The following is a 554,708-nucleotide window of genomic DNA, read 5'->3' on the forward strand; positions in this document are numbered from 1 at the left end:
TTTTCTTCTTTTCCCAAATTTACAGGTTGCAATAAAAATTATAGATAAAGCAAGATTAGATTCAAGCAACTTGGAGAAAATTTATCGCGAGGTTCAGATAATGAAACTCTTAAACCATCCTCATATTATTAAGCTTTATCAGGTGAGAAATCAATTTGAACAGCATGTGTGTTAGCAGATGGAATTGCATGCTATGGTTTTAGTTGCCAGTGATCTTACCTTGCAAAGAGTTCTTAAATCCCTTGAAGCAGAGGCATCAAACCAGAGGACCACAACACTATTACATTTTAAAACTAAGTCCGTATGCAGCCATAGGGATTTTTATGTATAGATTAATATTTTCTTTTTCACTCCCTTAAAGGAAAGGAATGCTTGTCAGTTGCTTGTTTCTACAAATAAATACTGCTCTTATTGACAGTAAGGAGGTCACTCGCTTTAAACTGAATAAAAGTAGACATAATATTTCTCTGTAAAATTATGCAGCTATTTATGACCTAAACATATGACAGTTTATGACATAAAGTAAAATCTATTTGTTGTCTTCTAAGATAAAACTATTCTACACTTGTATCAAAGCACAAATTTACCCACCATTTTATGCTTCCACATTAATGAGGGTGAAGATGTGATATTAGAAAACTACTTTACTTTTGAAGGTTAAAACATAGACAGGAAACTTATTTGTTATTTGTTAAAGATAGGACTTTAAAAAGTCAAGTTTTCCTGGCTTTGAGGCCAGCTTTCTAGCTATTAGACCGCACTAATTCTTTAGTGCATGTAGAAAGGCAAATTTGAATGTCCTATATAGACGGTTACCTATATCACAGACAATGCAGAACGAAACTAGAAACTTATCTTGGTAAATTATGATGAATTTGCTGCTTTAATTTTGAAAACAAATGCATTTTCTTTAACTTACCTTTCCATAGATACCATGCAAACATTTGTCTTCCCCTTTTAAGAAATTTCCCACATGATAGTTGAAAATACTTTAACCAAGAGCAGTAAATTTTAAACTATATCCAGGATAAGAATGTCTCAGAATTTTATGTCTTTATCTGTTGTTTCATTTTATTCAATTTTTGGTTAAAATAAGACCTAAATGTTGACTCAGAATAATAAATATTCATTAGAACAAAAAAAAATCAATTTCTAATTATCCTTGCAATAAAGAATGTTTCTTAAAAAAATTATATCAATCCTTGGTCAGCAAGAGATTCTTTATATTTGATTTAATTTGTGTGTTTCTCTTAACTACCTTATGTAATACCCCATAGACTGGAGAAGATGAAAAAGCAATGTTTGTTCATCTGTACAGGATATTCATATCTTCCTACACAAAAAAACATAACTATTGGAAGTAGTGGAAGATGTTTAGTTTTCCATAACAGTGGAAGATGTTTAGGCTACTTTAAAAAAAAAGAATAGCAGTGGTAGAACATTAATAAGATTGCTGTGAAACTTTTTAAAAAGTAGCCTTCTTAAATTCATGGAGTCACTCCTGGTATTTCTGTTGTCACAGAAGTTGATTAAATTTGTGTTACTAGTGTTTCCAGGATACATTGTAACTTATGTTGTCCCAGTTGTTGGGCCATGATATTTGTAAACATTGGATTGGAAAGAGGATAGATATTATGCTTTGATTTTACTTTATTTTTTCTCTGCCCTTTTATCCAAGTTTATCGTATTGAACTAGTGCATTTAATGCAATAAAGAGTCTAGATGATAGATTTTTCTACAGTGAATTTTCTTTCCTTGTTCTTAACTGTGTTCTCTCTACCTGTTGGTTGAGACTCAGAAATTGGAAATAGAGCTCCATGACATAACAGTGACTTTTTGTTGTTGTTATTCTGATTTCAACACCAGCTGGCACTTTTCCCAGAACATTTCAGAAATGCCTCACTCTTTCCCTTTAGTATTCTTGAACTTGATGTATTTTTTTCTCTTATTGCTTATTTATTTTACTTCACTCTCCTTAAATGAATAAACTGAGAAGACAAAAGCATCATTTCCTTGATCTTTTTTTTGAATATGTATAAATTTTTAGGCTGTTGGTTTGTTTCTCAAGATTTTAATTTCTTTACATTTACTGCTTTATGCAGAAGAATAATTTTCTCACTAGATTTTTTTTTAAAGCGAGATCTTCATTGTGGTTCTCTTTTTTTAAAACAAAAGTTCTATTCTTTTTTCCATCTCCTTTCCTCCTACAGTAACAATAATACGTGTTTATGTTTTGTGTTTTTCAAAGCCACCATTTTTTAATCTTTTTTTAAAAGCTTATTTTGTAATCACATCTCCTGGCATAAAGATGCCTCTAAATTTTAAAAGGAAAAAACCAATTCCAGATCAATAAATGGAGACACAGATGTATTATTGACATTTGCTATTGCCATTGACGCACATCGAACTTGCACAAACAGTAAGCTATTGTTGGCAAAGACTTAGTTTATTATGTCAGCAAAGCAAATGGGGATGGAGTATTGGATAGCCATAATTTAGTTTGTTTAGGCTGTAAATATCAACCTAGATCATCTGTTACCTGCTAGGTTTCTGTGGTAGGAGCAATATTCTAACCCGTATCCCTATGTAAGTTAGGCCAGTTTTTCCTTAAAAGATATTTGTCATCCTTAAGACATGGTTGGCCCAGGTCAATAAAGGTTCAGGCTGTTGTCTTCACTCCCTGGTGGCCTGAGTATAGACAACTGAAACTGAAAACAGCCATAAATAAATGGTACTAGGCCCACTCTGATAGAAAACTAGACAGCTCAGGCAAGGGAGCTTCACTCAACTGAATCAACTTGAGGTACCCTCAGACCCTGTGTCTTGCTATTGCTAATATATCTCCTTTTGTTAACCCTTGAATGACCTACAGGTATCTCATTTGTTCCACTATTGAACCCAATCTATTGGGAGTGGCCTGAGTCAGGTCTAGGTCATAACAGCTTCAGCTTCAGAGAAGAAAATCATGAATTGCAGCAACCTGTACTTTGAATGGCCAAAAGTAATGTGTGATTCTGTGCAGAATACATGACATCTTCTTAGAAAATATATAAAATGACTGAAAGAAGCCTAAATGTTGACCTATTTTCTAGAAAATTTAAGAGTAAAAATAACTCAGCATATAGGCAAACTTCAATTCTTGGTAAAAAAAAAAAAGAAATACAGTACACAGCAGCAAACATCTTTTCATTGACAAGAATCTCCTAATCGTGGGCCTGCTTCTGTTGTTTTTGTATAAGATGATTAAACATGCTTTGTTTTCAGAAATGAATTCACCGTAGATTGTACTATTGCAAGTTTTGCTCACTGATCTCTTGCTTTATATTTCTTAGGTTATGGAAACAAAGGATATGCTTTACATTGTCACTGAATTTGCAAAAAATGGAGAAATGTTTGGTGAGTTTCTTTTTCTGATTGGTTACTTTTGGTAGGGAAAGAAGAGATTCTAACTTGTACCAAATTTTTGTAGGGGAAAGGGAAGAAGAAGAGGCTGGCCAACGGGACTCCCAGCCCCACATGGGCATGCCCAAAGGATTGGGACTTCTGTTGGCCAGTTTTGCGATTACACATAGTTAAATAAGATTTGCACTATTCAAGATAACAGATTTGTGGGAGCACTTCTTATGACCAGTCATTACTAAGAACTCAAAGAAATTTCCATCTGTATATTATTTAACCTTGTTTATTGATCTCTAGATTATTTAACCTCCAATGGACATCTGAGTGAAAATGAAGCAAGGAAGAAATTCTGGCAGATTCTTTCAGCAGTGGAATATTGCCATAGCCATCATATAGTTCATAGGGATCTCAAAACAGAAAACCTTCTTTTAGATGCCAGCATGAATATCAAGCTAGCAGGTAAGAAGAGTTAAATGTTTTTTAATATTATAAAAGCTTGAATAAATAGCATGTGTAGTTGAAAAAATGTGATACAAATAATAACATTGTAATATAATTTATATGATACTTGTTCCTAAGTACTGTGGGGGCTTTTCCTAAGAATGTGTATCCTCTGACATTTCAGCCTTAAACTAATCCTATTTTTTTCTCTCTCTTTTTCTCACAGATTTTGGATTTGGGAATTTCTATAAGTCAGGAGAACCCTTATCTACATGGTGTGGAAGTCCTCCATATGCTGCCCCGGAAGTTTTTGAAGGGAAGGAGTATGAAGGGCCCCATCTTGACATTTGGGTAAGTGTGTGTGTGTGTGTGTGTGTGTGTGCGCGTGCGCACGCATGCGTGTGTGTTTGTGTGTGCATGCACATGTATGCGCACATGTATGTAATCCAGTATTGCCATATTGTTAGGTTCTGTGCATAGTGTGACATTCACTGATCAGAGTGTTGTATTGTTACTTTTTTGTTAACAGAGCCTTGGTGTTGTGTTATATGTCCTTGTCTGTGGCTCTCTTCCTTTTGATGGGCCCAATTTACCAACTTTAAGACAAAGAGTGTTGGAGGGCCGATTCCGTATTCCTTTCTACATGTCCCAAGGTATGTAAGATCTTTAAAGATCTAAGAACTCTTTGAAATCTTGTGATAGTTAATTATTTTGAAGGTGAAATTTGTTCCTGAAATACCTACTTGGTTGTCTTTTTGATCTGTATTTGAGTCCATGAAACCATGTATTTGTATATAGAGAATGCTTGTGCTTACTAGAAAACAGCAAAGGCAAATAAAAATCAAAAAGTGTTTTTTAGTGCCCATTCTTATAAGATGTGATCTTGGGCATTGTGGATCTCTTAAAGTAATAGAAAACCAGACTTTTTGAGAGATGGGAAATGGGAAGGGCATTGCTTATCTGTAAAATAAAGGTGTTGGGCTAAGTCATATAAAATTTATAGAGTTAGAGTTGGAAGGGACATTAGAGTTCATTTAGCTCAATTTCCCCATTTTGTAGTCTCTGTGAACCTCTATAATCTAACTTAAATACAAAGAATTAGGAATTCATAATAAAACCTGATCTGACATTTTCCAGATTCAAGTTTCTTTAAAAAGAATTTTTTTTAATTTCCAAAGGTTACTTGAAATGTAGAGTCAAGGACAGTTAAGGGGCATAGTCCTCTCTTCAAAAGCATGACACATTTGACAGGGCAGGTGGACCTAGGGTGTTGGTGAAGGCTAAGTTTGCCAAGTGCAAAAACAAAGCTTGAGAATAGGTAAACATGGTTATAATCCTAAAGGATTATAAAAACTCTAAAGAGTGCTGAGAATCCATTCTATATGTAGATTCTTGCCTATAAGTGCTGGCCAGAGATAGCAAAATGAGATTTTTTTTTCATGTCTAGTTGGAATTTAAAGGGTTTCTAGACTGCTACACTGATCCCTCTGTTTAATAGTTGTTCTTTGTGTGAGTAGGACACAGATCACTTATTGGTTGACATAGCTCTTTTTATCACAGTTTGCCTGTCTTTTCTCTTTTTTTCCAACATCAGATTGTGAAACATTAATCCGCCGTATGCTGGTGGTGGACCCTACCAAACGAATAACCATTGCCCAGATAAAGCACCACAAGTGGATGCTAGCAGACCCTTCCTTTCAGCAGAATCCACCTCTGTCCTTTTCCATTCAGAACTACAGCTCTAACCTGGGAGATTACAATGAACAGGTGTTAGGGATTATGCAGACGCTTGGCATCAACAGGCAGAGAACAGTGGAGGTGAGCTTCCTCTCCTGGCCTACTTTTTGTTCCAGCGCCCTTTTCATGCTTGACTGGTGACTAATTAAATGTACACAACACATTCTTTTTGAGTGAGCCAGCCTTATTAGTAAAAACAGAAGTGCATGGGTCAAGTTAAAATGCTGGCTGTGCTCATTTAAGGGTAAGCTAGTCCCCTCCTCTAAAACATATTCTTAGTTACCAGGAATAACCCCAATGAATAGTCTCAAAAGGAACGTTCAACCGACTTGATTAAGAAATACAAGTCACATTTCTCCTCAGTTTTGCAAACTTGTTACTTTTTTAAAATTCTAGTATTGATGTAGCTATATCAAGTTTCTTTATTCTTTTTCTAGTCATTGCAAAATAGTAGTTACAACCACTTTGCTGCTATCTATTACCTCCTCCTGGAGCGGCTCAAGGAGTATCGGAACACTCAGCCATCTAACTGCTCAGGGCTTGGAAGGCTGCAAAGGTCTAGGAGCTCTGACTTCAGCAATTTTGAGGTGAGAATATAGAAAGCTTTTTTTAAAAGATGTTTTCTCCTCCAAGTTATTTCTTTTTGTCTTCATTCATATAATCCTTCAAATCAAAGGGCCTAGAACTTTTGTTCTAGACCACAAACCTGGATGATCAGTTAAGACTCAATATATTAAGGAAGACTTAATCTTTTTCCTTCTGCTTAGTGGTTGTATAGCATTCTCCTCTTCATCACTGCTTTCCTAACATAGTTTCACTTCTCTGGCTGGTATGGCTCTGAGCATGACAAAAGTTGTGAGTTTAAGTTCTCCCCAAGATATACCACTCTAGAGTTCTCCTGTTTTACGGGATGTCTACCCTGGTAGCTTGTTTGAAATTATTATCAAATTGACCAATTCTTCTTAGACTCCCTACGTGTCAGGTAGAATTTAAGTCTGTTCTAGTTATAAATGGGGAAATCCCAGTAATAAATGTTGGTGGGAAAGAAGTATCATTTCTGTGTTTCTCTGATTCTCATTGTTCTGTTTGAGTCCTTTCCTAATAGTGTTTTCCTTTTGGTCTGACCTGTAGATGCCTCAAGAATGCCTCACTAGTGATGCTCTCAGATCTTCTTTGCTGTACCAGCAGCCTCAAAATTTAACTCAGTCAATGTTACAGGAAGAAATGGATTTTGATTTGAACAACCCACTACAAGTGAGTTCTCACAAGTCATGTTTGTGTGAGGTAGCTTGTGCCTTTGTTTGTCTCCAAAAGTTAAAAACCATAAATGGGTTTAGAAAAGATAATTATATCCTTTTGTTAATTCTGGTGACTAATACTTAATAAGACTTGACTTTGAATGACTTTTATATGTTTAATTTTTTACAGCCACTATTCTTCTCCATGGAGCCCAACTTCAGTGGTCTGTTCCGAAACTGCTCCATCTCTCCCAACAGCCTGCTGGAAACCACCATTAGTGAGGAAGTTAGACAGGATAAAGACTTTGAAGAGGAAATGAAGGCTCAGAACCCCATTCACCTCCCTAGCAACACCAGCAGGAGACATACCCTTGCTGAGGTCACCACTCATTTCTACCAGCGCACCCCTCCATGTGAGTCAGCCTAGAAGCAAAAAAAGCCCTTTTTTTCTTCAGAAAAAGGAATATTAGAAATTAAGGAGGCTCCAGGATGACTGAAGTAATTTTATTTTTTACATCAGTGGTAGAGAGAATAAAAGAGAACTTCATTTTTTTCTCCATTTAACCTTTCATTTGGTTTTAGTGTATAACTTTTTTTTTTTTAAGTCCACTAAGGGGACAGAAGAGGAAGAGCATATGAGTCACATTAAGTGAAACGTAGTCAGTTAATGCATAGTGCACATAGTAAGTGCTATATAAATACTTGTGCCCTTACCTTTTCTGCGCCTCACGCCCTTCCTTGTACTGCATAACCTTGCTGTCATGGTTTCACACCTTAGTCAGCAGCTTCAGGAAAGATGTCTTGGCCTTGGGGTGACCAGTAGAGACTGAGAATAGCCTATATGGTTTAGATTAAAAGCAACCAATAGGGATAACCATGACTGGCTTAGTAAGAAAAAAGTTGAAGATGTCAACACTTGGGAATACTTTTGTACAAAAGACAGGAAACTTTGAAGGTTACTTGTTCGTATTCCATAGCCATGAAACACTCTTCTCTTGTTCTCAGTTATCTCTTTCTCACTCCTGCTCTCCAGAAAATGAACTAGAACATGGTTTTGCAGTTGACAGTGCAGGAATTGCCCTCTTTGTATTACCAAGCAGTCTTAAGTCCTCAGAATATATTGAATGCTGTTTTGGAAAGCTTCAACCAACTCAACGTACCCTTTACAGTGATTTCTCCTTGTCCTCTAGGTATTGTCATTTCTTCTTGTGCCAGCCCAGCAGAGGGAACCAGTTCAGACAGCTGCCTCATCTCCTCTTCCAGCGATGGGTCAGAAGGCCTGAGTAGCTGCCTCAATGACCAAGGGCCGATGGCTAACTCTACTACTGTCAAAATGACCTCTCCTTTCCTTGTGGCACAGTCTGATACCCCAGGCCTGAAGATAGAGGGATGTCTAGGAGGAGCTGCTCTGTTACCTGTCAGTTTTCAAGAAGGAAGGAGAGCTTCAGATACCTCACTCACTCAAGGTAAGCTCTCCCAAGTAAGTGAAAGACTTTGAGATTTTGCTGTTTGCTTAGAAAACTTCTTTACACATATTTTCTCATTCATTTATTACTATAACAATTCCCTAGATTAGGAACTTGAGACAAAGAAGAGCCAGATGGACTTATGTAGGTTCTTAAAGCAATAAAAGCAGTAAGAATATGCTCAACGGTAGTTCTAGTCATTGACATTGACCTCTCCAGTTCCCCTCATTCCCATAGTTCTGAAATTGAAATGCACTTAATATAATCTAGAACTCATTCCATGGCACAGTGAATGCTTACTAGAGTACCTCAATCTATTTTGATTTTCGTACTGAATACAAAATCCAACCCTTTGGGTGGTTAGATGTTATAACAAAACCCTGATACTCTAAAATAAGAAATCAGGTATATATTTGTTTCTTTGCTAGCTGTTGCAGGACTCTGCATTCCTAAATTCCTCTTCCTGCCTTTTTGGTATTGCTCACCACATGCCTCTTGCGTTTATTTCTTATTGATATGAATGTTCTTTTAAATGCATGTTTAGTGGTTGTTAAGCTCCTTCCAGCCTCAAGTAGGGCCAGATTTGTAGCCAGAATCCAAATCTTTGCTAAATGTTAGAGCTTTCATTAATTTGGGAAAAGGTGTGGGGACAGTGCATGTCATCAAAGGGTACTAAGCATCAAACAATTTCTGCCCCTTCTTGGCCTTTTCCCCTTAGTTTAAGAACTGCCTAAAGTATCTTGAACACCAACAACAATATTGCACTTACAAGCAAAAGATAATAAAATGTCTTTATTTTATTCCTCCCTAGGCTTGAAAGCTTTTCGACAGCAACTCCGGAAAAATACTAGAACAAAAGGATTTCTAGGACTAAATAAAATTAATGGGCTGGCTCGACAAGTATGTCAGGCTTCATCGGGTCGAACACCAAGAGGATGTCTGAGCTCTCCTCAACACTATCAGCCGAACACTTGCCTATATAGTAGTGGAGGAAAAAGCGGAGAAGGTGGGAACCTGCTAGAGGAGGTTCTTCAACAGCAAAGGTAAGATAGCAAATCAGAGACACATTTCCTAGGGGGAATCATATGTTGAAGTTTGTAAAAAACTTACTTCTTGCTCCATTCTCTCCTGTATTCCTCTGTTTTATATAATTCTGAAACACAACTTCCTTCCCCCCAAGGGAAATGAGTTTATGATTTGGGACCTATAGTCTGTATAAAGTTGGCAGTATACAGATAGAGACAAACAAATCTATAAAATGAGATGAGGGGAAAAAGCTAGTAGAGAAGAGGAAGGAAATAAGCATTATAGCAGCTACTATGTGCCAAGTACTGTGCTAAGCCAGAAGCAGACTTCTCATTTGGTCCTCAAAACAACCTTGGGTAGTATTATCATTTTCATTTTGTATTCTGGGAAACTGAGGCAAACAGAAGTTTGCCTAGGGTCACACAGTCTTCCTGACTCCAGGCGCATTGCTCTATCAACTCTGCCACCAACTGCCAAATAGATCAAAATCACCATGTTTGGTGGCATCTCATGAGTTTCTGTAAGAGCATAAAAATTTCAGAAGAATGTAAATGTCAAAAATAACTCTTGTTAGTCAATCACAGTACTGCATGTTCGGAACTAATGAGCCCCAACTTCACAAGGAAAATTTCTTTAAATGTTTTTTTAAAAATTACAAAATGAAAACTTGTGTCTTTAAGCTATGGTTGAAGCATTGAGGGAAAACTTCAAGGAAATACCATTAAGTGATTTTCCTTCTTCCCTTGTCTCTCCTTTCTACCCCTGTTTAGATTGTTGCAGTTACAGCATAGCACATCAGTCCCTCTGAGCTGTCCTCAGGCTCCACAGCTGCCCTCAGCACAATATGTCATTTCTACTTGTGATGAAACCTATCAAACGCCCAATTCTCTTCTGTCTTCAGAGCTACTAAAGGGGAATTCTGTAACGCACCCTCACCTCTTCAAGACCAGTGTCTCACCGGTGTCTTCAGCAACCCAGCTCCTAGATTCTCACTTGTATATCAATAGCAACACCTCTCCAGTCACTGCTTCTTTCTCCCAACAGCCTAATTTTGCCATCTGGTCTCCAAGCTGTGATCCAGCAGTTTTGCAGCAGGGTGACTGTGAAATGGAAGACCTTACCTCTACCCAGCTGAGGAAATTTGTCCTGGTTCAATGAGAGACCTCTGTTATTTATTGTTTTTTCCCTCCCTAAGGGACTCCTATTGTCCAATTGCATGGGATGACTGATTCTTTGAAGCAATAATTTTAAAGTATGTGAAGATTTCAGACTCAGCCAATAACTTTATAGAAATGATAAAAGCAATACATCGTGTTTTCGCTTTAAATTTTTTTTCTTGCACTGAATGTATAGAAGGACTGAAAATGTTTTGCAGAAGAAATAATGCAAGGAAGAATATTTAATGAGTTGATGGGGAAGGGAGGAAAGGTGGATAAGCTGGGGTCAAAAGAATGAGTGGTACTTGTCAGACAATGCTGCTCTGCTGTTATGCGAAATGTCTAAGGCTGCTGGTAGTGTCGACATAGAAGGGAGAAGGTCATTCAAAAAAAAAGAACCAATTTCTCTTGTTCACAATATTCATCATGGGTTTGTGAAAATTATTACCTCTTAAAAACAGTGGCATGCAATGGTTGATGCATTGATACAAGCATTGCCATTTGTGTGTATATGTGTTTGCTTATATAGGAATTTTTCTTCTTTGTTGTTAACAGTTCTTCACTCCCTGAAACGTGTATGCTTTAGGTGAAAACTGTGAATCTTCTGCTTCATATTTTTTAAAAGTTTTAACAGTGTAACAGTGCTTAATCTTCCAGTTACTGGAATTATTATATCCTCTAAGATCGGGATCTAAGTTGGAGGGTTTTTTTTTTCTTATTTTAAAGATAAGAAGTTTAATGAATTCTTCTCAGAATTGGGTTTTAAAGCATTTCTTTGAGGGGCAAGTGAGCTTCAGGATACTTGAGGGATAATACATAGGGTTTCTGTTTCTCTCACTTAAAAACTCATGGAGGTTATTTTTTAATATGCCTGAGAGATATTTCTTAGTGCTCCGCATTTTAGTTTTGCTGCTAATTGAGTTTTTATGTATTTCATTATCAGGGTTCAAATAGAACAACTTATTTTGGGGAAAATGTGCAATAACCTGAGGTTATAATTATACTGACAAAAGCATAAGGAAAACAGTATGAAAAACTTTTTGGAAAGGAATTTAACTTTTTCTGAACAAAACTTATCTTGGAGAGAATTCTTTTAAAAAAAAACAGTACAACCTTAAGGTGTATAAATCTCTTTATTTTTTTGTTCTTGGATAAATTAAATTAGGTCTTTTTTGATCAGTTTTAAAAAACTTAAAGCCCATAGCAAATACTGTATGTATATAGACAGAAAACGTATATACACTACTTATTTTTTATATTTTGTACTACGTTTTTGTGTTGTTGATCTGTGTTTCCTTTCCTGATATGTAAGTAAAGCTAACATTAGCACCAGTTTGTTTTTAAAGAGAGGCATCATGGGCAGCCCTCATAGTGTTAAGAGATGGAAAGGTGACTACTAAGTTTTAGTAGCAGGTAATGTGCAAGAAATAAACCAGCTGGCAAAAAAAGCTTTCTTGATTTTTAAAAAGAAATTGCTGCCTACATCTTATTACTTTAAGTTTCCATCCCTTTTTCTCAACACAGGATGTCTCTATAATTTTGGTTTTTTTGCAACCTGTGGTATTAAACAAAAGTAATAAAAATTTTGAAGCCAAAGAGTGATCAGATTAATTGGTGGCAGGGAAAAAAGATAGGTAAAAGAGAGTGTTTTATTATCTCCATCATTCCCTAATTTACCTCTAATTAGTATACAGTGCTGAGTATTCATGTTACTTGAGCTTGCTGCTGCTCCACAGAGCTTCCCTGTGAGGGGAAGCTGCTGGAGTTAACTCTTGCTGATTGACCGGGTGCCTTGCAGCAGAGAAAACACCAAAGTCTCATGCTGGGTTGTGAATCAGTCCTTAGAGTGGGACAGAAAAGAGAGAAGCCAGCCATTTCTGTTCCCTCCCTTCCCCCAGGACAGCGCCTTTGCTGGCCTTCATTTTTACAAAGGTAGCAAAGCAATCTAAACAAAGTAGTGATTTACCCATTTAAAAATAATTTGTTGTAATGTCTAGATCAAAGGCTACAGAAATGTTTTTTGTTGTTGTTTGTTTCCTGTTCTAAGCAATGATGAGCACTTTATTTTCATGGTATTTTCTTCCCTATTGCTATAGAACCTTTTTGAAACTGTTTGGCTAATAGAAAAGTCTCTGTGAATTTTGCAGATTTTCTTGACAGTGTTCTGCAGACTGCAACGTAATAAGATATTTAAAGACACTATGTGATCTGCTTGGTGTATATGTATATATGTGGTGGGTTGTGTTTTTTTTTTTACCATGACTTAATCAATTGTTTTATTTCTTAAAATGAGAAATGTATGCCAAAATAATTAGTTGATGTGTTTTTATTTAACATTAAAATAAACATTTGGGGAAAAAATTCTAAATTTTTTTCCCCTTGTGATTCTTAAGAATTTCTACAAATGATTTTTTCCTCATCTGTGTTGACTTATAGATTATGAGGAATGAAATGGAACCCTCATTTTGTGTAACCCATCCAAGCCTGCTTCTTCTAGAATACCTCATAGCTCCAGTTCCATAAGAATTTTTCTTTTAAGAAAAAAAAAAGCTATGCAACTGTCTGCTACATCCAAACTGGATGTAAATTGGAATCTATGAATAGCATTCTATATTCAGATGATGAAATACCCTGTAGTGTCATTAAATAGAAAGATCAGCAAGCTGGTAATAGGATGTCAATCAATAAACATTTATTAAGCACCTCTTATGTGCCAGGCACTGCTAAACACTAGGAATACAAAAAAAAAAAGGTAAAGAAAAGTTCCTAAGAGAATTTACAAACTAATGGAGAAAGTTTAAACTTCCAGGAGCCAAGATGGTATAATAGGCAGTAAGCCCCTCTCACCCTCTTTTATAGACTGAAAAACCCAGAAAACATTGCCCCAAGAAAAGAGAATAGTGGAGCCAACAGAAAGATGGGGTACAGCAGTCTTTTAGCTTGGGAGACTAGGAGGATTAACAGGAAAGGTCCCTCTTGCTGTAGCTGAAGGGGACTAGTACAGGATGGGAGGTGTCCCAGCAAGCCCCACCTCAGTAAGCCAGTGGGAGATCCTGAGCCCAAGGGTGGTGGAGCAGGCAAGTGCCAACACCAGACACACACCAGCCACCACCAGCAGCTCCAACTCAGCACCATGTAAACCACCAGATCACTACAACATCCAGCTGCCAGCACTTAAGGCCCCAGCACACAAAACCGGTAACCAGGCCCCTAGCCCCCAGCACAAGAAGTATGGGACAGTGCCCCCTGGGCCCCAGAAGCAGAGATCAAATTTAAAATTCAGAAAAAAGGACAAACAATATGAGCAAGAAGAATCAAAGGAAAACAAAGATGGTGACAGAGAATATCAAAACACAAATTCAGGAGAGGACAACATGATCAATATACCCACAACCATAACCTCAAGGTCAAATGAACTAGTTTAAAGCCCCAAAAGCCTTCTTGAAAGAGCTCAAGAAGGATTTTAAAAGTCAAATGAGAGAGGTAGAAGAAAAATTTTTAAATACAATTGGCAAAATGAGAAAAAAATAGTACATTAAAGAAAACAACTTAAAAAGTAGAATTGGCCAAATGGAAAAGGAGGTACAAAAGCTAACTGAAGAAAATAATCTGTCAAAAATTGGAATTGGGCAAATGGAAGCTAATGATTATGAGACATAAAGAATCGGCCAAAATCAAAAGAATGAAAAAATAGAAGAAAACCTAAAATACTTCATTGGAAAAACAACTGACCTGAAAAATAGATCCAGGAGAGATAATTTAAGAATTATTGGTCTACTTGAGAACCATGATGAAAAAAAAAAAAGCCTGGATAGCATCTTTCAAGAAATCATTCAGGAAAATTGCCCTGAGGTCCTAGAACCAGAGGGTAAAATAGTCATAGAAAGAATCCACTGATCACCTCCTGAAAGAGATTCCACATTGAAAATGGCAAGGAATATTGTAGCCAAATTCCAGTATTATCAGATCAAGGAGAAAATACTGCAATCAACCAGAAAGAAACAATTCAAATATTATGGAATCACAGTCAGGATTACACAAGACCTTGCAGCTTCTACATAAAAAGATCAGAGGGCTTGGAATATGATATTCCATAAGGCAAAGGAGCTTGGATTACAACCAAAGATCAACTACCCAGCAAAATTGGGCATAATCTTTCAGGGGAGGAAATGGGCATTCAATGAAATAGGGAATTTCCAGGCTTTCCTGGTGAAAAGACCAGAGCTCAACCGAAAATTTGATCTTCAAATACAAGACTCAAGAGAGGCATAAAAAGGTAAACCGGAAAGGGGGGAAAAACCCCAATGTGTTATTCAGTAAGGATAAACTATTTACATCCTACATGGGAAGATGATGCTTACAGCTCTTGAGAACTGTATCTTTATTACATCATATAGAAGGGAAATATATATAAACAGAGGGGGTGGATTTAAGTTGATTTTGATGTGATGATAAAAAGGTGTTAATTAAGTGCTGAAAAAAGGTTGTAATGGGAGAAGAGAAAAGGAGGAGGGTAAATTACAATCCCATGAAGAGGCACAAGGACATATTACAGTAGAAGGAAAGAAGGGAGGGTGATGAGCATTGTTTGTTTGAACTTACTCTCATCAGATTTGGCTAAAGGAGGAATAAACATGGGTATAAAAATCTTAACTTGCTCTATAGGCAGTTGGAGGGAAAAGGGAGGGAAGGGTAGAAGGGAGAGAAGAAGTAGTAAGGAAAAGGGAAAGAAAAGGGAGAGAGGCTGATAGAAAGGAGGGCAGATTGAAGGAAGTGTCAGTCAAAAGCAAAATTCTAGTGAGGAGGAAAAAGGAGAAGGGAGAAAGAAAAATGTAAACAAGTGGGGGGATAGGATGGAAAGAAAGACATGGATAGTAATCATAACTGAGAATGTGAATGGGATGAACTCTCCCATAAAATGGAAGCAGATAGCAGAATGGATTAAAAATCATAATCCTACAATATACTGTTTACAAGAAACACATTTGAAACAGGGATACACACAGGGTAAAAGTAAAAGGCTGGAGTAGAATATATTATGCTTCAGCTTAAGTAAAAAAACTCTCAAGTGTAGCAATCTAATGGAGAAAACATGCAGACAAATATATATAAATGAGCTATATAAAGGACAAATATAAAATAACAAAGAAGGAAATTAACAAAGAGTTAAGAGAGGTTGTAAAAGTCTGTAAAAAATAGCATTTTAGTTGAGACTTAAAAGAAGCCAGGAAAGACAGTAGGTGGAGTTGAGGAAGGAGAGTATTCTAACCATGGGAGAGAGAGAATTTAAAAATTATTATTGGTCTACCTGAGAACCATGATGAAAAAAGATCCTGGACAATATCTTTCAAGAAATCATCAAGGAAACTGCCCTGACGTCCTAGAACCAGAGGGTGAAATAGTCATTGAAAGAATCCACTGATCACCTTCTGAAAGAGATCCCAAATTGAAAATGCCAAGGAATGTTGCAGCCAAATTCAGAAAATTTCAGGAAATTCAGCCAGAGAAAATGCCCAGAGACTAGAGATGGGAGTGTTGTTCATGAAACAGTGGAAAGGGCAATGTTACTGGATCAAAGACTTTGTGACAACGAAGAAGGTGTAAGAAGACTGAAAAGGTAGTGGGGGGGTTGGGGGCTTTGAATGCCAAATAGAAGATTTTGTATTTGATCCTGGAGGTCATTGAACTTTATCGAGTAGGGGAGTGGCATTATTGGACCTATGGGAAAATCACTTTAGTGGCTGAAACAGATTGGAGTGGGGAGAGATTTGAAGTGGGCCGATCCATCATCAGGATATTGGGAAAGTCCAGACGTGATAATAAGACTCTGTACCAGGGTAGTGGCAACATCAGAAGAGAGAAGGAGGTATATTTGAGATATGTTGCAAAAGTGAAATCAATATGCCTTAGCAACAAATTGGACATGAGAGGCAAGACCACAAAATAAGATTTGATAATGTTTCCTAGGTTAGCAGGCTGAGGGAATGGGAAGATGGTGTTGCCCTCTAAATAATAGGAAGAATAGTAGGGTTTAAGAAGAAAATTAATGAGTTCTGTTTTAGACATACTGAGTTTAAGATGTCTACTAGACGTCTACTTCAGGATGTCTAAAAGGCAGTTTGCAAGATTGGAGATCAGCAGAGAGGTTGGGGAAGATACATAGATATGAGAATTTTGAGTTTAAAAATGGTAATTATCCATGAGAGCTGATGAGTTCATCAAGTGAAGTAGTATAGAGAAAGAGAAGAGGATCCAGGAGAGAACTCTGGGACTCCTATGTTATAGGGCATGATCTGGAAGAGGATCCAGCAAAAAGAGACAGAGAAAGAACAGTCAGATAGGTAGATGGAGAACCAGGATAAAGTAGTGTCCCAAAAACCTGAAGAAAAGAGAGATCATGGAGAAGAGGGTGATCAGCAGTGTGAAAGGCTGCACAGAAGACAAGGAGAATGAGGACTGAGACATGGGAAGAGTCATTTAATCACTGAAAAGAGTTAGGATGGGTCAGTTTGATTTCTAGGTTACATGAGCAAGAAGATGGTGATCTAGACATTTTTTATGATTCCCACCTCTCAACCCTCTTCAAAATAGAAATTATGCATCAGACATAAAGCAACTTAAGCCATCTCCATGGTCTAGGACACCCAGAATCCAAAAAAAAGGTTAAAAAACAAGCCCTGAACTGAAGTTCTGAAGCTCACAGACCGAGTTCACGCTCAGCACCCCTCCCCCAACTCCCACACTACCAGCAGTGAAGGTACGCTAGCAGACCCAAGAGCATGACAAAGGCTTACAACAAAACCTGCCCCAACCTCAATGTAGACCCAGTCTTCGCTTCCTCTTCCCAGTACCATGACTGACTTCCACCCCCTAGCTGTAGGCTATGGAAGTTTGGTCATGACAGTTAGGACTGCTGCAATTTTTCAGTAGCAAAAGTCTGCTACAGGGACCACAGGCCAATAACAATAGCACTGCAAAGCTCTGAACTGCAGTCAACCTTGCAGCACCAGCTAGTGCCAGGAGTGAATAAAGACACAGCATCAGTGCTGCAAAGCTCCAAACTGCCAGTGTTGAGTCAAAGATCTAAAGAACAGAGGGAGTCAGAAAGGACATGTGTGTCTGAGGTGCTATATACCACTCTACTATGATTGAGGGAAAGAGCACATTACCCAGCTGAAGCCAATTTTGACTACTTATAAGTCATTTGGAGCAGAGACCTAGAGTGATGGACTATGAATTGCCCGGTGTAGGAGGAGACTGAGACATTTTGAAATCTAGCTTCCAAGGAAACCACAATTAGAGGGAAGGGAGTCAGAAAGTGAGCAACAAGGGGAAATCGGTTGGTGGTGGGGCAGAGGAACAAATTACTAGTGGTTTCAGGAAGAAAAAAACTCTAAGACTTTGAACATAAGCAGAAGGAAATCTAAATCTAGTATATGTAGTTAATCTACTAAATATAATAAAAATTTATTATAAAATCCATATCACATCTATGGATAAATAATGCAGAGGGAAGGAGAATGATTTAAACTTTGATGAGACACAGGACCATATGGAATATGAAGAGAACATGGAACCATTGTTCCTGAGTGTTTCAAAAGAGAAATAAGAATTAGAAGAGCAGAATTTATGGCCTGGGTAGCAAAAATAATAGGCAGAATAGAAAAACTGGAATCTACAATGGCAAGCCTCACCAAAGAAACAAAAGAGAGAATAATGGATGGATAATGCAAATATACAGAAGAGAAGGACAGTGTAGAAGAAGAGAAGCAAATAATAATAACATTAAAAGAAAGTGTTCTTTTTTAAAAATATTTCCTCTTCCATACTTTTGGTAAGTAAAACATACTGATCTCACAGATGTGATGCATAGAGACAACCTAAGGATCATAGGTTTTCCAGAAAAATATGATAGGGCAAAAACTTTAATATGATAACAAAGGAAAATATTAGAAGAGAACTGTTTGAAACTTTTGAACACAGAAAAAAATCAAAGAATTCAGATGAAATCCAAGGCTGCAAACTCCAAGAGTCACAGTGGTCAAATTTAACAATTCAATTCAAGTGATTTTTGCAAATGATAAGGAGAAAGACCTTCAAATACAAAGGAAAAGAAATTAGAATAACAAAGAGAAGAAAGGATCAGGGATGAGAGGAAGAAAGGATGCTGACAGGAAACATAGACAGTAAACCGGTATCAGTAATAAACTTTTGTGCTCCAAATGCCTTGGCATTCAAATTCATAAAGGAAACATTATCTGAGCTACTAGATGACATAGACAGTAATACAATAGTGGCAAGAGACTTCAATAGTCTTCTCCAGGTTTTGGTTAAGTCTAATAGAAAGATAAACAAAAGGGAAAATATGGAACTGAACAAATTGCTGGAGAAAGTAGAGTTAAAAGACAAGGCATCTAAATAGTAAAGCAAATATATGTTTTTCAGCACCATATGGAACTTTTACAAAAATTGACCACATACTAAAGCAGAAAGATGTTGCAAACAAACGTTGGTTGGTTGGCTGTTGTTCGTTCTCGAAGAAGACCAAAATGACATTACCATGATAAAGTGAAGTTTCAGTGTGTACGACTGACTGATCAGACCAACATGAGCTGGGTATGCTCTACCACAGATTGGGCACAGATAGTTCACGTGAACATTTGGGGTGGTTACTCCATATTCATGCATCCTATGTTTCCTTTGTGCTGTTTCAATTTTGCTTTGCTCACAGAGTACAGCACCTTTTCTGATGTGAGCATGCCTTGCTGAGCGGCCCTGTGCCAGTATTTCCCATGTTGTACAATCAAATCTGAAGTTCTTGAGAGAGACTTTGAGAGTGTCCTTGTATTGCTTCTTCTGACCACCATGTGATCACCTGCCCCATGCGAGTTCTCCATAAAATAGTCTTTTTGGCAAGTATACATTTTGCATTCAAACAACATAACCAGCCCATTGGAGTTGCCCTCTCAGAAGCATAGTTTAAATGTTTGGCAGTTTAGTTTAAGCAAGGATCTACAAACAAATGTAGAAAGGCAGAAATAATACATCATTTATTGACCATGACACAATAAAAATAGTGATTGGTTCAGGGACGGCAAACAAGTGGATACTTAACAATGAAATCCTAAATAAAGAATGGGTCAAAGAACAAATCATGGAAATAATAACTATGTAAAGGAAAACTATAATGATGAAACAACACACCAAAATTTCTGGGATACAGCTACATCACTCCTTGGGGTAAGATATCCTTACAAACTTACATTAACAAAATAGAACAAGACAGGATAACTGAACTGCATGTGCATTTAAAAAATGAAAAAGCCGACAAATGAACCTAAAATAAGTACAGAAGAGGAAATACTAAAAATTAGAGTAGACAAATTGGAAATAGTCCCCCCGACGGAAATGATAAATAAAACAAAAAATGGTCCTTTGAAAAGACAAAATTAATAAATCTTTAGCTAATCTGATTAAAAAGAAGGCAGCAGAAAATTGAATCAATAAAATAGCAAATGAGCAAGGTGAAATTTCAACAAAACCAAGAGAAATAAAAAAAATAATGAGAGCATATTATGCATAGTTATATGCTGACAAAACTGAGAACACAAAAGAAATAAAGGAATATCTTCAAAAATATAAGATACCAAAATATCAGAAGATCAGATAGAGAATCTAAACGACCCAATCTTAGATAAGGAAAGAGATCTAGTAGTAAAAAAAAAATGACCTAAGGGCAGGGCGGTTTAGAGAGAACTACTGGTCCTGATGAAATCACAAGAGAATTCTATCATTAAGCCCTTCAGAGCAATGCAAGTTCTTGAAACATTCCCAAAGGACTCAAGGAAAAATGCCATCCACATCCAGAGAAAGAACGATGGAATCAGAACACAGAATGAAGCAGACCCTTTATTCTTGTGTTATGTTTTATTTTGGTTTTTTCTCCTGGTTTCTCCATGAGTTTTAATTTTTCTATGCAACATGACTAATGTGAAAATGTGTTTAATAACAATGCATGTATAGAACTCATATAAGATTGCATGCCATCTTGGGGAGGAAGGGAGGAGGGAGAGGGAGAAAATTTAAGACTTATGGAAGTGATTGTTGAAAACTGAAAACAAATAAATTCATTAAATTTTTTTTAAAAGAATTTTATCAAAAATTTAAAAGTAGTGCTTATACTTCATAAATTATTCTCATAAACTGAAAAAGTAACTTACTAGAATAATTTTATGAGACAAATATAATTCTATCACGTAAACCAGGGAAAGATAAAACACAGAAAGAAAGCTATAGGCCAATATCATTAATGAACATAGACTTTAAAATTTTAAACAAAATCCTATTACACAGGCTATAAGCGATTTGCCCAAGAAATCATTCATTATGACCAAGTGTGATTTATGCCAAAGATATAAGAATGGTCGACATTAGAAAAAAATCAATATAATCATATTAAAAGCCAAAACATCCAGAACCACATGATCTTCTTGGTAGAAGAAGAAATAATCTTTGAGTATTGTATTCAACATTTAACTGTTGTTAAGCCCAACATGCTTTTATGCTGAAAATACCTACAAAGTATAGGCAAAAAGGGGCCTTTTTTAATATCATAAAAAGCACTTATCTAAAATCAAAAGTAACTGTCATATAAAATGGAGATTTTATATGACACTAGAACTTTTTCTAATAAATACTGGAATGAAGTAAGAATGCACTCTCCCCACTGTTATTTTTTAATATAGTTCTGGAAATATTAGAAACAGCAATAAGACAAGAAAAAGAAATTAAAGGCAAAAAGATAAGTTGAGAGAAGATAAATCTATCCTTGTTTGCTGATATGATGGTTTACTTAGAAAATCCTAGGGAGTCAGTAAAGATAGTAATTGAGATAACAGCTTCAGGAAAATTGCAGCTTACAAAGTAAATCCTCAAAAATAAACATTTCTATGTAAAAATATAAAACAAAAGAAGCAATATAGAAAGGGAAAGACCATTCCAAATAATTACAAAATATTTGAAATATTTGGGAATATTTTGCCTCCTAAAGCACACAAAAGACATATAGATTCAATTACAAAATCCTCCTTAAAGAAATGAAGAACAATTTAAATACTGGGAGGATTTTTACGTTGTTGTGTTTGTCCTTTGTTGCTGAAGAAGACCATGCCATCAGAGAAATAATGACATGACTTGCACTTGAGTTTGTTTTGAGTGAGGGAGGGCTGTGCAAGTCACCAACTTCACTTTCTTCTCCTGAGCCATCTGGATCCAGTGACCAGATATTTGTCAGAATGACTGGAGACGGCCCAGGATGTAATGGAAGACCTTGGCCTTTTAGGCTAAGGCCTTTTCAGGTACTCACCTAAAGTGATGTAATGCCCATTCAGTGACTAGGCCTCTTTAAAAAGTAGACAAGGGGATGGCCCCTTTAATAGAAAAGAAAAATGGGCCATGCCAAGTCAAGATGATAAAAATGACAATGCTACCAAAGTTAATTTATAGTTTTCATATTGTACCAATCAAATTTCCAAGGGTATATTTTATAGAATGTAATCAATTAATAACAAAATTCATTTGAATAAACAAAACATCTACAGCATCAAGGGAAATGATGAAAGGAAGTAGTGACCAAGTGACCTCTAGATCTCAAACTGTATTATGAAGCAGCAGTAGCTAAACTATGTGATATTGTGAAAGAATGGAGAGATAAATCAATAGAACAGATGAGCAAATCAAAAGCAATTGAACTCAGTAATCCAGTTAATCCAGATAAAGTGGAAAACATAAATTACCTAGGGAAACATTCCTTATATGATAAAAACTGCTGAGAAAATTGGAGAGCAGTCTGGCAGAAATTGGGCTTAGACCAATACTTTACACCATCTTCCATTGTACATTCTAAATGAATATGTGACTTTAATATTAAAGATCATACAAAAAAAATTTGAAGAGAAATAGATCATATTCCTCTCACAGCTATAGGTAGGAGATGTATTCTTTAGCAATCAAGAGACTGAGTGTTCCTCCTTATCCCACAGAAATTAAGTAAAAGATTGTTGGTCACTTGTCAGGTAAGTTGCAGAGGAGAATTCTTAGTCATGTATGTGCTGGATTAGGTAGTCTTTGAGGTCCCTTCTACTTCTGACACTAATTAATATAATAATAGTCAAACCACTTAACCTCTTTCTGAGTCTTAGTTTTTCCATCTGTAAGATGCTGATGATAATATTCAAAGTATTTATATAGGGTTGTGTGTATATGTGTGTGACAGAGAAACAAAAGAGATTTACACATACACACACACACACATATGTATGTATAGAGTGCTTGGCAAACCTGAAATAGTTATACAGATCTCAGCTATTATTATTACTTGCATCTTAACACAATTTCCTAATCTTGCAAGTAGCAAGGCTACAGCTATTCTCAAATCCTTTACTATAGGTCATTTAAAAAATTATATTCTCAACACTAACAGTGCAACAGTGACTTCATAAACAAGCCCTTTTTCTTGCCCTTTAAACTAGTCTTACCATCATTTGATAGTAGAATAGACCTAAATAAAAGATCAAAGGAACACATTCATTCTGATAGCCAGGAAAGTATTCTAAAATTTTAAACTTAAATTTGAAGTTGTTAATTTAGTTTTTTTCCCCAGGGTAGAGAAAATTTGATCAAATAGTCAATGTTTTGCCACAATAAGGCACAAGATAAACAGAAATGATCTTTGCTTTAAGTTTCAAGGAGAAGAAAAGGCATTCCTGAATTTATCCTATGAGCACATGATAATAGTAGACTAGATCTACAGGTCAAATTCCTTTCAAATCAATTTCATGGGGATAGGATACATTCAAAATTAATCTATTGTGAATAAATTTTGTTGTATTCAATATCACTCAAAGAAGTCAGTCATTAGTTGTGTTCTATGAAAAATTTGTGGTGATGGTATCTGAATTTTGTAGACCATAAAATGTACATATATATGTCTTAAATTCAGCAAACATTTATCAAATAGAAACCATATGCACCTATGTTAGGTGCCAAGAATATATAAAAAGGTAAAATTAGCTTTTGCCCTCAAGGAGCTAATAATCTCCTCATTCCTCTAGAAAAGGGTGTCTGCCACAGGAACCTAATCAAATGTTTGGTGAGTCAGTCTTATTAGCACTTTTTTTCATTTATTGAAGAATATTTATAAAGTTAAGATTATTCATTGTGTTTCATGTTGATTTAATAAGATGTGAGATTTCCTTTTGTCAGGAAAGCTTAATCAGATCCCATAACCTTAAAGATATCTTAATAAACCACTAGTTGAAGTAGCTACTTCTACTTTATTTTTACGGAGCATTCTTCCAATGGAAGAAACCATTGAGATTAAAACTGGCTGGAAATATGAAGTCTTTATCCTATATTTTCCATCACTATTCAGATGACATGGAAATTTAGCACCAAGAGTTTGCATTTGTCCTTTGTAGCTTTTCCTATAATAAGAGGATCGTGGAAGTAGAACACTATGAGAGAACGTCAATTCATTTTTAACCAAGGTTGAAGTCATAAGTTCAGTCAGAACTTAACTAAAATATTGTCTCAGCTAATGTGTGTTTTTAGAGTTTTTGACTTTACTAATTCCTTTGTGTCTCATATCCTTAACTACACTGGATACCCCTTATAGGTAAGGAGTCTCATAAAATACTTGACCCATGGTAATGCTCCACTAATATAAGTTTATTATTTCCTGAGGTTTTTTCCAGCAGTTTTGCTCTTTGTATTTTCACACCAGTTCTTCTATGATAAGTGCCACTGTCAAATTGTGGCGGATATTCTAAGATGTTACATAGTGGTCTGAGATACCGTTTCTAACTCAGAGCTCTTGGATGAGAATTGATCAGGTCACATGTGGTGGATCCTTTCAGAAGGTGTGGTGGTAACAATATTTTAAAAGATCTGAATGTCCTTCCCCTGTTATGATGAAGTAAAACTTCTTTTAAAAATTGTTAGATGAGATTCAAAAATTATTTTTATTATTAATGTGGTTCATTTATATTTCTAGTTTTCCTTTTATTGAATACTTGCATTCCTGGTATATATTCAGTCTAATCATCAGGTACAAACTATCATCTATCTATCATATTATATATTTATACATGGTATAATGTATATACATATATGTGTAGCTGTAAGTATTTGATTCTTTTTATTTTTGTGTCAAAGGTCATTAGGGATATAGTTTTCTTGCTTTGCTTTGTCTTAGTTCTTTGTTTTGGTTTCAAAACCATATTTATATTCTATAAGACATTTTGAAGGGTCTCTTTTCCTAATTACAAAAAAACTGCAGGATTATAATTAATTTTCCTTTGAATACAAGGAATTTATTTGTAATTCTGGAAGTTTTTTCTTTTGGAAATTTATTTATAGTTTGTTCAATTACTTTTTTCAGATGTTAGGTTATATGTATATGTATATGTGTATATATATATGTAATATATATGTTCTGTTTGCATATAATTAGACAAAACTTCTGCTAATTCCTTTTATTTTCTCTTCATTTGTTGTGAATCTCCTTTTTCATTTTTTGAAATAACCAATTTTGTTTCCCCCCTTAAAAATAGATTAATAAACTGTTTTATTAGTTCCTTGCTACCCTTTACCCCTACCCCACCCCACACTGGTACTGGAAAAAATAAAACCTCCTAATTTTATTTCTCCATTAAGTTGAATTTCCTACCCCTCACCCCCAATTTTGGCAATCTATTTTGATTTTCAGGATTTCTATTTGGTGTTAAATTATATTTTGATTTATTGCTTTCTAATTCTAAGGACAGCTAGATGGTGCAGTGGACAGAGTGCCAGGCCTGGAGCCAGGAAGACTCATCTTTCTGAGTTCAAATCTGGCCTCAGACACTGACTGGCTGTGTGATCTTGGGCAAGTCACTTCACTTAACCCTGTTTGCCTCAGTTTCCTCCTCTATAAAATGAGCTGGAGAAGGAAATGGCAAACCTCTACAGTATCTTTGTCAAGAAAGCCCCAAAAGGAGTCAGACACAACTGAAAAACAATTGAACAAATTCTTTTAGTTGCATGACTTATAATCTGGTATTGCTAGGTCACATTCCTCACATTTTTTTTTCATTGATTCCCTTGATATTCTTGACCTTTTACTCTTCCAGATGAATTTTGTTATTTTTTTCTAGCTCTATAAAAGAATTTTTGGTAATTTAATTGGTATGGCACTGAATAATTAAATTAATTTAGATAGAATTGTCTTTTTTGTTATATTGGCTTGGCCTACCCACAAGAAATTAATGTTTGTCCAGTTGTTTAGATCTGACTTTATTCGTATGAAGTATTTTGTAATTGTGTCCATATAGTTCTTGGATTTGTCTTGGCAGAGAGATTCTCAATTATTTTATATTTCCTGCAGTTTTTAAAAATGGAGTTTCTCTATCTCTTCCTGCTGGAATTTGTTGGTAATATGTAGAAATGCTGATGATCAAGGTGGATTTATTTTATATCCTGCATTTTTGCTAAAATAATTAATTGATTCAACTAGGCTTTTAGTTGATTCTTTGGGATTCTCTAAGTATACCATCATGTCATCTACAAAGCACGATAATTTTGTTGCCTCATTGCCTATTCTAATTCCTTCAATTTCTTTTTCTTCTATTATTACTATAGCTAACATTTCTTCTAATATAACTATCACTCTCACCTGGAGAGTATACTTACTTGGTATTATTTGTTTAATCCAACATGTTTTGCCAGGTACTACAAATATGTCCTCATGTCAAATTTTTATACACACTGTAACTGGATAGTTGAAAAGGTAAAAAAAAAATCTTACTAATTCTCTTCTCCATACCAAATATCTGGTGTTAATCCTGGAGCAATTGCTATGGATCAATTAGACTCACCTGTGAGCTCCCAGACATTGTGACAGACTACTTAGTTGTACATACAAGTATTCCAGGGTCCCTGGTTCTAGTACAAAAATCTTTCTTGGGACCATAGACATGGAAGGTACATGGTGAGTGGCTACATTTCCAAACTGAGACATAACAACATGGTTGCAGGTCAGAAGAGATGAGTACTGATCAATGTTGATGACTGATAACTGATAACAACATTGATGACTGGCCCATGGTTGGCTATTCAATTCAGAGCATTGCTTTGTTTCATTGGAGTTATAAAATATCCCTGATGAGGAGAGGAATATTCTCATGTGGCTGCCTAGTCTGGAAATAATATGGAGTTCAAACCTACCTGTAGTTGATTCAATAGACTCCCATAATAAGGACAATAGCTTCTCCAATTGTGCTACCTAGTGGTCCCTAATTAGGCCTCTATGTATATTCCAGACTGAAACCACATTATTTGTTCTGTCACAAAACTATCCAATTAAATCTCATTTACCTTTCCTATGCAGTAAGAACACTCAGGTGCTAGTCATGTCTCTGAGTTGTGTCGGTCTGGCAGCTAAAATCTCAGAGCAATAAGAATGTTGGGCAGCCAAGGATTGTTAGTCATTTAAAAAATCTCTAGAATAATATCTGCAAAATCTAGCTTTTCTTTTCCAGTTTTAGATTTTGAAATAAGTTAGAAACATTTTCCAATTTCCAGAACACCAGCACCATAGTTATATGTCTTACCTTAGAAAATGTGGTGCCATTGAGATAAAGAACAGTGTGGTCATTACTGATAACAATTTGTCCATAAAATGCCATATATAATGTGTATACCAGTATGTACACTTAAAGATTTTGTTAAATGATACATTTGTGGCCACTGAGGTAACTGGTTATTTTAGGCAATGCGTTTCGTTCTATTAGTTAAATATTTCACAGTTCCTTTCAGAAAAACATTTACTAGGATATAATGTACAGTTTTTTGTCCTTGAGATGGATAACATACAACCACAAGATTTTTCTATGGAATCACATATGCACTTTTTTGGACAGGGGACAAGTTACTAGGAAAGTCATCTGGTCCTTTTGTCTCAGACGCTATAGGAGTAAAAATTCATTTACAGGGTAATAGGATTGACATCCCTGTCTTTCAGCAGCCTTTTGGTAGTTAACCGTAATTATGAAAGTCTTTTTGCAATTTCCCTTGTAACTACTTTGGAGGCTAGTTTCCAGTAGGGAAAACAATTCGTCCTAAAGTTACATATACGTGTATATATATATTGGGTATATATATGTATAGCATGTATATATATAGTATATATTGGGTACATATATATGTGTAGTAACAACAATAAATTATTATACTATTTAATTATTTGTATAAAATCATTTCATACAATAACAAAAGAAAAAAATTCCTCCTAAAGTTATTGTTCTCTCAGCTCCCTCTGTCTTCATAGCTAGTGTTATGTCTAACATTAAGGTTTGCAAAATACATATTTCTTCTTGATCCTCACAAAATCCTGTGAAGTAAGTACTACTACTATCCAGTACTTCAACTACTGAAATGCCTCACATGAATGAAAAAGGTTCTATAATCAATTGCCTGGGGGTATACCAGCCTTTAACAAACACCAACTGAGATAAGTTCAACAAGCTCCAAGATAAGATGAAGGTCATTTGAGTAGGTGAAGTTAGGATTTGGATTGCTACGAATCACCAAGTTTACCATTCATGACACAGACAATCTATTTCTAGTTCTTAAGGAAAATTACTATTTTAAACTATGTTTTCTGATAGTATTTCCCACTTTCTGAAGTCTGCTGTATTGTTTACCAAATTCAAACAAACTGACGAAATCAGAATTTGCATGTTGAATACTTAATATAGTCATTAACCAGAGGAAAATAACTCTAACCAGAAAGTCTACTATGAAATAGTTAAGATACATAAATCAATCAATCCATTCCAATCAAAGAATACCTAGGGTTCTAATTTTACAAACGTATGTAACAAAAATCGTCTGATGATTCCCTCATAGGTACTGCTGCCAATCATATAATCAACAGTGTAGATTGTGAAAACCTGCACTTCATTATGCTCAGAGCATAGGCATCACCAAATTAAAAATTAGTCAGCCCCAAACATTAGTTTAGCAGCCTTACATAAGTTCTGATTACATAAAAAGATGGGTATACAAGGGAATTTTAGAAAGCAGAAGGCAAAGGTAATGATTTACACATCAAAGGAACAGATGACAGAAGGGGTTGATCCATATTGGGTAAAACAGAAAACTAACTCACATTAAAGCTACAGCTGGTATTTAAGCTTGTATTTGTACACCAGAAGAGCGGGGGAACTACTCAGGTAACACTAAGGGTAGAGTTAATATCTCCGCTCAATTTTGTGGTCTCTATCTAGTTCCATGACCTTTTCATCTTGAGTAAATGGAGTTAGAAAGTTGTCAGAAGTTCTCCTATGACAGTCCCCCTCCTGCTTTGGTTGTAGATCACATAATATATACATCTTGATCATATCCTATCAATCTCCTCTCTGGAAATCTTAATAAAAAATTTTCTGGCAGATATTTCAACAGACATATACAATATTGGGAAGCATTGAACACAACAATAAAACAAAAGCAACACAATTACAATCGTCAACATTATATAACATTGTAAAAATTAATTTTCTTGATCCAACACATTCCTAAAAACCAACGCCACATATCCCAGTCAGACATCTCTTCATGTTGAATCCCCTCCAATGCAATTCAGGTGCTGGGTAAGATTAAGGATTTGGTCAGACATCTATGTGCAACATTTAGTTAATGTCCATTTAAATGACAGATCTCTTATTCTGTCATTTATGGTTTAGCTGTCTATTTCATGAAATCACCTGCTTTTTCCTTGGAAGTTGTGTCAAAGGAGTCTGTCTTGGACCACTGTTTACAAATTGTACAGTTCAGACCACTTATACTCAGAGATATGTATCCTTGAATCAACATCCTACTTTCTTTACCTGAGGTATTGATTGCTAATAGTACTTCTTTCTAGAGCAGTTCTGGGTAAATATTTCTTCCAGTAGATTCACTTTCCAGGTTCCAAGCCATTCTTAGAAGTTTTATAGGTCACGTTGATTAAATCTGTTAGTGATAAGACAGTATAATTAAGTAGGACCTGACAAAACCTAATCACATCAGTCTTCCAGTAATTAGCTCATGTGGGCAGCTAGGTGGCACAGTGGATAGGATGCCAGGCTGAGATGAGGAAGACTCATCTTGAGGAAACACGCTACCCCCTTCTAGAGAGAGAGGTGATGGACTCTGAGTACAGACTGAGGCATATTCTTCTGAACATGACTAATGTGGGAATTTCTTTTTTCAATTGACTATATATGTTTGTAAAAAGTTTTGTTTTTCTTGTTTTCTCAATGGTATGGAGGAGGAAGAGAGAGAATTCAGAGCTGAAAATAAGACAAAGTCAAACTTTTTAAAAGATAATGCTGAAATATTTGCACAAATATCCTCTCAGAAATATTAGCCAAGTTAACCTTCATGAGTTTCCTCTTATCCTATGTCTTGAATTTCCAATGTGCATCATTTAAATGCATAATTTCTCTTGTAACTGTTTCTTATAATTATTTTTACTGTTGTTTTCACCAGATGATTACTTTGTGGTTTATATTTGCTTGTTTTAAACCAGAAAGACATTCCATATTTGATGCATCACTTATCATGTTGTGGTGTGAGCAACCTTCTAAGCAAGCGAAGGAACCTAAGCTCTAGGGTCCTGGCATGGTGGAATGGAATTAGGTCTTGTTATGAGCTTCTTTGGTGGTATTCCTGCCCTGTCAAGAGTGTCAGTGACAATACAGCCACTCTAATGACTGTGGCAATGCTGAGAGAGAAGGGGAGAGTGACAGAACCTGTGGAAATATTTTTGACCTGGCATGGGATGCTGGTGCAGTACAGCAGTGTCCAGACTCATGATAATTCCTGTTTTGGGCATGTGGGAATATGGTTAAGGCCTAGTAATGGCATTGCTGAGCATGAGAGGTGGGGACAGCATCAGAGCTGAACTTTGACCCTGGAATACAGGGTAACATTCGGCATTGGCCACAGTCAGAATCCCAGCAACAGTGGCTGTAGGCATGGCCTCAGAAGACTGGGCACCGTTGGGGAATGTGCAAAGGCAGAGCCAACCTAGCTATTTGCTTACTGTAATATAGAATATGGAATTCATGATGCTCCTCTATTGTGTTACTTTTAGAGCACCCAATAGTCTTTATACAACTCCTCCCAGGGAGATTTTTGAGGAACAGGGCTCACATTGTTGTGAGGTGACTTGCTTTTTGGTCACAGTGGGGAGCTAAGAAGGGGGGGGGAGGTAAAGGACATCACAGAAGGGGCACTCCCCCTGAGGCCTCCAATGATAGGAAGCTTTAGTATCCTTCCACCCCTTCCCCACCCCCCATGAGGTTCTCAGGGAAAAGTATGTCTTAGTTTGTGGGTCAGAGGAACACTAAGTATGTGATTGTACAGAGCAACTATTCATGTGAATTCTGGCAATAAAAGAGGGTGCTTGCAAGATTGTCCTAACCCATGGGGAGGGTCAGTGACTACATAGGAAGTCTCATCATCTTCACTGTAGCCTGATTTTTCAGCTACTTCAGTCACTTTGTTACATCAAGATACTCATTATGAATTGAGAAAATTTGCCATCACCCACCACATGGATTGGTCATTTAGGTCTGGGAAAAAAGGGAGAATTTGAAGCCTGTGAATTCCCGTCTTTGTTCCCACATAGTTGGTCACTCCTTCTTGGAAATTACTTTGTTTTGTTTCTGCTGTCTTTCTGTTTTGAGTTTTTTTCTTCCTTCAGGGCTGCTTATGTTAGTATCTTGTAATCCCTATGTCAGGGTTGTGTTGTAACAGCCCTAAAGCCATTTAACTGGCAGAAGATTAGATGTTTAAGACCTTATCACCAAAACATAGAGTGTACTAGGAGCAACATCCCAAGTTTCTCTTCCCCTGAAAAACTATCTTAGAAATTTAATTGGTTCAAAGCACTAAGGCTCAGGCCATTGACATGGCTTCCAGGTCAATTGCAACAAACCTTCCAGGATATCAGAGACTGAGAATCCTATCTCAGGCCTCTGACGTCAAACTGGAAGGATGACCAACACCAGCGCAGAACTGTGTTCAGATTAATCAAGGATGTGTTCTGAATGAATATCCCTTTCCTGCTCTGAATGCCTTTCCCCTGCTATGGTTAAGTATACCTTCTTTAGTTAACTGTTAGATTGCCCATCAGTGTCTCTTTTTTCTTTCAATTTTGAACCTATATTACCCCAGTGTCAAGCTGATTTTGGTCTAGTTGACAGCATATATTTTTGTGAAGGAGCATTCTAAATTTAATTTTTAGGATTGCAAAATAATAGGATCATAGATTTAGAGCTGAATGGGACCTTATAAATCATCTCATTTCTCATTTTACAAAAGAGAAAACAGAACACCAGAGAGACTGTGACTTGCCCAAGATCAGACAGCTAGTAAGTTGCGGAGATATAATTTTAATGCAAGTCCTCTGACTCTAAATCCAGTTCTGAGAATTTCGAACTTATAAAGGAGTTCAGACAATATCTACATTAATCCATCCCTGAATGAAAAAGATTCTAACCTTGCCAGAGAGTGATCCTCTAGCCCATGCTTTCAGACATATAGTAAGGAGGAACCACTTCCTTCTGAGACAGCCTATTCCAGGGGTGGAAAATCTATAACCTTGAGGCCACATGTGGCCCTCTAGGTCCTCAAGGGCAGCCTTTTGACTGAATCCAAACTTCACAGAACAAATGCCCTTAAGAAAAGCATTTGTTCTATAAAACTTGTTTGGGCTCAGTCAAAAGGCCTCACCCCAGGACCTAGAAGGACACGTGTGGCCTCAAGACTGCAGGTTCCCCACCCCTGGTCTATTCCATTTTGAGGGAGTGCTTTTAGGAAGTTTTTTCTTAAGGGAACAGATGAATGGAAAATAGTAGTAAAGACTTGTCAGATCAAATATTGTAAGTAATGACAAGGCTTTGTGGAATATAATTTTCCCTTTTTTCTTAGGCTGGATGTTCCCCCATCTTAGAAGATGGATGAAACATTAAGTTAGAGAGTAGGACGTGATGTCTTGCAACATATGAAGTAGGAATATGTACTCTCATCTCCTGGGAAGGGCACATGAGCAAAGGGAAGGGTCAGAGAAGCTTCTTGGAGAGAATTGTGACTGATGGGCAATGGTGATCAACAAGCTTCGTGCCTAGTATTTACCCCAGCAGAGGTGAGGCAGCAGCAGAGGTGAGGCAGCAACATCAGTGATTAGACTGGTAGGCAAGTCCAAAGCTCAGTAAATGTTTGTTGACTTAGGAATCAATGTCTGGGGTAGAATGCTCTCTCTCTCTGTTTCACTTCCTCTCTTTTTTCCCTCTCCTCAATCTATTCAGTTGGAGCTAAACAAAAACCTTATTGCTTCCTATTTTTCTGACTTCCTCCATCCTCTCAGTGCCAATGGTAGTTTATAAACCTGGTTCCCCTTTTATAAATTAGTATGTTCCCATTGCCTGTGGGTCTGTTAGCCTTACTGCCAATCAGAGCATCCTGGGTAAGGTAGGAATGGGGAATGGCCCCGGAGGGGGCTTGTTTTTTTTTAATATTTCATAATATTACATATTGTGAAATCTTATGAATGTCATCTTTCACTATTGTTCACCTAAAGGTATTCATATTTTATAGTTCTGGTTTGGTGGTGTTGGGTATGAAAGAGTCCTCCCAGGCTCTACTGCGTGACAGTTTAGTTTTATAAATTATTCTATAAGATCCAAAGAGAAGAACTTTACATTAAATTGAAAGGTTTTTGCACAAACAAGGCCTATGCAACTAAGATTAGGAGGGAAGCAAAAAACTGGGAAAGAATTTTTGCAACTAGTGTCTCTGATGAAGACCTCATTTCTAAAATATGTAGAGGACTGAACCAAATGTACAAGAATACAAGTCATTCCCCAACTGATAAATGGTCAAAGGATATGAACAGGCAGGTTTCAGAGAAAGAAATTAAAGCTATCTATAGTCATATGAAAAAATGCTCTAAATCCCTATTGATTAGAGAGATGCAAATCAAAACAGTTCTGAAGGTCCTCGTGGCAGGGTGTGGGGCGGCAGCTGAGGTGGGCAGTCAGTTGGAGGCAGCCCGTGGGTTGGTTGGCGTGCCCTGGGCCTGTGACAGTCTGTGTGGTGCTGAGGTGCACCTCCACTCACACCTGTGCCTCTAGGTGACGGCAGTGGCTCTACGGTGGAAATGCCCCAGCTCCAAGGAGCTGCCCAAGGAGCCTGTGCCCTTCCACACGCACCCCTTTGCCCACTACAGCCAGGCACTGAGCGTTGCCTTACCACAGCCCTGCCACCCCAGGGAGAGTTTCCAGCTGCTGCTCATGTACCGTGTGGGCAAGGGGCTGGCTGACTCCATAGCAGACAGCAGGGAAGAAGAAACCCTTTGTCTATACCCAGGGTCAGGCTGTTCTCAACCAGCATTCTTTCCCTGCTTTGACACTCCTGCAGTGAAAAGCAAGTATTCTGCCCTCTTTGAGGTGCCAGATGGCACTCAACAGTGATGAGTGTCACCACATGGGAGAAACGAGGCCAAAGAAGTTCTTCCAAATGTGTCAGCCCATCCCCTCCTACCTGATAGCTGTGGCTTTTGGAGATCTGGTTTATACTCAAGTTGGACCCAGGAGTCGGGAGTGGGTTGATCTCTGATTGATCGAAGCTGCCAAGGAAGAATACAATGGTGTGATAGAAGAATTTCTGGCAACAAGAGAAAAACTTTTTGGACCCTATGTTTGGGGAAGATATGACTTGCTCTTCCACCATCTTTTTCCTTTGGGGGCATAGAGAACCCCTTCCTGACTTTTGTTACTCCATGTCTGTTAGCTGGGGACTATTCCTTGGCAGATATGAGACCTCTCATAGCTGGTTTGGAAATCTGGTCACCAAGGCCAACTGGGGCGAATTCTGGCTGAATGAGGGTTTCACCATGTATGCCCAAAGGAGAATCTCTACTGTCCTCTAGGTGCTTACACCTGTCTAGAAGCTGCCATGGGGAGGGCTCTTCTTCCGTAGCACATAGACATCACTGGAGAGGACCACCTGCTGAACAAGCTCTGAGTGAAGATTGAGGCAGGTGTTGATCTGGATGATACCTACAATGAAACCGCATATGAGAAAGGGTTCTGCTTTGTCTCTTACCTGGACCACCTGGTGGGAGATTGGGACAAGTTTGATAGCTTCCTGAAGGCCTATGTCAGTGAATTTAAATTCCAGAGCATCTTGGCTGGAATTTTCTGGAATTGTACTTGGAATATTTTCCTGAACTGAAGAAGAAGAGAGTGGATTCTATACCAGGCTTTGAATGTGATAGATGGTTGAACACACCAGGATGGCCCCCTTACCTACCTGACCTCTCCCCTAGTGACTCACTTATAAAGTCTGCTGAGGAGTTGGCCCAGCTTTGAACTGCTGAGAAGCTAGACCTAGGAGCTATTGCTGCTGTGAATATCTCTACCTGGAAGATCTACCAGCTGGTCTACTTCCTGGATAAGATCCTACAGAAATCCCCTCTTGCCTCCTGGGAATGTGAAAGAAATGGAAGAGACATACACCAAAATCTCAAATGCTCGAAATGCAGAGCTGCACTTACGCTGGAGCCAAATCATCATCAAAAATGATCACCAGACAGATTTCAAGAAAGTGCAGGAGTTCCTGCAGAGTCAGGGAAAACAGAAGTATGCCCTCCTGTTGTACCATGCCATGATGAGTGGCAGTGAGGCAGCCCCCTTCCTAGCCAAAGAGATGTTTTCTACCACCATCCCCTAGCTCCACAGCAATATTGTCAATAATGTCCATCAGATCATGGAATCTAAGAAGAGTTAGAGCTCCCAGCTGGGGTTGTTACCTCCTTTAGGTATCATGGACCTTCAGAAGAACAGTCTGTCCCTACCCTCCATTTTCCCCAAGCAGCTGACGTTTCATATTACAGGAGTCTACTTTGCATGGACACCTTCCCTGAAAGCTGAATTCTGGACCAGGAAGTCTCCTCACAGTTTTGAGCAGGTTAGTAGACCCCTGGCATTGGCTGAGGGAGAAGGCATTTCAATTTTACCTTCATTTGGCAGAGGAAAAGGAAGAATGTCGTTGCTGATTCTTCAGGTGCTGTGGAAAGGACTGGCAGCTTGATTATTTTTCAGGTTCAATATTTTAAATAAAATTTTTAGATGAAAAAAACAACTCTGAGGTACCACATCACACCTATCACATTGGCTAACATGACAAAACAGGAAGATGATAAATGTTGGAGAAGATGTGGGAGAGTTGGAACACTAATTCATTGTTGGAGCTGTGAGCTGATCCAACCATTCTATGGAGCAATTTGGAACTATACCCAAAGGGCTACAAAAATCTGCATATTCTAGAACTGTATCCCCAAGAGATCATAAAAATGGGAAAGGGTTCCACATGTACAAAAATATTTATAGCAGCTCTCTTTGTGGTGGCCAAAAACTGGAAATCAAAGGAATGCCCATCAATTGGGGACTGGCTTCACAAGTTGTGGAATGTGAATGTAATGGAATACTATTGTGCTATAAGAAATGATGAACAGGAAGACTTCAGAGAGGCTTGGAAAGACTTATATGAACTGATGCTGAGTGAAAGGAGCAGAACCAGGAGAACTTTGTACACAGCAACAACCACAGTGTGCGAGGAATTTTTCTGGTAAACAAAGCTCTTCACAGCAATGCAAGGACCTAAAAAATTCCCAATGGACTCTTGAAGCAAAACACCTTCCACATCCAGAGAAAGACCTATGGGATTGGAAAGCAGAATGAAGCAGACCATTTTCTCTTGTGTTATGTTTTGTCTTGTTTTGTTTTATGGTTTCTCCCATTCATTTTAATTCTTCTATTCAACATGACTATGGTGAAATTGTATTTAATAGAAATGTATGTGTAGAACCTATATAAGATAGCAAGCCATCTCAGGGAGGGAGTGGGGGTGGAGGGAAACAAGGGGAAGGAGGGGAAAAAAGCTAAGATATGTGGAAGCGATTGTAGAACACTGAAAACAAATAAAATAATTATTAAAAAAAGAAAAAAAAAAGAATGAGCTTGTTAGAGTTGGTCCCAAAGGTCCAACTCTACTCCTTTTACCCAAAGGGAGGAGGGAGCTAGGTGAAATTACAAGAGAAAGTCTCTTTTCCCAGCTGGCCTTTTTGCTTGAGGAGGGGAATGAAGAATGCCCCAACAACCGCCCTCAACAGTGACACTCAGAGGTCACACTTAACCTCCTCTAACAAATTCTGCAGCTTCTGGCTCTTAATTCTGTCGTAGATGACCAATTAAAACCAGTCTAAACGTTCTTCCACATGACATCCCTTCATAGCATCATAAAATTGGGAGGTGGGAGGAACCTTAAAGGTCATCTAGTCCAACCCTCTCCATTTTAAAGATGAGAAAATAATGTCGGTGAGATTTAGCAACTTGTTTTTACAAGTTGTCTCATAGGTAATAAATAGCAGTGTTGGGAGTAAAAAAACAGGTCATCTAACTTCAAAGCTAAAGTTTATTCCACTATACTATGCTTCCTTTAATGGTATTCGATGCAACTTGAAGATAGCACTCTCCCCTCCCCCCAAGTCTTTTCATCCTCAGTGACTTCACTAATCCTTCATGTGGCACCGTCTCAAGGCTGATTTCCTTCCTTTGAATGTTTTCAGTTTATGAATGTTTTTCGTAAAATGTGCTACATAAAACCAAATGAACACTTCCCTAGGATCTGGACATATGCAGCCTCAGAAAACATTGAGTTTTTTGCTTATCCTATCACATTGTTAGCTCACTAAAAAGCTTTTTTCTTGTGAACTGCTATGTAGCTATATCTCCTTCATCTTGTACTCATAAAGCTAATTTTAAAAAAATCTAAATATTAGACTTCACATTTCCCTATTCTAGCTTGAAGGAGTGTTGCTCATACCCAAACCCAGGTCAAGAATTTGCTGAGCTCAGACCAGTAAATCAGACTCTGCTTCAGATCACACACCTTTCAGAATATTGAATGGTCCATTGATGAAACAATTAAAAGTTAACTGGAAATTAAAAATGTAATCCAAAAGAATGGGTGGGTCAAAGAACAAATCGTAGAAACAATCAATAATTTCATTAATGATGAAAGCAGTGAAGGTCTTCTGAGTCACATGACCAACAAGATGGCAGACTAGACATTTTCTCCAATCTCCGTGTATCTGATCCCTCTCAAATCTCTCCAAAACAGAAATTAGGTGCCAAAAATAAAGCAACATCCACAATTTTTTCTAGAAAACACAGAATCTAAAAGACGGTAAAAAATAAAATCCAAACCTAAGAACTGATGTTCACTCAGTAACCTTCCCCAACCTCCTACACTAATGGCAGCAAGGCTGTACCGGCAAGACTCAAAAACACAACACAGGCTTACATCAAAACTCCCCCCAGCATGCTCTTCCTCTCCTCACTCTTACCAGAGCTGCAGAGACACTGGCTCCAGGCTGCAGAAGCATGCTTGGGCTTCAATAGCCAGCCTGGTTACAGCCCTTCAGGAGCAAACACTTACCAGTGACTGTAACCCTGAAGCACCAGTGCTACTAAGCTCAGAACTGCCAGTGCCAGGGAAAGCAGGCTCTGAACTGCTGGTGCCAGAGAATTAAGCGTGTGGGATGACTCCCCTTAGTAGAATTAGAGTCTTGACCAAAGGAGTAAAAAGGAAAGATATTTATTCAGCTTTCTCGAGAAAGGACACTCCTGCCTGTGCTCAACATGATGATGGCTCAAGATGGCATAGCAGTTTTTATAGACCCTGACCACGATACTCCCACCCTAACCCCCTTCCTCTTAGCCCATTGGCTGAGCCTTGAGGGTACAATCTATCCCAGAAAATCTACCCCAGCAACAAGGAATAAGTATACAAGATCCATTTTTGGCAAAGAGGGGGAGGGTAAGGGAGTCTGGAAAAGGAGATAAGGGAGTGAGCAAAGGCAGTCTGGGAGTAAGCAAAAATAATCTCTGTCAAGGACTATCACATAACACAAAAAGAATTTTAAGAAAAACAGAATCTCTATTGTTTTGTTTCTCAGGGCCACGTGAGACTAACGGGGCTGACACAAGGGGCTTCCTGAGGGGTCTTCACTAAATGTATCTGTTCTGCTCATAAGGAATAGAAGGAGTGGAATGGGTCACCAGGACAGGATACTTAGCATGTGGGGATCTGTGTGCACTCCACCAAGCCTGAGAGAAAGAGCACAACATCCAGTTGGGTCCAGTTCTAAACACTCAAAAGTCAGCTGGTACAGAGACCTGGTCAGATGAACTGTGAATTGTGGTTTGTCCTTTGTTTTCGAGGAGGCAGAAAGATGATGCCATGACTTGCAAATGAATTGGATTTAAGTGAGGCAGGGCTGTGCAAAGTCATTAGCCTCACTTTCTCCTCTAGAACCATGTGGGTCCAGTGCCCAGATATAGGTCAGGACAACTGGAGATGGTCCACAATGCATTGGGAGACTTTGGCCTTTTTAAACTGTTAGGTCTTTTCAAATTCTCCCATTCAGTGATTAAGGCTGTTTAAGAAGTGAGCCAAGGGATGACCCTTTAATCCAAAAAACAGCAACAAACTGAGAGAGGAACACTCCCAGGGTTTCTGGCCAAAAAAGAAATAATTACTATTTACATGGTATGGTGGTGGTTGATGGAGCACCTGTGTTTTCTTGGTGTTAATTGTTAGGGCAAAATTAGCACAAGCAGCAGAAAATCGATCCATACTTTGTTGTGTCTCAGCTTCAGAGGCTACATTGAGTGCATAATCATCTGCCAACAGAAAATCCAACACTCCGTACACTTTGGTCTTGGCCTTTTCAGATTGAAGAATTTACCATCAGTTCAGTAATTGACCCTGATGTCTCAATGAAAGCATTTGACAAAATGGCTGAAAACATCACGTTAAAAATGTATAAAAACAACTGCAAAGACGATTCCACTCCCCATCAGCCCATGGAATGTGTGCCCACTTATAGACAACACAAAATCTAGTAGACCTGAAAGACTAAGAGCTCTTGTTGCAAGAGAATTCAACAGGTATCACGTCCAAATAGCAGCCCTCAATGAAACAAGGCTGGCAAATGAAGGTCAACTTATTGAAGTCGGAACTGGATGCACATTGTTCTGGAATGGCCACAGTCAAGGGGATCGCTGTGAAGCTGACATAGGTTTTGCAATCAAAACTAATCCAGTCAACAAGCTGGTACACCTGCCAAAAGGAGCAAATGAAAGGCTCATGACAAGAAAGGGTATAAATCGCTGGTAGGCTGCATAATTGGGGCTTCATAATGGTGGGGAAAATCTGTACCATTCTCTGACACCTGCATTAATAAGTATTACTCTGGAATTGAAGTGCAATGGAAAAGGGGAATTTATGGGGTAAGCCCTACAAGGCAATGGCAGGAAGCTTTGATTGCGTGAAGAATAAAGAGGAAAGAGAGAGAGAGAGACCAGGTAAATTAGAGAGATCATATATTAGAGAATGAAGGTTCAGAATAAATAGAGAAGTTGAATAATGAAGAAAGTGAGAGAAATATTTTTGGAAAGGGGTACAAAACAAGGAAAACTAGAGAATAAGACCAGCTGAAGATGAGGATATATATGTGTGTGTGTGTATGTATGTATAGACATGCATACATACATCTATACATATGCATTTGTATTTCTTCAGATCAAAACAGGAGAGAAAAAGGAACTAATAAACAAAACCCTAAAGGGAAAGGGATGTCAAACAAGAAGAAAAGACAGGACTAAGGAGAAGACAGCCAGTGGGAACAGAGCCTCCTTTAAAAATTAAAATAACTGAAGGAACATAATACTGAATTTACAAAAGAAGTTCTTTTACAAAAGAATTTGAAACTGAAAAGCTTCTGCACAGACAAAATGCACCTACAATAAAAAGGAAAGTGTTCAAACAGGAAAAAATTCTTTGATAAGGATTGATAAAGTTCATAAAGATCTTTTTGAGTCACTACAATAACCCAAAGGTCCATTTGAATGAGACTGTTCTTGTCAGGGATTAATTACTCAATGCTCTATGCATGCTTAAGGGCAGAGCTAATGAGAGCTGGAGAGAAAAGAGATACTGATCTTCTGGCTTCCAGCTTCAAGAGAGAAGACATGTGGTTCCAGGTTCTCTTCAAGTCCTAGAAAAGAGAGAAATACTCTGGAAAAAAGTTTAAATGTCCAAGAGGTTGGCTAAATCCTTAAACTGTTTATTACATTAAAAACTTAAGAGAATTTTCCCTTGGATGAGATCTGAAATTCTCTGGGTTGAATTGAGTAGTTACTCCCAATGGGAGAGTTCAGTTATATTTCAGTTATATCTATTCTATGTATTCAGTTATATTTATTCTATGTGTTGTCTGATATATGTTCTCCTATGTATTCTTGCCCTGATTTCTATTTGTTCTCAGTTTGAATAAATGAGTTTACTTGCTATCTGTTATATGTGCTCATTGTGGAACTGGCATTTGGTGGGAAAGGAGTTGTTTGTGTGTGCATTTGTGTGTGTGTGGCGGTGCATGGGTGCGTGGGTGTGTGTGTAGCTATGATCTATCTACCTCTATCTATCTATCTATCTATCTATCATCTATCTATCTAGTGTTCAGGAATGGAGGTTGACCCTAAAAATTATTTTCCCTAGATTAACAATATGTGAGGAAGTAGCTTAATCTGTGCTCCCTTTCTCCAAAGATTCCTGAGTGGCCAACCCCTGCCTCCAACTTCCTGTTTCCCCTCCTGGCAGAAATCATTCTCCCTTAAAAAGGTATAAGGGGAGGAGACTCTAGAACATCTATTTTTATGGAGGTACATCTAGTCAGACCCATATGGACCCACATAACTTACGTGGGAAAAACACACCACACACGTTTTATACACAAACAGATCATTTTGTTAGAAATACACAAGAGATTTTAAATGTATTAAGTAAATGTAATAGTAATAAGGAAACCTATACATAATTTTTATTTTCATTTGAAAATTGAATGAAATTTGTCTAAAGAAAAAATAAATAAATACAATTTAGCTGATGGTGTTTTCCAAAAAGTCATAAGGTAAGTTGGTCATGGTATGTTCTTGACAAAGCCATGCTGGTTCTTTGCAATTACTATTTCTTTAGTAACCCAAGTATCTCTTGGCAAATGGAGAAAATCATAGCAGGCACTGACTCTGCTCCTAGTAGTAGAGGAGGTATCTAAACTATAGCTAAGGATCTTGAGAATTGAAGTCTACACAGTCTTGGAAGATACTAGGGATCTCTACTGAGAACTGTGATCTGGATGGTAGAGCTTCTGTCACAGTGGAGTTTTAAATCACTAGGCAACAAAATAGAGAGGGAGAAAGCTGGCCAACACAGCTGCACAGACAGGTGGATGGGAAAGTCAGGAAAATGGTGTTGCCTCCACCAACATGATCAATGCCTTTGTCCACAAGGGATAAATGAGACAGCTGAAAATAGAGCAATGTAAACTTTCCTCTGGTCAAGAATCCAAGTGGCTGGTAGAACATTATCTCCTCTTTCCCCTCTCCTTTTCTTCCCTTATTCTAAATCCAAAATGAGGAGTATTTAAATAGGGCTATTTTCAAATTATTTGCTCTTTCAATAGGACTTAAAGCTGACTTACTCTAGATAAGGCTATGCATATCTGAGTACAGTATAAATGACAACACATCAGTTGTTAGCTTTTTTACATAGAAATTAACCAGACGTAGGGCTGTCCAGTTAGCCAGGATTTTCATTTTGACTTGGAGGCTATGATATTCAAAATAACTTATGGTTTGTGATTTTAATTTTTATAGTTATGGTTTTTGTTACTCGTATTTTAGTTTATTTTATAAGCTCCCTGAAATAGCAGGCTCATATGAACTGAGAATTGTGATTTTTGCCTCCAGGTTAACATAAACTATTGTTAACAAGTTGTGGATCAATAATGAAGGAGGCTTGGTGAAACCCCTGACCTCATAGGTAAAAGAAAGAGAGGAAAATTTTAATAACCTAAAGGAAGATAATACCCCTGAGGTGATCCAGTGGGAAGAGAAAGTTTTATCTGGGAGGAACCACCTTCTTCCCTTTCTAGGAGGGAGGGAGGAAGGAAGAAATAAAAAACAACGACCAGATTGCCCAACAGCCAACTTTACTTCACAGTGACATCTGCTGGTTATAGGTGAAAATTTTGTCTTAGAATATTTGGGGGGGGAGCGGGGAGGTGGGAGAGCTTGGGAATTTACATGTGGTTTCATTTCTTCTCTCTGCTTCCTTAAAAGCAGAATTTTCTTCACTATTGCTACTTCTATTTAGCATACCTGCACTACAAGAATTTTCATTTGAAAATTTTCTGCATTTTCAACATTTTATAGTAATTCATTCTGAATTTTACATCTTAAGTTTAAATTGAATGTAACCCAGTATTGTCTACACTTAAAAACTATTATTGGATATTGAAATTTCTTTTAATTTTAGTTTTTTAATCTGCTGGATTTCTTTACTTCAATATCAACATACAATTTCCTTTTGAAGCACATTTTATTTCTTGTAATGTTTTATTTCTTATTTGTCTCATTGGAGTTATCATTTGAATTTTCTTTTAATTATACTTTATTCTTAGAGGTCTCTTTTATTTTTCTTTTAAATTTAGTGGCTTTTCCATTTTTATCTGCACATCAGGTTCCATTGCTCTGAAGCAAGGCCCTTCTATACTGCACATAAATATTATAATGATGTTAAATATTATGTTAAATATTACATGTAACACATACTATTATATGTATAACATAATTGTTATATTAAGTTAAATATTATAAATGATGTTAAAGTGAATACTATTATGCAATTTTCCTGTTGACGTACTAGTAAATGCCATGGTTGTTTTAGCTGGAGCTAGTCCAGCTGGAACTGGACTCATTGTTTAATCATTTAGTGAATTGTTCTTTGGTGACTTGATAAATTTCCCACTCATGTGCCCAGTAAGATGGAAGACCAGATATTTTCTTTGATCCTCATGACCTCTCAAACCTCTCCAAAATTATGCACCAGAGATAAAGCTGTTTTAGCCATTTCCATGATCTAGGAAACCAAGAACCTAAACAAGATAAAAACTGTATTATGAGTAGCCAAAAACAATAATTCCTAACCCTTAATGTGCTCACTGAGTACTCACTACCTTAGCAAGAGGACCACACAAGCAGCCCCAAGAGCTCTCAACTCTGAACCACATCCCCCCCAACTAGTCCCTCAGAGACCTAAATGTCAGGAATTTGCTCAGGCTGTATTAAGAATGTGCCAGTATTCTGTGCCAGAGAAGAGAGGAAAAGAGGGAAAGGGCCAGAGCAGGACACCTGTTAGTATTTCAATAGAGCTTGACTTGTCACTCCAAGAAGATCACATTCTAATGGATGAGATAGCGTTTAACAAGCTGATAGATTGGAGATATATAAATAATAGATGAAAAGGACTTTGAGGAGAGAAGGCATTACCAGATGGGGTGGGGTGGTGCCTCCTGGAGTAGATGGAGTTTGAGCTGAGGCTCAAGACTCAGGAAGTCAGGTTAACCTAAGATGCAGAAGTAAGGGGTGGGGGGATAGAACATTCTAGTCATAGGGGAAAGTTAGTATAAAGGCACAGAGATTGGAAATGGAGTGTCATGTTCAAGAAACTGCCAATTGACCAGGGTAGTGGAAGAGGGTGAAATCTAAGAAGACTTGGGAAAATAGGAAAGAATTAAGTTATGAAAAATTTTAAATGCCAAACAAAGAAGTTTATATTCTTGGAGGTAATGGGGAGCCACTGGTGCTCCTTGAGCAGGTTTATCCTTTTGAAAAATCCCCTTGACAGTTAAGTGAAGGATGGCTCAAGTAAGGTGACACTTGAGGCAGGGAGACTGGTCACAGGCTATTGCAATAGTTCAGAGGTCAATTGGCGAGGACTTGAACTAGGATTGTAGTTTTGTGAGTAGAGAGAAGGGATGTAGAAGAGATGTGTTGTGAAGGCAGAAATGGCGATATCTGGCATATCTGGGATAAGTGCAAATGAGGATTTGCCTATGATACCAAGCTTGCAAGCCGGGGTGATTGGGAAGATGGTGGCATTCTTGAAAATAATAGAAAAATTGGAAAGAGGGGAGAATTTGGGGTGAAGGAAAATCAGTTTTGTTTTGTGATGTCTATTGGATATACATTTTGAGACTTTCTTTTTTTAAATTCAGTTCTTTTCAGTTCTAAATTCTCTCCCTTCCTCCTCTCATGACCTACATACTAAGAAAGCAAAAAGCCCCAAACCCATTAAAAATATATGTAGTCATGCAAAACAAAATTTCCACATTAGCCATGTCCAAAAACAGAAAGAAAAAATAAGGAAGGAAGGAAAGAAAAAAGAAAGGAGAGGAGGAAGGGAGGAAGGAAGGGAGGAAGGAAGGAAGGAAGGAAGGAAGGAAGGAAGGAAGGAAGGAAGGAAGGAAGGAAGGAAGGAAGGAAGGAAGGGACAAAAGAATAAAACATACTTCACTCTGCCTTCTAAGTCCATCAGTTCTCTGTCTGGAGGTAGATTGTGTGTTTTATCATGAATCCTTTGGAATTATGTTTAGTTATTGTGTTGATCAGAGTTGCTTAGTCTTTCAAATTTTATTATCTTTACAATATTACTGTTACTGCATAAATTGTTCTCCTGGTTCTGCTCACTTCAATCTGTATCAGTTCATGTAAGTTTTCCTAGATTTTTCTGAAGCCATCCTTTTCATCATTTCTTTTTTTAAAAATTATTTTATTTGTTTTCAGCATTCTACAATCACTTCCATATATCTTAGATTTTTTCCCCTCCCTCCCCACTTCCTCCCTTAGATGGCAAGCAAACTTATATAGATTCTACACTTACATTCTCATTAAATACATTTTCACCTTAGTCATGTTGCGTAGAAGAATTAAAATGACTGGGAGAAACCATAAGACAAAACAAAACATAATGGTCTGCTTCATTCTGTGATCCAATTCCATAGTTCTTTCTCTGAATGTGGAAGGCATTTTGCCCCAAGACTCCATTGGGAATTTTTTAGGTCCTTGCATTGCTATGAAGGACTATGTCTACCAGAAAAATTTCTCACACACTGTGGTTGTTGCTGTGTACAAAGTTCTCCTGGTTCTGCTCCTTTCACTCAGCATCAGTTCTTATGTCTTTTCAGGCCTCTCTGAAGTCTTCCTGTTCATCATTTCTTGTAGCACAATAGTATTCTACCACATACCCACAACTTGTCTAGACATCCCTCAATTGTTGGGCATCTACTCATTTTTTCATTCTTTGCCACCACAAAAGAGATGCTATAAATATTTTTTGTACATATGAGTCCTTTTCCTTTCTTTGATCTCTTTGGATGTATAGACTTAGTAGTGGCATTGCTGGGATAAAGAGAAAGCACAGTTTAATAGCTTTGGGGACACAATTTCACATTGCTTTTGAGAATGTTTGAACTAGATCATAGCTCAACCAACAGTGCCTTAGTGTACTTATTTTCCCACAGCCCCTCTAGCATTTGTCAATTTCCTTTTAAAAAAAAATCATCTTAGCCAATATAGTGGATGTGAGGTTGTTTTAATTTGCATTTCTGTCATTATTAATGATTTAGAGCCTTTTCTTCATGTGATTATTGATAGCCTGGATTTCTTCCTTTGAAAACTGCCTAATCATATCCTTTGACTATCAATTGAGGAATGATTCTTATTCTTGTAAATTTGACTCAGTTCCCTCTCTATTTTAAAAATGAGAATTTTATCTGAAAAACTTGCTGCAAAGATTTTTCCCATTTTCCTATTTTATAAATTTGTTTCTTCTGGATTTTCCCTCTTCTGACCTGTTTTTCTGTTCCCATGATAGCAAATACTTACTATGCCCACTGCCCTTGAGGTATTTTTAGTCTACTTTCTCTCTCTCTCTCCCTTCATATACATACATATATATATTATATATACACATACATACATGCACACACATACATAGGTGTGCATGTATATATACACATACATATAAAATATATAAATATGTATATGAAATTAGAATACCCATTCAAGATTTTTTTTCCCTGTTTTCCAGATTTTTCTCCCTTCTACTTCAAATGTGCTCTAAATTCCAAATGTCTTGCAATCTATATAAATATACAGTCATTCTATGACGTAGAGAGTGGTCTGAGAAATGAGCTTAGTAACAATAACTCAGAGAAGTAGAACCACCTTAAATGCTATGATATCTCATCTGAACTGGCAATTGAGGGCTCCATGCTGGCAATTTATTAGCTTCTGATTAGCTTTTTTAGTATTAGTTAAGGATAGTGGGAATGGGTCACCCAGCAGAGAGGCATAAAAAGCCTATGTGATTGTTGCTAAGGAGACCTTTAAGGCTGATTTCTATGATGTCATCAGCCAGTCCATTGGGTTTCCTCTTCAGGAAGGGAGGTCTGTTGATTTGGAGCCTATCCTAATCACCATTTCTCTTTTGTCTCTATGTGTCTTCCTCTCCCTGTTCACAGTCACTTCTTGCCCACATCTCAAACAGGCTATATTCATAGAGTTCCAGGCAGGCCCAATTAAGGTCTTTACTGGATAAGTTTCCTCTTGCTATATACTTAATTTCCCTGAAATAGTAATGACAGACCCAATAAGGCTTGCCTGTCTGAGTCATACCATGCTTAACTACTTTCTTTGCCATTGCCTGTAGTAGACATTTAGAATTTAGAGCACATTTAAAGTGAAAGGGAGAAAAATCGGGAAGATAGGAAAGTCTAAATTGAGCATTCTCTTTATCTCCACTTTAAATGACATTGTGTGTTCGCCCTTTGCTGCCAAAGGAGACCATGCCGTCAGAGAAATAATGACATGACTTGCACTTGACTTTGTTTTGAGTGAGGGCTGTGCAGGTCACCAGCCTCACTTCTCCTCCAGAGCCATCTGAATCCAGTGACCAGATATTCATCAGGATGACTGGAGAGGACCCAGGATGAGGCAATTGGAGTTAACTGACTTGCCCAAGGTTACACAGCTAGTGAGTGTCAAGTGTCTGAGGGAGATTTGAACTCAGATCCTCCTGACTTCTGCACTAGTGCTCTATCCACTGTACCACCTAGCTGCCTTAGCTATGCTAAGAAGGGATATGTATTCCAAAGGCTCAGAACTGATCCCAGGCATGATAAAGGAAGGTTGTTAGGAATGCAAGATTGAAGGCATCACTTAGAGATGAAAGACTGGAGCAGCTGTGGGTCTATCTCTAAAGGATAAAAGTTTAAATTATGTAGATTCCAAATCCTTGTTTTATCTAGAATTGCAAAAGAGGCAGTATGCTGAAAGAACATATTTAGCACAAAATATCTGTTTTCCAGTTTGGGTCTGAGAAATGCTAAAATTATAAACAAAAATAAACACAAATCTCTAGGCACCAGTTGTTGCCAGGGTGTGTTTTTGTACCAATAGATGGGCTTGGATCTCTAGGATGTAGTTTCTTATTACAGTCATTGTGAACATTTGTAGCTGCTGGGTAACATAATAAACATCAATGAGGTTTGTAACCTCCACCCTAGGGTCACCACTCTTTCTCACTCATGTAATGGCGTTTCTTCAATATTTAAGAAGGCTTGTAATTTCATCAGTGGGAATAATTCCTCTACTACCTTAGTAGATGGTTCCTCATTAGGAACAATGACAAAAAACAAAACAAAACAAAATATTTCTTCCAGGAATTCTGATTGAATTTGTATCCAAAATGTGTTTTTCTTTGAGGATTTGTTTGTAGATGTTTTAGAATCATTCTTTTCTTCTTCTAAGTTTGTATCTGTCACCTTAGTAACTTTTTGTGGTGGGATTCTGTTTTTGTTTGCTTTTTTAAAAATTCTCTTCTAGCCGACTTCTTTACTTCAGACATGAATTACAGGGTCAGATTCTGTGCACTTCTGGAGGAAAGTTCTGGGCCAGTCCTGATGCTGTTTTCTTGGAGCACTGAGTTTTATGCCAGGGATGGGGAATCCAACATAAGGTTCCACCCTCCTGTTCTAGGCTCTCAGGAATAGCTCAGGCTGACAACCGACAAGCCTTTACTCCTAAAGTGGTGTGATCCAGGGCAAAATTTGATAGCTTCTCCTTCAGTCTAAGCTCTGCAAGTTCCTGACCTGGGATTTGGTCTGAGTGATTGTAGGCTGCCACTACACTCAGTTCCTATCATCCATATGGGAAGTTTTGCTGTTCAGAACTGGTTATTCCTCTGCAGGCATCAAAATGTGCTAGAAGTTTTAACTGAGACGACATTCTGTTCCTTTGGTCTGAGCCACACCCCAAATGCTTGCTGTTGAACTTGTTCCTTCTCAGTACACTACCTAGCACCTTCTAATGCTCCCTACCATGGAACTCTGCATCTGTGACCTGGAAAAGGGTACTGTGCAACAAACCTGCTAGTTAGAACCTGCTCCTTTTCAGTTCTTGGTATCTGCCTGAGGGTATCCTGCTTTGGGTCTAGGACCTCATCCTGCCATGGTATGGAGCCTCTCCCTGTGTGCTGAATGCTGTGCTGGTGAATGCTCTTAGCCTGACTTTAACCCTCATGTCCAGACATCTCTCAGTCTGGCTTAGAAAAGTGACTGAGTGATTTTTTCTTGGATTTCCCTATCAAGATTTGGTCTGGTGCTTCTAAGACTATTTTAGAGGATGGTTTTGGTTTTGGTTTTAGTGGGGGGAGAGGAGGGAGAGAGCTCATTGTACTGATTTCTGTTTCTCTGCCATCTTGGCCCCACCTCTAGAGGCCTCTACCTCTAGAGGCCCCACAGTGACCTGACCCACTCTCCTGTGGCTCTCCATGCATTAAAAAAAATTACAATTTAATTGTGAATATTGTTCAATTTCTGTTTTTCCAGTTACATCAATTAGCTTTTACAAAAGAATATTTACTTTAAAGATATTGCAAGAAGTCCAAACATTCCCCACCTTCAGCATCTCAGAGGCACTCTCCTCTGTACCACCTTGATACCTGGGGAGAGTGGGCTCAGAATTAATCCTGATAGATGACACAGTGGGCACAAAGGACTTGCAGTTGGGCAGACCTGAGTTCAAATCCAGTCTTACATACTAGCTGTATGACACTGAGCAAGTAATTTACCCTTTTTTAGTCTTACTTTCTTTACTTTCAAAATGGTGATAATAATGCCGCCAGGTTATTGTAAGGATCAAATGAGATAACATATACACAGTGCTTTTGCAAACTTTAGAGCATCATATATATGCTGACTGCTGTTGTTCTTACATAGCCCTGGTCCCACCAAGGCTCTTACAAAACCTAACATGAACTTGATTCCCAGACTTTGATGACTCTCTCTCTTGACTTTTCGAAACTCACACCAACTTCCTCTGTCTAAAATGAAAGAAGAAACACTAAGATAAAGAACCAAACTTTACATTCACAGGGTCAAATAGTCAGACTTATAGAGGTCCTCTCCCTCTGTAGCAGTTTTTCTCACCAGATACCATAAGATAAAAAGTAGACTGAAGAACTCAAACCAAGAAAAGAGGGATTAGGCTGACTTTTTCTCACACTTGTGAATGCTCCCCTCCCCCATTCTGCCATTTGGCCAGAGCCAATTAAGAGGCTCCTCCTCACCACATCCTTAGAAGACCATGACCAGTTAGAGACTGTTGAGCATGCTCCAAAATGTCTTCAAGGCTCTTATATGTCATCATGACTCCCTTGGAAGGAGTCTCTCCAGCCTTTTTCTTGTGAACTATTGCATCAGTGACACTTTGCATACTGATAAGTACTGGGTCATGTGGTCAAGTCCCCTGTTCCATATAAAGACTCTCGCACATTCTGCTGATTCTGGAAAGATGATGGAGGAAAAAGATGATGTCATTGCCTGCATCTTTTGAAAGAATTGCAACATTTGTATATGAAAAGTTCAGGAATAGAGGCTAAACAATTTCAAGGTTGATTTATTTACCCCCAGTAGATAGATTGAGTCTATTTTCCTTGCCCACAGTCTTAAATGGGTAAACAAGATAGATTAAAAAACAAACTATAGAATGAAAAACCATAGAGTTGCTTTATAATCATTAGGCGAATAAATATTATCTGGCTTACAGCCAAGTATTCAGAGATTAACAGTTGGGAAGTAAACTTTTCTGAAGTCATCATAGCTAGTAGGAGGTCTCTGACTAAGGGAACCTGGTCTGGTACTGGGCTGTTAGGTGCCACAGATAGAGTGCCAGACCTGAAGTCAGAAAGACTCATTTCCTAAGTTCAAATGTGACCTCAGATACATACTTGCTGTGTGACGGTGGGCAAGTCATTTCACCCTGTTTGCCTCAGGAAATGGCAAATCATTCCAGTATCTTTGCCAAGAAAACCCCAAATGAGCTCATGAAGAATCGGACATGACTGAACAACCATCTAGTACCAGGAAGGAACCTCAAGAGAAAGTCTAAACTCAAGGGCATCAGCTGACTGCATTTGCTACCTGAGCCTTCGAATCTGCTGCTCCAGAGAGGAGGAAATAGTACTGGAGAAGCTTTCTGCTTTTCTCTTGGCCCTAGGGAAATGTTTCTCATCGAACCAGAAGCTGGAGGAAGTAGAGGATCATCAGTTTGACTATAATGGGACAGATGCTTTCCCAAAGAGCACTGGGCAAAATTATGCAATAAAAAAACTCAAAGCATATGGAGAAAATCAGGTTGGAACACAACACTGAAACTTAATTAGTAACACATTAAAAAAAAAAAAGAGGTGGGAACCTAATAAAAATAGCAGCTTAGTTTTATACATATTAAATGTTGCTTAAATACTACATGTATAAATATGTAAATACTACAATACAGAATTCTTGGTGTGTCACCTGGCTGCTGCTAAGCCTGTGGTGGGGGCACACACAAATTAAACAAGTTGGCCTGAGATCCAAGGCCATGGCACAAAGGGGTGAGGGAGTGCTGGTGCAGACCAGCCCTTCTCAATTCACAGCCCCTACTGTACAATATACAAAAGATATACAATAAATGTGGCACTTTTGCGGAAATGTGGAATTTTGCTGGTAGAAGTGGGAGTCAGAAGGGTTTCAGCTTGTGAGTAATTGTGTGCTGGTGCAGTTTTCTTCATTCTTGCAATGTTTCATGGGAAAAAATCTTGCGGAAATAAAGTCAACATTCTCATTATGCTCAAAATGTTCTCTGATATACCAATTTCATTGAGATAAATTCATGTTTTTGTAACATCTATTATAGCAATAAAGCCAAGCAGCATGCTGCAGTGATCAGCAGAGATGCCCTTTTCAGGGTAGGGCAGGCCCAATGAACCCAGAAAAATCTAGCAGAGAAGCCATGCCTAACAAGGAGCAAAACAGGGACATCACCAGAACACATCAGAGACTTGGTAACATATAAATTACTCTCTCCACATATATTTCCTAAGTATGATTCTTTCATGAGCAAAGTCTGTTCTTGTCCATTCCCTCAAGGGGTGATGAGTATATTTTTGGGAGAGTATGTCCAAGGAACATTGGGGCAATATTCTATCATATGTCTTCTTTTCATATTATTTCATCAAATATCTTTGCTTTGAACTAATTGTGCTCTCCTGTTTCTTAGAGAAAAGGTAGAAACTGGTGGAGACTTATGAGCTATTGTTTTGAGTGCATTTGGACCCAAAGAGTCTCTTAAACTTGAGGCATCTATGCTAGGGAGAATGAAAGGACAGTGTGAGAGGGCAGCACTACGTGGAATACATTTCTATTGAGTGTGATCCCAAAAGCCTTTTTTCCTCAGAAAAATTAATTGACCATGTTTGGGGGGCAATGTTCTATTTAGGGGCACCCAGTTTGAAGTCTCCTTATTGCAGTTATTTATAAGACAACCCAAAGTATTTGTGCATTTTCGTTAATACAAAATCCATGCACACAGCTTTGGAATTATGCAAAGTTTGTATTATATTCACACTTCTCTACCTTTCCCCCTACCAAACTTGCTCTCAACAAAAGGATCTAGTAAATTCATTATGCATTAACTCACTTAGACACTAAAGTATAAAAGTTACCTTTTCTAGGATACTTCTGGGATACTGACATTCAATTTGCAGGGTAGGAGGGCCTTTCTATTGTCTCTGAAATCACTGTATAGTTGACTTCCTACTCTAAAAATGGATTTTACTTAGGAGATTTTGATCATGAATATGATGGTGTAGCAAAGGATGCTCTCTCCTCTGGAATCATGCAGCTACCACAAGGTATTGTCAACACAAAGCAGCATAGAATTAAATGACCTCTCCAACTACCTGATTATATAAACCAGAATCTCTCTAGTATTTTGTTCTAATAATGAATGAGTAATGATGATTTTACCTTATACTTTGGGGATATGACTTCAGAGGTAAATGGGAAGCATAATATCTGAGCTAGAACTACCAGCTGAAATAACTGAAGACAATTCAGCTGAGGTAGGATAGAGCCTTCATGTGATGGATACTGCCTTGTGGTATGAAGGGATGTGGTATGTGAGGATAAGGAGAGATAGAGACCCCAGTGCTCTTCCCACTCCATCTTGTAGACCAGAGGCAATTTAAAAACCAAATGTTTATAATTAGGACTCTGACCCAGATTTAGATTCCAATTACACTCCTCAGTCTCCTTTGCTGGGTCATCAATCACAGTTCACCACTTTACAGCAAATGTGCCCTCAAGGCTACATCCTGGGCCTGCTCCCTTCTTCTATATTCTCCCTCAGTGACGCCATCAACTACAGTGGTTTTAATTTTTATTTCTGTGTACGTAACTCCCAGCCCTAGCCTCTTTTCTCAGTTCAAATCCTGTATTTATTGGACATTTTCAAATGGGCATCCTATGAGCATCTCAAATACAACGGAATTCATCATCTTTTCCCCAAAACCCACCATATTTCCTTCCTTCCTCATTTCTGTCAACCCTTCCAGTCCACTGAGTTCACAAACTTGGTGTTATCTTCAACTCCTCATGCTTCCTCACCACTTACATCCAATCCACCAAATTTTATCATTTCTATCTCTGCAACATCTCTTGCATCTGTTCCTTTCTGTCCACTCCTACAGTCACTGATCCAGATCAGGCCCTCATCACTTCTCAGCTGAATTATTGCAAAAACCTCCTGTCTGGTCTTCCTGATTTATATCTCTACTTTCTCTAATCTTTCCTCCACATAACTGCCAACTGTTCTTTAATTATAGATCTGTCTAGATCATTCCCCTGTTCAAATAGCTTCTGGCATTTAAAGCCTTTGTCAATCTAGACATCTCCTTTTCTAGCACCGACAATAGAATTACATGCAACTGGTTTCAGTGCAAGTATAAACTTACTATGTAGCACATAATCTTTTCAGGCTTATACATGATTTCCTTTCACATACTGTGATCCTTCAATACTCTCTTACTTACTTTTTCTCACAGACAAGGTTTTATTTCCCACCTGATCTCCATTCTGGAATTCACGTCCTCCTCACTTTTACCTCTTTAGAATCCCTCACTTTCTTCAAAGCTCACTTCCTACAGGAGGCACTTCCTGATTCCCTAAACTATTAGTGTCTCTCCTGCCTTGATGTTAACCTATTTCTTTTATGTGTGTATATACATCTATGCATACACACACACACACACACACACATCACCTATTTATATGTATACATATTGTTATACAGCTTCATTTTTGTCTTGATATCCCCAACACCTAGAATAGTGCCTGTCCATAAAAGGCTATTAATAAATGCTTTTTGATTGTTTGATTCAGTTGCATAAATCTTGGAGCCCTTTTACCTCACAAAGTAATAGATATTGGTTCCCTGTATCTAATAAAGAGAAACACTTTTATAATTTTCAATTTAGCAATAGCCTTTGAGCCTTATTCTATTTTCCTACTGTTACCCAGAGTTCTTTTGTTTCTGATCCTTTTCTAGATTTCAAAATTTTATTTTGCTTCTTTTTGTGCACTCTCTTAAATATAATTGTTATGAAGCTACATCTTGCAAGCAGGAGAAAAGATTAATATTATTGTTTCAAAAAAGTATTTTAAAAAGTAGTAGACATTATTACTTTGTAGCAGGTGGTCTGTCTGAGCAGGACTGAGAAGTGTTATTTAGAAAAAGAATAAATAACATTTTGTAGTTCTGAAAGATTGTGGTGCAATGGGAAGTGTCAGGTTTGAAGTCAGGCTCTGTCATTACCTGTGTGACCTTCAGTAAGTCACTTAATCTCTCTGGGTCCCAGTTGGCTCATCTACAAAATGAAGAGATAGTTGATGTGAGAGAGTCGGAATACTCTTTGCTCCCCATTACCACGTCTAGATTCTTTCCCTACTTCCATCACTCAATAACCTCCTTCAAACTTCTTACAATCCACAGCTACAACCCAATCAAAATCTTGGTAGCTGTTGTCTACAGACCTACAAGATAATCCTCTTCCTTCCTCAATGAGTTCACTATCTGGCTCTCAATCTCCTGTTCCTCTACAACTCTTGCCCTCATACTCAGGGGACTTCAACTTCCGTATTTATTCTCCCTCAAACACCCTAAACTCCCAATTCCTCAATTTCACCATTTCCTATATTCTTCTCTACCCCACCTCGGCTACACATAAAGATGTTCATAACCTTGATCTTACCACCACCTACAAATGCACCATTGTCATGTTCATGAGCTCCAAAATTCCCTTCTCTGATCCCAGTCTATTGGTATTCCACCTCTCTCTGCTTTCATAAGCCAAATTCTGCTCTTTGTCTTCACCATGACCTCCAGCACTTCAACCGCTCAATTCTCCCCAAAGCCATCATTCTTGCTCCCAGAAGCTCTGCTCATGAGGAATGGGTACCAATTTAAGAAGAGGAATCTGGCCTCCAGGCAGACAATGTAGTGATTTCGGTCATAGTTCTGGTTGATCTTCTATACCCTTTCTTATTCTATCCCCAGGGCAGTCTTCTAGAAACCAGTCTCAGCAGTTAGATTGCCTTTTCTCTAAAAGAGATTTAACCATTCCTTCCCAGAAAATGCTTAGAAAAAGAAAGAATGGAATTTTGGGCTTGCCTTGCTTTCTAATGAGGTAAATTACACTTATATAATTTAATGAGATACTAGCAAAGCTCTTCTAATTTATTTACTTTTCCATTTGTACTTTTTTTGTGCATTTGAAAAGTTTATTGATGTAATTTTTTGCATGTCTATCTCTATTGACTAACCTATCACCCTTACTCCTCTTCAAATAGTAGACCTCCCTTATATGTAAATAAGAAATATATGTATATGAAATATGTATAGTCCAACTAAACATATCAATACATTGGCCATGTTGGAAAATGCCTATCTCATCCTACATCTCAAGCGCACTGACTCTCTTTCATCAAGTGGGAAATAGATTTCATATCAGTCTTTTGAAATCATTTGTTTGCTTCTTTGATGAAAGTTCTAAGATCTTTTGAAGTTTTCTCTTTGTATTATTGTTATTGCCAAAGCCTAATTGTTCTCTTAGTCTTGTTCACTTCACTCTGCATCATTTCATGTCTTCTTGTTTCTCTGATTTCATCATATCCATTATTTCTTATGAAACAATAATATTCCATTACATTCATATACTTGATTCTCTAGGATTCTCTAAGTATATCACCATATCAGCTGCAAAGTGATAATTCTTTGCCTATTCTAATTCCTTCAATTTCTTTTTTTTTCTCTTATTGCAAAAGCTAACATTTCTAGTACCATATTGAGTAACAGTGATGATAATGGACATCCTTGTTTCACACTTGATCTTATTGTAAATGCATCTAGCTTATCCCCATTGCATATAATGCTTGCTGATGGTTTTGGGTAGATAGTGTTTATTATTTTAAGGAAAGTTCCATTTATTCCTGTGCTCTCCAGTGTTTTCAATAGGAATGGGTGTTGTATTTTGTCAAAAGCTTTGTCTGCATTTATTCAGATAATCATATAGTTTCTTCAACCATTCCCCAAGTGACTGGCACATGTTTTGTTTGCTGTCCTTTGCTACAATGAAAGACTCCTTTAAATATTGTTGTATATGTGGATATTTCTACTTTTGCCCTCCTACATTATATACATATGATAAGCATATCATATAGTATGATATGCTTGCTGGTATCATTGGTGTATCAAAGGGTATTAATGGTTTAGTGACTATTTTGATATAATTTCAAATTATTTTCCAGAATGTTTAAACCAATTCACACCCTCCCCAACAGTATGCCTGTTCTCCCACAACTTCTTCAAGCAATTTCTCTTTTTCTCTTTTATTATCTGTCCCAATTTGATGGATGCATGATAGAACCTTGAGGTTGTTTTCAAGTTGTAATTTTCTTATTTAATAAGAATTGTGAACTTTTTTCACATGGCTATTAATGGTATGCATATGTTCCTTTAGGAATTATATATTGGTATCAATCTCTTATCTTGCATATTAAACCTTTGTCAGAGAAATTAGCTAGAAAGATTTCCTCTAATTGTTCCCTGCTAGTTGTTTTTTTCCTTCCTGTATTAAAATATTTTAATTTCAAGTAATTGAAATTGTCTACTTTATCTTTTATGACCACCTTATTTGGGTAAGAATTAATGAAAAACTCTTTTCCTGCCCATACTTGTAAAAGATATTTCTTTCTCATCTCTTTTAATATTTTTATGATATGACCTTGTATATATAGGTCATGTATCTGGTTTATTACAGCATATGGTGTCAAACCCAGCAGAAGGAGACAGAAAAGAAAGACCAATTAAAATAATTACAAACTATGTAGAGTACTTAGGAGTACATTTCACAAGAAAAACTCTGGATTTATGTAATTACAACTACAAAATATTCTTCCTGGAAATAAAGGAAGATTTAAAATAAGTGGACAAATATTGATTATTCATGGTTGGGTTCTTCTAGGGTATGGCTCATAGGTCTCATGTGGCCCTTTGACTGAATCCAAACTTCACAGAATAAATCCCTTTCATAAGAGGATTTGTAAAATTTGGACTCAGTCAAAAGGCAACACTCAAGGACCTAGAAGGCCATATGTGGCCTCGAGGCTGCAGGTTCCTTACTCCTGACTGGTGTTGAGATCCCCTGCAACTCTAAAATTCTGTGATTCTGTGATCCCTCAGACTTATACATATTACCTTCCTTTATATATGCTATCATCCAGTCAAACTGACCTAATTGCTCTCACACATGATAATCCATCTCTTGTCTCTGTCTTTTTATAGCCTGGCCCTATTAGGAATACATTCCAAGGCTAGAATCCCTAATTTTCTTCAAGAGTCAGCTCAAGGCCACCATGAGGTCTGCTCTTAGTGACCCTCACACCTGAGATTACTTGGTATTTATTTTGTACATATTTTTAATTTATATTGGTCTCAGTTTTTTTCCCTAATAGAATATAAGCTTCTTGAGGGTAGGAACTGTTTCATTTCTATCTTGCATCCTCATTGTCTAGCAAAATGCCTGGCACAGAGAAAGTATTTAATAAGTACTTATTTAATTGATTGGTTGTGATTGAGAATGCAATTAGGTTTAGTGTAACGAATTGGACCTGGGCTCAGTAAGGAAACTTGGGTTCTAGTTCCAGCCTTGATGCTAACTAGCTCTCTGAACTTGGGTAAGTCACTGCCTATCTGAGACTAAATTTCCTCCTATATAACAACATTGTTCTAGATAACCTGAGAAGTTCACATCAGGAAATCCAACGAGAACCAAGCATCTGGCCTTCTTGATTGGGGTCAAGTAGCTAATGCTTAAAGAGAGACCAATGGAAAAATGTGAACTTGTGAGTAGTATACATTTTTAGTCAGCCCTAAACAAGTCAGGATTTAGGTCTTATTTTCCTTAGAAGGAAGGACACTTAGGAAGCAGAAAATCCTAGCTATTCTTACATAAGAGTATTGGATCTTTGCAATTTTGGCAAGTTGTGCATATATTGGCATGAGATGCATTTATGAAGCATGGATTTGTCAATTGTATTCTCAAACAAGAAATCAGAAATAGTTTATCAGTAAATATTCCCTTTACAAAGTCTTGTTAAACACACATGCTTGCGTATGTGCACACACACACGTAAACACACACACATACACACACAGTTTCTTTCCTTGACGTTAGACTGGTTCTAGATTTACAGGTCCATAAGCATGAAATATAGTATCTCTTATCACACCTTTCTCTTCCTGGTCCCTGAAGCTAAAGATGACAATAGACAGAAGACTCAGAAGGTGTGCCACTGAGCTTACAGGGCAGATAAATGGCCTTTTATCCTTTTCATTATAATATTTGCTGGCAGGAAATGTACTGACAGATTGAGGTGCCTTCTGGGAGGAGAGGAACAATCAAGCCTTGAGGTACCAAAGATATTGTCCATAATGTAGAAATTTGGGACTGAGACCATCCATGCATAGTTAGATAAACTATTTAATATTTTGTAAGATTTCTATTTGTGTCTTGTCTTTTTATCCTATAGCATAGAGCAGTGCAAAGAGTTTTGCATTTTGTATCAGAGGTCCTGAGTTTCATCCCTAGCTCTGCTACACTCTATTTGGATGACCTTGGACAAATCACTTAGAGAAATTGCTTGGGAAACTGAGTCTTAGTTTCCATATCTGTAAAATGAAGTAGTTGGAACAGGTTGTCCCCCAAAGGCCTTCTAACTATGAACTAAGCTATTTCATGAAAATATGACTTCCATCTTAGCTAAACTTTGTAATTTCCCCAACAGCTAGCATAGTTCTCTACAAGGTAGGTCTTGTACAGATTTTTGAGCTGAAAAGAAACTTTTAGAGCATCTAGTCCAATCACCTCTTTTTATAGATCTTCAACCTTGGGATATAGGGAATGAGACTATGATTCTAGAAAGGATAAATAATTTGCCCTAGGCACTTAGGTAGTAAATGGTAGAACCATGATTTGAACACCGATCCTTAAATTCCAAATTCATCACTCTTTCCACTATGACACACTGACTTCTAAGTGCATTACTATAAGAGCTATAAGTTTCAGGAGGATACAGTGTTCTGCTCTAAACTGTTGGGAAGTGTTGTCATCTAATTTTAGGAACTTCTTAGTGGAATTTGGAAGAAAACTAGCTGAGTTTTACTATCCTCATCAGCAGAAATACTTTATTTTGGTTTTTATCTCTGGTCAAACTGCAAAGTCCAAACAGTAAGTTCTTTGAGATTTGGGCTCCAAGTTCAAGTGTTGATACTGACAAAGAGACTATATGAATAATGAGGCTAGGAAAGAAATTCCAAGTGATGTGCTATTGACGTTAGAATCAGAATTGATTCAAAGAGCTTTTACCTATTAACTTTTGTCTCTGGAACTTCCTGAGATCACACAAAAGCACTGCGGAGTTGGAAAGAGCAATTTGGATTTAAGTTATGTGTTCTTTAGAGGCATAATTAAAGAAAACCATTATGGCACAGTGTCACAACAGACTGACAGCCCTCCCGTGGAGAGGACAGCTTCCCTGCACACAGATGGACCAGGAATCTGGCAGCTTCCCTGAAATGTTGTCTGACATAGCTTCCAGCACTGAAGTCTTTCTTTGGGTCCCAACAAACTGATTTGAAGAACTACACCTGCTTATATTGCTCTAAGCTAATGGAGCAAAGGACCCTATTCAATCTGAGAGGCACCTATTTGGATGATGCAAAAGAAGCAGGTTCTGCCTGAAACAAATCAGGCTATTGACCCATTTCAAGCAACTTCTCCTTTTTTCAGTGTTTCCAAAGAACATGATTTTTTTTTTTTTTGACTATAGACATGCAAATAGAAACTGCGTGGGAACAGGCATAGTTTTGGCTGACAAGTCTGGAGCTTTTGCTTTGGATCTTGGAGATGACCCTTAGCTGAGCCAGACCCACTTCCCTCTTGGGCCAGATATCAGTCTTTCTCTTTGGGAAGATGTCATATAGTAGAAAAGAGAAGAAGGCCTGAGTTTTTCTTATCATCATTGTTCATTGCCAGGCCTAGAGGCCTGAGGGCTACCCGAGTCTTCCCTTACCTCTATCCCGAGGTCTTTGGTTGGCCAAACCGGATGCTCGTATGAGAGAAAGGACATTCCAGAGTCGAACAAGGGTTGAGCTTTATTTCAGGGTCTAGTTACAAGTGCAGGGGAATTCTTCCTTAGGAGGGAGCGAAGAATCTCCCAAGGAGGCAAAGATCTTACAATAAGAGATTGGAAGTAGAAGTACAAGTGGGGAGAGAGGGCGAGGGGAGAGAGGAGAGAGGAAAAGCAGAGCCTTGTTGTCCTGTCCGCTCCGCGCCCCTCCCCAAGAGCACTTTCAGGCTTTCCTGATCCTACTTAAACTCTTCAGCCACATAGTTTGCATCTGAATACCGTGCTGTTAGATAACAATAGTGTGCCCAGATCCGGGACAATCTCGAGGGCGGGGAGAGCTCTCTCCCATCACGTTTCTCACGGGAAGAGGCGGAAATACACGAGATAGCTTGGTTCACCTCGATTCCCAGTCGTTTCCTGGGGGGTCTCGTGAGAACTCTAAGATTTAGAAGTTCCCACCTTTACCCGCCCGAGACTGTCCACTTGGAATTGAGCTTCCATCCCCAGCAGTTCATGTCATCCATTTTCACTTACTTTTGCCCCATACCTTTCCTCCTTTCTGTGGCTGAAGTCCTTGACAATGCTATCTGTATTAGGTGCTTTAACTTCTTACTTTCACTTTCTTCTCTTTTCTGTCTGGCTTCCAACCTCATTGAATATCCATTTATCCAAGAGGTGTCACTTCACTCTTGCTTATCCAACATCCAATCAATGGTTAAGTCTTGTAATTAACATCCTGGTAACATCTCTCATATGTCCCCTTCTCTCTTCTGACATTGCAGTTACCCTAGTGCAGACCCTCATCAACCCACACCTGGATGGTTGAAACAGCTTCCTGATTGGTCTCCCTGCTTCAATCTATCCTCATTACAATCCATTCTCCATTCAGCTGTCAAAATGATCTTTCTAAATCATAAGACTGAGCATATCACTCTCCAATAAATTCCGGCAGGTCACTACTACCTTCAGAATCAAATATAAAATCCCCTGTTGTCTATTCAAAGCTCTTCATAACCTAGTCCCCCTCTACCTTTCCATTCTTCTTATACTTTACTCCTCTTCATATCTCAGATCCAGTGACACTGGTCTCCTTAAAGCCAACAAAGTCACTTTGAATTCTTGTTCTTTGAACAAGACCCTCCATTTCCCAGTTCTGGACATTTTCACTAACTATTCCCATGCCTGGAATGCTCTCCTTCCTCATCTCTACCTCCTAGATTCCTTGACTTCTTTCAAGTCTCATCTAAAGCTCCACCTTCTGCAAGAAGCCTTTCCTCCTTAATATTAGTGCCTGTCTTCTGAGATTACCACTCCCTCTCCTCCAGTTTATCACGTATATATCTTCTTTGCACATAGTTGTATATATACTGTCTTCCCCTTTAGACTATAAGTTCCTTGAGAGCAGCAACTGTTTTATTTCCTCCTTTATCCTCTGCCCCAGCACATAGTAGGTGCTTAATAAAATACTAGTTGACTAATGGAGTATACAACAGTAGTGCTCAGTAAGAGAACAACAAAAGGGATCAGAGAAGGGTACTGACATGATTTGGGGCTCCATTAACTCCTAAGGGAAGTGAACTGGCTTCTAGTTGGGTTCAGTTCTGTCCTCATGGAAGTTACTTGATGACAACAGCAACTTAGGATAGGCACTGAGGCTAGGGAAAAGTGAATCCCCCAAAATGGAGCAGACATCCCCAAACTCACCAACAGGTTTGAGGCCTGTCAGTTACCCCCCATCTGGTTTAGCCCATCTTTGAAGATGGCTTACTGGGGTGTGGTCAGTGTGCAGGTTATAGTTTCTCAGAGCTGCAGTTGAAAGCAGAACTCCAGGTAGACACCAAAAGTGGATGAACAGCCTTGAAAAGCAAACCTTCACAATTTGGAACTATGCCCAAAGGGCTATAAAAATGTGTTTATCCTTTGACCCAGCGATCTAGGGCTGCATCCCAAAGAGACCATAAAAATGGGGAAAAGAACCACATGTACAAAAATATTTATAGCAGCTCTTTTTGTGGTGGCCAAGAACTGGAAATCAAGAGAATACCCATCAACTGGGGAATGGCTGAACAAGCTGTGGTAGATGAATGTAATGGAATACTATTGTGCTATAAGAAATGACAAACAGGTGGACTTCAGAAAAACCTGGAAAGACTTATATGAACTGATGCTGAGGGAAATGAACCGAACCAGGAGAACATTATACACAGTAACAACCACAGTGTGTGAGGACAGTTTTTGATAGACTTAGCCCTTCATAGTAATGCAAGGACCTAAAACATTTCCAAAAGGACTCTTCATGCAAAATGCCATCCACATTCACAGAAAGAATTATGGAATCGGAACACAGAATGAAGCAGACTATTTCCTCTTTTTCTTATGTTTTGGTTTGGTTCAGTTTTTCTCATGACTTCTCCCATTTTATTTAATTTTTCTATGTAACATGACTAATGTGAAAATATGTTTAATAAGAATGTATGTGTAGAACTCATATATCATTGCATGCCATCTTGATGAGGGAGGGGGAGAAAATTTAAAACATATGGAAGTGATTGTTGAAAATTGAAAACAAATTATTCTTTTAAAAAAGAAAGAAAAGCAAACCTTCACACCAGAAGTGCTAGTCCTCCCTGAACACCCCCAAACCCCAAAGATAGCATGGAGTTGAACTGATTCATCAAGGGGTCAAGCAAGGGAAAGGAGGAAAGGTTAACCAATGAAGGGGTGATGGCCTGGGAAAGAACTAAGGAGTTAAGGAGTTGAACATCACCATGAGGATGAAGAACAGATAAGAGGGTCACAAACTGGGATATGCTGGAACCTGCTTGACTTAGCTCATGAGAGCCAATTATTCAGTTTTCAATAAGAGCATTTGTACTTCAGAAATGAATAAATGCTACAAATCAGGGTTTGATTTATAGTTTTATTGATGTCTAGACTTAAAATAATGGAGAAATGCTAACATAGATTAAACTTAAAAGTGTACTGTGTGCACATGGGGTGGGGGAAGAACTGGTTGTTAAACATTTACAATCTGGGAGCAAAGCAGAAATGAAAAATAAAATGCTTCCTTCCTACTCTGTGCTACATACAGCTGTTATGGTTGAAGGTTCCTTAGCTTAAGACAGGGTTTATTACAGAATAATTCAATATCTTTTAGTGCCAGACATGATCAGTGACTTAATCCAAGTACCCATCAAGGAATAAAACAAATAAAATTAAGAAAAACAAAAATGATAAGTACATTTGGCCTATGGCTAGATAATAGCCTTATATTCTAAACTTCATTGAGTATAAACCATCTTCTGCCTAGAGATGAGCTGTCTACACTTGGAAAGGTGGATGGTGACTTTCAGTCTCTCATCTCTCCAAGGAATGGCATTTCTTTCAAACTCCATCCCACCAAGAATGACTGCCGGTGCTAAAAAATGAAAGTACACTCACCCACACAGCTCTTTTCAATCTGTTCTCTCAGCAGTTCATTTCTAGGAAGACCTAACCCCCAAATTCATATGCCAGATTTTAGCAGTTTAATATTGCTCTCCTACTTTTTCCTAATAGCTCTAGCCCCCAGATCGGTTCCTGCTGATCAAACCTTTCATGTATGGAGAATAAGGAACACTTTCCCTTATCCTCTCTCTATTTATAAGCCCTAAATAACTTTAATACAGTTTAGCATTTCTGCTGGGCAATGGGATTTTATAGTAGGTAATTGAGCTCTAAATTGAAAGCAACAGATAAAAGAATGGACAAGTTGGCACAGCTGGCTAACCAGAGAGGCAAAAGTGGCTTTTCTAGGAGGCTAAGAGGTCTCTGGTGCTCATCCCCACAGAGCTACAGATTTACAGGCTTGGATTTACTTTTACTGTGTCCTGGTCTGTGTGTTCTCATTGATTGGCATTGACTTTCTTTTCTGTTTTATAAGGAGAGAGCATTTTTTCCCCCACTTCCTCCTTACAACCTCTCCAAGCTTTCCTTTGCATCAGGAGTAAGCCAGATTGGGGGGAGGAGGGAAGCAGTTAAGAAAGGAGGAAATTTCAGAGGAAAAAACACCAAGTACCCCTTTAATGAAAATTCACTGCAAACTAACTAGCCCATCTAGCTGCCCTTTTAAAGTACTAACTGGTACAGAGGTCTTTGCTTTCAAAGAGAAGAGGCAAAGGTTCTCTTAGCTGACCCCTTTTCTTTTAGCTATATCCAAGGACTGAGAAGAAAGCAAAGGATGTGGCAGCAGGGGGCAAGAAAGTGCTGCCCTGGCCCTAGAGACTGCCTGCCTTCTCTGGGCACTGGTTGCAAATCCAAATGCAGCCTGTACCTGCTTTCAGGATTAAGGGCTGCCTCCTCAACTTTTCTCAGAGGATGCCTTGCTATATATTTGTACCTCTTCTGATTGTCATGCTCAGATTGTTAAGATTGGATATCGACAAATATCCCCAAAACCACACAGGACTCTCATTGCTTCTGCTGCCATTGTAACCTGGCAGCTAGTGGGAAGGAAGCTGATAGGACTGGTACTTTCTCAAAGATGTCAATCACAAGGTCATTATCACTTCATCTCCACTGCCTGCCTCACTGAATATGTGTTGAAAGTGATAGGATGGTATATGGGGACTGCTTAGAAGGCCCCAGAAAGGCCAAGGTTACTCTGACCCCAACACCACCAGCTCCCTGGCCTGAGAAGATCAGTGAATCCCCCACTAGACACTGGAGCTTTTGAAGCAGACAGGACCATTTCATTTCTCTAATTGGGTTTCAAGAAGCCGGGTTCTAGCTGCTGTAGTCCAAGACAGCCAGAAAGAACAGGAGAATATGAGGTGGGGAAGGTACCTTGAGGCTTACAGGAGAAAACTTGAAAATGAGGAAGTGAAAGGTCAAAGGAGAAAGAATGACTTCTTGAAGGGGATTTCTTTGACTTTGGGGCCTGGTGTCTCCGTGAGTTTGGGTATTGTCGTTCTCCATCTCACCGTTCTCTGGGGACCCTGTGGTGTCTGAGTCAGAAGAGTCTTCCACATTCTCATACTGAAGAAGCCAATCTAGAAGGAAACTGTTATGTGAGACACTTTCATTGGCTTCCTTTGCACCTTCCCCTATGCCCCCAATAAAATTAATGCTCTTAGATTCACAATTATATCTCCCATTTCAGGTTCATAGACAGACAGAGAGACAGAGAGACAGACAGATAGATAGACAGATAGATGGATAGAGAATTTATTTTTACCTTTTTTTTGCAGTCCTCATTAATGCTTACTCGTTCATAGCACACCAAAGAAAACCAGACCCACCTGGGATGTATGATGATCAGCCTTAGTTTGACTTAGTGACTGAGCCCTTTGGGAGGAAGTCTTCCCTTTCCCAGGCTCAGGAAAAACCAATACCTCCTCCCCATCCTACAGCTCTTCTTCTGGACAATTGTTGCAGTCATTTTTCAGTCGTGTCTGACTCTTTGTGACCTCATTTGGGGTTTTCTTGCCAAAGATACTGGAATGGTTTGCCAGTTCCCTTCTCCAGCTCATTTTACAGGTGAGGAAACGGAGGCAAATGGAGCTAAGTGATTTACCCAAGGTCACATAGCTACTAAGTGTCTGAGGTTAGATTTTAAATCAGGCAGATGAGTCTTCCTGACTCCAGGCCCAACACTACCAGCAGCACCTAGCTGCCCCGTTCTTCTGAATGCTGTTGCCTTTATCTCAGAGTGTTGCCTCCTTCCCTGTCCAACTCTTTTATGTTTCTTCTTCCTCTTTCTTGTGTTTTCTTCTCACAACTCTTTTTCAAAAGGAGGTGTAGAATTTTTCAAGCCTGGAAGTCAAAGTCATTCCCTTCTCAAAGCCTTACTTCTCCAAAGGCAGGAGACATTCACTTAATGTTTTCTCTTATACATATTGGATATTGGCATCAAGCTCATACACATGTTTACCTAGCCCACTGAGGCAGAAATGTCACTGATTTCTCTGCCTCTGAATCTGGCTGCTACTAATTCTTCATCCATGTTGAGTCCCATGCTTAGAATCAAATGACCTAACCTAACTCAATTCATGAATTACTCATCCTCTGTAAACGTGGTGAGAAGATAGATGGTTGAAAGAAAACAATAGAGCTTTGGGAACTATAAGCTATAAAAAAAAAAAAAGGTGAGATATTTATTTTCCCCAGAGATTATGAAAAACAACTCTTTCTCCTTGACTTCCATTTGAGTATACATACATATTGGCTACAATTTAAAGAGGAGGCTGATGATTTTAAATATCTGACCATCCTGGAAACAACAATTAGAGGCATCCAGCTTCCCTGGCTCACTCCTCTGCCTTCAGGAGATTAAGGGTTACAAATAGAGGAGTCTGGGAACTCTTTGATTTGCATCAGTTTGTCATCAAGTCCAGCAGGAGGCTGATTTTTTAACACGAGATGTCTGGCAGGAATGTGATGTCACAATGAGATCCAAATTCTCTTAGGAAGACAACATGGCAGAGCTGAAAGCCAATAAGCTCTGAATCAAATGTGAAGCCTGCTGAGTTGAACGCAGTCACCAAATTGAGCCAGGCAACTCATGTTCAGAGCCATCTGAAAGCAGGTTTCCATAGCCAGGTCACAGAGAGAAGAATATAGAAGCAGCACACACACACAAAAAAAGGCACACTTCTCTGAATAGGTGAGCTTTCAACAATGTGACTAGATAACAAGGAGTTCATTGGGAGAGCTTGGTGGGAGCATTAAAGGCTTTTTAAAAATAAGGAATTTCAGTGGGATAAAAGGAATCCTTAAAGAAACATGATGCAAAACACAATGCTAGAAAAAAGAAATGTACACAGTAATACCTTTTAATATTTCAATATTAAATTATTGAAATTATTGTGGCCTATTTCAATAGCCACAAATATAAATCGAGTATATTTCTACATGGGTAACTAGGTGGACTCAGTGGATAGAGCACCAGGCTTGGCATCAAGAAGACTCATCTTCATGGATTCAAATCCAGTCTTAGATATTTACTAGTTGTTTGACCCTGGGCAAGTCACTTAACCCTGTTTGCCTCAAATTCCTCATCTATAAAATGGGCTGGATGAGGAAATGGCGAACCACTCTCGTATCTTTGCCAAGAAAACCTCAAATGAGGTCATTAGACACAACTCAACAACAATAAATTTGTCTACATGATCCTGGTATTGCAAACAGCAGGTGACGATCTGATCAGGCTTGCTCTCTCTCTCTCTCTCTCTCTCTCTCTCTCTCTCTCTCTCTCTCTCTCTCTCTCTCTCTCTCTTCTTTCTCTCTCTCTCTACATTAAATTCTGTTTTTTTGCCAACTTTGAATTTCTAGTCCCAACTCTCCATTGAACTTTTCTCTTCTTTGCTTGGGGAGGTCCTGTTCCTCAAAGCTGCCTCTTCTCTTAAGTGACTGTCTCTATGTATTTGTGTTTGCCTTGAATGTGTCTCTTCTCATCCACTCTATCACCCTTAAAAAACATACAGCCAGTGAGGGGTGGGGGGATGGGAAGAAGAAAAAGTCTCTCTCTTCCCCAAGAGCAATTCCTTCTCAGAGATAAGGACTCCCCTCCTTTTAACTGGAACTGACAAACTTTTGAACTGCTAGATGGTTTGCTTTTTAAAACATAGGTCTAGGGGAGTCGGGGTTCATTTGTTGTAGGGCAGTTGGTGGGGCAGTGGATAGAGCAACTGGGCTTGGAATCAGGAAGACTCATCTTCTTAAGTTCAAATCTGGCCTCAGACACCTACCAGATGTGTGACCCTGGGCAAGTTACTTAACCTTGTTTGCCTCAGTTTCCTCATCTGTAATACTGAACTGGAGAAAAGAAATGGTAAAGCACTCCCGTATCTTTGCCAAGAAAACCCCAAAATGAGGTCATAAAGAGTTGGACGTGACTGAACAACAATTGCCTCTATGCAATGACAGGCCTTTCCCTCAAGTTGATTAAGGAACTTCTTTAGATGAATATCTTCTCTGCAGAGGTAGGAGACTTATGAGTGTGGGAAAGAGCATATCACGTCAGAATTTTTCAATGTGCTTGCTAGTTTTGATTAAAGTTTTTTTCCTCTTTTAGGTTCTTTGTTACAAAGGATGACCCTGTGGGAGGGGAAAGGAAAAAGGATACCCTGATAAATGTGGGTGAAATAAAAACACAATGTCAATTTAAAAATTTTAAAAGAAAAGGAAGCATGCACATAGATATATACTTTAGACTTTAAGAAAGCAGATTTTAAAACATTCAGAGAAAAAACAACTGCTACTACTAGAGGCAGAAGCAGCAGGAGAATTCTAGCACTGTCAGCCCTCGTATGAAAGCGTCTGGAGCTGACCTCCATTTCCGTCATCATCATGAAGTGTAACAGTGAGACGTTCATCAGGGAGGAAACAGAGCAGAACTTTGAAGCTAGCTGCAAGAGTGGAGTCTTGCTGCCCTTTTATTTGTCATAGAAAGGCAACAGAGACACTGGTAAATTTTTGTGTGGGAAGAACATGATCATGTTGTGGGTTACCATGGAGATCTTTGCCACGAACATTTTAATACGTATTTTCCCCAGGATGCCCACCTCTAGGAATGTAGTCATAAAACTCATGTGGCTTTTTTTTTTTTTTTAGCATTCTCCTCTCCCCGATGAGTACCTTGTGCCATACCTCGGCTTGGTGTCACCCCATTAGCATCCATCAGCTTTCAGTTTTATACAGTCTGTGATGATAAAGCCATCCTGAGGTAGCTAATCGTGCCACTTCTGAAAGAACATTGGTCTTTTTATTACATTAATACTAATCATTATTACTAATTATTATACTAATTCTGATTATTAATATTAAAATATTAATTATTTAGTGGGTAGGATTTGAGACTCTAAAATGGAATAATAAGTAGGGCATAATCTCCAAAGGTCCTAGATGGGACTATAGTTTAAGAAGCATGAGAAATTCTAAATGAATGAGTAGGCAGTCTGCTAACATGCAAAAAAACATTAATTCTGGAATGAAAGCACTTGGGTTCTGTAAAAGTGAGCACCTCAACATACACAGGGGGGCCTGCTATCATAGGTTCTTTGATCTGCTTTTCTAAAAGGAAATGCAGCTTTTGAGGGGTTAACAATCTCCTTTAATCAAGTACATATATCATTCAATTAACTCAGGGGGGAAAGTTAGCACCCTGAACTTCAGAGAAAATACAGAGAAATCAAAAATCAACAGACATGGCTTCCAACTGTCTAACCACAATCAATACATATATCACAAATCAACAGACAGGTCCAACTGCCTGACCATAGTTGCCAGAGAGGAAAACACCAACTTCTGGGTTTTCAGAACCAGGGGGGGCTCCTAAGTGGCTGCAGATGCCAGCTGAGGAACTGACCTTTTGAATGGAACCTCTTGGGACAGGAACAGCTCTATGTCCAATCTCAACAGGAAGTAGTTACAGAAGAAAAGATCTTCTGCACTTACCCCAAGATTTTGGGCCCCATTAGTTTGAGGCAGGAATGATGACATGCTTGTGCTCAAGCCCCATCCTAAGATATGGTTTTATTTGTTTATTTTGTGTGATCCCTGTTACAGTTCTCTTGATACCAGTTGCCCAACCGAACCTGACCTATGTAATGAATAAGAAAGATCTTGGGGCCACATGTAATGGTAATTTAAATGGAAAATCTTTCATATTCACTAATAGGCCCATGTGCCCTGCTTGGATTACATGGAAGCCTGAGTTACATGAGTCTGAGTCCTATGGAATCTATGGAGGGAAGAGCTTGTTGAATGGGTGGAACAGGAAGAGATGGAGCTAGAGCAGAGCTGAGAGGAAGTTAGTCCTGAGAGCAGTCAGAGCTGGGAAGGATGTAGGTTGCTGGCCAGCATGAGTGAAAGGGTTTGTTTGTGATTTTAAGAGAGTCTACTTGTGATTTGTTTAATGGAGCTGGTTTGTGGGAAGTCTAGCAGAGGGAAGGCTTAGGGATGGTGTTGTTCTCTGCATTATTACTGTGCATAAATTTTTGTTACTATGATGGATTTGGCTTTCTAGTATATGAAAAAATGCTTTGGTTCTGCCTTCTACGTGGAGAGTCTGTGGTATTTCATGATTCAGAATTGCACGATTCAGAATTGCATCAGGATATTCATGGCCCTTGTGGAACTGTGAATATTGCATTGGCACTATAGGTTCAAATCTACTTCTGACATTTATCCTCTGTAAAACTGTTTCCTCATCTACAAAATGAGAGAACTGGACCAGATGGCATATTCAAATCTTCTCAGTGTAGATTTATGATCCCATGAAAGTAACTAGTGGGTCTTAGAAGTGCAGTACCAGCCTGTGAACACTTTCCCCTAGTCTTTGTTTGGAAGGTAGAGAGATTCTCTACATATCCATGAGGGATAGACAGGAACAGAGTTTCCTATGGAGCAGAGTCTCCTCTCCCCTTTCATGAAGAGGAAACAGCTGTCAGCTGCCTGATAAAAAGAAGTTATTTTTCCTCCTCCCCCCATAAGATGAAACAACTGTGGAAGGGGAGTTTCCTACCCAGCAGAGGGAGTGCTGTGCATTGACCTGGAACAATGACAGTGCTCACTAAAATGGACAGACACTGAGTGGCTGAGTAAATATCAAGAGCAGGAGACACTACAGGCTGCCATGGAGGAAAAGGGCATGAGCTGTGTTCAGAGTCCTTCAGAGAAGGGACTCAGTTTAAAAGAATGCAGAGCAGTACCCAGCAGAAGACCTCGCAGACCCAAAGACCCTACAGCTGCTGGCCTCAAGGGCAACATACTGTCCACTAGGTAACGTTTGCAATTCAGAAACTACAGACTTCTGACAAAAGAAGGTGGGATGTTTATCCCAAAGGAAAACCTCAGGAGATCTAGAAGAACGGACTACCTTTGAGCCGCCCAATACACTATAGCTAATGCTGGACTGTGATAAAGTCTGAATTTAGTTTATGGAGTGCTGAAGTTTGTTGGAAAGGAGAGAACTATTTTATTGATTTTTCGCTTTGTTATTTCTGAATAACACATCTATTCCTCCTTAAATGGTTTTGTTATTCTTACTGCTAACAGGAAGAAAAGGGAGCAAGGAACAGGGAAATAGGACCCCAGATAGAAAAGAGACAATTTTTTAAATGTCTTAGTGTTACCCTGGGTGGATCCTGGGTGATGGAACTGGTTATCACAGAGGGATCCCACAATATGAACTCTATGTGAAGCACAGGTTACATTTCAGATAAATCCTTGTTTAGCCTCAACCTGATTGGTCTTGCCTGTCTATGGTTCTCAGGGCAACTGCTGAGTAAGACTTTCTGGCTGAAGTCAATGCATGGTTCAGAGCTGGTGTCCTAGTGAGCCAGAATGCGGAAGTGAAAGGGCCACAGAATTCTGAGGACTGCAGGAAAGATGACACATAGCATGGGAATAAGAAAATTCCAGTGTAAAGATTTGGGGGGGCGGAGAAGGAAGGCAAATAAAGATGCTGAGTCAACAATTAAACCTGTTGTCTAAGTTGGGGCCTCATTATGGCAGGTCTAGAATGGATTATGCCAGTCTGGGAGGAGCTACCTGAAATTCTGATTTAGCAGAATGAGAGATAAAGAAGCAGCACCACAGAGAGAACCATCTAGCTTAGGGAAAGATTTGCAGGAGATTGCATCCAAGAGATTGTGTCCCGCTTCATCACCTGAAAACAGAAAGAAACAAAACAAATTGATTAGAAGAAGTCCCCTTCTTCCCCCCTAGAAAGAAAAAAAGTAAGAAGTACAAAGGAAAATCTCAGAAAAGTCCACAGAGACTGGGGAAAAAAAACAATAAAAAGAAAAGAAACCTAAACAATTTGAATAAATACTATGAGATTTTTTAATAAGTTAGGCAAAATTGAGAAGAGATGGATATTATTGTAACAGATACCCAGAATCCTCCCCTTGCTACTGGTAGCTTGCTCCCCAAATCATCCCCCCATATCTAATTTTTAGTCTTACCTTCTCTAATATATTTTCTTGTTATCATTAGTATCGGTGTTATCTCCTTCCCTACCCACAAATATAGTATTTAGCATGACCATCCATTTAGAATGTATTACGGAACATAATGTTGGTCTAAGTCTCATTTCTGCTGGACTACTTTCCAGTTTTCCCAACAGCATTTTGTCACATAGGGGGTTCATTCCTAGAAAATTTATGTTTTCTGCTTTACCAAACACTGTGTTACTGAGTTCCATTGTTTCTGATGCTCCCTTGTCTGTTCCAGTGATCTATTTTTTAACCAATACCCAATGGTTTGATGACTGCTACTTTATAATATAGCTTAAGGTTGGGAAGTGCTGCTCCCCTTTCAGCCTTACTTCCTTTCATTATTTCCCTTGATATTCCAGATCTTTTGCTTTGCCAAATGAATTTTATTAAGTTCTACAAAGTATCCCTTTGGTAATTTGATATAACATTAAAAGTACAAATTAATTTCAGTAGTATTGTCATTTTGATTATATTGGCATAGTCTAAACATGAGCACTGGATATCTTCCAGCTAATTATTTCTTTGTTTCTTTAAGAAGTAAATTGTAACTGAATCTATACAAGTTTTTCCTGTGTTTTAATAGATTCTTTATGCATTTTGTAGTTATTTGGAATGCGAGTCCACTTTATATTATTGCTTCTTGAAATGTGTTATTATTGTATAAAAATGTAGTTGATTTTTGCAAGTTTATTTTATACCCTGCAAATTTTCTGAAGCTATCGTCTCAATTTCTATCTTTGCCAATTAGCAAGAATTTAACAAATGTACCACCATATTATCAACAAGAAAGGAAAATTTCTTCAGCTCTTTACCTAACTTAATGCCTTTAACTTGGCCTTTAGTTTCTTTCTCCTGTCTTCTTGCTGTTGCAAGCATTTTCAGAATTATATCAAATAATAGCGGTGAAAGTAGACACCCTTGATTTACTCTGTATTTATTGGGAAAGCTTCTAGGGTATCTTCATTGCATATGTTGCCTGCTTTTGGTTTTAGAAAGATATTTTAAGGTATTTAAATGTCCCTCTATGCCTGTACTTTGTAGAATTTTTAGCATAAATAAGTGTTGTCCTTTCTTAAAGGTTTTTTTTTTCTGCATCTATTAAGAAAATTCTGTGGTTTGGATGTTAGATTATTTTTTCAATGTTGGACCATTCTTGTATCCCTGGTGATTTCTTATTGATTTGATTTTCTGCTCTCCTATCTTTAATCAGTTTAGCTAAAGATTTATCCATTTTATTAGCTAAAGAACTAGCTTTTAGTTTTATCATTTCTATGGGGGTTTCTTTTTTTGGTTCCCTATTTAGCTATTTGTCCTCTAATTTTTAATATCTCCTTTTTGATATTTATTTTAGATTTGTTTATTTATTGACTTTAATTTTTAATATTTCATTTTCCCAATTACATGTAAAAACAATTTTTGACATTCATTTTTTGAAATTTCAAGTTTGAAATTCTCTCTTTTCTTTCCACCCCTCCTCTCTGCCCGAGATGGTAAGCAGTTTTATATAGTTTATACATGTTCAATCATGCAAAATATAGTTCCATATTAGTCATATTGTGAAAGAAAATGCAGACAAAAAACCCCAAATATAAAAAATAAAGAAAATGAAAAATAGTATGCTTTGATCTGTATTCAGACTCCATCAGTTCTTCCTCTGGAGGTGGATAGCATTTTTCATTGTGGGTCCTTTTGGAATTGTCTTGGATCTTTATATTGCTGAGAATAGCTGAGTTGATCATCTTATAATACTACTGTTACAACTTCTCGTTCTCCTCACTTCACTTTGCATCAGTTCAGGTAAGTCTTTCCAAGTTTTTTCTAAAATCATCCTGTTTGTCATTTCTTATAGCACAATAGTATTCTGTTGTGATTTGGGGTGCTAGGAACCCTCAAAATGCAAGGGTACAGGGTGGATCTACCTGGGAAGATTTCCACCAATCAAGGCTTCTTTCAGTCAGAATAGTGAGGTTTTATTATAACAATGATTAGGTGGCTAAAATTCTAAGAATGAAGATGGGGCTGATACTTTTATACAGAAAAAGACTGTGAGAAAATTTGCATGGGATCAAAGAGTGGCAAGTAGCCTGGGTGCAGGCAATGGAAGGAGCTAGGTGGTAGGGCCATGATGAAAGGACAGTTGAAAGGATTATACAGGGATGGGTCAGATGTCTCAGGTGAATGACAGGGATCTAGGCTGCTGAAATGGGAAAGTTCAAGGACTGAGGGTCTTATGTTTTTAGGAGCCCAGATTACATCCCCCATCAATTCCATTGCAGTCATATACCACAACTTATTCACTTATTCCACAATTGATGGGAATCTCCTCAATTTCCAATTCTTTGCCACCAAAAAAGAGCTACTCTAAACATTTCCAAACAAATAGGTCCCTTTTTCTTTTTAAAAAATCTTTGAGATATTGACCTGGTAGTGATGTGTATGTTTGCCCTTTGTTGCCAAAGAAGACCATGCCATCAGAGAAATGATGACATGACTTGCACTTGACTTTGTTTTGAGTGAGGGCTGTGCAGGTCACCAGCCTCACTGCTCCTCTAGAGCCATCTGAATCCAGTGACCAGATATTCATCAGGATGACTGGAGATGACCCAGGATGAGGCAGTTGGGTTAAGTGACTTGCCCAAGGTCACCCAGCTAGTGAGTGTCAAATGTCTGAGGTGAGATTTGAACTCAGGTCCTCCTGACTCCTGCACTGGTACTCTATCCACTGCAGCACCTAGCTGCCCCTACCTGGTAGTGATACTGCTAAGTCAAAGAGTACAGACGAAGTTTGATAGCCTTTTGGGCATAGATCCACATTACTCTCCAGAATGGTCGGATCAGTTCACAACTTCACTAGCATTAGTGTCCCAGTTTTCCCACACCACTTCCAACATTTATAATTTTTCTTTTCTGTCATGTTAGCCAATCTGATAGGTATAAGATGGTATCTCAGAGTTGTTTTCATTTGCATTTATCTAATCAGCAGTGATTTAGAGCATTTTTTCATATGATTATAGATAGCTTTGATCTCTTTGTCTGAAAACTGCCTGCTCGTATCCTTTGACCATTTATCAATTGGGTAATGACTTATATTCTTATAAATTTGACTCAATTCTCTATATATTTGAGAAATGAGGCCTTCTGTTAAGTGGTTAAATGGAACTGGGGTGCCAGGGATCCCCTAAAATTGAGGGAATATGGTTGTGTGGGCTCAAGCTAATGTTAGAATGGGGCAGAGATTTTGTAAATACTCTAAAAAGCCATCATAAGTTAGGGTGAGGTACCTCACTGAGGGAACCTCAACTCTGAAGCAGAGAGAGTAGTTAAAGACAAAGTCTCAACCTCTCCCACATCCTTCCTGTGAGGTGACAAACCTCATAGCTAAGAATCTGAGGGGGAATAATTGGGAAGACTTCTCTACCACCCTTAGGCTAAGGGTCTCTGTCCTTTCTGAAAAGCACAGTGGTAAGCCAGCTGAAAGAGCTCTCAGTTGGCTCACTTGATGCTGAAAGTGATAGAGATTGCAGTGACCCATCTAAGAGCAGAGCCCAGGAGGTCTCATGGGTTGAAGCATCTAGCAGAAATGCCACGTTCTATGAGAAGCCCACCCAGCAACATCAACCTATCTAGCAGAGACGAGCTGGGATAGGATAAGGGGACAAGGGATTTGAGAGCAGAGGTTAATGCAGTATTTAAATAGCCGACATAGCACAGTTGTGGGACTTCAGCAGCTCATGAATAGAGAACAGGAGACAGATGGTACCAATAAACTAGAGCTGAGGTTTGGCAAGAGATGAGCAGTGATAGGTCAGGGGATTTGAGAGCACAGGCCAGTTCAGGACAAAAGGCATACATATTATCCCTGGTGGCTTTTAAGGAATAGTAAGGTGCTTTTCCTTATACTTGCCAATTCAATAAACAGTAGTTACGTACACCACTCCCCTGCAAAATCCAACCTCATTACAAATAGTGTATAGGGAGCTAACCATTTATCCAAGGATGCAGAAATTGGAGGTTATACAGATTATTAGACTATATTATGTAAAAAAATGAATAAGCTCTTCACCTGAAAGCAAGATAAGAGCCCAGCTCAAACCAAGAACAATGTCATGCAAAATAGATCAATTTTAGTATTGAAGAACTTACCATCAGTACTGTAGTTGACCTTGATGCCGTGTTCATCCTCATTGAAAGCTTTTGTCAACATGGCTGAAAAAACATGCTAAAAAGCATGGGAGCAAGCACACATCCCTGTTTCACTCCATTAGTGACTGAGAAGGCACGATAGCTTTATCCATTACCCAGAACCCAGGCAAACATGCTATCATGAAATTGACGGACAATATTGATAAATTTCTCCAGGCAGCCAAATTTTGACATAATTTTCCATAAGCCCTCACGACTAACAGTGTCAGAGGCCTTGGTCAGATCTACAAACATTGTGTACAGATCTCTGTTCTGCTCCTGGCATTTCTCCTGGAGTTGTCAGGCAGCAAGCAGCATATTGACTGTTCCTCAGTCCTTTCTGAAGCCACACTGGCTCTCAGGTAGAATTTCAAGGAATCCCAGAGACACGATGGAGTCAATTTTCTTTGCATGTCTGTCATTCTAAAATCTTTCTCTCTCTCCACCCTAAGTTGTCCTCTCCCCAAGAGTCTGACACCAACTCAGTAAATCCCTTACACAGGTACACAGCACTACAATTGACCCTATGATAAAATAGAAACTGTTGTTTAGCTTTTAAAGCCCTTCACAACATGGTCCCAAACTATCTTCCCAGCCTCATTATACATTATTCCTACTCTATAACACAGTCAATCTGATCTTCTCTCTATTTCTCACCCACATCACTATATTCCTCATCACTGAGCCTTTATATTGGACATCCCCAAAGCCTAGAATGCATTCCCTCTTCACCTCTGCCTAAAAGAAAGGAAGGAGTTTGGGGAAAGGTACAATTTATGAAGTACCTACCATGTGCCAGGCACTATGCTAACACTTTACAGATATCTCACTTGATCCTCACAACAATCCTGGGAGGTAGATGCTATCCCCATTTTACAATTGAGGAAACTGAGGCAGATGAGTTAGCAGGGTCACACAACTAAGTCTGAGCCGGAATTGAACTCGGGCCTTCCTCACTCCTGTCTCAGTGCTCTGTTCACTGCATCACAGCTGCCTAGAATCCCTTACTTCCTTCAAGCCCAGTTCAAGTGCAAATTATTCAAAGCCTTTCCTACTCCCTCCAAATGCTCATGCCCTTCTTTTCTAAACTATCTTGCATTAGTTTATACTTATTCTTTTTGTATTTACTCTATATGTAATCATATGTTAGTTTGTCTTCCCTGTTGGAATATAAGTTCCTTGAAGCTGGTTTTATAAAAATTATTTTCTTTGTGTTTTTATCCCTGCTGTCTACTGTATATCTGGCTCATAAATGATTGTTGATGGATTAAATTCATTGGTCCCAATACAAAGATCTTCCATTTAAAGTACAAAAATTAAATTTACAAGAGGTCTAAGAACTAGATGAACCTTATTACCCATCATAACAGAAGAAAGCTACAGAGAACTTAGGGTCACTTAAAAATAGTTGGGCTTTTTTTGTTTGTTTGTATCATGGGCTACAATAAGCAAAAAAAAAATCATTGCCTAGTGGTCAACCTACTGATGATAAGCATCTGTACTTAACATTTTGCCAGGCTAGTAAAATACTCTTGAACAAATTTCGGAGGTGAAGATATCAAAAGAATGACAAAATTCATAGATGATATTACTATTCCAAAAAAGACATTCATGCTTACTTTTTTACATGTCTACCTCTTTAAAAAAAAATCTTTAGGAGAATGATCAAAGGTATACATGATAAAAATATTAGGAAGGAATAGGCAGACTCTCACATACTGTTCTCTACAACAGATAATGCCTCTAAAGTCACAGAATTGCCTGAAAGGTGCATAGACTATAATATCTTACTGCACATATTGCTTACTGATTATAAAGAAACATTTGACATAATAGCTCAAAATAACATACAAAAGGCCCTCCTCCAAAAAAGGAATCTCTCCTGTATGTATAAAAATCAAATAAGATTCCTTGACAAATATAACCACAGAGATAATTATGTTCAATGATCCTCTGATTATGGTCAAACAGTGAGTAAAACAAGGAGTTGTAGGCTCACCAAAGATGTTCAACTCTATCATGGAAGACGTGTATAATACAGAGTCCTAATGGAAGGGGAACTTTCTAAAGTCTACCTTTAAAGCACGCTTTTTTGTGGATAACACTGTGCCCATTCTGTAAATCACAGAATATTACAATGCCTCCTCGATGAGATAAATCGAAGAGCATTCAAAAGAGATTGGCCCAACAATCCATACCAGAGAAACCATATGGATAACATATATAGACTATGGTATTTAGCTGAATGGGACATCCATTGATGTGTATGTTCCAGAGAAGCACTGTACATGGAAAATTGGCTGGGCATGAAACAAGTAGAAGGAGGAGATTAGACTATATATCATATTTGGGAAGATGCACAATGCTTCCAGCAATTCCAAGTTTCTCCCTGTCACAAAAGTCACATGGTTGCCATCTTTGAAGATTAAAAGTTGTGAGTACCCCAAAGATGCAGTGAAGAAATGAATGGTCAATAAGTAGATATCAATGTATTTCTAATGGTAAGTTACAAGCAAAACTGTAGTAAAAAGAAGGTAATCCAAGAAATATTTTAAAATGGAGGTAGACCAGTTGTGTAACAGGAAGGAAGAATGAGAGATGGACAGTTTGAGCATGACACTGAGGTAGCACATTGTCATGGACAGAAGGTTGAACCTAGAGTCATAAAGACCTGGGTTTAAATCCACCCATTCATAGTTGTGTGGACATAAGCAAGTCACTTAATATCTTGCTCTGAGTTTCAATTTCTTCATCTGTAAAATGGGGATAATAACTACAGTATCTAACTCATTAGCTAGTCGAACCTTAAAACACTATATGAATGTCAGCAATTATGCTTATTAATAAGACCTAGAGGAAACCTTCAAACCACTGGATAGATCCCCCATGAAGGACACGTGAGAAAACATGGATGAAGACTTCACAGGATGGGTTGCATTTTTCACCAATGAAAAGAATACTAACATTAATTTAAAAAATTATGGCCTTATTGAAATATTAAAAAGCTGTTGGATCCACATTGAGCTTTGGGAAGCTATATCTGGAACCCTTTTGTAAAATGGATTGGAAGGAGGCAAAAAGAAGTTGTAGTCATGAATATAGTTTATAAAGCCTAGAAGTAGGGTGGTAGTAATGGAGAGGGGGAGAAAGAGGTACATGTGAGTAACACTGTGAATGAAGAATCAACAGGACTTGGCACCTAACTGAATGTGGGCACAAATAATAATCAAAGATGACTCCAAGCCAAGGTGACTGGGAGAACAGTGGTCATATTAATGTGAACAGAAAAGTTAGAAGGTAGAGCTGATATAGGGAAAAATAGGAAGAGTTGGGTTGTGAACATTTTGAAATTAAATTTGTAAGACCTCCAAGTAAAGTCATCTAATCCAATCCTTACTCAACCCTTGAATTCCCTCTACAATATTCTCCTTAGGAGGCATCTCATCACTACTTCAAAACTCAGTTAGGAGAAAGCTGTGGTTTTTGTCCTTGGTTCTTGAAGAGGACCATGACATCAGGAAGATGATGCCGTAACTTGCAATTGAATTGGATTTAAATGAAGAAGAACTGTGCAAAGTCACCAGGTTCATTGTCTTCTCTGGAGTCAACTGGATGCAGTGGCCAGATATAGATTAGGACAATTAGAGATGGTCCAGGATGCAGTGGGAGATGTTGGCCTTTTTTAAGCTAAGGTCTTTCCAAGTTCTCACTTTGTGTGAGGCAACACCCATTCAATGATTGTGTTCCTCCTTTTGAAGAGGACCATGACATCAGAGAAATGATGACATGACTTGTACTTGACTTTGTTTTGAGTGAGGGAGGGCAATGCAAGGTCACCAACCTCACTTTCTTCTCTGGAACCAATTGGGTCCATTGGCCAGATATAGATCAGGACAGTTAGACATGCAGTGGGAGACCTTGGTCTTTTTAAGCTAAGGTCTTCCCAAGTTCTCACTTTGCTTGAGGCAATACCCATTCAGGGATTAGGGCTGTTTAAGAAGTGAGCCAAGGGATGGCCCCTTTAATCCAAAAAGAAAAAACAATCAAACTAGATGGTGGCTAGAATGCTGAGCCTAGAGTCAGGAAGACCTAGATTAAAATATGACTTCAGACACTTAGCTGTATGACCTTGGACAAGTCACTTAACCTTCGTCTGTCTTTTTCCTTATCTGCAAAATGGGGGTGATAATAATATCATCTACCTCCCAGGGTTGTTGTGAGGAGAAAAGGAGGTCATATTTGTAAAGCTCATCTTAAATCTTAAAGCAGCATGTGAATGCTAGCTATTCTTATTATTTTGGGGATTGTGACTATTGTTATTATCATCCCCATAATCTGCTGAGCCAGTCCATTCCATTTTTAGATGTTTCTAATTGTTAAGTTCTTTTTTACGTTGAATTTTAAAATTTCTTTCATAGTTACTTGGGAAGGGAATAAGAATTTATAAAGCACCTATTGTGTGCCAGGCATTGTGCTGAATGCTTTAAAAATATTATCTTTTTCAATCCTCATAAAAACCCTGAGAGACAGGTGCTATTATTATCCCATTTTATAGCGAGAAAACTGAGGCAAACAGAGATAAGTGACTGACTCAGGATCACACAGCTAGTAAGTGTCTGAAGTCAGACTTGAATTTAGGTCTTCTGACTTCAGGGCCAGCACTCTATGCACTGTCCCAACTAACTGCCTTACTGCTATCCTTTGGCCCTCTGTAATCCCACAGATGCCTCCTTAAATGTGCCTCTTCTCCTAGCTAAACATTCCTAGTTCTTTTTTCCTATCCTCATGTGGCACGACTTTGAATCCTCTTATAATTTTGATCTCCTCTCTTTGCATATACTCCATCTTGTCAACGTCACCCTCAAAATTCCATGTCCCAAATTGAATACAATACTTCAGATGTGGTCTGATCATTGTAGGACACAAAGAACAATCACTTTGATGAAGTAGGGAAGAATTCCAATTCTTTCTCCCCAAACCTCGACCTTTAATAATATTCACGTTTGAAACTTCTTTCTAACCAGGTCAACACAATCATCCTTTCCATTCCAAACCCCAAGAAAAGAAAGAAATTGACACAAAGCCATGTTTTGCTCATGTCACATTTACTTTATTGATGGCCAGTGGTGGTATTCTTACATTGTGGTGAACCTATGTTAGAAATTTTAAGATTTTGAGAAAGATCATCTGAGACATACAGCCCTGTGAGATCCCAGCGGGGATTTGAAGCCTTAATATTAGGATGTAACTCTCTCACAGAATCTCCAAAGCTGTGAAATACCTACTCCTTGCTGTCATATGAAGCATCACTAACAGAAACTAACACCCTAACTATGGGGATACACCTGTCTGAAAATCCAGCTGTGACCTTCACATATTAAATTGTATCATATGTGAGGAACCTTTGAATTACCTGGAGGTACTTTATTAAATGTATATTGTTCCCCACTCCCTCAAGTTCAACTTATCTTCACATTGATCAACTCAGTTGCTGATTCACCTTCATTTGGTTTTTTGGAGGTTAATACCAGGAACACTCTTAGTCACTTGAAGATGTTATTAAAAACAGCAAAGGACAATGGCCATTTCTGTAAATCAGCCAGGTGATGGGATTTGGGTTTTTAACACTTAAATTTTAGGTCATAACTAACATCACAGCTCTATAGGTTTTAGGCCTCAAGGCCCAATGTCTCAGACTCTCTCAGACCTTCATCCCATCTAAGAAAATGAAAATAACAAAAAAAGAGGGGAGAGAGCAGAGGAAAAAAAAAAAACAACCCTGACTTTTCTACATTTTCCCCTGGTATCTATGCAATGGCTTTGTGAGTAAAGACTGCAGATGGTAGCAGTCTATGTGACTCACATTGCCTCAGCTTAGGAAGAGGGAGCCAAGGTGGGCTTCTCCTCACGAGATACAGGGATGGATCGATCACTGTGGCTTGAATCCATGTTGGAGTGGATCTTGGGACCAGAGAAGGTCAGCATGCCATCAGCAGACAGGGAGCAGGAAATGGAGGCCTGATCCACGTTGGAAGGCAGGCGGTATCGACGATGGAATTCACGGGAAATATAGCCGTGGTCATCCTGGTGGTAAGCAAAGGTAGGAAAGAATGATTATTCAAAGGCAGAGAGCTATCCAGTGTCTCCTTCCTGCATTGGAATTCCATGCCTCAGAATTCTCGTTCTATAATGAATTTGGAAATCCTTCTGGCTATATGTAACTGGTACTTTGCATATGTGAGTAGGTATAAAACTCCCACAATTCTCTAATGTGCAGAAAATTCATACTTCCTAAACAAAAAGTTACTAGATAGTTTTGATGAGGGGATAAACATGATGAGCTTACAGGGTACTAAATCTTTCTTTAGACTTTATATCTTCCCATGAAAACAGTATCATCAAAAGAACTGGGAAACAACTACACCTCATTGAGGATTAAGGCTTCTTCTTAAGTCTTGTTGATTGAAATAAGTTGATTAAGCTGGGGTAGGTGATGCAGTGGATGGAACTCTGGGCCTGGAGTCAGGAAGAACTGATCTCAGACATTTATTAGTTGCAGGACCCTGGACAAATCACTGGACTTCTGTCTCAGTTTCCTTGACAGTAAAATAATAATTGCACCTACTTCTCAAGGTTGTTATGAGGATCAAAGGAGATGTACTTGCTAAAGCACTCACAAATGAGACAGACTATAGTAGGGCTAGAACGAACCTTAGGGGGAATGGAGTCTGTACATGCATACAGCCTTCCTCAGTTGGGAGCTGTTATTGTCAGCCTTGGGGCAGAAGTACAATGTAATTACATATATTCTTATCCATACAACCTGAAGGAAGTCTTTGAGGGGCAGTGGTGGAGCCTTTTAACTAAGTGGCCCCAGGAATGTTCCTGGACCCTGGATTCCTGCCCTTAGATATGAAAAGTGTAACCTTAGCCCCAGAGATGACAGTTGTGGAGAAGGGAACCTTGTGGCTAAGGAGTGGGAGTTCCTGAACCTCAACCTTTTGAAGGAGCAGCAAAAAAATCTTGAATTCTAGCCTCCTGAATAGTGGAGGGGATATTTCTTGGAAATTTTGAAATCCAGAATTCTAAAGAGAAGAGAGAGCTGTTGTATACTGCCAGCCATTTGAGCAGAAAAAAAAATTGTGTCCATGGACTTACAGCTGGAGAACCATCAAGGGACTGAGCCACAAAATGGAGGAGCAAAAGACTTAAACTTTGCCCTCTAGATCTGCCAAAAATTATCTGAAAAAATTCAGGGCCAATGGAAAAGAGGTTTCCTTTTTACCAAGTCCAAATTTGTTTGCCTTTCTGAGCTAAGGGGACGTTCCTACTATACTTAAAGTAGTACCATTAGTGCCCCAGAGTGAAAGTGGAACTCACTGGAGTGTTGGACAGAAGGGATTGCTTCATATTTATCAACCTCAAATACATTTCACTTCCAACCATGATTCAAACAAGAAGTGTCAAACTCATGAGAGCGTGACAATCTATAAAATTCCTGAGTGTCACCAGAATCAGATCCTAATGTAATTGGGAAATGTTTAACAAAATAAGTAAAACTATAATACAATGTAGATAATGTTAACTTGTGGTATTATAAGTCAACTTGCCACCTCCAGATACATATTTCTATCTGAGTTTGATACCACTGATCCAAACAACTGATAATGGTACTATGTTCCTGGGGACCTTTATGGATACCAGGGATAAGGGTGGAATTGGGGAAGATCATAGTCACTAAAAATGTGGAGAGAATTTCAATCGTTTATGGAATGCTGTGATATCTTAATGTGTTTTCTAAATTTTTATAGAGGTAAAAGACTCCCCTCTACACAACATTTGTCATTATATTAAGGGCTTGAAAGAGCCCTTAGAAAATAGCTTTACCCACAAATCTGGAGACCTAGAAACAAGATGTACTCCAAGATTTCTCAGAGAAATCTTTGAGAAGGAACAAAATGAATCAGACAGATAACTCTTTAGAAGTCCCCCAATATTGAATCCAGTTCAAGCAAGTTCAGAGCTCAGGGTTTGAGACCGTGGATTATATTAAGAGACTTAGTTTCTTTAAAAACCCTGAAGATGATTACCAGCTACACCTCTATTCCAAAACAAGAAACTTTGTAAAAATGGAAACTTTACAGTAGATTTCCTAGGCATTTTTCATATGGCCATTCTATGACCAGAATATTGATTCTTCCAATTAATCAATTTAATTCTTGAATTTAAATAATGCATCATTAAAAACAGTCCCAGTGTATTATTAAACATTTTTATACACATATATGGGGCAGCTGGATGGATAATGCAGTGAATAGAACACGAGATTTGGAATCTGGAGGATTCATCTTCATGAGTTCCAATCTGACCTTAGACACAGTATTTATGTGACCCTGGGCAAGTCACTTAACCTTGTTTGCCTCAGTTTCCTCATCTACACATATGATATATATAAAGTGTGCATATATATATGTATATGTGATATACATATATATATATGTTGAGCTAGAGAAACAAATGGCAAACTACTCCAGTATCTTTGCCAGAAGACTCCAAGTCAGACATGATTGAAACAACTCAACAATAACATACATATATGTGTGAATACATACACATGTATATGGTTAGGATTTATGTCAATAAAGTAACATGGGAACAAAAAGTCCCATCCACGGGAAAATTAGTTTGAAGTCTCTTGGATAGCTTAAAATTTTGTAGATCCAGCTATCTCTTTTTTTAAGCTAAAGCTATCAATTGCATAAGATAAAATGGAGAAATGTCTCATAGCTAGATGAAATTAAAGTGGCCCCAGGAATTAAAATAAATTAAAATGTCCCAGGAATACGGAGAGGTAGCAGAAATCAAATTTAAGGCAGCATGATTTTGCAGGTAGGAAAGCTGGGGTTTTTCATAAGTTCCTTCTGTTGAGAAGGACATTAAGACTTCTGCTAACATTCAATTGCATTTCAGTTCAACTCAATCAATATTTTGCATTTCAATTTTGCATATCACATGTGGAAAATTTCCCAAACTAAGACTCTTTCATTTGTTCTTCTCACTTAGCTAGTCATCCTGCCACGTGAAAAGTCAGGTGTTCTGTATCTGCTTTAGATAACATACTTGTTTTAGTTTCTCTTGAATCAAAACAGCTTGATTGTGATGGACCAAGATATGGCTGACCAATGCTGTGGTACTCCTGTGTAAGCTTAAATTATGAATAGGTTGTGATTTGCTTTCAGGTAGAAGGAGTTCCCACATGAAGAAATCACAGTATTTTCCTGGCATTCAAATAGGCTGATGGAGCAACTAAGAAATAAAACTGGACCGTTTTTGCAAAGCAAAATTATCAGTTGAGGCATATTTGAAATCCTTGTAGGTTGGTGTTCTGTCAGACTATCCTGCTGATAACCACTTCTGTTGCTTTATCTTTTAAGAGGTTATTGAGGATGCATTGTGACCCTCAGAAGAAAGTGGTTTAATTTAAATAATTCATTCACTATCCTATTTCTCTCTGGCTCAACTCTTCCTCTTTCTCAGTCCGACTAAAGGATTTCAAAAAGATAATGAGATAAACCACAAATGGTTTGCTGATGATGGATGCTAATGTCATTTTGTCTTACCTGTCTTTCACTGTGCTTCCCATGAATTTCCACAAAGTCATCCAACACCTTCACAGTCAAGTCTTCAGGAGAGAAGTGTTTTACATCCAGGAAGATAACAAACTTGTCTCGGTCAGATCTCACCTGAAATCAAAATGTCACATGCAGATTTACCAACCACCTGGCACAGCCTGTGGGCGGACAAGGAAACAATTCTCTTCCATGTTCCCTGAGATGGACTGTAGAAAGCTAAAGGAATTAGAATAGATCTGTGGCTCCTTCCATTTTTAAGATAGGGAATGTAGAGTAAGACTCTAAAAGCAAAATGAGGTGGGTTATTATTTGGTAAATCTGGTCTCCACAGACAAACTCAGTCTTTAAATTCCAAAAAGAATTTCTGTTTTCTCAATAACAAGTTTTTAATTTGTTTGTTTATCTTGCCTAAGTGTTTGAGATAATTGTCTCCACTCTGCAGTTCACTTTGCATATTTAGACAGTGCTACCATATATTGTCAAGAGTGTTAAATAACTGTATCCCTGATTCATTTTAACACTCTTATGAAACTTTCACTTTCAAGCGATGGGTGAATCTAATTATTGTTGTGGCATATTTTCACATAACCCATCTTTCCTTTGAGCATTTGGGTATTACTTTTTAAGCACTTATAGTAACAGAATCTTTGTGCATAATGGATCACCCATTTAGAGATTACACTCCAGAAGACCTGAGTGCAAATCATACTTTTGACACTGACTAGCTGAGTGACCATGGACAGATCATTTACCCTCTCTGAACATCATTTTTCTCATTTACAAAAGGAAGATAGTGATCTTTGGAGTACTTACCTCACAGGATTTTTGTGAGGATCAAATGAAATATAACATATCAGCACCTCACCAGCTTTCAAATGCTCTATAAGTATCAGTTATTATTATATATTTTACTTAACCAGCCCTTTTGTCAGTTTCCTAGATTTTCATGGGTTACTTTGGTGCATTTTTTTTAGAGCAGGCACTGGGAAATTCCACTAACCCAAGAGGGAAGAGATTCTAACCTTTCTGCAGATTTGCTGGAGAGGAAACCCTAGATCGACTGACTTACAGGGTACAAGGAAGCGCCCACCCCCAGCCTGGCTTTCACAGCCCAGAGCAGACAGTTGGGGAAGCAGCTGAACACAAACAACTTGCCTTGGTAGGGTTGTTCTTGGGGTTTCCAGCATGTGGTTTGTGCATTTCAAACCACACATGGGTCATGAGCTGATGGGAGGAAAAGAGAACGGTCGTGCTCAGTTTGGATTTATCTCCAGCTCCCCCCTTCCCAGGGACTTGGAGTAGACTATAGTACAGTTCTGCTGCTGCACTGTTTCTCCATTGGAGGTGCAATCATGCAGCTAGAGTTAACGAATGGTAAGTGCCAAGCACCAGTTCTGTTTTTGCTTGACCAAGTGGAGACATCTATGAATCTGAGAATTCAAAGGGAGATTGGGGAGAGGGGAATAAGGCTGGTCAGTGAACCTCATGCACCTGCTATGTGCAACAGAGCCCCCAACAGAGAGTGTAAGCTGCTGGAGCAGACAAATAGTCAAACCACAGTTTCCTCCTTCAAAAGGTCTCTGGGTCATCATCACCTCTTCCTATCTATAAGAAAACCGACAAAGGAAAAGGGGAATAGACAAATTCTTACCTCAGAAATGCCAGATTCCAACACAGTTCGGAAGAGTGACTGGCGGTAATAAGGGCTGATGGTGGAGGACAGGAAAGGCAGGAGGTCATATTCAAAAAGGCCTTCTCCAAAAAACTGGTCAAACAAACGGCTTGGATATAAGGATCCAAGAGCACGTTTGAACCAGGGGTGCTGGATAGTTATGTCCATGTCTGCTGGCAAAAAAAGGTGGAGAGTCAAGAAGACAATGCAAGCACTTTAGGGAGAATGCTCTTGTTCCCTGGGCTGCATGGCACCGAGCTGCAAAACTCCCCTATATATACCCCTTGGACTGAATGAAGGCATTAAGTGGGATTTTTTCTGGAAAGACATGAGCTCATAGTGAAGGCATTCCAGTCAGCAAAAATGCACAGGAAAACCTGAGAGTGACAATCTGGGCAGAATTCAGGTTGCCCTGATTGGTGGCTGCTTTCTATTTTCTTGGTTTGCCTCTTTCTAGCCCTAGCAGGGTTATTATCAATCAGTTTTAGTCACAAGTCATTTTCTTGCTTTCTCTTCAGTTTGTTTGTTTGTTTGTTTTTTAGGAAATTCACCTGAGAGAAATTACTACTTGAGTATCTTTTCATGTATCTTAGTCATGTTTGGGTGGGTGGGGGTAACATTTTTACTGCATGCTCATGAGATCTCATTGATATTTACAAATTCTTCATAGAATCATATGATGGAAGGGACCTCAAGAAATAACTTCATCCATCTAACTCTAGTTCTGTTAAGGATACCACCACTGTCTCAGTCATTCAGGTGTCTAACCTTGAAGTTTTCCTCGACTTTTCCTTCTCTTTCACACCATCACCGCTATACTCAGTCACCAAAACTTAACAATTCCATCTTCACAAAATCTCTTATATCCATTCCCTTTCTGTCAAAGCCACTAACATGGAGGTCAGTACATTATCAGTTCTCTCCGAGAAAATATTAGCATTTTAATATTCTCCGTGCCTCCAGTCTCTGCCCTCTCCAATACCTTCTTCACTCAAGCTACTGGCCTGACCATATCACTTCCCCAATCAAAAATCTTCATTGACTTCCTTTTATTTCTAGAATAAAATGCTAACTTCTTAGCCGGCCAATTACAGTGATCCCTGCTCCACCTTCCCCATTGGACTTGAATTTACTTTTATTTCATATTATTCCTTTCTAAGAACTTCACACTGCAGGCAAACTAGGCTGCTAGGAAGTCTCTAAACTCAACATTCAACCTCCTACCTACACAATATACCCCCAGCAACTGAAATTTGCTCTCTCCTTAGCTTCACCTCTCAGAATTCTTCATTTCTTTCCAGGCTTAGCACAGGTGTCAGCTCTTCTGTGCAGCCTTCCATAATTCCCACCTGCTGCCCCAGGTAATTCTGCTTTCTCCCTGTGCTTCTGTAGGAGATCTTGGCTTTGAATCATTCACTTTCATGGGCATTTACTCAAACCTTAATGGGTGTCCATAGGTGCTAGGGATACAAAGAAGGGGAGAAAGTTAAAAACCTATTGCAGGGAAACAACTTATCTACGGAAAAGTAAATATAAACTACATAAAAAGAATACAAAGTTATTGATAGAGTTAGAAACTAGGACAATCAAGAAAACCTTATGGGAGGTAACTTTTGAACTGGATCTTCCAGGAAGCTTCCGGGGGTTCCAAGAGGCAAAGGAAGAGCACTGGAGGCAGGGGGAATGCTTTGTTCAAAGTTATAAAGAAGGAGGTGGAAGGAGAAACACAAGGAGGTCAGTCTGGCTGGAACACAGACTGTTAGTGAGAGTGCTAAGTGATCTGTCTGGAAAGATAAATTGTAACTAGATGATGAAGGACCCTAAATGACAAATTGTCTGCTAGAAGCAATGGGGAGTCATCGAAGCATTTCCTCCAGATGCAAAGACTCTCACTTCCAAATCTCCTTGGCTCGTGCACTCACCCAGAGGAATCCAGAGAATTTCAATATCCAGCTCATTTTGTTTTCCAAGAATGGTCCTCAGCTAACCTGTAAGCACTGAAATAAAGAACATCAAGCATTACAGATGTTTTGTTTGCATAGAGGAAAAAATGTAAGGATATCTATCTATCTAAATATAGATATAGATATGGATATATGTATGTGTGTATGCATATATATACACATACATGTGTGTGTATATACATATATATGTGTATATACACACACACACATATATTTATGCCTGAACCCATAAACAATCAGGAAGATTCTTCTCTCTTCCCACAAGAACCTACTTAATTCTCCTCCTAACTTACAGTAATATGCGGCTTGTCTTCACTGGACGGTCAACCTTTACCTAATACTACCCCAGCATAGTTCATATGACTCACAGTACCAATAAAGGCCAAGGTCCAGGTTAGCATCTTCTCCAGCGTGATTCCCTACCTTGCTGTCCTTTGTTTCTTTCTCTTTTTTTAAAATTTTTTTATTTTACTTTTAATGTATGGAATAAAACAAGCATTTCCATAACCTAATAAAATAAAAAAGATGATTGCACATGAAACTGCAGACCTCCTATGCACAACTTGCTACTCCTTCCAAATGTCATGTAAATTTCTTTTTTTTCCCTTTTTCCCCTCCTCTCCTCTGAACTATGGCTACCATTAGATACAAATGTAGTATGTGTGTGTGTGTGTGTGTGTGTGTGTGTGTGTGTGTGTAAAATTGTACTACACATGCTTCTATTTGTCAGTTCTTTCTCTGAATGCAGATAGTGTCTTCCTCCATATAATTTATTTCCTCAAAGTTGTTCTTAAAACAATATTGCTGTTACTGTATACAACAATCTCTTGATTGTGCTCATTTCAGTCTTCATTATTTCATGTAGATCTATCCATGTTTTTCTAAGATTATTGAGCACATCATTCCTTAGAACACAGTCATATTCTATCACAATCACATACCACATCTTTATCAGCAAGTCCCTAATTGATAGGCATCCCCGCAATTTCCAGTTCTGTGCCACCACAAAGAGGGCTGCTATAAATACTCTTGAACATGTAGACTCTTTTCCTTTTTCTCTAATCATCCTTGGAAATAGACCTAGAAGTGATATTGCTTGGTCAAAGGGCATAGATAGTTTAATAACTCTTTGGGTATAATTCCAAATTGCTCTCCAGAATGGTTGGATCGGTTCACAATTCTGCCAACACTGAATTAATGTCCCATTTGTTGCTTTCCCTTTCTATCATTTTAGCCAATCTGATAGTTATAAAATATCTCAGGTCTGTTTTAATTTGCATTTCTCTAATCAATAATGATTTAGACTGCAGGAGTGGGGAACCTGTGACCGCGAGGCCACATGTGGCCTTCTAGGTCCCCAAGTGCGGCCCTTTGACTAAATCTAAACTTCACAGAACAAATTCCCTTAATAAAAGAATTTGTTCTGTAAAACTTGGATTCAGTCAAAGGACCACACTCAAGGACCTAGAAGGTCACATGTAGCCTCGAGGCCACAGGTTCCCCACCCCTGATTTAGAATATATTTTCATATGACTATAAATTGTTTCAATTTATCTAAAAACTGCCTGTTCATAACCTTTTACCATTTATCAATTGAGAAATTACTCATATTCTTACATATTTGACAAAGTTCTTTATTTATTTGAGATATGAGACCTTTATCTAAGAAACTATAAAATTCTGCCCCCCTCCCCCTCCCCAGTACTTTTCTGCTTTCCCTCTGTTTTATTTGTACAAAAATTTCTCTAACTTCTTCTCTGGTCTTTGGTCCTGTGATTTCTTGTCCTATTAGACTTTCCAACCCTTTAGTGCCCTATTACTGGTTTTGTCATTAGTCAATAAATAGTTATTAAGCACCTACTATGTTCTAGATACTGTACGAAATGCTGGAAATACAAAGAAAAGCAAAAGATAGGGACAACACATAAACAAACATGTACAAAGTAGCTACATACCAGATACGTAGGAAATAATTCACAGAAAGAAGGCAATGGAATTAAGAAAGATGGAGAGAGGTTTCCTATAGTAGGTGGATTTTTACTGGGACTTGACTGGAAACCCAGGAAGTCAGGAGATAGACATAAGGAGGGAGATCATTCCAAGCATGGGGGATAGACAGGGAAAATATCTAGAGTCAGGAGATGGGAACGCCAAGGAGGACTGTGTCAACAGATCAAACAGTATATGGTGACAATAGAAGGAATGTAGGGTAGAAAAAGCTGGAAAGGTATCTTTGTGTGGGGAGAGGTATGAAGGAATTTTATATTTGATTCTGAAGGTAATAGGATAGTATCTATTGAATAGGAGAATGACATGGTGAGAACTGTGCCTTAGAAAAATCATTTTGGTAACTAAAAGGAGGAAGGACTGGAGTGGGGAGAGACTTGAGGCAGGCAGACTCACCAGAAGGTGATTGCAATAGTCTCAGTATGAGGTGATGAGGGCCTGTACCAAGGTAGTGGCAGTATCAGAGAAGATAATCTGAGAGATGTTGCAAAGGCAAAATCAATAGACCTTGGAAACAGATTGGATATTGGGGTGAGGGGGTGAGAGATAATGAGGAGGTGAAGATGATACCTAGGTATGAGCCTAGGAGACTGGGAGGATGGTGGTATACTTGTGAGTAATAGGGAAATTTGAAGCAGGGAAGCATTCAGGAGAAAAGATAATGAGTTACTGAGTTTAAGATGTCTAGAGGAAGAGACAGAGTCAAAATAGTGTGATAGTAGGAAGCAGTCCAGGCAAGTACCCCTTCATAACACTTCCAAATAGGCCCAGAAAATACATGTAACAGAGTCATTTGTCCAGCCTAGCTTATCATCAGGAAACAGACAGGGAGGCTTGTGGACCTGGGAGTCAGTTCAGGAGCATTCCAAGCCCTTTCTTTGGTGCCCAGGAAAAGGTTGTGTACCAAGAGACAGAGGATGATCTCAGACCCCTACTGGATCTGGGATATCCCCAGACTCACACAGAGGCACTCTGATGGCCACAGATGCCACCTGGCAGGTTTATTTCCCAGTCCCCAGTTTGGGGTCATAGATCCAGAGCATTCTGAGAACATACCAAACTAGGCAGTGTAGCTAAATAGGAGAAAGTTCATAATCAAGCAGCAGCAGTGTGGCTCAGGTCAAAGTTCATGATCAAGCAGCAGCAGGGTGGCTCAGATCTGAAGCCAAGAACCAGGTTTCACTTCTAGCATTTGGCTCAGTCTGTAGAGGAAAAATTAGGGAAAGAATCCCAGACCAAAGAGGACACTAAAATTCTGTCACTCTGAAGTAATAGAATTTTCCAGCTGGCTGGTCCGGGCTGATTTCAACATCATTCTACTGTAACTCACACCAAAACTTAGATCAACTCAGGCCAGGGAGCAACAGACTTTACCCTGAATCAGACCACACTAAATCAGATCACTGAAAGCTTGCAAGTCCTCAGTCTATTCTGAGACCCTGGAATTACACAACACTCAATACTCCCACAAAGCCACAACAGGACTAGCCCAGACCTTCCTTCCAGAAGTGCCACAGAAGCCAGCCATAACATCAAGTCCAAAGTAAAAAAAGTAGGCTGGAAGAATGGGCAAATTTTTTTAAAATAACGCATGAACGATTATGGTGGCAGGGAAGCCTAAGACACAAACTGCAAAAAAGAATACCTACACAAAACATCTACAAGTAATGTGTCATAAGAAAACACCATTTTGGGCATAAACTCAACTGCAGTTCTTGGAAGAAATGATATAAAAGGTTTTGAGGGTTTTTTTAAGAGTTTAAAATGCTTTAACAAGTGAAATGAGAGGACTTGAGGGAAAAAAATAGAAGAGAAATGAGAGTTATGAAAGAAAAAAATTGGAAAGGAAATTGACAGCGTGGCTCAAAAGTGACAAAATCTTGCCAAGCAACAAGCTCCCTGAAAATTACAATGGAGCAAATAGAAGTCAACGATTCCATGAGACATCAAAAAATACTATAACAGGTACAGAACCAAGATGGTGGAATGAATTGAGCATTTATTTCGAGCTCTCCCAAACCAACCCTCTAAAAAATTTTCTAAAAATGTGTTAAATCAAATTCTAAATGGGATAAGTTAAAAAAAAAAAAAGTCACAGTGACTCATTTTTCCAGCCCAGGACAGTTTAAGAGGGATAGAAAGAGAGATCTGTGGATGCTTGAGAGTGGCCTGGCCAGGATAGTGGAAGCAGCAGCATCTGTTGTGGGTCCTGGAGGTAGTGGCAACAGCAGCAGTGGCAGTGGTGGTGGCACCAGAGTCTGAAGCAAAGATTCCCATGGTTACCTATATTATTCAAAATTGTGCTAGAAATGCTGGTGACAGCAATAAGAAAAAGAAATCGAAGGAATAAGCATGATCAAAGGAGAAATAAAAGTATCACTTTTTGAAGATATGATGGTTCACTTAGAAAACTCCAAACTAAACAAAAAAAATCTAATCAAATCAATTAATAACTTTAGAAAAGTTGCAGTATGTAAAATCAAGTCTGTATATAGGTGTATATATATATATGCATATATACATTTATATTTTCATATATTACCAACAAAACCCAGCAAGAAGAGATAGAAAGAGAAATTCCATTTAAAATATACAGATAATACAAAATATTTGGGAATCTACCTGCCAGGACCCACACAAGAACTATGTGAACACAGTTCCAAACCCTCTTCACACAAATAAAGACAGATCTAAGTAATTGAAGAGATGGGTAGGCTGAGCCAATATAACAAAAATGGCAAAACTACCTAAATTCATTTACTTATTCAGTGCTGTGCCCATCAAACTAACAAATAATTACTGTCTAGACTAGAGTCAGAAAAAATAATAACAAAACTCATCTGGAGAAAGAAAAGGTCAAGCAAAGCAAGGGAATCAATGGGGAAAACATGTAAAGGAAAAGGCCTAGCAGTACCAGATCTCCAACCATGTTATAAAGCTGATATAAGCAAATTAGTGGAGCATGGAAGAAATTGTCTGTCATATCTATCCATAGGGGGAGAGTTCATGACCAAACAAGAGACTGAGATGTTCATGGGAGATGAAATGTGTAATTTTGGTTGCATAAAGTTAAATTGTTTTTATATAAACAAAACCAAAGCAGCTAAAATTAGAAAAGCAGGAAACTGGGGGGAAAAATCTTTGCAGCAAATTTCTTTGATAAACATCTCATTTTTTAAATATATAGGAAATGGAATCAAATTTACCCAATTGAAAATAGTCAAAAGATATGAATAGTTTTCAGAAGAAATCAAAGCTATGAATAGCCATAGAAAACAAGGCGCTAAACCTCTAATTAGAGAAATGCAAATGAAAACAAGTCTGAGATACCACCTCATATCTATCAGATTGTTTAAGATGACAAAAACAATGAAAACGACAAATACTGGAGTGAATGTGGAAAAATAGGTACACTGCTGTACTAATATACTAGTGGTGGATCTATAAACTAGTCTAACCATTTTGGAAAGCAATTTGGAACTATGCCCCAAACACTAATAAATTGTATATATACTTCTGCCCAGCAATACCACCACTAAGTCTAAACTCTAAAGAATTCAAAGAAAGAGGAAAAATATTTATAGCAGATTGTTTTGTGGGTGGCAAAGAGCTGGAAGCAGAGGAGATGCCAATCAAATAGGGAATGGCTGAACAAGTTACTGTACATAAATGTGGGGGACACTGAAAGAAATGGTGAAAGAGATGATTTCAGAAAACCTGGGTGAAGTGAGAAGAGTACCAGCCTGGCATTAGGAAGAACTGAGTTCAAATCCAGCCTCAGACACTAGCTAAGTGACCCTAGGCAAGTCACTTACTGTTACTATTACAGCTGCTGCTGCTGCTGCTACTATTACTACTGCTGCTGCTATTACTACTACTACTACCATTACTACTACTACTACTACTACTACTACTACTACTACTACTACTACTACTACTACTACTACTACAAAGTAGATAAAAAAAAACAATATAAAGTGATAAACAGCAAGAAAAGCACCAGGAACTCTAGGGTCATATCATAGATTACAACCCTTCCAATATAGTTAACAGTTCTCATCATGGGTCAGCATCATCTTTAGTAAGGTAGCTAAGAGGTTAGTATCATCTTGTCTTCAGCCTTTCCTAGTGCCAGAGCTGATCATGAGAATTTCCCTATAATCTTTATCATCACTATTCAGGGAATTTACCTTCTGCAGGAGCTCCATGAGGAAAAGGTTGGGAAATACCAAATCTTTACCCCGTTAGAAACCTCTGTTGAAGGATGTCTCCCTTCTTCCATGAAGCCTGGACAGGGATACAGAGACAGTTTTATCTCTCCCTTGTCTTTAGACAACAATTCCATTACTTAGTCCCCCAAAGCCTTCTTGAGAAGAAGTTGTTCACTGATCACTGGGTGACATACTGGCAGGAATATGGCAGAGCCCTATTAGTTTCAAATTAGAATGAACAAAGGGTTACAATAGACCTGCCCATCCTGGTGCCTTAGCTACTGTTTTTCCTTCTGAGGTCCAGATACTGCCCCTTTTGCCAGGTCTGAGCACTACCACTGCAAACCTCTTTAGAGCCTGAATAGTATCTCCTTCTAGACCAAACATTGCCTTTTATTCCAGGACCCAAGCACCAGTGAAAATGCCCAGAGACAAAAGATGGATATTTGTGGAACAGGAAAAAGGTCAGTGTCTCAAGATCAAAGAGTATGTACAAGATGGGAATATTTGGGGAAGGGGAGGGGAGTGGAGAGTAAAACATGAAGACCTTTGAACATCAAGCAGAGGATTTGTATTTGATCCTGGAGGTGAGAAGGAGTCACTGGAGTATATTGAGTAACAAGCTGACATCATCACACCTGTGCTTTGGGAAAAATCACTTTGGCGGCTGAATGGAGGCAAGCGATCCCCACAGTGGGCTATTGCAATAGTTCCAGCATGAGGTGATGAGAGCTTATATCAAGGTGATGACAACATCAGAGAAGAGAAGGGGGCATACCTAAGAGATGCTGCAAAAGTGAAATCAATAGATCTTGGCAACAGATTGGATAAGAGGGCTGAGGATGACATCTCGGTATAAACCTGAGGGACTGAAAGGACAGTAGTACCCTAGACAATAATAACAGGAAAGTTTGAGAGAGGAGAGGATTTAGGGGAAAAGATGATGCATTGAATTTTGTTCATATTGAATTTAAGATTTCCGCTAGACATCCAGTGTGAGATATCTGAAAGCCAATTGTATATATGAGGCCGGAGGTCAGCAGAGGTTAGACCTGGTGAAATAGATTTGAGAATCATCAGCACAGAAATTATAATTAAATGCAAAGAAGCTGACGAGATCACCAAGTAAAATAGTATGAAGGGAGAAGAGAGGATGCAGGACAGAACAACAAGGGATGCCTATGGTTAGAGGGCATGAGTTGGATGAGAATCCAGCTAAGGAGACTCAGAGGGAGCAGTTTGTTAGACAGGAGAAGAAACAGGAGGGAATGATGTCCCAAAAACCTCAGGAGAAGAGAGTATTAAGGAGAAAAGCAATATCAAAGGCTGCACAGACATCAAGAACAATGAGGATTGAGAGAAGATCATTAGATATGGCAATTAAGATATCATTAGTAACTTTGGAGAGAACAATTCTGGTGGAATGATGAAGTCAGAAGTCTGATTTTAAGGAGTTAAGATATTGAGAAGACAGAAGATGGAGGCATCTATTGTATACAGCCTTCTCAAGGAGTTTAACCACAAAAGGCAGAAGAGATACAGGATGATGGTGAGAATTTAAGACTCAAGAAAGTTTTTTGATGATGGGGAGATATGGGCATGTTTGTAGGTAGCAGGGAAGGCGCCAGTAGACAGAGATTGAGAATAAGTGAGAGTGAGGATGACAGGGAATAATCCATGGGAGGAGACAGGATGGGATGGGATCACTTATGCAGGTAGAGGGGTTTGCTTTGTTAAGGAGTGAGACTCCTTCTTTATATGAGACAGGGGTAAAGGAGGACATAGAGAGAGAAGTCATCCAAGTGACATAAGGAGAGAGAAGGGAAAAGAGGGAGCTCCGAGCAAATATCCTCAATTTTTTCAATAAAATGTCAAGCAAAGTTCACTAAAATGTGAGGGTAGGAGAAGGAGGATTTGAAGAGGGATGAAAAAGTTTGGCAGAACAGTATGGTGAGTGAGATAGTGACTTAACTGGAGTGGTATAAGATTGCCTAGCAGAAGTGAGGGACTGGTTTAGGTCATGTAACATAAATTTGTAGTGGATCCAGTCAGAACAGTTGGGTGATCTTTTCCACCTTCATTCAGCAGCAAGTATGAAGGAGAGAAGGCAGCAGATGGTGTGATGATAAGAGGGCCAGACAACTAAAAAGAAGACAATGCAGATTCAAATTGGTTCACCAAGGAGTCAAGATAAAGAAAGAAGGAGAGTGCAGATAGTACAGGGGTGATGATGACTCAGGAGAGAATTGAGGGGTTGAGGGATTGAAGACCATAGTGTGGACAAAGAGCAGGGCTTGGTACTGGAAGTCAGAAGGAAAGGTAATAAGTCAAAAGACTGTGGTCAGTCCAGGACATTTCAGAGTTCCTGAACATAGAAGTAGTTTATTTGAAGATGATGGTAAGATCAAAGGCATGGCCATCTTTGTATGTGACTGAGGTGGGATAGAGGAGAAGGTCATGGGAAATTAGTAAAAATTGGGGAACTGAGACGTGTTTGAGGTATTATTCGTGTGTATGTTGAAATCCCCTAGTATGAGGGTAGGAGCTGGGGAGGAAATAAAGATTATGAGTTGGTTTCTGAACTCATTGAGGAAATAAGGGGAAGTCTGTAGACAAAAGCCACCAAACTGAACGGTAAAGGAAGAGAGGTTACTGAGTAAAAGTTGTAAGGGGAAAGCCTGGAAGTGGCAATGGAGAGAAAGGAGTATTCTTACTTTCTTGTGAATTGAGAAGAATGAAAGTCCTGCCAGTGCTTGATAGGGTGGTCAGGAAGGTTGTGCCATTAGAAGGGAGCTTTTCTCAGTGAGAGCCAGAAGATGGAGGGAGTGGAAAAGGAAAAAAGATTTAGGATGGGTGCAAGTATGCTGCAAGATTTTTGTGCCTCCCAGAGGAGTTTAATAGGTCTCTGAACTCACCGGCAAGCTCAGCCCTGGTTTTATATGTGAATATAGGCTTCCTACCTGATCGAGTGACACTGAGCTTCTTAACTGATCTATTAATCAGATAGACTATAGTGCTGAACTATATGTATATAAGGATAGTCCCTGGTTTGGTCAATATCGTAACTTTTTTGCTGAGCCCAATCAGTTATGTTTAGATACACAGAGAAGGGAACCTCCCCAAACATCCTATCATATTTAGATCCAGCAAGTTTGTGGCTCATTTCTGGGTTGAGAAAATTGTTCAGGCTACGTGGTCAGGACCTGGACTGGAATGAGGCTACATGCTTGACTAATTGTATTTTGGGGCTGCATAGGTATAAAAATTTAGGTCATATTGCACATGTATGCATAACATTCACATGTATATATGTACATCATATATGTATGTCATGTGTAGATAGATAGATAGACAGACAGACAGACAGACATATCTTTGGGCTGTTGTGTGGTTTGTCCTTCATTCTTGAAGAGGATCATGACATCAGAAAGATAATGACATGATTTGCAAATGAATTGGATTTGAGTGAGGGAGGGCTGTACAAAGCCTCACTTTCTCCACCAGAGCCGTCTCGGTCCAGCGGTCAGAATGACTTGAGATGACCCAGGATGCAGTGGGAAACCTTGGCCTTTTTAAGCTAAAGTCTTTCAGGGGTCTCATTTTGAGTGAAGCAATGCCCATTCAGTGAATAGGCCTGTTTAAGAAGTGAGTCAAGGGATGACCCCCTACAATAAAAACATACAAAAAATCAATCCAGGAGGGGAAGACCCTCAGGGTTGCTAGCCAAAAGAGAAACAATTATTATTTACATTCACTCTGAGCCAGGAGGGCCCAAAAAGTACCCATTAAGTAGTGTTTGGGCATCACTTGTCCAATCAATGAGAGCCCAAGTGAATTGGGTTTCAGGAGTGGACTTTGAGAATGAAATCTAGCCCCAAGGTAACTGGGTAGGTTTCAGTCATCAAAATTTATCTTCTTTGGGCAGAATACCCTCAGGTAAGGGCATGATACTCCATGGGGAGAAAGGAAAGCAGAGGAGAGGAGTAAAGGAGAGGAGAGAAGAAGAAAGGATGGGCTAGGTTAACCAACTAGAACTGGGTCCCCACTGGGGTAGCTTGGTCTACTCACAGATTTGGGCTATATACATAATATATGAATTCTTTTAGCAAAGAAACTAACTGCAGAGATTTTCCCTAGTACACTGTTTCTTCTTATTTCTAACTACATGAATTTTGTGCAAAAACTTGGATTTTTATGTAATTGATATTGTCCATTTAATCTCTTGTGATGCTCTAGATCCCTTTAGTCAAAAATTCTTTTTCCATCCATGGTCCTGAAAGGGAGCTCTTCTAATTTGTTTATGATGTAATTTTTTAATATTAAAATCACATATCTATTTAGATTTATTGCTCTAGGGTATGAGGTCTAAACCTATTTTGTCAGACTTCTGTCTAGTTTTCCCAGAAGTTTGTTTTTAAAAATGTTTTTGTTAATGTCTCTTTTTTATATCATTATAATTTCCTACAGAATTCCCCCCTCTACTCTCAGAGAGCCATCCAATATAATAGCATCTTTTCAAAGACAAAAAGAAAGAAAAAGAAGAGGAAAAATCAGCATAATTGATTGTCTGAAAATGTCTGTGTGACGTACAAAACTCGTGGACCTCCCACGCCTTCCAGGAGATGCGGTGGGAGGTGTCACTTCATCTCTTCTTTCAATGCATGCTTAATCGTCATAATTTTGCAATACATGCTTTTGATATTTTTCGTGGTTGTTCTTTTCATTTATATTGTGGTTCTTGTGTATATTGTTTTCTTGGCTCTGCTTACTTGGCATTCATTCATGAAGACCCTTCTGTGCCTTTCTATATTTATCACATTTGTCATTTCTTACAACTCAGTAATATTCCATCACATTCATGTACCACTATTAGTTTAACAGTTCCCCAACTTGATGGGCATCTACTTTGCTTCTAAGTCTTCGCTATCACAAAAAAGTGTTTATGTGTGTGCACAGACACACACACACACATATATACATATGTGTGTATATATACGTATATATACACACATGTATATATATATATAAGTGTATATATGTGTATATATATATATATATATATACACATAGAGAGAAAGCAGGGGGAGAGAAAGAAGAGGGAATGAGAGAGAGAGATATGTATATGGAGAGTTTCTCCTTATTGATGTCTCTCTTGGGGTACAAGGCTAGTCATGGAATCTCTCATTCCTAGTAATGGAATAGTCATACAAAGGGTATGGATTTTATTTGCATTATTCCAAAGTCCAAAAGATTGTATTGATTCATAGCTCCAACAATGAATGAGCATGCCTATCTTCTCACAACCCTCCCAACACTAACAATTCCCATATTGTGTCATCTTTGCCAGTTTGCAGAGTGTATCCCAGAAGTTTTTGTTGAATCATAAGCATTTACCCCAGTAGCTGGGATCTTAGAGTTTATTGAACTCGACACTACTATGTTCATTATGTTCATTTGCCTCTATGTTGCCTGCCTAATTTGTTCCACTGATTAATTTTTCTACTTTTTAACCAGTAATAGATATTTTTGATGATAATTGCTGTTACTTAGTTTAAGAACTAATATTGCCTGTGATGCCCTTTTCCTTCCCACTTTTTTGCATGATTTCCTTAAGATTCCTTACCTTTTTGTTATTTTTTTCTACCTATAGTTTGGTATGACATTTCATCTGTAGACTAATTTAGATAGTATCATCATTTTTTTATTATATTGGTACAGTCTAACCATGACAAATCATGAAAAAAAAAATATAGCTTCAATTCATTGTCTGTTTCTACAAAGTATTTTCTAGTTATATTCATATAATAATTCTCATGCCAGTGTGTGTGTGTGTTTGTTCTTGTGCGCCAAAGAAGACCATGCCATCACAGAAATAATGACATGACTTGCACTTGACTTTCTCCTCCAGAGCCATCTGAATCCAGTGACCAGATATTCATCAGGATGACTGGAGATGACCCAGGATGAGGCAATTGGGGTTAAGTGACTTGCCCAAGGTCATTCAGCTAGTGAGTGTCAAGTATCCAAGGTGAGATTTGAACTCAGGTCCTCCTGACTCCTGCACTGGTGCTTTATCCACTGCACCACCTAGCTGGCCCCAATTTTTATGTGTGTGTTACTAGCTGGATTTTCCAATATATTTTATATATTCATTAATTATATTGAATGAAATTCTTTTTATATCTTTTCTTGCTATTTGTTATTTCCATTAATTTTTTTATTTGATTCTATAGATTCATCAAGTAAGTTATCATATCATCTGTAAAAAAAAAAATTATAATTTTATCTCTCTTTGCCTGTGATTATTTCCTTCAATGTTTTTACTTGCCTTATTGCTATGGATAGCATATCTAGAACACTGTCAAGTAGCAGTAGTGAAAATGGACACTCTTGTTTTACCAGGGGATAGGGAAAGGAAGAAGCATTTATCAAGCACCTGTTAGATGCCGGGCACCATGCTAAACACTTTATAAATGTTATCTCATTTGTTCCTCACAATAACCCTGAAAGGTAGGTGCTATTATTGTTTACATGATTATTTATATTATTATTTTCGTTATTATTTATATTATCATATTATATTGTTATAATAGATTTACATTATTATATTTATATACTATAATATTACATATATAATTATTATTGTCCTTATTTGTAGATGAAGAAACTGAGGCAGACATAGGTTAAGTGACCTGTTCAGGTTACAGAGCTGAGACCAGATTTGAACTCAGATCTTCTTGACTCTAAATCCAGCACTCTAGCTGCCTAGCTGTCTTTGTCACTGATCTTATTGGAAAGGACTCTAACACTTCTCCTTTGCACATTATGCTAACTCTTGGTTTTAGATTGATACTATTTTTTCGTATTAAGCAATGATCCAATTCTTCTTAAGCTTTAAAAGATTTTTAATTAAAAGTTTTTTCTACACATATCATGTAGCCATGTTATTTTTATTATTTATATCACTAAGATATTCTATCTTTTTATAATTTCCTTAGTATTGAACCAGTCCCGCATACTGATACAAATTTAACTTGATCATAATGTAGTTTTTATATATATTTCTGTGATCCTCTTGCTAATATTGTATTCAATCTGCTTGCATTCATATTAGTATATAGTTTTCTTTCTCTTCCTTATCTGTCCTAGGTTTACCTTTCAGAATTAGAGTTATCTTATAGGAATTTGACAGGTATCCTTTCACTCCATTTAAAATTTTTTTTTGTAAATTGGAGTTATCATTTTGTGAATATTTAACAAAATTCACTTGTAAATCTATTTAGTTGAAGAGTTCCTCAAGGCTTGTTCAATTAATTTTCTGAGATCAGATAATGTAAATTCTCTATTCTTGTTCTGTTCATCTGAGCATTTTTGTTTTCACAAATATTCGTGTATTTCTTTTAAGCTATCAGTTTTGTTGGCATGTAATTGATTAAGACAGTTTCTAGTAATTTCCTATATTTCCTCTTCATTTGTTGTAAATTTATATTTTTCATTTTTGATATTGGCATCCTGGTCTTCCTTTGTTTTACATTACTAATTACTAATTGGTTTTTTAGTCTCCCCAAAATACAGTTCCTATTTTATCAATACACTAGTATTTTTTAAACTTAATTTTTATTTTCAATATCATTTATCTTAGAATTTTCAGAATATATATTTTCAGAGTATGTATTTTTTACAATGTGTATTCTTGTATGTTGTTGGCATTTCTTTTATTTGTTGTTTCTTTGGTTTTTTATTTTAATGACATGCCAAAGTCATTGATTGATTCTTCCACTCCCTTGTTCATGAAAGTATACAGAGATATAAAAATTTTCCCCAATTACTGCTTTAACTTCATCCCCAAAGTTTCAGTATGTTGACTTGTTTGATGTAATTTTTTTATAATGGAAATACAGTTATCCTTTCCACATCATGGCTTTTCCCATAAAAGTTTCAATATATCACTGCTTGGTATAAGAAATTAAGTGGGAATTTTGGGGGAGTTTTGTAGAATCCACAGACAACAGGCAAGGCCTATAGACAACCAAGAAAAAGTTCAGAAACTCAGAAATGCATAAAATATGTGTATGGTATTATATAATATCAATATATTTTATCTTTTCATACCATGTGAAAGGAGAGCCAAGGATTTTACTTGAATTTTTCAGATCACCAGGGCAGGGAGAGTGGGGGAAGAGGGGTGTCACTGTGCCGCCAGCCCCCTATGATGTGGAAGAGATAACTGTATTGTTTTGGGGTTTTTTTTACCTACTAATTCTTTATGGCCAAAGTATTTAGTCCCCATTAAATCTGCACCCTCTCTTCAAATCCTCTTTATGGAATTTTGTATTGTTATCTGCCAGCTTGCTGCCCAGTTATGATAATAGGCGCTAGCATAAATGTGGGCAGCTGGGTGATACAGTGGATAGAGTGCAGATTCTATAGTTAGGAAGATTCATCTTCTTGATATCAAACCTGGTCTTAAATACTTACTAGAGTATGACCCTAGGCAAATCACTTAACCCTGTTTGCCTTAGTTTTCTCATCTATAAAGTGAACTGGAGAAGGAAATGGCAAACCACTACAGTATCTTTGCTAGGAAAACCCCAGATGGGACATGAAGAGTCAGACAGATCTAAAAATGACTGGATAACAACAATAAATTATTTATGTCCATTTACCAATGGAGAAACTGAGGTAGAGAGCGGTTACGTGCCTTGGCCAGGGTCACATAGGTAATAGTGTTTGGGAGCACAATTTAAACCCAGGTTTTCCTGATTCCAAGCCCCCTATCCACACTACCCAAATAAATAAGGCTCATATCCAGAGGAAGACAAATTTAATCTATTAGTTCCTTTGGGCTAAATAGCTACAGCACCTGTTTGGAATTAAATGGTCATCTTCCCCAACAGAATTCACCTGTATATGTGTAAGAATCCTTCTGTGGATGTCAGTCAGTGACATTCTTATGAGACACTGAAAACAGAAAACAGAGAAAGTTCTCCAGCTCAGGGGGGCACATCACAGTGAGACAGAGGTATGGCAACACAATTCAGAGAAAGTCACAGAAGTAAGAAATATATATGGTTCCTTTGGCTTGGAAAGGAACTAAACGTTAAATGTGAAGCAGAAAATTCCCTGCGTTTGTCACTCCTCTCTCCTTCAAATAAATTAAGGCCTGAAGGAAGCTAGCTGAAAATCACCAGAGTTAATGGGAAACAGTATCTTAGCTCATGTGGACCTAATCAGCCCTCACTCGATTTTCTCTCCCACTGCTCACCATAAGCCTACTTTCAGAGAGCTACAATTCAGTTGTATACCAACTAAACCCCAACTCTTTTCACACAAAGACAGATATTTGTGTTATCTAAAGAATTATATAATGTCAGCTGTCTGCCCTGGTACAGCCAGGAAGGCTTAAGGGTGAATAACAATTCTCTTTTTCCACTTCACTGTTCACTGAACAAACCCCGTCTGTACTTTCTATGGCTGGAATCATTGTAATGGAATCAGTGGTGAAATGTCCCTGGGGTCAAGCTCTGGGACCTGTTCTCAGACAGTCAGCAAGTCTGTCTCAACTCACTGTATTTTCATCACTGTCCTGCCAAAGAGAATACCATGTTCACCACATCTCTGCTGCCCCAGCACAAGGAAGAGGAGGCAAGTTGTGACAGAAAAGAGGCATTTCTCAGGCAGGCAGTCTGAGATCTTAGCAACAGTTAAGTTTGGGGGCAATTCTCTAGCCCACAGATCTCACAAGGCTCCCAACCCTGTAACTCTTTTCTTTTTCAAGTGAAATGCAGAACCTCTTCTGAGTTCTCTCCCCAGCCCACTCTGGCACTGACTGCTACAACCTTGGGGTGCTGAGGCTGGTGCTACTCTCAGGAGCTCAGGAGTTCCTCACCAATGTGGTTCCCCTTGATCAGACAGTAGATCCAGTACTTAGCAAAGACATTTACTCAAGTGACATAGTAAGAACCATAGTTGTAAAGCATTTCTCCCACACACACAGGGAGAAGTACTACCTGAGTATACTCCAGTTACAGTCTACAAAGATAAAAATAGTGATAATGACAAACACTTGTGAGGATACATATGATCAGAGCAACTCACTCCTCTGAAAATGCAGCTGAGCCTCAGTGTTCATTCTTTCTCCAGAGGGACCTTATAAAGTTCACTACTTAGCTGGACTGGTTCCTTGCAGGACACAACATGTCGGCTGGGACCAACCTGAGCAGGAGCCTGCTCCTGGTCTCATAGAGAGGATTCCCCATACACCTTCTGGAGGACTCTTACTGGGAGCCATGGAATGTCCCACCATGCAATCATCCCATCCTTGGTATTTACAATGTTTTTTCACAACTCATCTACGATGTGAGCTACAACACCATCTCATCATAAACACCAACTATGCCAAATGTTAAAGGCAGACCTAAACCAACACTCAGCTCAGATTGCTGGAATAAAATAAGGCACTTTCAAGTCACTAAATAAATTTAACACCTTAAAAAACAAAGAAATTTACTTTGCTCTTATACAGCAAGGATTCAATGACACTTAGATTCTCTGGATATGCTCCCTTTCCCTTCCATGAGCAGGATATGGTGACTCATGGTCTTCAAAAATCCACCAATTCAGAGAAACCTTACAACTCCACATTGGTGGAACTTTTTAGGCCCTTAGGTGACCAGGAAACTTCATCAAAGGAGACAGAGGCCAATTAAGTCTCTGGGATAGCTTTGTTGACTTTTAAGGAAAACTAATTTCCGTCCTATTTCAGGGAAATAAGGAAGCCTGGTCCTTTCACAGAAGGGCTACATAGGCTTCACCAAACTGCCAGGGCCCATGACACAAAACAAGTTAACACCTCCTGGTCTAGAGGCAATAAAATAGCTGTGCTACACCTGATCTATACTGTGTATTGTGTACCTTTCTACTTCCCATTCCCTTTGGGAGCAGACCCTAGACATGAACCTAAGTTTTAGGAAAAATTTCCTGGGACTCTCAGGAGATAACTAGATAAATAAAATATTTATTAAATACTTACCACATATCAAGCACTATGCTATGCTCTGGGAATACAAACACAAGCAAACAATGTTGTCCTGCTCTCAAGAAATTTACATTCTTATCAGCGAAGACAACATAGAAAGTTGATCTGGAAAGTGATGGGGGAGGTACCAGTAGCATGGGTCATAAGGAAACAGTCCAGGAAGTGAAGGTCTGGGGCCCAGCAAGATGAGGCAATGGAGCCCAGATAACTGATATGGTAGACATGGAGCTGATGGTCCAAGTATAGTCAGCATGGCATGGTTCAGTTAAGGAAGGGGATGTAAAGAACTAGAGAATATAAGAAAGAGCTAGAATGACTGACTTCTCATTAGAGGCCCAGCTCCCCAAGGCTCAACCTAATCTAGGTTGGTTCAGAGCTGAGAGGTCCCTTAGTGGAGAGAGAAAGGGCACAACTGTCCAACCGCCTGAGTTCAGTAGCAGTTATGTTAAATTCGTGAATCCGAATGTCGCTTCCTTTCTCCTAGGTACTGTACTTAGAGTCTGAGTGGCTTCCACTAGATACTAAGTCTTAGAAGTTAAGTCTTCTCTAGTTGTAAATAATTGAAAAGATGAATAACACTCAAGTTCCAATCAATATTATATTGCTATCAAAATATAATTATTTACTAGAGAACAATAAGAATCTCTCAAATCTAATTTCTACCAGATGTAATCTCAATCTGCAACAGTTTTTAGAAGAAATAGAATACTGTAGTAGAAACCTGAATCTCTTCATCCTAAACTTTACCTTCCATAAATTACTACTTACCAAAGAGGGGCAGGTAGGTGGTGCAGGGTAAAATACCACTTCAGGAGTCAGGAGGACCTGAGTTCAAGTCTCCCCTCAGACACTTGACACTAACTAGCTGTGTGACCTTGGGCAAGTCAGTTAACCCCAATTGCTTTATCCTGGGCATTCTCCAGTTATCCTGATGAATATCTGGTCACTAGATTCAGAAGACTCTGGAGAAGAGAGAGCTGGTGACCTGCACAGCTCTCCCTCACTCAAAACAAAGTGAAGAGCAAGTCATGTGATTATTTCTCTGATGGCATGATCTTCTTTGGCAAAGAAGGACAGACACACACTTACCAAAGGGGTTACCATCTTTTGTTGCAAGGAAAAAGTGCAGTATGAGTAGTCCCCCAATGACATACATCTCTAACTGGTAAAACACACACACACACATACATACACACACACACACACACACACACACACACATACACACACACCCCTCTTAGTCTTAACCTCAACCTAGTCCCTGGTGAGTCCTGAGTCTGGTGCAGGAGTGTTAGGGGACAAGGGAAAAGAGGGGGAAATAGGGAAGTAGCCCTTCATTTCAGTTCAAGTGAGATCACATAGTTTGTACAAGCTCTGATTACTTTCTCCTCTAGCTATCAGCCCCTAAGGTCTCCAACAGAGTAGATTCTCACTGCTGACTAGAAAGACACTGAAGAGCCACTGCAGATCCAGTCGAACGGTGAGAGGTAAATGTGATGAGCCAAGGCAGAGACTGCATTTCACCCTTATTTTGGTGAACTCCTACCATTCTTTAGGAATGCCTGCCTCAGTACAAAAGACTGGGGATGAAAAGTTAAGATTAAGGTTTCAGGACTCATTAGGAGCAATGCTAGCCCTTTGGGAGTTTCAAAGACAGCACTGATGGCTTTGCTTTTTCTGTAATAAAGAGTCCATTTAATCCACGTATGAATGTGCAATCATTTCAGGAAATTAATAGATAGAAAAGCCATTAGAATATCAGTATCATATGGCAAGCATAAATCAAATAAATTGTGAATTATTGTTGGGTATATCTTGGCTATGGCAATAAAAAAGAAAACTAAAAGATAAGGGACCTCAGGAAAGAAAATGGCTTGACAAGTGATTCTTGACATAGACCTGAGAGGTCAGTCAGTCTTTCGTAAGGGCATACAAAATGGCAGGCATTGTTCTAAGCTTTGCAGTACAAAGAAACACAAAAAAATCTGCCCTCAAGGTGCTCATGATCTCATTGGGGCAACAATGTTGCCCCAATATGTAAGCCACTAAGTAAAAGATAAATTGGATGGTTGTTGTCCTTTCTTCATGAAGAGGACCAAAATGACATCACTATGTTAGAGTCAAGTTATAGTGTGTCCAGCTGCGGCTGATCAGACCAATATGAACCTGGGATGTTCTACCACAGGTCAGGCACAAATAGTCCATGTGAACATTTGGGGTGGATTCTCTAAATTTTCTCTCACACCAGAGGTAGTCTTCCCAAAATATACCCTACACAAGATAAATAAGAAATACTCAACAGAGTGAAGGTACTGGAATTAAGGAGGAATGGGGAAAGGCTTCCTATAGAAAGTAAGATTTTAACCGGGACTCTTGGCTGAGGAGGATCAAAGAGTATGGGGGTGGGAATGGTACAAAGTATTAGAAGAGTAGAGAGGTAGGTGAAACATTTTAAGAAGGGCCTTGCACGTCACACAGCAGTCCTGCTCATACCTCTTATATGGGAGGAAACCAAAAAATCTTAAGCTGAGGAGATCCTCTTATGAGAAGCTATTTCAGCCCCACCTCACCTAGGAAGCATACAATGCACTTGTTACACCATGGGTTTTTCCATCCTTTTATGTAACAGTCTTTATGCTTCTTTGTGACAAAGTAAAGAAGGTCCTCCAGTGGATGAAGCACCTCCCCCAAGTTACATATGTATAACTTCTTATAAGCAACAGGGCTTATGAGAAGTATAATTTCTCCTAGCTAGAAGGAAGGACTGAAGGGTCACTGGAACTGGGAATTGCATGGTACAGAGTAGTCCAGGAAATTTTGAGTATTGTGGAGAGGATGGCCAGCTGATGGACAATTTGCATAAGACTCTCCTCATTGATAGAGAATGATTGCTATGTTCCCCTCCTGAGTGAGGAGTAGAGTCAGTGAAAGCTTAACAGAAGAGAGATTCTTGGTTATTGGATTCTACTTTCAGACAGAAAACACTAGGTTACATACTTTCTTCAGGTCCCTGAAGGGAGAGAAAGAATGGGAAGAAACTGACATGTAGAGAGCCAGCACCTTGGTCATTTCCCTACATCCACCTTCCTACACTTCAGGGAACATCCTCTTTGATGAGATCTGAGGTTCTCTCTCTTGGGTGAGCTGAATTATCTTGTTCTAGGAGAGCTCATTTACTCGGTATTGTCTGGCACATTCTCATATGTATATCTCCTTTGATTTTTGCTTTTCAATCAACTTGGGTAAATGAGATTACTCTTCATTCATTATGAGTGTTCACTGTGACATTTTGTAGGAAAGGAGTCAAGCCTTGGATATATAGCCTGGGGCACTCCTCTATTAAAGAGAGTGGTCAGGAGTACAGCTTAAACCTAAAAGGTATTTCCTAACTAACAGTATTTAAGGGAATAGACACAAAATTCCAGTCTGGTATTCCCCCTCTCTGAAGAGCAGGGCAGGCAGCCTCTGGCCCCAAATGGATTCCCCTCCTGAAAGGAACACTTGGAAAATGGACTGAGGGGGAGGAGATACTCTAGCTATCTATTCCTGTTTTCCTTCCAGACACATCTCAACAGACACATGTGAACACATATAACCTACATGGACAAAACAGCACGTAGCCTACCACACATCCTATACAAATGACTGCTAACTCAAACTCAATACAAATCCTGACATGAAGGAATTTGGTTCATGTATGCTTTTACAATAAATTTTGTCTCCAGATAAAGATAAGGTGATATTTACTACATTGTGTGTGTTTTCTACAAAGGAGTAGGCCACACAATAGGGAAAAACAAAAGGGAATCAGCCAATACTGAATCTCTCTCTCTCTCCTTGGATACACAAAGATCTGCATATGCTCAGGCATACTTCGTTTCTTTGGACTTCACCGATATTACGTTTCTTCCAAATGGACAGCTTGTGGCAACCCTGGGCTGAGCAAGTCTGTCAGCACCATTTTTCCAACACGTGCTCACATTGTGTTTCTGTGTCACATTTTGGTAATTCTCATACTATTTAAACTTTTTCATTATTGTTATATTTGTTACGGTGATCCGTGATCAGTGTGACATTTGAGGTCACTATTGCAATTGTTTGGGGGCACCACAACTTGCACCCAGGTAAGGCAGTGAACTTAATAAATGTTGCATGTTCCCCCATTTCTCTCCCTCTCTTCAGGTCTTCCTATTTCCTGAGACAGAACAGTATTGAAGGTAGGCCCATTATTAACCCTACAATGGCCTCTAAGGGTTCAAGTGAAAGGAAGAGTCAATCCATATGGCAAACTTCATTCCTGTCTTATTTTAAGAAATTACACCTTCCACCGACAAAAAGATTACCACTTGCTGAAGGCTCAGGTGATGAATAACATTTTTTAGCAATAAAGTATTTTTAAACTAAGTTATGAACATTTTTAGATATAATACTTAATCGACTACAATATAGTATAAACATGTAAATATGACTTTTATATGTGCTAGGAAACTATAAAATTCATGTGACTTCCTTTACTAAATATTTACTAAAATTTACTAAATGCACAATATGTCCAAGGTATGATTGTACAGTAGTTCACACTAACTGATCAGTCAATAAGCATTTATTAAGTACCTTTTACATCTCAAGTACTGCTCTGTATTGAGAATACAAAGACAAAAATGAGATATTCTCTGTTTTCAAGTAGTTTAGGTTCTGTTGGTGAAGACAATGTGTATGCATATGGGGATATATAGAATAAATACTATGAAAAAATTCATCCTGTCTTTGGGGGTAGAACACGTGGAGGAAGAATGACTTTGATTCCCAAAGAATTGTGTGAAGTGCTGAGAAATAAACCATGAGTGAGTCTATCCAAAAATATGAACTTAAACCTTGTGCTATGATATGGTGGGATGAAGAAAGGTATCACCAGGGATCTGAAGTACCAAGGCAGCCACAGCTGCTCCAATGGACCAGATCTGTTACCTAGCAAAGTCGCTTGTCCCTCTTCCAGCTGTCCCAGTATGTTAGCTTTTGTTCTAAATCTATTACTTTCAATTAATATCTTATTTACCTACTATGAAATCTGTTGGCCAGAAGAAATGTTGAGTCGTGTCTCTTACGGAAAGCTTACAAATTAGAGATAGGGTAAGGCAGAACGCATTTTACTCTAGGGACATGAAAGGTTTGGTCAACTGTAGTTGCTCTGGTGCCTTGGATCTATTCAAACAAAGGAAACAAATGTTAGGCCATAAAGATCTAGAACATGAATTCAAGATTCAGATACTCCTAGAAATAAGTCACAAATCAGTGAGCATGGCAGGCTGTGAGGAGTGAACCATGGGTATACTTTTATATTCAAAGTGGCAGTTGCCATTCTTGATGGGCCAGATTCAAAAGGAAAGTTCCTTCCCCTATGACAGAAAAGAACTCAAAGAAAGTCATACCTACACTTAGGAGCGTTTATTTCCTCTCTTCGAGAGAATCTGGCAGATTATTCTCCATTTCCTGCTAGTACCTGTTGCCTACCATAAAAGCTACATTTGCACAGAAAGCTTTAAGGTATAATAAAGTCTAGGAAAGTTTACTTTCATTTTCAAACTGGTGGCCACCATTTTGTGAATTGGGGTTCAAAAGAAAAATCCCTCTCCCCTAAGAGAAAAGAAATTAAAGTTATACCTAAATTAAGGAGGGAGTTCCATCAACTTCCATTCCCCAACCCCAGCCTCACCCCAGACAGACTGACAGACAAACATACACACACACACACACACACACACACACACACAACTAGCAGATTAGCCTGTCTTGCTCACTAGTGTTAAGATTTAAGGTAGTTTAGGGAAATACTGACAGGTTGGTTAGTTGTTTGTTTGATTGGTTGGTTGGTTGAGAGAAGGCACTCGCAATTGATGAGCCAGGAAAGTCTTTGGGAAGAGAAGGCAGTGCTTGAGCAGAATTAAAGGAAGTAAGGGACTCTATAAAGCCAGGATGAGGATTAGATCCATTCCAAAAATGGGGAACAAACCATGCAAAGGAACAGAGACCAGAGAGAGAGAGAATGCCACGTGTGAAAAATAATGAAATCAACTTGCTTAAACTGTAGGAAAGAAAGCAATACATGATATAGTTAGAGAGGTAGGTAGAGACTAAGTTATGAAGGGTGTAAAGAGCCAAAGAAGTTTATTTACAGGCAACAGGGAGCCACTGGAGTTTATTAAGCAGAGGAGTGACCTGGTCAGACTTTGTGCTTAAGCAGTACAGAAAAAGAATGCTTAGCAAGGATGCAGTACCCAGTCAGTCAGTAAACAAGCATTTATTAAACATATAAAAGCCAGGCCCTGAACTAAGCACTGAAGATACAAAGAAAGATGAAAAACTTTCAGGCTTTCAGGATGAAGACATTACAAAAATGACAGAGGTTGGAGAGTGGTTGACCTGCCTGCTGCCAGTATGAAATGTCATTCAAGACATAGAACCATATGGTCTCCCTAACTAAGGACAAGCCAGTACTGCCTACCTGGGCTTCTTATGCCAATTAGCACACTTACCAACCCCATATGGCTCTCAATCTGTCCCTAACTAGCAAATTGACCCTCTTGCTGCATCTTAGGGCAAGAGAACTGCCTCTGATAAGCAACAGTTTCATCACCATTTTCCTAACTGCCAAAGTTGGGCATCCCATTTCCCAGCAGCTACGTTTATGACATATCAATGGCACTCTAGGAAGCAGGAAGGCTCTCTGGTCTAACAGTTTCTTGGATCTAGTGTCCAGAAAGACTTACCCAATAAAGACCACTTTCAAGCATAGTCTTGACTGACCTTAGTTCAGTTAACTAAGCCTTGAGGTCCCTGACCCCTCAGAGAGGTCAATATACCCTGGGGAAACAGCTCAAATGCCAGGTCTTTTCTCTTGAATGGTTCTGACAGCTTTACAGAAAGGGCATGAGGGGACACAGATAATACTGTTGGGCGGTACCTTCCTTTCTAAAAGCACAATAAAGGTGAAACTGTCACTGTATAACTATGGTTAATGTATATTTACCTGGATAGGTGGTAAACCTCAGTTCCCTGATGAAAGTAACAAAGAATCCTTATCCAATAACCAAAAGGGCCCCCTCCAGCAGAGGCCTCTGAAGGTGTAGAATTTTCTATTACATTCCCAGTGGGGCTTCTAGGGAAGATGTTCTGTCTGGTAGGTCAGGAACACTGCTAATAAGGCACAGGCAAGTGTTGGTAGCAGCACTGACACCAAGACAGGCTGCATGCAAGAGGGTAAGCGACTGCCTCGCTATTTTGCTTCATATGACCCTGACCCGTGGTGAAGAATTGATTTTGCGGGAAGTGTTCCCATCTGTGCTGCAGATCTGGTGTTGTCTGGGCTGTTACCGAACACCTTTACATCAGGAGACTCACTATGAACTGCAAAGGTTTGTCATCATTCATTAACCCCCACAGATCATTCAGATCCAGGATATGGAGTACAGAGGCTAAGACAGGGATTTCTGGTCTTTATTCTCTTCCACATTTGGTCACTTGTTTTTAAGGTCAGCTTTCTGTGTGTGTGTGTGTGTGTGTGTGTGTGTGTGTCTCTCTCTCTCCTCTCTCTCTCTCTCTCTCTCTCTCTCTCTCTCTCTCCTTTTTCCTTCAGAACAAGCTATTCTAGACTTCTCACATTTTCAGAATTTTTGTTGTTGTCCAGTTGTGTCCAACTGAACTGGACAATAAGCTCACCAATACTGTCCATGGGATTTTCTTGGCAATGATACTGGAATGCTTTGCCATTTCCTTCTCCAGTGGATTAAAATGAACAGAGGTTAAATGACTTGCCCAGGGTCATGTAGTTAGTATGTGCCTGAGGTCACATTCAAACTCAAATCCTCCTGACTTCAAGCCCAGAGCTCTAACCACTGAGTCACTGATACCTCTCTCTAAAATTAGGGTTTTATATGTACAACCCTAAGCCATTATGGAAGGTCCTCTAGAAGACCGTTAGGACCTTGCCTTCAAGAAGCAGGATGTTGTATAAAATCAGTCACTGATGCAGAGTCATTCTGTAGTGACCCTAGTTTTAAACTTTTTTTTACCTTGGCTACCTACAGCCAGCATGCAGGAGAGGGTGAGTCCTTAGCCTTAATGTCATCTCCCTATGAAACCATATTAGAGAGAGAGCTGAGGTGGCACTAATCCCATCTCCTCATAAGCATGTATACAATCAAAAATGCTTTTGCCCTTATATAGAAGTTGCTTAGTCCTGTCTTTAAAAGTAATGTATAGCAATCTACTATTTGATAAACCCAAGGATCCCAGCTTCTGGGATAAGAACCAAAAATTGCTGGGAAAACTGGATAACAGTGTGGTGGAAACTAGGCATTGACCAATGCCTGACACTGTACACAAGAATAAAGTCCAAATGGGTACATGATCTAGGTATAAAGATTGATACACTGTTGATAGTGTATTTATCAGATTTATGAAGAAGGGAAGAATTTTTGACTAAACAGGAGATAGAAAGCATTATGAAGTGCAAAATGAATAATTTTGATTACATTAAACTGAAAAGTTTTTGCACAACCAAACCCAATGCAACCAAGATTAGGAAGGAAGCAGAAAACTTGGAAAGAATTTTTGCAACTAGTGTCTGTGATAAAGGCCTCATTTCTAAAATATAGAGAGAACTGAGTCAAATGAATAAGAATACAAGTCATTCCTCAATTCATAAATGGTCAAAGCATACAAACAGGCAGTTTTCAGAGGAAGAAATTAAAGCTATCTATAGTCATATGAAAAATGCTCTAAGTCACTATTGATTAGAGAGATACAAATCAAAACAACTCTGAGATACCACATCACACCTATCAGATTGGCTAACATGACAAAACAGGAAGATGATACATGTTGGAGAAGATGTGGGAGGGTTGGAACACTAATTCATTGTTGGTGGAGCTGTGAGCTGATCCAACCATTCTGGAGAGCAATTTGAAACTATGCCCAAAGGGCTACAAAAATGTGCACACCTTTTGACCCAGCAATACTGCTTGTAGGACTGTATCCCCAAGAGATCATAAAAATGGAAAATGGTCCCACATGTACAAAAATATTTATAGCAGCACTCTTTGTGGTGGCCAACAACTGGAAATCAAGGGGATGCCCATCAACTGGGGAATGGCTGAATAAATTGTGGTATATGAATGTAGTGGAATACTATTGTGCTATAAGAAATGATGAACAGGAAGACTTCAGAGAGACCTGGAAAGACTTATATGATCTGACGCTGAATGAAAGGAGCAGAACCAGGAGAACTTTGTACACAGCAACAACCACAGTGTGCGAGGATTTTTTTTGGTAGACTTAGAACCTCATCGCAATGCAAGTACTTAAAACATTCCCAATGGTCTTTTAAGGCAAAATACCTTCCACATCCAGAGAAAGAACTATAGAATTCAATTGTAGAATGTAGCAAATCATTTTCTTTTGCATTGTGTTTTGGTTTGTTGTATGATTTCTCCCATTTTAATTCTTCTATACAACATGACTGTGGTGAAAATGTATTTAATAGGAATGTATGTGTGGAACCTATATAAAATTGTATTCCATCTTGGGGAGGGAGGGGGAGGGAAAAAATCTAAGTTATAGGGTAGTAATTGTAGAACACTAAAAATAAAAAAAAAAAAAGAATCAGAATCCATTAAATAATTTTCTTTATCAACAGATCAGTAATAGCATTCATATAAAAAGTATGTAAGGATTCTTCCAATAGATAAGCAAACAAGCCATACCCCAGGGTCTGTTTAACATAAAATTGCTTTTTGCACATTCAAGATATGATCACTAAATGAAATAATGATGCCAAAAACAGTGTAATGTAGGTTGCCAGTGTTGCTTCTCAGATGACGTCTGTGAGGTCTGGGGTAGAAACAGAACTAATGGTATGAGGGATGCTACTACTCCCAGAGCTCCTGTGCCTCTCTATTATGCTTTTATGGTAATTATGTTAGTAGCCCCTTTATTAATCTTCCTGTTTCCTCTCTCTCCCTTTTCTAGTCTATACTTCCCATAGCTGTCAAAAGAATGTTTCTAAACACAAGACTCCCCATGATACCTTCCTTTCACTAACCTTCAGGTTCTCCTTATTATGTGTAGGATAAAATATAAATTCTTTAGCCTAGCATTTCAGGTTCTCTACAATCAGGCTCCAATCTACCTTTCTAGCATTATTTTATATTATCCTCTCTCAAGAATCACCAACTTTGCTACCCAAATTTGACAGACACTCTATATCTTGACTCTGAATTCATCCAATCTGTCCTTCATGCCAGAATGTACTCTCACCACAATGCTTTGGTGTCCCAGGTTGAGGTCTGACAAAGATTTCTTTTAGAATTTGATAAGCTAGCTTTCTTCCCTTCTATCACCTCTCTCCATCCCCTACCATGTAGATAAGACAACTTCTCCTAAAAACCAAGCAAACTGTCCCCAAAATTGGCCCAGTTAGCTAAGGATAATTACTTACCTGTTGATGAAGTTTCCTTGTGCCCTTAGGCCCTATTATTATACTTTCTGTTCATGTAAGGGCATAAAATGGCTGAATATCCTTCCCCTTCCTCTGGTTAAGTAAATCTCTCTTTGTTAATTGTTAGATGGACTATGAATGTAGCATTTCATTCCAATCTTAGATCTAAACTACCAGGAAATTGGCCTGGTCAGCCCTGGCCTGCAGCATATTTGGCAGGGAGGATAATTAGCATAAAGTGTCTTCCTAGAATCTCAAATTAAAATGCCAATTTATTTTCCCCTTGAACCATTGGCATACTTAGTGGTTTGGTTCTATAATCTATTAGTATACATTTCAATTACATTGTGCTTTTCATGGAGTCTTGTGTTGGCCTATACAGTATTGTAAATATAGGGGGAAATGTTCCAAGTGTAAACGGATGACTTAGAAATCCAATCTATACACAAGCTGAAGCCTGACTATAGAGTAAACTTTATTTTAATGCTTTCCCTCTAGGATAACATTTTTTCTAATGATAAAGTGACATAATTAAATCTTTACTGAAGAAGTCACTAATTCCATATAAAGCTTTCTGTTTATACAGTTTTCTAGAAACTCATTCTTTTGGAAATATCCTAAAGAATAGGGATAGGGACTAGATCTTTGATTTTATCACCATGGGAAGCTTTTAGTAAAGAATTTCCTTTATCAATACAACTCAGCGCCTTCTCTGCAACTCCTAGTCTTAGCTGCCTAGGCCACTGAGATTAATTCATTTGCCCAGGGTCATACAGCCAACATGTGCTAGAAGCAGCACTTGAATCAGTCTTCCTGACACCAAGGATAGCTTTCTATCCACTATAACACATTACTTCTCATAACTGAGAAAATACATTATATTACATATGTGTACATATATATATATATATATGTAGATAGATAGATAATATTAAAAAGTTCCCATTGTGGTATAAACCAAACACCAACAATGCAATCAATTTCTTTGACTCCAATTGCTCTGTTGGATAACGCTGTAAAAACTCCACTTGACAATAAACATAGACAAGGAATGAGAACTTAACAGTTTCACTTGAATCTTCACTTTTTTCTTATTCAGAAACCCAGCTGCCAATCTGTTGTTCATGAATTGAGAGATGGGAACATTCTGGTCTTCCATTTCATATTTTAAACCACCCAAAAGGCAGTTGTGGCTCAAGTAAAATTATTCACATTTAACTGTCTTTCCACATTAAGCTACAGTGTAATCTAGCTCAGATTTAGCAAACCAAATGAATTAGCAACATTTTATCACAATCAATTTGCATATGTAATACAAGTACATTTAAAAGGAAACAAATTGGAAAAAATGCTATTCTCCTCAGGACACCTAGGCCTAGAACGTGATTAACTTTTTGAAAAATTCTCAAATCTTCCATTTTTTTTTTGAGCCTCTGTACCTAGGTACAGCATGGTTTTGTCATGGAACATCAACAGCTGGAGATGAGAAAACATGGTAACTGTTACTAGGGTCTATCACTACAAGGGAAAATAACTGATTTGTTAGCCCTGTGATGATTGTGTGTGTGGTTGTGGTTCGTCTTCTGTTCTTAAAGAGGACCATAACATCAGGAAGATGATACCATGACTTGCAAGTAAATTGAATTTAAGTGAGGGAAGGCTTTGCAAATTCACCAGTCTCACATTCTCCTCCAGAGTTATCTGGGTCCAGTGGCCAGATATAGATCAGGACAACTGGAGATGGTCCCAACGACTGTGAGCAAACTAAGAAATGCTTAGAACCATCTAAGTTAAAAACTTAGTGGAAATATAGAATTCAAGAGTAGAAAAAGACCCTGACTTGTATTTTTCAAGCCTCAATTATAAATCTGTCTGTATTGAAGGACAAAACTCTTCTCACTCCATTGGAGCATGATTTTTGGAAAATAGTTTCCCAAATACTTTAGAGAGGAAAGGAGGAAGAAAAATATCTTCTAGAAATATGTGTATATTGTTTATTACTTTACTACGTGTTTCAATTTAATGTATTGCTATTGCAATGCACATTCCTTTCCTGATCTGTTAACATGGATAAAAGTTCATTTAGTTAATTTTAGAATTTTTCAATAGAACTGGTTGGGTACAAGACATGAGATATGTCAAGTGAGGCAAATTATATAATTGAAAATATCTTCAAAAACTAAATCCTAAGACAGGTAAATTTCAGCGTAAACAGAAAACGGGTTACATTTTACCAAAGGAAAAATCAGTAAGGGAAAAAGAACAAATATATTATCAATTAATCATGTTCCTTCTCTTTCTTTAACATGAAGATCAGATGCTGATTCATGCATGAAACTTATCCTGATACTTCCAGCTAGAAGTTATTTCTCTCTATCCTGTCTGTGCACTCACTGTATCTAATCTCTCTGATGCACTTATCACAGTCTGACTTATGATAACCCACTAAAGAGAAGAGCCTGCCAAAAAGCTTAGGTATTAGGAAATCAACTCATTCCTCTCAATGTGCAGGTGAAGGAGGCATCTGTCTCTTTCAACACTCCAGCTTGCAAAGGCAAAGCCAGAAATCTTTCAGAAAAGAATGCCCCAAACTTGGTACTTATCTATCATAGATGTGATTCTAGCCAAGACAATTTATGAAGAACAAGCCACAAAGCTACTAGAATTAATGGAAAACACTGTGTATGTGTGTTATGTCCTCACTGGATTATAAACTAACAAAAGGTAAGAACTGTATCTTCCTTTTCTTTTATCTCTACCACTTAACACAGTGATTCCCATGTAGCTGAATTGAATTAAATAGAACATATCTGGAGGTATGAAGGACACAGTCCTCAAAAAGTTTATAGTCTGGTTAGCGAGACAAGGCACACAAATATAAATCATATAATTGATAGTGCCAAACAGTAGATTATACCACCAAATGAGTGGTACAGACAATAAGCATGATAGAATTCAATGGATGGAGAAATCATCATGGACATGGCTGGTCTGGAAACATTTTAACAAAGTTACAGAGGTGAGGAAGAAATGGCATTTAAAGGATAGTGATAAGACTAAGTAAGCTTAGAGAGGAGTTGATAGGGGAGTAAAGGGAAATATGGTTAGAAAATTAGGTTGTAGTTTGCTGGATTGTAGAAGGTGATAAATACCATATTGAGGAGTTTTTGCTTTTCTCACTTAGTTGCTCCAGCTGTGTCACTGGGAAAGCTGTTAATGAAACTCAACATTCTACCTTCTGTATCCTTGCTTTGCCTACGCCTGGAACGCTCCATCTCATAGTAGTCTTATCTTCCTTCAAGGCTTCTGCTACCTCCTGTGCAAAGTCTTGAATCCTTCTAGATTCAAGTGCTCCCTTCCTCAAATTATCTTATATTTATTTATCCATGGACATGTTATTTTCCCTAAGTAGAAAGTTCATGATATGGGCTTTTTATTTTTTTTTTTACATTTTATCTTTCTATTCCCAGTGCCAAACACAGATGTTTAATGAATGCTTGTCAAATTTAAGGGAATTGAGCACTGTGAAAGCTGCAGTCGGTTGACACTGCTGATGTCAGGATTTTATGTCAGCATATTATAAAATCCTGTCCAATTAGCTTATAGAGGGCTCACACTGTAACCCCAGTTGGGCTGTTTTCTGCAGTTACCCAGTTACAATTATCCAATATAAATAGGGATATGGTCCATTGAAACTAGAACAAGATGTTGGAATGATGAGCTCTGATCCCTACTAGCATTCAGAGACTGTATAATCTTCTCAGAAATGTTGTAGAAGGGATTCCTGCAACAAGTTGGAATGGTAAGTAGATTATCTCTCAAAGAAACTGAAAAACAGAAACAGTCATTGATATTCAATTGAATTCAATAAATATTGAGTGCCTACTATGTACTAGGTGCTGGAAATATAAAGATAAAACAATCCCTAACCTGCATTGCACTTGAGGGTTGCAGTATGTATACAGATAAGTGTAGAAAACTATTCTGTACTCTGCTTTTGGGGTCCAAACCTACCAGAAACAATTTTTAATGAATTAAACTAATCTAAACATTTCTGCTTAGAAAGATAAGGAGGACCAAAGATAGACATACCTTATGACTGAAAATTTCACTAAGACAACACTATAATAACTTCAAACTATAGTGAAAATTCCAGTTAAAACTAAGAAAAAGTTCAGCCTTTAGGTAATACTTTCAGCCAAAAAGGTCACCCTAAAACCATCCAATGCCTCTTTGGCAACAACCTATTACTCCTTTCTACCTGGCCAAAGGAAAACTCAAAAGATACTTCCATTAACTAAAGTTATCAAAGGTTACCAACTACTAGGGTAAGTATGTCCATTTGACAAAACTTATAAGATATAACTACAAAGCAACATGGCAGAAATCAGGTTTATACCAGCATCTTCTACTTTAATTAGCTGTAAATGGATATATGCCCTAAGTAAAACCCTGTCTTAGAAAAAGAAATTGAAAAAGCCAAATATGGACTCCCTAGAAAAAATTCCCAGGACCAGATGGACTGGCAAGTGAATTCTCCCAAACATTTAAAGAACAATTAATTCCAACACTATGTAAACTATTGGAAAGGGTAGATAAAGGAGTCCTACCAAATTCCTTTTATGACACAAATATGCTTTTGATACCTAAATCAGAGAGAGCAACAACAGAGAAAGAAAACTATAGACAAAATTCCGTAATGAATATTGATGCAAAAATTTTAAATAAATTACTAGCAAAGAGATTACAGCATTATATCACAATGATCATACACTATGACCAGGTCAGATTTAAACCAGGAATGCAGAGCTGGTCCAATATTAGAAAAACTACTGGAATAATTGACTATGTCAATAACAAAAACAATAAAAATCATATGATTATCACAATAGACATAGAAAAATTATTTGACAAAATTCAACACCCATTCCTATTGTGGCAGGATATAAAATGAACCCATACAAATCATCAACATTCCCATATACTACCAACAAAACACAGCAGAGAGAGACAGAAAAAGAAATTCCATTTAAAATAACTTCAGACAATATAAAATACCTGGGAGTCTAACTGTGAAGACAAAACTAGAAATGATATTAATACAATTATAAAATACGTTTCACACAAATGCAGATCTAAACAACCAGAGTAAATATTAATTACCTATGGGTAGATCTAGCCAATATAATAAAAATGACAATTCTACCTGAACTAATTTACTCATTTAGCACCATACCAATTAAACTGCCAAAGAATTATTTTCTAGAGCTAGAAAAAATAATAACAAAATTTAACTGGAAGAATAAAAGGTCAAGAATAACTGGGGAATAATTTTTTTTAAATGTGAAGGGAGGCAATTTAGCAGAACCAGAATTCAAATTAAATTACAAAGCAGCAATCATCATAATGATCTGAAACTGGATAAGAAATAGAATGGTGGATCATTGGACTAGATTAGGTACACAACTGTTGTTGTTCAGTCATTTAGTCATGTTTGACTCTTTACCACTTTCTATAGGGTTTGCTTGGTCAGCTGCGTGGCGCAGTGGATTGAGTGCTGTGCCTAGAGTCAGGAGGAACTAACTTAAAAACTGGCCTCAGACACTTACTAACTAGCTGTGCAACTCTGGGCAAGTCACTTAACCCTGTTTGCCTCAGTTTCCTCATCTATAAAATGAGCTGGATAAGGAAATGGCAAACCACTCCAATATCTTTGCCAAGAAAATCCAAAAAAGAGTTGCAAAGAGTTGGATATGACTGAAAAACGACTAAACATGTGCACAGTACACAGTAGCAAATGACCTGAGTAATCTAGAATTTGATAAACCCAAATATCCAAGTTTTGGGGGCAATAACTCACTATCTGACAAAATTTGCTGAGAAAACTGAAAAATATGGCAGAAACTAGACATAGTCCAACATTTCATACTGTATCAAAATGGGCACATGATTTAGACATAAAGGATGATAACAATAAACAAATTGGAGAATTGTGGAAAATTTTACCTGTCAGAATTATGAGTAAAGGAAGATTTTATGATCAAACAAGAGATGAGGAGAATCACTGAAAGTATAATTTTGACTATGTGAAATTAAAAAGGTTTTGCACAAACAAAATTAGAAGGAAAGCAGGAAATTGGGATAAACTTTTTACAGTAAGTTTCTCTGATACAGTGCTCATTTCTAAAATATGTAGAGAACTGAGTCAAATTTATAAAAATAAGAACCATTCCCCAACTGATAAATGGTCAAAGGATATGAACAAGGAGTTTTCAGAAGAAATAAAAGCTATATCTATTCACATGGAAAATGCTGTAAATCACTCTTAGTTAGAGAAATGAAAATTAAAACATCTCTGAGGAACCACCTCACACCTATCAGATTGGCTAACATGACAAAAAAGAAAAATGAAAAATGCTGGGTGGAATGTGGAAAAAATAGGGACACTAATGCCCTATTGGTGGAGTCATGAACTATATGCTTTTAGAAACATTCTGGAGAACAATTTGCAACTATGCCTAAAGGGCTATAAAACTGGGTATATACTTTGAGCCTACACAAAACTGCTACTAGGTTCTATATCCCAAAAAGATCAAAGAAAAAGGAAAAGAATCTATACATACAAAAAATATTTATAGCAGCTCTTTTTGTGGGAGCAAAAAGTGGAAATTGAGGGGATGCCCATGAATTAGGGAATGGCTGAACAAGTTGTAGTATATAATTGTGATGGAATACTATTGTGTTATAAGAAATGATGAGGGAGATGGTTTCAAATAAACCTGGGAAGACATATATGCATTGATGCAGAGTGAAGTGGGCAGAACCATTTTAACAATGATCAACTGGGAAAGACTTAGCCACTTTCATCAAGACAATGACACAAGATAATTCCAAATGACCCATGATGAAAATGCTCTCTACCTTCAGAGAGAGAGCTGATGAACCCTGAATACTAATTGAATATATTTTTTCTACTTCCTTTATTTCTCTTGCTTTTTTTGCAACATGGCTAATATGGAAATGTGTTTTGAGTGATTTTACATGTAGAACTGATATATTGTTTGCCTTCATGAGTGGGGAAGGGGTTGGAGGAAGGGAGAGAATCTGAAACTCAAAATTTTAAAAATAAAACAAATGTTTAAAATAAATAATAAATTAATTTAAAATATTAAGACATATGTTATTTGAGGTGAAAAGGCACAGGGTTTGTCCCAGGGCTTTTCAATCATACATGATTGACTATGTCTAAAAGTATGGTCTGAATGGTACTCTACCAATCAGTGTATTAGGAGATGGTGATGCTTTTTTACAAATAGAGGTAGAATTAATCTCATTTAATTCAGTTTCTCCTGGGGGGACAGGGCAGCGTAAGAACACTCCAAAAACATTTGTGTCCATCGGTTTTGAAGAACCTCTGCTTCATACAACATGTGTTGTGGGGCACATAGACCTGTCTCACCCTTTAGTTCAGTATTTCCCACAATAAAAAACCCTCATAAAAGTGTCTGTATTCATCCTTTGTTTTTGAAGAAGACCATGACATGAGAGAAATGAAGACATGACTTGCACTTGACTTTGCTTTGAGGGAGGGAGGCTATGCAAGGTCACCAACCTCTCTTTCTCCTCCTAAGCCATCTCCAGTCATCCTGATGAATAAAGGTGTGCAGATGAGCAGAGAAGATATAGCCTTGGACTGGTGTTATCATGTGTTTGAGGCAAGTTATTCAAGGTCTCATGTCTGAAAAACAGGTAAAATGCTCCCTCTAGTGTTTTTAATGGAGAAGGGGAAAAAGACTGCAGCAAATTTTTTTTTTATAAAGGTCTGCTATCTAAATTATAAAGGCATATGAATAGGCAGTTTTCAGTGGAAGGAATTAAAGTTACCAACAATTATGTGAAAAAAATGCTCTAAATCACTAAAAATGAGATATATAGAAATTTGAATAACTTTGGTATTGCATATCACTCATAAGATTAGTAAAGAAGACCCTTCCCTTCCAAAAAGGAAAATTAATTAATCAATAAACATTAATTAAGGACTTACTCTCTTACTGTACTTAAGGCACTGTGCTAGATGCAAGGGATAAAAGTATAATGAATGAAACAATATATACTCTTGAGGAATGTACAGTCTAATGAGGAAGGCAAGTATATATACACACACACAGCACAAACATAAAAGTGAATAAATAAAAACATGCAAAGCAATCAAATATGAAGGAGTTTAGGAGGGGAAGCACTAATAGTGTGGGGAATCAGGGAAGGCTTCAGGTGAAACATGGTGCTGAAGTTGAGTCTTAAAGGAAAAGACAGACCCTATAAGAGAGGTAAGTGGGGAGCATATTCCAGGTGTAACAGAGGTGTGCTCCATGGTAACTGTACGAAGAGAGATATGACTCCTGTCTATCTGAGAGACTCTGCATACACCTGAAAGTGGCTGAGAGGGAGAGAGAGAAACAGACAAGGTGTGAACATTTGAATGGTCAACTGAAGCCCAGAGCTGCAGTCTTGTATGGGAAGTTGACCTATTATGTTCCTTGTCCTTCAGCATGTGAAAACCTAAGCATCGTTGAGAGTGAACTGCCCCATTGGGAGATAGTTCTCTCTCCTGGTCTGAGGTGAAATCTTGTCCTTCTAGCCAAAGAATTCCTGTGTGTGTGTGTGTGTGTGTGTGTGTGTGTGTGTGTGTGTGTGTGTACGTATATATACTATGCATATTTGTAATCTGTAGAACTTCTCTAATTTCTGCTTACTGTTTTGTTTGATTAAATGGCCCTACTCACTATTTGTGGTGGAATTTTTTATGTTACCAGAATTCAGTGGAAAGAGGTTAAGCTAGTGAGTATATTCCCCTTTGAGAAGAACTAGGGGAACAACTTTCCTTCTGAACAGAGATTTACCAGACTTGAGGTATCTAAGGTATAGCTTACAGATATAAGTCTAGCCCTATATTCATCTTGGAGAACAGAGCAAAGATCATCCAGCTTCTATAGTCCTGGATCCTGTCTGCCCCTCTCTCCAGTTAATCTTGTATTTGTTGTTCAGTCATGTCTGACTCCGTGACCCCATTTGGGGTTCTCTTGGCAAAGATACTTTGAGTAGTTTGCCACTTCCTTCTCCAACTCATTTGACAGATGAGGAAACTGAGGCAAACAGTGATAATGACTTGCCCAGGGTCACACATATAGTAAGTGTCTGAGGTGAGATTTGAACTCAGAAAGATGAGTCTTCCTGACTCCAGGCCAGTTGTTTTATCAGCTGTACCACCTAGCTGCTAACACTGACCATCAGCGAAGCTGCCAGCCTACAAAGTAGGGATATGGGGTATCACAGGTAGAGAGAAAGTAGTTTGTCCAATAAGGTGGGAAAAATAAGTTTTATAGGCCTTTAAAACCAGTTTCTATTTTATCCCAGTAGTAGGAAGCCACTGGAGTTAAGCATGGGAGTCACATGATCAGATATTCAGAGCATGTAGAGTAGATGGAGTGGTGAGAATTGAAGCAAAGAGACCAGTTCAATGATGTTGCAATGATCTAGACGAGGTTCCTAGGGCCTAAACTGAGGTGAGGCTGCTCATGTGGAGGGATGAGGTCAGGCGTGAGAGATACTGCAAAGGTAGAAGTGACAAGATCACCCCACAGCAAGTGGACAAGTCAAAGGACTCCTGCGACTTCACAAACAATTCAGAAAACACATAATGAATTTAGAATAGCCATAAATAGCTAATGTCATTCTACTCCTTCTCCAATGATTCCCACTTGTCTCTAGGGTCCTGAAGTCCTCCAAACTCAGTACTAACCCATAGTTTATACTCCTTTCAAGAGGGAACTAACTGCATTTGCAGGTACTAGACAGGTAATATTCTCGGGAGTCCTTTCATCCTATAGAAGCCAGATGAGGAATTTAACTCCCCTAGATGGAAAATATATTTCTGGGTGCTAGACAGGAAATTTCTCTTCCCATTGGACATACACCAAAGAACTCAGGGTAGTACAAGAGGTCCACATCCTTACTAATCTATATTGTGACGTTAGCCCCTGGCCAGTTCTTCTCCAAGGACCAAGAACCACATGTCTGATCATCTTTCTCTAAGAGGCATGCTCGAAGAATTTTCATTCCCCTTTATTTTATTTTAATGTTTTCAATTGGGTTTTATTTTGAAATCCACACTCTCTTTTTCCCACATCCCCGTATACACACACACACACACACACACACACACACACACACACACACACACACACACACAAAACCCTCTCTCCTTCATTTAGAACTAAGAAAAAGACCATCTGGTGTGAGAAAACAAAGCACCTAGCTGCTAACACTGACCATCAGCTAAGCTGCTGGCCTACAAAGTCAAAACAAAAAAAACTCCAGCATTGACATGTATACATAAATATAAACATACATATGTATACACACATATATATTTGTATACATGCATGCATCTCCATATGTATTTACATACACATATACATGTATATACATGTATTCATACACACATGTAAGAGACATATATCAACCTGTACTCTGAGACTGGGTAACATGCTTCATCATGAATCCTCTGGAATTGTGGTTGATCATCATCCTGATCAGAACCGCTAAGTCCTTCAAAATTGATTGTCTGTACAATGTTGCTATTATTATATGAATTGTAGCTTTTGGGCCATGGTCAAAATACAGCTGTACCCAATAGCATATTAATACACTGTTTTTGAACACCCCCTTTAGAATTTGTTGTTTCCCTTTTTTATCAACTTTGTCAATATGTGAGATGAGACCTCAGAGTTATTTTAACTTACTCTTCACTAATTATTAATATTTCGAGCATTTTTTCATATGACTATTGATAGCTTGGATTTCATGCTCTAAAAACTGCCTAAGTGATCCTTTGACCATTTATCAATTAGAGAGTGGCTTTTATTCTTACAAATATTAATTAGTTCTCTATATATCTGAGAAATGAGGACTTTATCAGAAAAATTTGCTGCAAAGATTTTTTCCCCTAGTTTCCTGCTTTTCTTCTCATTTTAGCTACATTACTTTTGTTTGTACAAGACTTTTTTAAATTTTACATAATTAAATTAGGCATTTTGTGTTCTGTAATCAGGAGAAAAACAATGGTATACTGAACTAATTGGAAATATCTCCAATTTACCACCATTACAGATAAAGTGACTCTTGATTTTAGATAAATATTATGTATCATATTAAAGAAAAATACATTAACTCCTATGCCTTCCAGTGATTTTTTTTAAAAACCAGAAATGATCCTTATATTGTTAAAGTTTTTTTCTGTTACCTGTTAATATAATTATATTATTTTTGTTATTAACATGGGGAGTTATGCTTATCATTTTCCTAATGTCGAACCAGCTCTGCATTCTTGCCATAAATTGGATCTGGTCCTAGTGTCCAATTTTTGTGATATGTTGCTGTGGTATCATTTTAATATTTTAATATTTTTCTGAATATTCATTACAGATATTTGTTGATAGTTTTCATTCTTTGATTTGACTTTCCCTAGTATGGGTATCAGTACCATACTTGTAAAAGGAATTTGGTAGAACTTCTTCTATTCCTACTTTTTCAAACATGTTATGTAGTATTGGCATTAACTATTCTTTAAATGTTTGATAGATTTCACTTTTGAATCCACCTTGTCCTGGGTTTATTTTTTTCCCCATCCTGGGAATTCATTTATGGCTTATTTGATTTATTTTTGTAAGACTGAGTTATTGCAGTCTTTTATTTCCTGTTCTGTTAATTTGGAAAGTTTATATTTTTGTAAATATTTATCCATTTCATTTAGACTGTTGGTTTATTGAGAAATAATTGAGTGAAATACTTCCAATTTATTTATATTATTTCCTTTTTATTGAATTCATTGTCTCATTTTGATACTGGCAATTTTATTTTCTTCTTTCTTTTCAAAAATCAAGTTAGTTAATGGCTTATCTAGCTTATTGGTTTTCTTTTTTAATCAACTTCCAGGAGAGGATTCTGGGAAGATGGCAGAGTAGGTCAGAAAACTTTTAGCTCTCCAAATTTCCTCCACAAAAAAAGACAGAACATCACCTCAGAGGCATAGAAATAAACATGTGGTAAAGCAGTTGTCCTCCTAAGACAATTTGAGAAGATCCCAGGAAAGACTCTACCTCAAGGATCTGAGGTTTGACCTGAGTGAAGTGCAAACACTTCCAGGCCAACTCTGTGGAATCAACAAAAAACAAATTCTGTGGGCAGCTGGGTGTAGAGGCAGTCTCAGCCTTAGAAACTTTCTTCTTGCAGACAGGTTTTTTTTTGGTGGGGGGGGGGGGGGTTCTCTAACAGCTGCGTAGAAGGTGGAAGGACCTTCTGCTATGGAGGGAGACCAAACACAGCTGTGTTGACCAGATACATCCTCGGCTGTGACTGTGGGTAGGGAGGATGCTAGCATACACCTGGTGAGTTCAGTAGGAGGGGGTAGGGACACTGTTGGCTGTGGGCACTTATAGGAGAACAGGGTCCCTGGTTTCAGTTCTGGGGCAGAGAGGACAAGCTGTAGTTTGTAGCCACCAGAAGAATGGCAAGTAGCAAGATCTTTTGCAGGACAGTATGGCTGGGGGGCCCTAGCTGTGGCTTAGGACTGGAGAGGAAAGTCCAAGGTAGGGCCTCAAGACGGACCTCATAAAATAATAGTAAGAAGGACCTGAGGCTTGAGACACCATTCCTTATACTTCAAGACTACAACTTGATTACATTAATAGCTGCTAAAAACAAAATAAAGCAAAAAGAATACATTAATAAAAATGAGCAAGCAAAGGAGAAAGAACCCAATCATAGATAATTACTATGCAGATAGAAAAAAATCTGGTTTAATATTCAGAGAAAGATAATGGAGCTTTAAAAAGCCACTTCTTTTTCAATGAGAAACATCAAATGACCTCAACCACAAAAAAGAATTCTTGGAAGAATTTAAAAAGGACTTTAAAAATTAAAGCAGAAAGATCAAGAAAAATTAGAAAAAAATGAGTAATCCAAGAAGATCAAGAAAAATATGAAAAGAAAGTCAACCTTAGAGTTGAAATAGAGAATCAAAACTTAAGGAAGAAAATAACTTCTTGAAAATTAGAATTGGTGAAGGGACCAGGAAGACACCAAGAAATTCATAAACAAAATCAAAAGATTTAAAAAATAGAAGAGAAAGTGAAACATATCGTCAGAAAAACAAACAATCTGGAGAACAGACTGAGAAGATATAACATGAGAATAGTTGAACTTCCTGAAAATTATGATCAAAAAAAGAATTTTGATATGATATTACAAGAAATTATCAAATAAAATTGCCCTCAAGTTCTAGAAGAAGAAGGCAAAGTAGAAATAGAAAAAAATCCACCAATCATGACCTGAAAGAGACCCTAGGAGGACAACTTATAGGAATATTATAGCCAAGTTTCAAAACTCCCAGGTTAAGGAGAAAATATTGGAAGCAATATTTATTTTAAAATTATTTAAATATCATGGAGCTACAAATAAGAATTACCCAAGACCTAGCAGCTACTATGTTGAAGAACCACAGATCTTGGAATACTATCTTCCACAGAGAAAAACAACTGGGGTTATGACCAAGGATAACTTACCCAGCAAAGTTAAGTATAATCCTGAATGAAAAAAAAATGGACATTTAATGAACTCAAAGACTTTCAGCCTCTTGTGACAAAAACCCCAGAACTTAAGGGAAATTTTAACATGTAACATCCAGGAGAAATATAAGGTAAATCCCAATTATAAAGGACTCAATAAGGTCAAATTATTTACTTTGTACATGTGAAAATATTAGCAGTATTCTTGATTGTGATCATTATTTGGGTAGTTTGAAAGAATGGCTAAGTATAATGAGGTGATTCTAAAAAAATCAAACTGTATAGGGAGAGGTAAAAAGGGGCAATTATTTCATGCAAATGAAAAATAAAAAAATGATGCAGAAGAAGCTAGTGGTAGAGAGGGCAGGTAGAGCTAGAACCTTACTTTCAGTAGGAATGGTTTAAAGAGGGAATAACGTATGTATCTAGAACGACATAAAAGTTTTCTAAATTCAGAAAGAAACAAGAGGGCAAGGGTATAGAGTGGGGGGAGAGGATAATGGAGGGACTCTTAGAGGGTAGGTAGTTAAGGAATAGGAGGGCAAGATAGTGGGTAGAAGTAAAGCAGAGGAGTGAGGAGGGATAGGGTAAATAGAATGAGGATAGTGAGGAAAAATAGGAAGGAAGAAAATATGCAAAAAAGTAACTGTAGATTAGAATGTGAATGGGATGAATTTACCCATAAAATGGAAATGGATATCATTAAAAATTTGAATTCAACAATATGTCACTTTCATTATGAAAATGAGAAATACACACAAAGATAAAAATAAATGGCAGGAGTAGAATTCATGTTAGTATATTAAAAATGTAGAAGAGCTATACTATGTATCAGCAATATTATTCAATATGGTTTTAGAACATTTAAAATACCTAGACAGTATAAAGTACCTGAGCATATATTTACCAAAGAGATACAAGAACTATATGAACATCAACCTAAAACACTTTTGTACAAATGAACTCACATCTAAATAAATGAAGTAATATTTATTGTTTATGGGTAGGTAAAGCCAATATAATTTTTAAAATGACAGTTTTACCTAGCCAATCCATTTATTCAATGTCATTCTAATTAAATTATTAAAAAATTATTTTACTGAGTTAGAAAAATAATAACAAAGTTCATTTGGTAGAAAAAAACATCAGGACCTTCAAAGAAACCAGGGGACAAAGATGTAAAGGAAGTAGATTCAGTAGTATCAGACTTTAAATTATATTATAAGACAGAGAATTGCTGAAGTGTAAAAAGGATAATTTTAATTATTTTAAATTAAAATTTTCTTATAAAAATAAGACCTATGTAGCCAAGAATAGAAGGAATGTGGAAAATTATGGGGGGAGAGAACTTTCATAGACAATCTCTCAGGATGTGATTGGGTTGGAATACTGCTGAGCTGAAAGGAATGATGAGCTGGTTTATTTAGAAAACGTGTAAAGACTTGGGCTTATGAAGGAAGATGCTAATCACCTTCAGAGAAACAGATGATAGAAGAATATGAGCATAGTACAGTTTTACATATATGTGAATGAGTGTCTATGTGTATATATGTGTGTGTATGTGTGTTTATAGAAATATATGTATATCCATGCTTAATTGTAGCCTTCTTTGGGGTGGTAAGGCGAGGGAAAGGAAAAAATAAAGTAAAAAGTATACAGCAAAGAACAAAAGAAAACCAACAAGGAAGCCATGTAAAAGCTGGGCAGCTTTGAAAGCAACATGTATTATTTATATAGGTTTTCTTGAAATGGAAATGTATTGTTTTATATTGAATCCTCTCTTGTGTTCTGCAGAGTACATGGCAATATTTTTTTTCTTTTCTCATTTTGTATTTAAGTTTAAATTTTAAGCCCACCCCCAAAAAAATCAGCTTCTAGTTTTAAATACAATGGCTTGTGTGTTTTTGTTTTGTTTTGTTTTTGTTTTCAATTTTGTTAAGGTCAGGATTTCTATTTTGGCATTTTATAGGAAAGAAGAGATGAATTTGTTGGTATTTTAGATGTTTCTAATTGCATCCCCAATTCATTAATCTGTTCTTTTTATCTTTTATTAATGAAAGTGCTTAGAGACATACATTTTTCACAAGTACTGTTTTGGCTGTATCCCAAAAATACTAGCATGTTTTCTCATTATTGTCATTATTTTTAATGAAATTGTTGATTATTTCAATTGTTTCTATGATTTGTTTTTGACCTATCCTTTCTTTTGGATTAATTTATGTAGTCTCCAGTTAATTTTTAATTGTTTCTTTGGGAGTCATTTATTGAATATAATTTTATTGGGTTGTGGTCAGCAAGAAATAGATTTAATATTTCTGCTTTCCTGAAATAATTTGCAGGATTTTTAATCCCCTAATACAAGGTCAATTTTTGTGAAAGTGTCATTCTCGGTACTTTTTGACCTAGCAATACAACTACTAGGTCTGTATCTCAAAGAGATCAAATAGAGAGGAAAAGTACCTATATGAACACAAACATTTATAGCAGGTTTTTTTGTGATAGCAAAAATTTGGAAATTGGAGCGTGACCATCAATTGGGGAATGGCTGAATGAACTGTGATACATGATTTGTGATGGAATACTCTTGTGCTGTAAGAAATAATGAGCAGGATGGCTTCAGAAAAACATAAGAAGATTTAAATGACCTGGTGCAAAATGAAGTGAGCAGAACCAGAACTTTGTGCATCGTTTGTATAAACTTTTATTTCTACAACAATTATGTGAAATAACTTTCCCCATTCCTCTTCTCCATCCTCTCTAAGTATTCCTACTATTCTCTTATTCTTTCCCTTTTTTAAGGTCCTTAAAACATAACAGAACCATTCACTCACAAGCCTACTGTCTAATTAGATTCCCTATATGACCCCTGATGATTATAGAATTCTGAGGGTAACTTAGAATGCGATCAGTTTTTTCCTTATTTAGTTCTTTTTCACATGTTTATCGTTTCATGCTTCTCTGTGCTTGTATGTCAAAGTTTCTGCACAGCTTTCTATGCAGTCTTTTTTAATTAGAAGTACTCTTATATTAAACATCAATTTCTACCTTTGTAGGATTATACTCAATTTTTCTAGGTAAGTAATTCTTGGTTGTAAGCCTAGATCTTTTGCCTTATGAAATCTGGTATTATAAGCTCTCCACTGCTTTATAGTGATCTCTGCTAAATCTTGTGTGATCCTGATCATAAGGCTATCTCCTCAGTACATGAATTTCTGTCTAAGTACTTACAGCATCTTTCCTTTGATCCAGAAGCTCTGGATTTTGGTTAAAATGCTCCTGGGAATTTTCATTATGGGATTTCTTTAAGGAGTTGATTGAATGACTCTATTTCTACTTTATCCTGTGGTTCTAAGAGATCTAGGAAGTTTTCTTTTATGATTTTCTTTTTTTTTACATTTTAATTTTTTTTAATATTCAGAAAACATATCTATTTTTATTCACTTTTTTGACTCTGTGCTTGTGTCTTCAGCACATTCACAACGATTTTCTTCTCAATCAGGAAAGAACATTTGATTCAGTCACAGACACATTTAGCACACATGGAGCTACCACAAGCCCTGCTGATATGTTTTTTTTGTCTTTGATAGCCTCATAAGAAGTTTAGATCTCACTGCACAAACCCCTCTAAGTCTTCCTGGGCACACACCACAGGCTGATTTGGGTGCTTTTCCAACTTTCTTGGTACGAAGGTAAACAATTCTGTTACCTGGGATTCATGACAGCCATGTTTTGTTGGAAGCTGTATTGTAGGACAGCCTATGGAGATATGTCAGACACTGAAACATTTTTAATTTCTGTCAGATCCATCACTGGAAGACATGATTTTCTGAAATATAATGTCTAGAGTTTTGGGGGTTTTTTTGGTTTGGGTTGGGTGAGGAGGGGTTGGCCATGACTTTCAGCTAATCCAATGAGCCTTAAATTTTCTCTTCTTGATCCTTTTTTTCCTGAGTAGCTAAGTGGCACAGTGAATAGAGTGTGAGGCCAAGAGTTAGGAAGATCTGAATTCAAATCCAGCCTCAGACACTTTCTGGTTGTAACTCTGGGCAAGTCAGTTAACCTTGTTTGCCTCAGTTTCTACATCTGTAAAATGAACTGGAGAAGGAAATGGCGCACCATTCCAGTATCTTTGCCAAGAAAACCCCACAAGGAGCCATGAAGAGTCAGACATGATTGGAAATGGCTTAAACAATGGTCTTTTCTTCCAGGTCAATTGTTTTTGCTATGAAATATCTTACATTTTCTTCTATTTATTTTTGATCCTTTGACTTTGATTGAAAATTATTTGATGTTTCCTGGAGTCATTAATTTATATTTAATCTATTCTAATTTTCAGGGAGTTTTTTGCTTGGGCAAGTTTTTATATCGCTGATAATTCCCTTTCCAATTTTATTATTTCATAGCTCTCATTTCTTTTCCCATTTTTTTCCTCTAGCACTTTAATTTGGTTTCTTAAATCATATTTAACTCTTTTTTAAAAACTCTTCTTTTATCTCATCCAAGAATTCTGGTTAGGTTTATACCCAAATTGTATTTTTATTTTGAGGGATTTGGGATGGATTAGGACAGCAAGTGAGTAATTGTGAAAATTGAGTGAACCACAATGACTCTTATCTTGTGAATCAATTCTGGAGCTAACTCAGTTCCCTTTCTATTCAATTATGGGTTTAGTCCAACTTCTGTCTTGTGAGAAAACTTTATTCAATTGTGTGAACTGAGAGAAAACCTTATTGTATTGTTTGAACCTAGCCCTGCATTGCTGGAAAGCTGAACCAGCTCTGCTTGCTGTTTACTAAGTAAATAGCAAACTGACCAGAAGCTCAGTCAGATACAAAGATTGATGCAAGCAAGGAGTTATCTCACAACTACACAGCTCAGAGAAAACTTGCCCCATTCTGATCAATCAATTATTGTTTCCATGTTCCTTTTACTGTTCACAGACACCTGGGGAGAGTGGTACACCTCTTTTTGAATTGAGCAAGTTGCATCTGTTCACTCTCCCCTCCCAACTTGGAAAGTCCCTAATATTTTCTCCAAATAGAAATCAGACAACCCAATGTTGTAATGTTTCCTTTTCACTAATTGTTCTTATTTGATTCATTGATTTTAAGGTATAAAAATCTGTCTTCCCCTGTATTTGGAATCCAAAGCCAAAGCTGAGGAGGCCTGGTCCCAGTTTGTTGAGCAATTGACATATACTGCTTAATAAATTGATATGCTCATCTGGACATCATACTAAAAAGCAAAAATACCATGTTACTGACAAAGGCCCATTTAGTCATAGCTATGGTTTGTATGTATGTATGTATGGCTATGAGAACTGGACTATAAGAAAAGCTGAGTACTACAGAATCTATGCTTTTGAACTGTAGAGCTAGAGAAGACTTTTGAGAGTCCTTTGGACAGCAAGGAGATCAAATCAGTCAATACTTAAAGAAATTAATTTGGACTATTCACTGGAAAGTCAAATACTGAAGCTGAAGCTTAAATACTTTGGTCACATAATGAGAAGACAGGACTTATTGAGAGAAAAAGAAACCTGATATTGAAAATGATTGAAGGTAAAAGGAAAAGGGGACAGAAGAATATGAGATCATAGACAGTGTCATGGAAACAACTACCATAAACTTGGACATACTTTAACAGATAGTGGAGGACAGAAGGACCTGGCATGCTATAGTCCATGGGGTCATAAAGAATCAGATACTACTGAATGACTGAATGACAGTCATTTGACTGAAAGATTAAATTGTTAGGCAAATTGCATCCTCCTCACTTTCCATCCCTGCCCCCAAGGAACTCATAGACAAAAGGAAAGACTCTATGTACACCAAAATATTTATAGCAGCAATTTTTGTGGTAGCAAGAAACCAAAAACGGTGGGGGAGAGGGAGGGAGAGAGAAGTAGATGACCATAATTGGAGAATGGCTCAACAAATTGTGGTACATGAATGTAATGGGATATACTGGGTGATAAGAAAAAGCAACCATGATAAATACAACCACAAAATAGAAACACTGAAAGACTTTTGTGAACTAATGCAGAATGAAGTAAGGAGAACCAGGAAAACAATGCACAGCTACAACAAATGATATGCCCCTTACACCACATGGAGTCTCATTATACTCTCTCCATCATTATTATTATCATTATATTAGGAAAGTGGAAGAGATCTGAGTTTGGGGGGAAAGATAATAGGTTTTGCTTTGGACATGTTGAGTTTGAGATGTCTATAGAATATCTTGTTTGAAATGTCTAGTGTGCAGTTGGTGATATTGGACTAGTACTAGATAAATAGAACTGGGAATGATCTACATAGAGATGGTAATTGAACCCATGGGAGCTTACGAGAATATCCAGAGAAGAGGTCTACAACAACCTTAAGGCATACCCACAGTTAGGAGGAGGCAGGAAGAGAACCAAGAGAGGGGTCACAAAAACTGAAAAGAATTCAGAGCATCCAGGAAGATAAATTTCTCAAGTGTCAAATGCAGCAGAGAAATCAAGAAGGGTGAGGATTGAAAAAGGGACCTAGGTTTAACAAATAAGAGTTCATCAGTAACTTTAGATGGAACAGTTTCAGTTAAATGATGAGGTGATTGGGAAAGAAGGATTAGACGAGTGGCACTGGGGACGTTGGTTTGTTCTTCACCAATAAAAGAAAAAAAATTGCAGTTAACCAGAAAGAAAGAGTTCAAGTATCAAGGAAACACTGGTAGGATCATTAAAAAACTGTGCTTCAACTACTATAAAGGAGAGAAAATCTTGAATGTGATTATCCAAAGGGTAAAAAAGTAATGACTAACAAACAAAAATATCTTATTCTTCAAGACCGTATAATCCTGATTATAAGAGGGGGAGGAGAGTGATGGACTTTTAAGTATTCTTAATGAAAAGAAAAAAAAATACAAGAGCCAAAAGAAACATGCAAAGGCCAATATATTTGAACAAATTAGAAGGGACTAAGTGATAATTAATTGTATTCTAATAGGAAGAAAAAACTTCCCTTCAGAGCTCCACTATCTTCCAGAGTCACAGAGGAATTTGAGACAAAGGGTGTTTTTATTCATTTTGCAGGTTTTAAGAGAGAAAAGAAAAGGAAGGGGAAACAAAATATATTAGGGAACAAATAAGAAATAATGAGAAGGAATTTAATATTTGTCATAAGTGAAAAGTGTGAATAGAGGAATATACGAACATGGAGGAAGAGGAAAGGAGTGAACTTCACTCATACAAACAATACACACACATATACATACAAATAAAAAGTTTGTTATGAGAGTACATTAAAAAAGGAAACAGTAGGGATAGGGAGAGTATTGTTTAGGAAGAAGGATTGGAAATTAGAAACAAAACAAATTTTAGCTTTGGACTATGGATAATAAATAGAGCATTAAAAGGAAAAAAGAAAGTGTAAGAATTGGTGATTGGGGACTGGGATAGTTGAAGAGATGAGAGGCAACAGAATAGGAGCAGAGAACTTCAATTATATATTACTAGGGTTGATCACATTCATGAGTGTGCTAGAAACAATTCACAACAGCTGGAAAGAGTTGATTGCTAAATGTTCAGTGTGAGCACTTCTGCCATAGAAATTGGCAAATGCTACAAATCAAGGCTTGATTTATTGTTTTGTTGATAATCCAGACTTAAGTGATGTTGTTGTTGCTACTGGTCCTTCATTCTTGAAAAGGACCAATAATGTCAGAAGAGTTATGTCTTGACTTGCAAGTGAATTGGCTTTAAGTGAGAAAAAGCTATGCAAAGTCATCAGTCTCACTCTCTCCTTCAGAATCATCAGATTCCAGTGGCAAGACATAGGTCAAGATGATTGAAGATGACGCCAGATTAAGTGGGAGACCTTGACCCTTACAAGCTAATGTCTTTTCCAGATCTCCATTTGTCTGAGGCAATACTCATTCAGTAATTAAAGACTAGGTTAAGAATGGAGGTATAAGATGACCTAGCTCATGGCCTCAAGGTCACAGGTTCCCCACTCGTCTAGTCTGACTTCACAAAAGAAGTCTGGGAGGGTAACACCCTCAGAGTTTCTAGCCAGAACAGAAACAATTGCTATTTACACTCACTCTGAGCCATCAGAGTTCAAACAGAGTCTTAATCTGACTCAGACCCTACCTAGGCAGGGAAACCCATTGTATTCTACTCAGGTTTTGGGGAATAAACTCTTTGATTAAATTGCCCAAGACTAGAGGTGATTTGGAAGTAAATCATTTGATCAAAGTCAAATCCCCCAGTCTCTTATTAGAATAGGCTCACCTCTCAATTATGATATTCCCTTTCATTGCTTGCTAACCAATTAGAGTCAATTACCACCCTCAGGAACACCCACATTTCCAAGGTTATAGAAGCTTGAGTGGGTTCCATGATCGGTCTCTGACATTTAAGAGTGTCACTGATCCCTTTTATTAATAATATGCTACCATTATTAATAATGCTAGGGACATATTATTTGCCCATCAGTGAGAGTCAGGGTGATTTGGGTTTACAGGCATAGTCAGTTCCATTTGAAATCCAATGGCCTTCACCAAAGTCTGGTTTTCCAGAACCATATTTCAAGAAATCATAAATGAAAACTACAGGAGACAAAAAAGTTAATTGTCCCAATTTTTTGAAAAAAATGATAAAATAAATAAGTTGGGAAGAAAAAAAATCTAGCCCCCAAGCGCCAAGATACCTTTTGAAGTATAAAGAGTCAAAAGTGATATTCTTTTGGACGGAGCACACACATTCAAGAGTATGACTCCTCATGTGGACAGAGGTTGGGAGAAGGAGGAAGAAGGGCACAACATTGATCAAATACCCATTCTTTTACTACCTTTTTTTTTCTGTAAAGGAAGAAGAGGGGACCAAGAAAGGTAGATGAAGTTATGATGAAGGGAAATGAGAAATTAATAATCATAACCCTGAGCATGAATATGTGATGTATAAAAAAATTTAGACAATTTCTGGGTAACTAATCATTTTATTAATAATGCTAGCATATTATTAATAAAAGGCATCAGTGACACTCTTAAATGTCAAAGACCAATCAAGGAACCCATTCAAGCTTCTATACCCTTGGAAATGTGGGTGTTCCTGAGGGTGGCAATTGACTCTGATTGGTTAACAAGTAATGAAAGAGAATAAATATTATAATTGAGAAGTGAACCTATTCTAATACGAGATTGGGAGATTTGACTTTGATCAAGTGATTTACTTCCAAATCATCTCTAGTCTTGGACAATTTAATCAAAGAGTTTATTCCCCAAAACCTGAGTAGAATACCATGGGTTTCCCTGCCCAAGTAGGATCTGAGTCAGATTAGGAGAATATTGATCCAATCTCATCATCAGCAATGTATTTTAGATGCTGGTTTGGCCAAGTACTAGAGAATAAGGTTCAGAGAGGGATAAATCCTGAGTCTCCCCACTATTAACAATTAGTTATTTAATAAATATTTCTCCCAAATGGGAAGAATGAATTCCCTCATAAAATGGAAAAGTATTACAGAACGGATTTAAAAGCAAAATCCACTATGTTGTTTATAAGAAACACATTTGGAAAACAAAGATTCACACAGAATTCAAATGGAAGGCTTAACTTATTTATTATGCCTGAGGTAAACTAAATTATTTTGCCTTAGGTAAACTTAAAAAAAAATCAACAGCAGTAGCAATAGTAATCTTCTAGATCAAATCAATCAAACAACAAACATTTATTAGATATTAACTATGTGCCAGGAGCTGTAAGCACAAGAAAACATAGAAAAAAATGGACCTTTCTTTACTAAGATAAGAAATAGCTACCTAAAATCAAGAGCTACAATTATCTGTAAGGGAGAAATTCTATGACCATTATTAGCTGTATTATTTTATATATTCCTAGAAATGATAACTACAGCAATAAGACAAAAAGAAGAGAAAAGTTTAGGTAAAGAAGAAACACGAACATCAGTTTTACAGATGTTATCTACTTGCAGAACTCTATGGATTAATTTCTAAAATTAAAAGAATTGATAATTTCAACAAAGTAGTAGTATATAAAAAATCCACAAAAATCTTGTCTTTCTATTATCAATAAAGCCCTATAGGAACAGTGAGAAAGATAAATTTCATTCAAAATTACTACAGTTATTCATTTACATAATAAATGTATTTATTTATTTGCAGAACACAAGTATAAAATATTTTGGGACTTACCCATCAAAAAATACATAGGAATTATATGAATTCAACTACAAAAATACTTTCTAGAAAGAGACAGATAAATAATTGGAAAGATTAATTGCTCATAGTTGAGCTCCATCAATATAAAAAAATTGCAATACTCCCTAATTTAATTTATAGGTTCAGTGCCATACCAAATTATCAACTTAATAGGCAAAGTAATAACAAAATTCATGTAGAGTAGAGGTCAGCAAACAACAGGTGCTGGGCCAAATCTGGGCTGCCAGATGTTTTGATAGAGCCTAGAAGCAAGCTAAGAATGGTTTTTACATTTTTCAGTAAAGTTTTGTTGGAATACATCCATGATCACTCATTTATGTACTGTCTGTGGCTATTGGCAGAGTGGAATAGACGCAACTGAGATCTATGTGTGGCTCTTTCATGGCTTTGGACTGATATTTGATGCCCTATAAATCACAATGACACAGTTATGACTGAGTAGTATTTCAAGTACCCTGTGCATTGCCACCACTGTGACTTTATTTTTTATTTAATTACCGGAACATACCCATCATATTAAAACAAGAAAAGAAGGGAAAAATATTTTATTACAATTTTTTGAGCTCACAGCTGGGATTGGAATTTTTCTGCATGAGAAGAACCATGCTCAATCTGTTATTGAACAAGGAATGGCTTTGGAAATTAGCTTTTGCTGTAGACTTGATAACATTTCTTTAGGAATTCAACTTGAAATTAGAAAGTAAAACAGCACTTACATGCAAAACTTACGCTGTGATAAAGTAAATACGGTGATAACTAATGTTTGAGTGACAACTAAGGTCATGCTGCTTTATACGTCCCATGCTGTCAAAATATAAAAGCAAGAGCTCTATTCTCATAGAAATTTGCAGCAGATATATTTTTTGAGCCCAAACTACAGTTCCAGCAGCATTTTTTGGACCTTGATTCAAGTCCTTTTCTCAAAATCCATTTAACTGAGCAGTTGAGGAGTTTCTAATTAACCTTCAATTGAGAGTAATCAATCTATGATGTAATGATATGCTAAAAGAAAAACATCAAAAGAAGACTTTGAGAGAGTTCTATAAATGCCATCTGAGTGATGATACAAATTGAGCATATCACATACTCGTGGGATGATATCAGTATTTGGCAGTGTCTAAGAGAAAAGACATTTTCAGAGCTAGAATACATGAAATATCATTTCAGATCAGCATTAACAGATGAGCATTTGCAATCAGTTTTGATGATGGGAAATACTAATCCCGAATGCAAATTAAGTGAAATATTGTGTCTCACCCCCTCACATACACACACATACAAATTCCACTCATCTCATTAGTAGACCTATATCACCCCCCCCGAAAAAAGTGTATTCTATTATCATCATTACTATATTTTGAACTTCATCAGTAACAAATTTGTGGAAATTTGCTTCCTCTCTTGTTATATAAGTACCTATATGATATTACCTCTTGGCTCACAAAGCCTAAAATACAAAAGTTCACTGACCTCTGATACAAGTGTTGTAATGTCAGCAACAATAAACAAGTGGAAGAATTTTTTTCGCCAATTACATATAAAAATAACTTCGAACACTCTTTTTTTAAATTCTGATTTCCAAATTCTCTCCTTCCCTCTCAATCCCCCCCTGCACTGAGAAGGAAAGCAATGTGATATAATTTATACATGTTTAGTCACACAAAACATATTTCCATGTTGGAGACTCTTTTTCTAATTACAGGAATCTGGCCCCAATTTTCTATATAGGTGAAAATTCAAATATAAAGCCCAGGTTTACATCTTAAGTTCTGTGCTATGTCATCCATTTATTCATTAATGTTGCAACATTTTTACAGCATTCCTTTAAATAAGTAAAAAAAGAACTAGAGTCTTCATTTGTAAATTATGTTGATTCCACATTCTGTATATCAAAAATGAGAATTCTAGCTCTGTCCTCTATACAAAAACAGATTGCTAGCTCTCATAAATCATACAGAAGTACAAGCTCTAAGAGAAAGTCCCAAAGTTAGGCCCACCTTAGTAAAGAAAGAAGATATTTCAAGCAAGGATTAGGTCCTCCTAATGGCACAGAGAATCAGCACCTATGACCAGGTCCAAGACAAGATGCATTAATATAGACATGTAACCCATGGCTCAAGGCACATTTGCATGGGAGTCTTCTTTTTAGTGGGAAAAGAGTCAATCTCTCGGCCTTCATGAGGGGTAGAGTAGATGTAAACTTGGAGGAAGGGAGATACTGGTTTCATGACTTCCAGCTTCAAAAAAATATACAGAGTTCCAGATCTTCTTTAGGTTCTTGAAGAGAGAGAAGAATTCTAACAAGAAGCTGACAAGTAGAGGAGCTGATACTCAGTTCAGTTAAGACGTCTCATTTCTAATAGGAAAGCTCATTTGTTCTATATTGTCTATTATAGTCTGATATATATATATATATATATATATATATACATATATATACATATGTCTTCTCTGTTTTGCTACAAGCTTAAATAAATGAGTTTGCTTTTTGCTTCATGTGTTCATCATGGAACTGAAATTTGGTGGGAAAGGAGTCAAATCTTCAGGGTTGGGGGACCTGTGGTCTTGAGGCCACAGGTGGCTTTCTATGTCCTTGGATGCAGCCTTTTGACTGAGTCCAAGTTTTACAGAAGAAATTCTTTCATTAAAAGAATTTGTACTGTAAAGTTTGGATTCAGTCAAAGGGCTGCACTTGAAGACATAGAGGGCCACATGTGGCCTCGAGGCCGCAGTTCCTCAGCCCTGCCCTGAATACATAATTTGGAATACTCCTTCCCCATTAAAGGATAATGATCAGGGATCAAAGGATAGTGACAGCTAGACAGGGGCAGATCGAAGGCATAATGGACATAACATTGGGCCTGGAGTCAGGAAGTTCTGACTTCAAATTCAACCCCAGATACCTGTGTGGCCTTGGACAAATCACTTAACCTCTGCTACCTCAGTTTCCCCAACTGTAAAATAGGGATAATAATAGCATTTACCTCTCAGGGCTTTTGTGAGAATCAAGTGAGATAATATCACAAAGTGCTTAGCACATGATAGGTTGCTATATAAATGCTATTATTACTAGGAGCTCAGCTTGAGCCTAAAAATTACATCCCCTGGGAAGCAGACAGATATAATTCTAGTCCAATACCCTCTCTCTCTCTCTGAGGAGAGGAAAGTAGCCAGCTTCTGGTCTTAGCCTTCTCCTTACCCTCCTGGCAGGAATCAAAGTATCCATCTGAAGAGTGTGGGCAGAGGAGATTCTATCTAGGAGATATTTATCCATACCTTCCTAAGAGCCAAGACAGACTCATGTAAGTGCATATAACCTACATAGGTAAACATGAATTTGGACAGACTTTAAGAGATAGTGAAGGATAGAAGGTCTTGGTGTACTATGGTCCATGGTGTCATGAAGATTCAGACCCAGCTGAATGACTGAACAACTACAACAACCAAACATTCCTCATTTGAATACCTGGGGCAGCTAGGTAGTGCAGTGGGTAGAGCATCAGTGCAGGAGTCAGGAGGACCTGAGTTCAAATCTCACCTCAGACACTTGACACTCACTAGCTGGGTGATCTTGGGCAAGTCACTTAATCCCAATTGCCTCATCCTGGGTCATCTCCAGTCATCCTGATGAATATCTGGTCACTGGATTCAGATGGCTCTGGAGGAGAAGTGAGACTGGTGACCTGCACAGCCCTCCCTCACTCAAAACAAAGTCAAGTGCAACTCATGTCATCATTTCTCTGATGGCACGATCTTCTTCGGCAATGAAGGATGAACACACACACCTGTGGGATCTAGGACGCAAAAACCTGGGAATTTTCTAAAATGTTTTAAATATATTGAAATTTTCTATGGCTCTAAAGTGTTGGTGAAAAAGATACTTCCAAAGTTTGTCAGTTTCATTCAATATAAAGGGATATTACCATTCCAATTTTAGGCATGAGAGGACAGATCTCTAGAGATACTAATACTGAAAGTAATATTGTCTTCTGGGGAAAAAAAAGGATATGATGCAATAGAGACAAGACACCAAAGGAGTAGTAGGCTGGTGTGACTTGAATATATCCATAAATTACTGGTCACGTAACACATTCAAATAATGAGTATATGAGATCACATATACTCATACAAAGGTGCAAAGAGAGGCTTAATCTCAAAGACAGGAAACTCTAATTGACCTTAGGAATATCTAATGATGCATAATTCAGTGAAACTATTCAGGGGGAATAACTGTGCAAGTAAATGCAATGTCACCTGAAGAACTTCATTAATAATTTTGTTAAAAGTGGGCACACTTGTTCCATCTGGAAGGGTAATGGGGCAAGGGCATGAAGGCCATGCCAGACTGATACAAAAAGAATATCACTTCCAGGAGAAAACCAGAAAGGCAGAAATTCATTCTGCTTTTACTATGGAGAAAATGGACATATGCAGACCACATGATCTCATGAAGAGAAGGGAGTTCTGGGGGTGCAAAAGCTAGGGACAATAGAAAAACTTCAGAAAAAGGTGTGTTTGTCCTTCATTGCCAAAGAAGACTATGCCATCAGAGAAATGATGACATGACTTGCACTTGACTTTGTTTTGAGTGAGGGAGGACTGTGCAAATCACTAGCCTCACTTCTCCTCCAGAGACATCTGAATCCAGTGACCTGTGATATTCATCAGGATGACTGGAGATGAACCAGGATGAGGTAATTGGGGTTAAGTGACTTGCCCAATGTCACCCAGCTAGAGAGTGTCAAGTGTCTGTGGTGAGATTTGAACTCAGGTCCTCCTGACTCCTGCACTGGTACTCTATCCACTGTACCACCTAGCTGCCCTTCAGAAAAAGGAGAAGGGTGGTCAAGGAAGGAAGCCACCCTGGTCTCCACAAGCAATGAGCATAACTTCATTGAAAATTACCAAAGAGTCTTTTCCACCTAAACTCATGAATCTTATATAGAGGTGATGGCAAAGAATGAGAATGTAGATTCCACTGCTGTCCTAGAGACTAGAGTACAAATGACCATCATTTTCCATACATTTTATGACAGATATTTGAGGAAAAAAAGATTTACAGCCTCTAGAACAGGGGTTCTTTAACTTTTTTGTGTGTCACTGTCCCCTTTGACAGTCTGGCGAAACTTTTGGACCCCTTCTCAGAATAATGTTTTTAAATGCATAAATTAAAATACATAAGACTACAAGGAAATAAATTATATTGAAATATAGTTATCACACTAATTTTTTTTAAAGTTCACAAATCCCTGAGTGACTTGGAATAAAAAAAATTGCTAGTATCAATAAAGCATTGGATACTCTGACTCTAGTGTGTCTAGCCCGAATATGTGTTCATGGAGTATCAGTTCTATTTGGAAACAATCCTAGCCTGTTCAAGACATTAGCACAATTATACGACCAACAAGCAGGGAGTCTATACACACACACACACACACACACACACTCACACACATACATACACACATATATACTTTGACCATCTATGAAGTCTATGCTGAGGCATAAGAGGGCAGAGTCAAATGGTGACAAGTATCATAAGAGTATTGTCTCTTCAATTTCTAAAACAGAGCCAGAGAAAATTGATTGGAGGATTCCCCATTCTTCCCCAGAAGAATGAAGGAGTGGTTGAGGTAGGAGCTCAGCAAGAGAACAGGTGTACTTTCACTGATGCATGGAATGTGTAGTGCTTGAGAAAGTAATTAACAAGAATTGTAATTCACAACAGCTATTACCAGATTAATATGGCAGAGGAAAACAAATAGAAGACAGCCTTCTTTCAGCTCAACTGAATTTTACCAGTTTGGGTAAACTGCACCTGACATTTTCCAAAGAATGATTAAGAGGGAGAAGTTGGAGACATGAACTATCTGCATGTATTAGATCATACTCTGCTGACATTATTGTCTTTAGGAAGAACATGAGGAAAGTATGGGTGAAAGTTCTGGATTAGCTAGAAGGAAATGGTGTGAAACTTTGAATCAACCATTTCAGTTTCCAAGGATTTCAGCACCTCCATGAAATTGATGCAGGGGAGTTTTGTCTTCCACCCCAGGCCTATTCACTGAATGGGTGTTATCTCGCTCAAAATGAGAACCTGAAAAGGTCTTAGCCTAAAAGGGCCAGGGTCTCCCATTGCATCCTGGGCCATCTCCAGTCATCCTGATGACTATCTGGCCACTGGACCCAGAGGGCTCTGGACGAGGAAGTGAGGCTGGTGACCTTGCACAACCCTCTCTCACTCAAATCAAAGTCAACTGCAAGTCATGTCATCATCTCCCTTATGTCATGGTCATCTTCAAAAACAAAGAAAACACAACCACCAAAGAAATATTCCAAAAGTATGGGTATGACTGTGTTACCCCTTATTCAGTAAATTTCAGTGACTCCCCTTTTGTCCTCTAAACTAAAATGTTCCAAATGATACACAGTGAATGATCTCTCCCAATAGGAGTTGAATATCTCAGGTAAGCCGAGAAAAAGAGATAAAGAGTCTTTGCTCTCCCCCAAAGGAAAAATTCCCTGAAATCTCTAGTGACACAAGCTAGAAACCAGGAACATTCACAAGGCTGACTTCTCTACATCTGCTTGTTCACAAAGTCCCCCCCACTCTCCAGGTCCTATAAAGAAAACCTGGAACTTCTTACTGAAAGCCAGAAGAAAAGACTTACTTAACAGCTCTAAGGTTAAAGAGAATCTTATATTTTGATGATTAATTTTCAAGGTCCTAAGATAGCAGAGAAATGACCTAAGCAGATTGAGACCAGTTCAATCCTAGGTTTAAAAATAGTCATTATTGTTAACCCAGAGGCAAGTATAACCTAAAATAGAGGTGCCTCAGGAGAAACCTCTGTTGTCTAAGGTGGAGGGGAATAGAGCAAGAGAAGGTCATTCTTTCTTTGAATGACTAGTTGAAAGAGAAAGGTATGGTGTGGAAAGAATCTGCTCCTCCTACTTGATCATGGGTTTCTATTATACAGCCAAATTTTATCTTGCAGTGACATAGACTGGTTGCAGGGTAAATAATGAAAAGCAGTGGGAAGAAAGGGAACCTAGAAAAATCAAATCTCATACTACATTACAAAGCAGTAATCATCAAAATTATTTAGTATTGACTAAAAAATAGAAATGTCAATGAGTGGAAAAGATTGGGTATACAACATAACAAACATTGCAACATAGTGTTTATAAATCCAAAAGATCCGGTTATTGACATAAGAACTTACTATCTGACAAAAAAAAGTTGGAAATCTGGAAATAGTCTGGCAGAAATTAGATAGGCCAATGTTCACATGATACACCACAACTGGAGGCAATTAGGTGGAGCAGTGGGCTTGGTATCAGGAACACTCACCTTCACCACCATCTTCCCAAGTTCAAATCTGGCCCAAGATACTTACTAGCTGAATGACCTTGGGCAAGTCACTTAACCTTGTTTACCTCCTTTCCTCATCTGTAAAATGAGCTAGAGAAGGAAATGACAAATCACCCCAGTATTCTTTCCTGAGAAAAACTGGAAAGATCACAAAGAATTGGATGTCACTGGCAGCACAATTAGCTTCAAATGGACACATCTTTAATACAAACCAATCACAGGAACGGGGAAGATATACTTCACAACTGAAGACTGGAGACAAGTTCTTGACCAAACAAAAGCTAGAGAGTATCATAGAGATAAAATGGGTAATTTGAATATGCAAGGTTGAAAATTTTCTGCCTAAACCAAAGCAACACAGTTAAAAGGGAAGGGGAACAGTTAACTGGGAGGTGATATCCTTGAAGCAAAAAGAACTGCCATCCAAGGTAAATAAGGAATTGATTCAAATAGATAAGAAAAAGTCATTCTCCAGTAGATAAACAGTCAAAGGACATGAACAGGCAGTTCTCAAAAGAAGGCTTTCTACAACTATAGGAAAATCACACAAAATCACTAAGAATTATAGAAATACAAATCAATACAACAGTGCTCAGGTTATACCTCATACTCATCAGATTGGCAAGGATGCCAAAAGAAAAATGACAATTGCTATTGGAGATGTGGCAAAATAGGCACATTAATGCAAAGTTGGTAGCTCTGTGAATTGGTCAGCCATTCTGTAGAACAGTTTGGAACTATACCCCAAAGTTGCTAAAATGTGCATAACTAGGTTCAGCAATACCCCTAATATTGTGTTCGTCCTTCATTTCCGAAGAAGACTTGCACTTGACTTTGTTTTGAGTGAGAGAGGGCTGTGCAGGTCACCAGCCTCACTTCTCCTCCAAAGCCATCTGAATCCAGATATTCATCGGGATGATTGGAGATGACCCTGGATGCAGTGGGAGACCTTGGGCCCTTTAGGCCAAGGTCTTTGCAGGTACTCCCCCAAAGAGCTCAAAAAAGAGGGAAAGAATCCTTATGCACAATAATGTTTATAGCATCACTTTTACTGAGGCAAAGATCCTGAAATAAAGGAGAAGCTCATCAACTGGGATATGGCTGAGTAAATTGTCTTATGTAACATAATGGAATAGTATTATACCCTTAAGATAACAGAGAAAGAAGCTTTATGTAAATGGTTGCAGAATGAAGTGAGAAGAACTAGGACAGGGGTAGGGAAGCTGCAGTCTCGAGGCCACATATGACCCTCTAGGACCTCAAATGCAGCAGGCCTAGAGGATCTAGAGAGCCACATGTAGCTTCCCCACTTCTGAACCAGGATAATTTATACAATGCCTCAACATTATAAAGGAAAACAACTTTGAAAGTGTTAATGTACCTGCCCTAAGTGTATCAATGTGCTCAGCTGATGCCAGTTCTCCATTTGGATGTCATGGAAGGGTTTGAGTGAGATTGTGGAGCATGCCTAGACACTGTGTAATGGGTTCTGGTTGGCTGACCAGGTGGTAAATAGGAGGCTCTTTAATTAGCTGCAGAAACATTCAGCAGTTCTTAGTTTGACTCCTTCACTAAGGGCAAACAGTGAGAAATAATACTGTAGGGGAGCAGACTTCAAGTCCTTCCTTTTGAGGTCAAGATGAGACCCTCATGAAATGGACATCACCTTGTGCTGTGCTTTCCATTCATTCTTTTCTACTTTAGATGCAGGGATTAGAAACTATGATGTTGTGAATTTCAGAAGGCTGGTAAAGAGGGTGCTCCAGTATCCCAACACGAAGGTTTTATAGCCAGCTTGGCATCAAAGCCCTGAGAAGCAAAGAATAACCTTAGGACCCAACCCAACTGTGGTTGAGCAAGGACCCATTTAGCAGCAATGCTGCCATAGGACATGAAGTCAGTGGGACCAATGTGAGGTCAAACCTGAGCTAAGTCTGAGCTCTTTCTTCCCAGGCACTGAGAAAGGATAGGGGAGAGGGTACCCCCAAAGTGCTGGAGTTCAGGAAGTATTTGAATTTTTCTTCTTGCTATATCTTCTAAGTAAATATCCCATTGCAAAAGCTGACTATTGCTCATTGGAATGGGGAGGGGCAGGTGGTATTTACTAGCTCCTAAGAGTGGAAAAAAACAGAACCTGCTGGGCTTGAGCTAATAGCATTATTAGCTCAAACCCTTATGATATTTCTTGTGATCCTATACTTTGTTCCCTAGAAAAATATTGCATCTGCCTTCTTTCCCTGGACTCCCCCCAAACAAGAAGTCCTACAAATATGCTTAATACAATTCAACCTTTCAAATTTGTATTAAAACCACTACTGTGTTCAGAACATTCTGGTAAGTACAGGATGAGATACAATGTTCAAATGACAAGAATTTCCCTTTCCTTAAAGAGTGTGTATTCTATTTGGAGTGCAACCACCAAGGCTCTGGGAAGCTATTGGAAAGTGACAGTGATATTTTCTAAGAATATTAATGTGTTAAAATTTTCTTATTTTAAAAAACAAAAAAATAAATGAATTTTTAAAGCTATTTTTCTTGTCTTGATTTTTGTCTATGGGTCAGTAACTCAGCAGAAAAATGATTTCCCAACTCTAAAGTCTTCCTCTTTTAAAGATTCTTTGGGAGGGGTAACAATTATTTTAAGTCCTTAATACCTTACTGTGGGTAAAGTTCGTTTTCTATGTGTAATGCACAGAAAAGGGCCTAGGGTACCCTCTCCCACTAAGGGGCCCTTGTTCTGGACTCAAGTGAACCATATTTAATCCTTGGATAGCATGATCTCTAAAGAAAGAATAAGGCTTTTTCATAATCCCTAACTCATTGTATTCCCACTCTGGAACTCTGGGTGAAAACCTCTTAGGTTTTTTAGATTTGATTCATGTCCAAAATCTCCCCAGAAGGGTTTAACAGGGTCCCTTCTAGAAACAGGGTCTATTTCTACAAATTAGATCAGGTATAAGCAACTATTTACTTCCTCCACCAAAAAAAAAAAATGCTTAAAACACAAAATTCATAAGTGTGCATTAACAATTATTTAATACATGATACAATCCTTTCCCAGGAGGATAATACATTATTTTCATTCATTTCTCTGAGGTGGGAAAGTTGGAATATTCCTTTGTTTCCCATCGCCACTTCCAGGTTCTCCCTCTACCATCATCACTCAATAACCCCTTCTCCTTTGAAGTTCACTCAGGGCTGTGCTGGTAAATACGTAACTAGAAATATATATACTTAAAAGAAATATATATACATATAAATATATATACACACACATATACATATATGTATGTATACATACATGTACATATAACACACTTTTAAATTTAATTTGCATTATTAACATTTCCAATCATTTTTTTAAAATTTCCCCCTCATTTTAAGTGTAAACAATCAGCAAACAATAAATCAAGCCCTGATTTATAGTATTTGTTGAGGTATAATTTGACAATTGTACCTAGTGAGTTGGTTCTAGCACACCACTGCAATATTTAGCCCCCAAATAAAAGTCAGGTAACTGTTGTCTCCTGACCTTCAAAATATTTCCCTCTTCAATAAGTTCAGTGCTGGCTCACAGTCTTACTCTTTTCAACGTTTGTCCTCATGCTAGGAGACTTAAATACATATATGAATACACTCAAAAACACTCAAACTTCAGAGTTTCTCAATTTTGACATTACATACTCCTCCACTTCACTTGAGTCACACAAAAAATGGTCATACTTTTAAGTTTGCCATCATCTACAAATGCACCACTCCCATATTCCTGAACTCCAAGATATCCTTATCTGATCACAAACTATTATTAATATACCTCTACTCTTGCCTTTTGACCCCAAATTCTTTTCTTAGTCCACACTGTGACCGACATTTTCTTGACCCCTCATTCTTTCTTGGCCATCTTCCCTGTACTCTCGTCCCTTCCCCATCTTGACCTATTGATAAACCAATTCAACCCTACACTGTACTCTTCTCTTATCATATCACCAATCTTGACCTGCCATGCCTCACTCTTGTATCACTGCTATGTGCTACTGAACAAAGCTGGAGAAAAATCACAAAACTATCCCCAGGAAGTACACTACAGTTTTATGTTATATGACCTCAACTGGGTCCTCACTGTTCTAAGGTACTTAACTCCTTAATTAACTCACTATTCCAGGTGCTACAGAACTCTTCTAAACCTTTTCATCCTTCTTCAGGCTTAACATGGCTCCCCAAACCCCAACTTTCTCAGCTGACTACTTTGTCTCATATTTTATTGGGAAAAAAAGGAAATCAACAAATAAGAGCTCCCTCTTATTCCTTTCTCATCTCAAATCATCTAGATGCCTTCTGCCACCAAGTCCTCCTTCACCCCTGTCTCATAGCAAGAGGTAAATGACCCTTCTCCTTACCAAGGCAGAACCCTCTACATACATCATCGATCTCATTCATTCCACTCTGTATTCTCCAACAGGTTGCCCTCATCCTCAGAAAACTCTTCCTTGAAATCCATCATCCCATATTTCTCTTTTCTCTTTTGTGGATAAACTACTACTAAAATTGGTGCCTCTACTTCCTCTCCTCTGACTCTCTACAGTCTGGCTTCCTTCATCATCATTCAGCCAAAAATACTCTCTTCAAAGTTATCAATGATTCCTTCCTGACCTCTCTAGCCTTTGACATTGTTGATCACTTTCTTCTCCTCAGTTGTCCCTTCTCACTGGATTTTTGGAATATCAATATTTTCTGGCTCTCCTTCTACCTGTCTGGCTTATCCTTTTCCATATCTTTTGCTGGACCTTCATCTAGGTCACAATTGAGTGGGATAGGTTTAGTGAAGACTTCTCAGATTGTAATTCTTCTCCCAGGGGTGAGGTAAGACTGAGAGGCTCAAGGTTACTATATTTTTAGAACAGAATAATTCCATATAAGGATATAAAACTATGTAGTACATTAGGGTCTCAATGATTGGATAAAGTTTACCTAATTCTTCAATGTCTTCATTTCGAAAGGGATTGGTTAGATTTCGTGTCTAGAATGTAAGATCATATTCTCAGCTAATGAGAATAATGGTCAGTGGGGGGGAGGGACTTGCCTTAGAGTCTATATAAATCACTGCCCTTTCTTTGTCTTCGGCTTTCCTACTCCGGGTGAACTGCTGTAGGATTGTCCAGATTCTCGAGAATCGAATAAATCTCTTTTCTGTCATCACTTTGAGAGGCCTCTGAGTAATTGATTTATGTAGGGACCTGAGCCATCCCACACACAATGAACTCATTATCTTTCCCCTAAAGACTGCCTACTTCCAATCTTTCCCTTTACCACCAAAGGCACCACCATTTCCCCAGTTACCCAGGCTCACAACCTAGATGTCGACCTTTCTTCATCCTCCCAATCATTAGTGCCCTCCTTCCCTCCTAACTTTTTAACTACTTTATTTTTAATTGTGTGTGTGTGTATATGTATATATTTTATTCATTATATATGCATATACAGATATTTATAGAGAAACCTATAAATATATGCACATGTGTGTGCATATGTATTCTAAACATATAGGCCTGTGTTATCTCCCCCAAAACTGAGATTACTTCTTCCTTCTCTTTGAATCTCCAGTGCTTAACAAACAATAGGCATATAATTGATTGATTGACCCTCATGGAGGCAGAACATTCCAACACCCTGATTCTTGGATCAGAGCATCTGCATCTAAAGGACTAAATCCAAGGACTTTCCCCTTCCCTTTCCTAGCCATCCAAGAGTACAGAAGCAGAGTTTGACCCAAGCACAAGCCCTTAATCCCAACACTGAGGATAGTGATATGAATAAACCAAAGAAAAGACCTAACACAACAACAACAAAATAACTTTGTACAGATTCCACAAGTCAAAGTAGACCCTCAAAGGAAAAAATGTTCTGACCGCAAAGATTACAAACATATTTGGAATAAATGAAACAAAATGTACAAAATAGAATTGCTTGGGAGGAACGAATGGAGAGAACAGATACCTAAGAACCCAAATTAATGCCTTTAAAATTAGAATGGGCCAAATATAAAACAATGGAAAATTTTATCAAAGAAATTATAATAATGAAACAACTGATAATATTTCACATAAATTTTAGACTTTAATAAGGGCCAAAGTTTGAATTAAGAAGAGCCTGAACCTAATAGTCCCCTTTGTTTAACTTAGAGGATGCTTTTTGATGTCAAGCAAATGGGACTTCCTTACCAGACCCTTCTTTTAGCATCCTAGTGATAAGAGAAAAACACAGATACCTTGGGTTGTAACTTCAGCTTTGTCAACTCTGTTAAGATGAACAACTTCAAAGGTCTGTTTAGGACAAGATATCTGTAATCTGGGTGATGGGACTTTTTCCTTACCTTGAATTACAAAGGCATGCTATGGAAAGAAGATGCCCATAGTTTGGGATCATAAAACCCAACTGATGCTACCTTGTTTACAGTGTGTTTATCTAAGAGAATTCCTTTCTTACAGCAAAATGTATATAAGCCAGAAGATTTCCGTACGGGGTAGCCAGAACATTTCTGGCTCCATAATGCATTATGTTACCGTTGTCTTTAATAGGGAATTGATTAATTAATTAATTAAAACATAAAATGTATGCATTTAGCCTGTTGCCTTTTCTTTAACCAAGTTCTTAGGTCAACACAACATACTAAAATTTATGGGATGTAACTAAAGCAGTCTTTATAGGAAAATTTATATGGCCACATGATTTCATCAACAAAAGAAAGAAAAGATGTATGAATTGAGGATACAACCTAAAAAATAGCTAGAACAACAAATAAAAAATCCAAACAACAAAGTAGAAATTCTGAAAAAGAAGAAATTAATAGAATTGAAAGCAAAAAAAAAATCTAATATAACATAAATAAAATAAGGAGCTAATTTGGGGTAGCGAGTGGAAATAAAATAAAATTAGCTAATATTTTTAAGGGACTGAAAAATTAAATAATTCATCTCAAAAATAAAAAAGAAGTCAAAACAATTGAAGAGAAGAGGTGAAGCCAAGCTGGTGGAATAGAGAATTACCAAATTACCCTCCGAACAACTTTAAAATAATGCCTCAAATCAAATTCTGAAGTGGCAGAACCAACAAAAGGTCAGAAGAAACGATTTTCCAGCCCAAGACAACTTGGGAATTTGGCAGGAAAGTTCTGTCTCACCAGGGCTTTGAGATTATCTCAATAGATACAGAAAAACCATTTGACAAAATACAATACTCCTTCCTATTTGAAACACTAGAAAGTATAGGAGCTTTTCTTAAAATGATAACTATTATCTAAAGACCTTCAGCAAGCATAATCTGTAATCACGATAAACTAGAAGCCTTTCCAATAAGATCAAGGGTGCCTATTAACACCACTATTATTCATCTTGTTCTAGAAATGCTAACTATAACAATAAGACAAGAAAAAGAAATTGAAGGAATTACAATAGGCAATGAGAAAACAAAACTAGCACTCTTTGCAGATAATAGGATGGTATACTTAGAGAATCCTAACGAATCAACTAAAAGCCTAGTTGAAACAACAGCTTCATCAGAGTTGTAGTATATAAAATAAACCCACACAGATCACCAGCATTTTTATATACTAGCAACAAAACACAGCAGGAAGAGACAGGAAGAAAAATTCCATTTAATATAACTGCAAACAACATAAAATACTTGGGAGTCCAGCTGCCAAGACAAACCCAGGAATTATAGGAACACAATTGCAAAACAGTTTTTATACAAATAAAGTAAACAATCAGAGGATATTAATTACTCATGAGCCAGCTGAGTCAATATAATAAAAATGACAATTCTACCTAAATTAATTTACTTTATTTAGTGCTATACTAGTCAAATTACCAAAAAAATTATTTTATAGAGGTAGAAAGAATAATATGTACATAATAATATGTAGAATAATAGGTGGAAAGAATATAAATTTTATATGGGAAGGACAAAAGGGCAAGAATATCAAAGAAACCACTGAGAAAAAGGTGAAGGAAAGTTGCTTAGCTAGAAATATCTCTTCTGCCTCCTTTTGAGTCATAGAAAAACAGCCTCTCTTTGCCACAAGTGGGCCTCTCTCTACATATGGGGCTGTCTCCCATTCCTTCTTACAAAGAAACTATTGCTGACTCCGAAGAAAGTGGTTTTGATTGAATTGTGAAGTCAGAAGCCAGAGGATAGAGAAGTAAGGAGAGAGTGAGAGGAAAGAAAGTAAAGGAACCAATTGTAGATAGCCCCTTCTCAAGTTTAGCCACAGAAGGGAGGAAAGATGTAGGATGTTAGCTAGCAGGGATGGATGGATCAAGTAAGGGTTCTTTGAGGATGGAAGAGATGTCCAGCTGACAAGAAGAGACTGAAAATAAGTGAAGGGGTGGGGAGGATGGAGGACACAATCTGTTGGAGAAGATGTGATGGAGTGGGATCAATGATGCAGGTAGAAGGGTTTGCTTTTGTAAAGAAAGGGGCTACTTCTTAATGTGAGACATGAGTGAAAGTGAACATAGTGACAGAAAACATCTGGCTGATGTGAGGTGAGGAGGGGAATAAGAGGGATCCTTCATGGAATGACTTTTTTTCTTTAGTAAAATGTAAGGCGAAGTTCTCAGCTAAGAATGTGGGAGTAATGTTGTTCAGAAGTCTAGAAAATGCACCAGACTGAATCCTGATCAAGAAAGTCAAGAAAAAGACATACTGAATCATATTTACAGCATTGGGTGGCTTAGGGAGACCAACAGAAAGAGTTGAGGATAATGGGGAAGGGGGTAACCAAGAAAATGCTAGTCAGGAGCATTCAGCACCCAGGAAACACTAGTGCCCAGAGGACTGAAAGAGAGATGAAACAGGATATAAGGGTAGGAAGCACTAAGGCAAACAGAAATCCCAAGGGTTCCCTGAACAAATGCTGGAAACAGGAATAAGTGCCATCTGGTATCTCTGTTCCCCAGACTACCCAGTTCTGGGTCAATATCCAGGGCTGAGAGGAATGGTCTTTAGCTTTGGTTCTAGCTGAGGTTCTGAGCAAAGAACAAGTTCTGGAAGTGAATAGCAGCTATGTGACTTCAGAACCAGGAGCAGAGTGGTGTCTCAGTTCTAGCCTTTGGTCCAGTATGTAACCTACAGTGAAATAAACAGGGCAGGAGTCCCAGATCAAAGGGAATCCATTGGTTCAGTCACTCTGAAACCCAAAAGAGTCACTCTGAAGTGGGCCAATAGAAGGTGAGTCCAGCAGGAATCTTCTAAAACCTCCAATTGAGAACAAGATGACAAAATGCTGGGCCACGAACTTAGAGAGCTCAGAGCAGGTGAATGAACAAACCTCAACAGGGATCACTCCACTCTGGGAGCACTAAAAGGTTGTAAGCTCCCAGACTGAGTTGTAAAAGCATAAAAGGCCAGATATCCTTGAAAATCAGAATTGACCAAATGAATGCTCACGATGCCATGAGACATTAAGAAATAAAATGCAAAAGACTGAAAAAAATAGAATAAAATATCTCATAAGAAATACAACCAACCTGGAAGACAGATCAAGAGCAGATAATTTAATAATCGCTAGACTATCCGAAAGCTATGACCAACACATAAAATGAGCCTAGACATCATATTTCAATAAATCATAAAACCAGAGAGTAAGGCAGAAATTCAAAAAATCCATTCTTCACCTCCTAAAAGAAACCCCAAAGTGTTTTTATTTTTCTTCAGGGAGTGCTTTAAGTGAATCTTTTATAAGCATTTTCTATCATGGGTGAAATAAAGACTATCCCCACACCTAATATTACATATTGTACATTTAGTTGCCCATTCAGTAGTTGGGAACGCTGTTGTCCTCTTTTAAGGAAACTTAATAGTAATTTACCATAAATGCTACAATATTAAGGATACCTTCCTAGGACACTGTGGGCAATGAATCAGAAACTGACAAGCTCCGCGAGAACCCATAGTCCTTTGGTGCAGAGGGGAGGGGAAACTGTATCTCATCTGCATTTTTTAGTTTTACTTTACATACAATCACAGGAGTTTTCCAAAAGATCCCAGGCTGGCTGGGTTGGGAGAAGGGAGGGGAGAGGCATAGAAACTGACGAGCTAATGAAAGAGAAAAGAAACACTCTCTGTTAACAAGGTGAAATTGAAGTGAAATTAACAACGGTACTTAAATGAAAACGAACAGAGGGAACGCAGGTGGTTCTAGGGTTTCCCTGCTGCGGCACAGTAGGGCAGCTCTTAGGCCACGTGTCTGCCCTGAGTTCAGCCCCCACCCCCCGCAAAGATGAAAGCCGGGAGATTACACACTTACAATAATGCCTAACTTTAACTGTATACTTCTTGCCCGGAAACGACAAATTGGACTTCCTATTCAGTGATTTTGGTTGTGTTTTCAAATGTATCGATTATCGCTAAGTTTCTGGGGAAACACGCTTTATAAGTCGTGTGGAAAAGTTTAAAGTAAAGGAGGCAAAGGGGGAAGGAATTAGAAACACGTGAACGTTTGAGAACCTCGTGTGAAGCTGAGAGGCGGCAAGGAGGGCCACAGACTAGGTGAAAAGGCAAAGGAAGTGAGGCAGGGGAGGCCTGCGCTCTCGAACCCACCGAGGGTGGGCCGAAAGCGGAACTCGCTCCGCGAAAGAGGACGGAGCCAGGCCGAGATGGCGGGAAGGGCTCCGCGGAGGAGGAGCCCCGCCCGCCCCGCCCGGCCGCGTCGCCGCGCCGAGCGCCAGCGTGATTGGCTGGAGGCGCCGGCTCCTCTGGTGAGAGGCCGGGCCGCGACTGACGCCGTCGCGTTCGGGTGACGTGTCCGCCAGCGTCCGGCTGTGGCGGCGGCGGCGGCGGCGGCAGCGGCGGGTGGGAAATGGCGGAGTATTTGGCCTCCATTTTCGGCACAGAGAAAGACAAGTGAGTTGGAGTGCCCCGGGCCTTGTTCTCGGGAGGGCGTCCGCGGGTCCCGAGACGGTCGGCGTTGCGGAAGAGCGGAGGGGGCCGCCGGCATGGCCGGAGCCGCGGCGGGGATCGACGGGGACGCGAGGCGGCTGTAGGCCCGGCCCGCGGCGTGGGGGAGGGGAGCCGGCGGCGGCGGCGGGAAGCAGCGGGCGCCCGGCCTCGTGGAGCCCGCTCATTCATAAAGCCGCGGCCCCCTCCCCCTCCGCGGGCTGGCGGCGCGCTCCGGCCCTTCTCCGGGGGAGCCGCGCGCCGCCTTCGCGTGGAGCTCGTACTCCAAGCGGATGAATGGGCGGAGGGACGGGGCTCGGGGTCGGGGACGAGCCGGGGAGAGGAAGCGGTCCGGCTTCGGCGTCCCGCATGGCCGGGCCTGGGAGCGGGGGAGGGGAAGCGCCCCAGGGGCCGGGCCTGGCGCCCCCCGAGTCTGCCCCGAGCGCCGCCAAGTTTGCTTTCGGCTTGTCCCGAATACTTTCCACGGAGCTTTACCTGGTCTGTTAGACATTCCTCTGCCCCCTGGCTCTCTGAACGACTTCCGCTCACGCGTCACCTCCAAAAAGGTCTTTCGGTTCCTTTCAAGCATTTAGTAAGCGCTTGCTGTGTGCCAGCACTGTAGAGAACAGGAGAAAAAGGGAACGGCCCCCGCGCTCGTGGAGCCCCTGCTGTGCTGGAGGGAATAATCGCGCGGGGATGAGAGGAATGAGTAAACACGAGGGGTGCTGGGAGGACTGCGGTGTGCAGGAAGGTAATTTTCGTTAGATTTAGGTTTCCAGAATACGCTATATTAACACAGTTAGTTTGGGCTTGAACCCAAGAAATGAACGGACAGCAGGGGGTAGATGTCACTGAAAGTGGGAGACAGACGCTCGTGGGGTCCCGGCGGTGCCTCTTCTCGTTTCTAATGGGAAGCCCCTTCTTAAACGGTAGTATGAGTGTAGGAAAGAGATTCGGTAGGTTTGCCTTTTCTTTATTTTAGTGGATTTTAGGATTATAAACTCGTAAAGAGGCCAGAGCATTAGGGATGCACCCATGGCAAACTCGAATGATGTCCAGCAGCGGTTTGTATGTATTGCCTTAGAAAAGACAGTTTAGCCTTCTCTATGTTGGGTTCTTTCTCCTTGTTAGACCTTTCGCAGTTGCATTTAAGTCTTGGAGGGGTTGTACTCAGGAGTTTTTGGTAGGCTGGGATGTTTTGACACCACACGTCTTGTCTCACCCCTATAAATGAGGAAATTGAGTTCTGGAGAAGTTAAGTGACTGGCCCAAGGTCACACAAGAAGGAAGTGGTTCCTGCCCTGATCCTGTGAGATCAGATCTTTCATGCTTTGCATTCCAGACTATTTTTCCCAAAATTTGACATGAGGGGAGTCTTAAACTATTTGAGTAACTCCAGCAACTAAAGTTCACCAGTTCTGTGATTGGAATAAATTAAGGAATATGATTAAAGTCTTTTTATTTACTTCTCTAAGTCTTTGTTTGGGGGTAGAGAATTCTGTAACCCTTTGAGAATAGGGAGTCTGTCTTTGTATCCCTTGGGCTCAGCAGGAGGTTACTTAAAAAATGGTTGTTAATTGATTGTATCCTTGTAGCAAAGATCGCTGGTGACTGTTCTCATTTAATCCCAGTAGATTGTAGGTCTCTGTCTCATGATAGCCTTTGTCCTGTAGTTTACCTTTGTAAAAGAAGAAGTTGTTTCTCCTAAAGTCTTGTTTGCTGTGGCCAAAACACAGTTTTGGAAGAGCATTCATTGCAATTATCTTTTGCCTCTGTGTGTATTATCTGAAATTAACCATTCAGCAGCATTGTGAAATCGACATTTTTGAGTGTTTTCTTACTTGCCTTTTGGGGAGAGAACTGGGGAGCTCTGACTAAAAAGAATTTTTTTTTTTAAATCTAAACTAGAAAATAGTTATAACATTAAAGAAATCAATATTATTGTGAATTTGCTTTTCTGGGACCTGAATTTATCAGCATTTCTAATACTTTTTTTATACTAGGTTTTACCTTTTTTATGTACTTTTTGCAATATAATTTTTTAATTGAGAAAACTAACCAAAATTCAGCTTACTGTACGCTGTTGATTTGAGATGGTTTCCCCCCTTCTGTGGAAAGCACAAAATAAGAATACGGTTTAGTCGTTATTTTTGGAGTAACAAGTCCCTTATCCTCCCACCCTTTTAAAAAATAATTCACTCTGCTCCTTACTAAGTACGAGGTCTTCCTCTCGTGTTCATTAACAAAGGATTCCTTCAGTCCTTTACTTACAGTTTTATCTGATTAGAATTCAGCCTTTCTTTGAATATTTTGTAACTGACTTGTCAAACTGCAACGTATGGGAACCAGGCGCCCTGAATCTTCCAGGTTTGCCAAGCAATCAATGTAAATTGTACAGTCTGGCTCACCTCAGAAGGGTTTCTTCTTTTCTAAATTAAATCTCGCAATTTTCTTTCTTTACTTGGTGATCACTCATAAGCAGACTACAATTTAAACAAGAAAATGATAGGAAATCTTACAAAAGGGGAAGAATTTGAATGCAAAGAGGGAAACCGGAAGTTGGCAAGCACCTGGTGCTAGATTTCCCCATCTCATTAAAATATTTTTTTGAGACTTTGTTTTCGCTTGATTCATTGTGGAGGCGGGGAAGTATTTTTAGGTCACACGATGGACAGATCACCATCATTTTGTAGGAGGTTTTTTTTTGTTAGTTTTGTTTTTAAGAAAATCTTTGGTAGACAGGTATGACCCTGGTAGTTTTTTGACTTCTCCGGGTCCACTACCACCCCATGGCCATTCTCAGTTGTCTAGCTTCATTGGTAGAGGAAGTCTCCTTTTCCTTATACCAATGAAATCAAAATTTGGCTCTTTAAAAACAAAAAACAGAAGGTAAGAGTTTGTGAGAAATGACTGCACAATACATATTTTTCATTTCATTAAATTTAAACCCTCATCATCACTACTAACAAATGTTTTATTATGCATTCTGACACTTCTGCCACATAGAAACAGGGCAGGTTTTTGGTTTGGTTTTTTCTTTTTTTGAGCCTTTTAAAAGAAAAATAGGCAGAATCAATCAATCAGCATAAACAGTATTCCATCTATATCTCATCCCATACTGCTCCAACAAAAGAAAAGGCATCAGGTGCCCAAAGAAATATTAAAAACTAAAGTGAGCTCTCCCTTTCCTCCCTCTCCAGGTTTTCAGAGATCACAGAGCTTTTGTGAAAGGACATGAAAATGTTTTGTCAGGTTAACAACCAGGCAGAGGAAATCCAATATTTTATGGTAGTTTTACTTAAGTTAGAGGCAGCATGGTGTCATGAACAGAGTGCTGGACTTGAATCAAAAAGACTTGGTGAAATCCTACATCTGATGTTAATCTTTGTAACTGTGATTAGGGGTAATCTAATCTAATCTTGCTGAGTTTCAGAAAACAGGCCCTTCTACTAGGTTTTAGTGGCAATGTAACATTTGTGGGTGGAAGGAATTCTTTTTACCAAGGATATCACAAATCTTTAACGCATGAGTATGCCAGGTTAATAGGAAAATTAATCCAATAAATAGAATGAATTAACATTAGAAAATGAAAATGGGGGAAAGAAACATAAATAGAATTTATGTCCTTATACCTAATGAGGTATCTGCAGAAAGAAGGGTTTGCATCGTCATTATTTAGGAAGGAGACAGAGTAACCAGAAAGGTGATAGACCTGTGCTTTGCCTTTGTCAGATAACATCTAAACGATGATACTCAGTTGTAGACAGCGGAAAAATGTTGACAAACTGAAAAAAAAGTTGGGAGAATTGAGATGCTGGAACTGTTCCAAATCATGCCATATAGGGTGCTGAAGGAATTGGGGATATTTAACTTGGAGGTGAGAAGAGTTAAGGAGAGAACATTATTATTGTTTTCAAGTATTCAAAGAGCTCTCATAAGGAGGAAGAATTAGATTTATCCTCCTTTATCCTACAAGGTAGCACTAAGAGGAATGATTGTCAGAAAAGTAAACATAGCTTCAATATATTGGGTGGGGAGGGGTGTAAAAGTCCTACCAGAGTTCTTCAGTCTACTTCCATAAGATCCTTATCCTCTGGATGTCTTCAGGTACCATTCAAATGACCAGCTTTGGAGAATAGACTACTATAGGCTAGATTAAGTCACCTCTCTTAACTCTTGAGATTCTTGGGAAAGGGTATCAGATAATAAAGATTAAAGTGTAATATTGATCTAGTTATATTTCTGACACTTGAGTTAAATGGAAAATAGTCTAGTGTAGTCATCGTTATGCTAATTACATATTTACATGTTTTTTTCCTAGCACTATAATTAATATAAAACAATATAATTTTTTTTCACTTACAGAGTCAACTGTTCATTTTATTTCAAAATTGGAGCTTGTCGTCATGGAGACAGATGTTCCCGGTTGCATAATAAACCAACCTTTAGCCAGGTTTGTATCTTTTCTTAGATTTTTTTGGTCTTAAATCTTCATCTAAGTTTTCAAAGTCTGCTACTGATACTATTACTAAATAATTCATTCTTTTCCCTTTTTTTCCTCTTTTATTTATGTATGTGTGCATTTATCTTCTTTTTTACTTGTACTGGTCCTTTTTGCAGATGATGCTATTAAAAATCTTAACTGTAGTGGAGGCTGGTCAGGACTAATTGGTGTGTTTAATTTCAAGGCAAATCAGTCATGTCCCCAGATTCTTTGTACAGCAGACCTTGCCCGGTATATTCCTCGTATCTATATGAAGGATTTCAAAATTTCATTGTTCTTATGGCCACTATGATGCAGAAACATGGACCCGGCTTGCAGAAACTGACCTGATTTGTAGGGGTATTTTTTTTTTTTTTACTATTTTCCCCCCTCATGGTTTGTTAGCTGTAATTCACGTTAACTGCCAGTTTCCCCTGCCGGCTGATTTACTACTGTGGGATTAGAAGAGTCTGGGAAAGGCCATGCCAACTAAAACTCACTTGAGGTTATTTGGTTGAGTGGTTAGGAATAGGAATTTAAAAAACCCAAACTCTTGCTAGAGTTTTATATATCCAGTTTATAAAAGAGATTTATGTTGAATGGATTCATTCCTCCTCTACTCTAACTGAGCTTCTTACTCTGTTTCTTTAACTGGAAGCTAAAGTCCCTGAAATTAGGTTATAAACTGTGGGTTTAACTATAAGTATTTCTACATTGCTGTTCAGGTACTCCCCAGAGTTAACCTACTACTACTTCTTGGGTGCTATGTTCTCAATGGTTAAAATTCTGGTACATTTTCTTTAGACTAATGAAACACTTAAGAGGAAAAATAAAATAGTCCTTGCCACTCCCTTAAGAAAAAAAGGTCTAGAAATTGCAAGTGTGTTTTGGAGCATTGAAGAAAGATATCACACTTTTATTAAAAAGAATTGGGAGTGATAAAGTGTAGGTTATTCCCATCCCGTGTTCACTACTTACAGTTTGGAAAAGAGTGAAACCTGGTTTTCTGTAGGCTTTAAAGTCGGAAAATGGCGAGGCCCTGCTGAGCTAGAAACACTAATAGCAATATGAATTTATACCATAAACTTCAAAAGTAAGGTCTTTTCCCACAACAGAAGAAAAAAATATTAACTTTTTTGAATAGATTTTCATACGTACTTTTGATTTTTGTTTTTATGGTTGAAGGGGTCCCACTTGGAAAGAAATAGAATAGTATGTGCAGTGGTGAAGTACATTTTTCAATACTCCAATAAGGCATAGGTTTTGTTTTTGTTGTTTTGGTCTTCCCTGAGTCTATAGAGGAAATAAAAATTGAGAAGGGAGTGGAAAGAGGATAAACATTGCTATTTAGCTAAATGCAGGTAGAAATTTTTTTTCATTCAGAAATAGTTTTAGTTGTGGCTTTTAAAAGTGGACCATGTTGGGATCAAAATAAAATTGATTTTATTAACTTTTGAGTGTGTATGTGTATTGCACATCTAATTTTACCATTTTGTTTTCTAAAGTTAACTTAAGGCACTGTTTATCATCACTGGGACTCCCTTATTCTCTTTATATCTAGTGCCAGATGCAAACCCATGATACATTTTACATGTGGGCTCAGGATTTTTATTTGGTGTTATCTTCCTCAGCTCAGGAATCTGTAAACAGAAGCAATGAAACCATTACCCGAATAAATGTAGAGCTTTGTCCTACGTCCAGAGTCTTGGGAGGAATATGTTCCAGAATGCCCTTAGTGAATCTGTGGTGTCTAAGTGGGTGTGGAATAGAAAAAGTTCAGGTATTCAAAAGCAGAGAAGAGGATTGGTAATCATTCACAAAGTTAACTTTTTTAGTTTTACACTTTCAGCTTAAAATTAGGTTTTTTGCCTGCAGATTCATAACCCTAAAATGTAATTAATGTATTACATTTGAGCTGGGGCTTTGACTTGAAGAGAGAATTTATGACCATTATTAGGAATTCCCTCTAAATGTAGGTGGAAATTTAATTATTTGGTTTTATAAACTAGATTTAAGTGTCGTTTATACATGTCACAGCAATGTTTTATCAAGATAGAACGTGAGGTGGTTTTTTTTACTTTTCCCTACCTAACCTTAGATTTGTGGGTTTTAGCATATATAGTACATTTTTGAGCTACTTACAGTGATAATGGACATTGAAATTTTATGTACTCTATTAGCTTACTAACTTAAACATGGTTTGTTTTTTCAGACAACTTGGTTTTAAGAAGAACGGTACAAATGTAAGGTTTCAAGTCTGCCTGATCAAGTGTAAAGCAGAAGGGCTAAAAGGATATTTTCCTTAAAAGAAGGAGCGGAAACATACAAACATTTAAAATTATTGTATTATGTAAACAGAGACCTCACCAAGAAATATCTATATAAGATTGTATAAGGTATCTAGTTGACATTTGAGAAACTTGAGCTTTGTCTGCCAACTTTCGCTAAGAATGGAAGAAAACTTGAACCCACTGCATACTCTCAAGTTATATACTGGTTAAAACTTTGCATGGGGATGTGGTTATGTTTGAAAAATTTAAGGACATTGTAGTAGTTGTCTTAGTTTGAAGTACAAAAATGTTAAAGTTAGAAGTATTTATTAATACTTTACCATTTTAACTTGGGGCTACTCATTACACGAATCAATTATAGTTTCTTCTTGGTTGCTAGCTGACTTAAAGTAAGTCACTGCAAAAACTCTGTTTTCATAATATGATGGTTTTGGTGTACTCCTCAGAAGACACACACAAAATGTCTGACTTGCAAAAAAGAAATTGTTTAGCCATTTGCAAACAAGTTGTCTCTTTGCAATTGTCTAATATATGCACAGCAGCCAGTAGAATTCCCCTTTTTATTTTTTTTTCCCCGCAGACCATCTTGATTCAAAACATCTATCGTAACCCCCAAAACAGTGCACAGACGGCTGACGGCTCACACTGTAAGTCCCACAGTTGGAGAAATTTTTTTAAAGAATGGTGTTAAAGAGCCCACTCCTAATTGAGACAATAATGTTGGCTTCTGAGCTGCTGACATAAAGCTGTTGCAAACAGGACAAGGTGATGGAACTCCTTGCGCACAGCAAGAACTTGATAACTGTATTTGTTCATGAAACAAATCATGTGACTTTTGAAAGCTCACTGATGGGACCTTTCTTTTGATTTGACTTTTGTTAAATGACAAGGTCCATACATATGAAACCATTTTTTTTTTTTAATCAGCCAATCATTACACTTGATTGGACCCCTGACATTTATCAAGTTCTTTCTATAGGTATGAAATCATAAAAATATTTAGGATTCAGTAAGGTAAGTTGCCCAAGTGTGGGTCTTGTTTCATTAAAAAAAAAAAAAGTTAAGGAAATAAGAGATTTCGTGTCATGTAATTATTGTGTTTACACAGTGCAGCTGTTTGTCCTGGCTGTTCTGAGTTTTAGTTATTTTGTTAAATGAAGTTTTTAATAGCAAATTCTTTATTTTTATAATTCAATTTGTGAAAGAGGAATGTTTTGATAAAACAAACACAATAATAGCATATTATGAGATCTCTTATGCAGTGTTAGGGTGGTTCAGGAAATCTTCCCCTCTCTGGAGAAAATAACTTGCTCTTTTTCAGCACTGAGACTCGGCAAAAGGGATCATCAAAGGAAACCGGTTAAGTGTTAAAATTTTTATTTTCCATAATATAAAGTTGTTGCGTTTTGTATTTCAGACCATTGCCCTCTTGAACATTTACCGTAACCCTCAAAACTCTTCCCAGTCTGCTGACGGTTTGCGCTGTAAGTTCATACAAGTTCCTTCACTGGTTCCCTGGGCTTGATTGTCAGAGCTCAGTGTCAACTTAATCTGATCTACCATTTTAGTTTAATAAAGGACCACATTTTATTAAATGTGTCAAGAGACTTGTCCTATTCAACCCTTTCCCCAACCCAATTCTTCCAAAAGGGGCTGAAACTATATATTTTTTAAAAATAGTTTTGGTCTGCTCCCACTGTTTCCTCCTTTACTTGACCGTCATCCTAGGGGAAAATATGCCAAAGTAAGCGTTACGCTCTTTTCTTTCAAGAGCAAGGATATTTGACATTTTACTTAAAACGTTTCTTCTTTAAAAAGATTTGTGAAATTTGGTTATTTGTGTGTGTGTATGTGTGTGTGTGCGTGTGTGTTTTCCCCAAATTGCATTCAAAATTTTGTCCCTAATTAAAAATAAAAAGATGAGCTATTTCAGAAGTCACATTTTAATTCTAACAAACCTTGCTCTAAGTATTTTCCATTTCCCTGAGCTTCCTTATTGCAGAATACAGACACTAGCTAGAAAGTTCAGGGGAAAAGGAGGTGTTGGGGAGCAAATATGTATTTGTCAAAGTACCAGTAGGTCCTTGGTGAAAAAAGTTTGAAGATCATCATTATATGACATTTAATGTAAATTTAAAGTTTGTCTTCTTTGTGGAATTCAGAATTTGATCTACTATAGTTTGAAAACAGATGGGCACTTGCATGGAAAAGAATTGTCATTTTTCATTTAGTAAATATTCCTATTTTTCAAATGGCAAGTATATGAATATTCTATTAAGTGATAGTTGTTTCAGAACAGGATATAGGCCAGTAATGGAGAATCTAGTACCTTCAAAACAATTTTATATTTTATCATCTTTGTATAAGTGGATATCTGATTGGGGTTTTTTTTTTTTAACCCTTTGGAATTTAATTATTGGTGGGAAAAGTGGAATTAAAAACTGGCAAACTTTTAAATCAGAGATGGCCAGCAAGTGGCTCACAACCTAAATACTGCAAAATTTCCCCTAATAGCTGTAGATATAACTTCAAATCCTCTTTAAAAACCATCCTGTACCAGCAGCTTGTGGTCTGGTCTTCTGTTCATTTTTAATCCTGCCAGTTGAGGCACTAAATGCATTATCATAATTGTGTTACTCATACAGTGGTACAGGACTTAATTTCTTCTCAAATGATTACAGAGTTAATTTGGTAATCTTTGTTTTAAAGTAATTCATTTTCTGAGGATTTTTGTTTTGTTTTAACTTTTTAAAAAGGACAGTTCCATGGGGAAATATTTAAATATAGTTATACTAAATATTGTGCTTCTTTTCCTTTCAAGAAAAATAGGTTATTGAATAACTGTGACAATTGCTTTTTACTCATTAATCAGGGTTTTGTGTATTCACTTTACATTGGAAATATAATATTTAATTTAGATATGTAATGTTGACTATGAACTCTTAAAACTAGATATTCGTGGTACCCCACTGCTTTATGCACATGGCATAATAAGAATCGATCATATGCATATCAAAAAGCTGGTGCCCTCTCCGCATAAGTAAATGGAGTTTGTTTGGTTTGCATCTTAGATATAAAGTCAGTTTAAACTGATGAACTTCAGTTACAGGACCCTTTCACTGATATTTCCCAAATGCTCAGTTAATTGAAATTTAAAATTATTTACCTACCCTTTTTATGCAGAGAATAGCTATTTCATTGAAACATAAAATTCAGTCTGCATGATTGAATGCAAGTTTAAGAAGCATAAGTTTTAAGAGAAAAAATTAATAATTGTTTCATGTTTTGCTGTTAAAAATCTATGTTTTCCATTAAGGGGTATAATAAATGGTCGAGTAGTATTTTTATTAATGTTTTCTCTGTGAATGGTTAAAATATTTCATGTTTATTTTTATATGGTTTAATGATTAAATCCTGACAAACAGTATTTACACGATCAGGATAAAATGTATTTTTCCCCATAGTGTTAGGCCCATTGTCAGATATTTTCTATTTTACACATTTAAAAATTGCATACAACTCTGTAGCATGGTAATGGGGATAAAATTAAAATCAGTGACAATCCCCATATACATAGCCAGTAGTTTAAACTTCTCCCTACTTAATTTTGACATTTTATGAAACCTACTAAATAATGCCTTAGTTTACATTTTACTTTCTCTTTCACTATGGTGGAAGGTGCTATAAAACTACCAAAAGAAAGTGAATTTAAGGATAGTAAAGTCTTAATTTTTAAGCACCCTGTTCAGTGAAGAAATAATACTTACTGTGACTTCACTTGTCAGCATTTTTCTAAATGATGGTCAGCTATCAGGAATTGGTAGGGTTTGTTTTTGAATTTCTAGTATATTCTGTTTTGTTTTTTTTTAAAAAAAACAATATATAGACACTACAGTTTTTAAAAACTGGAATCTAGAAGACCACCATGCAGAATAAAAGTGAAGCTAAATTAATAAATCACAGTGGTTTTCAGAAGTTATGTTTATACAATGAATCTTTTTACATCTTTGGAAACATTTGCAAAATAGCTAAAGGGAAGAATAGTGTGTTCCTGGCATTTTTATTTGGAGTAAGGATATAATTATGTAAGGATAAAGAATTATGGGCTTCATGGAATAAGCCAGGAGTAATCCACAGAACAAACTTGCCCATCCTTGCCCCCATCATGTTTCCAAACTATAAGGGCTGGGCTTACAGACAAAACTGGATTGTAGGCTGGCCTAGCATATTAACGCAGATCCTGTGCTCTCTCCCATCTAGCCACCTTAATTTAGCGAACTCTTGTCTTAATTTCTCTTGACTAGATCCTTTTTGCAGTATGAATGGTTAAAATTTGGTGAGGGGAGAGTGGAATAAAGAATTTCAGTTTGCTTAGGTAGCATGAATCTACCTAAATGATAGACATAACTTTGTTCCATGTGTATAAAGTTACATAGAAAAACTACTTAATGAAAATTATTTTGGAATAGACACTAAGAATGCTTTCTATAACAAAGCATTGTAATTTCCATTTATTTGGGTGGCGTACAAATGCCATAACTGTATATAACCTATTACAAATTATTTTTGTCATGGTACTTCGGTTTTAATCACATCACAAAGAATTTTATAGCATTCTTTTCTATGCTGTAAACGTAAAGGTTTCCTTTAATTAGGAAAATAAACTTAACACTTCCCTTCAATCTTAATCATAATTTTAATAATAAAGAAATTATTCCTACAAGGTTACTTGAATTCCATTTCAACTCATTAGGAGAAAAAAAGGAAATTTAACATATAAATTTTTCTAATTTGATATTAAACATTTCCTTAATTCTGAAACTTGTGGCACTGATGCTGATTAAAACTTGAATTAACTTTTAATAAACTATTAAGAGTGTCATGGGAGATTTAAAAATCTCACCTGTTTAAAAAGAACTATTAGTTTTATTATGCTATATCTTCAACAACTGCATCACCTTGTGTTCTTTCTCTAGATATTTTACTGTTGTTTAGCTGTTTGAATTTAAATTCAAGAGGTCTCTCATTTAATATTCTAACCAAAAAGATTTCTCTCCTTTTCAGGTGCAGTGAGTGATGTCGAAATGCAAGAACACTATGATGAATTCTTTGAGGTGAGCTGTATATAAAATTCACTGTTTGAAGTTAAAATCTTATATTTTTGTCGCAGTCCCTTCTTAAAGTAGAGAACTAAATGATTAGACAGTGATGACTATAATATCTATCAGATTTTAAAAGTGTATTCTCATTTTTTACTTTATTACAATTGAAATATAACAAGGACCTTTGTGTTTGGAGGAGGTGGGGCATACTAACATTTTATCTAAGAAAGGCTATCTCTTATATTTTCACTTAGTAACAACTTTGTCTCATTTACTAAAAATAACTTGTTTTTTATTATATTCTAATATGGCTTGTGTATGAAGATGCTCTGACCTCATGTTTCTCATTACCTAGGAGGTTTTTACAGAAATGGAAGAAAAGTATGGTGAAGTTGAGGAGATGAATGTTTGTGATAACCTTGGGGATCATCTTGTAGGAAATGTATATGTAAAGGTGAGTAAAGCTAGAAGTGTAATTTGAGCATTGTCACATGAGTATACACTGCTTGTTAGTGAATTCAGAGCTAGAATTGCTTTCTCCTGAGACATTTTGTTATTGTGAGTAATTGATTACTGGTTTATTTGGTTTTGGTTTTTTTTTTGCTGCCAGCTTTGATGCCTGTGACCATTTAATGTTTTCTATCAAAATATTTGTTGTCTAGAGAGTATGTTTTAAATCTTTTTTCCTTGTTTTTTGTAACCAAGTGAGTACTAATACCTAATAGAATTCTCTAACTTAAAAATTGATATTGAAGCTGGGTAGCCTTAAGTAATGTAACTAGAAATAGATTATCTGTCCTAGTTTATATTATTTGCCTTGGTAGCCATCTATTAGTTGGGAATAGCTGTATCTACAGTAAGATGTGAAAACATTTTTGTTTTACTCATTTCTCAGTTTCGCCGTGAAGAAGATGCAGAAAAGGCTGTCATTGACTTAAACAATCGCTGGTTTAATGGACAGCCAATTCATGCAGAGCTTTCACCTGTGACTGACTTCAGAGAAGCTTGCTGTCGCCAATATGAAATGGGGTAATGATGAGAATTGTTAGTGCTGTCCATTTGGAACAAAGTTGTCTTATTTACCGCACAGCTTTCAGCGTAACCAATTTAATAAGCATGATGAACATTATAGTAAGTGATAAAGATGAAGTGATTACATGACAGTTTTTATCTAATTACACTCCACAGAGAATGTACTCGAGGAGGCTTCTGTAACTTTATGCATCTGAAACCCATCTCTAGAGAACTACGACGAGAGTTGTATGGGCGTCGTCGTAAGAAGTAAGTTTTTTATTCAGTAATGTAAAAAATAAATATATTTAAGGAAAGATACCATGCATTATTGCCAAGTATTTTTTTCTAAATAAGTTTCTGTCTGGAATTTGGCAGTCTTTACTTTTTCTTCAAAAAAGAAGAATAAATTTTCTATAATTTTTTTTTTTAGAACTTGGGAGAAATAGAGAACTGAGTCTGATTATAAATTGATTCTGCTGTAGCCATCCAGGCTTTGGTATTCTGTTGCTCCAGGCCCTGAATTTAGTTAACCAACCAAAGTAAATTAAGCCAGTTAGGTTTCACATCCTGTCTGCTGTAACGTTACCATTTAGCTCTACTTTACCCTTTGAGAAATGGCCCCAGTGTAGGAAAATGAAAAGGATTGAATATTTTAGGTCACTGCAGTTTGATAGAAAGGACCCCCACAATTAAAATGTGACTGTGGACAGGTATATTTTATTCAAAACAATATGAGAGGGCTGTGCATTATATATTAGGAAGAAATTCTTGCTTAAGAAACCCAAGAACCAGAAGAAGCAAGAGGAAGATATATTGGTTGAAAAGCAGTGGAGAGAGAATAAAATCAATATAAGGTAAATTCTTTGCAGCTGGCAGGAATCAGGAAGGGCCTTGTGGATGAGGTGGCATGCAGGTGAAAGAAAACTTGAGGTTAGGATAAGAAAGGAATGTATTCCCAACATAGAGGATAGCCTGTACAGAGTCGTGGAGACAGGAGATAAGAATCTGTCCGTAAGAAGGAATAAATTGTTGGGAAGGTATATTGGGAAGTTTGTGAAGAGATTTAAATGCCAAAGAAAAGAGTTTGTATTTGATCCTAGAAGTAAATGCGAGGTACTCAAGTTTAGTGAGCCAGGGAAATGACATGGTCAGACCTGTGATTTGGGAAATATCATTTTAATAGTTGTTATGAAGGATGAACTGAGGAGATAGGGAAACCATCAAAAAGCCATTGTGTATAGACTTGCTTATGGAGCCAGCCATGACTCCAGAGGACTTGGTTGTACTACGTTACCCACCTCTTGACAGATACATGAGACTGCAACTCCTTAATCAAACTTGGTTTTCCCTTTTTTTAAAAAGAAAAAAAGACCTTTAAATTGGCAGCGTGAGGGGGGAGACTGTTCATCATTTGAAAAATAAAATGGAAGAATGGTTATTGAAATAACCCAGACAAGGTAATAAAGGTTTCAACCTTGGGTGGTTACCTGTGAGTAGAGAGAAGGCAATAGATGTAGGTGTAGGGTCAAAGAGACTATTTGAGGAGAGTCATGGGTGACTCCAGTGTTGAGAATCTGCTTGATGATGGATGATTTTTTTTGTGCCTTTGATGAAATAAAGGGGGTGGATGGGGATAGGCTGCTGTTTTGGACGTGCTGAGCTGAAACGAGACCAGGAAGAAAAGACCTGGGAGTTGCCTGCATATGACTGACCATTTAAGCCATGAGAATTGCTCACATCGTTGTGAAGAGGGCCTAGGACAGAGCCTTGGGGTGTCCCTGCAGCGAGGGGAGTGAGCTCATTATAGTCTAGTAAAGACTTAAGATCAAGTAATCAGGTAGGAGGAGAACCAGAAGAGCAGTGGAGTGAGAGGAAGGTGGTCTGCAGTGTCAGTGCCACCGAGAGCTCAGGAATGAGGAGGGTTAAGAACTTACGACATCATTGGTCACTTTGGAAAGAGCAGTTTTCATTGAGTGATTCGTTTGGAAGCTGAATTCCCAGAGGTTGAAAAGTGAGAAATATAGGCGAAAAAATAGATGTTTTTCCTAGCACTTCTGTGAAAAAAGGAGAGGTACAGATCATTAAATAAAGGGAGTGATTGGACAGGCAGAGAATATGGGAGACAATAGGAGATGAAATCTAGGATATGATTAAAGGCTGGCCTTGACTTGGCAAGGACAGAAAGACCATCACATCACCAGAGACTTAGAGTAAAGAAAGGAACGAGGGGATGGTGTCAGAAAGTGAAGAAACATGATCATTTTGTGCTAAAATTCTACAGACCATCTGGACAAAAAATAAGGCATTTGTGAAACATCACAAACCCAGCTTGTGGGTGTGAAAAAATGTGACAAGGCTTCATTTATCTGGACATCTACTAGAGGGATTTGTCAGAAATGCAGCAGTTAATGGTCTTTTTGGCTTGCCTTTTAAAGGGTAGATAAAGTGAAAAGAATTATTGTTTAACTACATGTGATCCTCACCTACAAGGAAAATAGTGGCTACTGACATCAAAATAATAGAAATCTTAAGGGAAAGGTGAATTTGTATATTAAAATTCATGATTGCATGCAAAAGCTGGCATGGTCTGACATGTACCCGGTTTGGGGAAGAGAAGGTATGGGCTTGAAATGCTCTTAGGAGGAATCGAATTTCTGAAGAAATTGAAACAGTTACCATGAGGGATGAATGGAGAAGAATAGACTTTTAGAGGGATATGGGTAGAACTCCTGGACCAATTTTAAGATATAAAGAAAACACAGACAATAGAAGCAAGGGCAGATTAATAGTATGAATACAAATGTACAGCATCGCCCTGAAAAAATTGTGTCAGAAACCAATGAATTTTTGCTTGCATCCAAGAGATCTTTTAGCTACATTGGGGAAAAGGTTCCAAGAGGAAAGAAGGTGGGGGAAAGGGGCTGGAACAATTGAATTAGGTGAAAGTCTCAACTTTTGCTTCTATTTTCCCTGCCAAAGAGACACCTGCTGAAAAAGACACCAAACAGTATCTTAGGGAGTTAAAGCCCAAGATACATAAGATAATATGATGGTGCTTTTGGTAACTTCGGATCACCGGGTCAGGATGAACAATCATAGCCCTGCGAGAACTGGCCAGAATAGTCCTGAATTTCCACAGAACTAGAGAAGTACAAAGAGTCTAGTTTTCTAAAAAGAAGAGAGAAGTCTGCAAGCTATAGAGCAACTTCATTTTCTGGCAAAAATTCTGAAGGGTTGGCCAGGAAACTGAAGGTTCTCTCTTGGTCTCTCTTTTCCATTTCCCTTGGAGACCTGATTAAATTTGGATTCAGTTATCATCTGTACAGATGATTCTCAGATATATTTGTCCAGTCTTTTGTATGCATGTGTTGATGTATGTGTGTATCTTCACGCTTGCACTCACAGTGGAGGTCCTGTATATTAAGAAACTTAACATTGTCCCAAATTGAACTTGTCATTTCCCCTCAGAACCCCCTGCTCTTCCAATCCATTGCCAACTTCTGTTGACTTGACCTTCAGAACGTCTCATGTTTTTTCTCATGAAAGTCTCCTCATGTTTCTCGGAATTGTTAAGTTTATAATTTCTTACAATGTGGTGATGCTATTATTCCTACCACATCATGGAGGTTGGGGTGCAGTGTCCCCACAATCTGGAAAATCCATCTAAAATTTTTTGCCTGCCCCTAGTACCAGAAGAGGTCAGATTTTTTTTTCTTTTATAGCGTGTTTACAGTACCTTATTATAAAATTTGGGTTGATACTATACAATACTAATTAATGTATTTCTAAGTTTCTAAACTTTTTTCTGTCATCTGTTGCTTCTACATACCTGCCAAAAAAATTCTCATTTAATTTCTAATGCCAAACTGCAGTAGGGAATGTCACGATGGGGAAGGGGTAATTGTATTTCTTTCTGTAAACCATAACTTATTTAGTCTTTTGTTAACTGGTAAAAGCATAGTTCTGTTTCTAGCATTTTCTAGGATCCATGTCCCTGCTTTTTGATAACTTCATAATATAATACAATAATAATAGTAGTTTTAAAAAACTTCATTTCAAATTGTTCTTCAGGATAGTCAAACCATTCCCAGTTATACCAACAGCTAATTAGCCAGTAGGTCTTCTGGTTGCCTCTCCACTAATAAGTTAAGGTTTTCCTATTTTAAAAATATATACGTATATATATAATTTGAATTTAATTGTTTTCAGTTAAAGACACTCCCCCACTCCCATGAAATGAAAGAAACAAATTTCCGCATTCGTCATTTCCAGTGTTCCAGTTTGCTTTCTGTAAAGGCTGAATCATTTCCTTACTCCACTAGCAGTCTGAAATGTGCCTGTTTTTCTGCAGCTCCTCCACATCACTTTTCTTTTTGTCATCTTTGTTAATACATTTTGCCTGTATTTCATCATCTTTGCTAGCTTGAGGCGCAGAGTTACATAGTAATCTCACGGTTTTCATTTCTCCCATTATTTTAAGCTTTTAGGTCTTTTTTTGATGTCTTTTCTTTCGAAAGCATCCTGTTTTTGACTGTTTGTTGGGGCACAACGCTACTGTGTCCGTTCACAGCGTACTCTGGACATCAGATAGTTAGCAAATAATGAAAATATTTTTCTTCTAGCTCGAGCGACATTTGGCTGTTTGTGCCAATATTTTTGATTTTATATGATTAGTTGATGTCTATTTTGTCTCTTAAATATAGCAGGGTTAAATTTTTTTCCTTCATAAATGTGAGATTCTGTTGTTCTTCCCCTCTTCTCTCTTTCGCTGCCCATCCCCCCCAACACACCACACCCCATCCCCCACGCCTTTATATTTAGGTTACTCCACATCCATTTGGAGTTTATTGTGCAATAAGATGCTGATCTAACTCAACTTGTTTTTTGACAAACTGTGTTCTTCTCAGTTTTCCCAACTTTTTTTTTTAGCATAGGGAGCCCATTCCCCAATAGTTCTTGGGTTTAAGTATGCTGTGTGCATTTGTTTCTAGATCTGGTCTAGTCTTTTTTATTGCTTTGCCAGTTACTCTTTAATTTTGTAATTTTTTCCTTCTAAAAAGTCAGATCTATAGGTTTTGAATGTCAGATTTTTAGCAGAAATAGTTCATGAAAAAGAATTTATCTTGTTCTGGTTTTTTTCATTGGTTTTGTTTCTGCAAGAAAATGATTTTATGTAATTGGGATTATCTACATTGTTTTTTTCTATCGCTTACCTGATTATGTCCATAATTATGCAAGTTAAAACCCTATTTCCTAATTTTTATAATGTGCTTTTCATCATATTTAGACCATTTAATATTTATTATGCTATAAAATGTTGGTATAGTCCTATTTTTTTATTTTCTTTTTGCCTAGCTACTTAGCATTTTTTTTTCCCAGTATTTTATGAAAAACAGCTTTAGAAAGCTACATTGTGAATTTGGGTAGAAAGAATGCAAAGTTGAGGTGCTTGAGAAAATGAGTGTTTCTGTGTACCAGCTAAGCTATACATCATTTTCAGAGGACATATTTTAGTTCCTTTAAATGACTTAAACCCAATACTTTTTTTTTTTTTTTGCAAGACAATGGAGCATAAGTGACTTGCTCGGGGTCACACTGCTAGTAAGTGTCAAGTGTCTGAGGTCACATTTGAACTCCAAACTCCAGGGCCATGGTTCTATCCACAGTACCACCTACCTGCCCCTCAGATACTTTTAACATAATACATTGATACCATGGCCTAAGTTTTACTGCTGTTTGAAGTTGATTTGTATCTGGCAAGTTAGACTAATTCATAGCAACTGCAGTGTTGGTTGGCATCGTTCAGCTTGAAAAAAACAATGAATAATTCTATAATAAGTCAACTCAAAATGAATTTTGAAAAACTGGATTGGTTTTCTTTTTGTTCTTTGTCATTATTTGTCTGCTTTGCTATTTTGGGAAAGGAAAATCCAGGGCCTTCTTTACCATCAGAAAATAATTTTGTATATATAATGTCTTTTGAATCATAATTTAATTTAGTAAATCCTACTTCATTTTAACTTTTTTTTTAACATAGGCATAGATCCCGATCAAGATCTCGTGAACGTCGTTCTCGATCGAGAGATCGTGGCCGTGGTGGTGGTGGTGGCGGCGGCGGCGGTGGAGGAGGTGGTGGCGGCGGTGGTGGTGGTGGCAGGGAACGTGATAGGAGGCGGTCAAGAGATCGTGAAAGATCTGGTCGATTCTGAGCCATGCCATTTTTACTGTATGTCTGCTAGAAAGTCTTGTAGTTGATTGACCAAACAAAGTTCATAATGAGAATTTTTTTCTAAAAAACAACAAAACCAAAAAAAAAAGATGGGCTTCTGAATAAAATTTGTAGTGATACAGTATTCTTGGCGTAACTATTTCTTGTGGGAAGTCTTAATAATTTTCATTTCTTTACCTCATCAAATGCATGATCTGGCAGTGCTTGAGGTGAAGGTAATACAGATTCCCCGCCCTTTAAGTCTTTGGGGATAGATAAAACCTGATTTGTGAACTTTATATAAATAGAAAACTTATTTGAAGAAACCATAAACTGAACAAGTAACTAAGGCTTGATGCATAAAAATTAACTTTTATAATATTTTCTTTCCTGCTATGCGAGTGTCAGGTTAATTTAAACAGACCTGGAGACATCGTTTTTATTTACTCTGTAGAAATACTTAGCTAGAAACTCGATTTGTGACCAGAAATCTCTGCACTGTAAACTAGCATATTTCCAGTAAAGCCAATTTTTTAGTATAAAATATTGTCTTAGTGTATCTTTAATGGAAATTGATAGTGGTGTCTGTACATAATTAGAGGTTTTTAAAATGCTATTTCATGCATAATGCCCCCAAGTTAGAGTAGTGCCTAGATCAGTATTAAGATTATCATGGTTGATCCTAACAGTCTGTTAGGCCATTCTGCCACAATTGATATTCTGCAAGGGAAGTTAAATCTTTTAAATCATACTAATATACCCTTACAAGCATTTCTCTAAAAATCACCTACCTAAAAATCAGGTTTATTTGTATTTAATTTCTCTACATTGTAAAGTGACATAATGGTTGGTGGTTGTACGTTTAAATTTTTATAATTGTTAATTAACTGCCATCTGTTAATAGGCTGTTTAAATGCTGGCAGCAAAAAATGTTTCTGTTTTTCCCCCTTCTCGGCGCAAAGCAGAACTAAGATTAAAAAGCTTTAACGCTGAAATGGACAGTTGTCAAAGGCAAACCCAGTACACATGTCTAAGTGATTGACTAGAGAAGCCGAGTTCCAACAGAGGTGTTATTAAGCCTACTTGTATCATGATTGTTCTATACGATGTAGGCGAACCCTTATTGTGTGTGTATTTAAAATCAACTTTTTCACTGTGTGTGCAGTTCCCACTGTTCACTTTAATTTTCAAAAAAATGCCCATTTCTGTGTTGGAGAGAGCGCCCTGCTTCTCAAAAGCCAGAAGTTCAGTGAAACTTTAGGGAGAAAGAACATCTTCTCAGCTTCCATTTTTCATGAAAGTAGTGTTGTTTATGAAGTACATGTGATAAAATACTCCATTAATTGATGAAATTAATTCCATTGATTTTTAACCCAGATATGATGTATAGAAATTTGATATTGGATCCTTTTACTACAGGAATCACGATCCTAGTCCTAGGGGGAGGGGGACTTGAAGAAAATTAATTTTAAGTTAGTGAACCAGTTAACTTAGTTTTGATCATTGTATCTTCCCTCCAAAGTAAACATGAAATCAGTCATTTGGTGCATCATAGATTTCAGTGAAAACTTGTAATCGCCATTTAGACAAGAAAGGTAGGGGAAGTTTTGTTTCTCTTGATTTTTTTCCTGTGAAACTAGCTTATAATTAAAGTCTGAAAGATTCTTTAAGCATTTTCACCTGAAATTAATGAAGACTCAGACAGTAAAACTGAGGAACCCTACTCACTTCGTCCTCCCCCTCTGTGCCCCTAATACAGGACTGGAATAAGGAAGAAGAGGAAAGTGTGTCCCAAAGATGACATCACACTGTGTTGCTACTTCTGTTTGAGTGTGCTATGGTCTCCACTGGTGAATGACAGCTAATAAGACCTTAAGGAAACTCATGGAGTCAGCCTACAGGGAGTAGAGTGATAGCTTTACTTGTGTCCATGAAGTTTCTCTTTTTGATGGGAATTTATCCCAAGTGGCTTCCTTTAGGTTAAAATCCAGTTATTTCTGTAAAATGTTGCTTGTCCATGAATATGATATAATGTATGTTAAAAGACTGTAAAACCACATGGAGAAAAGTTGTTGAAAAATAAAGTTTTTTAAATAAGGAATTTGCACATTGCAGAACTTAAGCATTTTGCTTTAAAAAAGCCTTTTTTAAAAGGAAAGTCTTCTAAATGGCATTCTTTTCATAAAATGAATTTAAGTAGGAAAACTCGTGAAATATTTTCATTCCTGATTTGGCATTTTTTCCTTCCTTTGGAATATTTTTCTAAGCATTAAGAAATGTACATTTTCATCATCCTGGTTAATTTTTTTCTTAAAACAGCCCCTTGTAAGATTTCAATGCTTTTCTGCTGGTGTATTTGGCTATTTTTGTAGTTAAAGTTGGCTTAGTAAAATTTGGTTCAATTCTATGGCCTTAGTTACTTCAGTAAGAGAAATATACTCCTTTGGTCTAAATTGTCAGGGAATAACACTTGATACTAAATGTAGAACCTTTCCTATTAAAAGCATTCCTTGCACCACTCTAAACAGTTTTCAGTTTGTGCCAGTTCTTTGGACAGTTCTGAAATGCCACTTAGCCTTCATCCTACACCAGTTTAGCAACCCATGGCACTTGAGTGACATTAATTGTGAAACAGAAATCAATTGGGATCACCAAATATATTGGTATGGGATGTGCCAGGGCTTAAAAGTGCTACAGCAGTCTGAATGTATGTACTAAATTATAAATAAAATTGAAATTATGTAAGATACCCACTGCCCAAACTTTACCAATCTGCTTCTCCTGTATCGGCATTTTTACTGCTAAATGTTTCACTACTAGAAATTTTAGATATTAGGCACAGATAAAAGGAATTTCTAAGAATGCTGCCATCCACATTTCAACTCTTGTTGACCACTGGCACTTAGTCTTTTGCCACAGTAAAACCAGAATCCATGTTTTCCAATCATTTAGACATTTTGAGGAGGGACTTGACATGCAGTTTTCCAGTGAGTTCAAATCAGCAACTGCTCAACATTTTATAGCCTCAGTTTCCCCGGGTTTTGAGAATTTACAGAACTTGCCTAGGGTCATGTAGCCAGAGTGTTAGAGGTGGGGCTTGAACCTAGATCTGAACAAACAATCTTAATGTTTAAAGGACACAGCTTTTTATTTTTATCTAGGAAAGAAATGAGATCAACTATCTCACCCAGGCACTAAATGAAAATCCTAGTACATGAAAGAAATTCAGACTACCACCAACCTTCAGCATGCACACTAAATTGTATCTGCTAGGAACTAAAGAGAATACACAGTTCTACTATGGCCCCCTACTGCTCCAGTGGAATATAACCTCTTGAAAGGGACCGCTGCTAAAGTTGTCTTAATATACCTAGCTTTAATGCTCTGTACTTAGGCATTACGTAAATGCTTGTTAAATCCTACCCTATCATTCCTGGAAGTTATCACTGAATTCATTTGTTGGAGGGTAATATAATAGGTTTCCACAGCTGTACTAATGCAATCTTATGCATAGTAGCCTTCAGCCTGCATTCTCTCACTTCCAAAAATGTTGCAGCTTCCTCACCGGTAGTGCGTATCTACGGCTCCTTGAAAGAGGCAAAGCGGTGGCCCTGAGTACTTTATGAATCGTAGTGATGCTAGATTTCATCGTGAATTCATAAATGATAATGCATTTATTGTGCAAGTCCTTATCAAACACAGTGTTTAGCCCTGGGCCATTTCCTTTATGAATAAAGCTTACTCTATACAAAAGCAGCGTGACTAGTGTCAAAGCCGGGGAACACCTGGTTATATTACGTGGCAAGAGTTTAAGTCAGTGTTCTACGTAACTCAAGACTTAAACATCTATGAAATCCCAGGTCTAGGCCTTATTCCTCTGTACTCAGTTACTGTAACGGCGGATAAAAATCCTGGAGCAAATGTTCAAATCATTTTCCCTCCATCCCCATCAAGATGTACAAATATTTACACATGAGAAAGCAGCAGTGAAAGTTGTCACTACATTAACAACCTCTCTGGATTCTCCATTCCACATCACCAGCTTGCTTGTCAACCTCTCAGCTCCTCCAGAGCTCTCACCCACCCGAGAGGAAACCCACATCATTTCCCTGAAATAGAATTGCCAGAAATCCATGTAGGAACACTAAAAGCATGGAATGCAGGATTGGTTCAATATTTAAAAAAAACTATAAACATAATAAAACATTAATAACAAATATATCAACAGATTAAGAAGAAAGTTACGAAATACAAAACCCATTTATGTCAAAAATTTTAAAAATGGATATTTCCTTAATACGGTAAGTATCTAAAATCAAGAACCAACATTTGCAATAGAGAAATACTACAGACTTCCAAAAAGATTGGAGTAAAGCAGAGATTGGTTTATCACTATTTAGTTACAACAATAAGAAAAATTGTGAGCCCATGAGATCTGATTTGACTGGTGCCACCCCAGGCTCCATTCCCCCAACTCACAGAATACATGTATGAGCCAGACACTAGGAACCCCGCTCCTGCCTCCAAGTTCCTTGCTTGGAGTGTTAGCACCTAATAAGTAGATCGGGTCCCTAATACCTTCTTGTGACAGAAATATAGAGATGCAGGGGTATTCCTGAGCTGTCTCAGGAGATGCTGGGGAAAGTGATCCAGTTGATTAGGCACCGGAGTGGCCTGGGTTAAACTAGAAGATCAGAATGAGAAGGACCCAGGATTGAGGAGGCAGGTCACCTTTAGAATGGATCACGGGAACCAGAAGGAAGAAGAGGAGCTAGCTTGGAGGGTTTGCACTCAAACTGAAACCAACCCCCAACCCTGCTGTCCCTATATCCTGAGGTAGGGGTTGAAGACACCAGAGAGCTTCCAATCCATTCTGACCTCAACTCACTTGAGTAACCCAAACAGGAAGAGAGATGGATTTGGTCACAGGCCACATTCCAGTCATGCCACTGGATCCAGATGGCTCCCAAGGAGAAAGTGAGGCTGGTGACTTTGCCCAGCCCTCTCTCACCCAATTCCAATTCACTTGCAAGTTATGGCGTCAGCTTTCTGATGTCATGATCCTTTTTGAGAATGAAGGGCAGGCAACATTCAAAGGCCGAAAGGGGAACCTAGACATTTTCTGGATCTAGACACAAGCCCAAATTACTGTAGCACCAGAATGCCCATGTTCTAGGAACGAGGATTTTCCTCAACAACTGCAGACTATCTCCAATGCAACAATTCTATGTGGCCAGTAAAGAAGGCCACTGATTTCTTGGCCTGTATGAGATTGTTTTGATGATCATTGCTTTTGTAATACAGTCTGAAATCTGGTACTGCTGAGCCACCTTCCTTTACATTTTTTTCATCGATTCCCTTGATGTTCTTCCAAATGAATTTCATTATTTTTTCTAATTCTGATTATTGTAATTGAGGGTACCACACCAACTCCAAGTCAATTCTAGAGCTAACCCAGTTCACTTTGTATTCAGTTATAGATATAGTTCAACTTCTGTCTTGTGAAAAATATTTATTCATTTGTGGAAATTGGGGAAAAAACTATTGCATTGTTTGAACCTAGCCCTGGTGATCATGAGAGGAGGAAAACAGATGCCACTGGGGATAGTCTCAGTGCCCAATCTCTTGGAGGTGGAATGAGAAGGGGGAATCCATCCTCCTGTCAAAGATCCAGAGCCCTTCAGGGTGAAACTTATATAGAATTTTAGTCAAGATGGCAAGAGTTTTAGTTAATGAACCAGCAAAATACCAGTAGGAATCTGCCCTTTTATCTATAGGACTAGAGAAGTGAGGGCATTTTCTTAATTGTCTAATAAAGAATGAAGCATAAGGGGCAGAGATTTAGAGAACTTAACTGTAATGACACCATCTAGCAAGGAGCTTGGAAACGGAAAGGTCTTTGGGTCATACATAGGAGTTGAAGATGGAGGTGGGCTGGGGCCAGACCAGTCAAACTGGTTTTCAATCCACTTCCCACAAATTTCAGCACCCTATTGTCAAGAACAAAAGCTCTCCTGTCCAGGGCATGCATGAAGTCGGTGGTGAAGGCATTAGTGAACCAGCACCAGAAGAGTTCCAGCACATGGTATGTCATGATGAGGATTATGACTGAGCCTGTCACGTAGCAGGCCAAGGTTTGGAAGGCATTTTGAGTCCAGGGTCCTCAGGAATCAAATACTAGTCATGAAAATAAATACCAGATGCATTCAGAGAGCCAATTGATCTGCTCCTTAATTTTCCCAATGACTTGTTCAACTTACCCTTTGGTCAATCAATCAATAAACAATTTATTAAGTGCTCACTATGTGCTAGACACTGCACTAAACACTGGGGTACCAAAAGAAACAGAAGACAATCCTTTCCTTCAAGGAGCCCACAATCTAATGGGGAAGATGACTAATACATACAAATAAGCTACATACAGGATAAATAGAAAATCAAGAACCAGTTGCATAATTCTAAATTGCTTTCCAAAAAGATGGTTTTATTTCACAACTCCACCAACAATGCAACAGTGTGCCTATCTTCCCACAGTCTCTCCAACACTGACTAATGCCATCTTTTGTCATCTTGCCAATATTCACCTCACAGTGAAACATATCCCTTCTTAGCATAGCTAAAGCAGCAAGGTGGTGCAGTGGTAGAGCACCAGGGCAGGAGTCAGGAGGACCTGAGTTCAAATGTCACCTTTGACACTAGCTGTGTGACCTTGGGCAAGTCACTTAACCCCAGTTGCCTCATCCTGGGTCATTTCCAGTCATCCTGATGAATATCTGGTCACTGGATTCAGATGGCTCTGGAGGAGAAGTGAGGCTGGTGACCTGCACAGCCCTCCCTCAAAACAAAGTCAAGTGCAAGTCATGTCATTATTTCTCTTTGGCGATGAAGGATGAACACACACATAGAGTTTCACTGGGTCATGTTGTCACTGGCTTTTGGTCATATATAACAAATATTATACATATATATGTATATATACATTTATGTGTGTGTATATGTATACACATACATATGTTAATTGTTGTATATCTGATACCAAACTATCAGAAAAATTTGATATTTTTTTCCCATATAGACACTCCCCTTCTTATCCTAGGTGCATTAATTTTGTCTGTAAAGAAATTTCCAGTTTCAAAGTTTATCTATTTTATCTTCTGCAATTCCCTCTGTGCCTTGTTTCTTCTATTGATGGCAGAGTCAAGATGGAAAAAGCAGCAGGTACAATAGAACTCACTTCCAAAAAATCTCTCCTCCAAACAAATATAAAAAAATGTACCGAACAAAAAATTCTGATGAGGAAATCCAAGAAAAAAAATCACAGTGAGTTATTTGCCTAACCCAGGTTGACATTGGGAGACAGAGAAAGAAGTCTGGGAACACTAGGAAAGGAGCCTGGCCAGAGCTGTGGGGCACCCAAAGCACTGCTGTGCCCAGGAAGAGGCTGTCCCTCAGGGCAAGAGGAGGTCCCAGACCCATAATGAGATAAACAGGGTACAAGCGCAGGAGCCAATGGGAAGTTTTGTCTTCCATTAACAAGTACAGGTTATAGATCCATGATAATCTGAAGAAGAGACCTACATACACTCTGGCCTATGTGCTAAAAAAAGGAGGAAATTCAGAAGCAAGCGGCAGTAATCTGGTTGGTACACCAGGAGCAGAATACAGACTCAGCTTTCTCCAGCTTCTAGCCCAGTTTTCTAGCCTGCTGAGGAGAAACCAAGGCAGAAATCTCAGACTAAAGGGAAGTCTACAGTTCTGTCACTCTGAAATAGCTGGGCTTTCCAGATGTCATTATAATAATGGATAAAACCAGCAGTGTGCAATCTCCTATTGCTCAGACCCAAATCCAGGTCAGGAACTTTCAGAGCTCAGACTAGAAGGGCAACAGTCAGACTTTTCCCTGGATCAGACCACTTGGGGAGCACTGAAAGCTTGCAAGTCTACATCTTGACCTGTCCCCGAGAGACTGTAATAGCACAAAACTTAATACTCCAAGAAGTAGCTATAGAACCAGCCCAGGGATTGCCTCTGAAAGTGTACAAAGTCTGACCCTAACACAAAATCAGAAAGTAGATTGAAACAATGGGCAAACAAACAAAACACCATCATCAAAAAGTATCATGGTTAAAGGAATATGCAAAAACACAAATGAAGAAGAAAATAACTCTAAAACATCTACAACCAAAGCTTCAAGGAAAAACACATCATGGGCTCAACTAGAATTCCTGGAAGAGATGAAGCAGAGATTTTCTTTTGTTTCAGAGTTAAAAGCATTTTTATAAAAGTAATGTGAGCACTAGAGAAAAAAACAATTGGAAAAGACATAAGAAACATGGCAGAAAGAATTAGAAAGGAACAATTAGCTTGTCACAAGGGGGTACAAAACCTTGTTCAAACAACAAACTTCCTGAAAATCTGAATGCTAAGGAGAAACTATTGACAACCTAATACAACAAAGAATATTAAAACAAAGACAAAAGACTGAAAATGGTAGAAGAAAATTTAAGATATATCAAAAACGACTAACCTGGAAGAGAAATTGAGGAGAAAAAAATTAAAATCATTGAACTATGAACCTAAATATCATATTTCAATAAATCATAAAACAACCTAGACTTCTTAGGACCATATGGTAAAGGAGAAATAGAAGGTATCCACCAGATATAGTAGAAAGAATCCTAAAAGGACAACTGGGAATATTGAGGTTTAAAGGTGCTCAGGATCCCAAGATACCATCGGAATGAATTCGACCCAAGCCTTCTTTCAGCCAAAGAGAAAAATAGTTTATTAAAGATCTGTTGTATTGGCCAGACTCTTAAGAAATCTCACCATTGGCTAGACTCTTCAGGAATCTGAGCATTTGTGACACTTGTATTGACAAGCAAGCCAGATAGAATCTGAGCTAGATTGAATTGGAGTGTTTTTATGAAGGCAAGATGGATTTTATATACAGAACAATTGTGGGAGGGATCTAGGATTGGCCAAGTAACTGGGGTAACTGGAGGAGGAAAATCTTGATGGGAGTGGCCAGTAGCTGGGGTGAATAGAGGTCACAGAAAAAAGAGAATGAGATTTTTGATGGGATCAAGGGTGGGAAGCAGCAGGAGACAATTCAGAGGTAACAGACAACGGAGGGCTAGGTTAAGTTAAGGGTAACAGATTTGGACATGGTCATAATGGAAGGCTTATGAATTCAGGCCAACCACCAGATAAAGTGGGAAGATTCAAGAAGAGTTTAAGGTGGCTCCCAGAGCCTATACCCCTTCAGGAACATTAGAGCCAAAATCTAGTTTCCAGGGCAAAGAAATAATACTTCAAGCAGTCAGAAAAAAAAATAATTCAAGTACCAAGGAGCCATAATCAGGATCAAACATGGTTTAGGAGCCACCAGTAGCAATGGAATGGAGAGCTTGGAATGAAGTTAGTGAAGACTTCTCAGTGCTTAACAAAAGGTTTTTAGTAGATGGTTAGGCCTAAATTTTGGTTTCCCAGAAATCATGTGACTTCTGGGAATATGAAATTTAAAACTACCCTCCTTGGGTTGTCATATCAGCATAACACAACTTCCCCCTTGGGTTGCCACATCAACATCCACATCAACATAATGTCTCTTGGTTATTCCACTGCTACCTTGTCTCCTATTCACAGGGTAGACTATCCCGTTTAGATTGTGAGCCTGCCTCCCAGCCAATGGGAGTAAAAGGCCAGCAGGGGGGTGGGATCTGTGTTAGGGCTATATAATCTCTATTTTTGCCTTCTGTAACTGCCTCACTCTCCTGATTACTTACCAGAGAGGAGATGCCCTTTCTCTCCAGATCCTAATGAAATCTTGCTGCTTTGCTTCTACCTTGAGAAGTCTCTGATTTTTATTTGAGTCAGTGGTCTCTGACCCACACATAGAGGTTTCTGACCAAGAATAAATTATCTAGCAAAATAGTATAATTGTAAGCTTCTGACCAAGAATAAATTAGCTAGCAAAATAGTATAATCTTAAAGGAGAAAAAATGAATCTTTAATGAATTGACTTCTAAGCATTCCTGATGTAAAGACCAGAGCTGCATAGAAATTTCAAAGTTCAACCACAAGTCCAAGAGAAACATAAAAAGGTAAACGCAAATGAACAATCATAAAGGTAAACACAAATCAAGCAGTTTATTGATTGCTTATATTCTAACATGAGGAGATGAACATAACATTTGTATGCCCTCTGGACCTTATCATCATCAGGGGTCATAGAAGGCATCTAATTAGAAGGCCTAGGAGTTGCTCTATTATGTCTTTTTTTTTCAGCCAAAGTAAAACAAAGTTTATTAAAGATTCACCATGTTGGGGTGACTCTTAAGATGTCTAACCATTTGTGACCCTTGTAATGACAAGCAAGCCAGACAGAATCTCAGCTACACAGAATCAGAGCTGGATTGAATCTGAGTGCCACCATGGAGGCTAGATGGAATTTATATACAGAAAAACTGTGGGAGGGATCTGGGGGTGGCCCAGTAATCTGTGAGGAGGGGTCTAAGGAAGATCTTGATGGGACTGGGATAACTAGTGTTGTAATCCAGGGTGGGAAATGACTGGAGGCAGTTGGGAGGTATCTGACGATGGAGGGCCAGGCTAGGTTAAGGATTACAGATTTGAGTATGAAAGGCCAGATTAATTGGGAAAATTCATGGGGAGTTCAAGGAGGCTCCCATCATTCCCCACTCAAACAGATGGGACCCAAATTCTTTTGGGTAAGGGGCAAAGGTCTTGGTTTCTGAAATTGCTTCCTGCTGGCAAAGGGCATAGAGCTGTCCCTGCCTTGATGGGTCCAGTTCAAGGGGTACATAGCCTGAGTTGCCATCTTGAAGCTGATGTCTTGCAGTCTTCCTGTCTTGGCTGGAGAAGAATCTGAGCTTAGCAGTGTTTCCCTGTCAGAGAGCCATAATGATGAGGCCAGGAAACCATAATGTTGAGGTTTGGGGTGCTTAGGAACCCAAAATACCGATAGACGGATCCTGACGAGTGAATTGGACTCAAGCCTCCTCTCAGCTAAAGTAAAACAAAGTTTATTAAAGATCCACCATATTGGATTGACTCTTAAGGAGCCTAACCATTTGTGATGCTTGTAAAAGCCATTAAGGTAGAATCTCAGCTAGACAGAAATATGAGCTGGATTGAATCCGAGCCCTGTTACATCTTAATAATCTTAAAAGAGTGGAATCAGAATTGGAACATAATTGGAGAGGAGGGGAGGGAAAAGAAGGTTAGGGGAAAATTATCTCAAATAGCCAGGATAGACAAGCTGAAATCAGTATAAGTAATGAAGAAAAGGTAGGGGAAGCAGGTCACACTTAACCTCACTCTCAGGTGACCTGGTCTAGGGAGGGAAGAAAACACCACACCCAATTAGGTCTACAAATGTATTTCATTCAAATGGGGAAAAAAAGAGTGAAATGGGAGAAGGGGGAAGGGAGAATTTGTGAGATGGATTGGATTAAGGGATCAATTAGTTCTAAATAACACAAATAGCAAGGTGACTGGTGAATAAAGCACTGGCTCTGCAGTTAGGAAGATCCGAGTTCATATTTGGCCTCAAACGCTGACTAGCTGTGTGACCCTGGACAAGTCACTTAACCCCAATTGCCTGACCTTCTCCCCTCCAAGAAAGAAAAAAAGATTTTGCATAAGGAAAAGGAGATCTACAGATGGTTAGTGTTTGTGGTTTTCTAAGTCACTTTTTGGGGTGTCTTTAGGGATGAGATTTTTCTTCTTTGATTTTGGCATCTTCATGTTCAGATTCCTTGTAAAATAATCCCGCAATGATTGCTAGAAATACTATTTGGCTAAACAGAAATGTTTTGTAAACTTGATATTGACTTCAATTGTCATTGATAATTATAACTAACTTTCTCTCCTTGTCCCCATAATTGACTGTATGAACCCAGTCACTCATCTGAAGGTAGTGAGGGAAGTCAAGGACAAAGCAAAGAGACTGATATACGGGATGTTTATTTTGTTGCTGAGGTCACTGAAGCTCACTCAGTGCCCCAGTCATATCCAGAAAGCAGTGAGAACCAAATCAGTTTACCAAGAGAGCTTTATAGGATTTAGAGCTAAAAGGGACCTTAGTGATCATCTTTTTAGAGATTTCATTCTACAAATTAGGGAAATGGGCCCAAAGAGGGGAAATGACTTGTCCAAAGTCACACAGGTAATTTTGAACAAAGTAAAGCCGAGATTCAAAATGAATGCTTTTAACTTTAGATCTGGAATTCTTTCCACTGCAACACCACCAACACCATTTCCCCCTCTTCCCTCCCCACATGAAGGCTCTGCTTTTGTTATCCGCCTCTGCCTGCCTTGATGTCACCTTGATACCACCATGGTTTTGTATCACAGTCCTCCAGGTGTCTCTCCCTGGCAGCACCCTGATTTTGCCAAGAATCAAAATGAGAGAGAAAATAATTCCCCAGTAAAAGGGACTTGGGCAGCGTCCTCACAAAGTCTCAGAAGAGGGCATGTGGCTTTCTACTTGGGACGCTGCTACATGGAACCCACCACCAGAAGCTGGGTTTAGAAATTCATGCTTTCGGATCTCCCCCAGCCCCGGCCAGGGAGAAGGGAGGGGAGGCGGGGAGGGGGCCCCCGCGGGCCCGGACAAGCACCTCCAAGAGTAGACGTTACTCTCCCGGAACCGAGCCGAACAGGGAAGGGACCAAGAGCCAATTCGCAAATATTGCAGGAGTGACGGAGCCCGAAATTTTGGACGCCTAAAACCAGGTGGGTGACTCTCCAACTTGTGATTGGCTGTTCACGCCCCTCTACGCCCCCAGTTCCCAGCAAATCGGCTTGCTTTCTTTATTCCACTGGAACAATTGGTGCTGGGAGGAGTTTGGGCTCCACACCTCTTTGTGCATCTGGCTTCCCGCAGTCGGGCTAGAAGCCGCAGCGCGCTGGCTAGCTCTTCTCCGTCCGCGGCTCGTTTGCGGGGAACGTTTCCTCCCCACGGAGAAGCTTGGCCCGACTTCAACTCTCGTAAGTACAAGTTGCTACTTTGTAGCCCTTTCTCCCCTTCGCCTCCGCTCCCGAGAGTGCCTCGGGACTGCTGGGCTCCGAGATGCGTGCCTGGGTGGTCGACCAGGTGGCCCAAGGCAGGGGCCAGTCCGAGGGACGTAAGGTTGCCCAATATTGCATCATCTTCACGCGGGGGCGTGGGGGTGTGCAGCTTTGGGCCGAAGGTAAGGGCGAGCGTGGCACGCGTGCCAGGCACCCTGCGTCCTCCCTCCCTTAAAATGCCATTTTGATTGCTTGTTTGCCGGGGGTCTAGACGAGTTACTGCACGGATGTTTGGAAAACAATCGGTTTTCTGTACTTCCAAATCCTCCGTCCCCCTATCCTCCCCCTACCCCCCCAAAGTGAACTAGATTTCCACGTGATTGCTAACTGCCTCTAACTGCATCCCCGGGATACTTACGGGGAGCCTCCCGCCTCCATCCCACGCACCCCCGATCTCGGGGCTGTTGGCCAAAGCCGGGAGGGCAAAGTTAACCGCTTTGAAAGAGAATTACGAATTTCGGAATTCCCTAGAGAGAAACCCCGGGGGACTTTGTGGCTACAGTTCGTATTTACATCCTCGCCTGACTTGAGATCTTGGGGAGCTAACCGCCCCGGCACCTACTTTTAAAAGTTGTGCTTAACCAGTCCCAAGGGGTGGCTGAAAGGAATCACCCGTTTTCTGGGGGTTTGCCCGGCGCTGGGGCCGGTGTTTTACTTTAGACCGGTTGGAAGGGGCCAGCGTGGGCGAACTGTGCTCGCACTGAGCCCGAGTCCTGGGTGCGTGACCATCCTTCGGGGTACGGGCTGAGAAGGTAGCGCCCCGAAGCTTCGAGGCTGTGGGCAGAACCGAAGCCCGAGGTCCGGCGGGCCCAGGAAGGAGCCCTTTGGGGAAGGGACCGGCCGGGCCGAGGTGGCGATGGATTAATGGTCTTTCCTCCCGAGGAGTTACGGCCACGTGGTGTCACCTATTCTCCATCATGCAGACGATCTTTTTAAAAAACTTCCTCTCTTCCGGCCGCACAATTCAGTAGTTTGGGGACCCTCTGTTTGAGGGTTTTGAAAGAAGAGACAAATGGAATATGATTATTATTTATTTTTGTTTATTTTAAGTGAAAAGAAAGACCCAGAAGTTTATTAGTTGAAAGTCAAAAATGAGTGCCTGGGGACATGGGTTCCCCTGGAAGTGGCCAAGAAAATGGTTTGGCTTGGCTCTCTTTTTGTGTGCCTTGGATTTCTCTCGTTCTTTCTTCCCGAACTATATATATAGCTTTACCATGTATTTCTCCCTCTCACCTTTTCCCAGGTTTGCAATGAAGCTACCAAGTTTCAGAGTGTCTACTGGTTACATTTGGAGACTTTTACTGAGTGCTTGGTAGAATTTCTCTACCTCATCCTTGTTCTCTGCTTGTATTTTCAAATGTTTCATTGACCTTTTCCATTCTTTATCTTTCCTTTCTCTTTTTTTCTTTTCTTTTTCCCCCCTGCACTCTTATAGTTCTCCCTTCAAATATTAGGATAATCAAGCAAAACACATCCATGTTTGATGTTGGAAACATCATGTTTGGAAAATGTTGGAAATGTTGGAAAATATGTGCCTCTGGCTTTATTCCATCACTTTGTGTCAAGTGATGGGAAATGTCATTTATCTTGTGCCTTTTGGAGTCATGGGCATTGCATTGTTAGACTTTTTAAGGCTTTCAGAGTTATTTTCCTTACAGCGTTATAATCTTTATTTAAATTGGGCTCTTTTTGCTCATTTCATTTTCACTCTATTCATGCAAGTTTTTCGGGTTCCTCTGAATCCTTTGGTCATTTCTTGAGGCACAATAATATTCCATTGCTTTCCTATGCCATAATTGTTCCCAATTTATTGGCACCCATTTTGTTTCCAGATATTTGCTTAATAAAATGTCCTGCTACAAATATGTACATATATAATTTACACTTACTTGTATGCCTATGTGTGTATTTTCACATATGGGTCCTTTCCCCTCTTGGATCTTTTTATGGGTACAGGTCTAGCAGTGATATACCCAGACTTAAAGGGTATGCACAGTTTCATGACTTTGGGGGTGTAATTCCAAATACTAGGGTCGCTGAATGAATTTACACTTCTACCAACGATCTTCATACATCCTATCCAGTTATTATTTTTCATTTATGTCATCTTTGACAATTTGATGAGTGTGAGGTAAAACCTCAGTTGTTTTCAATTGCTTTTCTATTACTGTTGGAGATTAGGAGCATTTTTTCATATGGTGGTTGATACTTATCTTTCTGTTCATATCCTTTGACTTTTTTGGCTATTGACTCTTGTTCTTATGTTTGTTAAATTCCTATGTTTTGGATATCAAATCTTTATCAGAGAAGTTTGCTGCAAAGACTTTTCTCAATTAATTGCATTGAATTTGTGCAGAAAACTTAAATTTTATAAAAATCAAAATTGTCCTTTTTACTTCTTGGGATCTCCATTCCCACTTTGTCAAAAACCCTTCCTATACATAGTTGTGGAAGGAATCTCTTTCCTTGCTTCTCTCACTTGTTTATGTGTATTCTTTTGGAGCTTATGGTGACATATGATGCAAGATACTGGTCCAAACCCAATTCCATTAGACTGCTTTACAATTTGCTCAGTTTTTGTGGAGCAGAAAGTCCTTACCCTTTTAGTTGGAGTTCTTAGATTTAAAAAATACTGTTCTTCTATGTTTACTTCTGACTCTTGTGTAACTCAGTTTCTATTAAGGGTAGTGTTTAAAAGTGATGACATTAGGTGGTGGTGTGGATTGAAATAAACAAGGAATTTTTGCCAGTTTCTTATCTTAACATGTTGATGATTAAGAGATGATTGGGAATGGAACAAACTTCTGTTCCTCCTCCCCAAGAAATATTAGATACATCCATTTGCTTGGGCAGATTTTGTATGTAAAGGATTGGGGAAAAGAGATCCCATCTTGTAGGGTCAGGTAACTTTGTAACTGGAAATAAATTAAATGCTAAAGTTACTAAATATACAATTTGTTAGCAATGACGTAAGTAACAAAACAAAGATGGATAATGATTTACAGTGTTTTGGCTTAAAGATCACAGCCAGAACTTCCTCACACCATCGCTAATTAATTGCGGATGACTTCTCTCCTTTTTGAAATTACAGTCCTATGCTGAAAGCGCACCATTTAGGTCAGTCAAGATTAATTCTTCATAAGAATTCTCTTCATTTTCTTAAGATAAAAATAAATACTGCGATTTCATAAATGATCTCCATCCTTCTCTATGTTCTCTTAGTCCTTCTCCAAACCTGGCAGGAAAATGGTATCTTGAGCTTCTCTTTTAAACCTTCAAGGTTAATAGTCTCTCTCCAGACTCACTTTTCAGAAACCTTTCTTTGTAATGGTTCTTCATAAAATAGCTGTTGACAATTCTCACTAGATTGAAGTTTCCCCTCACCTAATTTCTCACTCCTTCATAATTTATCTCATAGATTCTTATATGTCAAATTTAAACTCACACACTTTCTTTGACTCCTTAGGGAGAAGTACCTCATAGCAGGATAGTTACAATTAAACTCCTAGTTTGTTTTTAGCAACAGATCCTTTAGCCTCTGTAAGAGAGGATTTTGAAACATGGTTAGACTTTATAGATACTGTTTTCCCTGTAAATTGTAAGTTCCTTGAAATCAGGGATTGGCTCGTTTTTGCTTTTGTATCCTTAATACCTAGTCTAGTGCCTGGTGTATAGTGTCTGATAAATGCTTGTTAGCTGATTCTACAATAATAATATTTATTGATTATTAAACACCTTTTTAATCCCTCGTAGTGCCTATCTAATACAGTGCTTTTGTGCATAGTAGCTGCTTAATTTGATGCATTAATAAATCATGCTGCTCCTGCGCGACTCTTCTGTAGAGTTTGGCCCTTGAGTTTAATTATCATCCTTACAAATCACCTGTGGTTCTATTTGTATTTTTGTTTGTATTTTTTCCCCTAACATAACTATAAATGCTTTTTTCCCCTATCGTTAGAAGAGGTCTTCTAGGCTTCTTTAGCGACCTTCAGTTACAGTGCCTATCTGCCTCTAAGGCCTTCCAGAACTAGGTCCTTCTGTACTTATCCTGGTACTGGTTCCCTCCAGTTCTGTCCTTGGCCAAGCCCTTCCAGCCTATTTTATTGCCCATAGTTCCCCAGTAGGGACTTTACCTGCTTCCCCATCTTCCCTCTTAACTCCCTCCATTACTTTTACCCCTTTCTGTGCTGTTGAAAACTTAACCATCAGTCAGGGTTCATCTAAAAAGCTTCCTTCATACAGGCTTTACTGTTCTCCCTGGAATATGGTCTCTCCGTCCATCAATGGAGAAGTCGTAATTTAGCCCCTATAGTGTGAAAAGCATTGTGCCACATGCTATAGATACAAGCAAAAACATGTTTACAGAAAAACAAATACAGAAAATTATATAAGTCCATAGTGGTGAGGAGGGGGCACTAACAGCAGAATCAGGAAGGGCATCTTGAACTTGAAGGGAGTCTTAAAAGAGGTGAGGGATTTCTGAGAGACAGGTAAGTCAGAAGGGAGAGTGTTCTCATTTGAGAGCTATGAGTCCAGCCTGTGCAGAGCCCCAGAGGAGAGGGGTGGAATATTATATGCGATGAACAACAAAGAAGCCAATTTGTCTGAAGCCTCCTGGTGTGGAGGGTAATGTGCAGTCAGTTTAGAAAGACACATGGGGCTGGATTATGAAGGGCTCTAAATACCAAACAGGAGTTTGTGTTTTATGTTAGAGACAAGAGGGAGCCAATGAAGCTTCTTTAGTTAGGGAGTAACTTGATCAGACTTTGGGAATATACATTTGACAAATATGTGGAGAATGGATTTGAGAGGGAAGGGACTGGTGGCAGGGAGAGGCTATTGTCAGAGGTGATAAAAACCTAGACTAGCTTGATCCTGGTCTGGTTAGAGAAAGGGCAATGGATTTGGGAGATGCTGAGGAATTAAATTATTAAGATTTGGCAAATGATTGGATGTGGGAAGTGATGGTGTAAATAGGAATGATTCTGAAGTTGTGAACTGGGGTGACTGTAAGGATGGTGGGAACTTGATAGAAATGGGAAAATTAGAAGGTGAGGTAAGTTTTAGTGAGGCAGGAAATGAATAAAGTTTGGGACAATTTGTATTTGTGTGGCCTAAGGGACATCCAGAAGGCAGTTGGAGATGTAAGACATTTTTTAAAGTGGATCACATCTGCATACCTGAGGATTGCTGCTACGAAGGATTTCTAGGGTCTAATCAGCACAGTATAATGAACTCTGTATTCATCAACAAACTAAACTTCAGTAAAGTAAAGCATGCCATTCATAGCAACATCCTTAAGTAAAACATATCATTCAATCAATATTGAGCATCCAAGTAAAGTCCTTTTTCAAAATACCACACCACCCACCCCTAGGTCACTATAAAAACAATCTTCTTAATCAGTATCACGTGTCCAAGTAAAGTCCTCTTTCACCTTAAACGGTTGACTTCCTAGTCCCATGGCTCTTCCTCTGTGGGCTGACCACTCCTGACTCTTCCCTGAATTCACACCTAGGCAGCTCTCTGCTTCTGCCCCTTATCTCAGCTCATGGGGACTGCTCCATTCCTCAGCTTCTGTCTCTGAGAAAACAAAGCTTAGCTGGGCAACAACTGTGCACATACCACCAGCACCATTATCTCAATTCACTCATAAAGAGTCAGATGAGATGTCAGCAGAGAGAAGAGGGCTAGATATGTAGATATGGAAGTCATTTGCATATGGAAGAGTTTTGAGTGCATAGAACCTGAGTTCAACAAGAAAGTATAGAGACAAAAGAGGAAAAGACCCCAGGAGAGTCCAGAGAGGTCAGCCAATGATGCTGTAAAAGAGCCTGGAAAACCATAATAGAGTAGTGTTGCCAAAATCTCAGCATGAGGAAATATCCAGAAGGAAGGAATGATCAGCTAATTGACAAGGATTTATTATACTATTTACATAGTCCTACTATGTGCCAGCCTTTCACAAAGCACTACTTTAATGCTTTGTTTTCCCATGGAGGTGACCCTAAGTTTTCAAAGGAGAAAAGTGTAAGCTCTGGCCAGTTCTACCATGATCCAAGTTTAGCTCTGCAATAGACTGCCTTCTGAGAACCAACCTAGTAGGCTGGCTTCTTAGTGACAATATTTTCTGGCCATGGCAACCCATGGAACAAATAAAATACATAATGGTGTTGGTCTTGTGCAGATATCTTCTGCAGTGCTTTGTGTACACTTCTGCTTTTTCAGTGACCATGGCAGACTGATGAGAAGGGAAGTGGAAGGTGCTAAGAATCATACAGTTTTTGATTATTGATACTCTAAAAGTGAGATCTTTGTTCTGTGAGGCAACAGGTAAACATTGTAGAAGGAGCTGAGTCATTCATTAGCAGTCTTAACATTCTCCCTGTGATAGAAACCAGAAGAAAGAAATTGCACTTAAATGGGAGAATGGCTCCCAGTATTCCTTGGAAAGGCAAAGAAAGAAGCTGGTAGAGTGGCTCTTTTATATCCAGAGGCAATAAGAAACATTAGTTCTTGGGATATCTGATCATTATATATTGTAATACTAATAGCAAGTATATGCAACAACAGCAACCAAAAGTAGCATGAAAATTATTGTTTTTTATTCACCGTCTTCAGTTGGTGAGGATGAGGTAGAGAAATTCTACCAAGAACTTAAGAAAAGCCTCCAAATTTAACCAACAGACACCGATACTTGGCAGCTTTGGTGCAAACCTGGCAAAAGGTGAGAGAGGGAGAAATATATTGGAAAACTATATAGTTCAGAAAGAAAGAACGAGAAATCTAAGATATAGATTCCAAAAATGTCATGTCTTTAAGTCAGCAACATTATCTTTGAGAAAAGAGCTGGTTGTGGAATATGTTGAGCATCAAATAACACCACAGCCAGTGAAATAGATTGTATTTTTACAGACAGGAAAAGGCTTCAAACTTATTCAAAGTGCAAAAAGAGATGTCGCCCGATTGAAACATAATGAAATGGACACCTGAAAGAGTTACACAATCATTGTAATTTTGTACAGGAATTTAACCAATGTAAATTAAATGCCACAGTGAGATTACCAAAAGAGCACAGAAAGTTCTTTAATCAGCAGATGTTTGTCTTGCATATGGAAAGAAATTTTGCCAAAGGCAACACTGTTAGAATATGAACTCATTTGTAAAATTTGATGAAGGATGATGGACATTTCTGAGCATCATGATCTCATGAAGTACAGAGAAGCAGTGAAGGGTAAAATAGGTTCAAGAAAGCTTTGCCAGAGATTCAACCAAGCAAAGTCATCTCAAGGATATTTAAGGATGAAAATGGAGGAGCAACAAAGATTCATAGAAACCCTAAAAACAAGCTTTTCTTAGTCAAGAACAAGTGAAACCATATTGCAGGCTTGGATATAGAAAAGAAACTAAAGTGATCAAAGGTGGGAAAATCTGCTCAGTTGAACCAATTGTAGATATAGGGGAAATTGGAGGGGGTGATTGTGAGAATATTGAAGGAGAAAAATCTTGTTTAAAAAATAACTTTGAAAGACTTAAGAACTCCGATCAAAACAATTATCACCATGTTTGCAAAGGATGTTGCCCACCTCCTAACAGAAATGATGGACATTTTTGAACATGGCCACTCTTCTCTGTACAGGATATTCTATCTCCCATCTCAGTGCCTTTGCCCAAGCTTTCCCTCCTACCTGGAGTGCATGCTTTCCTGATCTTCAAAATTTAGAGGATCCTCAACCTTCTTAAAACTCAACTCAAAAAATGCAGCTTCTTATTTCAGGCTTTTCCTCTCGTGCTCTTTCCCCATTGCCTTTTTATTTACCTCAAATATACTTTATATTTAATTCTATATGTCCATGTTATTCCCCTGATTAGCTTCTTGAAGGCTGTGACTGTTGGGTCTTATTTTTTTGTATCCCTAACTCTTAGTACCATGCCTGGAACATACTGGGGATGAATAAATGCTTGTTTCTTGGTTAATTGACTGTATCTTATTCATCTTTACAAAGTAGCACTTTACTTGCTGGTTAGGGGACCCTAGATAAGTTCCCCTCTTACAGCCTCAGTTTTCCTCTCTGTAAAGTGGAGAATGGTATTTGTATTACATATCTTTGTGTCATTGCAATGAATGCTTTGCAAAATACAAGATAAAATTTTATTAATTACATGTGAACACATAATATGATAATATTAATACTTATTTCTCTGACCATCCACAAAATCCAGAAGAGGGAAGTGTCTCACACGTCATCTGCCCCTTTTGTTCTATAGTACACCATCTGATGGCGAACCCAGACTTTTTTTCTCTCTGCATCCCATTCACACGCCTATCAGTCTTTTTCTGTTCTGTAGCCTTTGGGAGCTTTATGCAAAAGCTGCGGGCCTGAGATTTAGCTGGGCGCTAAACAAGGCCATGATATAGATTCATTGATATTCAATGATATAAAAGACCCACTCTACCCAAGGTAAAGGGCCAGCCTTGTATAGGATTATTTTAGGGTTTCCTTGTGGGGGTTGGAGATCTAGGATAAGTCTTGCCAGATAAAGAAGTCCTGCAAGATAAAGGCACTGGGTGAGGACTGTGCTTGTCACTAGATAAGGAAATCCCATTACCCAGGGTGAGGGATGGGGACCAAGAATTTTGTTTCCCCCAGGATGAGGGGTGGGGATAGGGATACTTTTGGTCCCAGATAAAGGGAAGCTGTGGTAAGAGGAGACTTTAGGGCACCAAGGTCTTCACAAAGTCAATCAGTATTATGTTAACTCTTTGGGCACTGTTTCTATCCACTCATTTCCCCACTCAGCCACTAGGTAGGAGGATTCTTTTGGGGGGAGAAAGGGATGAAGGTCATTGTCTTCAGTAGCTTCTTCCTGCTGAACAGGGGTGAAGAGTCCACTTCAGGGGCCAGGATAGGTTGGGGAGATGATCGGCGTGGGGGGCAGAATGCAGCAGCAACCGAGTCCAGGGTGGAGAGAGGCAAGCCACTTTGTGACATCAGAGGCAGGTTTAGGCAATCCCAAAAGTTGCTGCGGGTGAGAAGACACAAAGTGAACCAGGAAGCTAAACAATCACAAACCAAGTACAAGAGTGAGTAAAATGACATATAACGGGTCACAATGAGGGGAAAGAAGGGAGAGAAACCACGACCCCCAGGAGGAGGTAGGGGGAGATATCAGGCTGGAGTGGATGTCTTACATCCAAGAGGCTACCTGTAATATCCTGCAAGTGCTCAAAGGAAAAATTCCATGTAGGCCCATCAGGGAATACAGGGGGAGAGCTATGGGAAGTAAGCTAGCATCCCCAGCAATCATGTACTCCACCCACCCCACAGGGTTCCCTATTTGAATTAAGGCATTAGACTTCCAATGCTGAGGAAGCAGGCCGAACCCTTGGTACAGGGTGGGAATCAGGAATCAGTGGGCTGGAAACAAGTGGTTCAAGGTGGAGTCCAGAGCACAGCATAGCTAGAAAATACACAGCAAGCCCCCAAGGGGAGGGCCTTTAAAGCATACTCTTTCCTGGCTAGTCAAGCCCTACATCCTGCCTCCTGCTTGCTTCTCTGCCTCACCATCCACCCAAATGCTTTGGGAGAGGTACAAAGGTACAGTCTGTGAGTGGGAGTGGGGAGGAGAGTAAAATGAGGCTGAAGCAGCGTGGTGGGGGGGAGTGAGGAGAGTTTAGAACAGGTATCCTTGTTGCATGAGCATCTGCAGGGACAGGATAGCCTAGGAGACACAAATCTGACAAACAAGTTCAATATGCAGGCCCCAAATAGAAGGAGCATTAAAAGTGATGTCAGAAAAGAGGAAAAACAAAGAAACCAAGAGCCCCACGATATTATTACTTACTTTGGCATACAGGATTTTCTGATCTTGTCATTTCCTCAAAAGTTTCCACTCTGATTCCAGTTCCTTTAGGAGGATCAGATGCTATTGAAGATCCAACTCTATACATGTAAATATAAGTGGCAGCACTTTGCGGGTAGAAGCTTTCTACCCTTGAGCTTAATAGTTATACAGATGAATTTACTTATAAGAAACTGACTTTAATTCTAGTTACCAAAAAAGACTTGGGAGAATTCATAAGTAATAATTCCAAAACAGTGCATAGCAATAAGTTGCTTATAATAAAACATGTTTGCACCACAAAACACAGTATCAACAGGTATTATTTCCACAATAGTAACACACTTTGAATGAAGCTGACTTTTCCATTAATACAAAAATATTTCTTGTTACTTCCCTCTAAGAAAATTGCACTGAAATTCTTTTCCTCAAACTGAAGATGTTTCTGATCTAGTTTTGTTTTGGTTTTTTCCCAGTAATTAATAGAGTAGCAGGCAGGTGCCTCAATCAGTTGTATGTTGTGTTAACTTCATTTTGAAACATTTAAGTACCTTATGCCATATAGACATATCTATTAACAGGCAGATGACTAGGCCAAATACCCATTTACTAAGCTGTTTCACGTATGAAAAGGAATATAATCTTAGGCTGAATAGCCCAGATCTTAAACACACACTTTAATGTAGTAACTCAGATGTATCCCAGCCTTAGTCTATGGGATAAAGATTCAACATTGTGTTTGTACATTCATTTCACAAATCTCTTTTCACCTTTCTTTATTTCCACATCATTCAGAAAGAATGTTCTCTTCCAGGGATTTAGTCTTTCACATGGCTATGCAGGAGGATTAATTTACCCAACTGGGATATAGAATAACTACCCATTCAGATTGACCACTTGCTTTAATTACAGAAATTTGCCATAAAAAGGAAAAGTAACATGAGTTCTGCAAACATGTAGTGTCAATTGCACCTCATTGCCAGACTCAGGAATGCTCGGGTGGGAAACATTCCTTTTCAAAGGAACGCAATGGGGAAACTGAGCCAGGAGGATTCCATCCTAGGCAGAGGCTAGAATCGTCCTCTCCGCTGTTCCAGAGGAAGATCTCCACCTGAAACAGTCACATTTTCTTTAGTAGCTTGTGGCATTTCTCTCAGATGGTGCATTGACTATTAATGGAGTTTTATGATCCATGAGAAAACTCAAAACTTAGTTCATTATAGTCCCAATAGCTTTTACCTCAGAGGACAAGTTTCACTAATCAAAAATTTACCAGGACTCACATCTCAAATTTTAAATTTGTCCTGGTGCAAAAGCCAATTACTAGAGAGAATTTCTGTATATTTCCAAATTCTCACCAAAACAAGTTCCATCTTTAGAAACTCCATGACTACTCAGTAGGAATTGTACTCGATAGAAGACTTTACGCAGGCTTGATTAGAATTTATGATTAGTGGTTCCTAAAATTCTTGTTTTAGTTAACAACTTCATAATCTAAGAGTACGATTCTTGATCTAACAACATCTAGATTATAAGAGAAATTGCTTTTCTAGCAACATAGGTAATACAATTGTTAAGAAAATTTAGAAATATAACCATACCACAAGCAAATATCATGTATTTAAAACTTGAAATAGAACCAATTAATTACCAGTCAGGTGACTGTAACTTAGTTGAATGAGCAAATCAAATCTGGATTCATAATCACTATTGGTAACATTTTAATTTCTAAGGCCCAGTACTCATCACTTTAAAAGAAAAAGATTGTTATCCATAAATTCACGTTTTTTGCTAACCTATGGGCAGCTCACAGGGAAGTCCTGAGTCCAGCTGCAATTTTCTGGTGGCCCACAGGCCAGGAGAAAAGGGCGATCCTGTAGGCACGGGCATGGGGGCCAGGGACTATTGGGGTGCAGAGGGAAGGGAGCACCCGCAGTTTTCCCAGTTCCCTAGTGATGAGAGAAATGAGGGAATTAGACTTACCCTTCCAGATAGGGCTTTGGAAGGTGTGCCCAGGTCCATTGCCTCCAACCACTGGACCCAGAGCCTTCCAGTCTTGGCTGGAGAGGAGCTGTAGTTCGTTATCTGTTTTACCTTTGAGACTTAGCAGACTAGAAAATTAATATCCCTCAAAGAGGGGAAGAAAAGGGTAGGGACAGAGAGAAGGCTTACATCTAGGCAATAAACTAGGCACGGAGGCCTACCGGGCACAGAAACCCTGAAACCAGGGTGCAGGGACCCCTAAAGAAAACCAGGTGCAGAGGCCCACCTACTCACCTCCCTCAACCTCCCACGGGGAGAAGAAACAACAGGGTAAACCAAGGTGCTGGGGGAACAACACAGGGTAAAATAAAATGTCTGCTCAAGCAGAGCAAGGTGCCTTTCCTTTAAGTGTCAGAGAACAAATTTCCTACTAAGCTTGTTTTGTTTAGAAATTCCCTTTACAAATTACTTTTCTACGTTATATTGAGGTGTGACCATGTGTGACAGTGGAACACTAGCTGCTTTTCCTTAAGATCTCCCCGAATTCCCCTCCCAGTAGTCTCCAGGCCTCCTCTTGCCACTTTTCTCAGTGTGCCAGGAAAAGGGGAGAAAAAAATGTGACTGACCCAGCACAAGGGCGTCCCCTTATACAAGGGTCCGCAGTCCGACTGACCACCTAGAAGCCAGTGGAGCTACAGATGCCACTGGCAGTGTCTGGGCTCTCCAGGGGTCTCACTGCTAGGGAGACAGTGGGAACAGAAAGGTTTGGGGAGAGAACAAAGAAAAGGGAGCTTACCTCTTATCCCACCAGCTAGGAGAAGATGATGGGAGTTCAGTTAATACTTGGACTCCTGGGTTTTGGCCCCATAATGTTGAAGAGAAAGAGATGGGAGAGCTGGTTCAAAATGTGAATGAATTCACTTAGACCTTCTCTGTAGCCATTGGGAGCTTTGAGCCTGAGATTCAGCAAGGAGCTAAACAAAGGCCACACCTATGAGTCTTTATCTGATTCATAGTTTCATGAGCTGACTAGCTGCGGGACTTTGAGTGAATTAGTTCCTCTTTCGAGACTTTTCTTCTCTTATGTAGGTCACAGTTATACAGGCTGGCACATACTTGTGGGTATCTCAGGTGACATGGGGCAGACAGGCAGGGGGAACAAGATTAAAATGTAATTGTGAAATGTTTAACAAAATGAATAAAACAGTGCAATAGAGATTGTTAATTGGAGATTCTCTAAGTAAATTTGTGACCTTCAGGGATTTATTTCAGTTTGAGTTTGACACCTTTGGGTAAGACACTGTCCAGATGGCTTATTTTCTGCTTGTATGCCTACAGAAAAAGCAGACTGAGTTAACTAGCACGGGAGAGTAATACATCCCCTGACCACCAGGTGGCATTGCCTCCAGCTGGCAGTTAGTGCCCATCTGCTGGATTTCCCAAAGGCTATGGTATCACCACTGTTCACTAGAGGACCCATGTTCTTACAAGCTCTTAGACTTCTCTCCCTTCCCCTCCACCACTCAGAGGCCAGTGGAGCTGGCATTTTGGGTTTCAATACAGAGTGTTGACCAATCCCAATTTTTAATTTATTACCGTTTTAATTAATTTAATTTTTAATCTCCTGAGTGAGAGAAAGGGGAAAGTTGGAGAAAGAAAAAAGAAAAAGATCACAGACCACGACTGTAAAGAAAATTGCATTGCTTGATAGTCTTCCTCAATAAAACTTCCTCATGGTCCATAAATCATGGGTAAGATCAAGGGAAGGGATTGTGTATTTGTTGTGTGTGCTGCCAGGAAATCAGAGAGGACGGATCAGTATCCCAGCCTGGTGTCATCAGCCCTGAGCTTCCCCAGAAGCTTGCAGTAGGTTCTGCTCCACAACATTGCCATGCTAGCTGCATTCACCACTGCAGTGCCTTGAACCCTTCTCCAGGGCCTTCATTTCTGCCCCTGCTGCTTTCTAACAACATTGGCAGTTACCCCAACCAGCAGTCACCACCACCACTGGTGTTGTGGAAGTAATGGAATGACACAGCAGACTCCAAATCTCTTCAAGGGCAAAGGAAAAGGAAACTCTAGGAATGTTTGTATACCTGAATAGAACTTTCCTTTTCTTGTGTCTCACTTGTCTCTTTCCCCCTTGGAGCTTAAGGGCACGGAGAGGAACCATTAAAATAATAATAGCTAGTATTTATATGACACTTTAAGGTTTAAAAAGCAACACACACATGCACACACACATATATCAAACACATGTCAGTAAGAAGAAGGGGTAGGGCTAGAAGACTGAGCTCTTAGGTCTTGTCTAGCTCTTAACGTTTTACAAATAAATATGAAACATAATAAGTGCTTTTGGAGGTTGCTAAGGGGGGAAAATATTTCATTGGTGGGCATGTCTCTATGAAGTGTCTAATTTAGACCCAGACATCCCTAGCATCAGTTGTACATTACTACGCTTTAACTGGAAAGAATTGGTTATTACATGCTTTTCAGTCTTTTGAAGGAAAAGAACAGATGATTGCTAGCTTTTTAAAGAAAATATCTGGGCATATGCACCAAGAAAAATTCCATATATAAATACATATTCATAAGGGTATTTTTTGTGGTAGGAAAGAACTGGGAACAAAAAATGTGCCTGTTGATTGAGGGATGGCTGAACAAATTTTGGAGTATTAATATAATTGAATAAGAAAAATCAGAGAAATATGAGAAGACATGTATTCACTGAAGCAGAAATAATAAAATAACGTGAGTAATGACGAGAATGTCAGCTAAAAGAACCATATGACCAGTCTCAGTTTTTTAAATTACCAATCGTTGTTTGAGAAGAGATAGAGTTTGCAAAAAACATTTCAGTTTGGCTTGTGTTTCCTTATTTCAAGAGAAGGCTGGGGTTGTGAAGGAACAGCGTAGGAAGAAGTAGATCCGGATCATAGTGTAATGTAAAAAATACATGACATTGAAAAAACCTTAAAAAGTGCAAATAATTTGTTAAATGTAGGATGAATGTTAAATGGAATATTTTCTGCTTGTTTGTTTGTTCTTAGCTTATTTATAGCATGCAGCGTGATCCTTCCGAGGTCAACGGGGAAACCAGAGTTTGCCCCCATCTCTCTAATAGCGAGCTGGAGGATGGAAACCAAGAGATCCCATCTAACTGTGGGAACAAAGCTGAGAAGGAGCGAAAGTGGATCCGGCCTGACAACCCTAGCAAGTGTACTTGGCAACTAGGCAAACCTATCTCAGAATCTCCTCATCATCATGTCTCCTTGTAAGTGCTTTCATTTTGGAAATTCTCCAGATGAACCCATTCCACCATTTTAATCCTTAGCAAGAGCAGTTGAATTCTCTTTAGGCACCAAAGGCTATGTAAGCCAAGTCAACAAGCATTTATTAAGGCACTTGATATGTGCTGAGCTCTGTCCCAAATGTTGGGAATGTAAACACTAGCAAGAAAAGAAAAGACAGCTCTTGAGGATCTTACATTCAAATGAAGAAAGATAACACATGAAAAAGAAACTGAAAGGGGGGGTGGGAGAGGAGAGAGAAAAGTTAAATGTACAGGAGCACCTGGCCAAAAATAAACCAATCAGCATAAAATAACTAGACAGAAGTAAAACTTATCCCCACATCCAAACTTCACCCAAAAGACAGAAGCTTCCAAAGTTGTTGTTATTCGTTAGATGATATAAATTAACATGAATGAATTAAGAGGAAAAGAGATAAGTATGTGGGTTTAGGGACAAAAGGTTTTAGAAGATGGGACGTGATTGGGAAAAGGAGGCAGTGGAAGACATAATAATAGAACATTGAATTAAAAGACCTTGTTTTTTACTTCCTGTTGATCACTTATTAGCCATGTGACCTTGGACAGAGGATTCAATTTCCACAGGAAGAATTCCCTCTATAATATTCCCAATAATATTGAATTTTCTCTTGAAGACAGCACCCACAGTTAGGGAGCGCAATGTGGTACATGGACCAGTAGAAACTGAGAAGGAGCAAACTGATCGACAAGAGATGAAGAGAAAGATGGTGGTAGTCCATAGTGCCAAATTCTGCAGAGATCCGCAAAGTTGAGTTAGAGACGGTTGGGAGCATATTGAGAGATGGAAGGACTGGAGGTTCCAAGGAAGACCAAGAATAGGTTGAGAAGGTTTAAAGCATATGAAGAAATGAAGTGATAGGAAGTTATGATCTGATAAAGGTATTTCAGTCAATCAACAAGCATTTATTAAGTCTTTACTATATGATAACTACTGTGCTACAACACACTGGAAATACGAAGTAAAACAAGGAAAAAGTCTTTGTCCTCAAAGAGGTCATATTTTAATGGGAGAGACACTATGAATAACTAGACATATGTAGAGTAGATGGATTTTTATTGTTGAAATCAAGAGTGTTCAAGCTGAGTAAAGGAGATTGGGAGGTTAGGATTTTTTCTACACAGATGGAAAGTGAAGAGGAGGGAGGAAATGGTTACTTTAATTCACTTATTTGTAAGTTATAGATGAGTTGCCAACCTACCAACCTTGGTGTAGAGTGCATTTTCACACATGGAGGTCTCTATACCATGAAGTCATAGGTCCAGATGCTTCTTCCTTCCCCCAGAAATGATCCCGAAGAGTGAAATTACCAGGTTAGAATATAAACTTTTTTTTCTAGCTGTAGAGGGGATTTTGTTCAGATTTGAGTTGGACTAGATGGCATAGGTATAACTTAAAGCTGTTTTGATTTGCACTTTTAAAAATTGGTGGTAACTATAAATATATCTTTATCCATTTGATAATTTACTGTCACCATAGGACAATAAAAGTATGTTTTCAGTTGTTGCTGCTAAATCCAGTAGGTTCTTTATTTTTTTCCTTCTGATTATATGTACAAATTGTTCCCTTCAGGTCAAAGACACCAAAAGTCATTCCTGATATTTTGAAGAAAATTGGGGATACGCCTATGGTCAGAATCAATAAGATTGGGAAGAACTTTGGACTGAAATGTGAACTTTGTGAGTATTTTGGCTTTTTAGAGGAATTGAAAACTTATTATAACCTAGGGCAATTTTTGGGCAGCACGGTGGTATCAGGCCTGGAAATCAGGAAGATGTGTCTTCCTTAGTTCACATGCAGCTAGCATGACCCTGGGCAAGTCACTTAACCCTGTTTGCCTCAGTTTCCTCATCTGTAAAATGAGCTGGAGAAGGAAATGGCAAACCACTCTAGTATCTTTGCCAGAAAAGTCTAAATGGGGTCATGAAGAGTTGGTCACGACTGAACAACAACGTGGCAGTTTGGGGGTTACAGGAATATTGGACACTGTCACTGTCTTTGTAACGATTTTAATACGTTAATATGTTACAACTAAACCTTCATGCTATGGACAAAACTCTCTTGGGACTGAACTTAAGACACATTGAATAAAATGAACATTTCCCTAGACAGAGTAGAACAGAAGAGGACTGTCTATGACACCACAGATCTCTCTCTAGTATAGCCTGCTTTTCCTTTTAATTACATAACAATTTAGACATGTGACATTCAGAGCTGCCCTGCTTCAACAGGCATTTATTTATTTATTAATGTTTAACAATCACTGCCATACAATTGAGATTTTATCCCCCCCACACCTACCCCCCGCTACCCCCCTCCCTCCCCACGACTGCATACAATTCTGTATAGGTTCTACATATACTTTCCTTCAACAGGTATTTATTAAGTGTCTCCTATGTGTCAGTCACTTTGTTATGTGCTGAGAGTACAAAAAGAAAAATGAAATAGTCTCTGAGTATAAGGAACTTAAGTTCTCTTGGGGATAAACAATTTCTTCAAAGAATACTAAAAAAAAAAATTCAAAGTAGTTTGTGGAGGGAGATTTTTAGCCCCTGAATCATATCAAAATAGTCTTCTTTCAGGGAGTAGCACTTGATCTTTCTATAAAGCAGGAGATTTGTTGGGACAAAAATTCAGAGATAGTGATAAAATGTTATATCCATGAAGCAGCAAGAAACTTCCATGAAGTAAGTGATTCACTCAGTAAACATTTATTAAGTACCTACTGTGTGCTGTGCATTGTGCTAAATGCTAGGGATACAAAAAGAGACATAAAATGGTTTCTGCACTCAAGGAGCTCGCAATTTAATGGGAGAAATGACATACAAATAAATATGTACAAATTATATGTGGGATAAATAGAAAATAGTGAACAGAAGGCAATAGAACGAAGAAGGAAGACGCCTCCTGTAGTAGGTAGAATTTCAGTTGGGTCTTAAAAGAAGCCAGGGAAGCCAGTAGACAAAGTTGAGGAGGGAGAGCATTCCTGTCAAAGGAGACAGTCAAAGAAAATGCCCAAAGCCAAGAGAGAGTGTATTGTTCAAAGAACTACAAAGATCGAAGGGTATGTGGCAGGGAGTCAGGTATAAAAAGACTGGAAAGGTTGGGATTAGGGAACTAGGTTATGAAGGGCTTTAAATGCCAAAATAGAGGATTCATATTTACTCCTGGAGGTGATAAGGAGCCACTAGGATTTACTTAGTAAGATATGTCAGGCTTGTGCTTTCGGAAAATCACTTTAGTGGTTGAATGGAGGAAGGATTGGAGTGACCTACCAGCAGGCCATAGCAGTAGTTCAGGCATAAGGTGATGAGGCCCTGTACCAGGGCAGTGTCAGTATCAGAGCAGAGAAGGGGGATGTATTCGAGAGATATTGCAAAGGTGAAGTCAGCAGACCTTGACAACAGCTTGGATATGGGGCAAGGGTGGAGAAATAGTGAAAAGTTGAGGATGACATCTAAGCTGTCAGCCTGGGAGACTGGGAGTATGGTAGTAGGGCAGTCTGGAAAGCATTAGGAGGAAAGATAATGAATTCAGTTTTGGACGTGCTGAGTTTAAGATGTCTACCAGACGTCCAGTTTGAAATGTCTGAAAGGCGGTTATAGATGCAAGACTTGAGGTCAGCAGAGAGGTTAGGGCAGGAAAGGTAGATTTGGGAATCATCAACATAGAGGTGGTAATAAATCTGCAGCAACTGAGGAGATCACCTACTGAAGTAGCGTAGCTGGAGAGCAGAAGAGGGCCCGGCCTTCTGGTTAGAGGGCATGCCCTGGATGAGGATACAGCAAAGGGGACTGAGAAGGAATGATCAGGTAAGCATGAGGACAACCAGAAGAGAATGTTGTACTGAAAATCTTGAGAATAAAGTGTTGAAGAAAGGGAGGGATGACCAGTGTCACAGGCAGGGAGGTTGGGAAGAATGAGGACTCAGAAAATGTTATTGGATTTGGCAATTAAAAGATCCCTGGTCATTTTTGAGAGAGCAGTTTTGGGGAGTGATGAGGTCAGAAGCCAAATTGTTTAAGGCTTAGGGAACGTGAAAGAGAAAGTGAAGGTACCAGTGGTAGCCATCTACATCTTCTCAAGAAGTTTAGACCTAACCCTTATCATCTCCTTATCCCACTCTCCACAGTGACTCCTCAAACCTTTTTCATTCTTCTTCATATTTCCCATGTCTTCCCTTCCCCCCTCAGCTGAGAACCTTGCCTCATATTTTACATAACAAACTCTCATTTTCTATGAGTTCCCTCCTTTCTCGTCCTCGTCTCCCATCACTTAGATCGCTTCAACCACTGTCTCCTCCTTCACTTCACATAAAGACATAATCTTACTTCTTACCAAGGCAAGCCCCTCTCATATACATAGTTTTCACATTGTCAAATGTTCAATAAGCCTGGAAAGGTTTATAGAGCCAGGTAATAAAGGACTTTAAATATCAAAGGAACTTATTTCATCCTGGAGGCAAGTTTCTTGAGCAAGGGAATGACATGGTCAGATCAATGCTTTAGAAATACAGTTTGGCAGCTGTGTGAAGGATGAATTATAGAGAAGACAGGCCAGAAACAGGAAGATAAATTTAGGAAGCTATTGCAATAGTTTAGGCAAGAAGTTAGAAGGGTAGCTTTGGGGAGAGACAGGGACAGATGGGAGAAACATTGGAAATAGAATTGACCCATGTTAGACAATGGTTGGATGGGGAAGGAGGAACTGTTTAGAATGATTCTTAGTTTGAAGTTGGGTTACTGGAAGAACTATGATATTCTCAGTAGAAATGGGGGTGTTAGAAACAGGGGAACATTTTGGAGACTAATTAATGAATTCTAATTTGGACAATCTAAGTTTGAGATAATTATGAGAAATCTAGTTGGAGATCCCAGTAGGTAGTTGGTGATACATGTCTGAATTTTAGGAGAGTGATTAGGGCTACATACATAGAGTAGGAGTCATCTGCATAGAGAAGAAAGAAGGAAGCGATGGAATCATGTAGAGAAGGAAGAGGCAGGAGAAAGAAAACAGAGCCCTGGAGTATGAATGAGAGTAGTACAAGGAAAATGATTCTGCGAAGGAGACTTAGAGAAGCCAGACAAATAGGAGAGCTGAGAGACAATAAAGTATTGAGGAGAAGATGGCCATAATGACCTTTTCCTCAGCCCTTATTCTTGATTTCTCTAGAATTTGACACCATTGACTCCTCCTTAATCTCTAATGAATATAAAGCAGGGATCAGTGATATGTGATAAATGTGTGATTGTGTTGGACAGAATGAAGCAGTTAAATCTTTATATTCTCATTAAACACAATAATAATGTTCAAACGATAGAAAATGTCACCAGATGTAACTAAAGTAAATCTGAGTGTGTGTTCATCCTTTGTTTTCGAAGAAGACTGTGACATCAGAGAAATGATGACATGACTTGCACTTAACTTTGTTTGAGTGAGGGAGGCCTGTGCAAAGTCACCAGCCTCACTTTCTCTTCCTGAGCCATCTGGATCCAGTGACCAGATATGTAAAATCTTCCTGAAAGTCGATGATGCTTACCAACAGTTTCTCAAAGGAGTTTGGGCCCTGTGGTTGTAGGCATTCAGTACTGAATTTAGCAGATTCCTAAAGAAAATTCTGAAGGAGATGATCTGACCTCATCCAAATCAGAACCACCTAATCTGTGATCCTCTGTCCCCCTTCGCCAGTGGCAAAGTGTGAATTCTTCAATGCTGGAGGGAGTGTGAAGGATCGAATCAGCCTGAGAATGGTAGAGGATGCAGAAAAAGCAGGCATTCTGAAACCTGGAGATACAATCATTGAGCCAACTTCTGGAAACACTGGTCAGTTTTGTCAACGCTAGGCTCTTCCTTCCCTCTTCCCCCTTCTTTCCCCCATCCTCACCCTCAGTAGAGCCTTCCCTTGAATCAACATCAACCAAAAACAGCACAATTAAACGACAGATTCACACATGGGCAGTTTTTGACAGTGCACGTGTTATTTCATACCCACCTGCCAAGTGAAGGCATGCTTCCCTTGTAGTCTTTTGACATCATGATTGTTTTTGACCTTGACCAAAGTTCTGTTGTCTTTCAACTCTGCTTGGTTTCTTTTACAAAATGAAAGGTTGAGGTTTTATTTTTTTTTATTCTTCCTTGTCTTTAGTAAGAGTTTAGCTACCAAGTCAGTGGGAAAGTATAGACTGCAAGTTTTGTGTTCTTTCCCCCATCTTCTCTGATAATTGAACTCTTCAGTGTCCTTCAAGGCTCAGCTCAAGATTTCTTAAGACGTCTTCCCTGTCAAACCATCCCTACTGTAGTCTCTTACTTGGCATTTCCTTAGCTCCTATTGATATCATTTGTATCACATTTTTATGCATTTGATTATATATTGCCTTGGTCTTACTTCCCAATTCTGTCCATTTAAATCTTTAGCTCTTTGAGAGTCAGGTTACATCTTATATTTCTGTACCTCATACAGTGATTGTGATATTAGATGTATAACAAATACTTATCAGATTGAATTTAGGCCTTGTGAGCTCTCCACTCAATTGTTTTCTACTCTGTCAGTTCATTAATGTTTTTAATCTAAGTCTCAGCCTCTTATTGAACTGGGACCAGTGGGCTCAAATTATATATATTTTGAAATTCCAAAAACTCTCTGTCCATTGAGGTATTTCCACTGTCTACTTTTTGTACTTGTTCTTGGAAGGACTTTACATTCTACAGAGATTTAGTATATTCTTTTCAGTGGCTTATAGGACCCTCCCAGTGCTGGGTCATTCCCAAAGGATGGTTGCATCCCCCCATTAAATTCCTTTTGTCGTGTGTTTATCTTATAGGAATTGGGCTGGCTCTGGCTGCCGCTGTGAAAGGGTATCGGTGCATCATTGTGATGCCAGAGAAAATGAGTATGGAAAAGGTAGGTTTGCCCAAATCTGCTCAGACTGATTGCCCAGGCAGTAGTGAATAAATCATCGTATAATAAGGCTACATTTCCTAATTTTAAATAGTACTCATCCAAATACTCTGAACACTCTTTTGTATAGAATATATCTCTTCTTGACTCAACCTGTTCTGAATGTTAACGTACTCTTTAATTTAGGTGGATGTCCTGAGAGCACTGGGAGCTGAAATTGTGAGAACTCCAACAAATGCCAGGTTTGATTCCCCTGAATCTCATGTAGGGGTGGCATGGAGACTGAAAAATGAGATTCCCAATTCTCACATTTTGGACCAGGTAAGGTGTGGCTGTACACCTGGAGCTAACGAAGGCTGTGGTCATGGGCCTTGGTTTATACATTTGATTCTGAGGTCACATTAATCCTTAGGGTAAGGAAGGTTTTTTCCTATTGGGTTCTTGGTGAAAGACATGGAAGGGAAGCATGAATATCTCTTAGGTCCCTTATTTAGACTTTTCTTTTGGAGTTGGTCTTCCAGTGTTGGCAAACACAGTATTAGGTGTATAATAGACTCACAATAAATAATTGGTGAGTGGTTTTTGTCCGGCTCCTATTTTTTTCCAGTCCCATTGGGCTTGGGAAGTATAGTTTTTGTTTGTGTTCTGCTTCCCGCACATAAGTAAATATTAGTCTGTCCATATTTTTACACTTTATTGCCGTTTGTTTAGTTTGAAATGAATATTATGTAAAGGGCATGGTTCTTAATTAAGCTCTTGACACTAAACCATTCCATATTACTTGTTTTCTACTTTGAATTTGAGCCTTAGGAGGTGCTCGACCTAACTGTCAGGCAGCTAGGTTTTAACAGAAGGATCCCAGGCTCTGACACTTATTAACTGTGTGGTAGGGCAAGTAACTTAATTTCTTTGGGTCTCCATCTTCATCTGTGAAATGGGAGAAGTAATATCCATACTACCTACCTCGCAGCATTATTGTCAGGAGTTCTAAAGTACTTTAGCAGTGTGAGCTATTATACATAAACATCTGGGGAATTTAAGTGGTTCAAGGACATGAGGATGAACGTTTTCTAGAGATGTTTATAATCCTAACTATTCCTAACTCTCTGAGTGACCCTGGGCAAATCATTTAACCTCTCTAGACCTCAGCTGAGAGCATTGGATTAGATGAAGTAAAAAGTCAACTTTCCCATCCTTTTAGGCAATGAGCATTTTGCAAGAGCATTTTAGGGTGAATGTTACTTTCCTTCAACTTGTCTTACAATTCTGTTTCTCTTTTCCTTCATGTTCCCACATAAATAGTACCGAAATGCCAGTAATCCCCTCGCTCACTATGACAGCACAGCTGAGGAGATCTTGCTGCAATGTGATGGTATGAACGTCCCGTCCTGGGAGTTGCGCTCTGGGTGGCATTTATTCTTCCCTTGTTTCAGTTGGCTAATTTGTAAACCATAATTAGTAATTTTTTTCTATTGACCTCATAAGAGGTTAGGCCAGTTTTTAGAAGTTTGCAATGCTTCGTTGGGTGTTTTTGTAGAAGCCAAGCCAAAGTATGTAATGGTGGGAATATTTTTGTTTGTTTGATTTCCTTGATAAACTCCCTTAGGGAGAAGGAATGTGCTCAGTACTTCTGAGGAGACTACCAAGGGGGTGATGAGCTCTCCTGTCATTCCATCACTGGCACTGACATCAAGCAGCACTTAAACCTTGTTTGCTGCCTCAGAGCCAAGCAACGTTGTTAGTTACCTTATTATTGGATTCTTTTTGGGTTTGCTTTGCCTTGGCCCCCAAACCTGAGTTTGGATCCAAGTACCCACAAACCTTTTCTTAATCCATGCTCAGACCTGTCTCCAAGAATGGGATTTCTATTGAAGCTAGTGATAAGGAAAAGTGAAATCTGGTACAAATCACTATCCTTTTTAATACTTGAAGGAAAACCAACTGATTTTATTTTAACCACTAACAAGAATTTTCTTTTGTAGAATTAGAAAGATTAAAGAACTTTTGTCTCAGTTTCCTATTTTTCTTTTAAATGTCTTTTCTTTGGTTATTTGCCTCATTTTGGATTTGGTAAGCTTTTTGAGTGAGTTATACTCCAGTTAAACAAAATTTGAATGAGGACATGGTCCCAAGATGTTGTTATTCTGTGCTATTCTAACTTCTTCCACAACCACAGGGAAATTGGATATGTTGGTAGCTTCTGCTGGCACAGGGGGCACAATTACAGGTATTGCCAGGAAGCTGAAGGAGAAATGCCCGGGATGCAAAGTAAGTACTACTGGAACCTAAATATTTCAATAACTATTCCTGAGCCTTGAATGGAAATACCTTTCTGCTACGTAACTCCGAATTGTATATGTCCAGTTGTCAGGCTCTTGCCAAGAGGTTTAGGCTTTATTTGCCTGATTGAAGGATACATAGAGACGTAGGGAGGATAGGGACGAGTTACCTGATGGCTTACTATTTTAACTATTCTTGCTAATTAGGTGCTAAACTTGTCTTCCCTATTGCTTCTCCCCTATCTCCCAAGTGAGATTTCCCCCACCTTACCCACTCGCATACACCCTGCCTGCCTGCCTGCTCAACCGAATTTAACTTTCCTTAAGAAGTTCAGTGGAGAATGTTGAAAGTATGAAGGAACAATATCTGACCCTGTCTCAGAGTATCAGACAAGAAAATTGACTAGAATTATTTAAGGTTTATAGATTTAAGTGCTGTCAAGTGAATATCAGATTCAACACTGTCAAATGCCAGGTGCTGCTAAGATAGAGGGCTTTGGGGGGATTCGGAAAATGCTAAAACACGACCTGGCAGTATGTCTGCAGTTACGTAAATGCTTAGCCTTTCTCAATACATTTGTGTATTGTGAGTCTTAGACCACAAACTGCTCCAAGGCAAATCTTATTCCTGTAAAGCAACCTGACGTCCTACTGAAGTAGTAGGCACAGATGAATGTTTTTGATGACTATTTTGTATGTTTATATGGGAACTTAAAAAGACATCAGTCTTGAAACTTATTTTGAAAAATCTCTTCAGATCATTGGTGTTGATCCAGAAGGATCTATTCTTGCTGAGCCAGAAGAAATGAACCAGACCGACAAAACAGTGTACGAAGTGGAGGGCATTGGGTATGATTTCATCCCCACAGTACTAGACAGGAAGGTAAGCTCAGTTGTAGGGTGGGTGAGATTTGATGGTGACATCCATTTGGGGAGGTAAGGTAGATTCTCAGGGGTCTCTTGAAAAAGTTCTTAGCAGTAACTGTTGTGAAAGAGCAGGAAGACGAAAGGGTATTATAACAGCAAGCACCCTAGCATAGCCAGGATGACCTGCTAGCACCGGTTCTTGGATCTGCTTTTCTTATAGGAAAGCAACTTTTAGGGAGTCAACCATCTTACTTTAATCAAACGTATGTTATTCACTTAATTCAGGGGAAAAGTCAGAACTTCAGAGAAAATACAAACAGAAATTACAGAGAAAAATAGCCTAAAGACCAAAAGACAAGGCTCCTAACTGTCTGACCATAAGCAATTCTTATATCACAGATCAACAGACAGATCCAACTGTCTGACCATGACATACACACAGTTACCAGAGAGAAGCACTGATATCTGGGTTTTCAAAGCCAGGGCTTTCCTTAAAGGCTACCCAGAGTCTTGTCTGATCAAATCACATGAACACTCTTCAAGTGCGTGCACCCCCAAGCAAAACGCTAACTTCAGAATATATAGAAAGCCAGAAGGTGTCACAACCCATGTGTTTCAGTGCCTAATTACCAAAAGGTATGAGCCTTCAAGCAAGCCAGCCTCCTCTAATAAGCTTCTCTTAATGGGGGGGGGAGGGGGGGGGAGTGAAGATCTTCCACTTGCATTACCTTACATGCATGCAGATGGACAGGGAAACAATAGGGGTGTAAGAAGTCAGTATAAGCCAGTCATGTGCCTTTCTCTGTCATTGGTTTCTCATTTCCAGTCTCTGTACCCTTTTATGTCCTCTCCACCAATATTCATAAGGGTTAGGCATGAGTGGTGGAGTCTTGAAGCAACAGTTTGGGTTTGAAGGGTAGCTGTTAGTGTTTACTCTTCTGCCATCATCTCCTGGGCTTAGAGGAGTTCCTCCTCTAGAACTGCTTCCCTGGATACTAGTGTACTGTTTACAACCTAGTCCCAGCTCTGGGTCCAAAGAATAACTAAGAACTTGACAATGATCAGATTGAATTAGGGTCCAGGACACCTGCTTTCTAACCTGGACTTTGTTCTCTCTTAAAGGACAGTTGTGGTTATGATAAGGAAATGGAAAGAAGGAATTGGGCAGGTTTAGAGGACATTTGCAAATGGCAGGAATTGAATTTTGGCAAGAGACAAGAGCAAACTGGTATGGGTAGGTCTAGTTGATAGAAAAGATAAAGGTTCTAGTGAGGGAGCCTTTGGAGAGGGTAATGCAATCTCCTGGTCCCCAAGCAGTACAGATGTGATGATTTCCTGGAAAACATTTTGGACTTGAGGGCCTAGACTAGAGTTATATCTGCCCGTCTCCTTGTTATGAAAGGACCACTAGGAACTGGCCCAATTACAGGAAGTTAATGGCCAATTGGCAACTAACTAAGTGGAGTTCTAGCCATTTTAAGCTATCTAGCCACATCTCTCTGTGAGAAAATATGTGTGAGGCAAAGTATGTAAAATGTTCTGTGCAACTTTAAATGTGACATACTGCTGCTGTCCCTGTCCCACTTCCACTCACAGTGCATATCCACAAAACGGTAACACAGAACTTCATTTGTTTTCTACCTGGTTGTAGGTGGTGGATAAGTGGTACAAGAGCAATGATGAGGATTCCTTTACTTTTGCTCGAATGTTAATTGCCCAAGAAGGATTACTCTGTGGTAAGTCAGTTAAGCCCTACTATGAGTGATGTGCTGTGTACAGAGAGAAAAGAAAGAGGATTCTGGGGAAAGAATACTACTCATTTTTTCATAGGCAAACATTTCCAAAATTTGTTATAAAAGTTGTTTTACTTCCTGCCTTGTTTTGAACATAGGCATTCTTCAATGAAAAAACAAACAAACTGAAATTTGTGCTGTCTGAAGTAAGCATAGCTGCATCTCATTTTACAGAGCACAGAGTCTGTTTTCATGGTGTGATGGCCAAGGAGATAATTCCTTCTTATGGCCCACAAAGATATTGCCACTTAGGTCACGTGTAATTTTCTCAACCTTAATAATAGATTCAAATACTATTTGTGTTTGTTTCACAAATTGGACAAGATTAAAGGCAGTGTGGTGTTCTGGGAAGATCCTCGGGCTAGAAGGCAGATGAACTAAGCTAAGTCTAGTCAAGGATCACTAGGCAAGATTTAACTTCTTTTCCTTCATCGATAAAATCTGAAGGTTAGATTAGATCTCTAAAGTTAAGAACAAAGGTCTCTCATGAAGGCCTGGGTTTATATTCCACCTCTTGACATTAGCTGTTTGACTATGGACAACTCACTGAATGTTTTTAACCCTCAGTGTTCCCATGTGTACAATGGGGATAATACCTACGTATATACCAATTTCACAGAATTCTGAAGTACTGTTGAGATAATATGTGTAAAGAATTTTTAAAAATTTTATCATTCTGGGTCATGTGAACAACAAGATGAGAGAATTTTTTTCTAATTCCCACCACCTCTCAAACCTCTAAAATAGAACTGATGCACAAAAGATGATAAGACAGCTTTGGCTATCTCTGCAATCTAGGGTATCCAGAAAGCAAAAAGAAGTTAAAAAACAAAACCCATGAACTGACATACACTGACCCTGAGCTCACTCAGCACCCCTCTCTACTTATCATTCTACCAGTATTGAGACTGCAATAGGAGACCCAAGGATAGGATATATTGTTTAAGACTTGAAAAAGAATTCAGCCTCATATCCCAGTGCCCCTCCCTCCTTCCAGTGCCATGAAGACCCTAATTCCAGGCTGTGGAAGTTTGCTCAGGCAGGGACAGATAGCAAGTGATGGGTAGCAGCACTAAAGAAGCAAAAGCTTGTTAGGGGCCACAACCCCACAGTACCAGGGCTGCAAGGTTCTTCATGGCTAGTGCTGGAGTAGACCACCCTTTAGTGCACCAGTGAGGCAAAGGACTGAGGTGCAAAGGGAGCAGGATAAGAAGGGATGAAGACAGGATATAGTGTGTGGGTGGCTGTAGAGGTGTGACTATGCAGCACTCCACTAAGCCTGAGGGAAAGGGCATAGCATTTATCCAGAGCCAGTTCTGACCATCCAACCATCACTTTGGGCAGAGACCCAGGCTGGTTAGCATTGAATTGCCCAGCACTGGAGGAGCCTAAGATGCTTGGTGATCCACTGCACCACCACCCTCACAGGGGATAAAATGAGAAAGTAAATAGGGAAAAAGCAGGGGATAGACAAAGGCTAAAGTCACCAAAATTCTGAGGAAGAACAAAAAACTCAAAGATCTTGAACATAAACAGAAATCAACAGGGAAAACATTAACAAAAGAAGGAAATACGGGCTCCAGATCTATTATATGAGTTCAGGCATCTATGAATAAATACTACAAAACTAAGGAAAATGATCCAGTCCTTGAGACAGAGGACTCTGAAATGTAGGGATAACATGGAACCATAACAGTATTCCTGAGAGGCTCAAAAGAGAAATGAGAATGAGAAAAGAATTCATGGCCTGCACAGCAAAAATAACCACCAGAATAGAAAAACTGGAATATGCTACGGCAAGTCTCACCTGAGAACCAAAAGAGGAAGCAATAGATTGAAGAATAACCTAGAAGATGAAAGGCAAAAAATAATATTTTAAAAATATGCTCACCATGTATACAAAACATACTTATATTGAAGACAGGATGCCTCGAGACAAATAGAAGGATCATAAGGTCTCCCAGGACAAAAAACATTTAACACACAATGCAGGAAATAATCTGAACATACAAATTCTTGATCCTTCCATGTTAGCTCATTAATTCTAAGCTCATTAATTGCTAACTCAAGCCTTGATTGATTGACACCACTTCACTCCGCCTCCTTTCTCCTCTGATTGGAGAGCAGAATACTAAACTCTTCCCAGCGCCTTCCTTTATAGAAGACATAGACTGAACTTGGAGCTCACTCCATTCTGCATCTGATGTTCTGTTTGGTTCCAGCTCCATGCAACAAGATCCCCTCACACGAGCCCCTCATCTTCTCTTTCCTGTCTCCCCTCCTTCAATTATTACTTCCTTGAGGCCAGATACTGTCTTTTTTAAAAAAATTCATTGTATCTCCAGCACTTAGCATAGTGCCTGAACCATAGCAGGCTCTTAATAAATATGTATTTGGATTAGATTGAATTAGAAAATGAAATACCAATTCAAAGAATACACAGACTGCCTCCAGAAAGAAAAAAAAGCAACCCAAGGCTATAAATTCCAAGACACATAGTAGATAAATTTTTTAAATTGAATTATTTTGTTTTCAGTGTTCGACAATCACTTCCATATATCTTATGTTTTTCCCCCTCTCTCCCACTCACTCTCTCCCTGAGACAGCATACCGTCTTATTTAGGTTCTATACAAACTTTGCTATTAAATGCATGTGGCATAGAAGAATTAAAATGAATGGGAGAAACCATCAAACAAAACACAACATAATACAAAAGGAAATGGTCTGTTTCTATCGGCGATCCAACATAGTAGATAAATTTTAACAATGCGTTCAGAAAACAAGTTTGGCAAACAATCCGAAGAAAGACTTTTTAATACAAAGGAAAGGTGTTCGGAAGCATCTTGGGACTCAGGATTCAGCCCAGGAGCATATTCCCTGCCAGTATGAGCTTCAACATAAAATGAAAAAAGGTGGATGTTCGGTCATAAAGAGGCATTTGAAACAGTTTTAGAAAGAAAACCAGAACTGAAGAGATGATTTGAACATCCCAAATGACGAAATGAGGAGGAATAAATAAATACAGCAGGTAAGGAAAGCAGGAGCAACAGAATGACAGCAGAAACACCAAAAAGAAACTTCTTTCGATTATGTGCAAGGAGGCAGGTGGAGGAAAGGCTGTGGAGGGAACAGTGTAGAGGCAGAGCTGGGGCGTCCTGGAGAGAACCTGGTGACACCTTGCCTACAGGACTGTGTTACAGTGTGGGAGGTACTTGAAAGGACAGCAGTGTAGGGAGGTGGCAAGAGTATACAGAAGAACCACACAAGAAAGAGCTTAACATCACGGATGACCCCGATGGTGCAGTCACTGATCCAGGGCCAGACCTGGAGAATGAAGTCAAGTGGACCTCAGGAAGCGATGCTAACAGTAAGGCTAGTGAAGGTGGTGGAGTTCCAGCTGAGCTATTGAAAACCCTCAAAGATGATGCTGTTAAAGTGCTGCACTCAGTATGCCAGCAAATTTGGAAAAGTCCCCAGTGACCACTGGATTGGATGAGATCAATTTATATCCCAATTCTAAAGAAGGGCAATGCCAAGGAATGTTCAAAGGAAAAAAAAGTTATTAAATCAAAAGCCATCTACAGTCCATAGGTTTGAGATTAGGAATCCTTCATGCAGCCAATAGACTGCACCCTGGATTAGTTAATCATAATTGTGAATGTGTGTTATAACAATAAGTGATACTTAATTACTTGGTTCTTTGTGGCAGGTGGTAGCTCTGGCAGCACAATCTCTGTTGCAGTAAAGGCTGCCAAGGATCTGAAGGAAGGTCAGCGCTGTGTGGTCATCCTGCCTGATTCTGTGAGGAATTACATGTAAGAAGGTTCCCCTTACCTGACCTTTTTTTTGTTTTCCTCCTTCCTTCAACCCCTCCTGTGTGTCTGTGTGTGTACGTGGTATGTGGTATGTGTCTATGTATGTACACATGGTATATGGTGTGTGTCTATGTGTGCACGTGATATCTGGTGTGTATCTGTATTGCATTGGTATGTGGTGTATGTCTGTGTGCGTGTGCGTGTGTGTGTGTGTCTGTGTGTTGACATCTCATTACTTTAGCAGTTCTAGACTTGGTACCATATCACTAATGATCCGTCTGCCCTTCCTATGAGACAGGGTTCTGGTGCCTGGGGTCTGTGTTCACCCATAACCTTGGTGATGTCTTGGGGAAAGTGGATGCCCTTTTTAATGCCATATTAGTAACCTGGTTTTTGCATGTTCTGAATACATCTACTGATGGCAGCAGTATTTTTCCAAACCTTTACATCCCAGGAACACTCCAGGTATGAGTTGTACGTATTGTCATTGATAGCTGCTTCTGGCTGTGTCAGATAAAACAAATGATGAACACTGAGGACCTGAATCACACAGAGCTCAGGATAAAAATCTAGACTTGGAATCCTACCTAGAAACTAAGAAAGCGCTTGTAATCAGCAGATGTCTTTGAGAAGTCTTTGAGAGGACCAGCAGCATCTGTGGGGACCCAATAATCCCAGCTGCTTTGTTAGCAGTTTTTAATGCCCATTTATGGCCATATGTGCATCCTGAGGTTCCCTAGGCTTGCTTGGTTCTAGTGTGTTTGTCCTAGAGAGGAGGAGAGAAGGACAGAACATCCAGGAAGAGGAACAAGAGGACTGTTCTCCTAACACCTTGGGAATAGTTTTGCTTTTCACAACCTTATCCACTTAATCCTGGATTCTAAGAGACAATTCAGAACATTCCACCCCTCACCAACTCAGTCTTCAAACTATAGTTTCAGAATTTCAGACTTTGAGGCAATTCCTGGTATTCCACTGAGGCATGGCACATAGGAAACAATTACTGTGGGGGGTCTTTAAACCCTCCAGAAATTGGTAACTTTGGTTCTCTGATTTATAGGTCAAAATTTCTGAGTGACAAATGGATGCTTCAGAAAGGATTTATGAAAGAAGAAGATACCTTGTGTACTAAACCATGGTAAGAAAACCTTTTCCAGATTTCCAAAAGCCAGTATTTTGGTACCTCAAGACAGCTGGCCTTCTTCCTGGTCTGACTGGTATGGTAAAAGAGAGCAAAGAGTCATCTGAGGAGAGAATTCATCTCCAGGAGCTAAAAAGTGTTTAAAGTATGATGTATAGTTCCTTAAGGAGGTAGAAGTGATAAGCAGCCAAGTGGAGTCATCCATACATATTTCTCATTTATGTAATCCTTCTCAGCAAAAATATTTCTGGCATCTTGGTTATAATTTTCCCTTCCTCTTTAGCCCACAAATGTATGCACTGCTTTTCCATTTTCCCAGGTGGTGGCACCTCAAGATTCAAGAGCTAAGCCTCTCTGCGCCTTTGACTGTCTTACCAACTGTCACCTGTGAACGAACAATTGAAATCCTCCGAGAGAAGGGTTTTGACCAGGTACCAGTTGTTGATGAATCTGGGTAAGTCTAGACTTTTCTTTCACTCTTGAAAAATAAATTTTGTTTGGCCTTTTCTTATATACAATCCTGCAGAGTATAAAATGGTCTGCATTTCATTTTCACCTGTATAGATTTCACTGACCTGAGATAGTAGTGGTGACTGAGAATCAATTGGTTTTCCGTATCATCCAGTCCTCTAATACTCCAGTGGATTCATTTTGTAGGCATTCATCTCCAGAGATGCAGACGCTGTGTCCAGCTCTAGAATCTCTACCTACAAATTCGTCACAGGGGATCCACTAAACGTAGGGCCTTCCTTCAGTTTTCTCAACATTGGGGTAAAACTGAGGAACATGTGGACAATTCATTCATGTATTTAGCAGCTGCCTATTAACAGTAAGCACTAGTGCGGGGAGAGATAACAAGAATAATAAGCAATCCCCATCTACTTGGGACTTAAGAGTCTAGCAGTCAAATTGATCAGCAAGTCTTGCATTAACGTTCACATAGGAGCCTAGGTTACCAGAGGAGATATGTCCCTGTCCTAGAGAGCCAATTTAAATTAAAGAGGAAAATCCAGATTGAAATTGTACCAGTTGTGTATAAGTGGTATGTAAAATTAATGAGGATGAAATAAAAAGGGTTACTGGGTCAATCAGCTAAATTCCACATGCACTGAGTGCTTGTTGATTGGCAAAATCATTGTGTTAACAAATTGACTAGTGCTTGAAGCCCATTTTTACTGATGCGTGCTAGCCTGTTAGTTTGCTATGGGACCTGGAGCCTCTGGGTTCTAGTACATAAGATGGCACATTTAAATCTTGGTTTCCATTGCTGGCTCAAATATGATTCAAAATAGGTTTGTCTGCACCATAGTGTATTTTGTAAAGTAGTCACCAACTCTCCATTCTATCGTTACGTAATCATCTGAAAGTTGTGATCACTTAGGGAGTAATGACACTAATTTTGGTCTTTTCTATTGTTTGTCAAATGAAAAGTTTTAAGATCAAAACTGATCAATGAAGAAATATCCTTGTTCCCTTTTCCTTCTCTATTCTTTCTTTCTTTCTTTTTTTTTAATAAAGCGGGAAACATAAAGGCCCAAAGGACAAAACCGTTTCTGACATTTGTGGTAGCCTCTTGAGCAGTCTGCTGATGTTACCTGACTTGAGAAAGAAGATGGACATTTCTTTATTTTAGACATATGTCTCTCTGTTCTCTATATCCCTACAGTTTGATTTTGGGAATGGTCACTCTTGGTAATATGCTTTCGTCCTTACTTGCTGGAAAAGTTCAGCCTTCAGACCAAGTCAACAAAGTCATCTATAAGCAATTTCGTCAGGTAAAAATGTGGTTTACTCACTTAGCACATACAACCAGACACATAATCCTATGCTAGACATCACATGGACCTTTTTTTCCATCAGTCTACTCTGAAAGACTAGGAATAGTTTATAGAGAGAAAACTGCTTGCTCACTGCTGACCTTTCATGGTGAGAGGTGTTATCTACATTTTCACACTGGGAGTTCAACTAAACAAGACATAGGTTGGGGGAGGAAATGAACGTGAATTTATCGAGCACCTACAAATGGTACAGGCACTGTTCTAAGGTAATGACATAAGGTGGGAGCATTCTGCACAAGGTCTGCAGAAGAAATGATCTTTCTTGACCAGAGAGAGAAATAAAAGCTACTCTGACAAGGCACTTGAGCCCAGCCTTTAAAGACAGGTGATTTCAGTAACAAGACAGTAATGGGGGCATTCAAGAATTCAATTTGCCTTCTCTTCAGTGTAGTTTCAATAAAATTCCAGTGCCCACTTTGTGTAAGATACTATGCTAGGGTGTGATGGGGAATGAGATAAATAAAACAGTCCCTGCCCTCATGGCAGGAGAGATAAAACAGATGGGAAAAACTGGCAGTTGTGAGGTTTGAGCTACATTTTCAATTCTTTGGTGAAGGCTCGTTGATGTATTTACGGAATCATTATCAAGCCACAAAGCATTTTCTTAGCCAGGTTTGGATTTATGCAGGATACGGCTAATGTCCTGGCAAGAAAAGAGTTCTTATTGTACTTCCTTACTTGTCCAACCCTCTCATTTAGTTTTTAATTGGGAAATAGTGGGAGGTTTGAAGAGAAAATTCTGTATAGTCTTGAATATGTTGGAGCACAATACCTTCCAATATGGTAATGCTTTTTTTTTTTATACTTGGCTATAATCTGATGAACCCAGGAGGAAACACTTTCCCACCACCACCTCCCACCTGAACCTACCACATCCACCCAAATTCTTAGTCCTTGTAGCCCCACTGGCTAATAAATAAAGGGGAAAATTTGTGCTTACTTGGAACATTTCAGAATAAGAGTATAGATACCTCACATTTGTAGAGAAAATAGAAATTTTCATAGCATTTCTTAAAATGTGTTTACTAAGTCTGCTTTTTGGCAGACTTATGCTCTTTAATATATGCTTTGTAATACTCTGTAGTATACGGTTAGCTTTTATATGGGTACTTTGTGCCTACATGTGCTGAAAATCGATGGCTTCCTTAAGATTACTCTTCCCTTATAACCATAGGTCTATCATACCTACATTTTCTAACAGTCTAGTAAGATCCTTAACTTCTAGCTTATTTTGTCATTGTTGTTACATTTATCCAAGTCTGAGGCACATTTAAGCCATCTGAAGTTATTGTTTCACAATGTAGTCTGTATAGTTGTTAGTTTTAAGTATTTAGATACATATATATGTGTGTGTGTGCGCATAAGTACCAGTATTATTTAGCTGCTTACAGTGTTTCTTAATTTACTCTAGTATCCATCCTTATCGCAATCTTCTTTTACTTTTGTTTTGTCTGAGATCAGTATGACAACTCTGGCTTTTTATTTTTGGCCAAGATAATAAATTCTCCCATCACCCCTCATTTCCCCTCTAGAAGCCACCATTCTTTTAAATGCATTTTCTATAAACAACCAATTATTGGGTTTTATTTTGTAATCTGTTCTACTACCCCTCATTATTTTATGAGTTCATCCTATCCGTATTCAAAATGATGAAGTATTTGGTTTTCCCTCCATCATATCCTGTTACAGTAATTTTCTCTTCTCCCTCATCTACTACCTTTAGAAAGAAAAAAAAAAGCATGAACTCAGCACCTAAACATTTGTGGTTAACATTGCTGGGGCTTACGCAGTGCTGTCACCTGACATTTCCTGCCTTGGTCCTTGAGGACTCTTGTTACACACGGCTTGTTTGTATCAGAGCCAGAAACAGAAATCCAGCTCATTCATTGTTTCCTCTATACCAAGATGCCGAGCGTATATGAGTGTGATTTCTCTTTTGTATTTATTGTTTCTTCACTGCAGATTAACACCTTTTTCTGGTTCCAAGGGACCTGTTAATGACAACATAGATTCTTTGTCCTTTGCTGAATATAAGGCGGAAATGATGTTTTAGTTTCTGGATAAGGCAAACGTACATTTTGTTTCAGTTTAGGATCCTTTTCTTGGTTGTTCTCACTGGAGAAACACACAGAGACAGACAGAGAGACAAAAGAGAGAAAGCTTGTGTACTCTGGGAAAAAAGAGACCCCCTGTCCCCAACCCTGTGGAATCAGTTCTACCACTGCCATGAATGGTCTGAAACATTACTTTAGGCTTAGTTATATCATAAAATCTCTGGTTTCATTTTGAGCCCCCTATCTCTTTCTTAAGCAAATAAAATGCATATAAACCACTGAGGCCGTGGGCTGACACGGTTTTATCTTAATACCACTTAATATCATTATTGAAAAAAACTCTAAAGAAGCATAGAAAAGCTTTGAAATTACTGGACAGGAAGTGGGAGAGAGGGCAGAGGGAGAATGTCCCCATTGTCATTCTCCATTTTCAGTAAACAGACTGCGCCAGTCACTTCTGTATCTAGTCAGTAGGACTCCTGCACAGTTCTTCCCCAGCCACAGCAAGGCATTGGCTCCTTGGGGACCTCCCTTTCTCTCTCCATTTCTCTCTCTTCATCCCAGCTCCTCCTTGCCCAGCATTTTCCAGCTCTGTCTTCTGTACTTACTTCTTAGCTCTCTCTAGGTTTCAGCTCCCCACTCCTAGGATGACAGGAGAGCTTTCATACAAGAACATGGGGCCGCAGCAACCAGCTGCTTCCGCAGAAAGGCACAGGGAACTTTATATCCACCCACAGACACTGATCTTCAGTGACGCTGCTTCCCAGACCTGTGCTACTGAAGTCTACGTGTATTCCCACCGTGGTGTTCATATTCTTAGCTAGGTGCTTTGCTTTCTTCTGCCTTTATACTTAAAACCCTCCATCCTAGATCAGACAGCCCCTCCCCATCCTTCATAGGTGGGACCACATCTTACTTTAGGACTGTGGATGAAGTCAGCAAAACCTGGACTCAAGTCCAACTCCTGCTGTGTGACCCTGGCTGCGAGTCACTAGCTGCAGAATAATGACTGACCTGCATTGGTAGAGAGAATTTCCTTGCTAGGATATTTGTAAACTAATGAAACACAGTGAAATGTTAAGGAAAAAATGTTCCAAATTTGGGCTGCCCCTTGGGTAGCACTTTAGATTCCTTCCATTGTGCCCAAATTATATCTAAAAACTCAGATTTCTCATGGGATGTGTTGAATCTACAGCAAGGCTTTATTGGCAAGAGGAGAGGACTGACTGACTTTAAGTATATGTTAACCACTGTAGTTATGAGGAAAACTTATTCTTAAGTAATTTCAACCCTTTAATAGTTAAAGTCCTTGGGATGGGATGTTCTGAAATGACTCAGTTTATCTATCACATCTGTTTGCTTTGTTGCGGTATTTTTAATTCTCATGTAATAACTGATCAATATTTTGCTGAATGCTTGATTGCAAAATTGAAAGCACTATTGAAACTTTGTTTAGCTTAACAAGTATTTGTGCAAAAGAAACATGGCCTTGATGGTCATGAACAAAACCAAGAACTTGTGGTTTTCTTAATTAGCAGAGTTTTGGCAAATTAATGACCTTTAGGCATATAAAGTTACTGAGTTATTTAGGAAGAACACATACTATGCTTTAACTATTATTTTCCTTTCCAGTCAATTCATAGTTAACATAACAAATATTCCTTGGTTGATTTAGACACTTTTCTCTGTAAATTAAATCTCTAATCTCTCACACATATAAATTTTTGCAGTGTGTACACACCTGCTTGCTAGTGGGAAAATAACTTTTATTTCCCTCTCCTCTGTCTTTTAAGTTCCTGGCTCAATCAGTGCTAGAAAGTTTTTTTGGTTATTTTAAAAAGACCATTATGTTAAATTTATTTATTTTAGCTTTTGATTTTCAGATGAGCTTTATTTTGACACTATAGTTTTTCACTAGTATCTAATTTTATTAAGGTATGAAATGGTATGGGTCTCTCAAATATTCAAATGGATTTGTGATTCCATTAACGTAGATAGTTGCTACAATTCAGATTGCAGCTCCTCCTTACCTGTCCTTGGTGGCTTTTGTCCATATCCACTGATCAATTTACCACTGGTGTCCACCTTGGGGGTGGGGGTGTTATTGAGTACAAAGGTAGCCGATGATCGTCTTTGGTCAATGCAGGCTTTTCCTCTCTCCATTTTCTCCCTAGCAGAATATTAAGATCTTTGTCTTTGATCCTTGGTTCACTTCCTGGTTTTTTCCTTTTACCAGTTTCTGTTGTGCTTCTCTGCTCAGCTTTCTCCACTTTGTTTCCCAAGTCTTTGAGATTAAAACCCATGTTAAGGAGCTGCAGGTGAGTGCGCTCTTTTGTTTATGGTAGAAGGTGTGTCGGTTTCAGGTGAGTATCACAGTTTTCAAATAGTCTTGTAAGCTGCCGACTGGAGTTTTATATTCTAAATCAGAAGGAACAGCCCTTTTCTTTTTTTTCCCCTATATGTACCCATTCAAAGTAGCTAAAATGTGAGAAACAGAAAGACCTTAAAGGAGGCAGGAGTCTCCTAGCTTTTTCCTCTTTTTGTCCCACCATCCTTCAAAGGAATGAGTGAGGTAGGATTCTCTGTGGGAGGTAAGAGGCTGCCTAAACATAAATACTCTTTTATTTTGCAGATCCATCTAACAGACACCTTGGGGATGCTCTCCCACATCCTGGAGACTGACCACTTTGCCCTCGTGGTTCATGAACAGATTCAGTGTAAGTCGACTTTGTTATTTCCTCTGTGGAGATCTTGGGAGCCTGAGATAAGACAAGGCCAAAATCCAGAGATCTTGGAAGTTCCTTATTTTTTTGTTTGTTTGTTTCCCAAGTATAGTTTTATTACATTGTTGTAACTTGAAATTCTTTGAAAAGAAGTTCTTTAAAATCCGTTTCTCTGTCCTTAGTACTCTTGCCCCCCATTCTTTAGCATTAGAGACATGGAAGCAAATTCTAGGCATGTGTGCAGGAAAATTTGCTGCTTTCTGGCACAGTAAATAGAGTTCTGGGCCTGGAGTCAGGAGACCTGAGTTCAAATCCAGCCTCAGACGTTTCTTATCTGTGCAATCCTAGATCATATAACCTTTGTTTACCTTATCTTCTTCAACTGTAAAACAAGGTGATTGTAATATTTGTAAATCACTTAGCAGAATGTCTGAGTCATACTAAGTACCATATGAATACTTATTGCCCTCCCTTTCCTTCCCTCTTCCCCATTTCCCTTTCCTGGACGTAATAGGTCTGAAACTACATGTCTCTTGTCTGGGTGCCTAGCCTATTCTATTTCTAATTCTCTTTAGTGAGAATTAAAGTTGGCATAGACATGGGACCCACCAATCCCTTCACTTGCATATGCCAAGCTTGCAGGTTTGCTTATGCGTAGCTTAGAACTGGCCTCATGCAGAATTGTGAGCTCAGGTATGACTTTGCCCTAGATCTGTGGGGATCTTGTTTCTATCTTATTTCTCCAGGCCAGGTTCTCAGTGCTTTCCAAATCTACAATCCATTCATGTGCCCCCCAAAAAAAAATGCTCATGGGAAAAGCCTAGAGGAGACACGGTTTCCCTCTTCTTTCTCTCCTTATTTTCATTCCCCACAGTGAAAGGGGCACACTGACAGTAGCCTTCTTGAGATAGTGCCCTCACCTCTACTATCTGACCCTCTCTACAAATTGAATTAAAGGGTCTCTGAATTTCCTTCCAGCTCTGAAAAGAAAGGAAAGTAATAGAGAAGGGGGAGGAGGGAGGTAGTCAAAGTTGGAGGCTGTGAGAGTGTGTGTGGTGGTGGGAATTTTGATCCAGGTAGGGGGGAGCATCTTACAAGGGTTGTAGAAAGCTATTTTAATGTCTTTGACATCTTGTTGAACCTTCTGAACTGTGTTGGCCACTTGTTAGGTGGACCTTCCCAGGATTCTAGTCCTGTGCTGTTGGAGCCAAGTACATTAAAGGGGTCGTGTGTTCAGACCTTTTGATGTTCTTTAGAAAAGTTACTTATGTAGACTAAGGGCAATCTTATATTTCAAGGAACAACCCAGGAAAATATTTAACTCAGTCCAGTGCTTATTACCAAAACTGCTTAGTTACTGTTTTGGTAACTTTGCAAATGTTAAATTTATTTTATGAATTCTTATCTTCGCAGAGGCATAATATGCTACAAAAAGATACTAAAAGAGTCAAAAGTCCTGGGTTTGAATTCTGATTCCATTTACTAGTTTTGTAACCAGGGCAAGTCACTTCTGAGACTTGACTTTCTCATATGTAAAATGATAATAATATTTGTACCTCCTACCTTATACTTTTTTTTTGAGGCAGCTAAGTATCTCAGTGGATGGAATGCTGGGCCCGGAATCAGGAGAACCTTAGTTCAAGTCTGGTCTCAGATACCTACCAGCTGTGTGATCCTGTTAGCCTCTGTTTGCCTTAACCCACTAGAGAAGAAAATGGCAAACCATTCCAGTATCTTTGCCAAGAAAACCCCATGGACAGTGTGGTCCACTGGGTCATAAAAATTTGGAAATGGCTGAATGACCAAACAGCAACAAACATGCTTTATTAGCTTTCTAAAAATTCTGCATAGTTACTGTGGGGCTGCATGGGTTAATGAGAGAGGAATGGCCTTTGAATCAGGAAGACCTAGGTTCAAGCCTTACTACACATATGCCAGCTGTGTGATGCCCATGGGCATCTCACTTAATCTCTTAGTGCTGCTAAGTCAACTCTCCAGAACTGCATTACATGTGATTTAATGTTCTGCTATTGGGAAGTAGTTTCTTCATTGGAGTTCCTCACACTGATGCAATCCCAAGTCCAGACCTGTCACCCCAGTCCACCCAAAGTGTGTATGTGTGTGCCTGTAAAAATTTTGAGTTACTATTATTGAGATATTTTGCAGGGCTGATTGTATGGTATTCATTACTGAAGTAAAATGAGTCCCAAGTTACTTCTCATGCCTTTAGGACTGGATGTACCAAAGAGATAGCCATATCTGTTTTACCTGTATAGTCAAAAAAAACTCCACATTCTTATATAGGCAATTATTAGTTGTTAATTTATTAAGATGATTTTTTTCACAGTTGTTTATAGTTTATAGTTCAACGGTAGGGTGAATGTTTTGAGTTGTTTTTCCAGTAGTGGAGATTGCCAGTGAGGTTTCTTTGACATGGTCATTTTTCTAACTTTTCAACTTTAATGCACTTGGCTCCTACAGCACAGGACCAGTCCTTGTCAGAAATGGTGGGAGGGATTTCAGGTATGTACACTTAACCTCTCTGAGCCTCAATTTCCTCATCTGTAAAATGAGGATAATAATGTGATTAGGACTTATTTCACAAAGTAGTGGTGAGGTTCAAATGAGCTGAGGTTTTTAAAGGGCTTTGAGAACGTTAAAGCTCTTTATAAATGTTAGGTAGTAGTAATAGTAATAGTTGTGTTTCTACCTATGTGTTTGTAACCACACAACACTCAATACCCTAAATAAGCAGCAGTAAGAAAGACCATCCCAGATCTTCCCTCCAGAAGTGTTGTATAGCTCCCCTTGAGTCTAAAGTCAGGGAGTAGGCTAGAAGAATGAGCATTTAAAAAAGAATCCTACCATAAAGAGCTATTACAGTGGCAAGGATGCTCAACCTGACCATAAAAGAGGAGAATAATTTCAGAACATCTTCAAGGAAAGCCTCAGAGAATAATACAGCTTTAATGTTTTTATAACTGAAAAAGATGGAAAAGAAATGACAGCTATGGAAAATAAAATTGGAAAGGGAACTGACAGCTTGACATAAGACATGTAAAATGTTGTACAAACAACAAACTCCCAGAAAATTGTCATGAAATAGTGGAGCAAATTCAAAAGACTGAAAAACAAAGAAGAAAATGTAAAGATGTCTCATGGTTAAAAAAAAATTGATCCAGAAAACTCATTTAAATTTTCTGAATACCATGACCAAAAAAGAACCTAGACATCCTATTTCAAGAATTCTTAAAAGAAAACTGCCCACATCTCTTAGAACCACAGGGCAAAGTGGAAAGAAACCAACGGTCACCTCCTGAAAGAAATCTCAAAATGACATTGCCTCCCAGGAATGTCATAGCCAAAATTCAAAGGTTCCAGGTCCAAGAAAGACACGGAGCAGTCAGAAACGAAGCATTGAAGTACGGAAGGCCCACAGTCAGGATCACATATGATTTAGCAGCTACCACTATAAAAGAGAAGGGAACTTGGAATACAGTATTCTAGAACACAAAGGAAATGGAGTTTACAGCCAAAGAATAACACGTCCAGTAGAACTGAGCATAACGCTACAGAGGGAAAAATGGATTTGGAATAAAATAGAACTTTTAAGCATTCTTGATTAAAAAGGAGAAATTTTGAAATTCAAACAGGAATAAAAAGAAACATAAAAAAGGTAAAAATGAATGAACAGTGATGAAGGACTAAAGGATGAAATGTAGGAAACGTGATACATGTGTCCCCTCTGAACCTGTCAGTAGTAAGGTTTCATGAATGAAATCCAACTAGACAAGACCCGGCAATGGTTCTGTTATATCTTGATGATTTTAAGCAAAAAATGGAAAGAGAGAAAGAGAAATACCCTGGTGGGGGAATACGAGCAGGGAAGGAAAACAGGGTCAGTGAGAATTAAGTCATCAGAATGTACAAGTAAACATCTATATAAATAAGGAGGAGGGAGATGGAGTGGCTAACACTGGAACCTCACTCTCATTCAAGCTGGCCAAGAGAAGGAAGAATGCATACACCAATGGGTATAGAAATACATTGCACTCAACAGGGAAAGGGGAAAAAGCAAGGGGGGTGAATTTGAGTGTGGGTAGATTAAAGGAGCTATTGGCCCAAAGCAAAACAAACTATAAGGATACAAAAAATGTAGCTCTTTCAGGTGACAAAAAATGGGAATCTGAAGGGCTCTTCATTGACAGGAATGACTGAACAAGCTTGTGCTGATCTCTTATCTGTGTAATAACCAACCAGTATTCCACACTGAGATATTTTTTTAATGGCGATTTCAGCTGGCTGGTACATTTTTTAGCCAAAGTAACTCTTATTCAGAGATGTGGTCAGTGTTTCAGGTTTAAGATAATCTCTTGAGTTTCTTTGTGTATTCTTATCTTACACGTAGGACTATATTGTAATAGAAATAATACCTTATTTGAGAGTTGGGAGAGGTTAGAGATAAACATCAGATTGCCTGTCACTACTCTGGAACATACTGGGGCAAAATCATCTGAAGTGCAGTTTATAAACCCAACTGTTCCCTAATTTGGATGGGAATGTTCACGATTCTTTAAATGAATGGACCTGGTGGGGGGAGAACCTGAGTCCAGGTTTTACAGAACAAATCCTGTAATTAAGGGGATTTGTTCTGTGAAGTTTGGATTCAGTCAAAGAGCCACACTTGAGGACCTAGAGGTCCACATGGGGCTTTGAACCCACAGGTTCCCACCCTTGAGGGGTAAGAACTGCCTGAGAAAGATTTGGTGTTCAGTTCCTTCTTTAGCCTTCTAGGAAACTACTAAGGGTTGCTTTTTCCTTTATTTTCTTCAAATCCCTAGATCACAGCAATGGCAACTCCAGTCAGAGGCAGATGGTGTTTGGGGTTGTCACAGCCATTGATCTGCTGAATTTTGTGGCTGCCCGAGAAAGAGAGCAGAAGACAAGTTAATCTCAAGCACTCTGCAAAAAGATGCCACTACAGGAAAACTGCAAAGCCTTTTCTTCTCTTCTTCTCTTTTTAGATTTGGAGAGTTCTTATCATTTGAGTTTCTAGAACTGGCTTTTTTTTTTAACATCAGGACCTTAACTCACTGTGGGAACAGTGAGCATTGCTTTAATACTTTTGCCAATAAAGAGCATTTAGAGGGGCATCTTAGGACCTAGTAAAGAAACATTAACCTTATCATCAGAGTTGTTGTCAGTTTTTCTTTTTAAGCCTTTCCAGAGCTAATCTATTTATATTATAATTAATTTGGTGTTTTTAAAAAAATGTTGAATCTTCTTTTAGACGATATGTCTCTAAAATAACATAGAGGGTGAAATTTGCTAAATAGGACAAAATTATTAGCTTGTCCAAAAGAAGACTTGGGCTGGTTGGAAATGTCAAGGTCTTGTAGAGGAACAGACAGTGTCATCCATCATCTTCCAGTTAGTTCAACCCTCATCATAGCCCTGGTGTCAAGAGAGGAGAGGGATTCTGCTATTAGGGCATATAGTTCTGGATTCAACACTTGCTTTCTATACATTCCCTAAATTAAAAAAAATGGGGATATACTTTCAGCTGCTGAATCATCAGTGATGTCCATCCCTGGTAGGCTTATACTTATTCTCTCTTTAGGATAGAAATGGCATGGCAGAGCGGTACAACAGCCCCAGACTAAATGCAGTACAGTAGCAGAGCAAAGTGAAACAAGTGAGGTGAGGATGCCCAGAGAAGGGTGGTCAGGATAGAAGGACACAAGGCCATCTGATAGGGTCCCAGCATGGAGGCAGGCACTCACCATAGATGAAAAGATTCTTACTTGGAGCTAACAGGACCAGGCACGGAGAGCAATGAGCTTAGAGCACAGAACAAAGGGTCAAGGTTCAGAACTGGTACTAATTGTGCTTGGGGAAGAAAATCGGGCTTCAGATTTCACTGCAGGTCTTATTCTTATGAGATGGATGATATGGGATTTTCAAGCTTCCCTATGGCTTTTTTTAACAGGTCAGGGAGACTGCTATTTATCTTAAGTAGATGTGGGCAATTTTTTTTAAAGATTGAGGACAAAACAGCCCTTTTTCTGGAGCAATGTGAGAAGTCCTGGAGAAGATCATTCTGCAAAGTTTAATTTATGTTATGAAAGTACAATAGTTACTTGGAGCCAGAAAAAGAAAAGCAACCCAAAAGCTAATGACCAATTTCTGTATCCTGAATGTGGCATCAGGTTGGTTTGTTGGCACTGGGCCTTGTAAGCAGTTCCTTCTTAAGTCTTCCACAAATCGACTGATAAAAATCTTTTGGGCACACCCTTTATAGGTATATTTACTCATGTATATATCATGTGTGTCAAAGTACTTCTTTGTTAATTATTTACATATAAAACAAAAAATAGGCATTTAAGAAGGTTTAGAAGTCAGAGGTTCCAAAAGTGGGCAGTACCACTCACTGGGGGCACTGGAGCAATCGGGATGGTAGTAGCCTCAAGTATAATTGGGGGGGTGTTGAATAAAAATGAAGGGGCCGTGGAAGCATAAGGAAAGAAGAGAATTTTGAAAAACCATTTGTTTCATCTCTTGTGTAACAGTTAGTCACAGCGATTACATTATTTTCCAAATAAACACAAAGCACAAGTTAAAACTGCTCACTGGTCAAGTAGGCGAGCATGGAGTGCATTGTTGGGAGATCCAGCATGAATCAGCAGGAATATATGGGTATAATGACTTGTTTACAGTACGATACTATACAATTACATGACACAATATTGTATCATCAAAATTTCCATGCAGGAATAACCCCACAAATTTACAATAAGTTCTTAATTTTATGATGTCATTTTAAAAATAATTATTTTTTGAAATGACACAAAGTTTAAGAAATTGTTAGGGTTAAAGAAAGATTTCTGGGGGGGCACTGAGTAATTTTGTTTTAAAAAGGGCTGTAGGCCAAATAAGTTTGGGAACCTGATTTAGTTAAAACTAAAATGTTTGATCCAGACTCACTACAACTTGGGCAGAGGGATGACATAATCAGACCTGCCCTTCAGGATATATGGGAAATGAACTGAAGTAGAGAGTAATTTGAGATAGGGAGAGTCATTTGGAGGCTATCGCAAGTAGTGAGAAATGATGTGGGCCTGGATGAGGGGGTGGGCTTTGTGAGGGGAGAGAAGGGGATGGATGTAAGAAATATGAAGGTAGTAGAATTTACCAAACCTGACAGCCAATTGGATGTGAGGTGAGGAAAGGTGAGTAGCTGATGATGGCATTACGGTTGTGAACCTGGGTGACTGGTGAAATGGTCAGGTCCTTTACAGAAATAGAAAAGTTTGGAAGAGGAATGGATTTATAGGGGAAGATAATGTAAGATGTGCCATACAGATCACAATCCATCCATACTTGCTTATCCTGTATTACTGTGTACCCTTGAAAATGAAAAGCACTGCCTTCCAGGAGATATGGCAGACGTCCACTAGCTCTCATCACTACATATCTCTTTTTTGCTTATGGATTTGCCTGTTTTTGAATAATTTGTTTTGGTATACATTTCATTATGTCACAGAAATATTTCAGAAAACAAAAACCACATTTGTAGAAAGGGGGTAAAAAAATTAAGCAGAAATCATGGAATTTTAAGCTCTGGGGGAGTGTGAGGATGGTGGTACCCTTAAACATAATAGGGGGAGTGGAGAGAATTTGGACATGGTGAGTTTAAGCTGTCTACAGAATATTCAGTCTGAGATGTCTAATAAGCAGTGAGAGGTGTAAGACTGGATCCAGGTCAGGAGACGGGTCAAGACTGCATAAGTTGATTTGAGAATCAGCAGCATTGGGATGATTATTAAATATGTGGGATCTTATGGAATCAAGTGAAATAGTATAGAGAGAAAAGAAGTGGTCTCAGTTCAGAGCCCTCAGTTCAGACATGCACAGTTATCAGGTAAAAGATTCAAGAACAGGGTGATCAATGGTGTTAAAGGTTGTGGAAAGGTCATAGATGAAGATCGAGAAAGCCATTAGATTTGGCAAGTAAGAGATGGTTAAAAATTTTAGACAGTGGTTTCAATTGTATGAAAAGGTCAGAAGTAAAACTGGAGATTTAAGAGTGCCAGTAAAGGAAGTGGAGTCACCTAACATGGATTCCCTTCTCAAGGAGTTTAGCAGGAGAGATGTGGGATGATGAGGTAGATGGATCAAGTGAGGGTTTTTTGAGGATGAGGGAGACATGTATATGTTGGTAGGAGATAGGGGGAGATTGAAGATAAGGAGAGTTGGGATGATAGAGGGTGCAATCCATTGGAAAAGACCAAAGAGAATGGGATTACTTGTACGTATAAAGGGATTGGCCTGGGTGGAGAGAAGACCACCTCTTCATGTGAAACAAGGGTGAGAGAAAAGATAGTGGCAGAAGACATCTGGTTGGTGCAGGATAAGGAGGTGAGAAGAGGAGCTCTTGACAAATGGCCTTAATTTTTTTTTTTTCAGTAAAATATGAGGTAAGAGTCTCGAGAAGTGAAGGGGAGGGGAGATATGGAAAGTTTAGAAGAGCCACTAGACAACTGGGATGGTGAGTAAATTAGGTGTAAAAGGATTGCCTTTCAGCAGTGAGGGCTCATTTCAAGTTCATTAAAATTTGTAGTAAAGCCTGTCACAAGGTTGCATGATTTTCACAAGCTCTGTTCAGCAACTCATGCATAAGAACATAGGCAGAAGATGAAGTGACCCAAGGCTGAGGCTTGGCAGGACAAGATTAGCAACATAATGGGGCAAAGGACTTGAGGAGAGTGTGAAGTTGAATTGTTCAGCAAGGAGTCAAGACTGGAAAAAGAGAGTATTGCTACTACATGGGAGGTGTTGACAGAGACCTGAGGAGTTGAGTGACTGAATGTGACACTGAGGATAAAAAAAGAGTTTGAAGCTATAAGACAGAAGGAGAAGTGGAAAGACAATAAATTGTGACCAGGTATGAGAATCAGAGTTTATGAACATTGGAAGTGGTGATGTTAAAAGCCCTAGACAATGAAACTCCTTGAGGAAGGAAGAGAATATCCTGGAGATCTGTAGACAATAGCTACCAAGATTTTCACTGAGTGGTAGATGTGGATTTTATGAACCTCAAAGGAGAATCTTTTCACATTGCACCACAATCTTCCCGAACTACAAAGTAATATGTTTTCTTCCAGAGACCATATGTCAACCCTATTTAGTGAGTCTATATAGGAATTTCAGGGTTTACAACATTGAAGTGGTGCATTTGTGGGTGATGGTATGCTCAAGGGTATAAGCATCTTTGTGTGTGACTGAGGTATGGTGAAAGAGTAGGTCAATGAATGAGTTGAAAAATAGTTTTTAGGGCATTTGGGGGGTTGTCACTATATGTTGAAGTACTCTAGTATGAAGTCAGGAATTGAGAGAAAAATTTTGAATTATTGAACTCACTGTAGAAAGAAGGGGAGTGTCCTGCAGGCCAGTAGACAAGACCTACCAGAATTTTGATTGGGTGGTAGATATGGTTTGAGAGAGTGTCAAAGGAAGGGAGGTTACTGAGTGATAGTGTTACGGGAGATCCTGGATGTGACAGTGGGGAGTAGAGTATTCCAACTTCCCCATCTCAATCAGTAAGTCAAGGGGAATGAGTAAAAGGACAGGTCAGAAGAATGTGTCATCAGGAGGGAGCTCAGTTCCACTGAGAGACAGAAGATGGAAGGAATGAGAAAGGAAGATTTAAGATAAAAGTAAATTTGTTGCCTATGCAGCAGGCATTCCAGAGAGTACAATGGAAAGGGTGGGTAGCTTGGGGGTGGGTCGTTGGGAAGGTTGTGGGAAATGAGAAGAAAGGATCCATCAACAGGGGATAGGAATAAAGTTTAAATGATTACTGATGGTGACTCAGGATGACTGGGATGGGAAGGGTATGACCAAGAGAAGTTTATTAATCGTTAAGGGAAAATTTTATTTTTTAAAAATTAATTTATTTGTTTTCAGTTTTCTACAATAGCTTCCATAAATCTTAGATTTTCTTCCCCTCCTTCCTCTCTTTTACCCCCCTCCCTCCCCAAGACAGCATGCAATCTTACATGGATTCTACACATACATTCTTATTATACACATTTTCACCTTAGTCATGTTGCATAGAAGAATTAAAATGAGTGGGAGAAACCATGAAAAACAAAACATAACACAAGAGAAAATAATCTGCTTCATTCTGCAATCCAATTCCATAGTTCTTTCTCTGGATGTGGATGGCATTTTGCCTCAAGAGTACATTGGGAATTTTTTAGGTCCTTGCATTGCTGTGAAGGGCTAAGTCTACCAGAAAAATTCCTCGCACAATGTGGTTATTAAGGGAAGATTTTAGATAGATTTTCAAAGTCCATAGGGTTTTGTTCTCTGTGTAGAGTCCTTTCAGAGCCTTAAGCATTTCCAGATAGGAGGAAGAAGGAATGATGCCACTCTGCTTCCCCAAAAGCAGAATTCTAGCTTTGAGACTAGATGGAATCAAACCTCCCCCTCATACAGTAGCAGGAGATCAGTGGTATGGAGAATGGCTCTCCTTTTCTTTCCAAGAGAGACTGCTCAAAAGGACTTGAATGCCCGGAGGGTGATCTTGATTAGCAGACCTTCCCAGGAACCATCTAGAATAGAGGAGTTTTAGCTTTTTCTGTCTTATGCACCCCCTTGGATTCAGTCAAAGAGCCACATTTGAGGACCTAGAGGTCCACATGGGGCTTTGAACCCACAGGTTCCCACCCCTGAGGGGTAAGAACTGCCTGAGAAAGATTTGGTGTTCAGTTCCTTCTTTAGCCTTCTAGGAAACTACTAAGGGTTGCTTTTTCCTTTATTTTCCTTAAATCCCTAGACTGCAGCAGTGGCAACTCCAGTCAGAGGCAGATGGTGTTTGGGGTTGTCACAGTCATTGATCTGCTGAATTTTGTGGCTGCCCGAGAAAGAGAGCAGAAGACAAGTTAATCTCAAGCACTCTGCAAAAAGATGCCACTACTGGAAAACTGCAAAGCCATCTTCTTATTTCTTCTTCTCTTTTTAGATTTGGAGAGTTCTTATCATTTGAGTTTCTAAAACTGGCTTTTTTTAACATCAAGAGCTTAACTCACTGTGGGAACAGTGAGCATTGCTTTAATACTTTGCCAATAAAGAGCATTTAGAGGGGCATCTGACCTAGTAAAGAAACATTAACCTTATCGCCAGAGTTGTCAGTTTTTCTTTTTAAAGCCTTTCCAGAACTAATCTATTTATATTATAATTAATTTGGTGGTTTTTAAAAAATGTCGAATTTTCTTTTAGAGGATAAGTCCCTAAAATAACATAGAGGGTGAAATTTGCTAAATAGGACAAAATTATTAGCTTGTCCAAAAGAAGACTTGGGCTGGTTGGAAATGTCAAGGTCTTGTGGAGGAACAGGCAATGTCATCCATCATCTACCAATTATGTTACCAAAATAAAAAGCCCATGAGGCACACAGTTCAGTCTGGTAAAGTCTATGAACCTCTTCTCAGAATAATGTCTTTAAATACATAAAATATGTAAATTTACATAAGAAATCAATTATGTTGAAATGCAGGGCATGTGGACACCCTGTACAACTATCAAAATAGTTTTTAAAACATCAAGTTCACAGATCTCAGGTTAAGAACCTCTTACCATCTATATAAGATCTCTTTTCCATTTAGATCTCTGCACAAGATGTTCTCCCCCACATCGGCAAATGTATTTGGTAAATACCTTCCTGTTTTATAGCCCACTTGGTATGTACATCAGAGAGCTGTTGAATAAAGTTTGCTGTTGCATCTTTCAATTAATTTTGTATGATTTGAACATACGTGCAAGTAACTTCAAAGAAAACAAGGTGGCATTTTCCTCTACCAAAGCAAATGCTTTTCAATAGTTAACAATAAATAAATCCCCTGTCCTTTTCTGTCAATTGTGTGATTAGATGGCTTTCTCTAAGCACTTGGTATCCTTTCTTTTTTCAAATTTTCTGAGAATCATTCTTCGGTTTCCTCAGCTATGTTGTCTCCAGTACAGACCACCTTGTTGTATATTTGATCTTACCTTCTTCCCATGTTTTCTTTTTTAACTGCTATTTCTATTTTCAGTAAACAGCGTTTCAGACAGTTAGGAAAGTTCTGTCACCATCAAGTCACTTCTCAGTCTCAGTTTCTTTTTCTGTAAAATAAGTATAATAACAAAGTTGTCCTGGGCCTCAAGTGAGATTAACACTTATTAAAGGGTTTTATGAAACTTAGTGTTATATAAATACTATTATTGTTATAAATCAGCATTGGAATGCAGTCATTTCACTGTCATTGCTGAGAATAATTCATTTCAGAAATCTCAATGTATGTTTTCCAGTTTTCTTCCATTTCTTTTTTTTTTTAATTTAACTTTTAAGATTTATTTTCACAAAATTTTGGGTTACAAATTTTCTCCCCTTTTATCCCCTCCCCCCCCCAAACCCAAGCATTCTAATTGCCCCTGTGACCAATCTGCTCTCCCCTCTATCCTCCCTCCCTGCCCTTGTCTCCATCTTCTCTTTTGTCCTATAGGGCCCAATAGCTTTCTTGATCACTTAACCTGTATTTCTTATTTCCCAGTGGTAAGAACATTACATTTGATCCTAACACTTTGAGTTCCAACTTCTTTAGCTCCCTCCCTCTCCACCCCTTCCCCTTGGAAGACAAGCAATTCAATATAGGCCAAATCTGTGTAGTTTTGCAAATGATTTCCATACTAGTTGTGTTGTATTGGACTAACTATATTTCCCTCCATCCTATCCTGTCCCCCATTACTTCTATTCTCTTATGATCTTTTCCCTCCCCATGAGTGTCGACCTCGGATTGCATTCTCCTCCCCATGCCCTCCCCTCTATCCTCCCCCCCACCCTGCTTGTGCCCCTGTCCCCCACTCTCCTGTATTATGAGATAGGTTTTCCTATCAAAATGAGTGTGCATTTTATTCTTTCCTTTAGTGGAATGTGATGAGATAGACCTCATGTTTTTCTCTTGCCTCCCCTCTTTATCTCTCCACTAATAAGTCTTTTGCTTGCCTCTTTTATGAGAGATAATTTGCCCCATTCAACTTCTCCCTTTCTCCTCCCAATATTTCTCTCTCACTGCTTGATTTCATTTTTTTTTTTAAGATATGATCCCATCCTCTTCAATTCACTCTGTGCACTCTGTCTCTATGTATGTGTGTGTGTGCATGTGTGTGTGTGTGTGTACTCCCACCCAGTACCCAGATACTGAAATGTTTCAAGAGTTACAAATATTGTCTTTCCATGTAGGAATGTAAACAGTTCAACTTTAGTAAGTCCCTTATGACTTCTCTTTGCTGTTCACCTTTTCATGGTTCTCTTCATTCTTGTGTTAGAAAGTCAAATTTTCTTTCCAGCTCTGGTCTTTTCATCAAGAAAATTTGAAAATCCTCTATTTCATTGAAAGACCATTTTTTCTCCTGAAGTATTATACTCAGTTTTGCTGGGTAGGTGATTCTTGGTTTTAGTCCTAGTTCCTTTGACTTCTGGAATATCCTATTCCATTCCCTTCAATCCCTTAATGTAGAGGGTGCTAGATCTTGTGTTATCCTGATTGTATTTCCACAATACTTGAATTGTTTCTTTCTAGCTGCTTGCAATATTTTCTCTTTCACCTGGGAATTCTGGAATTTGGCCACAATGTTCCTAGGAGTTTCTCTTTTTGGATCTCTTTCATGCGGTGTTCTGCGGATTCCTTGAATATTTATTTTGCCCTCTGGTTCTAGAATGTGAGGGCAGTTTTCCTTGATAATTTCATGGAAGATGATGTCTAGGCTCTTCTTTTGATCATGGTTTTCAGGTAGTCCCAGAATTTTTACATTGTCTCTCCTGATTCTATTTTCCAGGTCAGTTTTTTTTCCAATAAGATATTTCACATTATCTTCCATTTTTCGAATCTTCTCGCTATGTTCTGTGATATCTGTCTTTCTCATAAAGTCCTTAGCGTCCATCTGTGCCATTCCAGTTTTGAAAGATCTATTTTCTTCATTGAGCTTTTGAATCTCCTTTTCCATTTGGCTAATTCTGCTTTTGAAAGCATTCTTCTCCTCATTGGCCTTTTGAACCTCTTTTGCCAATTGAGTTAGGCTAGTTTTCAAGGTGTTAATTTCTTCACCATTTTTTTGGTTCTCCTTTAGCAGGGAGCTGATCTGCTTTTCATGCTTCTCTTTCATCCCTCTCATTTCTCTTCCCAGTTTTTCCTCCACCTCTCTAACTTGATTTTCAAAATTCTTTTTGAGCTCTTCCATGGCCTGAGCCCATTGGGTGGGCTGGGACACAGAATCCTTGATTTCTGTGTCTTTGCCTGATGGTAAGCATTGTTCCTCCCCATCAGAAAGGAAGGGAGGAAGTGTCTTTTCTCCGAGAAAGTACCCTTCAATAGTTTTATTTCTTTTCCCTTTTCTGGGCATTCTCCCCAGCCAGTGGCTTGACCTCTGAATATTCTCCTCACACCCACCTCGCCTCCTGGTCCTCCCAGCCAGCGTTTGGGGACTGAGATTCAAATGCTGCTTCCTGCCTTAGGGCTTTTGGCGGGGGCAGGGCTGCTATTCAGTGTGAGAATTAAGTTCAGATGGTCAGGTCGGGGCAGGGCCGCCTCTCAGGCTCAGTTCCCTCAGGGGGTTTATGCACAGACCTTCCACAATGGATCCAGGCTCCCGCCCACTTGGGGAGCCCCTATCTGCAGCCGCCTCTCAGCTTCTATCTCCCGGGGGGGCCCCCCACTCCCCTCTCGACCCGCCAAAGAGACTCTCTCACCGACTCTCGTCACCTGTGGGTGGAGGGGCTTGTGCCACTGCTGGAGATCCCGTCTCTGAAGCCTGCTCGGATCTGTACCTCTCGCAGCCGCAGCCGCCGCAGGTCTGGGCTGGGCTCCGCGTCTGCAGCGCGACGGACCCTTTGCGAGAGGTTTGCAGGTCCCTCTGTGGGTGGAGGGACCCGCATGGCTGCAGGATATCCCGTCTCTGTAGCCCGCTCGGATCTTTTCCTCACGGTGTCGCGGCCGCTGCAGGGCTGCACTCAGCTCCCAGTCCCGGCGCCCAGTCCACAGCGCAAAGGACCCCCCGCGAGAGGTTTGCAGGTCTCTCTGGAACAGAAATCTCCCTCGCTCCAATATTCCGTGGCCTCTGGGTGCAGAATTCACCATGGGTTGGTCCCCTCTAGCCGTTCTGTGGGTTGTGGGTTCGGAGCTATGTATATGTGCATCTTTCTACTCAGCCATCTTGGCTCCGCCCCGCTTTTCTTCCATTTCTTGCCCTCCCACCTCATTTGAAATACTGAGGGATCTACCTTGTCTCCTGACAAACTTTTTTGTACACTTGTTTACCCTTTCTACTTTTCATTGTTTCATGAGATGATAATCTTACAATATTCTCTTCCATGAGAACTATAAATGAGTTTCTCTTTTAAATTAGTGTCACCTTGGATGGCCATATCTCTCCCTGTGACCCCAAACAAATGTTTTTTGGCTTTAGGGTCTTTGGATCCTTTTGGTGTAGCAACTGATCTATATCACTTAAACATGCTTAGGAAATAGTGATAGTTATTTGCATAGCAACATTTGCTCATTAAAATAGGGAAGGAAGAAAGGAAGGAAGGAGTATTTATTAAGCTCCCACCATGTACCAGGCACTGTGTAATGCACTTTGCAAAGGTTTTATTTTACACCATAGCTCATTAAAGCAAGTCAGGTTGAAATTGTTTTAACTACATGTCATATCTTCTTACTTATTTTTACCATTCTAATATGGTATTTTTATCTTCACTGACTATACATAGACAAATGATTGGGAAAATGGGGTTCCCACATAGCCAGCCAGTTATTCCTGATCGACTAAGATGCTGATTTCATCTTTGGTGACACCACATGGTAACTTGCCATGTCCAGTCCTTCCCAAGGCTTTCCTGAAGGAAATACTAAGGATGTGTAGGTATGAGTACTGTATTGTCTATAAGCCATTGGCTTCTTTTAATTCTTATTTCTGAGCCATATTTCCCAACATTTTGGTTTCTTCATCATTCTCTCTTGTGTTCACATTTTCATTGATGATAAGTATAAAAGGTATAATTAAGTTATTCATACCATTTTTCTACCTCCTCATCCTTCGGAACAGAAATTGGCATATAATTGGTAATCATTTTCATGGTGAACTTTTCACTCATACTCATCATTAATTGCTACAAAATGGGATGACCAAGTATCTCATAAAATTATGTTTCTTGTAGGGCTTGGACATACCATAGCAACAATGACTTTATTTGCCTCTCTGAGGAGAACCTGTGAGTCATCATGCCATTTAGCTACAAGTTCTCTTTGTCTTTTATTTATGAGACTGTCAATATTGTTTCTCCAGTGGCATGTATACATATTAGTCACTGGACCTCAAACTGGGATTATCAACAGATAATGTTTATAGATGAGTCTAAAAATGGACTCGTTATCGTCTGTCTCCTTTTCTATCACTCTGCATCTATGGCTTCCTATGGCCAATCTATTGGTAATAGGATTCTGTCCTTGACTAGGCTGGGCCTGGGAAAGCAGTTTGTCACTGGAATTTTACTAGTCCAACACAATAGTACCAGACAGAGTTTTTGTTCTATTGGCATAGTATTCAAGAATTCAAGGTCACCTTCATGGCAAAATAGGACTTTGTGAATGCCAAAGAGGCTGGTAGGTGGCCCAGTGGATAGAGTTCTGAGCCTAGGGTCAGGAAGATCTGGGTTCCAGTGTGGTCTCAGACCCTTAGTAGCTGTGTAAGCTTAGGCAAGTCATTTAATCTCTGGACCTCAATTTCATTAACTGTAAAATGGGAATAATCACCTCAACTATCTCATAGAGTTGTTGTGAGGATGAAACAAGATAACATTTGTAAAACATTTAGCGTAGTGCCTGGCATGTAAATGTTATATAAGTGCTTATTCCCTCCTTTCCCAAAAAAACCACCTTCTTCAGGGAGGAGCTAAGGACAATGTTTGTTTCAGAATCTAAGGGACCTTAGAGACTACCTACTTCAATCTACACCTCATCAATATCCTTTTCTTTGACATTGCCAACAAAAGGTGCTCCACCCTCTACTCGAAGATTTTTGCATAAGCAAAATTATCTACTTTTGAGACAACATGATGATTACTTAAAGAATCCCAGACAGTCAATGAAAAATTTACTGGAAATAATACTTCCAGTAAAGTAGAAAGATACAAAATAAACCTACAATTATCAGCCATTTTGTATGTTACTAACAATACCCAATAGAAACAAAGAGAGAACTTCCATTCCAGCTAAATATAAAATCCATAAATCAAGACAGGAACTCACATGAAAACAATTATAAAGCCCTATTTTACAGGAAAGAAGGAAAAGAAATATACTTAGGGATGATTCTTTATTGATGGCTAGGTGAGGCCAAAGTAATAAACCATACTATGTTTAGGGCTATCACATCATTAACTTGGTCAAGAATCTCAAGGCAAATATAGATGAATAAATACACGTGTTTATATTTGTTATACATACACATGTGTATTCATAATGTGTATATACATATATATTTACATCTATACACATATATGTGTGTATATTTATATGTATATTCCTCCATGCAGAGGTTGCTAGGGAACTATACTGAGAGAATTGTGATTCCTTGTGAAGTGCATGTAAGGATATTATGTAATGGATTCCAGTTAATTAGGAAGAAACTTTTCCCATTATTTGTATTTCCAGAATTGTTGGTATTTTCAAAGGTCCTGAGTCAGTTCCATCTGACAGTGGCACTCCTGACAATAAAAGGAAAATTTGAAGAAAGGAGGGATTAGGGTGAAAGATAATAAATTCAGTTTTGGACAAGTTGAGTTGAAGATATCTATGGGAGCTACATTTCCATCAGCAGCTTTGTTTTGTTTCCACTGAACATGATGCCTCCTCCAGGATAAGGGGATCATCTGAAATCTCATCATCATGCTGATTGATTCAGATTTGACAGATGCAATGGCTTCTCTGCTTACAGGCTTGCCTCTTCCTTCCTTCTGGAAGGCTGGAGGGTGGAGCAGTAAACTCCTCCCAAAGCCTTTCTTCACAGAGAACTCAGAACTTTTCAGATGAATGAGTACACAGAGATGAAATCGACTAGTTTATGATCTTATTAGCTTTAAACATCAGAAGAGCCAGCAGAGGTTCCTTTAGCAACCAGAACCAGTAAGAGACCATCAAAACTGGCATTAGCTGAGCCTGCTGAGGACCCAGACCAGCAATGAGCTGACCTTACAGAAAAGACATTATGTCCTTGAGGGAGATAGCCCAGGTAAGCAAAGGAGCGACACCTTGAAGCTAACCTGGTAGAAAAAATTCAGAACCAAAAAAAAAATCTACCAGTGACACTCAGCTCTGTTCAGAGCTGGTGAATGCCACATTTGGAAAAGGAGACATGGTTTATTTATTGTTATACGTATCTCAAGCTTTACAGGTTTGTTGCAGATATTTGAGTATTGTAAAGCCCACATATATAAGATAAAAGTAATCAAATAGGAAAGAAGATTGAACAAGTATGTAAATGAGTTGTCTGAGATGTATACAGACACACAATACACACACACTACCACCACATCACCAAGGGTGGCTGAGCGTTGTTTATTCAAAGAGGAGCATCCGATTCTATAACACATGCTGTGAAAATAGAACACAAAATAGTATACATCTTGCTCCTAAAACTATTACAGATTATACTGCAGTTTCCTTAGGGGGTAGATATGATTTGAGTTGGGGAAAAATCACAAGAAGAATTGCTAGTGTTTTGCTTTAAATATCTATTATCGGCAGAATGAAATGTATTCTCTGTTTGGGTTGTATTCGAATTGTAGAGAAAAACAGAAAGCGAAGGAGACCCTCGCTGACAAATGTTCCATAGAAGTAAATCTGGGGTAGCACAATGTGGCAATTACTTTGATGAAGTAGAGAAGAAAGCACCTCAGGAAAGCCCCCAAGGGACTGGAGATGGGAGCCTAGGAGTGTTTTTAGCTAGGAAATCTGCAAGTGCATCCCTTGAGCTCCATGCATTTGGTGTCAGGGTTTTGGTTTTTGTTCTTTAACGTCCTTTTACCACAGGCACAATTTTCCAGATTTGTTGCACAGGCGTTGAGGTGTATGCTATGATTACAAAATAAAAAGATTATGGGAGTAACATAATTCAAACATGGAAATGCTTTAATAAGATGCCCTAGTAGAGATTGGTAGGAGGCTAGGAAAGCTCAAGTTTAGAAGTCCCTCTGCAGGAATGTCCAGTGTCGTACAGTCATACAGTAGGAGGAAGCTGTGCAGTACAGTAGAAAGAATACCGGGGCTGGTCTCAGAGGTACTGGCTTCGAATTTCACTCCTGACACTGCGACTTTGGGCAAGTCATTTCAGCTCCCTCAGACTCAGTTTGCTTATCTGTAAAATAGGACAGGGGTAGACCAGATGGCCACTGAGATTTCTTCCAGCTCCACTTCTATGATCCTGTGACTTTGGGAGGAACTGTTCAGGAAGAAACATTGTGAAATGAAAGACAAATTAATAAAAAAATGCAAGTCCCCATCCTCCTCCCCTTACCCCCCCCCCCCACCTTGCTGGGAAACAGGAACTAGAATAGGGATTTTATTACCTAGTTAAGACAAATTCTCAGTTTTAAGACCTTCAGTCCTCTAAATGAATGCCTAATTCATAATTCATAAACTGGTCTTCATTCTTATAATATGAACAGAAAGTGAAGGATGCCAGCTTGCTTGCCGTAACTCAAGGCATGTTTAAATGCTCAATGGAATCATATGCTCTGGGCATTGATTAAAAAAAATCTCTGACTCTGATTTTCTTATTCTGTAAAGTTAAATAATTTAGACTCTATTGTAATCCCTGAGGAGAGCCCACTTTTTTGTGAAATTTTTCTCCCTGTTCCTTTAACGTATGTTGTTTACTCTTTATTCCTGTCCTTGTGGATATTTTGGCCTTGATATGAGCATACGTAAATAATCAGAAATATTTATGAGAGGTTATGCTATGGTCTAATAGAATATTTGGGTGAGCCTAGCTACTTTACTCCATTGTGTTGGCCACGTTGTTTGAATACCAAATGTGTGTTTGCCTAAAAGACTACTTTATGATCAACTTGCTCAAGGCAAGTGCTCACATGGTGGTCAGCAAGTGATACGAGGACACTCTCAAGTCCTCTCTGAAGAACTTTGGAATTAATTGAGTGACGTAGGAGATACTGGCAAAGGATCACTCAGCATGATGTGCCCACACCGAAGAAGGCACTGTACTCTATGAACGAATCAGCTCAAAAGAAACGAGCTGTGCAAATTAGAGACATCTCCACTCCAAATGTTCATATGAACTATTGGCCCCAACCTGTGGTAGGGCCTTCTGAGCTCACATTGGTCTTATTAGCCACAGTTGGACACACTGTACCTTGACTCCAACATAGGGATACCTTTGATCCTCTTCAAGAGTGAAGGACAACAACCAAATCATCTGCAAAAAGTAATATTTTTGTTTCCTCTTTACCTATACTTTTCTCTTTAACCTTTTTTGGGGGTCTTATTAGTACATCTGTTAGCAGTATTATTTCTAGAACTATATAAAAATAGGGTAATAATGAACATCTTCACTTTACCCTGATCTTACTGAAAAGATCTCACAGCATTTTTTCATTATAGGAAATACTCTCTTCTGGTTTGGGAAGGATATACTTTCAGTATCTTATAAACAAGTATATTGATTCCTATACTTTATAATGTGCTTACTATAAATGGGTATTGTATTGCCAAAAGCTTTTTCTGCATCTATTGATGTGTAATTTTATATGTTATTAATGTTGTTCGTATGTTTATCATTTTCCTAATATTGAGCTACGCTTCCATTACTGGTACAAATTCTAACTTGTCACGGTGTATAATTACTTTATAGGTTATTATAGTTTACAAACACTTTATTCAGTATTTTGAATCAATATTCAGTAGGGATGTGGGTCTATAATTTTCTTTTCTAACTTTTATGTTCTCCGAGTTTTTGATATGAAGATCATATTTATTTCAAGAAGGAATTTGCTATTTATTTTTACCCCTACTTTAGTAAAATTTGTGTGACTGGGATTGTCCTTTAAATATCTGATCAAATTAATTTGCAAATTAATTTGGTCTTGGTGTTTTTCTTTAATAGTTCATTTATGGATTATTCAATTTCTTTTTCTACTATTGTATTATTTAAATTCTGTTTCTTGTTATTCTGTGCATTCAGTATTTTTGTAAATATTCTTCATTTCATTTAGTGACTGGTTGTATCATCATATAGTTGAGGAAGAGTTTCTAATAATTTCCTTTTCATTATGAATTTTCCTTTTTTCATTTTTAACATACTCAGTTTGAATTCCCCCCCCCCCCTTTTTTAAATCAGATTAGCCAACAAGCTACCTTTTTTATTCATTTGAAAACAGGCACTAGTTTTAAATAAAGCTTGATTTAATTGAATGAAATAATTTCAATTATTATTTTCAAAAATTTTTTGCTTGTCGGGGGGTGAGGGTTTCAGTCTCAATTCATTGATCTGGTAAGATGAATTTTCCCCTAAGGACTGTTTTAACTGTATACCTATCATTTTTATGATGCTGTTTGACTCACCAATTCTTTTGCAATTCTTTCTCCTAATTTTCCTTATTGATTATAATTTTGTTTTATAATCTTTAAAGTATATTTAATATTTCTACTTTTCTGCATTTGTAATGTTTTTATGGCTTGGTACATGGTTAATTTCTGAAAAGATGTCATATATCCTTGAATATATGAACACTGCTTTATCTTCCCATTTACTACTCACCAGCAATTTATCATAACTACTTTTTAAAAAATCTTTTCAGTTCCTTAGCTTTTTTCTTGATCTTCTTATTAAATTTGCCTGAGTCTGAAAGCAACATACTGAGGTTCCCAGTTAATATAATTTCCTGTTTATTCTACTCAATTAACTTTTCCTTTAAGTACTTGAATGGTATGCCAATTTATTGCATGTTTACTTAATATTATTATCTATGATGCCTTTAAACATTATGTAGCTTCCTTGCTTATCCTTCTTAAAATTTCTTTCCATTAACCAGCATTTATCTTCTCTCCCTCCCACCCTACACCATTGGAACAAAAATTCATAGTCAAGCAAAACAAATGCTCACATTGGCCACATCTTGTGTATGTTCAATCCCTCTCTTGTCAGGAGGTGAGTCTCATTAATACATTTTTAAACACTTCGATTTTTACTTTGGGATAATTGCCATGCTGCTTTTTAAAAAATTCACCCAAAGCGTTACAAATTCTACTCTAATCTTTATTTTTAACTCTGAACCAATTTTTGTTTCAAGTGCAGTTCTTGTAAACAAGGATCTATAGCTTCTGTTTGCTAATCCATTGTTACGCTCCCTTCATTTACAAATGAAGTCATCCCATTATAACTCAGTTGGTTATTTCCCTTTTTGATATTCTCTTACACATTTTCCTCTGTCTTTCTCACTTTTTTCCAAAGAAGGTGATGAAAGCAAGGGCATGTAACCAACACTAATTACCTCTAATGGAAATGATTGGCTTCCACTCCAGTGCCCTTTCTCTTTACTTCACCTAGACTCCAATCACCAATTCTTACACATTCATTCTTTCTTTCCTTTGCAGTGGGGAAAAGGCTGCTGAGTTCACATTAGGGGTTATTAGCTCAAGTTTTTAATCTTGTTTGGGGTCTTGGTCATAGACTGGGGAGACAACTGAAATTGCTTTACTTCTGGGGCATAATTTCTATTGTGGAGAGGTTTGAAAGGTCTTGAGGATAAAAGAAAACGTCTAGTTCTCCCTCTTATAGGTTACATGACCTAGAATGCCTCTCTAAGATTTAAAAATGTTTATATTAGAAATTATTGTTCTTGGCTTCTCTTTCTGCTTGGTAAGTAATTCAAGTGTTTGCTAAATCACTTCTTAGACTCTTTTAGTTTCCTTGTTATGTCAATTGACATATTTGGTAAACTTTTGGTCTAAATCACAGAATTTCAGATTTGAAAGGAACCTTTTTGGCTATCTCATCCAAGGATCAGTAAACTGAAAGAGCCTGTTAGCAAATATTTTAGGCTTTGTGGTCCAAGAGGCAAAATATTATGGAGGTACTTATACACAAGAGAAAAATTTCCACATTTTTTATTGACCATATTCAAAATATAAAAATAATGGGTACATTTTTTTTTTTTTGTAATACATGTCTGATAATGATAAAAATGAAGTTTTTTTTGGGGGGGGGAAATAACATTTCATTTAATTGGGGTTCAAAATTAGTGTTGCCTATTACCAAAATCAATTGCAAATGTTCACCTGTTAATACTGATTTTTAATGAGATTTTACATATCTCATCTTTGAGAATGTTTTTTTACACAAAGAGGTACCGCCAAATACCACTATCAAGCCATGAATATATGAGCATAATTGAGCTGAAAGGCTAATTGTCTTAAACAAGTTTATTTTCTGTGGATATTCAGCTGCTGCAATCAAATTAGATTTAATTAACTCACCATAAGTATAAAATTCTTGCTACTCAGAAACTTACTTTGCAGCAATAAGGTGATGAATGTTTAGCCTAGTGAAGCTGACGTATTTTATATTCTATTAGCACAGTTATGATGTCACTTCTTAATAAGCACAAGGCTTTGCCATCAAATTGTTAGCAAAATAATCCACCCATGATAGTGCCTTAAAAAGCATGTTACCTGAAATCTAATTTTCTTTTTGTTTTGACATGAGGGGTATGTGCTGGTGAATATATATATATATGTATGTATGTATGTATATATGTATGTGTGTGTGTATGCATGTGCGTATGCCATTATGTATGCTACTAGAAACACTGTCAAGTTGTAACTATGTCACTGCACTGCTCCGTGAGCCATGGAGCAGTGTGAAATACTGAGAACACCATATGCAGTCTCTGTAGCTACTATGCAACTTTGATACTGCAGCACAAAAGTAGCCATAGACAGTATGTAAACAAAAGGGCATGGCTGTGTTCCAGTAAAACTTGTTTCTGGACACTGAAATCTGAATTTCATAGAATTTTCATTTATCATAAAATATTATTCTTCTTTTGATTTTTAAAAACCACTTAAAAATATAAACACTATCCTTAGCTGAAGAACCATTCAAAAACAGGAAATGGGCCATATTTGACCCAGGGGCTGTAATTTGCTGATTACCCATCTAGTTCAATTCATTTAAGACTATAACCATCTGCTGTGATGTATCCAACGATAAAGCTCTGCTTGAAGGAGGGTTTTCCTACCATTTCTAGAGGCAGCCCATTACACTTTTGGATATCTCTCATTGTAGGAAGTTTTCTATCACATCGATCTCTCTGTTAATCTCTAGTCATTGCTCCTGATTTTAACACCACTGTTATACAGAGCAAATCTAGACCTTCTTCCCCATTGTAGCTTTTCAAATATTTTTGAAGATAGCCAACATCTTCATCATCACCACCAAACTCTGTCTTCTCCAGGTTAAAATTCCCCAGTTCTTTCAACCAATGTTCACAAACTGAGCAAGATTAAACTTAAGAGAGTTTACATTTGGATTAAAAACACCAGATTTACAAAATGAAGAGGCAAGGCTAGATGTCAGTTCATCTGAAAGAGATCTGGGAATTTTAAGTTCACTAGGGCAAAAAGGGTGGTAATGGCAACCAAAAAAGCTAATGCAGTTTTAGTGTACGTTGAAAGGTATAGCTTTTAGGAATAAGGAGAGGAGAGCTCACGGGGCTCTGATCTGGTCAGGTCACAGTTGAATTACTGCATTGAGTTTTGGTTTTACAAATTTACACTTACAGTAACAAGTTTTACTGGGACACAGCCATGCCCTTTTGTTCACATACTGTGTACTTTTGGCCATATATCAGAAAGGACACTGGTAAGATAAAGAATATTCAGAGAAGGGCAAACCAAATGGTAAATAGCCATCTCATGCCACATCAGGATCAGTGATGAAGGATATGATAATATGTATCTAAAAGAAGATAAGACTTCAGGTTAGGGGGGCACAGAACTGCTGCATTCAGTTATTTGAGGGCTTGCCACGTACAAGATGGAACTGAGGACAGAACCAGGAGCAATGGGTCAAAATGGCAAAAAGGCAAATCTAGAGATGACGTAAGGAAAACTTCCTAAAAATGAAAATGATCTAAAAGCAGAAATGGCTGTCTTGTGAGATAATCTATTCTCCTTCAGAGACTCCAAGCAAAAGCTAGAGAACAATTTGCTAGTTGTGTTGTGAAGGAATTCTTTTTCAGATATGAGTTGTCCTGAATGAACACTAAGGTGCCTTTTAAATTCTGTAACTCCTACTTCAAATAAACTGATAAACGAAAAGTATTTTGCAAATAGCTACTATTATGCAAATGTCTACCTATCATTCTTTGCTGCAGAATGTCAAATTATTGTGTGACCACAGAAATACATATATATATAAATACATACTTCTAGTTATCCCAAAGTTTTTCTCTTATTCTATTTTTCTCTACAGTTTTCCTTTCTTAAAATTTTAAATGGTTTCCTTCTTGGTATTCCCTTGAAACAAAGGAGAGAAAAAAAGTAGAGACCTGTTATTTTAATATTTGCATTATTTTCTTTTCTCTCAAATTGGGATTGTAATCCTCTAAAACCCTAGCTGCTGTTCAGAACTATCATCTCCCTAGATGGTTTAGATAAACCTGGGAAGATGTATATGAATCAATGTAAAGTGAAGACAGCAGAACCAGTACATTGTACACAGTAACAGTAATGTTGTAATGATATCCAACTTAATTAGCCATTATGATCAATACGATTCAGGGTGATTCCAAAGGATTCATGATAAAAAATGCTATCCCTCCTCCAGAGAGAGAACTGATGAAATCTGAGTGTGGATTGAAACATATTTTTTTTCACTTTTTAATTTTCCTTGCCTCTTTTTGTAACATAACTAATATGGATATATATCTTGCATGACTTCACATATATCATGTTGTCTGTCTTCTCAACGGGTGGGAGAGAGGTTGGAGGGAAGGAGAGAATTTGGAACTCAAAATAAAAACTGAATGTTAAAACATGTATTTGGGAAATATTTAACAAAATAAATAAAAATACAATAGAACACACATAATATCAAAAAAGAAACCTCCTCCTAGAAAGCCTGTACTTGTGTTCTACAAATCAGTTTCACTTCTTTTTTCACTTTCACTTTTTTCACTTCTTTCACTTCAGTTTTCACTATCTCTAATACATTTAATCTAATTAGATTCAACTCAATCTTCTAGTCTGCTGATATATTTTTAACTGTTAAATTTGGTGCATACTCTTCAAGTGGTTTATCATAGCCCATTAGAAATGAAAATGTGTATTTCCTTCAAATTACAGACTTTTTATATATGTAGTCCTTGACAAGAAAATAATATTCACATAAGAAATATCTTCTTTAGCTTTATTCTGGCAAAACATTTTAAAAAGTGAGAAAAGAAGTTATTTTTAATAACATTAAGGATGTGGCAAAAATTAGAAGGCAATGTAAGAATAAAAAAACCAAATTATTTTGTTTAGAGGTTTAGATTTTTTTTAAAGGACTTCCACACAATGAATGATTTTTTTTGGTAGATTTTCCTTGATGCTATTTGCTTAATACACAGAAGTAGCAAGAACATTAAATATTTAATCAAATCTAAGTTCCATAAAAAAAAATCTTTTCAATATTTTTGCTACTGTTATCTGAACCTGAGAGGCATAGCAGCATAGTGAACAGAGAGCTGACCTTGAAATCAGAAGATTTGAGTTTAAATCCTGCCTCTAACACATATCACTTATGTGACCTGGGACAGTCACTTTCCTTCTGAGGTTCTAGTCAACTTCTGAAGACTATAAATTGCAAAGAAGATGCCAACCTGTATTGGTAGATGGATTTTCCTTACCTGAGAGTTTCCCATGCCAATGAAATTATCAGTCTAGACTAGCCCTGGTCCCTATTCTCAATTTTTTTCAAAACTTTTTCAAAACTAAGTTTCCCCTTTCCCTGTTGACCTCTGAAAAATGAGAGTCTGGAGATAGACAGTATCACTATAATTTATAGCTTTAAATTCTGGGCACTACTTTTTGGGAAGGTCTTTAGTAAGCTGCAGAGTGTCTAAAGGAGGGCAAGTAGGATACCAAAGGGTCCTAAGATCATGCCTGTTGAGGAGTTGTGGAAGAAGTACAGACTTAGGGGAGACAAAGTAGCCTTCTAGTAGATGAAGGACTATCTCCAGAGGAAGAATGAGAGACTAGACTTGTTCTGCTTGGTCCCAGAGGGCAAAATCAGGAGCAATGCATGAAAGTTACAGATACAAATCATATCTTGATGTAAAGAAAAAGTTTCTAGCAATGAGGATTATTCAAAAGTGCACCTTTAAGAAGCAGTGGGTTTCCCTTCAGTGGAAGTCTTGAAACAAAAACTCGAAGGCTACGTGTTGGATATTTTGTAAACAGGATTCCTGTTCAAATACAGTTTAGATTTGATTGGATCTGAGTTCCTTTCCTGCTTTGAGACTCTGCAGTTCTGCAACTGGAGCCCAAAAATCCCAGTGATACATTAATTTTTGTTATGTGCAGGGATTATGTTAAAATTCTAAATGTCAAGTTCTAAAGTAATTGAATGCTTTACTTAAAACAGGAAATGTGTTCTTCTATAGAGATGTTTCATTTTTATGTAATAATACATCATCCACAGAGCATGTTTCTATTTTTAATTATTTTCTTTGATAAATCAGTTGCTTCACAAAAATCCTTTTTAAAGACAACAATCCAAGAAAAACTTAATGTTACAGTATTCACATTTTAAAGATTGTCAGTTTCATAGACCAAATATATTTAAAACAAAGAAAGACTGCTGGAATATTTTTGCTACGATCTGCCAGAGACAGCCCTCTTTATGGACAAAAGATTGGATGATAGGCCTAAATTTGAGTAAAAAGAAAAAGTGCCCTATTATTTTCTCACACAGTTTAGAAACAAAGATCATTTAACAGATTACAAGGAACTAATTCATAAGAAAGAATGCTGTATGCTTTCACACAACAGGTTACTAACAAATATTTGTTTGGTAATCTGTCTAAACAGCATACTTGTGCTCTTTCCCAGTTTATTTCACATACTGGATAAAAGGAAGAATATATTTCACCACCTGGGGAAAAAAACCCCAAAACACTGAAGCAGTTTAGCAAGTCCAGCAGTTGAGAGTTTTATTTGGGTTTGGCAAAGCCAACCTAACTCATTTGATCTATGAGGGGATGACAGTCACAACAACATCAACAACAAAATTCAATTAGTCAGACTTTAAAACACAATTGGAAGGATCCTCCTAAGGTAAAGAATTCAGTAAGAATAGAGTTTGGGATTCAGTTTGTTCACTTGAAAAGCACAACTCGTAGATTCTCTTAGACACATGGAATGGACGGAAGGGAAATGTTTCTGAGAAACTGACTGATGAATTACTGAGGGAAAAACAAAAATGGCTTACCATGAAAACCAAGTGTGTACAAAGTATATCAGTAGAGATGATTCAAGGTTTCTTATGGCATATCCCTGCAAAACCTAAATTTATCTTTTGCCTGTTCTTTTAAAGGTGGTAATTAAGGGTTTTGGTTTGAAGGGAAACAATTTCAAACATTTAAAACCATGCAAAAGGAAAAAAACCATATAATTCACTTAGCCTGAATCATTATTCAAATCACTACAGTTTATGGAACTCTGATTCTCAATTTGCAAAATGAAAATAACTATATTCTTCCAACTACCATAGTTTGGCACTCCAATAAAGCACAAAGCACCTTTAACAACCTAATGCATCTATTAAATTTAACATGATTTCTCAATTCCTGCAATAATTTAAAAACCAAACATTCGAAATTGTTCATCTGAACCAAAAACTAGGAATATTTTTAAAAGGGAAGAAATAGTTTCAGTAGTTTCTGGTTAGAAAAAATAATCTAAGCAAGTTAAGGTCAAGTTGATATGAGAAATACGTTTTTAGTTATACCTGTGTTTAATTATCTTAATAAAATTTACAAGAAAATAATCCCTGCTTTTAAAAAGTGTATTTCTTTCCTTGCTAAATTGAGTAGCTGAGTAACTTTTAAGTTAATTTTTGAAATACTCTTAAAAACAAAATTTTCATTATGAAATGCAAAATGGATAATTTTGATTACATTAAATAGAAAAGTTTTTTGCATAAACAAAGTCAATGCAACCAAGATTAGGAGGGAAGCAAAAAACTGGGAAAGAATTTTTACAACTAGTGTCTGTGATAACGGCCTCACCTCTAAAACATATAAAGAACTGAGTCAAGTTTGCAAGAATACAAGTCATTCCCCAATTGATAAATGGTCAAAGGATACGAACAGGCAGTTTTCAGAGGAAGAAATTAAAGCTATTTATAGTCATGAAAAAAATACTCTAAATCACTCTTGATTAGAGAGATGCAAGTCAAAACAACTCTGAGGTACCACATCACACCTATCAGATTGGCTAACAAGACAAAACAGGAAGATGACAAATGTTGGAGAAGATGTGGGTGGAGCTGTGAGTTGAACCAGCCATTCTGGAGAACAATTTGGAACTATGCCCAAAGGGCTACAAAAATGTGCATACCCTTTGACCCAGCAATACCACTTCTAGAGGTGTATCCCAAAGAGATCATAAAAATGGGAAAAGGACTCACATGTACAAAAATATTTATAGCAGCTCTTTTTTGTGGTGGCCAAGAACTGGAAAATGATGAATGCCTATCAACTGGGGAATGGCTGAGCAAGTTGTGATATATGAATGTAATGGAATACTATTGTGCTATAAGAATTGACTGACAGGAGGATTTCAGAAATACCTGTATAGACTTATATGAAGTGATGCTAAGTGAATTGACCAGAACCAGAAGAACATTATACACAGTATTAGCATAGCGTGCAAGGACTGTTTTTGATAGACTTAGTCCTCCACAGCAAGGCAACCTAAAATATTCCCAAAGGATTCATCATATAAAATGCCACCCAAATCCAGAGAAAGAACTATGGAGTTGGAACACAGAATGAAGCAGACTATTTTCTCTTATCACATTTGGTTTTGTTTAGTTTTACACATGCTTTCTCCCATTCATTTTAATTCTTCTATGCAACATGACTAATGTGAAAATATATTTAATAAGAATGTATATGTAGAGCCCATATAAGATTGCATGCTTTCTTGGGAAGGGAGGGGGAGAAAATTTAAAGTTTATGGAAGTCATTGTTAAAAATTGAAAACACAAATAAATTTGGAAAGAAAAAAAACAAAACAATTCTCTATAGAAGGTTAAAAGTATGCAGTGACTTAATGAAGACCAATTTATAAATTTAGTATCTATTGGGGGGAAATGGTGCCATAAAAACAAATCTTCATTAAAAAAGTACTTTATTATCATCTGAGTTCAATGACCAATTGGCTACAGTTGCAACTCAAGAACTGATAATATCTAAACCATATAACTATCTCACGTAAACAAATTAAGTTGATTTTGGTTGGAAATCATTTAAAGAATATCTTTCTACACTGTGAAATGAGTTGGTCTGTTGTAAGAAAAAAGAATAGGCATGTTATTTTTTCCTTTTCACTAGTTATATGTCAACTCAGAAGACAAAAACTCTAATATTCCAAATCCAACACTACCATAAGATCAAGAGGGGGAAATGATTATTAGACTTCAGAATGGTTGACAGCATCTAGATGTCATGCTTACAACAGTATATAAGGAAGAAATATTGACTTTCAGGATCAAAACCAAACAATTGCACATGAACAACCACCCAAGAGCAAAGACGACTGGAAGGAAAATATGCAATCAAACCATCATTACAATGAAATTAATTTTTATCACTAGTTCATGAATATTTTAAAATTGCTTTTAGGAGATTGTTTGCTCTCTGTCCTAGTGTCCTGAACTATCTGAAGAGAATGTTCCACATTTTACATAGCACTGCTTTTTTTTCTAACTCCAAAGCAACAACATGGTTAATGTGGTAGAAAACTAATAAAAAATATATTTAAATGAGAAAAAATATGGACATTGAGTTGTTTAAGATCTATTACTGGGTACCATTTTTGCTTAACTTACTTAAATATATATTTAGCAAATACCTTTAGATATAAAGTTTAGATCAAGTGTGAAATAAATCTGGTCATAACATACAAACTAGTATTTGAAGATATTAAAAATTTCATTAAATAGCTGCTGTTTCTTACTTCATTACTAAATGTAAATTATTATTCTGGGATAGATCTAAGATATATTCTGAGAACCATGGAATACTAACTTTCAGCATGTTCATTAAATTTGGTTATTTTAGAAACTTTCATTTTGAAATACTAAATATGTATTGTTCTCTAGAAATTACGTTCAATATAATCATAATCCCAATTAGTAATCAATTTATAAAAATAGTTTTTATCCAGTAATTCCAGCAAAGTAAAAATAGGAGGTTTTTTCTTTTTTAAAAATAACAGATGAAACAAGTTCACTGAATGAGAGAAATTAAGCTTATTTAAAAATGCCATACAATCACAACTTGATTGTACTTCTTTTATACTGGTATGTTGGTGTTTACTTCATACTGGCAGTTTTAAGGTGCAAAAGCTTTTTCTAAATAGATGGGCCTAATACAGTAATCCAATTTCACTGGCTATAGATTTAAATTAGCCCATTGAGAATCTGCTTCAAAGTACAAAGGAAAATTAAAACAGCATAATTCTTTAGAAAATGGTAGCACTTTCCATTGATACAATAAAGGGACTCAAGGGATGTTTGTCATTCATTATATTAGAGTTAAACCTTTAAAGAAAAATTCAAAAACCCCCCAAACAAACAAACAAAAAAACCACACACACATTTGAAAGAAGTTGCTGTACCTGCAAAGACTGTTTAAGCTTACTATGAAATACAAAAAGTGCACCCTTCTATATCTACATATAAAACATTAGAAATAAAACTTGTGTAAAATGTTTGCTGTGCAAACTATAAAAAGTCAGTGAAGTCCATTTTTTTCTCCTAACTATGGTCACATTCTCTTGCTTCCTACTGCAGAGAATCACTGTTATCCAATACCAGGCCACTAATATTTGTTGCTGTGAGTTCTCCTCCATCATCTTCAGTGCTATCCACAGATTCATCCTCACTCTGTCCTCCCATCATGACTTGCTGCACTGCTAATGTAGCACCATCAGATGACAGAGACTGGAGGCTGTCCACATTCATATTAACTGGTGCAGTGATGGTCACAACAGCTCCTGGAGGATAAATTTACATTTAATATTTAAAGATTAGTACAATAAAATATGGAATGTTAGTATAAATAAGCATATAATATACCAAAGTAAAAATGCTTATAAATTTTAATACAATGTTCTATATGTATATGAATATGTATGTGTGTAAACATACATGAAACTATGAAGATAGGAGTCTCAGATTATGTGGGTTCTAGCATGCTCTCTGTAGAAGGAAGATTCCCTCCACAGAGATCTAGAGAATAGGGAATAGAGCCTTTTTGAGGGGAAAAACCAAGGAATAATGATAATAATATCACACTCTAAGGTTTATATAGTGCTTACTTACTTACTCTCATCTGGTCCTCACAACAACCCTTAAGTAAAATACTAATACTGGGTTTCCTTAAGGAAAGTACTAAACTCCATTTTACAGGTGAAGAAGTTGAGGATGAAAGAGGAGAATGTAAAGGCTAGTTTGAAACTTTACATAAAAACACCTAAGATTTTGACAACTGGTCCCATCACTTCCTGACAATAGAGAAATGGAAGGAATGGAAGCAGTGCCAGATTTTATGTTTTTGGGCTCAAAGATCACTGCAGATAGCAACTGCAGCCATGCATTTAAAAGACTTGCTTCTTGGAAGGAAAGCTATGGCAAGTCTGGACAGCATGCTAAACAGCAGAGACATCACCTTGCTGACAAAGGTTCATATAATAGAAGCTATGGTTTTTCATGTAGAAATGTATGACTGTGAGACTCGGACGATAAGGAAGGCTGAGTGCCACGGAACTGACGCTTTTGAATTGTATTGCTGAAGAAGATTTTGAGAGTCCCTTGGATGATAAGGAGATCAAATCAGTCAATACTTAAAGATATTAATTCAGACTATTCAATGGAAGGACAAATACTGAAGCTGAGGGTTAAATACTCTGGCCACGTAATGAGAAAACAGGACCCACTGGAAAAGACCCTGATGTTGGGAAAAATTGAAGGTAAAAGGAAAAGGAAACAGCAGAGGATGAGATGGATGGATAGTGCCATGGAAACAATGAGAATGAAACTGGACTGACTTTGGGAGATAGTGGAAGATAGAAGGGTCTGGCTGCTACGGTCTGTGAGGTCATGAGGAGTTCAGACACCATTGAACAACTCAACAACAAAAGTTGAGGCTCCCTAAAATAAAATTATTTGCACATGTTTAAGTAGCTAGCTAAATTCAAAATCAGGTATCTTCTAAGTCCAGAATCTCCTCCCCTGCTTTGTTTTTCTTTCCACTGCTGCTTCCCCTAAAGAATCACAATCTTATTGCTGTGAGTTTGCCCTTCACAGGTACCGGCTGTCACCTGTGCATGTCCTCCTCAATCTTCATGATCCTTGTCTGCTTTCCTCCATACATCTTTCACAGAGGATTCACTCGATGTGTCAGAGGCCTTCTTCTAGGGTTTTGTACTAGGGGCATTTCAGATCTCTATTTGCTATCCTTTAATCAACATGTGATCAGATTGGCCTTCTTTTCTGTTAATATGTTTAGTTGTGAATATTCCTTATTCAATGAAACATCTACTACTGCACTATATTAGTCACTGGGGAGACAAAGACACTGAGAAAAGTCTGCCCTCAGGAACATTAAACCAAGGGGAAAAGTGTAAACAAGAATGCACATAATAATTTTATAAGGAAGATAATACAAACAACCGGAGGAATCAGGAAAGGTTTTTGCCAGGGGCACAGAGAAACAATTCCGGTGAGAGAAATGAGAGTGTCCAGAGACTGATCAGATCATCAGCCGACTTAACATTTAGATGCAAGGGGAGTTCATGTAAGAATAACATTAGGAACTGGGTTTAAGCTGAGAATGAGCTAAATTTGTTGAGGAAAGCTAAGGACAGCAAAGATTAAGAAAAGATAATCCAAGAATAGAAAGGACTGCTGCTCCATGGTAACTGGAGTCGGGAGAAGGCTGAGCTGCTCAATCCTTATATTTCTGATTTTCTCAGCCAAAGAGAAGGATCTTTGTCTGGAAAAGGTAGAACAAAAATAGTTATGAGGGAAGGAGACAATTTCCAAGATGAGAAAGGGTAATGGTAAGTACCTGGCTCCTCTTGATAAATTCAGGTTATGTGGCCCAGGAGAACTGAAATAACTTAAAATGTGACTGTGCAGCCATTGTCAGTAACATCTGAAAAATCCTGAGAAAGGGACAGATATCGCAGGACTGGAGTGAGGCAAACAGTGTCAGAATTAAAAAAAAAAAGAAGATGCTAAAGGTCAGTGAGTTGATTTCTAATAGAATTCTAGAATACTATTAATAAATAATATTAATAAAAGGTTAAGAATCCAGAAATAATGACAATAAAAAGCTTGCACAGCTTCAGCAAGAACAAAGTGATCTCATTTCCTTTTCTCTTCCTTTTTTTTTTTTTTAAAGAGGTTACAAAATTGTAGATCAGGGCAAAGTGGTGCAGTAAAGCATTGCAGAATCTCACCCCCTCTGACCACTAGCTTCTTCACTCTGTGGGAAAAATGAAAGATGGAAGTGAGATGATAGCACAGGTGGGAGGATTTGGATGTAGTTGAATGACTGGTACATTGTTAATGGCTCAATGTCAACTTAGAAGGAAGCACCCAGTGGAGATTCAGGGACCTGCACTTGGCCCTGTGTGTGTGAACATTTTTATCAATGACTTGGATAGATGCATAAATGTCATGTTCATTATACCTCCAGATGGTAAAAAGCTGGGAGGGATTGGTTACACAATGGCTGATACCCTAGAATGATCTTGATAGGTTAAAAAACTGGGCTAACAACAGTAAGATGAAGTTTAATAGCAATAAATAATAAATCTTATACGTGGATTCCTAAAATCAGCTTCACAAATTCAAAATGGTGGAGGCATGATAAGCTGTTTATCTGAAAAAGAACTGGGGGTTTTAGCAGACTGTGAGTTTATTATGAGCCATCAGGGTAACGTAGTAGCCAAAAAAGCTTATGGAAATTTAGAATGGATAAAGGAAGGCTTTGTTTCTCCAAAATGACCTATTAATGAACCAGTCAACTATTAACTGCAAAATTCAGTGGTCTTTTCTCAGTCTTTATTCTTGACCTGTCTGTGGCATTTGGCACCACATGCTAAATACTATACACTTTCTGGGTTTACATGACACTACCATCTTCAAGTTTTCCTCTCTTCTTTCTATATTTTCCTTCTTAGTCTTGGCTGGATCATCACGCTCTTTCTCCTGCCTGTACATGGCATCCCACAGTGTTCACTTCTGAGTCCTATTCTTTTCACTCCCTAATTATAACTAGCATTTATTTCATGCTTTAAAATTTGCAAAGTGCTTTATATATGTTAACACATTTGATTCTCACAACAATCCCGTGAGGAAGGTGCTACAGAGGAAGAAACGGAGGCACAGAGAAAGGACTTGCCATGAATTGTCTGAGGAAGGATTCGAATTCACATACTCCTCACTCCAAATCCTGGGCTCTGGTCACTGAGTCCCGTAGCTCCTGTTCTCCCCTGAGCTGTCATTTGGTTGAACACTATACAGATGAATTCTAGATCTAGATATCCCGCTCTAGTTTTTTTTCCTGAACTGTATCTCAAAGTGCCTAGTGGCCACTTCCAACAGGACAGTAGGCATCTCAAACTCAACATGTCTAAAAAACTTTAATTTTCCTTTTCCCCTAAAACCTCCCCCACTTCCTTACTTTTCTACTTTTGTTAATGGGACCAATACAGTCTTTATCACCTGGATTTACAACCTCAGAATTATCCTTGATTCTTCTCTTAACCTCGTGTCCAATCAGTTTTCAAGTTTTGTTGATTCTACCTGCACAATGTATCCTGAGCCCAGTCACATGACTGCCACCCTAGATGAAGTCCTCATTATTGCTCATCTGGACTACCTAATATCCTTAAATCATCTCCTTCACTTATCTGCTGGTTTTTCATATTTAAATATTTCCCTTGGTTTCTGGTTTTTCTAATTGTTATTGCTCATTCTACCCACCCCCATTAGCTATTTTACTACATCTCTCCTCCTTTTTGAGGAGGCCATCCACAATCAGTTCTTCTTACTCTGTTCTTGACTAACTGCAGACTGGCTTCCCACCTCAAAAGTTCAAGTTACCAACGATCTCTTAATTGCTAAATATAATAGTCTTTTCTGTCTTCATCTTTCTTGACTTCTCCGTAGCCTTTGGCACTACTGCTCGCTAGGCTTTTGTGACATCTTATCCATATTCAGATAGAGAACTGAGGGACTCAGAGTATAGATTAGAGTACATTTTCTTCTATTTCTTCTTCCTTTCTGTCTTTTTTGGGGGAACATGGCTAATGCAGAAAATGTGTTTTGCACAACTATACATATTTGCCATGGGTTCTATTTTCTACCTTTCTCAAAGGGAGAGAAGGGAAGGACAGAATTTGGAACTGAAAATGAAAAATTGAATTCTAAAACAAAATAAATTTTTTAAAAAAGTTTTAATGCCTCCTTCTCTTTTTATTTAGGATAAATAAAGCCTCTGTTTGGTTTATAAAATCTTTTACTATTCACAATCTGAATCTACTTTTCCAGACTCATTTCACACATTCCAAACAAACTGGCCTATTTACTCTTTCTTGTACATTCCATTTCATATCCCATCTCTGTGCATTAACAAGGATTGACTTCTATGCTTAGGATGTGCTTCCTCTTTACTTCTAATTCTTAGAATCCTTAGCCTTCTTCAAAACTCAGTTCAAGCTCTGCCTTCCCCAAGCAATTTATCCTGATCCCCTCACCCTCTGTCAGTTCTCTTGCCCTCAGAAACTACTCTGCATAGACTTTGTATATCTTTAGAAAGGATATTTTGATAAACTGGAGGGTGTCCAGAGGAGGACAACAAGAATACTGAAAGGTCTCTAGTTTATCTCATATAATGACTGGGAACTAGAGATATGTAACAATAATAGCTAACATTTATATGGTACATTAAAATTTATAAATATTTTCACATATGTATTCACATTTAAAAGCTAAGAAATTAAGACCTCAACATTGTAGTGATAAACACAAACTAAAAGTTTCTCTGAAATAGGCCAAATAGTAAAAGAAACACAAAAATCCAATGAAGAGAAGAATGCCTTGAAAAGCAGAATTGGCCTTATGGAAAAAGAGGTACAAAAATTCACTGAAGAGAACTCCCTCAAAAGTAGATGGCCAAATGGAAAAGGAGGTATAAAAGTTCAATGAAGAAAATAATTCCTTAAAATTTAGAATTGGGCAAATTGAAGTTAGTGACTTTATGAAACACCAAGAAACAATCAAACAAAATCAAAATAATGAAAAAATAGAAGAAAATACAACTATCTCATTGGAAAAACAACTGATCTAGAAAATAGATCTGAGACATAATTTAAGAATTACTGAACTACCTGAAAGTCAGGATCAAAAAAAAGAGCCTAGACATCATTTTTCAAGAAATGATCAAGGAAAACTGCCCTGATATTCTAGAACCAGAAGGTAAAATAGAAATTAAAAGAATCCACTGGTCACTTCCTGAAAGAGATCCCAAAATGAAAACTCCTAGGAATATTATAGCCAAATTCAGACCTCCTAGATCAAAGAGAAAATATTGTAAGCAGTCAAAAAGAAACAATTCAAATATCGTGGATAACATGAGATTTAGCAGCTTCTACATTAAAGGATCAGAGGGGCTTGGGATATGATATTCCAGAGGATAAAAGACATAGAATTACAAAAAAGAATCACCTTTCCAGCAAAACTGAGTAGAATCCTTCAGGGGGAAAAACGGACATTCAATGAAGCAGAGGACTTTCAGGCATCCCTGAGGAAAAGACCAGAGCTGAAGAGAAAATCTGCCTTTCAAACACAAGACGCAAAAGAACCACAAAGGTAAACAGGAAAGGGAAACCATAAGGGACTGAGCAAGGTTAAACTGTTTACATTCCTACATGGGCAATGGGTGTTTATAACTCCTAAACACTTTCCTGTTATTAGGGCAGTGAGAAGGAGTATTCACAGACAGAAAGCGGAAGTACGAGTTGAAAGTAATGGCATAATTATCTAAAAGAATTAAAGTTTGAGAAAGATGAACTCACTGGGAGAAGGGGAAAGGGAGAGATAGAATGGGATAAAGTCTCTGACATAAAAGAGACCTGAAAGAGATTTTATAATGGAGGGGAAAATGGGGTGAGTGGAGAGAGGAACACATGAACCTTATTCTCATTGGAACTGGCTCAAAGAAGGCATAATACACATATTCATTTGGGTGTAGAAATCTATTTTATTGTACAGGAAAGTAGGAAGGGAAGGAGATGATAGAAAGGAGAACAGTTTGGGGGGTAAAAGTCAGAAGCAGAACACTTTTGAGAATGGATGAAAGGATAGAGATAGGATAAATGGGGAAAATAGGATGGAGGGAAATACATAGTTGTTAATCATTACTGTGAAAAAAAATTTTTACAGTGACCTTCTTTGATAAAGACTCCATTTCTCAAACACAGAAAACTGAGTCAAATTTATAGAAATAAGAGCCATTCCTCAACTGATAAACAGTCAAAGGATATGAACAGGCAGTTTTCAGACAAAGTAATCAAAGCTATCTATAGTCACATGAAAAAATGCTCTACATTACTATTGATGAAAGAAATATAAATTAAAACAACTCTGAGCTATACCTCAGACTTGTCAGATTGGTTAATATGACAGAAAAGAAAAATGACAAATGCTGGGGGAAATGTGGGAAAATTAAAACACCAATGTATACTGATTCAACCATTCTGGAGAACAATTTGGAACTACGCCTAAAGGGCTATAAAGCTATGCACACCCTTTGACCAAGCAATACCACTACTAGGTCTGTATCCCAAAGAGATAAAAAACAAAAAGGAAAAGGACCTATATGTAACAAAAATACTTATAGCAGCTCTTTTAGTAATAGCAAAGAATTGGAAATTGATGGGATGTCCATCAATTGGGGAATAGCTCAACAAGTTGTTGTATATGATTTTGATGGAATCTATTGTGCTTTAAGAAACGATGAGCAAGGATACTCTCAGAAAAACATGGAAAGACTCACATGGACATCATGATGCAAAGTGAAATGAGTAAAACCAGAAGAACACTGTACGCAGTAACAGAAACACTGTAGGATGATCTACTATGAATAAACTTAGCTATTCTCAGCAATGCAATGATCCAAGACAATTCTGATAAAAGGTGCTGGTGCTGTCCATCTCCAGAGAAAGAACTAGTAGAGTCTGAATGCAGATCAAAGATATTTTTTCTTTACCTTTTTTATTTTTCTTGAGTTTTTTTTGGTTTGTTTTCTTTCATATAGAATGACTTACATGGAAATGTGTTTTACATGACTACATATATATAACCTATGTCAAATTGCTTGTCTTCTCAGGGTGGAAGGAGGGAGGAAGAGAATTTAGAACTCAAAATCTGAAGGGAATGTTAAAATTGTTTTTGGCATGTAATTTGGAAAAAATAAAGTTTTTTTTAAAAAGCACAAGCGTTGAAACACACCAACATTGTCAAATAAATTTTCTTAAAGGAAAACTAATTAATCAAAGTTTTGAGACTATAACAAGAAACTAAGCCATTTCTGCTTAGAAAATTGTAACTATTAAAGTCCTGTGCCTGGACAGCCTTAAAAACTAGGTCATATATTGTATTATTTACATTATAAATGCACTTTTGAGTATCATTTCTTCTGCATAAATAGCTGTATCCTGATCTTTTACATTTTGCATGTAGATGCTAAACCAGAAATAGTTGCTTAGATTATTCTCAAGAATGAACAGAAAGCTACCTCTCCCAACGATTGCATGATGTCATACTTTGACTCTGAAGACAACCCCCCTTGCAGCTAGTATGATGTGAAATAGAATATGTTATCAATATAGCTGATCCCAAATAATGTAGAGACATTTACTTTCTTCAATGCATTTTCCCTTTTCCTTTTTAAAGCAGGTTGAACCTGGACGGGAGAAGACTCTGGGGAGACATAATAGCTGCCTTCTATTTAGGATATATTGTAGAAGCTGGTCTAAGTCTATTTTCTGCAAGACAGCTTTTCAGTTTTCCCAGAAGTTTTTATCAAATACAGAGTTCTTTCTTAAGAAATTTATCTTTTCTGGCTTATTCAACATTAGATTAAGTTCACCTTATTCTGATTCTCCTTAATTTAATCTGTTCCATTTATCTACTTCTCTTTTAACCAATACCAAATCATCTTGATAATTGCTACTTTATAATATAGTATGAAGTCTACAAGTGCCCCGTTCATCTCTACCTTTCTCATTAATTTCCTTCATATACTAGATTTTTTGTTTCTCCAAAAGAATTTATTATTTTGTAAAAGTCTGGAAATTCTGAGAAATTCTGGAAAACTATCCCTTTGATAGTTTGATTGGTATGGCATTAAAACTGTAAATTAACTTTAACAGCCTTGTCATTTTTATTGATTTGTCACAGCCCAGTCATGAGTACTGAATATTCCTTCAACTATTTAAGATGTTATTTATTTAAGGAGTACTTGTAATTAAATCTATACAAATATTTTGGTATTTGGTAGACTGACACCCAAATATTCCTGCATTTTGTAGTTTCTTTGAATCAGATTTCCCTATTGCCTCTTGGATTTTGTTATTATATAAAAATGCAATTGAATTTTTGAGGATTCATTTTGTAGTTTGCAAATTTACTGAAGTTATTGTCTTAGTTGGAATCTTTGCTAATTATTTAAGATTGTCTAAGTAAGTTATCATGTCATCAGCAGTCAGGGATAAGTTTATCTCTTCTTTGCCCATGTTAATAACTTGAATTTCTTTCTCTTGTCTTATTACTATCACTTGAATTTCTAGATTCCTGTATTTATTATATCTCCATTGTACATAGTGCTTACTTTTGGCTTTAGATACCTTTAAAGATATTTTAAAATGTCCCTCTATACCTATGTTCTGTAGTATTCTTAGTATAAGTGAGTGTTATATTTTGTCAAAGATTTTTTTTCTGTAATTATTGGGATAATCATGTGATTTTGGATGCTTTTGTTTTTAATATGATTTTAAGTATACTGATTATTTTCCTAATGCCGAACCACTCTTGTACCTTGCATATATATCTATCCAATTTGGTCATAATGAATGATTTCATGTATGAAGTTCTATAACCTAACAGTACTTTTACTGAAAATTTTTGAATCAATATCCACTAATGATTTTGGTCTACAGTTCTCCTTTTGAGTCCTTTTTCCTTTCCTGGTTTAGGTATTAGAAATATATTTGTTTCATAGAAGGAATGTAGTAAGGTGCTTTTAAGAATAATTTTAGAGTACTAGCACTAATTGTCCTTTAAAAAACTGATAGAATTCTATGAAAACATCAGAATCAGGAGTTTTTATTATTCCTTTGGTAGTTCTTTTATAGTTACTTGTATTCCTTTTCTGAGACTGGGTTATTTTAGACCTTTATTTGATCTTTTGTTATTTTGGGTATTTGATATTCTTTAATGTATTGCCCTATTTTGCGTGTGTATGTTCTCAGTTTTGTTAGCATATAACTGTGCATAACAGGTTCTCATTCTTTTTTATTTCTTCTGGTTTTGTTGTGATTATAGTTTGTTTATCTGCTATTTTGTTAATCTGATTTTTCTGCCTTTTATCAATTTGGTAAATCTGATCAATTTTGTTAGTATTTTCAAAAGACCAGCTTTTAGTTTTTATCATTTCTGTGGCCCTTTTGGTTTCCAATTTTAACTGTTACTCTTTTAATTTTCAATACTTTCTTTTTTGTGTTTACTTTGGATTTATGTGTTAGCTCTCTGACTTTTAAAGTGCATATTTATTTCATTAACCCTTTCATTTTCCACTTTGTTAATATTATTTTAGGGATTTACTTTTCCTCAAAGATGGCTTTACTTTAATCCCAGAAATTTTTTTCTCTTCATTATTTTCTTTAACATAATTATTTATTGTTTCTATGATTTATTCTTTGGCTAATTCATTATTTAGAATTTCATTTTTAAGTTTCCATTTAGGTCTGGTTTTTTGTGTTTGTGTTCCCTGTGCTGATTTTTGGTTGTATTATGGTCTGTGAAGGATGTATTTACTATTTCTGCCTTCTTATACTTATTTGCAATTTCTCTGTGCCTTAAATACCTGGTTACTTATTAAAATTTGTGTGGTACTGAGAAATATTTAACATAATCTTCAGCAATTCTATTTAGCCAATCAGTCTTTAAGCTCTAGTTTCTCTAGCAATTTGTTCAATTATATGTGTGCGTATTATTTATATTTGTACACACATATATCTTACTGTTGTTTTTTCCAAAACTGAGGAAGGTAGATTAAAGTCTCCTAATACTGTATCATTGTCTATGTCTTCTTGAAATTCCATTAGTTTTCCCATTTATGAATTTGGATGATAAGGCATTTGGTGCATACACATTAAATACTGATATCTGTTTATCTATGGTTCCTTTTTCCATAACATGATTTCTCCTCTTGGCCTTGTCCCTAACTTTCTGGACTTCGAAACTGCGCCTTCTCTACTTCTGGCTCATCCTGGAACTTCCTTTAATGTCTGGGGCATCCTTCTCCTAAAGCAACTTCTCACTCTTGCAGCCTGCTCATCTTGAAATATTTCTCAAGGTCCATCCCATCCTCCTGTTTCCTGTCTTCAGAATCGTGCCCCTGCACAACAATTAAATGTTCAGCTACCTGTTAAAGGCAGTCTTCACCCATTAAAACCTAAGTTTCTTGAGGGTATGTACTTCCTTTTTGTTTGCATTTAATATCCTGAGTGTTTAGCAGTGTCTGACACATAGTGTCTGATAAATGCTGGTTTCTTTACTTGCTTTCCTTGTTTATCTGTACAAGATTTTTTTTTTTTTGAGGCTAGGTCTCCCTATCTTACACAGGTTAGAAGTATAGTGGACACTCATGGGCCTACTGTGTTGATCTGTATGTAAGCTTTGTCCTGTTTCATTTCCAATCTAGGGCAGTTCGGTACTCTTCAGATAGTCTGACAACCCTCCTTCCTACTCCTACCCTGACTTGGCGGGCTCACCCTATTAGTGCTGGATTTACTGCAGATACACTTTCAGCTTTATCCTCCTTACATTTTAGAACTCCAGAGCGCAAGGATCCACCAGCCGCAGTGTCCCTAGCAGCAAGGATTATTAAGTATGCAGCACTCAAATTTTTCAGATAAGGGTTTGGGATCCAAGATATAAAAGGAACAGATAGGCAAAGAGATCTATCTATCCACCTATCTAATTACCTGTTGCGTGTCTATCTCTCACACACACCCACCCCTCCCCCTAATTGTGGTCAAAGGATATGACCAAAATTCTCAAAAGAAGAGTTGCCAACTATGAAAGAATACTTCAAATCACGAATACTAAAAGAAATGCAAATTAAAACCACCCTGACACATCACTTCACATCATTAGGTAAGTGGAGTAAGGAACTCATAACGTCAACCACAACACAACGGTGTAAACGGAACAACCGAAACAACAAAGCGATCCAAACTGAAAGCTGGACCTTTCAAGGATCAAGTTTGGCCCCAAAGAAAAGATCTGTGAAAGCATTTTCTGACTTCATGTGAAGGTGGAAGATGATTCCTATGGATACCACATGTGATGTTAGACTGGCTTTTGATGCTTGGGGTGATTTTACTGAACACTTTCCCCCTGTTTCATCTGTTCTGAGGCCGTGCTTCTTAAGCTGGGTCACAACTGCACAATGATTGAAAATTAATTCAAAATCAAACATGTAATGAATCCAAGGTGTTTGCAGCAGCACTTTGCCCATGTTGCACAGTGCAGCTTCATTGAAGCTTTGGTTCTGAACACGCACTGCATGCCCATGCAGCACCAATGAAGGCTGCTGAAATGCGAAAAGGGGTCATGAGTGGAAAAAGTTTAAGAAGCCCTGTTCTAAGGGATGGTTCTTCAGGAGGAGGATGGATACGTTAGAAAGTACAGGTGGCATAAAAATTAAAGTTATCAATATAGATTTATTTTTAAAATTTAAGAACAAAAATGACTGTTGCAAAACACAAGCATGGGTCCAAAGAAGAAATATGAGAAAACACCCTCTCCTTCTACTTCTTGGTAAAATAATGAAGATCTCCTGCTGAGAGGGAGAAGGGAGTGGATGGCTCAAGAAAAGATGACACAGAGGGTGTGATAGTCAAAGAAGAGCTGAAGTATTGCTACACAACAGTGATAGCCCAGGTAAGATTATTGTACTTAAATCTGTAAGACCCAATCAGCACCGCTGTGTGCCTCTCCAGCAACATTCAATAACACCTGAGTAGGCATTAAGATAGATGGATTGAGATTTGATAAAGCATGAATTGTGATAGGACAAGACAGCAATGGATGTGAGGATAGGAGAGAGTATAAAGTTGAGGTTAAATACAATTTAATTTAATCTCAAGATTGGGAAAGGAAGGGAACTATCACCTTCCATGTGCAATATATTCCACACCAAATTCTGGTTTGGGATATCCATTTGTCTGATGGTCATTTCCATTTGAATGTCCTTCCAGTACATTAAAACACAATATCTAAAACAAAACCAGTCATTTCCTTACCACCTTCACCCCTCTCAACCAATCTGCACTTCTAATTTCTCCATCTCTATTTAACAAAATCATGCAGTCAAGTCCTTGGAGGGGAATGATCCACTCAGCTTTGGATCTCCCATGTTGGGGCAGAGCTAACAACCTACCCTATGTGGTCAAAACCTAGAGAAGACTGTGCTTCACATGCCATCCAGACAACCATTCCAGCTTACCACTTCCCTTTTGCTACAAGGATAATATGCATCTCCAATCCCACTCACCCTGCTCTCTGTCTTTTTGCTCTGTTAACATTAATCTACCCTACTCACCCTCTCTCTGAATTCTCAGACCAAAGCAACTTTCTCCCTGGTATCCTTATATAACTATATCTATGGATAGATCAAAGGCAGTCATTCCCACTAGAAGATAAGTTCCTTAGGGGTAAGAACTATTTCACTTTTGTATTTATATTCCCAGTGCTTGGCACAGAGTAAATGCTTTTCCTTCAATTAATCAGCTCATTAATTACTTTTCCAACTGATTAATGGATATGAATATTCCAGTCAATGATATCCCAAGTTTGGAATAATCTTAACTCCTTTTTTTTCTTTTAAATAATTTAAACTCATCTTTACTGACATTTATGGTTCATGAATGTTTTACTGTATTCCACTGGACTGGCCTGATTACTGAGGACTGGCTCAGAAAATAGAGCCCCTGAAAGATTCTGAGCAGTGGTGTGTGACTTGATCAAAACTCTTCACTAGGATCAGATCTTGCATTGGGCATGCATGAGGCAAGCCTAGGCTGCTTAGTGGATAAAATGCCAGGTTTGAAGTCAAGAAGATCTGAGTAGAAATCTGGCCTCAGATACTCAGAAGCTGCATGACTCAGAAAAAGATAATCTTAACTTCAGTTGGAAGGGACCAGAAATGCCACCTAATCCAACTCCATGCCTGAAAAAGATCCCTGCTGCAACATACCTAACAAGTGATTATCCATTCCAGAATTTGCTCAGAGATCTTAAGAGGTAAAAGAAACCTTAAAAGCCCATATAGCCAAGACTCCTAATTATACACGAAGAAACTGAGACCCAAAAAGAAAAAAAAAATTGGCCATCATGCCACAACTTTTAAGTGTTAAAGTCATGATCTAAACTAGGTCATGACTAAAATGACTGAACAGTAGATATATATGACAGAGCCAGAACTGGAACTCAGGTCCTATGAATCCAAGTCCAGTGACTTTCAACACGACATATCATTGAAGAAATATCTGACTAGAAAATTAGGTGAGGCAGTCACAGCAAGGGGGTAGAATATCAATGGAAAGCCTAAGTGTTGTATTTGTACCCACATAAGGTCAAGAGAAAAAGAAAAACCCCAAATACTTGGATGGTCCCACTGAAAAGGAGTTATAGTAGGACATGGACAAGGATTATACAGAAAAAAAAGAATTGACAGGTTTTAATATATATTTTTGGAGGACACCTACATCAATGAGATAGATCTATTTAAATATTGAAATATAAATTATATAAAATTCAGGTAGCTTCAAGGAAATTTACATGTACACATTGCATATGTAGACATGCCCAGTTCACTAAACATAGGAAGTTGATGGGTTTTTGGAGCATGGATTACTTTTAACATAAAGTCCTCCTCCTCCCCTGTAACGTGGGTGGGGTTAGCTTCCTTTGATTGGCTGGCTGAATCTTTAAAACTGGTGAGATTAAGTGCCACGTTCTGTTCTGCACTCTTTTCAGCAACTCTCACCTGCTGCATCTGAAGGGTGAAGATCTCAAGTTCACTCACAATGAGGATGCCATGAACTGAACTAGTGAGAGGGAAGGACTTTACTTCCCCTGCTCCCTCACTTTTACTGACTCCAAGAAATAGGCCTGGTTGTATTAGTTTCTCTTTTGTGTTGTTTGACCTCCTCAGTTTCAGGTGCTAGAGGTGATCCCCAAGTAACCAAGAGTTCAATGATGGTGACCTTGGACCCAGGAACACAGGCAGGGCAGCGCACCTAGCCAACCTGGCCTAGAAGCCCTGAGAAGCCAGGGTGCTTGAGATTTGAGCCTGAGTGGGGCTTTGGACCTGAAACTGGCACTGTGCTCTATGGGAACTGAACTAAGCTATGAACCTAATCCCCCTTCTCTTCCCAGAGACCAAGGTAGTATAGGATAGAAGAGGTTAAGTATAGGCAGAAGAGAATTATGTCTCCCTCCTCCCCCTTAGGGGATGGCTTTGGGTGAGAGGGAAGGGTGAGAGGCATATATTAGCAAATGTAGTTGATATCAAAAAAATCAATAAAAGATATACCTTTAAGGAAGGAAATAATATAATAAAACCTTGATAGAACCAGAATAAAAGTGAACTATGAGGCTGACATTCAGAGTAATTTATGGTACCTCATAAGAAGTTTATGGCAAGTTTTGTCATAGTTAGTTGTGAATATTTGCCCTGAACTTATAGTTTTCTCTATCAGGTGTCAAAGTAGCAAACAGGACATATCCTTAAATATTTGATCAGACCTTAAGCAAAATTGTGAAGTGGCTCAGGTTGGTCATGGAGAAAATACCGCCTCTTCTGCTGTTATTCTTATTTTCCTCAGGATTTGGGTGTCACGCAGCTGCCTTTGGTTGCTTGAGCAAATCTAGTTGGGCATTCACCTGCCCTTCCTCCAAGTGCTCCATGCTACAAAATTATCCCTAGAGTGATATTTCTGCCACATCAATTCTTCTCCCTCTCTTCTTTTATCCTGTTGCAAATCAATCCTGAGGTCATGAACACATTCTGAAAAGTGTTTCAAATTTGCTTGTAGAATTCAAACATTTTAAACAAAAAGAAGTCCTGCTTATAAAAGCAGTTTGTTTTCTAACATCCCACATCCTTACATAGGACAATCTGGTTGCTCTTTGTAATACTTCTTCAATATGTTGATACATCTGTGATTTCATCCACGGTGGGTACTCTCTCCAGAGTTACCGATCTCATGTCTCTCTCACATTCTCATTTGGGTAACTTTCTGCCTTGTCCCCCCATAGCTCTTTCTTAGGAAACCGCCTCTAAGTGCCAGGGACCCTTCTTTAGGTCTCTTGACACTGTATGAACACCACTGCAGCATCTGAAATGTCCTCTGCTTTAAGCCTTCATTTGTGGCATGACTATTGCAACTCTTCTGCTCATGAATCTCTCCGATGTTGCCCCTACCTTGCTCCTCCTGTGTAATTCTTCTTTGATATATGTTGCACCCAGTCACATCCACCACTTGGCTACACTGATTTTAATTATTAAGAAACTGTGATATTCCAAGACTTGGAGCCATTTATCATCAAGAAGAAGAAGAGAGATGCTCAATTTTGGGCTCAGTTTATTTTCTACACCTAGTCTAAAATATAAGTGCTGATGAAGCTTCTCTACGGATTTTTCCATCCAGCTGCATGTAATAGTCTCAATAAGAGGCTTTCTTCATCCACTTACTTTATCCTGTGTTTGATATTTAGGCAGAACTCTTTCTGATGGTGTTGGGTCTCATTTAGGAGGCTCGGCAATGTTACAGGCTTTGGGCCATATATCAGGATATTGTCATCCAAACACAGGGCTACCTGGAGATCTGTCTCTCTTCCATTAGGAATCTTATTGCACAGCTTTTGTGATAAAAGCAAACCTCTTTCACAACAATATGCTTCTTGACTACATGCCTTGATTGATATTAATATTAATATTCAGAGGATCATTGAGCAAAATTTTCTTTGTCATAATTGTCAGGGGTTTTGTATCTGACATATACAATGGGGCAACTTTTTGGAAAAGACTTATTAAGGTTGCATTTTGTTCTACTGATGCAAATGTCATTTAACAAAGTCAACAAGCATGGTGAAATCTTAAAATTCTTATATCTTTTAAGTTACCTGTTACTGTAATGCTGTCATCTGCTATAGAATATCATTTACAAAAGCTTCCCGTTCTCTTTTCATATTTTCACTCAAGACTGCCCTTGGAGAAAGGGCACAATGTTTTACTGTCATAAAAAACTGATATTTTTATTGTTTCCCATTTTTGGTAATTATAAGCTTTCTTCCTAAGCTACTGATATCCTTTCTGCTTTCAGATTAATAGAAATACAGAGTTATAATGTAGAGACAATAGTTTCCTGGTCAGAGATGGAGTACAGTCAATCAAGTCTTATAAGAATATATTTTCTAGAAAGCAAAGGAAGGGAAAAAGACCCCTCTGTGTATTTCTCAGAGTTAGATCCCACAGATAGTAGCTACAATGAAGAGAAGTTGACACTTTCAAACGTTTACAGGAGATAAAACCCAAGAAAGCAGCCAATTACATATCCCTTGGCCTCCAAATGCCTGTGCATAAATTTCCAAAGGGTAGGTAGCAAGCAAGAGGAACTAGAGATTTTAAATAAGGAGGCAAATTTGACCTGAGACTTGGCAGGATGAAATCCATGACTAGAATATGGCTTTATACCTTACTGAGAAGGGAGGTGACAGTAAGCGCTATATACTAAGTATGTATTTATTATGTGAGGAACACTCTCCTTACATTTCAGGAAGCACAGGGAGCTTTTACTTCGTCTTATCCCTCTGTCTCTGCCTGTCTCTCTCAAAGCAGGTTATAACTTCTTGACTTACCTTAATGATAGTTTTATTCCTCAAAAGGTGGAAAAACCAATAAGAGGAAATGCTACTCTAAATCGAATCTGATTTTTACTTTCTCACTAACAGAGAGGAACTGGTTGCTGGTGGGAAAATGGTAGAAAATTCCCTCTTAGAATTTGTAATAGAGAAAGAGGGAAAATCCATACACAGTCTGACTAAATTTTGGGCAAGAAAAAAATCATAGGGTTCACAAGATTAATAGGATCCCATGGGTTGAAATGCTATAGGGGCAGTCAGGTCGGAAAGATCAGATGCTCATGAATGAAATTCTGAGGACACAAAAGCCAACAATACCAGTGAAGAAACCAATGTATATGCACTGTCTAAGATAGATGGAAGCAAGGCCAGGTAACAAGAGATGACCATGAGTGTGGCACAGGCCTGAAAAAACACACCAGTAAGTATTTATTAAGCACCAACTACATGCCATGCTGTGCTAAGTGCTGGTAATATTATTTAGGCTTGCTGTGAGGAAAAATTCCTTGACCATTAGAGCTCTCCCAGGTAGAGTAGGCTACCTCAGAGCAAAATTATGGTCAGGTCAAAAAATACTTTTAGGCATCTGCTAAGTGCCAGGTACTCTACTAAGCAAGGCCAAACAGTCCTCCCCTCAGAGCTGTCTTTTTTTTTTTTTTTTTTTGCAGGGAGGGGGGTGGTAGGGGTGGGAATAACCTGTAAACAACTATGTCCAAACAAGGAAATTCAGGATAAACTGGAAATAATCTCAGGGGTGCACAAGATTAAGGAAGACTGAGAAAGTCTTCTTTCAGAAGGTGAGACTTCAGCTGAGACTTGAAAGAAGCCATAGAAGCCAGGAGGTATAGAGGAGGGGGAAGAGTCCTGGGCATGAGGGACAGCCAGTGAAAAGTATGGAGTCCAGAGATGGAGTGTTATGTGCAAGGAACAGCCAAGAGGCACCAGTGCCACAGTGTCATATGTGGGCTACGTGGGAGAAGGGAGGGAAGGGCGGTAAGTGTCAGAGGGATGGAGCAACATATAAAAAGACTAGAAAGACTGGAAGGGGCCAGTTACGAAGAGGTTTTAAAAATCCAGGAGAGGATTTTATATTTAATCCAGGAGAAAAAAGAGAGCCAATAAAATTGATTGAATTTCATCAACATGGTCAGTTCTATGCTTTAGGAAAATCATTTTGATGACTGAGAGCAGGATGGACTGTACTGGGGAGAGATCTGAGGTAGGCAGACCAACCAGGAGACTGTTGCAATGGACTTGATGTGAGGTGATGAGATCCTGCAACAACGTAGTGGCACAGTCTCAGGAGAGAAGGGAGCACATATGAGAGATGTTATGACCCAGAAAAAGCAGGACTTGACAAGGGATTGGTTATAAGAGGGAGAGTGAGGAGGAGAGGATAAAACCTAGGCTGTAAGACTGGGTGACTATAACGTGGATTCCTTTTGCGTACTGGCTGAACTAGACGGTTGCTGAGATCCTTTTCAATTCTCAAATTCTATGATTTTGTGTTGCTATTAAAAGGAAAATAAAGTTCTGTTCTAGAGACAAATGTGGTTTAGGGGATAGTGAGCCAACCTTAGAGCTAGGGAACCTTTGGTTCAAATTCTGCCTCTGACATATACTAGCTGTGTAATTCTAGATAAATAATTTTACCTCTCAGGGTCCCAGGTAACTCTGAGTCTAAGTTGCAGGCTGGGTGCCAATCAATATTGGTGGAGGGGTTTTCCTCATTGGAAGCTCTTTCTACTGATGAAATCATAGGTCTAGTACCCCAATCCAAGTCCCCTTTGTGGCCCTCCTCCAAGAAAAATCTTCACAAAATAGTTCTACAGCATTATTTGTAACAGTGAAACTGGCAATTACTCCTTCCAAGGATTGGCCAATAACTAACTCATCTGTGCTTGTATAAATATAATAGAGCATCACAGCAACATGGGAAGAAACATATTTAGACTTTTAGGAAGTATTATTCCGAATCATCATAATATGATAATGCGTTATATACAATGACTACAAAGTCATAAAAAGGAAAGCAATATCAAAATCTGAAAAAATGCACAGAAAAAAATTCAGAAGAGGATGCAGAAACATATAGGACCTTTTAATTATTTTCATCATGAAGTAAATACACAAAACAAATAGTGACCAATGTAGTTTATATTTTTTATTTGTTTCTGTAGTTGAATATTTATGCTGACAATTTCTAAGTTTAGAATTTTTAGACTTGACAAATTAAAGGCTGCAGCTACTCACATTTACTTCCCTAATTTCCTTAAGACAAATTCATTTTCTCAAAAAGTGTTCATTATCTGGGATTTCTGGATCATTTTTATTTATACATTTTCATCATACTTGTAAAATCATTGCATAAAAACAATAAGACTTTTTATTTCTCTTACCTTCTGACATGGTGAGTTCATTAGGTGGTTGTTGAGCAACCCCTGATGCAATAGAGTCCGGCCAGAATCTTTGCACTGGTCTATTCTGAGCTGTTTTTTTCTTTGTTTTTGGAGTTTCCGAACAGCTGGAATCCAACATGGGCTGGAGAATTCGTCTTCTGGCATTGATAAACCTGATGATCAAATAAAAATCTCAGGTACGAATGGCTCCTAAAAAACAAATCTCTTACTAAGATTAACACACAAGAGTATCATAGTCAGGTTTCTTTATTACTATTCAGAGCAATAAAGATATGAATAGTAAAATATGGAAAACAGTTCATGAGAAACATATTCTGAAACCTTACAACTTTATAGGGTCTGATGCTTCCCCACTTTTTCACCTACTAACTTATTTTTATTCTACGTGCATGTGAGGGGTTATTTGTAAGGTTAATAGCTAAAGAAAACAAAGAATTTCAATTATCTTCCAAGGAGAGAATACCACAAAGGCATTATTGCCTTCCTTTATTTTCTCTCAAAATACTTACGTAATTTTTACTAGCAATTATAAGGCTAAACCTTCAACTGAAACTTTCACTTACTGCCTTTTCAGCTTACTGGTAGCTGAAGAGAACATGAAATAGTTGAAGGAACTGAGAAACTAAAAAGGCTGGTAAAGAGAAGAAAAGGGGAGGAGACCTGATCACTTCAAACATATGAACAAGTGCCATGTGCAAGAATGATTAAACTTGTTTGTGTGTCCCCAAAATTCGAAACCAGGAATGATGGGTAAAAACTGCAAGCATGTATACTGAAGTTTAATATAAGAGAGGACTTCCAAAGAATACCTCTACTGAAGCCCCACTCCAATGTCATATTGTGGAATGAAGCTGATCTGACTTGAAAGCCAAGTCAATAAAACAAAAGCACTGACGGGACCTAACAAGCCAGAGTTGGGAGAAACTCATCTGTAGTTACATCAGCTCATAAAGATCATCTAGTAAGTTATAGAGGAAGAATAATCTGAATCAATAAAGGGAGTGTGTTTACTGTGACAATTACATTTTTTTAAAAACTTAAGTTTTTGCTAATGGTGGGGGGATCTTTTTCTTCAGATATTGCCTATAAAAATTTGAAATGCAAGATATACAGGGAATTGACACAAATAAAATATGTAGTCATTTTTCTGGGGAATAAAGAAATCACCAAAGGAATGGTTTTCAAAAGAAGAACGAATTACCAATACCATGTCACCAAATGCCCCAAATAAGAGAAAAGAAAATATAAACATCTCTGAATTTTCACATATCCATAAAATTGGCAAAGATGGTAAGAAAAGGAAATAATCTATGTCAGAAGAACTGCAGGAAGATAGATATACTAACACATTGTTAGTGAAATTCACTTAACTTTTCACACTCAAAAATCCCACTGCTAGGTCTATATACCTCAAAAATGTCAAAACAGAAAGGTCTTGTATATACCTAAATATTTGTAGCAGAACTTTCTGTGGTTGCAAACCTCCCCCACCCCCCAAACTGGAAATCTATCAATAGGGGAATAGTTGAACAACTGTGTTATGTTAATATAACTGATTTACTGAGTTTAAGAAATGAAGAATTTAGAAAAATGTGAGATCTGTATGAGTTCTGAGGTTTCTTCCAACTAAATCTCTTCTTCTATAATCCCATTCATTGATGCCAAGAGAAAAAGACAGCACAAGGAGAACAATGACTAAAATGACATAAATGGAAATCACTCTAAAAGACAGGTCAAATGAAATAGAATGATCAAACTTAGTCCCATAAAACAAAAGATATTCCCCTTCTTTCGGCAGAGAGGTGGAGGATTAAGGGTAGAGAATGTTACATACGCTATCAGACAGTCATTTAAATTCAATTTTATTTTACTTTTTCTGTGGCTGTCTGGGCATATCAGGTAATGACTATGACATTAAAAAGCTATCAAAAGTTTTTTAAAAGAAAAAAATTTGCATCCTTGAAGCTGAGGTTTCAGCTATATTGTAGCTAACTCAAAACAAAATGAGAAGCTTTATAAATCAAGGATATTTTGAGATAAATCATACATCAATTTTTCATTAGATGACTTCAAGGCCTCCTTTCAATACTCTGACTTATTGATTTTCCCAAAGATAGCTCTGGGGAAGGTATTTCATTATTTCAAAGAATCATTCAAAATGATCAGTTAACTGCTGATGCTCATAACTGAAAATTAATAAAATGTCTAGATGGAATGGAATGGATCTTATATACTGTTCTATTATCAACAATTAGAGTTATAACAATTAAAAAAATTTTTTTCGTCATTTCAATGTAGGCACAGTTTAAAATCGGTACTCCAGGAATAAAGGTACTATGGAAACTCTATATTACATTAACTATTATTCAAGTGAAAAGCTCCATGGTTATTTTTCAACATTTGTCACTTTTTTTAATATTAGTCAAACCATTTCCTGAATAGGTTTCCATAGCAAGAGGGGTTTTTGGTGAAAACAAAATGGAGGGAAGCTAAAAAGAATGAAAGTAGCAGCAAATGTTCATTGAGATTTAATTCATAATTTATTTTTAAATCTTTTAGATTAAGCAATTCTGATGCAGAACAACAATAAAACAATTTAGAAAACATAAACAAGGCCATCAGATGAAGAAAAAGAAACTTGTAAATAGATTAGAGGTTTTATTTTTGTTGTACCAATCACTATTAAAATCATAGTAATATTATACTGAATATACATAAGTATGTAAATAGTTTTATAGTAAGAATACAACCCAAATAATATACTCAACCCACCATGAATATAATTCTGATAACATATTGTTATGAAGAAACCATTCAATTATTCATTCCTAATTGAATCAACTCACAATGCATAATAATATATCTAATGCAATATTCTATATAATTATTCCTTGAGATAGAAATGTATCTGAACATATTTATAAGGAATTGTGAAGTTACAGTGAGAATAAATTTTCTCTAAAACTTATTCCAGTTACCTATAAATTTAACTTAAAGTATGAAGATACTAATAGGGCAGAATGTTATCTTTTCTCTTAAATGAATGTTAATTTTATTATGAAAGAATCATCACAAATTGAAGATCTGTGGATACAAACCATTAATAGGCAAAATTGTATAGCATCATCTGGATAAGTATGATAAAAAAACAAGGCATATATAATTAAAGTGAAAACTATAAACCTATATATGCACTGTGAAACTGCAAAATTTTCATGAGTTAGGGAGGAAACAGACATTTTTACTTCTATTCTGTAAATGAGAAAAATTCAGAGGTTGTGGACCTAAGTCTTTTAGTAATGGCAGAGAAGTCAAACCTAGAATGTGTTTCATTTGTAATTTTTTTAAAAATCTAGTAAGAATGTAACTTTTTGCCTGCATTTTGCTACAGGCTAAAAGCCACACATTTAGAAAAAAGGTACATCTTCAAATTGTCAATTTCCACCACAAACATTAGTCACAAGACAGTCTACTACTATGTGATTTTGGAAACTCACCTCAGTGTCTCCCCTCAATTATCCCTTCTTTTCCTAATTTTTAAATTTCTAAAGTTGGGCAATAACAATATTTCCTTCTGAAATTTCAAATTAACTCTCTCTGCAAGGGTGCCAACATAAGAGTCCTGCTTGGGATCAAGGTCACTATATGTAAGAGGGAAACTGGCTTCCCATAGTTTGTGTTCAGTGGTGAACGATCAAGAACGCATAGCTTGAAAGAGGTCCCTGGAGTGGGGAATAATAAGGTCAAAGAAGAAACTGGGTCTATAATTATTTATTAAGCTGATCAACACAGACCCCAACTTTTAAATGAGGATAATATCGGAGACTACATCAAACATCCATTTTAAAACCTGAAATTCATTCATTTCAGCTAAACAAAGACTCACCAAGTTTGCTCAGGCTACTGTGCGAGGAGAGACACAGTAAGGAACGAAAGACACAGTCACTGTCCCCCAAAGAGCTAGCATTTTACTGAAGGGGACACACGTGGGCCAGGTAGTTCAAAAGGCTGGCTTAGGAGACAACAGAGTGTATAAAGAGAAGTAATAACAAATGATACAGAGGAGAAAAAAATGAGCTAGATCGTGGAAGGTCTTAAAAGCTAAGAAGAAAAAAATGGCACCTTGTTAAAAAGGCCAAAGGGCTAAACACAAAAAATTTGAATGGGAAACACATGCAGGTATTATCTGTTAGTGTCTTCATACTATTTCACTATCTTCCTTCTATACCAAATTAAAGGGAAAACAGAGTTCTAATATTTTTTATTATTTGGTATAAATTGGTCGACGTAGTCTTCTATATTCATTTTTCTTGTTGTTGAGTTTAGTCATGTCTAACTCCTTGTGACCTCATTTGGGGTTTTCATGGCAAAAATACTGGAGTGGTTTGCAATTTTCTTTTCCAGTTCATTTCACAGATGTGGAAACTGAGGAAAACAGGGTTAAGTGACCTGTGTCTCAGAGATAGTAAGTGTCTGAGATCAAACAGAACCTGTCTTCCTTGACTCCAGAACCAGCGCTCTATCCACTGAGTCACCTAGCTGCTCTCTGGATTCACAGGAATACTTATAAACTGACATTTTATCTTACCAATTGTTAACTTGCAGTAGTGTCAGGTTGGTCTGAGCTGCAATCTGCTTTTTCTCATCTTCTGTTGGATAAGGATGCTAAAAAAAATTTTTTTAAAGTTATCGATAAGTTTCAATGTAAAAAATGGGAGCTGTGTAAGAATTACTGAGGTAAAACATAAAACACAAATCATTATCAATAAAGTTCTGGCAAATAACAAGCTTCAAGAAAAATTAACTTTGGCTTTACTCAGGAAATGTCACCATTTTATTATGTATACCATAAAAGAAGTAGACACGTATCATAGTTGCCTAAGAGCTTTTGTCAGCTTAATCAATGATAAGCAAAGCATGTAATACAAATGACACTGTCTGTTATTCCGTCTGAAAGCTTGGTAAGAGTAATGCCAAACATTTTTGTGGTTAAATAAAACTAAAGTAAACTGATCAGGGTAAGAAGTTTATATTGTCTTAAGAATTAGGAGAAATATTTCTATTTGCTGATAGTAAAGAAAACTAAACCAGGAATAAATTTCAAACACTGCCCAATGAAAACATTTCTACATTCAGTTAGGTATAATACATTTAATTGTGCTCGTCCTTCGTTGCTGAAGAAGACCATGCCATCAGAGAAGTGGTGACATGACTTGCACTTGACTTTGTTTTGAGGGAGGGCTGTGCAGGTCACCAGCCTCACTTCTCCTCCAGAGTCATCTGAATCCAGTGACCAGATATTCATCAGGATGACTAGAGATGACCCAGGATGAGGCAACTGGGGTTAAGTGACTTGCCAAAGGTCACATAGCTTAGTGAGTGTCAAATGTCTGAGGTGAGATTTGAACTCAGGTCCTCCTGACTCCTGCACTGGTGCTCTATCCACTGCACCACCTAGCTGTCCATATACATTCAACTAGAGTTTGGATGAAAAAACCCACCATTTTGTTATATACTAAAAATATAACAACCTACCTGCTTTGGATATGAACTATTTGGTGATCAGTCACTAAGTGGTATTAATAAAATAATAGTTCCATTTTTTCATTAGCTTATTTTGCTTTTAGAATAGCATTTAGAAAATCTGTATATCTTAAATTACTAACTAGGTATAACAGACATTTTAAAACAACTTTCTATAATACAGAATATCAAGGACTAATTTTCTCTACCTGACTCACACAAAGAAGGTGGTTCTTCCAACAATTTTTTAAGAGATGCATTCTTTTATAGCTGAGGGAGGGGGAAGAAAATGAAACACAGGAAAGGGTAGGACATTAATTTTAACACAGAAGATGAACTTGAATGTAGAAACAGGGCAGAAAGTCAGGAGCACTTAGAAAAAATAACATGGGAATTGATGACTTCATATTTGACCCTCTGAATATGATTTCCACTGGAATTACTGACCTGAACAAAAAGTACAGAATCAGTAATTGAGACTGTAGAGACTAAGTAGGGAGGGAAGGGGTTTTTTATGTAAGGCTTGTAATAGCATAAAAGAACAGATAATATTGGCAATTTTGTATAAGAAACAAATATATATTTTTCTTTATATTACATATATACACATACACATATAATACATATAATACCATTTGGTTTAACATGGATATATGTATTTATGTACAAAAATATTATTGTAGGTAACTGCCTACAGGGAAAGTCCTTCTACTACCAATGCAGATCTTCAACTGTTCTATGAAGAGCCTGAAAGAGCTGCCTGATGAGAGCAGTAGTGGGATGGGGGGTGGAGACGGGAGGGTGAAGAGATAAGGGACTGAACTGATTTGCCTAGAATAACATTGTGAGTATAGGTCAGATGTAGACTTGAAACTACACGTTCCTGGTTCCAAATGCAGCTCTATGCTATGCTATGTAGCTTTTGTAATCAGCAGGTAATGCAGAAGCAACTTTATTTTAAATTTGATTCTATTTGTAAGACACTCAGATAAATGGACTCTACTGACTTACAATTATTAATATACTTTTTAAATGTCTAATTTACTTACTATTAATTCTCTTTTTAAAAAAACAAAACCATACACAATCAAAAATACTCATATATATATATATATAGTTTTTTGAGAACTGAAAACGTCTTCACTCTAAAGTCTCTTATTGCCATTTCCGTTAGAGGTCTGCCACCTGGTCACTACCTCACTGCTCTGATCTAAGCTAATCATACTAAGGTATCAAAATGAAAAAATTTGTTTGGTCCACCATGGGACATCATTGTAAAGTATATACCCCAGGGTTCTGTCTAATTCACCATGGAATCAGTTAACTCTGGCAGATGAAAGACACAGAAGCAGTGAGGGGGATATGTGGCAGATTGCGTCTGTCCTTCGTTGACTGAAGAAGACCATACCATTAGAAAAATGATGACATTACTTGCACTTGACTTTGTTTTGAGTGAGGGAGGGCTGTGCAGGTCACCAGCCTCACTTCTCCAGGGTCATTTGAATTCACTGACCAGATATTCATCAGGATGACTGGAGATGACCCAAGATGAACTGGGAGACCTTGGCCCTGGCAGAGAAGAGGAGAGAAGGAGCTTCCCAAAAGTTGTCAGGTCTGGGGGATGGGGGAGGAGGAGGAAGACTATCAGTGGAGCTCCTAAGATCAGAGCGTCAGATGGACTGAAAGATCTTCAGTGTTTTCTTTCTCTTGGTATTGTCCTCCAGGTTCCTATGCTGTAAACCTATAAACCTATATTTGATAAATGAATGATCAGGAATCTGATCTGCCCCATTCTCTCTCTCGTTGCTACCTCAGATTCTCTAAAGGTGGAGAGAACCATAGGATCTACTCACCTCACTTTGTGAAAGGAAAAGCTAAGATGGTCCCAGATCTCTATGAAGTCAGTTCTTCCCATTGGTGTTTAGAAAGGCAGAGACAATCCTAGACAGAATTTTTAAGTGGCAAGTGTTTTTTTCCTTTTGGAGTCTTCATGTGCCCCTCCTTGACTGAACTAAATTATACTATTCCTTCTTCTGAGTGCCCTACATCACACTATCCTCTCATTCTGCTTTAAGAATAATAAAAGCTTCCTTCTCTGGCTGTGTACTATGGGTACCATCCAGGCCTATCTTTATCACTCCCACCCTAAAATCTCTTGTTCCTATTTTCCCAAAAGTCCTTCTGCCTCTGCCACTACAATCATTACCACATTGCTTTGAGCTAAGTTAATCACACTAAGGCATCAAAATGAATAAACATTAACCCAGTTAATTAAAAAAAAAAACTTTAGTAGAATTTCAAGAAAGTATGGGATAAATTTTAGGGTATGAAGCTTTTAATATCCTATGTGGAAAGCCAACTCCAGGAAGGAAGAGGGAAGGAATGAAATACAATGTTTTCTGCAAGATTTGCCCTTAGAACTTTGCTTCCCTAACCCTATTGGCTTTGTAGTTGAAATTCAAGACCCAGGAAACACAATGAGTTTTGCCACTAAATGAAGAGGCCACAATTACCACTGCAGAAAGTGAGGACTACCCTTGCCTTAAGTCAATTAGAGCCTTTCAGCTCTAGAGTTCATTGTATCTCAGTGTACGAATGTTCCAATGTGGTCAAACTTCTGTCAAGAGAGTCATCTGTAGAGTACTCAAATCATGGGTACCCCTTGTTAGAGAAGCTGAAAATCCAGCTACTTGGATTATGGATCCAAGGATTTTTGGAAGGATCCAAAGGCAACTCTTTCCCTTTTTGAGTCCTAATGACCTCTGTTCCTGGATCAAGATCATACCCTCAGTTTTTGTTTTTGGTTTTTTTTAAATTCAGCTGGATGTTAGACTACAGAAAGTTAAGTTATGTAACTCAGGTCTTCTCCTACTGCCCCACCCATCCATCCTGCCCTGAGTGAATCCCACTAGACCAGAGCACTTGCTTCTGGGGTAAACAGAATGGAGGAGTTGGAGGCTGTCAGTGTAGTAGACCTCTCTGTAACTAAACCTTCTTAATACATAGAAAATTATCATAGTTTTATAGTATGATAATCAACTTATGACAAAAATAAAGTTGAACATATTGTTTATAATTCACATTATTTCAATCAGTGAGTATTTATTGAGCTCTTACTAATTTGTACAATCTTCTATGGGATACAAAAGAAGTATGTCATAATTCCATAAAGAACTTTCCATCCCTTTGGGAGAAAATGGAAAATTCACATGAAACAATTAAGCATATAAGCATTAATTTTTATCATAGACTACACATTTCAACTAAGCAAACCTGCTAATTGACCACATCTGCTGCTTATGCTACAATATACTTCCATCTAGAATGTTCTTTTCTCAAAGATACACTACCCTTTCTTTTTCAAGACCTTGATCAGTGTATATCTTGTCCATTCAGTCTTTACTAATTAAGCCCACCCAGCTCCAATCATGTTTTTTCCATTTTCTTTAGTACCTATGCAATAAATCCAGTATACTATTTTAATTTTTACAAACCGATGTGCACTTAATATTTCCCATATCCTTTTTATCTGTCAGTCTAGTTTCCCTGATTAGCTTCTTAAGGGTGTTATCTTCATGTTTTATAATTCCTTTCCAAAACTGACCAGTGTTCTAAAAGTAGTGACTTCTAGAATTGGGCCTAGTAGTCTGTGAAGAACATTTTTTTCATGAAACATATTAAACGACACAAAAAAACTATTCCAAAATCTTCTAAGATTGATTGCAAAATCACAAAATCTTACCCCTATATGCTGAAAGAGCCAAGATCTCATAACATTTGTTGCATGTTTTGGCAGAACTCCCCTTTTATTCTTAGATGAGCCATCCTCTTGATGTAAGATGCTGAGATCTTGGTTTAATTGTAACTGAAGCTTTTAAATAAGTGGAAGAAAATGTTATAAGGCAACCAAAATTACATGCATAACATACATTAAAACTTTAATTAAAGAAATTACATGGAATGTTTATGACTGAAAGGATGACTATCATTTAAACAACTATTTGTAATAACACAGGTATCTTTTTTAATATAGCCTACATGCAGCCAAACTGAAGGGAGAGGGACCTTAATAATATAACAAACTCCTCACCTATTTACACATAAGCAACAAATGTAGGTATAAGATAAACAGTCCTCTGAGCAGATAGTTATCATGTCCAGTAAGGAAGGACTCACATATTTTAATCATAACATAATAAAATATGAACATTTAACTATATATATTCATAGCCTATTTACTTTTACTTTAAGCACATTCAAAAGAATTTTATCATTCAAATTTTACCAAAGGGTTATAAGATGAACCTTTGTTTAAAAAAATGGTTTGAGTCTTCAACAATTCTACAGAATATCCTAAAAGCAAGCAAATCTGCTCTCTTCTTCATGTTCAGTTCTGGGCTCAGCCCGTCAATGAGGTTCAGTGTCTGTGCAATTCAATTAATGGACCAGCAAAACAAGCTGTCCACAGAGCTACAAATCAGCCCAGATAATAGCATTGCTATGCTGTCATTCTATACACAATCTATAAACAGTATTCTTCATTCACCTGGTTATTCTACTAAGGATAGCCAGGCAGAACTACTTTGTCTAAGAAGGGATCCCATGTTCCAGGATTTGATGCAATCAAGTGTCATCCACAAGTAGAGAATATCTGGAGGCTGTCATGATACCTAGGGAATCTCTTTTATACGTGGATTTTGTACTGGGTATTTTCAATGGCAGTGGCAAACAAGCTCCATGTTAACAAATATTCTTCTAATGATATTCTATTAACCACTCCCACACCAGCTGTACCTTTCTCTCTTCTTTTATCCCTTCTTTTAGCTTTCCCTATACTTTACCTCATCCCCCCTCATATCACAAAAAATAAAAAGTGACTTTTAAAAAAGAGGAGTCTTTTTAATGATTTAAGAGTAATCTCTGTATTACTTATCCATGTACAATTCAACCACAAATAGGTCAAACTAAAATGAAAGAATTAATCTCAAATTAAAAGACTATGAAAAAGAAAATATAGTGCATAACAGAAGCGAATTTGAACTTGATCTATATAAACAAGTAATGATGCTGAAAACATAAAATCAATAAAATAACATATTCAAGTAATAGTCTATGCTCACTTCCTAAAGAAATGAAACCAATATAAATAAATTGTCATGGTGAGGAGAAAAAAAGAGACAGAAACTTGCCTTAGCCAGTAAATACTTGTGTTTTTCCCAAGGTGAGAGATGGGAGCCAAGGCAAGCTTAGACTGCATACTCATAAACAAAATCTTACAGGTAAAGATGGCAGAAGATTATGATCTATATTCACCTCACAGTATAGAAAGAGGCAATGGAGAGAAAAATCAGCTAAAGGAAACTACGGTGAGAAATACAACTAAGCCAGATCAGGAAAAAGGCATAATGTTGCTGTGAGTGGGAAAAGGGCAGATGTCAGAATCATACAAGACTGCTGACAATTGTGACAAAGAAAATTTTGCTCAACAACCCTCTGAATACTAATATCAATCAAGGCATGTAGTCAAAAAAACATTGTTACCAAAGAGGTTTTCTTTTGTTGCAAAAGCTGTGCAATACAGATTCCAAATAGAAGAGAGAGATCTCCGGACAGCTGTTTGGATGACAATATACTGACTGCCAAAATGAAAAAGTAGAAGAAGGTTGGTGGCGATTACAGAAAATTCTTTTTCTTCTAGACCTTCAAAAAAGGATGAATAAGCAGCTGTGAAGCAAAAGCCTTCAATGTTGGCTGTTCTTCAGGTACCACAAAAAAACCAATTCCTCCTAACAATGCCAATAATTTATTGAGATGCTCAGAGATAGCATACCCAAAAAGGCCATGAAAACTAGTTCTACCACTAGAACCTCCTATCTCTAAACTTAATGGGGTGGTTCCTATGATCCCATCAAAGACACAAAATGAGCCAGTAATGAAATCAGCTTTTGAACAATTACTGTGTAGACCAAAATCAAGAGTTAGATTTAATCCGTACTAAGGAACTCCAAAAGACAGATGTCTTATCTTCCTTAGAAAATCTCTTATTGCAAATTGACTAAAGATGGGAAGGTTACCTTGTCACTTCAATAGAGATTATAGTTAAATTCAAAGCTAAAAAAAAAAGCCTTGAAGTTTAATAAACAGAAAGACAAAAGTGTCAAACTAAAAGCATCTGTGTAAACTTCACCAGTTTCAGTTCCACCTTCTAGAGTCTAGGGGTAGGGAACCTGCTGCCTCAAGGCCACCTGTGACCCTCTAGGTCCTCAAGTGCAGCCCTTTGCCTGAATCCAAACTTCACAGGACAAATCCCCTTAATAAAAGGATTTGTTCTATAAAACTTGGACTCAGTCAAAAGATCATCCAAGAACTTAGAAGGCCACATGTGGCCTCGAGGCCACAGATTCCCCACCCCAGTCCCTAAACCAAATGTGACTACTTTCCACACTTTCTGGAGAAGTCAGACTGAAAGGAGAAACAGATGACGGGAAGAATGTCCTGGAAGACCCTGAGGCACAGCTAGTTAAGTTTTCTGTGCTGCAAAATTTCTAAAGAAGGAAAAGAGAAAGAAGAGGAAAAGGTATGGAAGAAAAGGCATGGAGTAACTGGAAGGTGGAAACAGAAAATAGAAAAAAAAAGTCCTTTCTAGGTGAGATGGTACAGACTTCCAATGTCTCTTATGCTGGAGATTCATCAATAAGAATAAGAACTGAAAACTGACACGTTTGTTTCATAATGACAAATGATTTGGGTGCACAATAGAAAAAAAAAAAAGAAACGAACACATTCATGTTAATACACAAAAGAGGAATAATGAAAATGTGCATTTTATGTTATTTATCAGTATGAAAAAGAGGCCACACTTCTTACTATGCTAAACTGCAAACCTTTTTTGTAGTTTGCTTGAAAATATTACTGAATCTGTTTCAAAGAAGAGGAAGTTCATAATTAATTTTTATTGAATATTTATGGTGTAATTTTTAAAGAGGTCAATACTACCAATAGGTTGATACAGCCTTAAAAGTAACCAGTAAAATATACTATGTAGAAGGGAAAAATTAGCTTAGTAATAATTGTAGTAATTACTTTTCCTATAATGCAAAAGGGGTAAATGATGTTTTACATATTTTTAAATTTTTTAGCTTAATCAACCCAAATTACAACTTTGTACCTAAATCTGTGCAGTGCGTATATGGGTGATGAAAATAGGAATCTGTTAACTATAAAGCAGATGAGTCACCTGTGCAGAGAGTAATAACTAATTTAATAAAATAACTGAAAAAATTTCATATCATTTGTAACTAAAGTTCCTTAAAAGAAGTTTATCCAGTCATATTTAAGTTATTAGGCATATGAGATTTTCTAAAATCTGCCAAAGCTAAGAGGCCAAAAAGCTGTCCTTAGTTCAATATGCCTCAAACTGCAGCAAATTTAGTATACAAATACCAGCCTTCGTCTGATTTATCTGTTTATGTGGTAGATTCAAATACTATCTGTCCCGTGGTCTTATGTAGCCTTAACCTTTTGAAAAACAGTATTAACAAAACAAAGTATATATCTTTAGAAAATTTGTTAGGAGACATCAGAGCAGCCAATCTATCGTATAAGTATAAATTAAACTATTATTTGGTCAATAAACTAAGTAACCTCACAAAACAAATACTGCCACTTTTCCAAGCAAATTTTCACAAACCACATGGTTAGCATTAATATCTTCTCTGGAATAAATTGTGAATATCCAATACAGCTTCAAAGTAATCTTCTATGTTAAATCAATATGGAAAATTTTTACTATTAACTACATCTTTCTCCCAAAATAGAGGTAGTTTAGGATTTAAGTTCTATTATAGCAAATGGCCTAAAGATTTCTGTTTATGAAACTACAGGATTATAGAGCATGTATCACCACACTTCTATTTTATTTTCTGTTCCTTAAACTTAAAATCTATTTAGCTTATTTTTATTTTAAAATTTTATTTTCCATAACTGAAATGCTTCATGTCTCAACAAAAAAAACCTTTTTACAACAGTGATAATAATATTGATTCACATAAAAAGTTGAAACAGTGTACATATGTGTGACTTTAGAGGAAGTTAATCTTGGTTTAAATGTGTAAGTTTTGTCTCTTTAAAAAGGTAGTTGGCTGTTTTCCTAATGATACAATCACTAAACAAAATTGGATGATACTATTCCTTATGTATTTTTAAAGATGACTGGAAAAACGAACATTTGTGTTTTTCATCTCATATCTCACCTACAACCTAGGTTTTAATGAGTCCTTATGTAAAGATTTTAAGCTATACACATTTTAGGAATTATCTCTCTAGCTTCCCCTTTCATTCCTGGGAAGAAGGTGAGGAATTGTATATTCTGTCCTTAGGCTGGTAGTATCTAATATCAAGATCATTTCTATATTGATTATAACTCATCAGGGCTCTCCAAAATAAGAATTATGGCTAAGAGGTAAAACAACTGCAGCTGTCTCCAAAGGCTAGGACATCAAGGACCCTGAGGAACCAACAACTCAATGAATGAACAGCACAGAAGGTTACTTCCTAATCCCTAATATGCTCACTCACCCGTTTCCCACCAGTTCTGACAAGCCCTAACTACATGACCCAACAGGCTTATGCTATAAGGATTCACTCACCAATTCCCTTTCTTCTCATATAATCACTTCCAGCACATTCCTCTGCCCTGCACTCACCCCAGCATTTATTATGTAGCAATAAAAAACAGGTCTCTCTGCCTGTGAGGAGGTGGAGGTGGAGGTGGAGGAGAAAGAGAGCCATAGCATGCTGGGTTGCCTATCATAGTTGCTGCCTTTACTGCAGTGCTCAGCCGGAGAACTATGGAAGGTGTGTGTATGTGTGTATGTGTGTGTGTGTGTGTGTGTGTGTGTGTGTGTGTGTGTGTGCACCTTTACAGCCGTGCTCAGCCAGAGAACTATGGAACGTGTACGTGTGTGTGTGTGTGTGTGTGTGTGTGTGTGTGTGTGTGTATGTGTCTGTGTTGGAGGCAGTGGTGGGGGAAGAGGAGGAGTCCAAAAGGCAGACTAGCAACCAAAATGAGGCCAGGTCTGTCCACACAGAAGCAATTGGGGCAGAGATTTCAACTAGTGAAAAGTGGATTCTCCATTGTAGGAGGAAGCAGAGACAGTTTTAAGGTCTACACCTCTCAGGATCTGCTATCAAAGAAGGAGTCAAAAAAGTGAGCAAAAAGAAAAAAAGACTGAATCTATCAGGAATCTCAGAAAGTAGAAAACGAAGTTAAAAATACTGAGCATGAGCAAATAAACAGAAAAGAAATTAATAACAAAAAAGAATATGGGTTTCAGATAATGAGTGGAAACATTACTGAATAAATATTACAAGATAAAGTAAATCAACACCAGATGAAGTAGATGAAGCTGTGGATCCCAAAGGGCAAAAAATCAGAGCAGGATGTTTCTAAATGGCTCAAGAAGGAAATCATAATTACAACAATAAAATTTATGGCTACAAAGCAGAGATAATCAATAGAATAGGAAAATTTGAATCCATGGAGGCAAATCTCACCAACAAAACAAAATAATAGAACAAATGACAGGAAGAATGATTAGAAGGACAATCTTAAAGAAGAGAAGCCAAGAGAGGGACTGAAACAGGCACAAAAGGGGAAATCTCAATTTAGTGGTGGGAACGAGTTTCATTTGGAGAAGAACAGAGGACTTAGACAGATCATCTGCAGTGCATTGGTGCATAGAAACACCACTACCACTGAGAGAGTGCTATATCTCCACGGACAGAATTCAGACTCAGAAGGGGAATCAGAGCTGCTGAAGACAACTGACCAAGGTTTAGAGGGCATGAATGCAGAAAGATTTCATGGCAAATGGGGAAAAAAATTATCATGGAGGAAAGCTGAGATTAAGGACAAACTGTACAATCAGGGACAAAGAAAAATTCCTACAGTGGGGGAAATATACATCTATCTTCTCTATCCTGCAAGAACCGATAATTCCAAGAGTAAGGCACACTATAAAAAAGAAGAGGAAGGAAACAAGCTCTACAAGGCAAATGTGAATGACTTGGCTATTCTCAGCAATGCAATGATCCAAGACAACTCTGAAGGACTTATGATGAAAAATGTTGTCTATCGCCAGAGAAATAACTGATGGAGTATTGCAGCATACTTTTCTTTACTTTCTGTATTTTTCTTGGTTTTGGGGGGGATTTTTGGTCTGTGTTTTCCTTTACAATATGACCAGCAAAGTTACCAACTGAGATAACAGCTTGAGTAAAGTTGCAGGCTACAAAACAAACCCTCAAAAATCAATAGCATTTTTATATATTCTATATATAATTTTAAAAATTCAAGAGGCAATAATAAAGAAATTTCATTCCACAAAACTACAAAATGCATAAAATATTTGTGGATTAATCTACCAAAATCTGCAAAATTCTTATATAGATTCAATTACCAAGAGCTTCTTAAAGAAATAAAGAACAATGTAAATAGCTAGACTAATACTCAGCGTTCATGGCTGAAGACTGCCAATATAATTAAAAATATTTTATTATAATACCAAAGCTAATTTGAACTTTTAATCCTATGCCAATCAAATTGTCAAGGGGATATTTTACACATCTTGATAAATAATAACAAAATTAATTTGGAAAAACAAGATCTAGAATATCAAGTGTAATAATGAAAAAAAGTAGGGATAAATAAGGAATAGCACTTTCAGAACTCAAACTGTATCACAAAGCAGCATTTATCAAAAACACTTGGTATCAGTTAAAAAATGGAGAGGTAAATCAATAGGGCGGATTAGAAAAGGAAGAATTAGAAACAATGGAACTCAATAACCCAGTGTTGAATAAACAGGAAACTATAAATTACTTTGGAAAAAACTTCCTATTTGATGAAATTGGCTGGGAAAACTGGAAATCAGTCTGAAAGAAATTGAGCTTAGATTTATTCCATAGTTCATAACACATTCAGAATGGATAGGAGGATTTAATATTAAAGATTGTACCAAAAACAAAATTAAAAGAAAATCAGATCATATGTCTTTCAAAGTTTGGAGTAGGCTAATGCTACCAAGATTAGGAGGGAAGCAGAAAACTGGGAAAGAATTTTTGCAACCAGTGTCTGTGATAAAGGCCTCATTTCTAAAATACATAGAGAACTGAGTCAAATGTACAAGAATACAAGTTATTTCGCAATTGATAAATGGTCAAAGGATATGAACAGTGTTTTCAGAGGAAGAAATTAAAGCTATCTATAGGCATATGAAAAAATGCTCTAAGTCATTACTGATTACAGAGATGCAAATCAAAACAACTCTGAGGTACCACATCACACCTATCAGATTGGCTAACATGACAAAACAGGATGATGATAAATGTTGGAGAAAATGTGGGAGAGTTGGAACACTAATACATTGCTGGTGGAGCTGTGAGCTGATCCAGCCATTCTGGAGAGCAATTTGGAACTATGCCCAAAGGGCTACAAAAATATGCATACCCTTTGATCTAGCAATACCACTTATAGAACTGTATCCCCAAGAGATCATAAAAAGGGTCCCACCAGTACAAAAATATTTATAGCAGCACTCTTTGTGGTGGCAAAAAACTGGAAATCACGGGGATGCCCATCAACTGGAGAATGGCTGAATAAATTGTGGTGAATTGTGGTGAATAAATTACACGAATGTAATGGAATACTATTGTGCTATAAGAAATGATGAACAGGAAGACTTCAGAGAGGCCTGGAAAGACTTATATGAACTGATGCTCAGTGAAAGAGCAGAACCAGGAGAACTTTGTACACAGCAACAACCACAGTGGGTGAGGATTTTTTTCTGGTAGACTTAGAACTTCATTGCAATGCAAGGACTTAAAAAATTCCCAATGGCTTCTTAAAGCAAAATGCCTTCCACATCCAGAAAAAGAAATATGGAATTGGATCGTAGAATGTATCAGATCATTTTCTTTTGTATTATGTTTTGGTTTGCTTTATGATTTCTCCCACTCATTTTAATTCTTCTTTGCAACACGACTAAGGTGAAAATGTATTTAACAGGAATGTACGTGTAGAACTTATATAAAATTGCATGCCTTCTCAGGGAGGGAGGGGAGAGGGAGGGGGAAAAAATCTAAGTTATATGGAAGTGATTGTAGAACACTGAAAACAAATAAAATTTTTAAAAAAAGTTTGGGGTAGGGAACGTATTCTTAACTAAACAAGAGATAGAGGCAAAAACCAAAGGTGAAATAGAAAACTCTGATTAAATGAAACAGGAAACCTTCTGCACAAACAAAATCAATGCATTTAAGAAAAGAATGGGAAATAAAATACTTGTATCAAATTTCTCTGACAAAGCTTTGGTATTCAAGATATATAAACAATTAACATATGTATACATATATGTGTGCATGGTACTGATTCATAGCTCTAGCAACAATGTGCCAAGATGCCTGTCTGCCCCACACTCCTCCAACACTGACTCTTCTCATCTTTTGTCATTTTTGTCAGTTTGCTGATGCCTTCACATCTTCAGTGTTGTTTTGATTTGTACGTTTCTTATTATTAGTGACTGGGAGTTTTCTTTCATATAATTGTTGATACTTGGCAATTCTTTTGAAAACTGTTTTAATCTTCGGACCACTTCACTATTGGTGTCTGGATATTTTTTAAACACCTACCCACACGCGCATGCAGAATCATGATGAGGAAATCCAGGAAAAGCCACACTAAGTCATTTGTCTAGCCCAGCAAGGAGAAAAAGATGAAGACTGTGGACACTGGGTATAGGTCAAGACAGAAGCATGCCATGTGCAGCATTCCAGTAACAGGGAGTGGCTGTGAACTAGAGCAAAAGGAGGTCCCAGGTCCAGACCAGGGCATTCCCAGATCTGTACTGGGGCACCATGATAGAGACAAATGTGAACAGACAGCTTTGTCACCTACCAATTTCCAAGTCAGAGATCCAGGGTACACTGAGAAAGGGAACTGTACAGGGGAATGGTATTCCCATGCAGGGAGACTCTGTGTTGTGTCTAGAGAAAGGAGGAAATTCACAAGCTGGCAGCTGTAATGTGGCTCAGTTGAGAGGTGCAGAGCAGAACAGGGTCTCACTTCCAGCGTCAAGCTCACCTGTAGCTCACTAACACAGGAATCCTAGACCAAAGAGGAGCCTACAATCCTGCCACTATAAACCAACAGAGCTTTCTAGTTGGTTTATACAAGGTGGATCCCACAGCAGTCTACTTTTGCACAGACTCAAACCTAGGTCAAGACCTTGCAAAGCTCAGACCTGATTTGGGGGAAGAGGAGGGGAAAGTAGGATGGGGAAGAGAGCATTAAGATTTTGCAATGGATTGAACCACTTTGGAAACACTAAAAACTTGTGGCTCCCTGGCCTGTCCTTGAGATCCTATAATAACACAATAGTCAACATCCCAAGAAAGCAGTAACAGGACCAGCCTAGATCTACCTCCACCAAGACCAGCATTGAGTCCCAAAGTCAAGAAGTAGGCTGGAAAAACGAACAAACAAACCCCTCCTCCATAATGAGTTAGTATGGTAGCAGGTATGCTCAAAACACAAAAAGAGAAGAAAAGAATGATTCAAAAACATTTACAAGCAAAGCTTGAAAGGAAAACATAACTTGGGCATGAACTCAAAGAGAATTCCTGGAAAACATGAGGCAAAAGTTAAAAAAAAAAAAAAAGGAAGAGTTTAAAATTTTTTTTTTTTTATAAATGCACTGAGAATGTTTGAGGAAAAAACTGGAAAAGAAATGATAGCTATGGAAAAAAGAATTAAAAAGGGTTACCAGTCTGACACAAAAAATACAAAACCCTGACCAAGCAACAAACTCCCTGAAAGTTTGAATGGGCAAATTAGAAGCCAGTGATTCCCTGAGGCAACAAGAAATGTCAAAATAAAGTGCAAAGGCTGAAAAAAAAAATAGAAGAAAATGTAAGCTTTCTCAAACAAAATCAACTGATCTAGAAGACAGAGGAGAAAAAAAATTTAAGAATCATTGGACTATCTGAATGTCATTGTTAAAAAAAAGAGCCGAGGCATCTTACTTCAAGAAATCTTAAAAGAAAACTGCCCAAACCTCTAAGATCCACAGAGTATAGTATAAATAGAAAGAACCCACCAGTTACCTCCTGAAATCCCAGAAATACCAAGAATACCATAGTCAAAATTCAGAGCTTCTAGGTCAAAGAAAACATACTGAAAGCAGTCAGAAAGAAAGATTTCAATTACTAAGGAGCCTTGGTTATGACCACACATGAGTTAGCAGCCATGACTTTAAGCAAATGGAGAACTTAGAATACAATATTCCAGAAGGCAAAGGTTTATAGGTCCAAAATAGCTTACCCAGCAAACCAAATATAATGCCACAGCGGCGGATGGGGGGAATGGTCCTTTAATGAAATAGAAGACTTCCAAGAATTTCTGATGAAAAGACCAGAGCTATGGACAAACTCTGAAGATCAAACACAGAAGTGAAGAAAAATATATAAAAATAAATGTGATTAAACAATGATAAAGGGCTAAATAAGAATAGACATTTAAATATGGGAAAGATGAGCTTGTGTCTCCTCTGAATCCTATCATTATCAAGGTTCATAGAGGTGGCACAATTAGGCAAGGCCTGGGGGTGCCTCTGTCATAGATCTTGATGATCTGAATGAGGGGAGGAGGAATACACGAGCGGCACGGGATGGGGATGGTGTGGAGAGGAAAGGATGATTAGGCAGAATTATCCCACATAATCAGTGAGTACAACAGACATCTGTACAAATACATGAGGGGTGGGGAGAGCAAGGAGAATGTGAAAACTGAAGTTCTTCTTCCACGTGAAAAGGAAGAGGGGAAAAAGAAAAAGGACCTGAACACTGGCATGCTGGGAGGCTGAAGTGCTGAAGGAGGAGACACTGAGGAGAAAAGAAGGATCACTGAACACCTGGAGCCAAGGAGGAGGAGCTGGACCCTTAGAGGAGGAAGCAGGTGCTTGTCCTTCAAGGAATGATGATATGGATTGATGGCAAGGGTGAGGAACCCACAGCTCTGAGGCCACATGTAGCCTTCCAGATCCTTGAGTGCGGCTTTTTGACTGAGTCTGAGCTTTATAGAACAAATCCTTTTATTAAGAGGATTTATTCTATGAATTTTGGATTCAGTCAAAGAGCTGCACTTGAGGACCTAGAGGACCACATGTGATCTTGAGACCATAGGTTCCCTACCCCTGCAAGCTATTAGGTGAATAGCACAGATATTCTGTATAAACAGAAGAAATAAGAGGTAATGACTAAGAACTTATTGTTAAAAGAATAATGAGGGAGATATTTGTTGTACTAAAAACAGTAGAAGTTTTAAAAAATTATGTTGTACCTACAGTAGGCACTTTTGGTTCATTCATTCATTCATGCTTTCATTCATTATTCATTCATTTTTACCAGAACATATATCCATACCATGACAGAGAACTTTCCGAGGCTTGAGAAAACGTATCATTATTGCCCACTTTCTGGTGGGCGTAAAGGGTACAAATGATGCTGTCAAAAAGAATCTAGAAATGACTGCTAGGTTTATGAGGACAAGTGAAAGAAATAAACACCCTATATATACAATAAAATTCACAGGAGCACCTTTTGTGTAGCAAATATTTAACTATGGTCAGTGAATAGAAATGACAAAAATTAAGAATGGAGAGGCATAAACATGAAAATAGAATGAAGTGAGCAGAACCATGAAAAAAATACAGAATGACTACGACGTAAACAGAAGAAAGTAATACCGAATGTTATGTAATTGCTTGACCAAGCTCTCTCCTTTGCACACGTAGAGGGACCTAGAGAGTGAAATGCACATAATATCAGGCACAGCTATGCTGCCTGATTTGGCTGAACTTTTTGTATTTCATTTTTTAATCTCTGTTAAAAGGGATGCTTTGCTGGAAAAAGGAAGAAGTTGAAAATGAATATGTTCTATAATCAAAAAAAAAGCAAGAATAAACATTTAAAAAGAAAGAAAATAGAGTCCAAAAATGGAATTTTATTTCTCAGTCATGGTCTAAAATACGGAAAAACTAAGTCCCTGACTGGGGACGGAGAATAACTCACACAGGCTAAAAAGAATACATTTGCCAAGAGTCTTATAAAATCTAAACAAAAGGCCTTTAAATTGAAAAGGTTGAAAACTGCTTACATATATCACTCAAGCTAAGCTCCATTGAGAGAGTCCAAGATAAGATTCCAGAAAGGAGAGAGAAATAAACCCCTTAGCTTCAGGTATCTATACTCAAGTACATAAAGCTTGGGCAACTGTAAGCAAGGCAAATTAGAGATACTAATATTAAGAAGCAAACTTGAATCCCCAAATTTCAGTCAGTGAATAAACATTTACTAAGTATCTACTATGTGCCAGGCACTGTGCTTAGTGCTAGGGATACAAAGGAAGGTAAAGGACAGTCTTTGCCCTTGGGGAGATCACCATCTAGAGGAGAGAACAACATGTAAACACCTATGCACAAATAAGCTACATACAGGATAATGGAGATGACCTACAAAGGGAAGGTACTAGAATTAAGAGAAGCTGGGAAAACCTTTCTATAAAAGGTGGGATTTTAGCAGGATTTGAGGAATATCAGGGAAGCCAGGAGGCAAAGATGAGGGAAAAAACCTTTCCAGGAATGAAGGACAGACAATGAAAATGCTAGGAGTCAGAGGATGGAATGTTTTGTTTAAGGAAGAGCAAGATGGCTAGTGTCACTGGATTAAAGAGTATGTGGGGGGCTTGGGGAGGACAGGGAAGGATGCGGTAGGGTGGTATAAAGCATAAGAAGACAAGACAGGTAGAAGGGGTAGGTTACAAAGGACTTTGAACACCAGAGGATTTTATATTTGACCCTAGAGATGCCAGGGAGCCACTGGAGTTTGGTGACTAGGGGGGAGACATGGTTGGACCTGTACTTCAGGAAAATCACCGTAAGTGATTTGGAGGATGAACAGAAGTGAAGAGAAATTTGAGGCAGGCAGACCCATCAGCAGGCTATTGCAATAATCAAGGCATGAGGTGATAAGGGTCTACACCAGAATGGTGGCAGTGTCCAAGAAGACAAGGGGGCACACTCCAGAGATATTGCAAAAGTGAAATTGATAAGCCTTGGCAATAGTTTGGATACGGGAGAGGGTGAGAGACAGTGAGGGACCTAGGATAACTCATAGGTTATGAGCCCGGGAGATTGGTGTATGATGTTACTCTCTACCACAGTAATAGGGAAGGTGGGGCAAGAGGGTAGGATTTAGTGAGAATAATGAGTTTGATTATTTTTTGATGGTAGCACTTTTTTTTTTTAAATTTATTTAACTTTTCAACATTCATTTCCACAAAATTTTGGGTTCCAAATTTTCTCCCCATTTGTCCCTTCCCCCCACCCCAAAATGCCGAGCATTCTAATTGCCCCTATCACCAATCTGCCCTCTCTTCTAACATCCCTCCCTTCCCTTGTCCCCATCTTCTCTTTTGTCCTGTAGGGCAAGAAAACTTTCTATAACCCATTACCTGTATTTCTATTTCCTAGTTGCAAGAATAATACTCAACAGTTGTTCTTAAAACTTCTCCCCATCCCTCCCTCCCCACCCATTCCCTTTGGGAGGGCAGGCAATTCAATATAGGCCATATCTGTGTAGTTTTGCAAATGACTTCCATAATATTCATGTTGTGTAAGACTAACTATAATTCCCTCCATCCTATCCTGCCCCCCATTGCTTCTATTCTCTCTTTTGATCCTGTCCCTCCCCAAGTGTTGACTTCAAATTGCTCCCTCCTCCCACTGCCCTCCCATCATCCCCCCCACCCTGCTTATCCCCTTCTTCCCCCACTTTCCTGTATTGTAAGATAGGTTTTCATATCAAAATGAGCGTGCATTTTATCCCTTCCTTTAGTTGAATGTGATGAGAGTAAGCTTCATGTTTCTTTCTCTCACCTCCCCTCTTTTTCCCTCCACTGAAAAGTCTTTTACTTGCCTCTTTTCTGAGGGACAATTTGCCTCATTCCATTTCTCCCTTTCTCCTCCCAATATGTTTCTCTCTCACCAGTTAATTTCATTTTTTAAAGATATGATTGCATCTTATTCAATTCACCTTGTCCTCTCTCTCTCTCTCTCTCTCTCTCTCTCTCTCTCTCTCTCTCTCTCTCTCTGTGTGTGTGTGTGTGTGTGTGTGTGTGTGTGTGTGTGTGTGTGTGTGTAATCCCAACAACTATCCAGATACTGAAAAAAGTTTCAAGAGTTACAAATATTGTCTTTCCATGTAGGAATGTAAATAGTTCAACTTTAGTAAGTCCCTTATGATTTCTCTTTGCTGTTTACCTTTTCATGCTTCTCTTGATTCTTGTGTTTGAAGGTCAAATTTTCTTTTCAGCTCTGGTCTTTTCATCAAGAATGCTTGAAAGTCCTCTATTTCATTGAAAGACCATTTTCCCCCCTAAAGTATTATACTCAGTTTTGCTGGGTAGGTGATTCTTGGTTTTAGTCCTAGTTCCTTTGACCTCTGGAATATCATATTCCATGCCCTTCGATCCCTTAATGTAGAAGCTGCTAGATCTTGTGTTATCCTGATTGTATTTCCACAATACTTGAATTGTTTCTTTCTAGCTGCTTGCAATATTTTCTCCTTGACCTGGGAACTCTGGAATTTGGCCACAATGTTTCTAGGAGTTTCTCTTTTTGGATCTCTTTCAGGAGGTGATCGGTGGATTCCTTCAATATTTATTTTTCCCTCTGGTTCTAGAATATGAGGGCAATTTTCCTTGATAATTTCATGAAAGATGATGTCTAGGCTCTTTTTTTGATCATGGCTTTCAGGCAGTCCCATAATTTTTAAATTGTCTCTCCTGGATCTATTTTGCAGGTCAGTTGTTTTTCCAATGAGATATTTCACATTATCTTCCATTTTTTCATTCTTTTGGTTTTGTTTTGTGATTTCTTGGTTTCTCATAAAGTTATTAGCCTCCATCTGTTCCATTCTAATTATGAAAGAACTATTTTCTTCAGTGAGCTTTTGAACCTCCTATTCCATTTGGCTAATTTTGCTTTTTAAAGCATTCTTCTCATTGGCTTTTTGACCCTCTTTTGCCAATTTAGTTAGCCTATTTTTCAAGGTGTTATTTTCTTCAGCATTTTTTGGGGTCTCCTTTAGCAAGATGTTGACCCGCTTTTCATGCTTTTCTTGCATCTCTCTCATTTCTCTTCCCAGTTTTTCCTCCACCTCTCTTACTTGATTTTCAAAATCCTTTTTTGAGCTCTTCCATGGTCTGAGCCCATTGAATATTTATTTTGGATGTTTGGGATACAGAAGCCTTGACTTTTACGTCTTTCCCTGATGGTAAGCATTGTTCTTCCTCCTCTGAAAGGATGGGAGGAGATATTTGTTCACCAAGAAAGTAACCTTCTACGGTCTTATTTTTTTTCCCCTTTTTTGGGCATTGTCCCAACCAGTTACTTGACTTTTGGGTCCTTTGTCAAGAGTAGGGTATACTCTGGAGACCTGTAAGATATCAGTTCCTCCAAGGTGGCACAATCAAGCATGTACTGGTCTTGGTGCAGGGAAGGATTTTTGTGCCCAAAATCTTAGCAGAGTTTCCTCTCCATAGGCACCTGACCTCCAGTTCCACCAAGCTAGCACTGGGGGGGTGGGATTCAGTCAAGCTGTGGGGGCAGGGCCACCATTCAGTGCGAGACAAAGACCAGCTCCCTCAGTGCCCCCAGGAGTTTTTACGATCCAGCAATGGTCTTGGGCTGCTGTAGGGGCTGCCTTGAGATCTGCTGCCACCTGCCTGATGTGGCCTCTGCGGGCTGCTGCCTGAGGCTAGAGCTATGGGGAGGCCCTTCTCCCTTCCTGACCAGCTGAAAAAACCCCATCACTGACCTTTGGTGCTTGTGGGTTGAAGGATCTGAGGACCCCCTGCTGTGACTGGAGATTCGCCCCCCCCCCCAAGGTGTCCTCCCTGCGCCGCAAGGCCAAGGCTGGGCTGGGCTCCACGCTCGCTCTGTGTCCAGTGCAACTGACCTTTCCAGTGGGTCTTTCAGGTCACCCTGGGCTGGAAATCTCCTCCACTCTGTTGTTCTCCACTTCTGCTGCTCCAAAATTTGTTGAGAGTCCCTCTCTACAGGTATTTTATGGGCTGTGTGGGGACAGCCTGCATTTTTTTTTGTCTTTCTACTCCGCCGTCTTGGCTCTGCCCCCAATGAGTTTGATTTTTAACACATTGAGTTTAAGACGTCTACTAGACATGTCTGAAAAGCAGCTGGAAATGCAAGACTGGAGGTCAACAGAGAGACTGGAGCAAGAAGGGTTGATGTGATAATCATTAGCACAGAGATGGTGATTAAATCAATGGAGACTGATGAGATCACCATGTGAAGTAATATAGAAGGAGAAGAGAGGACCCAAGAGAGGACCCTGAGGGGCACCTATCATTAGAGGACATGATCTTGATGAGGATCTAGCAAAGGACAGAGGAGTAGTCAAATAGCAGGAGAAGGACCAGGAAAGAGTAGTGCACCAAAAACCTAGAGAGAAGAGAGTACCAAGGAGGAGAGAGTAATCAACAGTGTCAAAGGCTACAGAGATCTCAGGAAGAAAGAGGACTGAGAAAAGGCCACTGGATTTGGCAACTAAGAGACCATTAGCAACTTTATAATAAGTGGTTTCAGTGTAATGATAAGATTGGAAGTCAGATTGTAAGAGGTTAAAAAGAGAGGCAGGAAGTGAGTCATGTGTTTGTCCTTCACTGCCAAAGAAGACCATGCCATCAGAGAAATAATGGCATGACTTGCACTTGACTTTGTTTTGAGTGAGGGAGGGCTGTGCAGATCACCAGCCTCACTTCTCCTCCAGAGTCATCTGAATCCAGTGACCAGATATTCATCAAGAAGACTGAGGCAATTGGGGTTAAGTGACTTGCCCAAGGTCACACAGCTAGTGAGTGTTAAGTGTCTGAGGTGAGATTTGAACTCAGGTCCTCCTGACTCCTGCACTGGTGCTCTACCCACTGCACCACCTAGCTGCCCCTAGGTGAGTCATGAAATGTTTGAGGATGGATGAAAAGGTTTGGAAGAGTCCCTGTGGAGAGGGGGATAGTGAGTTGATAAAGGAGGTAGAGCAGGATTGCCTAAAAACAGTAAAGTTCAGTTGAGGTTGTATAACATAAATTTGTAGTGGACCCAGTCAGAATGGTCGCATGAATTTTTCCACCTTCATTCATCAGCATGTGTATAGGAAGGCATCCAAGGCTGAGACTTGGCTAGGTACAATTAGCATTATAAGGGTACAAGAGATTCAAGAGTGGACGGCAGTGTAAAGTGGAATTGGTTCACCAAGACATCAAGATGAAGAAAAGGGGAGAGTGGCTAGTGCAGAAAAAATGGCCTGGGAGAGATTTAGGGGTCAAAGAATTGGAATTTATGATGGTGGTACATATGTAGGTGATAATAAAACCAAGTGTATGACCATCTTTGTGTGCGGCTGAGGTGGGGTGGAGGTAAATAGGTTGAGGAACTAAATGATGAGGGAGAATCAAAACAATAGTTGAAGTTCTCTAGTATGAGGGTAGGAATTGGAGAGGAGTGAAAAATTGTAAGTCAGGTATTGAACTCAATGAGGAAGGAAGGAGTCACTTGTGGGTCTGTAGACAACAGCTACCAGGATTTTGATTAGGTAGTAGAGATGAATAGTATGAACCTCAAAGGAAGAGTGGTTACTGAGTGATGGAAGAAGGGGAAGAAGCTTGAAGTGGTAATGGGAAGCAAGGTGAGCTGAGGAGTATGTGAAGATGTAGCTAATACTGGAAAGGGTAACCAGGAGGCTATGAGCATCAGCACTCTCCACAAAATAGCTGCTAATTAAGAACTTATTCCTGAGAATGATGACTTCATGGAGTCCTTTTCCTTACCACTATCAGCTCTAGCTACTTGGATGCCTCCTTATGATGATTTGGACACTTCAGACCTTCTCAGTGAGACTGGCTCCTCTGGTTCTCTATTACACTCAACCTAGTTTCTAGCTGAGTCCCTAAGAAGTAGTTCTCCTAGTGGGAAGACTCTAGCCCACCTAAATAGCTTGTAAGGCTACCCTATTTGGAAATAGGGAAGGAGTGAGTTGTCAGTTACAAGGATTATTGGGTTCTATGGACCTCATAAATGGTCAGAAGCCTGGATGCTCAATAGCTAGACTATTAAGAAGGCCTCCTCTAATGGCAGAACTCTGTTGATGAAGTGTACAGTTTAGGTACTTGGGTGGGTCAATGTCACCATTAAAACCTTCCCCTGTCCCTGCCATATTCCTTCAGGGAATAGAATTATGCTCTGGAAAACCTCAGTCTTGCCATTGCCTTTTCTCGTTTGGTCAATCTCTGTCCTGGAAGGACTCAAGTGGGCAGAGAATCATCTCCTTCCTTTATCCTGTGCTGAAATCCCCTAGACATACCAGGCTGTCAGCTTTCTTGGGCCCAGCTCATCCACCAGGAGAGTCACATCCACTGGAAGATTCATATGGTCTAGGATGGGCAAGTGTTTCATATCATGAGATAGTTTTTATTTTGTCCTTTCCACTGACACTTTCTTAGGGTAATTACATACATATTTCATCCACAGAGCTATGCAAGATTGGGCCCAAATCACACAAAATCACCTGGCCTTTTCATTTGCCTTATCAAACACAGGAATGGACTTTTAAAAGCAACTCAAGTTGTTCGCCATTTGCCAAATGGACCAGCTTTTGTGCAGTGGTGGTTTTGATCCTCCATCACCACCAGCTGATTTAAATGGAGTGTCTCTTTAGCCCTTTACCTCCTTAATTACAGCCCTCGCAACAAAAGGAAAGGTGCTGATGGTATATTATTGCTCACCCTAATCCCAGAACAACCACAGGGCAATGTTTTCATCTCTAACTCTGTTTTACTGGGTGCTATGGAGCAAACACAAAAAGCACCAAATACAGACAATTTACTCCCAGGATATTTCTCTCAACTACACCTTTACTTCTCCCCTGAAAGCCAACAAAGACTTGAGAGTGGACAAAGGCATAATAGACTCTTGTCTATAGAGAATTAGGCAACTTAGTTAAGAGGGAGCCAAAAAAAGGTTAAATGTACACTATTTAAGAAGACAGAGAAACACATGATTGTTAAAATTTTAAAAGATTCAATCAATTGAAAAATTTACCTTTTCCAATACTATTAGCTAACTGTGGCAGCTACTACAAGACAGTTACAATATGAGACAGCTGATTTTAAATTTTCATTCAATACAATGACAACGTTTTGCCTTATGAATTCCTGCAAATGATAGCTATAATCTTCCTTTTAAACAACATAGCAAATGTGCCCACATTCATTTTTTTAACTACTCTTGGAATATAATTTCTACTTTACTTGCCATTTTTCTCTTACGGGTTCTTTCTCATTATCCTAAAACTAGATTCTTAACCAACCTGAGAGTTTTATATGTGGCCAAACATAAACATTCATAAACTCTGGAATTTAAAATAAGAGGTTTCTAATAAGAGTAATTACTCTCTGTGTTTACAGACATATGTCTGTAAAAATGAAACATTATGGGGAGAGACTGGAACGCCACCAGAGGAATTCTTCTGACGTGTGGACTGGCACCTTCTCTGTAACTTAATAGTCTCTGAGAGTTGTCTGCAGCACTGAGACATTAAATGATTTTCCTAGCCAATCTGTGTCTGAGACAGGATTTGAATCAAGGCCTTCTTGACTCCAAGGCTAGCTCTCCATACCTTATGCCATTTGGCCTCTTACACACACAAAAGACAAGTGTTTCTAACACAAGAAATTGAAAACTACAAACTTTAAATCTTTATCAAAACTAAGAACTATTCAATAATATCACTTCATTGTCAAGTCGCTTTCCATCATCATATTTCCTTAGTGAAGAGAAAGTAATCATCAAAAATACAGACATTTATTTACTATAGAGTCTGTTCAGTTCTCTTATTTATACTAGTAACTGCTTTAAAAGCTGATTTCAAAGTTGGAGTGTCACAGCTGCTCTTTAAAATGCCAGGCTTCATGAACTGAAATCTCATCAGCAATATTTTCCAATTAACATTCACCACAGAGATTACTTACACGAAATTCAGTCTGATTTAAGACTAACCACTACTTAAATTCTTGGACATTCCACTCACACCAGCCAAAAATCAAACCAACTTCACATCCTTCCATGAGAATTAAACTCACCTGGGAATTTTGGATCCTAATGGTTCCAGGTGACAATGCCTGTGTCACAACCTGACCTTGTGGAGTGACCACTGTAACAGGCTGATACACTGTGCCACCTTAAAAAGGAAAAAAAATTTAAGTCTGCATGTTTACAAGATTTGCTTTGCTACTGCCTAAATACCTATTTATAATGCAAAGCAGCCTTTTATACTGATCAATATTAATATATCAGTAATTGCTAAGTAATGGATCACTTAAAATTAAAATTAAATTAAAATCAAGTAATTTAACAAAACTATTTATTGAGCAGGTACTACTCAGTTACATGTAGAAGGTACTCAGGTAGAAAATTAAACTCTGCTCATGTGACTTTTCTCACAGAAAATCCACAAAACACCTGTTTTTCCCATCGGTTTTGTAACTCCTTGAAAATACAAAATATTTCAAATGTTCAGCTATCACAAACTGAGAACTGAGGAGGATGGAGGCAAGTCTTATTTCTAATCTAACTTTATAAATAAAACCCTGCACAACATGAATCTTCCCTGAGAAATCCTCCTTTCCTGTACATTGTACATTTTAGAAGATGAAGTGAGTTGCCTAAGACCACATGGCCAGTAAGAAGCAGAGCTAACTCTGAAAAAAGGGCTCTTTCCACTGTCTCCAACTGGCTGAGGAAATGAAGAAACCTATCTTGCCAACGACGAGAGGGAATCTAGGTGAATTGTTCTCCTGTATGATCTTGATTACTCTTCTCCCCAATTTTTTCTTTTTTCCAACTTCTTTTTCTACCTATTCTGTCCTTATTATCCCTAGAAATAAGCGCTGCCGCAACAAAGCAAGCTGCAAAATAGGCTTATGGCTACCAATCAACCTACTGAGTATAAAAGTACAAAAGTAGAATCACCATCATCCTGGAAGAAGGGGTTTAAGTTAGCTATAATCACTACTTCAAATACTTGAAACAGAATAGAATAAGCTAGTCTTTCTGCATCTATTTTGGCTGTGCTATTAAAATATTCACAGTATTCTTAATGTTAGAGTCATGCATTTTAATTTAACTGTATTTCCTAAGAAGTGGCAGCAATTCATTTCATATTTGAATCCCAAATGATATCAACAGAATAATACAGAGAGAAGTCTTTTTTTTCAACTAGACTTGTGATTTCATTGGTATGAGGAACTCCTAATAAGGGGATTCCTTCTGTCAATGGAGAACTGCAACTCAGTTGGGAAAGTCAAAGTCACAAAGCCAGAAAATAAGAGGGAAGATTGAACTCCAGAGTCTTACTTGACTCTGAAGTTAGCTTGCAATACTATCCCTCTATGAATTAAATGATTTGAAAATGGTGGATAGTTTCGGCGATATAACATTTTTGAGAATTACGGAAACCTTAAGGATTTTCAGATTCTGATTAGTTGAAAAAATCATTTTGCATAAAGTATATTGGATAAACAACAAGCACAAGAGGTAAGGCATTCATTTCAGTTATGCTACATCTGGAACTACAAATGAAAAGTTATTAACAAGAAAAATTCATGTTATTTCTCAGTTATGTAATATTAAAAACACCCTATCACATGAAATAAAACCAACTGACTTCTTCTCAGTGTCATACCTGCCACTGCTGCCATAGTTACATTTCCTGGTTGCAATGCTGACGCTGGCACCACTATCCCTTGGGGACTGAGCGTGCCTGTGATGGCACTTTGAATCTGCTAAAAGTTACAAGGTAAAAATGCAATTATTATTCAAGAAAAAGATTTAACGAATGGAAAAGTAGCATATCCATGTCATTAACAACGGAAAGAGGCACTTGTTAAAGCAAACACTAATAAGCTTGTTAATAAAAATGATAAAGCAAATAACAAATATCACTACACAAACACAGATTCAAAATTTACTGACCATGAAACACGGTAGCCAATACTACGTTGGCTTCAAAAAGCACTGATTTTGGCAACAACTGAAAGATAATAGTTAATCCGAAAACAGATTGAACCATTTTCATATACGTTTTAAAAAGCAATGAGGATTGTTATACATATGTATATATATTTAAAAATAAATTCCTTTTTTGATATAGCCATCATTCACAGTTTGGTAGCTGTGCCAAAAAAAAAACCCACCACTGTAGGACCCTATCCCTCCCTCCAAAGTCTAGGGATATTTCTGAAAACCAAATCTACCTTCAACATAAAAAGATTTGCTACCACTCCACTACTAACGATATTCTAAAATGAAAGGCAATCCAAAAGAATTCTAAAAATGTTCTGAGTGATTTCCCTAAATACATTAAGTGTATGGGCCTCCAAAGGCACAAACATTTAAAAAGTCAGCACTCTAAAAGATTCCTTTTTGCTTACTGTAAAAGTTATTTGCAGTGTTATCATACTTCACATCCTTGAGACACTGTCAGTACAAGAACTTTAAATACTAACCAGAAAAATCACAGGCTAACTCATCACAAGAACAAAACATAATCTTTGTCACATAAAAGGTGAAACATGGTTAGTCCTATACACCAACCAGAAGAGGTCCAAATATACCCTACTGAAAGAGACTGGATTAATACTAGCTATGGACTAAAAAGACCCAAAGAATATATATTTTTGACAGGGAAACAAAATCATAGGAGTACTCATACAATGAAAAAACCCAAAAAACAAAAAATATGTAGCACTGTAAAAAAAGGCATAATAAAAGCTGCCCTAGATGTTTGTCTGGTGAATTAAATTTTAAAAACTAAAATGAAAACTTCATTGACTAAATCTTAAACTTAATTTTAATGTAAATCTAAAAGCTTAATTTCCTTTACTATGTTTTAAATATATAGTAACCATCAGTGTGTCAAATGTCTGGCTCTGGGTCTTCATGTTAAAAAAAATTAGGGTCATATATTTCTTAATAAATTATTTCTACTCATAGTGGCTATTGACACCATTTCCCAGAGTGGAGAGATTTGTGCGGTCTAGAGTCATATAATAAAAGGAGCTTAACAATTTTTCTTCTGATAAAACTAATTTGTAAACAGTAGAAATAGCTTAAGCTATTGAGCTATTAAAAATTAGCTTAAGTATCAGTTAAATTTTTAATGACCTTTTTCTTACTAATATTATACCCTCTACGGGTCCTAACATAAAGACATTTGAGACCCAGGATCCCAAGTACTAATGTCATACTCATTGAAAGTCTTTAGATATCTACTTAGGGTACGAATTTGGACCAGAAAAAGCCCAGAAGAATCATTTCATATACTAGAAAGAATGCATTTCTAGCCTAGAGATTTAGAGACTACATAACATCAGAAAAATTTCCAAGACCCTCAGCAATTCTGAACTGCTCAAGAGACATCCTTAGAACTGAATCAAGTCAACCAGAAGTCCTCTAAAATAGCTCAAATACCTAGGGAAATCCAAAATTATCCTTCTAGCCTCAGTGTTGGCAAGGATTCTCTATTTGAAAGGCACTGTCAGGATATTTCAAAGGCAACCTGTGGCTACCCTAGAGTTTGTGGAGAGTTCACAGTCTGCATAACCAGAATGACACTGCTGAACTTATTTGTGTCTATAATGAGGAGAGTCCAGCAGCCATGGAAGAAAAATGGCAAGTAAAGTGGTATTCTCAGATAAAATCTAGTACTCTTAACTTGGAGCTTTCAGAAGATATAAAATCTTTTTTATCAGATAGCATGATAAAGCCATATCTAAGAATGCTTGAGGAATAATGGAAAGTCTAACCCTTTAAAATTCCAGCCCTTTTTTCTAACTCCTTCTGATGGAAAGGTCTATATTATTACACACACACACACACACACACACACACACACACACACACACAGACACATTTTCTTAGATGATTTAAAGTCATCATTATAACCAATTATTGCTATAAATTGGGACATGAAGCTGAATTTCTATCAGCACTGAGAGAAAGGCTAGTGCTTTTTTTTCATGTCCTAAATCCCCAATATTAGTTGAATTTCCTGTCTTTTGCCTTGAGTGTAAAATGTATAACTAGAATGACATCTAGTGCCCTATTTCTTCCAGGCTACTTTTTTTATAAAACTAATTACTGACTTATAGGCTAACGTAGCTTTTTCCTAAGTTGTTTCCTTGTCCTTAATGTCACTATAGATTCCTATGTACTTTAGAGATCTTTAGTCTATCAATACCACTATAATTCTTATCACTTCAAATCCAACTCACCTCTTTAAAGATCACCATCTGGCAGACCACTGGTACTTTAAAAGTACTTTATGCTGTCCCTTTTTTTCCTGACATAAAAACATTCATGTGCTTTGGTGTCAAGAATATTCAAACAAACTATTAATGCACTGAGACACATCTTTGTAATTAATGCTGCATATCAATGAATTAATCTACTTTATTCTTCCAAAAATAACGTGAACTTACAAAGACAGCAATATCACAAGGAAATAAACTACAAAGATTCTTTCCATATCACATCTAACTGGTACAAGTTAATAAGAAATCCCATTCGAATTAGCTTTAACTGTACCTGGGGTTGCACAGGAGAATAAGGACTTCCTGGTTCTCCACTCAACAGAGTTTCACTGTTCATTTTAGTTTTCAGACAAGCAATATAGCGACTGCAGAAATCTTTACAGAGTTCATTAACCTTCTCAAGCTCGAGTAAATGTATACGTAGAACTTGTATTGCTTTTACCATCTACAAGCAAAAAAAAAGAAAAAAATCAGAAATACAAGTCAGAGGATCATGATCTTAAAGCTGGAAGGACCTTAGAGGTCATCTAGTTCAATTGCTTCATTTTACATACAAATCAGGAAATTGAAGGTTAGAGAGGTTAAGGGACTTGCCTAAGGTAAGACTGGTAATGAATGGCAGAAGAAGGATGACTGAAACAGCACAATGTGTCACTATACTACATTCCTATCCTATGAATGAAGAGCACTCATTGCAAAGTCAGAAAACCTGGGTCTGAACGCTGGCCTTGTGGCTTACAACAAGTTTGACTGTGAGGAAGTCACAACATCCCATACTTGTTTCTTCATTTGTAGGAATAATAAAACTTCCAATACTTAACTGTACTAGCTTTATTATAAGGATCAGTCAATTAACAAATGTTATCAAGCCCTGCTGTTGGCTAGGGGAAGCTAGATGGTGCAAGTGAATAAAGCACAGGTCCTGAAGTCAGAAAGACTCATTTTCCTGAATTCAAATCTGGCCTCAGATACTTACTGGCTTGACCCTGGGCAAGTCACTTCAACCTCTTTGCCTCAGTTTGCTCATCTGTAAAATGAGCTGGAAAGAAAAATGGCAAATCACTCTAGTATCATTGCCAGGAAAATTCCAAATAGGATCACAGAGAGTTGGACAGATTAAACAACAATAAAGGAATATGTTATTAGAAAACATAATTCAGCTCATGAACTTACATCTTTTATTAGACAGAAACAATGATGGAATAGTATGATGCTATAAGAAATAATGAGTAGGATACTTTCAGAAAAACTTGGAAAGACTTACATGCAAAATGAAATGAGCAAAACCTGGAGCACATTGCATACGATAAGAACAATATTATATGATGATCAGCTGTGAATGATTTAGCTGTTCTGATCAATAAAATGACCCAAGACAATTTCCAAGGAAGTATGATGAAAAATGCTATTCACCTCCAGAGAAAGAACTGGTGGAGTGTAAATGCACTATTTTTCACTTTATTTTTTGGGGGGGCCTTTTGGTCTATGTTTTCTTTTACAACATGACTAATCTGGAAATGTTTTACATGACTGCACATGTATAACATATCAAATTGATTACTGTCTCAGGGAGGGGGAAGGATAGGAAAGGAGGAAGAGAATTTGGAACTCAAAAATTTTTAAAAATCAATGTCAAAAACTGTTTTTACATAGAATTGAGAAAAATAAAATATTATTTAAAAGAATAAAAGAAGACATCTGAGTGATGTGAAGAGGGAATGCTTGGTGAATGGCCTCAACTTTTTTAGCGAAGTATGAGGAGAGGTCTTCGATTGAAAAGGTTGGGGCTGGTTGTGCCACGGAATGCTTGAAGAGAAAGAAAAGTCAGTGGTGAGAGGAATAGTGAATTAATTAGGGAAGTGTAAAATGATTGCCTAGCTGCAGTAAAAGTCTGAGTTGATATTATACAATGTAAATTTGTAGTGTATACAGTAAGCACAGTTTCATGATTTCCCTAGCTTTCTGCAGCAACACATGAAAAGGTAAGGGGTGATGGAAGTAATCCAAAGTTGGGGTCTGGCAGGATGAGACTGGCAACAGAATATGGGAGCAAGGGACTTAAAAGTAGAGAATACAACTGAAATGATTTACCCAGGACTTGAATAGGGGGAAAAGCAGAGTGTAGCCTCAGAAAGAATGTACACCACCTAGCTGCCCCACTGTTATGGATATGTTTTGCAAAACTACACATGTATAACCTATACCAAATGGCTTGACTTCTCAATGAGAAGGGGTGGGGAGGGAAGTAGGGAGAGAATTTGGAACTCAAAATTTGAAAAATAAAAGTTGAAATTTGTTTTTACATGTAACTAGGAAAAATAAAATACTAAATTAAAAAAAGGAACATTAAATGAATGATGATATAAAGCAATTCCTTCTGACCTGTGATGAGCATTGGTAACTATGCAGAAAATGTCATCATGTATGATATACCTCTAATGTTCCTGGTGACACTCCTCCTTACGGTCACCTTTTTGCATTAAGAGCCCCACAATGACTTACAAAAATCTGGCATTATATATCACAAGCATCTGATTGGTAGACCAGGGAAGTGGGGCACACAAGTCTGGCCAGAACATCAGCTAGAGATTACCCTCCAAGCCCTAATTCCCTAAAGCACAGGAAGATTTTAGTATGGTGGTATCTTGACTAGAGGAGGATAGACACAATGTGATGTAGCATTATGGCCCTAACTAGAGTATTTTAACCAAAGCAGCATCCTTTATTCTTGTATGTTACCAAGCATGTGCTACACTCATGGCACCCTCATAAACCTCTTTGTTTTTGTTAGTGTGTGAGCTATTCTGACCCTAACTTTTTATGCTAGATTTGTCATGGTTTGTCTTTGAAGTTATATGAATTCATGTCAGCATCAGGAGACAGGCTATCAAACCTTATCCTCATCAAATCCCACCCAGTTCTGAGATAGGTCAGAATTGAATTGGGCAGAAAAAGAAAGGGATAGCCCACATTTTAATGCACTTAAGCCAACTCCAAATTCCCATGCCCCCTTCTTGGACTAAGCAGAGAGATAACCCTTGTAGCTTCAATCCCTGTCCACTATTCAAGACATGCTAAGGGGGATGAACAACAAAGAGAACCTCAGGGTTAGTGAGGGAGAAAGTTGTCTGTCAAAGATTGAATTTAGGGAGGAAAATTCAAAGACAATTGAGAAAAACTTGAAGGAGTATACTCTGTAAACACAAATGTGGGCTGAAAGAGAAGGATCAAGAATAATTAAAGAGGTCATAAAAGATCAAAGAATAGAACGTGAAGACAGAATAGAGAAAGAAAAAGAGAAGGCAGTTTTGAAAAGCGAGGTGCTCTGAGACAGGTCTCCTCAGGCCAGGGCAGTGGTTCAGGCTTGGCAATGAAACAAAATGAGACACTCATGAGGTGCAAAATAACTGGCAAAGTGAAGTTCAGTCAACCATAAAAAAGGATCAACAAGGAAGAAAAGTTGCTCCAGATAGAGGATATTTCTCTCTTTCTCCCTCCCTCCACCCTCCATTCTTTATGGCAGCAATGCTGAGTCTGAGAGACCTATCACATGGCAGTGAGAATGCCATCAACCTCAGGACTCTAACTGCCTAAAGGCTGGACATTTTAATGCCTCGGGCAAAAAGGAAATCACACAGGACCGACAAAATCGTGAGGATGGCCTTTTTTGTCCTCTTAAAGGGAAACCAGCTTGGTCTAAGTAAAACAATGATATCGTGACCACATGAGATAAATAAGAAATGATAACAGGGACAATTATAGGTAAAAGAAACTGCTAAAAAGGATTATTAGGTGAGACAAATTGGTGAAATGATGATGATGACAATAGTTAGCATTTATATAGTCTTTCAAGGTTTGCAAAGTGTTTTATATATGTTAACTCATTTGATCCTCACACAAGCTTGTGACATAAGTGTTCCTATTATATTTTACAGATGAGGAAACTAAGATATGATTTGGCCAAGGTCACATAACTAGTGTCTGAGGCAGGTCTTCTTGGTTCTAAGTCCCATGCTCTATCCACTGAGCAAACTAGCTCCCTAAAACCAGATGAAACAAATGGGAGGTTGATGCAACGTAAGGTGTGGCTGTGGAGTTAGTATTGAGAATTGAGAAAGAAGATAAGTGGTTCTGTAAATTAAAAGGCAATAACTGGTTATAAAAACTTCACTGGATGCTTACCTTTGAGGTATAAACATCCAGAAACAGTTTTTAAAAAAGGACAAGGATGAGAATATGAACCAGTATGGAAAGTAGGAAAAATTATACAACAATTTCATGTCACTGTGGAGTGACTATTATATGGGTTTCAAATGGAGGTTAATCTCCCTTCTGGAGAAGGTTAAGGAACTCAAGAATGTTTTGACACCCTCCAGTTTGTAGAAGAGAATGAAGTACTGTTAAAGGAAACAGAAGCAAGGATTAAAAGCGGGGGTGGGGGTGGGGAGGGGCGGGGATTTAATGTAGGACACAGGAGACATCACTTGTCAGGAGTTTGGTGAGTGGATGAAAAAACAGAAGGAAAAGGACAACTCTAAACTTGGAATTCAAATGCAGATTTGAAGCACTTTCTAAAAATGGGAAACTGGACGTTGAAGAAGAAGCAGCTGCTTGTCTTTCCAAGAACACTATACTGCAGGCGAGGAAGTTATCAATTAAGAAACTACTTGGTAAAAGTTGGAAAAGGAAAAGAAGAGTAATAGTAACTGGTAGTTCCCTGCTCAGCAGTACCAAGGCTGCTCTTTGCTGACCTGATAAAAAAAGAAAGAGGTTTACATCAACCTGGGGTATATAACCAAGACATAACAGAGAATACTGCAAGATTTATCAAAATGTGTGACAACTACCTATGCTTCTGATGTTACCTGGACATAAATGACACTGCCAGAAGAAACCTAAAAAGTATAGCTAGAGACAACCAAGCTGTAAAACACAGGGGAACAGGTTGTACTTGCCTCACTGCTGCCCACTGAAGGCAAAGGAGAAGTAAAGCTGATTTGGGAACTGAATACCTGCAGTGTCTAAGAAAGTAACGAAGACTCCTAGAGCACAGTTTGAAATGTAGGGATGACAGATTCCTGGCCAGAGATGGACTATGCCTAACAATGCTTATAATAATGTATTTTCCTGAAACCTTGCAAATCTAGTCCAAAGCCTTTTAAACTAAAATGTAAGTGAAAACGAAAAGACTGCCTCTGTATATTCCTCAGAGGTAGACACCACAGCTATAATCAACAGATAGTAAAATATTCAGAAGATGAAATCCAATAATTACGAAAATCTCTGGCCTCAAAATGCCTCTACGCAAACCCCTAGAGGTTAGACAACAAGCAAGAGGAACCCAGAGATTAGGACACAAAGAAACACATTTGACCTCACTGAGACTTTGGTAGGATGAAACCTACTACCGGGGAGTCCTGCAGATCTCATGCAGAACAAACAGGGAAACCATGAGAAAGTGAGGCAGCAATATGCACCGTGTGTTAGAAGGTGTATTTTTTGTGAGAAAATTCAAGGACTAGAGTGGGGATCTGACATGCTTTCAAATACATGAAGGGCTGCCATGTGGAAGAAGGATTAAACTTTGTCTATTTGATTCCCAAAGAAAACGCAATGGGTAGAAATTTTGCAAAGAAGTCAATTAAGGCTAAATAGTCATGGTCCTCTGAGAATGGAAGGACTAAGAACAAGCTCTGTGAGTAGAAAAAAAAGGCAGATATTAACAAGAGAGTGAGAGAAACAGAAGTAAAGGCACTAGCTGTAGAGGGTTTTCTCAAGGAGTTTAACCATGAAAGGGATATTAACTAACAGTATGGATGGATCAAGTAAGGGTGTTTTGGGGGAATGAGGAAGAGATTTATTTGTTGCTAGGTGGCAAAGAAGTAGTCTGTAGATAGGGAGAATTTGAAGATTATGGGTGACTGGGATGTCAGAAGGAACAATCTAGTGAAGAAGATGGGACAGAATGGGATCAATTCTGCAGGAAGAGGGATGTGACTTAGCAAGGAGAAGGGTCACCTCTTCGTGGGAGACGGGTGAAGGACAGACAGTAGTAGAGGACATCTGGGTAATGTGACAAGAGGGGGAGGGGAGAAGAGTGGGCAGGCTCTTGGAAAATGGCCTCATTTTTTCAGTGAAATACAAGGCAAAATTCTTAGCTGAGAGCTCAGTGGTGACATGGGAAGCTTGAGGAGGGATGAATAGGTATGTTTCATAAAGATTATGGACATATCATTAATAAGGTGGATTTAAAAAGTTAATCACTATATATGCTGTTTAAATTGCTTTATAAAAACATTGATTCACTACATTAATTTTTACTTACCAAATTATCAGTTTCTGGATCTTCACAAAAAAAGGGCTTTCCTTCCTTTTCTTGCTTCCTAACAAAATTTTCAATATCTACATCAAAACTGGCAGAAGTTGTGCCCTCTGAGCCTTGCGTAGATTGTTCACATTTTTCAAACAACAATGCTAATAATGGAAAGAGTGGATGTCTGAAGGAAAAAAAAGGAATAAATTTGCCACATTTCATTTTAAACTTTAACAATTTTTGGAAATAGTCTCAGAAAGCAATCAGTCTTAAAAAGTTAAAAAGGTTTATAGAATTATGATACATAAGTTACAAGTGCTTGTAAAAGCCATATTATACAAACATCGTGTTTTTTTATTTTTTAAAAATTTTCTTATTAGAAACCAAATATGTAACAAAAAGAGAACATTTCAATAGGCAGAGAACAGAAAAGAGGACTGTATATGAAACTGAGATTACATTGTTTTTTTTTTAAAGCATATGTTAAATTTAACAAAATAATAAGAAAACTACTCATCTGTGTGCCTCTCACTACCCAACAACTGTCCAATGCCCCTCCCAAACAGAAGCCCTTCCTGGAGACAAGTATAGCTAAGCAAAAGAAATCTACATATCAGCTATGCCTGAAAATATATTCCTTAAGCTATACTTCTAGTTAAGCATGAACTGCTGTACCAAGAACTAGAAATCATGCTTCATCATCAGTCTTGTCACAATTGCATCAGAGTTAAGTCTTTCTTTTTCAAAAAATGTTTATTGATATCTTTTGTCTTTGCATCAATTATATTTCCCACTACCTTTTCCTTCCCCATTACCATAATTTTAAAAAAAATTAAAAAAGAAAAAAGTTCAGCTAAACTGACTTAAGAAAATGTCTGACAGTACTGTTCCACTATTATGGTCCCACAGAGCTGCAAAGAAGCAGGATTAGGTGTCTTCTCATGTTAGTCATTATGATTTGACAGTATTCAGTTTTCATTTGTTTCATTGTTGTATTTCATTTTTGTTGTGTCATTGTGTATATTGTTTCCCTGGTTATTCTAACTGCTCTTACATCAGATCATACAAGTCTTTGTATGTTTTTCCATATTTGTTGTACTGTTTCTCACTTTACAGTAATACATTATAATCATATGCCACAACTTTTTAGCCATTGTCCAGTCAATGAGCATTGTTTCTAGGTGCTATAAATACTTTGATCTATATAGGGCATTTTTTTTTTGTCACTGACTTCCTAAAGGCATATCTCTGAGGAAATTTCTTTAATCCTAAATTGCTTTCCAGACTAGCTAGACAAATGAATTTGATATTGTTCAGTTGTGTCTCACTCTGTGGCCCCATTTAGTGTTTTCTTGACAAAGATACTGGTTTGCCCTTTCCTTCTCCAGCTCATTTTACAGATGAAGAAACTGGGGCAAACAGAGTTAAATGACTTGCCCAGAGTCACACATCTTGTAAAAGTTTGGGGACAGATTTGAACTCAAGATGAGTCTTCCTGACTCCAGGTCCAGTGCTCTATCCACTGTATCACTTAGTTGCCTGACATTCGTAGTTTCCCCCAACAGTGCATTAGTGTATCTTTTCACGATTCCTACCACATGGACTATTGCCATCTTTTCTCATCTTTGCCAGTCTGCAATGCATGAAGTGAAACATGAGTCGTTCTGATTTATATTTCTCTCAGTATCAGTAATTTGGAGCATTCTTTTATGGTTGTTAATAGTATGGAATTCTTTTAAAAACTGTTTAGTTCATATCCTTTGAGCACTTATCTTTTAGGAAATGGCTTTTGCTCTTATCTAGACAACTAGATATGTGTGTATATATTTATAAATATACATATATATATTTCTTGGATATCAGACCCTTGTTAGTGATATTTGATAATAAAGATTTTTCCCAATCAACTTCTTTCCTTCTCATTCTGATTACATTGGCTGTGTTTATGGAAAAGTCTTTCAATATCATGTAATCAAAATCTATTTTTAAAAATAAAAATAATAGTAATTTTTGGTACATATGACTTCATTTGTATTGATATTCTTCATCAATTTAAAGAATAATGAATGACTTTTTTTTTTTACTGAAGATAGTTTTTACTTTTTGGCAGCATGAGAAGACTGATCAAGTGCTAGACAGTGCACCTTAAAGGCAGTATCAATGGGAAGTCTAAAATTCAGCTTAATATTAGGTCAAATTAATATTATCCAATACATATCAAGTTCTATCATGAAGAAACTGTATATGTCTTACCTTTTCTGCAAATACTGCATTTGTCAGGAGACATGTCTAAAATATGAATTTTTAGTGAGCTGTGAAAACCTTGAGATAAGTCTTAAGAAATGTTAAGTTAAAAAAGAATGTCCATTGTTAAAATTTAAATGACACATATAGCCCAGGTGCATGGGCAAATGCAAAATTGAATTATGTATTTTATTTTGGCTCTTTCAATATAGTACAACTTAACTGAGAACGAATAGGAATTTATCCCACATTAGGATCCTTATACAGGAAATTCTTTGCATAGGTGACTCATTTAGTTAACACATATACTAGTATGGGAAACTATGAAGCAATATGAGCAAATATTTATTGGAAAAAAGAAAACCCAGCAGTTAAACAGTATTGAGGGAAGTGAAGGAATTTTTTAGGAAAAAAGATTTTTTTCAACATTTCAAATTTCTTATCTCCTTCTTCAACATCTTTCAGATTGAGAACTTCAAAGAACATTTTCTTTTTGTCCTCTGTATCAGTTTAGGTCAACCAGACCTGATTTCAACTGTTCACCTAAGTCTTTGATCTTCTCAAGGCTTAAGTTTTTCTTTTATTTTCCACCCCAGACACATGAATCCAAATCTCACAGAGGCCCACTAAATCTTCAAGTTATAATCTTGTGAGGTTTGACAAAATAAGGATTAGGCTTTATTGCTTTTTCACTTAAGATAACAGTAGAATTTACATATGTGCTTCAATTATGTGCAATATCCCTTTGGCGTCTGCTAGAGCTGTGTGTGTGTTTGGGTGTGGGCATGTGCTCTTCTTTCTCCGATATTTATACTTTTTTTGTTAAAATGTGTCTACAGATTTGAGTCTGGTCATCTGTTCTGAAAGCACTGATAAGATATTGACTTTTTTTTTTTTTAGCAAATCAATCTTTAAAAACATTGAAAAACAATAAGTGGGTTTGTAGAAGTATTTTTTTCACTCACTGTACCATCCCAATGCCTTGCTCTTGTAGTACATCTATTAGAGGCAGCTGAGTTCAAATCCTGCCTCAGACACACCTGCTGGTGACCTGGACAAGTCAATTAACCACTACCTGCCTCAGTTTTCTTGCCTCAAAATTGGGCATAACAAGCACCTACCTTGCTGGGTTATTGTGAAGATATACTGAGATTCATTTGTAAAATGCTTTGCAAACCTTAAAGTGCTTGTATATGGTATTATATACAACATCCTGCCCCTCCCCCCCACTGCCTGGAAAACCAGGTTTATTACGTTTTTTACCCCTCCTCCAGGGTCCCCTGATAAACTTTAAGGAGTTTGGGGATGTCCAGGCTCCCTGCAAATGTCTTTAGCCTCCACCAATGGTGCTCCCCCAAGTATAAGCCCTTTCACCCCAGTTCCATTTAACTAACAGATTAGATTTTACAAAAAAATATTTACTTTAAAGACATAATCACAACCAAACAAACATACTCCCTGAGCATGAAGGAGGACTAATGTTCCTCCCCCTACACTACCCACTCTCTGGGGAAGGAGGAGGGGATTAGGTTCACAGTTCAGCTCAGCTCCTACTTGGACTGGCACACACAGACCCAGTTCCAAGTCCAAAGCCCTCCTTGGGCTCAAGTCCAGGCACTCTGGCTTCTCTACACTTTGTGAGCATCTTTTCTCACCAGTTCATTTAATTCCTTCTCACTCCACCATCCCCTAAGGGTGAATGTGATCTTTACCCTCTGGATTCAAAAGGAGAGCACAGAAAAGAAATCAACTAGTCCAGACTGACAAATTTTTAAAAAAACAAGTTTTATTGATAGTTTCTATTTTTAAATCACTGGAGTCATCCTAAGTGTCTGTTCTCCGGACCTTCCCAGAGAGCCATCCCATGTGACAAACAGTATTTTTTAGAGAAGAAAAAATTATATACTGCAAATGTCTGAAAACAAATTCAGTGTGTAACACCGGTGGAACTCCCACTTTCACAAACAGGTTGGCTGGGGGATGTCTCTTCACATTTCTTCATTAGAGGTCAACTTGATCTTTGTAACTTTGTTACATTTGCTTTTGCTTTTTTGGTGTGTCATTATTCTTTCCATTTACATTGTTACAGTTTTTGTGTATATTATTTTCCTTGGCTCTGCTTACTTCATTCTGCGTCACTGTGTATAGACCTTTCTATCTTCTATATCACTTTTTATAGCACAGTAATATTCCTTTACATTCTTGTACCACAATTTGTATTTGCTCATTCCCCAACTGATAGGCAACTATTTTATTTCCAATTCTTAGCTATCACAAAAAAGTGTTACTATAGATATTTTGGGGACTTTCTTCTTATGGATGGCTTCCATGGGATCCATGGAATCTCTGACTCAAAGGTTCGAGATTATTTTAATTACTAATATTTACTTAATATCAAATTGCTTCCCAAAATGTTGTACCAGCTCCCTAAACAATTATTAACTGGTCGTTTCTTCTACAAGCCCTCCAATATTAACTGGTGACGTTTTTGTCAATTTGTAAGATGTGAGGTAAAATCTCAAGAATGTTTTGATTTGTACTTCTTGTATTATTAGAGATTTGGAGCAGTCTTTCATGTAGTTTTGAATACTTTACAGTTCTCTTGATAAGTGTTCATATTCTTTGATCATTTTTCTATTGGTACGGCTATTAGTCGTATAGATATATACATTTATGTGCACACATATGAGTATATATATATTTATGTATATACTTTTTATATACCTTAGATACCAAACTCTTATCAGAGAAATTTGATACAAAGATTTTTTTCCCATTTGACCATATCCCTTATTTCAGAAATATTACTTTTGTCTGTGTAGAAGCTGTTCAGTCTCAGGTACTAAAAGTTATTTATTTTATCTTTTATAATTGCTTCTGTCTCTTGTGTAGTTAAGAATACATCTCTTACACGTAACTGTAAAAAACATATGAGGTTTCTCTTCTAATTTTTTTACAGTAAGATCTTTAATATTAAGATCACATCCCCACTTAGAATATATAGTGGAATACTTCATGCCAGTCAGTCTGACCAGTTTGAAAGATGTAAACTTTTTCAGTCATGGATAGGGGATGTAGACTGCCTGCCCATAGGACATCTGGGAATGTCCAGAACAAGCCTCTCTTGTCTTTATCATTATTTTTGTTATTTCATAAAGGTCTTCCCTGGTTTTTCTGAATCCATCTCTTTCTTCTTTAGGAAAGGTAGAGGAAATGGACCTGTGATTTCATTGGTTTACAGAACTTCCAAGTAAGAAATTGCTTCTATGCAGTTTCTGACCAATGTAGATCAGCTCCTTCTCTGTAACTTGTCTTAGAAAGTTGCCTGGACCAGAGAGGCTATGAGACAGAAGCCTACATCTTCCTGGATTTGAGACTGGCACACTCTGCTTTACATTATATTCACAAAAAATAATTTGTTCAGCCTTAATTAACCCCAGTTAATAGGTTCCCACTTTGAGTTTTTTATTACAATAAAATGTCAAGATATTAAACATTTTTTTCTACATAGGTGTACCTTTCCTTAGACTTAGAACTTTGTCCAATGCTAGTACTGTTGAGTAAAAAGATATGCCCAGTATAGTCATATTTTGAGTACAGATTTGAATTTCTTTCCTGAACAGTTTGGACAATGAGCACCTCCAGCAATATGTTGTTCATTAGTGTGATTGCCCTCCCATAATCCCTTCAATAAATGACATTTTAATTTTTCTCATCTTTGCCAATTCATGATGTGATGAGGAACCTCAGAATTGTTATAATTTGTAGTTCTATGGTTATTATTGATTTGGTGCTCCACTCTACTTTTTAGGCTGCCTACTGCTTGTTTACGGCTTCTCAATTTCTATACTAAGTTGTTCTTCCAAATTTTCTTTTTGTATGTGTTCTAATTTCATTTTTTTAATATCTTGCTTCATTCTTTAATCTACTCTTGAAGTCCTTCAGGCCGAGTCATTCTCTTCTTAGCCTCTACCTGTATTTATTGCAGAGTTATTCTTTTTCAGGCTCTTGGCCTTTTTTAACCCATAGTATTGTATTCAGAGTTTTCCTTTGCTTGCTCAAATTTCCATCCTTGGCTGCTGAATGAAGACTTTGTGCCATAGTCTCTGTCCTGTTTCACTGTAGTTCGGATACCATTATTCCTACCCTGCCATAGTAGTGAATGGGATCCTCTTCCTGCTTTCTTCTATAGCCGGAGTTTTGGACAAGGAGCTGGGCCAGGAGAGTAAAGCAGGTCTTGCCTTCTGCCTCTTTCTTCTTGAGCTCAATGCTGGCACTGGCCTTGGCTCCATCTCCTTTTCCACATGTTACTGTTGGAAACTGGTTTGTTCCTGGATTGACCCTGACAGGCCTCAAAAGTCAGAGATCTTACTGGCCTCCTGCAGTGCCCAAGGCACAGTGGGCACATCAGCCATCAGTCTCCTTGCATAATCTATAGTGAGTTGACTATATCTTTGGCTATGGCTCCAAAAGTCCTTGACTCAGATTCCTCTGGCTTCAGACAAGATTTGTGAAAGACGTGTAGCCCCATGAGGAATGTGGCCTCATACTTCTGACCATCTTCTTGTGCAGTCTTGGAATATATGAAGTAACTTACTGGTGTTTTCATTTAGTTTTACTGAATCTTTGTTTCACCTGGAACTCTTTTTTTTTTTTAAATTTTTCTGAGACTGTTTCTCAGGGGAGCTAGATGGAATCTATCATATTACTATCTTTGCTGGAAGATGGATAGAGTATTGATCTTGGAGTCAGGAAGAATTATCTTCCTGAGTTCAAATCTGGCCTGAGACACAATGTGACCCTGAACCCTGTTTGCCTCAGTTCCTCATCTATAAAATGAGATGGAGAAGCAAATGGCAAACCTCTATAGCATCTCTGCCAAGAAAACCTCCAATGGGGTCATGAAGAGTCAGATATGAAAAAGTGAACAACAAAAACAATTAGTTATTAAAAGTTAATTATTTTTCTAGCTTTATTTTATTAATTATAATTTTGTGAAAGTGAAGAAAAAGTTTATATTGCAGTAAATTAATGAATTTACTTTTTACCCAGAAGACCTACAAAAAAAGCCAGTTCTTGAAAACATGATGATAAATGAATCAAGTAATGAGTTGGCATGGTTAAATGAAATGGCCAGTCTTTCAAAAGACCTGGGGGAAAACTATCCAGAACTCAATAGAACTGTAGAACTATGTAATGAAATTGAAAGACTATATCAAGGATAGCAGTTCTTTTTTCAGATATAAACAGATCTAAGCCCCCAATAATTTCCCCCCCAAAAAATTACTTTATAAATTAAAAGCAGTATAAGCTTAATAGCTTATTTAAAACTTATCTCATTTCTAAAATGTGGTATCTTATGAAATGAAGCACTAGAATTTAAAAAGTCAACATTATAAATTGGTTTATAGTAATGACAATTTAACTAACCTCAACCTAAAGATAATATCATATTTATATCAATTTGAAATTTATCACAATTAATGTATTTCAAAACTAACAGATATAAGAAATACTAAATCTGGAAATTTTCACCTAAATGGTCACTTTTTCTTTCATAATAATTTACATAATTTCTTCATTCTGATGTTTTCTTCTCCATGTATTCCCCCTGCCCCTGTCCCAATATATTTAAAATAAAAAACAATTTAAACAAAAAACCCGAATACATTGTATTTTAGTTGAAGCAGCTACCTATAAATGGCCTGCTTATCTGCATCCATTGGTGTCTGGGATTCCACAGGAGCAGGGCTCACTCCTTCTGCATCAGGGTCAGAACAGTTTGGCTCTCGCTCAGTTTTAAACTCTGTTACTACTTGCATCTGTAAAAGGAGAAGGATATCCCATATCACCTCAGACAAACTAGTGAAGTGTTTACTTTTTGAATAACTATCACTGAAAATAGATAAGCTGTTAATACTTTAATATCACATAGCAATTATACCAAAAAACTCAACACAAACTCCTTTTAATGCGCCAGTTTTTGACAGAAAAAATAACAATCACACAATTACAGTATTCTGTTTAAGAACTAGGATTGCCACCGTATGGGAAATACAGATGTATGTTCCTTATTTTCTTATTTGCTCAAATACAACATAATTCAACATTTGAAAGAGATTTGTATCACATCACACACACAAAAAAACACCCAACACTATTCTTCTCACTATATCCTGCTACCACATACTTAAATGGATTAATGATTTCATTGTTTTTTTGAAGTTTCCTTCAGTGGTACAGATCACAAGCTGTTCATGCCTGATTCTCCTATGGGGAAACTTGTCTATGTTCTTCCATCCTTTCTTTCAAGGAGTTGACCAAATGAATTCCTTCATTTTTTCCCCAACATCACAAGGATACCTCTAGAGAACATAGACTATACATCTATTAGGAGTACCAAAAAACTTCTTTTTTCATTGTTACAGCCTGTTCTTATCTATCATGCACCTCTCCATTACATCTATGTAGTACTCATTTCTAATTTTCTGGAGACTAGTGTCTGGTGGCTCATAATGTTATAATAACAGAGAACAAATGAATAAGTCAAAGCTGTTTATTCTATTTAGCAAAGTTAAAAATGCAATATACTATAAATTACTAAAAGATTAAAATTTCCACCTATCATATATTCTTAATTTTTAAATTAAAATTAAATTTTATTATAGAAAAAAACAATTTTCCCAAAATAAAATTACAGCTATGTTTTTAACACTAGCATTTGTTAGTTATTGTCTTTATCATAGAGAACTTTAAAGTATAAAATTTAATAGATAGAAATTGCAAAAAAAGGTATATTTAAGCTGGATGTAAAGAAAACTTCCTAACAGAATCATACAAAAGTGATATGAGTTGCTTTAGTATATAACAGGTACTCCCCTCAGCACAGGTTTTCAGGTGCAGAAGAAGCATACTCAGTGAAAAGAGCATTGGATTTAGTCAGAAACCCTGAGTTAAGATGACTTGATCATACACAGATTTAGAATGAGGAGGGCATCCAGGCTAACCTCCTGAGAGCCAATATGAGGACACTAAGGTCCTGACAGGTTAAATGATTTGCCCATGATTACACAGGGAAGAAGTAAAAGAATCAGGATTTTAACTGAAGCCTTGGACTCCAGTGCCAGTGCCACAGCCTTAAGCCAACCTTAGTAAGTATCTATGTGACCTGGGGCAAATCACATAACCTCTTCAAATCTCAATTTTCTCACCTATCAAATGGACAAGATGGCATCTAAGATCCTCCCAGCTCTAAATCTGTGATCATGGGACCTCCACGTCAGCTTAGTTTGACTGGTTTGAAGAGTATGTGAAAGGGATTAATAGGCAGGAGCTTAAAATGGTAAGGTAGAAAAAAATCTGAAGGGCTTCAAACACCAAGCAAGAGTTTTTTTTTTTTTAATCCTAGAGACAAAAACCAACAAAATTTCCTGAATAGTGGATTGATGTATTCAGAATTGTACTTTTCAAAGATTATTTCAGACAATGAGAAGGGAGAGACTGGAAGCATATAGATGAATGAAGAGACTTTTAGAATAATCTAGGTAAGAGGTATTAAACTGTGAATGAGGAAAATGCCATCCACATTCAGAGAAAGAAATATGGAGTCTGATCACACCTATCAGATTGGCTAACATGACATAAAAAGATGATAAATGTTAGAGAAGATGTGGGAGAGTTGGAACACTAATTCGTTGTTGGTGGAGCTGTGAACTTATCCAACCATTCTGGGGAGCCATTTGGAACTATGCCCAAAGGGCTACAAAAATGTGCATACACTTTGACCTAGCTATATTGCCTCTGAGACTGTATCCCAAAGAGATCATAAAAATGGGAAAGGGTCCCACATGTACAAAAATATTTATAGCAGCTCTCTTTGTGGTGGCAAAAAACTGAAAGAAGGAGGATGCCCATCAACTGGGGAATGGCTGAATAAATTGTGGTACATGAATGTAATGGAATACTATTGTGCTATGAGAAATGATGAACAGGAAGACTTCAGAGAGGCCTGGAAGGACTTCTATGAAGTGATGCTGAGTAAAAGGAGCAGAACCAGGAGAACTTTGTACACAACAACCACCACAGTATGCGTGGCTTCTGGTAGACTTAGTACTTCATTGCAAAGCAAGGACATAAAAAATTCCCGATGGACTCGAGGCAAAATACCTTCCATATCCAGAAAAAGAACTATGAAACTGGATTGCAGAATGAAGCAGACAATTTTCTTTTGTATTATGTTTTGCTTTATGGTTTCTCCCATTCACTTTAATTCTTCTATGCAACATGACTAAGGTGAAAATGTATTTAACAGGAATGTATGTGTAGAACCTATGTAAGATTGTAAGCTGTCTCAGAGAGAGAGTGAGGACGGAGTGGGGAAGGAGGGGGAAAATATCTAAAATATATGGAGATGATTGTAGAACACTAAAAACAAATAAAATAATTTAATAATAAAAAAGAAAAAAAGAAATATGGAGTCTGAAGGCAAATCGAAGCATACTATTTGCTCTTTTTTTTGTTTTGCTTTGTTTCTTCTTTCTCATGGTTCCTCCATTTATTCTAATTCTTCCAAACAACATGACTAATGTGAAAATATATTTAATAAGAATCTATATGTATTGGATTACACATCCTCTTGGGGAACGGGGAGGGGAGGGAGGAGGAGAAAATTTACAACTTATGGAAGTGAATGTTGAAAACTAAAGATATATTAATTCACACACAATAAGGTCCTAAAAAAAAAAAAGAAAATATGAGCTAGGATGGTGGTTATGTGATTGAAAAGGCAACAGATATTGTGCCATAAGAAATGATGAACAAGAAGACTTCAGAGAGGCCTGGAAGGACTTATATGAGCTGATGCTGAGTGAAAGGAGCAGAACCAGGAGAACTTTGTGCACAGCAACGACCACAGTATGCGAGAGTTTTTTCTGGTAGACCTGGAATTTCGTAATAACGCAAGAACTTCTTAAAAAAAAAAAAATCCCAATGGTGGTTCTCTAAGGCAAAATAACTTCCACACTCAGAGAAAGAAATATGGAAGTCATTTGCAGAATGTAGCAGATCATGTTTGTGTATGTGTATGTGTTGGTGTATCATGTTTTGATTTGTTATATGATTTCTTCCAATTATTTTAGTCCGACTACATAGCATGACTATAGTGAAAATGTACTCAATAGGAAAGTATATGTAGAACCTATACAGAATTGTATGCAGTCGTGGGGAGGGAGGGGGGTAGTGGGGGGTAGGTGTGGGGGGGATAAAATCTCAATTGTATGGCAGTGATTGTTAAACATTAAAAAATAATAAAAAAAATTAATCTTTAAATAAATAAATAAAATAAAAAAAAAAAGAAAAGGCAACAGATGTGAGAAATAGCAGAGAAATATAATTGGCAAGGCTTGGCAACTTATTGAAATGGAGGGGGGAAAGCAGGAGAGAGGGAAGATTCCAAGATCATGACTGGGTGACTGGAAGGATGGTGGTACTTCTCTACTTGTCACAGAGAATTTTGTCAATCTATATTGACAAATAATGAGATGTAAGGAAGTAGAAGCAACCAGTGTAAATGACTTTTCTAAAAACTTTGCCGGGAAAATGGAAGGTATCTATATCTATATCTCTCTATATCTTCCATAAACATATACATATACTTATAGATATATATACATCATCATGATGAGTATATATGTAGACATATATACATACATACATCATGTATAAATATATTTCCCAAGAGTTTATCTATAAAAACGTATATATGTATATGTGTGTGTGTGTGTATATATGTATATATATCCTCTATGTGTGTGTGCATCTATCTTCTCTATGTTAGCTTATCTTTTCTAGAAATTTTCTAAAATAGACAAATTTGAGTAACTGGAAGGGGATAAATGATGATGTAGAACTAAAATTCTAATAAGAGAGGAAGAAACAAGTGTCAGAGCCTTAATGTCTTCAAAGAATACTGAGAGATAAAAGCATACACTAGGAAGAAGAAGAGGGTTGAATATACTGTTTCTCATGACTGGGGCACATGAGAAGGGTGTAGACACAGAAAAAAAGATCAGAAAGTAGGCATCAAATAAACTTCACTCGAACAAAGAAAGATTGAGCATATGCATAGTTTGGTGTGGAAAAATACATAGATTTCAACAGAGAAATGAGTATGAGGGATAAATAGAATAATATAGGGGTAAGCAGAATCATACAGGGGAGAAACAAACTTCCTGATTCTGAAGGAGGGAATAGAAAGGAGGAGAAATAAAAAAAAGTAAAGAACCAGAATCAAAGGAGATGCTTTAATATTGCCTCTTAGATCATTGTGACATATGAATATAATGGAATATTACTGCAGTGTAAAGAAATGATGAAAGATGATTTCAGAGAATCCTAGCTAGCATAAGCTGATATACAGTGAAGAGAGTAGAACCAGGAGAACAACTTCTACAAGGACTACAGCACTGTAAAGAAAGACAACTTGGAAAGACTTAAGAACTGACTGATCTAACAACCAACCACAATGTGCCCACCTCGTGACAATAACATGATGGTCACAAAGTATAGAGGCAAACGAAGATTTCTGGACATGGCTACTGAGTGAATTAGTTTTGCTCCAACATACTTCTCATGTTGTTCCCTTTATTTAATGGAAGGAAGGATAATTATGACTACAAAAAAGGACCACTGAAACATTTTTCAACATAAACAGGAGAGAACAGAAGCAAATGTATAAGGAAGCAAAAATAAGGACAGTTTTGAAAGCAATGTGTAAAATATTTTATGTGTATATGTTTTAAGCAAGTGGAATGAAACAGATTTACAATTTCAAAAAGAATCCCTTTTATTCTGTTATGTGCATGGAAATACTCTTTTTTGGTGCCTAGGCTGAGAATTTTTTTTTTAAGCAAAAAAAAATTTATTGGTTAACTTTAGTGAGGGCAGCTTCAATTGGGCACATGGAAGAGAGTATACACAGTACTGGAGTGGGTAGCCAGTGATTCTATCTATATTTATAGATGATTAATACAAATATAGAGTCAACAGCCACTGCTTAATAGACAGGTTATCAAAAGATCTGAACATGGTTTTTAAAAGAATTGCAAACTATCAACAACCATGTGAAGCACTGATCAAAACCACTAAGTAACAAAAATACAAAACTTGATAACAAGTTCTTGGTTTTCATCTTTGTGTCATCACATTCCCAGTCTTCAAGGGGAAATTGTTTTATTTTATAGAAAGCTTCACAGACATGGAAAGGAATGTGTAATTGACTATGCAGATCATGAGAAAATAAAATGGAAAACAGAAAGGAAACATCTTAATTTCTACTTGACAACATCATCTGGATCCAGTTGACTTTTATCCCTGTGTACACAAAGGGTTGACCACAAGTTAGAATTCTATGGATCTGACTAAGACCAGAGTCTGAGCCACAGCAACTGTGTAGAAATGCCTCTTTTACGTGGTCTGCCTTGTGGTCTTCCTGTTCTTTGTTAACATTGTTGTGGCCCTCATAATTATCACCTTCCAGGAGCAAGAGGACAAGATGATGGAGAAGTACTACCTGGAGAAGAGGGCATGTATTGAAACCTTGCTATCAGTGCGACACTGCTCACATGCTATATGCCCCCAAACTTTACAGTACAGTGCCTAGTACTTCATAGTCTTCCTGGTCTTTGAGTACATTATCATGACCCTGTTTACCTTGAATATTGTGGTGCCGATGATAAAGTGATAGCGTGTCTCAACGCTGTGAAAATGGAAGATTATCAATCCTAACTCTCACTACTTGATATCTGTTCTATATTGGCTTCAATCTCTTAATAGTGCTCCTCTCCTCGTTTAAAGCAACTGAAGTTTGCCTTCACCATTACGCTCTCCCTGGAACATATTCTAACTTTTAGTTTCTTCAGTTATTTCAGAGATACCGTGAGTATCTCTGACTTCATTTCAGTCATCAGCAGCATCACGGAAATTATTCTTACACCAAGCTGGTGAATACCAGTGGCTTAAACACCGGTTTTCTAAACTTTTCAAAGTTGGTCAGTTGATCATGCTGCTCAGATAGGGCTATACCAGTCATATTTTGTGATGGAACTTTGTTCTGTCTTTGTCCCCTATGTGATCGTCTTTATTTATACTACAATCAGGATACAGATCATTGGAAATAGAAAATTAGTTGAAAAAAAGTCATATTAATTGGCATATCTACAGGTTTTTCAGTCTCTAATGCTGCTTGTCAGGAGGATCACAGATGAGATGTGGCAGGAAATGTTATAAATTGGACACCATTGCACCTTTGGGGCAAAATGAGAGTAAATGATAAAGAATTAATCTGGCCTATTTTTATTTCATCATTTTATGCTTCCTTCTTGATCAAAATATGATGAATCTGATAATCCTGACTATCTAATCAATCCAATCAGATCAACTTCAACAGTTAATGGGACCACTTTTGAAAATAACAGATGCCTTGAAAAAAAAAATTCCTCTGGAAGAAGGTTGCCTGGCTGTGTATCATGAGCATCAAAGCAACCCTCATTCAACATGTTATTAATAATATCCAATGTCTTTCTACACTTCTTAAAGAAAGCAACAAATCAAGAGCACTAAAATTCCCTGTCTTGCCTACTGAGAATAGGGAGGCAACAAAGTATAGCAGAAAGGGCATTAATCTGAAACATAGAAAACCTGCATTCTACACACTGCTTTACTGCTAAAATTGGTAATATGAGCAAGACATTTTCCCCCTTACTTGTATCTATGAAATGGGGGAACAAAATGTTTTTTATTCACTGAGGCATGAGGAATAAAATAAAATGGAAGAGTATTAAGATGTTTTGAGCTTATTTCTATTAAAGATGTTACATAGTATAGTACGGAAGAGTGCTAGAAATCTGGGTTCAAATCCTTAGTCCAACACTTACTAGATGAAATGGCCATGGGCATATCACTTAACCTCTCTGAGCCTTAGTTTCCCCATCTGTAAAATAGAGATAATAAGTGTTCATATTTGTTGATACTTGTCAAGTTCAGAATAACAAAAATTAAAATAAAAGTTCTGAAAAAAAGATAAAAATGGGAGTAATAACACTTACTTGGCAGAACTGTTATGACTAAATCTATTTGTACGTCATTATGCAGTCTATAAATGTGAATGATTAGAAGCACTATTAATTATTATTATCATCTTCACAGAGAGTAAGCACAAAAGAAATTTATGGGAAAAAAAAGCCCATTAAGCTAAGTCATATATAAATAAGGCTTACCTCAGTGATAAAGAGAGAGAACCAGAACTAAAAGCGATCTTAACCAGCACAAAGGCAAGCCAGCCTGGCCAAAGTAACAAAGAACCCTGAGGGAAAGGCAGGAAACAGCACGTGCAAAGCCAGGAAACTCCAAAGAGCCCCAGAAATAGATGTTTTCCAGGCCAAGTGCCCTGCTTCCAGCCTGGTTCTTGTAGCAAGTGTCCAGGAAATAAACCCAAGGGAGACCCAACCTAGCAAATGTTTCTGTAGATGCTGCAGTTCCTGAAGACCAGGAAAAAGAGTCACTAGTACTATCAAGTGGTTTGAAGTAATTAAAGGATATGGTTTTATCAACAGAAATAACACTAAGGAAAAGGCATTAGCATCTGCACTGCTACTGCACTGTGAGGACCAAAGGGCCACCCCATTTATCCTGAAGCTGAACTCCTATATGTCACCTTCCTTTAGAATATAAACTCCTTGAGAGGAGGGATGGTCTTGATTCTCTATTTATATTCCTGGGGCTTAGGACGGTGCTGGGCACATAGTAAATGTTTAATAAATGCTTTTCTATTTACTCATTAATCATAAAAACTCCAGTATTTCACCTCACACCTAGATAATTCAAACCTAAAAAACATGATTAGATTTATATGAACTGATACAAAGCAAACAACCAGAAAAAGACATACTCAACGACAAATAATAAGTGAAAAGAACAATAAAACTGCCTGTGACACCCGCTGGCTGTGTCACCATGGGCAAGTCACTTAATCTTTCTGACCCTCAGTTAGTTTCCTTATCTGTAAATATTTTATTTGCTTTAATTAGCCAAAAATTTTCCTTCTGGTGCATTCACCTGAACCCTCCTCTCCCAACTGCAAACACGAGAAAAAGAAAACCCTTTACAAAAATGCATTGAAACAAATTTCTACATTGGCCATGTCCAACAAAAAAAATGCCCCTCATTCTCAATCCTAAGTCTTTCATTTCACAGGAGGTAAAGAACACATTTCATCATTAGTCCTCTGGAATCGTTCACTGGTTGTTATACTGACGACAGTGCATCACAATAGCATTTCATCACATCTATACACCATAACTTGTTCATCCATTCTCCTCTTCAGATTCCCATTCTTTGCCATGTCCAAAAGAGTTATAGTTTTGGTATACTTGGTATAAACTCCTTATGAATTTATATTAGTAGCACTAATCTCACACTAACTTACCTTCCGTCTAATTACCCCTTCCTCCTTTTCTATTTCCCTATTAAGTTCAATGTATTTCTGTACCCAACTCTGTGCTGTGCTTCTTCCTTTTCTGGACCAGTTCAGATGAAAGGTTCAATGTCAGTCACTCCTCTCCCTCCCTCCCACTCCTCCTTATTTGTGTGTGTGTGTATATATATGTATTTATATATGTATATATATGTATTTTTTGTGTCCTCATTACAAGACACAATTTTCCCTAACCTCCCTCCTTTCCCTTACACCCAGTGTATTCCCCTTCCCCTCTTTTCTATTCTTTTGTAGAACCATTCTCAGGCCTTGCCTAATTGGATTCCAAACTCTGATGATGATAAAGATCAGAGGGAACACATATATCATCTCCTCATAATTTAATATAAGCAGTTTTTCCTTGTTTGGTCTTTTATTATTGTTTATTCATGTTTAGCCCTTTCTATTTCTCTCCACTCTCTTGTTTGAACTTCAAAGTTTCTCTACAGTTCTAATTTTTTTTATCAGAAATGCTTGGAAGTCCTCTATTTAATTAAAGATCCATTTTTTCCTCTGTAGCATTATAACTCAATTTGCTGGGTAAGTTATTCTTCACTGTAAGCCCCATAACCTTTACCTTTTGGAACAAAGTATTCCAAGTTCTCTGCTCCTTTAAGTCAAGTGGTGGTTGCCGCTAAACCATGAGTGTTCTAGACAAAGGTTCCTTAGTTATTTTAATTCTTTTTACCTGTTTATAACATTTTTCATTTGACCTAAAAACTCTCAATTTTGGCCTTTATGTTCCTGGGAGTTTTCATTATGGGGGTCTCTATCAGGATATGCCGAGTATATTCTTTTTACTTCCACTTTGCCTTCTGGTTCTAAGGGTTTTGTTCTAAGATTTCTTGAAATTGAATCTCTAAGGACTTTATGCTTTTTGGTCATGGCATTCAGTTACTTCAATGATTCTTTTTGTTTCTCCTCTATCTTAAGTGTTGGTTTTTGCTATGAGACATGTTACATTTTCTTCTATTTTTCATCCTTTTGATTACTATTTCTTGTTTTGTGGCTTCTATTTCAGCCATCTGAATTTTCGGGGAATTTGTTGCCTGAACAATGTTTTGTGCCTTTTGTGTCAAGCTGGTAATTTCCTTTCTAATTCTTTCTTCCATAGCTCATATTTTTTTTTCCACCTTTTTTGTGTGTGTGTGTGTGCTTGATTCATTTATAAAAATGTTTTTAAACTTTTAAAAACTCTTGTTTCATTTCTTTCAGGAATTCTCATTGAGTTTATGTCCAAGCTGTGTTTTTTTCTGAGGCACTGCTTGTCGATGTTTTGGAGCCATTCTCTTCTGCATTTGCATCTTGAGTATCCCTGCCACCATAACAAGGCATTATGGTGGGGATTTTTGTTTGCTCAGCCTGCTTCCTAACTTTGGACTTGGTAATAGGACTGAGCTTGAAGGGAGGTATGGATTGATCTTATGCTGCTTTCTTAAGTGTGGAGATATTTCAGGATCTCAGAGAGTGCTATCAATGCCCCTAAAGTGGTCTGATCCAGGATAAAGTTTAATTGCTGTCCTTCTCCTCCCATCTTAGTCTGAGCTCTTCAAGTTCTTGACCTCTGTTTGGGTTGGTACCAGAACAGACTTGCTACTGGACTCAGCCCCTATCGGCCAGCTAGAAAGAGTTTATGGTTTGGAGCAGAATTTAGGCTCCCTTTGGTCTGAGATTCCTGTCTTGGTTGTTCTTCTGCTGGCTGGGCTAGATTCTAGCTGGAAAAATGAGACCCTACTCTGCACCTAGTGTATGAGCAACATTACTGCAGCTACTAGATTCTCAACTTCCTTTCTCCATAAATAGCCCAGGTTCTCCCTACCCAAGAATGCCATTCCCCTGAGCAGGTCCCTTTCTCTGTTCAACATGGATCTGCAACATGGAACTGAACAATTGGTAAGAAAGCTGCCAGTAATACACCTGTGCTCTTTGTACTCCAATACAGGTCTGTGACCTCCTCTCGCCATGGTGAAACTCACAGCCTTTTCCCTGGGAAAGGCTAATATGATCTGCCAGATCCTATTCTCAATGCTCTTAGATTTCCCTTGTCTGTCTCTCTATGTCACGCTGGGCTAGACGAATGACTAATTTTTTTCTGGATTCCCCTATCAGGATCTGGTACATTTTCTAGATATTTGGAGAAGTTTGTGGAAGGGAACTCTCTGCACTGCTTCAAATCATTCCACTATGTTTGCTCTGGTTTAGTTTCCTTATCCATAAAATTAGGGAGCTAAATGGCTTCTGATATTCTTCCACCTCTAGATCTAAGATTGCAATCTCTACCCCCTGTCCCCTAGACCAAATTGGTGGAGGGAAACAGAAAAGATGCATTTGACAGTGGAGTGGGGGACCAGAGATAAAAAAAAAAACAAAACCCTTTTAGAGGGAGTCAAGCATCTATCTATATATGAAGATCATGAAATCAAAAATGGAATAAATGGGAATCATCTAAGCAAAAAAAAAAAAGAAAGAAAGAAAATTGTTAACAGAATGGAGGTACAGAAAGGCAAAATTGAAAAAGGTTAAGCAAATGAGGGACTCCAGAAGGATAGGACTGAGGTAGATGAAAGATCAGGGAGTAGTAGAAGGGAAGCAGGTTTTGACAAAAGGGAGCCAACAACTTTGAATCACAGGATTTAGGAGAGGAAGAAATGAGAGATAGATAGCCACTGTATTAGAATATAGTAACATTTAACTAGGGCCTCAACCTTCAAAGATCCTGTGATGATGAAGAGTGACACTGGATCTCCTTCAAGAACCACTGAATATGGGATAGAGTATGGTTATCATGGTCCCTACAACCCTGTAGCAAAATGTCTAAGGTTATGGTCCTGATGAGAGTACTAGAAATGAGAGTCTAATTATTGACTCTGGTCTTGGAAGGTGAAAGGCATGATCTCCAAAGTGGCATGTTATTTCTCATACTGTGTTTTGTAAACTCTATCTTTAGGAAATAAGAATGTCACTCCAATCAATGAAACACTCCAGCAGTCAGGAATCAAGGGCACCAAATGAGAAGAATCAGCAGAAATGACAAAATAGGAGGCAGCAGTACTGCCCAGCTCACTTTCAAACTACTCCAATAAAGACTGAAGAAGAGACCTAGAGGTGCCTGGAAAATACAAGAAGAAATCCACAGTGAGTCATTTTTCCAGCCCAGAGAAACAAGAAGAAGCCTGCAGGCAGTGGGGAGGGAGGTCTAGCAAAGAAGTCCCCAAAATAGCCCTCTATGACATGGCCTAGAGGGAGTCTGCAGCTGTGTACCCAGGACAGAAAACACTCAGTAGTTCAGATGTTTTCAGTGGTCCAACTCTTCATTATCTCTCCTTACTCCAATCCAGTGTCTACTCATTAAGTGATTTTCCTAAAGCCATAGGTCCAACCAAGTCATCCTCCTTCCCAACACACACACACACACACACACACACACACACACACACACACACAATATCAATCAACAAATTCCAATGGCTTTTTATAATTTCCAGGATCAAATAAAAAATCCTCTATTTGACATCCAAAGCCCTTCATAACCAGCTCCACACCCCACTCCTTTCTACTCTTCTTACATTTTATACCCATCCCACTCCTGATTTACTATGTGATCTAGTGGCACTGGCCTTCTTACTGTACCCTGAACAAAATACTCCATCTCCCAACTCTGGCCATTTTCACTGCATGGAATGTTCTCCTTTCTCATCTCCACTTCCCAACTTTCCTGGCTTCTTTCAGCTGAAATCTCACCTCTGCAAGAAACCTTTTCTAATCCCTCTTAATTCTAGTACATTCCCTCAGCTGCTTATTAGCTCTTTATCTAGTAGAGAGCTTGTCTGTACATAGTTGTCTGCATGTTGTCTCTTTTACTAGACTGTGAGAGCCTTTACTACCTTTCTCTTTGTATGCTCAGTGCTCAGAACAGTGCCTATCACATGGTAGGAACTTAATGTTTACTGAACTTTTAACTGAATTCTTAAGACTAGTACTTTTTTGTGTATGTTCCTAAATTCTGGGCAGTTTTAGTCTATTATTTCTTGCACTATGTAGGCTGTAATGGCTTTTTAACTTGTGTTCTTCTGAGAGACATATGGTCCTTAAGTTTCCTCTCTATAGTCTATCTTTGAGATCGATACATTGTAAGGAGAACGTTTTCTTTTAAAAGTGTTGTTTTTTGCTTTTCTTCTTCCAGATTGTCCTTTCACTGTTCTGCATTTACATTCCCAGTTTTCCTCTCTTTTGTTCTTTGGTGAGACATGCCACTGTGATTTAAATTTTTCTACCCTGTCAGTTACTTTTGCTGTCATCATTCTTAGTTTTCCTTTAAGTTCAGGAACACCCTTCTATGGTTTCATGTTCTCTTGGAATCCACAGGAATCTCTGCCCCACCAGCTGCTGATTCATTTTCCTTCAATACTTATTCATAGATGCTTGAACTCTTCTACTTGGTCCAGAGGTCTTACTTCCTAACTTATTGGTTTATCTCCTTATGCTGAACTTCTTTGAATTTTCTTCTTCGTGAGATCTTTGATAATTTTGCGGTTTTTTCCCCTTATTTTCCCCTATTTCTCATTTCTAAATTCCCTCCCCTATGATGATGGTTGCCCTATAGGCTGGATTTCGAAATGTCTCAGCCTCCTCCCAAACTGGAAAATTCACAGCTCACCAGGTTGTCTCTTCCCCAGGTGACTTCTGGGGGAACAGAACTATACCCAGCTGGATGCTGGCCCTCAGGCATGGTGGAGTGCCATCTAGCCCCACACACACTTTCTGCCCCTCAATCAATAAACAATAAAAAAGGCAGAAGATAGTCCCTGAACAATGGAACCCTAATAAAGCCGCCCCCAGCCCCAATATTCTAACTCCCCACTGAACAGCAGGCCCACTGCCCCTACCTAGCCACTCCTCTCCCAACTCAATATTCTCACTTCCTCGTATGTGCCTCAGTGCTCACTAGAACAAAAGATGTATCCACAAACTCATATTTCCCACAGAAAGAGTAGGCATGTCCATATGATGGGATCCTAGCCACTGCCCCCAGATCTATTCCTCATAATTCCCAGAGAAACAGCAGGTGCGTCCATGCACTCAACCACAGTCACATCCATCTAGTCTCAGAAAGGACCACAACACTCAGCCAGTCAGAAAGCTACACTATCAGGATGTCCAAGCAGGATATAAACCCCAAAACAATAGAAGGGACTACCTCTAAGTAGGCACCTGTGCAGTAATAGTAAAGAACTGACCTAGAGTGAACTTATGATGTAGAGAGGCTTACTATAATATCATTATTATACATATATTTCCCCTCTAAATGGGTTTTTCTATATGCATTATGGGTAACCACATGTACAGTTCCATTGTGGCTGGGACCCCTCCCCTATTACCTAATCCCTTAATAAACCCCTACTGCCTTTTTAATATTCATAATTTCTGTTATGTAAATGCATCTTTACCCTATAAAAATCCTTCTTGCTTTCTCTGAGGTTGCCTCTTGGCAGCTTGGAGGTTCCTCTTGGAACTTAGCCCACTTCATGAGAGGTATCAATCTCAATAAATATCTCTACTTGGATTACAGGGGGTCTGACTCTGAATTCTTTGAGATGGTTCCACCACAACACATCATGAATCCCTGGGTGGGCAAAGTGTAAACCACAACATGCCCTCAAGGGATTCATAATCTATTGGTGGAAGATAACACATGAAAAAGCAGCTGAAAAGTGGGGTGAGGGAAGTATCCAACAGGGGGCATGATAAAGTCCAGCAGCCAGAGCAGGAAATGATCTGAGATGCTGATTATGTAGTTAAAGTTATCTTTCAGAAGGAAATGATGAGGCAAATTCCTGGGTGCCCTCCTTATATACCAAAAGACATAGGAGCTCTTCAACCTCCTCCACCTCCAATCAAAGGAAGGAAAGAGCCCCAGAGACAGGGGGGTGCTGAAGAGATATGAGTTTCAGAGTTTATTTCAATTTGAAAAATGATTTACTGGAGATTATGAAACCTACATTGCCCAGGTGGGAATTTGTTACTAAATTATCTGGCCTAGTAGTGGTCCAGAACCCACCATATTGTTATTGCAGTCGGAGAAAATTTCTGCCATTTGTAATTTGGATCTCTTTCCCACTGGGGCTTCATGAAGGGATAGAAGTAGGGGTGTAAAGTTGAGTTCTGTTGCAAAAGTGGACATATGTTCTGTCTATGCTACTATGTTCCCTCTGTTGCTCTGTTCTGTGGTTAAGCTCTGTTTTTGCAAAAAGTCCTGTCACAGAGCTATACTATCACAGCCTGAGCAAATTTCTACAGCTTGGATCTCCAGGCATTAGGAGAAAGAAGGGTGGGGGTAGGGGAAATGTTGCTGTAGAATTGAACTCTGTTGTAAGCTTGTAGGTCAGAACATAATAGACTGGGGGCTCAAGGTGAACATGTAATAGGGTTTAGGGATTATTCGTCTTCTTTGATGTTAGTTTATCAAACTTCTTATCTTGTTTGGGTTCTTGGTATCTAGACTGGGGAGAGAATGGAAGGTGCTTTATCTCTCGCACATATTTCCTATTCTGAAGAGGTTTTGAGAGCTCATGAGGTTTTGAAGAAAATACTTCATCCTCCATCCTGTGGGTCAGGTGACCTAGAAGTCTAACTTACAAGCTCTCAAGGTTCCCAAAGTGGTCTGATCCTGGACATGGACAAAGCCTGATCAATGCCCTCCTGGGCTAAACCCTTCAACCCTCTGGGTTTGGATCTGACCAACACAGCATGGGGACAGAGTGCTCCATTTATTTATAATTTTTTTTTTATCCACTGATCTAGCTATTCTTCAAAGCAGTAATCACTGAAATTATCCAGTACTGGTTACACAACAGGAAATTCAATCAATTACCTGAAAGGCAAACAAATACCTGAAAGGTACGTACAGAAGAAAATAAACATACTAATAAATTTGTTCAGTAAGTCCAAATACCCTACCTACTGGAGTATAATGACTCCTTATTCTACAACAACTCTTGTAAAAACTGAAAAGGAGCTGGCTACTAATTAGTACACATACAAGTGCCAAAAGAACATATAACCCAGATATAAAAAGTCCCCACACAAATTAGAGAAGGAAGAAAATGTTTTTTGCATTGCTTTTATGGATGGGGAAGAGTTCATGACCAAACAAGGGGGAGAGGAATATAGAAGATAAAATAGGCAATTTTAGTTGCTTAAAATTGAAAAAATTTTGCACAAGTCAATCAATATAGTTAAAGTGAGAAGGGAAACAGTTAATTGGGAGGAAAAGCCTTTACAGAAAGTTTCTCTGATAAAGGCCTGATATCCAAGATTGATAAGGAAGTGATTCATATACAAGGATGAGAGCCACACCCTAACATGAGGAGTGACAGGATGTGAACAGAGAGCTTTCTAAGGCAGAGATCTAAGCTTTTGGCAGCCATATAAAAAATGTTCCAAATCATTAATCATTTTAAATTTAAAAGTGGAAATAAATAGAACTCTAAGGAGAAAAAAAAAAGAGTTTTGGAAGGACTGTGGAGATAGGTACTATTATATAGTTGGTGAAGTCATGAATTGGTCCAGCTATTTCGGAACGAATCCCAATGTCGCTAAATTGTGCTTACTATGAAATACTTCTACACCTATGCCTCAGCAAGATTAAAGAAAGAGGAAAAGGACCATATGCACAAAAACATTATTTCTGGCAGATAACTGAATACAAAAGGAGCACTCATCAATTGGGAAATGGCTGAAAAATTTATAGAATATGAATATAAAGAATATTATTATATCATTTAAAAAGAGATGGTTTCAGAGAAACCTGGAAAAACATGAACGGATGCAAAATGAAATTTAAAACAGCGTACACACAAACAACACTGTAAATAAAAGCATCTCTGGGACAGCCAAGTGGCACAGTGAGTAGAGGGGAGGACCAGAATTCAAATCCAGCCTCTCGGCACTTCCTAGCTACGTGACCTTGGGCAAGTCACTCAACCCCAACTGCCTTGCCTTCCCCCTAAAAAAGAACGAAGAAAAAAACTCTACAAGACTTCAGAACTCTAACCAATGAAATGACCAGCCTGATTCCAGAGTACCAGTAATGACTCATGCTATCCATCTCGGGATGGAGAGAGAGGTAAGTAACTTCAGGTGTACACTAAGGCATACATCTTTGGATGCATCAAATATGTGGATTAGTTTTGTTTTACTATGCTAATTTTTATAAACATTTTAATTTATTTTTCGTGGGGGTGAAACTTGAGGGTGAAGAGAGAAGCTAGAAAAAATATTGCTAAAAAAAAAAAAGAGGGCAACTGAAGCATTGTTTTTTAAATGCACTGGAGAGAACAGAAAAAAAAAAAAAGAAAGAAAACAAGTAGGCCAGCTTTGAAAATAACATACTAAGCTTATTACATATTTTCTTAAAACAAGCTATCTGTAGAAAGATAATCATGCTTTTTTATGTATTCCTTTCTTCTGTTCTACTTTATATATGCTTTACAGTATGTTTATAAAATGTCTTGGTGTGTTTGTGAAATTCAGAATAAAAAATTTAAGCTGACAGCACTTAGAGTAAATATAAAAATGCAGATGCTGTGGCATGGCCATTATGTTATAGTCACAGTAGTATTAGGAAATCATCCATTAGTTTAAAAAAGAAAGATAACTAAAAGTAGTTCTGAACCCATTTTTTTGGTTCTTATAAATTTTATGTAAGGTAAAGCTACTCACTTGGTAGAAATTTTTTAGTCTAAGAAAAAATTTCAGGGTAAATGATAAGTCAAGAACAGAACTATGTTATTACTGTAAATGCTGAATTTTAAATAATAATGGAACTTCTAAATTAAATATTTAGAAAACTCTAACAAAGGTCTTCATCCTGCTTATGTACACTATTAAGATTGAAGACATGTAGAAAAACAATTACAACAGGAGACAGTAAGGATGAAGAGTGCTAACTAAAAAATACAGTACATATAGCACTGCTTTTCATTTTTTTCAAGTTTTATATTCTAATATTCTAATTTTCCCATTCCATTTACTTGATGATGCACAATAAAGACCACTGCTTTTATTTGCTTTTTTAAATAATTCCCACTAATATTCAAACAGATATATTAAGTAACAATATTAAAATTATACTTATGATACAATGTATTTATAGTCATGATATTTTATGGTGACCTGATTTGAGATGTCTCTAATAACGTGTTATATTTAAAAGTGAGGATAGCCTGTAAGAAATATACATACATAAAGCACTATCCTTAGGAATTTACTTATCTGTTTAACGTCTCATGTTGTCCATCCATTCCCCATCAACAAAAAATAAATTCCATAAGGTCAAGGGCTGTTTTTTAATTCATTCCTCTAACATTTAACACAGTGCCTAGCATATAGGAGGTAATTAATAAATGCTTGTTAAGTAAATGAAAGCCGATTCCTTAAAAGAAAAGCTCAAAAGTTAATCTTTTTAGAAAAAAAATGGGAATGTTGCTGTATTTTACATCACAATATCATAGAGCTATTAGAAACATCAGAGGTTACTCTACAGACATGCAAATGAAGGCCAGGAAATGTTAAGTGACCTGTCCAAAAGTCCTACAACTATAATAAAGAGGCAAGATAGCAATTTAGGTTTGCTGAATTCCACTGCAATTAACTTTCTGAGATAAAATATTTTTAAACTATGAAAAACAACATATTTTCTCTGTGGAGCTGTATAAGATAATATATATAAAGTGCCCTGCAAATCTTATTGCACTATATAAATATCGGCTATTGCCAGAGACTGAAGGGAATGATGAATGGAGAGATTTTCTCTTTTGTTTTAAAGTAAAAATTTATTAATTTGCATTACAGTTTCTATTTAGTTTGTGCAACACAAAATCCTGTCCCATTTGTTAATTTTTGAGATTACACATGCATAAACATATATGTGTGTATGCATATACATATATAACAAAGATTAGGTATAATATGATAGAAATAGAAACAAAGACTGAGATAAACAGCAACATAAATATAAACTGTCAGCCAGAATGCTGGACTGTAATCTAGAACAAGACCTAGTGAAAAGACTCCAGGGTTCTGGATAAATCCTGTACATATGTATGTAAAGGTGAATAATCAGGACTGATGATATCCTTCAAAGGCTCTTTTTTAAAGTATTTTTTCATTACATGGTTGATCCACAAAAGAATCCAATCTCAGTAGTGTGGATATGCTGTAACAAAGGGAGTTCTAGGTCTCTCCTCCCCAAATTTATTTTAACTCATTCTCAGTCCCTAAAGAAACATTACCATTTTAAACAGTAGCCTTCATTTTTTTGTACTAAAAACACCCAATTAAAAAAAAAATCATTCAGTATACTTTCATGTCTAATTAGCTAAAAGATGCATGCTAATGACATGCTAGGTCAAAAGCTGGATCTTAATAGGCTATTTAACCCTTCGATCCAGCAATACCACTAGTAGGTCTGTATCTCTAAGAGATCATTTAAAAAGGTAAAAGGACCTATATGTACAAAAATATCTGTAGCAGCACTTTTTGTGGTGTGAAAGAACTGGAAATTGAGGCGAGGTCCACAAACTGGGGAATGGCTGAACAAGTTGTGGTACATTAATGTAATGGAATACTATTGTGCTGTAAGAAATGAAATACAAATTTCAGAAACACCTGGGAAAACTGACATGAACTGATGCAAAGTGAAGTGAACAGAACCAGGAGAACATTGTACACAGTAACAGCAACACTGGGTGATGATCTACTATGACTGACTTAGCTCTTCTCAGCAATACAATGATCCAAGAAAATCCCAAGACTCATGAGGGAAAACACTATCCACATCCAGAGAAAGAACTGACGGAGTCTGAATGGAGATCGAAGCATACTATTTTCACTTAATTTTTTCATGTTTTTTTTTCCTTTTGCAAACTGTTTCTTCTTTCACAACATGACTAATATGAAAATAGATCTTACATGATAGCACATATATAACCTGTAACAAATTTCCTATGGTCTTAGGGAGGGGAAAAAGAAGGGAGGAAGGGAAAAAATTTGGAACTCAAATTTTATTTTAAAAAATGCAAAAAAACCGGAAAAAATAAAATACTATTAAAAATTGGCTTTCTTCTAAGGCCACATTTTACACTCCTAATTCTTACCAGTCAAGTTTTGTGGAATGCCATTAAGAAAAATAAAAGCAACTAAATGAAAGATTGTGGATGGTTGAGATTAATACCACTACTGAGAAAATCATATATATTACTGTTTATTTATAGTGCAGCATGCTACATGGATATTACCAATTTAACATGTCTCATCACAAGTAATTAAATTTTCTGTTGAAAGAATTTCCCTAAATAAACATAATTCCAAATTTATAAACAAAGCAGTGGGAAAATTTAATTCACTCTAAATTAATTTACTTTGCATATGATTTTGTCAAAATACTATCTATTTTGTATTGAGACAACATTTCAACAAGATTATGTATAAAATGAATGTTTTCAGTTTTCCTCTGGCATGGAACTGAGCCTCAGCTCTTAGATGCTTTGGGCCAACAGACCACCCATTCAGGCTAGTAGTGCTACCAAGTTGGGAAGACTTCAATTACGAGCCCAGTGACAGACTGACTATACTTGAGGTCTAAGGAACAGCTTAACATAAGAGAAGCTCATGACCAGATATTTAGACACCACATAATTAATTATTTTGGCCACAGCCATCAATAAACCTTCAACTAAAGAGGGATTTGGCTTGGCATGCAACAATAGGGTACATACCTAAATGAATAATGTATACTTGAATATTATTTAATAATAAATAGTTGCTTATTTTATAAAGCAAAGATTATCTATACAGTCCTAATGGCACTTCCTAGCCATCTCCTCATCATGCTGCTGGCACTAAAAAATTCACCCCCATTTCCCTTCACCATCACAAACTTGAACTCTATTTCTGGGTCCCCCTGCTCAAGAAGGGGAATTTTCAATCTATCTTTCCCAGAACCAGGCCTCCATGCTAAATCCCAGTCATCTCAATACCACCCTGTACCCTCCCTCCTTTACTAGAACGTAAGCTTTTCATGGGTAGGAACTTTCTGGATTGCCTGTTTTCACATCATTCCACTCAACTAATCCAACATTCATTGAAGACCCATTGCATGAGAGGCAATGTATGCTGTGCCCCAGGATGAGCAAGGAGCATACTGATGGTATCTTCTAATTCTCCCTGTTGTATCAACTTTAACAAAAAAAACTGAAAGTCCCACAGGACTTCTTGCAGGTAAATTCATAGCTAAGACAACTCTTTGCTTGCTGTCAAACTCTATGTTGCTAGGAGAAATAAACCTTTTAACCTAAGCTATCAACATAAGCTAGGGGGCAAACAGAAAAGGAATTTACATTTGCAAGAATCTGATTTGGTTTTCATTTCTGACAGAGCTGTATAGGGTGGATCCAAACTCCTGTACCACAGTAACACAACAGCTTTAAAAGTGGTACAGACCAAAAATATAAATGGAGAATTAACTGTTGAAGGCCCATTCCTTCCCATCTCCAATCAACTGTGGAAAAACAATGGATCTGGAGTCAGAAGATCTGAGTTCATGTCCTTAATATCAATCGCTTACTAGCAGTGAGACTTTGGATTAGTCATTTGATTTCTCTAAGACTGTTCATTCATGGGGGAAATAATGGTAACTGTACTACTCATCTGATACGTTTTTGTGAGGATCAACAGAGAATATTTACAAAGCATCTATTAACTAGAAACTACTGAATTAATAGAAACATGAAGAATAAAAATAACTTGTTCTAATAAGTTTAAAATAAATGTAAAAATGAAAAGATTCTGCTTACTTCAAAACATGTCTGATTCCAATGGTATTATGGTGTACTGTCACTGGTATTAGAAAAGGCACTGGAATATCAGTCAGAAGCCTTCAGTTCAAATTGGGCTCTGCTTCCTACATGTGACATTGGGCAAATCATTTCAAGGTTTTAATGGTATTGATCTCTTATAATTCTTTTCCTATTTGCTCTCTTAGTCTCTTTTGATAGCTCTTCTATGTCATGTCCAGTAACCCTGGGTGTGCACAAAGGCTTCATTTTGGGCAACCTTTCTCTTTTTACTCCATCCCGTTTCACTAAGTGACTTCATTAACTTTCAGAGAATCAATGATCTCCATGGCGATGATTCCCAGATCTATATATTCATCCCTGCTATCTCTCCTCAGCTATAGGCCGCCATCACCAACTGCCTTTTGGATACCCTAAATGTCACACTCTTACTCATCCCCAATGTAGCCAATCCACTGACAACTCTTGTCATTTCTACCTTCACACCATCTCTACCATCTGTCGGCTTTTCACTCACAACAACTGCTGCTCTAGTTTAGTTCCTCATTACTTCTTACCCTGGACTATTGCAATTGCTCTCTGGTTGGTCTTTCTGCCTTTATTAAGTCTCTACCACTCCAATCCATGCTCCCTTCAGCCATCTAAATGGTTTTCTATGTAACATCCCACTCAATAAGCTCCAACGGCAAACTATTACCTCTAGGACTAAATATAAACTCATCTATTTAGCATTTAAAATTGTTCATCATCTGGCCTTTCTTACAGGTCCAGACTTCTTTCACTTTACTCTTCCCTCCAGAAACTCTACAGTCCAGTTACACTATTTGATCCTCCTTGCACATGACACTCCAACTTCCATCTCTGGATTGGGCTGTCCCTCATGCCTGGAATGCTCTGCCTCTACATCCAAATATCCCTGATTTCTTTCCTCAGTGTTCACATCAAGTCCTTTCTTCTGCAGGAAGCCTTTCCCTCTCCAACCCCCAGCTTGTAGAACCTTCTGTTCTCAAATTACTTCCACCTCCTCTGTATATGTATCTGGTTATTTAATGCCTTACCCATCAGAATGATAGTTCTATAACTATGGTCCTAAAATCCAGCGTCACACACTTAACATAACAATGTCAGAATCATAAGCATCAACACGGATAGTACACTGATGCTAACATGAATGACAATATGTGAATTTTACCCCAATCTAAATTACAGCAGTAAATAATTAAGTTCAATGGTACCAAAACCTCTCTCTTGTCCTTCAAGAGATTAAAATCAAGACATATAGAGCTGTATGTTGTTTTCTATACATAAATGCTTTTTTTATTACGTAAAAATGGGATTTCTATTTTTTAAAAATTGAAGTTTCAGGCACCAATTAGCAAAGACCTAATCTTCAAATATCTCATATTTACACATTAATTTTTTAAAAAATCAATAGAATTATTCAGGCTGATATCAATTAGATATTTACTTAAGAAGCAGATTTCTTAGTTACAATTAATGTCTAGTTGCTAACAATTTTGAAACTGCTTTATGTTTTATATTTACTTAAGAACTTAAAGTTTTATGAATTAACCTGTCAAGATCAGCATATAATTAAAAGAAACAATCACATAAATTGAATTAGTAATTAACACTATAAAGTTTCTAGTCAATAAAACAGATAAAAGCATTTTAGGAAAATTACAAAGCTCTCACTTGTTGGCCATCTTGATAGCTGTCTATATTTAATGTCTGTGTAGCCATCATGGTTAATGAAGCTTTTATTATAAGGCATCAAATCATCTTAAATCAAAAGCAACTGTATTCTGGAAAAAAAAACAAGCACAAAGACATTAGTTCATAGTAGTTTTAGAAATCCTTCCCTAGTCCCCACCCAGTCGCCTCACAATTTAAAAACAAATGTCCTTTATTTGTCAGTAGAAATTCAGAGGAGACCAGTTACATTATTCTTAAAGTCAATGGCTTGCAACTTGTTTGTAGAACAAATTTCTATAGAATCAGGGTTCTATACTTGTATTTATTTGTGTGTGCTTTAGAGAGGCTGATGTTCCTGCCAGATACTATGAGTAGTTTAGTCATTGCTACCCACAGAGACTATGAAAATCTTTCCTTTCTGTGAGAAACTCTGCTGCCTTTGACAGGAAATGGAAAGCACTTGAAAAAAACTGTTGGAATCAATTATCCACTTATATGCAACTTTTTACTGAGAATATCCCCACACCCTCAACTAACTCCTTCCTGTGCATCAACAAGTTATTTTGTGTACTTTCATTTATCTATCAAGTTTGTATACATTTATCAATTTTCTAATTTTGTGTCTTCCTCATTTTATTTTTCATTATTAAAAATTATTAATCCTTCAGTTATATGCAGTAAGGATGAAGAGCTTGTGAACAACAAGATGGTGGACTAGTTACTTTTCCCAGGCACCACTAATTCTCAAAACCTAACCCCAAGGAATTACACATCTGATGCAGCAATTGTAGGACAAAGGGAACCCCAACAAGGAAAAATCCCTGTAAATTAACAAAGGAGAATATATCACTTTCCCAGCGTACACAACCCCAGAAAGACAAACTGATCTTTAGGCTTCTGTGCGTTGCCTACATGGGGTTGCTCTACTGTTGTACAGGCTGTGACAACACTTCATCACATGCAAATCCACAACCAACAACAAACTGCAGATACTTAGCTCTCTGTGGTTTCCTCCAACCATGAAAAAAGTGGCAAATGCCAATTCACTCCAGCAAGAAGATGAAAAGAGACAAAGAAAGCCAACATCAGTGGCTACACTGAATCTGAAGGAAAGGAGCCTGGAGTTAGTCTTAAATCCCTAAAGGCTAAAAAAAGCAGGGACTGACTTAATTATCTCATCAACTTACATGAATTCAATGATCATTTCTATACAGAAGATTCCCAGATCAGTCCTAGTCTCACTTGAACTATAGACCCCCATCACCAGCTGCCTTTTGAATGTTGTAAGCTGGATATTCCACAGGCATTTCAATTACATGTCCAAGACAAAACTATCTTCCCCCGTATGGTCCTCTCTTCTTAATTTGCCTTTTACTGTCAAGGGCACCTGCATCCTTCTGGTCATGGAGGCTCAAACCAACGTGATACATTCAACACCCAACTCTCTTTCACCACTCATATCCACTTCATTGCCAAATCCTGTCATTTCTACCTTCACATCATCTCTAGGACACACCTATCTCCTTTCCACTCATGATAGCCACTGCTCTAGTTTAGGTTCTCATTACTTATTACTCTGGACTATTACTACAGCCCTCTGGTTGGTCTCTCTGCCTTTATCAAGTCTCTCCCACTCCAATCCATACTCCCTTCAGCTACCAAAAGACTTTTCTATGTTAACATCTACTCAATAAGCTCCAATGGCAGCCTATTACCTCTAGGACTAAATATAAACTCGTCTGTTTGGCACTTAAAATTGTTCATCATCTGGCCCTTCTTACAGTTCCAGACTTCCTTCACTTTACTCCCCTCTTCAGGAACTCTACACTCCAGTTACACTATTTGATGCTCTTTGCACATGTCACTCTAACTTCCATCTCTGGGCCTTTGCAATGGGACTGTCCCCCATGCCTGGAATGCTCTGTCTCCTTACCTCCACGTCCAAATAACCTTCAAGACTCAGATCAAGTTCTGTCTTCTGCAGGAATCTTTTCCCTCCCCAACTCCCAGCTCTTAGTACCTTCTACTTCCAGATTACCTTTCATCTTCTCTGTATAAATCTTATATATATATCTGGCTGTGTAAATGATGTCTTACCCATCAGAATGAGCTCCTTAGGACACAGGTTATTTTTTCCTTTCTTTATTTGCACTCTGGTCTTAACACAGGGCCTGGGTTACAATTAAATGCTTAATAAATGCTTGTTGACTATTTTATCTTACTTTCTGGGACTTATATTTCCGATAAAATAAGAGACTGGTCTATACCAGTCAATCGGTCAGCATTTATTAAGCAATTACTATTTGCCAGGCACTCTGCTAAGGACTGGGGACACAAAGAAAGGCAAAAGACAGTCTCTGATCTAAAGAAGTTCACAATATGAGGGAGACAACATGCAAACAACTATGTACAATCAAGCCAAATACAAAACAAACTGGAAATAACCAACAGATGGAAGGCACTATAAGAGGAATAGCGTTTCGAAAAAGCTTCTCATAGTGGAATTTTAGCTGTGACTTGAAGGAAACAAGGGAAGCTAGGTGGTAGGGGTGAGGAGGGAGATCACTCCAGGCATGGAGGACATCCAGTGAAAATGCCAGAGCTGTGAAATAGGGCGTCTTGATCAAAGAGCAAACAGGATGAAAGACTATGGAGTGGGGGTGGAAAGGAGTTGAGAGAAGATGTAAGAAAGCTGGAAAAGTGGGGGGGGGGGGGGGAAGGGGGGGAGGGGATAGGTTATGAAAGGCTTTGAACACGAGAGGATTTTGCATCTGATCCTAGAGATAACAGGGAGATACTGGAGTGTACTGAGTGGGGCATGGCATGACCAGACCCGCATTTTAGAAAGATAACTTCTGCAGCCCAAGGGAGGATAGACTGGAGTGGGAAGAGACTTGTGGCAGACAGACCAACCAGTAGGCTTTTGCAATAATTCAGGAATGAGAAGATAAGAGCCTGTAGCAGAAAATACTAATACTGACAGGCTAAGGTTCCTTTCAGTTTTATATCTGTATTTCTTATGATCCACTGTCAAGCACATAAGACACAATATCAGGACTATAAGCACTAATACTGATATGTGTGTGTTCATCCTTTGTTGCCAAAGAAGACCATGCCATCAGAGAAATGATGACATGACTTGCACTTCACTTTGTTTTGAGTGAAGGAGGGCTGTGCAGGTCACCAGCCTCACTTCTCCTCCAGAGCCATACTGATGCAACATTGTATGAATGACAATACCTGAATCTTACTTTAATGCAGACTACGGCAGAAAATACATTCCCTAGTACCCAAAGAACCTGGTTTAATAAATTCTTGTCAACTGACTAACTGACCAAGGTCAGTAAAACCTGAGACCATCAATGTGAGAGAAGGCTGAGGCAATATGGCAGTCCAGACTCAGGAGTGCAATCAACAGCAAAGGAGGAAGAGTCAGAAACTGAGTGAAATGGAAATATAAAGAAAAAAGGCTAAAACATTGAAGATTCCAAAAGGAAGAAAACTCAGTAAAACACAAAGCACAAGTAAATTAACACAGAGAATCCTAAAACTACAAGGAAGCATGAAGGCTAAATGTTCGAAGAGATTAGGTCTCTTTACAAATATTCTAAGACAAAGGAAAGTCAACCAATGTCTGATAAACAGAATCCTCTGGAATCCCAAGAAAGCATGGGATGCAACATGAAATTCCAAAATAGTGCAAAAAGAGAAGTGAAAATTATAAGAAATTTGGGAGGAACAAATGTCAGAACTCAAATAACAAAATAGAAAAAAATTAAATCCATGGTACAAAGTTTCTGCAAAGAAATAACATAAAATGTTAGCAACTTTGAAATACACAAATACCTCAGTGAAGAAAAATCAGTCAGATGAGAAGCAAAAGGCAATTATATTAAGAGAAATAGACAATTTTGATTATATAAAATTTAAAAGTTTTTACACAAACAAAATGAATACTGCTAAAATTAAGAGAGAAAGGCAAAAATTCTTTGCAGCAAGTTTTTCTGATAAAGTTCTCATTTCTAGGAACTAATTCAAATTTATAAGAATAAAAGCTATTCCCCAACTGAAAAATGGTCAATGGATATGAATAGACAGTTTTCAGAGGAAGAAGTTCAAGTTACCTATAGCCACATATTTTAAAAACGTTTTAAATAATTTAATGTTTAGAGAAATGCCAATTAAAATAACTCTGAGATTCTAGCTCAGTTATCAGATTGTCTGAAGTGACAAAAAAAAAAATTAGAAATGTTGGAGGGAAATGTGGGAAAACAGGCACATTAATGCACTATTTTTAAAACTGCGACCTGCCCTAGCCATTCTAGAAAGCAACTGAAAATCATACCTCAAAAGTTATTACATTGTGAATTTGATTTGATTTACATTCGATTCAGCCACAGTCAAAGAGATGAAAGGACTCATGTACAAAAATATTTATAACAGCTCTTTTCATTTTGGCAAAGAACCAGAAACTGAGAAAGTGTTCCTCAACTGGGGAATGAATATGGTGGAATGATGCTGTGTTGTAAGAACTGATGATGGGAATGGTTTCAAGGAAACCTGGGAAAATTTGTATAAATGGAAGCAAAATGAAGTTGAGTTGAACCAGGAGAACAAGAGCAACAACAATGGAAGAGACAATTGTGAAAGACTTAGGAATTCTAATCAATACAATGACTAATCACAATTCCAAGACTCATAAGGAAATACGTTGTCCACCTCCAGACTCAGAAGTAATCCCTTCAAAGTGTACAATGAAGCTTTTTTTTTTTTGTAGATATGCCAATGAAGTAATTTATTTTGCTTGACTATACACATTTGTAATGGATTTTGCTTTTCTAACTTTCTTTATGAGTGGGGTAGGAGAAAATTAAAAGGATAAATAAAATAAATAAATAAAAGGATAAATCTGATATTGAAAATAAAATTAAAATTAAAAAAAAATGAAAATGAGGAAACAGAAGAGAAACAAACCATGTAACTCACATAAGCCAAAGCCACTGACCTCAAAGACAGGATTTATGGGATAACAAGGATCACAGGCTTCCCAGAAGAACATGACTACTCAAAACCAAAAAAAGAACAAAGAAACCTGAAAGTCAAAACTTAACCCCATCATACAGGGGATAATACAGTAAAAGTGCTAAGAACTTCTGAATTAAAAAAAAAATAAGTGCTAAGAGTCTCAACCCAAAAGAAGGAAAGAATCCCACTGAAGAGTACTCCCATGAAGAAAAGGTGCACACCTACAATAGGGGACATGGATTTTCCTTAGGAAGAATTCAGTCAATCAACAATTATTGAAGTTCTTATGTGCCACATACCATGGTACATGATGGGATACAAATACAATGGAACAGTCTCAAGAAGCTTACATTCTAAAGAGAGGACAAGTAAATTACATATAATTATATAGAGAATAAACATAATGTAGTTAACTAAAAGATCATCTGGAAAGAAGAACTACATGGAAAGTGTTGTATCGCCATGGACAATAATCCTACTTGAGAAGGGAAATATGAGTTCTTAGGAAAATCTGGTATCCAGAAGGATAGGGTTTGGAGGAAGACATGGATCTAGAGGCAAGGACAATAACAATGGAGAGGGAAGAGGGTAGAACTGAATCCCATGATTTGAGACATGGGATAATTTCTAAAATTAGGAATTGCTTTGATCCACATTTTTATTTCCCTCACAAATTGAGATGTCTAAGGGTGAGGCATAGCAGAAAAAAAGGGATGATGTGATAAGACATAGAAAGGGAATAACTAAGAAATTTGTCTTCTAACAAGGAATTCAAGAAGGAACTCAAACCCAGTACCTTAAGAAGCTTTAACACCATGAGACTCACAAAAAGATTAAAGAAATAATAAACCACAAATCAGAGAATAAAATTTCAGAAGAAAAAGGAAAAGAAATCAATAGTAAAAAAAATTAAAGGAAGTCTTCTTAGAAAAAAGCATAAATCATAAAAAAAATACAGGAGGTTGGGGAGGAGAAGAAAGGGGTGTTGAATTACTCATTTAAGGGGAAAAAGGTAAACAAAATAGAGGAAAACAACTACATAAAAGGAGGAAAATGCAAATTAAGAAAAAAACTGACACAACTGAGATTAGAGATTGAGGGAGGGTAAGATCCTATAAGGACCAGGCTTCCATTAAAGTCATTTAAGCAAAATTAATCCTAAGGACAAAGTAATAACAGTGAAAGTGAAAGAAAAAATTTAATTATATTTAAAACAGCAATAACAGAGGTACAAACGGAAGAAAATAAACTGAACTTTCATGACTTTAAACACAGACTAAATAAACCAAAAAAATAAAGAGAAAACAAAAAGAAACAACAGTGAAGAAAACATAGTCCCCCCAACAATGCACCAGAGTGTCCATCTTCCCCAAATCCCTTCAATGTCAACTATTTACATCTTGCATCTTTGCCAATCTCAGCGTTTTCACTGGCACTCCTACTATCATTAGTGACATGGCACATTCTTTCTTATGGTTGTTTTTATTGTTGTTGTTCAGTCAGCTCTTTGTGACCCCTTCTGGGGCTCTGTTGGCAAAAATACTGAAAGTTTGCCATTTCCTTCTCCAGCTTATTTTACAGATGAGGAAAACAGAAGCACACAGAGGCTAAGTGACTGACCCAGGGTCACACAGGCTGGATTTGAACTCAGGTCTTCCTGACTTCAGGCCCAACACTATATTGACTGAATCACTTAGCTGCCCATATGGTTAAGAGTTTGCAACTTTTCTTTTGAGAACTGTGTTCATATCCTATGACCACTTATCTATTTTGTTATGAATTTTGGTTTGAATATTTATCAATCTTTCTATCTACGTGAACATATATACATACACAGAAAAATGTACATGCATATATTTGTTTTCTAAATATCTTGAATCCAACATAAATCCTAGAGATTTTATATAAAGGAGTTTTCTAATTCAACTGCTTCCCTTCTTATTCTAAGTGATTTAATTTTGTTTGTGCAAAAGCTTTTCAACTGCAGGCTATCAAAATAATTTCTTTTGTAATTGCTTCTGGCCTTGTGTTATTCCCTATCCCTAGCCATAACAAGTTTGTGATCTGCTTACTTTTTTGTTTTATTGTATAATATTTAATGTAAAGGCTATCTGTTCATTTTGAATTTATGAAATATGGTACAAAATACTGGTTTAAACCTAATTTTTACCAGCATGCATATTAGTTCTCCTAGAAATTTTACTGAAGGAGGGAGTTTTTTCCTGAATAACATGTTTTCTGGTTTGTTGAACACTGAGCTATTGAATTCCATTAGTTCTGATTTTCCCATGTCTAATCTGTTCTACTCATAAATACTGTTTCATAATATGGCTTCCAGTCTAGAAGTGCTATCATTACTCTTTGTTCACACCCTTTTCATTATTTCCCTTGATGTTTTATATCTTTTGTTTCTCCGAATGAATTTATTATTGTTGATAATGACAATATCAATAACATCATTTTAATGTCTGTAAAGTGCTTTACAAACATTATTATCTAATGTTATCCTCACAAGACTCCTGAGCTAAACGCTATCAGCCATCTCTGGCCTCAAGGAACTCACACGCTCTCAGTAGAGACAGGATACACATATATAAGCACATACAAAATACGTGCAAAATAAAAGTAAATTTCTTGGGGAGTAGAGATGGGGAAGCACCAGCAACTGGGAAGAAATCAGGAGAATGTTCAGGTAAAAAGTGGAACTTGAGTTGAACTCTGAAGTAAACTAAGGAAAAAGAGGCAAAGTTGAGAAGGAATTGCATTCCAGGGATAAGAAGAACCATTCACTGCAAAGACAAAGAAGTGATAAATGAGTCATTGAACATGAGGAGCAACAGGAACATCAATCTGGCTGTTCTGCAGAGTGCATGAAGAAGAGTAATATGTAAGAAACCTGGAAGATAATGAAGGACTTTAAATACCCAAAAGAGGAATTTGTATTTGATTCTAAATTTAATAGGGACAAGATGGCACGTAAGCAGCAAATCACTACTACCTCTCCCATATTCACCTCCAAACAACCATAAAGTAACATCCCAAAACAAATCCTGGAACAGCAGAACTGGCAAAAAGATGGGGTGAACCAATCTTTCAGCCAAAGAAACTTGGAAGATCAGCAAGAAAGGTCTGTTTCATTTGGGTAAAAGGGGAACGCAGCTCAGGACAGGAAGTATTCCAGAAAGTCAGCAGCAAGCCACACCTCAGAGGTAGATCCTGAGGTTCAGTGGGGTGGAGTAGGCAAATGCTAACAGCAGGAATGCCCTCCCCCCCAACCCCTGCAGCTCTGCCTCAGCATAGCCAAGGGAATGGGCAGACTCCAGCTCTAAGAAATTCCATGAGCTTCAGTATAGCCTCAGGCAAACAGGCAACCCTAGTGGCCAGACCTTCAGTTGCTTCAGCATAGCCCTGGACAAACAGGCAGCCTTCAGCAGCCAGATACCACATATTTCAGTGTGGTTCCAGGGAAATACAGAAACACCCCACTGGCCTCAGCACACAACAAATACCAGCAGTAGGTCCTTGGCTCAGTACGAGGTAAGATGCCAGATCTCTATGGCTTCCAGCAGTACCAGTCACACCTCACTCCCTTAGTACAGCATCAGATATGAGGCTCCCCTATGGGCCTCAGGGCAATATCACTGCAGCACCAGGTAAACAGCCAGGTCCTGCAGTCTCTGGTACAAGAAGCCTGAAACAGTCCCCCTTCCACCCTTGAAGTGTAGCTCAAATTTAAAAGAAAGGAAGAAGTTCAAAAAACATGAGTAAAAAACAACAAAAAAGATACTGGCCAAAAAAAAGTTATTTTGGTGACAGGGAAGATCAAGACATAAACTCAGAAGAGGATAACAATGGCAAAGCCCCAAAGAAAAATGAGAAGTAGTCTCAAGCCCAGAAAGAACTCATGGAAGAGCTCAAAAAGGAGCTTAAAAATCAAATAAGAGAGGCAGAAGAAAAATTGGGAAAAGAAATGAGATGATGCAAGAGAACTATGAAAAAAGAGTCAACGACTTGGATAAAGAAAACAACTGTTTAAAAAGTAGAATTGGCCAAATGGAAAAGGAGATACAAAAATTCACTGAAGAAAACAACTCCCTAAAAATTACAATTGGCCAAATGGAAAAGGAAATATAAAAACTGACTGAGGAAAACAACTTTAAAAGTTAGAATTGGACAAGTGAAAGCTATTGGCTTTATGAAACATTAAGAATCAATCAAACAAATTCAAAAGAATGAAAAAAATAGAACAAAATGTAAAATACCTCATTGGAAAAACAATTGACTTAGAAAATAAATGCAGGAGAGACAATGTCAAAATCATTGGACTACCTGAAAGCCATAATCAAAAGGAGGACCTGTACAGCATCTTTCAAGAAATTGTCAGGGAAAACTTCCCTGATGTCCTGGAAACAGAGGGCAAAATAGGTATTAAAAGAATTCACCTATCACCTCAGGAAAAAGATCCCCAAATAAAAACTCCAAGGAACATTATAGCCAAATTTCAGAACTATCAGGTCAAGGAAAAAAATACTGCAAGTAGCCAGAAACAAACAATTTTGGCAGCTCAGTGGAGCTGAATGATACAACAGAAAGAGTAGGAACTTGAGGCAGGGAGACTAAGCAGCAGGGTATTGTAATAGTCTCGACATGAAGTAATGGAGGCTTGTACCATAGTGATAGCAATGTCAAACGACAGAAAGGAATGAATATGAGAGATATAATAGACCTTTACCACAAACTGAATATGGAAAGAAGGAGGGGGGGACAACAGGAGGGAAGGAAAAAGGGAGGGAGACAGACAGAGAGACAAAAATCGATGACGATACCTAGGTTGTGAGCCTGGGTAACTTAAAGGATGGTGGTACCCACGGCAGGAATAGAAAAGGAGGGAGGGCTTGAGGGGTAAAGAGAATGAATTCAGTTTTGGACATAATGAGTTAACTATCTATAGGGCATCTAGTTGGAAATGTGAATCTGGAGGTTAGGAGAGAAATTAGGGTTGGATGTGCAGGTTTCAGATAATCAGCATAATTGAATTCATGGAACTGATATTTCTCACCAGGAGAAACAGTATACAGGGAGAAGAGAAGAGGGCCTTGGACAGAGCCCTGTGGGTCACCCAAGGTTAGCGAAATTTCAGCAACTGAGATTGAGAAAGAACATCTAGACACAGGGAAGTGAACAAGGACAGAGTATTGTCATGAAAACTTAGAGAGACAAGAATATCAAGAAGAAAGAAGGTTGATTGCGTCAAAGGTTACAGAGACATCAAGAAGGATGAAGCTTTGAAAAAACCCATTAGATTTGGCAATTAAAGAGATCATTAATGACTCTGGGTAGAGCAGTTTTGGTTGAATTTTGAGGTTAGACCCCAGACTGCAGAGATTTAAGAAGAGAGTGAGAAGTAAGTGAAGGCACCAACTGTGGATGGCTTTTTCAAGAAGTTTAAACACAAAAAGAGGAGAGCTATGGGAGAGGTGGGTATGATGATCAAAGTGGGGAGGAGGTAAAAGATGGGGGAGACACGGGCATACTTGTAGGTACTAGGGAAGCAGCCATGGAGAGAATGAAGTGGGAATATCAGAGGAGCCAAGCTACTGGTGGGATGGAATGAGATCACTTGTAAAGAGGTTTTGCCTTGGCTAAAAAGTTTGCAAGATGGGTGGGTTTGAGGGAAAAGATGAATTCTGCTTTGAACACATTCAGTAGGCAATTGTTCAGGACTAGTTCAGGAAAAAGACTATATATATTTATAGATATATATGTGAATATATTATATACATGTACGTGCATATATTTATACATGTGTTTCTATATCAATCAGTTACATAGTATCTACATAGTATGTACATGTATTGGTTACACAGTTAGCAAAAAGTTGTACAGAACTAGAGCTCAACATGGAAATGTTTGTGTGCACACTTATGTGTGTATGCATTTTTGTTGTTCAGTCGTATTCAATTCTTCATGATCCCATTTTGGAGTTTTCCTAGCAAAGATATTGGAGTGGTCTGCCATTTCCTTCTCCAGCTCATTTACAGATGAGAAGCTGAGGCAAAAAAGGTTAAGTGACTTGCCCAGGGTCACATAGCTACAGCTATACCCTGCATATGCATACAGATACATAAATATTTAAACATATCTGTTTGTGCACTCACATATTGGGTCAGGTATGTGGTGCAGTGCATGGAGCACTCACAGGGCTTGGAATGAGGAAGACTCATCTTCATAAGGCCAAATCCAGCCTCACTCATTTACTAGGTGTGTGACCCTGGACAAATCATTTGACCCTGTTTGCCTTAGGAAGGAAATAGCAAACCAGTATGTTTGTCAAGAAAACCCCAAATGAGGTCATTTAGAGTTGGATACAACTGCAACAAATGAACAAAAATACCTAAACGTGTATGCATCCATGACATAGGGATGCATGAATTAAAACTCAATGTTAAAACTCAAACGAATACACAGAGAAGCAGGTCCAAAATAATACTTTCAGGTACCCTTACAACTAAGGGTGGAGTTAAGTTGTTTGCCCATGATATCATACCTAATATGAGTCTGAAACAGGATTGATATCTAGCCTGACACATGAAACATACTTAATATAGCTAGATCCTGGTAAGTGTGAATAATGAATCCTGTGAAGTGGTCACACGTATTTGAATTCACACAACTTGAAATTATAATTATGCAAAATATAGTAATAGATTTCAGCCCAACGGAAATACGCAGTGCAAATTCAAAAAATACAATTACTTCACAGGATTCCTCATGTATCCTAATCGGGAACTAGCTATGAATGCTTACGGACTAAAAAATTCTACCCATTATATGTATGCTCTCTCTAAGCCTCCATCTTCTATAAAATGAAAATAATAGTCCAAATGATCCCTAAATCTATTATTCTATACCTGTTGGCATCTAGTTTCCTTATTTAGAAAATGAAAGCTTTGGACTTCTATTTATGATAATAATGTAAAAGATCTAGAAAGGAGCCAGTTCTCTCAAAAGCATGCCAGGCCAAGTTCTAAAAATGAAGCAAAAGAAAAAATGCTAAGGAAAACCAGAAAGAAATAGCCAAAATCTCTTTCATACATATCAAAAGCCCATAGGCAATTCTGGGCATAGGCAAGACAGAGGAAGAAAAAGCCAGAAGCATAAACCGAAGCCTAATCCAGTGACCCTCAGCTTTGGACTACTGGATCAACATGAGACAGAGCTAGTCCCCATGGCTCACCAACCAGGTAGACAAGACCACACAGTACATGTTGCGTCCTTCCAAGTTGCATCAAGTCGATGTCCCAGCAACCTGCACTGGAGCCAAAGCAGGAGTCAAGACCAGGCAGTCTCAGCATAAGGGTACCAAAAAAGAGGCTTTAAATCAATATTCCTATCGGAGCTACTGCAAAATACTGAGAAGGTTAAGCACCACAACCAACCAGACCCAGAAAGGGCATCGTATCATGTAGGAAGTCTGAGACCAGCAAAATCTAGGACATCCAATTGGAACCTATCATCTGGACACAGCAGAGGATGGAGGCAACTCCTAGTTATATTTTCTGACCAAGCAGTAGCCAAAGAAAGGCCAAGGCTAAAAAATTACTTTGGGCCACCAAAAGTCGGGCCCAGTGCCAGGGATTTTGGAAGAGACTGGGGCCTAGTCCTAATCACTGGAACTCATTCATCACCTCCTGAAAGAAAGCTCAAAGTGAAAGCACAGTGAACTGCCAAAGGCCCTGAGAGATCTCTCTTTCCTGAGACAAAATCTCTGTACACAATGAAAACCTAACAAAACTCATTCCTTAAAAGTTAATAAACACCTCCTGATCATACTCTCCCCATCCCAGAGATTATGAACCTCCTCCTCTATCCTTTATGCCCAATCTTTTATTCCCATTCCCTTCAACTCCTACCCCCTACCCTTCAAGTACTAATCTAAAGTTATCCACTCCTTTCACTATGCTTCCTGGAATGTCTGCTCTGTATGCAACAAACTTGTTTTCATGTTTAAATTTTTTTCCTTTCACACTCCTTCTACTTTCTGGATCTCATTGAGGCCTACTTCTCCCACCAGCCTCCCCAGTATCCCTTTCCAGTTCTGGCTGTATTTTCACTCATTCCGTCTAACTAGTCAAGATGGGGAAGCTGGGATACTCCTTGCTCCCCACTGCCACTTCCAAGGTCTCCCTCTAGCATTATCATTTAGCAGCCTCTCCCTCTGTGAGACTCACTCAATTCCCAGCTATCATCTAATCAAAATCCTGATAGCTACTGTCTACCAATATTTAGAACAGTCCCCTTCTTTCTTTAAAGAGTTCAATGCCTGACTCGCAGTCTTTCTCTCCTCCATAACTCCTGCCCCCACACTAAGGGACTTCAAAATACATGCTGATATTCCTTCAAACACCCTAGTTTCTCAGCTTGCTCAATTCACTAACTCTACCTCAGCTGCACAGAGTATGCCATATTCTTGATCCTAAAGCATCCCAAAATGCAACAAGTCCATGTTCATGAACACTGAAATTCTCTTATCTGATCACACTCTATTTTCATTCTACATCCCTATCTGCCTTAAAGCCTGAAACCCTGTTTTTCATCTATACTGTGACCTCTATTCTCTTGAACTTTCAATTCTTTCCCAGGCCATCTCCCTCACCAATCTCTCCTCCCTTAACCATTCTGATCCTTTGGTGAACTAATTCAGCTGTACCCTGTTCACGAGTCCCTTGCCCCTTATTGTATCACCGATCATGCTCTGCCAAGTCTCAGCCTTGGGTCATTCTCTCCATCTGCTGTCTTTGTTCCCACACATGTGCTGCTGGATGAAGCTAGAGAAAATAATGAAATCATGCTGACTGAGTCCACTACAAATTTATGTTAAATACTCACAAAGTAACCCTTTGACACCTCCCCAATAAACTCACTATCCTACTCATCATAGAACCTCTTCCAGAGTTTTTCACTCCTCCTCTTACCCTCTCATATTTTACTGAAAAGAAAAATAAGGCCATTTGCCAAGATCACCTTCTCCTCTCCTCCTTATATCACATCATCAGATCTCTTCTATCCTTCTGCCATCATCTCCTCCTTCATTCCTGTCTCACATAATGAGCCTGCCCTTCTCCTTGCCAAGGAAAACACTTCTATGTGCACAGCTGATCCACTCCATTTCATCTAGAAGGAGCAAGGTGGCCCAAGAACCTCATACATTTACGAGCCGTATGACTATGGGCAAGTCATTTAACCTGCCTACCTCAGTTTTTACAACTGTATAATGGGGAAAATAATAACACCTACCTTCCAGGACTGTTTTGAGGATCAAATGAAATAAAATTTGTAAAGCATTTAGCACAGTTCTTGCCATATTTAATAAAGACTTGTTTCCATCTACTCTACATCACTTCAGTCTCTCCATGTCTATTGACTGCTCCCCTACTTCCTACAAATATGACTGTGTTCCTCATCTTCAAAAAACTCTCCCTTGACCCATCCATCCCTAGCTTCCTTTTAGTAGCTAAACCCCTTGAGAAGGTCATCTCCAATACCTGCTTCCAAGTCCATGCTTCTCACATTCTCCTTTACTCTCAGCAGGCTGGCTTCTGACACCATAATTCAACCAAAACTGCTCTTCCCAAAATTACTAATAATCTCTTAATTGCCAAACCTAATAGCTTCTTCCTGATCTCCATTCTTCTTGTCCTCCCTGCAGCCTTTGACTGTACTGATCATCCTCTTCCTTCTAGGTTTTCAGGACCCCATTCTCTCCTAGTTTTTGTTTTCTCTTCCCTACTTGACTGTTCCTTCTCAGTCTCCTTTGCTAGAACCTCTATATCATGCTCTCTAACCACAGGCATCCTTCAGGGCTCTGTCCTGGGCCCTCTTCTCTCTCTGTACTGTTGTACATGGTGATCCTATCACCTCCCATGGATTCAATCATCATCTCTATTTTGATCATTCTCACATCTATTTATCCATCTCTGACTTCTCTACTGACCTCCATTCTCTCATTTCCAACTACTTATGACACACTTCAAATTGAATATCTTGTAGATATCTTAAACTCACCAAGTCCAGAACTGAATATCTTTGCCCCCCAAATCCTTCCCTCTTCCTATTACTGTCATGAGCATCACCTTCCATCAAGTTACCCAGACTCATAACCTAGGTGTCATCTTCAACTCCTCACTCTCTTATCCTCCACATATAATCTGTTGGCAAGGCCTGATGATTTTACCTTCATAACATCTTCCCCTTCACTCCTCTGACACTCCTTTGGTGCAGACCCTCATATCACAGTTGGACTGTTACAACAGCCCACAGGTTTGGCCTATCTTCCACAGGTCTCTCCCTACTCCAGTCCATCTTCCCCTCAGCTGCCAAAATGATAAGGTACAAGCCTGACCATGTCACCACATAATTCCAGTAGCTTCCTATCATCTCCAGGATGAAATACAAAATCTGTTTGGTAAAGTCCTTCATAACCTGGCTGCTTCCTACCATTCCAGTGATCCTCTTGGTTGTTCCTCACACAAGACACTTCATCTTCTGACTTCAGGCATTTTCACGAGCTGTCCTCCATGACTGGAATGCTCCTGCTCCTCATCTCTGCCTCCTGGCTCTCCTGGTTTTCTTAAACGTAAGCTAAAATCACAGTCTACAAGAGGCATTTCTTGATCTCCCTTAATTCTAGTACCTTACCTTTGTGAATTGCTTCCAATTTATCCTGCATATAGTTTATGCATAGTTGTTTACAAATGATCTACCCCATGTGAGTTCCTTGAAAGCAAGGACTATCTTTTGCCCTTCTTCATATCCCCAGCATTTAGCATATTGTCTGGCACATAGTAGGCACTTGATGAATGTTTACTGAGCAACTGACCAAAGTCCTGGGACATCAAGTGAAAGAAAACATATCGCAAGAAGCCAGTAACAAAGAGTTCGAGTACCAAGGGGCACAGTCAGGGTCACAAAGAACATGCTGCAGTTATGATATAAGGAGAGAGAAATTCAGAATATTATGCAGCAAAAAGCAAAAGCAAAAGGTATACAATCAAGAATATCTTACCTTTTAAAACACAGCTAATCTTACAAGGTGGAAAAATGAACCTTTAGCATAACGGAGGATTTTGATGAACTCCTGATGAGAAGTCTCAAGTTGGGTAGAATCTTTTAAATGCAAACACAGGAAACCTAGAAGAGTAAAGACATTCCATTAATTAGAAGGAGCTAAATGATGACGTGTCTAATTTTCTTTCTTTGTTTTGGCTCTTCCTGATTTATGTACCAGAACCATATTTTTATCATAAAAAGAATTTGGTAGGACTCCCTCTTCCTCAATTTTCCCAAATAGTCTATGTAGTACTGGAACGAATTGTTCTTTAAATGTTTGATAGGATTCACTTGGAAATCCATCTGGCCCTGGAGATTTTTTCCTAGGGAGTTCATTGATGGCTTGTTCAATATCTTTTTCTGAGATGGGGTTATTTAAGTACTCAATTTCTTCTTCTGTTAATCTGGGCAATTTATATTTTTTAAAATATTCATCCATCTCATTTAGATTGTCGAATTTATGGACATACAGTTGGGCAAAATAATTTCTAATGATTGTTTTAATTTCCACCTCATTGGAGGTGAATTCATCCTTTTCATTTTTGATACTGGTAATTTGGTTTTCTTCTTTTCTTAAATCAAACTGACCAAAGGTTTATCAATTTCATTTTTTTCATAAAACCAACTCTTAGTTTTATTCATTAGTTCAATAGTTTTCTTAATTTCAATTTTATTAATCTCTCCTTTGGTTTTCAATATTTCTAATTTGGTATTTACTTGGGGATTTTCAATTTTTTTTCTAGCTTTTTCAGCTGCATGCCCAATTCATTATCTCCTCTTTCTCTATTTTTTTTCATGTAGGCATTCAAAGATATAAAACTTCTCCTAAGAACTGCTTTCGCAGTATCCCATAAGATTTGGTAGGTTGTCTCATTAGTGTCATTCTCTTGAATGAAGCTGTTGATTGTTTCAATGATTTGTTATTTAACCCACTCTTTCTTTAGGATTAGATTATTTAGTTTCTAATTAATTTTTGGCTTATCTTTCCATGGTCTTTGATTACATATAATTTTTACTGCATTACAATCTGAGAAGGATGCATTGACTATCTCTGCCTTTCTGCACTGGATTGTGAGGTTTTTATGCCCTAGAATATGGTCAATTTTTGTATGTGTGCCATGTACTGCTGAGAAAAAGATATATTCCTTTCTATCCCCATTTAATTTTCTCCAGAGATCTATCATATCTACCTTATTCAGAGTTTTATTCACCTCTTTAACTTGTCTTCTTTATTTTGAAGTTAGATTTATCAATTTCAGAGAAGGGGAGGTTGAGGTCCCCCACTAGTATAGTTTTACTGTCTATTTCTTCCTGTAACTCCCTTAACTTCTCCTCTAAGAATTTGGATGCTGTATTACTTGAAGCACATACGTTTAGTAATGATATTACTTTGTTGTCTATGGTGCCTTTTAGCAGGATATAGTTTCCTTCTTTATCTGTTTTGATTAGATCTATTTCTGCTTTTGCTTTGTCTGAGCTAAGAATGGCTACCTCTGCTTTTTTTACATCAGATGAAGAACAATATACTCTGCTCCAACATTTTACCTTTACCCTGTGTGTATCCCCATTTCAAATGTGTTTCTTGTAAACAACATATTGTTGGATTATGGTTTTTGATCCATTCTGCTATTTGTCTCTGTTTTATAGGAGAATTCATCCCATTCACATTCACAGTTATGATTACTATCTGTATCTTTCCCTTCAAACTCTCCCATTTATGCTTTTAGTTCTCCCTTCTCCCTTCCCCTCCACAACAGTTTTAATTTTTGACTGCTGCCTCCCTCAGTCTTCCCTCCCTTCTTTCAGCCCCCCCTTCCCTTACTACTTCTTCCCTCCCTTTTAGCCTCCCCTCCTTTTTCTTTCCTCCTTCCCTTCCTACTGACTATACAGCTAGTTAGATTTCTATACTTAGAATTTTATACTTAGAAATTTTAACACTGAAGTGGTTTGTGTAAATAGATTTACAAAAGCCAGTGACAGCTGCTGCTTTTTGACTCTTCTTCTAAAGAGTAGCAGAAAAATTTGTGAATTAGAATAATTCATGAATAAAAGTGTAACTGGCAGACTTATGACCAAAAGGCAGAGTATACAATTTTCTGTTAATTGGAGGCAGCAAAGAGTTTGCCACTAGGACTACACAGAAAAAAACTATAGAATTTTTAAAAAAGGAGATGGAGGAGTGAAAAGAGAAAGCATTAATTTTAAATTTAAACAATAAAATTTTAAAAGGAAATTATAGGAGATAAAAAATAGATGATGTGTGTATGTGTGTGTATGTGTACATGTGTGCATATAAGTAAAAACAAAAACCTCTAAAGGTTTTGACAGAAATTCACTTTAAAGTTAATAGAGATTTTTCTCTTTGGAACCTCAGAGCAATCTTGTGAAGCTCAAAGAGGCTTAAGTGACTTCCTCAGGGTCACATGGCTAGTACATGTTAGAGGCAGGATTTCAATCCATTCTTCCTTAGGACATAGCCAGAATTCCACCTAAATGATATGAACATGCAGCTTTTTGAAAGTATACAAAAAATAACTAGATAAGAAGGTGTTTGAAGTCCTTAAAAAGAAAAAATAAGCCAAGATAATGAACTAAAATAAAATTGATAGAGTATTAAAATCAAGTGGACTGCTACCAAACTTCTGATAGAGTGGTAAATTTTTGGAAATGAATATAAAATTATACTCATTTTGGGGAAAAATATAGGATTACATAACAAGGAACACAAAGTCATTTTCTTTATTTTCTTTAATGATTGCATTATTAGAAATCTCCTAAGGATTTTTTCTCCTTATCAGACAAAAAATGATTTGTACACAAAATCTTTTAAAGTATCATTTGAAATAGCAAAAGAAGAAGAAAGAGAAGAAGGCAAAGGAAGAGGAGGAAGGATGGAGCCAAGACGGCAGAGAAAAGATAGGGAATCACGAGCTCTTCCCAAAACCCCTCTGAAAACCTTTAAATAAAGTCATAAAAAAGCTCCTGGTACACCAAACCCCACAAAAGGACAGGGTCAAATATTTTTCCAGTCAAAGACAACTTAGAAGATTAGAAGGAAAGGTCTGTCACACCTGGGTAAGAGTGGAGCACAGTCTAATGCAGGCTGTGCCAGCACAGACCCATCCCCAGTGAACTAGGAGCAGGCTTTGAGAGTCACTGAATCATCATCAGCAGTGCCTGCTTCCAGCCCACAGACAGTAAGGGAGTCAAACAACTGGTCAGAAGATTACTGAGGTCTCTCTGTTAGCAGGACTCTGTTGCTTTTCTCATACTCAGATCCGGGTTGCAGTCCTGGGTGGCAGTTCCAGGGTGAGGAAGGGCATTAGCACACCAGAGCTTGCAGCCACAGTGGAACAGGGACTCATCACATTTCCAGGGCAGACAAAAAAAGTTCTTGTGACAGCTCACAGACCAGAGCACAGGCCAGGAGAGTAGTAAACACACCTCTCCTTAAATCCTGCCATGTTGAAGGAACTGAAAACTTACAAGTCCCTAGAAGTGTCTCTGACAACAGCTGCACAAAACCCCTGAAGCAAAGGACAGTTTGCCCTCCACCCTGGAAGCAGAACCTTACTTTAACAAAGAGTCAAGAAATAGGCTAGAAAAATGAGCAAACAACAGAAAATTGTGACCATAGAAAGTTACTATGATGACAGGGAAAGTCAAAACATACACTCAGAATAAGATAACAAAGTCAAAGCTCCTATGTCCAAAGCTCCTAAGAAAAATAGGAATTGGTCTCAGGCCATGGAAAAGTTCAAAAAGGATTTTGAAAATTAAGTAAGAGAGGTAGAGAAAAAACTGGGGAGAGAAATAAGAATGAGGCAAGAACATCATGAAAAACAAGTCAACAGCTTGGTAAAGGAGACCAAAAAAAATACTGAAGAAAATAACATCTTTAAAAAAAGACTAGGCCAAATGATAAAAGAGATCCAAAAAGTCAATGAGGAGAAGACTGCCTTAAAAAGCACAACTGGCCAAAAGAAAAACGAGGAAAAAAAATTCAATGAACAAAAAAGCTACTTAAAAAATAGAATTGGCCAAATGGAAAAGGAGGTACAAAAGCTCACTGAAGAAATTAATTCCTTAAAAATTAGAATAGAATAAATAGAAGCTAATGACTTTATAAGAAATAAAAAAAAATGATAAAAAAATAAAACCTAAAGAATGAAAAAGTAGAAGATAACGTGAAATATCTCATTAAAAACCAACTGACCTGGAAAACGGATCTAGGAGAGATCATTTAAAAATTATTGGACTAACGGAAAGACATGATAAAAAAAAAAAAAAAGAGCCTAGCCATCATCTTTCAAGAAATTATCAAGGAAAACTACCCTGATAGTCTAAAATGGGCCTTGAGGTTACAAGTGGATTTCTAGGTCCTCAAGTACAGTCCTTTAACTGAATCCAAATTTTGGTCAAAGGGCCACACCTGAGGACTTAGAGGGCCAGCTATGGTCTTGAGGTCACAGGTTCCCCACCCCTAGCCAGAATGCGAGGGTAAAATAGATATTCAAAGAATCCACCTATCATCTCCTGAAAGAGATCCCCAAATGAAAACTCCCAAGAACATTATAGCCAAATCCCATGGCTTCCAGGTCAGAAAGTAAATATTTTAAGCAGCCAGAAATCAAATATCATGGAGCCACAATTAGGATAACACAAGATGTAGCAGCTTCTGAATTAAAGGATCAGAGGGCTTGGAATATGATATTCTGGAGAGCAAAATAGCTAAGATTACAACCAAGAATCACCTACCCAGAAAAAATGAATATAATTCTTCAGGGGAAAAAAATGAGCATTCAATGAAATGCAGGACTTGCAAGCATTTTTTTCTTTTTCTTTTTAAAAAATTTTAAAATTAGTTTATTTATTTTCAATTATCAACAATCACCTCTATATATTTTAAATTTTCTCCCCTCCCTCCTGATCAATCATTTTTCGTGAAAAGACCAGAGGATAATAGAAAATTTGACTTTCAAGTACAAGACTCAAGAGAAGCATAAAAAAGTAAAAAGGAAAGGGAAATCATAAAGGACTTAATAACATTGAACTGTTTACCTTCCTACATATGAAGATGATATCTATTATTCATAACAACTTTCTCACTATTAGGGCAGTTAGAAGGAATATATCTAGACAGAGGGCACAGGTATGAGTTGAGTATAAAGGGATGATTGTAAAAAATAAAATTGAGGGGTGAAAGATGAATGTACTGGGAGAAAGGGAAAAGGAAAGGTAGAATGGGGTAAATTACCTCACATAAAAAAGGCAGTAGAGGGAAGAGGGAGGAGGGGAGGGAGTGAATCTTACTCATCAATATTAGCTCAAAGAAGGAATAATATACACACTCAATTGGGCATAAAAATCTATCTTACCCTGCAGGAAAGTAGGAAGGGAAGGGGATAATGAGGAGGGAGGGGTGATAGAAGGGAGGGCAGATTAGGGGAGGAGGTAGTCAGAAGCAAAACACTTGAGGAGGGACAGGGTGAAAGGAGAAAGAGAATAGAATAAACAGAGAAAATAGGATGGAGAGGAGTACAGTTAGTAATAGTAATTGAGAAAACAATTTGAAGCAAGTTTCTCTAATAAAGGCCTCATTTATCAAACATATAACTGAGCCAAATTTATAAAAATAAGCCATTCCCCAACTGATAAGTTATCAAAAGATATAAACAGTTTTCAGATGAAGTAATCAAAGCTATCTACAGCCATATGAAAAAAATACTCTAACTCACTACTGATTGAAGAAATGCAAATTAAAATGATTCTGAGGTACTACCTATTAGAATGGCCAAGAGGATAGAAAAGGAAAATGATAAATGTTGGAGGGGGTGTGGGAAAAATGAGATAATGCACTGTTGGTAAGAGTTGTGGACTAATTCAACCATTTTGTAGAGCAATTTGGAACTATGCCCAAATGGCTATAAAATCATGCCTACCCTTTCACTTAACAATACCACTACTGGGTCAATATTCCAAAAGAGGTAACAAAACAAAAAGGAAAAGTACCTATATGTGCAAAAACATTTATAGCAGTGCTTTTCTGGTGGCCAAGAATTGGAAACTGAAGGGAAGCCCATCAACTGGGGAATGGCTGAACAAACTGTTGTTTGTGATTATGATAGAACACTATTGTGCTATAAGAAAAGATGAGCAGGATACTCTCAGAAAAACCTAGAAAGACTTACTTGAACTGATGCTAAGTGAAATGTACTCTGTACAAAGTAACAGTAATATTGAAAGATGATCAACTACAAATAAACTAGCTATTCGCAGTAATACAATGATTCAAAACAACTCTGAAGGACTTAGGGTGAAAAATGCTACCCATCCCCTGACAAAGAACTGATGGTGCCTGAATATAGACTGAAGCATACTTTCTAAAGTTTCTTTATTTTTCTTGAGGTTTTTTGTTTTGTTTTGTTTTTCGGGGGGGAGGTCTATGTTTTCTTTAACAACATGACTATTATGGGAAATGTTTTGCATGAATATGCACGTAAATAACCTATATGGAATTGCTTGCCTTCTCAGTGGGGGGAGGGTGGGAAGTGAGAGAGAGAATTTGGAACTCAAAGTTTTAAAAAATGAATGCTAAAAATTGTTTTTACATGCAACTGGAGATTAAATAAAATGCTAAATAAGTTTTTTAAGGAATTTTTAAAAAAGAAAATATCCCAGACATCTAATGATTCTATAACCTCCTCTAACAACCTAAAACAAAATATTTTATGTGAATGTAATAGAGTATTATTGAATATGGAAACCATAAAAAGTTTAATATGTTGCAAAGTGAGGCAAGCAAATAAAAATAACGTTAACTGACAAAATAAAAGTAACAAGATTTGGTAAATTTATTAAAGTAATAAAACCAACTAGTAATCACTTAATGACTACTATACTCCAGGCATTGGACTAAGCACTACGAATACAAAGACAAAAGTTGCTTCCCTTCTTTTCCACTGTGTTAGAAGAAACAATATGGTACATATATATAAACATATGTAATGTAGCACTTTGGGGGTACTTATCCCAACCTCCACTCTCACTGTCAACTTGAGTCCCTACATATTTCCTCAGGAATGATTCTAAGGAATAGGAAAAAGGTTGGAGGGCATCTATTGTAGTGATACAGTTCACAGGCCTCACTGGTGTTCTTACCATCATGACTGTCAGCTGATTATCAGTCAGCCAGAAAATTAGCTTTTAGAAAGGAATACTTATAAAGATAGTATAGAAAAATATACAACATGCAATGCAAATATACTAAAAACATATATATAATTTTTTTTAAAAAGTTAATATAAGCATCCTTCCCAAAAGTCAAAATAGGCTTAAGCTCAGAGAACACATGGCAAAGAGGCAACTCATGACTCCTGCTTACTGGGGAAAAAAATCCCCTTTGTAGACTTTTCTTCTTAGGCATAATGTAGATTTTTTTTTCCTGGACTGTTTGTGTAGCCATGAATCAGCCCTCCCAAATCATATCCAATCGGTTCTTAGCTCCAGATGCTGACACTACTGTCATTAGGTGCTGTCCCAGAGGATAATGCTAGGATGGTGATAGGAAGATGAAAAATTCAAAAGCCTCTAGACTCTTCAAAGGACTTTGAAATCCTCCTCTGGCCTAGATAGAAGTTGAGGTGCATACTTCCCTCCTCTCCTCGTCCAAATGCATCCTCCTCTGGGGCTTTGCTGAACATTCTCTTCTAGTTTACCTTGCTCCATTTTCATGAGTCCAAGTTGGCCAGATATTTCTTTGAAAGGTATAACCAACTTTCCTCAGCCACAATGAACATATTCCCTGTATAACCTCACTCCAGTTGACCAAAGACTTTAGATTTAGTCTAAAGTCTTTAACCTAAATATGTTCTCCTCTTAAGGCATCACTTCACTAAAACTAGGTAGAGTGATTTGATTTACAAATCCTTATAACAAATCAGATACAAGGAGAGTCTAGTGGCAAGGTAATAAGAAAAGGCTTCACATAGACCTGAGACCTGAAGAAAACAAAGGATCCCAAGACTTAGAGATGAGAAGGGAGTGTCTCCCAGACATGGAAGACTCCTTGTGCAAAGATACAAAGATAGGAGATGGACTGCCTTGTTGAAGCAGCAGTAATTAAGTGAGAATAACTACATACTGGAGTATGGAAAGCAGACTAATATGTAATAAGGCTGGAAAGGTAGGTTAAGGCCAGTTTATAAAGGTATTTAAATGTCAACCCATGGAATTTATATTAGATCCTTGCTGTAAGGGAATTAAACGGTCAAACTTGTACTTAAACAAAATCACTTCGGTGTGTTTTGTTAAGGATGGACTGAATTACAGGACATTTACTGCCAGAATCTAGGTGAGGGGCTTTGAGGGTCTGAACTACAGTACTGGCTGTATAGGTGTAGACAAGAATACAAACGAAAGAAATGTATTCAGGTAAAAACAAGATGCGAAAACTAATTCAAGAAATATTCAGACACATGGTTCCCTACACTAGCCACCAGGTGTCACCAAAAGCCTAGGTCAGAAAGCACACTTTCTGGAAGTTAGTATAAACATTAAAGGGTTTAATAACTCAAATCTGTTTACATTTACATATTCTATGCAAAAAGATTAAATTTATATTCTTTAAAAATAGCAGGATCTTCTAAATACAATGTATGTTCTAATACCAAAGTTGTATAATTGGCAATCCAGTTATGTTATCATGGTATTTAAGTATTTGTAAATTTTGTTGAATCATTCAATTTGAAAGAAAAATACAAAGATATACTCCACAAAATGTTGCTCCAATAAGTATCATTCTTGCAGTAACATGAAATTTTATATGTGTGTATCTATGAGTTTGTCTACATGTATGCATATGAACATACATATATGTATATAAAGCCAAACCCCATAAAAATATCTCCAAAGCCCACTATAACATTATCATCCTTTAGAATTGGCCACACCATGTAACATTGAGCTTGAAATTATAAGTTAATTTAATTATAAGTTAGTTATAATTAGTTTATTGAAATTTTCATTAAAGTAAACATTGTTTTAAAAACTTGCAAAGCCTAGATCTTCTCCCACTTTTCTAAATTTGCTACTGATATTACCTCATATCTTTAAAATTATTTTAACATTTTCTTTTCAAATTCTGAATTCTAAATTCTCTTCCTATACTCCTATATCCTCCCTCACCTACTGAGAAAGCAAATAATATATGAATTACACATGTTAAATCATGCAAAACTTGTTTCCATATTAGCCAAATTCTTTTTTAAAAAAAGCAAGAAAAATAAAGTGAGAAAATTATACTTCAATTTGTATTAGATATACATTTATATATTCTGTTTGATAAATTCTGTTTCTGGAGATGGACATTATTTTTTCATCATGAGTCCTTAGGAATTGTCTCAGATCATTAAAATGACTGGAGTAGCCAAGCCTTGATCATCATTATAAAGCTGCTATTACTATGCACAATGATATCGATTCTTCTTACTTCACTTTGTAGCTGTTCATACAGGTCTTACCAAGTCTTTTTGAAGACACACACCTCATCATTTCCTATAGCACAATAGTACTCCATCACAACCATATGCTACCATTTTCAGTCATTCCCCAATTAATGGGCCTCCCCTCCATTTCCAATTCTTTGCCATCATGAAAAGAGCTGCTATAGATATTTTTGGTACCATTAAGTCCTTTTCCTTTTAATCTCTTTGGGATAAATACCTAGCGGTATTACTGGATCAAAGAATATTCACAGATTTGTAGCTCTTTGGACATGGTTCCAAATTGTTTTTCAATATGGTTGGACTAAGTTACAACTTTACCAACAGTTTATTAGTGTATCTATTTTTCCCTCATCCCCTCCAGCATTAGTTATTTCTGATAGGTCTGAGGTGGTAACTCAGAGCTGTTTTATTTTGTATTCTCTTAATGATAGTGATTTAGAGCATTTTTTCATATAACTATAGATAGCTCTGGTTTCTTCTTCTGAAAACTGCCTCTATATATCCTCTGATCCTTTGTCAATTGGGGAATGGCTCTTATTTTTATAAATTTGACTCAGTGCTACGCTGAATATGTATTTAAGAGATGAGGCCTTTATCAGAGAAACTTACTATAAAAAACTGATATTACTTCATTAGTTATGATATCTTTTAGCATAATGTGGCTTCTCTGATTATCTTTCAATTAAGTCTGTTTCTGTTTTTGCTTTTTTGTTAGGTTTTTGGTTTTAATTAAGCTGAAGTACATTAGATTCTGCTCCAGTCCTTTATTTTAACTCTGTGTGCATGTTTCTGTTTCAAGTGTGTCTCTTGTAAACATATTGTCGGGATTCTGGTTTTTTATCCATTCTCCTATCTGTTTCCATTTTATGGGTGAGCTCATCCAATTCACATTCACAGTGATGATTACTGTGTATTTCCCTCCATCCAATTTTCTTCTGTTTCTTCTTCTTTTTATCCTGTCCCTCCCATAAAAGTCTATTTTGCTTCTAACCATGGCCTTGTTCAATCTGCTCTCCTTTTTATCATCCCCCCAACCCCCTTTTCCCTTCTATTTCCCTTTTAGGTAAGTTACATTTCTTATACATAACTGAGTGTGTCTATCTCTTCTTCCCTCGCTAAACCAATTTCAATGAAAGTGAGGTTCAAGGAATGGCTAAACAAGTTGTGGTATATGAATGTAATGGAATATTACAGTGCTATAAGACATGATGAACAAGAAGACTTCAAAGGGGCATGGAAAGACTTATATGAACTGATACTGAGTGAAAAGAGCAGAAGCAAGAGAATTTTGTACCCAGCAACAACCACAAAATAAAGGGAGAAAGAACTAGTTAATTAAAAACACCACAGAACTCAAAAATGTTTCTTAAGAAATGCAGACTTGGGACTCTGGTGAGTAGAGGTGAGCCAAGGAAGAAGGCCCACAGCAGCTAGCCATGGTATACACAGGTCTCATGGTGTCCTTCACTGTGATGATTATGTTCTGGGAGGCTGGTGGCATCTCTGTCGCCTGTTTTGTTTCCAAAGGTCCCAGTTGGAGATCCAAAAATCCAATGAGGAGAAGAATGCCCTGAAAAGCAGAATTGGCCAGATGGAAAGGGAGATCCAAAAGCTCACTGAAGAAAATAATTCCTTAAAGGTCAGAATGGAGCAGATGGAAGCTAATGACTTTATGAATAATCAAGAAATTATAAAGCAAAACCAAAGGAATGAAAAAATAGCAATGTGAAATATCTCATTGGGAAAACAACTGACGTATAAAATGGATACAGGAGAGACAATTAAAAATTTATGGGACTACTAGAAAGCAATGTTCAAAAAAAGAGCCTAGACATCATCTTTCACAAAAGTATCAAGGAGGGGTCAGAGCCAAGATGGCGGAGCAGAAAGACATCCATACACTAGCTCTTCCCCCACAGCCTGTAAAACACCTGTAAAGAAAAACTGAACAAATTCTAGAGCAGCAGAGGCCACAGAACAACGGAATGGAGAAGATTTCCAGCTCAGGGTGAACTAAAAGGCTGATGGGAAAGGTCTATAGCACCAGACGTGGAGTGCAGCCCAGCCCAGCCTTGGCTGTGCTGCATGGCACCTGTAGGAGGACCCAAGCAGGCCTCTGGGGCAGAATCCTTGGTGGCAGTAGTGTGGTTTCCAGATCCCTCAACCCACAGGTGCCAAACGTGAGTGAGAGAGTTTTTTCAGCTGGCCAAGAAGGGAGCCAGGTCTTCCCAAACATAGCTCCAGCCTCAGGTAGTGGTGGCAGAGGCTGCATCAGGCAACTACAGCTCCCACAGCAGCCCCCATCTATTATTGGATCATAAAGCCCCTGGGGAATCGTAGCAGCTGATCCTTACCTCAGCTCTGTCTGGCAGCCCTGCTGCCACCTAATGCTCCTGCAGGAACTGGGCAGCTGATCTTTGTCTCACACTGGATGGCGGCCCTGCCCCAGCCTAAAGCCCTTGGGAGAATTGAGCAGCTTATCTGAATCTCAGCCCCCTGTGCTGGCTTGGTGGAACTGGAGGCCAGGTGGTTGTGGAGAGGAAACTACTCCTCACAGATTCTGGGTACAAAAGTTTCTGGTTGCTCCCAGACCAGTATACACACTCAATTCTGCCACCTCAGAGGAAATGAGATCTTACAGATCCCAGAATACCAAACTCTTGACAAAGGAACCAAAAGTCAAGTAACTGGTTGGGAAAATGCCCAAAAAAGGGGAAAAAATGACTATAGAAGGTTGCTTTCTTGGTGAACAGATATCCTCTCCCATCTTTTCAGATGAGGAAGAACACTGCTTACCACAATGGAAAGACATAAAAGTCAAGGCTTCTGAATACCAAACATCCAAAATATTCTATGGTCTTAGGTCATAGAAGAGCTCAAAAAGGATTTTGAAAATCAAGTTACAGAGGTGGAGGAAAAATTAGGAAGAGAAATGAGAAAGATGCAAGAAAATCACAAAAAGCAAGTCAACAACTTGCTAAAGGAGACCCAAAAAAATGCTGAAGAAAATAACACCTTTAAAAATAGGCTAACTCAATTGGCAAAAGAGGTTCAAAAAGCCAATGAGTAGAATAATGTTTTGAAAAGCAGAATTAGCCAAATGGAAAAGGAGGTTCAAAAGCTCACTGAAGAAAATAGTTCTTTCAAAACTAGAATGGAACAGATGGAGGCTAATGACTTTATGAGAAACCAAGAAATCACAAAACAAAACCAAAAGAATGAAAAAATGGAAGATAATGTGAAATATCTCATTGGAAAAACAACTGACCTGGAAAATAGATCCAGGAGAGACTCTAGAAACTTTTCAGTATCTGGGTAGTTGGTGGGATTACACACACACACACACACACACACACACACACACACACACACACACACACATAGCACAGAGTGAACTGAATAGGATGGGATCATATCTTAAAAAAATGAGATTAACTGGTGAGAGAGAAATATATTGGGAGGAGAAAGGAGAAATGGAATGGGGCAAATTATCTCTCATAAAAGAGGCAAACAAAAGACTTTTCAGTGGAGGGTAAAAGAGGAGAGGAGAGAGAAAAACATGAAGCTTACTCTCATCATATTCAACTAAAGGAAGGAATAAAATGCACACTCATTGTGGTATGAAAACCTATCTTACAATACAGGAAAGTGGGGGAGAAGGGGATAAGCAGGGTGGGGGGGATGATGGAAGGGAGGGCAGTGGGAAGAGGGTGCAATTTGAAGTCAACACTCTTGGGGAGGGACAGGATCAAAAGAGAGAATAGAAGCAATGGGGGGCAGGATAGGATGGAGGGAAATATAGTTAGTCTTACACAACACAAGAAGTCATTTGCAAAACTACACAGATATGGCCTATATTGAATTACTTGCCTTCCCAAAGGGAATGGGTGGGGAGGGAGGGATGAAGAGAAGTTAGAAATCAGTTTTAGGAACAATTGTCAAGTATTGTTCTTGCAACTAGAAAACAGAAATACAGGTAATGGGGTATAGAAAGTTATCTGGCCCTACAGGACAAAAGAGAAGATGGGGACAAGGGAAGGGAGGGATGATAGAAGAGAGGGCAGATTGGTGATAGGGGCAATTAGAATGCTTGGTGTTTTGGGGTGGGGGGTGGGGAGAGATGGGAGAAAATTTGGAACCCAAAATTTTGTGAAAAATGAATGTTAAAAGTTAAATAAATAAATAGAATTAAATTAAAAAAAAAGAAAATATGACTTTCAAACACAAGAATCAAGAGAAGCATGAAAAGGTAAATAGAAAGAGAAATCATAAGGGACTTATTAAAGTTGAACTGCTTACATTCCTACATAGAAAGACAATATTCGTAACTCTTGAGATTCTTCTTAGTATTTGGGTAGTTGGAGGGATTATATACCTGTAGACAGAGGGCACAGGATGAGTTGAATAGGAAGGGATAATATCTAAAAAAATAAAATTAAGGGGTGAGAGAGGAATACATTGGGAGGAGAAAGGGAGAAATGGAATGGGGACAAACTATTTCTCATACAAGAGGTAAGAAAAAGCTTTTTCAATGGAGGGGAAAAGGGGGGAGGTGAGGGAAAAAGTGAAGCTTACTCCCATCACATTTTGGCTTAAGGAGGGAATAACAGGCACACTCAATTTGGTATGAAAATCTATCTTACACTACAGGAAAGGAGAGGAGAAGAGGATAAGTGGGGTATATGGGGGAATGATAGAACGGAGGGCAAATGGGAGGACAAGGTAATTAGAAGTAAACTCTTTTGGGGAGGGACAAGGTCAAAAGAGAGAACAGAATAAATAGGGGGCAGGATAGGATAGAGGGAAATATAGTCTTTCACAACATGACTGTTACGGAAGTCTTTTGCATAATTACACATGTATAATCTATACTGAATTGCTTGCCTTCTCAGTAGGGATTGGTGGAAAGGGATGAAGGGAGAGAAGCTGGAACTCAAAGTTTTAGGAACAAATGTTGAGAACTGTTTTTGCATGCAACTGGGAAATAAGAAATAAATACGGTAATGGGACACAGAAATCTACTTTGCCCTCCAAGGAAAGAGAGAAGATGGGGATAAGGGAAGGGAGGGGTGTGATAGAAGGGAGGGCAGATTGAGAGAAGGAGTAATTAGAATGCATAGTATCTTGGGGCAGGGGAGGGGAGAGATGAGGAGAAAATTTTAAACTCAAAATCTTGTGAAAATGAATGTTGAATACTAAAAATAAATTAACAAACAAACAAAAACGAATATTAAAAATTGTTTTTGCATGCAACTGGGAAATAAGATGTACAGGCAATGGGATATAGAAATCTATTTTGCCCTACAGGAAAATAGAGGGAAAGGGGATAAAGAAGGCATTGATAGAAGGGAGGACAGACTAGGGGAAGGGGTGGATGGGGTGCATGCTGTCCTGGGGTGGGGAGGGATGGGGAGAAAATCTGCAATTCAAATTTTTGTGGAATTGAATGTTGAATGCTGAAAAATAAATAAATTATATATTTTTAAAAAACTAGCAGAACTAGTATAATCCTTCATTGGGAAAAATTAGATATTTAATGAAAGAGAAGACTTTCTAGTTTTCCTGATAAAATACGAGAGCTCAACAGAAAATCTGATTTTCAAATACAAGACTCAAGAGACATATAAAAAGGTAAACAGGAAGAAAACATAAGGGATTCAAAGATTAAACTGTTTACATTACTACATGGGAAGATGAGGCTTGCAGCTCTAAGAGTTTTATCACTAGTAGGACAGTTAGAAGGAGTGTGCACAGAGGTCATAAATATGAGGTGACTATGATAGGACAGTACCCAAAAAAACCCAAAATATGAGAGGGGTGAGAAAAAGAGATGCACTGGTAGAAGGGAGAGGTAGAATGGGGTAAATTATTTCATAAAAGGGCAAAAGAGATATTACAATGAAGCAGAAGATGAAGGATGGCAGGCAATGCCTGAACCTTACTCCCACTGGATTGGGCTCAAAGAGAGAATAACATAAGCACTCAGTGCAGTATAGAAATCTATCTTACCCTATAGAGAAGAAGAAAAAGAAAGGGATAAGGAAGGGGAAAGGAAGATACTGATAGAAGGGAGGGTAAATTAAAGGAGGCAGTGGTCAGGAGCAAAACACTTATAAGGAGGGACAGGTGAAAGGAGAGACAGAAAAAACATTGGAAAAATAGAATGGAAGGGAATGCATAGTTAGTAATCATAACTGTGAATGTGAATGGGATGAATTCACCTGTCAAATGGAAGCAGATAAGCAGATAGTAATGTGTTGTTTACAAGACATATTTGAAGCAGAGAGACATACAGAGCAGAGGTAAGGGGCTGAAGCAGAATGTTATGTTTCAGCTGAAGTTTAAAAAAACTGAGGTAACAACTATGATTTAAGAAAAAGGAAAAGCAAAAACAGATCTAATTGAAAGAGATAAGGAAGGGAACTACACCTTGCTAAAAGGTACCATAGACAATGAAATACTATCTATACAAAACAGGTACCGAATGGCATAGCATCCACATTTTTAAAGGAGAAGTTAAATGAGTTACAGCAGGAAATAGTAAAACTATACTAGTGGGGGACCTCAACTTTCCCCTTTTAAGAACTAGAAGCTAGGGGGGAAGCAGAGCCAAGATGGCAGACTAGAAAGACACACTTATGCAGGGTCTCCCCACGCAGCCCATAAAATACCTGTAGAGAGGGACTCTCAACAAATTCTGGAGCAGCAGAAGTGGAGAACAACAGAGTGGAGGAGATTTCCAGCCCAGGGTGCCCTGAAAGGCCCATGGAAACGCCGATTGTGCCAGATATGGAGCGGAATCCAGCCCAGCCTTGGCCTCACACAATGAGACTCTGGGAGGAGGACACCTTGGGGGCAGAATCTCCAGTCGCAGCAGAGGGTTCTCAGATCCCTCAACCCACAGGCACCAAAGGTCAGTGACGGGATTTTATCAGCTGGCCAGGAAGGGAGAAGGGCCTTTCCATAGCTCCAGCAGCAGGCAGCAGCCACAGAGGCTACACAGCAACCTGTAGACCACTCCATTGGAGCGTAAAAACCCCTGGGGGGCACTGAAGAGCAGAGTATTACCTCAGCCCTGGGTGGAGGCCCTGGGTGAGCTGGTCTTTGTCTCACACTGAATGGCAGCCCTGCCCATCCAGCTTATCTGAAAATCAGCCCCCAGTGCTGACTTGGCAGAACTGGAGGGCAGGTGGCTGTGGAGAGGTAACTGCTAAGATTCTGGGCATAAAAATACCTTCCTGCCTCCAGACCAGTACATGCTTGATTGTGCCACCTTGGAGGAACTAAGATCTCACAGATTCCCAGAGTACACCCTACTCTTGACAAAGGACCCAAAAGTCAAGTAACTGGTTGGGAAAATGCCCAAAAAAAGGGAAAAAAAATAAGACCATAGAAGATTACTTTCTTGGTGAACAGATATCTCCTTCCATCCTTTCAGATGAAGAAGAACAATGTTTACCATCAGGGAAAGACATAAAAGTCAAGGCCTCTGTATCCCAAACATCCAAAATAAATACGCAATGGGCTCAGGCCATGGAAGAGCTCAAAAAGGATTTTGAAAATCAAGTTAGAGAGGTGAAAGAAAAACTGGAAAGAGAAATGAGAGAGATGCAAGAAAAGCATGAAAAGCAGGTCAACACCTTCCTAAAGGAGACCCCAAAAAATGCTGAAAAAAATAATACCTTTAAAAATAGGCTAACTCAATTGGCAAAAGAGGTTCAAAAAGCCAATGAGGAGAAGAATGCTTTCAAAAGCAAAATTAACCAAATGGAAAAGGAGGTTCAAAAGCTCACTGAAGAAAAGAGTTCTTTCAAAATTAGAATGGAACAGATGGAGGCTAATGACTTTATGAGAAACCAAGAAATCACAAAACAAAACCAAAAGAATGAAAAAATGGAAGATGATGTGAAATATCTCATTGGAAAAAAAACTGACCTGGAAAATAGATCCAGGAGACAATTTAAAAATTGTGGGACTACCTGAAAGCCATGATCAAAAAAAGAGCCTAGACATCCTCTTCCATGAAATTATCAAGGAAAACTGCCCTGAGATTCTAGAACAGAGGGAAAAATAAGTATTCAAGGAATCCACCGATCACCACCTGAACGAGATCCAAAAACAGAAACTCCTAGGAACATTGTAGCCAAATTCCTGAGTTCCCAAGTCAAGGAGAAAATATTGCAAGCAGCTAGAAAGAAACAATTCAAGTATTATGGAAATACAATCAGGATAACACAAGATCTAGCAGCTTCTACATTAAGGGATTGAAGGGCATAGAATAGGATTCCAGAAGTCAAAGGAACTAGGACTAAAACCAAGAATCACCTACCCAGCAAAACTGAGTATAATACTTCAGGGGAAAAAAATGGTCTTTCAATGAAATAGAGGACTTTCAAGCATTCTTGATGAAAAGACCAGAGCTGAAAAGAAAATTTGACTTTCAGACACAAGAATCAAGAGAAGCATGAAAAGGTAAACAGCAAAGAGGAGTCATAAGGGACTTACTAAAGTTGAACTGTTTGCATTCCTACATGGAAAGACAATATTTGTAACTCTTGAAACTTTTCAGTAACTGGGTAGTTGGTGGGATTACATACACACACACACACACATACATACATAGCACAGAGTGAATTGAATAGGATGGGATCATATCTTTAAAAAATGAAATTAAGTGGTGAGAGAGAAATATATTGGAAGGCGAAAGGAGAAATGGAATGGGGCAAATTATCTCTCATAAAAGAGGCAAACAAAAGACTTTTCAGTGGAGGGTAAAAGAGGAGAGGAGAGAGAAAAACATGAAGCTTACTCTCATCACATTCCACTAAAGGAAGGAATAAAATGCACACTCATTTTGGTATGAAAACCTATCTTACAATACAGGAAAGTGGGGGAGAAGGGGATAAGCAGGGTGGGGAGGATGATGGAAGGGAGGGCAGTGGGAGGAGGGTGCAATTTGAAGTCAACACTCTTGGGGAGGGACAGGATCAAAAGAGAGAATAGAAGCAATGGGGGGCAGGATAGGATGGAGGGAAATATAGTTAGTCTTACACAACACAACTATTATGGAAGTTATTTGCAAAACTACACAGATATGGCCTATATTGAATTACTTGCCTTCCCAAAGGGAATGGGTGGGGAGGGAGGGATGAAGAGAAGTTGGAACTCAAAGTTTTAGGAACAACTGTCAATTATTGTTCTTGCAACTAGGAAATAGAAATACAGGTAATGGGGTATAGAAAGTTATCTGGCCCTACAGGACAAAAGAGAAGATGGGGACAAGGGAAGGAAGGGATGACAGAAGAGAAGGCAGATTGGTGATAGGGGCAATTAGAATGCTTGGTGTTTTGGGGTGGGGGAGGGGAGAAAGGGGGAGAAAATTTGGAACCCAAAATTTTGTGAATATGAATTTTAAAAGTTAAATAAGTAAATCTAAATAAATAAATCATGTGATTCCTCCAAGAAAAATAAAAGAACTAGAAGCTAACCACAAAATAAACAAGAAGTGAAGGAAGTGAATAGAATTTTAGAAAAGTTAAGATATGATAGACCTCTGGAGAAAACTGAATAACAATAGAAAGGAATATATCTTTTTCTCAATGGTACATGGAACCTACACAAAAACTGACTATGTATTAGGGCATAAAAACCTCACAAACAAATGTGGAGAAACAAAAATATTAAATGTATCCTTTTTAGATCTAATATAATAAAAATTACATTCAATAGAGGGTCATGGAAATATAGATTAAAATTAATTGGAAACTGAATAATCTAATCCTAATGAATGACAAGTGATGAAAAAACAAATCATGGAAACAATAGTTCCATTAAAAAAACAACTAGAAAAAGAAATTGTAAAATCTCCAGTTAAACATCAAATTGAAAATCCTGAAAAATCAGAGGAGAGATTAACAAAACTGAAAATAAGAAAACCATTGAACTACCAAAAAAACCAAGGTGCTGATTTTATGAGGGAAAAAACCAACAATAAACAGATAAATAAGTGGTTAATTTAATTTTTTTTTTCTATTTTAAAAATCTCCCTGTTTTAAAACAGGGAAAGAGTAGATGAATTAAATGGACATATGACTAAAACAATGATACCACTATCAAAAATGAAAAGGATGAATTCATTACCAATGAAGAAAAAACTAAAACAATTATTTGTAGCTATTCTGCCCAATTACATGCCAACAAATCTGACAATCTAAATGAAATGGATGAATATTTACAAAAATATATATTGCAGGGCACCCTCAGTGATGCAGTGGATAGAGCACTAGAACTAGAGACAGAAGGACCTGCAATCAAATCTAGCCTCAGACACTTATTATGTGCCCCTGGGCAAGTCACTTACCCCCACAAGTCTCTCAAAAAAAAAATCCCAAAGAAAAACCAAAAATTTCTATTTTATAATATAAATAGATTAACAGATTAACAGAAAAGAAACCTTATCTTAAAAAACGATATTGAACAAGCCGTCAATGAACTCCCTAAGAAAAAGTCTCCAGGGTTGGATAGATTCATAAATGAATTCTACAAAATATTTAAATAATATTTAATTCCAATTCTATATAAACCATTTGGAAAAAATGGACAAAGGAGTCCTACCAAATTCCTTTTATGACACAATTATGGTTCTGATATCTAAACCAGAAGAGCAAAAACAGAGAGAAAAAACTATAGACCAATTTCCTTAATGAATATTGATACAAAAATGTTAAATAAAACACCAGCAAGGAGACTGATTATATCAATATATCAAAAAGATCATACACTATGAGCAGGTGAGATTTACACAAGGAATGCAGGACTAGTTCAGAATTAGGAAAACTATCAGCATAACTAACTATATCAATAATAAGTCAAGAGCAACAATGAGATTATCTAAATAGATGCAGAAAAAGTTTTGGACAAAATACAGCACACATACTTATTTAAAAAAAAGAACACAGGGATAAATGGAGTTTTCAATAAAATAAAAACTAGTATCTATCTCAAATCATCAGCAAGTATTATATGAAATGAGGATAACCTAGAAGCTTTCCCAATAAGGTTCAGGTGAAGCAAGGATGCCTGTTATCACCACTATCGTTCAATATTGTACTAGAAATGCTAGGTATAGCAATAAGAAAAGAAAAAGAAATTGAAAGAATGAGAGTGGACAATGAAGAAACAAAACTATCACTCTTTGGAAATGATATGATAGCATATTTACAGAATCCTAGAAAATCAACCAAAAAATGCCTGAAATAATTAACAATTTTAACAAAGTTGCAGAATATAAAATACACCCATATAAATCATCAGCATTTCTATATATTACCAATAAAGTCTAGCAGGAAGAGACAGAGAAATACCACTTACAATAACTGTAGACAATTTAAAATACTAGGAAATCTACCTGACAAGACAAATCCAGGAACTATATGAACACAATTACAAAATACTTATCACATAAATAAAGTCAAAACTAAAGAACTGAGAAAATATTAACTGCTTACGGGTAGGTTGAGCCAAAATAATAAAAACAACAACTTTACCTAAATTAACTGACCTATTCAGTGCCATAATAGGAATCAAACTAGCAAAAAAAAAAAAAAATATTTTATAGTGGTAGAAAAAATAAAATTCAAGTGAAAGAAAAAAAGGTAAAAATGATCAAGAGAATTAATGAAAACAAATATGAAGGAAGATGACTTAGCAGTACCAAATCTCTGTATTATAATATGGTAATGATTAAACAATCTTGTACTGGCTAAGAAACAGAGTGATATATCAGAATGGATTAGGTATACAAGACATATTAATCTAGTGTTTGATAAATCCAAAGATCCAAGCTTTTAGGAAAAGAACTAACTACTTCACAAAAACTGCTAAGAAAAATGGAAAACAGTATGCCACGCACTAGGTATAGACCAGCATATACCATATACCAAGAAAAGGTCAAAATGGACAAAATGATTAAGAGAGAAAGGGTGACACCATAAGCAAATTAGGAGACCAAAGAACAGTTTACCTATCATATTTATGAAGGGAAGAATTTATGACCAAAAAAGAAATGAAAAGAACTACAAGATATAAAATGGATAATTTTGACTATATTAAATTTTTATTTTTATTATTAAAGTTTTTGCAAGATTAGAAGGAAAGCAGAAAGCTGAGAAATAATTTTTATAGCAAGTGTTTCTGATTTCTCAAATACATAGAGAACTGAATCAAATTTATAAGAATACAAGTTATTCTTCAACTGAAAAGTGGTCAAAGGATATAAACAGATAGTTTTTCAGATGAAATCAGAAGCAGCATTAGTCGTATGAAAAAATGCTCTAAATTAGAGAAATACAAATTAAAATAACTCTCAGGTACCATCTCACACCTATCACATTGAAAAAAATGTGATAAAAGTTGGAGGAGTGGCGGGAAAGGTGGGACATTAATGCACTGTTGGTGAAGTTGTGAACTGATCCAACTATTCTGAAGAGAAATTTGAAACTATGCCCAAAAGACTATAAAACCATGCATATCCTTTTACCCAGCCATACTACCACTAGGTCTATATCGGAAAGAGACAAAGAAAAAGGGAAAAGAACCTAATTGTACAAAAAAATATTTACAGCAGCTTCTTTTGGGATGGCAAAGAATTAGAAATTGAGGGGATGTCCATCAAATGGAGAATGGATGAACAAGTTGTGGTATATGATTTTAATAGAATACTATTGTGCTTATAAGAAATAATGAGCAGGATGGTTTCAGAAAAATGTTTTAAGACTTGCATGATCTAACGCAGTGTGAAGTGAGCAGAAGGAGAACACTGTACACAGTAACAGCAACACTGTACAATGATGAATTGTGAATGACTTAGCTATTCTCAGCAACACAACAATTGAAGAGAATTTCAAAGACTGGTGATGAAAAATCCTATCCATATCCAGATAAAGAACTGATGCAGTTTGAAAGCAGACTGAAGCATACATTTTTTCACTTTTTTGAGTTTATTTTTTTTGGGGGGTATCTCTGTATTCTTTCACATGACTAAAATGGAGTAAGTTTTGCATGATTATACATGTACAAGCTATATCAAATTTCTGAGAATATCAGGGAAGGGACAGAAGAGAGGGAGGGAGAAAACAGTCAAAATAAAAAAAAAACTAATGTTAGAAATTACTTTTACATGCAATTGGGAAAAAAATAAAATATTATTTAAAAGAGAAACTTAGAATGCTGATCGACAAAATGGCCAACCACAATTCCAAAGGGCTCATTAAGAAAAATACTATGGGGGGAAGGGGGGGGGGGCAGAGCCAAGATGGCGGAGCAGAAAGACACATATGCTCTAGCTCTTCCCCCACAGCCCATAAAATACCTATAAAAAAGAACTTTCAAAAAATTCTAGAGCATCAGAAGCCACAAAATGACAGAGTGGAGGAGACTTCCAGCCCAGGGTGACCTGGAAGGCCAGGGGAAAAGGTCTGTCACACCAGACGCGGAGTGGAGCCCAGCCCAGCCTTGACTGTGCGACATAGGAAGGAGAAGGGCCCAAGCAGGCTTTGGGGATGGAATCCCTAGAAGCAGCAGTGGTGGTTCACAGATCCCTCAACTGACAGGCGCCAAAGGTCAGAGAGAGGACTTTTTCAGCTGGCCACATAGGGAGCAGGGTCCTCCCCATAGCTCCCACACCAGGTAGCAGCAGCAGACGCCTCAGTTGGTGGTGGTGGCTTCCATGGCAGGCAGCAGCTGACATCCATTGGTGGAGGCTTCATTGTAAAGCCCCTGGGGGAATTGAACAGCTTATCTGAATCTCAGCCCTGAATGCTGCAGTGGTGGAACTTCAGTGAGCTTTTGAACCTCCTTTTCCATTTGACCAATTCTGCTTTATAAAGCATTCTTCTCCTCGTTGGCTTTTTGGATCTCTTTTGCCATTTTGAAGGTGTTATTCAGCATTTCTTTGGGTCTTCCTTGGCAAGCTTTTCATAATTTTCTTGAATCACTCTCATTTCTCTTACCAATTTTTCCTCCACCTCTCTTACTTGATTTTCAAAATCCTTTTTGAGCTCTTCCATATCCTGAGACCACTGCATATTTTTTTTTTGGAGGTTTTGGATGTAGAAACCTTGACTTTGATGTCTTCTTCCGGTGGTATGCTTTGTTATTCCATGTCCGAAAGGATGGAAGAAATGCCTTTTTATCAAGAAAGTAACCTTCGTTAGTCTTTATTTTTTCCCCCTTTTTGGAGCATTTTCCCAGACACTTACTTGAATTTTGAGTCCTTTGTCAAGTGGAAGGTATATTACCCTAGGTTTCAGAGGTTTTATGCAGCTGTTCTCTGAGACATCTCCAGAAACCTGTAAATTCTCAGTTCCTTCAAGGTGACACAATCATGGAAGAGGAGTTTACTCCTCTCCTGGCCTGAAGTCTGGTCTGTAGGCAACCACAAATATTCTTTTCTGCCCTGGAACTGTGAGTAGTATTCCCTCTCTACAGTCACCAGTGCCAGTGCTCCTCCTCACCCCAGGACTGCTGTTCGAGGCTGAGATCCAGATCAGCTGCCCGATTCCCCAGGGTCTTTAGGCCAAGGGCTCCAAAAGTGGACACTGCTGCCACAGTGGCTGCCGCTGCCCTGGGGCCAGGGCTGGGACAGGACCACACTCTCTTCTCACCCAAGTGAAAGGGCTTTCTTACTGACCTTTGAAGCTTTGACACTTGTGGATTGAGAAATGTGTGAATCACAGCTGGTACCCATGATTCTGTGCCCTGAAGCCTACTCCAGTCCTGTCTGTGCTGTGTGGCCCACACTGGGCTGCACTCTGCTCTGAGTGCAGTGCAACAGACTTTTTCCATTGGCCTTCCAGGCTGCCTTGGGCTGGAAATCTGCTTCACTCTGTCATTTTGTGGCTTCTGCTGCTCTAGAATTTGTTTGGAGTCACTTTTTACAGGTATTTTGTGAGTTATGGGGGGACAGCAAGAGTAGGTCTGTCCTTCTACTCCACCATCTTGGCTCCTCCCTGCCCCCCATTCTGTAGTTCTTTCTCTGGATACGGATGGCTTTGCATCAAGAGTTCTTAGGTATCGTTGTAGGTCCTTGCATTGCTGTGAAGGCTAAATCTATTAGGAACAGTTCTTGCACACTGTGGCTATTACTGTATATAATGTTCTCCTGGTTCTGTTCATTTCACTTAGCATCAGTTCATAGAAATCTTTCCAGGTTTTTCTGAAGTTTACGCCTGTTTGCCATTTCTTATATAGCACAATAGTATTCCATTACAGTTATATACCATAACTTGTTCAGCCATTCCCCAACTGATAATCATCCCCTCAATTTCCAGTTCTTTCGCACCACAAAAAGAGTTGCTACAAATATTTTTTTACACCTGGGTCCTTTTATCATTTTTATGATCCCTTATGGATACAACCCCAGAAATGGTATTGCTGGGTCAAAGGGTATGCATTTTTATAGCTCTTTGGGCATAGTTCCAAATTGCTCTCCAGAATGGCTGGATCAGCTCACAGCTCCACCAACAATGAATTAGTGTTTCAACTCTCCCACATCTTCTCCAGCATTTATCATCTTCCTGTTTTATCATGTTAACCAATCTGACAGATGTGATGTGGCACCTCAATGTTGTTTTGAGTTGTATCTCTATAATCAATAGTGAGTTTGAGCATTTTTTTCATATAACTACAGATGGTTTTAATTTCTCCCTCTGAAAACTGTCTGTTCATATCCTTTGACCATTTATCAATTGGAGAATGACTTGTATTCTTGTTTTTGACTCAGTTCTCTCTATATTTTAGAAAAATAACATTTATGACAGACACTAGTTGCAAAAATTCTTTCCCAGTTTTCTGCTTCCCTCCTAATCTAGTTGTATTGGGTCTGTTTATGCAAAAACTTTTCAATTTAATACAATCAAAATTATTCATTTTGCACTTCATAATGTTCTCTATCTCTTATTTGGTCATAATTTTTTCCATTCTTCATAAATCTGACAAATAAACTATTCCTTGCTCCCCTAATTTGTTTATAGTATCAGCCTTTATACCCAAATTGTGTACCCATGGATTTTATTCTGGTAGATGGTGTCAGGCATTGGTCTATGCCCAGTTTTTGCTACATGATTTTTCAGTTTTCCCAGCAGTTTTGTCAAATAGTAAGTTCTTATCCAAGAAGCTGGAGTCCTTGGGTTTATCAAACAGTAGATTGCTATCATCATTGACTACTGTATCTTGTGTACCTAACCTATTCCATTGATCTCCACTTCTATGTCTTAGCCAGTACCAAGTGTTTCTGATGATTGCTGTTTTATAATACAATTTGAGATCTGGTATAGCTAGGGCACCTTTCCTAGCATTTCTTTTCATTAATTTCCTTCTGGACTTTTTGTGCCTCTAGATAAATTTTGACATTTTTTTTAAGCTCTAGAAAACAATTTTTTGGTAGTTTGATGGGTATGGCACTGAGTAAGTAAATTAATTTAGGTAGAATTGTCATTTCCATTATATTAGCTTGGCCTACCCATGAGCAACTGATGTCTTTCCAATTTTTTAGATCTGACTTTATTTATGTGAAAAGTGTTTTGTAACTGTGTTCATATAATCCTTCGGTTTGCTTTGGCAGGTGGACTCCCAAATATTTTATACTGTCTACCATAACTTTAAATGGAATCTCTCTATCTTTTGCTTTTGGCCTTTGCCAGTATTATATGGAAATGCAGATGTGGATTTATTTTGTGTCCTACAACTCTTCCAAAGTAGTCTACTATTTCAAGTAGTTTTTCACTTGATTCTCTAAGTATATCATCATTTCCTCCGCAAAGAGTAATATCTTAGTGTCTTCTTTGCCTACTCTAATTCCTTCAATTTCTTTTTCTTCTCTTATTGCTAAAGCTAACATTTCTAGTTCCATATTGAGTAACAGTTGTGACAATGGATATCCTTATTTCACCCCAATCTTATTGGAAATGCATCCAACTTATCCCCATTACATATAATGCTTGCTGATGGTTTTAGGTAGATACTATTTACTATTTTAAGGAAGGCTCCATATATTCCTATGCTCTCCAGTGTTTTCAATAGGAATGGGTGGTCTATTTTGTCAAAAGCTTTTTCTGCATCTGTTGAGATAATCATATGGTTTCTGTTTTGCTGTTGATTGATAATGCTGAGTTTTCCTAATATTGAACTAGTCCTGCATTCTTGGTATAAATCCTGCCTGATCATAATGTATTATTCTCGTGATAAGTTGCTGTAACCTTTTTGCTAATATCTTATTTAAAATTTTTACATGTGTATTCATCAGGGAAATTGATCTACAATTTTCCCTCTCCTTTGGCTCTTCCCGGTTTAGGTATCAGAACCATATCTGTATTGTAAAAAGAATTTGAACTCCTCCTTTGCCAATTTTCCCAAATAGTCTATGTAGTATTGGAATTAAGTGTTCTTGAAATGTTTGATAGAATCTGCTTCTAAATCCATCTGGCCCTGGCTTCTTCAATTTCTTTTTCTAAGATGGGGTTATTTAAGTATTTTACTTCCTCTTCTGCTACTCTGGCCAATTTATATTTTTGTAAATGTAGATTGTCATATTTATCAGCATACAGTTGGGCAAAGTAATTTCTAATTATTCTTTTAATTTCCTCTTCATTGGAGTTTAGTTCACTCTTCATTTTTGATACTGGTAATTTGGTTTCTTCTTTTTCTTAATTAAATTGATCAAAGGTTTGTAAATTTTATGGGTTTTTTTCCATAAAACCAACTCTTAGTTTTATTTATTAGTTCAATAGTTTCATAATTTCAGTTTTATTAATCTCTCCTTTGGTTTTCAGTATTTGTAATCTGGTATTTAACTAGGGATTTTCAATTTGTTCTTTTTCTAGCTTTTTTCCATTTGTGCCTAATTTATTGATCTCGTCTTTTTCTATTTTATTCATGTAAGCATTCAAAGATATAAAACTTGCCCAAAGAACTGCTTTTGTTGCATCCCATATGTTTTGATAGGTTGTCTCATTATTGTCATTCTCTAGAATGAAGTTACTGATTGTTTCTAGGATCTGTCATTTGACCCACTCATTTTTTAGTATTAGATTATTTAATTTCCAGTTAATTTTTTTATCTATTTTTCCATGGCTCTTTATTATATATAATTTTTATTGCATCATGATCTGAAAAGAATGCCTTGACTGTCTCTGTCTTTCTGCACTGGATTGTGAGGTTTTTATGCCCTAGTACATGATCAACCTTTGCATATGTGCCATGTACTGCTGAGAAAAAGGTATATTCCTTTCTATCCCTATTCAATTTTCTCCAGAGGTCTTATCATACCTACCTTATCCAGAATTTTATTCACCTCCTTGATTTCTTTGTTTATTTTGAGGTTAGATTTATCAAGTTCAGAGAGGGGAAGGCTGATGTCCCCTACTAGAATAGTTTTCCTATTTCTTCCTGTAACTCCCTCAATTCCTCTAAGAATTTGGATGCTATACCACTTGGTGCATACATTTTTAGTAATGATATTATTTCATTGTCTATGGTGACTTTTAGCAGGATATAGTTTCCTTCCTTATTTCTTTTGACTAGGTCTATTTTTCTTTTGCTTTGTCTGAGATAAGCATCACCACCCCTGCTGTTTTTACATCAGCTGAAGCGCAATATATTCTACTCCAACCTTTTACCTTTACCCTGGTATGTACCCCCTTTTCAAATGTGTTTCTTGTAAACAACATATTGTAGGATTATGGTTTTTAATCCATTCTGCTATCCACCTCCATTTTATGGGACAGTTTACCTCATTCACCTTCACAGTTCTGATTACTATTTATGTCTTTCTCTCCACCATATTCCCCCCTTTTATGCTTTTATTTCTTTCTCCCTTCCCCTCCTCATAAGAGTTTTACTTTTGACCACCACCTCCCTCACTTCCCTCCCTTCTATCAGTCTCCCTCCCTTTTCTTTCCCTTTTCCCTTACTACTTTTTCCCTCCCCTCTAACCACCCCCTCTCTCCTTTCCCCTTTCCCGTCCTACTGGCTGTAGGGCAAGTTAGATTTCTATACTGAACTGAGTATGTTGTTCCCTCCTTGAACCAAATCAGATGAGAGTAAAGCTCAAACAATCCTCATATCCCTCCCTTCTTTCCCTCTACTACATTTTTATGTCTCTTCTTGTGATGTAATTTACCTTTTTCTGCCTGCTCCTTTCTTCTTCTCCCATTACAGTCCCTCCACACCATTTAATTATGTTTTTTTATTATCACATCAGTCAATTTATACCCACTCCTCCTATCTATGTATATCCCTTTTAAATGTCATGATAAATATATAATTCTCGAGATCACAAGTATCATCCTCTCATATAGGGATGCAAACAGTTTTCCCATATTGAATAACAAGGCTTTTTTCTCTTTTTCCCCTATTTACCTTTTTATGCATCTCTTAGTCTTGTATTTGAAGATCAAATTCTCTACTGAGCTCTGGCCTTTTCATCAGGAAGGTCTAGAAATTCCTTATATCATTCAATGTCCATCTCCTTGCTTGAAAGATTATGCTCAATTTTGTTGGGTAACTGATCCTTGGTTGTAAGTCCAAGTCCCTTTGCCTTATGAAATATCATATTCCAATCCCTCCAGTCTTTTAATGTAGAAACTGCAAGATCCTATGTGATCCTGACTGTAGTTCCTTGATATCTGAATGTTTTCTTTCAGGGTGTTTGCAGGATTTTCTCTTTGACCTGATAGTTCTGAAATTTGGTAACAATATTCCTTGGCATTTTCAATTTGGGATCTCTTTCAGGAGGTGATCCATGGATTCTTTCGACGACTATTTTGTTCTCTAGATATAGGACCTCAGGGCAGTTTTCCTTGATGCTTTCTTGGAAGATATTTTCTAGGCTCTTTTTTTCATCATGGCTTTCCAGTACACCAATAATCCTTAGATTTTTTCTCCTGGATCTATTTTCCAGGTCAGTTATTTTCCAATGAGATATTTTACATTTTCTTCTATTTTTTCATTCTTCAGATTTTGTTTGACTGATTCTTGATGTCTCATAGAGTCATTAGCTTCTACTTGCCCAATTCTAATTTTTAACAAATTGTTTTCTTCAGTTAGCTTTTGTGCCTCCTCTGCTACTTGTCCAATTTTTCCAGTTAGGTTTTGTACCTCCTTATCCATTTGGCCAATTTTACTTTTTAAGGAGCTATTCTTATCAGGAATTCTTTTCTCATTTTGTCAATAGCATTTTAAAAATCATTTGGTCAATTTTTCTTCTACCTCTCTAATTTGACTTTTAAATTCCTTTTTGAGCTCTTCCAATAATGATTTTTTGGCTTGAGACTAGTTCACATTCCCTTTTGAGATTTCAGATGTGGGTATATTGCCAGTGCTGTCCTCTTCTGAATTCACATTTTGATCTTCCCTTTCCCCACAGAAAGATTGTATAATCTTTGCTTTTCTGATTTGCTTCTTGCTCATGGTGATTGCCTTTTTCCTGGCTTTCAAAGTGGATTTCTGCTTCTAGGGCATGGAACTTGTGCTGGGAACTTGAGGCCTGTTTACTAGCTTTGTGTGGTTGTGCCCTCTGGTTCTTTCAACTAGAAGCTATATAAAGCTGCAGCTTACCTGGTGCTGAGCTGGCTGGTGTGTGAAGTCTGAGTTTCCCTGAGGTTCCAATGAAGCTCAGGATGTGAAGTGTGAGGGAGGGGTGTTCTGGCTGCAGGAGGTTTCCTCCTCCCTTAGGGTTGAGCTAGAGCACAGGCAGGCTCAGTGACTGGTAAACCCCTATCTGTGTTATTGTCTGTCCAATTCCCCTGGCTGTGCTAATATACACCTGAGGTCCTGCTGTTGGCGCTTACCAGCTTCACTCTCCTGGGACTCAGGACCTCCTGTTGGTCTGCTGAGTTAAGGCTTGCTGGGATGCCTCCAGTTCTGCACTGGTTCTCTTCAGCCACAGCAAGAGGTACTCTTCCTGTCAATCTCCCTAGCCTCCCAAGCTGAAAGACTGCTGTTCCCCTTCTGCTGGCTCCACTATTTCAGGATTTTTCCTGGGGAGATTCTCTGGAAATTCTCTGGAATTTTCAAGTTCAACAAAGGGAGAGTGAGAGCACTTACAGTTTACTCTGCCATCTTGGTTCCAAGAAGTTCAAGTAGGTAACTTTCAAACATTTAGTCTGTGGGCTGAAAGCCTCAGTAGTAGCTGCTGCTGCTACTGTAGGCCCTGCGCTTCTCTCTCACTTAGTTCTGCTGGATTCCCATTCTGTGCTGAGAGGTTTGAGAATCCACATTGCCACTTCTAATTCAATCTGTTCCAGGATGTTCTCCCTCCACTATGCTGGTACTGGTGTCTGTGCTGGTGAAGCCCCGAGTTCTGCATTCCTCCAGCTCCATGTAACAGATCCTCCCCATCAACCCTCTGGGCTGTGTTGGGCTAGAAATCTGCCACACTCTGTCTCCTAGTGGATTCTACCACTCTAAAATTTGTTCAGATTCACTTTTTAAAGCTATCTGAAGGAGTTTGTGGATAAGCTCAGGTTCATCTCTGCTTTCATTCTACCATATTGGCTTTGCCCCACAAAGGGGTTTATTTTCTTCAGTATTTTTTGTATGTCTCTTTTACCAAGCTGTTCACTTTTCTCATGATTTCCTTGCATCACTCTCATTTCTTTTCCCAATTTTTCTTCTACCACGCGTATCTGAGTTTTAAAATCCTTTTTGAGCTCTTCCAGGGATTTTTTTTGAGCCTAGGACCAATTCACATTTTTCTACGAGGTTGTGAATGTAGCAGTTTTGACACTGTTGTCATTTTCTGATATTGTGCTCTGATGTTCCCAATCACCATAGTAATTTCTACAGTCAGGTTCTGTTTTTGTTGTCTGCTCATTTTCCCAACATATTTCTTGACTTTTACCTTTATATTAAAGTCGGGCTCAGCTCCTGAGGTGGAAGGGGCATTGTCCCAAGCTTCAAGCATTTTGTGCAGCTATTTTAAGAGTTAATTCTTGGGTTTGTAAGCTTTAAGTTTTCCAAGGTGCTATGTTCTGAAGAAAGGTGTGTTTACTTCTCTCCTGGCCTGTGATTTGATCATTCTTTCCTACCCTGGAATTGTGATCAGCATCTCCACTCCCCTAAAGTCACAAGTTCTGGTGCATTAGTGTTTCTCCTTGCCCTAGGAGAGCAACCTGAATGCATGCATGGGCAATGCAAGAGAGTTCTGCATTTGGTATCAGTAAAGGGACCCCTGTAATCTTCATCTGCCCAGTTGTCTGAACTCCTTAGCCTCTGTGGGCTGAGAATTCTAGAAGCAGCTGCTGTCACACTGGATTAAGTTACATCTCCCTCCCAGCCCTGCTGGCCTGATACCAATTTGCTAGGGCATGGCCTGCACTAGTGCAGCCTATTGTACTTGACTCCACTCTCACCTCAGTGAGATAGACCTTTCCTTCTGATTTTCTAAGCTGTCTTAGGCTGGACAACTGTTTCACTCTGTCCTTTTGTGGGTTCTCTAGCTCCAGAATTTGCTTTGAGGTGTTAAAATTATTTAGAGGAAAATATGGGAGAGGTTCAGGGGAGTGCCTGCCTTTTCTCCACCATCTTGGTTTCCCCTCTGCCTTTTCTGTTCCTAAATACTTTAAAAAAAAGAAATAAGTATTTTGAGAGAGGAATTTGTCCTGTAGAACAACAATAATGGACAGAATAGAAAATCTTGATTCTGCAATGGCAAGTCATCAAAGAAACAAAAGAGAGAATAGACTAGGAATGCAAATAACAGAAGTGAAGGACAACCTAGAAGAAGAGAAGAAAAAACAATAACATTAAAAGACAACATACTCACCAAGCAAGCAAAACATAATGAACTCAAAAGTAGGATGTGCAAAGACAACCGTAAAGATGACAGGTCTCCCAGAAGAAAACGACAGGACAAAAAACCTTAACACTACAAATAGGAGGACAAAAGACGGACCTTCAATAATAGAGAAGAGTTTGAAACATTTTTAGAAATAAAACCAGAACCAAAGACATTATTTGCCTTTCAAACACCTCAAACAACAGAAATGCAGGAGGAGTGAATAATAAATACATCCGGAAAGGATAGCAACAGGAGTTAGGAAGACAATTTCAAATCTGACTTCATACGCTTACTAGCTGTGTGAACCTGGGCAAGTCATTTCACCCTGTTTTGCATCAGTTTCCTTTGCAGACATGATTAAAATGACTCAACAACAACAAAAGAAAAAAAGGGGGGGGACATCAAATCAGAAGGATCAGGGGTGAGAAGACAGTCAGTGGGGAAAAGGCCAACCTATAAAAAAGATTAATGTAAAGTAACTGAAAAAACAACATTGAGTTCACAGCAGAAGAGGGAACTTGAAACTGAAAATCCTCTGCACAGACAATATTACTGCATCTAGGATAAGAAGATGCGTCTAATGGAATAAAATCTTTGTATCGAATTTCTCTCATAAGGATTTGGTACCCAAAACATAAACAATTAATTATAATAACATTGTTGGTGGAGCTATGAAATGATACAATTATTTTGGAGAGCAACTTGGAATTATGCAAATAAAGTGACTAAAAATGTCCATACCCCCTTGAAGCAGAGATTCTATTACTGAGTTTATACACCAAGGAAACTACTGGTAAGAAAAAAGTTTCCATGTAATCCAAGATATTAGTAGCAGAACTTTTGTGACAACTAAAAATTGGAAACAAAGTAGTTGCCCATTAATAGGGGAATGCTTAAACAAAATGTAATACATGAATGTCATAGAATATTACTGTGCTTTAAGTATATGATGAATACACAGAAGCATGAAAAGATCTATATGATGCTGCATGAAGGAAGCAGAACCAAGAAAACAATATACAGTTAATTACAATGTAAATGGAAAGAACACTATACCCAAAAAATCGAAAGTGAATATGACAAAGTAAAGGTCAAGTGGGACTCAAATGAAAAGATATGAAAAGAGAGCCTTGATATTGTATTTCAAGAAATCATAAAAGAAGACTTCCCAGATCTCTCAGAACCATACTTCAAATGCTTTAGTACAAAAATTCATAAAGGAAAAATGAACTGAATTACAAGAAAACAAGACAACAGTAATACAATAATAGCAAGAGACTTAAATGAAATATAAGTAGCTCAAATAGGTAAGAGTGCTGTGCCTGTGGAGTCGGGAAAATCTGAGTTCAGATAGCTGTGTGACTCTAGACAAAATCACTTAACCTTTGCTTCAGTTTCTTCAAATGTAAAATGCAGATCATAACAGCACTTACCTCCAAGGTCACTGTGAGGATAAAATACTATTTGTAAAGTACTTAGCATTGTTCCTGACAGTTCTTATTATTAGTATATCCATCTCCAGTTTGGGATAAAATGAATAAAAGATAAACAAGACAGAAAATACATAATCGAACAAATTGATGGAGAAACAAAACCTAAAAAAAAGTTCTATCATATCAAACTTTGCCAAAATTCTGTCTAGGTCTTTAAGATCTTTCTTAATTTTTCAAATTAACTTCTCCATTTGCTCCCCCATCTGTCTCAGCTGAGATCACTGCTTCTTATTTTATAGATACCTCCTACCTTTCCAGTTTTCTTACAACTTACTCACCACCACGTAGTCTTTGGTCTAGTGATACTAGTCTGCTTGATGCCCCATGAGCAAAATATTCCATCTCTCAACACAAGACAATTTCTCTGGCTCTCTGCATGCCTAGAATACTAGACTACTCTCCCTCATCAACTCTACCTACTGATTTCCCTGACTTCCTTGAAGTGGTGCTGAGAAAATATACATATTCTTTAGCAATTCTATTTAGAAAGCAGTATGTGTGTGTGTGTGTGTGCGCGCGCGCGTGTGTAATGATCATTTTGTAGTGGCAAATAATTGAAAATTAAAGGGGTGCCCATTAATTGTGGAATGGCTAAACAAGTTATGATACATGAGTGCAATAGAATATTATTGTGTAAGAAATGATGAAAGGGTCAATTTCAGAGAAGCTTAAGAATAAAGAGTGAAATGAGTATAGTTAGGAAAACAATTTGTAATATATCAGTATCATGAAAAAATGATTCTGAATAGCTTATGACCTCTGATCAAAGCAATGATCAACGATGATTATGATTATAATTTCAACTGGGCCCTCTCTCACTTTGGCAATGCAGCTCTTTTACACGTCCCTAATCAATTCATTCTCTCATTCGCTAGAGCAGCAGACCTTTTCATCCTTCCTCATACTTCTCAGAGCTTTCCCTCACCACATCCTTTCAGCTGGGAACTTTGTCTCATATTTCATTGAAAAATTGAGGTTATTTGCCAAGAGTTTTCATTTTTTCCCTCCTCAGCTCCTATCTCCTGGATACCTTCTGCCACTATCTCCTCCTTCATCCCTGTCTCCCATGATAAAGTGACTCTTCTTAAGGCAAACTCCTTTATATACACAAGGGAGTCCACTTGATTCTATCCTCTCTAGCAGACTGCCCACTCTATCATCCCTACATTCTCAGTAATGTTCACTCTCTTCATGTCTATAAGCACTCCCTACTGTCTCCAAATATGCCTGTCTCCTCTACCCTCAAAACTAACTGTCACTTGATCCTGTAGCTCTGCTAGCTACTGTCCCATCTCTCTCCTCTCTTTTGTGGTTAAACTGCTTGAAAAGATGCCTTCACTTCTGGTTTTCTACCACATCATTTAGCCAAAAATTGCTCTCTCCAAATTACTAACATTTCTAATTTGCCAAATTGAAAGGCCTTTTCTTTAATCCTCATTCTTCTTGACCTCTCTGAAGCCTTTGACACCATTGATCATCCTCTTCCCTCTGAGTTTTTGAGACACTATTCTCTTGTGGTTTTCCTCCTACCTATATAACCATTTCTTGGTTTTCTTTGCTGGGTTTCCTCTTATACTCACTAAGTATGGATATCTCTTACCCCATCCCACTCCCTTCCACCCTCCACCCCAGGGCTCTCTTCTTTTTATTCATTAGCTCTCTCATCAGCTCCCATGGATTCAATGATCATCTCTATGCTTATGATTCTCAGGTCTCTGTCCAGCCCTAACTTCTCTCCCACCTCTAGTCTTGTTTTTCCAACTGCCTATAAGACATCTTGAACAAGATGTGCCATAAACATTTTAAATTCAACATATCCAAAGCTAAACTCATTATCTTTTTCCCTAAACCCTTCTTTCTTTTGAATTTCCTTATTATCATCAAGGATGCCACAAGCCTCCTAGTCCCATAGGATGACAACCTAGGCATAATCTTCAACTCCTCCCTCCCCCCCCCCACTCCACCGTTATCCAATCAGTTGTCATTTCTACCTTCATAAAATCTTGTACGTACTTCCTTCTGTCCTCTAACACTGCCAAAACCCTGGTCCAGTCCCTACTCATTTCACCTGATGACTTAGTTCCCTGCTTTAAGTCTCTCCCCACTCCAGCCCGTCTTCCACTCAGCTCTCAATATCATGTCACCTCCTTATTTAATGCACTCCAGTGGCTCCCTATAATCTCCAGGATCAAATCTAAAATCCTATATTTGGCATTCCCTTCACAACTTGGTTCTTTCCCACCTTTTCAGTCTTCTTACACCTTACCCTTCTCCTACCTTTCCTCTACCCTAGGTACTCTGTGATCCAATGAGTTATTCTCCTTACTGTTCCTAGCACAAAACATTCCACTTTCTGCTCCTGATCAAAATGGCAGACCTTTATGCCTAGAACTCTCTCCTCATATCTGCCACTTGGATTCCCTATCTCCCTTCAAGTCTTAGCTAACATCTCACCCTTTGGAAGAAATCTTTCCCAGTCCTCCATAATCTTAGTGCCTTTCCTCTGAGAGTATTCCCAATTTATGCTCCTGTCTGTATATATTTGCTTGCATATTAACTCCTCTAGTAGATGGTGAGCTCTTCAAAAGCAGGACCTGTTTTTTGCCTTTCTTTGTACACCTAGCTCTTACTTAGCACAGTGCCTGGTACATAATAGGTATTTGATGAATGTTTGCTGACTGATTTCAGAAGGTCGATAATTACATGTCTCATGAGAGAAACCAGACAACATGGGAACTTGTTTTTGCACAACTATATTGTTTTAAGGGTTTGATGTAGTGTATCTTTCCCATATCCCACAGGCAGATGGGAGAGGGAAAAAAATAAATGCTTGATAACTTCCCCCTCCCCCAAAAAGTTCAGCTTAAGTGCCATTTCTGAAAGAAAATCTGTCTTCATCCCCCCAGTTACTAGTATCTTCCCCTTTTATTACTTTGAACATTTTTTGGTGTATGCCTTTCTGTGTACATGTTTTCTCCCAAAAGAATATAAGCTAAAGCTAGGGGCAAAGACTGTCTCATTTTTATGTTTGTATAGTGTACTTAGGTCAAAGAAGTGGAATTGTAATGGTCTTTAAACTTAAATGGAAAACTTGTGTTTTATACTAGATGCAAAGGGGGAACTACTGAACCTGGAGCAATGGGAGTGGCAGATCTGACTTATGATTTAGGAATATCAATCTTGAGCCTATGTAGACGAAGGTTTAGAGAAGAAAGAATGGAAGTAGAACCTCCAATTAGTAAATTTTCAGTAAATTAAGCAAAAGAAAATAGGCTTTATGTGTTATAGACAGTGTGGTTGTATTACAGAGAGATGACAGTTACAAGACATGTTGAAGAGGTGGAATATATAAGACCTGACAAGTGACTAGACATAGGGAATGAATGAGGGTGAATAACCAAAGAGCTAAGAAGAGGCCTAATCATTCCAGAAAGCAATATGGAATTATGCAAAGAAAGTGACAAAAATGTTAATACTCTTTGATCCAAATATAAAGAAAGAACTCACAGATACCAAAATATTTAGAATAGCATTCATAGTAGTCAAGAACTCAAAACAAAGTAAAACAAATTGTGTTACATAAATGTAATGAATGTGAAGAAAACAGAGAAGTATGAGAAGCATGGGAATAGGATGATGAACAGTAAAATAAGTAAAACCAGGAAAACAATATATTCATTGACTATAATCTAAACAAAAAGAATAAAACTAAACTGAAATTTCAGTTACGATGACACCAACATTTGTGGTCATGTCACTCCTCAATACCTACATTCTTTCTTTTTGGCTGCTTGCAGTAATTTTTTTTTTTTGATCTGGAAGCTCTGTAAATTTTCATTTGGGGATTTCCAGCAGTGCCCAGTGGAATTCATTTCCACTTTGCCTTTCGTTCTAAGAGATTGGTCAGGTTTAAGATATCTTGAAGTAGGATTTCTAGACTCTCTCTCACTCTTTCTTTTTTTTTTTTTGGTAATAGCTTTCAAGTAGTCTAATGATTCTTAATTTTTTTTCTCCTTTCTGTTCTCCAGTTCAGCTAAGCTTTTCTTAGCCATCATACATTTTCTTGAACTTTTAAAAGTCTTTTTTTTTTTTAAACTTTGCTATAATATTTCTTATTGTCTCATGGAATCATTTGCTTCTATTTGGTCCACTCTAATTTTCAGGGAGTTTTTTTGCAAGGTTTTTTATCTCTTGTGCCAAGTTGTTAATTCCCTTTCCAATTTCTTTCTTATACAGCTTTCATTTCTTTTCCATTTTTCTCTTAGCACTCTCATTTCATTTATAAATAAATGTGTGTGTATGTATATATATGTATATATACATATATATATATTTTTTTACTTCTTTTTAACTCTTGTGTCATCCTGTGAGGAATTCCAGAGAAATTTACATCCAAGCTTTGTTTTTCTTTGAGGTGCTGCTTTGGAGTAATTTTCTTTGTCAGGGTTTGCATCTTGATTCTCCCTGTCACCATAATAACTTTTTATGGTAGGATTCCTATTTTTATTTTGCTCATCTTTCCAGTCTACTTCTTGAATTTATATTAGGGCCAAGTTCCACATATTTTTGGAGAGAAATGCTGAATTGGTCCTGTTCCTGCTTTCTTGGGGTATTAAGTGTTGTGTTATTGAAGGCTTTCAGGTACAGCTGAGGCTGGGGGCCTACAAGCTCTCAGTGGTCCCAAACTGGTCTGACCCAGGGCCTTAACAGATCACTGCTTCCCTTGTCTGAGCTCTGCTACTTCCTGGACTGGGATTGGGTCTGAGCAACAGGAGGCTGACCACTGCTAGAGTCAGCCACTATCAGTCAGCTGGGAAGCTCTGCTGGTTCAGAGTAACAGAACTGTTTCCCTGGATATTCCTCAGCAGGCTCTCTTCTTGGCTAGATGTTGGATCTGAGAGCTCTCTCAGCTCCTGGGATTCTGAGCTCACTCCTCTATCAGTTCACAGCCCAGGGTTTCCTACCACTCCTTACTAATAGCCCTAAGCCATTGGCACCTAGATCTGTGACTGAGAACTGGATAGTGAACAACAAAGCTGTCAGTTACCACCTGTTCCCTCATAAGGTCAGGGTGCCCATATGGCTCTGGGACCTCTTCTTGCCTTGGAACACAGCCTCCCGCTGAACTGGAATACCTTGTGTGGTGTGCTTCTGGATAGACTCCATCTCCAGTTTGTCTCCATATGCTAACCTGGGCTAGAAAAATTATTCACTTCTACTTTTTCTTGGACTTTCCCATCAGGATTCAGTCTGCCGTATTTTCTAGAAGTGTTTGGGGTGGGGAGAGGAGCTCATTGAACTTCTTTCTTCTACTCTATCATTTGATTCTGTGCTATTTTTAAGCAATGACTTGGATAAGGCCATATATTCAACAGTAAGATCAGAGATTTAGAGCTTACAGGGACTTAAAGGATTACCCAGTCCACCCACTGTACCTAACAAGAAAACCAAGTCCAAGAAAGGTTATTTTGCCCTCTTAGGTCCAACCAAACTGGCCTCCTTGCTGCTCCTCACAAATGAGCATCATTTGCATCAGATGTTCTCAGTTCCCCGAATGTAGTTCCTCTTTACCTCCACATCTTAGGATACTAAATAGTAATTGTTTCTCTTTTACCCAGGAACCCTGAGGGTCCTCTCATCTCAGTTTGATTTTTTTTTTTTTATTAAAGGGGCCATCCCTGAGCAATTACTTAAAGAAGCCCATTCTTTGAATTGGTGTATCTCACTCAAAGTGAAAATGCTATAAGACCTTAGCCTGAAAGGGCCAGGGTCTCACATTGAATCCTGGGCCATCTCCAGTCATCCTGATGAATACCAGGCCATTGGATCCAGATGGCTCAGGAGAAGAAAGTGAGATTGGTGACCTTGCACAGCCCTCCCCCACTTAAATCAAAGTCAACTGCAAGTCATGTCATCATCTTGATGTCATGGTCCTCTTCGAGAACGAAGGACAAACACAACATCTTAGGAGCTCTCTCTCTCTCTCTCTCTCTCTGTCACTCACACACACACACACACACACACACCATATATATAGACAGACAGAATAAAAGTTAGTTTGGTATATATGTGTTTGTGAATGTCTTACCCAACAGACTCTCAAGATCCTAGCAAAAAAACAAAACTTTAAATTTCATCTTTGTGTTCCTCATATCTAAAAAAGTGACTGCAAACAGGTGTTTAATAAATGCTTGTTGATTGACTGCCCAAAGTCACTCAGGAAGTAGGTAGTAACAAGACCAGTATCTAAACCAAGGTTCTCTGACTCAAAGTCCAGTGTCTCATGCACTGCATAATGCTACCTACTTATTACATTTACAGATGGCACAAATATGAAAGGAATAGCTAATATACTAGATTCCAGTCATCACTCAAAAAGATTGACACACTAGAAAATTGTCAGTTTCCTCATTTGTAAAATGAGAGGGTTGCACTTAATTCCAAGGTCTCTTATAGCTCTAAATCTATGATGCTAAGATAAAAATTAATAGAATTCAAAAAAATTAACTGTATAAATAACAAGATAAGGGAGTCATAGCTAAATGGCAGTCTGCCTAAAAAAAAGCAGAAAGAAGAGAGGTTAGTAAACTGTCAGCTCAATCATGTGACATGGCAACCCAGAAGGCCAATATGATCTTGGTTTATATTGAGAAAAGAAAAGCATCTAAGAATTACAGTCCCACTGAACTCTGTCAGGGCCAAACCACATTCTCAAGTAGCATGCTCAATTTTGGTCACCACATCTTATAAAATGAATTTATAAGGTAGAGGTTTGTCCAAGGGAGGGCAACCTGGAAAGTAAAAGGTCTCAAGTTCATGCTATATAAGAAATATTAGGGATGGTCAGCCTGGAGAAAAGACATCCCCCTAAGGGATGATATGAAATCTATCTTTTTTTACACCACAATATCAACTTACTATTTTACAATAAGAAATAGAAGTGATACATAGATTAGAATACTTTCATCAATTGGTCAGCAATACCCTTCCCAAGAGAGAAGTCTACTCAAGAATCCAAGCCAAAAAAATAGTAGAGCATTGTTTGATGAATACAAGGGATCTGAACAACTTTTACTGCCATTAAAACATAAAAGCCTGATGTACCCACTTTAACCACAGGTATAGATATATTTGCAAAGTGGTCTGGGATATTCATTTGAATTGGTCATAGCACTCTCTTCCCCACACAGTGCAAGACCCCTACAGACTTTTATTTTTGACTCACCTTTTAGTAGTTTTAGTACAGATCAGCACCTTGCTATTTGTATTTGCTGTATTTTTGAGGAGTACAGTTTACTTTGATATTAGCTATCTTTAGACTCGTGATCTGGCAATATGATATCTGCCTTTGGGAATTTCAAGCCAGGTGCCAAGACTCTGTCTATTTAACAGGCAGGACCAAAGGATAGCCATCTGCTTTTCTGTCATTCCTTCCCTTCCATACACAGTCAGTTCAGGTTCAAAGACTCCAATCCACCCACCCTGGACATGATAATACTTTAAGCCTTAGGGAAGACCTCACCTAGTTGAGGATTAGAGGAGTACCTTAAATATGCAACATGCTACCATATAATTTAAGACTTAGAACTCCACAAACTATGGCCCTGACCCTAAAGCAGGATCAAGAAATCAACATATCCATTCCCCGCTTTAACAATCAAATCAATATTAACACTACTATGGTGAAGAGCACAGTGTACTATCTAGCTTTCTGCTCCACTCAATTCCTATGACTCTGTCTGTAGCAGGGATTCTTTTTCGGGTCCTGAGGTTCCTTCTAACTCAAATAACTCTGTGATTGTATTAAGTACCATTATACAGATTAATTAGCATATCTAAACCTCAATATATAACAACAGCTTGAAGGAAAAAGAGCAAGTGTAATTTTTGCCCAATTCTAAAGGAAAATGCAAAGGATTTTGAGAAATTCTTTTCAGGATATGTTTTCAGGGTGCTGCATACATTCTGTTAGATCAATCGGTTTTGCTTAACCTTTTTTCTTTGTTACAAGGGAGGGCTCATTGGCCAAGTAGGAAGGAAATTACAGATACAAAAGCAGAAGACATCAATAAAACATCATTTGAAACAAATAAACGTAATTGATAGAGAAGCTTATAATGCATGCTCATTTTCTCATTTATGGTTCCCTGTTTCAAATGAGACATAGCATTGGACCTCTCTTTTAAATATCTAATAAAAAAAAGTTAATAAATCATGAAACTGCAGGAAAAAAAGTTTTTAGTTTTCACAGAAAACTTATTTATTCTACAAGTAATGTTCCAGTGTTGATCACCAGTGACTCAAGTATGCTTGGGTTTATGCAGTGTAAGGAGGAAAATGACTGTTTTTACAAAAGCTAATGACATGGGTTCCCATAAAAGAAAATCTTTTCTTAACCGCAAGTAGACAAAATTTTCTAAAGTTATCATACATTTACCTATAAGTAAAATAGTACAAAATCACACACATACATACACTCACACCCACACCCACATATGGGGGTGTGTGTGGAAAAAATCCTTTTTGACTAATTTTCATCACCTTTACATGCCTTCAGTATAATCTCACTGAGATAATCTATCAACTTAATTCCAGTTGAGATTTCATGGGAAAACGTTGAACAATAAACAGGATTTTAATGTCATTTTAACATTAATGTTCCAATTTTTAAGGCAGAAAAAAATTCCAGGCATAAGCAAAGCCAAACATTAAGGGAGAGAAAGCTGGAGAAAATTGTGTCTTAGTATCATGTTTGCTTTGATATTTTCTTCCAATTGTAAAATTCTATAGGTTTCTGAAGTAAGTCCACCTCAAAATATGCTAGTAGTAATTCTTGAAATGTAAATATTTTTCTTTACCCCCTATTTACAACACTGCCAATTAGAGAGTGTATAAAAGCTAATAAGAATGCAGTTCAATGTATTAGTGATGGTTATAACAGAAGTTACAATATATGTAAGATCTTATAAGAGATCTTATAACAAATTAGATGGTTTTCGGGTGCTACTGACAAATTGAAGGAAACAGAAACAAATTGGGAAGTTTGTTGTTGCTTCTATATTTTTATTTGGGAAGAACGCCATTTCAGCCTTTGATTCAATAATTAGTTTCAAAAAACATTATTTTCACAATGCTATCCCTATAACATTAATGAAAGAGTCAAATGACCAAAAAAGTAAGCTGGACATCAGAGGCTTTTTCTTTTCTTTTTTTTTCATCAGGGGCTTTTTCAAGAAATTAAGTTCTAAGACAGGTCCTAAGATCAATGCCTCTTCTGCCCTATAATTTTAAAAGCAGCTGACTTTACATTAATTTCTTTACAACCTTGTGGATTAGGTAGTATAGTATTATTATACTCATTTTACATATAGAATAAGGACTTAATATTCCATACTATCTAATCTGCATTGTCAGTTATGTCAATAATATAATTTATTGTTGTTGTTTGGTTGTTTTTCAGTCCTGTCCGAATATTTTGGAATTTTCTTGCCAAAGATACTGGAGTGATTTGCCATTTCCTTCTCCAACTCATTTTACAGATGAGAAAACTGAAGCTAACGGAGTTAAGGGACTTGCCCAAGGTCATTCAGCTAATAAGTGTCTGAGGCTGTATTTGAACTGAGGTCTGCCTGATTCCAGGCCCAGTACGCTATCCACTGAGCTATCTATCTAATCTGAATTGTCAGTTACATGAATAGTACAATACAAAAGTACTATGCCCTTGATGACCCTAATTAATTAAAAGATATATTATCATCAGCATACTATGCTTTTGGATTCAGAGATACACAATTTTGAAAAAAGCCAACTAGAACTGTAAAGATTTGACACTTAAAAGGGTTAAATTTCTAGATTCTTTCAGAATTGTCCCTAGAATAGAGAACCAAATTCATCAATGATGATAAATGACATTTATATATACTGCTTTAAAGTTTATGGCATTAAGGACTAGACTTGTGATTTCATTTTGATAATGAACTCCTGAGTAAGGAAAATCTCTCTAACATCTCACATAGGCACCACCTTCCTTAACCTATAGTCAGAAAGCTGCCTAGAGCACTGAGAGGCTAAGTTGCTTTCCCAGGTTCACATTGTCAATATCATCAGTGGCAGAACTTGAACCCAGGTTCCTTCACAACAACCTTGTGAAGTAGGTGCTATTATAGTCCCCTCCCCCCCTTTTTTTTCCAGATGAGAAAACAGAGTCTGAGGGAGATTAAGTGACTTGCCAGGGATCACAAAGCTAGTAAGTGTCTGAGGCTGAATTTGAACTCCAGTCTTCCCCACTCCAAGTCCAGCATTCTATTCACTATACCACCAGCTACCCAATCAAATGCTCAAATGAGATAACATACACACAGTGCTTTGCAAACCTTAAAAAGCTATATAAATGCTCTGCCCTAACATGTAAATACCTCTACACCTAACATTTCAATATTATCTCATGCTACTACTCTCTGTAAAGATTCTTAACCTTTTTTTGTGTCAAGGACCCTGCTAACAGGCTGGCCAAACCTATGTACCCCTTCTAAGAATAAGGTTTTTAAATGCATAAAATATAACACATTGGATTACAAAGGAAATTAAAGGTTAGTAAAAAATTAAAATGTAATTTTTCCCCTTTCTGTGGTCACAGACCTCCTGAAATCTATCCATAGATCCCTGGTTAAGATCCCTACTTTAAGCTAAATCTGTTTCTCTAACACTGCACAATTATTGTTCCTAATTCCGCCCTTTAAGGCCAAGAGTCAGTTATTATTTCTCCACAAATCTTCTCTGGGCAATTTCTTCAATCTTCATATGTCATTATTTTGAGGACCTTCACCATTCATCTGGATGAGCAATCAATGTTTATCACTGGCAAGTACTGGGTACTTTTTAATTGCTTGGTGACCTACACCAGGTCCACCTCCTGGAACTTACTCTATAAGATAAGAGGATGCCTAAATCCCTGCACCAAGATTTGTGAGATACCTGATAATAAATATGGGTTGTGAAAGTGCCAGTGTACTCAGAATCTGAATGTCAGACCTCCTCTGGACACTAAGGAAAAAAAAGCAATCCACAATCATTTCCTTGACAGGGATGGCTGTAACAAAAAACAAGCAGACCTGTATCAGCCACATAGAAATGTGTGAGCACATGACAAAAATGAGAGAGACCTGACTGGGATGTGTTACTGGGAGCAAGTCCAACAAAAGTCATCAGTAAGATAAGCACTTTAGCCTTTGGCTAACAGGACCGGCTTAGAAGAGCTATATCCCTACTCTGGAGCTAACCGTAGCATAATAGGCCTAAAGAAAACACCTATAGCTGAAGTACTTTAGATGCATATGAAGCTGAAACTGAAGACCTTTGCTCCACTTCCCCAACCCCAGCAATATACCTCAGCTAGGTCTTCCCACATACAAAGGACACTACTAAGCCAACAGAATGGTGAAGGATATTCAGACTTTACCCACCACACCCCATTCCCCTCCAGATTATTCAACAGGGAACAAACAGGTAAAGGGAGAAGTATGGACCAAAAAAGCCAAAGGTGATTAGTGAATTCACAGGATATAATGACAAAGTACCAAATACATCATACAAAATCAAATATACCTTATATGCTTATATGTTTTACCTGTGATGGTACATTCATACAGCAATGGAAATTCCATTACCTAAAACTAAGGTATATGGACAAAACTGCATCAATTATAATATTCACAGGTCACTAACCTAATACCACCTTCCAACCCCCTGAGCAAATTCTCTCAGGACTAAGACCCAATAAACAGGCAAATCTTGTCATAATCTTGTCATATCCCTTTTACTACAGGTCAGTCTTGATGTCAATAAATTGTTGTGAGTCAATAAGTTATTGTGAGATAAGTTCACAAAGTGTGGTCCAGATATATTTCCCCCCAAAATTCATAAATATAACTTAAGCATGGGAAAAAAATTATCTATTAAAAATAATTCTAAGCAACATGATTATGACAAAAAACTTAAAAACATCCCATTCAACTCATTTTTTGAAGAATGGCTAAACAAATAGCACATAAATATAACAGATATTACCATAAGAAAGGTCAAATTACAATTATGGGGAGATATAGATGAAGTGATACACTTCACTATGGTAACCTGAGTCCCAAAGACCATTGGTATGGAACTCTCTTTATGACCCTCAAGGGGAGAGTCAGAGAATTGGTGAGAACAGGAAAAGGAGAGGCTCTTCAGTATTCTTCCTTGTAGAGCTTCTTCCCACTCTCCTTAGAGTCCCTTCAGTTTCCTAAGATTCTGTAGTCATTTCAGGTGCTTAAGGCTTCCAGCAAGAAAATATCAGCCCCCCTTAATGTTGCTGAAGGAAAAGACTCTGAGAAGAAACTAATGGACTCCATCACGACCCTGTCCCCTGCCTGCTACACTACAGACTGTGGGGAACTTCCCCTTGAGTAAGATCTAGGACTCACTTGAGCTATTGCCTTGCTCTCAATGGCAAAGATCCTTCACTCTGTATTGTCTGGTACAAATTCTCTTATGTATAATACTTTCTCTGATTTCCATTTTTTATATTCAACTTGGATAAATGGATTTCTTTGCTATCTGTCATGTGTTCATTGTGGAGCCTGTATTTGTGAGGGGAGATGATCCCTGGATATAAAGCTTGAGGTCCTCCTTCCTCCATGAATAAAACAGCAATCAGAAGTTAGTTTGACAAGGAAACCACACACCTGACTTAGACTACAATATTTAAGAGAACAGATGGTTATAATTCTAACCTAGTAACCCCTGTCTCGGAAGAGAATAGAGTGGCAAGTTTCTGACCTTAATCACCTGCTTTTTCTGGCAAGGAAACAGTCCCCTTTGGAGAAGGGGGTGGGAGTGGGGTGAGGAGAAAAGGCCAGAGATGTCTATTCTGCCTCATGTCAAGGCACATGATATCCCCATGCTACATGTGGAAGACAGCCCATACTACATTACAATTATATAAATTATATGTATGAAAGTCAGATAAAGTCAGATAAAAATAAAGGGTACACAAAAACATAAAGAACCAAATGATGTAAAGTCAATACATTCATTCTTTCAAATGTATTAATAATAGATAAAAAGAATGGAAGTTTACAGTTTCATTCTCCATCATTTACAAAACCATTTTTCTTTAGTTTTCATTTGTGTGCTTTGCCAGTGAATGCTGATCGTAACAAATTAAAAAAAACAAACTGGGGTTTCCCCCAGTACTTAAAATAACTTAACACTTTAAGCAAAGTGAGATAGAGCATGTCTTGCTACAAAAATACTATACAACACAATAATGTGTACCAGTAGTCTTTATTTCAATTTACACCAAACAAAATTTTGAATCAAATAAATAAGTCTCTTGCAACAGCCCAAATGAATTTCAAATCAAAATGAAGATACATTTCAAGAATAATATTGTCAATGACACAAAAAAACTATAGTACAACCTATACCTGACCAAGAATGACTTCTCTAATATCACCAAGTGGTCATTCAGCCTTCACCCAAAATAGTTCATTCAACTTTTGGATAGTTTATTTGGATTTTCCTCTCTTTATTTTAAAACTTAATTTTCCTCTGTAATTCTATCACATTATTATTTCTGCCCTCTGCAGCTAGGTAGAGCAAGTCTAGTTCTCGTTTCCACAAGAATTTGTTTAACCCTTATATTAAGATTTTTATCAGTGACTTAGGTAAGAGTATGCATATCAAACTTGTAGATGACAAAGTTTGGTGGAGTATACTGGATAAGAGTATCTCATACTAAAACACTACACTAAATCCGGTAAGATGAAATTTAAGGGACACTAATACACTATTGGTGGAACTGTGAATTGATCCAACCATTCTGGAGAACAATCTGGAATCATGCCCAAAGAGTTATAAAACTGAGTCTATTTCCCAAAGTGACCAGGGAAAAAGGAAAAGAACTTACACATTCTAAAATATTTACAGCAGCTCTCTTTGTGGTGGCAAAGTGGAAATTGAGTGGATGTCCATCAATTGAGGAATGTCTAAACAAATTATACTGTATGATTATGATAGAATACTACTGTGCTATAAGAAATGATGAGCAGACTGATTTTAGAAAAACACGAAATGACTTGTATGGAATAGTGGAGTGAAATGAGCAGAACAAAGAGAACAGTTGTATAGAGGAAAAGCACTATTATTCGAAGAATAACTGAACAACTGAGTTATTCTGAGTATTAATAATACTCAAATAAACTACAAAGGACCTGTGAAGGAAGATGCTATCCACCTCTAGAGAAATAAGTGATTAAGTATGCATAAAATGGTTCTATATATATATATATATATATATATATATATATATATAACATATATATACACACAAACATATATGTGTGGATGTATGTGTGTGTGTGCATGTGTGTGTGTGTGAAATGTTTGTCTTGCCTAGTATGAGGTGAGGAGGGAAGGAGGAAGACAGTTGAGAAGTTTAATTGTACAAAAAAAAAGTAATCAAGGGAAAATACATCATCTTTATCTCTTTAAGAAGGGAATAATCAGTCAAGCTGGTTTATAGATATTTCACTTGTATGGAAATATGGGACTAGACCTAATGACCTCTTAAAGAACCTTCTAGCTCTAGGACACTATGAAATAACTTACATCACAGCTTTAAAATTCCTTCCTCCCCTCCCCAAAATTTAATAAAATATAAAATTCTACATTTGACTTTCTAGCTCAGAGATCCTGTGGTTATACTGATACACTCTTATTTACATATCCTCCCTACATCCAGTATGTTACCATATTTTAATTTTTAAAAATCCTAACTATAGATTAAGATCAAGAAAACAGTATGTAGTTAAATTTCAGACTTGAAGATTCCTTGAAAAATTTAACAGATTAGTTTATTCAATGACCCTGTGATCACTAATATCATTGATAAGAGAGGACATATGCTCTCTAACAGCAGTCTCTTCATTGTCATGGAAACGATCAAGTGCAGAGTCCAACTTGAAGAGGGATGTCCCATAGGTCTTCTAGAGGCTTCTGTTTCTTGGATAACATTGTACTACTCGTCTCAAGTCCAAAAATATGTGATGTTCCTGAATGACAGCCATAATCATTCAATGGTTTTATTATTTAGCAATGCCTACCTCTTTTTTTTAACAAAAAAATTGTCACTCCTTTTGAAAACAATCTATTAGCGTTAACTGAATTACATTACCATTTTATATAACAGATTTTACACAAAAACTATTTTTGACAAAAATCCTCTGTAATATCAATCTGCAACATAAATATCAATCATATTATGGGTTAAGCAGTGGTTGAGATTGTTACTCAAGAGTTCTCAAAAATGTGGTGTGACCGATGAGATTGTTACTTATAACTTTTCACTAATCAAGACTGTTATGTTGTCTTAACTACAACAGAAAACTTCATTTGACACCAATGTTATGAACAGTAACAAATTTTTTATTTTCTTGTTTAATAAACCATAAATTCACCAGTAGCTAAGACATATTAAGATTTTCAGATTCAAATGCTTGCTTCAATGTACTATCACAAAACAAATATATTAAGCATTCCTGTTCATAAGACCAAGTTCTGAAGTGTAAATTTTATAAGCAAATGTATACAACTGAATCAACCCTTTTGATCACAGATACAGTTATTGTTATTTAAAATTATCTAATTTTCTCAAGAAAATTATATATTTTGCATGTAATAAAGATCTCAGCTGATAAGTTTTCCTTCTATCTGAAGCTAAAGTATTCATACAAAACAAACACAAGTCTTTTCTATCAGTACTTGTGAATACCAATTAATTTATACATAAGTAAAAATTTATGTATGCATATAAAAGCTACATATGTATATGTAAGTTTACAGAGAGAGGCTGTATCTTTTGGGTTTGGGCTACTCTGTATTTTATCTACTTAAACTCTCTCCGTCGTGCTTCTGCTTCAATAGCATCAGTCTATTTTCTCTTCAATCTGGTTACATTTTATCTATTAAGACACATTACTTAAAAAAAACACAATGAAGTGACAAATAGGTGTGGTGCCAAAAGTATCAAAGGCTCCAAGCAGGGTGACTGAAAAGAAAAAGTCCTGATCAGTTAAGATATTGTTGGTAACTGGAGAGCACAGTTCTAACACAGTGGGATCAGAAACCACATATTTATCTTGGACAGATACTGTGTATCCTCAATAAACTGGGCCCAGAATTAAAATAGGAGAAAATAAGGCTGGAGTGCCTTGGGGAAAGTACAAAGTTCTTAATATTGTCACCAAAACTTCTTCCTGCAATAAAATGCTCTATTCTTCTAATGTTGTACAGCTGAGTGTCATGGAATGCTAGAATCTTTGAAAAATTGAAATAAAAAATCACTCCAATGGCAATGGAAAGGTACACAGTGGACATAAGCAGGCTGTTATATGTCACAAAAAAGAAATTAAAAATACCGTAAAAATCGTAATAAAAAGATAGGCTAACAAAATGGGAAAAGCTAGAGGTTTTGTTCAGTCATTTTCCAGTTGTGTCTGACTTTTCATGACCTCATTCAGGTCTTTTCTTGAAAAGATACTGGAATGGTCTTCCACTGCCTTTCCAGCCCATTTTATACATGAGGAAAGGTAGGCAAAATAAGAGTTAAATGACTTGTCCAGGGTCACACAGCCAGATCTGAACTCAGGAAAATGAGTCTTACTAATTCCAGGGTCTGCACTTCACTCATTGCACCATCAAGCTGCTCAAAGCATGAGGTAACAAACATCAAGAGTGAGGAATATCTTTAGTCCATTCGGTGGACTCATTCTTGGCAAGTTTGCCATAGGAGGACTCCCCCAAGAGTTGCATAAGATAAACAGGTACAGTTGGATAGTGATCTTCAACACTGTTAAGAATACTGGCAACAATGAGATCACAAATCCATTTCAGTTTATTAGTAAGCACTACTTGAATATCTATTAGCAATTATAACATTTTACTATATTTCCGCACTAAGCAGCAACCAAGTTAACCATGAATATACTTTTAAAATAAAGTTTTACTAATTTCTAAAAGTGACATCAAAATGAACCTCAAAAATCACAGACCTTAGGGCTGGAAAAGACCTTTATGAACCAAATAACTTAATTTTATATATTAAGGCTACACATATTCAATTCATTTGCCAAAATACACACAATAGAACCAATGTTCCCTATTCTAACATTAATTCTATCCAAAAAATTAAAATAAGAGAAATGTCATGTATTTTTCTGAATCAAATTTATGCCTTCTCCAACCTAGAAGTAAAAGCGGTGTCTCTCAGATCCTGTAATTAAATGTTAACTAGTTAAATCCAGATTTCAACAATCCGCGGTAGTTTGCCCAGCCTACTACTTAGCAAGCAGATTTCAGTGATTAGATCACCCAGAGCACAGAGAATATTTAATTTGAATATGTAAATAACTATCCTTTCATAGTTACTAGTGCTCAAAGGCCTAATCAGGTTGGGTCAAAGAAGAACAATTCCTTCTCTCAGAAAACCAAAGAGAGAAGACTCAATTTTTAACTAATCCAAAGAATTTACAATCTTGACTCACTCTCCTAAACCGTATATAACAATACAATTATAAAGCACTTCTCACATGTGAGCTTTATAAATGTGGGGAGGAGACAGTCCAAGAACACTGTTATCATTATTCTACTGGTAGGAAACAAGCTTCAGCACTTGAGGAGTTAAATGATTTTGTCAAGATCAGCTGATAAATGGCAGAGCTAGAATTCCAAATTCAGGTTTGAGTACAAATTCATTCCTATTTTCTACTACACTAATGCTTCATTTGTGCACTCTTGGTGAATTCTCCAAATAGAGTAACAAAAGTTTATCAAAAAATTGTTCTCAACTTGTATACTTTGTTAAATGAAGCATACTGAATATTTAAGTTTTTTTATTTTTGAGAAATTGGGGTCATACGTAAGTATAACAATTATGTGGTGCAATATAACTCTCTGAGGCTGGTAGAGCTGTTTCCCCTTACACCACAGTAAATAGCAACCCACATTTATTATACAAGACCTTCCACAAAAGTCCATGAAGTAAGATATACAAATATAATTATCTTAGTTTTTACAGATGGGAAACAGGTCAGAAAGGTTAAGTGACTTGCCCATGGTCAGAGATATTAGAACTAGGGTCTGAACACATATCCTGACTACAAACCTAACTTCCATTCTACTATTCTCATGTTTTCCAATGCTAAAGGTATGCTATGCTTTGTGTGAAACATTAAGAAAAATCAAGAAACTCCATGCTTCTCAAGGTGCTCACATTCAAAATGAAGGTGACAACACACAAAAAATTCAGCTGCAGGGGAAGATAGAAAGGCCTAGAATTTCTAAGGGTACAAGATGACAGTGCTCAAATACTGCAAGTAACATAGGAAGGAAGGCTGTAAAGCTTGGAAAACATTAGGAGATGGTGGTGGAGCAAATGATCCTAGGTCAGAGGAAGACACAGAGCTGACTCCCATCTCATCCAAACCACACAGAGTCAAGAAGCAAAGAAAGAAGTCACCCCTAGTCATGGTAAATTCTCCCAGGCTAGCAGTCATCAGTGGGTTTAGCTAGGGAAGGAAAGGGACAAGAGGCACACCTTATGATCGCTTAGATTTCAATACATAAGGACAAGTCTCAATGCTGTTATTTTACCTGATACAGAGTGACCAACTTCAGTCATTGTGCATAATTATGATACCATATTTATTTAACCAGACCTTGGCATATAAACCAATTTGGAGTAAGGTGAAGAGTTCTATTCATTCTCTGGGAGGCAAAGGAATTCCTGGAAGTTCCAGAACCTAAAGAGCTAGAGGATCTCAGGAATTGAAGTGGAGCGAGATCAGCAGGGATCCCTGCTCTGGTAGGGGCTGAAGCCTGAGATCAGTCAAGGTTGGCAGCTCAGAGTCAACAGGACTAAAGAAACACCTGTCTGCTGGGGAAGGGTCAGCTGACCCAGAAAAATTGTCTGATTCAGCTTAAATCACAAAAAAGATCCTTACCACTGCCCAAAGAAGCTCCTCGGGCACTTGGAGAGTTGCTATTTAGGTCAGAGATAATAAACATCTATTAAGTATCTACTGGGGGGTAGCCAAATGGTAAATGGATAGAATGCCCAGTCTGGACTCATCTTCCTGAATTCAAATCTGGCTTCAGGCACTTATTAGCTGTGTGACCCCGTTTCCTCATCTGTAAAATGAGCTGAAGAAGGCAGTGGCAAACTACTCCAGTATCTTTGCCAAGAAAATCCTATATGGGGTCATGAGGTAGACGAGACGGCACAAGATACAAGTATCCACTTTGTAGCATAGTCCCTGCCTTTAAAGCAGTTCACAATTTCATGGAGACAATGTGCAAACAACTACACGCAAAAAAGTTACATACTAGATAAAGCAGAAATAATCATCAGAGGGAAGTCTCTAGAATTAATGGGATTCAGGAAAGGCTTCCTATAAAAGGTATCATTTTAGTTAGAACTTGAAAGAAACCAGGGAATCCAGGAGGTAGAGCTGAGGAGGAAAAACATTCCAAGATATGGAAAACAGCTAGAGAAAAATGCAGTCAGAAGTGGTGTCTTATTGGAGGAACAAGGAGAAAAGTGTAACAGAATTACAGAATTCATAATGGAGGGTAAAAAAACAGAAATGGTCAGGTGGTGGTGGGGTGGTCAATTTATGAGTCTCTGAATGCCAAACAAAGGATTTCATATTTGATCTTGGAAGTGGCAAGTCGTCACTGAATAGTAAAGTGACATGGTCAGACTTCTACTTTGGGAATAACACTTTGACAGATTTGTGTCAAGGAGACCAACCAGCAGTCTACTGCAATAGTCCAAGCATGAAGTGATGAAGACCTGTACCAGAGCAGTTTTCAGTACCAAAGAAGAGGGCAAGACTATTTGCTGTTAGGAGCTGATCCTCAGGTGACCTCCATCTGGGTGGTCTTTCTGCTTTCTCCAGGCTTTTAACTACTGGGCTTTTGCTATGTCTTTACAGTCATTACAGGATCACAGATTTAGAGCTAAAAGACCAAAAGGATAACTTGTCCAACCTGTTCATTTTACAGGCAAGAAAACTAAGGCTCCAAGAAATTAAGAGACTTGCCAGTCGTCACACAGACAATAAGTGTAAGAGGACTCCAGGTCCAGCTATCTAATATTCTCTGCTCTCTGATCTGCTTTTTCATCTGTCAAGTTGCCAACAGTCACTTCTTACTGCAGTATGCACATTTGACCCCAACTAATCTGTCTCATCTAAAAAACCGGACAACTAAAATTATCAGAATTTTGTGTAAAATAATAGTAAACAGTTTCTAGTTAAGAGCTTGGGGAGAAGTCTTTTCTACAAGATATAGTGCGAATTTTATTACATATATTTTGTAGGCATCTGCTTTCATTCCAAAGAGATGAGAATAACAATTAAATGACATCTGGGTAAACAAAGTATTGATGCCCAATTCCTGTACTTTGGGAAAATTAAAAATATACCAATTTTCTGGCATCTGTAGTTTGAAAAAAACTATTAATTTATGCAAACATTTAAAGGGCAGAACCAAAATCTACAATTCATTTATACCCTAATGTATTTAAATCCATATAGAAGGCAGATTAAAATGAGCACATAATTTAAATCATGCATTATTTTTTGCTTGAAATATCCTTATTAACTGCTTCTCATCTTCATTTTAAGGAGGACACTGGGGGGGGGGGGGGGGGGAAATTCATACCAAGTGAGTGGAATTGATTTTAAGAAAATCTAAGCAACTTAAGAACAGGAACTATATGGATTCTCTTTGAATTCCCCAAGCTTAACCCAGTTCCTAGACATTTTAAGGACCTAAAATAAATACTTGTGGGAAAAACAGAACCTAGAACTAAAACTGTGTCCCTTCTTCCAAAATCAATGCTTCTACCACAAGATCACATTACTAATGTGTTTAACAGCACATTTTTTCTGACACTTTCTTAATTACACAATTAAAAAAAGACAACATGCAAATCCTGTCTAAATATGCTCGAAAAAAACCTTATTTGTCACCTTTAAGTGAAAGAGCACACCTAAAAAAACTTCATTCTTATAAAACATTTTCTCACAATACTATAGGCATACCTTATTTTATTGCACTTTGCAGAAATTGTGTTTTTTACAAATTGAAGGTTTGTGGCAACCCTGCATCAAATAAGTCTACTGGTGCCATTAATCCAACAGTATGTGCTCACATCATGTCTGTCACATTGTGTTAATTCTCACAATATTTCAAACTTTTCCATTAATATTATATCTATTATAGTGATCTGTGATCGGTGATCTCGCTACTGTAATTGTTTTGGAGCACACCCATATTAAAATGGCAAACAATTCATAAATGCTGTTATATGTAAACACACATACAAATACACATATATGTATCTATGTGTGTATATGCATCTTACACACCTTTGATGTACAATTAATGTATGATCTAGAAATTTTTAGGGCCACTTCCATGGATTATTTAACTTAAAGATTTATGTGGATCAAGGAATTCCAAAGGCTCGAGGCATAATTTTCCCCCCTTGATTTTCAATATGAAGATAAATTAAAGCATGTTTGTATAAAATAAATGCACTTAAAATCAATTTAGGGTTAATAATAGCTACAAAGACAATATTACTAGTTATTGCTCTTTAACTTTACATGCAACATCAATATGTGGCATTTCAATAACTCATGAAGAGTAAATGAAATAGTTGTTTGTTTTTCGGTGACTTGCTGAGTTCTCTAAGGAAGAAAAAAAAAGAATTGTTAAAGCCAATCAATCGCTGTCTTCTACCTCAAATTATCTACTTGACAAATTAAGGTATCTGAATATAATGGAATATTAACGTGCCATAGAAAACAAAGACAAAAATAACAATTTCAGAGAAATCCAACAAGACTCATATTAGCTGATGCAGAGTGAAATGAGCAGAATTAAAAGAATATATTTATATAATAACAATACTGTAGAGAAAAACACATTTGAAAGACGTAAGTTCTCTGATCAATGCAATGATCAACCATGATTCCTGAGAACAGATAATGAAGCATGCTACCCACTTCCTTGACAAAGGCAATAGTTTCAAGGTGGAAGAATGAAAGTCATCTTCTGACATGGTCAATGTGGGGATTTATTTTGCTGGACTTGTTTGTTACATGAATTATTTTTTCTTTTTCCATGGGGGGAGGACAGTTGTAAAGGTTGCCTCTTTCCCTACCTCAAATAAATAAATAAATAAATAAGGACTATTCAAACTTTTTTAATTCATTGAAGAGAACAGAAGGAAAGCCAGAATGAAATACAGCCAAGCAAAACAGCTTGAAAAGTTACATGTTGAATTTATTATATAATTAAAAGAAAAAGCAAACTGTACTTAAAAGATTCATAGTTTCATGTACATGCTCTTTTTTTCTTTTCTTCTGATTTGGTGGTTCTTAAGTTGAGAATAAAAAACATCAAATTACCTACTTGAAGGAAGACATCACACCAATTTTTAAAAAATGTATTCTATAACAGTGAACTACCTTTCAAAAAAAATGGTAGACTACAAGAATGAGGTATATTCCGTCAAACATGGCCAGTTTTGGTTTTTCTTTATTACAGAGTGATGCACTCCCTTTTTTCGAGGTGATAATAGAGAGTGCCAGCTATTATTTTTAAAATAAGCTTTTTTTTTTGAGAGGAAAAGGGGAACAGTCTAGCTCCTTCCCTTTCTGTTTCCTACTAATATGCTCAGAACTACACCCAAGCTTTAAAAACCTCTACTTTTCCTCAGTTTTCTTCCCTTTCACCATCAAACTGAGTCACCCCCTTTCTCAACCTCCAAACCACTTCTTCCCTTCTCTAAACCTAGACATCTGACCCCTACTATATTGAAACTCTACTCTTAAAAGTTACCAATAATCAAGTTAATTGTCCAGAGCCCTTTCTCAATAAATGTTCTAGACCTTTAGAAGCTTTTGATAGGGTGGTGGGTGGGGGAGGATAAATTCGGTTTGGGAGCAGAGAGTTAATACAGGACTGACCTGGAGCTTGAAAAAAAGACTAAGGGCTACATAATCTAGATCTGGGTCTCCTCTTTATAAAAATAATTGAATATATGGGAGCTAATGAGGTCACCAACAGAAAAAATATAAAGAGTCCTAGCATACAGTTTTGGGGGAAACCTATGAAATGCTATGGAGGACAAACATATGAAATTAGAAAACAATAGTGGGGAGGAGAGAGAGGGAGAGTAAAAGAAAGACACAGAGACAGAGAACACACCATCTCAAAAACCTAGAGAGGAGATAGTATCCAAGAGGAGATAATAGTCAACAGTGTCAAACTCTGTAAAGAAGTTGGAGAAGGATAAGAACCAACATAGTGTCATCATATTTTGCAAATTTAGAAGTCACTAGCTGATGCAAAGTACAGCTGCTGCTTCTCAAAAAAGGATGGAAAGAACCAGGAAAACAACATAAACAAAGACAATAGAAACGGAAAGAACAATCGACCAAGCCTGGCTATCAAATAACACCTATGTAAAGACACCTTTCCTATTTTTTTTTTTTTTACATTTTAGCAAAGGAGGGGACCATGAGTGTGGAATACTGCTTATATCCAATCTTTTTGATATGATACCTAGTTTTACAAATTTTTTTCCTTTCTTCTCTTTCATTAAAGTCACAACTCACTAATATTAAGTTGCTGAAAAGATGAGAACCTGCAGTGGTAGAGAGAATCGTAAGTGCAGTCCCCATCCTTACTCTGTAAGGGAGGCCACTGAGAGGGAAAGGATACAGTAAACAAATTTTAAAACAAAAGACATCAATAAAATTATTCACAAAATTAAAAGATTGTGACTTTTAAGTTTCTGTTGAATGGACAAGTTAGGGAACGAGATACTAACAAACTGAGACGTGAGAAGACTTCAAGTGAAGGCAGCGCGTAAGTGAGTTCGGATTTTTCAAGAAGTTAAAAAGGATTAACAGTTTGCAGGGTTGATATAGTCCAGAGAGGAGTTAAAGATAAGAGTTGAAGCTAGCAGGTTTGTAATGAGTAGAAAAGAGATCAATAGGTAAGGTGAGTACTAGAGAGCTAAAGGATGACAATGGGACCAGATTCAGCTGAAGAAGAAAAGGATGCTGATTCTGAGGGCAAATGTGGAGGGTCTGGCCTTGGAAAGGTTGGAAAAGACAAATGTCCAAAGAGTGCTAAACTTGGCGTCAGGAAGACTCAAGGTTTAAAAAATCCTATCTGCCATATTTATTAGCACTAAGGGGCAACTCAAGTCACTTATACCTCTCTGAGTTCAGTTTTCTGACCTGTAAAAAGGGGATACAAATACCCGTAAGTGCCTAGTTCAGAGTTGTTATAAGGTCTAAGAACCAAACAAAGTACTTCACAAACTTTACAAAATGTATGCGAATGTCAGCTATTATTATTGAATGGCAGGTTCTGAAATGTTTAACTGAGTCAGCCTTATAAGGATGACGAAAATTGCCAAATTCTATTTGGAATCATAACTAAAGATCTATTAACCTTCCTCTCAGGCCTTCTATGCTTCCATTGACTAGTGAGTGACATTCCCTGGATTCCAAGATCTAAGCCTTAAAGGGGGGTCTATTGTACATTTTAACTTGTGTAAGACACGAGGTACAGATCTTTAAAAAATTATTCTTTGTTTTTAATGATCTGACTCGGTTAAAAAAACAGTATTTGGGAAATAGGGAGAAAATATCATGAAGCAAGTGTTCATGTTTATGGTCGATTCTTCAAGGGCTTGGTATATTTTCATTATTGTAGTGATTAACGGCATTCTGGTCTCCAGCTTCCCATCCAGTTCCAAGTTTTAGAGATGGGAAGAAACTGCACATCCCACGACAGCGCACGTGGAAGTCAGTGGCTTAAGCTCAATGGGGGGGAAGGCCACAGAAAAGCCAAACGAAATTGAACTCTGTCCCACGGCCAGGATCGGAAAGCCTGCTGCTTGCCAGATACGACTCTCGCTTGCAACCACTACCACAGCTGAAGGGGGGTGGGGTGGGGAAGTCCACCCCAAACAGGCGCACCCAGCCAGGGAGGTGCTTCCCACCCCCTACTCCTTCTTCCAGGGATTTCCCTGCCCCCATCCTGAGAGCAGGAGGAGCCGCCATCTTCAACTCTTCCTTCCACCATTATACAACCTCTCTTCTCCCCGCTGCCCTCGCCGTCCTCCAGCCTCCTTCTCCCCCGCGCCCCCAAAACCCCAAAGCCGAAAAAGCTGCACCAGTCTGGGTCGGTGGAAGTAGCGGGGATGGAGCAAAGCGCCCCACCGGTCCCTTTAAACGGCTCTGCTCCCCAACACCTTCAAGAAGACTCTCCCCCCCACCCCGGGCCCGGGCACCCCTCAGCTGAGCCGCCGAAGGCCGCGCGACTGCAGGCGGCGACCAGCGGCCGCCCGCTTCCACCCCGGCTGCCTCGTCCCCTCCTCCGCCCTCCCCGGCTCCCCCCCGCCGAGCTCCACACCCCGCGGCGCGGCCCAGCGCGCCTCCCCATGCCCCCTCCCCTGCCGGCCGCCTCCCCCTTGTCCCCGCCCCGTGCAGGAGCGCGCGCAGTGCTCCACCAGGGACGGTTTAGGAGCGCGCGCCTCGCAGCGGGGCCCAGCGCGGCGGCTCCTTCCAGAAATTTCCTCCTTCCTAGTCTCACGTATGGACACCAACACCGTGGAAACCCTTTCCAGACTGCAGGGTGGGCCGCCTCCCTCGGCCTCCTCTTCCCCCCGCCTTTCCGGTCCCTCCTGCATTCAAACGCGGCCCCCTCCCCTGCCCCGTCCCTGCTCCATGCCCTTGGGCGCGGCTTAGTGGCATCTCTTCTCCCCACGAACGGCCTGGGCGGCAGCAGTGGGGCGGCGGCGGGGAGGCCGGTGTGATTGATAGGGACGGCGGAGAGCGGCGGCGGCGGCGGCGGCGGCGGCGGAGCGGTTGAGTGACAGCTTACCTGGGTGCCAATCTTCATCACACTGACAAGCGGCTGCAGCAATCGGGACCCGCAGTGCCGCACCCGCGTCCAACCGTCACGCCGACGCCGGGCCACGCGACACAGCCTCATTCAATGGAAGGAGGGCTACGCCGACGCTCACCTTATCAATATTCAAAGCAGAGGCGGGGCCCTCGCAGGGGAAGCTCCTCCCACCCCGTGAGTCTGCGCTCAGGGGGTGGGGACTCTGGGAGAAGGGGCGGGCTGGGAGGGAGTTCGGAACGCAGCCTTTCCTCTCTGGGCCCTCCTGCCCCTCCCCCCTCCGCCTCCATGCTTAAGAGGAACAGGCCACACCCCTAGCTTTTTTTTGCTGCGCAGGGAGGGAGGAGCCTTTGGCCACGCCCACTCTCCCTCTGGCCAAAGTTCGGGAGGTTTTGAAAATGTGTTTGTTGGTTAGGTACTGGAAGTCCTCCCCCAGCCCTTTTTTATCCGACCACCACTGTGCCCTTCCTTCTCTAATCGTAATCTCTTGACTCGCGTGCATTTGTGCAAAACTGTAGAGGGAAGATGATCCTTGGGTGGATGAAGGCTTCCTCCAGGTTGGAGGAGGGGACTAGGGAGGAGGGACTGCTACCAAGACCCTGCTTCCCCCCCACCCAACGCAGAATTTCACCGTCTAGAAAGAATTGATTAGTTTTCTTCTATCCCATTACCAGCCCAAGGTGTAATGCATACTAACCTAGTAACGTTTTACAAATTATTGCAGATTCCTTAAAAATTAAAGGCTCGAATTGACAGCAGAGTGATCGCTCGGGGGATTTTGCACAACACCACAAAAATCGAAAGGAACTTTGCAAACCTTCCTTTTCCGACTTTGGGCTACATTTCTTTTTCAGAGATTGAGAATTGAAAGGGACCTCGATGACCCTCTTGTCCGGTCTGTACCTGAGAAAAGAATCTCATTTATAGGACCCATGGTTCAGTCATTGCTTAAAGACCTCCCTTTGAGGAAGAGCAGCACCCCATGGGAATGCAACCTGTTCCACTTTTGAATGACACTAAATTGTTAGGAAAGGTTTCCTTACCGAAGCCTCAATTTTCCTCTTTACAATTTCTGCCCAGTATTCCTATATCTATCTAGTGGAATCAAGAAAAATAAATCTATTACGTTTTACAGGCTCAAATACTTGAAAACAGCTATCAAGCCACTTTAAGTCTTCTCATTATGCTAAGCCTTTCTCAGTTCTTTCAGTAAATTCTCATATGTTTTTAACTCAAGGTCATTCACCATCCAGCTCATAAATGTGTTAGCTAAATGGTGGGACCTAGAAACACTCTGTGTGTGGTTTGAGCAAAGTAAAGTATAATTGGACTATCTTCATCTTTAGATTTTTTTTTTTTTTGCTTCCATGTCACACTGTAAATTCATTTTGGATTTATAATGAAAGAAACTAGCAAATATTAAGCATAGATGTTTTACTGTTCTCACAATACCCCTAGAAGGTAAGTGCTAATATTATTACCATTTTACATTTGAGGAAACTAAGGCTAACAGAGATTAAGTGACTTGCTCCGAGTCACACAGCTAGTGTGTGTCTAAGAATTTAAACTCAGATCTTCCTGATTTCAGGACAAGCACTCAATCCACTGTGCCATCTAGCTGTCTAATGCATGGAAACTCTTAATCTCTATGCTTGTAATTGTGAAGTTGGTTTTCTTGAAAGAAAAGGTAATATTTTATGTTAACTCAGTTGCTCAAATGGATGTATGATCTCATTAATTTGGAAATTCTCTTCAGGGGTGCAGATTACACAAATGCTTGCCCATCCTGTTCAGTACTTATCTATGTCCTTCCATAAATTCACCAAAAGGGGGAAGCTATCTTTACTTTGGCTTGATGGTACTACAAAGATTACCTGCGGAGCCCTCTTATTCCACCAAGAATGGCTTGATCTCACTTTGTGACTATCTTTCCCTAGCACACATTTCTTTGATGACAATTTTTATTATTGCTCTTTGAAGTTCTTCATTTGTTGCTATGTGTTTACATCTACCATGTGTCTCTTCATTGCCTTTTGTGATATTTATTTTCAACTGTAATATAAAGTGCTTTGCAAGCCTTAAAAAGCTATATAAATAAAATGTTATTATTCAGGAACTGTTTATCCAATATCTCATTTCCATGCAGCGACACTAATAGAATGTTAGTATTAAAAAGAAGAAACTTTATTTTTAGGAGAAGTTTGGACCATTAAAGGTGCTTTGCAATTTTTCAAAGACTATACAGACTGCTCTCCTCTTCCTGTTCAATTCTTAGCCTATGTAATTAATTGTCCATGAAAACAATGTTTCAGATATATATGATGATAGACAAACTTTGTAGTTTGTTCATAAAAACGTCATAACTTAGGCAATAGACATTCTTTATCCATTTGGATCTTTTCTTTGTGGATTTTCAGACTGAGAGGTTATTTATCTCTATTAGCAACCTCTTCGGTATTTCTAAACTACCAGTAAACAACAAACCTGAAGGACATCACCATTTATGGGTAACAGATCTTCAACTTGAACTCTATACTGGATCTACTCCAACACAATGACCACTGCTTTTGTTGGACATATATTTTCTTTATATATTGATATTATTTTTTTAAAAAATTTTCACTCGATGAAAATTCATCTCTCTCCCTTCCACCTCCCCACCTCATGAAAAAAGAAAGAAAAACCCTTATAATAAATATTCATACTCGAGCAAAACAAATTCATGCATTGGTCATGTTCAAAAGATTTATCTTACTTTACACTCTGGGTACGTCACCTCTGCGTCAGGAGGTAGATAGCACATTTCACTGTTGAGTCCTCTGGAATAGTGGTTGGGCATTGCATTGAGTACAGTTCTTAGATCTTGCAATGCTTATCTTTACAATGTTGTTATTGCATAAATTATTCTCCTGATTCTCCTCAGTTCGCACAAATCTTCCCAAGTTTTTCTGAAAACTTCCTTTTTAACATTTCTTAAAACACAGTAGTATTCCATTACATTCACATATTATAATTTGATCAGCCATTCTCCAATTAATGGATGCCCCCTTAGTTTCTGGTTCTGTGCCATTACAAAAAGAGCTGCTATTTTTGTGCATATAGGTCATTTTCCACTTTCTTTGAACTCTTTGGGGCATAGGCCAACTTGTGTTATAGAAGGGTCATACAACAGGCTGGTAACTTTCTGGGCAAATTGCCTTCTGGAATAGCTGCACAAGTGTTGTTATCATTATTTTCGTTGTTGATTATTCTTCATTAAGAGGACTAATTCAAGATATGCCCCAGGAAATATATTAATGCAATTAATTATCATATGAAGCAAATCCTGCTAAAACATTTTTACATTCATTAGTTTTGCATTGAAGGTGATTTTTGATACTTTTACAGTTTGAACTGAGGAAAAGTAAGATGAATTAAATTTTGTGACATTTGCATAGTTTTTTTTCTAGAAAACATTAAACAAGTGCATAAAGATTGACAAAAATCAAATAATCTGATCCTTTTATTTGTACAAGTATATCTATTTTCCAACAACCCCTCTAATATTCACCATTTTCCTCTTTTATCATTTTTGCCAGTCTGATAGGTGAATCAAAACATCAAAGTTGCTTCAGTTTGCATTTTTCTATTAATGATTTTTTATATTTTTTATATTTTATTGATAGGATGGATTTGTTCCTTTGAAAATGGCCAGGTCATACTTTGACCTTTTATCTATTGGGAAATGGCTCTTAGTCTTATAAATTTGAATCAGTTCTTTATGTATCTCGTATATAAGACTTTTATTTGTTAAAGATTTTTTTCCTAATTGCTTGCTTCCCTTCTAGATTTGTTAAAAAATAAACTTTTAAATGTTATATACTCAAAATTATCCATTGTATCTTCTGTGACAACTTATTTAGTCACAAACTTTCCCCCTGCACATGAATCTAAAAAGTAATTTCTTCCTTGTTCCTCTGATTTGTTTATATTGTAACTTTTTATCTAGGTCATGTATCCATTTGGATCCCAACTTGTTATATAGTATAAGTGGTTGGTCTAAACCTAATAAGTGCCAGAATGCTATCCCATTTTCCCAGTAGTTTTTATCAAATAGTGAGTCTTTCCCCTAGTAACTAGAGACTTTGTATTTACCAAACACTGGAGTCAGGAATAACTGAGTTCAAATCCAGGCTCAGATACTTACCAGCTATTTGACTTTGGACAAGTCAATTAACCTCTACTTACCCCAGCTTCCCCATCTGTAAAATGAAGATTATAATAACATCTATCACCTATGGTTGTGAGGATCATATGAGATAATAATTACACAGCACTTAGCACAGTGCCTGGCACATAGTTGCTCCTCCTTCATTTTCAAAGAGGACCAAAAACATAATGGCCATGTCTTGACTTGTGCATGAATTGGACTTAAGTGTGGAAGAGTTCAGCTTTATTCTCTTTTCCTGAGTCATTGAAGTCCAATGGCAAGGCAAAGGTCAGGAAGACTAACGATGGCCCAGGATGCAGTGAATGACTTTGGTGTTTGTGATATCTGACCAAGTTCTGTGTTCCCCACAGTGCCTACTTTAGCTGCCTTCATGGTTGCTGGAACAAATTGTTCCCTTCTACCCATTCTTCCAGGAAGAAGTCTTCATATGCTTGGAGCAGACATCCCTCTAACTCACCGCCAGGTCTGACATTTGTTGGTTACCCTCAACCTGCTTTAGCTCATTTGCCAAAATGGTTTTATTCGGTGTAACTGGTTAGCAAGCTACAGGTTCTTAGAGCCACAAGTAAGAGTTGGGTGAAAAAGGTGGACACCAAAGGTAGAGGAGCAGCTCTGAATAGGGCTCAGTAATCTCTCACCCCAATGGTGCTAGTTCTCCCCTGGACACATAGTAGGTGCTATTTAAAAGTCAGCTATAATAATTATTATTTTGCCCAAGTTGTATTTTTTATGATGTTCTGGAGTCATTCTTTTGTCTCTGTTTTGCGTCTTAAATTTCCTTGCCACCAAAATATCTCTTTATAGTGCAATTCTTTTGTTTGCCCATTCTTCTAGTCTATTTCCTGACTTTGGTCCGGGGGTTAATTAGTAGCACTTATAGAGGGAAGGTCTGGGCTGTTTCTGTTTCTGCTTTCTTGGGGGTATTGAGTATTGGTTATTCCAGGACCAATGGGAAAGGCTGGGAAGTTATAAACATTCAGTACTCTCAAACTGATTTAATCTAGGACAGCTCTGATTGCACCCCGACCCCCAGCTCTGCAAGTTCCTTTGTTTAGTTCTGAGCATCAATAGAATACTGCTGTACTTAGCTCGTATCAACCAGCTAGAAAGTTCTGTTGGTTCAGAATAGTTAGAATGGAAGAATTGTAGGCTCCCTTTTGGTCCAGAATTCCTTCCTTCATTGGTCATTCCTCTGCTAGCTTCAGACTGGGCTAAGTGCCGAAATAGACCTACTCGTCTTCTGGGTCTGAGCTGCTTGTGTTTGATCTTGCTCTTTTCTCAGTATAATGCTTAGGGCCTCCCTACCAGAAAACAGCATCCTTAGGATGCAGGTCCTCTTCTCAGTCTACCAAGTTTACAGATGCTCACCTATTCCCACACCCCTGTGATGACAGTACGGATCTGAGACCTCATCTCCCCCTGAACATTAATGTGCTCTGCCTGGCATGCTCTTGGCCACACCACAAACCCAGTCAATCAGTAATCATTTATTAAGCATCTGCTATATGCCAGGCACTGTGCTAAATACCGGGGATACAGAGAAAGGCAAAAGATAGTCCTTGCCGTCAAGGAATTCACAATCTATTGAGGGAGACAACAAACATACAAATATGTACAAACAAGTTTCTCTCACACAAACACACACACATATGTATATGTATATACACACACACACACATATATATACACATACACACGTATGTATAAGTAATGAACAGAGGGAAGGCATTATAATTCAGAGGAATTGGGAAAGCCTTCCTGTAGAAGGATTTTAGCTGAGATTTGAAGGAAGTCAGGGGAGCTAAGAAGCAGCAATGAGGAAGGAGAGAATTCCAGGCACAGGGAACAAATAGGGAGGTTAGGACTCCCCGCATCCAATACTTCATCTGGGCTTCTTGTGGGAACTCCATCCTAGTTGGGTTTTGCCCCTCAGGAAATCTCTCAAACCAAGGTATTTCTTCATGGAATTGAGAATTTTTCCTTCATTTGATGTTTGGACACCCTGCACTTGAGTCAGGCTCTATAAAAGAATGGTAACTGCCTGGTCTTGAGTATAGAGGACCTGACTAGGCCCCTCAAAGAGATTGTAAGGCTACTCTGATACTGGTATATGCTTGGGATTCCTTCTTGCCCTAGAATTCCAGGATCTCTCCCTGGCTCTGCTTGGAGTTTTTCTCCCTTTCTGAGCTTGGGGTTACTCCTATCCTGGATTTTCACAAAAGTCTTCAGGGCTGGATTTTGCCTACAACCTTTCTTCTACAGCATGACTGAGTCACTAGTACTCCACTGGACCCTGCTTAGAAAGTTCTGAGGTTTCTATCTCTCCTAGATTAGAACTTGGTTCTACACTTGTGACTGGGCTGATTTCAAGTGCTGAGGCCTTGAGTGTTGCTTTGGACTGTTTCAGAATGCTGCAAAGCTACTCTTTCTCTACCTGGAATTAGGGAGCCAGCCAGAGAAGCAGAGAAAGCTGACTGGGTTGGCTTCATCAGGGAATGCCCCATTGGATTGCTCAGACTGCCACTAAGCTACTCTCCTGCCATTAGAATAGGAAACATAATAAAGAAGAAAATGACAAATACTGGAGCCAGACTGTCAAAAGAGAGAGAGTGAGAGGAAAGAAGTGGAAAAACTTATTGGAGATACCCTTCTCAAGGAGTTTAGCCACAGAAGGAAAGACAGATATGGGATGATAGTAAGGATAGATAGATGAGGTGAGGATGGTGGAGACATGGGCATATTTGTAGGCAAGTAGAGAAGCATCTAGTAAATAAGAAGAGACTGAAGATAAGTTAAGAGTGGGGAAATTTGGGGAAGATAGGATGGAAGAGATCACTTTTTCATATAGATGGATTTGCCCTGGCAAGAAGAAGTGTCACCTCATCATGGGAGATGGGTAAAAGTGTAGACAGTGGCTGAAAGCATCTAAGAGATGTGAACTGAATAAGAAGCGAGAAGAAGCAGCTCTTTTCAAATGGTCTGAGTTGATTTAGTGAAAAGGCCTTAGCCTAAAAGGGCCAGGATCTCCCACTCATAGAGTCATTTCCAGTCATCCTGATGAATATCTGGCCATTGGAACCAGATGCCCTGGAGGAGAAAGTGAGGCTCCCTCACTGAAATCAAAGTCCTATTCAACATAGCAGGTCTTCCAAACCTTTTCATCTCTCAAACTTCTCATAACTCTCCCTCTTCCACTCTTTTAGCTGAGAATCATGCCTCATATTTCACTAAATCAATTGAGACGATTTGAAGAGCTTCTTCTCATACTTTTTAACCTCCCTTTAATCTATTGTCTTTTCCTGATAAAATACAAGCTCCTTTAGTGTAGAGATTATTCTTCTTTTTACTTGTATTTGTATCCCTCAGCATTTAGTACAGTGTCTGTAACACTCTACAGGCTTAATAAATGTTTGTTACCTTGCTTCCTTACCTCTTACTGTGGCTGCTTGCAGAACTTTTTGACGCAGAAGCTCTAGATTTTGGTTATGAAACTCTTGGGATGTTTCATTATGGAGTTTCTTTTAGGAGGTGACCAAAGGATTCTTGTTTTCACTTTGTCTTCTGATTCTAATAGGCTTAGATAATTTTTATTCACAATTATTGAAATATGGTGTATCGCCAAGGCAATATTCACAGCACTAGGGGTGACTATGACTATGCCAGCATAGTTCTCAATCACAAAATATAAAAGACTCTCCTTATAGAAGGCAGAAGAAAAACATTTATTTAAACATCATAAAGCCAAATCCCAAACCAGAAAGCAATATCTGTCATGGTGACCAAGAAGTTAATAAACATGATCACAGCAGAGGGCAAAGCCATTCTCAAACCTCCTCTCCCTCAGCTAGGGCCCTCTCACCAACAACTGTCACAATGTGTCAGTTGGGCCTGTGTTCTTTCCCCTCTGACCTGACCCCACTCACTCACTTCCTCCCAGTTCTGCTCCACCCTTCCTGTTCTGCCTCTTCAGCAAGCTCCTCCCACCCCATGTGTCCCAGGCTTCCAGGTGATCCCAGCAGATCATATGGTCCTATTAATTAATGAGAAAGATCTTTCCATTTTAAATTACTATTACATGTGGCCCCAAGATCTATCATATTCATTACATAGATCGGTGGGGCAACTGGTATTACAAGCACCTCATTATTCCCCCTCAAGAAATGGGGCACAAAATCTTGGGATAAGGGGTGAAGGTCTCTTCTTCCACAGCTACCTCTTGCTGAGATTGGAATTAGAGCTGTCCCTGCCCCAAGAGGTCCCATTTGAGAGATCAGTTCTTTAGCTGGCAGCTGGAGTTTGGTCATCTTCAGGTCCAGAGATGACACATCCCCGTCATGGATAGGAGATGACATCCAGCTTAAGCAATCAGGCATCTGCAGGTGGAGGATACTAAGCCTATAGGAAACAAATCTAGCAACAAGTTTAACAGATGAAAAGACAACAAACAAACAAACAAAACAAGGAAACAGTAACCAGAAGCAGAGCAGATATAGATAGGGTCAACTGTGGTTCTGGTTTCCATAAACTCACTATCACAGCCTCATTCATGGTAGAATATATGAGTTAAGGGTACAATTTGGTAACGATCCTATCCTGAATAAACAACAGTTACTGTATTATCTTTCCCATGTGCTATAATTTCCACAGCCTTTGGAACGTTGTCTGACTTCTGGTTTACCCATACTTTAGCTCCTGATTTTATTCTATCAGTAGAACTCAGTCCTTCAGTTACTATATTAGTTATTTATATCAGCCTTAATAGGCTAATTCTTCACCTGGAAGATGGTCATATATCTGAGACCCAAGTATATGGCTTTAGAAAGGGCCAAGGAACAGTTGATATGATGTTTGCTGCCCAACAACTCCAGGAGAAATGCCAGGAGCAGAACAGAGGTCTGTACACAATATTTGTACATCTGACCAAGGCCTTTGACACTGTTAGTCATGAGGGCTTTTGGAAAATTATGTCAAAATTTGGTCGCCCAGAGTTCATCAATATTGTACATCAATTTCATGATGGCATATTTGCCCGGGTTCTGGATAATGGACAAAGCTCTTGTGCCTTCCCAGTCACCAATGGAGTGAAACAGGGCTGTGTGCTTGCTCCCATGCTTTTTAGCATGATGTTTTCAACCACGTTGACAAATGCTTTCAATGAGGATGAACACAGCATCAAGGTCAATTACCGTAACGATGGCAAGTTCTTCAATTTGCAAAGGCTACAAGTCAAGACCAAAGTGGAGGGAGAGTTGGTGCATGATTTTCTGTTTGCAGATGATTATGTACTCAATGCAGCCTCTGAAGCTGAGATGCAACAAAGTATGGATCAATTCTGTGCTGCATGTGCTAATTTTGGCCTAATAATTAATACCAAGAAAACACAGGTGCTTCATCAGCCACCACCCCACCATCTATATATGGAACCATCAATTACAACAAATGGAGAAGTTTTGAATGCTGTGGATAAGTTCACTTATCTTTTCACGGATGTACACATTGACAATGAGGTTGATGCACACATTGCCAGAGGTAGCTCAGTGTTTTGAGAGGCTCTGAAGAAAAGTTTGGGAAAGAAGAGGTGTTAGAGTGACTACCAAACTGAAGGTCTACAGAGCCACTGTGCTGACTTCATTGTTATATGCTTGTGAAACATGGACAGTCTACCAGCACCATGCCAGGAAACTGAATCTCTTCCATTTGAACTGTCTTAGGAAGATTCTGAGGATCACCTGGCAGGATAAGGTATCAGACAATGAAGTCCTTGCTCGAGCTGAACTGCCAAGTATTCAAACTTCAGAAAGCACAACTCTGATGGGCTGGCTACGTTGTTCGAATGCAAAAGGTACGCTTGCCAAAAACACTATTTTATGGAGAACTCACACGGGGCAGGCAATCACATGGCTGTCAGAAGAAATGATACAAGGACGCTCTCAAGGTCTCTCTCAAGAACTTTGGATTTGATTGTGCAGCATGGAAGACACTAGCACAGGACCACTTAGCATGGTGTGCCCACATCACAAAGGGTGCTGTGCTCTTTGAGCAAAGCAGAATTGAGACAGCACAAAGTAAACACAGGATGTGCAAATTTGGGATATCCACCCCAAATATTCACATGGACTATCTGTGCCCAACCTATGGTAGAGCATTCCAAACTTGTATTGGTCTGATCAGCCACACTGAAATTTCACTTTGTCATGGTGATGTCATTTTGGTTCTCTTTGAAGACGAAGGACAACAACTAACCTATTTCAGAAGGAGGATAAATTTTCACAAATGGTCTTGTTTCACAAGGAATAATAATCACTTGAACTATTCTATTATTTTTACAAAACTGTATGGGTCCATCACCTAAATTTTGGAATGTTACAATAATTTCTCCTTGATCATTAGAATCTATCACTCCAGCCAATACATGTATTCCTGGAGCTGCTAATCCTAATCTGAGTTGGGGTTTGGCCAACTTTCTATTCTCCCTGGAAGTGCAACAAACTTGGATACAAGGGTTCAGCAGGATCTGTAGGATCAGTTCTTCTCTATTTTGTCTAGTATCAAGTCCCTTTTCTTGGTACATTCTGTATAGTTCATTAGTTGGAATATCATCTATGCCTCTAAAATCTACCCCTGATCTCAAGAGAGCAGTAAACAATTCTCTCTTCGTCAATTTTTTTCTGATTTTGAATCCGCTGGGTATTTACTCTTCTCTAGCAATGTTGTCTTTTCCCCAGTCTCCTAAGTCACCTAACTGTGAAATCTTGTCCAGCACCTCTGAAAGAGGGTGCCCTATTTTTCCAATTAGTAGAGTCAAAATCAAATGCTTATGAGTAGGAGGAGCCTTCTTCACTATTATATTCCGATGGTAAACCACAAACGGAGTATCATAGTATCATAGAGTATTATCTGCATTTCTGATCATTATGGCAGTCTTCATTACCTTCTCCTTTAACTTTCTTATACAGTCTCTAGCAAGATACCAGGGTTTGTCTCCACTAGGTCACACAGAGTCAGTAGGATACTGCCTATTGCAGTCTTCTGCAGCCAAAGCTAACAGATTAGTTGTACTGTTACCTTCTTGTATATTATAATCTCTAAAAGTTTGCTGTACAAAAAGATTCTGATTAATACCTATAATTTCAGTATATGGGATCTATGGCTATTCCTCCAGCACCATCATCACTGATTCTCACCATCCAAGATATTAACGATTCTTCCAATCTTTGGGTGAATCTACTCAAAATTTCTGTGACCTCCTGATGAGTAAAATCCTCTGTTATTTCTCTAAACACTGAGTTACCTCCTTAGTTCTCCTGCCTCACTATTGGGCATGCTTTTGACTGAGAAACTTCTTCCTCTAAAATTATTTCACTTCCTTTGTCACTGTGGCAACCAGGCTGAGTTGGTACAAAGGTCAGATGTGCATTTCTTTTGTTAGCCTTGTGCTAACAAAATGTTATGAAATGTTATGAAAATAAATGAGCTAAATGAACAGCCTTTCCTTCCACCTGAAATCCCCCAAGACTACTCTTGTACTCTTTTTCCACCCAAATTTTTTCCTTAAGCAACTCATCTCTGTTTCTACACATAATAGGGTAAGCTGTTAGTAAAATCCAGCCTCTCCTACTTATCCCTGCCAGATCCTTTCCTGGTCTTATTGGTATTCCTTGCAAACACCTTTCCAAATCTCCAGGTTCTCCCTCCTGTAACCTATCTTTCCTGTTTTCACAGGGTCCAGTACTTTTAGCCCACTCTCTTGCTAGTGAGGAAAATGGTAAATTCTCCCATCCTGGGATATTAATGTCTTCCTCTAAATCACTTCTGTCTCCAAATAGAGATTTTTTACTTTGCGATCCTGTTCATGATGTCAAATGTACCACTAAGGCAATATTCACAGCACTGGTGGTAATTATGAATATGCCAGTGTAGTTCTCAATCACAAAATATAAAAGATTCTCCATACAGAAGGCAAAAGAAAAACATATATTTAAACACCAGAAAGCCAAATCCCAGAACCAGAAAGCAAAATCTGTGATGGTGACCAAGAAGTTAATAAACATGATCACAACAGAGGCCAAAGCCATTCTCAAACCTCCTCTCCCTCAGCCAGGGCCTTCTCACCATCAACTGTCACAATGGGTCAATTGACCTGTGTCAGTTGGCCTGCATTCTTTCCCCTCTGACCTGACCCCACTCACTTACTTCCTCCCAGTTCTGCTCCACCCTTCCTGTTCTGCCTCTTCAGCAAGCTCCTCCCACCCCATGTGTCCCAGGCTTCCAGGTGATCCCAGCAGATCATATGGTCCTATTAATGAGAAAGATTTTTCCATTTTAAATTACTATTACATATGGTATAGAGGTTCTTTTTGTAACATTTTTTTTACTTGACCTATTCTCCAGATCAGTTTTTAAAATATGAAATATTATTTTATTTTTTAAATGTCTTTTAACTTTTATGATTTATTGTTGCCTCACTGAATCATTAACTTCTGTTTGTCCCATTCTATATTCAGGGAGTATGTGACTTGGGTAAGTTTTAGTTATTTCTCCTTCCATGTTTTCCTCTAACTTTATAAAATTTATTTTATCATGGTTCTTCTGATCTTTTGAAGCTCACAAGGTTGTAGCCTGATTTGTCACTCACCTAAGAGCAGGAAAGAATAAGACAGGAAAATAGCTGCATGATGTGCTGATGGCTTCATGTCATTGTTGGTGGAGAGAGTAGGCTGCTGTAGGTGGGAACCTCTCTCCCATTCCAGCTTAACAGCAGTTGTTTGCTCAATCACCAGAAGAGAGATCTATATGGCTTATTAATGCCTTTTATATGCACACTTTGTTCCAGCTCAGGGTTTCTTCAACACATAATAATCGGACAGGAAACAAAGAATTCCTAAATTTACTGAACTGGGGGAAAGGCCCTGTTGTGGAAATATGCATTGCTGCATGACACTTTAATGCTTATTAGACTCCATTCTGTGGCCTGTGGCCCATCTTGTAACTCTGAATTGTTTTAATTTTAATTTTGAATTTAAAAACCAAACTCCCCACTATGCCTTGGCTCTCCATGACTGTGCATCTTGATAAGCAACCAAGATATCCAAGGTCAGACCATTAGATGGGCTTTCACTTAACCTTGCACTGGGAGATAGGTCCCTCACCACATCTGGCTTCAATGACAGAGAATTCTTTCCCTCTGAAATCCACAAGTCACTGACCAGGGTTGGGATTAGGGCCCTTAGTAGCCACATCTTCATAGGCAAGGCCTCCTGCCTTCACTGAAGAGAGCAAGGGCTGTGTTTGGATTTCATGCCCCAGTGACAGGGAACTCCTCTTCTACAGTGCCTTTTGGATCCATAATTTGCTGATCAGGGCTGGTAGGATTAGGACTTCTGGGCCTGACATTCGTGCTCCAGTGTCACAGTCAAAGCAAGACCTATAACTGATACAGACCTCTCCATGTGATATGGTCACATCCTTCAAGAAGCAGGTTCTGTAGAATCCATATGGATTGTGTCTATGTGGAGCCTACTATATACGCTCCAAGGACTGAAATCATCATTAGCTAGTACTTTATACTCACCTATATGTGGGAAAGGAACAGCAAACAGGCAATAAGTTGGATCCAAAATTAATAGGACTCTAGATTTAGGATCAGAAGAGACCCTAGCAGTCCTGTAGTAAAAATTCCTTTGTAGATGAGTAAATTAAAGCTCATAACTAGCCTGATTTATATAGTAAGAGCCAGGATTTAAACCTAGGACCTCTGATTCCGACAGCATACTTTCAACTGCATCATGCTGCCTGAGAAAATAGGAGGACAACAGCTTGCATTTTGGAAATTTAACAGTGGTGTTTAATAAGCCTATATTGCTCCTCTGCATGAAGACCCATTTGCCAATACACATGAGGATCTAAGACTTGCTATCTTGAAAGAGTACAATTTCTAGGCAGTTAAAATTTCCCAATTGCCCAAAGAGCAATGAAGATCAGTGGGTGTTATTCAGTTGCATCATATTTCTAATGAAGACTTACGCTCAAGAATAGGAGAAAAAGGGATTATATGATCAGAAAGTGAAATCAGCTAACTGGGGTTAAGAAGATCCTGCCATGCAGTTTTAAAGAGGTATGTCCCTGAACTATGGTACAACTACATTCAAGCCACATGGGAACCTGGGGAATTGATCCATCAGCCCCTATACCATATTCAGCTAAAGTACAGATTTCTTTGTTGTGTGTATAACAGAAGACTTTGTACTGATGGTAAAGCTCCTAGAATCACCATAAGTATACAAAATACACCAAAACAGGAGGCCTTGTGTGCTAAAATCTGGCAGGGTTACTCATACTGCCAATTGACACCCAGTTGACGGGTTACTGCTTAGTTGCTAATTTCTTAGTTTTAGGTTCTATAAAAAGAGCTGCTATAAATATTTTTGTACGTAAAGGTTTTTTTCTTTTCTTTGATCTATTTAGAATAAGACTTAGTATGATACCACTAGGTTAAAAGACCATGCAGTTTAGTAACTTTTTGGGCATTATTCCAAGTTGCTTTCCAGAGAGGTTATACCAAATCACAACTATTGGATCTTTTTAATAACAAAACATTTTTACCTCTCATTGGCTATGTCTAAAAGTGTATATCTCATTCTGCATTGAATCCATCGTCTGTCAGGAGTTGAGTGACATGCTTCATTAGTGGTCCTCTAGAATCATGGTGGGTCCTTGCATTGGTCAATTTTCTTAAGTATTTTAAAGGTTGGTTTGGTGTTTTCTATCTATAGTTATACTATTGTACAAATTGTTCTATTCGTTCTGCTCATGTAGCTTTACATCAGTTCACATAATTCTTCCAAGATTTCTCTGAAACTCAGCCCTTCCTAATTCTTTATTCAATTTTCTTTGCAGTTCTGAATTCTCTCCTTCCCTCTGTCCCCTACCCACCCACTGAGAAGGCTAGAAAAACAAATCACAAAAAATCTAATCATGCAAAACAAATTTCCACACTAGTCATATTTTTTTTTTAAAGAAAATATTTCATTCTGTACTCGTTTTATTTCTTTATCTAAAGGAGGATGGCATATTTCATCATGAATCCATTGTAACTGTGATTGGCGGTCAGTTACTAAGTCTTTCAAAGTTGTTGAATATGTCAGTTATTCTTCTGGTTCTTCTCTCATCACTTTCCATCAGCTCATAAGTCTTTCCAGGTTTTTCTGAAACTCTATGTCCTTCACCATTTCTTACAGCACAATATAATTTCATTACATTTATATGCCATAATTTATTCAGCATTCCCATCCAACCCTCTCCATTTCCAATTCTTTGCCACTAGAAAATAAAAAATGCTATAAATATTTTTGTACATCATGGTCTTTTAAAAAAATCTCTTTGTGGTACAGGCCTGGTAATGATATGGGTCAAAAGGTATGCACAGTGTAATAGTTTTGGGGGCATATTTTTAACTGCTTTCCAGTACTAATTCATAGTTCTATCAATAGGACAGTAATGTACTTGTTTTTCTGTAGCCCACTCAACATATCATTTTTCTTTTTTGTCAATGTTTCCAATCTGATGGGTTTTTAGACTTCAGGGTTTTTATTTTGTATTTCCCTAATTATTATTCAGAGAATTTTTTTATATTAATACATTTCTTCCACTGAAAACAGCTTGTTCATATATATATATATATATATATATATATATATATATATATATATATATATATATATATATATATATATATATATATATATATATATATATATATATCCTCTGATCATTTATCAACTAGAGAAATGTCATTATTCTTACAAATTTGCATTAGTTCCTTATGTACTCTGGAAATGAGACCTGTATCACAGAAACTTGCAAAGAGTTTTGTGTTTGGTTTCCTCTCCAACCCCCTATTAACTTTTAATGGGTATATTGTTTTCATATTAACTTTGCCCTTTGGTTCCAAAAACTAGGCAGTTTTCATTTATGAATAGCCAGAGTTTTTTGTTTTATCAACTTTCAGAGATTCTGATGTTTAAATTATCTTTGTCCATTTTTCCAGGTTTTTTTTTTTTTACTGTCAGTTCTTGTGTGTTATTTTAAAAATTTTATTATAATGGAGTCATTAACTTATTTGGTTTTCAGGGAGTCTGTTTCTTGGGTATGGTTTACTCCTTCCTGAATCAAGGTATTCTTCCAATTGTCTCTTCCAGAGATTTTATTTAATTTTTTATTTCTTGCATAATTTTTTCTAGTATTCATGTGAGACATTTTGGGACACTATTTTTTTTCCTTTGAGTCACTGCACACAATTTTAACTGTGTCATTTACTCCTTCTTTGTAGGAATCTGTGGATCTACAATAATTTTTATATTCTTTTTTATCTTTGATTTTACTCATCTCTCCAGTTGGAATTCCTGACTTGGAACTTTGTGCCAAGGTCAGGTTCCACCAAGTTGGGCTTTTTAGGGGAGAGGTCAGGTTATCTGTCCAATTTATTCTCACCCTGAATTCCTGTGCTTGACTTCTACCTTCTGGGATTGATCCCCACTGGATATCTGAGGTTGTGATGGATCCTTAGGGAACTTTCTGGCATATCAAGAAAGAAGCCAGAAGCCTTGGAGGCCATAAGCCTGAAAAGTCCCAGTCTAAGAACTGCCCTGCCACTCTGGTTGATACCCAGTTCTTAGGCTCTGCTCTATCTCTAATTGAACTGTGAAGCTAGTGTTTTGTTTTTGCATGTCTGGGCACTCACTTCGCTAGTGGCACCCTTTCCTATTGTTCTTGGGTTTCTGTATGACTTTTTAATGCAATTCTAAGGTGGAAAAGAAATCACTTACTATAGTTTTCTAATTTGATTTCTTAATCATTATTTGGTCTGGTATGAATTCAGGTTTTTGTTGGAGTAGTATTCTTAAACTGGGCTGCCTGCTTGTTATTTAGGCAGCTATCTTGGCCACAGTTCAAAGATATGATGCTGATGATGAGCCAGCAAAGGAGATTAAGGAGTGGTCAAACAGGATGAAGAACTTTACTCTTTATCTCAAAACCCCTTGATGTCATCTCCCACTGTCTTCCTTTCCTCCAGATCCTGACAACACACTAGTCCTCCTTCACCAAAATCAACCCCATTCCACGTGCCTTTGCTCACATCTTCTCCTTCCTTTGCCACCAGAATGCATCCTCAATGACACCTCATCTCGAATCTTCAACTTCTCCCTATCTACTGGATCTTTCCCAATGTCCAACCCTTTAACATTCTTAAAAAAAATCTTTACCAGACTCTACCATCCCCAAGATCCTTTATTTCTCCTCCCTTATTCAACAAAACTCCTTAAAAAGACTATCTCTACCACATGTGCAAAAATATTTATAGCAGCTCTTTTTGTGGTGGCAAAGAATTGGAAATTGAGGGGACACATTATTTGGGGAATAGCTGAACAAGTTGTGATTTATGAATGCAATGGAACACTACTGTGCTCTGGGAAATGATAAGCAGCCAGATATCAGAAAAATCTGGAAAGACTTACATGAACTGATGCTGAGTGAAGTAAGTAGAACCAGAACACTGTACACAGAAACAGCAACATTGTGCTATGATCAACTTTGATAGACTTAGCTCTTCTCAGCAATACAATGATCTAAGACAATTCCAAAAGGCTCATGATGGAAAATGCTATCCACAATCAGAAAGAACTATGGAGTCCGAACGCAGGTTGAAGCAGACTACTTTTTTTTCTTTCTTGTGGTTTTTCCCTTTTGTTCTGATTATTCTTTCATAACATGACTTATGTGGAAATATGTTTAATATGATTATACATATATAACTTATATCAGACTGCTTGCCATCTTGGGGTGATGGGAAGGGAGAGAAAAAATATTTGGAATTCAAAATCTTATAAAAGTGAATGCTGAAAACTATCTCTACATGTAATTGGAAAAAATAAAATACTGTTAAGTAGGGGGGAGGGGGGAAGAGACTATCTATACTGTCTCCACTTTCTCCTCTTTTTTCTTTGTAATCCTATGTACTTTGTTTTTCAATCCTTTGTTTTTCCCCAGTTACATGTATAAAACATTTAACATTCATTTTTAAGATTCTGAATTCCAAATTCTCACCCTCTCTCTCCACTTGCCCCTTCCCTTAGATGGTAAGCAATCTGATATAGATTATATGTGTATAATCATGTAAAAGATTCCAGGTTGTGGAAAAACATTCAAATTTTAAAAAAGGTAAACAATAGTATGTTTTAGTCTGTTTTCAGACATCATCAGTTCTTTCTCTGGAGACAGCATTTTTCATCATGAGTGCTTGGTGATTGTGTTGGATCACTGTATTGCTGAGAACAGCTAGATCATTCACAGTTGTTCACTGCACCGTATTGCTGTTACTGTGTACAATCTTCTGGTTCTCCTCACTTTACTTTGTATCAGTTCATGTTAAGTCTTTCCAGGTTTTTCTGAGAGCATCCTGCTCATCATTTCTTATAGCACAATAGTATTCCATCACAATCACCTACCACAACTTGTTCAGCAATTTCCCAATTGATAGATATCCTCTCAATTTCCAATTCTTTGCCACCACAAAAAGAGCTGCTATGTTTTTATACAAATTGGTCCCCTCCTTTTTTCTTATTTCTTTGGGATACAGAACTAGTAGAGGTATTGCTGGATCAATGGATATGCAGTTTTATAGCTCTTTGGGTATAGTTCCAAATTGCTCTCCAGAATGGTTGGATCAGTTCACAATTCCAATAGTGCATTAGTGTTCCAATTTTCCCATATCCCCTCCAACATTTATCATTTTCCTTTTCTGTCATATTAGCTGATCTGACAGGTGTGAAGTGATGCCTCAGAGTCATTTTAATTTGCATTTTCTCTAATCAACTGTGATTTAGATAATTTTTTCATCATTATAGATAGCTTTGATTACTTCATCTGAAAACTGCCTGTTCATATTCTTTGACCATTTATCAACTGGGTAATGACCTGTATCTTTACACATTTTACTGAGTTCTCCATATTCTTGAGAAATGAAGTCTTTATCAGGGACACTTTAAAAAAATTTTCCCCCCATTTTCTGTTTTCCTTTTCATCTTGGTTGCACTGCCTTTTTTTTTTTTTTGGTGTGAGAAAAACTTTTTAAATTTAATATAATCAAAATGATCCATTTTTAAATTTTGTAATCCTCACCTCTTGTTTGGTCCTAAATTTGTCCCTTATCCATGGATCTGAAAGGTAAACTATTCCATGCTCTGCCCTAACTTACTTACGGTCATGTCTAAATCATATACCCATTTTGACCTTATATATGTAGATATGGTGTGAGATGTTTATTTATACCTAGTTACTGTCATACTGTTTTCCAGTTTTCCCAGTTGTTTTTGTCAAATAGTGAGTTCTTGTACCAAAAGTTCTTGTTTTCTTAAAAATTTTTGCAGTGTAGCTTCTGACCTTATTCACTTAACTAAATCTGCTCTCTTTAAAGTTACCAGCAATCTCTTAAACTGCTAAATCTAATAGTCTCTTCTCAGCCCTCATCCTTCCGGTTTCATTTGACACCACTGACCATCTTTTCCTCCTGGATTCTATTTAGTTTTTATGACTTTCCTCCAGTTTCTCCTCTTACTTCTCTGACCATCCTTTATCCATATCATGCCCTCTAACTCTGTGTTCTCCAAAGCCCTCTTCTTTTTATAAATTGTTTAAATACATATGACTCAATCTATGACTCACAGATCATATTGTAAATATTCGTTCAAGTGTCTCTCCTGAGTGTCAGTTCTGCATCCTCAATTACCTATTGGATATTCCAAACTGACTGTCCTAAAAGATATCTCAAACTCAGTATGTCTAAAACCGAATTCATATTTCCTACTATTTGTCTATAATCTAGATGTGTCTGCACCTTCCTAATACAAGAACTGTTTAATTAAAAATCATTCCAAACTTAAGGAACAAAACTGGATTTAACCATAGGTAAAGCTTATTGACTTTAAGTTACAATTTCTAGAACTCTAGAAGGCCTTACTGCTTCCCAAATATCATTCCCACCAAGCATCTGATCAATGTCTTACATACAATCAGAGCTTTTTTCTTTCAGCTTAAAGCTTAGTTAAGACCTGTTAAAAAAAAATGTCTCTAGGAGGTGTGACACTTCATGCTATTCATCTTTTATACTTTAGAATTAGTTTCATTCACTCTCTTGCTGACAGATTTTGGTGGAGGAAGAGGAAAAAGAACATAAGAGTACTAATCACTAATCACCTAAAAGGACAAAGGGGAGAGTGAAGAACAGAGAGAGTTTACAAGGCCAAAGACAAACTTTATCTATTATGCAATTTTTGTCTAAGGCTAACTCTTATCACAAAGTCACTTTAAGAAGAACATCCAGTAATTACAGCATTTAAGGGGCCTATATCCTCAATCTAATGGCTAAAATGCTACCAATTAGTACTTTCTAAGCATTCACAAATATTACATTTATGTTATAATAACTCTTCTAACAAGAAATACAGAGTTCAATCAAGACAGCAAAGTGAATGAATCCAGCTCCTCAATTTCTATTATGCAGATTAAAATACTTTGAAATAAATATAAAAATAAGTGGAGGGAAGGATTTGAAATAAACCAAAGAAACCAAAAGACAACAGCCTCTCATATCATAAATAAATTACAAGCAAATACTTGACTTAAAAAACAGGTCAGATCATTTTATAAATAGGCTATAAGAATTTTTAATCAAAGGATAGAGTAAATAAAATATAAAACAGGTCATTTAGATTACATGAAATTGAAAAGCTTTTTCATGAAGAAAATAGAGCCTAGGATAAAAAGGAATGCTGAAAAAAAATTTTTTTTTGTATTTTCTAACATGGGATATTAATCCAAGATATTTTAGGAATTCAACACAAATATGTAAGACCAAGAGCTATTTCCTCAGTGAGTTTTCTCAAAGAATTTTCAAAAGAAATGTAAACTATTAATAATCACGGGAAAGGCTGTTCCATCAATTTTTTTTTTTGCTCCATTAATTTTAAAAGACGAAGGCAAATAAAATCTTTATACCAGTTACTGTTGAACTGACTTTATTTGTGGAGGAGAAAAGGCAGCAACAATGAGTCACAAGTTGAATCACAGAGAAACTTGAAATTTTTCTTTTAACTCAGTGTCTAGGTGACTCTCGTCCTGAGGATGGCTGAGGCAACCTAAATTTCAAAAGATCCAGGTTAAAATCTAAGAAGGTGTAAGTGCTGTAGTTATGATGCTGAAGGTTCTTGTAGGTAGAATTATCAAATGCCTCAGCATTTTCAGTCTCTGTGGAAGAAAAATAAAGCTAGTAAGTTTAAGGCTAGAAGACTCAATTACTTTTTGGATAAGTCAATTAACAAGTATTAAGCCACTTAGATGTTAAAACACTCTCTAAATACCTAATCTAGTACAATTTAATTAAAAATTACTAACTTGTCTTTTAAAAAAAGAATGCTTACTTAGTAAAAAGCAACAGTTGTTCAAAGTAAAATGAATTAATCTTACATTTTAAAAAAATATTTCAAAAATCAAATTAGTATCTATGATTGGATTATATCATTAAAATTTGCCTCATCAATAGCCTCATATTTCTAGTAACATGACTGCATGATTCATAATACTAGCCAAGAAAATGCACAGATGCACTTTTAGCAAGCTTGAAAATGCAGATAAAGCAATAGTGGAATATTTTTTAAAAGTCAACAGAAGCTGAACTATTTTCCCCTAGTCTCAATGAGCACAGAATTTACACAAATTTCATCAGCAAACTATTTTAAAAATATTTTCTTGGTCATAACTACAATGAACAGATACGATAAGTTTTTTTCTTTAAAAAAATCACTGGTTATCACTAAAGTCACTCGATTTGCCTGTGTTCTTTGCTTTTTCAAATTTTGTTTTTCAGTGCTATAGAATAAAGCTATTTCCTCATTCAAAAAAAATACTTTAGTACCCAGTGAAATATGTGAATAACAATTTGACAAAAAACACTTTAACTAACATCTCCCCCATCAAAGGTTCATCTATGAAGCTGGAACTTCCTATATGTGTTGTCTTCCCCATTAGAACATGAGCTTAATGAGAATAAGGAATGTCTTGCTTTTATGTCCCCAGGGCACAGCACAGTGCACTGTACATAGTAATCACTTAATAAATGTTTTTTCTCATTCCTTCATTCAACTAAATACCTAAGCAGTTTGTTGCTAGTTGTAAATCCACTGAAAACCAAGAAATAACAATGCTTTCCAGAAAATGAACTTGCCACATAAAATGAGAATAAAATAAAGTATAACTTTTAATAATTCCAGGTATCTGAGATTAATGAGTTCATCAAAAATTTCTCCTCCACTTCTACTTCTTGAAGCCAAGAAACCTATCTTTGTAAAAATAATTTCTGACTTTTTATTTTAATAGCACTTTAAGATTTACAAAGTGCCTTGTATATAGTCTTACATTTGATCCTCAACAACAAAACCATGTAGGTGTAAACAAGTATTATCATCTCTATTTTTAAAAGGAGGAAACAGAAGCTAGAGTTTAAGCGAATTGGTGTAGAACACTGGTGTTAAACTCAAATAGAACCCATTCCTGTAGGCCCATAAATTGACTTAGAAAACCACAAATTAACATTATTTGTGTTGTACTGTATTTCTATTTATTGTGCTAAATATCCCCAATTTCATTTTAATTTGGTTTACTCGGGGAGGATTTGGGGGCCCTAGTGCCCCCTGGCACTTCAGTTAGACAACTCTGCTACAAAGTCACAGAGAATATTATTTGAATTCAAATTCCTACCAACTTTCAATTTAGTGCTCACCTTCTATTATACTGGGCTGCCTCAACCCAGATATTACAGTCTATGTTCTTTTGCTTGCTAGGTCTAAGTTAAGTTAAACATGACAAAGTATTGTTTTGTTTAAAAGACATTTAACATCATCTAAACATACTCAATGTCCTGCATAGTTAAATCCTTAAAAAATACTTGAATATAGCTATGTCATTTTGAAAGAGATTCACAATTACAGAAAAATCTTATTATTACAAAAAGTCAATGTTACACATTTTCCCCTTTTAAATTTTCATGTCTTCTTTAGACTTAATAGAGGAGGAGAAAAGTATTCTTACAAGGAACATATATGTTCAAAGAATTTTCTGTATGTAAATAGCCTCCTCCAACAAAATTTTTGCTAACTGAAAGCACACACTAAACTCACACAATATAACTAATCCTGATTCCAAAATTTCTAGTATTCCTGTCCAATTCAGATGACTTAAAATAGAAGTATCTGAAAATGTTTTTTGTAATCCTGAGCAAGTTCTGTAAACTAATAGCATTTTCCACATGTTAGAATAAGTAATAAAAAAAAAAAAGAGCATAGAAAATATGTAAATTTAGTAAATATGTTACAATCTACAAAGAAAATATACTAGATAGCATATAAATTAGTGGGCAAAAAAAGACTTAACTAAGCTGTATACAGAGGAAGCAAATAATCTTGGTATTATTATTGGTAAATATTATATTTTAGAATAGCATAAAAAGGCGGTACTTAGAGCTATCTATCTACAAAGAGTGAAAAAGCGAGAGAGCAATATATGTATAAAGCAGTATAACATATAATCCAAGCAATTACTGTATTAAATGCCTCACTTTGAAATTCTTTTTTTAAAGTGGCACATGCACCTAAGTTATAGGAAGCTTTCTAGTTTAATGCTCAAAGACAAAAAAATTAAGCAAGAGCGAGCAAGCAAGCTGTTACTAACCATTTGGTTCTATTTTAAAATGTTTTATCCAAAAATTCTTTTATAAAAATAAATCCTAGAAACAAAAAAAATCAAGTTTCCAATAGTGTTTCCATGGTAAATCAGAGAAAGCAATATAGTGCAGAATACACTAACACCCTGTAACCTGCAATCATAAGAAAGGGCAAGCCTTGCAACTCTTTTTATTTTCTCCTCAGGGGTATTGTGAGATTAAAATAGATGGCATTTACACAGCATTTTAAGGTTTGCAAAGTGTTTTACAAATATTATCTCATTTGATCCTCACCACAAACCTGTGAGGTAGGTGCTGTTATTATCCTCCTACAAGTGGGGAAATAAAGACAAAGAGAGGTTAAGTTACTTTCCCTGAATCACACATCTAACAACTATCCCTTCAGGTCCAGCACTCTATCCACTGCTCTATAGCTACCTTAGACACTTAGGTGAAATATGCTTTGAACTAGTAAGCATGCAAAAAAATTAATAGAACCAAAGACCATATAGTCTTTAATTGATAATGCTTAATTAAATGATCACTCAGTCACATGACATGACATGAAAATACATGACTATACATGACACACAAAAGTTAAGTCAGGGAAGAAAGCTATATCAATATTCAAAAATTATGTTTGCTATACAATTCAGATTACTATGTTGGTTTTCCTCTCCAAATGGAAACGTATGTTAAAAATACTGTGGAGCTGTCCAAAGTATAAGATTTATGGCAAAGAGATTAATAAATCTGTTAACCAGAGACCTTCTAAGAAGCCATATTTGGTAAGAGAGTAAAATTAAACAAAGTATAACATAATTATAATTAAAAAAAAATCTTTTGATCAACAAATCTCCTCAATGACATAATAATACTTTGAATCACAAATTAAAGTTGTACCCGGTATGATGCCTTGATTTTTCAACTCCACTGCCAACCCTTGAAAGACTTCTTCCTTTGCACCAGTGTTTACTGCTGGCACATTTTCCTCTAAAACATCTTCTTTAGTCTCAGGAGAAGGTGCTTCCAAATTTAGGATGGATACCTGTTCCTCCAGAATGTGTTTGTTCTCAAAATGACCTGCTGTATCATCAACAGTTGTTGGTTTCTCTTCCCTGTTTTCTTCCTTTCTTATGTCTAACTGGGTTGATGATCCTCCTTCCATTTGGTCAGATAACTTCCTATGAATTTCAACTAGCTTTTGGTTTTCTTTAGAAATTTCATTCAACTTAAATATAGAATTCTGCATTTGTGCTTCTTTTGTACTCCGCTCTCTAAAAGCTTCTATTACTTCCGATTTGGGCATTTTAGGCTCTTTATAGGCTTCTGATTGCTCAACAGTCGATTTCATCTCTGATTGATGAGGTTTCTCCACAAGTGGGGGGTCCCTGTATGCTTTCTGGAACTGGGTCTTCTTGGCTAATTTCAAAGTTCCTTTGGTCCTAGTCTCAGAAGCATCCCATTGTGGAAACTCTCCTTTGGTTTTGATGGCAATCTGAGGTTTCAAGACAATTTCTGAGACATTGTCTTCTCTATCAGAATCTGAATCAGACGAAGATGATGAGAAATCACCATCAGCTGGTTTCTTTATCGGTTGGTGGGTTGCTAAATAAGAATCCTTTGCTCTACGTGAAGAAGTTGAAACTCGTTGAGGAAACTCTACTACAGTCTTTCTCGGCAAAACTTTCCTGATTTCTTCATCTGCCTGCTGTTTGATGTCATCAGAGTTAACATTAACTATGGTCTTGCCTTTATTCACAGCTGATGGATAAGAATTAGGTGATGATAAATTTTGGGGAAATTCAGCTCTTTGGGATGGCATTAGCTTGACCCCTTCCTTTGGTGCCACTACATCTAGGAAATGGCATAAAAAGGAATATTAATCTTTCCAATATAATTTTCTCATATGAATACGGTTTTAGTATTTTTAAAAATTTAAACTAAACCATAGCCCAGAGGGCTAAGATGCATATAACCCATGAAAGTCAGTTTAAAACCATCTATTTAGATATAAAACTAGTATCTATACTAAGAGGTCAAGACACATGTATAGTATAATCAAAAAGTTTAAAATAAATACTTTTCAATTTAATGTTTATATTTCATGTCATTATATTCATTTGGGTATATTTAAAGGACTGCCTCCCTAATACAAAAATTAAAGGAAAGCTGTTTAACATAATAAATAAAAAAGAATAAAAAACACAAAAAATACACATTACACAACAAATTTTACTGAAATATTTTTCTTCAGCAGTGGAAAGAAAAAAAGGCTTAGTAATTAGTATATTTACCAATAGGAACAACGAACCAATGAGTTAATTAATTAGTTAGTGCCTACTCAAATGCCCAGACACTTTTCCCCATTACAGTAAAATATGAGTAAACAGCTCAAGATACAAAACACAGTGAAGAAACATTATTGGGTCAGAGAACAATATTACAAAAAGGAACTCAGAAAAGTGTAACCCTACAACAAAAGGTAAGCAGAGCATCAGGAAAAAAAATGGCCTGACTACAAAGACTTGAATTGCCAGAAAAATTGAAACATGAAATAAAGAAATGAAATCAGAAGTGAACAAAAGAATTCAGGAGAAAAAAGTGAAAGGGAAAAAACAGCTGACAAAAAAGCAAATTTCAGCCAAGAAATTTACTCTCTGAAAAATGAAATGACTAATAAAACTCAATGGCTCCTTGAAAATAAAAATAATAGAATAAGGTCAAATGATTGGAAAAATTGAAGAAAATCTAAGAGAGCACGTGCATGCACTCGCAAATACATACATGCACACACACACACACACATGCGCACACACACACAGACACACGACGTGGAAAACAAATCAAGAAAAGATAAAGAATCATCATTCACTGAGAACCATGACCATGATTGTGATATCATATTTCAAGAAATTATCAATGGAAACTGTCCATAGCTATATGAAGCAGAGGGCAAGAGTGAAAAAAAAAGGAAAGATTTCACAAATCACCTCCAAAGAAAACCAAAATCATTTTGGCAAGGAATATCATAGCTAAAATAAGAACTTCTAAGTCAAAGAAAAAATACTACCAACAGACAGATAAATTTCAAGTACCAAGAAACCTGGGTACCAGAAAGGAAAGAAAATGTATCACAAAAGTAAAAAAAAAAGTTTACAACTACAAGCAACTCAACCTGAAAAATTAAGTATAATCCTAAAGGTGGGAAAATGGATTTTTACTAGCATAGTGGACTTTCCCATAGTCTCATGAAAGGACTAACACAGAACAGAATCTTTGAAATGCAACAGAAAACACACACAACACAAACAAGAAAAATAAAGTTAAAAAAGTGTGCCTCAATGAAGACTCAGTTGATCAGTTTTGTTCATGAAGATGGATTGCATTTTTCTTCATGGATCTTTTGGAATTCTCTTAGATCATTGTCTTGATCAGAGTACAAGTCTTCCACAGTCCATCATGTTTACAATACTGCTGTTACTGTGTACAGTGATCTCCTGGTTCTGCTTACTTCTCTTTGCATCAGTTAATACTGTTATCCCAGATTTTTCTGAAACCATCCTGCTTATCATTTCATATCACACAACAGTATTCCACTGCATCATATATCACAACTTGTTCAGCCATTCTCTAACTAATGAGCATACCCTCAAATTTCCAATTTTTTGCCACCACAAAAAGAGCTGCTAAAATATTTTGTACATATAGGTTCTTTTCCCTTTTCTTTGATGTCTCTGGTATATGGACCTATGACTGGTAGTGCTGTGTCAAAGGGTATGCACAGTTTTATAGTCCTTTGGGTGTAGTTTCAAGTTGTTCTCCAGAATGGCTGAATTAGTATTCCAATTTTTCCACATCTCTTCCAGCATTTGTCATTTTCCTTTTATGTCATGTTAGTCAATCTGATAGGTGTGAGGTGGTATCTCAGAGTTGTTTTAATGTGCATTTCTCTAATCAGGGCACCTAGGACAGCTAGGTGGTGCAATGGATAGAATGCAAGGTCTAGAGTCAAGAAGACCTGAGTTCAATCCAGCCTTGGATACCAGCTGTGTGAACCTAAGTAATTCACTTAACTGTTTGCCTCACTTTTCTCATCTGTACAATGATCTGGAGAAGGAACTGGCAAACCACACCAGTAATTTTGCCAAGGAAATCCTAAATGGTGTCATAAAGAGTCAGACATGATTAAAATAATCAGCAGTGATTTAGAGCATTTTTTTTTTATGTGACTATAAATAGCTTTAACTTCTTTTGAAAACTGCCTGGTCACATCCTTTGACCATTTATCAAATGGGGAATGGCTCTTGCGAAGTTTCTATCAAAGAAACTTGCTGCACAACGCACCCCCACTCCCTAATTTTCTTCTAATTTTGCCTGCATTAGTTTTGTTTGTGCAAAATGTTTTTAATTTATTTCATTCACCAAAATTACCTATTTTATTTCCAATAATCTCTTCTGTCTCTTATTTGGTTATAAACTGTTCCCTGACCTGCAAATCTGACAAGTACATTTTGCCATGCTCCCCTAATTTACTCACCGACATCATCTTTTATGTCTAAACCATGTATCCAATCTCGCCTTATCATGGTATGTGGTTTGAGTTGTTGGTCTATGCCTATTTTCTTCTAATTTGCTTTCCAGTTTCCCCAGCAATTTTTGTCAAAAAGTAAGTTCCTGCCCCAAAACTTGGATTTGGGGGTTTATCATACAATAGATTACTATGGTCAGGTCATTTTTCTACTATGTCATATATACCAAATCTATTCCACTGATCCACCACTCCATTTCTTAGCCAGTACCAAATTGTTTTAACGGTTACTGCTTTGTAATATATTTTGAAATCAGGTATCCTAGGATGCCTTCCTTCACATTTTTTTTCATTGATTCCATTAATATTCTTGACCTTTTGTTTTTCCCTGTGAATTCTGTGATTATTTTTCTATGTCTACAAAATAATACTTTGGTAGTTTGATTGGCAATGGACTGAATAAGTAAATTAATTTAGGTAGAATTGTTATTTTTATTTCATTAGTTTAGCCTATCCATGAGCAATTAATACTTCTCTGATTGTTTAGATATCTTTGTGTGAAACGTTCTGTAATTGTGTTCATATGGTCCCTGGGTTTGTTGTGGCAGGTAGACGTTTTAAGTATTTTATATTGTCCACAGTTGTTTTAAATGGAATTTCTCTTTCTATCTCTTCCTGCTGGGTTTTGTTGGTAGCACATAAAAATGTTGATTATTTCATGTTGTTGTTCAATCATTTCATTGTGTCTAACCCTTCCTGACCCCATTTGGGGCTTTCCTGGCAAAGATACTGAAGTAGTTTGTCATTTCTTCCTCCAAGTCTTTGAACAGATGTGGAAAATGAGGCAAACAGGGTTAAATGACTTGCCCAGGGTAACAAAGCTAGTAAGTGTCTGAGGTCAGATCGAACTCAGGAAGACGAATCTTCTTGAATCCAAGATCAGCACTCTATATCCATTCTGCTACCACTGATAATTTATATGACTTTATTTTTAAATCCAGCAACTCTGTTAATGTTGTCTATTATTTAAACTAGCATTTTAGATGATTCTCTATAATTCTCCAATCATATCATCACATCATTGCAAAGAATAATAGTTTTGCTTCCCCAATGCCTATTTTTGTTCCTCCAATTTCTTTCTTGTTTTATTGCTATTTCTAATTTGGAATTGCTAATTCTAATTTACTGCATTTCTAATACAATAATGAATAACAGTAATGATAATGGACATTCTTGCTTCACTCCTGATCTTAATGAGAAAACTTCAAGATTAGCCCTCTTAAAGATAAGGCATATTCTTGGTTTTAGATATGCTTTCTATAGTGTTTTTAATAGGAAGGGGAGGTACTATTTTTTGTCAAAAACTTTTCTTTCATCTATTGATATAATCATGATTTTTGTTTTTGTTATTGATATGCTAAATTATGCTGATAATTTTCCTAATATTGAACTAGCCCTGAATTCCTGGTATAAATCCCACCTGGTCATGATGTAAGACCTGAATTCAAATACAGCCTTAAACACTTATTAACTTTGGGACCCTGGGCAAGTCACTTAATCCTGTTTGCCTCAGTTCCCTCATCTGTGAAATACACTGGAGAAAGAAATGGCAAACTATTCCAATATCTTTGCCAAGAAAAAAATTTTGATTTCCACATTCTTTCCCTGCCTCCCTTCTGTTCCCCCTCACTGAGAAGGCAAGCAATTTAATGTCGCTTATACATTTGCAGTCATGCAAAACATATTTCCATTAATAGTCATACTGTGAAAGAAAACATGGACCAAAAATATCCCCAAGAAAAAAATTTTTTAATAAGTAACATCTTTATTTTTGTGTATTCATATACATACACCTTATTCTAATACAAGGTTTTTCTGAGCAAAACAAATAAAGAATTTAAATATATGTATGCATACATACACACAGATATGAAATTCATTGGTTCAGTACTTATCTACCTCTAATTACTTCTAGTAAATGTTTGTGTGTGTATGAGAAATTATCAATTTCATTTCCCCACACTTTGGATTAAGCACCACTATGCCCTAGACACTGTGCTAACCTCAACCAATATTTCCTTTGATCCTCACAACAACTGTAGGAGATAGGTATTATTTTCATTTTATTGTGTCTTGCTCAGGACATACCGGTAAAGTGCCAGAGGCCAGTTTTGAACTTAGTCTTTTTTTTTTTAATATAATTTAAATTTATTTAAGTTTTCAACATTCATTTCCACAAAATTTTGGGTTCTAAATTTTCTCCCCATCTCTCCCCTCCTCCACCCCAAAACGCTGAGCATTCTAATTATCCCTATCACCAATCTACCCTCCCTTCTCACATCCCTCCCTTCCTTTATCCCCATCTTCTCTTTTGTCCTGTAGGGCAAGTTAACTTTCTATACCCCATTACCAGTATTTCTCATATCCTAGTTGTATGCAAGAACAATACTCAACAGTTGTTCCTAAAACTTTGAGTTCCAACTTCTCTTCCTCCCTCCCTCCCTCCCCAACCGTCCCCTTTGGGAAGGCAAGCAATTCAATATAAGCCATATCTGTGTAGTTTTGCAAATAACTTCCATAATAGTCATGTTGTGTAAGACTAAACTATATTTCCCTCCATCCTATCCTGCCCCCCATTTTTTCTGCTCTCTCTTTTGACCCTGTCCCTCCCCAAGAGTGTTGACTTCTAATTGCTCCCTCCACCCACTGCCCTCCCTTCCATCATCCCCCCCCCACACTGCTTATCCCCTTCTCCCCCAACTTTTCTGTATTGTAAGATGGGTTTTCATACCAAAATGAGTGTGCATTTTATTGCTTCCTTTAGTCGAGTGTGATCAGAGTAAGCTTCATGTTTTTTCTCTCACCTCCCTGCTTTTTCCCTCCACTGAAAAATCTTTTACTTGCCTCTTTTATGAGAGATAATTTGCCCCATTCCACTTCTCCCTTTCCTCTCCCAATATATTTCTCTCTCACCCCCTAAGAAAAAATTTTAAAAGTATGCTTCAACCTGCAATCAGACTCCACCAGCTCCTTCTCCAGAGGTGAACGGCATTTTTCAACATCTGTCCTTCAGTATTGTATTGCTGAGAACTAAGCCATTCAAAGACGATCATCATCCATATTGCTGTTACTGTGTTACAGGTGTTCTCCTGATTCTGCTACTTTCACCATTTTTCATCATCCGTCCTTCAGTATTGTATTGCTGAGAACTAAGCCATTCACAGCTGATCATAATCCATGTTGCTGTTACTGTGTTACAGGTATTCTCCTGATTCTGCTACTTTCACTTTGCATCAGTTCATGTAAGGCTTTTCAGTTTTTTCTAAGAGCATACTGACTGTCATTTCTTAAAGTAATAGTACAAGAGTATTTTTATCAGAACTTCCTCAGCCACTTCCCAGTTGGTGGGCATCCCCTTAATTTCCAATTCTTTGCCATCACAAAAAGAGCTGCTGTAAATATTTGTGTACTATGAGTCTTTTTTCTTTTTGTTACTTATCTTTTTGGGGAAACAGACCTAGTAGTGGTACTGATGAGATTACATGGTTTTATTGATCTTTGGATATAGTTCCAAATTACTCTCCAGAACAGTGGAATCAGTTCACAAATGCCACCAAAATGCATTAATTAGTGTCTCAATTTTCCCACATCCCCTCCAATACTTGTCATTTTCCTTTTCTGTCATATTAAGCCAATATGATAGGTGTGGGGTAGTACTTCAGTTATTTTAATTTGCATTTCTCTAGTCAACAGTGATTGAGAGCATTTTTATGACTAAAGTTTTATTTACTTCATCTGAAAACTGCTTGTTCATATTCTCTGATCATTTATCAATTGGGGAATAGCTCTTATTTTTATAGATTTGACTCAATTTTCCACATATTAGAAAAATTAAGCCTTTATCAGTGAAACTTGCTATAGTTTTTTCCCCACAGTTAAGATTACTATGTATTTCCCTTCATCTTAGTTTCCTGTGTATTCTACTCTCTCCTTTCACTATGTCCATCCTTAAGTGTTTTGCTTCTGACTACCACCTCCTTCAGTCTGCCCTCCCTACTATTAGCTCCCCCATTTTTTTATTCCCTTTTCCTCCTACTTCCCTGTAGGATAAGATAGATTTCTATACCCAATTTAGTGTGAATGTTATTCCCTCTTTGAGCCAATTCTGATGAAAGTTCAAGTGCTCCTCCCATCAACTCTCAGATATTTCCTTCCAATGCAAAAGCTCTCATACCTTCTATGTCAGAAAATTTACCCCATTTTACCTCTCCATTTCCCCTTCTCCTAGCGTATTCCTCTTTCTTAAGGGCAGCTAGGTGGTGCACTGGATACAGCACCAGTGCAGGAGTCAGGTGGACCTGACTTCAAATCTCACCTCAGACACTTGACACTAGTTGTATGACCTTGGGCAAGTCACTTAATCCAATTGCCTCATCCTGGGTCATTTCCAGTCATCCAGATGAATAATCTGGATGGATTCAGATGACTCTGGAAGAGAAGTGGGGCTGGTGACCTCCACAGCATTCCCTCACTCAAAACAAAGTCAAGTGCAAGTCATGTCATTATTTCTCTGATGGCATGGTCATTTTTGGCACACACCTACATCCTTCTCACACGTTAATTTTATTTTTTACTTATCATTTCATCATATTCAACTCATACCCACATCCTCTAAGTGTACTCTTTTTAGCTGACCTAATGATGAGAAAGTTCTTAGGAGTTACAAGTATCATCTTCCCATGTAGGAATGGAAATAGTTTAATCTTATTGAATCCCTTATGATTTTTCTTTACTCTTTACCTTTTTGTTTCTCTTGAGCCTTGTGTTTAAATGTCAAATTTTCTGTTCAGCTGTGGTCTTTTTCATCAGGAATGCTTTAAAAGTCCTCTATTTCACTGAATATCCAATTTCCCCCTTGAAGAATTATGCTCAGTTTGGCTGGAGAGGTGATTCTTGGCTGTAATCCTTCCTCTTATGCCCTCCAAAAGATCATATTCCAAGTCCTCTGATCCTTCAGTGTAAAAGTTGCTAAATCTTGTATTATCCTGACTATGGCTCCATGATATCTGAAATGTTTCTTTGTGGCTGCTTATATTTTCTCCTTGACCTGGGAGCTCTGGAATTTGGTTACAATATTTCTGGGAGTTTTCATTTTGGGTTCTCTTTCAGGAGATGATAGGTGGATTCTTTCAATTTCTATTTTACCCTCTGTTTCTAGAATGTCAGGGTTATATATAATAATGTTCTTGATAATTTCTTGAAAGATGATGTCTAGGCTTTTTTTTTGATCTTGGCTTTCAGGTAATTCAGTAATTCTTAAATGACTTCTCTTGGATCTATTTTCCAGGTCAGTTATTTTTCCAGTATGATATTTCACATTTTCTTTTTTTTTTAATTTTTTTTTAATTATTATTTTTTAATGTTTTACAATCACTGCCATAAAATTAAGATTTTATCCCCCCCCACTACTCCCCTACCTCCCCATGACAGCATACAATTCTGTATAGGTTCTACATATACTATAGTCATGCTATGTAGTCGAACTAAAATAAATGGAAGAAATCATACAACAAATCAAAACATGATACACAAAAACACACACACACACAAACATGATCTGCTACATTCTGCAAATGACTTCTATATTTCTTTCTCTGAGTGTGGAAGGCATTTTGCCTTAGAAAACTACCATTGGGATTTTTTTTTTAAAATAAGTTCTTGCGTTATTGCGAAATTCCAAGTCTACCAGAAAAAACTCTCGCACATTGTGGTCACTGCTGTGCACAAAGTTCTCCTGGTTCTGCTCCTTTCACTCAGCATCAGATTGTATAAGTCCTCCAGGCCTCTCTGAAGTCGTCTTGTTCATCATTTCTTATGGCACAATAGTACTCCATTACATTCATATACCATAATTTATTCAGCCATTCCCCAATTGATGGTCATCCCCTTGACTTCCACTTTTTGGCAACTACAAAGAGTGCTGCTATAAATATTTTTGTACATGTGGGACCCTTTCTCATTTTTATGATCTCCTTGGGATACAGCCCTAGAAGGGGTACTGTTGGGTCAAAGGGTATGCACATTTTTGTAGCCCTTTGGGCATAGTTCCAAATTGCTCTCCAGAATGGTTGGATCAGCTCACAGCTCCACCAACAATGAATTAGTGTTCCAACTTTCCCACATCCTCTCCAGCATTTATCATTTTCTTTTTCTGTCATGTTTGCCAATCTTATAGGTGTGATGTGGTACCACAGAGTTGTTTTGATTTGCATCTCTCTAATCAAAAGTGATTTAGAGCATTTTTCATATGATTTTAGATATCTTTAATTTCTTCCTCCGAAAATTGCCTGTTCATATCCTTTGTCCATTTATCAATTGGGGAACATTTCACATTTTCTTCTATTTTTTTTTTCAATTTTTTTTTGATGTCACATGGAGTCATAAGCTTCCACTGGCCAATTCAAATTTTTAAGAGATTATTTTCTTCACTGAGCTTTTATACTTCCTCTTCCATTTGGCCAGTTCTACCTTTTAAAGAGTTTTTTTCTTCAGTGAACGTTTTTTACCTCTTTTCCATTTGGCCAATTCTTCTGTGTAAGGATTTCTTCTCATCAGTGAATTTTTGCATATCCTTTTCTATCTGGCCAATTCTACTTTTTAAAGAGTTTTAAGGAGTTCTCTTCATGGATTTTTGTGCCTTTCTTACCATTTGACCTATTCTATTTCTTAAGGTATTATTTTCTTCAGTATTTTTTGTGCTTCCTTTACCAAACTGTTGATTCTTCTTTTAAAAAAATGATTTTCTTGCTTCATTCTTGTTTCATTCAATCAAAAATTTACCAATTTTTCCTCTACCTCTCTTATTTGATTCTTAAAAAAATTTTTTTTTTTGAGCTCTTCAAGTAATATTTTGGGCCAGAGACCAACTCAGATTTTTCTTTGAGGCTTTGGATGACTATAGTAGTTTAGATTTTTCTTCTGAATTTGGTTATCTTCCCTGTCACCACAATAACTTTCTATGGTCAGGTTTTTTTTTTTTAAAATTCATTTTCTCAGACTATTTCTTGACTAAAGTGGGGCTCTGCTCCAGGGTGAAGGGAGAACTGTCCCTAACTTCCACTTTTTTGCAGCTACTCTCAGAGATAGTTCTGAAGGTCTGTAAATTTTCAGTTCTTCCAAGGCACTATGATCTAAGGAGAGATGTGGTTACTGCTCTCCTGGCCTGTGCTCTGCTCTGTGATTGACCACAAGCATTCTTTCCCACTCTGGAACTGTGACCAGTATCCTCACTCTCCTGTTGCTGCAAGATCTGATGTGCTACTGCTCCTTCTTGCCCTGGGACTGCAACTGAAGACTGCTCCATGGATCTGAGTAGGAACAATGCAGCAGTCCTGCACCCCATGGAAGCAAAGAGAATGCTGTAATCTCGTTGTGAACAGTTGTCCAATCCCCTTTCTATCTGCAAGTTGAGAGTGCTAGCAGCCACTACAACCACTTCTGAGTCTGTCAACTTAATGCCTGCTGCTGGTTTACCGGGATGCAGCCTGTACTGGTCTCACCTGCTCTGGAATGTACTCCACTCTCAACCTAATGCAACAGATCTTTACTGCTGACCTTTGTGTTGGCCTGGAAAACTGTTTCATCCTTTGGTTTCTGCCATTTCAGAATTGATTTTTAAGCATTATTTAAAGTTATTTGGAGGGGAGTTTGGGAAAGCTCAGGCAAGTCCCTGCCTTTTCTACACCATCTTGGCCGCTGATGCAAAAATTATAAATATTAGCAAGGCGATTACAGCAACATATCACGAAGACTATAAATTATGAATAGCCTGGATTTATACCAGGAATGCAGGACTACTCCAATATTAGAAAAACTATAAACATAATTGGCCAAATAAAAATAAAACAACAAAAACCAAATGATTCTATGAACAGATGCAGAAAAAGCTTTTGAATATATACAATACCTTTTACTGCTCAAAACACTAGAAAGCACAGAATCTTTCCTTAATATAAGTACTATCTAATTCCAAGTGCTAGAATTTTCTGCAATAGGGATAATAAGCTAGAGGCCTTTCCAATAAGCTCAGGGTGTAAAAACAAGGAAGTCCATTATTAACATTACTATTCAATATAGTGCTAGAAATGCTGGTTATCACAATAAGATTAAAAAAAGGAAATTTAGGGAATAAGCATAAGGAAGGAAGAAATAGAATGATGAGTTTTTCTGATAACAAAATGGCTTATGTAGAGAACCCAAGTGTCAACTAAAATACTCATTAAAACAAATAATTTCAGCAAAGTTATAGGATACCAAATAAACCCACACAAGTCATCAGCACTGTTCTATGTTACCAACAAAATCCAGCAGGCAGGAATAGGAAGAGAAATTACATTTAAAATAACTACAGACAATAAAAAATACCCAGAAATCTATTGGCCCAAAACCACACATAATGTGTATACGAACACAACTATAAAACATTACTTCTCTGAAAAGACACCTAAATAACTGAAGAAATATTAATCCCCTCATTGATAGGCCAAATCAAAATGACAATAGTATCTAAATTAACTTCCTTATTCAATTATACTAATCAAACTACTAAAGGATTATTTTACAGAAATGGAAAAAATTAACAACAAAATTCATCTGGAAGAACAAAATGTCAAGAATGTTAAGGATATTAATAATTTTTTTAAAATTCTAAGAAGGAAGGGGGGGGCTACCAGTACCAGATCTCAAAGTATACTAAAAAACTGTAATAATCAAAATAATTTAGTACTGAATAAGAAACAGAGAGGCTGATCAACAGAATAGATGAAGTATACAATCTGCAGAAGCAAATAAACATAGCAACCTACTGTTTGACAAGCCCAAAGATCCTAGCTATTAGGACAAAAACTCAAAATTCAACAAAAACTGCTGGGAAGGCTGGAGAGTAGTCTAGAACAACCTAGATATAGGACAAGATCTCATACCCTGTATCAAGATAAGCCTCAAATGAGTACATAATTAAGACATAAAGGATGACATCACAAATTAGAATATGGAAAAAATTAACTGTCAGATCTATGGAAAGGGGAAGAAGAATTCATGACTGAACAAGAGATAGAGTATGTGACAGGAAGTAAAATGTACTATTTTGATAAAATTTAAAAGTTTTGCACACACAAAGCCACTGTAGCTAAAATTTTAAAAGCTGAAAAGTGGCAAAGAATCTTTGTAGAAAGTTTCTCTGATAAAGGTCTCATTTCTCAAACATATAAAAAGTTTATTCAAACTTATAAGAATAAGAACCATTCTCCAAATGATAATGGTCAATGTATATCAATAGGTAGTTTTCAGAGGAAGAAATCCAAGTTCTCAACAGACATGCTTTTGAAAGAATGCTAATAATTAGAGAAATGAAAATTAAACAACCTTAAAGCTTCATCTCATATGCATCAGACTGGTAGAAGAAAATGGCAGATGCTGGAGAGGTGATAAAAAAATAGGCAGATTAGTACACTACTGGTGGAACTGCTCTAGGCATTCTGGAAAGCAATTTGAGACTATGTCCAAAAACCTATTAAACTATATATACTCTTCTGTTCCAGCAGTAATGTTGTTGGGTCTATACTCCAAACAGATCAAAGAAAGAGGGAAAGGATCCATATGAATAAAAATATCTACAGCAGCTCTTTTTGTGGTGGCAAAGAATCGGAAATTGAGGGAAAGTCCATCAGAGAATGGTTGAACAAGTTGTAAGTATATAATTGTGATGAAATTCTATTGTGCTTTAAGAAATGACAAGTAGGCTGATTTCAGAAAAACATAGTATTGATTTATGTGAACTGATGCAAAGTGAAGTGAGCAGGACCAAGAGAACACTGAACACAATAACAGCAATACTATAAGGATGAACAACTGTGAAAGGCTTAGCTATGCTCTGATCAAGACAATGATCTAAGACAACTCCAAAGAACCATGATGAAAAATGCTATCTACCTCCTGAGAGAACCAAACTTTTCAAAAAATTTTTTTCTTCAATTTATTATTTATTTTAAGTTTTTTAACATTCACTTTCATAAGTGTTAAATTTTCTCTCTCTCCCCTTCCCCTCCCCAAGATAACATGAAATCTGATATGGGCTCTACACATACATTTCTACTAAATACATTTTCACATTGGTCATGTTGCTCAGAAGAATCATAACAAATGGGAGAAACCACGAGTAAGGAAAACAAAACAAAATAGTCTGCTTCACTCTGCATTCAGATTCCATAGTTCTTTCTCTGGATATGAATGGCATTTTGCCTCATGAGTCCTTTGGAATTGTTTTAGGTCCTTGCATTTATGAGGACCTAAAAGCAGTCATCGTACACTGTGGCTGTTTCTGTGAACAATGTTGTACGTAAGGTAAATTTTAATGTAAGTAAGGTGGATTTTAGTGTGTGTAAAGTGAGTTTTTGTTATTATTTCTCAGAGGTCAGTTTCCCAGGATCCATAGCGATTAACAATCAACAATTCCCAAGTACTAAATATGAATTCGCACAGTTATGGTTCAAAACATCTTCACCATGCTTGCGCAGTTACATAATGGTAAATAACATAAACATCCACTGTGGCTGTGTAGTGAGATACAGGGATGGGGTGATGTAAACTTGTGAGGCTATTGCTGGCAATATGTCTTCTTTGTCTGTTAGCCTATAAGAAAGGTGGTCACTAGATAGTGAATGTACAAATGTTGAGTGTGCCTCAACTGGCCCCCATTGAGGCTTTAGGGGAACCTGAGGGTTGAATGAACAAGCTAGAATGCTGTGTGTGCCTTGATTGGCCCCCATCAAGGCTTAGGGGGAATCTGCGTTTGCCTCAACTGACCCCCATTGAGGTTTGAGAGGATTCAGGGGAAGCACAAGTTGTGCCTGTCTTGATTGACCCCATCGAGACGTAGGGGTAGTTGCCCCTCCTCACCAGCCCCTGTAAGAAAGGTGATTAGGGAATGCTGTAGGAGTTCATGCGCTCAGTATCAGCAACCTCTTCTGAGAGAACTAGATTAGAATAAGGTAAGATTATTAACCTCTTTTTAGTGTCTTTCCTGTCTGACTAAATCAAGAGTGAACTTGTGCTAGCAGCCCTCAAGTGTGCTGTTTATCTGTCTTACACATGGCATAGTCAGCAGGATTTGCACAGACTACAGGGAAGTATGGGGTTTGGGGGGACTGGGATAATTGTCCATTGTCTCCCAGTTACTGTGTTATTTTCTGTAGCTATGGTTCTATGGAACCCTCTCAAGAGATGGGAGGATAGAGTATGGACCCCTTCCCAGGAGTGGGAGGAAATGCCCCTTATTGCTGGAGGCTCTGAGAAAGTTTTGCTGAAAATTGTGGGTACCCTTGATAAGAAGGGAGCCAGAAACACTGCAGGAGTTGTAGAAATTCTGTGGGAGACCCAGACTGACAGCCCCAAAGGAGTGGGAGAGTCAGTGTTCATTGGCAGATGCAGCAGTGTCCCAGACCAGTCCAGAGTGACCTGGACCCAGGAACAGAATTGGAGGTTGTGACCATGGAGCAAGAACCTGCAACATGAGAGCAGCCAAGCAAGGAGCAGCAGAAGCCCAAGAAACAGAAGCAGCAGCAGAAGCATCAGGAGCAGTTTCTCAGATGCCCAGAGCAGGGTCCCAAGGGAATGATTCACCTTTCAGTCTCCCTACCCCATTAGCATTCCTGAAGGGAAAGGCCCGAGAAATGGCTAAGGGAGGAAAACATGACCTTGGGAGGTAGGGGAGCCAAATGGGTGATTCAGTTCCTTATGCTGCAGTTCGGTTAAAGTTAACTATTGTGAGAAAAAAATACTGACAAGCTACTGTCAGTGGGAGCCTGGTTATGGGAGGTTCAGATTGATTTATCCCAGGGAAAAGAGGCATGTGAGAAAGCCCAAGAAATGTTAGAGAAAGAGACCCAAATGCTCAGGGCTTGGATGTTTATTATTCCCTCTGCTCAAGAGGCAAAGTTATCTGAGGAGCTGGAAGAAGACTTTGGATATGTTATAGTGAAGGGAAAAGGTACACGGGAAAAATCCCTTTTAAATCTTCCAGAATTGTGAGAAACTGCCTCAGAGGCAGTCTTTTGAGAAGAGGGACCAGAAGTTCCTCAGAGTGCAGGAAAGAATTAATATTCCTATAGAGATAAGAAAGAAGCCAGAAGAGAAGTTTATTTTGAATTCCTTAGAGTCAAGGCCATTGTCAGAGCGACCGCAGTGTGAGGCAGACTCTGTTAGAAAGAGTCCAACTCAGAGTAGCCCCTCCCCAGACTGTGTGTGTCCCATTTTTATGATCTCCTTGGGATACAGCCCTAGAAGGGGTACTGTTGGGTCAAAGGGTATGCACATTTTTGTAGTCCTTTGGGCACAGTTCCAAATTGCTCTCCAGAATGGTTGGACCAACTCATAGCTCCATCAACAATGAATTAGTGTTCAAACTCTCCCACATCTTCTCCAACATTTATCATTTTCCTGTTTTGTCATGTTAGCCAATCTGGTACCTCAGAATTGTTTTAATTTGCATCTCTCTAACAAATAGTGATTTAGAGCATTTTTTCACATGACTATAGACAAATTTTTTCCTCTGAAAATTGCTTGTTCATATTCTTTGACCATTTATCAACTGGGGAATGACCTGTAAATCTGACTTGTATCCTTGTAAATTTGACTCAGTTATCCATACATTTTAGAAATGAGGCCTTTATCAGACATACTAGTTGTAAAAATGTTTTCCCAGGAGAACTGATGAACTCTTGATGACAAACTGAAATATAATTTTTTACTTACTGTATTTTTCTTACAATATGGCTAATATGCAAATGTTCTACACGATTTCCCATATATAACTGATATCATGTTGCTTGCCTTTTCAATGTGTGGTGGAGAGGCTGAAGGAAGAGAATTTAGAACTCAAAATTTTAAAAATGAATGTTAAAATGTATAAGTAATTTAAAAATATTTATAGTAGCCCTTTTCGTATGGGCAAAGAATTGGAAACTGAAGGAGTGTTCATCAAGTGGGAAATGGTTGAATGAGTTAGGGTATATGAATGGAATGGAATATTGAAAATTATGAAGGGGATGGTTTCAGAGAAACCTGGAAAGATCTCGTGATAGTTCAATGTGAAGTGACCAGAACAGACAGAACTATTTTAAGGAAAAACCTCTAATCAACACAATAACTAACCACATTCCAAAGACCTCACGTGATTAATTATGCATGAAACCTACTTCCTAGATAGGGAGGTGATGGACACAGGGTACAGATTGTGTGTGTGTGTGTGTGTGTGTGTGTGTGTGTGTGTGTGTGTGTGTGTGTGTGTGTAGATATATATGTAGATAGATAGATAGATATATAAAATACATATTTTTTTGTTAACAGCCAATGCAGAAATTTGTTCTGATTGACAAACACATTTTCACATTTAACAGGTTTTGTTTTTCTTGCTTTTCCAACGGGAAGAAGGAACAAAAGAATGCAAACTTTTTTTAAAAACAGAGTTAAAAAAAAATAGAATCCTATAAAGTTGTTAAAGAATAACATGCTGTGATACAATATAAATTGTTCAGAAAAATATGAAGTACATAGCGTACTTATCAGACAGTCTTGATATCTATACAAAAGAACAATAAATCAGAAAAAGAAACTATAAGCCACTGTGTCTAATGCATATTAATGCTAAAATACTGAATGAAGGACTCTCTACTATGATCAGGAAGAATTCATGTCAATAGTTAAGCTATTAAAAGACTAATTAAATGGCATCAATTCTTAAGCTACTAAAGCTTAAAACTGCACCAAGATTTTTGGGATACCCGGAATATGTATCAATGGCAAAATACCTAAACACATAAATGAAAAAACAGAAATAGTAAAGTTAAGAAAGTACGGGACCTTAATGTACCTTTTTAAAGACCTATACAAATCTAAAGGAGAAAAAAAAAATAAAAAAGAAAATAAAGGAAAGAATTTAAGGACCTGAAGAGAATTTTTTTGAAGAGTTAGATACAATAGCTGTCTGGCAATTACTGAGTGACAACAGAAAGGTGTACACAAATTTCTCAGCTGCTTATAACATCTTTACGTGCATTAAGGCATAAAAATCTCACAAAAATACTGAAAGGGAAAAAAATATTTGCTCTCCTTTAATCTCTACAATGCAACAAAAACTGTATCACAGAAGAAACAATTAAAAATTAATTGTTGACAATAACTTAATCCTAAAGACTAGGTAGGTCAAAAAATACTGTATCATAAAAACAACAAATTCAAATAAATCAAGTAACAGCTTTTAGACAATATATCAAAATTTATGGGATACCACTAAAGTTGTCCTCAGGGGAAATGTCCATCTTTAAACACTTTCATCAACAACAGACCAAAAGAATAGATCAATTAATTGGTCATACAACTAAAAAACAACAAAAACCCCCACAATTTTTAAAACTCCAATTAACACAGCAAACCAGAAATTCTGAAATAAACAAAACTAGATTAAAAAATGGAATCAATACATAAAAGCTGGATATAGTTTTTGAAAAGAAAAAAGAACAAAAACAAATTACCAGCATCAGAAATTATAAAGGAAAATTCAAAACAAATAAAGGAAAATTTAAAACTATTTAACACAATTATACGCTAACAGGACTGACAAATGAAATGAATGAGTTCTTCAAAAAAAAATAGTCCTGTCCCCACCTAGAATCTACTTCAGGCAGTGAGTGTTACTAGTATGCAGATCAATGAAAAGTAAATTACTCAGTGTGGGAAGAATCTAAGGAGTTTACACGCCAGCCAGTATTCACAGTAGCAAAAGGGGAGAAGTGAGAATGTGAGTGACAGGATGAATAATGGAGAAAATGGCTAAAACTACCAAAGATTTTGAAGAAAAAATTTCAATTAAGAACCTAGAACATAACTGTTCTTGAACAGATAAGTGGTCAAAGGGCAGGCAGTGCTAGGTGGCATAGTGGATAGAGTGCCTGCCAGGTTTGAAGTCAGAAGACTCATACTCCTGAGTTAAAATCTGGCCTCAGACACTAGCTGTGTGACGCCAGGCAAGTCACTTAACCCTGTTTGCCTTAGTTTCCCCATCTGTAAAATAAACTGGAGAAGGAAATGGCAAACCATTCCATTATCTTTGCCAAGAAAACCTCAAATGTGATCAGAAGAGTAGGACACAACTGCAAAACAAATGAACAAAACCAACAAAGGATACGAACAAACAGTTCTTAAAAGAAGAATGGCAAATTGTTAATAAACATGAAAAAGTACTCTCAATCAAAGAATAAAATAAATGCTAATTTAAAACGACCCTGAAGGACTTGTCACCTCACACCCCAGAAAACTGGTGAAAATAGATGGGAAGTTAATGTTGGAGGGGTTGTAGGAAGACAGAAACACTAGTGCACTGCTGACGGAGCTAAGAATCAGTACAACCATTTTAGGAAACAATAACTATGTTATTAAAATGAATAAAATCTCCATCCTCACTGACCCAGAGACTACCATACTAGAGGTCACTGATAAGAGAAAAATTCTTAATAAACACCAAAATATTCATCACGATACTTTCACGGTAGCAAAGAACTGGAGACAAAGTAGACGCCCATCAAATGGTGGATGGCTAAACCTTGTGGTACTTGAATGTAATGGAATATTAATCTATGCTGTAAGAAAACAAGGAGTAAGATGCACATAGAGAAGGATGAGAAAGACTGACATGAACTGATGCAGAGTGAAGATTAACCAATACCAAGAAAACAATATACACAACAATGTAAATGGAAAGAATAACAATCACAGTACAATTTAAAATAAATGTTGCAAAGTTACAAAGAATAAGTATGCCCCAAATGAAAAGACACCTCTTCTTGGCTGATGTGAGAAACCTATAGGTGCGGTATATTGAAGAGTTTTCAGATATTTTTCAAAAACTAGAAGAGCCATATTTTTCTCGTATTCTCTCTCTTTAAAAAATATTGCTACAAAAGATCTTTGAGAGAGCAGGAATCGGAGGGATATTGGAAAAACATAAATGATATAAAAATAAAAGATATCAATAAAAGTTAAGTTTTTAAAAATTGGAGCACAAATTAACACAGAAGATACTAAAATAAGATCAATAATATCAAAAAGATAATGAACCTTTAAAAATAGGTACTAAGGCAAAGAAAACTGAACCAATACCTGATGGTTCAAAACCCCATGGAATTTCCAATAAGAATAAAACCACAATAGGATATTCCAGAATGGTTCAAAAGAGAAAATCAAAACTTTCCAGAATGGTTCAACAAGAAATTTTCTCTTTTTCAAAAGAAAACCATAAATGTAGGTAATAATGTCAAAAGGCACTGCCTAATGGCACAAATAATTAGAAGATTGGAAAAATGTGTATGCAAAGTACTAAGTATCCCCAAAGAAATGAAGAGGGAGAGAACAGTACTGGAATACAAATATGGCATGATAAAAGGACAATCTGGAAGAAGAGAAGTAAAAGGCAATGACCTCTGAATGCCAGCCAAGATAACTCCCTGAACAGAGGCAGGTGGCCTAGTTCCACCCAACTCAGTCCAATAAAACCCTGAAATTTTCACCAGACCAAATAATACAATTGTATTGTTTCTACCTTTACAAAAGTCAAAACCTATGGTCTCCACTTACATAGCCACCACACGTTGGTGTAAACCCCCATCTCCCATCCCCTCAAGCCAAGACTAGTGCCATAAATAGACTTCTGGTTGTTCTCCCTACCTCAAGTCTCTATCTACTCCAAGCCTTCCTCCATTCAGCTACCAAAAGATTTTCTGAAAATATAAGCCTGACAAGGTTTCTTAACCTTGTCTAAATCCTCAGTAAACTTCCATTGGTTCCCTTTTACCTGTAGGATCAAATATAAAACACTGTCATTTGAAGCCTTTCATAACCTGATCTCTGTGCTACCTCACCATTGTCTAATTAGACTTTATATCCTTCTCCATAATCTCTTACAACTACTTGATGTTCCTCCACAAACAAGAGTCCCCCATCTTCCAACCCCATGCTTTTTCATTTGTTTTGCCTGTATATTATTTGTTATAAGAAGGGGAAGAGAGGAAAAGGTGAGTTTGTGAATAGTAATAAATTTGGAAAAAAGAAGAAAGTTATATTTCATTCACTTAAATTAATTTGTAGTTAATTGTAAATGCTAGTTGTACTGATGAGTTTAATAAAACATATAACAAAGAAGCGGGTGGAATTCAATCGATTCTGCCTAATGTCCTCATGCTTTGGTTGATGACTTTCCATTGATAAAGTCATTGAGAAAAGGAGAAGAAGAAAGCTTAGAATGTTACATGGAAAGAGAAATTGCAATTACAGTTGAAAGAACCAAGGAGGAGATAGTATAATAAGGCACAAAAAAAATGACTCACAAGGATATCTTATCCTCATACTTCAAAAACACCCAGAGAATAGTATATATGTTAATGAGAGGTGGCTAATAATGGAAAAAATGACACATGAGGTTTGAGGGACACAAACATTTCAAGATAAGAAGAAAAAAAGCAGGGTAACCAGAGGTCTAGTTCAAAGCATTATGGGGTTCCACCATAAATGATGGGATAACACATACTATGTTGTAATATAATAATATTACACTTAGAACACATAAAAATTATTCAGAACAGTGCTAAAAGCTGAAGAGAAGTTCCATATATTGCTGACTTGTATGGTCCTAAACTTCATTTACAGATTTTATGTCGACTTTGACCTAGACAATTTACAGAAAATGAAGATTCATAATTTAATGTTTAAAAATGATTATTTTATGCATGGCATAATTTATTCATTTTGTAGAATCTTCCTTTTATTACCATAAAATCTTACTTTTTGGTGGCTGTTGCACTTTAGACTTCTTTTGTTTTTCCTTTTCATTGCCTCCAGATTTTGCAGAGAGAAAAGCTGTTGAAGCAAATTCTCGAATCCCCCATGCTTTTAGTTGTATGGTCTGAAAAAAAGTAATTGTAGGTATTATTTTTTCAATTAATTTCATTTATTATGAATTAATAACTTATTATTAATCCATATTATCAATTAATTTCATTCATTCTGGCTCTTATTGTTGTTTTGTACGCAAAGAGTATAAGGAGGAACTTTTAAACATTTTTACTGACAAAAATCTAAGGTGCACCTGCAAAATCCCATCACTTCTTTCTGCTTTTAACTTAAGCGAATCAGAAAATCTAAAGTTAAGTGGCTTTACGTAGAGAAATATAAATGTTTAAAAAAATCTCCCAGCTTTTGTTCTGTAAAAATGTATAAGCTCCAAACCAAATTAATTTGTGATTTGACATCTATCTGAGATTACATTTTCCTTATTAACAAGCCGTTTTATGTCTATATTTACGAACTCAGATTTTACTGACAGGGTATTTACATTTTATAGCAGGCTCTTTTGGGCAAACACAATCTTCTTTCTCGCTGGCTTGCGTAAAACAGGATGTGTTCGATTTAACCAAACCCCACTTCAGTTTTCCCCTTGCCAAAGATAAAAGATATTTTAATCACATAAATCACGAGCCTACTGTACCGACAAAGACGATGCCTATAAATCACACAAAGCTCTTGCGATTAAAGAAGGGGCTGCGAAATAGGATGGGAAATATTTGTTCTCGCCCTGGCTAAGTGGAATCCATTCTCCTTTTAACGGACCAAAACACAAAGTCAAATTAGCGACTCGGAATCCGGCAAGACCAGACTCACGTGACACGCCGTCCCGCAGAGGGCGACCTTCATTTAGCCGCGGCACATGCGCACAAGAGCTAGTAAACCGCCCCTTCTCTCCCCTCCCCCTCCCCCTGCCGCATCGGCGCGCCCCGTCGGAGAAGACTCGGCCCAGCCCGGCCCAGAGATCCCCTGCGGGGCTGTCCCTTGGGAGCCTCTAACAAGCCCCTCCCGACCTCACCTTCAATACCGCCCCTCGGCCCAGTCCCAGAACAGAGGGAAACGCCATGGCAGTAGAGTTGAGGGGACTCTAGGCGAGGTTAACCCGTCCAGAGGACGTCGGTAGGCCGCCAGAGCTTTAGCTCCAGCTCGCTTCCTCTTCGCCTAGCGGCGAGCACGACTGGCCAATCCCAAGCCGGGGGCGGAGCCAGAGCTTGCCTTCCTCCGGGGGTGGGAGGGACTACTCGGTGCGTCACAGCTCGGGGCGCCTATAGGACGCAGCTCCGCCCCCTCTTCTCCCAGCCTCCCGCGCACCCGGTTGACCCCGCCCCCCCGTGAAGGTGAGCTGGTCGCCTTGAGCACCTGGCGGTTGTTACTCAGGTCCGGTTAGTGCCGAGGACACGAGTGGGACGTGGACAGTCTTTGAAATCAATCTCTGGTTTTAAAAAGCCAACGAAAGAACAAAATCGAAGGCATAGTTAAGAAATACCTTTAACAGCACCGTACCTTCTGCGGTGGCTGTTGGGAGGCAGTTCAGTGGAATAACGTGCAGTGACTTTCAGAACCTTGAATGACTGTATAAACGTCACTTCTGATTTCTGTGGGCCTTTTTCTCCCTCCCTCCTTCCCACCCCCCCAAGACCAAGCGAGCTGGAGAACTCTCCTTAGGCAGTAAACTTTTTTTAATTTAAATTATCCTAATGTATCCAGCAGAAACTTCCCCGAACCCCTCATCTAGCACAATGATGGGGTGCTTAGGTACATGCGCTTGGGCCCCAATTCTAAAATGGCATTTCTCTTTAAAAATCACATTTCTCCCTACCTCAAAATACTATCTTATGGGAGTTCTCCCTCAAGGACACAGGCTGCCCCAGCAGGAATCATTATCTCCCTTTCTGCTACAGTAGCCAGCTGCACCTATATAGAACTTATTAGTCTGAACCAGCTGTGTTCTGAACTGGCTGTGTGCTGGGTCATAACCACATTTACTACTCACTCACCAATATATGTATCCTAGACTTGGACATACCTATACTCTCTTACAGTTATCTTCTCTAACAAGACATTAATGAGAACAACCTGGTTATTCTGAGCCAGCCCTGCCTGCTGGTTGACTTAGTGATGTTTCAGGTCTAAAACCACACCTCTAGGTAGCCCACCTTGGGCTATTTCCCCAATGAATTATGGGTAAAATATCTGCACAGTAGATACCAAAAGTGCATGTTCCTTTAAGAACTGACCACTCCTTAACCACTCCCTAATCCCATCCCAAAATATCTAGTTAGCTTATTTGGCACAAGTGATACTACAGAATATCCTATATAAACTTTCCCTGTACCCCTCTAAGGTTGCACGTTCCCTAAGAACTCTTGCTCGCTGAAAAGAGAATCAATCTTTACCTTGACTTCAACAATGCTTGAATTCATGAATTCTTCTCGCGTCTCACACCCCCTTTCCAGCCCTCATCACATCCACTATGGCCATGTGAAATACAGCTCCTTGATTTCATCTGATGGAGAACTCCCATTTTTGTTTACTTCTTTTCTATGTCATTTCTACAGATCCGTAGAACACACACCTCGATGGTCTTGTGGATTTCCTCTGATTCTTTTAATATGATCAAGCCTCAAACCCAATTCATTCTGGAGCTCATAGACTGGGCAACAAATCTCCACCCACCCAGCACAGAGTGGATTTAAATACTAAATAGTAATTGTTTCTCTTTTACCCAGGAACCCTGAGGGTCTTTTTTCCCCAGTTTGATTTTTTTTTTTAATTAAAGGGACCATCCCTTGAGCAACTACTTAAAAAAGCCTATTCATTGAATAGGTGTATATATATGTTGAGGTTGAAACCCAGGGACGCCAAAAACTGTTGAGGTTTCATGATGTGTTGTGGTGGAACTATTTCAAAGAATTCAGAGTCATACCGCCCCTAATCCAAGTACAGGCATTTATTGAGATTGACGCCTCTCATGAAGTGGGCTAAGTTCTAAGAGGATAGTATTATTGATGTGATCAATAATGCTAATAGCTTTTCTAATATTGAACCAGCCCTGCATTCCTGGTATAAATTCTACATGATCATAATGTGTTATTCTCATGATAAGTTGCTCGTGGGTAGGCCAAGCTTATATAATAAAAATGACAATTCTACATATCAACAACAAAACTAACAGAAATCACATAATTATCTCAATAGATGCAGAAAAGAATTGTTGAGAAAATACAACACCCATTCCTCTTGAAAACACTGGAAAGCATAGGAATAAATGGAACTTTCCATAAAATAATAAGCAGTATGTATCTAAAACCATCAGCAAGCATTATGTACAATGGGGATAAGCTAGATGCATTTCCAATAAGATCAGGGGTGAAACAAAGATGTCCGTTGTCACAACTGTTATTCAATATGGTATTAGAAATGCTAGCTGTAGCAATAAGAGAAGAAAAAAAGGAAAACTGGATAACAGTGTGGTGGAAACTGGGCATATAGACCAATGCCTGACACTGTATACAAGAATGAAGTCCAAATGGATACATGATCTAGGTATAAAGATTGATACTATAAACAAATCAAAGGAGCAAGGAATAGTGTATTTGTCAGAATTATGGAGAATGGAGACATTTTTGACCTAACAAGAGATAGAGAACATTATGAAGTGCAAAATGGATAATTTTGATTACATTAAATTGGACCAAACCCAATGCAACCAAGATTAGGAGGGAAGCAGAAAACTGGGAAAGAATTTTTGCACCTAGTGTCTGTGATAAAGGCCTCATTTTAAAAATATATAGGGAACTGAGTCAAATGAACAAGAATACAATTCATTCCCCAATTGATAAATGGTCAAAGGATATGAACAGCCAGTTTTCAGAGGAAGAAATTAAAGTTATCTATAGGCATATTAAAAAATGCTCTAAGTCACTATTGATTAGAGAGATGCAAATCAAAACAATTCTGAGGTACCACATCACACCTATCAGATTGGCTAACATGACAAAACAGGATGATAAATGCTGGAGAAGATGTGGGAGAGTTGGAACACTAATTCATTGTTGGTGAAGCTGTGAGCTGATCCAACCATTCTGGACAACAATGTGGAACTATGTCCAAAGGGCTACAAAAATGTGCATACCCTTTGATCCAGCAATATCCTTCCTAGGACTCTATCCCAAAAAAATCACAGAAATGGGAAAGGGCCCCACACGTACAAAAATATTTATAGCAACTCTCTTTGTGGTGGCCCAAAACTGGAAATCAAGGGGATGCCCATCAATTGGGGAATGGCTGCACAAGTTGTTGTGTATAAATGTAATGGAATACTATTGTGCTATGAGAAACAATGAACAGGAGGACTTCAGAGAGGCCTGGAAAGAACTGATGCTGAGTGAAAGGAGCAGAACCAGGAGACCTTTGTACACAGCAACAACCACAGTGTGTGAGGAATTTTTCTGGTAGACTTAGTACTTCATTGAAATGCATGGACTTAAAAAATTTCCAATGGACTCTTGAGGAAGAACACCTTTCACATACAAAAAGAGGACTATGGAATTGGATCGCAGATAGAAACAGACCATTTTGTTTTGTATTATGTTTTGTTTTGTTTTATGGTTTCTCCCATTCATTTTAATTCTTCTATGCAACATGTATTTAATAGCAAAGTACATGTAGAACCTATATAATATTGTATGCTGTGTCATGGAGGGAGTGGGGAGGAAAGGAGCAATGAGGGGGAGGGAGGGAGAAAAATATAAGATGTTTGGAAGTGATTGTGGAACACTGAAAACAAATAAAATAATTTAATTAAAAAAAAAAAGAAAAGTAACTTCAGGGTCAACTAAGGCAAACCAAATTGAACTGGCTTCAAGACCAGATTTTTGTTATTTTAATACTGCCTGTTTTTAATTTCCTGTAGTTGAAACTGAAATTCTTTCATAATTTTCTCTATTTGTTTTCTCTGTCCTAAACCTAGTTGGGAAGGTTACATAATTCTATACTCCTATGTCTTTTTGTGATATGACTTTTTATGAGAGGCAACATGGGGTAACTGACAGAGTTCTGGCTTTAAAATTAGAACTCCAACACATACTGGCTGTGTAATCTTGGGCAAATTAACCTCTCAGTGCTTTAGATAGCTTTCTAAGATTTTACATTTCAAAGCACATGTCATCCAGCATTGGTAAAGGTCTGGAGTTTCCTTCCTAGGAGTTTCCTATACCAGTGAAGTCACAGGTCTAGTCCCTATCCCTATCTCTGAGGCTTTTTTATATTTCCTTTGTGTATCCATTTGAAATTGGGAGGGCAGAGAGTTATATGGTATATGATATTAGGTTCTCATGCCAGCTGAGAAAAGTCTGTATACAATTATCTACAACTCTGAGAGTCATGCAAAATGGCACTCAACACATATGTTGGAGTGGGTTTCTAAAAAAACCCAAAAAACCAAAAAACTCAAAACCAACTATTGGGGATTATAAATCTACGATTTCATCTGTGTAAGAAACTCCTGGAGCAGAAGGTCCTTCTGCTGAAACAGATTGGTGAATCCCAAGTAGGATCAATTAATTTATTGCCAAACTTGATTGTTCTGAAAAAAATCTCATTTCTCCACTTAATGGACTACAGTATCATGCAAACATAACTTTTATATGCACCGTGAAGCCAAAAAATATGTGTGACTCTTTATTTTTGTGGTCTGGAAGCAAACCTGCAATATCTGTAGGTGTATAGCCTGTAGAGATTAAAGATTTGGAAAAATGAATTGGATAGTCAACATTAAAGTGAGGGTCTTTCACGAGAGACCCAGTCCTGTACCAGGAAACAGTTTGTATTTCAAAGATGTGATAACTTCCCCCCACAAAAACCCTTTCGTCCACAGCAGGGATTAGTTTCCCCTGGGATCAGATTGGTTCATGGTTCCCTTGTTTCAGCTTCCTGGTCATCTAGAGGCTTAAAATATCTCACCTTTAAGGAGTGGGGGGTGGTGTTCTGGCGTAGTGAATATCTGAAGACCACTCAGATCATCATATCTTTCCCTGCTAACCAGGTTAAACTCCATTTACAGGGGGGTTGGGAAGGGGACACATCAAGAGAATTCTTGTTTCATATTCTTGTTTTTAGGGCAAAGTCAACCTTTTTGTTAACTGTTCAATGACTTATGAGTGCCTCAATGGGTACTGAAGCCAAACCTCAACTAACAGGTTGTCGATGTCAGGCCTGTCTGCAACATAAGAGCATTTTGTATTACAGTAATGAAAGCCCTACAAGATAACTTGAGACCCATAGGTGAACAGAGAACCTTGGAGCTATAAGGAACAGATTTCACTATCTCAAAGTTGGCTGCAGATGTTGCCAAGAAGTATAAGGCTTGTATATCCTGTGTGCAAAGAAAGGTTCTGCCAACTTATGTCTGGAGATTATGCTTTTGAAACCTGTCTGCATTGATGTTCTGTCTTTGGAAGGAAACAGAACAGAAGCTATATTTTGGTGGGGGGGGAGAGGTATGACTTTCCATATGTTATACACTGACATACCCAACCAAGAATCATAAAGTTTCCATGGTTGCTAAATACTGTGATATAATTAATTCTTAGTTAATGGATTTCCTGCCAGATTCCCTTTTAACCAAAGCAGAAACTTTGAAAGTATACTACTAAAGGAGAAGTTAGCTTTTCCTGGAGTCAAGAAGTCAATATTACTGATGAGGGCTGGAAAAGGGTTGTGAGACCACCACAAAGACCAGGGTACCAGGGGCAGGTCGTCTGGAGAATTCATGAACTCAAGCATTGTTGAAGTCAAGGTAAAGATTTATTACATGCTTTTCAGTGGGCAAGAGTTCTTAGGGAACCTGCAACCTTAAAGGGGTACAGGCAAAGTTTATATAGGATATTCTATAGTATCACTTGTGCCAAATATGCTAACTAGGTGTTTTGGAGTGGGATTAGGGCAGTGGTTAAGGAGTGGTCAGTTCTTAAAGGAACATGCACTTTTGGTATCTACTGTGCAGGTATTTTACCCAAAATTCATTGGGGAAATAGCCCAAGGGGGGCTACCTGGAGGTGTGGTTTTAGACCTGAAACATCACTAAGTCAACCAGCAGTCAGGGCTGACCAGGAAAAATCAGGTTTCTCTCATCAATGTCTTGTTAGACAAGATTAATGTAAGGGAGTATAGATATGTCTAAGTCTAGGATACATATAATTGGTTAGTAAGTAGTAAATGTTATTATGACCCAGTGCATAGTCTGTTAAGCCAGTACATAGCTGGTTCATACTAATGAGTTCCATATGTGCAACTGGCTACTGTAGCAAGAAGGGAGATAGAAATTGTTGCTAGGGCAGCCTGTGTTCTTGGGCTGGAGAGAAACTGCCTGAGATAGTATTTTGAGGCTAGGGAGAAATGTGATTTTTAAAGAGAAATGTGATTTTAGAATTGGGGCCCAAGTGCATGCAACCAAGCACCCCATTATTACCACCCATAAGAGGATCCATAATCTGAGCATTTGAACTACTCCTTCCTGAACATGTTACATACTCAGAAACCAGGTCAAAAAAATCTCAAGTAGCGTTAATATGTGATACACCAGATATATGTATACAATACTAGGAATGATTCCCCTGATTTCATACTGTACCTATTGATATTTAGGTGAGAATCATGTCTATCTCTGACTTTTGTTTTGGGGTCTTTAAGGATGGATAGAATAAAGTCATTCAAAATCATTATTTTTCAACGTTGAGAAAGAAGCAGAAAGTTTACCACCTAGTGACGACTTTGTAGCATGTTAAAGTTTACAAAGTGTTTAACAACTATTACTTCATTCTATCCTCATAGCAAGCCTGGGAGATAAGTGCTATGATAGTTCCCATTTTACAAATGGGAAAACTGAGTTGGAAGTTAAGTGACATGCCTACATCAATGTCAGGCTGCATTTTAACTTACTTCTTCCTGATTCTAAGTCCAGTGCTTGATCTACTTCCTAGCTGCCTGCAAAGGATAAGTGACTGTACATCCAACATCATGTATCACTTAGACACATGTATTGTTAGGTCATAATTTGTACTAGTAAGTTTAACGATATGCATTTTTAAACTCTTCAATTACTTGCTAGTGGTAATTTTGTCACAAATTCAAATCTTAACTAAGAGAGCTATGTAGGCCTCACCTGCAACCTTTGACATAGTTGACCATCCAGAGGAGATGAGATGTCATTGGCTTAAATCATGGTTGAACAGGAATGTAAATATGAAGGGTGGGTTTGTCAGATGGCAGAACAATGATGGGAACTCAAACACCTTCCTAACTGTGCATGGAGAATATTCTCTATGGGACAGGGAACATGATTAGCTCAGGCACAGTAATTAACTTAGTAAGTGTTGGAGGTGACTGCCCATTAAGGTTAAAAAAAAGCGCTTGTCCAAGAGAGATCTCAGTCGAGGGGAGTTACCAGAAGTCTCTAGGGTTCAGGACATGAGGAAGACAACCAGTTCCTCTCATTTTGATTTCTTTTCATTCTTTTCCTTTAGCAACCCAAAGAGGAGTTGGCATGTCCATTTTCACTCTGGAGCTGGAAGTGCCTAAAGCCAAATATCCTGAACAGAATGAAGAGACCATATAAAGTTGCACGCTGTCTGAGGGAGGGAGGGGGAGAAAATCTAAGACTTATGGAAGTGATTGTAGAAAACTGAAAACAAATAAATGAACAAAAACGAAATAAAATTTAAAAATATTAAAAAAAAAAAAAAAAGAATGATGAGCCCGAAGAGACTAGATAGAAGGGTCCTGATCTCCACCAATGAGGAGAAAGTCCTGTACCAGTGAGATTTGGGATTCTGGTGACATAACCATGTTTGAATATTTTAGTTGTGCTTTTGTTCCAATGTGAAGAACGGGAAGAAGGTCGGTTTGTCCAGACCACTGGTTTACAAAGATAGGTTGTGGCCAGATTGTGGAGGGATTTTAGGAGAATTAATATGGCCAGTGGAAGGAGAATGGATTTATTAGACCCTTGAGATTTAGGAATATGGTGGCTGTGCGAACGGAAAGAAGTGGAGTGGGATGCAAGACTTGCTAAAGATGGGAAAATCTCTTGTGGTAAAATCTCTAAAAATCACTGAGTATCAATCATGCGGTATATAGGGGACAGACACATTAACTTCTCTTTTGTCTATAAAATGTACTTGATACCCCTGCAGCCCTAACCTCACAGGACGGCTAGCAGCTACCGAGATGACCATCTATATAACACGCTTAAAATAGTTCACAACGTTAACTACGAGACCTCTGGGGGGGAACAGAAGATGCGGCGAAGCGTCTGCACATTCCCCTTGGACTCCCAGAGAGTCCGCCTTCCCGACATCCCCATCTCCGGCTCCGAGCGAGCTCGTGACGTCAGCACGCAGGGCGTGCGGAAGCGTGCGCGCGCTGGCTCGTCCCTGGGGCTCATGGCGGGCTCCGCTGCTCTGGACGTGTCGCGAAATGGGCTGGTGGTGAGAGGCGGCAGCCGATTTCTGGCCACAGGTACAGACCGCAGGTTAGTCGGGTCGGGGCCTAGGAGCCGTGGACCCGGAGAGTGCCGGGATGTTCCCCACGGATTCCTGCTTTGGGGCCAGTGAGATTGTCGCGGGTGGCTGGCGGAGGTTTTTCCTCCTCTTTCTCTGCACCTCTTGGATCCCTGCATGCCGACAAACTTAGAGTTGGGTACCATAAATTTGCAAAAGAACATTGTCCCGTGTATCTCATATAATAACACGTACGCCCCGGCGTCACGAAACAAACAGGTGGAAGCTCCCTTGTGCTCGATCGACTTTGATTCCCTAACTTCTTGACGGTATTTTTTTTACCTGGAAGATGCTCTTTCCCGTGTGTTCATAGTTTATCACTCTTTGCAGATCCTTGTTAAAGTTATTTGTGCGCGGCAGCCCCGATGTTTTATCAGTTATGTCTTAGTCAGTAGAGAGCTGGCATCAGAACAGTCAATCAATACACATTGTTTTAAGATGCTTACTATGTGCCAGTCTAGGGGCCGGACGCAAAGCAAAAAAACCCAGGTTCCAGCCCCGACCCCTCCATTTACTGACCACGGGTCGGTCTTTGGGCAGTCCTGCTCATCTTTGGTAATTGACATGGTATTCGTCTTCAGGAGCTGTTACGATACATTGTATCTCTCAGGAATCCTTCCTTCTCTTTTGCAGAGGGTCTTCTCTCATAACTTCACAGCCCTCCCTCACTCAAGACAAAGTCAAGTGCAAGTTCTGTCATTATTTCTCTGATGGCATTGTCTTCTTCAGCAATGAATGACGAACACGCACGCCCCCCCCCCCCCAAATCGGAGCCATTCCATGCTTCTACCCTCTCTTCCTCTTCCATCCTTCTGACATGTGTCCCCAACTTTCTAATGCTTGTCAAGGGGAGCCCCTGTGCACTTGCTCTTGATACCCCCCCTCTTGTCCGTATATTGACCCCACCGACTTCCCCACTCGAATCTTCAGTCTCTGCTGCCTACAAACACACCTACATCTTCCTCATCCTTAAAAAACTCTCACTAGCTACCTTTATCTATGTCTTCCCTTCCCTTCTTGGCTACAACTAACATACTTTGCACTTCTGCTGCCTGTCCTCTGTCCTCTATAGCCTGGCTTCCTACCTCATCAGCGTTCAGCTCATACTGCTCACCAGAGTGAGCAGTGGTCTCTTTTTCTCCAATTATGAAACATTTTTTTTTTTATCCCTCCTACCTCCCTCCACTCCTCTTGGGAAAAAAAGAAAATAAAACCCTTATAACAAACTAAAACAAATTCCCACGTTGTCCATGCCTAGAAATGTCTCATTCTGCATTTTGGTCCATTACCATTCTTCATCATTGGTCCTCTGGAATTATGGTTTGTCATTATGTTCAGAATTCTTAGATCTTTCAGAATTTTTTTTACAAAAATGTTGTATAAATTGGGTTCTTCTCACTTTATTCTGTATCATCTTTTTCAAAAAAGATGTCTATTTTTTTTTAAGCACAATTGTGCAGTAGTTGCTCTAATTAAAGATTGCAATTTGATTAAACTCATTGTATAGCTATGCATGATGTTTTGTGTACTCGGTAATCACTTAAAGATTATGTTTAGAATTTTCCAGACATTTTACCACAAATCTGTTATGTAGCAAAAATGTTTTAGTTTTATTTAGACAGTTATTGGTAATGCTGAACAATGAGCATCAGGTTTATTAAGTCACTCCAGTTTCATCAGTTTAAGTCATTTGAGCAAATCTGAATGGTGGCAAGTACAAATTTTTAATGACAAGATTCTCTGCTAATTTCAAAGTGAAAAAGTAGATGAAATGCAGTCACCTGTAAAACTTGATGTTCTGATGGTAAGTTTACCTCTTTGGGTATAATTTTCTAAATAAGCAAGATGAGTCCTGGAGTCAAGAGACTTGGGTTCCATGCCCTACTTGATTTGTGACCTTTGGTAAGCCCTTAAGTCACTGCACAGATGCAACACTCTGAGATTTTATTGATTAATTTTTCAGAGACCTTTTTCTTTTTTGTTATGTGCAAGATTTAATTTGGAAGAATGTGGCCTGGTTAGAATTCTAATCTCAAAGTGAGAAAGATCTGGGTTCCACTCCAGCATCAGACACTAGTTGTGTACAGCTGGGGGAAAAAGTTTTCTCAGCCTCTGTTTCCCCATTTGTAAAATGAGAATATAACAACATTATCATGAGAATCAAATGAGGTAATAGTAATAGTTGATAATAATACTGAGATCTAACATTTACATAGTGCTTGTTATGTGCCAGTACTATGGCAAGCGCTTTACAGTTATTATTTTATGTGATTCTTAGCACAACCCTGTGAAGTAGATATTGTTATCCCCATTTTACAGATAAGGAAACAGAGGCAAACAGAGGTTAAGTGACATCCCCAGAGTCACATAGCTGTAAATGTCTTGAGTCTGGATTTGAACTCAGGTCTTTCTGACTCCAGACCCATTGCTATAGTGGATACATCCACTGTGTTGGTTGATATATATAGCACACTTTGCATACTTTAAAATTATTACTATTATTTAATGAGATGGGATGTAAATATTTTTTAAAATTTTTAATTGGAAAAAGAAAATTTGGATTCTCTTTCTTGACTTATTGAAGTACGATGATGACAACTCCTGACAATTTAGCACCTCTTTAGTAATATGTTCTTTTTAAAATTACTTTCAGTGATGATGACAGCTTCTTTATATATGACTGCAGCAAGGCAGAAAAGAAGCCACAAGAGGATAAAGGGTGAGATGATTGTGGGGAACTTTTCAGGGCCCATTAATAGTTTTAAAATATTGGAACCATATCCGCAAGAGTTACTTAGAACTGAATCTTTAATTTTCCTGCTGAGTTTCGTACATTTGATACCAGTTATAGAAAAAGGCATTGAAGCTTCCAGTTTTGAATTTGAGAATTTTTTTGAAGTTTCTGTAGATACTCAGTAGATAGGGTTCAGGAGTATTAAAAGACATGCTGTTGAACATTAACGAAAGAAATAACAAAGCATTCTTTTAAAGTTAAATGAATTAAAACATTTTTACTCTTGGAAAATTTCTCTCCTTTATTGCTTATCTTAGCAGGAAGCTTCTTTTTCCCATCTGTTCCCTTCCACTGGGCAGTCTGATCACTAAAGACATTCCCTTTGCCTTCTTCCCTTCTCCTCCATAACCAAATCCCCCAGCTAGCTTGTAAAGTTTGGAAGTGGCTCAAGGAGGTGAGGCAGAAGATTCCAGGAAGCTGTGAGGTGACTGGGGAAATTACTTGTGATATATAGTTTCATGGGGTGGACTTCTTTGATACAATTCTAATTAATTTTATTTTTAGCATAGTTAAGCACTTATTTTTAAACCTCATGAAATCTTTTACTTGGTGGATTTTATGAATTAATTCGTAATGTTTCAGCTGAATTCATTTGCCTATTGATGACCAATTCAGACAGTGATATTTATTTGATGTTTATTCTGTCTTCTCGTGTTTAGAGAGGAAGGACAGACATTGTACAAAGGAAGTGATAACATCCTAGCTTCTACCTTCTCAAGATCTGGCAACTATTTTGCTCTGACTGATGACAATAAACGTCTGATTCTTTTCTGTACAAAACCTTGGAAATGTCTGAGTATCAGGTATGAAATTCTGCTTTTTAAATCATTCAGATATCATGTACATAAAGTAATACCTATTGTCAAAAAACTTTGGGAATAATTTTTTTCTCTTAATGGTTGTTGGATTTGTGCAGGTAACAGCACCTCAGTACTTTAGTGTTTAAGGATTTGTAAAGTGGTTTTGTAGTAGTTACTGAAGTATTGTTATTCTCATTTTCAGTCAGGTTCGTTTATTAAGCACCTACTATGTGTTGTCACTGTACTAAGCTCTGGGGGGATGCAAAAGGAGGCTCCCTGCCATTAAGGAGTTCATACTCTACTTGGGGGACAACAAGCAAACAAATAATGTACAGACAAGCTAACTACAGGATGAAAAGGAAATCATTAAAAGAGGGAAGGCACTAGAATTAAGAGGAGTTGGGAAAGGCTTCCTGCAGAAAGTAGGATTTTAGTTGAGACTTAAAGAAAGCCAGGGAAATCAGTAGTTGGAGTGGAGGAGGGAGACTTTTCCACGTATGGAGGACAACCAGAGAAAATACCTGAGATGGAGTATCTTGTTTGTGAAACAGTGACAAGGCCAGCGTCACTGGATCAAAGAATATGTGTAGGAGAATAAGGTGTAAGAAGACTGGAAATGTAGGAATGGGCTAAGTTATGAAGGGCTTTCAATACCAAACTGAGCATTTTTATTTGTTTCTGGAGGAAATCGAAGCCACTGGAGTTTATTGCATGGTGGAGTATGGGGAGGGATGACATGGTTGGACTTCAGGAAAATCCTTCTGATGACTGAGTGATGGATTGCAGTGGTGAGAGTCTTGAGGCTGGCAGATCCACTGGTAGGCATTTCAGTAGTCTAGGCATAAGGTGATACCTTAGAGTGGTGGTAGTGTCGAAGGAGAGAAGAGGGCATATTCAAGAAGGGTTTCAAAGGTGACATCAACAGGCTGAGGCAGCGGTTTGGATGTGGAGAGTGAGAGACAGTGGGGAATCTAGGATGATTCTAGGTTTTGAGCCTGCGGGACTGGAAAGTTGCCCTCCCAAGTAAAAGGAATGGTAAGGGTTCAGGAAGGGATGGTTTAGGGGTTTAGAGATAATGAGTTCTACTTTGGACATGTTGAGTTTAAGATATTTATTTAAGATGAGTTTGAGATATTTGAAAGATAGTTGGAGATGTGAGATTGGAGTTCATCAGAGAGGTTAAGAAAAGGATGGGTAGATTTAAGAATCATTAGCATAGAGATGGTAATTATAAATCCATGGGAGCTGATAAGATCAGCAAGTGAAGTAGTATAGGGGGAAAAAAAGAGAGACCTTGAGGGACACCTGTGGTTAGAAGACATAGGCTAGATGAGGATCCAACAAAGGAGACAGAGAGGGAGTGGTCAGATAAGTAGGAGAAGAACCAGGGGAGAGGGATGTTCTGAAAACCCAGAAAGAAGGGATTTTCAAGGAGAGGGTGATTGATTGTGTCAGAGGCTGCAGAGAGGTCATGGAGAATTTGTACTGAAAAAAAGGCCATTGGATTTGGTGACTAAGAGATTATTGGTAACTTTGGAGAGAGCAGGAATGATGAGGAACCTGAACTTTAGACAAGTCAAGTGCCTCGTTCAGTGTCACAGCAGAGGAAGGTAGCAGAGGTAGAATTCAGATTGTTTGCATCAGCTTTTCAAGGGGTTAGCATTATAGAGCTGTTAGATTGGAGAAAGACTGTGACTCTCTGTTAAACACAGTACCTGTTATACACTTAATAAATGCGTATTCCCTTACCCATACAGAACCCCTGAGGGAGAATGACCTGAAATTCAGTGTATCCTAGCAACAAGTCTATGAACTGGTTGATACAGACAGATGGAGTTAACATAAAATGAGTCAAAGTGGAAGAGAAAGTGTCTCCTTGGTTCCCTAAAAATCTCACATTTCACTCTTATTCCTAAGAAAGTCATCTTTGCCTTCTCCTATTTTCTCACATTCCATCTGCTTCTCAACCCCATACCTTTTGACTAGATGTTGTTGAGTAGTGAGGACATTGTGACTTCTAGAGTAACCACAATGTCTTACTTAATATGATTTTTTTACCCCCTAGTCCTCATTTCCCTTAAATGTCTTTGTGCATTCTCTTCTGGTTCTCTTACCTGTGTGTAGTGGATAAATGATGAAATGACTGAAGAAAAAAAGGTTCAATCTTCTGAGCATATTGATTTATCAAGCAATGCATGGTAATTGCTCAGTAAACTGCGACCAGACTTCCTCAGTTTTGGCCTGGACCCCAAATACAGAGGGAGACAGACTTATTTATGTGTTAAAAACAATCAAATAAGACCAACTAATTAAAAGAAAACAATTAACCAGGATGCAATATTAGGTAATCTGATTTCTAATTGGAGGAAAGATTATGGACTTTCCAAGTTGGAAAGGGGAGAATGAACATGTACAACTCCGTGAAATCAGAAAAAGAGCTGTTCCTCTCCATCCAAGTATCTGTGAACCATTAAAGAAACATGGAAATTATAACTGTTTGATCAGTATGGGGCCAGTTCTCACATAAGACATATGGGTTGCTTGAGATATATTATGAGTATAATTATAAGAAGACTCCTAGCATCAGTATTTGGGTTCAGCTGGGTGTTTGGTCAGTATAACCTAGATTCTTAGTTAAGGCTCTCTAAACAGCAGGTAGAGGTGAGGTTCTTCCCCATCACACAGGGTGAAGTTCAAACAATGCAGTAAGATTTTTTTTCCAGTTTCCATAACTGAATAGTTTTATCACAAGACAGAAATTGGACTAGACCCATAATTGAATTGAAAGGGAACTAAGCTGGCTCCAGAATTGAGTTAGAAGATGGAGTCAGTGTAGTTCACTCAGTTTTCACACTTAAACACTTACTGTCCCAATCCCCTCAGTTCCTTCAATTTCCTCACCTGTCTCAATGCACTTTCTCCATCTCTTTAGCTGGATCAGTCTGCATCTCCTATTCTGTAAGTTGCAAGTGTTCTTCTTGTATCCTTTTCTTGGTGCCATCATGAGCTGTTGCAGATTCAGTTATCTCTGCACAGATAATTTACACATCTCTAAATACCTCCCTCATCACTCTTGAATTCTACTCTGTCCTCACCTGAATGTCCCACCGTGTCCAAAAGGGAATTCAGTTTTTAGCCCCTCTCCCCTACCTTGCCCTACCTTTTATATTTCTATTGAGAGCTCCATCATCTTCCATACTTTTCCAGGTCTCAGTATTAAAAAACAAATTGTATATATATTTTTTGTTGTTGTTCAGTTGTTTACTTGTGTCTGATTCTGTGATACTGTGGAGAATAGCATGCCAATATTACAGAATTTTCTTGGCAGAAATATTGAAGTGGTTTGCCATTTCTTCTCCAGATTTTTGTTTTTATGTCACCTTAATTTCCAAATATATCCTTCCTCTATCTCTATCCTTGTAACAAAGACTAAAGAAGAAAGGAGGAAAAAACAATTTAGTAAACTGACCTACATATCATATATAATTACTAATTAGTATCCTTGCTTCTGGTCTTCCCTGTACAATCCATTTCCATACAGGTATAGAAATAATCTTTCTAAGACTCAAGCTTGGTTATGTCACTTTCCTGCTCATCAGTCATGAATGGCTTCCTGATGCTTCTAGGATAAAGTGAAAATTTCTGACAGGCATATAAAACTTTCTACAGTCTGGCTGGTATCAGCCCTTCCAGAGCTAGTTTGCATTACTCTTATTCCCACACTCTGTGTTCCTGCCAAACTGGCTTACTAGGTGTTCTCTCATTTGATATTTCATCTTTCCTTTGTCCCCTATATCAATATTCTCTCCTTACCCTTGTATATCTGGATCCTTATTTTCATTCAAAGTTCAGGTTAGGTGCTACCTCTATGAAGTTTTCCTTGCCTCTCCTCTTATTTGTGTGTGTGTGTGTGTGTATGTGTGTGTGCGTGTGTGCGTGTGTGTATGCAACTTACATCTTTCCAATAAAATCTCAGTTACTTATGGGCAGGAACTCTTATTTTTGCCTCTGATTTCCTAGCCTGTAGTACAGTACCTTGCTACATGTGTAGTGAATTGAATTGAATAGCATCTCTGTTTTGTTTTTTTTTAAATGAAAGGGGTGGACTAGTTGGTGTTTACTTCCATTTCTAACATTTTGTGATAATATTGTAAGGAATTATTGCATTATTCTATGCTACCTTTATTAATCAATCCTTGATGTTCTTTGACTTCCAGGACAGTGGTAAGAAGATGTACCTCTCTGACATTTACAGCTACAGATGAGAAGATTTTGGTGGCAGACAAGTCTGGAGATGTATATTCATTTTCAGTATTGGCCCCACATCAGGGTGGAAAACTTGAACTTGGACACCTGTCTATGTTGTTGGATGTGGTATGTAGTTGACTAGTTCATTAACTTTGTCTTTTTTTTCCCTTTTTCTTTTAAAACTAAATCTCTCCATCACATATAGGTTGTAAGTACAGGGGCTACTTGTGGACCCAGTCCCGCTAGTGATCAGAATTGGAGCCTTGACCTGCTTTACTTCCAACCTGGACTGGTTTGTCCTTCCTTAGGCAACCAGTTGTCTCCCACTCCATATTAATGTTAAACTTAGTGGAAATACCTGATTGGCATAGCCCACTAGAGCTCACAGCCCAATGTGCTCTAGAGGTCCATTAACCTCAGCCTCCCTGGTAGCAGGGATTACAAGTGTGTGCTAATATGTCCAGCCCTAATTTTGTCTTAAGCTCAGTCATGTGATCTTTAAAAAAAAGTTAGTCGGTAACTTATAATTACTTGCATACTGAGTTTAATGATGTTTCTTTTCCTACTTTTTTACCATGTGAAGATGAATTGAGTAGGTTATCTGTTTATGGTACTTAGACATCCTGGGAGAATACAAAGTAGCATTGTTATTTTCTGGGTTCAGTTCTTCAAAGAGCTATAATTTTGTGGGTATGGATATACCTCCTCCACTATTGTAGATTGTAAATTCCGTATAGATAATAGATAGTTTTCTGAAGTTGCTATGGTTGAAAAATTTACCCCTCCGAAGCCAAGCTAACAATAAATAATCCTTCCCAAATTTAAATAAATTGGCTTTCTTACAACCTGTAGGGAATCTTTCGCCAGGCTTGTAAAATCCTTCCAGCTTGGTAAAACTTCTCTGCTATAGGTCGTATTTTGTTGGCATCACCTTTGAGAACACTAGCCCAGCATCACAGCAAATGAGACGTTGAAATAAGATTTTTCTTGGGTAAAGTGGAATAATTTTTGTGTTGCCATTCAGTTGGAAGAGTTAGGAAACATTAAAGATAAATCCCTAAACAAAATTAAAATCTACCTTTTTTTTAGCTATACATTTCAAGACCTATGAAATAAAGTAGTGGACTCAGAGTTTAAAACTTAGTTCTGTCAGTGATTTACCATTCAGGGGATATGAAAATAAAAATGAAAGAGTCTGCCTGCAGAACGATGTAACCCTGAGTTTGGCGAAGCATTTGAAGGACAGCAGCATGGAAAGGCAGTTTGGAGCCAAATTTTGGAGTGATTTCTGAGCAAGTGTGAAATGGTTAGATTTGTGTTATAGGAAGATTATTTTGGCAAGTTCCACTTCGATTTGTCCATTTTATTTTTCTGAGATTGGATTACTTAAGTCTCTACTTCTTGTTCTGTTAATCTGGGCATTTTGTATTTTTGCAACTACTCATCCATTTCTTTAAGATTGTCAATTTTATTGACATTTAATTGGGTGAAATACTTTCTGATAATTTCTTTTATTCTTGATTGGTTGTGAATTCACCTTTTTCATTTTTGATGCTGTAATTTGAATTTCCTTTTTTTAAAAAAAAGTCTAATTCATTAATGATTTTGTCATCATTTTGTTGCTTTGGTTTTAAATATATATATATATATATGCCACCTCCTAGATTTATTAATTCCATGGCTGTTTTTCTTTCATTCTTAATAATCCCATCTTTGATTTTCAGTATTTCTTTTCGATGTTTAAATGAAGGCTTTTAATGTGTTGGTTTTCTAGTTTTTTAGTTGCATGCCAATTTCCTTACAAGAACTTTCTATTTTAGTGATGAAAATGTTTAGAGATATGTTTTCTTTTAAGAACTTATTTGACTGAATCCCACAAATTTTGGCATGTTTCTCTTTGTTTTCATTACCATCAATGAAAGCATCTGTTGTTCCTATGATTTGTTCTCTGACTCACTCTTTTTTCAGGATTAAGTTATTTTCTGTAATTATTTTTAATTGTTTCTTTAGTGGCCTTTTGAATGTATTTTTAATTGCATTGTGATGTGTTAAAACAGATCAGTCAACAAACATTTATTAAGAGGCTGCTATGTAGCATGCGGTGTGTTTAGTGCTTAGCATACAAATAACTGAAAATTTCAAATATGAAAAACAATCCCTTCCTTCAAAGTGGCTATAATGTAAGGAGGAAAGACAAAACACAAAGGGAAGCTGAAAGGGGTAGGAAGGGAGGGCCCTCAAAGGCTCTCCTTAAGTGGAAGTTCTGGGAGGAGCTGTTTACCTTCTAATCATTCTGAAGGGCCCTGGGAGGAGATGATGATGAGTGACTTAGAGGCTGCAGTGATCTTGCAAGATGAAGTTCTTGGTAGATGTGTTTAAATATTTTTGTTTTCCTACATTTGTTAGAGAGGTTTTTTTTTTATTCCTAGTTTTTTAAAAAAGGTACCTTGCACTCATGAGAAATATACATACTCTTTTCCACTTCTGTTTCGTGGTCTTTTTGTTCAGGTCCTTCATTTCTTTTTTGTTAGTTTTATCTGCATTCAGCAATTGAGGTAAATTTCAGTTCCCTACTTTTAGAGTTTTACATTCAGCAAAGTCTCTTACTGGCCTCTCTGTTAATTCCTTTCTCACTGTTGCTATCCTTGGATTTTACATTTCTTCTCCTTCCTTGCATTTTTGTTGTTTGAGTTTTTGAGAAGCCAATATTCCTTTAAGTTCTAGATTTCTTTCTGAGTGTTTCAAATACCTCCATCTCCCCTCTCCACCTTTTAAAAGAATGTTTCAGTTGTTCATCTTTTTTCATTTATAGTTAAGTTCAGATTTGTGGGGTTGATCGTCCTGGCCTGCATTCTGATCTTTTTGAAACACTAGTCTATTTCCTCCTGTGTTTTCTGGTGGATTCAGAAGAGTCTTGTGTTTGAATTTCCTTTCCTTTATATTTGAAAGTCTTTCTCCTGATTGCTTGCAGAACTTACTGCTTCTGAAATGAATTGTTAAATTTAACCACTATGGTTCTTGGAGTTTGCAACCTTGGATTGTTTTCTGGAGGTAATCTGTGAATTTTTTCAATTAGCATTCATTTTCTATGTTCGGGAGTTCTGGGCAGTTTGGGTGTATTATTTCTTGCATTATATTTGTTTTTTTGATTTGTGTTCTGGGAAGTAATACTTAACTTCTCTACACACATCCTGTCTCTACACATTGTGTTTTCAAGATTGGTATTGTTTTGTCAATTTTCTTTTAATATTATATTTTCCTTCTTAATTGCCTTCCACTTCTTTGTACTTATATTTTTGGATCAATTGTTCTTATTTATTTCTTTGGTGAGACTTGCCATCTCAGATTCCAATTTTTCTATTCTCCCCATTATTCTGTTGTGCAGGCCATAAATTCTGCTTTTAAAACTCTGTTTTCTGCTTTACATCACTCAGATACAGCATGTTGTGGTTCCCTGTTTTCCTTAAATTTCACAGGATTCTCTTTCTTATCAAGTGTTGGATAGTTTTCCTTTGTTTATAATATTCAGAAATTCCTGAACTCATTTGCTAGAGGCCATATTTTCTTCTTTGTTAATATTTTCCCTGCTGATGTATTTGCTTGTGTTCAAAGTCTTTGAATTTTCTTTTTTCGGAGATCTTTGGTAATTTCAGACTTTTCTTCCTTATTTTTCCCTATCATCTCTTCACTTTCTGACTCCCGTCTGATGGTGATTTTCATGAGGAGCTGATTCTTAAAGCATCTCGCCATTCTCACATACTGGTCATTTCATGGTTTACCTTTCTAGGTCTCTGCCTTAAGTAATGTTTGGGGGGTGGTAGGACAACAAAATTGGCCCCATCTGGATGCTCGGCTCTTTCCTTTTGGCTTATTGGAGTGCCTCACAGTTTCCTCATACACATTGTTCTGCCTTGTTCCCTCTTTTCCTCAATTCTCTGGCATAGCAGTTCAGAGCATAGCCATATTGGTACCACCGTGGTCAAGGGTGATTGCTGTCTTTGGAGTTTGGGTCTCAGAGGCCTTGGGAATGAGAGAGGTATGGACAGGGTTTGCACTCTGTTTCACACTCAGGCATGCATCTTGCCCCTTTCCCTCTGTTCTCCGCAAGAAATTTTTTACAGTATAAAATGTTACTGTACTAGTCACTGTGGCCCAAGCAGCCTTCGAAAGTCTGGACCCTGTAACTACCACATTGGAAAGAATGAGGGGGGACTGGGTATTGAGTTGAATGTTGTTGTAAGTTTGTGGGCTGAATCAATGCATCTGTTGTCAGTAGTGTGGTTTTTGGTCAGGGGCAAGCTCCTAATGCCCTCCTCTGAAAAACAATATACACTAAATTAATTTCACATATAGTTAACATATATGTTCTCTCCCCAGTGGAATGTAAGCTTGTTGATTTTTGTTTTTGTCCTCAGCACCTAGCACAGGGCCTATCACATAGTAAGCACTTAATAAATACTTGTTGATTGAGAAGTAGAGAAGGATAGAAGAGGGGGCAAAAGGCCTCTGATTGCTCCTTTAAGTAGACAGCAAGATCCTCAGCTAAAATGGAGAGAGCAGCAGTGGTGTGGAAGGCTTACTTAGAAGGTTTAGAATAGCTTTTCAGGGTGAGAATCATATAGGGAGGCCTAAAGATATTGTAAGGGATTGATATTGGATCGTTTAGGTAGTTTCAAGATTCCTTCTAGCAGTAGTTGGTGACTAGGACTGCAGTTGGCAAGTAGAGGAACTAATCTAGTGTTGGTATTTGACAAAGCTTTAGCATTAATGGAGTGGAGGAGGGGGTAAGGGATTAAAAAATAGAGGTAAGTCTTAGTAGAGTTAAACTGGTTAAGTATCAAGTTCAGATTGGGAAAACAAAAATTAAGGTTACAGCAGATATGCTCTGACTGGGAGAGTACAAAATAATGGTGGTATTAGAGGTCTTGGTGAGAATCAAGTATTAATTTATAAAGTGTGCAGTATAGGAAGGATGGAAAGTGAGGAGTTTATGGTTGGATAAAGGCACTTAAGAGTTTTTGAGAATTGAAGCAAAAGACTTGTGAGAGATGGTGAGATCTACAATAGTAAATGACAGAGGTGAGATCCGAACCTGTGCTCAGCTCAGGTACGGGAGATGTAGGAGAGTTGGGGAGACTCTAAAATTGAGAAGTTAGAATGTTTTCAGGATATCAGCATTGATATCCCTAACAACCAAAGAGGAAAGGAAAATAGAAGAGCAAAAGCTGAAGTTGAGCAGAAGACTGCACCAGGCACTTGAGAAAGGAATAAGAATGACTCCGTTGAATGGTTTTTCCAGTCTGTTTCAGCACAGGGAGGTAGACAGTGAGGCTTGGAGACAAGGTGTAGCCAGGAGACAGGGCCACCCACAATATTCCTTCCCAGATCCTGAGCAGGGCCACAACTGTGCACCAGAGCAAAAGTAGGTTCAAAATCCAGCAAAGAGGAGCCTAGTCTTGTGTGGATCAGAAATGATTGCCAATTGGTATCTTTGTTGTTCAATATCCAATTCTAGATCAAAGATCCAAGGCAGACTGAGGAAGGGTGACATTTTAGGGTTAGGAATGGTGGCAGGCTGTAGTCTGTATATCAAGCAAGGAACAATTTTGAGAGGCAAGCAAGAGTTGTGTAATTGTGACCCCCCAAAAATGAACAAGGTCTCCGTTATAACCTTTAGCCTGGTCTGAAGCCTGCAATAACTGCCAAAATTGAATAACTAGGGCTGGCATATCAGACCAAAGCAGAACCTGCAGTTCCATAACTCTGAAACAGCAGAGCTTTCCAGCTGACTGACAGTGGCTGAGTCCAGCAATACTTTACTGGAACTCCAACTAGGAGACATGCTACTCCCTTCCTGGTAGAGCGGCTATGGAGGACGTGGAGCTATTTCTCTGCCCTTTTACAGGGGTGGAGGTGGGAGGGAGAGAGAATGAAGAATGCTCTTTAAAGGCAGTAACTAGTTTAATTTTGTCTTTGGATCTTCAGTGCTGAACTCAGTGCCTGGCACATAATAGAAGCTAAAAAAAAGTGCTGGATTGATTGATGTAGTTTTGGGAGTTTTCTGAATAGAAATGGTAATGGAAACCTCAAGAATAGGTGGAATCATGTAGGGAGAGAGTGTAGAGATTTACAGGAGATGGATGATGGACATATTTTGTGGGTGACCTGTATTTAGAAGTGAGAGAAACCAGCTTGTTATTTTAAACTGCATTTCAAAATAAATTTATGTGAAATGAATTTTTTTTTCTTTTCATGAAGGCCTTGAGTCCTGATGACCGTTATATTCTCACAGCTGACAGAGATGAGAAAATCCGTGTTAGTTTTTTTGCAGCACCACACAACATAGAATCTTTCTGCTTGGGTCATACTGAGTAAGTAAATTGTCCTTCACATTTGATAATAGCTGTAATAATATTTCACATTTATATGATGTTGTATAGTTCATAAAGTACTTTCGTCACAACTCTGTGAAGTAGGTAACATAGATAGTTTTATCCTTATTTTACTGGTAAAGGAAATTGAAGACCATAAAAGTTAAGTGACTTGCATAAGGTTGCATAGCTAGTAAATACTAGAACTGAGAACTGAACACAGGTCTTTTCACTTCAAGGCAAATACCACATTGATTTGTTTGATCATAATTCATGTATGAATCATTACTTTTATGGTCCAAGGAAACCATGGTATTTATGTCATGAGCCAGTTTGCTCGTTTTTGTTTAATCCTTATCAGCTTCACCACATTGAAACTTAGCCTTCCATTTCATGTCAATAAGTCTGATCAATGGGCAGTAAGTATTGCTTTGAGTTTCTTCTGAAATTAGTGGTACTTGCTGTTTGCTTATGTAATTAACCATGGTTTTTAGAGAGGGTTTAGTTATTTGATTAAATAATGTCCTATTAGAACAAAATCCAATAATTTTTGACATAAGGCGAAGTACAATTTACCTGCAGAGTAATTATGAAGGAGACTACTGGGTGGCTGTTCTAATTTATTTAGTTATCAGTTTTAAACTGGTGTTTTTGATAAAATTTTTATTTCAGGAGGGTGACTTCATAATTTGTAGGTATAGAGTTTCCCTTATATCATTTCTTACTCGGGGTAAGAAATATATTTTTGACAGTTGAGAATTGATTCTCTGAACTAAGGAATTGCTTTTTAAGTTTCATTGTGCTTAATTTTATTCTTTTTCCTTTAACTTGATTTAGTTTCTTTCCCCTCATATGCTACCATTATTGAAAGAAAAAAAAAGCCTTGCAACAAGCATCCCTAATCAAGCAAGACGAATTCTCATATTGGCTTTTTAAAGAAATGCATGTTTTATTCTGCATCTTGCAAGAGTTGGGTAATATTCATCCTCAGTGGTCTTTTGTAATGGTGGTTGGTCATTGCATTAATTCAAATTGTTAAGTTGCTTTCTTAAATATACTTCTCTGTCTCTCTCCCTTCTTCCTCTTTCCCTCCCTCGCTCCCTCCATAAGTGCAGTTTTATCTTTAATTCCCTGAGTTTTGATGTTTAAAGAAGGCATTTTGTTGAAAGTTGCATCTGTTCTTGGACAAATATTTAATTAAAGTTTCCCAAGGAAAAGCTTTTAGTTTAATTTGCTGGAAAAATGTTTTAAAGTATTATAGTTGAGGTAATGAAAGGAATTAGGTAGTTAGTTATACATTTTTGAAATTCCTGATGATTAATCTGAATTGAATGATTTGCCTAATAGTTTTTTTAATTCCATTTTATTTTCAGTTTCAAATTTTTCTCTCCTCTCTCCCTGACTTCCCAATGCATTGAGAAGGCAAAGATTTCCCTCGAAAACATTGTAAATATATATAGTCATGCAAACCTTGTAACATACTAGCTATGACTCCAGAAAAAAAAGAAAAAGAGAAGAAAATATGCTTCAGTCTGCTCTCCGAGTCCATCACCTGAAGGTGGTAGAATGTTCAATCATAAGTTCTTTGGAGTTGTGGTTGGTCATTTGCTTGTTGATTAGAGTCACTAAGTTTTTCAAAGTTGATGCCTTTACAATATTGCTGGTAGGGTATATATTGTGTTTCTGCTTCTGTTCAGTTCACTTTGCATCATTTGATACAAGTCTTAGGTTTTTCTGAAACTTTTCCTTTCTTCATTTCTCATAGCGCAATAATATTCCATTGCATACATATACCATGATTAGTTCAGTCATTCCCCAATTTGTGGGCATCCCCAAAGAGTGTTGCTGTACATGTTTTGTACGCGTGGAGTGCTTTTCCTTTTTCTTTCATCTCTTTGGTGTCTAGACCTAATCGCAGTATTGCTAGGCCAAAGTTTAGTAATCACTGGACATAGTTTAATAGGTTTTGGGGCATCGTTCCAAATTGCTTTCCAGCATGGTTATGCTGGTTCACATCTTCATCAGCGTTGCATTAGTCCACCTGCTTTTCCACAACTGCAGTTTACAGTTCTGAGGCCTCCTATCAGAATTTATGATCACTATCCCCAGGGAATCATATTACTGGTTGGGAAATCTATCACATTGGCTTGGGAACTTTGAAACTTGGCTGTGATGTTCCTGTGAGTTTTCATCTTGGGATCTCTTTTAGGTGGGTGTTTTCTCTATTTTACCCTCTAGTTCTAGAACTCGAGGGTTATTTTCCTTAATTTCTTGTAATAGAGTGTCTAGACTTTTTAAAATCATAACTTTCAGGTAATCCAACAATTCTTACATTGTCTCTCCTTGATCTGTTTTCCAGATCAGTTTTTCTAATGAGATGTTTCACATTCTTTCTATTTTTTCATTCTTTTGATTTTGTTTTTATATTTCTTGGTGTGTTATGAAGTCATTAGCTTTCTCTTGCCCAGTTCTAGTTTTTAAGGAGTTATTTTCTTAAGTTTTTGGACCTCTTTTTCTAATTGGTTGACTTCCTTTTCATAATTTTCTTGCACTGCATTTTTTTCCCTAATTTTTCCTCAGCCTCTCTTACTTGGTTTTTAAATTCCTTTTAAAGCTCTCCTGAGAACCCTTTTTGGACTTGTGACCATTTGACATTTTCCTTTGAAGTAGGAGTGACTTTTTTTAACTTCACTGCTTTCTGAGGATGAACCTAGATCTCTATCTCCATAGTAGCTATCTATGATGATTGGGTTCTGTCTCTTTTGCTTATTCATTTTTTAAAAGTCATTCTTTTTCATAGTCTTGAGGTGTAGGGAATGATATGTAAGGCTTCAGGTTTTTGTACTGTTGATTTCTAAGCTCTTTCTGGGCCCAACCTTGGGCATTCTTTGTTGTTCCTGAGCCATGGCTAGAACCCTCAGCCATTCTCTCACCACTCGTGCTCTTGTTCCTTGCAGTCCCTCCCATGGCTGCAAACTTTAGTTTACCCCTCTACCTGGGACCCAAAAATCAGGGAGCTGAGTCTCCATCTCTCTGCTACTGCACTCCATGTGTGGGTGCTTAAATCCTTGTGCCTCATCTCTGTACAGCATACCTGAGCCTGGCATGTAGCCACACTGGAGAGACCTTCAGTCTTCCCTGATTCAGCTGTCCCATCCTCACACTGTGAGATGAGTTCTTGAAACCAGGACTGCTTTCCTTCCCCATTTGCCTAGGGCTTGTTTATTTATTCTGTGGAGTCTGAAACCTCATATGGGGAGATCAAGTCTCTCCTGAGGTTCTCTGAAGTTGTCTGAGGAGGACAACTGCTTTACTCTAACTTTTAGTTATTTGTGCTGCTCAGAGTTCCTTTGTGGTGATATTTTATCTTCTTTGTGGGAGAATTTAGGAGAGCCCCATATTTCTTGTCTTATTCCACCATGTTCCTAGAAATCCTCCCTTCTCAGCAATTTTTGTTGAATAGTGTTTTCTTGCACTAATAACTGAGATTGTTGAGTTTTTGAAACACTAGGGTACTGAGCTCATTTACTTTTGTATATTGTGTTCCTATTCTGTTGTACTAATCCGCCTCTTCATTGTTTTGACGTTACATTTTTATAGTATAATGTGAGATCTCGGCCCATTTCTTTCCTTTAAATTGATGTCCCTGATGTTCTTGATCTTTTGTTCCTCTAGGTGAATTTTTGTTATTAGTTTTTCTAGCTCTGTAAAGTAATTCTTTAGTAGCTTGATTGGTTTGGCATTGAATAAACAAATTCGTTTGGTAGTATTGTCATTTTTTTATATTGCTTCAGCTTATCCGTTACCCGTTAGCAATTGATATTTCTCTAGTTATTTAGGTCTGTTTTTGTATATAGAAAGGTTTAAAATTGTGGTCCTGTAGTTTTCTGTGTGTTTCTTGGCAGGTAAACCCCCAAGTATTTTATACTGTTTGTAGTTATTTTATGTGAAATTTCCTTTTCTGTCTTTTTCTCTTGTTTTTTGTTGGATAGAAATGCTGATGACTTGTGTTGGTTATATTATGTCCTGCAACTTTGCTGAAGTTGTTCATTGTTTCAATGAATTTTTTAGTCTTCAGGGTTCTCTAAGTAAACTAACATCATCAGTGAAAGTGATAATTTTGTTTCCTCATAATAGGAATAAGCTTATGTTTTTTCCTTCAATTTATTTTTCTTATTGCTATAGCTAGCATTTCTGGTACAGTATTGAATAATAATGGTGATAATGGGCATCTTGAGTTACCCTTTATCTTATTATAAAGACTTCTGGTTTGTCTCTATTACAGATAATGCTTGCTCTTGGTTTTACACTTTTCATTTTAAGGAAAGTTCCATTTTTCCCTGTGCTTTTTAGTGTTTTTGACAGGAATCATAATCATAAAGCTTAAGTTTTTTATATCAATATTCATTAGAGAAATTGCTCTGTAGTTTTCTTTCTCTGTTTTGACTCTGCCTGGTTTAGATATTGAGGCCATATTTGTATCATTGAAGGAATTTGATAAGCTTCCTTCATTACCTGTTTTTTCAAGTAGTTTAGTATTGTAATTAAATATTCTTTAAATGTTTGATGGAATTTGCTTGTAAATCTATGGAGTCTTGGGGTTTTCTCTTTGGGAGTTCATTTTTGGCTTGTTCTATTTCTTTGTCTAAGACAGGGTTAAGTAAATATTCATCAGTTTCATTTAGATTATTGTCAGTGTGATTGGCATGTAATTGAGCAAAATAACTCCAAATAATTTTTAAAATTTCTTCTTGTTTGGTTTTGAATTTACCTTTTTAATTTTTTATACTGAAAATTATAACTGGCATTTTTTTATATTGGTAATTTTATCCCTTTAAATCAAATTATCTAGTGGCTTATCGTTTTTATTGTTTTTTAAAAAACAGCTGCTAGTTTTCTTTAATGGGCATTTTCTTTTTCCGATTTGCTTAATCTTGTCTTTGCTTTTTTCAGGATTTCTGTTTCAATCTTCAATTGGAGGTTTTTAAAAAGTTTTTGGTTTTCCAGTTTTTTTTATTTATGTACTCAGTATGTTGATCTACTTTTTCTTTTATTGGTATAAGTGTTTAGAGATATTAATACTTCCCTAAGTACTGCTTTGGCTACATTTCACAGATTTTGGTATGTTATCTCAGTTTTTATTTTTAATGAAATTATTGATTGCTTCTGTGATTTGTTTTTAAGTTATTTAATTTCTAATTAATTTTTAATCCTTATTTCAAAGATCCTTTGTTGAATGTAATTTTTATGGTTATGATTGGAAAATGATCTTAATATTTGATATTTATTTAATATTATTAATATTTAATATTAAATTAAATTAAATATTACATTTAATATTACTGCTTTTTGGCATTTGTTATGAGGTTTTTAATGCTCTAATATACAACTGGTTTTTGTGAAGATGTGATGTACAGCCAAGAAATAGGTATACTCCTTTCTGTTCCCATTCACTATACTCCAGAGATCTGTCATATCTAATTTTTCAAAAAAAATCTGTTCAGGTCCTTTTTTCTTATTTTTTGGTTAGACTTATTTAGGTCCAAGATGGGTCAATTGAAGTTCTCCAGTATTAAGAGTTTTACTATTTCCTCGTGCAATTCTTATCTTTTAGGAATTTTGGTGCTATGCTGTTTGGTGAATATATATTTAGTATTGATATTATTTATATTCATTTCATTCACTTTTTGGCAAAATATTGTTTCCCTGCATATTTTTTTTAATGAGTTGTTTTTGCTTTTGCTTTGCTTGAGAGTATAATTGTTACATCTGCCCTTTTTATTTCACCGAAAAACCAACTATTTAAATCTTCTGTTTCAACTGTGTTTCTTTTAAACAATATATTGTTGGATTCTGGTTTCTAAACCATTTTGCCATTCTTAGGGGTGAATTTATCAGTCATTATTTCCATTCTCAAGTGAGAAGTAGGAGAATCTTCCATCTCCTACTGCTTTTTTCCCCAGAGGGAAGACTGCCCGAGGCCAGCAGGATAACGTCCATCTCTAGTAGTCTAAGGCAACTTGTACCTCTTAAAGCTGTTATATTCTCCTAACCTTGATGTTCAGAACCTCTGGTGTGAAGACCTTCTATCTCCTGCTGAGTTTGTACTGTGAGGGAAGAGAAAGTGGAGAAGTCAGTGGGGAGTGAGACTTTCTTCTCTTGCTTGCAATTCAGATTCCACTTCCATCTCCTTCTGCAGTTTCCTTCCTGATCTCCAGCCTTTAGAGAGAAGAGAGTAATGAAATGGAGCTTCACATGTGACCATCTTTCTTTTACTCTGTGCTCTACTCATCTCCAGCCTGATCTTCAGTCTGTTCTAAGAAGAGGAGTGGCGCTTCCACTCTTATTCCCTTACCTGATCAGACCCTACATATCCCAGTGATTCTGCATCCCTGTAGGACATCATCCAAACCCCATTCCCCATTCCCTACCACTTGATTCCTTGTCCTGGATTCCTTGTTCCCATTCCCCCAACCTTTTCGCTCCTAAGTTCTAACTAAGCATAATCCATCCTTTACACTGTGTGTCCTCTGGAATGCCGACGAGAAGTGAGACTGGTGACCTTACACAACCCTCCCTCCCTCAGAACAGTCAAATACAAGTCATGTCATCATTTCTCTGATGGCGTGTTCTTCTTTGTCAGCAAAGGATGAACACAATCCTCTGGAATGCCTGTTTCATAGGCAACAGACCTCCCTTCATTCTAAATCTCTTCCTCTCCCATTCCTTTCATATTTTGATTATTACTGAAACCTGGTCATTCTTTAGAATACTAGTTGTATCCACTCATTCCCCTTAACTCACTGGTCAAAGTTGGGGAGAGTAAACTCAATAAACCCCAAACCATAAATCAGAAATAATGGAACTTAAACTCCAAACCATAAATTATCTCAAAAAAGAACTCTATATTTGGTAAGAACTTCTGGGGAAAATGGAATACAAATATGAGGCTTAGATCAACATCTACGCCGTATTCCACAATAAATTCAACCTAGATATGTGACCTGAATATTAAAGATTGTATTCTAAGAAAGTTGGAATAGAATCAGATCATAGATTCTTCACAACTATGAGTAGGGGATGAATTCTTTTTTAAAAAAATTTTTAAAGTTTAAATTTTGAGTTCCAAATTTTCTCCCCTTCTTCCCCTTAACCCCATAACATCTTTCATTCTGATTACCCCTTCTCTCACACCTTCCCTTCCCTTATCCCCATCTTCTCTCTTTTCTTGTAGGGCAAGATAGATTTCTGTACCCTATTACCTGTATTTCTTATTTCTCAGTTGTGTGCATTTCTTATTTCTCAGTTGTGTGCAAAAACATTTCTCAACATTTGTTCCTAATACTTTGAACTCCAATTTTTCTCACTTCCTCCCTCCCTACCCATCTCCACTGAGAAGACAAGCAATTCAACATAGGCTGTATATGTGTAGTTTTGCAAAAGACTTCCATGATAGTCATGTTGTATAAGACTAACTATATATTTCCCTCCATCCTATCCTGCCTCCCATTTATTCTGTTCTCTCTTTTGACTTTGTCCCTCCCCATAAGTGTTTACTTCTAATTACTACCTTCTCCCGTTTGTCCTCCCTTCTATCATCCCCCTCACCCCATTTGTCCCCTTCTCCCCACTTTCCTGTAATATAATATGGACTTTCATACCAAATTGAGGGAGCATGTTATTCCCTCCTTAAGCCAAATGTGAAGAGAGTAAGCTTCACTTTTCCCCTCTCACTTCTTCCCTTTTCTCCTCCATTGAATAAGCTTATTCTTGCCTCTTTTATGAGAGAAAGTTTGCCCCATTCCATTTCTCCCTTTCTCCTCCCAATATATTCCTCTCACCCCTTAATTTTATTTTTTTTAGATATCCCTTCTTAATTAACTCACCCTTTGCTCTGTCTATATCTAACTATATATATATATATATATATGCATGTGCGTGTGTGTGTGTGTGTGTGTGTGTGTGTGTGTGTGTGTGTGTGTATAATCCTTCGAACTACCCAATACTGAGAAAATTCTCAGGAATTACAAATATTGTCTTTCCATGTAGGAATGTAAACAGTTCAACTTTAGAAAGTCCTTTATGATTTCTCTTTCCTGTTTACCTTTTCATGCTTCTCTTGATTCTTGTGTTTGAAAGTCAAATTTTCTTTTCAGGTCTGGTCTTTTCATCAAGAATGCTTGAAAGTCCTCTATATCATTGAATGACCATTTTTTTCCCCTGAAGTATTATACTCAGTTTTGCTGGGTAGGTGATTCTTGTTATATTCTAGTTTCTTTGACTTCTGGAATATCATATTCCAAGTCCTTTGATCCCTTAATATAGGAGGTGCTAGATCTTGTGTTATGCTGATTATATTTCCCCAATACTCGAATTGTTTCTTTCTAGCTGCTTGCAATATTTCTCCTTGATCTGGGAACTCTGGAATTTGACTACAATATTCCTAGGAGTATCTCTTTTTGTATTTCTTTCAGGAGGTGATTGGTGGATTCTTTCAATATTTATTTTGCTCTCTGGTTTTAGAATATCAGGGCAGTTTTCCCTGATAATTTCATGAAAGATGATGTCTAGGCTCTTTTTTTGATCATAGCTTTCAGGTAGTCCCATAATTTTTAAATTGTCTGTCCTGGATCTATTTTGCAGGTCAGTTGTTTTTCCAGTGAGATATTTCATCTTATATTTTTTCATTCTTTTGGTTTTGTTTTGTAATTTCTTGGTTTCTCATAAAGTCATTAGCTTCCATCTGTTCTGTTCTAATTTTGAAAGAACTATTTTCTTCAGTGAGCTTTTGAACCTCCTTTTCCATTTGGCTCATTCTGCTCTTTAAAGCATTCTTCTCCTCATTCCCTTTTTGGGCATCTTTTGCCATTTGAGTTAGTCTATTTTTTAAGGTGTTAATTTCTTTAGAATTTTTTTTGGGTCTCCTTTAGCAAGCTGTTGATTTGCTTTTCATGGTTTTCTTGCATCCCTCTCATTGCTCTTCCCAATTTTTCTTCCACCTCTCTAACTTGATTTTCAAAATCCTTTTTGAGCTCTTCCATGGCCTGAGTCCATTGCATATTTAATTTGGAAGTTTTGGCTGCAGAAGCCTCAACTTTTAAGTCTTCCTCTGAAGACCTAAATTGTTCCTCCTCCCCTGAAAGGATGGAAGGAAATATGTGCTCACCAAGAAGGTAACCTTCTATTGTCTTATTCTTTTTCCCTTTTTTGGACATTTTCCCAGCCAGTTACTTGACTTTTGTGTTTTTTGTCAGGGCTGAGCTCAGGGCTGAGATTCATATCATTGGCTCAATTTCCCCAGGGGCTTTAGGTGGAGGTCTCCCAGGGCTGCCACTCAGGGCTGAGATTCAGATCAGTCTCTCAATTCCCCCAGGGGCTCTAGGCAAGGGCTTCAAAAATGGAAGCTTCCACTATTTGGGGTTCAGACTGAGTTCCCTTCTCCTGAGTGAAAGGGACCTTTGAAGCTGTTTGTGGGTTGAGCAATCTGAGAACTGGTTGCTGCCGGTGGCTCCCTGAAGTCTGTTCGGTGTCCTGTCCCTGCCGCATCAGGCTGTGTTCTGTATTTCCTGGGCTGTGCTGCATGTGCTCTGTGCTTCTTGGGCTCTAGGGGATGAATTCTTACAAAACAGAGAACAAGGGAGTTGCAAAACATAAAATGCATAATTTAGTTACATGAAATTAAAAGCTTTTGCACAAATAAAATTCACTTAGGAAAAGAAGGGAATCAGTAGATTGAAAAAATAGTATGTGTATAAAATAGTTCTGATAAGGGTTTGAAAAAATATGAAAAAATGTTCTGTATCACTAAGAGTAAGAAAGATATTTATCAAAACAACCTTCAGATTAACTTCACACTCAACTAACTGGCAAAGATCATAAAAAAAGTCAAGAGACAATGTTGGAGCAGCATCCTAATTCATCTGTTGAATGGGATCTGTTTCTCTTTTTTGATGCTGATAGTACCTGCAAAGTTGACCTGTAGTGACCAGCACATAAGGAGCCCTTAGTACTAAATCTGTCAGTTCTCTTTGGTAATGTTATCATTTGTATTATATTGAGATAACTCACCCATAAGAATTGAAAATACTAAATTGTAACTGTTTCTCTTTTACCAAGGAACCCTGAGGGTCTTCCCTTCCCAGTTTGATTTTTCTTTTTCTTTTATTTCTTTTTTTATTAAAAGGGGCCATCCCTTGAGTAACACTTACAGACGCCTATTCATTGAATGTGGGTGTATCTCACTCAAAGTGAGAATCTGGCAAGACCTTAGCCTAAAATGGCCAGGGTCCCACACTGCATCCTGGGCCATCTCCAGTTGTCCTGATGAATATCAGGCCACTGGACCCAGGTGGCTCTAAAGAAGAAAATGAGGATGGTGACCTGGTAAAGCCCTCCCTCAAATCAAAGTCAACAGCAAGTTTTGTCATCATCTTAATGTCATGGTCCTGTTTGAGAGCAGAGGACAAACGCTATAAATTATTCTTTATTTCTTTGAGAAGTGTTTTGTAATTGAATCTACAAATGTAATTAACTCCCAAATATTTTGTATATTTTGTAGATATTTTTGTGATATGATGCCCAGATACCTTATTCATCTTGTAGTTATTGTTTCCTGTTCTTTGTTTCAACAACAAGTGCTGTTATAAGTATTGTGTACGTATTGGAATTTGTCTATCTTTGATTTCTTTGAGGAACATGCCATAGTAGGACTAGTAGCAGTAGTAGTAATGTACTACTGCTATATTATATATATATATATATACATATGTAACGTACTGTATTATATTATAATTATATAATACTAGATTATATATAATAATAATATAATATAGTAGTAGTATGTTACTACTGCTACTACTGCTACTATACTACTACTATCATCACTGAGGCAAAAGATTGAACCCCAGAAAACCAGATCCATCATAGTAACAAAGAAATCTATGCACATTATCAATGCAGGGAGCACGACCACCCCAAGCCTTCCCAATGTCAGGTCTCCCCACAAACAAGCTCCCTTAGGCAAAATCACTCCCTCTCTTACTCATGCTAGCCACTCTGCTCTGCTCTGCCTCAGCTCTCTCTAGGCTCTCCCTCACTCTTTCTCCCTGCTGCACCCTTCCTGCCTCACCCATTCAACAAGCTCCTCTCACCATGGGCTTCTTGTGACTCCAGCTGTGGACTGGGTCAGAGCTCAAAGCAGGTCACATGACAGGGAAGATCTTCAAATTCCCTTACCATTACATGTGGTTATTGATGTATTACATTTTTTCTTTGAGAATTTCTTATTCCAATTTTTAAACCATTAATCTATTGAGGAAGGGCTCTTTTTCTTATATATTTGAATCAATTCCCTATATGTATCTTAATTATAGAGAATTTTGATATAAAGAATTTTTTGCTTGTTAATTATGTCTATTTTAATAGTATCTATACTGTTTTTGTGCAAATAGTTTTTATTTCATGTCATATAATATATTTCATGTTCTGTGATTACCTTTATCTCTTTTTTTGATCAAGAGCTATTGCCTAATTGTGAAAAGTAGCCATTTAAAAAATTTTTGTTTTTGTTGATGCCTTTTTAAAAAAAAACCAACTTTATTCTTTCTCCTAGTTTTCCTTTCCTTCTCCTTCCCAGAGAGCCATCCCATATATCCAGTAACATTTTTTAAAGAGAAAAATCTGGGAAACTTATAATACATTGAAAAAGTCTGAAAATATATGCAATTTACCCCACTCATGGATAGTATATAGAGCACCAACCCTGGAGTCAGGAAGACCTGAATTCAAATTTGGCCTCAGACTACTAGCTGTGTGACCTTGGGCAAGTCACTTAACCCTAATTGCCTTCCAAAAATAATAAAATAAATAATAAATGAAAGAAAACCTATAGGATGGGGTGGGAGTGTCATCTCATATATCTTTTTAAGCTATACTTGTTTATTCAAATTTGGTAATACATGTTTGATTTTTTGGGAGGTTTTTTCATTTAGTAGTTTTCTCATTTACCTCTTCCGTTATTACATTTATTTACCCTACTGGTTTACTCATTCACCACTGGATGGTCATCTATGTTGTTTTTAATCATTTGCTATCACAAAAAGTGCTGCTATGATTATTTTGGTGTATGTGGGGGATTTCCTGTGGATGGCCTACTAGTAGAGTCCTTGTGTAAGATAGTTTAGTGACTTTACTTACATAATTCTAAACTACTTTCCACAATTATTGTACTGATTTAAAGCTCCATCTGCAAGTGATGAAATAAAATGACTATCAGTTACAAAAAGGAGTTGGTTTCGTGTGACAATCAAAAGAATCAGATTCATGAACAGATTCCATCTTGTGCTGCCACATGTATTCTTTTGTTTTTCTGTTAGTCATCTATAGGAAACTAGATTATATAAACCATCTATTATTTCTAGATATAGATGGATGCAGTTAATCAGTATCTTTTAATTTTATGAATAGAAGACCCCAAAACCTACTCTTACCCTTCCCAGCTCAACCAAAATTCACTCCTTCCCCTTCCCAACTTGAAAAGCTCCTAATTTTTCCTGCAGTTAGAAATTAGATGACCTAATTTTGTAGCCTGGTTAATTGTTGGTGTTATTGGATTAATTATTTTTTATGTATAAAAATCTGCCTCACTTGATGTTCAGGATCTTTGGTCTTTGGGGAGTCCGTTGATCCATTCATTCTAATTGTGTAACCAACAAATTTCTTTTACTCAGATTGTTTCCTCAGTTATTATTAATTACCCTCCACAGAGTACATCAATGTTGCTAACTTTCTATAGCATCTCAAACATTAACTATTTCTATCTTTTTCTCATAATAGTGATTTTATTAAATTAGTTACATTGTAAAACAGTGCAGATACCGTAATTGTTAACCTAACAATTTACTAAATTGTACTTACTTTTGTAGTTTTTTAAATTGCTTTTTGTAAAAGAAAGGAAATGCTAAAACCCTGTATAAATTGTTGTTCTATTTCAGTCTAGGAGAACATAAATTTTCTGATGTTTTAAATCAGTAAAATAAAACAGGTAAAGGTTCCTTTCTCTGCCCTTCCCGTTTAGAATCTCATCAGTAGAAATATTCTAGTAAATATAGACTGAATTCTTCGTTTACTAGATATACCATAAGTTGAAGATGTTATCAAATGCACTAATAAAGACATTATATCTGTGGCTTTAAGATCGGTGGTTTCTGGTCATTTAATTTTTGAAGTGTCAGACTAGCAAGTCATATCAGGTACAATATTCTAATTCTGAAATAAGCAGTCTTTACTACACGTTTTAAAAATCCTCATGCTCTGTCTTGAGACAAAAAAATTTTTAATGCAAGATGCTTTTTATGAACTATTTTTTTGAGGAAGATATGAAACAGTTCAAGGATGTATGATTAAGGGTGCATTGTTGAATGGTGCTGGTGAATATTACACCACTTTAAAAATCACATGGGAGCTGTTTTCCAGTTTAGTGACTTTGTAGCCTTGGAAAGCAACAGTAACAATGACAATATTATTAGAAATTTTTCTTACTGAGATTTAGTAGCAACTGAGTTTCCCAGTTTTAATCCCTTGGAGTGTCAGAGGCTTTAAGTGACCAGGAAAAAATGATACAGCACTGATTATAGTATTTGGCAGAACTGAAAGTAAAGGATTTTGTGCTGTATGTTGAAGGGATTGTGGGTAACAGAAGATACTGGAAAGATGAAATATCATCAACAGTCTTTTTCAAGCCTTGCACCTTTCCTCCATCATAGCTACCATAGTATATAAGATCATTTTTCATTGTAGCTTTTAATACTTCTCCTAGAATCATACTTTTCTTCTTTGTGTCTCTGCTTTTCCTGTTTTTAGCATTGTCGGTGAATTGGTGATGTTTTTTAAATCATTACTTTCTAACGAATATACGCCTAGGACTTACAAGAAATTGGCAAAACATAGATTTTTCATATTATATAATTTTATATATTTTTTATTTTTTAATTAATTTATTTATTTTTAGTTTTCGACAGTCACTTCCATAAGTTTTAAATTTTCTCACTTTCTGTCTTCCCTCCCTCTCCAAGATGGCATACAATCTTATATGGGCTCTACATATACATTTTTTTTTAAACTTATTTATTTAACTTTTAACATTCATTTCCACAAAATTTTGGGTTCCAAATTTTCTCCCCATTTCTCCCCTCCCTCACACCCAAACACCGAGCATTCTAATTGCCACTATCACCAATCTGCCCTTTCTTCTAACATCCCTCCCTTCCCCATCTTCTCTTTTGTCCTGTAGGGCCAGATAACTTTCTGTACCCCATTACCTGTATTTCTTATTTCCTAGTAGCAAGAAGAGTACTCGACAGTTGTTCCTATAACTTTGAGTTCCAACTTCTCTTCATCCGTCCCTCCCCACCCATTCCCTTTGGGAAGGCAAGCAATTCAATATAGGCCATATCTGTGTAGTTTTGTAAAAGACTTCCATAATAACCATGTTGTGCAAGACTAACTATATTTCCCTCCATCCTATCCTGCCCCCCATTGCTTCTATTCTGTCTTTTGATCCTGTCCGTCCCCAAGAGTGTTGACTTCAAATTGCTCCCTCCTCCCATTGCCCTCCCTTCTATCATCCCCCCCACCCTGCTTATCCCCTTCTCCCCCACTTTCCTGCACTGTAAGATAGGTTTTCATACCACAATGAATGTGCATTTTATTCCTTCTTTTAGTCGAATGTGACGAGAGTAAATTTCATGTTTTTCTCTCCCCTCCCCTCTTTTTCCCTCCTCTAAAAACTCTTTTGCCTGCCTCTTTTATGAGAGATAATTTGCCCCATTCCATTTCTCCCTTTCTCCTCCCAATATATTTCTCTCTCACCACTTAATTTCATTTTTTTAAGATATGATCCCATCCTATTCCATTCACTCTGTGTGTGTGTGCATATATGTGTGTGCATGTGTGCGTGCGTGTGTGTGTGTGTATATAATCCCACCAACTCCCCAGATACTGAAAGGTTTCAAGAGTTACAAATATTGTCTTTCCATGTAGGAATGTAAACAGTTCAACTTTAGTAAGTCCCTTATGACTCCTCTTTGCTGTTTACCTTTTCATGCTTCTCTTCATTCTTGTGTTTGAAAGTCAGATTTTCTTTTCAGCTCTGGTCTTTTCATCAAGAAAATTTGAAAGTCCTCTATTTCATTGAAAGACCATTTTTTTCCCTGAAGTATTATACTCAGTTTTGCTGGGTAGGTGATTCTTGGTTTTAGTCCTAGTTCCTTTGACTTCTGGAATATCCTATTCCAGGCCCTTCAATCCCTTAATGTAGAAGCTGCTAGATCTTGTGTTATCCTGATTGCATTTCCACAATACTTGAATTGTTTCTTTCTAGGTGCTTGCAATATTTTCTCCTTGACCAGGGAACTCTGGAATTTGGCCACAATGTTCCTAGGAGTTTCTCTTTTTGGATCTCTTTCAGGTGGTGATTGGTGGATTTCTTGAATACTTATTTTTCCCTCTGGTTCTAGAATCTCAGGGCAGTTTTCCTTGATAATGTCATGAAAGATGATGTCTAGGCTCTTTTTTTGATCATGGCTTTCAGGTAGTCCCATAATTTTTAAATTGTCTCTCCTGGATCTATTTTGCAGGTCAGTTGTTTTTCTAATGAGATATTTCACATTATCTTCCATTTTTTCATTAAAGAATGAAATGTTTTTGTTTTGTGATTTCTTGGTTTCTCATAAAGTCATCAGCCTCCATCTGTTCTATTCTAATTTTGAAAGAGCTATTTTCTTCAGTGAGCTTTTGAACCTTCTTTTCCATTTGGCTAATTCTGCTTTTGAAAGCATTCTTCTCCTCATTGGCTTTTTGACCCTCTTTTTCCAATTGAGTTAGCCTATTTTTCAAGGTGTTGTTTTCTTCAGCATTTTTTTAGGCCTGCTTTAGCAAGGTGTTGACCCGCTTTTCATGCTTTTCTTGTATCTCTCTCATTTCTCTTCCCAGTTTTTCCTCTACCTCTCTAACTTGATTTTCAAAATCCTTTTTGAGCTCTTCCATGGCCTGAGCCCATTGAATATTTATTTTGCCTGTTTGGGATACAGAAGCCTTGATGTTTATGTCTTTCCCTGATGGTAAGCATTGTTCTTCCTCATCAGAAAGGATGGGAGGAGATATCTGTTCACCAAGAAAGTAACCTTCTATGGTCTTATTTTTTTTCCCTTTTCTGGGCATTTTCCTAGCCAGTGACTTGACTTCTGAGTGTCCTCTCCACACCCACCTCGCCTCCAGATCCACCCAGCCAGTGCTTGGGGTCTGAGATTCAAATGCTGCTTCCCAGCCACAGGGCTTTGGGCGGGGTGGGGCTGCTATTCAGTGTGAGATTAAATTCAGGTGCTCAGGTGGGGGCAGGGCCTCCAGGCGGGGCTCAGTTCCCTCAGGGGATTTATAAGGAGACCTTCAACAATGGATCCAGGCTCCTGCCTGCTTTGGGAGCCCTTGTCTGCTGCTGCCTCTGCTGCTGCCTCTGCTGCTGCCTCCCGAGGGGGCCTGAGTCATGGGGACCCCCTGCTCTCCTCTTGGAGAGCTGAAAAGACCCTTTCACTGACCTTTGGCACCTGTGGGTGGAGGGACCTGCGCTGCAGCTGGAGATTCTGTCCCTGAAGCCTGCTTGGATCTGCTCCTCTCTGTGCCTCGCAGCCAAGGCAGGGCTGGGCTCTGGGTCTGGTGCGCGATGGACCTTTTGAGTCAGTTTTCAGGTCTCTCTGGAACAGAAATCTCCCCTACTCCATTGTTCTGTGGCTTCTGCTGCTCCAGAATTTGTTGGGAGTTCTTCTTTACAGGTATTTTATGGGCTGTGGGTTTGGAGCTAGCATGTGTATCTTTCTACTGCTCCATCTTGGCTCCTCCCTACATATACATTTTTATTAAACACATTTTCACAGTAGTCATGTTGCATAGAAGAATTAAAATGAATGGGAGAAGCCATGAGAAAAACCGAAACAGAACAAAACAAAACACAGGAGAAAATATTCTGCTTCATTCTGCATTCCCGTTCCATAGTTCTTTCTCTGAATGTGGATGGCATTTTGCCTTAAGAGTACTTTGGGAATGTTTTAGGTCCTTGCATTGCAGTGAAGAGCAAAGTCTACCAGAAAAATTCCTTGCACACTGCGGTTGTTGTTGTGTACAATGATCTCCTGGTTCTGCTCCTTTCCCTCAGCATCAGTTCATAAAAGTCCAGATTCTAGGCCCCTCCAAAGTCCTCCTGTTCATCATTTCTTTTAGCACAGTACTAATCCATTACATTCATGTACCATAACTTGTTCAGTATTCCCCAGTTGATGGGCATCCCCTTGATTTCCAGTTCTTGGCCACCACAAAGAGAGCTGCTATAAATATTTTTATACATGTGGGACCCTGTCCCATTTTTGTGATCTCTTTGGGATACAACCCTAGAAGTGGTGTTGCTGGGTCAAAGGGTATGCACATTTTTATAGTCCTTTGAGCATAATTCCAAATTGCTTTCCAGAATGGTTGGATCAGCTCATAGCTCCACCACTAATGAATTAGTGTTCCAGTTCTCCTACATCTTCTCCAACATTTATCATCTTCCTGTTTTGTCGTATTAGCCAATCTGATAGGTATGATGTGGTGTATAATTTTATATTTTACTAACTTTCCAAGGTATTTGAAGTCATCTTTTGAAAATGAGTTTATAGCATCTGGAACAGATTGTTATTAACAGTAAAGCTGCTCTTGCTAACCTGAAGCCTGCCTCCTCCTGCAGTTTCTTAAATAGTTTTATCTTCTCATTTTTCTACTGGTATAAGCTCTTACATTCTTCTGGCTCTTCTAGTTTATTGTTAAGTTTTTTTCTTTTCTTCTGTTGCTGTCCTTTTTTATTTTTTCTGCAGTTTTGTCTCTTGTTTTATCTTTCATATCCTTTGTTTTTTTCATCATGGTTATCCTAGTTTTTCTGTCCTAGAAATCCAAGTCCCATAATACTGCTATCTCAGGAAGTGTGTGAACCCAAGAGAGAGGGAAGGGGATATTTCCATCTTTTGACATCTTCACCAGTTGGCAAGTTATGAGGTGAAGCCACAAAATTGTTATAGTTTGCATTTCTCTTACTAGTAATTTGTAGCACTCTTTCATATAATTATAATTTGCAGTTCTTCTGAGAACTTTCTGTCCATATCCTTTAAACCCTTCCTCCATCTATTAGAGAATGGTCATGTGTATAAATTGAATATATATTTTTAAAAATTAGAAAACAAAAAGAAAAACCTCCCTCACATGAACACTGAAGAGGCAGTATTAAAAATTAGAGGAGAAATAGATAGACTGGAAACCAAATTTCAGTAGAAATGATAAATAAAGTTAAATGATTTTTTGAAAAAACTAATAAAAACGATAAACTCTTTAGACAGTTTGATTAAAAGTCCAATCATCAAATGAACAAGATGAATTCACATCAAAATCAGAACTACAAATGATCAAAACTTACTCATTTAATGTTACCATAACAACATCAAAAAAGGAATGCCTTCAAAAATGCAAAGTATCTAAACTAACAAAAGACCCAGTAGAAATCTTAAATAATCCACTGTCAGAAAAAGAAATAGAAATAATTGTTAAGGAACTACCAGCAGGAGCGAAAAAAACTACTGATCCTAATAGAGTCACAAGAGAAGTCTATTTCTGCTAAGTTTTTCATTAAAAGGGTGACTGTTTATGTAGGTTTATTTTATGTAATAACATTCTGAAGTTATCAGTTTTTTCAGTTAATTTTTTGGTTGACTCAGGTTCTCTGTGTAGATTGTTGTATCATTTTCAAAAGTGATAGTTTTGTCTCTTCTTTGTCAACATATACTTAATCTCTCAATTTATTTTACTTGTCTTATTACTCTAGCTAGCATTTTGAACGCTACGTTAAATAATAGTGATGCTAATGAACACTTTTGCTTTATCTGTGAGATTTCTGGGAAGGCTTCTAGCTTTGTTCCACAATATGTGGTTGGTTTTGGGCTTGATGTAGATACTATTTAAGTAAGGGTCTCTTGTTCACTTCTTCTTGGTGTTTTTAACATAAAGGGGTGTTTTATTTTGTTAAACCTTTTCTGCATCCGTTATTATAACTACTTCTTTAATTTTTTTCTGTAATAAGGTCTACTGTGTTTTCCAAGCTTTTCTATTACTAAAGACACTAAAGATCTTTTGTTTATATGAGTTATATCTCTTAATATTTATAAGGTTTAAATTTATAGTTTAAAAATTTATTAACTAAAATAATAAAACTACTACATGTTAACATAAATGCCATATTTTTTATGTTCGAAAACAACAAAATAGCCAAAAGAATGATATTGTTTTACATATTTTTACAAGTTTTCCTTATATGGACTTACAAGAAGAAAACTGGTTTCTCCTATCTGCTTCTGCCATCAAAACATTGTAATATATTGTTTTGGTTGAACTGTATGAAGAAAATCTGGCCTTGTACAAATATGTAATTGGAGAACTAGAGGAATGGCTTAGTTGTATTGTGAAAATAATTGTGACCTTGTAGACTGTCCAAGGAGCTTTGGGGCCCTCCAGGGGCTTGCAGACCACAGTTTGAGAATCAATATTCTGGAGAATTAACAGTTGTGGAACATAAGATAGTATGCTGAGCTCTGCATAGATCATCCCTTGTAGAAATCTAAATGTTGTTTAGATTAGATTAGATTAAAAGATGTATCGAAGAATAACAGAATGGGAGGCAGCATGGTATGGAGGAAAGAGCACACTATATTTGGACTTAGAGGACTTGAGTTCAAATTCTGGGTGTGTTACTGTTTGTTGGACCTTGTGTAGAATTTAAGCTCTCTGGACCTCAGTATCTTCAAATGTAAAATGATGAGTTAGAGGAAAGGAGGAATTGAACTCTCCTCTAGCCCTCAAGTTTGTGGTTCTACTAATTTTGTATATGTATTTTGTCATGAAGTTACTAAATAATTTCCCTCTTGACCTGATTTTATTAGTTTTGTGGGGAGAGTTATTAGATGAGAGAAGGTAATTTTCTGAGGATAGTTATATCTTTATTTGCTTTGTAGCTGATGAGCATGCTTGGCATGGATAGCATGGCTCACAAAAATTTAACGTCTTTATGTCAATCTTTTATCCTTAGGTTTGTGAGCAGAATATTTGTGGTGCCAAATCATCCCGATCTGCTACTGTCTACCTCAGGGGTAGGTATTTTCATCATGTCTCTTATTCTTCTTTGTCCCCAAGATACATGTGTATGTAACCTGTAGATGCTACAACTGGAGGTTCTTTTAGAGAGATGTTTTTTGTTTGATTTTTTGTTTTGTTCAGTACTTCTAGATGGTACTTGTGTTTTTTCCTCCCTAAGATAAAGAGGTTGCTCTAGTTCTTGCTTCCAGCAGTTTATTAGACAGAAAATATTAATTTCATGACCCTTTTAATTAATACTGTGTTGATTAACATCATTAGTTCTAAAAGTGCCATCATTATCTCAGATGAGGGAGATAAGAGGGAGACTTTCAGAATCTCCAGGACATTTAGATTCTACAGAAGTGCACAATGTAAAAATATATAGAATGTAGCCTTCTTACCTTAGTAAGGAACTAAGGTTTATTATTCCATATCTACTCCAGTGGCTGCCTCATCATGCCATGCAAAGTTACCCAGCATTTTTGAAATCTGAGGCCTGAAAGCAAACTTAAACAGGTCCTCACATACTGAAAAGCTTTTGAGTGTGGGCCTCATCATGAACTGCTGTTCATCACAGTTTTGGAGAGACATCACTAAGTGAGAAATTTTTCAACCACAGAAACTCACAAAGCTCATTCATTGTTTCACAGGGAAGTTGTGATCTGCTTTCTTAGAGGCAGACTTCATGCTGATGAAATCACAGCTTTTTGAATTATTGAGATTCTAAGATTTGTTACCATTGTCTTTTCTTTTTACATTAATAAGCAACTTCTTTGTCTTAAAAATAGCACCTAAAAGCCCAACTGCTAAATAAAAAGAAATATTAATTATCTATCACAAAGGAGTTGATCTTAAAGAATCATTAAATTACTGTAATTATATCTGAATGAAGGTTTCTGAATTATTAGCAAGGTTTTGAAAATAGTTTCATTCATTTGTCCATAAACTTCCTTCCTTGTTGCTTCACTTTTTCTACTTTTATCAACCCAGAGTCAGATTTTTGTCTCTCATGGCTTTGCCAGTCCATTTTCTAGTTGATTTTTTTCTTGTTGGTTTCCATTGATATCTAGGTTTCTTGAGTTTTAACTTTCTTTTCACTTTGTTAAGGCCTTCCCTTCCCTGGTCCCTTAAAGTCTTCTTTGAATTTTGCTCTGAACGGTGGAAATTTTATGACACACGTCTTTAAATTCAGTAAATGTATTAAGTTGTTTGTTATTTGTAGGCACTGAATAAGATAAATGGTATTAGTTTTATCCTATAATTCAATGATAAAGCCATTCACATTCATTAGTATCCATTTCTGATTAGATTGTAATATAGTCTTGATGGTTTTTGGTCGAAAATTCAGAGAACAGTCACACCATTGTAAAATATGCACTATGTGAAAACAGTTTTTGGTCTTTTTTCTAATTGGAGAAACTCCTCCATTTTTTTGTTTTGGCAGAAGAACAAACTAGTCTGCTGAAATTTTCTCACTTCCTCTCTCATTGTCTTTCATTCGTATATGAAAATTTTTTACAATTTACTAATTTTACAGTTTTACTAATTTACAGTCTTGCTTCACATACCAAAAGGTAGTCTTTCTCTATCATTCTGTGTTGTATGTGGTATCAGACTATAGACGCAGTCACAGAAATCCTCAGATTGGTTGCAATTAATTTACACTATTGGTAAAGGTATCTACAACAGTCCGATTTGTAAAACTGATGGTTACTTTTATAGAATCTCTGTATTTATAAATATGTTATTTAAATGTCTTAGGACCAGTGCAAACTTAAGGAGTCGTTCTACTGTGTGTGTGTGTGTGTGTGTGTGTGTGTGTATGTGTGTGTGTGTGTAAGATATAATTTGATTTGGGTGATATGCAGTGAATTGAAGCTTATAGTAATGAATCTTATTGTCTTTTTTGAATATATATATAGGATTGTACTTTGAGACTCTGGGAATACAAAATTGGAAAAGAATTGCAGTGCTGTCATCTTAACAAATTGAGAAATCCTGAGGCAACCCCACGCGAGAAGGTAGGATTTGTAATTTTAACCTTGTCTTTGTTAAAATGCTTCTAGCCTTTTATTGAATTGCATTGATTTTACTAAGTAAAAAGGAAAACTAAAAATGTTTAGTATCAATATTAGACTTCTTTCAGGGTTAATCTTATTTGTTAAAAATACTGGATGCACTTAGTCATTACACAGAAAATCTTTTTGTCAATTGCTCTAGGTTGTCATTAAAAGCAATTTTTTATTCAAATATGTCTAATCTTACTAAGGAATTGATACTGCTTTCCAGGATTAATCGGTAAAATTTTAAAGATCCTGTTTAGTAGTGTCTTTGAAATTAGTAAAGGATGGGGTTTCAAAAGCAGTTAGTACTGTAGTAGATTTAGTACTGTTGCTTTAAAAATATTTTCTAGTCTTTTAAAGGTATTTTTTATAGATATATTATCCTACTATGTCAGTCAAGGCATGATACTCAGTTTTCCAGTTAGGAAAACTGAAGCAGAGTAAGGCTACAAGTAGCTTACTTCTGTCCTGGCTTCTAGTCCTCTTCCTAGCTGCGCAACCCTGGATAAGCTGCTTCTGTCTGTGCCTTAGATGTCTCATCTATAAAATTCGGGTTAAGATCAGCAGGAGTTCTTCACCTTGAAACAGTAAATTTAAAAAAAAAAAGTGAATTTTGATAACTGCATGTCAGTATAATTGGGATCCTTTGTATTGTATGTATTTTGTTTTGTGCATCTAAAAATTTTATTTTGAGAAGGGGCTCGTGAGCTTCAGCAGACTGCCACAGAGTTCCATGGCCCCCCCCAAAATTAAGAACCTCTGATTTCTTCCAACTCTTAAGTCCTCTTCTGCTTCTGCTTCTGATATCTTTGAACAGTAAGAGGACACAGCCACTGGGATGTTAGTTTACAGATACTTTTCAGCTCATAGTTTTACTTCCTACTGATCTGTTTTTATTCTTTGAGCTTCAGTTATGGAAACCAATTAATTTTATGCACTCCCCTTCACTCCCTCCCCGCCCTTTCTTTTGCCTTTGATTGGCCCTTTCTCTTTTCATGGTTGCCCTAAGCCAAATGCTTTAAGGTTTTCATTACTTCTCAAGCCTTTCAAAATCTCTTTGATGACATATTTTAGAGATTTGGAAATTTGAGGTTGAGAGACTTGCTTATTAGGCAAGGACACAGTGAAATCTTAGGCTTCATGAGCAGTTGATAGGCCATATTTTTCAGTTCAGCGTTTTATCTCTATAGATCTTCAAAACTGTTTTCTAATGTTCTCAAGTATCTTCTTCTTTTTTTTTTTTTAAAGCCAAATAAAACAAAGTTTATTTAAGATTCACCTAATTGGGTTGCCTCTTAAGGAGCCTAAGCATTTATGAGGCTTGTATTCACAAGCAGGGCAGATAGAATCCCAGCTAGACAGAATCTGAGCTGGATTGGATCTGAGCGCCTGCATGGGGGTGAGATGGAACTTAAATACAGAAAAGACTGTAGGAGGGATCAGGGGTGGGGGGTGGTTTGGTAGTCCAGGGTGATGGGAGGAGGGGTTTAGGAAGGGTCTTGAGGAGAATCAACAAACATCAGACTAGGGGGCGCCTAGGTGGGAAGCAGGTGGGGCAATGAAGAGATAACAGACTGTGGTCACAGATTTCAGTATAAAAGGCCACATTCTGGGAGGAGATACAGGGAGAGCTCAATTTGGGTATGAAAAGCCAGGTAAAGTGAGGAGATTCCCAGGGAGCTCAAGGAAGTTCCCAGAGTCTGAACCCCATCATTCCCCCCTCAAACAGATTGAACCCAAATTCTTTTGGGGTAAAGAGCAAAGGTCTCAGTTTCTGAAACTTCTTCCTGCTTGCAAGGGGTGTAGAGCTGTCCCTGCCTCGATGGGTCCTGTTCAAGGGGTCAGACTTCAGAATCTGGGTGGTGCCTGATCCAGTGGGCTGGAGACCTTGGATTCAGTCAGAAGTTGGTATATAGCCCGGGCTGTCATCTGGAAGTTAATGGCTCGGACCCTGGAGGAGACAAATCTGGCCAACATGTTAAGCAGACAAGTAGGCACAAAAGGATTATAGCCAGTAGAAGAGTAGAACGGGGGATACAATCTTAGATGCAAGTAGGAAATGCTCCCTTGGAGCAATCGGTACAACCAGCAGCTGTAAAGTTCTGGAGACATTTATCACTCTTTTATCTATGCAGGTAGTGCAGGTTAAATGACCAGCTGAGACTTCTAAAAGCCCTCTCTTAACAGGAGTCTTAACTTGTTCAGTGGCCATGGAACTCATATGGGAATATTCCTCCACAAAGAAGTTGAGATGGAAAGGGTAGCCCATAGGTGGGTGGCCAACATAAAAGGGGTGGCATAGACCTCTGAAGAAGTGGTATTGGGGAAGGGAGCTTTTGCAAAAATAGCCTGTGGTGGGAGGTGAGTGTTGCCTTGTGGGTGTGAATGACACACCCAACAATCTTCAACTCCCCCCCTACTGAATTTCCCAGTTTGACCAAGGAGTTATCTTCCCATTTCTGGAGGCCAAGTGTATTTAAAGTATTAGGGAGTATGAGGAAAGGATTAACACTGTCATGTCAGTTTAAAAGGAAACAGTTTCACAAGAGAGAAATAGAGGGAAAATAATTTCCCTGAGGGGGATTAAAGTGAACATGTACGAGTACAAATTCACTTCTCTTTATCCACCTGTTTGCTGGAGGAGGGCGGGGCCTTTCTAAACAGTAGCTTGAGATCCTCCAAGGGTCCACAGGTACAGAAGGAGTATAAGGAAAAGACAATTTCCTTGGCATAAAAGATAATTTCTCTGGAGAGAATTAAAGATGACTGTGGCAAGGCCAAAACATAGAAGGGCATGCTTGACAGGGGAGTTTTTTGCTGTCAGATATCCCCTTTCTTTCCAGATTGCTCCATGGGCATGTAGAACAAGGAAAGCATATTTTGAGTAAATAAAAACCTCAACTGGCCTGGGGTCAGGTCCTAAGGAATGGGTTAAGACTCCCAAAGCCTATCTCTCCTTTCATCAACATACAGAATGAAAGGTTTTCCCAGATTGTCTAGGTCTAGTGATGGGGAGGTGATCAAATTAGTTTTCAGTGTCTCAAAAACTTTAGCCTGGTCTGAGTCAATGCCCTGAGTAGGGTCGTAAAGGGGTTTAGCAATAAAATCAAAATTAGGAATCCAGAGTCTACAAAATCCAGTCATTTCTAAAAACACTTGAACTTGTTTCTTGGTGGCTGGAACAGGGATAGACAGGATTGTCCTTTTTCTCTCAGAGGTTAAGGAGAGAGAGGTGGGTGTGAGTTCATGGCCTAGATACGTTATGGACTGGCATGCTATCTGGACTTTGTTCCAAGAGACCCTGTAGCCTCGAATGCCTAAGAAATTAAGGGCTTCTGTGTCAGCAGCCAAAGAACCTGCCTCGGTGGGGCTACAAATAAGAATATCACGCGCATACTGAATTAAGCTACCATCTGCTAGTTTCTGGTGCCTTAAATCCCTTCCCCAAACCTGGCCAAATAAATGAGGGTTATCTTGAAAGCTCTGGGGCAAAACTGTCCGCATTAACTGATGTGGACTTGATTCCCCAGGAAAAGTACATTCAAAAGCAAAAATGAATTGTGGGTATTCTCCATTAGGCTTTTTTGTGGGAAGGATTGCAGTGTTGCATGGAGATGAACAAGGGACAAAGATTCTATACTTAAGGAATTTTTCAATTAAAGGTTGTAGTCCTTCCCAGGTCTCAGGCTTAATCAGATACTGGCTGAGATGGGGGAGCGCTTTAGGGTCTGGGAGACTAACAATGCCTGGTGTGGCAGAAGTAGCTCTCTCTGAAATTCCAGGGTCCCAAATATTTGGCCTGACTCTCCCATACTCTCAAGCAAACCGGGAAGACGTAGTGAACAGTGGCAAAAGGGAGATGGGAGGTTTAACTAGAGAAAACTTGCTCCCCAATTTCACCATCAGGTCCCTTCCCAACAAGGGAGCAAGGTCAAAGGAGGGCATAAGGAAGGAGTGTTTTTAGGGGGTATGTCTGGAGACATTCCTTAGTTTCCCCTTCAATGCCTATGACCCGAGGAGTCAAGGGATGGGTAGGGCCAGAGTGACTGGTTAAAGCAGAGAATTTAGCCATGTTAAAGTGGGTAACCTTACCTTCAGCCTTCGTTTTTGCCCAGGGCTTGGTGGGAGAGGTGGAGAAAGTGGGAGCACTGCCAGCACCCAGTCTTTCCCGTTGTTCCAAGTCTTGAGAAGACTGGAGGACAGGGTACTGGGGGGCGGCTCCACCATTTTTTCAACCTGAGAGACAATCTTTCCTCCAGTGTCCCTCCTTGGGCAATGGTTCCACATGGGCACAGTTCCACAGGTGTTGGTTCCTGGGGTTCCCTCTGGGGGGGTGCCCTGGAGGGGCACTCCTTGGACCAGTGACCCTCCTTGTGGCAATGAAAGCAGGTTTCCCCACTGCCCAAGTAGCCAGCCTTCCTCCAAGGGGGTGCCCTAGACGGGTGCTCCCTGGGTCTTTTCCTGGCCAAGGCAGCAGCCAAGAATTGAGCATGCTCCCTGGCCCTGGCCCTTCTCCTTCGTTCTCTTTCCTCTGCTGCAACAAGGTCTCTGTTGTTAAATACTCCAAAGGCTGTCTCCAGTAACTGGGCTTGAGGTGTTTGGGGTCCCATTGCCAATTTCTGCAGTTTCCTCCTAATATCTGGAGCAGACTGATTAATAAAATACATGCTAAGGATTGCTGCCCCTTCTTTGGAGTCAGGATCCAAATTTGTATGCTTTTTAATAGCTTCTACTAGCCAGTTTTGATAAAGGGCAGGGTTTTCCTTTTCCCCCCGAGTAATTTCCCTATTTTTTTGAAAATTTACTTGTTTTTGAAATGCAGTTTTTAGGCCTTCTAACAGCAAATTACCATAAAGTCTCTCTTTCCCCTGTCCTCACTCTTTTGATAGTCCCATCTGGGGTCACTCGTGGGAACAGCAGCTGCTCTTGGGGGGTACTTTATGGGATTATTGCTAGCCATACGATCCCCAAACTTTTGGGCATGTTCCCAAATTCTCCCCTTCTCCTCAATGGTATGACAGACAGAGAAAAGAATATGCAGATCCTTCCAAGAAAGTTCAGATTGTAGGGATATGTCCCTAAAACCGTCAGTGAACCTAGTGGGGTCTTCTGAGTATCTCCCCAGTTTCTCTTTAATCTGGGGGAGATCCGAAAGAGAGAGCGGAACACGCACCCTGGTTGTCCCCCTGGGTAGGGTAGGCACTTCTCTCAAGGGAAACAGCCCTGATGGCCCACTGGGGACAGGGGCTCGTGGAGGAAGATAGGAAGTCCCACTTCTTGTGAAGGAGGGGTTGGGGAATGCCTGCTGAACTGGATTAGGCTGCAGGGCCAGGGGATTTGGCTGGCAAGGGGAAAGATCTGCTGGTGCCTGAGGAAGAATAGAAATCAAAGGGGGAGATGCCCCAGAGAGTGCCACGGGAGCAGGGCCTAAGGCCTGATTGAATATTGCCCCAGCGAGAGAGGCTGCAGAGGGAGGCACCCCAGCAAGGTCCGTAGTTGGGGCCGGAGGTAAAGTCCCCAAGGAGGGGTGGGTTATGGGCAGTGATACTGCAGAGACTGCCATGGGGGTGGGGCCTGAGACCTGAGTGAGTGTTGCCCCAGCAAGAGGGGCTGCAAAGGGAGGCACCGCAGCAAACCCAGTGGCTGAGAACTAATTGGGGGTTACTGAGGCAGGGAGGGGCACAGGAGGAGATACAGGATAGGCAAATGAGGCAGGAATTGAGGGGGGTTGGGGTAAAGGAAAGGCTGGGGTAGAGGTAGCTGAGGGGGAGGTGGAAGGACTTGGGGGAGTGAGGGAGCAGTAGGAGGTTGGGGAGCTGGAGGAGGGCTCAGGAAGGATTGGGGAGGGGGATGGCGGTAACGGAGGTAGAGAAGGAAGTGAGGTCGAGACCCTAGAAGCCATAAACAGGGAGTCATCCAAAACATCCAATTCACCCCCATTTCTCTTTTGTGGGATGGCTCTAGCTACAAGCATCTTACAATCTGTTCTGAGAATGGGGTCCTGAGAGAGTTTGACAAAGGCCCTCATGTAAGGTATTTCTATCCATTTTTCCTTTTGGAGACAATATAATTGTAACTGTAAAAGGGTTTTACATTGTAAAGTCCCAAACATGGGCCACACTTTGTTGTCCTTCAGGTGATACTGAGGCCAAAGTGTGTTGCAAAAGAATACCAACTTTTTCTTTTTAAGTTAAGCTTAAAGAAGCTAATTTTTTCCCAATTTTGTAAAAGACAGCCGAAAGGCGAATTTTTTGGAATTGATGAATTTTGACCCATTTCTTGCTGTGGGGCTGGAAGTTCCCCCCCCCCCCCCTTAAAGGAGAAGTGGAAGTAAGCCTCGAGAAAAAAAAACACAAGAGGACAAAAATAACCCAGTTTTCTCTGATTTCCTTGTGTTCAGGAAATCCAAAGAATTGGGCATCCACTTAACTGATGTTTCTCTAACCTTCTAGCGCCCAGAAAGTTCAGAGACTTAGGCATACACCAAAAAGTAACCGAGTTTTCCCCGATTTCCTTGTGCCCAGGAAATCCAGAGAATTGGGCACCCACTTTATGCCCAGGTCCACTGCCTAACCGATAGACCGACAACCTGAGTCTCTAACTCTCTAGCATCCAGAAAGTTCAGAGACTTTGCCTGATTCTGGGACCTGAAGCCAGGTCCGAAAATCCGATTCCAAGGTACTTGGAGAGCAAGTAGGGGATGGGGGGAGGGTGGGGGCTTACATACCTTCCAGTTTTAGCAGAAGAACTTGAGATTAGCAGCTTTTCCCGATCAGGAAACCATAAATGACAAGGTTCAGGGGTGATGGTGGACCCCAAAATACCGACAGTCCGGGTCATGCTCGAATGAATTCGACTCAAGCCTTCTTAAAGCCAAAGAAAACAAAGCTTATTAAAGATTCACCTAATTGGGTTGCCTCTTAAGGAGCCTAAGCATTTGTAACACTTGTATTTACAAGTGGGCCAGATAGAATCCCAGCTAGACAGAGTCTGAGCTGGATTGCATCTGAGCCTCAAATATCTTCTTAAACTAAATGTAGTGTAGTAGGTAAAGTACTAGATTTGACATGAGAATTCCTTGTTTGAATCCCTTGATGTAGTATTACGTAGTAACCATTTATTTATTATGTTTGAAGCATCTCTAATGTATGCAAACCTTAGAATTTAGGGTATTCACTAACATATTAGAAACAGGGAGTGATTGTCTATGAGTCTTCATGGATTTTCCTTAACGTTTTAGCTTGCATCATAGAACAAATTTCCAAAGGTTTTTTTCTTCTTTTTTAAACAATGAAATTATTTTTTCCTTCAATACCATTATACTGTTCTGTGATTTCTTGTTTAGAGTAGATCCTCATTGTTTAAGTACCATTTATCTGTGGTTGCCAAGAGTATTTAATGTTGAAAATATTTTCATTGTATTTTGTGTTTTCTTTTGTGGTAGTGACAGTCATGGTGACCTATCTCAGAGCTCATAAGCTGAATAACTGGACTTCTTTTGTCTGAATATATGGCTTTTAAGCCATTGTATTGAGTGGGATAGGGAGTCAAAGGCTCATTTCAGATTATGTAACATAAATTTGTGCTGGACCCAGTCAACCTGATTTCATGAATTTTCTCTAACTTTGTTCAGGGAACTGGACAGAGATTTAAACAGAACAGTTCTTTTAATGAAGGCAATGGATGGTGGGAGTAATTCAGGGTTGAGGCATTATAGGGCTTGATTGGCACTAGAATAAAGAGACAAGAACTTGAAAGAAGAAGATAGTGAGGGGTTGAACTTTTTACCAAGACGTCAAGATAGGGAAGAGAGAAAAGTGTAGCCAATGAAGGGGTATCTTATTCCTTCTATAGATCAGCTTCTGTTCCCTTTAACCAGTCTCTCTTTTTTTATTCCAGATATTTGCAGTGTCAAGGATAACTTACTGTTGCCAAGAAAACTACATTGCCATTTTATGTGACTGGTAAGCTACTGAATGATTGTTACTGCCCTTCCTTTTCAAATACCCTAAATCTTTAGCTCATTGGAGACTATAGTATACCATGACTTGCAGGCATATAGCCATTCTAGTGGAATATTGTTACTAAAAATGGGCCTTCATCTTTGAGGCAGGCAGATCTTTGGAGTCATTAAAAGAACGTTCTGTTTAAATCTCTGTCCAGTTCCCATCTGTCTGCACTATTTAGCCAAGGTGTGTGTGTGTGTGTGTGTGTGTGTGTGTGTGTACATATACACACACACACTTTGATGGATGAGCTCCATAGGTTCATTGTCTTCCTCCATGTTATGTTCTGAATAATGAACACTCTAAATCTAGTTGGCTTTATTTATTTATTTTTGCTATATTCCTGGTTAGTCCGAAATTTTTAGTACCACACAAGGTACAGTGAAGACATATATGTGGATGTGAGAATGCTACAATGTGAAACCCAAGTGAAGGAAGTCATCTAAGAGATGGATGGCTGATTTGTAGTTATGTGACAAAACTTTAGGAATAATTATTGTATGGCACATATGTGCCATGTGTATTCTTGTCATTTCAAGAGAGAGTGAGGAAAATCATTGAAAACTGTCCCTCTCCTACTTTTGTGTCCCTGCTGTGGGGGGACATAGAAAAGAGACACAAAGGGTGAGTAGCAGTCTACATGATTGGAGGGAATATCCACATAAATAAAAACACAGATCTGTTTAAGAATTTGAATATACTAAAAAAGGGGAAAGAATATACTTATTATTTCATTAGACCTTTCTCTTCTAATCTGTGTTACTATGCTATGTTATTCTATATGCTATGTTACTGTAAAGCTAGATTTTGATTTTGGAAATCTTAATAACTGCCTCATTGTTAGGATTCCTCCTTCCATTGAATTTGGGCTGTTACATGAGAATGCGTTTCCTTACACTTTCTGCTTTATTAATATAATTGTAATTCATTGATTTAGTGGCTGTGTGATTTTTTTCAGTGTGGTATTCCCTCCACTTGATGCAGATCATAATCAACTTTTTCATCCTGTGTAACTTGTTTATGTCCTCCCATAAATTTGTCATAAAGAATTCATCCACTGGGCTTGAGACCTGCCTCCAGTGTTTTCATATTTTATCTATATGCCAATACTTGAACTACTTATCCTTTATGTTTACTACATGTTCAATTAAACTCCTTTTCTGATTGTATATTTCCTAGATGCTATCTTTTCCACCACTTTTAGTGCACGTCATTATTAGTAATGTTTCCTCCTGTACATAATGTTTCCACCGTACATTTCTTCAGTGCCTTATCATGGCCTGCAAGTTTCGTTCTTTAGAAGAGATCATGGTGTTTCGTATTTCATAGTCACATAGCATCACTGGAACAGTATTGGTATTAATCAAAGAAATGTTCATTAACACTCTGTTGAGGGAGTGTACTTTATTACAGCTTTTCTTTGGGCATTTGTTAAAATAAAACATACCAGATTTTAAAGGAAAAAAAAGATTGGGTTAATGTTTAAAGGAGGAGTATGGGATTGATAAAATCACCTTCCAGTTTCCAAAATGCCTTCATTCTTCTTTTCCCCTTTATGCACATTACATTAAATGTGGAAGGGCCTCAGACTGATTCCTTCAAGGTCATATTACAACAAAGATAATTGAGACAATCATAGGATGGTATGGATTTTCTGGCATGCTGAGTGTTTTGATTTCAGTAGGAATTGGCAGATGTGTTTATTATTCATATTTCTTGCCACTTGCCTCCTTTATTTGTTTCTGTTCTCATTACTGTAATTTTTTATCTAGGCATATAGTTATATTTGTCAAATCTACTGGAATTATTCAGGGAACTGTAGCCTCTACTACAAATAAAAGAAGAGGATGAAATTTCATCTATTTTTGAAAGACCACTTTTGCGTAATTTTTAAGCATTTGGTAGTTTACAGATGGAAGATTACCTAGTAACTTATTCTGTGAAAAGTAGTCTTTCTTTTAGCAATTACATTAATAAATGTTTTGCTTTTGTCTTTGTGTCCCCATTGCTTAGCACAGTGCCTGGCACTAGCGGCCAGTTAATGTTTGTTGAGTGATGATGAATATCTTATGTCACAGCAGTACACAGAGTACATGTAAGCATAGAATCTCTTCCTTTTAGGAGATGCTATAAAAATTGGGTCAGAACTCTTGGTGTTGTCCTAATCTCCTTTAGCTGTCTCACTATGAGTGTTGGCCGTATTGCCTCTGATGAAACAGAATACAACAAGCAATTGACATTATTTGACTTGACAGCAAACATTGCTAATGGGAGAAGAAAGTACGATGGGCCACTTGGTGAAGTTGATACTATCTGATCTTTGAATGCAGAGGGGTGAGGTTTTAAAAAACTTGGTTTATATATAAAACTGTGTGCATGATTAAGTTAGTAAAAATATATATAGGTATTGTAACAGCTTTGAAACAATACAATTACAGTTGTGGATTTCTATTTCTGATGCTGTAACCTTCACATTCTCAATCCCAAGGAGATTTGACTAAAGAAGCAAATAGCCATCCCTGGCCCTGGGTCAGAATAGGCTTGCTGATCTTGCACTTCACTAAAACCCTGAGATTTTTTGTGTTTTGAATTATTAGACCCAGCTGAGTCTCATTGTAGTTATCTTATTTTAATCTTTCTTTTTCCTCCTTAAAAGTATTCCTGTAATCTACATCTTTCAACTTGATGACACCAAGAAACAGCTGATTTACAAACAACAGCTTACCTTTAATCACAGAGTGTGGGACATTGCTTTTGAGGAAACACAAGGGCTTTGGGTTTTACAAGAGTGTAGAGAAATACCAGTTTTGCTCTATCACCTTGAGAATGGACAGTGGCAGGTAAGAAGCATACTTTTTAAATAACAGTAATTATTCATCTTTATATAGACTAAGGATGTACAATACCAGTTCTGTACAGCATGCTTTCAGTTTTTCTTAAAATTTCTGCAGCATTATAGTATAGTTGAGCAGTGATAGCTTGGGTTCTAGTCCTAACTCTGCCAGTTTGTTAGCTGTTCAGCTGTGGCCTGTCACTTAATTTAGCCTAATTTTTTTCATCCATAAGATAGGTTTATGATACCTCCCTTGCTTACCTCATCACTTATAAGGATCAATAAATAATGTATGTAAACTGCTTTGAAAACTGTAAAGCATCATATAGACCCAAGAAGATTTCAGTTCTTTTGCTTTCCCTGAGACATTGTTTTCTTTTTTATGGTAAGAGCTCCATATGCCTTGCATTTTACTTCTGATCAATGTTGCTGTTTTTTTGTCTTCCTCAGTCTATTTCCAAAAATGAGGTGTTAAAGAAAATCTCCAATAACCTACATGAGAACTGGACCATGGTGGAAGGTGGTGAGATATTTAATTGTTAATATAATGTCTGAAATTATTCCTAGGATCCCCTCTTTGACACTCCATAGCATTTTCAACCTTACCTTTCTAGCTCAGTCTAGGAATGAAAAGGAAAGTTCCTTCACGATCACATGTCATGGCTATTTTGAGAGACAGGTGTTTGCACCTATGATTTCATTTGATGTTAGTAATTCCTTTGACCAGGGAAGATCAGCAGCTGTTCTGCAGTGTAGCCTTAGATAGTTGCCTTAGAAATTAAATGACTTGCCCAGAGTTAGCCTCTATGTCTAAATTCTAGATCTGCCACTTGAATGAATCTTAATAGGTCACTTCACAGTTCTTGGCCTCAGTCTTTTCATACACAGATTGATGGTAGGGTAATTGATCTCTAAGGCTTTGTCCAACTCTGAGTTTCTATTAAGCTCATGCTTATAAAGCACATGTATATAAAGATAGTTATCTCAGGGTTCATTCCAAGTTAGTGTGAACTCATGGCAGACTCAATTTATTGTTTGTATTTGATCAGGAAGGGATGTAAGAGTCTTTAATCTGTGTGAGTAAAAGGTATTTTCTTAATGTGCCAGTCAGGTTCAGGAATTAAAGGAAATCCATAATCATTTGATCTAATTGTAGGGTTTATTGAGTTATATGTGAACCAATTGGACCTCCTGATTCAAGCACAGGAAAATGTGCATTCACTTCCCTATCAGCTGCTGAGTCTCCCTATTCATCTGGATTAGCAAAATTAAACCACACTTATTGGAAGTGTTTAAGAAGTCAGTTCTCTCTAGATAAAGCCTAACCACTGACTAGCCCACAGATGTTAGAGGCTGTACAGTTTTATTTTGAGGTGGGTTAAGGGAATTGGAGACTCTTATAAATATATAAACTCAGAGTAAGCAAGACCACATGTACCTGAGAATGTGCCAATTACAAGCTGGTCAGATTAAGGAAAGCACAATGGTCAATTGAATTGCTTTGGAGTTTGGGGCTACATTCATAAATATTCTCCATGTTCATGTTCTTCACCTTCTTCTGTTGAGTGAATGGAATGGATCAAATTATCCTGTATTCCTAGCCTTTTATATTTTTAGCTCAAAACTCTTACATATTTCATAAATCTTTTCAGTGTATGAAACTTCACATAGTCATGATAAATGTTTTGAATTCATTTTATAATCAACCTAGTTATTCTTGTTAAGAGGGTGGATAAACTAGTGACAGATCATTTTTATTTGATTTTTTCAGTGTGGTAGAAGATGACAAATTTTGTTTTTACATTCAAGTTTGCCTTTTAAATTATGCTTTATTTAGTTTAATAATAAATGCTGGCCAGGCAGTATGACCAAGGAGTAATTGTGCTTCATCCAAGGCTAGTTTTTAATTTAATATGCATATTTCTCACCTTATTAATACTGAAATATTAGTAATATAATACTAAATAATACTGAAAAGGCTTGTTCTTTTGTCTGCCTATTTACTGACTGCTTCCTTATTAGCAACAAATGTGCCTTTTTTCTCCCTATTCTTAAAAATCAATTTATTGCTTTTAGGGAGCACACTGACTGGAAGATTTACTTCCATTGTATTTGAGGTGGGTCATGCTATTAGAGAGTAAAAAAAGGAAGAGTAACTAATTACTAGGAAACTTCAAACTAGAAAATACGCAGTGAAGTGAATAGGGACTTCACATAATGATAAAGAGAATGTAACTGTTCTCTTTAAGCATGAAATAGTTGTTAAATTTATTACTGAAAGATTATCCATGATACTTTCTAATAGTTTGTAGAAAAAATACTTATCTAGACAATAGCATGATGGAGTGGAAAGAGCATCGGATCTAACGGCAGAGCACGTGGCTTTACTTTAATGATGTTGGGCACGTTGATGTATTCAGCCTTTCAGCACATCATTTTCTTCATCTTTAAAATGAAGGGGTTGGACTAAGTTTCCTCAGAGGTCCTGTGCTGCTCTAAATGTATGCTACTTGGTTGATGTTAAGGACTGAAAGTAAGAGCAGAAAGTAGAAAATGAAAGAATAATAGATGATAAAATCAAGAGTTATTGGCTCCCTCCCTGGGTGAATTCAAGTTTAAAATGAGAGAAAAAATACCTTTCAGTTGAATTACATTTGCAAGATGAGAGGTCAAAACAGACACAAAAGAAATGAAAATATTATTAGGAAATATTACACAGAGCCATTATCTGAAAAATCTGAAAACTAAAAGGAAATAGCTGTTTATTTACAAAATATCAATTTCCAAAATTGGTGTCATAAGAATTTAATTCAAACAAACCAGTCTGGAAAGGAAGAAATAAGAGAAGTAAACAAAGAAGTTTCCCCACAAAATAGACAAACTTGGTGGAGAAAGTTTTCCAACAGAATTCTTTCAGATTTTTCAGGAATAAATAATACTTGTATTACAAAGATTATTCAGAAATATCAGAAAAGATTGACTATTACAATAATATTACTATTGTCGTAGACAAATATGGAATTGATTTTAAAATAAAAAAGTAATATTAACAAAGTTATAGTTCAGTTTTGCTTTTGAATATAAATTCAGAATTAGTAAATACAATATTAACTAAGGGTACAGTAGTATATTTAGAAAATTCTTCATCTTGAAGAGTCAGAGTATATTTGGCATGACAACATTAGAAAGGCTAGCAAAAGAGAAATAGAAGTGTTTGAGCTTGAATACATTGAGGCTGTCAAGGAAAGCTAAGGACAACAAAAGTGCATTTCATTTTGTGAAGAGGGTGGGCTTTTTAGTTGTACTGAAGGAAGGAAAAGGTCCCAAACAGGACACAAGGACTTGGATATGTAGATGAGACAGTGATAACTTAAACCAAAGAAAAGATAGAACTCCTGTTTTCTTCACCAAATAGAATGGCCTTTAGACATTTTACCTTAAAAGTAAAATTACCTTTACCTTAAAAGACAGAAAAAGATCACTCATAGGAAGTAATGCTCAAGAGATGAGAGAACACCTTGATGAAGTCAAGTTACCTAACCCACTTGTGTTACATTCTTCAGTCGTGAAAGAACTAGTGAATGTGATCGCTAACCACTCGAGTATGTATGGGGAACTAGAGGGGTGCTGGAGGTCTGCAAACGGACAAATCAGTTGTTTTTTTTTTAAAGTTAGAGAGTTAAAAGATTTTAGTAGTTTTAAGCTAGCTTGTTTTACTGTAAGTCCCAACAAAAGTTCTGTAATGGATTCTTAAAGAAAATGCTGGTGAACTTCTGAGAAAGGAAGTAATAGCTTCAAAAAGCCAGCATAGTTTGGGGTCATGCACTTGGGAATGGTGCTTAGCCCACTCACCCTAAGACAGGGATTACTAAATTTACTGAGGCATTGCATAGTAGTTAGAATGGGTCTTGGGTTCTAGTCCTTCCTGTGACGTATACTGGTTGTATAACTCCAGGAAATCCGCTTTAACTCTTTATGGCCCAGGAAACTCTCTAGTATAAATTGCAGAGGTGTTCATCTGCCTCAGGAGTCATTCCTCTCTAGGAATTCCCTATGCTGAAGAAATCAAGGTGAGGTTTTAAAAAACAAAAACAAACCCTCAATTAGTACGTCAGATAAATTCAGTATCGTTTATCTAGACTTTATCAGAGTCTGCCTGCCTTGTGACTCAGTAATGCATATCGTATCATAAATCATACATGTTGACTCAGTAATACCACTACTCGGCCTGTATCCCAAAGAGGTCAAAAAAAAGGGAAAAGGACTTTATATGTACAAAAATATTTATAGTAGCTCTTTTTGTGATGGCAGATAATTGGAAATTGAGGGACTGCCCATCAATTGGGGAATGGCTGAACAAGTTGTGGTATATGATTACAATGACTCGTATTGTTATGTTATAAAAAAATAGCAAGAAGGAAGGTTTCCAAAAAGCCTGGCAAGACATATATGAAGTGAGCAGAACCGAGAGAATACTGTATACTGTAACAGCAGCGTTATAATTATGACCAACTGTGAACGACTTAGCTGCTCTGGTCAATATGATTATCCAAGACAGTTTCCAAAGAACTCATGATGGAAAATGCTATCTTCCTCCAGAAAGAGAACTGATGAACTCTGAGGGCAAATTGAAATATTATTTTTTCACTTTCTTTTTCTTGTCTTTTTTTTTTTTTTAGAACATGACTAATATGGAAATATATTTTGCATTATTTCACATATATAATTGACATATATCTTGGCCTCTCAATGGCTGGGGAAGAGGTTGGAGGGAAAAAGAACTTGGAATTCAAAATTGAAAAAAAATGTTAAATATATATATTTTATTTGGGGGGGGAACTTGTATAGGATAAAAAAAAATCATTGAATATTTGATACTTAATGTGCCTGTATATACACAGGATCTCTATGCCAATAAGTATAAAACTAAAACCACCAAAAATAAAGGAGTACATAAATGAAAATAACTTGAGGGATGTTAAATTTTTTCTTTTTTCTAAATGTTATATAAGATGGCTCTTATAGAGGCTGGAGAGAGAGGGATACTTGGACAAAATTTTTGTCATAAAAGATAATGAAAATTTACCTTTTATTTTATTTTTTTTTTCAGTTGGTAAATAGGCTTTTTTTTTTTAATAAATTAATTTATTTGTTTTTGGTTTTCAGCAGTCTCTTCGATAAGTCTTAAATTTTCTCCTATTCCCTTCCCCATCCCTCTTATATGGGTTCTACACATACATTCTTATTAAACACGTTTTCACATTAGTCATGTTGCGTAGAAGAATTAAAATGAATGGGAGAAACCATAAAACAAAACATAACACAAGAGAAAATATTCTGCGTCATTCTGCATTCCATTTCCATAGTTCTTGCTCTATATGTGGATGGCGATTTGCCTCAAGAGTCCTTTGGGAATGTTTTAGGTCCTTGCATTGCTGTGGAGGGCTAAGTCTGTCAGAAACAGTCCTTGCACAGTGTGACTGTTACTGTGGACAATGTTCTTCTGGTTCTGCTCATTTCACTCAGCATCAGTTCATGTAAGTCTTTCCAGGTTTTCCTGAACTCTGACTGTTTGTCATTTCTTACAGCACAGTAGTATTCCATTGCATTCATGTACTACAGCTTGTTCAGCCATTGCCCAATTTGTGGGCTTTCTCTCAATTTTGATTTCCAGTTCTTGGTCACCACAAAGAGAGCTGCTATAAATATTTTTGTACATGTGGGACCTTTTCCCATTTTTATGATCTCTTTGGGGTACAGTCCTAGAAGTGATATTGCTGGGTCAGAAGGTATGCACATTTTTTGTAACCCTTTGGGCATAGTTCCAGATTGCTCTCCAGAATGGTTGGATCATCTCACAGTGCCACCAACAATGAATTAATATTCCAACTCTCCCACGTCTTCTCGAACGTTTATCATCTTCCTGTTTTATGTTAGCCAGTCTGATAGGTGTGATGTGGTACCTCAGAGCTGTTTTGATTTGCATCTCTCTAATCAGTAGTGGAAAACTTACTTTTTAAAAAATAACGAAAATCAGTGTTATCCAAAAGACATTTATACTCATTGTTGACTTAATTGGAATTTTGTGCCATCTCCAAATGTAGTAAAACTCACAAAATGCTCATAGCATTTGACTTGGTAATTCTGGTTTGTAATATGCCCTGAAAGTTTTTCATTCCACTATCTCACCCCCCCCCCCCCCCCAAAAGGAAGGGAGCAGGACTGAGTTACCTATTGAAAGTTTTTTCAGAACAGCATTTCATATAATAGTTAAAAACCAGCAGATACCTAAATGTCTAACAGTAGGCACAGATCCTCCTTCAGTTCTCCCCTCTGGCCTGGAACCCAAAAACAAGCCCTCCAGCCTCCTGTACATGCCCACAGCCAGCAGTGCCTCTGCCCCACTGCTTCTGCACTCACCGGTTGTGTGCTAGCTCTGACACTCCTTATGAGCAGAGGTTCCCTTGATCTTACCCTGCTCAGACTTTCAGCTCCCTTTGCTGTCCTGGGGGTAAAAGTTCCGTGGGCTGGGTATGAGGCAGCTTCCCAACCCAGCTCCCCCAGGGACTTACTGGTTGTTCTTTAAGTGAACCTAGCCTGGAACTGTTTGCTTTTCACAGGAACCAAACTCTTCTTGGGAATTTCTCTTATTTATTTTTACTATATGTTTGCCCTTTAATTGCTATTTTCTCTCCTTTGTGGGGGAAAATCTTGAGAGCTTGGAATTTTCTCACCTACTCTGCCATCTTCCCATTTTCATTTTTTTAAAGTAAAGAAAACCATTGGCTTAAATACTTAATGAGTCATTTGAATCACAAAGTCTTAAATTTTAGAACTGAATGATCTAACCTCGCTTTAACAATAAGAAATCTGAGACCTAGAGTTTTAGTTGATTTACCCAGTGTCACTCATCTCATTGAAAATCAAATGTATGACTTAGGTGTCTTGATTGCAATTTTCTGTCCATCATGTTCTAGCTGTTTCCTAATTTCTAAGTCAATTCTTCAGTCTGATTTAAGGGCAATTCATTTTTCCTAAATAAGGTAGTTTATGTATTGATTAATAAAGTGTAACTTTATGATGGGACCTTCAGAGGATTCAGTTATATTTTGGTGGCATTTCAGCATTCTGCTGTAAAAGATTCTCTATTTATTGTTCTTTCTTTTCCACCACAGGATCCCCTGGTATGGATGACAGTTTTAGCAGTCTCTACAAGACCACATTTGATAACATGACTAATTACTTGAAGAAAAAAGAAGAAAGAGTACAGCAGCAATTGGAGAAAAAGAAGAGAAGGAAGAATCCTTAACTTGGTCTTAAGAGGCAAACAAAAAAGCAAGAAAGACACCCATGTGACAGTTATTCCCTCATTTGAATGTCATAGGATCATATATTTAAAGCTTGAGTACCTTACGGGTCATCTGTTCCATCCTTATTTTATAGATCAGAAAATAGGTTCATCGAATTTTTGATTTTTGACTTGTCCAAGTTCACACAGGTAGAAAGTGAGAGTTGAGAGTTGAGTACTAGTTCTGTAAATCTAGTACTTGGTAAAAATTCATGGGGACAAAAATCACATTTTACATTGACTTCCTCTTCTTTCCCCCATGGTATTTGAAAAAGGAAATGGTATAAACTCTTTGCATCTCCTAAACTTGGTGGTGGCTAGTGCTGTTCAGATTTAGGAAGGCACTTGAGTCAAGCTGTTTGGGATAAAATGGCGGTATCCTTTGTTAAGAGGAAATGATGTTGTACCTATGGTCCTTTATTGTATATATATATATACTTTATCCTCCAGTTGAGGGAAGAAATAAAGTTTGTAATGTTTAACTGAAGATGTTATAAATCATTGTAGTAGGAATACAAGGCCTGTTACCTTCTTTTTTGAAGGTAGTAATCTGGAACCCCTTGCTTCTCACCAGGTTAGATGTGGTATTTTGGGCCATCAGCTATTAGAACCTCAGCCTCCTGAACTCCCGCCAGTATATCTCTGAGCCAGACTATATAAGATGCATGAATTTCAAAGTAGAGGCATTAGATGAAAACAATAGTAAGAGAAATATTGAGGAATTGAATGAAATGCTCATTTTTAAATTTCAAAGTATATTTTTTGACATATCACTTATTTGTTTATTTGAGAGACTGATATGACCCATCACCTTCACATTAAATGTTATTTTAGATATTGGTAATTCATTTTGTATGTCTGAAGAGATTTTCTCTGCAGAGTGGTGAAAAGTAAGGATAAATTGATCTTTTTTTTCTGAACTTGACAAACGTACAAACAGATGTTTCTATAAAAAAGGCAAGAAGCAGCTTGCATGCAAAACTGCATGTTTCCATTATATGCAGTTTGCATGTCTTTTAATATATTTAATAAATGCAACATTAGTTTCAAAGCTGTCCTGGTTGTCCATGTCTCCTTCCTAATCTGTTTTGTTTTGTTTTTTGTTAATGCATTTTTCTTTTTCTAGTAAAAAGTCTCTCCAAACATCTCTCTGCCTATTAAAAAAACCCATACTCTTATAACAGTTATGCATGATTAAGCAAAATAGATCCATACATTGGCCATGTCTGACAATGTGTAAATTGTTTTCATTTATCAAATGCAAGAGAACTTTGAAGATTGTTGAAAATTGTTTTTTTTTAAATGCATATGAAGAACTGGGATTAAAAAGCGACAGGGAACTCATTAAGGAATATATTCACTTCCCTCATCATGAACTTGTAAAATTGGTCTCTTGAATCTAGATGTAAGACTTTATGGTCCTGTTGAATTTATTCTAATCAAATTCCTGAGTGAAACAAGACTGGCAAATGAAGCCATCTTATTGAAGTTGGAGCTGGGTACAAGTTTTTCTGGAGTGACTGCAGTGAAGGGGAATGCCATGAAGCTGGTTTAGGTTTTGAAATCAAAGCTAATCTAGTCAGCAAGCTTGTATGCCTATCAAAAGGACTGAATGACAGACTCATGACAATGTGGTTGCTATTTGTAGGAAAGTACCATGCCACGATCATCAGTGCATAGGCTCCTACCATGACGAACCCTGATGAGGTCAAAGAAAGACCTGGGGACCCCCATCATCAGTATGCCAAAGAGGACAAGCTTATAATTCTGGTTGACTTTAATGTAAGAGTAAGCACAGACTACCAGACATGTTCCTTGGAAGGAACAGAGATAGAAACAGCAACAGCAACTGTCTCTTACTACTGAAGACTTGTGCATCTCATTATCTTCTTATCACTAACACTGTCTTCCACTTACTTAAATGCAATAAAATTTTGTGGATGCACTATTGCAACAAACATTGGCATTTAATGGACTGTGTCATTTTAAAGAGAAGAGACAGGATATGAGAGTGACAAAGATAATATGTGGCACAGAGGGCTGAATTAATCATTCAACAAAAGTGGCAGCCCAAAGGCAAAATAACTAACAGGAGACTTAATGTCAACAGGTTAGAGGGCTTCTCTGAGTGGGAAGACTTTGTGCTCACTTGGAGGGAAAGTTGAGCCAATGCACAGTTGGCAACAGTGGAGCAGAAGGGGAGTGGGCAACTTTCAGAGATTTGATGTGCAGCACTGCATTTGCTCATCTGGGCCAGATCACTCAAGCAGGGAGATTGGTTTGATGAAAATGATGGGGAAATTCAGAAGCTACTAAATGAAAAGCAAGAAGTCCACAGGGTTTATCAGCAGGATAGTTCATCTGTCTCTAAGAAGTCTGCATTTAACTTCATCAAAAGTAAAGTGCTGGTGAAGCTTAGAGAGATGAAGGATTCTTGGCTCAGTAGGAAGGCAAATGAAATTCAGTTTTATGCTGATGTTAACAATCCAAAGTGCTTTTAGGATGCCCTGAAGGCTGTTTATAGACGAAAGATCTATGGTGCCTCTCAGCTCCTCAGTACTGGTGAAGCCACATTGATCACTGATAAGGCCATGATCCTGGAGAGATGTGCTGAACACTTTTATAATGTTCTCAACAGACATATTAATTAATACTGAAGTCATTGACTTTATATGTCAGATTGAAGTTAATTACTCCAGCCAAACTGACCACTGAAGAAGAGGTTTTGAATACCATTAGGCTCCACTCATCCCAAAGTACCTGGTGGTGATTCTGTTCCATCTGAGATTTACAAGATGGGGCATCCACTGCTCTTACAAAAGTTACTGAAATCTTTGATGTTACAGGGCAAGAGGAGGTTATCCCCCCTGGAGTTCAAGGATGTCTCTATTGTGCATCTCTGTAAAGGTAAAGGAAATAAGATTGTCCTATAACAATCTCTCAGTCGTTGCTGATAAGATTCTTGCCAGAGTCCTTCTTAATAGCCTGATCCTTCCCCTGAAAGATGGGCATTTTCCTGAGAGCCAGTATGGCTTCAGAAAGATATGGTCTTTGCTGCCTGACAACTCCAGGAAAAATGCCAGGAGCAGAACAGAGATCTTTACACAACATTCGTTGATCTGACCAAAGTCTTTGATGCTGTCAGTTGTGAGGGCTAGTGGAAAATTATGTCAAAATTTGGTTGCCCAGAGAAGTTCATCAATATTGTATGTCAGTTTCATGATGGCCTACTTGCCTTGGTTCTGGATAATGGACGATACTGTCAAGCCTATGGAGTGCCCAAGTCTCTGTGTTTGCTTCCATGCTTTTTTTAGCATGATCTCTTCAGCAATGTTGTCAGATGGCCTTCAGTAAGGATGAAAACATAGGCATCAAGGTCAGCTACTACACTGATGGTAAATTATTTAACTTGAAAGGCTATAAGCCAAAACTAAAGGGAGAGTTGTTGTAAGAAGTTTTCTTTCTTTTTACAGATAATTGTGCACTCAGTGCAGTCTTGGAAGCTGAGATGCAACAAAGTATGGATTGATTTTTCTGCTACTTGTGCTAGTTTTGGCTTAACATTTAACTCCAAGGAAACATAGGTAATCCAGCCAACACCACACCATCCATGTATGGAGCCATTGGTTATAGCAGATGGAAAAGTTTTGAATTTTGTGAATAAGTTCACTTACCTTGGTAGTATACTTTGCAAGGAGATGTCCAAGGAGATGATGAAATTGACACATGCATTGCTAGAGTTAGCTCAGTGTTTGGGAGGCTCTGAAGGAAAGTGTGGGAGAGAAGAGGTATTGCCTACCAAACTGCAGGTCTATAGAGTCATTATGATAACCTCGTTGTATGCCTGTGAAACCAGGACAGTTCATCAGCATCATGCCAGGAAACAGAATTTTGCTTCAATTTGAATTGTCTTAGGAAGATTTTGAAGATCACTTGGTAAGATAAGGTACTAGACCCTGGTCTGTTCTCAACAGCCACTCCAGTAGACTGGGCACATTTTTCAAATGGCAAACATAAGTTTGCCTAAAAGACTACTGTATGTAGTAGCCTGATACAAGGCCAAGTACTTACATGGTGGTCTGAAGAAGCAGCATAAGGACACTCTCAGTGTCTCTCTGAAGAACTTTAGAATTGGTTGTGTGACATGGGAGACCTGGCACAGGACCTTCATCAAAGAATGTGCTATGTTCTGTGAGCAAAGCAGAATTGCAATAACTCAAAAGAAATTTGAGATGCTTAAAATTTAGAGATGTCTCTAAATGTTTATATGAATTATTTGTGCCTGACCTGTGGTAGAGTCTTCAGAGCTTCTGTTGGTCTGATCAGCTCAGATGACTTCACCTCCTGCCTATGTGGGTGGTCTGGGCAAGTTGCTTAGTTTCCTCAGTTTCCTCTTTGAGTCAAAAATGTCATACTTCAGGGTTATTGTGAGGATCAAATGTGACGATATATGTCAAGTTCATTACAGACCTCAAAGTGCTATATACGTGCCAGTTATTGTTAGATACTAATGCTTTTCTTGAAAACAAGCATTCTTGACCTTTTTTTGTGTTGTAGTTGTCTTTGGAGCTTTTGTGAAGCCTATGGACCTCTTGTTAGAATATTTTTAAGTTTTATAAAATAAATACATAGAATTATAAAGAGTCAGTTATTTTAAAATAATCAAAATATTTTTAAAAAGTTTTTGGTCCCCAGATTAAGAACCTGTTTTTTAGAAGGAAGAATATTAGAGCACACAATGAGCCCCTAGTCCACCCATCTTCATATTGGAGCTGAGATTAACTCTTTAAAATTAGACCTGAGAGGGGTTAAGAAAAAGATAGAAACAGCAGGAAGATGGAAGAACCCACAATGACAGGATTTCCTAAGTACATACTTAAGACCTTCTAGAGTAGTTTTGGTGTTAGGGCATCAGGCCAACTTTTGCTGGGTTCATGACAATTCAAATAGCTAGTTGGCAGCTTCTTGACTGTAGCTGTTAAGGTGTTTTATAGGGAAGGGAAGGGTCCTGTTATAACAGGTCTGAGGTCACAGGAATACACTAAGCAGCTAGAAAATTGGAAGTTCCTAGCTTGAATATTTCTAGACATTAAAGATCCAGATATCAAGGGATTACAGTAAGTGGGAATAAGGGAGTTTGTTATTCTAGTTTCACCTGACATTTAAATTTTAACTAAAATAATATTTCTCAGAAGTAAATTTACATAAATATCTGCCCAACAGGGTTGGTTTGAGGAAAGTATTTTCAAACCTTACAGCACTATACAAATGTCAGTTATTATCATAAAACATTAAACAAAGATCTCTATATATTTAATGAAGATATTGCTGGTTTGTGTAAAAACCCAGAAATCACTATACATTGCCACCCCGTCTTACACAGGACTTAACAGCTCATAAAGAACTTTCACAGACATTATCTCATTTGATCCTCCCAAAAGTCCTGGGAAGGCTAAAGAAGAGAGTATTGTACTCATTTTATTGATAAACAAAACAATACCTGAAGCAGTATTTATTAAAGAAGTAAAAATGGAAATCTAATTTCCAAATAGTAAATTTCTCAGACAGGGGGAAGAGAAATTATAAGATTTCATGCTTTCCTTTCCTCCTATCCCTTAAAATTTTTTTTACTATCTTATGGTTGGATTTCAGTTTTTACATTCCTTATATCATTTTAATTGAAACATCTGAGAAAAATCTATAGTAGGCTGAAAAATTTCATCTTTTCTAGGAAGGCTTTCCCAAGCTCTTTTTAATCCTAATGCCTCCCTCTGTTAATTATTTCCTATTTTTCCTTTATGTAGCTTGCTTTATATACACACACACACACACACACACACACACACACACACACACACACACACACACACACACGTATTTGCATATTGTCTTTCCCAGTAGATTGTAAGCTAAATGAGAGTGGAAATTGCCTTTTGCCTATTTTTGTATTCCTAGCACTTGTACTTGACAACATATTAGGTGCTTAATAAATGTTAATTAATTGTCAGGTTTGACACACTGAAGCAAGGCTTCAGCCTTGCTTTCTTGGCCAATCAGTTCCCAGACACAGCTTTGTTACCCTTTAGAGACAAACTAGGATAACCTACATTAGGGAAGAGGTAATTGTCCTATCACAACTTGGCCCCTGATTTAATCTGGGTACTAAGAGGTGAGGGAAGAGTTAAGCATTATTCATGAGGCCACATGAACCTGGGTGACTTGAACAAGCTAGGAAGTTCAAAGGAGCAGGCAGAAAGGGAAAGATGACCTTTGTTTTGGTCATGAGTTTGAAATACTGATTAGATATCTTCAATGAGGTGTCCAGCAGGTAGTTAAGTTCATTATGAAAGTTCAAAAGAGAAGTGAAGTTAAAAAAGATGAGGACTTGTTATGTAGATTTGGGAATTATCTAAGTAAAAATGATAATTGAACTTGTGAATGCAGATGAGATTAACTAGGGTGAGTAAGAGAAGATAGCTCATATGACTTTGAGGGAGGTACATGCTAACGGGGCAAGAGATGGACATTACAAAAGAAAGGTCAGATAGGTAACATGAAGAACCAACCCATGGTTGCAGAATGCAAAGGAAGAGAGATTTTTCGAAGTATATCTGCTTGTTCCTCCATTTTCTTTTCTCTTTGAATCAACAAAACAGAACAAACCACACCTAAACTCTGAGTTTGTATTTCTGTGACCCTTGAAGACCATGACATTATGAAGGCTCTTCTAGTCTTCCTAGTCTCTTCTCCCTCATTTGGATGTAAACAGTTTCTCTCCATTTAGCTCTTCTCATTTTCTCTTTGTGTTTCTGAGATTCTGCCCAGTCTTTTCATCAGGATTGCATGAAAGTCTTTCACTGAATTATTTTTGGGAAAGGAAAAATAATTATCTGGGGGAAGTGACTTGTCAACTATGACAAAAGGTGAAGAGAGGTCACGAATAAGGCACCCAAAGCGGGAATAAAACCCCAAATCTCCCAAGTTTAACAGCTCTCACATAGTTAGGAAAACAATCAACTAACACAATGTTTTACATTATGAGAAATGTCTTTGGACGATACATAATATTTCAATTTAAAACATAATTAAAAGGCAAGAATCAGGGTGATCATACCAGAGTGCTTTTCCAATTATACATCAGTTTGGGTTCTTCTAACCATGTCTGATACAGTAATGATGAGGTCTGAGGGGGGTTCAGGGACCCCTCAAAGACCAGAGTACTGGAAAGTGTTTCCTGGAATGAATTCACAGACTCAAGCATTCTTCAAGTCAAGTTGGCAAAGGTTTATTGTCATACCAATATGGTGGGCAGAGCTCCTTAAGAAACTTGCAACTTCATAGGAATGATACTAAAGCTTATATAGGAAAAGTAGTGGATTATCTGGCAGATTTGCTAATTAGGTGATAGCTTACAACCTTGGTCACAGGAGTCATTCACTATTAGAAACCAGAGGAAGGGGTTTCTCAGGGGTGTATTTTTGGTCTGTTATGTCTGTAGCAAGATAGCTTTGAGAACTGATGTCTACAGCTTGACCTCTGGATTGAATATGATAACTTTGGAAATCAGTACATGATAATTCTGTGGTTCTAAGATAGGCTTGATTTTGCAAGAGAGTTTCTTCAGAGGTCAGCTTGCTCTTGTGATGGGGAAAGATAGTTTGCTTTACTGGGGCCAACTCATGAGTTATTACTAGGCATACTGTCCTTGGGCTGGGGGGAAAACTGTCAGGAATAGTAATTTGAAGTGGAGAAATGTGATCTTGGAATTGGGGTCCACGCACAAGCACCCAATCACCCCATCAGTAAGAATTAAATGACTCAAGACATACTCGAGTAAACTTATCAATGCAATTCATTGTCATATGAAGTAAATCCCTCTAAAACATTTTTATATGGATTAGTTTTGCACTGAAGATGATTTATGATACTTTTATAATGTCTGAATCAAGGAAAAGTAAGATGAGTTAAATTTTGCAATATTTTCTTAGATTTTTCTAGAAAACATAAAAACAAGTGCATAAAGATTGGAAAAACCAAATACCCTCAGCCTTTTTGTATGCTTATGATTGACTTTACTTACAATGATACCAATTCAGAAATCAATATCGCAATTGGATTAAACATTAAAATTTAGACTTAACAAGATTTGAGGTATGTACCCTGGGTGGCACTTCATTTATTTACTTTTTGTTTTGAGAAGTGATTGGTATTAAGTGATTTTTCCAAAGTCAAACAACTTGTGGCAATTAGTTTAGAAAGGCAAACAGTACTCCCTGTATCCTGGACCATCACTAGTCATCTTGACTTATCTTGCCACTGGACTTCCATGACTCTGGAAGAGAGTGAGGCTGGATGCCTGGGCAACTCTGCCTCACTTAAATCCAATTGATGAGCAAGTCATAAAATCACCCTTGTGATATCATTGGATCTCTTCAAGAAGGAAGGACTAACAAGAAGAACAAGAAGTCCTCCCTGAATACCCCACATACCCCTTCAGTATGTACAACTGATCGAATTCTACATGACTGCAATACTAGTATGAATTGACTTGTTTTCTTTCATGAAACCTCTTAGAATCATATATGGAAGGTTCCTTCAATAAAACACAGAAAAATGGAAATATATTTACCCATGATTAAAATTAAATTGAATCTTCAAAATTAAAACAAGATCCCTTACCCAAAAAAGATCTTTTAAATCTACTGAACTACTGTTAGTCATATTTACAGACTGCAAAGTTTTGTAAGTTAAGGATTACCATGCAAACCAAGAGTAGATTTTCCTACAATGTTGAGTTTTATTCCCATTACTGAATTGCTTTTTCTTGGGAACCCATGTAAAGGTACCAACTAATTAAGCCATTTTAGTTTGATTTCTGTCAAGAGAATGGTTTGTTCCACTTTTTTGTTTCTGAGACCCAAACAGTTTGTCTAGAGAGGACATATCTGTGGGTCTATGTGGGGTCTGTTGTGAAACTCCAGCTGAAACACTTGGAACACATAGATTTGGCACAGTAGAAGATATTTCCGGGGTCATATTGATTATTTCAGGTGTGCTTGGGCCACTGAATAGATGAATCCTTGTGTCTGAAAGCCCATTTTAGTTTAGACCAAATTTCAGAAGCTATCAGAAGCTGAAATGTCAGGAATACTATGAGAAAAGATGGTCAAGAAGACATTATCAAAATATCTGTCAAGTCTTTTCCTATATGGGCACTGCAGGTGTGTGGAACTGTGACTGAAATGGCTACTGGTTTCAGCTTTTAGGCCTGATCTTGTTCTTTCGCTAACTTTTGCTTCCCTTCATGTATAAGTGATGCCTAACTACTAGTATTTTTTTCTCCAGACACATTCATTAGATTGGTGATATCCAAAGATTTTTGCCCTTTCCTTCTCCCTCTCATATTTCTGTAGCACTTCTGCACTTACAAATCAGTTGCCGCACAACAACCTGTCTGATACATAGGACATATACATATTATTATCCCCATTTAACATAGGAGAACAATGAGAGAAAGAGAAATTAATTACTTGCCTTTGGTGATACAGCTAGTAATTATCAGGGGGAGACTTAGTTCCCAAATTTATCTATAATTGTAAGGCTCATTGCTCACTTTATATTTTTTTTAAAAAATATTGATATATTTTGTTTGTACACAAAGTCATTTATCCATAAACCTTTTCCCAACCACATTGAACTCTCCCATGCAACAGAGGAAAAAATTGATTTGCATACAGCAATTCAATTTCTGTAGCTTGTCATGCCTTCATTAAGCAAATGTAGTTGTTCTTTGTCACTGTGTCTTTATTTTTTTTTATTAATTTTTAACATTTATTTTCACACAATTTTGGGTTACAAATTTTCTCCCCTTTTATCCCCTCCCCCCCCAAACCCAAGCTTTCTAATTGCCCCTGTGACCAATCTACTCTCTCCTCTATCCTCCCTCCCTGCCCTTGTCTCCGTCTTCTCTTTTGTCCTGTAGGACCAGATAGCTTTCTTGACCCCTTAACCTGTATTTCTTGTTACCCAGTGGTAAGAACATTACATTTGGTCCTAACACTTTGAGTTCTAACCTCCTTAGCTCCCTCCCTCTCCACCCCTTCCCCTTGAAAGACAGGCAATTCAATATAGGCCATATCTGTTTAGTTTTGCAAATGATTTCCATACTAGTTGTGTTGTATAGGACTAATTATATTTCCCTCCATCCTATCCTGTCCCCCTTTACTTCTATTTTCTTATGGTCCTTTCCCTCCCCATGAGTGTCAACCTCGTATTGCATTCTCCTCCCCATGCCCTCCCCTCCATCCTCCCCCCCACCCTGCTTGTGCCCCTGTCCCCCACTCTCCTGTATTATGAGATAGGTTTTCCTATCAAAATGAGTGTGCATTATATTCTTTCCTTTAGTGGAATGTGATGAGAGTAGACCTCATGTTTTTCTCTTGCCTCCCCTCTTTATCCCACCACTAATAAGTCTTTTGCTTGCCTCTTTTATGAGAGATAATTTGCCCCATATAACTTCTCCCTTTCTCCTCCCAATATTTCTCTCTCACTGCTTGATTTCATTTTTTTTTTTTAAGATATGATCCCATCCTCTTCAATTCACTCTGTGCACTCTGTCTCTATGTATGTGTGCATGTGTGCATGTGTGTGTGTGTATACTCCCACCCAGTGCCCAGATACTGAAATGTTTCAAGAGTTATAAATATTGTCTTTCCATGTAGGAATGTAAACAGTTCAACTTTAGTAAGTCCCTTATGATTTCTCTTTGCTGTTCACCTTTTCATGGTTCTCTTCATTCTTGTGTTAGAAAGTCAAATTTTCTTTCCAGCTCTGGTCTTTTCATCAGGAAAATTTGAAAGTCTTCTATTTCATTGAAAGACCATTTTTTCTCCTGAAGTATTATACTCAGTTTTGCTGGGTAGGTGATTCTTGGCTTCAGTCCTAGTTCCTTTGACTTCTGGAATATCCTATTCCATTCCCTTCTATCCCTCAATGTAGAGGGTGCCAGATCTTGTGCTATGCTGATTGTATTTCCACAATACTTGAATTGTTTCTTTCTAGCTGCTTGCAATATTTTCTCTTTCACCTGGGAATTCTGGAATTTGGCCACAATGCTCCTAGGAGTTTCTCTTTTTGGATCTCTTTCATGCGGTGTTCTGCGGATTCCTTGAATATTTATTTTGCCTTCTGGTTCTAGAATCTCAGGGCAGTTTTCCTTGATAATTTCATGGAAGATGATGTCTAGGCTCTTCTTTTGATCATGGTTTTCAGGTAGTCCCAGAAGTTTTACATTGTCTCTCCTGATTCTATTTTCCAGGTCAGTTGTTTTTCCAATAAGATATTTCACATTATCTTCCATTTTTCGAATCTGCGCGGTATGTTCTGAGATATCTGTCTTTCTCATAAAGTCCTTAGCGTCCATCTGTACCATTCCAGTTTTGAAAGATCTATTTTCTTCAGTGAGCTTTTGAATCTCCTTTTCCATTTGGTTAATTCTGCTTTTGAAAGCATTCTTCTCCTCATTGGCCCCTTGTACCTCCCTTGCCAGCTGAGTTAGGCTAGTTCTCAAGGTGCCAATTTCTTCAAGATTTTTTTGGTTCTCCTTTAGCAGGGAGCTGATCTGCTTTTCATGCTTCTCCCTCATCCCTCTCATTTCCCTTCCCAGTCTTTCCTCCACCTCTCTAACTTGATTTTCAAAATTCCTCTTGAGCTCTTCCATGGCCCGAGCCCATTGGGTGGGCTGGGACACAGAATCCTTGATTTCTGTGTCTTTGCCTGATGGCAAGCATTGTTCCTCCCCATCAGAAAGGAAGGGAGGAAGTGTCTTTTCTCCGATAAAGTACCCTTCAATAGTTTTATTTCTTTTCTCTTTTCTTGGCATTTTCTCCAACCAGTGGCCTGACCTCTGAATATTCTCCTCACACCCACCTCGCCTCCTGGTCCTCCCAGCCAGCGTTTGGGGACTGAGATTCAAATGCTTCTTCCAGCCTTAGGGCTTTTGGCCCGGGCAGGGCTGCTATTCAGTGTGAGAAGTAAGTTCAGGTGGTCATGGGCAGGGCCGCCTCTCAGGCATAGTTCCCTCTGGGGGTTTATGCACAGACCTTCCACAATGGATCCAGGCTCCTGCCCGTTTGGGGAGCCCCCGTCCGCAGCCGCCTCTCAGCCCCCACCTCCCGGGGGGGCCCGAGCCTTGGGGGCACCCCACTCCCCTCTCCACCCTCCAAAGAGACTCTCTCACCCACCCCTGTCAGTCACCTGTTGGTGGGGGGGCCCGTGCCGCCGCTGAAGATCCCGCCTCCGGAGCCCTCTCAGATCTGTGCCTCTCGGAGCCGTGGCCGCCGTGGCCACCGTGGCCGCCGCCGCCGCCGCAGGTCCGGGCTGGGCTCCGCGTCTGCAGCGCGACGGACCTTTTGCGAGAGGTTTGCAGGTCCCTCTGTGGGTGGGGGGACCCGCGTGGCCGCTGGCGATCCCGTCCCCGTAGCCCTCTCGGATCTCCTCCCCTCAGTGTCGTGGCCGCGGCAGGGCCGCACTCCGCTCCCCGTCCCGTCTCCCAGTCTGCAGCGCGAAGGACCCCCCTGCGAGAGGTCCGCAGGTCTCTCCGGAGCAGAAATCTCCCTCACTCCAATACCCCATGGTCTCTGGGTGCAGAATTCGCCCTGGCTTGGTCCCCTCTAGCCGTTCTGTGTTTTGTGGGTTCGGAGCTATGTGTATGTGCGTCTTTCTACTTCGCCATCTTGGCTCTGCCCCTCACTGTGTCTTTATGGTCAAGAATCATCATTACAATTAATCAGAATTTTAACACCTAATTTTTGGTGTTTTCTGTAATCATGGCATATATTGCTCTCCTGGTTCAGCTTATTTGACTTTCATCAGTTTATAAAATTCTCCTGTTTTTCTGAATTCTTCTGAATTTCTTAGTAAAATTCTATTGTATACCTATACCACATTTTTCAGTCCATAAACAACTTATGAACACACTTTTGATTTTTTTTTTTTTGCTACTGCTGCAAAAAATGATGCTATAAATATTATGTATACCCTTGGCATGACTGGGTGTTGTCAAAAGATATGAGCAGCTTTGTAAGATTTCTTGCATAAATCCAAACTTTTTCAGAATGGTTAGAGTAATTCACAATTCCACCAATAGTGTAGGGGTTTGCCTGTCTTATCATCAACTACAGAATTGTTTTAGTTTGCATTCCTTCTCTTTTTTTTCTTGAAATTGGACTGTGTGAAAAGAGTATACCAGCATGGAGGAAGGGAAGGGGAGAGCAGGCATCCACCCCACTCAAATGAAATAGACAAAGAAGGATTGAACCTACATATACCACAAATACGCGAGGGGTTTGGTGTAGAAATGCATCAACTGAAAAGAAACAAGAGGGGTAGGGAGAGGTGGATTAAGAGGGAGGATTATACTGGACAGGGAATAGTCTAGAGTAAACTAGCTTCCTGATAATGAAGGGGAGATTAAAAGTGGATGGGGGAAAAGAGAAGGAAAAAAAACAAAGGACTTCAGAATTTTAGAAGTAGTACCTAAAATTTATCTCAGGCAATTGTTAAATATACTGTAGTATATTTAACATATTCTATATGAGTAGAATCAAATTGCATCATAAGAAATGACA

At 37.9% G+C, this 554,708-nt stretch overlaps 8 protein-coding genes, 2 long non-coding RNA genes and 2 pseudogenes across 31 annotated transcripts in view; 6 read left to right on the forward strand and 6 right to left on the reverse strand.

Annotated features, from left to right (window-relative positions):
- The window catches only part of SIK1 (salt inducible kinase 1), a 15,051-nt gene extending 2,192 nt beyond the window's left edge, over positions 1–12,859 (forward strand). For both annotated transcript variants that reach the window (XM_072614835.1, XM_072614837.1), the window contains exons 3-14: positions 26–142; positions 3,333–3,396; positions 3,697–3,858; positions 4,067–4,191; positions 4,370–4,493; positions 5,435–5,658; positions 6,015–6,164; positions 6,709–6,831; positions 7,006–7,228; positions 8,006–8,281; positions 9,093–9,324; positions 10,078–12,859. In XM_072614835.1, the coding sequence (XP_072470936.1) occupies positions 26–142; positions 3,333–3,396; positions 3,697–3,858; positions 4,067–4,191; positions 4,370–4,493; positions 5,435–5,658; positions 6,015–6,164; positions 6,709–6,831; positions 7,006–7,228; positions 8,006–8,281; positions 9,093–9,324; positions 10,078–10,465 (2,208 nt within the window). In that variant the 3' untranslated portion in view covers positions 10,466–12,859. The remainder of the gene's footprint in view (positions 1–25; positions 143–3,332; positions 3,397–3,696; positions 3,859–4,066; positions 4,192–4,369; positions 4,494–5,434; positions 5,659–6,014; positions 6,165–6,708; positions 6,832–7,005; positions 7,229–8,005; positions 8,282–9,092; positions 9,325–10,077) is intronic.
- Positions 12,860–33,521: 20,662 nt separating this feature from the next.
- Positions 33,522–35,340, forward strand: LOC140507997 (aminopeptidase B pseudogene; annotated as a pseudogene).
- A 46,500-nt stretch (positions 35,341–81,840) lies between these two features.
- Positions 81,841–160,610, reverse strand: CRYAA (crystallin alpha A). 2 transcript variants are annotated; one of them, XM_072614845.1, is made up of 5 exons: positions 160,429–160,610; positions 89,979–90,053; positions 88,036–88,226; positions 86,373–86,495; positions 81,841–82,836 (listed from the first exon to the last, which is right to left on the reverse strand). In XM_072614845.1, exons 3-5 carry the CDS (start codon positions 88,222–88,224, stop codon positions 82,627–82,629), a joined length of 522 nt encoding a protein of 173 aa, XP_072470946.1. In that variant the 5' UTR covers positions 88,225–88,226; positions 89,979–90,053; positions 160,429–160,610; the 3' UTR covers positions 81,841–82,626. The 2 variants fall into 2 exon arrangements, with proteins under 2 accessions (XP_072470946.1, XP_072470945.1); XM_072614844.1 differs by lacking the exon at positions 160,429–160,610 and adding an exon at positions 117,772–117,859.
- Positions 134,830–135,181, reverse strand: LOC140503082 (large ribosomal subunit protein eL34-like; annotated as a pseudogene).
- U2AF1 (U2 small nuclear RNA auxiliary factor 1) lies at positions 159,577–181,132 on the forward strand. 6 transcript variants are annotated; one of them, XM_072614843.1, is made up of 10 exons: positions 159,805–159,900; positions 164,299–164,386; positions 167,288–167,354; positions 168,125–168,191; positions 171,772–171,821; positions 172,165–172,263; positions 172,705–172,838; positions 172,998–173,090; positions 178,861–179,049; positions 180,791–181,132. In XM_072614843.1, exons 5-9 carry the CDS (start codon positions 171,792–171,794, stop codon positions 179,030–179,032), a joined length of 528 nt encoding a protein of 175 aa, XP_072470944.1. In that variant the 5' UTR covers positions 159,805–159,900; positions 164,299–164,386; positions 167,288–167,354; positions 168,125–168,191; positions 171,772–171,791; the 3' UTR covers positions 179,033–179,049; positions 180,791–181,132. The 6 variants fall into 6 exon arrangements, with proteins under 6 accessions (XP_072470939.1, XP_072470940.1, XP_072470941.1 ...); XM_072614839.1 differs by lacking the exon at positions 167,288–167,354 and having other exon boundaries at positions 159,587–159,900; XM_072614841.1 differs by lacking the exon at positions 168,125–168,191 and having other exon boundaries at positions 159,753–159,900.
- Positions 181,133–189,158: 8,026 nt separating this feature from the next.
- Positions 189,159–191,828, reverse strand: LOC140507017 (uncharacterized). Its single transcript, XR_011968184.1, has 2 exons — positions 191,679–191,828; positions 189,159–190,062 (listed from the first exon to the last, which is right to left on the reverse strand). It is a non-coding gene; the product is annotated as an uncharacterized lncRNA (long non-coding RNA).
- A 58-nt stretch (positions 191,829–191,886) lies between these two features.
- On the forward strand, positions 191,887–242,487 carry CBS (cystathionine beta-synthase). 3 transcript variants are annotated; one of them, XM_072614847.1, is made up of 17 exons: positions 191,887–192,048; positions 207,006–207,229; positions 208,857–208,963; positions 212,973–213,107; positions 214,106–214,185; positions 214,369–214,503; positions 215,485–215,554; positions 216,359–216,450; positions 217,219–217,344; positions 218,980–219,064; positions 222,832–222,937; positions 223,998–224,075; positions 224,398–224,532; positions 225,745–225,853; positions 230,603–230,687; positions 233,175–233,216; positions 235,535–235,878. In XM_072614847.1, the coding sequence occupies exons 2-17, from the start codon at positions 207,018–207,020 to the stop codon at positions 235,642–235,644; spliced, it is 1,707 nt and encodes a 568-aa protein (XP_072470948.1). In that variant the 5' UTR covers positions 191,887–192,048; positions 207,006–207,017; the 3' UTR covers positions 235,645–235,878. The 3 variants fall into 3 exon arrangements, with proteins under 3 accessions (XP_072470948.1, XP_072470950.1, XP_072470949.1); XM_072614849.1 differs by lacking the exons at positions 233,175–233,216; positions 235,535–235,878 and adding an exon at positions 241,534–242,487; XM_072614848.1 differs by lacking the exon at positions 233,175–233,216.
- On the reverse strand, positions 200,256–205,080 carry LOC140507016 (uncharacterized). 2 transcript variants are annotated; one of them, XR_011968182.1, is made up of 4 exons: positions 204,752–205,045; positions 203,956–204,074; positions 201,976–202,073; positions 200,256–201,153 (listed from the first exon to the last, which is right to left on the reverse strand). It is a non-coding gene; the product is annotated as an uncharacterized lncRNA (long non-coding RNA). The 2 variants fall into 2 exon arrangements; XR_011968183.1 differs by lacking the exon at positions 203,956–204,074 and having other exon boundaries at positions 201,976–203,921; positions 204,752–205,080.
- A 1,861-nt stretch (positions 242,488–244,348) lies between the features above and the next one.
- Positions 244,349–345,652, forward strand: LOC140507015 (uncharacterized). Of its 2 annotated transcripts, none has more exons than XM_072614859.1 (2): positions 244,349–251,231; positions 342,786–345,652. In XM_072614859.1, exon 1 carries the CDS (start codon positions 245,297–245,299, stop codon positions 245,993–245,995), a length of 699 nt encoding a protein of 232 aa, XP_072470960.1. In that variant the 5' UTR covers positions 244,349–245,296; the 3' UTR covers positions 245,996–251,231; positions 342,786–345,652. The 2 variants fall into 2 exon arrangements, with proteins under 2 accessions (XP_072470960.1, XP_072470959.1); XM_072614858.1 differs by lacking the exon at positions 342,786–345,652 and adding an exon at positions 282,821–282,903.
- On the reverse strand, positions 258,494–430,475 carry PKNOX1 (PBX/knotted 1 homeobox 1). 7 transcript variants are annotated; one of them, XM_072614855.1, is made up of 13 exons: positions 430,374–430,475; positions 370,478–370,602; positions 354,388–354,497; positions 338,241–338,296; positions 331,003–331,130; positions 323,077–323,248; positions 317,026–317,196; positions 314,123–314,222; positions 312,522–312,619; positions 291,993–292,121; positions 287,316–287,392; positions 282,707–282,879; positions 258,494–263,074 (listed from the first exon to the last, which is right to left on the reverse strand). In XM_072614855.1, the coding sequence occupies exons 5-13, from the start codon at positions 331,128–331,130 to the stop codon at positions 262,863–262,865; spliced, it is 1,260 nt and encodes a 419-aa protein (XP_072470956.1). In that variant the 5' UTR covers positions 338,241–338,296; positions 354,388–354,497; positions 370,478–370,602; positions 430,374–430,475; the 3' UTR covers positions 258,494–262,862. The 7 variants fall into 7 exon arrangements, with proteins under 7 accessions (XP_072470956.1, XP_072470955.1, XP_072470952.1 ...); XM_072614854.1 differs by lacking the exon at positions 338,241–338,296 and adding an exon at positions 352,693–352,799; XM_072614851.1 differs by lacking the exon at positions 338,241–338,296 and adding an exon at positions 381,409–381,597 and having other exon boundaries at positions 430,374–430,449.
- Positions 430,476–451,659: 21,184 nt separating this feature from the next.
- Positions 451,660–478,122, reverse strand: NDUFV3 (NADH:ubiquinone oxidoreductase subunit V3). Of its 3 annotated transcripts, none has more exons than XM_072614860.1 (4): positions 477,874–478,122; positions 476,796–476,916; positions 455,279–456,232; positions 451,660–451,905 (listed from the first exon to the last, which is right to left on the reverse strand). In XM_072614860.1, exons 1-4 carry the CDS (start codon positions 477,919–477,921, stop codon positions 451,754–451,756), a joined length of 1,275 nt encoding a protein of 424 aa, XP_072470961.1. In that variant the 5' UTR covers positions 477,922–478,122; the 3' UTR covers positions 451,660–451,753. The 3 variants fall into 3 exon arrangements, with proteins under 3 accessions (XP_072470961.1, XP_072470962.1, XP_072470963.1); XM_072614861.1 differs by lacking the exon at positions 477,874–478,122 and adding an exon at positions 477,346–477,710; XM_072614862.1 differs by lacking the exon at positions 477,874–478,122 and adding an exon at positions 477,499–477,706.
- Positions 478,123–486,153: 8,031 nt separating this feature from the next.
- Positions 486,154–542,135, forward strand: WDR4 (WDR4 tRNA N7-guanosine methyltransferase non-catalytic subunit). Of its 3 annotated transcripts, none has more exons than XM_072614865.1 (11): positions 486,154–486,374; positions 489,069–489,134; positions 489,869–490,012; positions 494,227–494,383; positions 500,516–500,628; positions 520,784–520,844; positions 522,753–522,851; positions 530,793–530,857; positions 533,556–533,739; positions 534,183–534,252; positions 540,908–542,135. In XM_072614865.1, exons 4-11 carry the CDS (start codon positions 494,369–494,371, stop codon positions 541,039–541,041), a joined length of 741 nt encoding a protein of 246 aa, XP_072470966.1. In that variant the 5' UTR covers positions 486,154–486,374; positions 489,069–489,134; positions 489,869–490,012; positions 494,227–494,368; the 3' UTR covers positions 541,042–542,135. The 3 variants fall into 3 exon arrangements, with proteins under 3 accessions (XP_072470966.1, XP_072470965.1, XP_072470964.1); XM_072614864.1 differs by having other exon boundaries at positions 486,255–486,387; XM_072614863.1 differs by having other exon boundaries at positions 486,267–486,387; positions 534,183–534,255.
- The last annotated feature ends 12,573 nt before the right edge of the window (positions 542,136–554,708 follow it).

This window comes from Notamacropus eugenii, chromosome 5 (genome assembly GCF_028372415.1).
Source record: "Notamacropus eugenii isolate mMacEug1 chromosome 5, mMacEug1.pri_v2, whole genome shotgun sequence".
NCBI classification, from domain to species: domain Eukaryota; kingdom Metazoa; phylum Chordata; class Mammalia; order Diprotodontia; family Macropodidae; genus Notamacropus; species Notamacropus eugenii.

Bases quoted from the DNA above. Each gene is read 5' to 3' on its own strand.
- CRYAA (XM_072614845.1), bottom strand. From the start codon at position 88,224: ATGGACATAACTATCCAGCACCCCTGGTTCAAACGTGCTCTTGGATCC. The intron at 86,496-88,035 runs GTAAGAATTTGT...TTTTGATTTCAG, and splicing joins TGGAATCTGGCATTTCTGAG to GTGAGATCTGACCGAGACAA. The intron at 82,837-86,372 runs GTAAGACAAAAT...GCTTACCACCAG, and splicing joins GGAAGCACAGTGAAAGACAG to GATGACCACGGCTATATTTC.
- U2AF1 (XM_072614838.1), top strand. From the start codon at position 159,857: ATGGCGGAGTATTTGGCCTCCATTTTCGGCACAGAGAAAGACAA. The intron at 168,192-171,771 runs GTAAGTTCATAC...TCTCCTTTTCAG, and splicing joins GTCTGCTGACGGTTTGCGCT to GTGCAGTGAGTGATGTCGAA. The intron at 171,822-172,164 runs GTGAGCTGTATA...CTCATTACCTAG, and splicing joins ACTATGATGAATTCTTTGAG to GAGGTTTTTACAGAAATGGA.
- CBS (XM_072614847.1), top strand. From the start codon at position 207,018: ATGCAGCGTGATCCTTCCGAGGTCAACGGGGAAACCAGAGTTTGCCCC. The intron at 217,345-218,979 runs GTAAGCTCAGTT...ACCTGGTTGTAG, and splicing joins CCACAGTACTAGACAGGAAG to GTGGTGGATAAGTGGTACAA. The intron at 222,938-223,997 runs GTAAGAAGGTTC...TCTGATTTATAG, and splicing joins GATTCTGTGAGGAATTACAT to GTCAAAATTTCTGAGTGACA.
- LOC140507015 (XM_072614859.1), top strand. From the start codon at position 245,297: ATGGTCAGGTCGGGGCAGGGCCGCCTCTCAGGCTCAGTTCCCTCAGGG.
- PKNOX1 (XM_072614852.1), bottom strand. From the start codon at position 354,438: ATGATGGCTACACAGACATTAAATATAGACAGCTATCAAGATGGCCAA. The intron at 317,197-323,076 runs GTAAGTAAAAAT...TTTTGCTTGTAG, and splicing joins ATCCAGAAACTGATAATTTG to ATGGTAAAAGCAATACAAGT. The intron at 312,620-314,122 runs GTATGACACTGA...TTCCTTTTTAAG, and splicing joins AACTATGGCAGCAGTGGCAG to GTGGCACAGTGTATCAGCCT.
- NDUFV3 (XM_072614860.1), bottom strand. From the start codon at position 477,921: ATGGCGTTTCCCTCTGTTCTGGGACTGGGCCGAGGGGCGGTATTGAAG. The intron at 456,233-476,795 runs GTAAGATTTTAT...GCCATTTCCTAG, and splicing joins AGTGCAACAGCCACCAAAAA to ATGTAGTGGCACCAAAGGAA. The intron at 451,906-455,278 runs GTACAACTTTAA...TTTCTTCCACAG, and splicing joins AAATCAAGGCATCATACCGG to AGACTGAAAATGCTGAGGCA.
- WDR4 (XM_072614863.1), top strand. From the start codon at position 486,299: ATGGCGGGCTCCGCTGCTCTGGACGTGTCGCGAAATGGGCTGGTGGTG. The intron at 494,384-500,515 runs GTATGTAGTTGA...CTTTTCATGAAG, and splicing joins TGTCTATGTTGTTGGATGTG to GCCTTGAGTCCTGATGACCG. The intron at 530,858-533,555 runs GTAAGCTACTGA...CCTCCTTAAAAG, and splicing joins ATTGCCATTTTATGTGACTG to TATTCCTGTAATCTACATCT.